Raw genomic sequence first — 576,716 nt, 5'->3', positions numbered from 1 at the left:
CCACTGCTGGGGCCCCTCCCGTTGCGGAGCACAGGCTCCGGACGCGCAGGCCCAGCGGCCATGGCTCACGGGCCCAGCCGCTCCGCGGCATGTGGGATCTTCCCGGACCGGGGCACGAACCCATGCCCCCTGCATCGGCAGGCGGACTCCCAACCACTGCACCACCAGGGAAGCCCACGTCACCTTTTTTATTGGACTCACTGGCTAAAGCAGCTCTCTTGAATCATCAACACCCTACTCTCTCTGCACACTAAGAAAAAAATATTTTAACTTCTTTCTTTCTTTCTTTCTTTTGTTGCTTGCCGCATCTCTCGGCTTGTGGGATCTCAGTTCCCTGACCAGGGATTAAACCCAGGCCACGGCAGTGAAAGCCCGGAATCCTAACCACGAGGCCACCAGGGCACTCCCCAAAATGTATTAACTTTTCAAAATAAAGTTTAAATTCTTTCCCTCTGGCTTTCTCTTGCCCAGCCATTCTCCCTCACTTCATCAAATTGTTGGGATTACTAATAAAGACTTACTGGGTTTTTTGTTGTCGTTGTTGTCATCAAATTTTTCTTTTATTGATCCTTGATTTTGGGTCATAGGAAGATTCCCTCCAACACCAAAGTTATAAAAGGAGTCACAGTCTAGTGTTTGTGTGGTTCCATTATTTGTACATTTGCATCTCTAATACAGTTGCCCTTCTCTCAGTTTTTCTCTTCTAATCTCTCCCTAATTCCCCTCTCTAACGATTCCTTTATCTAAAGACACATTTGGATCAGTGAGTGTGAATCTTTGTTGTTTATGCCACTGAAATATTACAGTCCTTTATTCCCAAAGCAATAGGAAAGAAAAATTCTAAGGAAAAATTCTATTAATAAAAAACTTACTGTTTTTATTAGCCAACATTTATTGAGTGCTTACCATGTAGTTGGCACAATGCTAAGTACTCTGCATTCTCCAAAGGGAAAAGGTCACTTATAGTAAATATATAATGCAGGACATTATATTATCATGGCTACAGATAAAGTTGATTGAGAGTAAAAGAGAATAAAGAGATAATGGTTCATGACTGTGTTTTTTCCTAAGCTTTCTTTAAACCCTAATCTACCTATTTTTCTACTACTCCAGATTGAAATTAAAGGAAAAAAATGTTTAAATATGTTAAACACATAATAATTCTGGGAACTTCATATGAAATTTTCACGTGGCAAAAACTCTCAATACAGTTGTAGGAGGTGAGATTCCACATTAAAATATTTCAGATGACAGAACAGCTTTGAATACTGGAAGCATTTGTGATACGGACTGGCATTAAAACTTGGGTGACTGACTGATGCTTGAAGTTCTCATCTTAGAGTTCCAGAAGATTTCAATGAAGTTTCTTACACAGGGAAACTCTTAAGATTTCAAAACAGGATTCGTTGTCTCATCATTTCCCCTGACAATCTTCTAATGTGCTATTTCTAAACAGATGAATAAATCAGCTCACCAATGGCAAATGGTGAAGTTGTACTTATTGGAAAGATAAAAATGAGACGAGGGCTTCCCTGGTGGCGCAGTGGCTGAGGGTCCGCCTGACGATGCAGGGGACACGGGTTCGTGGCCCGCTCCGGGAGGATCCCACATGCCGCGGAGCGGCTGGGCCAGTGAGCCATGGCCGCTGAGCCTGCGCGTCCGGAGCCTGTGCTCCGCAACGGGAGAGGCCACAACAGTGAGAGGCCCGCATCCCGCAAAAAAAAAAAAAAAAATATGAGACGAACCTGGCAACTGAAAACACCAAATTTCACGAGGTTTTGATAAAGAATTTGCTATTGATTGGATTTTATTCACATATGTGTCAGCAGCCTAAAAGTTCTGTTCCATGAAGTATTTAAATGACTACAACTGATATAACTTGAAAGAAACTAGAAAATTGATCAATCCAAATAAGTGAAGCCCTATTTAATAGCATCCTAACCTGTGCTGGTACCTCTATTTTTGTACTGAAGCACATCTTTAACTTTCTTTTTTGCCCAGCTCCTTTCCACTGGGCATATCCACACTTTGCCCTATTATAAGTGAGTCTCTATAATTCTATAAATCACTATGGGAGATTTTGTTCCCAAATATTTGCTGATCCTTCCAGTGGGAGAATTTTGCTTCCTGTCCCATTTTGCTTCAGGCCTGGCCATGTGGTTTGCTTTGTTCCATAAACTGTGATGAAGATCATGGTGCTACTTCTAAGTCAAAGCTCTAAGACTGGCCACATGTTACTGCTCTCTTTTCCCTTTGCTGCAAGCAGAGCTGTGTCCCAAGTAGAGCAGCTCATTGATGTGGATCCTGGAGAGGAAAGAGCATGGAACAGGGTCACCAGTATCATGAGTGAGAAACAAACTTTTGTGCTCTAAGTGACTGAAAACTGGGAATTATTAACCCAGCATTCCTTGGCCAATAATTGATTTATTCCATAGTCTTCAAAATTTTAACTATATATCTCCTAAAATAATTTTTAGAAACTATAGATTTCCTCTAAATTGTTTAAGTTGGTCACTAAAATTTTCCACCTTATGTGCGAAAGTTATCATTTTAATTTTTGCAAATTGTAAATTTTGATTTATTTTATCCTAACTTTTGGTTGTTTAAGTAAAACCATTCCATCACTCTTTGAAATGTACCAAAATGGGTACAATATCATATTATTATAAGACCCACCATCGTATTTTTAAAATACACAAAATACGATGGCGGGTCTTATAATCATTTTCTTCAATATTTGGAAATCTAGATCATTCATTTTGGTTTTCAACTTATAGTTCCATTTTACTTTCCGAACAAAGTTTTCAATCCTTATTTTACTAGTCACCCTATCTTCTTCTCAGAAAGAAAATATATATAATTATATATCTGCACATAATTTGAGTTTGAATTTCCTTTTATCATAAGGCTTCAGGAGTAAACTTTTTCTTCTGAACTGAATTATTATTACAATTATTAGTACACAATCAATCAAAATATAGAATATAAATGTACTACAATTTTGATACTGATTATCAAATATAAAAAGTAAATATTATTGGAAATGATGTGAATGAGACTTTTTCAATTAGTTGATTAAACTATTGATGAATATTATTTGTTGTCAGAGGGCGATAGTGTTCAGAATTACATCCATTACTTTTTTTGTTCATTTATACAGGTGTAAGCAATAAAAAATATATTGACATGTGTGAGTAAATCAGAACGGAAGGAGTTCGCTTCTGCATTAAATATCCAAAATCATCTTGCAGTCCCTCATCAAAAAACTATTTTAACGTTTTATTAGGTGACAACTTAATTACATCCTCCTTGAATTTTGTTTAAAACATAGAATTAGAAATAATCTCTTTGCAAAATTCCTCAAGCAATTACTAGACTCAAATCACTGAATTTCTGAGTATTTTTTTAAAAGGCTTTGCCGAGGGTTATCAAGTATCTGTTAATTATACCTGTTACTCTTTCATGTGTAAGCATTTTGCGTAACCCAATAAGGAATTTGGAAAATCAAAATAGTGTTAATTATCATACTCCTTTGCTAATACAGTATTTTGGAGAAAATATTGTATCTGGTCCTTAAATATATTCATCCAAGTCTGTTACTGCGTATTTAGCTCCTTCCGTTTACGGAGGTATCCATAACCTAATTGACAAGCCAGCCCTCTTTACTGAACCAGTCAGCGAAATCAGATTTGCTTTCTGACAGAAAAATAAACCTGACTTAATTTCTCAATTCAAATAAAAGTGTTAACACATGTCTCTGTGACAAGCATCTCACTTTTTTTTTTGGTTTTTTTTTTTTGGTACGCGGGCCTCTCACTGCTGTGGCCTCTCCCGTTGCGGAGCACAGGCTCCGGACACACAGGCTCAGCGGCCACGGCTCACGGGCCCAGCCGCTCCGCGGCATGTGGGATCCTCCCGGACCGGGGCACGAACCCGTGTGCCCTGTATCGGCAGGCGGACTCTCAACCACTGCGCCACCAGGGAAGCCCCTCACTTCTGAATTCTAACATAGACACAAAGTTCTGGAACGGACCTTTTCCATGAGGTTGCTCTCTTGACAAAATAAGGCACCTCTACCTTTGTTATTTCCAAGCACAGTCTTTGGAGGGCACTCTCATTATCACTGTTTCTCTCTTCCCCCTGATGTGATCACAGTCAGGTCCCAGGTAAGAGCTGCTCCTCACCCTGGATCCTGGAATGAAGACTCTGTGGGGGAGATTCTCTTGACTTTTCTGTGCCTCTGCCTGGGAAGTGCTGCATTCACAGACGTCAAGCAGATAGATGACAGAGGAAGATGTTCATCACTCCTGCTACAACATTTTACAACATTTGTGAGATCAGAACATCACTACAGGAGCCAAAATGCCCTGTTTCTAATGCTACACTTTGCACTCAACAGAAATATGTCAAAGTCCGAGAAAGACACAACATCCTATAGCAGGTGCGTGAGGTTTTGATTAACGGAGAGGCACCATTGATACCAATATTTTTCATTTGATTAGAGATTTTTACACCCGAAACAATTCACTGCAGTAAGATTTCAGACGTGTGAAAATATGACTTTCTTTTGGAAAGTGGGGAGAAGATAGATGTGAAAAGGAAGGTGAGAAAGAAAAACCCACATGACTTCCTGAATTGCAGGCAGCTTTCCAGGCCCATACGGTTGAAAAAGGAGGATTATAGACATTGAGGATATGAAAATCGATGCTCCTCAAAATTTTATCCCTCTTAGAAAAGTCTTCTACTCCCCAGCATGTACCTGGACCCCGATTTGAACACTGTTACTGCAGACTTCAAAGCAACTGAGAAATCTAATTTACAATGTTTGAGAAATCAGATCTTTTATTCTCTAGTATGTGTTGCTTTTCTATTGCTGCATAACAAACTCAGATGCAACAAACAACACACTTTTATTACACTGCAGTTTCCATGAGTTGAGGGTCCGAACACGGCCTGGCTGTGAGTCTCACAAGGCTGCAGTCAAAGTGTCAGCCAGAGCTGCAGTCTCACCTGAGGTCCATCTCCTTGTCCAAGACACTGGTTGTCAACAGAATTCAGGGGTCCCGGTGACTACAGGACAGAGCCCCTCAGCTCCTAGAGGCTGTCCACCATTCCCTGACATGTAGCTCTCTCCACAACTTGGCCGCATGTTTCTTTAAGGACAGCAGGCAAATGTCTCTATTTCTTCTGTCTCGGCTCTTGACGGGCTTTTAAAGGACTCCGGTGATTAGGTCAGGCCCACCAAATTAATCTCCCATTTGGTTAACTTAGTGTCAACTGCAGAGAGGGCTTGATCAAATCTGTAAAATCTCTTCACCTTTGCTATGTAACGTAGCATAATCAAGGAAGTGATGTGGCATTGTCTTTGCCAAGATCTACTGGTTAGAAACAAGTGACAGAACCCACCCACAGTCCGGGTAGAGGGTTTTACAAGGCCATGGGTCATTTGGAGTCATCTTAGAATTCTGCCTACCATACTATTTAAGCCAAAAATAGCATTCAAATTATGAGTATGACAATCATGGAGTGTTTTCTTCAAGGTTAGAATACAAAATTTAAAAGACAACCCCTAGAGCACTCATTATTTAGTGATCCTTAGAAGAATTACCAGGGAAATTCGTTTAAAACATAAGATTTCCCAGGCCACACTCTCAGAGACGCTGATTCAGGATGCAAAGAGTTGGACTGCATTTTAAATAAGTTCTCCCTATGCAAAAGGGAGGAGATATGGGGATATATGTTTATGTATAGCTGATTCACTTTGTTATACAGCAAAAACTAACACACCACTGTAAAGCAATCATACTCCAATAAAGATGTTAAATAAATAAATAAATAAATAAGTACTCCCTGACTATTCCAATGCATGTGCTAACCATACATTGAAAATCCCTAATTTAGTGCTTCCATAACTAAAGACTGGCTTAAATTTTCCCAAGGCTCTGCAGTTTGGACCAGAGAATTCCTCCAAATGGGTTTAGTCCCTCTGTTTTATAAAAGCTGTATTTCACAGGCTCCGTTTCTCTGCCTCACACCTAACATGCTGAGAAACCTTTATATAATCCCAGGAAGTACCCTTCTGCCTAGGTAAAGTCCTTCTTGTAAGACTGAGCTGACAGCCTTATCACCACTGTAAACCAAATATAAAAATTTTTAAATAGCATGGAGTGGATAGAAACTTGGTTTTTTCTCCAACTGTAGTTCCTACCATTCTTAAAAGAAAAATGAGAGGACAAAGCCTAACTCTAAAGCAGGCAAGGAAGACATGCAAGCAACCTAAGTGTCCATGGACAGAGGAATGGATAAAGAAGATGTGGGAAACATACACAACTGAATATCACTCAGCCATAAAAAGAATAAAATATTACCATTTTCAGCACCACAGATGGCCCTAGAGATTATCATACTACGTGAAGTAAGTTAGACAGAGAAAGACAAATGTACGATATCACTTACACGTGCAACTAAAATATGATGATACAAATGAACTTATTTGCAAAACATAAATAGATCACTGACATAGAAAACAAATTTACAGTTACCTAAGGGGAAAGGGGTAGGGGAGGGATAAATTAGGAGGTTGGGAGTAACAGATACAAACTACTATATATAAAATAGGTAACCAACAAGGTCCTACTGTATAACACAGGGGACTATATTCAGTATCTTATAATAACCTATAATGGAAAAGAATCTGAAAAAGAATAGATACATATATATGTATAACTGAATCACTTTGCTGTAGACCTGAAACTAACACAACACTGTAAATCAACTATACTTCAATTAAAAAAATAAAAATAAATAAAGTAGGCAAGGAACTTCCCTCAAACGGCGACCCTGCTTCATTGGCACACTCCGTGGTGAGCCCCTGGATGAAGACAGAGGTTCCTTGGAGGCCCTTTAATCAGGAATAGGGTGAGAAGATGGTAAAAACCCCGACAATGTGCTCCCTATTTTCCATGCAGACTCTATTGAATTTATGAAACTCTGGCAACAGTAACAACGCAGTGTGCAACCAACTTAGGTTGGGTCGTGAAACCTTCAAGTGCCAAAATTTGTCAGAGGAGAGAAATATCAACACAGTTCTAGAAGTCAGTGAGGGCCTTGAGAACATCTGCTGCAGATACCCAGAGGGTGATGAGGCATCATAAAGACAAGAGGGAAGAATCCCATAGCACCCGATTCACTCAACTAATGGTGACTGAGAGCTTATACCGTATAGCACGGTGCTCTGAGCATTTTCACAGCCCCTCCACATTTTGCACCAGAGAAAAGAGGTCAGCTTTCTCACTGCCTGACTTTGCTCCTTCTCGAGCAAACTATCAAGCACACTATACTCCTCTCAGTATAGCATCACTTGTGATAAATAAAAAGAAGGGTGTTTTAACAATTGCTCCTTAGTCCCTCTTCACCCAAAGATTCCAAGTCATCCCACATCCCACATTCCCCCTTACAGCTTGACCTTGACTTCAGAGAAAGATTCTCAACAACTAAGAAAAAGAGGTACATCAGTACTGTCTGTAAGTATGGCTCTTAGGGGGTAGGAAATAATGCATGTAGTTCAGTCACCATGTGAGCGACCCAGAGAAAAGAGGTGAAATAAAGAAACCAAGATTTGCAGCCTCACAAGAGTGTTGGGGCAGAAAGGAACGTTGTTCTGCTTTCCCTGCAAGTTAGCCTGGAAGTTCACAGAAGCTGACCCAAGCAAGTCATTAGGCAAGGATATAGTAGGTAAAATTTGTCTATGCTATCACCACCTCCCAGGTCATTTCTGTATTCTTTCCCTGCCATCACCTCTTCCTGTATATCCATGCCATCCTCTTGCACAGATTTCACATACTATATCCTTAAGTTCTTTTCCTATCGAAACAAGTTATCAGGAACCAATCAGAAGGTTATACATATGATCTTAGACAACAGGTTAAATTATTAGTTTTCATTTTAAGAAAGATATGTTTTTTAAAGACACCTTTATGGTGAAGATTAAAGCATTAGTCAGTGGACAAGACAGATTTGTTATTGTTGAATTTTTTTAAAGGAAGGCAGAAAAATTTCCAGAAACATTCCACTTAGGCAGTCATTTGGACTTGCAGCTTTATACGTATTTGAAAGGAAAAGGTGGGGGAAGGAGGTAAGAAATAATATTTACACTCCAGTCTCTATGGTTCTTGGAAACACAACGTTCAGATGTCCTGTTTCAGCTCCAACATATAAAGAGCTTAAAAGTTGTCACTCCCATCCTTCTGATAAGGAAAAGCAGAAACGGGATAAACTGAAATCGATGACTCTTCTGGTACCTGTCAAAGAATCAAGTTTTTAGGGAAACTTACAGCCCCCAAATCAGGAGAAACAGGCACATACTGAGAATCACACCTGAAGCAGAAGTCAGTGAAGGGATAAAATAGTAGAAATATTTGAATGGTAATTTTGATGAATTGCTAGAATCTGTGTTTGTATTAGCATAAGAGTGAAAATCTCCATAGGGTCCCTCAAATTTCTGTGAGGTTTACTTTCGGAAACCCCACTGGTTTTCAAGATAAAAATCCTAGAAAGATCTCATTGCAGAAGGAGAAGAGTACTAACTGTGAAATACACCCAGAACCTTGTTCATAACAAAGACCTACTCTGGAGAAAAATTTTCTGAGCTTGTTCTCAGCTAGGGAAAGGGCATTCCTCCCACTCCAGACCCCTCTAGGCTTCCTGCCTCTCCTAAGATGGGGGGTGAGGGAGACATACTCAACAGGGATAAGAAGCTCTAGGGAATAGATTGAAAACCATAGCCAGGCAAAGGAGGAGGGGAAGGGAGGGAAATAAAAAGATATAGCACCAGGAAAAAAAAAATGTGTGTAAGTCACAGACAATAGACACAAGACTGAAATTTAATCATAAGTTGGTAGAACACTCATCCATCTTCACATCTTATAATCACACAAGCAGGCTCCTGTACAATAACCAAAAGAGATGCAAGACACACTCTCTCTCTAAGGAACAGTACTTAGGGATACTCACCAAAGTCAACAGAGGAGACAAAACAAGGACACTAGAGAAATTCAAAGCCTCTGACATCTAGAGCTACAGCAAGCATTAAATGTCTAGCCAGATGAACATAAATCCTCACATGAAAAGATCATTTACCTCGGTTTCTACTACCAAATACAACATGTCTGGCTTTCACCAAAAAATTTTCAAGTCATGTCAAAAGGTAAGAAGAAAAATCACAATCTGAAAGAACAAAGCAATCATCAAAATCAGAATCAGATATGACACAGACCATGAAATATACAAGTCAGGGAATTTTCAATAATTATGACAAATATATTAAGAGTTCTAATGAAAAAAGTTAACAAGATGCAAGAACAGATGGGTAATATAGGCAGAGAGATGCAAACACTATAGAATCAAAAAGAAATTCTAGAAGTCAAAAACATAGTAACAGAAATGAAGAATGCCTTCAATGAGCACATTAATAGACTTGATACAGCCTAGGAGTCAAGGAGCTTGAAAATAAGTGAATACAATCTTCCCAAACTGACATTAAAACAGAAAAAAAAGAAAAACTTAAAAAAACCAAGAACTACAGGAAGTTTCAAAAAGTGTAACATACTTACATGAAATTGGAATACTAGAAGGAGAAAAGAAATAGAACAAGGCAAAAGAAATATTTGAAGTGATAATGGATGAGAATTTTCCAAAATTAATGACAGGTACCAAACACAAATCCAGGAAGCTCAAAAAACATCAAGCAAGATAAAAAACAAAAGATCTACTCCTAGGCATGGCATAATCAAACTACAAAAAACCCAAAGCAAAAAGAATATCTTGAAAGAAGTCAGAGAAAAAAAAGACCTTACCTATAGAGGAACAAGGATAAGAATTACAGAGGACTTCTCATCAGAAATCATGCAAGCAATCAATCAGTGTGATAAACCATATTAACAAACTGGAGGAGAAAAACCATATGATCATCTCAATAGGTGCAGAAAAAGCTTTTGACAAAATTCAACACCCATTTATGATAAAAACCCTCCAGAATGTAGGCATAGAGAGAACTTATCTCAACATAATAAAGGCCACATACGACAAACCCACAGCCAACATCGTTCTCAATGGTGAAAAACGGAAACCATTTCCTCTAAGATCAGGTACAAGACAAGGGTGCCCACTCCCACCACTATTATTCAACACAGTTTTGGAAGTTTTAGCCACAGCAATCACAGAAGAAAAAGATATAAAAGGAATCCAAATCAGAAAGGAAGCAGTAAAGTTGTCACTGTTTGCAGATGACATGATACTATATAGAGAGAATCCTAAAAACGCTACCAGAAGACTATTACAGCTAATCAATGAATTTGGTAAAGTAGCAGGGTAAAAAATTAATGCACAGAAATCTCTTGAATTCCAACACACTAGTGAAGAAAAATCTGAAAGAGAAATTAAGGAAACACTCCCATTTACCATTGCAGAAAAAAGAATAAAATACCTAGGATATTATTAATATTATTAAAATACCTAGGATAATAAAATACCTAGGATATTATTACCTACAATAAACCTACCTAAGGAGACAAAAGAGCTGTATGCAGAGAACTATAAAACACTGATGACAGAAATTAAAGATGATGCAAATAGATGGAGAGATACACCATGCTCTTGGATTGGAAGAATCAACATTGTGAAAATGACTATACTACCCAAAGCAATCTACAGATTCAATGCAATCCCTATCAAACTACCAATGGCATTTTTCACAGAACTAGAACAAAAAATTTCACAATGTGTATGGAAACACAAAAGACCCCGAATAGTCAAAGCAATCTTGAGCAAGAAAAACGGAGCTGGAGGAATCAGGCTCCTGCACTTCAGACTATACTACAAAGCTACAGTAATCAAAACAGTACAGCACTGGCACAAAAACAGAAATATAGATCAATAGAACAGGATAGAAAGCCCAGAGATAAAGCCACACACATATGGTCACCTTATGTTTGATAAAGGAGGCAAGAATATACAATGGAGAAAAGACAGCCTCTTCAATAAGTGGTGCTGGGAAAACTGGACAGCTACATGTAAAAGAATGAAATTAGAACACTCCCTAACACCATACACTAAAATAAACTCAAAATGAATTAAAGACCTAAATGTAAGGCCAGACACTATAAAACTCTTAGAGCAAAACATAGGCAGAACACTCTATGACATAAAGCACAGCAAAATCCTTTTTGATCCTTTTAGAGAAATGGAAATCAAAACAAAAATAAACAAATGGGACCTAATGAAACTTAAAAGCTTTTGCATGGCAAAGGAAACCATAAACAGGACAAAAAGACAACCCTCAGAATGGGAGAAAATATTTGCAAACGAAGCAGCTGACAAAGGATTAATCTCCAAAATTTACAAGCAGCTTATGCAGCTCAATATCAAAAAACCCAAACAACCCAATCCAAAAATGGGCAGAAGACCTAAAGAGACATTTCTCCAAAGAATATATACAGATAGCCAACAAACAGGTGAAAGAATGCTCAACATCACTAATCATTAGAGAAATGCAAATCAAAACTACAATATCACCTCACACTAGTCAGAATGGGCATCATCAAAAAATCTAAAAAGAATAAATGCTGGAGAGGCTGTGAAGAAAAGGGAACTCTCTTGCACTGTTGGTGGGAATGTAAATTGATACAGCCACTATGGAGAACAGTATGGAGGTTCCTTAAAAAACTAAAAATAGAACTACCATACAACCCAGCAATCCCACTACTGGGCGTATACCCTGAGAAAACCATAATTCAAAGAGTCATGAACCACAATGTTCATTGCAGCTCTATTTACAATAGCTAGGACATGGAAGCAACCTAAGTGTCCATCGACAGATAAATGGATAAAGAGGATGTGGCACATATATACAATGGAATATTACTCAGCCATAAAAAGATACGAAATTGGGCTTCCCTGGTGGCGCAGTGGTTGAGAGTCTGCCTGCTGATGCAGGGGACATGGGTTCATGCCCTGGTCCAGGAGGATCCCACATGCCGCGGAGCAGCTGGGCCCGTGAACCATGGCCGCTGAGCCTGCGCGTCCGGAGCCTGTGCTCCGCAATGGGAGAGGCCACAACAGTGAGAGGCCCACGTACCGCAAAAAAATAAATAAATAAAAAAATAAAAGAAATTGAGTTATTTGTAGTGAGGTGGATGGACCTAGAGTCTGTCATACAGAGTGAAGTAAGTCAGAAAGAGAAAAACAAATACCATATGCTAACACATATATATGGAATCTAAAAAGAAAAAAGATGGTTATGAGGAACGTAGGGGCAGGACAGGAATAAAGACACAGACATAGAGAATGGACTTGAGGACACAGGGAGGGCGAAGGGTAAGCTGGGATGAAGTGAGAGAGTGACATGGACTTATATACACTACCAAATGTAAAATAGATAGCTGGTGGGAAGCAGCCGCATAGCACTGGGAGATCAGCTCGGTGCTTTGTGACCACCTAGAGGGGTGGGATAGGGAGGGTGGGAGGGAGACACAAGAATGAGGAGATATGGGTATATATGTATATGTATAGCTGATCCACTTTGTTATAAAGCAGAAACTAACACAACATTTTAAAGCAATTATACTCCAATAAGATGTTAAAAATAAATAAATAAAAGAAACAAAATGGTGCAGCCACCTTGGAAAATAGTTTGGCAGTTTCTTACAAAGCCAAGCACAATCTTACCATACAATTCAGCAACCGCACTCCTAGGTATTGATCCAACTGATTTTAAAACTTTTGTCTGCACAAAAGCCTGCACCACAAATATGTATAGCATCTTTACTCAAAATTGCCAAAGACTAGAAGCAACCAAGATGTCCTCAACAGGTTAACAGACAAGCAAATTCTGACACATGTCAAATATTGGAATACTATTCAGTAATAAAAACAGAATGAGTTATCAAGTCATTCAATGAAATTGGTGAATCTTAGATGCATAATGAAAGAAGCCAGCCTGAGAAAGCTACATAGTGTATAATTCCATTTGTATAATATTCTGGAAAAGGCAAAACTATAGATACAGCAAGCAGAGCAGTGGTTACCAAGGATTAAGGGGTAATTAAATAGGTGAACCGTAGGCGATTTTTAGGTCAGTAAAAGTATTCTGTATGAAACTGTAATGGTGGATAAATAAAACTATGCATTTGTCAAAATCCATGGAACTTGACCGCACAAAGAGTGAACCTTAATGCATGAATATATTTTAAAAATTATTTAGTAGGTAGGGAAATCCCAAGATGGAATACAAAATGTGAAAAAGCACATCTAACTGTATTGCAAATATATGAAACAATATCACCAAAAGAGGCGGAGGGAAAAGGTGCTGACCTAAGTAACTCTGGAAATAAGTGGAGTCTGTATGATGAAAAGATGAAGAAAATTATGCATAATCCCTGTACTCTAGCTGATAAAGTTGTTTCCCATGGGAGTAAAGGTTAAAAATTTTGAAACCACTATACATACATATTGAAATTAAACAATTAAGTAAATGGATGGCAGATAGTAGGAGCCAGGTTTCTCTCACTGCTGGAGTGGAAAGTTACATATAAGCAAGGAGTCAAAGCTATAAAAATCCCTGTGATAATGGAGCTGAATACATCATTACGAACTCATGTTTAGCTTACTGTGAAAACAGATGATTATATATAGAAATATTTATAGACATTTTTATGTATGTGGGTTAGTTTACACACATATATTTCCTTGCTTTGTTAGCTGAGAGGACCTGGAAGCAACAAGCACACTTAGCACTCAGATCTTGGTTTCTAATATTATTCTTCAATAAAAGGAATCAAGGCTTCTTAGAGAAATGGATGATTCTAGGGCTGGTAAGAACTATAAAAGATGAGGCTGGAGGATCATATAATGCCAAAAAGTATGGAAGTGCTCTAAAACTCCACAGTGATGGGGGGCTGTCAAATGAGTTAACTGAAAGAGCTCTCAATGGCCAAAGCTGGGCAAATTTGAGCATGAAAATAAATAACATTGGGACTTCCCTGGTGGCACAGTGGTTAAGAATCCGCCTGCCAATGCAGGGCACACGGGTTCGATCCCTGGTCCAGGAATATCCCACATGCTGCAGAGCAACTAAGCCTGTGCACAACTACTGAACCTGCGCCCTGAGCTCTGAGAAGCCTGTGCACAGCAACAAAGAGTAGCCCCCATTCTCCACAACTAGAGAAAGCCTGCACACAGCAACGAAGACCCAACATAGCCAATAAATAAATAAATTTTTAAAAAAGAAAAGAAATAATATTGTACTGGATTATAACTCAAAGAACAAAATAAGTATCTCTGAGTCCATACTCAGTCCATCTAAATAAATGCTTGAAAAAATAAATAAATGGGGGAGAATAAACAAATTGTCCACACAGAAGAATTTCAAATAATTTGTGTAGATACTGTGTCCCCAAGGATGGGGAGCTTAACTCCCTGCTCCTTAAGTGTGGATTGTACATAGGGACTTCCCTCCATAGAGTACAGTATGGAAGGGGGGAAGAAAGAGTGACTTTACAATGGAGAAACCTGGCAAACACAACTTATCAAGATTAACATCAACAGTGAAAGTCATGTTGATAGTACGTGTACCTGATATGATGTAAAGAAAATAGCACTTCATCTCTGTGGTCTACTTCCCCAAATCCATAACCCAGTTCAATCATGGAGAAAATATGAGACAATTTCAAATTGAGGAACATTGTACAAATATCTAACCAATACTCCTTAAAATGTTCAAGGTCATCAAAAACAAGAAAAGTCTGAGAAACTGTCACAGCCAAGAGGAGCCTGAGGAGACATCACATCTAAATATAATGTGATATCCTGAGTGGGATTCTGCAAAAGATAAAAAAAAATAGGTATAAACTAAGGATATGTGAATAAAGTATGAATTTTAGTTAATAATAATGTATCAATGTTGGCTTATTAATTGTCACCAATGTGCCATACTATTGTAAGGCATTTATAAGAGGTGAAATTGGATCTGGGGTATATGGAAACTCTCTGTACTCTTTCATAATTTTTCTGTGAACCTAAAATCATTCTAAAATAAAAAGTTTATTAAACACTGTCTCTAGCATACCATACAAAATTATAAGACATGTGAAGAAAAGTAACATATGACTACTAATCAGAAAATCAAAAAGCAGTCAGTGCCCAGAAATGGAAATAAAAACAAAAATAAACAAAGGGGACCTAATGAAACTTCAAAGCTTTTGCACAGCAAAGGAAACCATAAACAAGACCAAAACACAACCCTCAGAATGGGAGAAAATATTTACAAATGAAACAACTGACAAAGGATTAATCTCCAAAATTTACAAGCAGCTCATGCAGCTCAATAACAAAAAAACAAACAACCCAATCCAAAAATGGGCAGAAGACCTAAATAGACATTTCTCCAAAGAAGATATACAGAGTGCCAACACACACATGAAAGAATGCTCAACATCATTAATCATTAGAGAAATGCAAATCAAAACTACAATGAGATATCATCTCACACCGGTCAGAATGGCCATCATCAAAAAATCTAGAAACAATAAATGCTGGAGAGGGTGTGGAGAAAAGGGAACCCTCTTGCACTGTTCATAGGAATCTAAATTGATACAGCCACTATGGAGAACAGTATGGAGGTTCCTTAAAAAACTACAAATAGAACTACCATATGACCCAGCAATCCCACTACTGGGCATATACCCTGAGAAAACCATAATTCAAAAAGAGTCATGTACCACAATGTTCATTGCAGCTCTATTTACAATAGCCAGGAGATGGAAACAACCTAAATGTCCATCATCGGATGAATGGATAAAGAAGATGTGGCACATATATACAATGGAATATTACTCAGCCATAAAGAGAAACGAAATTGAGTTATTTGTAGTGAGGTGGATGGACCTAGAGTCTGTCATACAGAGTGAAGTAAGTCAGAAAGAGAAAGACAAATACCGTATGCTAACACATATATATGGGATCTACGAAAAAAATGTCATGAAGAACCTAGGGGTAAGACGGGAATAAAGACACAGACCTACTAGAGAATGGACTTGGGGATATGGGGAAGGGGAGGGGTGAACTGTGACGGGGTGAGAGAGTGGCATGGACATGTATACACTACCAAACGTAAAATAGATAGCTAGTGGGAAGCAGCCGCATAGCACAGGGAGATCAGCTCAGTGCTTTTTGACCACCTAGAGGGGTGGGATGCGGAGAGTGGGAGGGAGGGAGACACAAGAGGGAAGAGATATGGGAACATATGTATATGTATAACTGATTCACTTTGTTATAAAGCAGAAACTAACACACCATTGTAAAGCAATTATACTCCAATAAAGATGTAAAAAAATAAAATATTCTGAAAACTATTTCAATATTAAAAAAAAAAGCAGTCAGTGTAAGGAGACCCAAAGATAAACAAGTTTTGGAATTAAAAGAAAAGGACTTTTAATTAACTATTATAAACAGGTTAAATAAAGAGAGGAAAAAATGGAAAAAGCAAATGAAAAGATAGAGAATTTCTACAGAGAAGTGGATATCCTATGAATGAAAAAATACAGCATTTGAAAATAAGAATGCATTGGAAAGGCTTAACAGCAGATTGAACAATAGGAGAAAAGGCCCGTGAACTTGAAGACTGGTCAATTAAATTATCCAAACTGGGGAATAGAGAGAAAAGAATGAGGAAAAACAGAGCACAATGTGAGAGGTATGTGGGACAATATTAAGCTTTCTAACATAGACATAACTGGAGTAACATACAGAGATGAGGGAGAAAATGGAAAAGAATAACTATTTATAGAGTTAATAGCCAATAATTTTCTAAAATCAGTTAAAATACATCAAAACACAAGTTCAAACAGCTCAGCAAAATAGGCTATGTATCCAGCGAAGCAGAATAAATACAAAGAAAACCACACCTAGACACATCAGTTAAACTGCTAAAAAACAAAGATGAAGGGAAAAATCTGAAAAGCCATCAGGAAAATAATAGATCCATCACATTCAGGTGAACAGCAATAAGAATTATGAATGACTTCTCAACAGTTACAATGAAAGCCAGAAGACAATAGAATGACATATACCACGTGCTAGAAGAAAACACTGCCAACCCTAGAATTCTATACCAGTGAAAATATTTTTCTAGTCCAATGTCCCCAAACAGAACTTCCCTTCTTTGCTTGGAAACCTTTTCTCCCTCTGAAACTCACTATGTTCATTACGGTATCAACATCCAGGCTCTTAGGCCCATGGTGTCCTCTCCTCTTTTTGACTCTCACCAATTCCTATCAATTCTATCTCAGAAAATCTTTGGAATCCATCACTCCTCTTCAGTCTCACTGGTACTGCATTGGTCCAAGTCCTCAATATTTCTGGCCTAAACTATGACAACAGTCCATTGATTAGTATAGCTTCCCTATCATTGATCTTTCCCTAGCATAGTTCATCTTCCTCACAACCTCTATAATTAGTTTTCTAAAAACTAATTCCTGTCTGAACTTGTCTGTCAGATGCTTAAAGGTCTTCTGACTTTCCACTGCTTACAGAATAAAATCCAAACTCATATCACAACATACAATATCTTTCACAATCTTGGTCACACAACTTCTCCAGCATCTGTACTTGCACATTCTTTTCTTGTGCTTATAAAAATGTAAAATAATTATAAACTTATATCTCTTTCTCTGTCACCAGATATTAACTTCTCAAAGGATGGGACCATGACCATTTGGAGAATGCTCTGCTGGAGACTAAAACCTGAAAGGATGGAGGAGGGTGAGGAAACTCTTCTCTAGCAAGGGCTTCCAGAAAGTCATCTTGATTGCCCATGAGAGGGAAATTACCATGGCAGGTAATGCTTGTAGTAAAGGTGTTGGGGGTCCCTGGAAGTCATGAAGGGAGCCATGATTAAGGGGGGTGGGGTAGGTAGTCCTATGCTCCAATAAAGTTAATGTAATAAGACCCTTCGCTGTTCAAAAGTTGGAAGAGCGAAAAGTTGCCCAGCCTCTAATGATATGAATTGGCAGTGAGAAATAGTGGGCTACTTCACAAGAAGCAGGCTCCAGAGTCAGTTCATTAACAGTGTTCATGGAACTTCTGGTGCCTTGGAAGATGACTTCAACCTGAAAGAAGTGAGGGTCAAGAACTGTGACCCTGGGAACTCAGGTGTGGGAGACTTAGCTAAGCGTGACACAGAGACAGTTAATTGTCGACCACTGCAGACTCTCCTTCAAGGTTTCTCAGTGGCTTGTGCAGAGGTGAGCCAGAAGTAGACCTGCAGACTCCATCAAATTGACCAGTTGACCACAGTGACATCATGTGGCTGCAAGAAGTAACGACAGTATCTGTTGCATCTGTTCCCCACTAAGCTCAACTTCTAGATCTTGTAAGTTCCTGGAGCTCATAAAATATCACCCCCACCCTAAAAGGAAGTTGCTGAACTCCTTCCTAATTTGCTATGTGAGAGTTGGAGCTGATTTTGTTGTTGTTGTTGTTAAAATGACAAATAAAGGGATAAAAGTTTATGGCCATAATTGTCCTCTAGCATATATAGCAATTCAAACTGGGGGAAAAAATTTGCAATTCATACCCCTGAAAGGGCTTTTTTTTATTAAGGGGGAATTTTTTTTTTAACGCCTGGAATCCTTTTTTGTAAAGAAAAATGTACAGGAAACTCTAGAACTCTATAGACCCAAAACCATCAGAGCTGTTCTGGCTGATGTGGTAGTTGGGGGACCTGGGGTCCCTGTGATTCAGTCTCCCCGTCTGCTTTCCCTACCCCTCAACAGCAGCTCGGAGCAAACACACACACACACACACACACACACACACACACACACACACACACACACACACACACACACACACAGAGAATCCAAGAGCCCTGTGCAGAATGTAGTTTAAAACTCACTTTCTTGACACTGGAAAGCCTGTGAAGAATTCAAATCAGAGAATGACATCACCAGATCATCTGTGTAGGACAGAGCGTGGTTTTTAAGGATGTGGGGAGGACAAGGCAAGATTGGGGACAAGACAGCTGGCTTGCAAGAATTTCTTCAAAGGATAGACAAGCCTTTCAACAGGAATAATGCCATGAATAATGTTAAACATTAGTACAACATAAGACATGCTGAGCTGAATTTACCTGTAAATATAAAATCTATTTGTAAATCATATCAAACACATTCATTGGGAAGAGAAAGAGTCTCTCAGTCCTAGGAATAAAGGATTAATCTTTGACTACCTTGGAAATACGATTATCACAAAGTTCTTAAATTGAACACATTTTCTGTTGAAAAGCTTGTTTTATGCCAGGTTTGTTTCTTGAAACTCAACTTAGAAATTTTGTCATCAAAATGAGTTTAAATTGTGCTGAAAACCAGAGAGTTCAGCCTGCTGTGATGAAAAGCTGTTTCCAACTTAAGTGTCCATCAATGGAAGAATAGGTAAAGAAGTTGTGGAATATTATTCAGTCATTAAAAAACAAAAAACAGAAATCCTGCCATTTGTGACAAAACGGATGGAGCTTGAAGGCATTATGCTAAGTGAAAAGAGTCAGAGAAAAACAAATAATGTATGATCTCATTTATATCTGGAATCTAAAAAAACAAAACAAAAACAAACTCAGAAAGAGAGATCAGAGGCGGAAAGTGGGGTGAGGGGGAAATGGAAGAAGGTGGTCAAAAAATTGAAACTTTCTGTTACAAGATAAATAAGTACCCCAAGGGAAATGTACAACATGATGACTAACTTTGTAACAGAGTTCTCATCACAGGGAGAATTTTATTTTCTTTTCACTTTTCTTTTTATTGTATCTTTATGAGATGATGGACTTTAGCTGAACTTCTTGTGGCATTTATTTCCCATATATGCAAATCAAACCATCATGCTATATGCCTCAAATTTATACAGTAATGTATGTCAGTTTTCAATAAAACTGGGTCGGGGCCGGGGTGGGAGGGTGGGGAGGAAGACATGTTTCCAAGCTAATTTTTAGGAACAATCTAATAAAAGAAATTCTTAGAAAAGTGCAGAATTCCTGCTGGGATAAAAATGAAACGAAGTTTCCAAGCAAATTTTGAGTAAAAATATGGTAGAAAACAAGGTTTTTAACAGAAAATGTTGAATTTAAGCATGTTCTCATGAACATTGTATTTCCAATCTAGCTTTGAGAAAATATCTGGGGAAAATAAAACAATATTTTAAATAGAAATGTTTGGAACCTAATCCTGTTGGTGTTTCTCGAAATAGTTTTGAGGAAAATTTTTAGGATAAAACACATTTTTAACAGGAAAAATGTAGAATTCAGGCAACAGGATTGCAACAAAGTACACAAACAGACCCAAGGTAAAGACTCTGAAATGGAGATGAAATTGTCCAAATATGCTGAAAGTGGCATGGCCTTTGTACCATGCCACCTCCCCTTCAGCCTCCCCTAGTGACCACGCAAGGAATGCACGCTGTCCCAAGGGTGGGGTGCAACCCTCGGTGAGGCAGTTCCTTTAATCCAGGCCAATTCCCTGGAAGGGCCTGAGCTGTGAACTGTCTGCAGCAGAAATGGGTGCCTGGGTCTTGTTTGAGTTTAGGGATCTGGGTAAGTGTTTGGTAACACTATTGGCAAAGAGCATCAGCAATAAATTTAGGGAATTTAGGAAGAAATGTGGGACTGCATAATAGAGAATTTCAGGTACTTTAGAGCTTAGCAATGTCTCACCAACTCAAGAACAGATGTCTTCATGAAGATTCAAGTTCTCAAAAAGGCACCAAGGAAAGAGTGTTTCAAAATATTTAAACAAGGAAAATGGAGGGAAGCTAAATAAGGTATTTTTTACTCATTTTCACCACATGCAAATACTGGCAAATACCAAACCCACATGCTGCTGAAATACAAGTAATGACTTAGGATAACAAAAGCAAGTTGTCACAATTTTAGAAGAGAAAATCTGGGATTGCCCCGACACAGCTGTGCTGTATGTAACTTGCACAGGATATAGAAGGAAATTTTTCCTATTTTCCTTGATTTGGGGGCTGCTACCCCACATCCAGTCCATCTTGGGAGCTGCTGGCCACAGCCTGCACTGACTTAATCACTGGGAGCACGCAGAAGGCTGTGGTGCTGCCTGAAATCTCGTTTAGCGCTGGGGAAAGGAGATTGAACAAAGCGGAACCGAAAGAGGTATTGAAGAAAAAATAAAACTTTTATATGCCCACCAAGTTCAAACAGTTCCATAAACTGGATACAAGTGTTTGCCTTCTAAAAGTTGGCAACAGGTGTGTAGTAATGGGGGGAAGTACTGTGTACAGTGGAGAGAGCTCATTCTTTAGACACCATCAGAACCAGTTTGAGGCCCAGCCTCATCACTACTAGTAACCTTGGGTTAATTAACACCTTTGAAAGGCAATCGTCTCGGTAGTCAGGTGGTGTTGCAGCAAAAATAGAAATGAGACTTTTCTTTTCTGATAAACAAGGAAAATAAGGAAACAATGAACAGGCTGGGGAAACAATATAAACAGGACTGAAAGAGTTAACCAGTCTTGGTTATTCTTTAGCTGTAACAAACACTTGTAGCTACACTTGTCATTTCACAAAGCTGGCATTTCTTCTCCCCCTACAATCCCTTGTAACACTCTTCACTTCAGAAAGAAAGTCACAGACTGATAACTTCAGGAACACCAGACCCAGTTGCTGAGATGCCTGACGCCAGTTTTGGCCATAAGTTTGCAAAAGAAAAGAAATGCAAGACCTTAATTACTTTGAGCCTTATCACCTACCCCAGACCATGAGCCCTGGGCTATCTAACCTTTCCCTATTCCCCAGGGAAGGGGGCACAGTTCATGAGGTGCTAGCCTGCTGTGTTTTCCCTTTGCATGGCAAGAAATTAAAAGCGATCTTTCTTTTCCTCCAGAAACTCTGTATCTCTGTTTGGCATTGGTGCATAGAGAGCCAAGGTTGATGGCAACAGTGGTGAGCATAACAGATGATGTGCATGCTTATGTAAAGTGTCTGGCCTACAAGTGGCTGCCATTATCATTATCACTGTCATTAAAATGCCGTTCCACAGTCCTCCACAACTCACTGAGCAAGGGTAGTGACTGGCAGAACCCAAAGTTTCAGGGCTCTATTTTATTTATTTATTTTTTAATATCTTTATTGTAGTATAATTGCTTTACAATGGTGTGTTAGTTTCTGCTGTATGACAAAGTGAATCAGCTATACATATACATAGAGCCCCACATCTCCTCCCTCTTTCTTCACCCTCCAAACCTCCTTATCCCACCCCTCTACGTAGACACAAAGCACTGAGCTGATCTTCCTGTGCTATGCGGCTGCTTCCCACTACCTATCTATCTTACATTTTGCAGTGTGTATATGTCCATGCCACTCTGTCACTTCGTCCCAGCTTACCCTTCCCCCTCCCTGTGTCCTCAAGTCCATTCTCTACGTCTGCATCTTTATTCCTGTCCTGCCCCTAGGTTCTTCAGAACCATTTTTTTTTTAGATTCCATATATATGTGTTAGCATACACTATTTGTTTTTCTCTTTCTGACCTACTTCACTCTGTATGACAGTCTCTAGGTCCACTCACCTCACTAGAAATAACTCAATTCCGTTTCTTTTTATGGCTGAGTCATATTCCATTGTATATATGTGCCACATCTTCTTTATCCATTCATCTGTCGATGGACACTTAGGTTGCTTCCATATCCTGGCTATTGTAAAGAGTGCTGCAATGAACATTGGGGTGCATGTGTCTTTTTGAGTTATGGTTTTCTCAGGGTATATGCCCAGTAGTGGGATTGCTGGGTCACATGGTAATTCTATTTTTAGTTTTTTGAGGGACCTCCATACTGTTCTCCATAGTGGCTGTATCAATTTACATTCCCACCAACAGTGCAAGAGGGTTCCCTTTTCTCCACACCCTCTCCAGCATTTACTGTTTGTAGATTTTTTGATGCTGGCCATTCTGACTGGTGTGAGGTCATACCTCATTGCAGTTTTGATTTGCATTTCTCTAATGATTAGTGATGTTAAGCATCCTTTCATGTGTGTGTTGGCACTCTGTATATCTTCTTTGGAGAAATGTCTATTTAGGTCTTCTGCCCATTTTTGGATTGGGTTGTTTGCTGTTTTTGTTATTGAGCCACATGAGCTGCTTGTAAATTTTGGAGGTTAATCCTTTGTCAGTTGCTTCGTTTGCAATTATCTTCTCCCATTCTGAGGGCTGTCTTTTCGGCCTGTTTATGGTTTCCTTTGCTGTGCAAAACCTTTTAAGTTTCATTAGGTACCATTTGTTTATTTTTGTTTTTATTTCCATTTCTCTAGGAGGTGGGTCAAAAAGGATCTTGCTGTGATTTATGTCATGGAGTGTTCTATGTTTTGCTCTAAGAGTTTTATAGTGTCTGGCCTTACATTTAGGTCTTTAATCCATTTTGAGTTTATTTTTGTGTATGGTGATAGGGAGTGTTCTAATTTCCTTCTTTTACGTGTAGCTCTCCAGTATTCCCAGCACCACTTATTGAACAGGCTGTCTTTTCTCCACTGTATATTCCTGCCTCCTTTATCCAACATAAGGTGACCTCATGGGCGTAGGTTTACCTCCGGGCTTTCTATCCTGTTCCATTGATCTATATTTCTGTTTTTGTGCCAGTACCATACTGCCTTGATTACGGTAGCTTTGTAGTATAGTCTGAAGTCCAGCAGCCAGATTCCTCCAGCTCCATTTTTCTTTCTCAAGATTGCTTTGGCTATTCGGGGTCTTTTTTGTTTCCATACAAATTGTGAAATTTTTTGCCCTAGTTCTGTGAAAAATGTCATTGTTAGTTTGATAAGGATTGAATTGAATCTGTAGATTGCTTTCGGTAGTATAGTCATTTTCACAATGTTGATTCTTCCCATACAAGAACATGGTATATCCATCTGTTCATGGTATATCCATCCATATTCTCCATCTGTTTGTATCATCTTTAATTCCTTTCATCAGTGTCTTATAGTTTTCTTTTGTCTCCTTACGTAGATTTATTCCTAGGTATTTTATTCTTTTTTGTTGCAATGGTAACTGGGAGTATTTCCTTAATTTCTCTTTCAGATTTCTCATGATTAGTGTATAGGAATGCAAGAGATTTATGTGCATTAATTTGTTATCCTGTTACTTTACCAAATTCTTTGATTAGCTCTAGTAGTTTTCTGTTAGCATCTTTAGGATTCTCTGTGTATAGCATCATGCCATCTGCAAACAGTGACAACTTTACTTCTTCTTTTCCGATTTGGATTCCTTTTATTTCTTTTTCTTCTCTGACTGCTGTGGTTAAAAATTCCAAAACTATGTTGAATAATAGTGGTGGGAGTGGGCACCCTTGTCTTGTTCCTGATCTTAGAGGAAATGGTTTCAGTTTTTCACCATTGAGAATGATGTTGGTTGTGGGTTTGTTATATATGGACTTTATTATGTTGAGGTAATAAAGGTTCCCTCTCTGCCTACTTTCTGGAAGGTTTTTATCATAAATGGTGTTGAATTTTGTCAAAAGCTTTTTTTGCATCCATTGAGATGATCATATGGTTTTTACTCTTCCATTTGTTAATATGATGTATCACATTGATTGATTTGCATATATTGAAGAATTCTTGCATTCCTGGGATAAACCCCACTTGATCATGGTGTATGATCCTTTTAATGTGCTGTTGGGATTCTGTTTGCTAGTATTTTGTTGAGGATTTTTGCATCTATGTTCATCAGTGATCTTGGCCTGTAGTTTTCTTTTTTTGTGACATCTTTGTCTGGTTTTGGTATCAGGGTGATGGTGGCCTCATAGAATAAGTTTGGGAGTGTTCCTCCCTCTGCTATATTTTGGAAGAGTTTGAGAAGGATAGGTGTTAGCTCTTCTCTAAATGTTTGATAGAATTCGCCTGTGAAGCCATCTGGTCCTGGACTTTTGTTTGTTGGAAGATTTTTAATCACAGTTTCAATTTCAGTGCTTGTGATTGGTCTGTTTATTTTTCTATTTCTTCCTGGTTCATTCTCAGAAGGTTGTGCTTTTCTAATAATGTGTCCATTTCTTCCAGGTTGTCCATTTTATTGGCAGATAGTTGCTTGTAGTAATCTCTCATGATCCTTTGTATTTCTGCAGTGTCAGCTGTTATTTTCCCTTTCATTGGTAATTCTATTGATTTGAATCATCTCCTTTCTTTTCTTGATGAGTCTGGCTAATGGTTTATCAATTTTGTTTATCTTCTCAAAGAACCAGCTTTTACTTTTATTGATATTTGCTATTGTTTTCTTCATTTCTTTTTCATTTGTTTCTGATCTGATCTTTATGATTTCTTTGCTTCTGGTAACTTTGGGGGTTTTTGTTTTTCTTTCTCTAATTGCTTTAGGTGTAAAGTTAGCTCGTTTATTTGAGATGTTTCTTGTTTCTTAAGGTAGGATTGTATTGCTGTAAACTTCTGTCTTAGAACTGCTTTTGCTGCATCCCATAGGTTTTGGGTCGTCGTGTTTTCATTATCCTTTGTTTCTAGGTATTTTTTGATTTCTTCAGTGATCTCTTGGTTACTTAGTAGCATTTTGTTTAGCCTCCATGTGTTTTTATTTTTACAGATTTTTTCCTGTAATTGATATCTAGTCTCATAGCGTTGTGGTCAGAAAGATACTTGATACGATTTCAATTTTCTTACAGTTACCAAGGCTTTATTTGTGATCCAAGATATGACCTATCCTGGAGAATGTTCCATGAGCACTTGAGAAGTTTAATCTGCTGTTTTTGGATGAAATGTCCTATAAATATCAACTAAGTCAATCTTGTTTAATGTATCATTTAAAGCTTGTGTTTCCTTATTTATTTTCATTTTGGATGATGTGTCCATTGGTGAATGTGAGGTGTTAAAGTCCCCCAATATTATTGTGTTACTGTCGATTTCCTCTTTTATGGCTGTCAGCATTTGCCTTATGTATTGAGGTGCTCCTATGTTGGGTGCATAAATATTTACAATTGTTATATTTTCTTCTTGGATTGATCCCTTGATCATTATGTAGCATCCTTCTTTGTCTCTTGTAATAGTCTTTATTTTAAAGTTTATTTTGTCTGATATGAGAATTGCTACTCCAGCTTTCTTTTGATTTCCATTTGCATGGAATATCTTTTTCCATCCCCTCACTTTCAGTCTCTATGTGTCCCTATGTCTGAAGCGGGTCTCTTGTAGACAGCATATGTACGGGTCCTGTTTTTGTATCCATTCAGCCAGTCTATGTCTTTTGGTTGGAACATTTAATCCATTTACATTTAAGGTGATTATCGATATGTATGTTCCTATTACCATTTTCTTAATTGTTTTGGGTTTGTTATTGTAAGTCTTTTCCTTCTCTTGTGTTTTCTGCCTAGAGAAGTTCCTTTAGCATTTGTTGTAGAGTTGGTTTGGTGGTGCTGAATTCTCTTAGCTTTTGCTTGTCTGTAAAGGTTTTAATTTCTCCATCGAATCCAAATGAGATCCTTGCTGGGTAGAGTAATCTTGGTTGTAGGTTTTCCCCTTTCATCACTTTATATATTTTAATTTATTTATTTTATTTTTGGCTGCATTGGGTCACCATTGCTGTGCGCGGTTGCGGCGAGCGGGGGCCACCCTTCATTGCAGCGCGCCGTCTCTCACTGCGGTGGCTTCTCTTGTTGCAGAGCGTGGGCTCTAGTCATGCGGGCTTGAGTAGTTGTGGCTCATGGGTTCTAGAGCGCAGGCTCAGTAGTTGTGGCACACGGGCTTAGTTGCTCTGTGGCATGTGGGATCATCCTGGACCAGGGCTTGAACCCGTGTCTCCTGCATTGTCAGGCGGATTCTTAACCACTGCACCACCAGGGAAGCCACCTTTCATCACTTTAAATATGTCCTGCCACTCCCTCTGGCTGGCAGAGTTTCTGCTGAAAGATCAGCTTTTAACCTTATGGGGATTCCCTTGTATGTTATTTGTTGCTTTTCCCTTGCTGCTTTTAATGTTTTTTCTTTGTATTTGATTTTTGATGGTTTCATTAATATGTGTCTTGGCGTGTTTCTCCTTGGATATATCCTGTATGGGACTCTCTGAGCTTCCTGGACTTGATTGACTATTTCCTTTCCCATATTAGGGAAGTTTTCAACTATAATCTCTTCAAATATTTTCTCAGTCCCTTTCTTTTTTTTTTTTTTTAAATTTATTTAATTAATTTATTTTTGGCTGCATTGGGTCTTTGCTGCTGCACGTGGGCTTTCTCTAGTTGTGGCGAGTGGGGGCTACTCTTTGTTACAGAGCACGGGCTCTAGGCACACGGGCTTCAGTAGTTGTGGCTCGTGGGCTCTAGAGCACAGGCTCAGTAGTTGTGGTGCACGGGCTTAGTTGCTCTGCGGCATGTGGGATCTTCCCGGACCAGGGCTTGAACCCATGTCCCCTGCACTAGCAGGTGGACTCCCAACCACTGCGCCACCAGGGAAGCCCAGTCCCTTTCTTTTTCTCTTCTTCTGGACCCCTATAATTCGAATGTTGGTGTGTTTAATGGTGTCCCAGATGTCTCTCAGATTATCCTCAATTCTTTTCATTCTTTCTTTATTCTGCTCCGTGGTAGTTATTTCCACTGTTTTATCTTCCAGGGCACTTATCTGTTCTTCTGCCTCAGTTATTCTGCTCTTGATTCCTTCTAGAGCATTTTAAATTTCATTTATTGTGTTGTTCATCATTGTTTGTTTGCTCTTTAGTTCTTCTAGGTCCTTGTTAAATGTTTCTTGTATTTTCTCCATTCTATATCCAAGATTTTGGATCATCTTTACTATCATTACTCTGAACTGTTTTTCAGGTAAAATGCCTACTTCCTCTTCATTTGTTTGCTCTGGTGGGTTTTTACCTTCCTCCTTCATCTGCTGTGTATTTCTCTGTCTTCTCATTTTGCTTAACTTACTGTGTTTAGGGTATCCGTTTCACAGGCTGCAAGTTCATAGTTCCCATTGTTTTTGGTGTTTGCTCCCAGTGGGTAAGGTTGGTTCAATGGGTTGTGTAGGCTTCCTGGTGCAGGGGACTAAGTGCCTGTGTTCTGGTGGATGAGGCTGGATCCTGTCTTTCTGGTGGGCAGGACCATGTCCAGTGGTGTGTTTGGGGGCGTCTGTGACCTTATTATGATTTTAGCCAGCCTCTCTGCTAATGGGTGGGTTTGTGTTCCTGTTTTACCAGTTGTTTGGCATAGGGTGTCCAGCACTGTAGCTTGCTGGTCATTGAGTGGAGCTGGGTCTTAGCATTGAGATGGAGATCTCTGAGAGAGCTTTCACCATTTGATATTACATGTGGCTGGGAGGTCTCTGGTGGACGAATGTCCTGAAATCGGCTTTCCCACCTCAGAGCCTCAGGTCTGACACCCAGCCAGAGCATGGTTCAGAAGAAAAAGGAGGAAAAGAAAGAAAGTGAGAGAGAGGGAGAGAGAGAGAGAGCGAGAGAGAGGAAGGAAGAAAGAAAGAAAGAAAGAAAGAAAAAAACTTTAAAATAAAGTTATTAAAATAGAAAAAAATATTAAAAATAAAAAATTAAAAAGTAATAAAAAAGAGAAAGAAGAGAGCAACCAAACCAAAAAATAAATCCACCAATGATAAAAGCACTAAAAACTATACTAAAAACAAAAAAACAAAACTAAAAACAAAAATGGACAGTCAGAACCCTAGGACAAATGGCAGAAGCAAAGCTATATAGACAAAAATCACACAAAGAAGCATACACATACACACTCAGAAAAAGAGAAAAAGGAAAAATATATATATATGAAAAATAAAAAAAGGAAGAGAGCAACCAAATCAATAAACAAATCTACCAGTGATAATAAGCTCTAAATACTAAACTAAGGTAAACATAGAACCAGAAACAAATTAGATGCAGAAAGCAAACCCCAAGCCTACAGTTGCTCCCAAAGCCCACTTCCTCAATTTTGGGATGATTCATTGTCTATTCAGGTATTCCACAGATGCAGCGTACATCAAGCTAATTGTGGGGATTTAATCCGCTGCTTCTAAGGCTGCTGGGAGAGATTTCCCTTTCTCTTCTTTGTTCGCACGGCTCCTGGGGTTCAGCTTTGGATTTGGACCCACCCCTGCATGTAGGTCACTTGAGGGCATCTGTTCCCACCCAGACAAGATGAGGTAAAAGGAGCAGCTGATTAGGGGGCTCTGGCTCACTCAGGCCGGGGGAGGGGGAGGGGAGGGAGGGGTATGGAATGTGGGGCGACCAGCGTGACGTTGCAATAGCCTGAGGCGTGCCGTGTGTTCTCCCGGGGAAGTTGTCCCTGGATCACGGGACCCTGGCAGTGGCGGGCTGCACAGGCTCCCAGGAGGGGAGGTGTGGATAGTGACCTGTGCTTGCACACGGACTTCTTGGTGGCTGCAGTAGCAGCGTTAGTATTTCATACTCGTTTCTGGGGTCCGTGGTGATAGCTGCAGCTCACGCCCATCTGTGGAGCTCGTTTAGGCGGTGCTCTGAAACCCCTCTCCTCACGCACCCTAAAACAATGGTCTCTTGCCTCTTAGACAGTTCCAGAGTTTTCCCGGACTCCCTCCCGGCTAGCTGTGGTGCACTAGCCCCCTTCAGGCTGTGTTCATGCAGCCAACTCCAGTCCTCTCCCTGGGATCTGAACTCCGAAGCCCGAGCCTCAGCTCCCAGCCACCACCCACTCCGGTGGGTGAGCAGACAAGCCTCTCAGGCTGGTGAGTGCCGGTCAGCACCAGTCCTCTGTGCGGGAATCTCTCCACTTTGCCCTCCGCACCCCTGTTGCTGCGCTCTCCTCCGTGGCTCCAAAGCTTCCCCCTGCCCATCCCCCATCTACACCAGTGAAGGGGCTTCATAGTGTGTGGAAACTCTCCTCCTTCACAGCTCCCTCCCAGAGGTGCAGGTCCCGTCCCTATTCTTTTGTCTCTGTTTTTTCTTTATTCTTTTGCCCTACCCAGGTACGTGGGGAGTTTCTTGCCTTTTGGGAGGTCTGAGGTCTTCTGCCAGGGTCCAGTAGGTGTTCTGTAGGAGTTGTTCCACACGCAGATGTATTTCTGATGTATTTGTGGGGAGGAAGGTGATCTCCACGTCCTACTTCCCTGTCATCTTGAAGGCGCCCCCTCCCGGTCTCTATTTTAAAGCATGAAGATTTCAGAAGTCATAGCAGTCATTTATGCATAAGCAAGCACCTATTTCTGGATTGTACCTGAATTTTGTTTTAGACATGTAATTTTCATAAGACTAACTCACTGCTTTTAATTTTAGAAAGAAAGTGAAAAATCATGTCTGTTGACACCAAGACAGAGCTCTGTATGAACTGGAATATCACTCCTACGTATCCTCTCATAAAGGGTCACAAGGTCAAGGTGCCAGGGGAGAACTCAGCCCATAAACAAATAGAGCTTCTTCACTCATCAGCAAGAGCCTCAGCCCTGAAGCAACTTCACAGCCCTCTTTGTCTCATAGTTCAGACAAAAGCTAGCCAAAGAAGAAGAAAAAATACGAAAGGCATTTATAAGTGATGAGGCCAAATCGTAAATTTTTCTATGGAAGGACAATCAAACTAAGAAAGAAAAATAAATAAATAACATGCCCCCTTTGTGGTAGGCCTTTCCCAATGTGCAATGTATATCTGCATAACACATCAACCAGACCTCCTCAAAGCAGGAAGATGAAATCAACCTTTGAGAAAGTCTGGTCCCTTTCTTCGGACTCCAGCATTGTAATTTTATTTTGCACCCATAGGAGAAGGCTGTGGAGCAGAAAATAGAAAAACATGCTGGCCTCTCCGTAAGTGGGTGTTGTCTACTCTAGGGGCACCTGTCCTCACGTGGACCTGAAATCAGCAGTGGGCAGGGGCATGTTATGTGGGACATCAGAGGCATCCCCTAAAGGGCAGGTGCAGAAAGCACACTCTCTCCATGAGTAAAGTGCAGAGAGGAGATGCTAAAAACAGGCATCATCGATATCACATTTTTACTCAGTGTTAGTGTTAAAAATCGTTCTATTTTAAGTGGGAGTTAATTATTAAACAACCAAGTATTCCTTCTAGGATGATCCCCTATAGCATGATTTCTGTGGCATTTTAAAATGAAACACCAAAGTACAAGCAACAAAAGGAAAAACAGATAAATTGGACTTCATCAAAATTTAAAACTTGTGCTTCAAAGGACACCATCAAGAAAGTAGGACAACCCATTGAATGGGAGACACTATTTGCAAACTATATAAGAGACGTGTATTCTGAACATATAAAGAACTTGTCAACTCAATAATGATAAAAAAAGACAAGCAACCCAATAATAATTGGACAAAGGATTTGCATAGTCATTTCTCCAAAGAAGATGTACAAATGGCCAATAACCACATGAAAAGGTGCTCAACACTTATTAGTCATCAGGGAAATACAAATCAAAATCACACTGAGATACCATTTCACACCCGCTAGCATGGCTATAATCAGAAAGGCAGATAGTAACACGTGTTGGTGAGCAGGTGGAGAAACTGGAACTCATACACTGCCATTGGTATTATGAGTAATGCAGTCATTTAGAAAGTCATTTGGCATTTCCTTCAAAACAAAAAAAATGAGTTACTGTGTGACCCAACTCCTGGATATATACCCACTCCTAGATATATACTCAAGAGAAATGAAAAATATGTCCACACACAAACTTGTATACAAATATTAATAGCAGTATTATTCATAAGAGCCAAAAAGTGAAAACAAATTAAATGTCCACCAATTAAGGATCAATAGAATATGGCATATGCATAAAATGGAATATTATCTGTCAATAAAAAGAAATGAAGTGCTGATACATGCCTCGCTGTGAACCTTGAAAACATTATGCTAAGTGAAAGAAGCCAGACGCAACCAGCCCTGTATTGTATGACTCCATGTATATGAATTGTCCAGAATGGGCAACTCTAAAGAGACTGAAAAATAAATGAGTGGTGGCCTAGGGCTTGGCCAGGTTGGCAGAAAGTGAGGAGCGACCGCTAATGAGCTAATGAGTGCAGGGTTTCTTTGAGGGGGGATGATAAAAGTGGTCTAAAATTAAGTAGTGTTCATGGTTGCATAACTATGTAAATATACTAAATATAGTAAATATACTAAAAACCACTGACTTATATGCTTTAAATGGGTAAATTGCATGTGAATTATATCTCGGTAAAGCTGTTACCAGAAAAATTTTACATGAAAGATCATTGTGCTGCTGTAACAAGATCAAAAAGTCAATAAATATTAGTGTGTACTGTAATCAGTTAATTAGAAATACTGAGCACCTGCTGTATGCAAACCACTGTCAGTAAAGTTATGGAGGAAATTGAAAGTGCATAACAATAAAATAAGCCATTCTCTAACGTTACCGTGAGTATTTCGACGTTTGCTTTGCAGGCCTGATAAACAAAGAAAATAACATGTCCTACTAGGTAGGCATTTATTCGATTTTTTAAGTGAAGAAGAGCAATCAAGTTGCATGAAATTAAAATCTTAATTGTTCAGCTCTGGGCTGTATTTTGTAAGAAGGTTCATAAACACAAGTCTGTGATTGGAATCTGTGGAAATCCTTAGAGAATATCAAGCACAAATGGGTTGCCAGAGGATGTTTCCACACAGAATTAAATACTATTCTTTTAAGATTAACAAATGATTTATTTATAATTGCAGGCTCTTTGTCAGGGAAAGGCTAAATAATATTTCAGTTCTAAGAAGTTCCTAACACTTTAGCTTTTGTCTACTACATCAGAAAAAAAACATTAGTTGAGAGACTGTACCTTATAAGGTGAGGATCTAAGATGGATTCATTCTTATTCTAATAATGAAGTAGAAACATCCCAGGTATCTCTATTCAATGAGCATCTGGACAATATCCAATCCTCAAAGAAACTGAAAATTCTGCTCAGTGACAAGATATTATTTAACTCAGCAGGGCAATTTAAGATAACACAATGTGAGTCAGATCTAGGCAAGGAAATGTGTCAGGTGAAAGCATTTCTTCCTTAAGAAATATCTGCTGGCAATCAACATAGAAAAAAATGCATGTCCAATTGTGAGCATGTTTAGAGAATTACCCTGACTGATTCTCTAACCATGTGCAAATTAGTTCCCTTCCAGATCTTATGGGAGCTTCAAAGGCTTCAAGCCAGATACATGGCTTGATGGGAGAAGTAGCAGTTTTAAATTTTTATATATATATATAATTTATAAAATAGAATTTTAAACTACGTATAATATATTTTGTTATATATAAAATATGTATATATAACATAATCTAGTTAAACCTCGAGCAAGGAAGAGTCTATACCATAAAAGCTTTCGTCTTATGGAAATGGAAGTATGCTGAGTTTGCACTTATGTTTCCCCTGAAAGTTTCTTCAGTGCCCTCACGTCAGCACTTCATTCCACACATCCTTCATGGTAGACTGGAAGCAAAAGACACAGCATCCCTTTTTTATCATCATGTGCTAGTTGGTTATTTGAGATGCAAAATCAATGGGAGGGAAAGAAAAATTCAGACCTACTGCCAGATCTCATCTCTTTATAATTTCATATTTGCAATTTTACCTAAGCAGTGCATTTGCTCAAGAGGGAAGACTGAAGGTCCTAATAGGGATTTATTAGAGTCCTTTTCTTAAGTGGGAACTGCTCCCAGGCCTCTTCAACTGTTATGAAGATCCATCCTACTTGGTCATTTAACATCTTTAATTAGCTCTGAGTCTTGACAACAAAACAGAGCTCACACCCATAAAGTACACAGAAAAGATTTAACTGGAGTTTAAACTAAGCAATAATCGGTTTCTGGATCCCCAAGGGGGCTCCCTGGACTCTGGTAGCCCCCAGGGTCCTTCATTAGCAAGTGTGAGTAGGGCCCACTTTGAGGGTCTTTGGGGGCAGGGCCTCGGTGACTTCATGTCCAGCATCTTCCCTGCCCTGACCAGAATTTAGTAAATGCTTCCCAGGGTGACTCCCTGCTGCGTGGACTTCTCCATGGCTTCTGTTGCTGGCTCTGGTAAGTGATCACAGCAGCAAAGGGTATTCAGTTCTAAATGATTGGTGAAATGGTGATTACCAGGGCCTGGGGTAGGGAGATAAGAGAGATGTTGTCTAAGGGTACAAACTTGCATCTAGTAGCAAAGAAGTCCTAGAGATCATTAGCTCTCTAGACAATACAGACGGCAATATTGTAATCATTATTACAATAATAATGTAATCAACAATATTGTAATCATCAAACTTGCTAAGAGACCAGATCTTAATTATTCCAGTCACAAGAAAGAACTGATAATTATGTGATATGATAGCGGAGCTATCGCTACAATGGCAATTACATCGCAATATATAAGTTGTCAAATCAACATGCTGTGTACCGTAAATTACAATGTTATCTGTCAAACATGTTCTGATTTTTTTAAAATATTGAGGATTCTTCTTCCTGTAACTTTGAAGCTACTTGGCCTTAACGTTTCTTAGTATGAGCTCAGAGCTGAGCCTGCTGGTCCCTAACTCGCCAGAGAGAAGCTCTGCTCTGAAAGTTTCGGAAAGAATGAAAAAAGAAAAGAAATAAACAGTTATTAAGCCTCTAAATAGCAAAACGCGTTAGGTTCTCTTCTTACTTAACATTTATACCTAACCTGTGAGATATGCATTCTTATCCACTCAAAAGACACGCTTAGATGTGGAAACTGAGCCCCCAAGGTCAACTTACCCAAGGCCACACAGTGAGCATCTGACAGAACAGGATAGCCAGTCCCTAAAGCTGTGGTTCTTGGCTTCTTCGAGACCACAGACTGAGAATCTGGTGACAGCTAAAGGCTGCTCCACACACACATTTTACAAACAAATCCAGGGGGCCAGGCACCCCTTGAAGCCCAACCCAGACCCTGTAGAAATCCAAACCCCAAAGCTTCTCTCTTTCCACACAACTACGCTCCCTCCCACTGGGGAGGAGGGAAAGGGAATCGCCCAATATTTAAAACACGTCTATTTTCTCTCACTCCAAAATCTTTTTATCAATCTCCCATGTTATTTCATAAATTCCTTATGAATCCTCTTCTACTGAGCCAGGTTGTGATCAGAAATGACCTGAGGGGGACAAAAATTAAAATGACTTAAAATGCTACTCATCAGCCTCCCGTGTTGTTTCCCAGTTTCTCTCCAGCAATCCACTTCTGAGTATTCATCCAAAAGAATTGAAAACAGGATCTCGAAGAGCCATCTGTACCTCCATGTCCACAACAGCCAAGGGAACAGCCCAAATGTCCATCAATAGCTGAATGGACAAAGCAAATGTGGTCTATACATACAACAAAATATTATTCAGTCTTAAAGATGATGGAGGGAGGGTGGGAGGGAGACGCAAGAGGGAAGGGACATGGGGATATATGTATATGTATAGCTGGTTCACTTTGTTATACAGCAGCAACTCACACACCATTGTAAAGCAATTATACTCCAATAAAGATGTTAAAAAAAAATGATGGAAATCCTGCCATTTGCTAAAACATCAGTGAACCTTGAGGACATTATGCTAACAACACACTTAGGAAACAAGAGTCGTAAACAAACACACACGTGTGCCTCCCAGCAGCCTCCTGAGAGGAACGTAACAGCCAGTGACAGCGACGGATAACTAGTGTTCCTGAGTCTGATTAGTCCTAAGCATGAAACACTGAAAGAACATTTTGTTTTCTGTTAGTCCCTCTACGTCTAAAATAACCATCCTCCGTGATGAAAAATCAGTTAGCATCTTCTTTCAAGCTCAAAAATTATTTTTCACAACAAAACAAATTACTCCAAGACTGCTGTCAGTGGAAGGGCCTGGATTCTGAAAATCCATCATGGGCTGAATTGTCCCTTTTATTGGACAGTTTCTCCTTTATAAATTAATATAAACATGGTTGAAAATGCACTAAGCTACATATTACTTACTTACACTCTTGGTGACCCAGGGGAGATTGTGGTCTGAGCCCCTGCTGACCAGGTCCTGCGGAAATCTTTTCCTTCCCACAGTCTGTCTGCCAGGGGCTTGGCCGGCTTGGCCCCTGCTTCCTGCTAACCCAGACGGCCTTATTATTCCTTTCAGCCTGGCTAAACTATAGAGTTTCTTCCTAAAGATGGGACCCTGTCTTCCCTTCCTTAGAGTATTTACTTTAGAAAATTTGCAATTATAAATTCCTCCTCTGCCCCTTGGGGATGTAAAACTTCTCCTGGCCTCTTGCCAGTTTTACAGCCAAGGAATATCTTTCTCAAGGATCAGGGAGCCATCCCTTTGAAATATCATCAGGGAAGATAAAGCCCCAACTCCCAGACTCTGTGAAGGTGTAGAAGCCTGACTTCAATAGCACCAATTAGGGGACTTCCCTGGTAGCACAGCAGTTAAGAATCCGTCTGCCAATGCAGGGGACACAGGTTCGATCCCTGGTCTGGGAAGATCCCACATGCCACGGAGCAAGTAAGCTCATGTGTCACAACTACTGAGCCTGTGCTCTAGAACCCAAGAGCCACAACTACTGAAGCCCGAGCACCTAAAGCCTGCACACCACAACAAAAAACAGCCTCCACTCGCCACAACTAGAGATAGCCCATGCACAGCAACGAAGACCCAACACAGCCAAAAATAAATTAATTAATTAATTAATTTTTTTTAAAAAAGCACCAATTAGCAAACCCTGATGTCCTAATCCTATAGGCCAGCCTCCTCCCTAAAGTCCTTCAGGACTTTTCTACCTGGTCACTCTCACAGTTCAATCACCCCACCTTTTGTCTGAGTGGAGCTGGGGGTCCATCTCTCTCCCCTCTTGCAATAGTCTTGTATAAAGTCTTCTTTGTCTGTTGAACTCTGTCGGGTGCAATTTTTCTTTGACACCACACCTCTCCAGAAGCACCACCACCCACTCCATTTTTTAAAGGCTCTTCTTTTTTAATACTAGCATCAGAATAAAATGATGGGTGAGGACTAAATTTATTGAAACATGAAGAGATGCCCTTGATATCTTTTTAAATTTAAAAGCCATGACAAACTTTGGAGAAACCCACATACCTCATGTGCAGACACACACTGTATGCATGTACACACGGCATGCAAATATATCGTTCCACTGAAGTTTAAAAATAGGCTTAGAAAAAAGTCAGTAAGGGTGTACACCAAGGCGATAGAAGCAGTCATGTCTATGCGGCAAGACAATGGGATTTCCCTTTTCTTCTATAACTAAGCTGTATTTTCTAAATTTTCTGAAGCGTTGCATTTTGGAGGTAAATTTTTTAAATAGGGGGAGAGGGAAGAGGTTTTCAAATAATAAAAGGAGCTCTGACTTGCTATTCCTAAAAATAATCACACTAACTTTTTTTTTCCTTTTTACCAGCTTTCCTCCTAAGCGCCACGGCGGGTGGGAAACAGACAATGTTAACAAAAACTATTACACATGTACTTGCTGCTTTGAATTATGGTCTCTCGTTCCTGGATGTTTCTTAGAAAACTAAAGCCTTCCTACTCTTCTCTTTGATTCCTGCAGGGTGAGTCCATCCAGGACAAACTCCATGGGTCCTATGTCTGCCTCTGTCCCAGACAAGTATCTCCCACACTAGGAGTATCCGCCTTCAATGCTGCAGGAAAAAAAAAAATTTCCTCAAGCCCCTTGAAGAGGCTGCTGCCCGCTCCACTGAGTAATTTACATTCCAGATGCCAGAGAAGCACTAAAGAGGGTCCCCTCCACCTCATCCTCAAAGTTCACAGGAACTTTGGCCACTCGAGTCATTCTGTCCTGCTCATGTGAGAGAAATGGATGCCCAGGGATGTGAATGTTTATTCACAAAAAGAGAGAACTTGGTGCCTGTTAAGGTTAAACTTTAAACAAGCCAATGTTTGTCTAGAGGGAAAAAGGCAGGAGGACAAGAGGAAGGGCAAGGAACACTCCTTCGAAACATCTATATTAGGACCACAGAAACCTATTTGATCTGAGGATGAGAATCTCCCTGTTTCGGAGACAAACTCCTGGGTGCTGCTATACCTAATATTTCAGAGTCCCCTGAAGCTTAAGTAGGACACAGACTAATTAGCGCTCTGAAAGAAACAATCAAACTGCACCAGGGGGCTTCCCTGGTGGCGCGGTGGTTGAGAGTCCGCCTGCCAATGCAGGGGACACGGGTTCGTGCCCCGGTCCGGGAAGACCCCACGTGCCGCGGAGCGGCTGGGCCCGTGAGCCATGGCCGCTGAGCCTGAGCGTCCGGAGCCTGTGCTCCACAACGGGAGAGACCACAGCAGTGAGAGGCCCATGTACCGCAAAAAACCAAAAACAAAAAACTGCACCAGGATTAAACAATACTTATAACGAGAAACTGGGGTGGTATTCATCTCTCTAACAGGAAAAGGGAATAAGTCCTTGGCAAGGCAACACTTTCAGTGAAGAAAGAAAATTATTCAGAAAGCCTAGGGAAACTGGATGATCCTAACTGAAAAGGTGGAAATGTCTGTAATGAAATGACAGTGTCACCTGAGTCCTTTGTCCTAGAAGATGCCAGGTGGCCTAGAAGATGCCAGCAGCAGTCTCCTGCAGAGAGAGAAGCACCGAACAGTTACCTAAACCCCCAGACCAACTCCTTGGTGCCAGACGTGTTTTAGAATTCTGAATTGGGGGGATTTTAGAAAAGAAATCTGGTGCATAATCAACATCTTGTAACCTTTCCAGTGAGGTCTGAGGGCAACATCTCATTTTGTTTTAGTAGGAAATAGGAAAGTCACACTATGTGAGAGAAATCAGGATATAAATAGATTCACATCCATTCAAATTTTGCTGCCAGGTGGGTCATGGAAAAAAAGAATTCAATTTCATGAACGTTGGGGGTTTCAGAAATTTGAGTAAGTGGTTGTGAGCCTGTATTGTGTAATACGCTTGTCTTTCCCACCAGAGGCTGAGAACCGTGCTTAGCGACCTAACCGTGCTTAGTGAGCTTCCCCAGACTGAGAACCTGCCTTATGACTGGCACTCAGCAAGTATGTTGCATTTCATTGATTAATTCCCAGTCTCAAGCCTCTCTTGTTTGCTAGCAGCACTGTCCCAAAGCTCTGGACGCCCAGAGAGGCCCAAACTGCAAGAACAGGTGTGCTCTGCTCAGTGTACCCAGAGCCTCTCTGAATAGAAGGAGTGAAAAACAAAGTAAATTTTCTGCCTAACTTGAACTTTCCCAATTCCAAGAGCTGCCATCGTGTAAGCTGCCCAGGGATGATGAAGGCCAAGAATTAGGTTTTTGCTGTATTACCTTTCTTAGGGATTTGAAAGCAATGTGCTAGAAAACCCTGATGAAATGATGAGGATGTCCCATCTGGAGAAACGAGTCCACATCATTATTAATGCTTGTGCCTTTGAATGCACCAGCCTGGAGGCAAAGGTGATGCTGAAGGTGTAGTAGGAGCAGCAGATTCCATCACACACCCTCAGCAGGCACGAGTTCAGTCCACGTTTCTTCTCCAGGCCACGCTTCCATGCAGTGGCCTCAACCCAAGCCGCCACGTCTGCCTCTCCCACTCACCACTGCCAAGCAGGAACCAACAGCATAGACCTTCCTCCTCTTTGTCTCTGTGGCAGTCACCAGAGGTCTGGAAATAGATGTGCTGAGTTGTTGTCTGGGTCCTGGGTCCTCCAGCATTCGGGACAAGGTCATCCCACACTGTCACTCTTGGTAGTACTGGCAGTATAATTAGTCTTATCTTTCACTCTCTGAGGAATAAAGTGTAACTTTAAACTTTAAAGCAAGGAGAAAAAAAAGGATTTAAAGTTAAACATCTAAAGTAACAAGGGGGACTTCCCTGGTGGCACAGTGGTTAAGAATCCACCTGCCAATGCAGGGGACACGGGTTCGAGCCCTGGTCCGGGAAGATCCCACATGCCGTGGAGCAACTAAGCCTGTGCGCCACAACTACTGAGCCTGCGCACCACAACTACTGAGCCTGCGCTCTAGAGCCCACGAGCCACAACCACTGAGCCCACGTGCCACAATTACTGAAGCCAGCGCGCCTGGAGCCCGTGCTCTGCAATAAGAGAAGCCACCACAATGAGAAGCCCATGCGCCGCAACGAAGAGTAGCCCCCACTCGCCACAACTAGAGAAAAGCCCGCGCACAGCAATGAAGACCCAATGCAGCCATAAATAAACAAATTTTTTAAAAAATAAAAAATAAAGTAATAAGGACACCAGAAAAGGCAGCCACAAATAGAACATCAGCGTTCAAACACCCAAGCCAACTGGGTATTCCAATAATTAGCTAACACCACTGCTGGTCCTTTGATATCCAGGAGCTGCCTGATTTAGAAAACTCAATTTAAAGAAATTTAAATGTGGAAACAAATGCATTCATTCTCCAATGACAATTATTACAATTTTTTTACGTCACCTCAAGGTTGCTTTACATAATAATGCCTCAAGTGTATTTTTGGTTTTACTATTTTTTTTAAGTTACTTACTGTATAGGTAATTCACGTACATAGTAAAAAAAAAAAAAAAAAAGCAATTAAATAGATTATATAGGGGAAGTTAAGTCTCTGATCTCACTCCTGTCCCAAAGACCCCCAGTTCCTGTTTGCAGAGGAAACTACTATGACTAGATTTTAGATTTTTCCAGAAAGAGTCTCTACATAATATGACTATATCATTTTTGAAATATAAAGTCTATCATACTATGCACACTATTCCACAACTTGCTCCCTCTCCCCAAATGCATTTAAATGTTCGTGCTCCTCTGTACTTTAAGCGTGTAACCTCCTCTGCAGTATGCACAGGCATTCAGAATTCTTCAGGGACTGCCAGTGCAGTCCTCAGCTCTGTATTCAGGGCTGCTTACCTAACCCCCATAGATGCTGCTGTGGGTTGAATTGTAGCCCCCTCGATGATATGTTGAAATCCTAACCACGAGAATCTGTCTGTGCCCTTATTTGGAAACAGAGTCTTTGCAAATGGAATTAAGTTGTAAGTTAGGATGAGGTCATACTGGAGTAGGGTGAGCCCTTAATCTAACTTGACTATTGTCTTTATAAGAAAAGGAGAAGAAATGCAGGGACATCCATGCACAAATGGAAGACAATGTGAAGAGAAACAGGGAGATGCCACGTGACGACAGAGGCAGAGTTTGGAGTGATGCACCCACAAGCCAAGGAGGGTCAGGGATTGTCAGAGACAAGAGAAGCTGGAAGATAGGCATGGAGCAATTCTCCCCTAGAGCTTTCAGAGAGAGCGTGGCCCTGCTGACACATTGATCTTGGATCTCTGGCCTCCAGAACAGTGAAAGAACACATTCTGTTGTTTTAAGCCATCCAGTTTGTGGAACATTGTTACAGCAGCCCTAGGAAACTACACAAACACCACTGAGCTTTTCTTCTTCCCTCATCATGTTTCCACCCCAACGGGTTACAACTCCCTCCTCTTTTGTTCACCCACCTCCTACAACCCTCGTCAGCTCAGCTGAATGGCTCTCCCTCCAGAGTCCTCCTTGACTAGTCAAGTCTGCTTTGATCTCTGACCTCCCTGGTTATCTGTACTCAGCACAATTGTCCCTTTGAATCCTATTGTCTCATGTGTACATATCTTTTCTCCTCAACAGGCCTGAAGTTCCTTGTGTATTGAATCTGTGTTTTATTTTCTCTTGATCTGGTGTGGACTCACAGTATATTTAAACAAGCAATCCTTGACCCGATAGAATTAGAGGGTTACTAATTTCAAGAAATGATTTTTCAAAAAGGTACTCTGGGACTCTTCATTAAGCATTCCAAAGTACGTTCAGTGTCTCTAATCTAACACAATGAAAGAAAATCTATTAAAAAGGTAATTTATTCTTTCCTGTATTTCGAAAGTAAAATGGATTTTTTTAATGTGAAATTCAAGACAGGATAATCACTACAAAGTTTGCCACAACAAAATGGTGAATTAAATGCTAATGTGTAAAGTGACCCGTGAAAACCAAATATAAATTTCCAGAAATACATTTCTTTTGTTATAAGACAATACCTCATTTTTTGATAATCAGCAGAAAAAGGAATCCAAAATAATGATAAAAGGACAGAATTAATGGAACTCTAACAGGCAATTGTTTTAGAAATTCTGACAGAGAGCTGACTCATAGATGCTATTGGAATAAGGGAGCTGGGTGGACATTTATCAGAACAGTACTAATGACCATCCGATTGACCTAGATGTGAACTTACTTCTCACTAAATTCTTTTATGAGTAGTGAAGATCCTAGAATCAATAATCTTAGAGTTAGAAAGGACCTTGAAATCCAACATCATCTAAACTCTTACCCTATATAGAATGCCCCCACTTCCTCCCTGATTTGCCATCAAATCTTTGTCTGGATACAGCTGACAACCAGAAACTCTACTTCGAAGGGCACCTATTCCACTGCTGGGTCGGGGGGAAAAAGTTAGATTTCACATTAGGCCCCTGAAATCTGTTCCAACTGGTGGATCCTGAAGGAGAACGCCTACAGAGAGGCCCCTCAACACTATCTCCTCGCCCTCGGCTTTAAACCTCCATTGGAAGATTTCACATCAGAAAAAATACGAATGGCGATTCTTCACCTGAACTGAACTGGTTTCACTAATCAGGTTAGTCCTCTCTTTGCAGGAACCCCCTAAGTCCTCAGAACCACTTCTCTGACAGTACCCCTTAGCATTCCCTACCAAGCATCACCAGTAAGATCAGATACACCTGAAAACACCAAGGGTGTGGTCACTGCACCCGGTAATGGCATTTCCCATTCCCACAAAGGCTTCAGAAGTACAAGAGCTGGCTTTGGAATCTTAGGGCTTAAATTGAATGGATTTGAGGATGACTACTATTGGACCGTTCCAGAGGCATTCAGAGAGTTAACCAGTGGTTTGTGTCTTTTCATCTTAAAATGAGGCCTTAAGTGGGTAGGTTAAAAAGAAAAAGAGTAATAACAGGGTCCCAAATTAGTGTAAGATGCCACAGAACAAATTACCACAAACTTAGCAGCTTAAAACAATACATATTTACTGTCTATTTCTTCAGGTCAGAAGTTTGGGCTGCTTTAGCCGGGTCCTCTGCAATGATGCTACCAAAGTGTCACGCATGGCTAAGTCCTCTGGAGCCGTGACTGGCAACAAATCTGCTTCCAAGCTCCTTCAAGTTGTTAGCAGAATGTCTTTCTTTGTGGCTGTAACACTGAGGTTCCTGGCTTCTCGCTGGTTATTGGCTGGAGGCCACTCTCAGCTCCTTCAAGCTGCTCACAGTTCTTTGCCACTTGGCCCTCTCCATGGCTTCCTGACAACATGACAGATGGTTTCTTCAAAGACAGCAAGGGGTAAAGAGCCTAACGTAATCTGTAATCACTGAGTGACAGCCCATCACCTTTGCCCTGTTCTATTTGTTAGAAACAAGTCGCAGACACACCACTCCAGGAGACGGGCTTTACAAGGGCTTGATCACTAGAAGTGGGGATCATTTGGGGGTTACCTTAGGGTCCGTCTACCACAACCCCAAGACTGTGTTTTTTAAGGCATCCCAGTGATGATGATGTTTAATCAAGTTTCAGAACAATTGTTATAAGATAAGGAAGGCAACACAAAGGAGATTCATTTTATTGTTGTGCCTTTCAACCTTGACTGACCCTTAGAATGACTTGGGGAATATTTTAAAATTCCCTTGCAGGCTGCACCTCAGACCCGTTAAATCAGAATATCTGGAAGTGGATTAGCTTTTTGAAACACCGCAGGTGATTCCAAAGTGCAGCCAGAGATAAGAACCACTGTTTTACTAGAACAGTAGGGAGTCGGAGTCAATCTTAATGGAAAAAAAGCAATCCTTGGGGCAAGTTTTGAAAAACAAGCAGATGTTTTCTAGGTGAGACAGAGGAGTGGCAAGAGATAAGGCAGGAACATTTGCAGTAATTCAATAAAGATGGTGGATTCAGAGAAGGGAATGAATTTAAGAGGTAACACTGATAAGGCTGTGCCACACACAGCCTTAACAAAGAAGGAGTAATGTCAGATGACTTCTAGATGTCAGGTTAAGATACCTGGGAGAGCATAAAAGCCACCAGCTGAGAAAGGGAGTCTAGAGGAGAAACTGGTTGGAGGATGGAAAGAGGTAGAGAAGATGCTGAGCTAAGTTCTACTAATGTCGAGTTGCACACATTTTTAAAGGCATTTTAATTTAACTTGTACTTAATGTTCCATTGCTTGCTGAATCCATTTATCAATAATATAGATTGAGCATTGCCAATCTATATTCATTTATTTACTTTCCTATTGTATTTTATTTTCCATAGGATTCAGCTGCCCAGCCCAGGGCCAAGTAAATTAACCTCTAATTTCCTCCTGCAAAAGGTTATTTATTATTTTACTAGTGACACAACCCCTTGGATGACCCTTCCCATCATTAAATATCAAGTGATTACTTTGCAATGCTGAGTATTCAAATTTTAATATGTGTTGATTTAGCAATTATTAAGGTGTTAAGGTTTTTTGAGAACCCTAAAACCTGAATCATTTTTTAAAAGCCTTTTTAATGCATTCAACTTGAGTTCCTCGATGCTACCTTCTGAAGCCAAGTAGCCTCCCACTGAAATGACGAAAAACTTAAGAGTTCTAAAAAGCCATCAGAAACAGTCACCAGTATTAAATAAAAAACCAGCTCAAAATTACTGAGCTCTAGAATGGAGAAGTTTCACCCTGAGGCTGAAAACACAACTACTGAAGGCATACTATTTTTCCAAAGTAGGAAATCTAGAGATACTTTAGACTTTCGTAACCTTGATAATCTTCAACATTGATGAGTGACTTTTTTCCAACATTTATAGGAGCTAGAGTTGTGTACTATGGTATACAGTGGTTAATTATTCAACTGGTCAATGTTAACATTTATTTGCATAACTAAACATTAATCAGAAGTCTGACTAGTGTTAAACCTTGGAAGAATTAATGCATTTGGACATAATAATTTATACTAAAAACTTCTTCTCACAATCTTCAAGTGTTATCAACTACTGGCCTTTAATGATTCAATGAAAACAACATAATCACTGTCTCTTCTCATAAATATTAGCTGTAATAAATGTTTATTTTTTTTAAAGATATAACTCAGCATTCCTTATTCTTGTCAGTTTTTAAGGCATTTTATACTAAAATATTATCAGATTTTTCAGACCTACTCCAAGAAAATTAGAAAGAAGTCTTCTTTCAAAAATTAAAAAGAAACTGATTGGTTCAAGATGGCGGAGTAGAAGGACGTGCTCTCACTCCCTCTTGTGAGAGCACTGGAGTCACAACTAACTTCTGAACAATCATTGCCAGGAAGATACTGGAACTCACCAAAAGAGATACCCCACATCCAAAGACAAAGGAGAAGCCACAATGAGATGGTAGGAGGGGCGCAATCACAATAAAATCAAATCCCATAACGCCTGGGTGGGTGACTCACAAACTGAAGAACAATTATACCACAGAAGTCCACCAACTGGAGTGAAGGTTCTGAGCCCCACATCAGGCTTCCCAAGCTGAGGGTCTGTCAACGGGTGGGGGAATTCCTAGAGAATCAGACTTTGAAGGCTAGTAGGATTTGATTGCAGAGGCAGGGGGTGGCTGTGTCTCATCATGAGGACAATGACACTGGCAGCAGAAGTTCTGGGAAGTACTCCTTGACATGAGCCCTCACAGAGTCTGCCATTAGCCCCACCAAAGAGCCTGAGTAGGCTCCAGTGTCGGGTCACCTCAGGCCAAACAACCAACAGGGAGGGAACCCAGCCCCACGCATCAGCAGACAAGCGTATTAAAGTTTTACTGAGCTCTGCCCACCAGAGCAACACCTGGCTCTACCCACCACCAGTCCCTCACAACAGAAAACTTGCACAAGCCTCTTAGATAGCCTCATCCACGAAAGGGCAGACAGCAGAATCAAGAACTATAATCCTGCAGCCTGGGGAACAAAAACCACATTCACAGAAACATAAACAAGATGAAAAGGCAGAGGGCTATGTATCAGATGAAGGAACAAGATTAAAACCCAGAAAAAAAAACTAAATGAAGTGGAGATAGGCAACCTTCCAGAAAAAGAATACAGAATAATGATAGTGAAAATGACACAGGACCTCAGAAAAAGAATGGAGGCAAAGATCGAGAAGATGCAAGAAATGTATAACAAAGAACTAGAAGAATTAAACAACAAAAAACAGAGATGAACAATACAAAAACTGAAATGAAAACTACACTAGACGGAATCAATTGCAGAATAACTGAGGCAGAAGAACAGATAAGTGACCTGCAACACAGAACGGTGGAATTCACTGCCACAGAACAGAATAAAGAAAAAAGAATGAAATGAAATGAAGACAGACTAAGAGACTTCTGGGACAACATTAAACACAACAACATTCACATTATAGGGGTCCCAGAAGGAGAAGAGAGAGAGAACGAACCCCAGAAAATATCTGAAGAGATTATAGGCAAAAACTACCCTAACATGGGAAACGAAATAGCCACCCAAGTCCAGGAAGCGCAGAGAGTCCCATACAGGATAAACCCAAGGAGAAAACACTGAGACACAGAGTAATCAAATTGGCAAAAATTAAAGACAAACAAAAACTATTAAAAGCAGCAAGGGAAAAACGACAAATAACATACAAGGGAACTCCCATAAGGTTACCAGCTGATTTCTCAGCAGAAACTACAAGCCAGAAGGGAGTGGCATGACATATTTAAAGTGATTAAAGGGAAGAAATAACAACCAAGATTACTCTACCCAGCAGGGCTCTCATTCAGATTCGATGGAAAAATCAAAAGCTTTACAGACAAGCGAAAGCTAACAGAATTTAGCACCACCAAACTGGCTCTACAACAAATGCTAAAGGAACTTCTCTAAGTGAGAAACACAAGAGAAGTAAAGGACCTACAAAAACAAACCCAAAACAATCAAGAAAATGGTCATAGGAACATACATATCGATAATTAACTTAAACATGAATGGATTAAATGCAGCAACCAAAAGACACAGGCTCGCTGAATGGATACAAACAGAACCATATATATGCTGTCTACAAGAAACCCACTTCAGACCTAGGGACACATACAGACTGAAAGTGAGGAGATGGTAAAAGATATTCCATGCAAATGGAAATCAAAAGAAAGCGGGAGTAGCAATTCCCCTATCAGACAAAATAGACTTTAAAATAAAGACTATTACAAGAGACAAGGAAGGACAGTACATAATGATTGAGGGATTAATCAAAGAAGATATAACAATTATAAATATATAGGCACCCAACATAGGAGCACCTCAATACATAAGGAAACTGCTAACAGCTATAAAAGAGGAAATTGACAGTAACACAATAATATTGGGGAACTTTAACACCTCACTTACACCAATGGACAGATCAACCAGACAGAAAATTAATAAGGAAACACAAGCTTTAAATGACACAATAGACCAGATAGATTTAATTGATATTTATAGGACATTCCATCCAAAAACAGCAGATTACACTTTCTTCTCAAGTGCAAATGTAACATTCTCCAGGATAGATCACATCTCGGGTCACAAATCAAGCCTCGGTAAATTTAAGAAAACTGAAATCATATCAAGCATCTTTTCTGACCACAACGCTATGAGATTAGAAATCAATTACAAGGAAAAAAACGTAAAACACACAAACACGTGGAGGCTAAACAATACATTACTAAATAACCAAGGGATCACTGAAGAAATCAAAGAGGAAATCAAAAGATACCTAGAGACAAATGACAATGAAAACACGATGATCCAAAACCTATGGGATGCAGCAAAAGCAGTCCTAAGAGGGAAGTTTATAGCTACACAAGCCTACCTCAAGAAACAAGAAAAAACTCAAATAAACAATCTAACCTTACACCTAAAGCAACTAGAGAAAGAAGGAAAAACAAAACCCAAAATTAGCAAAAGGAAAGAAATCATAAAGATCAGAGCAGAAATAAATGAAATAGAAACAAAGAAAACAATATCAAAGATCAATAAAACTAAAAGCAGGTTCTTTGAGAAGATAAACAAAATTGATAAACCATTATCCAGACTCATCAGGAAAAAGAGGGAGAGGACTCAAATCTATAAAATTAGAAATGAAAAAGAAGTTACAACAGACACCGCAGAAATACAACACAGCCTAAAAGACTACTACAAGCAACTTTATGCCAATAAAATGGACAACCTGGAAGAAATGGACAAATTCTTAGAAAGGTATAACCTTCCAAGACTGAACCTGGAAGAAACAGAAAACATGAACAGACCAATCACAAGTAATGAAATTGAAACTGTGATTAAACCTTCCAACAAAAAAACATCCAGGACCAGATGGCTTCACAGGTGAATTCTATCAAACATTTAGAGAAGAGCTAACACCCATCCTTCTCAAAGCCTTCCAAAAAATTACAAAGGAAGAAACACTCCCAAACTCATTCTATGAGGCCACCATCACCCTGATATCAAAACCAGACAAAGATATTACAAAAAAAGAAAATTATAGACCAATATCACTGATGAATAAAGATGCAAAAATCCTCAACAAAATACTAACAAACAGAATCCAACAACACATTAAAAGGATCATACACAATGATCAAGTGGGATTTATCCCAGGGATACAAGGCTTCTTCAATATATGCAAATCAATCAATGTGATACACCATATTAACAAATTGAAGAATAAAAACCAAATGATCATCTCAATAGATGCAGAAAAAGATTTTGACAAAATTCAACACCCATTTATGATAAAAACTCTCCAGAAAGTGGGCATAGAAGGAACTTACCTCAACATAATAAGGGCCATATATGACAAACCCACAGCCAACATCATTCTCAATGGTGAAAAACTGAAAACATTTCCTCTAAGATCAGGAAGGAGAGAAGGATGTCCACTCTCACCACTATTATTCAACATAGTTTTGGAAGTCCTAGCCATGGCAATCAGAGAAGAAAAAGAAATAAAAGGAATACAAATTGGAAAAGAAGAAGTAAAACTGTCACTGTTTGCAGATGACATGATACTATACATAGAGAATCCTAAAGATGCTACCAGAAAACTACTAGAGCTAATCAACAAATTTGGTAAAGTAACAGGATAACAAATTAATGCACATAAACCTCTTGCATTCCTATACACTAATGATGAGAAATCTGAAAGAGAAATTAAGGAAACACTCCCAGTTACCACTGCAACAAAAAGAATAAAATAATTAGGAATAAACCTACCTAAGGAGACAAAAGACCTGTATGCAGAAAACTATAAGACACTGATGAAAGAAATTAAAGATGATACAAACAGATGGAGAGATATACCATGTTCTTGGATTGGAAGAATTAACATTGTGAAAATGACAATACTACCCAAAGCAATCTACAGATTCAATGCAATCCCTATCAAACCACCAATGGCATTTTTCACAGAACTAGAACAAAAAATTTCACAATTTGTATGGAAACACAAAAGACGCCAAATAGCCAAAGCAGTCTTGATGGGAAAAAACGGAGCTGGAGGAATCAGACTCCCTGACTTCAGACTATACAGCAAAGCTACAGTAATCAAGACAATATGGTACTGGCACAAAAACAGAAATGTAGGTCAATGGAACAGGATAGAAAGCCCAGAGATAAACCCACGCACTTATGGTCAACTAATCTATGACAAAGGAGGCAAGGATATACAATGGAGAAAACACAGTCTCTTCAATAAGTGGTGCTGGGAAAACTGGACAGCTATACATAAAAGAATGAAATTAGAACACTCCCTAACACCATACACAAAAATAAACTCAAAATGGATTAAGACTTAAATGTAAGACCAGACACTATAAAACTCTTAGAGGAAAACATAGGAAGAACATTCTTTGACGTAAATCAGAGCAGGATCTGTTTTGATCCACCTCCTAGAGTAACGGAAATAAAACCAAAAAAAAACAAATAGGACCTAATGAAACTTAAAATCTTTTGCAAAGCAAAGGAAACTACAAACAAGACAAAAAGACAACCCTCAGAATGGGAGAAAATATTTGCAAATGAATCAACAGACAAAGGATTAATCTCCAAAATATATAAACAGCTCATTCAGCTCAATATTAAAAAAACAAACAATCCAATCAAAAAATGGTCAGAAGACCTAAGTAGACATTTCTCCAAAGAAGACATACAGATGGCCAAGAAGCACATGAAAAGCTGCTCAAAATCACTAATTATTAGAGAAATGCAAATCAAAACTACAATGAGGCATCACCTCACACCAGTTAGAATGGGCATCATCAGAAAATCTACAAACAACAAATGCTGGAGAGGGTGTGGAGAAAAGGGAACTCTCTTGCACTGTGGTGGGATGTAAATACAGTCACTATGGAGAACAGTATGGAGGTTCCTTTAAAAACTAAAAATAGAATTACCATATAACCCAGCAATCCCACTACTAGGCATATACCCTGAGAAAACCATAATTCAAAAAGACACACACACCCCGATGTTCATTTCAGCACTATTTACAATACCCAGGTCATGGAAGCAACCTAAATGCCCATCAACAGATGAATGGATAAAGAAGATGTGGTACATATATACAATGGAATATTACTCAGCCTTAAAAAGGAATGAAATTCGGTCATTTGTAGAGACATGGATGGATTTGGAGACTGTCATACAGAGTGATGTAAGTCAGAAAGAGAAAAGCAAATATCGTATATGAACGCTTATATGTGGAACCTAGAAAAATGGTACAGATGAACCGGTTTGCAAAACAGAAATTGAGACACAGATGTAGAGAACAAATGTTGGACACCAAGGGGGGAAAGCAGCCGGGGGTGGGGGTGGGGGTGGGATGAATTGGGAGATTGGGATTGACATGTATACACTGATGTGTATCAAATGGATTACTAATAAGAACCTGCTGTATAAAAAAATAAATTAAAAAATAACAAACATTTTTTTAAAAGGCTTTAAAAATCCTTCAATAACTCAAGTGTACAGGAAATTGTTCATAAACACCTCATGTAATGCCTCCATGCCTCTGCACAACAGGCATGGGGACTCCCCTGGTGACGCAGTGGTAAAGAATCCACCTGTCAATGCAGGGGACACGGGTTCTAGTCCTGGTCCGGGAAGATCTCACATGCCACGGAGCAACTAAGCCCCTGTGCCACAACTACTGAGCCTGTGCTCTAGAGCCCGTAAGCCACAATTACTGAGCCCGTGTGCCACAACTGCTGAAGCCCGCGCACCTAGAGCCCGTGCTCCACAACAAAGAGAAGCTACCGCAATGAGAAGCCCGTGCACCGCAACGAAGACTAGCCCCCGCTCACCGCAACTAGAGAAAGCCCACGCACAGCAACAAAGACCCAGTGCTGCCAAAAATAAATAAATAAATTTGTTAAAAAGAACAGGCATGAAATGAATGTAAGCAATTGTAATTATTTTTATGACCATTCTTTCCCCATACGACCACTAGCAGTAGCTGGAAACATGGAGAGCACAGAAAGAGATTGACCAAAACTAGCAGGAATGGTATCAGAATTGGGATTTGGGAACTTTAAAAGGCATTCATTCCATAACTATACCAGGCACTGCATATTACCCCCAAGAGTTAAAGATTTTTTTCTTAAGCACAAAAAAATACCAAGTAATACACAGGAGCAGTTATTATCACCCTTAACATGCCCCAGTAGAGTCCCCTGAGATAAATTCCAGCTCAAATTCTAATCCTTAAAGATAAATTCTCATTTCTAATTCCAAGGAAAGAGGAGATGTATGTATAAATGTAAGATGCATCCACTTACTATAAATCATTTCTGACAAAAAGAGATGTCTAAAGTGAAATCAACCACTATATTCACAAATTGCTTCCAAAAACACATAAGATCATTAGAAATGAAGACAAGAAAGACTACTTGTAGGAAAGAGTGTAGGTTCTGAGTTGCTTCTTTTGAAAGTTCTGATATGTATTTTTCTGAACCAGTCTCCACTCTACATAGTAAACCTTCAATACAAGCAAGTATTACTTACTTCAAACATCTGTATTCATCACAGAAACATGTTTCTTCAACAAAGACAGGCTGGGAAGGCAAGGAAGATAAAATTCAAATACATTTAGTTTGCAATCCTGTTCAAAGAAGCTGAAATAAGTATAAAAAAACATTTAGGGGCAGTGAATTTCATTTCTCCATGCCACTCCTAGCTTCCGCCAAGGATAATCAAACAGTATATTGACGAGATCTGTAAAAATGGTAAAGGTAGCCAACAAATAAATAAGCCCAAAGGCACAGTAGGAAAGAAGATGTGAATCCAAGAGATAAGAGGAAATGTGTGTTTTGAATGGTTTTTCTTACTCTTTTCTAAAATTAATATTTAAATGTATTGATGGCCCAGAACTGTAGTTCTCATCTGTGGAAACACAAACCATATTTACTTATACACTTTTCCCATTTTACTTCCTATATCTACTCTCAAATGTGGGAGGTGGACAGCTTAGAGAGCAGAGGCTGCTCTCTGCCAGGAAAGTGGCTTTAGAGCGAAGCTGGTGGACAGTTACTATTTCGGTAACAGCTGGGAAAAGAATGCCTCACAATGATAGTTTTCATTGCTCTCCAGGATAAAGAGGTGAACGTTTTTAAGTGCCCCAAAGAAAATCCAGGAAATAGAGAAAAGAGCTTCTTTTGGGGGAAAAGAGGCAGAAAACCTCGATTGCCACCAAGCTGAGGATAAGATAGACTTGCCTAGTGAAGATGTTAAAGTTGTATGATGTGAAATTTAAGGTAAATCTTCTCCTCTGTGTCCACTATAAAATCCTCAATGAAATCTTGGTCTACCAGGTTTCTGGGTAAGTAGATTCTTTAAGAAATGACAAAGAGGCGCTGGGTCTGAATCCAGTTAGTCCCGGGCTGAACACAGAAAGAGTGGGTGTGGCTTCGGAGCCAGAGATTGAGAGCACAGTGACATCTGGGTCACAGACTGGTAGGAAACCCAAGAACCAACCTGCAGGCCTTCACCCAACACTGTTGCCGAAATACGGGTGCCGAATAGAAATACAGAGACAGAATTTAGGAGGAAAGAGAAAGAGTAGCTTTATTTCTTTGCCAGGCAAAGAGGAGCCTGCTAGCGCCTCCAAAAACTGTGTTCCCCTTGGAGACGGTGGTGAGAAGTTTTTACAGTAATGGTTCAAAGGAGGCGTGATCAACTCATGGACATTCTTCTGATGGGTTGGTGGTGAGATAAGTGAGAGTCAGTATCATCAACCTTCTGGTTCCAACTGGTCTGGGGTCTATGTGCTTGTGGGCAGCATACCATCCTTAATTGTTAGCTTTTCCTACCTGGAGGGTGTTTCAGTATCTGCAAAACAGCTCAAAGATATTTTTGTGTGTGTCTGTTGATGGGGAACCAGGACCTTGTCCCAAGGCTGAACTATTGTTTCTCCTGACTTTGTTTCTCCCTTGTCTCCTATCCCCTCCCTTCCCTAATGAACAACTGCTTGAGTCTGCTCGTTGGAACTCAGGGAAGGTCACTGTGGCTGAATGAAGGCTATTTCCTGTAATCAAAGAAATGGGGGACACAGAAAGGCTTTGTGCCCAGGAGCCCCACTGTATCAACACCTGCTCCGTGCTTAGCAGGGACCTTGCCAACCAATGTGGGGAAACAAAGGAGAGATAAGACATGAAAGGACAGAAAAGAAAACCTTGAGCAGAGAAGAAACCCACTCACCAAGTACTACTTGTCAGGGATAACAAAATCACAGAATGAAACCTGATGTTTCCAAACACCCTGTTTACTTTCTCCACAGCACTTATCAAGAGCTCAAAATATCTGGTGTCTCCTTTTGTCTTCTTGTTTATCTGTCTCCCCTGATTGGAATGCAGGATCCTCTAGGACACATATGTTGTCTTCCTTTGTTCATTGTCAGAGCCCCAGCACATAGAATAATGCCAAGTAGTAAATTCCAAAAAAAATCTTCATCGAATGAATAAATGAATGATGACATTCCTGAAAACTTGGCTACATCCTACTCAACTCTTCATGGGAGATGGAAGGGATGTTCATTTCAATCATTGGAATATATCTTCAGAATTCTAGCTATAACAGTTGAGAAAGAAAGAACAGCTCCTGACACTCAGAAGCTGGACAGGTGCACACAGCTGGACCATGTGACTCTCCCAATAGACACAAACAATCTCCAGAATCCAGTGTCAGGAAGGGAGAAATTTCCCCTCTACCCCTCTTGAGTTCTTGTGGCTGGACTAATAATAAAATTGACACAAGACAGATTCACGGGAGAAAAAGACACAAATTTTAATTAGTGTGCACAGAGGTCTCAGAAATGGGACCTAAGAAGTGACCAGAGCAGGCAGCGTTTATACTTTTGAGACAAACAACACATTTGTGAGGAATTGACCAGACAAAGAAACTTAGGCTTTGGATCCTTAATTAGTGAAGAATCTAAGCAGAGTTTGGTCTTGGGGTAGTGAATTAAAGTAAGGTTTGTGAATACAGGCTTCTCAGCCCCAAATTCCCTAAGGTTGTCCTTCTACCTTCAGATGCAGGGAGTGCACCTTTCACATGAGAGATCTACTTCCTGCTTTCAGGAGACAGAGAGGAGGGTCAAGGTGTCCCTCTTGAATGGATAAAGAAGATGTGGTATACCATATAAATATATGTTACGGGAACCACTAACCGAAACCACCCACCCTGGCCAGGCACCACAGTAACCATTTGCATGAGTTGTTTTATGACAGGAGGTCCTGGTAAGGAACACGGAACTAACAAGCCACCACCAACTGGAAGAATTCGGAAAAGGGCAAAAGCAGACGCCAGTCCATATGTCCTACCAACCTCCCAGAAACCTCCTCGCTGGAATCCATCTTGGCTGAGAGACGTGTGAGCCACCAGGAAGGACCCTGTGCCAGAATGATTGGCCAGAGACAACCTGGAAATTAACACCATCACCATAAAACCTGAGGCTGTGAGCCACGTGGCAGAGCACTCCTCCTGGGTTCCCTTACCCTCCTGCTCTCCACCCGGGCGCCCCTTCCCAATCAGGTCTCTTGCTTTGTCAGCACGTGTGTCTCCTCAGACAATTCATTTCCGAGTGTCAGACAAGAGCCCACTCTCAGGCCCTGGAAGGGGTCCCCCTTCCTGCAACATATATATATATATATACATACACATGTACACACAGTGGAGTATTACTCAGCCATTAAAAAGAATGAACTAACGCCATTTTCAGCAACATGGATGGACCTAGAGATTATCATACTAAGCAAAGTAAGTCAGAAAGAAAAGACAAATACCATACGATATCACTTATATGTGGAATCTAAAATATGACACAAATGAACATATCTACGAAACAAAAACAGACTTACTGATATAGAGAACAGACTTGTGGTTGCCAACGGGAGGGGGGTGAGGGAGGGAAGGACTGGGAGTTTGGAATTGGCAGATGTAAACTATTATATATAGAGTGGATAAACAACAAGGTCCTACTGTGTAGCACAGGGAACTATACAAAAAAAAAAAAAGTGTCCCTCTTGCACTGGCTTTTTCTTAAGTAACTTTAGTTCAAAATAATCAATATGACATAGAGGCACACTTTGAGGTGGCCTGCCCTGGGCTCCAAAACCAGCCTCAGACAAGGCTGCCTTGAGACCACCATAAAACGAGACAGAGCAAGGCCACTTCATGATTCGGATGAAGCACAGACAAAACCAGGTCACTCTGCCACCCACAAAATACCAAACACCCACCTCTTAAGCTGAAATGAGTAACTTCTTTACCAGTTCCAGCTTCAGCCTCACCTCAGCTTCCCCTCCTTGTAGAGGAGATTCACTGAGACACCCAATAGTGGAATTGCCCTGCTTTCTAACAGCACCCAAGCTAGAGTGGATCCCTGCCTCCTTAGACCCTCCCCAAGTCACCCAACCGGAGCCCAGCCCTCCAAAGCTTCCTCCCAACACCCTCCTACTGTCACCCCTGACTTCCCCCAGCCTGTGTTCTCCCTCCCGCAGTGAGTAACAAACCCACTTTTTCAACCGCAGGGGTGTTCCTGGTGGTCCTGACTAAAGTGTATTGGCAGAGTATCACACACAAAAGCATAAGACAAGAGTCAGCAGTTAGGACTTAGAGTGGGTATAATGTACCAGCTACCCTTAGATATTTTATTTATAATAGAATAAAAATAACTAGCATTACTTGGGTCACTACACCATGCCAGGCACTGTGCTATATCTCATTTAATTTCTCTACAACTCCATGAGGTAGATTCTATTATCTGCTCCACTTTACAGATGGGGAAACAGGCTTAATGAAGTACCTTGCTCAAGTTCACACACCTAACAAACGGTGGAATAGCATTTAAACCCAGAGCCAGAAGTAGACTGACTTCTCTGCTGGTGGCTTATTTTTCAGAGGGGGTTAAATGTTAAAGGACTATATATCAAAACTCTTCTGACAAAGACACTGTGTTCAGTGTGAGAAAGGCAACCTTCAAATCTAAGTAAGGTCAGAGTTCAGCATCTGTTCAAAATATCCTGGAGGGCTCCAGGCCTTGGCTAAACCACTCTGCAACTTCTACACTTCAAAGTAGCTGAGTCACTGGCAGTACATTTGCATCACAAAACCAGTTTTCAATCGGTATATTTTTTAAAGCTAAAAATGACTGCCTTTCTGACTATACAAGTGTTTCTCTGCTAGCTAGAATACCGGTTTTGTTCCTGCTGAAGGAAAGATTATCATTTCAATAAAAACAAGACTATTTTTCCAACTGTGCCATGAATGTTCTGCAGACGTCACCAAATGGACTGAATTGACAGAAGACCTCTCTCTTTACTGAGCTAATAATAACCGGGAACAGTTACAACCCCAGCTAAACCAGGGCAGAAAGCGGCAGGATTTGTACCCCGAAAGAAATCAAAAGTGTCAACAATGCAATATCTACTCAAATTGTGATTCTATTTCTTCTCTCAGCTTTGTAGGGGAATCTGCAGGATCATGTTGAAACTGAATGACTGCTCTCAAATGCCAATCCAGATGAGGCACTGTCTGGATTATGAAGATATTTCTGACGCACTGGGTCCACAGGTAACAATAAAAACAGGACCAACAGATAGCCAGCCAAGGGGCTCCTTTCCATGTCATTCATTTGGCTTAATTCTACTGGGACAAAGTTTATATAAGGCAAAGGAAGGAATCACAGAACCATACAACAGGGGTGTGATTTCCTGCTCAGGCCTGACATGAGCAACCAAAGTAAGATGAACTGTCATGACAAGTAGGTCGAAAACATTCCTGAAATAGCCAGCCTGGAAGAAGTTTCCAGGTGTAGGAGGACTACTGAGTAGAAGGACCCTTGGATACACTTCTATTTTCCACACCAAGAGCCGTTCTTGGCAAGCTGCTTGCTCTTCTCCAATAATTAAGTGGCAGGAACCCAGCATATGGGTTGGGGTCAAGTAATTATTCCAGAGAATACACTAATCCATATGTGTATTTACTACAGACTAGGGAAATGAACACATTACTATATGAGGAATCTGTGACATCATTTTACATCATAAAGAGGCCATTTCCTTGGAAAAGGTTAGGAACCACTGGTATCCACCATATTTCTCTACTTGGTTATTAACAATTTCATGCAAAACAAAACTCAAAAGCATACTGAAGTCAATGGTTGTTAAGCAGCAATTTAATTTCTCCAGACCTGCAACTCTCTAGGGAATTTCCAGGTTACTGAAATATGGAAAAATGTAATGAAACTGTAACAATCGAATTCGTTTTAGACAAGGACCTTTAGACACCTTAAGTAAAAAGTAATCTACTGAGTGCTTCCTTAATACAATTCATACTACAGTCTTGTCCAAAAGGTGCTCATCTGGTTACCTTCAATGTTTACTTGTCCCTGGCTCTGGTTGCATTCATTCTCATTCATTGATTCTTTCTACAATGGGTCAATTCTTCTAGCAGTCTCAAAACAGTACGAATGAGCTGAAGAACAAGTGTTCTATGCTCAATTAGGATTTGAAAATACTGGGTTAAACCAAATTGAACAGGGTTCTTTCTGCATAGCAGGCAATGTCCATGCTCTGTTTTCCTCCTATATTCTTCCAACTGACTTCAAACGGCCATTACATCTCTTTGCCTGAGGGATTTCTCCAAAACCCAGAAGACTGCTTTGCCAGCGACAGGCTGGAAGTGCAAGAATTGGGAGCAGCCCTCCACGACGACTGACAGAAGTTGGTGTATAAATACCCCAGCTCCTTCATCTCTCAGATGGGACAATTTTGAGGTGTGGAGTCTCCCAGAGTTTCCCCAAAGTAACGGCCAGCATGCTAATGCACACTTTATTGGCTTCTTTCCCATCCCTGTATCACTTCTCCACTTCTCTTCTGTGTTTCCTAGACCCCCAAGTAAATTACTTGCCCTCGAATCCTTACTGCAGGATCTGCTTCTAGGAAAAACCTAACCCACAACATCCTATGTGACTTTTTAGCTTTTAACACGTACTGTCAGTCCTTGAGAGAGGAAGAGCACACACAGCAGTTCCCAAACTTAGTGACACTGAGTCCACCTTCTATGGCATTCCTGTCACATCGCCCTGAACAGTGTTCCATAAAACCCAGCTGGGGAAATGCTGTCTTGAATCATAAGAAATAGGCTCCATGCCCAGAACCCTCAAAAGGAATCTAAGAGTCACTATAAACTGAGCTTAAAGACATCAGTCCAGCAGGGCTGCTGAGGCCTTTGGTCTTATCTTTGTAATAGATGTTCTCTGAATAGAATGGAAACAAAATAGAACTCCCTTCCTGCCTCATTCAAAACCATAATGCATTCACGGTAGGAACTCTGTGCGAAGTCTTGCTTAAGAATGTCATCATGGTGCTAAGGGGGGTCCAGAGAAGGTCAGACAGCGGGACAGAGTGGGCAGGATGCCTGTCACATGGCGGGGAGAGAAGGGAGTTTAAAGATAGGAGTCTGTAGTAAGGAGCGGAAAAGACAGAGAAGTAACAAGCTAGAAATATACAAAAAATAAATAGCATAAATGGGATAATTGTCTTTGCTCTTCGCATTTCAGAATATTAGGCTTAAAGGGTAGCTGTTAATGTCTGAGAGAAATAAATTAAAGATAAAATAGAGCAATTGCTACTATATGTGGTCGGCAGTTTATACAAAAATTATGGAATCTTCCTCCACTTCCTACTTCAAGAGTTAAAAGCTGAATACAAAAACAGGATCTTAAAAAAGTTAAGCAAACTCCTGGCCACCAGAATCAATAGTGATATAAACCTTGGAGTCAAACAGAACGAATTTCAATAGCAGCCCTGCCTGCCGAGCGACGGGGACATAACTACACTGGTCTACACTTCAGATCCTTCACCTATAAGATGAAGATCAAAGTACTTGCCTCACAGGATTGCTGTAAGGAATAAAACTAATGTACACTAAATACCCAGCATAGTGACTCAATAAGTAGTAACTAGTATTACAGTCCATAATAATTTACTAAAGCATCCAGTGCGTCTTGTTATATTGTTCCCATAATCTGTTGTGGCCAATTTCAGGGAAAACTATTAAATCCCCTACGAGTTGATCCTTGGCATCATTGTTTAAGGACAGAACCCAAGGGTGGGTGGACCACGGTGGAGCAGGGGCCGCCAGGACGAGCGAAGTACATCCTGCTCTCTGCATCTCCCCCCGCAGCAAACTCGCAGAGGCCTGGCTCACCGGGGAAGACCAGATTAGCTGCTGCTTTTCTCCAATCACAGACAGTAAATCTTCCATCAGTGCACAGAAATGTCCCCAGGCTTCGAATTTTCTGACACTTTCTCAGTCGCTCAAAATCAAACCAGAGCCTTGATGCTGAATGCATTATCCCCAGTCTACAGGAACAGTTCTAAGCAACCCAATTACTCTTCCCCTCCCCCCAAAGAAAATTCCCTCGACCCCACCTCTCCTTCCAGCTACCTCCCAATGGTAAGCAGAGTTCCTTGCAAGAGTCATTCAGATCACTGTCTCCAGCCCTCTTCTCCCATCCTCTCTGGAACCCACTGCAATCAGGCCTACTCCCCAACAGCTCTGGCCGAACTGATCTCCACGTTGCCAGATCCAGTGTCACTTCTCAGCTCCCATCTTATTTGACCTTTCGACCGTCCCTCTTCTCCTTGCAGCACGTCATCCAGGGCTCAGCGCCCTCTGATCCTCCCACTTCCCTGGCCCCTGCTCCCCAGTCCTTGTGGCGCCGAGTGCTCAGGGCCCCATCCACCCTCTGCCCCACCACACCTGTCTCACCCCATCCATGGCCTTAAACACCATCGATAAGCTATCAAGTCTCAAAGTTCCCTCTCCAGTATGGACTTCACCCCTGAAAATAATCAAAACTGCCACTCTGGTCCTGTCTATGTCCTGCTTCCTTTTCTCAGAGAGACAGTTTCCAATGAGTCAGTTTGAGTCAAACAGTTTCCAATGAGTCAGTCCCTGTTTCGGGTGAAGTGTGGACATGGACAACAGTCCTAAATAGATCCATTTATAAACTGATGGATCACTTCTGGAATGTCTTCTGCCTCCTCAGGTTTATCTAATGCATCCCCATGTTACGCTGCATTTTCATATGCTACAAGAACCCCAGACCTTTCTTGAGCTGTCCCAGTTCAGGATACTCATCACGACCGTGGTTTGTCCACATTTCACCCACATGCTATATGTAATTATATTAAAGACATTTTAATCACTTCAAATGATAGAAGGTAGAATACAGGACACAGTCAGGCACAGTATAGAAAGCAGATATTTTTTAGACCATCTTATAATCGAAGATTTGATTTATAGAAATATTGTTCTGGTAGCAGTGCAGATGGACAGAGAAGCTGGTTTGGGGCCCAGAGGGGTGTCTAGTCAAGACAACAGAGTCACAATGTGGAGAAAACTCAGGTTTAGAAAGCAAACCTGCAATATCAAACAAATAAGAGATTATTCCAGGGAAATATTCTAGATACTAAGTGAAGCAAGCAGCTAGAATTCTTTTTAAAGTGTTTCAGAGGAAAAAAAATGAAACAAAAAAGAAACAGACAAACAAATAGATAACCAACAAGGACCTACTGTATAGCACAGGGAACTCTGCTCACTCGTCTGTAATACTGGGAAAAGAATTTGAAAAAGAATAGTTACATGTATATATATAACTGAATCACTTTGCTGTACGCCTGAAACTAACACAACATTGTTAATCAACGATGCTCCAATAGAAAATAAAAATTTAAAAAAAGAAATAAATAAAGAGGTAAGAAACAGGAAAACCAACCAGCAAGCAAAAAGCCTCTGGATATATGCGATAAATAAGTTAAGGAAAACCAAAGCAAATGTCATTGCCGAGAGGGAAGATTTGCGTGCCTGACTCTGGAAGATCACATCCTATGTGGATGGTGTGGGAGAAGAAGCAAGTGTGCAGCATGCAAAGGAGAATCTAGGCACCTCAGACATCTCAGGAAGAATCCAGCCCAGAAGAGAAACAATTCCCCGCCCGTAATCCTGGAGAAGGCTCTCTGCAGCTGCTTAGGAGGGGAGAGACAGGGCATTTATATCAGGATCCACTCTCTCCTAGCCACTCTTGTCCTTTCCCTCCTCAACCCACTGAGCTCAGGTCCATTTCCAGAAAAGAAAACCCAAGCCCCAAGCCCCAGCTCCCTTAACCAGAGGCATAAGAGCATCTAAACACGGGAACGGCCTCTTCCAAGGGGCATCTACCTGGCTGAGCCTTCACAAACACTAGTCCGGGGCACATGCCTCCCAGATCCGAGCTGTGTGGCTGGGTCCTTGGTTCCTTCCACTGCTCCAGATCTGGGAGGGAAGATGCGAGTTACAGCAGTCCCCTCCCAGCCCCAGACCCAGTTGCTTATGAAAAGGAGAATCAGTCAAGACACCGGCAAGCAGGCAGCTTGGGGGTCTCCTGTTCCTCCATCCACACAGGGTCCTGCAGCCCTTGAAAATAAAGGGATGAGCAAGGCCCTCTGCTGGGGAGGTGAGCACTTTCTGTCCCCCAGACCTCACAATGTCTCATTCTCCAAGGTGCTGAGTTGGTTCCTGATACTTCCCTGCTGGGGGAACCAAATCACTTGTCTTAATCTCTGATAAAAGAGTATGCTGCATATATATCTTTCCACATGTTAGCTGTACACTGTCACGTGCACAGTTCTCTTTCCAGGGTGTGAGCTCAAATACTTTGTTTTTGAAGAGCCGAGTTACAGAACTACTTCAGGAACAAATCAACAAAGACTTTCTGAATCGGAGGGTCTCTCATGAAAAATCCATTCACAATTTTTCTGTCCAGAGCAGACAGCAGACAAGCAGCCCCTTTACTGAATGTTGCCTGACCTGGATTGACTTCTGCTAGATGTGCCATAATCATCCTAATTAATCCAAGTAGAGAAAAGGCTAGAAAAATGAAGATAGGCCTATGTTATAAGTGAAATGAAACACGGATGAGCTACAAGGCTCTTCTAAGAGGCAGAGCTGGGTACTGATTCTATTGATAGGTATCACCATGGCGTGTGGTCGAGGTTGGGGGTGGGAAGAACCTTAGCAAGAACCACCTAACCCCTCACCCCACCCCTCCCAGGACTCACGTTCTGAAATCTTAAAGGCACAGAGCTGATTGAGATTTGTAGTATGACTGGTGCCCTAATAGCCAGTGCGTCACCTTTGAGATTTATTTCTTAGGATTCCTGGGTTGAACTGTCACCTTCCAGAGGTCATAATTTATAATTCACTTTTCTTTTGCTCAGGATGCAAAACCTCCCACACACAAGTACTTCCCCAAGTACTGATGAGGGAGGACTGGTCCTGAAACGGTGCACAGTTTTCTCAGTTGGTTTCATACAAGCTGAGTGGCATCTCAGGCCACTCATCACCATCAGAGTCACAATTGTACCAATGAATATGCCATCCCATAATTTAAATCTCACACTATTGATTTAAAAAACCCACATGAGTCAAAATTTTTAAGTATATAGGCTCTACGATATGCTTTATTTTGATCTCAGAACTGTATAATCTCCCCAAAATTATATTTAAGTAGTCATTTCTCTTAATTTTTGTAAAGAACACAGTGTCTTCCCTAGAAAAAAAGAAAGAAATTGAATTCCAAGGCAAAGCAAGTCTCCCTGGGAAATACAATTGAGAAAGCATATTACAGACGCTATTATATACTTATCCCCTGTGAACAGATGCCTCCAAGAGGACCAAGAGCGTATATACCCTGGAAGGAAGGGCCTGGTCCCTTTCTTCATGGAGTCAGAAAATAACAACTATTAACAAGCTAGAAGACTCTTCAGAATCACACATAAAGTTGAAGGATAGCTAATGATCTACAGAAGTAGAAGTAAGACACCTTGTCTTACAACGTTTGCACGTTTTCCTCTGTGAATCCTCTTACTCTGGATATTTTTGAAGGATGACTGTATATACACATATCAAAACACCATCAAGGGAAGCGCTTACCTCTCACCTTTAATAGAGATCCCCTCTCTTCATATCTGGCTGCCATGGCAGCAGGGAGATAGATCAGGCAGTTACTTGGAGCTCATTTGACCTTCCTGTCCAAAGGACCCATCAAGGGATTGTGATGATTGCAGACAACAAAGCGAATAAAACATATCTGAAGTGCACCCGTGTCCAGTCCTGCAAAAACCACTGCTCAACTGCAGAAAGGGAGTAGTACAGACTCCAGTCTATAACTGAGCAGGACCCTGGGCCTTCCCAGGACAGACCCCTGCCCCATGTCCTCTGCTGTAACTCCTCTCTGAAGTACCCAGATATGCATATTTCCTGAGTTTTTCAGATGCTAAAAACCACCACCAAATGGAAGAAATTAACTACTTGATGATCATGAGCACGTAGCCCCCGACCTTCTGGCGCCTAAGGATTGATAATGTTAACCTCCCTGTTACCTCACCATCAACCAATCAGAGAATTATGCACAAGCGGATCACAGACCCTGGGATGCCCCTCCCTCAACTTGCCTTTTAAAATGTTTTGCTGAAACCCTTTGGGAAGTTTGAGGTTTTTAAAATGTGCATTGGTTCTTTCCCCAATACACTCAATTAGTAAAATAAATGAAAAAACCAATTTCAGCATTATTTGCCAAGAATACTGGTGCCTGAAGTTGAATGATTAGATGTTTTAACTTAAAATGTAATAGGCACTGTTGTTATAGACCAGGGTTAGAGAAATTCAGGCAAGGCTTTATTGGGACTCACGATACAGCAGGAAGGAGTGAAAACAAGTAAAATTGCCCTTGCCCCCTCCCTGGGGCAGGGTGGGGGGGCGTTGGTTCCTTATGTGGAGTGAAAGTAGGGGTTGCTCCAGGGGTCAGGTCAAGGAGAGGTTTAGGTGGTCTGCCCACCCGCTTTGTGGTGCTGTGTGCAGGGGGCATGCACCATACCCTGCTTTTGCTCCCTGCTCCTCAGAAGTAGCGGTTGGATTTTTGGTCTTTTTGTATCTTGTTCATAATTTGCCCCAACTGTGCGTGCACATATGCACGCAGTTATTTTTAGTTATAGTTTCTTTGTATTTTGTTGCTTGAGGAGATGTTTGTCCAGGTTCAAGCACTGCAGCAAAGGGTCCCAGGTCCCAGGTTTCAGGTCCCAGCCTGTCTCCCGTTATTCCAGAAACTCTAAGCTCCTAAGTCATTCTTATGTGAAATGAAATACTTATGAATTTCTGTATTTCCATAAGAACCAGCAGGAATGATCCACCCATTTGACAGAGGGTCACACAAGTCAGTGGTGGGACACAGGTCCCAGACTAACACATTTCTCTCTCCGATGGCCCAGGTTTCAGCAATCACTAGCACGTAGACCTGTGTGGCCCAAAAAGCCTCTCTCCCTGAACACCAGCCTGCAGTGGGTAACACTTACAAAGCATCTACTATGGAGACTTTAAATGCCTTTCCTCTAATCCTAATGACAATCTTTGAAATAGATGCTATTGGCCCACTTTACAGATGGGGAGACTGAGGCTCAGCAAAGTAAGGGGTTTACGCAAAGTCACATGGCAAACCCCTTACGCAAAGTAAGGGGTTTACACAAGTCACATCATGCTGGGCTTAGGACCACCTGCCCTCCATGGACTTTGCCACCTCCCTTCCAGGGCAGGCTCAGAAGAACAGGACAGCTCTGGGCAGGTGAAGGGGGCTGGGAGAATGAATATTGAACACTCCCTGCCCACTTTATAGTTTTACCTCACAGCCAGGCCAGGTACTGAAATGGTGTACAAGCCCCTGTGTCCTTGTCTCTTGAAGTAAAATGCTGACTCAAGAGTTAATGACAGGGGAAATATGAAGGTGTAGAAACAAAGAATAGCCGTTAGGCTGGGGAACTGATAACAATTTAGACTATAATTCTGCCACATCGCAGAATCACTGAACTCCCAGCTCCCTGAAAGATATGGATAAAGGCCTGACACACATTCCTAAGTTGTTTGTACAGGAAGCAGACCCTCACCAGATGAAAACTGCTGACCACAAGCACATAGACCCTAGACTGGTTGAAACCAGAAGGTTGATGATGCTTGAAACTTCACCTTGATACCAACCAATCCAAGAATTGTCCACAAGCTGATTACAACCTGCTCCTCGAAAACTCCTCACTACCCGCTCCAGGGTGGGTTGCACAGTCTTGAGGGCATTAGCCCGCTGTGGCCCCCTTTGCCTGGCATGACAATAAAAGCTACTGTTTTCTACTTCACCCAAAACCCTGTCTCCAGATTTCTATTCAGCACCAGTGAACAGAGGCTGAGTTTCGGCAACTGTACCAGCCATGGGAGGACAGAATGAGGTTCACAGTCACTGATGAAGATCACCTCCACCAGTCCCCAGCCTGCTCATCTCCCTTACAGTGTGGGCTCTGACCCACCCTCACTACCCACCTGGAATCTGTGACTGTACCTTCACCACAGAGACTTTTCATAAGTTCGATAGATTTTAAGGGGCTGGATTTAAGATGACATGACAGGAACAACAGCTGTTCTTAGTGTCATGAAAGTTACTTGGTGTGTGACCCTAAGCAAAGAGAACCAGAGTGGGATCCTGTTTCTTCAGTACTCTCTTGTTTCTTTATCATTTTGCAAGTGCCCCTGTAGCTCTTACAATGCCCGCAAAAGTTCCCCTGGATCATGTCTAACAAATACGTCAATATGAATTATTTTATGACCTTTTCATTCTATCAAATCTCAAAGTGTGGTATTTGTCATTGACTGAGGTGTCATAAGAATGATGTAGAACGTGAGCTCAAGATCGAAGCCCGAAACATGTAAATGGATGATATAGATGTGTCCTGAATTTTACCTCTTTTTTTTTTTTTTCTTAAAAATAACCTACAGACTTCTGAACACGCCTGCCTGAGCTGAGGTGCTGACGGCAGCCATTCCGCACTAGGAACTCTGGTTGGAAGAGCCTGTGCAAGGCCTCTGCACGTAGCCTGCTGTGAGCAACTGAAACCCGACTAACCACAAAGGAAAAAAAAAAGCCATCTCAGAGCTGTGACTCTTTTCAAGGCTACTGTTTTTCTCTGTGGAACACTGCCCTTGGGGCAAAACAAGGAAGAACCAGGTGATTCTAACTGGCAGCGCAGAAGGACAGCCATTGCAGGCAAGCTTCTCCGACTCTGAAGGCACTCCAGCCATATGGCTAACAGGGAGGGTCTTGGTGCTCCAGCCGGGTGTCAGGCCTGAGCCTGTGAGGTGGGAGAGCTGAGTTCAGGACATTGGACCATCAGAGACCTCCCGGCCCTAGGTAATATCAATCAGCAAGAGCTCTCCCAGAGATCGCCATCTCAATGATAAGACCCAGCTCCACTCAATGACCAGCAAGCTCCAGTGCCAGACACCCCATGCCAAATAACTAGCAAGACAGGAACACAACCCCACCCATTAGCAGAGAGGCTGCCTAAAATCATAATAAGTTCACAGACACCCCAAAACACACCACTGGACAAGGTCCTGCCCACCAGAAATACAAGATCCAGCTTCATCCACCAGAACACAGGCACCAGTCCCCTCCACCGGGAAGCCTACACAAGCCACTAAACCAACCTTACCCACTGGGGACAGACACCAAAACAAACGGGAGCCTGCAAAAAGGAGACTCCAAACACAGTAAGTTAAGCAAAATGAGAAGACAGAGAAAAACACAGCAGATGAAGGAGCAAGGTAAAAACTCACCAGACCAAACAAATGAAGAGGAAATAGGCAGTCTACCTGAAAAAGAATTCAGAGTAATGATAGTAAAGATGATACAAAATATTGGAAATAGAATGGAGAAAATACAAGAAACGTTTAACAAGGACCTAAAAGAACTAAAGAGCAAACAAACAATGATGAACAATACAAAAAATGAAATTAAAATTCTCTGGAAGGAATCAATAGCAGAATAACTGAGGCAGAAGAACGGATAAGTGACCTGGAAGATAAAATAGTGGAAATAACTACCACAGAGCAGAATAAAGAAAAAAGAATAAAAAGAATTGAGGATGGTCTCAGAGACCTCTGGGACAACACTAAATGTACCAACATTCGAATTATAGGGGTCTCAGAAGAAGAAGAGAAAAAGAAAAGGACTGAGAAAATATTTGAAGAGATTATAGTTGAAAACTTCCCTAATATGGGAAAGGAAATAGTCAATCAAGTCCAGGAAGCACAGAGTCCCATACAGGATAAATCCAAGGAGAAACATGCCAAGACACATACTAATCAAACTATCAAAAATTAAATACAAAGAAAAACTATTAAAAGCAGCAAGGGAAAAGCAACAAATAACACACAAGGGAATCCCCATAAGGTTAACAGCTGATCTTTCAGCAGAAACTCTGCAAGCCAGAAGGGAGTGGCAGGACATATTTAAAGTGATGAAAGGGAAAAAACTACCACCAAGATTACTCTACCCAGCAAGAATCTCATTCAGATTCAACGGAGAAATTAAAACCTTTACAGACAAGCAAAAGCTGAGAGAATTCAGCAACACCAAACCAGCTTTACAACAAATGCTAAAGGAACTTCTCTAGGCAGGAAACACAAGGGAAGGAAAAGACTTACAATAACAAACCCAAAACAATTAAGAAAATTGTAATAGGAACATACATATCAATAATTACCTTAAATGTTAATTGATTAAATGCTCCAACCAAAAGACCTAGACTGGCTGAATGGATACAAACACAAGACATGTATATATGCTGTCTACAAGAGACCCACTTCAGACCTAGGGACACATACAGACTTAAAGTGAGGGGATGGAAAAAGATATTCCATGCAAATGGAAATCAAAAGAAAGCTGGAGTAGCAATTCTCATATCAGACAAAATAGTCTTTAAAATAAAGACTATTACAAGAGACAAAAAAAAAAGGACACTACATAATGATCAAGGGATCAATCCAAGAAGATATAACAATTGTAAATATTTATGCGCCCAACATAGGAGCTCCTCAATACGTAAGGCAAATGCTAACAGCCATAAAAGGGGAAATCGACAGTAACACAATCATAGTAGGGGATTTTAACAGCCCACTTTCACCAATGGACAGATCATCCAAAATGAAAATAAATAAGGAAACACAAGCTTTAAATGATACACTAAAAAAGATGGACTTAATTGATATTTATAGGACATTCCATCCAAAAACAACAGAATACACTTTCTTCTCAAGTGTTCATGGAATATTCTCCAGGATAGATTATATCTTGGGTCACAAATCAAGCCTTGAAAAATGTAAGAAAATTGAAATCATATCAAGTACCTTTTCCAACCACAATACTAAGAGACTAGATATGAATTACAAGAAAAAAACTGTAAAAAATACAAACACATGGAGGCTAAACAATATGCTACTAAATAACCAAGAGATCACTGAAGAAATCAAAGAGGAAATCAAAAAATACCTAGAAACAAATGACAATTAAAACACGATGAACCAAACCCACGGGATGCAACAAAAGCAGTTCTAAGAGGGAAGTTTATAGCAATACAAGCCTAACTCAAGAAATAAGAAAACACTCAAATAAACAACCTAAAGCAATTAGAGAAAGAAGAACAAAAAAACCCCAAAGTTAGCAGAAGGAAAGATATCATAAAGATCAGATCAGAAATAAATGAAAAAGAAATGAAAGAAACAATAGCAAACATCAATAAAACTAAAAGCTGGTTCTTTGAGAAGATAAACAAAATTGATAAACCATTAGCCAGACTCATCAGGAAAAAACGGGAGAAGACTCAAATCAACAGAATTTGAAATGAAAAAGGAGAGGTAACAACTGACACTGCAGAAATACAATGGATCATGAGAGATTACTACAAGCAACTCTATGCCAATAAAATGGACAACCTGGAAGAAATGGACAATTTCTTAGCAAAGCACAAGCTTCTGAGACTAAACCAGGAAGAAATAGAAAATATAAACAGACCAATCACAAGCCCTGAAACTGAAACTGTGATTTAAAATCTTCCAACAAACAAAAGCCGAGGACCAGATGGATTCACAGGCAAATTCTATCAAACGTTTAGAGAAGAGCTAACACCTACCCTTCTCAAACTCTTCCAAAATATAGCAGAGGGAGGAACACTCACAAACTCATTCTACAAGGCCACCATCACCCTGATACCAAAACCAGACAAAGATGTCACAAAAAAAGAAAACTACAGGCCAAGATCACTGATGAACATAGATGCAAAAATCCTCAACAAAATACTAGCAAACAGAATCCAACAGCACATTAAAAGGATCATACACCATGATCAAGTGGGGTTTATCTCAGGGATGCAAGGATTCTTCAATATATGCAAATCAATCAATGTGATACACCATATTATCAAACTGAAGGATAAAGCCATATGATCATCTCAATAGATGCAGAAAAAGCTTTTGACAAAATTCAACACCCATTTATGATAAAAACTCTCCAGAAAGAAGGCATAGAGGGAACACATCTCAACATAATAAAGTCCATATATGACAAACCCACAGCCAACATTGTTCTCAATGGTGAAAAACTGAAACCATTTCCTCTAAGATCAGGAACAAGACAAGGGTGCCCACCCCCACCACTATTATTCAACATAGTTTTGGAAGTTTTAGCCACAGCAATGAGACGAAAAAGAAATAAAAGGAATCCAATTCATTAAAGAAGAAGTAAAACTGTCACTGTGTGCAGATGACATGATACTATACATAGAGAATCCTAAAGATGCTAACAGAAAACTACTACAACTAATCAATGAATTTGGTAAAGTAGCAGGATACAAAATTAATGCACATAAATCTCTTGCATTCCTATACACTAAATAAGAAAAATCTGAAAGAGAAATTAAGGAAGCACTCCCATTTACCATTGCAACAAAAAGAATAAAATACCTAGGAATAAACCGACCTAAGGAGACAAAAGACCTGTATGCAGAAAACTATAAGACACTGATGAAAGAAATTAAAGATGATACCAACAGATGGAGAGATATACCATGTTCTTGGATTGGAAGAATCAACATTGTGAAAATGATTAAATTACCCAAAGCAATCTACAGATTCAGTGTAATCCCTATCAAACTACCAATGGCATTTTTCACTGAACTAGAACAAAAAATTTCACAGTTGGTATGGAAACAGAAAAGACCCCGAATAGCCAAACCAATCTTGAGAAAGAAAACTGGAGCTGGAGGAATCAGGCTCCTGGACTTCAGACTATACTACAAAGCTACAGTAATCAAGACAGTATGGCACTGGCACAAAAACAGAAATATAGATCAATGGAACAGGATAGAAAGCCCAGAGATAAACCCATGAGTATGTGGTCATCTTATCTTTGATAAAGGAGGCAAGAATATACAATGGAGAAAAGACAGCCTGTTCAATAAGCAGTGCTTGGACAACTGGACAGCTACATGTAAAAGAATGAAATTAGAACACTTCCTAACACCATATACAAAAATAAACTCAAATGGTTTAAAGACCTAAATGTAAGGCCAGACACTACAAAACTCTTAGAGGAAAACATAGGCAGAACACTCTATGACATAAATCACAGCAAGATCGTTTTGACCCACCTCCTAAAGGAATGGAAATAAAAACAAAAATAAACAAATGGGACTTAATGAAACTTCAAATCTTTTGCACAGCAAAGGAAACTACAAGCAAGTTGAAAAGACAACCCTCAGAATGGGAGAAAATATTTGCAAATGAAGCAACTCACAAAGGATTAATCTCCAAAATTTACAAGCAGCTCATGCAGCTCAATATTAAAAAAACAAACAACCCAATCCAAAAATGGGCAGACGACCTAAACAGACAATTCTTCAAAGAAGATATACAGATTGCCAACACACACATGAAAGGATGCTCAACATCACTAATCATTAAAGAAATGCAAATCAAAACTACAATGAGGTATCACCTCACACCGGTCAGAATGGCCATCATCAAAAAATCTGCAAACAATAAATGCTGAGAGGGTGTGGAGAAAAGGGAACCCTCTTGCACTGTTCGTAGGAATGTAAATTGATACAGCCACTATGGAGAACAGTATGGAGGTTCCTTAAAATACTAAAAATAGAACTACCATACGACCCAGCAATCCCACTACTGGGCATATACCCTGAGAAAACCATAATTCAAAAAGAGTCATGTACCACAATGTTCATTACAGCACTATTTACAATAGCAGGACATGGAAGCAACCTTAAGTGTCCATCAACAGATGAATGGATAAAAAGATGTGGCACATATATACAGTGGAATATTACTCAGCCATAAAAAGAAACGAAATTGAGTTATTTGTCGTGAGGTGGACGGACCTAGAGTCTGTCATATGGAGTGAAGTAAGTCAGAAAGAGAAAAACAAATACCATATGCTAACACATATATATGGAATCTAAAAATTTTTTAAAAATAGCTCTGATGTACTTAGGGGCAGAACAGGAATAAAGACGCAGACATAGAGAATTCACTTAAGGACATGGGGAGGAGGAAGGGTAAGCTGAGACGAAGTGAGGGAGTGGCACTGACATATATACACTACCAAATGGAAAACAGATAGCTAGTAGGAAACAGCTGCATCACACGGGGAGATCAGCTGGATGCTTTGTGACCACCTAGAGGGGTGGGATAGGGAGGGTGGGAGGGAGACGCAAGAGGGTGGGGATACGGGGATATACGTATATGTATAGCTGATTCACTTTGTTATACAGCAGCAACTAATGCAATAATGTAAAGCAATTATACTCCAATAAAGATGTTAAAAAAAATTGTCACTTAAAAAAAATAAAAATAACCTACGTATTTTCTCCTGGGTTGCTGCCTAAAGTGTCATTCTGGTGACACATTCAAATCACCTGGGGATTTTGTACACAGTATGGTGCCTGAACCACAACCCAGACCAAGTGACTCAGTCTGGTATGAGGAAAGGGCCTTGGGCATTGCTCAAAAAATTCTAGATGATTCAAAAGGGCTTCTTAGGTTGAGAAGCTTTGGGGCAGTGAGGTGGGCTGGCATCACCTAGGGAGATTTACAAAGTATGGGTGCCTGGGTACCACCTTCAGAGATTTCCACATAATTCGTCTGGGAATCAGGATTTGAAAATCTCCCCAGAACTGGAACCCAACACTTATGCCTGGTCCCCTTCTAAATAAAATATGAACGAAGTTAAATGTTGCTCCTCATACATCCGTAGGCTGCCTTCTTTATGTTCCCTCCAAGGCTTCCTGCTTAGCTCTTAAAAGCAGCAACTTGGCTCTGCCCCTTGCAAGCTATGTGGCCTCAGGCAATGCAGTTACTCCTTCAGTCTCAGTTTCTTTCTCTGTAAAATGGGTGTGCTGACACCTACTGAGTGGTGGTAAAGAGATGAAAGGTGACAACGCAAGTGAAGTGATCAGCAAAGGGCTCAACACAGAGTAAGTGCTCAATAAATGTTTGCTATTTTAATGACTGGTGGGCTTTTTAGTCTCATTTGGTAATAATCACTAATGATAATTAACACACAGAGGCTTATTATGTTCCAGGCACTGTTCAAATGCCTAACATGCATTAATTCATTTAATTCTCACAATGACCTTATAAAGGAATCCAATTTTGATCCCCATTTTACAGATGAGCAAGTTGAGACACAGAGGGGTTAAGTAACTTGCCAAAAGTCCCACAACGGGTGAGCAGTAGAGCCCCATGGGGCTCCAGAGCCCATGTTCTAACCACTTGCAGGACTGACTCTCAAACGATTTCATCAACACCTAACAGCTAGCTTACCTCTCATGCTCCCTCTACCTGCTCACATTTTTAAACTCTTTCCTATAAGCCTGGATTCTGAGGGAGCTTCTGGGATTTGACGGAGACTAATGAGGTCATCAGACATCCCAAGGTCCATCTACCAGGCCCCTCTCCCAGTGGACAGAGAGAGCTCAGTGCTTCCTTCTCTTTGTCCATCTGACTCGCAACCTCTTGGCAGGTTTAACATCTGCTCAAGCAATTTTACCCCCATCTTCTGTTGGTTGAGAGTAACTCCTGTGAAGGTCCAGGCACAGTGCCTGGGATACAGCACTTTCAGCCAATAGTATTTCCTGTTCCCCTCAATCAGTTTGACTTCCCAAGTCTCTTGGGCATTATTTCCTCCTGAGCCACGTGCCTGCAAGGCCATGAGCCCGATGAACAGCTGTGCCTTTCATTGTGGCTCCATGAATAGGACCACAGATCCACTGCTGGGAGGAGGCAGCAAGTGTCAGAGGGAATGAGGCTGCACCTGGGAAGGGAACATAACCCCCTAGAGAGAGTTACTGCCTCGACAGGCTGCCATCCGAACATCATTCCTTCCACCCTCTCAGCCCACTGGCCCCACGTGCAAGCTCATTTCCTTCCTCCGTTTATCCCACAATCAGTCTGTAGAGAGCTCTGCTTCCCCTGAGTTTGCCCAACAAGCCTCATATTTCAAACCCTTCCTCCCCACCTCCCTGACCTGCCATTAGATCTGTTGGTTCAATTTAAGTATTTTTCCCAAGCGGCCCCTGCTTTGATGTTCATCAATGCCAAGAATTACCAGCAATGCTTGTATTTTATTACTTCCTGGTTGCATAAACCTTTTATTTAGCTTCCTAGATGCCAATGTTTAAGGCACTGGTAAGTAATATTGCCGATTCTGAATTACCTATTAATTTCCCTTAGTAACAGCTCTGCTTTTCGTCTGGTACTTCTTTCTTCCTCAGCACCATTTTGGAAGTTTTCCTGGCCCATTCTTTTTAAGCAACAGAATCTACAAAGCTGATCAGTCTAAATATGGGTAAGAACTCTTCCCATCTTCTAGAAATTACAGTCAGGAGAAAAGCACATGTAGGAAACTTTCCTGACTTAGTCTGGGTGGGTTTCTAAAGATGTTGTGGAATGCTGTTTCCCCGAGGATAGCTTTAGGAAATCCTTTTATACAGAATAATCAAATATAACATGAGTGTGTCTGCAGGATTATTTCACAGCAGGAGGGATCTGTGCTCTAGAGTCCAACTGTGTGAGCTGGAATTCTGAACTTGCATTAGCTGTGTAACTTTTCCTGACCTCAGTTTCCTCATCTGTGAAATGGGAATAACAATAGGATTCTTGTGAGGATTAAAGAAGGAGATGCATTTTAAATACTTGGCATGGGGTCTTCCCTGGTGGCGCCGTGGTTGAGAGTCCGCCTGCCGATGCAGGGGACACGGGTTCGTGCCCCGGTCCGGGGAGATCCCACATGCCGCGGAGCGGCTGGGCCCGTGAGCCATGGCCACTGAGCCTGCGCGTCCGGAGCCTGTGCTCTGCAACGGGAGAGGCCGCAACGGTGAGAGGCCCGCGTACCGCAAAAAAAAAAAAAGAAGATACATGGCATGGAATAAATGGCCAAGTAATTATGGCTGTAGTTAATAGTATCATCTTCATTATCTTTATTAGTGATACATCAAGAGCTAAGGGCTGAAAAACACCTCTGTAAACAGGGAGGAGGGACTAGATGAGCAAGAAGTTCTCTGACTCTGATCAGTCAGCATGAGGAGGAAGCAGCGCAGCCCCCAGACATTTCTGACCCTGTCCTGCTACATCCCACTTCCCTCTCCCTTCCTCCTCTTTCTCTCCTGAAGGTGATAAAACATTCAGTGAGCTTTCTAGCTGCTCAGCAGAGAAGCACACAGAGCTTACATTTTGCCCTCTTTAACATGCTCTATTGTAAATATTAAAAATTCCAAGATTCACCTGAAACTTATTAATAGCAGTTGGCGTGGAAGGGAGGGAGAAAAAGGTGGTCAGCGTGGGTCTTCACTTCTAATTGTAAATAATGTGTAAGTGTAGGGATTATGGCAATATTCGCCTTCTTTTTTGTATATTTTCAGCATTCAATATTTTTAATCTATTCTATTTTAGAGATTAAATAAATGAGTAATAGGGACTTCCCTGGTGGCACAGTGGTTAAGAATATGCCTGCCAATACACGGGGCATGGGTTCAAGCCCTGGTCCAGGAAGATCCCACATGCCGCGGAGCAACAAAGCCCGTGCGCCACAACTACCGAGCCTGCGCTCTAGAGCCCGTGAGCCACAACTACTGAGCCCAACGTGCCACAACTACTGAAGCCTGCGTGCCTAGAGCCCATGCTCCGCAACAGGAGAAGCCACCGCAATGAGAAGCCCGCGCACTGCAACGAGGAGTAGCCCCTGCTCGCCACAACGAGAGAAAGCCCGTGTGCAGCAACAAAGACCCAACACACCCAAATAAATAAAATAAAATAAATAAATAAAATAAAAAAGCACTTAAATAAATGAGTAATAATGATTGATCGTTCCAATTAAATAAACTTTTCCCTGATTCAGAAATTGCCCAACAGTGAAGCTTGCATCATTTGGGTTCTGTGTAATGAATATCCCAAGCTCTGTCTTTAATCTTTGCAAGATGGTAGAGGAAATTGGCTGGAATTCTGAGGAAAGCACAGAGGAAGTTTGAAAGGAGAGGAAGATATGACCCTTAGATGAAAAGGAGTGAGTGTCCAGCCGGGGCCAGAGGTCAGAGGCCGGTCAGCTCTTTGGCCTGCAGCCCCCTTGGCTTTCTTCTCCAACACCCTGTATTCTATTCAATAGAATACTTCCTGCATCCATTTGCTCTCAGCACATTTTACAATCTTCTTTTGTAGCTGGGGGTACAGTTAGAAAGAGATTTATTCTCTCCATATTTGATACATGGGCTACTATGTATCTAATTATGCTGGGTGCTAGAAACACACCAGCAGACCAAAGCAGTGTTTTCCAAGCCCATTGCTATGAGCACGCTGATGAATTGGGGGAGATTTCCTGAGCTAAGGGGCAAGGGCCATAGCTGCTAGTAGTATTCTGTATACTTTTAAATCTGGGTTCAGACCTAAAGTAGCTCCTATTCAAAAAAGTTAAGACCTAAATTTATTTCAATCCACGTATTGCCATACGTTCTGCCCAATATCACCACAGACGCATTTCTCTGCAATCCAAATCTATTCCCATCTGCCAAGAATCAGTGTTTAGTCATCATATTTTAATCAAAAAGAGTCCAGACCAAGTATAAATTGGTAAACCTTTCTGGAGGACAAATTGGCAATACATACCTAGTAAATTTTATTTTAGGTCTACAAATTCACTTGCTAGTGAATTTGTGCAGAAATACAGGCCTCCACCTATGTGTCACAGCATTGTTTGTAACAGGAACATCAGAAACAACACAAATCCATTCAGAGGACTGGTTAAATAAATCACTGTACATCCATACAATGGAATATATGCAGTCATTAAAAAGAATGAAGTATATATCTCTAAATAGTGACAATGAAGATGGCCAAGACACATCATCAAGGGGAAAAAAAACCAGGTCTGTTATATATATTATAAGCCCACTTATATAAACAGAAAAATAACTTGTTTATATGCTCATATAAACATAGAGAATGTAAAAAATATTTGAAACTATTTTATTTCATCTAGTAAATTTTTATATGAGCCTTACAATGTACCAGGCACTATGTTAAGCTCTTTGTAAATATTAACTTGTTTAATCCTTAGGACAACCTCTGAGGTAGGTACTATTACTATTTCCATTTCAGGTAAGAAACAAGAGAGTCAGACAGCCCAAGGTCAGAGCCAAGATTCCACCCAGGCAGTTTGGCCCAGCAACTCTTTAGCCATTGCAACATGCTCCTTCTTTCCAGCACTGCTTTAATATTTTTTAAAAATAAGCAGTTATTGCTTTTATTTTAAAATGTAAGAATTGATAGAAAAAAGGCCTAAACCCATTTGGGGCCTATCAGTGGTTGTTTTTAGGCATAAACACACATTGCTGTCTCAGGGTTTAGGTTTTTGAGAACACAATTCAGAGATATGAGCAGGGTTTTTGCCTTTGCAGTAATAGGAAAAGCAGAATTTAAAATTTTGATGCTTACTGAAACCTAGCTCAAGAGAGCAAGTTGATCTGAGAGATCCTGCTTTTAGAGACGCGTCCATGAGATCCTCAGAGAGGAGCCAGGAGTAGCATGGCCCAGCAAAGGAGCTTTCCAGTAAGACCTCGCTCCTGCAAGGTGGCCAGGAAGCAGATGGGGAGGAGAATGAGAACCGTATTGGCTGTGGATACCTGAGGGTCAAGCAGATCTCAGGGATATCATAGCAATTCCCCTCCCCTTTAAGGTGGACACTGAAATTACTGGAAGTGACTCACAGCTTCCCTCCTCTTAGTGGTTTTGGCATCAACCAGCTGGGGGATTATCATTGCTGCTCCATTTAACTGATGACATCACACGTGAAGTTTTGTTAGAGGTACTGAGAGGTGCGTAAAGAGGCTGTGGATGAAAAACGAAAATGGAATCAGCTGGAAAACAAAAAGGAGAGGGACCCTCAGTCCAGAGGGGCCCTCGGGATCTGCGGAAGGAAACAACCCCAAGCCACGTGTATGGGACCAAGCGAGAGGGCATGGGTGGGGCAGGGCATCGTGACTACACGCAGGGCTGGTGAGAAGGGCTTCGGAACAGCCTGGAACTTGGATGCAAATAGTAAGAACCAGCCCACGGTAGCTAACAGAAGAGGGAGCGGGTGAGGTATGACAAGCACAGAGGGAAGCCAGCGGCCGTTCACAGCCCAGAAAGAGCCGAACTCGAAACTGGAAATCCAGCAGGCTCCCGGGTTGCAGAATTCTCAGACCTGCCAAAGTTCCAGTCCGTTAATAGCCTTCATCCCACATCCACAGCAGAAGAAAGCACTGTCTCTGTCACCTTTCCAGGCTTTCGTCATTGGCTTCCAAAAATCCAGAGACAGTTCCAGCATCTATAGCAAGTTGGTGGTGTCCTTGGCTCCCTGGATGATTTTGCAATCTGCCGCTCACACCTCTTAGCCTCCTCGACAGGAGGAAAGGGAGAGATAGCATTTCCGTTTCTCTCTGCAATGCCAGCTGCTTTTCTCCTCTCATTTTATCTTCTTTCTTTCTTCTTCTATGACTTTTCTTTGGCTGGCCAGAAAGTCATTTACAGACTCCCTCATGGCTTCTCTTGTCCCCTCCCCTGGCCATGAGTCTTCCCTGTGGTACATTTCTGTAATAGTTTATTGATTGCTCTGAATGGAACTATTCTGCTGTGTGCATTCAGGCTTAACTGCACACAACAGCAGCGCCCTGACCCATGGGCGGTCTAACTGTCCTGCAGAGAGCAGGGTCCAGAAACTTTAGAGTGCTGAGGATGACCAGTTTTCAGATCACGAGCTGTCTTATTGTGGTCTCCACTGAGAGCAGAGCCTGAGACGAGAACCTGGTGTGGAGAGTTTATTTGAGAGGCGATCCCAGGAAGCAGGAATGGGTGGGGGGAGGGAGGCGGCGGTAGCAGAAGGAGCGAGAACGAGGGAAAATTCAATTAAAGGGTATGTTATCAAGATGGTCTCAGCAGGTCACTGGAGATGCATGCCGCTGGGGACCTCTGTCAAGTGCAGCAAACGTTCGGATTCCTCCCAGAATTACCAGCCGAAAGAGGAGGAGATCAAAATTGGATCCACAGATTCTCTTCCCCTCTTGTTAAAGCTTATCCCCAGGGGTCTGTATGCATCTCCACTTCCTAGTTGCTCCTATTCATGAACCAGGCGGGCTCCCATGATTCTGAAAAAGTCTTTTGAGGCATAAAGCAAATTTGAAAAAAAAAAAAGAAAGGAAAAAAGAAAAAAAACAAGCAAAAGAAAAAAAAAAAGCAATGGTGGGAGCCAGACACTGTCAGTAGAAGCAAGGTAAGAACTTGCAGAGAAGAGCCTGCCGCACTGCAGCCAAACTCAGGAGTGGGCAGAGGGGGTGGGACGCAAAACCCTACCTGGGACATGTCAGGAACTGCTCCAAGTAGAGTGTGCACGTGACCTTTTTTAAAATCGACTAGAGAAGAGTACAGAGTAAAAAGCAGCAATTTCATACTCATCCCTCCCCAAAGTCAACCACTTACAACCATTACTGATTTTTCTGATATTCACCTCCAGGGGCTTCTAGTTCTTACTCTTCCTCAAAAGAAATACATTGTAAAATCATCCATTCTCTCTATATCAGGGATTTTTCATGAAGCTTTGGGTTTTTTTTTTTAACTTTGTTTAGTAATTTATTTATCTATTTATTTTTATTTTTGGCTGTGTTGGGTCTTCGTTGCTGCGCGCGGGCTTTCTCTAGTTGTGTTGAGCTGGGGGCTGCTCTCCGTTGCGGTGTGCAGGCTTCTCATCGTGGTGACTTCTCTTGTTGTGGAGCACGGGCTCTAGGCTCGCGGGCTTCAGTAGTTGTGGCATGCGGGCTCAGTAGTTGTGGCCCGCGGGCTCCAGAGCACAGGCTCAGTAGCTGTGGCGCACGGGCTTAGTTGCTCCGTGGCACGTGGGATCTTCCTGGACCAGGGTTTTTTTCCTGATCTACCTTTTTGCCTAAGGAATCACAGATAAGGAAATGTGAGAGGGATTGAACCCAGAGTTTAGCTCTTTGTATATAGGCATTTATATCTCGTGAAGGTTAGGAAGTACTTGGATTCATAGAATTTTATTTCCTTGCCCGAGATGTCTGCAGGAAACAGAAATAGTTGTCGTGATACAAAGGCAGAATCCTAGAGGAAATAAACGAACTGTAAATCTGGAAACTGGTACCATGGACATGCCAGATTGTTTTGGATAAGCACCGATTCTAACAAGAACTGAATTTCTGAAAACACTATACCCAACCCAAGGAGATATCCTGGAACATGGCGGGTTTTCTCTGAAGACTCAGAACTTCTCTTTACCCAGGCAGCATAGAGAGGGTCATTTAACTGTGTGATGGAGGTAACATGTCCGAGGCAGATACATACCCCAGATTTGCTGGGACAAACACAGTTACAGATATTCTATCCAAGTGAATCTTTAGGGCCCTTGTTAGATCACATATATGGCAACACAAGACACTGGCTGATAAAAAGAGAGGTGAAACTAGCCCTAGACTAAGAGTTAAGCCCAACAGCTGTGAACTTTACTGTCTTGACACACCTCTCGGCATTGCCACACTTAGGGAGGGGATGATGACATGATAGCTATCTATAATATTTCCTGGATTAGACATATTCAGAAAGAAATTAACTGGGACTAGTGAATACAAGTAAAAGGGAAACTTATTTGTTTACATACACACACACAAATATTTTTAAATAGGAACATTAAAGAATTTTTAACAATGGGTCACCTAATGAGAAAATGAAAAATCTGCAGCTCCATGAATTCTTTAACAAACACAGTGGTGATGGAAGGATTAAACCATGAATACAAGAGCAACGCACACAAAAAGTTTTACCACCTTTATTCATTCAAAGTGCATGATAATATCGATCAAGTCAATGAAACTAGGGGCACTTATAGGAATAAAGTGGTCTCCAAAACACCAAGATCTATCCAACAAGCATATGTATGTCTAAATTTTGACCCCAGATTTATCTCATAGACAGTAGCTCTTAATTTGTATCTCAACTTGTATTTAACTTGTATTTGAACACCTTCGTGGAAAAGAAAATACTTTCGTAAAGATAGGTGAAAACAAATATTGCCCAAACTTTAGCCATATAAATTTCATAACAGTTCTGGAATTAATTACTTACTTTTCACATTACAGAGATTCTATATCACCTTGAAAGGCTTAATTATCCCTCAGCTCAGTTGAGGCCCCTCAAAACTAAGCCAAACTAATAGGACATATTCTTGAGAATTCATCATATCCTCTGAGGCTTGCACTTGAAAGACTGTTGCAGAAACATAATGTATAATTCATACTCCTCAGATATCTGTGAGCATCTTCTGAAATTGTGTCTTCATTTCCATTAAATAGCTCCGGAATTCCACAAAGAATATGATTCTACTGAGCTCAGGACAGTTCAGCAAGAGGAAATGAGCATAATCTCCAATAACCATCTGTTTAAACTGCAAGTGAGTCATTTAGGATGTTTTCAGTAGCTAAGAAGAGAAAACTCAACTCAGAGTGGCTCAAACATTGAATGAGATTTACTTGCTCACATAACTTAAATTTCAAAGTTAGCACATATCTTAGGCATGATTTCTTTAGGACTCCAGCTCAATATCTCTACATTTTTCTCCACGTTATCATTATGTCTGCGTGAGCTCCTTCACAGAACGGCTTCCCAATACGATACAGTCATGGTAGCATTATGTATCCATAATCTCCATTATCCCAGAGAGAGAGAGAGAGAGAGAGAGATTTCCGGTGTCCCAGAATTCTCAGTAAATTTTCTAAATTTTCTAAGTATTGTATTGATTATGCAACCTCTGAACCAATCCCTGGAACTAAGGGAATGTCATGCACTGAATGGCATAGAACTGGATTATCTGAAGCAATAGTTGTGCAGACAGAGGAAACAGAGCAAGACCTGGATCTGTAGCCAATTCCCACGGTTGTACATATAATACTTCTACCATAGCCAATAAGGTGAGACAAAGAGAATGGAAAAACTATGAAGAATGCCAGAGACATTGTCAAAGGTAAAGAAGGAAGAAATAAATTGAAGAAAACATTTGAAGGCATTGGGGCCGGGGGCGGGGCAGGGGAGGCGGTGGAAATAATGCCTTTCCCTGATTGCACCCTACTGAGGTAAGTCCACTTGATAAAATGGTTACATGTATAAAGACTGGAATAATAGACACCAAGACATTAACAGTTGTGATTTTTTTGGTGGTAGAATTATGAATAAACGTCTTTTTTTTAAAATATACATTTGTATGAATGTATAACATATTATTTTTATAATAGGAAAAAGTGATATGTTCTTTTGTGTGTGTGTGTGGTATGCGGGCCTCTCACTGCTGTGGCCTCTCCCGTTGCGGAGCACAGGCTCCGGACGCGCAGGCTCAGCGGCCATGGCTCATGGGTCCAGCCGCTCTGCGGCATGTGGGATCTTCCCGGACCAGGGCACGAACCTGTGTCCCCTGCATCGTCAGGCGGACTCTCAACCACTGCGCCACCAGGGAAGCCCATGATATGTTCTTAATACTATTTGCCAAACAAAAGCAAAGCACATCAAAAAACAGATTGCCAGCAATGAGCACTCCAAATGTAGCATTCTCTAATTATGTATAATCAATCAGCAAGCATTCCTCTCAAGCAAAGTAATAGAATATTCCTTTAACTTTAAAGGAATGAATTCTTTAGTAAAGGAAATGGCTGCTTTTCACATTATAAATTTGCTTCTTCTGCAATTGTCACTCAAATATTTACTGATCATCCTCTATCTACCATAATAGTCTTCATGAATTGCTCCAGAACAGTTTTGGTGACATTCATCTTTTTAATAATATTCCAAAATTTTAATTGGAATAAAAGTCATATAAATGAGTGCATGTTTTACAGATTAATCATCTTATTCAGCTATTACTGTGGTGCTTACTTAGAACTGCAAGTCACAAAAGAATGGGAAAAAAATGATGAAGTTGATGGACCAGCAAAACTATCTATTAATTATGTGAGGAACTTAAATTATCAAAAACTAAGTGGTTCTCCTTGCTTAGAAAATTATAATGTCTGAGTGGCAGATGAAATAAGACAGAAATTTATCTTTCTTCCTCTGCCCCTTGTTCATATACCTTTTTAATTTCAAAATGCAAAGTATGAAGAATTAATGAGATTTTTGCCTGAAGTATATCCTTCTAAGCCCATATCTATTTAAATTAGAAAATCACAGAAATGGTGTGTGCTTTTTCAGTGATTCTTGAAAAACAATTCAATAGCCTCCAAATAACAGTCTCAAATGATAAAGAAATTATACAAATATATTTAAGAAACTAGTATCCGAATCTATGTTTTCTCCCTCTTGCATCCTTTTTTTTAAGTTGAAGGCTTCAGATGAAATGTTTTATAAGCCTATTCAAATGTATGCACTTCTTTCTGTACCTAGCATAAGATCATATTATTTTGTCATGTCAGAAAAACAGCAATTATAGAAGCACTACACTGAAATTCATATGCCACAACACATATGTCCAAAGGATTTACAGTGGTGTGACCTTGAGAATAGAAAATGATTTCTCCCTCCAGGTATACATCTTCCATACTAGATTAGTTATTCCTTGAGGCAAGGGAGCATCCTTGTGTTATATGCATCTTTGCATATTGATGGACAAATAATAGGTTTTCAGTGAATATTTGTTGACTAAATGAGTCAGCCATTGAGGGAAGCTCTGCTTTGCCCCATGTCTCAAATTCACTAATCCAGAAACAACTTTAAACTTAAATAAGCAGAGATGTAAAATTTGATGAGGGACATAGTCACGTGGTGGCTTCTCAAGTCATACTAGTCCATTCATTCTCAAAACCTCAGCGAGACCACCTTCTAGGTCAAGGAAATTATGGCATCTCCACATCATTTACTGGAAGCCAGTGCCTAATTCAGGCCTCAAGAAGCCCTCCCAGCAAGCTATTAAGACAAGTACCAGGGGTCTGACTGGAACACTGAGTCCTGAGTTATGGGTGCCCCTCTGTCAATGAATTCTCCCTATTTTATAATTCTCCCTTCCCAGAACTAACATTCTCAAGATCTGCCCCCTACACGTGTTCCCACAGTTCCTCCAGGTACTTCTGCAATTCCTTTGTGAGGACTATGTTTTCCTGAAGCAGGACTCATACTTCCCTATTCAGGCTGAGCAGAGACCTGAATCTGGTTACTGGCATGAACATAAGGAGGGGTGGAAGGAGACAAGGGCTTTCCATTGAGCAGGCAGCTAAGGACTGGGGTACAGAGAAGCAACTTGAATCTAAGGAGGCACATAAACTAAGTCTGATATAACAACTTATAAATTCTCATAGTGTGAGACCTCAAAAATTGGAAACCCAACACAAATAGACAACAGAGGCAAAATTCCTATTTTTAAAAGTTTTCCAAAAATTTCATCAGTACACACACACATAAGTCAGCTAATTCATAATTACTATATGTCGCCAAACAAACTTTAGGCTTGATTAGCTGTACCCAGTGAATTTTTTTGGACTGCCTTGGACACGTTCCACTTTTCTGCATTCTTGTTACTAAAAGCAAGAGTAGAGAGTCTGTGCTAGATTAGCATTTCTTTTGTTGGGCAATCCTGATGTTGGACAAGACCAGATTCTCTCACCCAAGTCTTACTGGAAGGTCTGGACCATCTATCCATTGGTACTCTTTGATTCCAGGATGTCTTAGCATCCATGGTGCCGCCATCTTAGGTCCAGCTCTGGGGTAACTCCCTCCATGGAACAATGTTCTTCAGCAAACATGTGTGTTGCTATTCTTCTTCCATGATTTCTACCTACATGCTTTCTTACCCACACATTCCCTTCTTTATTGGCTTTTTAACTCTAAACTATTTTTGTATCACAGTTATAGTTGTTATTACAATTAACCTAGTATTTATGGCTATTAAAATCAAAATTTTAGTTATGATTAAGTTCATCCTAGGATTTGTTCTCAATGGGTTTGAATTCCAGAAAAAGAAATCTAGGGTAGATCAAAGGAATCATTTAAATGACTGATTCTGAAGCTTACAGACACTGGTATGGCTACTGAGGAAGGTTCTGGGTGACCTTTCCTGTAAATATCCAAAACGCTTAAAGGAATACACTGCTTCCTATGGAGTTCAGTGTGAGAGTCACTACAAGTCTCCAAATTAAAAAAAAAAGGATTAGCTGACCATATGTCCTTATGAATTTAGGACTCTGGGGACTTAAGGCCTCTTTGGGCTCTAAGTGTCAACCTAAAAAGCTCACATCAGCCGTTTTCTCCATGAACAGCTTCTCCTCCACTCTGTGGGCAATGACCAGGTAACAGAGGTCAAAGACCACAGAGAGCGGGCCCTGTGATGTCACCTTCCTGGCTCCAGGAAAATTCATAAAAATAATGAATGACAACAAAAGTGTGTTTTTTTGTTGTTTTTAAATAAATTTTATTTATTTACTTATTTTTGGCTGCGTTGGGTCTTTGTTGCTGCACGCGAGCTTTCTCTAGTTGCAGCGAGAGGGGGCTACTCTTCATTGTGGTGCATGGGCTTCAGTAGTTGTGGCACATGGGCTCAATAGTTGTGGCTCGCGGGCTCTAGAGCACAGGCTCAGTAGTTGCGGCACATGGGCTTAGTTGCTCTGCAGCATGTGGGATCTTCCCAGACCAGGGCTCAAACCTGTGTCCCCTGCATTGGCCCATGGATTCTTAACCACTGCGCCACTAGGGAAGTCCCAAAAAGTGTGTTTTTATAAGAGCTATGGTTGTAGACGTTGTTAAATGTACTCAAGGACCTAAAGTAGCTTCAGTACTTGGCCTTTTAAACAAAATATAGTCAATGGATTGAAACGGTAATAGCCTGTCCGGATTCCTGACATAAATGGGGCCTGGTAGGTAAATTACTTTATATGGAAATTACTCCAAAGTCTACTCTGATACATACTGTTTTTGAACACATAGAGCAAGATTCAGTAAAGTTAACTCTAATAGGATCTGATATCCTATGTTTTCTTAGTGGTTCTACAGGTTTAGAATGTTTCAGAATTGCTTGAGCTACTTGTTCAATATGCCCATTTTGGTTGCCACCCTCAGAGCTTTTGAATCAGTAGATCTGAGTGGGATCTAGAAATCCATATTTTTAACAAGTGTCCTCTTCCTTCATGTGATTCTGACACAGGTCATTCACAAAATGCTCTTTTAAAATAACCAGTGTGGGAGTCTATGGCTTGACCCCTACTCTGAAACCTCAGTGGACCTGATGGCTCAGCAAGGAACACAATGGGGAATTTGGTAAGTTGTAAGCATTGGTATCAGACACGTCTTCCAACACCTCTTACAACCCTTCAGATCCTCTCAGGCCTCACCTGTCACCAATACCCTTAACCTAGCAATCAGTGGCCCGCTCTGCATGGACTCTGGCCAACTTCATGGAGTTACCATCCATCAGAACTTTATCTCACACCTGTGTCTCCCATTCTCCCCTCCCCCAGGGCTTCAAGGTTGGCTCAGAGACATGAGACATTGTGGGACCCACTGGCACCCACATAAATGTAACTCATAGGGAATTAATGTCCCATAAAGCAAAATTTGATCCAGAAAAAATGGAGACAGCGGATAAATTCTTCACCATGCTCCCCCAGTGGACAATCCCAAGAGGCAGTCATTTATATGACCTCCTGGAAGACGGTTCCACTGAGATCAAACAATTATCACACTCAATACCTCAAACAGCTCTCTCTTGTTCCTGCCTTCTCCCCTGGTCCCTCACCTGCACTCTGTGGTATAAAATATACTCCTTGATAACATAAGAGCACATAAGCCTTTGGTTCTGGGTCTGTTTTCTGGAGAACCCAGGCTAAGATACATTATAGAACTAAGTTATTCCATTGTAGTGCAGTAAAGAATTATGAATCTGTGAGCTCCTCTGACCTGACACATTCCTCCCTCACTGAAGATTGCCGAGGCCTGTGACCTTGGGCAGAATATGTCTATGAGGGACAAAGGAGGTCCTGAGAAGCCACACCCACTTACACCAGCGTGTAACCTTGGTCTCGTGTGTATCCTTTGCATTACTTGCCAGCTAAAGAAGCTTAGCCAAGCCTCATCTAAACTGTCATTCTCACCAATTCCAAAATCTGGACTGACCAGTTTTTATAGTCTAGCATGACTCAACTGGGTCACACAAAATTCAATTAGATTAAAAATTTTATCTCTTCAGGGAGAATGAACTTGGGTTAGAGATTCAGAACTTTATCCCAACAAAGCTGAAATCCATTTCTCAGCTGTACCCTTTTTATGACCTATCCTAGGCCATCACATCCACCACATTCTACTAATGAGACGTAAGTCTCCAGTACAGCCCTCATTCACATTCACGTGGGGGGAGATGAGACTTCAGCTTGTGCATGGAAGTATATCAGAGAATCTACAGATGTAAAGAAAACCACCACCTGGTTTTGCCCTGGAAAGGCTTACAGGCATATTCGCATACCAGAATCCCTAACTGCTCCTTCTTGAGGACAGAATTGTGACCACTTCCTAGTGCAAAGCTGTAAGCACAGAAGACCACAAATGTTTGCTAAGTAAATAAACTCAAAAGAAAAGGACCTTATCTTCACGGTTCCCTGCACTTTAGTTACTTCAATCATCATTAAAACCAGGTATTTACTCACATGAAAGATCAGGTGGAAAATTGAGGCAGTTAGCTGAATAACTCAAGCAAAAAGACCTTTCACTTCAATGGCTTCAAAAGATGATGCAGGAATGAACATTTTGGTACATGACTCTTTTTGAATTATGGTTTTCTCAGGGTATATGCCCAGTAGTGGGATTGCTGGGTCGTATGGTAGTTCTATTTGTAGTTTTTTAAGGAACCTCCATACTGTTCTCCATAGTGGCTGTATCAATTTACATTCCCACCAACAGTGCAGGAGGGTTCCATTTTCTCCACACCCTCTCCAGCATTTATTGTTTCTAGATTTTTTGATGATGGCCATTCTGACCGGTGTAAGATGATATCTCATTGTAGTTTTGATTTGCATTTCTCTAATGATTAATGGTGTTGAGCATTCTTTCATGTGTTTGTTGGCAGTCTTTATATCTTCTTTGGAGAAATGTCTATTTAGGTCTTCTGCCCATTTTTGGATTGGATTGTTTGGTTTTTTGTTATTGAGCTGCATGGGCTGCTTGTAAATTTTGGAGATTAATCCTTTGTGAGTTGATTCATTTGCAAACATTTTCTCCCATTCTGAGGGTTGTCTTTTGGTCTTGTTTATGGTTTCCTTTGCTGTGCAAAAGCTTTTAAGTTTCATCAGGTCCCATTTGTTTATTTTTGTTTTTATTTCCATTTCTCTAGGAGGTGGGTCAAAAAGGATCTTGCTGTGATTTATGTCATAGAGTGTTCTGCCTATGTTTTCCTCTAAGAGCTTGATGGTGTCTGGCCTTACATTTAGGTCTTTAATCCATTTTGAGCTTATTTTTGTGTATGGTGTACCAAAATGTTCATTGCAGCTCTATTTAAAATAGCCAGGACATGGAAGCAATCTAAGTGTCCATCATCGGATGAATGGATAAAGAAGATGTGGCACATATATACAATGGAATATTACTCAGCCATAAAAAGAAACGAAATTGAGTTACTTGTAGTGAGGTGGATGGACCTAGAGTCTGTCATACAGAGTGAAGTAAGTCAGAAAGAGAAAAACAAATACCGTATGCTAACACATATATATGGAATCTAAGAAAAAAATAAAGGTCATGAAGAACCTAGGGGTAAGACGGGAATAAAGACACAGACCTACTAGAGCATGGACTTGAGGATATGGGGAGGAAGAAGGGTAAGCTGTGACAAAGTGAGAGAGTGGCATGGACATATATACACTACCAAATGTAAAATAGATAGCTAGTGGGAAGCAGCCGCATAGCACAGGGAGATCAGCTCGGTGCTTTGTGACCACCTAGAGGTGTGGGATAGGGAGTGTGGGAGGGAGGGAGACGAAAGGGGGAAGAGATATGGGAACATATGTATATGTATAACTGATTCACTTTGTTATAAAGCAGAATCTAACACACCACTGTAAAGCAATTATACTCCAGTAAAGATGTTAGAAAAAAAAAAAGATGATGCAGGAATTTTTGCCTATCATGAGATTCTTTTCTTTCCCCACTAGAGGCAGCAGACTTTCTCCTAAAGAGTCTTCCTCTCTCCATCAATGTCAAATTTCTCCCAGATGACTCTGAGCAAGCCATAGAAGCGATGTGTCACTGCTCCTTCTGTTGAAGGTGTAAGGCACTGCTCCAGTCGAAACTAGTCCCAGATGAGCTGTAAGTTAACAAGAACTAACACCTTCATTACCTTCATTACCTTCATACCGACAGCCATCTCTGTGGTTTCCAAGGGACGAGAAACACACTGTCTCAACAACAAAATCAGGAACCCACTTAGAATCTACAACAAAGCAAGCATCAAGCCCAAGAAGCCAAATGTATATGTTTAAAACTATAGTAGCTGAGATTGAAAACAGAGTTGAAAACGAAAAGAGATTCTCCTCACCTATTCCCAACTACACTTTCTCTAAAAAAGAAACTTTTGCCAAAATGCTTCCATTTATTCCACTTCCCCAGGATCAACCAAAAAAAAAAATAAAAGTCAACATGATCTCCAAAAGAGAAGAATCTGAAGCGTAATTTATCCCATTTTCACTATCTAGTTATATCCAATGTTCAAACTGCTTGTCAAGCAATAGTAAGCTTCTTATTATTTATGGCAATGGTTCAAGAATATAAGTTCAGCCCTTTTGAAGAAACTCTTATTCTCCTTACCATAAACTCATCCCTTTCTAACTTAAGAAATATGCCATTTTAATTACAGGGACAGTGGCTGTGAAAAGTCAAGTTTTGCCTATTTTTGGAAACTGAAACCTGCTAGGACACAAATGACCAGGTGTGGCCCACATGTGCTGTGTTAACAATAGACTTGGCCTAGTAGCAAAAGAGAGCATCACCGAGACACAAATACAGAGTGAAGATGTTAGTGGTTCCTAAGAAGCAAAGCCAGACGCATCTGGCTTTTTTCACTTACAACTCCCACACCTGTGATAGGAGATACACGCTCATTTCTTTTATCAGCATTTAAAATGGGTAGGTGACAGATGACTGAATTTTCTTGCTAGAATATAGGACACATCATTATATAAGGTGCCAAGACTTTGCTCTAAAGGCAGATGGGTAACCGTGACTCTTCTGAGCCATGCCTTACATGCTAGCCATTACGGCATTAATAGCGTATACGGGTGCTCGGACTGGAGACTGACATTAGGTACAGATAGAATTCCAAGGCCTAGGAGATACAGCAAAAGCAGAGCAGGAGGTGGTACAGGATGAGACGCTGACTTAAGAGTAAAAGTTGCCAAGTACAAGAAGGCCCAATGGCCTGGATGAGGCCAGACCCACTGAATTGATGAGGTGGAAGAAAAGGACAGTGGGACCAGGGAGCTTATCTGTGAGACCAGATAAATTTGCACTGGTTTCTATCCAGGGCCATACAAAATGGCTGTCCCAAAGGTCTTTGAGAATGATAAAAATACCCATCGGTCAAAAAGAATTAGAAGTGACAAGACGAATTTTCAGACGCCTCCAGGTGTCGGCTTTCCAATAGGCTTCAAACGGAATTATCCCCCAAACCACCACACTGGCTTTGTAACCTGAATGCCTTCTCAACTGCAATAAAGCTGCAGGATCCATTTCACCCAAGTGAAAAGAAAAGTACAGAGGGTATCAGAGAGAAGGAAAGCACAGAGAACTAGAACAAGCAGCTTCCAAAATTAAGTGATGAGTATTCAGGGATTCCTAAAAGGTCAGTGTGAGATCATGTCAGAGGTTCATTCATTCCTTGGGCACCATCCATGTGCCAGATACTGTGCTGGGTATGAAGTCCTGGTCTGGGTTCAATCTGGGTGGGTAAGTTTGGGAATGCGATGGGAAGGGGTTTGAAATAAGGCTGGAAAGAAAAGACAGGGTGAGATGCTGAGTGGCCTTAAATGACAAAAAGTAAGTATTTTGAATTTTATTTTAGACAATAGGGTATTAAGATTTTTGAGAAAGTGGTTGTTTCCTTCTGAGACTGGGGACCATCTCCTGAAGTATCCTTTGTAGAATTTTAGTTCACACATAGTTGACATTCAATAAATAGCAGTGGTGTGATGTTTGTAAAAATAAACACTGACAACCTAATGCAATTTTATTCAAACTCAAATCTCAGAGATAGATTGTTAAAATGTTGAATAAATTTTGAAGGGGGAAAAATTGTTGGGTGCCTCCCATATACCAAATGTTTCACATATTCTCTTATTCAACTTCCCCAACTCCCACATTTAAAAAGTAGAGCAAAAAGATTAAACGCCCAAAATCACAGTTAATGGACAAGTTAGTGTACTTTGGTTTCAAGCAATAAAAGTGACATATTTAACTCAAGCAGAAAATGGGGAGTAATTTAAGAATTGAAGGGAAAGTTTGGAAACCAGATTTAGAAATTACAATCAAGAACCAAGGTGGGGGTGGGGGGAGAAAAAGAACAAAGGTGGTAGCTGCTGACATGAATTCACCTCTGTGGTTTTTAACCTCTTGGTCATTCTACCCAAGATCCAAATTCTAGGCAGGTCTCATTCACAGCCATCCTTAGTTAGGGGAAGGTAGGACACCCAACTGTATTCCCAGCATTCTGTACCCATGAGGCAGTAAAATGTAACTGGACGAGGCTGGTACTGAACCCAAGTTCGGCAGTTCGCCGCTCAAAAGGCCAATACTGGAGAGACAAGCGTTGGTGGAAAAGGAAGTCTTGCTTTATTCAGGAGGCCAGCAACCTGGGAAGATGATGGACTAATGTCCTAAGACCATCTCCAAGTTGCTAGTTAGGAGACAAAGGTTTTAAAGGCGGCGTGAGGGAGGAGGCTGCAGGGCGTGAGAGCAGCTTGTGCACAATTATCGGATTGATTGGCAACAAGGTGAAGATTTGAGCATCACCAATCTTCTGGTTTCAACCAGTCTGGGGTCTACATGCTTGAGGTCAGCAGTTCTCATCTGGTGAGTGTCCACTTCCCATAAAAAACAACTTAAGAATGTGTGTCAGACCTTTATGTACATCTTTCAGGGAACTGACGGTTTGGTGACTCTGCTACGTGGCTGGTTTATAGTCTAAATTGTTACCAGTTTCCCAGCCCAACAAGTGTTCTTTCTTTCTACATCTTCACATTTCCTAATCCTTAAATCTTGAGACAGCCTTTTGAGACTCAGAGGAAGCCTGGGAAACTAAAGCTCTTCTACAAACAATAGGCAGGCGCAGGACATTGGGAGGTCTGTCCCAGGAAGGTCCCATAGGGTCCTACTTGGTTATCGTCCCCCCTTTTCTTTGATACTCCTCCATCTTGAGGGGAACAGATGTTGAACAAAAAAGGGAAGAACATTTTGATAGAGAGGTTAATCATAAACTCAGGAGAGGAATTCAGTTTCAGGGGGACTCAGTTTCAAAAACAGAATATGTTTTTAGAGTCTGTGGTGGCCATGGAAACGGGCCTCTCAGATCCCCCGCTGCAAGGACATCGGGCAGCCCAGCTGCTGCCCTCTAGACCCACCACCACTTTCCCTCCAAGACCATACATCTCACCACTTCTCCCAGCCAACAACTGAACACAGTGGGGCTACTAGGTGAGGACTCATTCCTGCGAGACACAGGCCTCCTCCAACAGACACCTGTGGCTCGAGATTCCCCACTTTAACACTGCAGTTCAAAACTTCCCACACAACCCTCCTTCCCATCCTCTTTCTCAGGTGTCCGACATGCAAGTGACCTGAAGTTCTGCTCTGCTCCAGTCGCCCCCGCTCCCTCCACCATTAAATCTCTGTACAACTAATCCTGTCCCGGCATCTGCTTCTCAACAGAGCAGAACTGAAGTAGGGGGAAAGCTAAAAGTTGAACTCTAGTCTATGTGGTCTCAAATCTATGCGTTTTTAGCACTCTCACAGGAGCTGTTGTAGGCAGAAAAAAGTGATTACCCTAATAATTACAGATTATGAGAACCCACGCTCTCTTAGGTGTTAAGATAGAGGACAAACTTATCTATAACAATAAGAAAGCTAGATATGAAATTCATTTTTTAAATGGATGGATGAAGAGGTAATTTTTCTATTTCTCAAAGCTTTGACTCTTTGGGATATTGTTTTAAAGCCTTGAGTTCTGCTGGTATGTTTAAAATACACAGTGACTTACTACTACTCTCCTGGCTTCCTGCCCAGTCAAAACTCTACTCCTATACTTGGTAACAGCAGGAGGAAAAAAAGAATTCTGATAATCTCCCTCCAAAGCTCTCCTCCCAAACTGGAAACTGCTGCAAGAATCAAGTCCCATTGAGGACAAAGAAAAAAAAAATGGCTGGTATCATGCAGGCTCAGCCCTGCTGCCACTGCCAATGCAGAGGTGGAAAAGTGTCTTTTATTCAAAGAAGACCACTGTATTGTATTTCCAAAAGGTCAACGGAACCCCAGTGAGAACTGGGCCCCAAGAGACTTCAGAGACACCAGCCAGAAAAGCTCATGGGGCTTCCCTGGTGGTGCGGTGGTTGAGAGTCCGCCTGCCAATGCGGGGGACACGGGTTCGAGCCCTGGTCCGGGAAGATCCCACATGCCACGGAGCAACTAAGCCCGTGCGCCACAACTACTGAGCCTGTGCTCTAGAGCCCGTGTGCTGCAACTACTGAGCCCATGTGCCACAACTACTGAAGCCCATGCACCTAGAGCCCATGCTCCACAACAAGAGAAGCCACCGCAATGAGAAGCCCGCACACCGCAACGAAGAGTAGCCCATGCTCACCGCAAATATGGAAAGCCTGTGCGCATCAATGAAGACCCAACGCAGCCAAAAATAAAATAAATAAATTTTTTAAAAAAGGAAAAGCTCATGACCTTGTCACTTAACTCACCAGTGTTAAAGAACCTAGGATGGGAAAATTATCTTTTATTAGTCAACTGGAACTACACTGAAGTGAGACTTTTTTTAAAATATATTTATTTATTTACTTATTTATTTCTGGCTGCATTGGGTCTTAGTTGTGGCATACGGTGTGCAGGCTTCTCTCTAGTTGCAGCGCAGGCTTAGTTGCCCCACGGCATGTGGGATCTTAGTTCCCCGACCAGGGATCAAACCCAAGTCCCCTGCATTGGAAGGTGGATTCTTAACCACTGGACCTCCAGGGAAGTTCCTGAAGTGAGACATTTTAATTTTTCAGTCCTTTCCATACCACTCAACCAATAGAAGATATTTTTATCCTACTGGGGACTTATTTGAGGAAAACTGAAGGTATTCATAACAGAACAAAATAAGAATCTAGAAGACGTAGGAGAAAATCTTGATTGAAATCAAGAAACTTCTATCCATCCCTTTATGTAGCAAATATTTACTGAGTACTTCCTAAGTACATAGTCTTTGCATAGATCAAAGACTCCTTTTTTCAAAGAATTTATAACTCAAATGAGGATGAATAAGTATGTGGGGAATTGTGACTGGAGCTAACTTTTATCATGTAGATAAGATACAGGTGCCAGACAAGACATATACATATGAAGATTTCAAGAGCAGTACAGGAAAAGAGGTCTCCAGTCCTGAGACATTTACCAGCAAGTGCAAAACACAAGGTACTTCGATTGAAAGTTTCTCAGATTGTGGTCCTGGGCACAGTAGTAGTAGCATCGCCTGGGAACTTAGGATGCAAAATCGCCAGCACCACCCCAGATCTCCTGAATGCTTGAGGTTAGGGCCCAGAAGCCTGTGTTTTTGCAAACTCTCTGGGTAATTCTGATTCGCACTGAAGTTTGCAAAACGCTGATAAAAATAACAAGGGCTCTGAGCCTCCAAGAAGGTGAGGGTGGAAGTGGTTAGAGACGGCGTCTTAGGATCTAAGTTAGACTTGGGAAATGGATAAGAGAGAGGAACCCCAAAGTAGGGTGGAGTCAGAATGTACAATTTAACCTCTCAGTGAAAGTAGTTCGAGCAGTGCTTAGCATCTTAACAAGATGGTATTATTAATTCCTAACCCTGCAGATGAAATGCTCTCCCCAGCCGGCCCCTTTCAGGCTGTTACTATCTTGGTTATCTTCCAAACTCTCTTCAGTCTATTTTACTCTCCCCAGTACAAAGAGAAGTGATTTTTTTTAAAGGAAAATATCCTGAAGTATAGAACACAGCATGAATTTCAATCTACCATCCCGGGGAGAATTGCACACTTCAGATGATTATTTAAAACTTGGATAGAAGCGTGTCCTACAGTTGCAGCTGCAGCTAAGTAACCAATCACAGCATGGCAGTGTGTGGGAATTTCTAGCAGTTATGCAGATAGTTCTAAGGCTCATCAACCTGCTCCCCAAAAACGCCTCTCTTTTCCCAGCAAAATTTGCATTTCATCTGCCAGTGTCCTACCCTCCTACACACCCCATATTTCTTTCTAGCACTCCTCAAGGTCCCAAGTAAGAGTGAGAACAGGGTTTCCCTGGTGGCGCAGTGGTTGAGAATCTGCCTGCCAATGCAGGGGACACGGGTTCGAGCCCTGGTCCGGGAGGATCCCACATGCCGCGGAGCAACAAGGCCCGTGAGCCACAAATACTGAGCCTGCACTCTAGAGCCCACGAGCCACAACTACTGAGCCTGCGTGTCTAGAGCCTGTGCTCCGCAACAAGAGAGGCCGCGATAGTGAGAGGCCCGCGCACCGCGATGAAGAGTGGCCCCCGCTTGCCGCAACTAGAGAAAGCCCTCGCACAGAAACGGAGACCCAACACAGCCAAAAATAAAAATAAATTTTTTTAAAAAAAGATACTTTAATAAAAAAAAGAGTGAGAACAAGTTATAGTTAAAACTTCATAGTTAAACTTATACACTAAAACAGAAACAAGTTCTCCATTCTAAGCCACCCAGTGAAATGGGACAAAGACTTCTCACTTTAAGCAGAGCACACTATAATTATGCTTATTTATTCATTCAATAAACACTTATGAACACCTCCTGCTGGGAGACACTTCCCACCCCTGGTCCTGAGCATCCTGTGTGTTCTTGCAGACTGTGCCAGACCTCAAGCCTCCTCCACCTCCTGACACTGAAGGTGATGGAGGGGTAGCCGAGAGTGACTGCCATGCAGTCACTCTGTTCCCCCGGGGAGGGGAATTAGCTTGTTTCTTGCTTCAGTGTTTACCGCTTGCTCAAAAAGTGCTGTGCCTTTGACCCCAGGCTCCTCAGATGCAGTATAGATTGTGTGTAGCACCCTTCAGCCTCATCACTTTGCACAAGGAACCCCGGGGAACTGGTCCCATCTGGCAATGCTCCTGCTGTTTCCCCACTATGAGTAATCACCATATTGCACTGATCCCTTAAGTCTTTTTTTTTTTTTTTTTGCGGTACGCGGGCCTCTCACTGTTGCGGCCCCTCCTGTTGCGGAGCACAGGCTCCAGACGTGCAGGCTCAGTGGCCTTGGCTCATGGGCCCAGCCGCTCCGCGGCACCTGGGATTTTCCCGGATTGGGGCACAAACCTGTGTCCCCTGCATCGGCAGGCGGACTCCCAACCACTGTGCCACCAGGGAATACCCAATCCCTTAAGTCTTGTTGTCTACTTTTGGCACCCAGAGAATGGCAGTAGGTTTGCTCCTTGCCATCCTCTGTGAGATTGGGGTTCATCTTTGACACCTACTATGTGCCAGGACCTGTGATAGTCACTGTTGCCCCACATCCCAGCACAAAAGAACTATGGGCCCTGTACTCTCAGCCCCACAAGGCATCACAAGGGATGTTTGGATGGAACTTAGACTGATGGGCAACCTTTCCCAAATCTTCAAGCAAGGCCTTATGACAACATGAGTCCAAAAGAAAGAAAGTGAGTAAAAGCAATGGGGGTCCATCCTTTGGGGAGACACGGAACTGGGCCACCCAGATCCTGATATTACCCACTCTTCACTTAAACCCTTACTTCTTCCTCTCTATAGGCTCAGTTATCCAATTGTTGCCTATCCATTCATGCCCTTAATTTCTCTTCACCTTTCACCTCAGCTGCCCTTAAAAACTCAGCATCTCCATCAAGAATCGACTAGAAATGAGCTCTTCCAGCTTGACCCAGCTCCCATGACAGTCTCTTCAGCATGTTCACTCATTCACGTATTCATTCAATATTTAAGTAGAAATGATTAAATGCCAGGCAGTATAATAGGCATGCAGTAGATACAAGAGAAATAAGATTGCTTTCGTGGAGTGGGAGGACTGACAATAAACAAATAAAGAAGCAAAATAACTCTGGTATGTGAAGAAAATAAACAAGATATTATGATAGGTTATGATAGAAAATAAAAATAACTGGGACAGGTGTGACATTCAATCCCTTCTAATCAGGTGTGGTTCCTGGAAGGTAGAACCACCCCAGACCTGTTGAATCAGAATTTACATTTCAACAAAAAGCTATTACAGACCTCCCTTGACCAGCACTGGGACGTACACACCATTGACCAACATAGAAACAAAGGAGGGAGAGACGATTTGCAGGTAAACGCTAGATCACGACCTTTGTTGTGAACAAATATGGAGTCCTAACTCAGGAGGGATCCCAGAGTTGAAGCTGTAGGTTTGGGAGCTAACGTTTCTAGAATGAAACAGGGTACGAGTTTGTGGTCTGCTCTTCAATCATCTACCAGTCAATTTGATGAACCAGTGGTTCTCAATTTCACCTGTACATTAGGACCATCTGGAAAGCTTTGAAAAATATTGACTCTTGGGTCTTGCCCCCAAAGAGTCTGTTTTAAGCAGTCTGAGGTGTAGCCTGGGCATTGGGGATTTTTAAAGCTCTCCAGGTGATTTGAAGACAAGATTGAGAACCACTGTAGATCAACAACAATAACAACAAAAATGGGCCCATGGTCAACATTTGGGACCTAAGGTAAGCTTCTCCTGGTAGGAAATTGCTCTACACATGACCTACTGTCATTCTTGGACCACACTAATTTGACTAATGTTCATTGTATTTTAATTGACCAGTCTACAGATATCTCTTCATTGAAGTCACATGAAAGAAGAATTATTCAGAAGGTTATTGAAAAACCCCTCTCAAGCAAAGTGGCCACAGGTTATTATATTTTAACCAACTTTCTCCACAAACATGGGCATTAAACAAGCAAGGAACTAAATGAATATTGATAGGTCCTTGTCATTTGGTGCAAAGTGATGAAGAATGAAGGGATCAAGTGATTTTTACAACTTGAAATTATGTTGCTTTTGGTCAAGAGCCCTTGCAATTGGTTCTTTTCATCTCGAAGCAGAGTGTGAAATTTCCGACAGGCATGAAGAAATAACATCACCCAAAAGGGCTAATGAAGTGTGGCCCCCTCAAAGCACTACTTAAGCAGCCAAGCAGTCTGAAGCTAGAAAAATTAAACTCGAATATGAGTGATTAAGTTTTAAGCTTTTAAATCTTGGTGAGAATAATCCTCCTAAATGGAGATCTATCTTATGTTATCTATGAATAATCTTTAGTGACTCCAGTCCTCCAGTTGTTCAAAACCCTTCATTACAGTTTTTTTTAACTCACCAGCTTAGCGTACAAGATATGATATTTGAAGGAGAAAATCCAGGGCTTCCCTGGTGGCGCAGTGGTTGAGAGACCGCCTGCCGATGCAAGGGACACGGGTTCGTGCCCCTGTCCGGGAAGATCCCACATGCCGCGGAGCGGCTGGGCCCGTGAGCCATGGCCGCTGAGCCTGCGCGTCTGGAGCCTGTGCTCCGCAACGGCAGAAGCCACAAAATCCAAACTACTGGTAGGACGTTTGTCATTCTGGGCTTCTCAAAACCCTTTCTAATGTTGGGGTGGGAGACAACACACAAAGGCAGACAGATCTGCACCTTCCTCTACGGAAGTCAAAGATGCGGGGATGTTCGCTCTTTCAGAAACTGGCCCCAAGGGCTCAGCCAATCAGATGTTCCCACCTGAGACCTCCAATCTTAAGGGCTCAGGGATGGTCAAATGTGATAGAGCCAAGGGTACCCTGAGGTAGTTCTGGCTGGTTGAAACCTGAGTGGAACTATACTGCTTAATTGCTTCATTCTTTCTTTCCATACATCCCTTAGGTTGGTGGTGCCCCAACTCTGATGGGGCTATGTTTAGCCTTCTGGGTCATGATGAAGCTCCAGAACCAATGGACACATATAATATTGAAAGCCTTCGATATTTGAACTTCATAAGTCTAGATTTTATTGACATCCAGTTGTTCTCTCAGTTGATGTGATGATTTTCTTGTGATCATGTACACAACTTTATTATTTAAAAAAGGAATGAGCAAACAAAAGCACAGTTAAAGTTTGAACCTGCAGAATGTTTTTTTAGGGAATCCCTGTGTTACCAAATGAGGGCTGTGATTTTGCAACCACAGGCAAATAGAACTTCCAACACTTCCTACTTCTAAGATGGATTTACACAGGAAGGAACAAAGAGAGAATGAATAAGGAAAGGAAGGAAAGTAGGAAAGAAAGGGAGGAAGGGAAAGAGGAAGGGAGGAAGAGAGGGAGGATGAAAGTCAAAGAAGTCATTTGTAATGCATGAGTAACAGCAGCCTTTTTCCAAAAAATATATCAGAAAGAAAGAGTCACAAGGTGCAGCTCTTTTTATTCGTGCCACCACTAAAGCAATTTCATCTACCTGCACAAGGAGGTTCTTAAGAAAAAGAAAAGCTTCCCTTTAAGCCAGAAAAACTCTCTCTGGGTTCTGGTACCTCTCGGTCAAAAAAGGCAGCATCTTCTTGGAAGCTACTAAATGTAATGGTACCACGGAATGTAATAATAAAGTGACCCTCAGGTATCACCCAGGAGCGAGCAGCAGAATAAGGAGAAAGGGCTGTGAAGACTTCCAGGACCTGTCCCAGGGTCTAGCTAGGTGTGTGTGTATGTGTGTGTGTGTGTGTGTATGTGTGTGTGTGCATGTGTGTGTGTGGCGGGGAAGGGGGAGGTGTCAATTTAAAAGTCTAACCTCTTGCATCTCCCTCCCACCCTCCCTATCGCTAGAGGGAGGAGATATGGGGATATATGTATAGCTGATTCACTTTGTTATACAGCAGAAACTAACACACCGTTGTAAAGCAATTATACTCCAATAAAGATGTTAAAAAAAAAATAAAATAAAATAAAGCAGCTGGAGACTCTCAAATAAATAAATAAATAAAGTCTAAGCTGTGTCCCATTATAGAACTGTACTTCTAGGAGTGAACAATTTTTTAATTTTAACTTATTTATTAAATCTGTAATTCATGCTCATGATATAAAAATTTAGAAAGTTCTAGTGCAGCAGTAAAAAACAGATCTCCTTCCCATCTCTGTCTCCCAGTAATCCTATTGCTTTCCCAAGAGAGTTTGTTTGTAAACGGGATATTCTATACATCTGCAGGCAAACATGTGTGTTCGGGGTGGGAGGTGGTATTATATGCATAATATATATTCTTAAAGTGGAAACATACTATACAAATTGTTCTGCACGTTGTTTGATTTTTTCTTCCAGTTTTATTGAGCCATAACTGACATACAGCACTGTATAAGTTTAAGGTGTGCAGCATAATGATTTGATTTACATACATCATGAAATGATTTTTTTTATTGTTCCTTAACAATATGTTTTGGAGCTAATTCCGTATCAGTATATAAAGATATACTTCACTTTTTAATGACTGTATAATGTACCATCGTACACGTTTATAATATTTATTTTAATCCATCCCCTCTTGGTAGACATTTAAATGGTTTAAATATTCTATACCGTGCGCCAATGAAGGATGGCCTACATCTGTCATTTTATACTTGCATGAGTGTAACTGCAGGATAAAGTTCTAGGAGTGGCATATGCAGGCCAGAAGGCACATGCATTTGTAATATGTATCCATGGTAGCAAATTGGTCTCCAAGGAGTTTGTACTCCCACCGTCCATCTGTAAGAGTGTGTATTTCCCACAGCTTCTCTAACAGAGTATGTTATCAAACAGTTTTATATTTTCTAGTTTAATAGGTGAAAAATGATGTCCTAGAATTCAGGTTACATTTTCTTATTAGGAGTAAAGTTGGGCATTTATTTATATATTTGAGCCATTTCCATTTCCTTACCTCAGTTTATATCCTTTGGCCACTTTTCTATGGGCTTGTTGCTCTTTGATTAAATCATAGGGGCCCTTAATATATTAGGGACATCAGTGCTTAATCTATGATATGAGTTACAAACGGCTTTTCTCATTTGTTTGTCTTTAGATTTTGATTATACAGGATTTTGCCTCGCAGAAATTTTATGCTTTCATATATTTAAAAATATCAACAACATCTTTTCTGCTTCTGCGTTTTGTGTCACATTTTGAAGCCTTTCCCACTAGGATAATCATTTTAACTCTTCCATAGTTTTTCCAAGTGGGTCAAGTTTAAATATTTGCTCCATTGTGAAACTATTTTTGGTGTAACAGTGTATCTCAACTATTCATTGTATCATCCATCTTTTCTCCACTGATTAGAACCATATTATAAAAACTACTAATTAATGTTTTATTAATTTTATAATAAATATTATCTTACGACTAAAACAACTCTACTTACATGTGCTAAAGTATTTTCTTATTAAATGTAAACATGTGAATTCTAATACAAGTTGGGCTTGTTTTCACTTTTAAAGATGCCCTAGGAACCTCAAACAGAGAGCTGGCCAAGACTTTGCTTCACTGCTGAGGGGCCCCTGAAAAGACGACCAGTTCCCTCGAGGCTCCACCTATAGCAAGACCCCTTAGTTCCTCTTCTCTCTTCTCCATACGCCAGCTCAGAAACATGGAAGAAAAGTCCAATTGTCTTAAAGAAGAAAGTCTTGCCTCCAGAGACTGTTAAACAAGGACCTAGATATTCATGTCACCAAGGTGACAACTGTGGTGACTCAGGGCCAAGGATGGCAAGAGATGACTGTAGAAGATTGGAGGGGCCAACAAAAGCATCTGAACTGCTTACGATTATGTCCACCACTAGAAAGTCCTCAGAAGTCACTGACAGCAGAGCAGAGGGGAGAAGATTCTGACAAACAGAAGAGAACCCGACCTGGAAAGTGTTCCAGCCCCTCGCTGGGACTGGGCTGCATCAGAGTCCCCCAAACACAGCACAACTGAGGGAAGCACGCTGTGTGTGTGTGTGTGTGTGTGTGTGTGTGTGTGTGTGTGTGTGTTGGAGGTGGTGGGGACCTGGTTTTGTTTGTTTGGAGGTTGTGGTTTGGGGCAGATTTGGGGGTTTGGGTTTTGTTCCATGCAGTGGGTTCTGCACCTGAATGTCTTTTGTTTTACCCTGAGTTGTTTTGACTGTATCCCAAGATGCTTTCCCCAGGGGATATTTTGGTAAGGAGCTCAGAATAGTTAAATTGGATCTAGTTCTCCTGATTATTCAGAGACAGAGATAGGATAATATAAACTTGCTGTTTATGTTTTGCTCTCTTGAATTTGAAACAAGTTTACTGCCAGAAATGACTGCAGATAAAAATATATTCAAGAGACTGGGACTTGGAATAGCCCACAGAAAAGGGTCTCCTATTTAATGTCAGAAAGCAAAACAAGAAAGATGTTGGGTTTTTTGTAATGAATGTTCAGCTGAATAATGTCCATTCCCCATGGAGGCTGGTGGGTAAAGGAGAAAGGTAAACACTCCAGTCCCCGCTCCAGGAGAAGTTAACATATAGAAGACTCTGGTGAACAAAAACAGACCGTGCCCTGACCTCCTCCAGCTTATAGTCCATGGGCTGTTAGGACAGAGGCAGAGAGAAGAAATGGTTTTCATTTCTCATAGTGCAATAATTAGAAGGCACATTTAAGAGTATCTACTTGGATGGCCTCATTTTCACAGATGAGGAAACGAAAACTACCCCCAAATAGTTCATAACCCCTCACCACAGTCACGTGGAGTAGACTGTACTTAGGCCCATTTTCAGAAAGGTTCAGTCACTAGGTTGTCAATAACTAACTGATGAATGGATGAATGAATGAATGAAGAATTCTAATGCATTTACTCTGTTGTTATGTCGTTGTCATATTCTACCTCCAGGAGCTCCCTGGACAGGTCATCACTCCCCCACCGAGCCTGATCTTCTTCTGGGTTCCCTGTCTCTATGAATGGCCTACCAAGCAACACTGGCACAAGCAAGAAACTTAGGCATCTCCTTAACCACAGCCTCCTCTGACACACACCTGAGAATCCATCACCAAATCCTAATAGCTTCCCCTCCTAGAATTCTGAATCCACCCACAGCTCTTTACCTCCACCATCTCGACCCTTGTCCAAACTGCCACCATCTCTCACCTGATGACTGCAGCCGCCGCCTAACGGGATCTCCCCATGGACTCTGGGCTCCCTTCAATCTGCCTTCCACATTATGGCAAGAGTGCCCTTTGCAAAAGACAAATCCCTTCATTCTTTTTCTCTTCCTTTTTCCTTCCCTTTCCTTCCTGAACAGTTCAGGTGCAAAGCCACTAGGTGGGACACATCAAGGTAGGCGTCCCAGCTTGAGATCTAAGAAGTTGCCTGAAAAGAGACTCACAGGATACAACCCAAGGTAACATAGGTACCTAGGACCCAAACCAGCTCCATTCAGCTCTCTATCCCACTGGGACTGGGGATTAAAAATCAAGAATTTCCATAGTTATGGAACCTGCTGACAAAGCTCTAGTGAGAGATGAGCCACAGAACCCGGCAACAAAGCAAAGTCTCTTTGACATCCGTCTTCTCTGCCTCTCTCTGTAGGCTCTGATGTCATTCATAGCTCCCCATCTTGTTTTTCCCTTCTTGCCCTTCTTGCTGAGCTCTTTGAGGACAGCCTTGCCATGCATGTTAATTCATCAGAGAGCTGACAAAGCATCTGCCCGCCCCCAAGCATAGATAATGGGAAATTATTGAGTTAACACTTAACAGCCCATAGTTTACATCCTCAAGGCCTCAGTCTTAGGTGTGGGCTCGTGAACAAGGCAATAATATACTCTCTTTTACATTTACAAATACTAAAGGATAATCTGGAGGGAGGCACAGGAAACTGATGACAACAGCTGCCTGAAGGAGTGGAACTGCTGTGCTGGGAATTTGAGCGAACCTGTGTCAGTCAGCATTTGCATTGCAAGCAACAAAAACAACCCTGGCTGATTTAAGTAGGAAGGGAGTTTGTTAGAAGGATATTGTAAGGCTTAGATAGTTCCGAATTAGGGGACTAAAATGTCAGAAACAATTCCCCTAATCAATTCTACCTTCTGCCGTGAGAAGCAGGCTTTGCCTCAAAAGGATGGAAGAATCCTCCAACACAGCACAGTGGCTTAGAATCTAAGTAACCAAAAAGAATCACAACCCAGCAATTACACTTATAGGTATATAGCCAAAAGAATTGAAAGCAGGAACTCAAACAGACATTTATACCAATGTCCATAGCAGCATTACCCACACTAGCCAAAAGGTGGAAACAACCCAAATATCCATCAATGAAAAAATGGATAAACAAAATGTGGTACATACGTACCATGGAATATTGCTTAGCCTTAAAAAGAAATGAAATTCTGATACATGTTAGAATGTGGGTGAACCGCTAAGGCAGGCGAAGTGAAACAAGCCACTCACAAAAAGACAAATAGTATATGATTCCACTTTTATGAGTTGTCAAATTCCTGGAGACAGAAGGTAGAATAGTAGTTACCAAAGACTGGAGGGAGGAAGGAGAAATTATTGTTTAATGGGTACAGAGTGTTTGTTTGGGGGATGATGGAGAAGTTGTGAATATTGATACTGGTGATGATTATACAACCTTACAAATGTACTTAATGTCATTGAATTGTACACTTACGAATGGTTAAAATGATAAATATGTATTTTTACCAGAATAATAAGAAAGAATTGCAAATACCCACAACACACTTTTCACTGTATATTCTTCTGTACATTCATATCATAGGCATGCATTACCTATTTAAAGTAGATTTTTTTTTAAATCAAGGGATTAACTTTTATGCATTTACAGGATGTGCTTTAAACTCTGGAAAAGTGATTCTACTGTATCTTAGAAATGGCAAATTATTGAGAAAAAAAACACAAAAGCCCAAAACTACATCTGTGTGTAAATATATTCATCAATGTAAATAAATTCATCCATTGCTGCTGTTCCCACCAGAGCAAAGTACAGACTCACTGCCCTCTTTCCTCTCCTCACAGCCCAGCCCGTTTCCTGTCACACACCTTGAGAATTTCATAATTCTAGTGATCTCTTATCCAAAAATGGTCCTTGGCACAAGATTTATCACTCCCCCAAATCACAATGCAAATTACATTTTTAATGCCTAAATATTACTTAGAGGAGGCAAGCAAAAGGGGCAGGACTGTCACAAAAAGATTTTCAGTCTTTTTTTTTCTAAGGTAGAGAACAATGGAGGATGTTGAAGCTGTGACTGGCCAGGAGAGTGCAGACAACCAAAATGGGTTTCCAATAGCATCAAATGAACCACAAAGGAACAGGTTAGTCAGCCTCTATCCCTTGGCTGACACTTTGCACCATGATACCAGAGTGTTCATCCAAGATATTGGACATACACACACCAAAATAAGTTATCAACGAACCTTTAAGAGCCTGGTACTCACCCAGAAATGTAACTTCAAGTCTTTATCCTACCGCACATGTGGTGTCAAGTGGAAAAGGGAAATTTTCCAGCTCTGCCATGCCCTGTGTTGAACTTACTGAGAACAGAATATGTTTTGTTCACTGTCCAATCCCTGACAACAGGTGGTGCTTAAAAGATGTTTGAAGTGGGGCTTCCCTGCTGGCGCAGTGGTTGAGGGTCCACCTGCCGATGCAGGGGACACGGGTTCGTGCCCCAGTCCGGGAAGATCCCACATGCCGCGGAGCAGCTGGGCCCGTGAGCCATGACCGCTGAGCCTGCGCGTCCGGAGACTGTGCTCCCCAACAGGAAAGGCCACAACAGTGAGAGGCCCATGTACCGCAAAAAAAAAAAAAAAAAAAAAAGATGTTCGAAGTGATGAATGACTGAAGAAATGAAGGCCCAGAGCACCTGCCTCATAGGTCTGCGTGCCAATCACTGGGGGCCTCGCCTTCAATATTCAGACCCACGGCAAGCGGATCATTAGGTCAAGTCAAGCTGTGACCTTGCTGAGTGGTGGCCGGGGAACTAAGGATTTGACTCATCCCAGAAGCACCTATTGAATGCCTAGTCTGTTCCAGGCACTGTACTAAACCCTAAGGGTACAAAGGAAATGGAATGCCCCGTGCTTTGGATGCTGACAGTCTAGGAGGGGAGACCGGCGTGTGAGCCTACAATTACACTGCAGGATGGGAAGAGCCACAGAGCAGGTGTGAGCTGAGGGCTCTGGGAGCAATGGATATGGGCACCACAGAAGATTCTGGTATTTCAGACAGGGACAGCCAACCTGCGGTGGGGTAAGGAATAGCAGGCGGAGAGACTCTCAGGAAAGGGCCATCGAGCGGGTCAGGAAGCGGCGTCCCGGGAAAGAGGAGCTGGACAGGAGGGTGCCAGCATGAGAGCTACAGGTGCTGAGGAAGGAAGAACATAAATGTCAAGGCTGGGGCTGCGTAGCTAAAGACAAATTTAACTTGCCCTCTGCATGTCCCCCTGGGAGAACCCTAAAAGGAGGCTGGGCTGGTGGCTTGGTGTTGGGGGGAACACATCGGGAGTGAGCAATGGCTGAGAGCTGGGAGGCTTCGCCTGGAGCCGAGAGGAGCCCCGCGTATGATGAAAGGAGCTGGATGCCGCTGCCCTCCTGTCCTTGGGACATGGTATCACTCTGAGGAGGTTTCTGCCTGATTGTCATTCGTCCCCAGGGAGGCAGGTAGGGCCTGTAACTCCGGCCCAGACTGGAGCCAAACGAGGTTTGGGGTTGTGGAGGAAGGAGGTTGGGATACCCGATTTTTTTAATCCAGATGTTTCCAGTTCCCCTTTTTGAATTCAGGATCCTCATCTGTAAAGTGGGTGGAAGGACCAGGTGTTTGAAGTCCATTCCAATCCTACTAGTCTCTGACTCTCTGATCTAGTATCCATTACATGTGTAGAGATATACGGTGCTATGGGCTGACTTGTATCCCCTCCAAACACATGTTAAACTCATAAGTCCTAGTACCTCAGATTGTGACTGTATTGGGAGATTGAGCTTTAAAGGTAATTAAGGTTAAATGAGTCCAAAAAAAAAAGGTTAAATGAGTCATATTGGTGGGCCCTAATCCAGTCTGACAGATGTTCTTACAAAAGGAAATTGGGACACACAAAGAGACACCAGGGATGCACAGAGAAAAGGCCACATGAGGACACAGCAAGAAGGCGGCCATCTGCAAGCCAGGGAGAGGCCTTGGGAGAAATCAAACCTGCCAACACCTTGATCTTGGACTTCCAGCCTCCAGAACTGTGAGTCAGTAAATTCCTCTTTTGTAAGCCACCAGTCCGTGTATTTTGCTGTGGAAGCCCTAGCAAGCGAATACATACGGTAACAGAACAATTGTTAAAAACTTAAATTGTCCAGGGAGAGAACTTCCTCAAGCAAAACAGCTTCTGGTTCTTCTGACATTTAGCCAGTTCACCTGGGGCTCTGTGCCATGACTAATAAGACACAGCTCAATACAACAAACATTGACTAAGCGACAGTCACAATGAGAGGCACTGCGGTACACATCTAATCCTGCAAAGTTATGGGGATTAAGCGGGGAGGAAGAAAGGACAGGTCAATCAAAAATCTAACAGTACGCAGCAACATAGATGGACCTAGAGATTATCATTCTAAGTGAAATAAGTCAGACAAAGACAATATCATGATACCACTTATATGTGGAATCTAAAAAAAAATGATGTGAATGAACTTATTTACAAAACAGAAATAGATCGCAGACACAGAAAACAAACTGATGCTTACCAAAGGGGAAATGGGAGGGGAGGGAGTAATTAGCAGTTTGGGATTAAAATAAGCACACAATTATATATAAATAAATAACCAACAAGGACCTATTGTATAGCACAAGGAACTATACTCAGTATCCTGTAATAGCCTATAATGGAAGAGAATCTAAAAAAAAGAAGAGATACATATATATATATATGTACAACTGAATCACTTTGTTGTACACCTGGAAACAACACAACATTGTAAATCAACCATAATTTTCAATAAAAATTTTTAAAAATAATAATTAAAAAAAAATCTAACACTAGCCAAAAAACCCAAACCCCTCCCTCCTTCATATGTAACCTGAGCTGAAACGACTGATGGATTCCCGGCCCTCAGAACTAGCCCAGTCTCTCCCAGAGGTGCTGATAAGTATGAGAAGGAAGAAAGTATAGACATGCACAGACTCAGAATGGCTGTCCCAACAAAGGAGAAGCTGCGGCTGCTCCCTGTGAGGGAGTCCCCATCTCAAAGGGAAAAGAAAATTCAGGAAGGGTAAGGACCTATGAAAACTTCCCAGCGTTTATCATCAGAGTAGCTTCTTTCACTAAGGTGGAAATCCACTGAATAGGAAAGAATTGTTTAGAAAGCCCTTAGGTCATTTTCTCAGATATGCCCAGAAAAGTGTGGAGAAGAAGGAAATTTCACATCGGAGCTCTTTCTTTGGATAAAAATATGATGAAACGGAGACAAAGAGGACTGGAAAATGGCAAGGAGGAAAGAAAGATCTGGGTCTTGCTTTATTCTTATAATTAATGTCCTGTCAGAGATGAACATCCTTAGAAGCCACTCTATTATCACAAATCTTTCAGCCCTCAACAACATTAAAATGAAAACACAGAGGCTAACTATTCTATCTTAAACATCAAAGTCCCACACATACCCCTGAAAGGCTTCTGGAATACCCACTGGGAACCTAGGCTCCACCAAGATCTCAGGAAGGTGACCTCTCATCTCTTGCTTTTCAAATGACAAAGATCTAAGCTCAATTCTAGGAGCCTGCTCCTAGCAGGAGAGCACAGCATAAAGATTTTTTTTCTTAAAGTTCCTTTTGAAATTCTCTGTCCTTATATCCTTCTCCAGCAGAGAAAGGCAGCTGCTGTCCTTCTGGGGTCCTCTCTCCTTTCTCAAGAGAAGCTGGCAGTCATTTCCAGTACCTGGTCTGTACTTCCCAGAATCCACCCTCACTCCACAGCCCACGCCAGGACCTTCGGCCAAATCCTCAGGGAACTCAGCAACCCCAGGCCAAACCGAGGCTGCCGACCACCACAGGCCTGCAGCCCTGGGCAGGAAAGCTTCATCTGCCTGAACCTGGGCAGCAGGATGGGGGTACGGGGAGGCCCTGTGGACAATCCTCTTAGAGAATCAGAGTCTGGAATTTGTGTACATGCAAAGCTGGTGGTTTGGTCTGAAAGAAACCCAATTGCTAGCGAACATATAACAGAGACTGTGTGTTCTAGAGGGAAGGGTACTGGACAGGGAGTCTCTAGGGTCTAGCTCCATCTTTGCTGTGTGACCTCGAACAAGTCACCTAACTTGTCTGGACGTCTGTGTTTTTTACTGGAAGAAAGCAAGTGTCAGATCAATCCCTAAGGCTCTTTCCAGCTCTGAATGTGTTAGGGCTTCAGTTTCTTCAATTTGCTCTGGTTGATAATCATAGAAAACAATATTTAGCCCACATAAGATTATGACTCTCATCAACAATAAGTTATTAAACTGTCATGGATTGGCAATACTATCTTCCTAATTTACACTTGGTATTTCTCATTCTTTTGGGGCTGCCCTTCCTGTATTGGAGCAATCTCCCACCTTACGGGGTGTTATGGGTCGAATTGTGTCCCTCGAAAACTCCTATGTTGAAGTCCTAATCCCTAGTGCCTTGGTATGTGACCTTATTGGGAAATAAGTTCGTTGCAGATGTAATCAGTTAAGATAAGGTCATCCTGGAGTAATCAGGCCCTGATCCAATGTAATCGGTGTCCTTATAAAAAGGGACAGACACACATAGGGAGACACCACATGAGGATGGGAGTTACACTGCCATAAACCATGGAAGTACCAGAAGCTGGGAGAGGGGCCTGGAACACACCCTTCCCCTATAGCACCTTCAGAGGGAGCACGGCCCTGCTGACACCTTGATCTCGGACTTCTGGCCTCTAGAACTGTGAGGCAATAAATTTTCGTTGTTTAAGCCCCCCAGTTTGTGATACTTTGTTATGGCAGCCCTAGCAAACTAATAGAGGAGGTAAAACCCATTTCCTGCTGTAAAGCTGAAGATGCCAGCTCCCCATCTTCCCAGCATTGTCTGTGGTTGGGCTCTGTTGATCAGAAACACCTGCACAGCTAGCGACGCAGAGAAGCAGAGACCGTATAAATCCCATCAGATGACATGTGGTGGCAGTGGCAGCCACTACACACAGGTCCCAGAGGCAGTTACAGCAGAAGCTGCAACAGCGCATCCAGCTGGAAACTGCAGTGCCAACGGCGAGGGCTGGGTCGGACAGCAAGGGCAGCGGTGTCTCTGCAGGACGAACTCTGCATCCTGACACCAGGGAGAACTCTGAGTCTGGCCCTTCTGAAGATTCCTAAGTGACCCAATGCATTCTCATAAATTTCCCTTCTACTTCCATTAACCAGAGTAGGTTTCTGCTGCCAGCCTAAAACACTTCCTGACACGCAGGAAGTAGGTCTCTAGTATTTGTCAGTGTTGAATAAACCCTGAACTGAGTGGTATAATATAAATCACACAACTTTCTAAAACAATTCAATTTAATATACTACATATATTTTGTGAATATCAAAATAACAATTAGGCATTTAATGAACACAGCCCATGTAGTGGGCCCTTACCAAGCTCCCTGTTTGTTACCTGAACACGGCAGCACCTCTAGGCTTTCTGACTTTCATAGATGAGGAAACTCATGTTTGGAGACTTGCCAAGAGATGGAGCTAGCAGAGGGCAAATACGGGATTTGAACCCAGGCGTTCTGACTATAATATATGTACTGGAGCTCTCTGGAGCAATACTGATAATAAAGTTTTTTAAACTTTCAGGTATTTACCTTTTTGAAAATGAAATTTTTAAATGACAGTATTAAGAAAAAATTCAAAGGTTCTGATTCTGAATTAGTTACAGAACAATATGTTAAGTTTGCCTTGATGTCTATTTGTCTGGAAAAAGTTACATGTGCTTTTCCCTGAAGGAAGAGAAATGAACTAGGAACTCCCTACTTTTCTGGGAATGGTCCAAAGGAAATTGATGTAAATAGCTAAATAATTTAGGCCACAAATTATTCAGGCAGTAAAGCTGGGGAATTAATTTATCTGAGAAATTGTGTTGTGTCAGCTTGACTTATAAAACCAAATTCCTTTTTAAAAGTGTTAGCCATTACAAATTCTGAGACACTTTGTAAAGCTCCTGTTTGGCAAATGAGAACAGTTGGAAAAACAAATATGTACAGTGAAAAGAGATAAAATATCTTGTTCAGCAAGAAATTCTGGTAACTGTGAAAACCAAAGTATCCGAACAAATGTCCGTTCTCAAGCTTGGCAGCCATGTCACCATCAGAATCATAGCATCATTTTTGAAAAAATATTGAGAAGAAGCCCACAGAGTAGGAGACAGTAAAAAATTGTCTGTTGGAGCTTCTAAAGTGGGGATCAGCTGTGTCAGCTGGACCCTGCCCTCCCAATCTCAGGTAGGAATCCTCTCTTGCAGGATTTAGTGCTGAAACTAGGTACTTCCCTGTATGTTCACCCAGAATCATATTAAGCTCCGTCATCCCCTCCCACACTAAGAATGGAATTAAGTCCATCTGAGCTCTTTCCCTGCCTGGGTTGGATGGGATACATCCCTTCTCCAGGCCTTGGTTTTCTCACAGAGTGTGAGGTCACCTGCTTTACCCTGCCTGACCTTTGAGGCTGGGATTGCTCCTGACACCCCTGCAAGTTCCCACAGACCTGCCGGTTAAGCCACCATTTAACTCCTAGTTACTTCCTAGTCTCTCTCCAACCTCTGGGCTCGTACATATCGTGAGGAAGTTGAGAGTTCTGAGACACGAGGCAAAGGCTCAGAGTCCAAGGTTCAAAAGAGCCTCAGGGAAACTGTTTGAACTTATTAAGGCAAAACATACAATAACCCAGTGATTCTACTGCTAAGTATCCACCCAACCAAAATGTGTGCATGTCTCATCCAGAAGACATGTGCTCATAATGGGCAAAAACCGGACTTAGTCCACCAATACAATGAACAAACTACGGCATATTCATACATTATTACACAGCAATAAGAAAGAGTAAACCACTTTTATCTTCAACAGTATGGATGGATATAACATGGAGTGAAAAGAGGCTAGACACCAAGAGTGCCTACTGTACGACTGCATTTATAGGAAGTTCAAGAAGGGGAAACACACATCTGTAGTGAAAGAGGTCAGAACATGGGTCAAGTCTGAGGGACAGAGGGTGGGTATCGACTGGGAGGGAACATAAAGGAACCTTCCAGGATGCTGTAAATGTCCTGGATATTTGTCCTAATAGTGATTACATAGGTATATATGTAGGTGAAAATTCAAATAATTTGTATATTTCTGTATGAATATTATATTATTTTAAAAAATAAGGCAGAGGCTTTTGAGACCCAGGACTTCAGTCTTAAAATGATGAGGAATAAGGGGAGATTTCCAGTAGAGGTGCTCAGGTTGGCGCCCTCAGGCCCCGCATCTGGATACAGGCTCTGGATTCAGAGGCTGTAACTGAAGGAAATATCTGCAGGCGAATAATCGTAACCGTGTGAAGCCCGTTCCAGGCACCAGGCTCTAGACAAAGCATTTTACAAACACCTCATTTAATACTTACAACAACTTTATAAGGTAGGTGCTGGTATTATCTCCATTTTATAGAATGATGACATGTCTCGCTCAAGGTCGTGCTGCAGTGCATGGCAAAGCCAGGACACTAACCAAGAGGGGGAAAAATGGGTTTTCCAGGTTCCTCTGCTCTGGGGTCTTTTTTTTTTTTTTAGCTGTGTTGGGTCTTTGTTGCTGTGCGCGGGCTTTCTCTAGTTGCGGCGAGTGGGGGCTACTCTTTGTTGCGGTGCGCGGGCTTCTCTTGTTGTGGAGCACAGGCTCTAGGCGCGTGGGCTTCAGTAGTTGTGGCACATGGGCTCAGTAGTCGTGGCACGCGGGCTCTAGAGTGCAGGCTCAGTAGTGGTGGCGCACGGGCTTAGTTGCTCCGAGGCATATGGGATCTTCCCAAACCAGGACTCGAACCTGTGTTTCCTGCACTGGCAGGCGGGTTCTTAACCACTGCACCACCAGGGAAGTCCTGCTCTGGGTCTTTACATTTCTTGGTAAGAGATTAAGCAAAACTTCAGAAACAGAAACTCCACTCCTGCCCTAGGCAACCAAGCAATCAATACATGAAAATGAAGAATGTTCTAAGGGGACAAATCAGGTCCAGATATGATTGGCTTCTGCTTTTGTCAGCCAGCACTTTTCCTTCCTTTCTTCTGGAACAGGCTTCACAGTGACCCAGCAGGGCCCGTCAGAGTCTCTTCCTTGGGCACATGAAGCACTAGTGCTGACACAAGGATGCAAGAGGGACTAGAGCCACACTGTCATTCAAGGACCAGAACTCCTGTGGCCAAGGCCACAGGGCTGCCGGCTCCCTGCCTTTCCCACACTGCTTGCACCACTTTTCTTCCCCTTTTGTGAACTGCCCCAGGATCTTTTCAATCAAACCTGTGTTGTTAACAGTTAGAGCTCTTGGCTACAGTAAAAAGAACCCAATTTGTTAGAGACACAGCCCCAGGATGGAATCATGGCCTAGAGCCCTGTAGGGAGCCTGGGGGCCTCTCTCTGCATCGCTTCCTCTATTTTCCCTACACATCTGCCCTACTTCTCCCTGTTACTACAGACCAGCCTCCTCGGCTCTTTCATACACTTGGTGGGACGCAGCCATACTGCTCCCAGCGGTTATATGTTTCAAACTCATATGCCCAATAAGAAGCCCATCTCTAGCTCTTATTCCCAAGGCCAAAATCTCCAGGAAAGGATTGATTGGCCAGCTTGGATCAAATGCCCCTAGACCCAAAAAATGTGGCAGGGGTCAGGATCACATTTAATCAGGGCATCTCCTACCACAATCAGGTGAATGGATGGGGGAAGAAGAAACCAGTAGAAAAGAGATGGTGGACAACAATCTGATGGGCATCTACCACGTGGCCGAACTTAACCAATCCTTTGATCATGGGAAATCATTAGCTACGCAGCCTGCTAATTTATGGCATTTCACTGGGGCATCTCATGCTCTTAAAAATTTGTTTTCAAAAAGATATTGGGCTTCCCTGGTGGTGCACTGGTTAAGAATCCGCCTGCCAACACAGGGGACACAGGTTCGAGCCCTGCTCCGGGAAGATCCCACATGCCGCGGAGGAACTAAGCCCGTGTGCCACAACTGCTGAGCCTGCACTCTAGAGCCCGCGAGTCACAGCTACAGAGCCCATGTGCCACACTATTGAAGCCCGCGCACCTAGAGCCCATGCTCCCCAACAAGAGAAGACCCCGCTCACCGCAAATAGAGAAAGCCTGCACGCAGCAACAAAGACCCAATGCAGCCAAAAATAAATAAAATAAATTTATATTTTAAAAACACATTAAAAAAATATTGATGCCTGTGAGTTACCTTAGTTCTTGCTGCAAAAAAAGTGAGAGGCTGAGAGTGTAACGTGCTTCAGGTACCCAAGCTAACCCCTCCCTACAATGCAGATAGCAGTAAATTTCATCCTTAGGCTGTTTGGATTTGTTGAATGATAAGCAGTAAGTTGTCAGTGATAAGCTATAAATAAGAAAGATCTGAAGAGACCGAAAAGCTTATCAGACTATGGTTGGCAAGAGAGGCAGGTGGGAAGTACTTCTTTCTTTTTCTCGATTTTCATAGAACGAAGAGACCATTTCTTACTTTAGGAAATCCTGGAGTATCTCAAACATACATCCTGATTTAACACCTTGAATGCATTGGCTTCGTGTTATTAATATCAAGATGGTATTTTCAGAAAACAAAGACAACAGATATTGACTTTGAACACAGCATGTCAGGGCCTTGAGAAAGTGTCTTGTTAAAAGAAAAGGCCAGTCTCTTAAAGTTTAACATATTTGACATATTGTGGCTTAGAATTCCCAGCACAGCCAACAACCAACTTCTTGCTCACATTAGGATCTGTAATAATTCCCATTCTCTGAGGCTGAATGAAGGCCAGAGAAATTGCTCCATCTACAGAGTCTGCCAGAAACTGGTACATGTGTGTCTATCATATTCAAATTTAGAGTAGCATTTTGTTTATAAAAACTTATAAACTGCCCACATATAATTAGCATTTTATACTGAATAATTTTTCCTTAGGGAAATGAAGAATGTATCTGCAACCTAAAATTCTAGCCCACATTTTATGTTGGGAAAGGACTCAAGTTTTCTTTAAGTTAAACCATTTCAAACTGAAAAAGTGGGGATTTCCTCTTTAGCATCATGAAAAACACAGTGTGTTCACATGAGAATCATAGAAACCCACCCAGCACAGGAAACCCCTTTACAACAGTCCTGCAAATGACCATCTAGTTTCTCACTTAATACGCTGAAGTGATGGGGACCTACTCACTAATTTACAGGTATCCTTACTACTGTTTGCCATATTTATACTTATATCCTTTGGTACTTATTATGCTTCCAAAGCAAAAAGAACCATTTCTGATGCTAACCTTCTGATTTAAAATAGAGAGAGACAGCTCAATCACTGGCTCACCCAGATGACTGGCTCCAAGGAAAGACTCAGTGAGAGAGACTGGTTTTTGTAATCAACTTATGGACAATGTGGATGACATAATCCTGCAAAAGATTTATAGTGAAAAGCATATTCCTGAGAACTGGTCTCCAATTTTTTAAAAAAGACTACCTCTCATAACAAACTACCCTTTCAAAGATATGACAGGGGTCATGATGTCCGCCCTATCTTTTCTATACCCAGCTAAACTTTTGCAATATTCTCAACAAGATATTTTTTTTCCGGCTCCCTTAACATTCAGCATCTCTCTTGAAACTTCACATTGGGAGGAACTGAACTGAATAACCCAGCACAAGATACAGAGGAGCTTTCTGGTCATAGGATGTGGCCAGTGGCTTCCAAGGTAGTGCGAGCTTTCTTTAAAAAGACCACACCACACCGTTGGCTACTGCTTTAAAAACATCAGAAAATGAACTGCTTTACTCTGTGATGTGAGATTTCACTTGCATTCTCACACATTATCTCCATTTTCTTTAAAGCTATATTTATTGAAGTGTTATATTATAGGCCAGCAAGGACCTCCAACGGAATCAACTGTAAAAGAGTTGATTGATGATGCTGGACAGGAGACGGTTCTTTTGTTGGCAAGCAGGAAGATCACTAGATGACTTTTATAGAAGTAAACTAAAAATGTCTTTCAAATTGGTCATTTTCTATGAGAAAGAGGAAGAATAAGAAATGATGTGTACAGCAATTTCCTAGACTGGAGGAAAAATAATAAGCCATGAAAAGAGGGAAAGTCATATAAAATTATACTTGTTTTAATTGACATACTGTGCCAAAGACTGGATAAAATAAAAGGGAAGGAAAAGCAACATACCATTTCTGATGCTAACCCTCTGATTTAAAAGAGAAGAACAGCTCAATCATCAGCTCCCCCAGAGGATTTGCTTCAGGGAAAAATACAGTTAGAGAGATTGGTTTTTTAAATCAACTTGTGGACAATGTGGCTGACATAATCCTGCAAAAGATTTATAGTGAGAAGCATGTTCCTGGGAAGCAGTGTCCAATTTTTTTTTCATTCAAAACAGTCTCATTCTTCTTTTCTATCTCTCTTTGAATATATCTCAACTGCAGTTGTTAAAACTGTAAGTAGAAGGACAAGGATTACTCTTTAAAGAGGGATAACTGACAAAACAGGAGCATGTGGCATGAACATTAGAATGATTATTCTTATGCAAGGGTCAGAAATTATGTCTTTACGACGATGATGTTGTGATTTCAATGTTTACATCCTCTCAAAATTCATATGTTGAAATCCTAACCCCCAACGTGATGGTATTTGGAGGTGAGGCCTTTGGGAGGTGATGAGGTCATGAGGGTAGAGCTCACATGCATGGGACTTGTGCTCTTATAAAAGAGACCCCAGAGAGTTTGTTCCTTCTGCCATGGGAGGGCCCACAGAAAAAACCAAGAACCAGTAAGCGGGCCCTCACCAGCCAGTGAATCTTCCAGCATCTTGATCTTGGGCTTCCCAGCCTCCAGAACAGTGAGAAATAAATGTTTGTTGTTTAAGCCACCCAGTCTATGGTATTTTTGTTATAGCAGCCTGAGCTAAGACATATGATAACCTAGTATGCTTTGGAAATGTTCCAGAAGAGAACCATGAGGCATGTACCATACCCTTCAGAAATAAAGGTAAGGTTCTTGTATCATGCGAGTCACTTCTGGTTAGTATAACTTCGTGTGAATTCCCTCTAGCTATTATTTGGGTAAATACCTTTGCCCTCTCCCCACACAAATCCAAACCACTTTTTAGCATTCCTGGGAATATGTGAAGTTTAAGAAAAACATTTGTACCTGACTGATTTCAATAAGTGTAATTATAAAGCACACCACATGATGTAGATATTAAGCATGAAGTTTTTGTTCTATATCCACTCTGAGAGTTCTTGGGCCACCTAGGCAGTCACCATCTTCTCTTTCCCATAATTTTCCCTCACAGATATCACTATTATATCACTTTCCACTAGCTCAGAGTCACCTCCACTCTGCTATGGGACTAATATTGTGGCTGTATGCCTGTATCATAGCCTAGTACATACTATTTCTGTTCCCTTGTGGACCTTAAGGGTTAAACAACGATATTCCCAGTTACATCTCTGAAGCCATGGATTTCAAGCCTTAGAATCACTTGGGAAGCTTTTTTTGAAATGCAAATGCCAAGGCTTCAACCTCAGAGATTCTAATTTAATGGAAGGCCCTGACATCAGTAATTCTTAAAAGATTTTCAGGTGATTTCAATGTGTAGCCAAGGTTAAGAATTATTGTTCTAATACTTTGACATACCTGCAAGCTGTGATGTATGCCATCAGTAACAGGTTCTCATGACTACAGTTACTTTCATAGGGCAGAGGGAGGGAGATTCCTAGAGATAGACAGCTTCCAACAAAGAGTCGCAGAACACCTTCAGGAATAAACAGAATCAAGAAATAAAAGTCATAAAAGATGACACTAAAATTCACATGGGAAAATAAAGGTTAAGAAAACACTGACAAGGAAAAGTTCTGGGGAAGACTAGCCCAAACAGGTATTAAAACATACTACAAAGCTTCTATAATTAAATCAGTGTAGTACTGGTACATGAACAGAAAACAAATGAAAGAAATGGAATGAAAAGCCCGCAAACAGATTCAACTACATATAAAAATCAAGTATATGATAAAGGTAGTATCTTAAATCACTAAAGCAAAGATAGTCACTTGTAATAAATGGTGTTGGGACAACTGGATAGCCTTTTGAAAAAATAAAAATTAGATCCACTCCTCATACAAGAGAAAAGAATAAACTTCAAATGGATCAGAGATCTAAATGCAAAAAGTAAAACTGTACAAATATGAGAAGAAAACATGAGTGAATCCTGTTTAATGTTGGAGTAGAGAAAGGTTTTCTAATTATGGCTTAAAATTCAGAGGCAATAAAAGAAAAGATTGATAAATTTGACTACATAAAGAAAAAAATAAAAACTTTCACATGGTCAAAAATACTGTAAGCAAACTATACTACAAAGCTACAGTAATCAAGACAGTATGGTACTGGCACAAAAACAGAAATATAGATAAATGGAACAGGATAGAAAGCCCAGAGATAAACCCATGCACATATGGTCACCTTATCTTTGATAATGGAGGCAGGAATATACAGTGGAGAAAAGACAGCCTCTTCAATAAGTGGTGCTGGGAAAACTGGACAGCTACATGTAAAAGAATGAAATTAGAACACTTCCTAACACCATACACAAAAATAAACTCAAAATGGATTAAAGACCTAAAGGTAAGGCCCACCTCCTAGAGAAATGGAAATAAAACCAAAAATAAACAAATGGGACCTAATGAAACTTAAAAGCTTTTGCACAGCAAAGGAAACCATAAACAAGATGAAAAGACAGCCCTCAGAATGGGAGAAAACATTTGCAAATGAAGCAACTGACAAAGGATTAATCTCCAAAATATACAAGCAGCTCATGCAGCTCAATATCAAAAAAAAAAAAAAAAACCCAATCCATAAATGCGCAGAAGACCTAAATAGACAATTCTACAAAGAAGATATACAGACTGCCAACAAACACATGAAAGGATGCTCAACATCACTAAACATTAGAGAAATGCAAATCAAAACTACAATGGGGGGCTTCCCTGGTGGCGCAGTGGTTGAGAGTCCGCCTGCCGATGCGGGGAACACGGGTTCGTGCCCCAGTCCAGGAAGATCCCACATGCCGCGGAGCGGCTGGGCCTGTGGGCCGTGGCCGCTGAGCCTGCGCATATGGAGCCTGTGCTCCGCAACGGGAGAGGCCACAACAGTGAGAGGCCCGCGTACCGCAAAAAAAAAAAAACAAAAACCTGAAACTCTGTACTCATTAAACAATAACTCCCCATTTAAAAAAAAAAAAAAAAAAAAAAAAAAACTACAATGGGGCTTCCCTGGTGGCACAGTGGTTGAGAGTCCGCCTGCCGATGCAGGGGACATGGGTTCGTGCCCCTGTCCGGGAAGATCCCACATGCCACAGAGTGGCTGGGCCCGTGAGCCATGACAACTGAGCCTGCGCGTCCGGAGCCTGTGCTCCACAACGGGAGAGGCCACAACAGTGAGAGGCCTGCATACCGCAAAAAAAAAAAAAAAAAAAAAGAACTACAATGAGGTATCACCTCACACCAGTCAGAATGGCCATCATCAAAAACCTACAAACAATAAATGCTGGAGAGGGTGTGGAGAAAAGGGAAACCTCTTGCACTGTTGGTGGGAATGTAAATTGATACACTATGGAGAACAGTATGGAGGTTCCTTAGAAAACTAAAAATAGAACTACCATACGACCCAGCAATCCCACTACTGGGCATATACCCTGAGAAAACCATAATTCAAAAAGAGTCATGTACCACAATATTCATTGCAGAACTATTTACGATAGCCAGGACATGGAAGCAACCTAAGTGTCCATTGACAGATGAATGGATAAAGAAAATGTGGCACATATATACAATGGAATATAACTCAACTGTAAAAAGAAATGGAATTGAGTTATTTGTAGTGAGGTGGATGTACCTAGAGACTGTCATACAGAGTGAAGTAAGTCAGAAAGAGAAAACCATATGCTAACACACATATATGGAATCTAAAAAAAAAAAAAATGGTTCTGAAGAAGCTAGGGGCAGGACAGGAATAAAGATACAGACGTAGAGAATGGACTTGAGGACACGGGGAGGGGGAAGGGTAGGGTGCGACAAAGTGAGAGAGTGGCATGGACATATATACACTACCAAATGTAAAATAGCTAGTGGGAAGCAGCTGCATAGCACAGGAAGATCAGCTCGGTGCTTTGTGTCCACCTAGAGGAGTGGGATAGGGAGCGTGGGAGGGAGACGCAAGAGGGAGGGGATATAGGGATATATGTATATGTGTAGCTGATTCACTTTGTTATACAGCAGAAACTAACACACCATTGTAAAGCAATTATACTCCAATAAAGATGTTAAAAAAAAATACTTTAAGCAAAGTCAAAAGACAAAGGACAGACTGGTAGTAAATACCTGCGACATATACCAAAGCTAATATCCCCAATCTATTTTTTTAACTTTTTAAATTGAGGGAAAATTATAAGTAAAATGGGCAAAAGACATGAACAGACAATTCATAAAAGGATTTTAAAATGGACTTTCAATAAATGAAAAGATGTTTAACTTCACTCATAATAAGTGAAATGCAAAACTTTAAAACTTTACTGAGATAGCATTTATCACTTATAAGATTGGCAAAAAAAAAAAAAAATCAAGAAGTTGCAATGCCCTCTCTGGACAAGATTGTGGGGAAAACAGGCACTTCCATACATTGTTGAGGGGAAAGAAAAGTGGAATAGTACCCATGGAGGGGAATTTGGCAATATCTAAAAAACTACATTGGGACTTCCCTGGCAGTCCAGTGGTTAAGACTTCACCTTCCAATGCAGGGGGTGTGGGTTCAACCTCTGGTTGGGGAGCTAAGATCCCATATGCCTCGTGGCCAAAAAACCAAAAAACATAAAACAGAAGCAATATTGCAACAAATTTGATAAAGACTTTAAAAATGGCCCACATGAAAAAAAAATCTTTAAAAAAAAATAAATATAAATAAAAATTTTAAAACTACATCAAACCAGTAATCCCATTTGTGGGAATGTATCCTAAAGATACACGTCCAATAACACCAACATATACATGCACACGGTTATTCATTACAGCATTACTTGTACCTGCAAAATACTGGAAACTTCCTAAATGTCCAGACCAAGGGAATTGGTTGCATACATTATGGTATGTACATCCAAGTGAGTACCACATAAAGAAGAAAGAGGAAGATGCCTATGAACTGAAGTAAAGCAGTTTCCAGGAGGTATTAAGTTAAAAAGAAAATTTTAAGCAAGTTGCAAAAAGAGCATATATAGCATGCCACGATTTGTGTAAATTTTTTTAAATAAGAAAAGAAATGCACAGATTTTCTTATTATTATTCAAAAAAACCCCAAGAACTAATAAACCAGTAAACAATGAAACTGGTTACCTACAGAGGGGAGGGGAGAGCAATGGGAAATAATGGTGCTTCTGTATTTGTCTTTTTGTGTAGCTTTCACTTTTGAAAGCGTCAACTGATCTCTTACTTGTCCCAAAAGATAAAGTGGAATCAGTAAGAATGGGAAGGAAAAACCCCCAAAATTGAAAGCAAACTGAAACAAATGAACCTAATCGTATGGATGAATAGTTTAATCACACTGAAAGTAAAAAATGAAAAGAACCAATCCGGGTAACTTATGAACACAGTACAGCAAAGTGTTTGACTATATTCCCCCCACCTGGGACAGGTAGGATAGGGAGTAAGGGAAAGGAGTGCAAACAAAGCCAAACTCTTTTTAGTAGCTTGGCTTATGGCCGTGGGATGGGCAAAACAATTCTGAAACTACCTTGGATGCAGTATTAGACTAAGAAAAAGAGTGAATATATTGATATTGTTGAAATACATGATTCTCATTGTGGAAGGAAGGACATTCGAATATTGATTCAGATTCAAAAACAGCTTCCGTCCGTGACATGATTCCTTTCTATTGTCAGCTTGAACAGTTTGTTGGGCCTCTAGTGCTTTTCATAGGTCACTATACATCTATGCCACATGAGACCAAGTAAATCTGAAGCACATTTAAAAGGCGAGGTGAGACTCAAGGGCAATGAGAATGATCCCAGATCCCACATCAAGTGGCTACAAAACAAATTTAAATTAGCCTTCATAAGTGTGAAGTAGAAGGGACTTTCAATTGTGCTGGCATTCAGGAACCATTCATGGGACTTCCCTGGTGGTGCAGTGGTTAAGAATCCACCTGCCAATGCAGGGGACACAGCTTCGAGCCCTGGTCCGGGAAGATCCCACATGCCGCGAAGCAACGAAGCCCATGCGCCACAACTACTGAGCCTGCGAGCCACAACTACTGTGCCTGCGAGCCACAACTACTGAGCCCACGTGCTCCACCTTCTGAAGCCTGCACGCCTAGAGCCCATGCTCCACAACAAGAGAAGCCACCGCAATGAGAAGCCTGTGCACCGCAATGAAGAGTAGCCCCCGCTTGCCGCAACTAGAGAAAGCCCGCGCACAGCAACAAAGACCCAACGCAGCCAAAAATAAATTAATTAATTAATTTAAAACAAGAAAAGAACCATTCATATGCACTAGTTTGTTTTCTATATCTGTGAGTCCTAGTGGTTACCAGTGGGGAGAAGGAAGGAAGGAGGGGCAAGACAGGGGTAGAGTAATTAGAGGAACAAACTACTGTGTATAAAATAGATAAGTAACAAGGATATATTGTACAACACAGGGAATATAGCCATTATTTTGTAGTAACTTTAAGTGGAGTAAAATCTATAAAAATATTGAATCACTATGCTGTACACCTGAAACTAATATAATATTTTAAATCAACTATACTCAATTAAAAAAAAAAAAAAGAGGGGCTTCCCTGGTGGCACAGTGGTTGAGAGTCCGCCTTCCAACGCAGGGGACACGGGTTCGTGCCCCGGTCCGGGAAGATCCCACATGCCACGGAGCGGCTGGGCCCATGAGCCATGGCCGCTGAGCCTGCGCGTCCGGAGCATGTGCTCTGCAATGGGAGAGGCCACAACAGTGAGAGGCCCACGTACCGCAAAAAAAAAAAAGCCATTAATAAGGTCCTTTGAACCCTGGGCCTTGCAGGCTGCCAGGAAGCTCAGAGACCAGTTGAGAAACACAGTTACCTTCATGCTTCACATAGGTGCTGCACCTCCTTGCCTGGACTGTGATTTTCTATTCCCAAGCTAACTAATGTCACCGTGCGTGTGGTGCCGGCACTAGAGCTGCCTGCCTCACCTCTGCGCAGGTGCTCAGGCCGCTCCTTCACCAGGAATGCCCTTGCCCTACCTGTCCCCATCCCACTCCTCCTTGAAGACCTGGCTGCCCAAACCTTCCCTGATCTCCCCAGGGTGGTGAAGTACTGCCCCCTCTCTCTCTGCACCATCTCTTCCCCTTCATCGCCCTGAGCACACCCTTATCACAGTGGAAACTACATTCTAGCAAATGTAGTAAATTTTCCCCTTAAAGCCCCTAAAATGACAGAGACGTTAGTCACATTTGTATCCCCAGTACTTACTAAAGAGTCTAGCAATTGACAAATGTTCGTTCAACTCAGCTGAATTCCATGTCTTTTGTTGTAAGCCACCGAAGAGTTTTTGCGGAAAGAAGAGTATAAATAAATAGGAAATATGAAATTTGGTGGGTGGAAGGAAGTAGCTCTGCCTCTCAGGAAAAGGAACAATCCTTCTCAGAAATTTCCTTTGGTGAATCGTAGGTGTCACGGTAGAAAATAAGGAAGGGATTTTATCTGATAATGAACTGGCTGGTTTGACTCGTGGAAAATCAACCTCTAGTGCCATCTCTCAGGGTGACTGAGATTTTCATGTGAGAAAAAGCAGCTAATTATTCGGTGCTTAATTATAGCACTGTCTTGTCTAGAAATGGTAAAAGTAATATACTGAGCTGTGTTGACCTAAGGTGACAGCTTGTAGGAACATTAAAGTCAATTTTAAGCACAAATCATATTCCCCGTAAGTTATTTACTGCCCAAACTTGTGTTCTTTGCTGATTAAAGACACAGCAGCAGTGAGCTACTTGAGTTACTTTTAGCCAGACACAAGAAGAGATGTCTTATCCTTACAAATTCAGGAGGGAGATGTTCATTTGATTTTGCCACATCTGAGGAGTTCATGTCTCGTTTCTTCACACAAGGTCTGGTGTTCTTCCTACCCCTACGCAGCGTTAACAGCTTTTTTGGAACGTGATTATAAAAGCACCGCCCCCTTATACATTTGCTATCTGTGTTCTTAACTAATGCTCACTCCAGCTTTGCTACAGTTTGCCAAGCAGCTTATTTTCCTTTGGGCGAGTTTTTCTCACTGTCTCCTAACTTAGGGCATAAAATCTACTCCAAATACATTTTGATTTGATGATTTTAGGAGTATATTTATCTTTGCACCCCAGAGATTGCAGATTCAGGGTTGAGTCTGACCCCTACTCCTGCCGATGACAGAAAATGCTCTAGCTCTGAGGTCGTCAACCTTTCCAGTCTGGGAGATGAAAGCCTGTGCATTAGCAGAAGGAAAGAGCAAAAAGAAAACTAAAGAATAGAGAGGACAGGTGGGCAACCAAAAGGGAAGAGGGGAAGAGGAAGAACTGAAACAGCACGAAGCTCGTGAGGAATAGGGGAGCCCCAGCAGGAACAGCCCCTGTGTGAGTTCTCCTCCTATTCAGAAAGGGAATCTTGCTGAATTGAGATCTTCCAGCAACTACTGTCAGAATATAAATGACAGAATATTCTACCATCAAATGACAGAATATTCTAACATCACTTTCACTTTAAAACCAACAAGGTATAGAGGAAGTGTGTGGAAATATCGTTTGAAAAAACATGGCATTTAAGTCAAAAGGCCAGGTTCAGGTCACAGTGACCTGACCATGCAAAGATGCAATAGTACTATCAAGGATATTTCTTCCTAATTGATGTTCAGAAGTTCTCATAAGAGTCCCAACCAAGACTGTTTCAAGTTCTTTGAGGGAAATGTTTTACTAGTCTACAACTTCCATCTGCAAGCCGATTTCACAGTCAATCCGGGGGCTACAGATGAACTAAATTAGTCCTCTTCTCCGGGAAATTAATTGGGTTTCTCTTCTCATTGCCACTTCTGCTGGAGGACAGGCTGGGCAGAGAAAATAAATCAAGTCAAATTATGGGCATGGGCTTCCCTGGTGGCGCGGTGGTTGAGAGTCCACCTGCCGATGCAGGGGACACAGGTTCGTGCCCCGGTCCGGGAAGATCCCACATGCCGCGGAGCGGCTGGGCCCGTGAGCCATGGCCGCTGAGCCTGTGCGTCCGGAGCCTGTGCTCCGCAACGAGAGAGGCCACAACAGTGAGAGGCCCGCATACCGAAAAAAAAAAAAAATTATGGGCATGAGTTTGGCAACTATAATAAAAGCCAGCACTCCTGAGCCTGGCTCTAGTGCTGTCTCTCTGGAACTCTCCCACTCAGACTCTTCTCCATCCCTCCACTCAAAGCTGTTCTATGTTTGCCCTCAGAAAGCTTGAATGTCTGTAAGCTGGTCCCTGAATCTGTTACCAGTCTATGCAACAAGGTAAGAACTTACGTCAGAACATAAATGAAAGCACTGAAGCTTCCTTCATTGGAAAAATCTTACTACCAAGACAAAAATACATATCAGCTGAACTAAATAGTGTGCTTAGCGATGTAACTGATGTACATCTTGGCAGAAGATCCTTGCCTGGTTGCAAATCAGTAATAAATAGCTTCAGAGAATGGCATTGTGCTAAGGCATAAAATGGCATCTCCTCCTGGGGCTAAAGGACAATAAGAAGCTTAAAACCAAAGAAACAATTCCCTAGGTAGGGGTTCTAACACAAAAAAAATATCATTTCTAGAAGGTAGACACAGTACTTGAGGTTTGGGAGGGAACCACTGAAATGGGGTATCCTGGCATGACCGAGTCTGGTACTTAGTAGGGGCGTAAATCAGTATCAACTCATTTTCTCCTACCCTCTGCCCCAATCCAGTGTTTTGCAAAGGACCACCTACATTAGAATTACCTAAGGGGTTTAATAAACATACACGTTGCTGGGTCAACTGAATTAGAATCTCTAGGCATGGGAACTAGGAAGCTGCATGCTTAACAGGCATCTGAAAGATTTTTTTATGTACACTAAAATCCAGAACCACTGGACTAGGTCAGCCGAGACTGCAGAAGAGATCTTATTACACAGTTTTACAGCTGCAAAGGAAACAAAAATAAAAGCCAAAAGTGGGCATCAAAGAAGTTTGTGTCCCTGCCACACGTATTTCAGAAACTATGTGAGTACAGTGTAGCTGATCAACTGATGCAAATACTGCTTAATCTATAAAGAGGCCTTGCCCTACAGTCTGTCTACCATTTATTGTTTAAACAAACCAAATGTATGATGATTTCCTGGCCCATGTTTAACTGCCATTAACCTCAAAGGATTCTTGGCACTGGATAGCCCATTTCTCAGTAAGATACTGGATATTTGATTACACTGAAGTGAGAAACAATGGTTTCTTTGGTTTTGATTTTTTTTTATATATTTATTTATTTACTTTGGCTGTGCCAGGTCTTAGTTGCGGCAGGCAGGACCTAGTTCCCCGACCAGGGATCGAACCCAGTCCCCCTGCATTGGGAGCTTGGAGTCTTACCCACTGGACCACCAGGGAAGTCCCTGATTTTTTTTTTTTTTTAATGAAACTTCCTCACCTTAGAACCAGCCTGAAATTCAACTGGCCTTTTTCTCACTGAGGAAATTTCAAAACGATGGACTTATTTCAAATAGCATTTTACTCACAAGTCCCCTAAATAACTGTCTTGCCAAGCCCTGCTCAAGTAAGCAAGCTGAGTGCACTACTAGAAGTTATTTGGCATTGCAGTGACAAGGTAAACCGGGATGTCGATTTTTATAATCCCACTCACTACACGGTCTTATCAACAATGATACCTCTGTAAGATGGGCACTAGGCCAAGTGCTGTATCGCAAAAAGTAACCTTTGCCTGTTGTGGCATTAATGCTCAGCTAAGCAGCTGGTCTCAGTCCACAGTCAAGTACAGAACAGGAATCAAAGGGCAGAATCTAAACCACAGGCGGAAGCACCACAGAAAGGAATCATACCGGACACCAAGTGTCAGGAATGCTGGGTTTGCCTCAGGTGTCAGATACGGTTCCTTACCTGGTCCTCTGGAGGACCTCCAACAGCAAGAAAAGGATTAGATAGAAAGATTCAGATCTGTGCCTTCCCCCTTCACAAGAGTCTTGGTGCACGAGACACAAAGTAAATCATCACTCAAACCAGTATTTCCATTTCTTCCTTATCTGCCCGCACAGGCTTATACATCTGGTGTCAAATATTACAGCTTATTTTTCCTCTAGTAGAATCTGAATCATCAGAAAGAGGAAAGTTAAATTTTTCACAAATAAACAGTGATGACTTTGATAGCTAAATGACTGAAGGGGAAACTCCTTCGCCTGTGATAACTTGTGCCATGGTTTCAACATTCTCCAACCGCAAGTAAAAGTTAAATAAAGAGGGTGTCTGTAAATGCTAGTTTCATGTACACCCAAGAACACACAGGAAGTTGGTATATAATAAAGATGGTATTCTAAAATTGGTGGGAAATGGATGAAAGAGTAAACAAATTGTGTTTGTGAAGTTGGCCAGCCATTTAGGGGGAATAAATATATGCATTCATAACTCAAGTTCAGACCATATGCCAAAATAAATTAAGCCTTTCAAAATATGTCACCAGAAACCAGAAACCACAAAGACTGTACCTTTGATTATATTAAAAAATTACATATGAGAAAAATACTATATGATTCCACTTATATGAGGTATCTAAAATAGTCAAACTCACAGAAACAGAGTAGAATGGTGGTTTTCCAGGGGCCGGGGAAGGGGGAAATGAGGAGCTGCTATTCAATGGGTATAAAGCTTCAGTTATACAAGATGCACAAGTTCTAGAGATCTGCTGAACAGCACTGTGCTTACAGCTAACAATACCGTAGGTGCACTTAAGAATTGGTTGAGAGGGTAGATTTCCCGTTAGGTGCTCTCACCACGATAAAAAACTACAAATGATAAAACATATGTAGTATAACAAATGGTTAATCTCAAATACGCAAAAAGTTCTTAAATATCAAAGAATAAACAGTCATTGGGGAAACAGTCAAAGAGCATGGAATGGAAGTCATACACATACACTCCTCCACAAAGGACGAGTAAACAGACGAAAGCCTAGTCAACATTCAACAGGAAGAACATGGTTTTTGCCCATTTGGAATTAGTGACGCGCTGTTGCCAAAGGTTTGGAAAAACCATTATGCACTGCAAATGGGAGAGTAACCAGTACAGATTTTCTGCAAAGCAGCTCAGCAACTGCCATGAAAATATTACATACAGTTATGATTCGACACAGCTATTCCACCTACAGGTTTTTACCTGAAGGAGAAATTAACCACGTGATAAACATAGGCACCAGAGCATTCACCTCTGTTATTTATAATGCTAAAAATGTAGAAACTAAATGTCAATAATGCAAGACTGGGTTGTGTAAGATGATAGTACATGCATTCTCTTGTGTGTGTGTGGCCATTGAAAAAGATGCAGACCTATATCGGACACCATGGAAAGTTACCTAAGTGTTTACTGAAGAAAAGCAAATTGTAAAACATTATATATAATTTGATCCCATTTGTGTAAAAGTATATTCGTATGTCTGTGCACATATGTTCATATGTAGAGAAGACCAGAAGTATGTTTACCAAACTGTTAACAAGTTATCTCTGGGATCTGGCATTGCAGTTGATTTTTACTTGTCTTGCACTTTCTGTATTGTTGGGGGGTTTTGTTTTTACAATGAGTGTATATCATTCTCACTAAAACAAAGGTCTCTTTTTGTAAGACGATGCTAGTTTCATCAAACACATATATCAAAACCAGAATAAAAATATGCTTTCTGTATTTGGAACTCATCAGAGGAATAATCACGCACTATTCAAGGTTTGTCTCTAGTTTCCTTCTTATGAAATGTCCATCCCATTACCCTGGAACATGTTGCCTGAACATGCAAGATCTCAACTGGTGGTCAGATAACTCCTACCAAAGACATTGATAATGTTAGTATTCAGTTAGCATAATACAAACCAGACATGAAACTCAGGCCACCCCTGGCTTTCACTGCATCTCCCTCTAATTCACTAAACTGATCGATTTCTATATCAGAGTCAAGTAGACTCTAGAGCACACAGAAGTCACGTGGCTTTTTTGATGAATGGTAATTGCTTCAGAGATTTACAAAGCTGCAAGTACCATAATGTTCACTAGAGACTATTCAATGGTGAGCCTCTCAACCCTAGATGTTCGTTTACATCCTACTTCCAATTCGTGTGTTTACATCCTCACAGATCGGTGTGACAGAGTCTTCCTTGGTCCTACTCCAAATGTGATATGTGTGAACTGATGCTGATCCACGGACAGTTCGCAAATCTCGAAGACATAAGAAGATAGTTAAGAGTAATTAGAAACTCTCATAGCAATTTGAAAGAGCAATTTTATGCTGTTGAATCCAAACTAAATAAAAGAATCTGGGTTTATCATTTGTATGCTTTTTAAATTTTTATTTCTTTAGGAGTAGTTTTTATTGTGTGTTATAAAAGAATCAGTCCATGACAGATGAGAAATGTTTAAATTGCTAACTTTTAAAGAAAGCCCCTTCACCTCAGTTTCAGGGGTGAAACTAATTTCCAGCAGTATGGAGATGTGAGCATATTAAGTTTCCCATTGCTGTCGTAACAAGTTACCACCAATTTTAGCATCTTAAAACAACACAAATTTATTATCTCCCGCTTCTGTGGGTCAGAAGTCCTGGTGGGCTTGTCTGGTTTCTCTGCTCAGTCTCACAAAACCAAAATCAAGGTGTCAGCCAGCTACACTTTCATCAGGAGGCTCTGGGAAGAATCCACTACTGAATGTATTCCAACTGTTAGCAAAATCCAATTCCTTTCAGCTGTGGGACTGAGGTCGCCCTTCCCTTGCTGGCTGTCAGCTGAGGGCCATCTTCAGCTAAAGGCCTCTCTCTGGTCCTTGCACGTGGATCCTGCTTGTCAGAAGCAGCAATGATGCACTGAATTCTCATGCTTGGAATCTCTCAACTTCCCCTTCAGCCGCATCGCTCTTGCTTCCAGCTGGCGACTGTATTCTGCTTGTAAGGGCTCGTGTGATTTAGACTGGGCCTTGCTACAGACTATCTGTGTCGCCCAAAATTCATGTTGAAACTTAACGCCCAGTGTGATAGTATTAGGAAGTGGGGCCTTTGGGAGGTGCTCAGATTATGAGTGGGGAGCCCCCATGAACGGAATTAGTGCTCTTATAAAAGGGACCCCAGAGAGCTTCCTCACCCTTTCTACCACGTGAGGACACAGTGAGAAGGCGTCATCTATGAACCAGGAAGCGGGCTCTCGCCAGACAATGAATCTACCAATATCTTGATCTTAGACTTCCCAGCCTCCAGAGCTGTGAGAGACACATTTCTGTTGTTTATAAACCACCCAGTCTATGGTATTTTGTTATAGAAGCCCAAACAGACTAAAAATTGGCCTACAGGGATAATCCAGGATAACCTTCCTATTTTAAGGGCCACAGCCTTAATCACACCTACAAAGTCCTTTGCCACGTAATGTAACACAGGCACAGGGTGCAGGGATAGGAACCACAGGGTGTGGACATCTGTGAAGGGGGCGTTATTCTGCCAACCACAGACAGGGCAAGGTGAAGTCCAGGAGTCCTCACATACTTGTTCTTCCGGTGGGGAACCTAAAGCCTAAATGAAAGGAATGAACAATAATGATGGAATGACAAACAGTGGAAGTGACCGTGGAGGACACATCCAACTCCCACAGGAAGCTGACCGACCTGACCCTGGCAAGGTAGGCCCTTCCAGTCTCATTTTTCCAGGATGGCTGCTTACTGAGTAGAGTTCGCTGCTGACTGCACCATCAGTGGGATTGTCAAGGGAAGGAAGACAAGTGGCACTGGCTCCCCCTGACTAAAGCTGAAGGGGAGGCAATACACAGGAAAACAGCAAAGTACACACACAATTGAAAGAAACGAGAAATGGAAAGAAGCTGGTTATGTGTGAAGAAACAAAACGTTGTCCACGATCTTACCTCCTTATGAGGCAAAGTTATGAATAACAAAGCCCTTCAATTTCTTCAGAGCAGAAAAAGATGCTGACAAAGCCGGCTTTTTGAAAAGAACAAAGACTGCCAAAGCCTCGATCCGAGAACATACAGACAGTAGGTCAAATCCTGGCGCTCAAGGACAGTCAGCTCTATCTCCAGTCTCTTCTGCATCATCACAGACAGGCCTTCATTGCTCAGTTTTCTCCTCACCAGGCTGTCGCTTAGACACCAACTTTCACATCATTATTATTTTATCCCTTCACCGCTTCATTTTAAATCAAACTTTAAACAAAAATTGATTTACCAACCTCTTATCTTTCATTTTAGATTGCAAACCTCTAAATCTCATTTCAGGTTATCACCACACGATAAATTACATAAATCTGAAAATTGATTTTTCCACAGGTTTTTCTCACCCTTTACATTTCAACATGACCAAAGAGCATGATTCTAATTACAGCCCTGCACACCTGACCCACAGCCTGCTAACATTTACACCCGTGATCTTTTAACTTCTCTAAAGAGAATTCTTTGCCAGGCAGAAACAACTCACTAAAATGTAAATAGCTTCAATGTCCTGCTGGGGTTGTGAGTGTCGTTTCTCTTTTTTGGTTTTTGCTTGTTTTCTCCGTTAACATGTGTCGGTTTTTTAATCCCATCTGCTACAAAGCACCAGTATCTATTGGGCTTACTGTCCTAGGTTCTGTAGCTATAAAGTTGATGTAATAGTCAAAGTTGGTTATATTCTATGTAGAAACTGGAGACGTTTATATGGATCTACTCAATTGTCACTTAGAGAATTTAGGTGTTGAAGTAGGTTTCTCCCCATGAAGCAGGTAGAGCTGTAGGGAAGGAAGCATCAAGACGGCATAAAGAATATTCATGGGTATACAGGCACACTGCGTTTTACTACACTTGACTTTATTGTGCTTCACAGATGCTGTTTTTTACAAGTTGAAAGTTTGTGGCATCCTTGCCTACCGGTGCCATTTTTCCAACAGCATTTGCTTACTTAGTGTCTCTGTGTCACATTTTGGAATTCTTGCAATATTTCAAACTTCTTCATTTTTATTTCATTTGTTATGGTGATCTGTTGTGATCAGTGATCTCTGATGTCACTAATATGACTCACTGAAGGCTCAGAAGATGGTTTGCATTTTTTAGCAATAAAGACATGTTAACGAAGGTATGTATGCTGTTTTTTTAGATACAATGCCATTGCACACTTAATAGACGACAGTATAGGATGAGCATAACTTCTATACGCACTGGGAAACCAAAACGTTTGTGACTCCCTTTATTGGATATTTGCTTTATTGCAGTCTTCTAGAACCAAACCCACGATATGGCTGAGGTGTGTCTCTATGCGTGCTTGGGGGGATGAGGTAGAAGGGTGTATAAGTAGCCACCAGCCAGTTGTTTCAACTCTCCCTTCTCCACAGAACAGACTTCCTTCCCCACCATTACATTATAATCATTCTTACCAAGATTAGTTGTAGCCTGTTTCAATTCCACTAGACAGTTTTTGTCCCGTTACCTGACTTCTCAGCAGTAACATACTATCAATCGCTCCGGGTCCACCAGTTAAAGCAGGGTTTGAACATCAGCAGCCACGGCCCTCTCCCTCTCAGTGGTCTGAGCATGAGAACTCTTCCAAGCTCCTAGATTCTCATTACTACCTCAGTCCTAGCAGCTACTAATCTCTGAGTGAACTCATCATGCACTGTTTGCTTTCAGCAGCCAGCAGGAGTTGTGGTGGTTCTAAAATATGTCAATAAACGCCCTGATACTTCCCCCTTCAAGAATGGAGCTGGGAGGAGCTTCAAGATGGCAGAAGAATAAGACGTGGAGATCACCTTCCTCCCCATAAATACATCAGAAATACATCTACATGTGGAACAACCCCTACAGAACACCTACTGAACGCTGGCAGAAGACCTCAGACCTCCCAAAAGGCAAGAAACTCCCCACATACCTGGGTAGGGCAAAAGAAAAAAGAATAAATAGAGACGAAAGAATAGGGACGGGACCTGCACCAGTGGGAGGGAGCTGTGAAGGAGGAAAGGTTCCCACACACTAGGAAGCCCCTTCGCGGGCGGAGACTGCGGGTGGCGGAGGGGGAAGCTTCGGAGCCGCGGAGGAGAGCGTAGCAACAGGGGTGCGGAGGGCAAAGCAGCGAGATTCCCGCACAGAGGATCGGTGCCGACCAGCACTCACCAGCCCGAGAGGCTTGTCTGCTCACCTGCCGGGGCGGGCGGGGCTAGGAGCTGAGGCTCGGGCTTCGGTCGGAGAGCGGCGAGAGGACTGGGGTTGGCGACGTGAACACAGCCTGAAGGGGGCTAGTGCGCCACGGCTAGCCGGGAGGGAGTCCGGGAAAAGGTCGAGCTGCCGAAGAGGCAAGAGACTTTTTCTTCCCTCTTTGTTTCCTGGTGCGTGAGGAGAGGGGATTAAGAGCGCCGCTTAAAGGAGCTCCAGAGACGGGCGCGAGCGGCGGCTATCAGCGCGGACCCCAGAGACGGGCATGGGATGCTAAGGCTGCTGCTGCAACCACCAAGAAGCCTGTGTGCAAGCACAGGTCACTGTCCACACCTCCCCTCCCGGGAGCCTGTGCACCCGCCACTGACAGGATCCCGTGATCCAGGGACAACTTCCCCGGGAGAACACACAGCGCGCCCCAGGCTGGTGCAACGTCACGCCGCCTCTGCCGCCTCGGGCTCGCCCCGCATCCGTACCCCTCCCTCCCCCCAGGCCTAAGTGAGCCAGAGCCACCGAATCAGCTGCTCCTTTAACCCCGTCCTGTCTGAGCGAAGAACAGACGCCCTCCGGCGACCTACACGCAGAGGCGGGGCCAAATCCAAAGCTGAACCCCAGGAGCTGTGCGAACAGAGAAAGGGAAATCCCTCCCAGCAGCCTCAGAAGCAGCGGATTAAAGCTCCACAATCAACTGGATGTACCCTGCATCTGTGGAATACATGAATAGACAATGAGTCATCCCAAATTGAGGAGGTGGACTTTAGGAGCAACGATATATATTTTTTTTTTCCTTTTTCTCTTTTTGCGTGGATGTGTATGCTTCTGTGTGTGATCTGTCTGTATAGCTTTGCTTTTACCATTTTCCTAGGGTTCTATTTTTTTTCTTTTAGTATACTTTTTAGTGCTTGTTATCATTGGTGGATTTGTTTTTAGGTGTGGTTGCTCTCTTCTTTTTTTTATTACTTAAAAAATTTTTTTATTCTTAATAATAATTATTATTTTATTTTATTTTTTCTCCCTTTTATTCTGAGCCGTGTGGATGACAAGGTGTTGGTGCTCCGGCCAGGCATCAGGCCTGTGCCTCTGAGGTGGGAGAGCTGAGTTCAGGACATTGGTCCACCAGAGAGCTCAAACAGCGAAACTCTCCCAGAGATCTCCATCTCAACGCCAAGACCCAGCTCCACTCAACAAGCACCAAGCTACAGTGCTGGATGCCCTAGGCCTAACAACTAGCAAGACAGGAACACAACCCCACCCATTGGCAGAGAGGCTGCCTAAAATCATAGTAAGGTCATAGACACCCCAAAACACACCACCAGACGCGGTCCTGCCCACCAGAAAGACAAGATCCAGCTTCATCCGCCAGAACAAAGGCACTAGTCCCCTCCACCAGGAAGCCTACACAACCCACTGAACCAATCTTAGCCACTGGGGGAAGACACCAAAAACAACAGGAACTACGAACCTGCAGCCTGCGCAAAGCAGACCCCAAACACAGTAAGTTAAGCAAAATGAGAAGACAGAGAAACACACAACAGATGAAGGAGCAAGGTAAACACCCACAAGATCAAACATATGAAGAGGAAATAGGCAGTCTACCTGAAAAAGAATTCAGAATAATGATAGTAAAGATGATCAAATTTCTTGGAAACAGAACAGAGAAAATACAAGAAATGTTTAACAAGGACTTAGAAGAACTAAAGAAAAAACAATGATAAACAACACAATAAATGAAATGAAAAATTCTCTAGGAGAAATCAATAGCAGAATAACTGAGGCAGAGGAATGGAGAAGTGACCTGGAAGTTAAAGTAGTGGAAATATCTACCACAGAGCAGAATAAAGAAACAACAATGAAAAGACTTGACAGTCTCAGAGACCACTGGGACAACATTAAACGCACCAACATTTGAATTATAGGGGTCCTAGATGAAGAAGAGGCAAAGACGGACTGAGAAAATACTTGAAGAGATTATAGTTGAAAACTTCCCTAATATGGGAAAGGAAATAGTCAATCACCTCCAGGAAGCGTCGAGTCCCATATGGGATAAATCCAAGGAGAAACACGCCAAGACACATATTAATCAAACTATCAAAAATTAAATACAGAGAAAAAATATTACAAGCATCAAGGAAAAAAACAACAAATAACATACAAGGGAATCCCCATAAGGTAAACAGCTGATTTTTCAGCAGAAACTCTGCAAGCCAGAAGTGAGTGGCAGGACATATTTAAAGTGATGAAACGGAAAAACCTACAACCAAGATTACTCTACCTGGGCTTCCCTGGTGGCGCAGTGGTTGAGAGTCCGCCTGCCGATGCAGGGGACACGGGTTCGTGCCCCGGTCCGGGAAGATCCCACATGTCACGGAGCGGCTGGGCCCGTGAGACATGGCCGCTGAGCCTGCGCGTCTGGAGCCTGTGCTCCGCAACGGGAAAGACCACAACAGTGAGAGGCCCGCGTACAGCAAAAAAAAAAAAAAAAAAAAAGATTACCCAGCAATGATCTCATTCAGATTCAATGGAGAAATTAAAAACTTTACAGACAAGCAAAAGCTAAGAGAATTCAGGACCACCAAACCAACTTCACAACAAATGCTAAAGGAACTCCTCTAGCAGGAAACACAAGAGAAGGGAAACACCTACAATAACAAACCCAAAACAATTAAGAAAATGGTAACAGGAACATCCATATCGATAATTACCTTAAATATAAATGTATTAAATACTCCAACCAAAAGACACAGACTGGCTGAATGGATACAAAAAAATGACCCGTACATATGCTGTCTACAAGAGACCCACTTGAGACATAGGGACACATACAGACTGAAAGTGAGGAGATAGAAGAAGATATTCCATGCAAATGGAAATCAAAAGAAAGCTGGAGTAGCAATTCTCATATCAGACAAAACAGACTTTAAAACAAAGAAGACTATTACAAGAGACAAAGAAGGACACTACATAATGATCAAGGGATCAATCTAAGAGGAAGATATAACAATTGTAAATATGTATGCACCCAACATAAGAGCACCTCAATACATAAGGCAAATGCTAACAGCCATAAAAGGGGAAATCGACAGTAACACAATCATAGTAGGGGACTTTAACACCCCACTTTCACCAATGGACAGATCATGCAAAATGAAAATAAATAAGGAAACACAAGCTTTAAATGATACATTAAACAAGATTGACTTAATTGATATTTATAGGACATTCCATCCAAAACCAGCAGAATACACTTTCTTCTCAAGTGCTCATGGAACATTCTCCAGGATAGATCATATCTTGGGTCACAAATCAAGCCTTGATACATTTTAGAAAACTGAAATCGTATCAAGTATCTTTTCCGACCACAGCGCTATGAGACTAGACTTCAATTACAGGAAAACATCTGTAAAAACTACAAACACATGGAAGCTAAACAATACACTACTTAATAACCAAGAGATCACTGAAGAAATCAAAGAGGAAATCAAAAAATACCTAGAAACAAATAACAATGAAAACACGATGACCAAAAACCTATGGGATGCAACAAGAGCAGTTCTAAGAGGGAAGTTTATAGAAATACAATCCTACCTTAAGAAACAAGAAACATCTCAAATAAACAATCTAACCTTACACCTAAAGCAATTAGAGAAAGAAGAACAAAAAACCCCCAAAGTTAGCAGAAGGAAAGAAATCATAAAGATCAGATCAGAAATAAATGAAAAAGAAATGAAGGAAACAATTGCAAAGATCAATAAAACTAAAAGCTGGTTTGTTGAGAAGATAATATAATTGATAAACCATTAGCCAGACTCATCAAGAAAAAAAGGGAGAAGACTCAAATCAATAGAACTAGAAATGAAAAAGGAGAAGTAACAACTGACACTGCAGGAATACAAAGGATCATGAGAGATTACTACAAGCAACTATATGCCAATAAAATGGACAACCTGGAAGAAATGGACACATTGTTAGAAAAGTACAACCTTCCAAAACTGAACCAGGAAGAAACAAAATATAAACAGACCAATCACAAGCACTGAAATTGAAACTGTGATTTAAAAACTTCCAACAAACAAAAGCCCAGGACCAGATGGATTCACAGGTGAATTCTATCAAACGTTTAGAGAAGAGCTAACACCTATCCTTCTCAAACTCTTCCAAAATATAGCAGAGGGAAGAACACTCCCAAACTCATTCTACGAGGCCACCGTCACCCTGATGCCAAAACCAGACTAAGATGTCACAAAGAAAGAAAACGACAGGCCAATATCACTGATGAACATAGATGCAAAAATCCTCAACAAAATACTAGCAAACAGAATCCAACAGCACATTAAAAGGATCATACACCATGATCAAGTGGGGTTTATCCCAGAAATGCAAGGATTCTTCAATATACGCAAATCAATCAATGTGATACACCATACTAACAAACTGAAGAATAAAAACCATATGATCTCAATAGATGCAGAAAAAGCTTTCAACAAAATTCAACACCCATTTATGATAAAAACCCTCCAGAAAGTAGGCATAGAGGGAACTTATCTCAACATAATAAAGGCCATATACAACAAACCCACAGCCAACATCATCCTCAATGGTGAAAAACGGAAACCATTTCCTCTAAGATCAGGAACAAGACAAGGTTGCCCACTCTCACCACTATTATTAAACACTGTTTTGGAAGTTTTAGCCACAGCAGTCAGAGAAGAAAAAGAAATAAAAGGAATCCAAATCGGAAAAGAAGAAGTAAAGCTGTCACTGTTTGCAGATGACATGATACTATACATAGAGAATCCTAAAGATGCTACCAGAAAACTACTAGAGCTAAACAATGAATTTGGTAAAGTAGCAGAATACAACATTAATGCACAGAAAATCTCTTGCATTCCTATACACTAATGATGAATAATGTGAAAGAGAAATTAAGGAAACCCTTCCATTTACCACTGCAAGAAAAAGAATAAAATAATTAGGAATAAACCTACCTAAGGAGACAAAAGACCTGTATGCAGAGAACTATAAGACACCGATGAAAGAAATTAAAGGTGATACAAATAGATGGAGAGATACACCATGTTCTTGGATTAGAAGAATCAACATTGTGAAAATGACTATACTACCCAAGCAATCTACAGATTCAATGCAATCTCTATCAAATTACCAATGGCATTTTTCACAGAACTAAAACAAAAAATTTTACAATTTGTATGGAAACACAGAAGACCCCGAATAGCCAAAGCAATCTTGAGAAAGAAAAGCAGAGCTGGAGGAATCAGGCTCCCTGACTTCAGCCTATACTACAAAGCTACAGTAATCAAGACAGTATGGTACTGGCACAGAAAAAGAAATATTGATCAATGGAACAGGATAGAAAGCTCAGAGATAAACCCATGCATATATGGTCACCTTATCTCTGATAAAGGAGGCAAGAATATACAATGGAGAAAAGACAGCCTCTTTAATAAATGTTGCTGGGAAAACTGGACAACTACATTTAAAAGAATGAAATTAGAACACTCCCTAATAACATACACAGAAATAAACTCAAAGTGGATTAAAGATCTAAATGTAAGGCCAGACACTATAAAACGCTTAGAGGAAAACATAGGCAGAACAGTCCACGACATAAATCACAGCAAGATCCTTTTTGACCCACTTCCTACAGCAATGGAAATAAAAACAAAAATAAACGAATGGGACCTAATGAAACGTAAAAGTTTTTGCACAGCAAAGGAAAACATAAACAAGATGAAAAGACAACCCTCAGAATGGGAGATAATATTTTCAAATGAAGCAACTGACAAAGGATTAATCTCCAAAAGTTACAAGCAGCTCATGCAGCTCAATATCAAAAAAAACAAACAACCCAATCCAAAAATGGGCAGAAGACCTAAAGAGACATTTCTCCAAAGAAGATATAGATTGCCAACACACACATGAAAGGATGCTCAACATCACTATCATTAGAGAAATGCAAATCAAATCTACAGTATCACCTCACACTATTCAGAATGGCCATCATCAAAAAATCTACAAATAATAAATGCTGGAGAGGGTATAAAGAAAAGGGAACCCTCTTGCACTGTTGCTGGGAATGTAAATTGATACAGCCACTATGGAGAACAGTATGGAGGTTGCTTAAAAATATATACTGGGCATATACCCTGAGAAAACCATAATTCTGAAAGAGTCATGTACCGCAATGTTCACTGCAGCTCTATCTACAATAGTTAGGACATGGAAGCAACCTAAGTGTCCATCGACAGATGATTGGATAAAGAAGATGTGGCCCGTATATACAATGGAATATTACACAGCCATAAAATGAAACGTAATTGAGTTATTTGTAGTGAGGTGGATGGACCTAGAGTCTGTCATACAGAGTGAAGTAAGAAAGAGAAAAACAAATACCGTATGCTAACACATATATATGGAATCTAAAAAAAAAATGAAAAATGGTCATGAAGAACCTAGAGACAGGATGGGAAAAAAGACACAGATCTACTAGAGAATGGACTTGAGGACACGGGGAGGGGGACGGGTAAGCTGGGACAAAGTGAGAGAGTGGCATGGACATATATACACTACCAAATGTAAAAGCGATAGCTAGCGGGAAGCATCCGCATAGCACAGGGAGATCAGCTTGGTGCTTTGTGACCACCTAGAGGGGTGGGATAGGGAGGGTGGACGGGAGGGAGACCCATGAGGGAAGACATATGGGGATATATGTATATCTATAGCTGATTCACCCTGTTATAAAGCAGAAACTAACACACCATTGTAAAGCAATTATATTCCAATAACGATATTAAAAAAAAAAAAGAATGGAGCTGAATTCCCCTCTTCTTGGGGCCTGGACTTAGTGATTCATTTCTAATAGAGTTTGGCAGAAATGAGAACGAGAGGAGAACACAAGTATCTGAGATTAGAACACAGAAGGAATTGTAGCTTCCTTCTTGTTCCCTTGGATCACTTGCTCTGGAGGGAGCCAACTGCCCTATCACAAGGACACTCAATCAGCCCCGAGGATAGGCGGGCACAGGGAGAAACTGAGGTTAACAGCCATGTGTGGGGGCCATCTTGGGAGTAGTACTCAAACTTGTAAATAACTGCATCACCAGAACTACCACCCAGCTGAACTGCTTCCATTTTTCTGACACATAGAAATGATAAGATTAAAATTTTGTTGTTTGAAAATCACTAAATTTGGGGATAATGTATTATGCAAGAATAGATAACTAGAACACTGGCATTACATCCTCTCTGAAATACCAAGAATTTTCTTTAATTCCTGACTAGACCCAGCCAATACAAATGCCAATATCTTCTGAGCTAATCACTGGCTGGCATTCTTTAGAACGATTTTTTTTTAATTAAAAGGTAAAAACTTGGACTTTTAATTATAACTTTATCACAATTTTAAATGGTTTAATGGCTCTTAGTCTTTTAATGTATAGGCAGGGAAGACAGACCAATATATAATCATATGATATACATATAGTTGGTTTCAATATATATATATTTCATGTGTTCTCTATATAATTTCCCTCCCTCTCTCTCTTTGCCTCTGTCTCCCTCTCCCCTCTAAATAATTCTAGTGAAGATGAGAAAGGAGCTTGAGGAAACTGAGGTACAGTGAAATTTAGAAACTTGCCCAACTTATATAGCTAGTAAGTAGTGGAGCCAAGATTAAAACCAGATTCACTTTCAAATTCTGCGCTCATAATCAATTATGCTATGCGGCCTCTCATTGTGTGTGTGTGTGTGTGTGTGTGTGTGTGTGTGTGTGTGTGTGTGTGTGTGTGTGAGAGAGAGAAAGAGAGAGAGAGAGAGAGAGAGAGAGAGAGAGAGAGAGGGAGAGAGGGAGAGAGGGAGAGAGAGAGAGATCACGTTTTAAGAAATAGGTGTAAGTTCTCAAATTCACCAGTATGTTTACATACATAGTCTACTGCTTGGCTGGTATTTCCTTCCATGGTACTTACACTGTTATTATCACATGGTCTGAACATTGTTAATAGTTAAATATCAACTGTTCTATGCAATGAAGAAAAGATGGACATGTACATATATACATACACACACACACACACATACATACACAAATTGGGACACAAAAGACAATGTGGACTTTTTCGAGAAGGTACCAGATGGCACACACATAAACAGTAGAATTCAACTGAAATATCTGTAGATCGCTTTATAATATGTAATATCATGCCCCAGTACATGATCTACAAATCAGTTCCTGAGAGGTGTTTAGTGCAATGATAAACACATCACCTTCACTGTGTTTACTTAAGAAAGAAAAAAAAAACATTAATGCAAATCACATTGGGAGATTTTTTATTAATTTAAATTGACATTGTTAATTTTGTCTGCCAAGGTCCTTAGTAAATATATCCTTACATGATACAAACCTACAGGTTCTTCTCAATACCACAAGATCACGAGGACTTGCAGATATCAATGTTCTGTAATGATTAAAACAATGCTCAAATAATTCACAAGTTACTTTCCTGAAATACTTAAAAGAATATTCTGGGGAGTGTTTGAAAGGTCTGTTTATAAATAGTGACTGATATATTTAGTTAGGTATTTGGTGTTGAAGATAGACACTTCTTATATAAACATTGTTTTAATACACTGCTCTACTAATAAAACAAGTTATTAGATATAATACATTTCTGACACTAAAGAATAAAGCTTTGTCTTCATATTTATTTCATTCATAAGACTCTTATCAATGAAGAATGCTGTACCCAACAATAAACTGGCATATTGCAAGTGACATTCTGCAAAACTGAGAAAGAAAGCTGCAACAAAACAAACTAGATAACTGCATTACACATTCTTTATACAAACAGCCCATTCTGTACAGAATTAAATGCAGACCAAATGCTTTTAAAAGTTTTTGTGCCTAGACGGTAATTACAATCTTCACACACTAAAGAGAAAAGGAACAATAATAATACAGAACTCAGTATTTTTAACAATTATAACACATTTAACATCTTCAGCCAACCACTGGGTTCTCAAATCAGATTGGCAACTGAAATTTCACATCCACCTGGGCTTGCTTGGCTAAGGTCACTATCTCAGAGAGCTTTACAACCTGAAAGGAAAAAAACAAGCTTTGTCTCTATTTTCATAAAAACACAGAATCAGAACGATTGGTCAATGTAAAATTAATTGCATGTTCAGTCTTTTTCATTTAAAATATCTGGGCTATTCTGACATTGTTATAAATCACTTCACAGTCTTATAAGCATTTGCCACTCTTGAAGGATAGTCAAATCTAACACTGTTCACAACCCACACCATAACCCACACTGGATTTTATTCATATACATAATATCAGAAGGTATTAAATAGATACATATCTGATATATGTATATATCTCTTCATCATTGCCTAAATTTTATCTATATTTTTTTCCTTTTTTTAAAATTATAGTTGATTTACAAGTTGTGTTAGTTTCAGGTGTACAGCAAAGTGATTCTGTATCCCTTATAGATATTGAATAGAGTTCCCTGTGCTATACAGTAGGTCCTTGTTGGTTATTTTTTTATATATAGTAGTTTGTATCTGTTAATCCCCAACTCCTAATTTATCCCTCCCCAACTCCCTTTCCCCTTTGGTAACCCTAAGTTTGTTTTCTATGTCTGTGAGTCTGTTTCTGTTTTGTAAATAAGTTCATTTGTGTCATATTTTAGATTCCACATATAAGTGATATCGTATGGTATTTGTCTTTCTCTTTCTGACTTACTTCACTTAGAATGATGATCTCTAGGTCCATCCATGTTGTTGCAAATGGCATTATTTCATTCTTTTTTATGGCTGAGTAGTATTCAATTGCATATATATACTACATCTTCTTTATCCACTCATCTGTTGATGGACATTTAGGCTGCTTCCATGTCTTGGCTATTGTAAATAACGCTGCTATGACCATAGGGGTGCATGTATCTTTTCCAATTATGGTTTTCTCCGGATATGTGCCCAGGAGTGGGATTGCTGGATCATATGGTAGTTCTGTTTTTAGTTTTTTGAGGAACCTCCATACTGTTCTCCATAGTGGCTGCACCAATTTACATTCCCACCAACAGTGTAGGAGGGTTCCCTTCTCTCCACACCCTCTCCAGCATTTGTTATTTGTAGACTAAAATACAGACTGGCCATTCTGTCCAGTGTGAGGTGATAACTCACTGTAGTTTTTATTTGCATTTCTCTAATAATTAGTGATGTTGAGCATTTTTTCATGTGCCTGTTGGCCATCTGTATGTCTTCTTTGGAGAAATGTCTATTTAGATCTTCTGCCTTTATCTTTAAAGATAGAAACAGTGACTGTCTTAGCTGGATACTACAGAACGTAAAGCACATCTAAATAAAAGCGATTCCCTAGTGGTCCAGTGGTTAGGACTCGGCGCTTTCACTGCCGGGCCCCAGTTTAATCTCTAGTCGGGGAGCTAAAATCCCGCAAGCCTCGCAGTGCGGCCATAAATAAATAAATAAATCTTTTAAGAAATGTAAATAATCTTAACTTACAATGTTGGGATAGGAGCTTGGGTTTAGGAGTTAGTATTTTACTTTCTGTCAGTAAGTTAACAATTATCAAGCTGAATTCCAATGCTCTCTCTATAATCTGTCTGGGAATATCCAGCTGGTACCATACAACATATACAAATTAAACATATCTAAAACCAAACAACAGATTTAGCTTCTCTCCTCCCCAGCAGGGTAGTTAAGAGAAGGTTTTAAAGTTAGACACCTTGAGTTCAGATCCCACTCTGATGCTTACGATACATGATCCTGAGTAAGTTAATTTATCTAGCCTCTGTTTCCTCATCTATAAAAATGGAGATTATTTCACCAAACTTGTATTAAATAAGATAATACGTGAAGAAAAAAAAAGGCTTAGCATTGCATGCACAATAAATTATAAATGGTAGCAGTTGCTAATATTCATATTATTAATATTGTCATGACTTCCATAACCTCCTACTCAGTAGAGAAGGACTACAGACACAACGAAAATCAACTGTTCACTTTATTTTTCATGGTCTAATTGATCAAGCTCCTATTGATTCTTCTCCTTTCTCTCCATGTCCACAAAGCTTTTCTTAATTCAGGCTCTCATTGCAAACAAGCATATTTTCAGAGAAAAGTTCTAACCTATCCATTACCTTCACCTCACATCTATTTATTACACTAGCCAGACTCCTACTGTCCTTCACTCTTCCCTTCAACAATTGACTCCACATCTCAAAGTCAAAACAGGCTTTCTGAAACACTTTCTCATTCCCTTGCTCAAAATCTTAATTTAAACTCAAGACTGAGTGTAAATTCCTCTGTCTCTAAACTGCAGTTGAATTTTATTTACTAGCTAAGTTTTTTCCCAAATTATGTCCTAAAGAAGGAAATAAGACCTTTATTATTCTTATGAAAAGATATCACATTAACAAAGCAAATCTCAAAAGCCTAGTTACTGATTAAACCATATAGCCCCAAAGAGTATTCTGTGAAATGTCTATACACATAGGTGGGAAAGAATCAGAAGTTCTCATTTAAAAACATCTCTGTATCTACTAGGGAGTGTGCACCAAGATATAGTGTTAAGTAAAAGAAATGAGGTAAAATACATGTTACCATCATATAATGTGGGAAAGCGGAGAGATATATGTATACATACATCTATATATACACACATACATTATTTGCTTGTTTTTTAAAAAGTGAAAAGACGAACAAAAAAATCCTAAGAAAACCAAAAAACTGGTTACCTATGGGGAAGGAACAAACAAGAGTAGGTATAAAGGCTAGATTCTCTAAGTATACCTTGTTTTACAGTTTGACTTTGGAAATATTATAACAAAAAAATTTTTAAGCAATTCCTTTAAAATAAATCAATGAAGCTAACCGTGCATCAAAGGTGGGATAAAACAGAGAACCGTTTCATATGAATTTTAAAATCCAGCAAATTATGGGAAATACTTCAAGGGACAAAAAGAACTGCACATACAAGTCTTGAACTACTTTCAGCAGTCATATTGTTGGTATTATTATTCTAAAACTGTCATGTCTGTATTGAGGGACAAAGCAAAGGAATATTTATGTTACTACAGAATGGGAAAAAAGAGAAACAGATATCAGATAAGAAAAAAAACTGTACCTTGGATTTGCATTGGAAATATTGGAAGTTATGTACTCATGTATTTATCTCTTTAAAAAATACATATTTTCCTAGATTTGCCACTTGAAAATATCTAGAAACAATGAACAACCCAATAGTTGTAAGCACCCTTAAAGCTTAAATTGTGCTGTCTAAACACCATCTGGCTGATTCCAGGTCTGCAGCAAGAAATGTAAAGATGAGCCTGAAAAATCTCATCATATCAGAAAGCATATCACAGGGCATGTAGGAAGGACTCAGGAGTCAACCTGAAGAGGTTCCCACTGACCAAAGATGAGATAATCTACGCATCAATAAAAATAACTAAAATGGACTGAACCACATCAAATATATTTAAATCCATGAGTTCAAAATAGCATGTGCATACATGCGTGCATGCAACACACACACCTAAAAACAAAAACTAAGAAACAAAAAAGCCTGGGTCACTTTAGTAGGCCATAATGGAACAAACCCATTATTTTGAAAACTGATCAATAAAACCAAAGAATTAAGTAAGTACCCTGCTTTTTCTATGAAAAATGTACTTCATGCCAACAAATAGTTGATACAAGAAAGTTTTGCTTTTTATAAGTATGCCATATAATAAATAATCACAGAGTTAGAAAATCACCACTTTGCATAAATAAAATATTGGATCTAAGTTATGAATGTCAATGACTGCTAGTATTACAAAAAGAGAAGTTATCTGACATTTATATACCTCCTTATGGAATTACACAAAATTAACCATAAAATATTCTTGCTCCCCACTCCTCAAAATCAAATACATATATGATCAAACCTATTGATTGAACTACCAGTTTACAGGAAATACAGGAGCAGAGGAACATGTTAAACGACACCCCATGAATACAATAATTAAAATCCAGACTACAGGAAACACTACAAGACCATCAGCCTGGTTTTTTCAACAAATAAAGTTAAGAATAAAAAAAGAGGCAAGGGAGAATCTATAAAAAGAAATTTAGTGATATATTAACCAACTGCAAGCATAGACTTTTGATCCTAATTCTAACAAAGAACCTAGGCAAAAAATATTTAAGAGAATCAGGGAAATTTCAACACTGACTCAATTCTTTTTTTATAAAACATAAACATAATACCACTATCCCATCTGAAACAAGTAATAATAATCCCTTTATATCATCAATACCTTTATCTTTTACAGATACATGATGATAAGCATGAAATAATATAATATCTGGGATTTGCTTCAAAATAATCATGGGCAAGGAAGGAAGTAGGTAAGAATAAGATGAGACATGACTGAGCATGAACTGGTAATTGTTTAAGATGGGTGATAGGTATATGGGGTTCAATACTCCCAGTGTTTAGCTGAAACACTCATTATTAGCAATATTAGCTGGTTCATTTTAGAATCTAAATGTTTATAAATCTTTCATACACTGCAAATTTATCCTCAGATCAACATAACCTGTTTACCATTTTAGCAGCTTCATCCAAGTCATCACAAGCAAGAATTTTAAGTCCACTGTCCGCTATCAGTGCCTTAGCATCATCAACTCGTGTACCTGGAAATGATTTATGCAAATATAGACATTTTAAATACCTACACAAAATCATTTAAAATGTTTGTCACAATATACATTTACAAATATGAAATTTCAACTAACTTTGGTCATTTAATACAAATGCTTCTAAACCAAATACTATAAAAACCTGGAGTTACCTTGTGAAATACTTTGCCGTACCACATTAATGGTAATTCAGACAAGTCAAAATTCAAGATACGTACAACAAATAAATAATGTATCAACTTATAGCAAGCAAAACTATGAACAATTTTGCTCCAATGTTAGAATTTTTTAACCCACGTTTTAAAAATTCCCTACTATACTCTCATTTTAAAAATACAGCTATTGGGACAAAGTGAGAGGGTGGCATGGACATATATACATTACCAAATGTATAAAAGATAGCTAGTGGGAAGCAGCCACATAGCACAGGGAGATCAGCTCGGTGCTTTGTGACCACCTAGAGAGGTGGGATAGGGAGGGTGGGAGGGAGATGCAAGAAGGAGGGGATATGGGGATATATGTATTCGTATAGATGATTCACTTCGTGATAGAGCAGAAACTAACACACCATCGTAAAGCAGTTATACTCCAATAAAGATGTTAAAAAATATACAGCTATTTAAAACTAAATTTAAAACTAAATGAACCAAACCCCTTGGAATTATGAACTTTTAAGCAATTAGAGTTCACAGAACAACTGCAAGATCCTTTTACACTTACCTTGTAACCGTACCACAATAGGTATTTTAATTTCCAAATCCTTTACTGCCATGACTATACCCTGTGCAATAACATCACACCGCATGATTCCTCCGAAGATGTTGACCAGAATAGACAGTACCTGCCAATAAAATGTTTTAGATTAAAATTTTAAAGGAATGACTGTTTTTCCTTCCTTCCCAAGAAAACACTAGTATCTGTGCCTTATGATAAAAGTTAACTTCATGGAAACATTTTCAGACCAAACAGCCATACTCTCTGCATGCAGCTCTCATCACTGAAGTGTGTGCAGTCCACCACCTAGCAAAACTTATTTCCCCTCCTTGGGTAATTTCAACACCTGGCTCACAGTCTCTTCTCTCCTGTCACATATTAACAAGACCTCCTGATTCCATTTTCTTGTTTCCTATTAAGCATAGTCATTACCAACATTACTAACCCAGACCATGTTGTAAGACAACATCATATGTAAGATCTCCAATTTAGTCCTCATTAACTATCATCTCTTCATTTTTCCCCATCAACTCTACCAACTCTTCACACAAACCAGGCCCTCAAAATTACTCAACATCTGTATGGATGGACACTCCTGGCTACACATCACATCCAAACCCCAGGGCCTATTTGGGTTGGCATTCTTTCATCATCACACCGATAGTCTGAATCGCTGTTCTTCTATCCTTTAGAAAAAAACCTTATTTGTTTTTTAAAAAGAGGCTTAGTTTATTCAGCTACACTAGAACTTCGCAAACAGTGAGATAGAAATGGGTTATAGACACACCAAGATATTGTTCCCCTCACCCCTTAGAGCAGGGGTCCCCAAGCCCTGGGCCACAGACCGGTAGCGGTCCATGGCCTCTTAGGAACTGGGCCGCACAGCAAGAGGTGAGCGGCAGGTGAGGGAGCGAAGCTTCATCTGCCGCTCCCCATTGCTCCCCATTGCTCCCCACCGCTCCCCACCGCTCCCCATCGCTCCCCACCGCTCCCCATCGCTTCCCACTGCTCCCCATCGCTCGCGTTACCGCCTGAACCATCCCCCACCCCCACCCCGTCCGTGGAAGAACTGTCTTCCACGAAACCGGTCCCTGGTGCCAAAAAGATTGGGGACCGCTGCCTTAGAGCAATTAGGAAGGTTCTGGGACGGCTGGCACCTTGAGCCAGTGGCCTCTGACAACAAGCAACCTTCTCCATGTACCTCCCATGCCCCACTGAAATGTTACTTTCTGTGAATGCCATGACAGGAAAAAAGTTGAGACACACTGAGTTATACTAAGCATTCCTTATCTTTACCACTATTATTTCTATACTTAAAGAAATAAAGGTCTAGAATTCATAATGGAACAGAATTCACAGTGGACTCTGGCACCGTCCCATCTCACCCCCTCCCGCCGCATGTGGGATAGCTACAGTACGCACCACAGGCATCATCTAGCACTTGAGCCTCAAAGTGACTGGAGCTCTACCATGTCACTTTTACCTCCAGTCCATATCAACTGATTACTACCAAGGACAAATCCTTGACCTGAACAGAATGAATGTCTCTACAATATCAAATGTCTAAATCCCACTCTTGCTCAACCTCCTCTCCTTTCACTTAACGCCTTTCATCTCTAACTCTATCAAATCCAATCTTTTAAAGTCTCTAGTCCCTCAACCCCTTCCTAATCAACCAGTCTATCAGCTCTCCTCCAATCTGGCATGCTTCACTATAGAGCCTAGAAGCCACAGCTGAGCAAACCAATGACACTGTCGTGGGCACACTCAGCTTCCTCATAGCCACTCCTCTCTCATACCCAGTCTACCTGTGTCCCCATTCAAATAATGCATGCTTCCAGCCTATTAGTTTATCCATTCCAACTTCAAGAAAAGTAAAAGAGTGGGAAAAAACAAAACCAAACACCAAACCTGTGAAACACGAGCATAACCTGAAGAGCAGTATAATAATGATTCATCAGCAATAGTTTGACTCATACCTTTCAACCTTCTTCATGAGCCTCCTATCCCACTTCAAACTCTCTAACTTCTAGCATATGATCTTCCTTTTCCAGTAATACCTTAAGGAGTAACCTCCTCTCCAAAACTAACCTCATCACTAATTACTGTACTGTGTCTCCTCCAGGTCTCCACTCCTTTAGCTATATTCACTCTCTTCTTTATCTTCAAATCTCTTCTCCAGCTAGAAACAACCCATCTTCTTGGTCTTCTACACAAACACGCATACACTGCACAGCTCTTCTCAAGCCGACCTCCACTCAACTGCGAGCACTACGTCCTTCTGTGCCTCCTCAGACCCCACCACCGAAAGAGTAACTCTCCTGTATGGCTCCACACCCTCAATTCCCAATCACAACTCAACCCACTGCAGCCTGGCCTCTGTCCCCCTCTCCTCTCTTTCAGCATCTAACACTACTGCCCATTCCCTTACTTCCCAGAACTCTTCACCCTGGCCTTCGATGTCACCACTCTCTCCTGATCTGCAACCATCACTGTCAGTTTGTTCTCTCTCTCTTTTATAGGGTCTTCCTTCCTTATTCAATCCTTCAGCACTGGGTGGGAGGAGCCAGGTTCCATTCTTGGTTTCCTCAAATCACTTGCATGAGTCATATCACCAACGCCTAACACTTCAGCTTTTCTCAATATACTGAGGACTCTCAAATACACATCTGACCATTATAGGAAGAATATCTTTACAACTATCTACCAGGTATAATCACCACAGGGCAAACTTAACACATTCATTCAAAAATACCAAATTTCTTTACTTTGCTTCTGACAGCACAAAAGATATCACCAACCAATGATTCTCTGCAGCCAGAACTCCTAACCAATCCCTCCCCATGCCACGCCCAAAAAGGAAAAAAATGAACTTAAGGATTCTATCTCAGCAGTGTAGGTTTCATTGCTTTATTCTTACTGACACTGCCTTTGTTATGGACCTCTTCATCCTTCCCAACAAGCAGGTATAATAACCAAATTGATATCTCCTGCCAGTGTCTCCCTATTCCCCATTTCACCCTTTACTAGCAGAATTAACTTCTTTTTTAAAAATAAAAAAACAAAAAGGTAAGGAGTTGATATATGTATTTGTAAATGTGCTGGGGTAGAAGTATTAAATTCAAGACTCCTTAGCTATAGATACAGGGATCTTCACAACCTGGGTCTCAATTTGCCAACATTGCTCCTTATCATTCATCCCAATAATGCTATATCTTTATGCATAAGCATCTTACCAATCCATGAACACAGTGGCCCTCTCTGGACCCCATGCCTCTGCACATTTCCTTCCCCTTGCCCAACTCATTCAATTCTCAACACAGTTCAAGGTATCTTGATCCCTACCAATGACAAATTCTCAGTCTAAATTCAGTAAGACTAGTTACATGAAGGCCATTATCTTATTTCCATAAGCCTTAAAAAAACCCACATTGGGGCTTCCCTGGAGGCGCAGTGGTTGGGAGTCCGCCTGCCGATGCAGGGGACACAGGTTCGTGTCCCGGTCCGGGAGGATCCCACATGCCGTGGAGTGGCTGGGCCCGTGGGCCGTGGCCGCTGGGCCTGCGCGTCTGGAGCCTGTGCTCCGCGGCGGGAGGGGCCACAGCGGTGAGAGGCCCGCGTACCGCAAAAAAAAAAAAACAAACAAAAACCCACATTGGTCACACAGTAGATATATTCCTTAAAAAAATACCTGATGAATGATAATATGTCTGTTTCTTGGATCACAATGCTTCACATCTCTTGTATTCTGATAATCATTTATAAATTCTTAACTATAAATTATGGCATATCTATATATGACAGATTATGCAAACATTACAATGAGTGTTTTAGAATAATACTTTACACAAAAAGTGCTCAAGAGATGTTAGCAAAAAAAGACTCAAAATGTGTGTATTGAAAGATATATATATGAATGGGTGAAATATATGGCATGTGAATTATATCTTTTTTTTTTTTGGAAGCCAGGTTTTTTTGGGTTTTTTTGGTTTATTTTTATTTATTTTATTCATTTATTTTTGGCTGCACTGGGTCTTCGTTGCTGCGTGTGGGCTTTCTCTAGTTGCGGTGAGCGGGGGCTACTCTTCCTTGTGGTGCACAGCCTTCTCCTTGCGGTGGCTTCTCTTGTTGCAGAGCATGGGCTCTAGGTGCACAGGCTTCAGTAGTTGTGGCACACGGGCTCAGTAGTTGTGGCGTGCGGGCTCTAGAGTGCAGGCTCAGTAGTTGTGGCACACGGGCTTGGTTGCTCCGCAGCATGTGGGATCTTCCCGGATAAGGGCTTGAACCCGTGTCCCCTGCATTGGCAGGCAGATTCTTAACCACTGCGCCACCAGGGAAGCCCCATGAATTATATCTTAATAAAGCTGTTTCTAGAATGATACATATGCAATGTGTATGAGTGTATGTGTGAAATATATAAGCATTAACAAGTCTTAAAGAAAATAAATCAAATCAATAGTAACAAAAGCTATGTCTGGATAGAATTAAAGATGATTTTTATTTTCTTTTTAGCTTTACAGACTTTCCAGATTTCTGGCTTTTTTATTAACTAACAGCTCCAAAATTTTTTCTATAGTAATGGGTTCTCATGCCAAATCACTACCGTTTATAGTATTATCTAATACCATCCAGTATTTCTTCACCTTGTTTTCTAAATCACAATGAGAAAGTTTATCTTTCTTTCTTGCTAACTTTTATTTTATTGATTTCAGCAAACTTTTCCAAACTATTGAGGACTTTTGAACTTTAACGCTCAACTACTATAACGACCACATTTACTAATTAATCAAGTTACTTCTCTCCATTCAAATTCTAAAACATAAGTTCTGCCCCTACCTTTTTATCTGAAGTGATAAGTTTAAATGCTTCTGTTACTTGATGGACTGTGGCACCACCACCAACATCAAGAAAGTTGGCTGGAGTCCCTCCATGAAGCTTTATTATATCCATCGTGGCCATTGCCAAACCAGCACCATTTACTATCAAGAAGGGAAAATGATTTGTATAAGCAACAAACAAAGAAAATAAATTAAGCTTAGCCAATCCAACTCTTAACATAAAAACAGGTGGTACCTAGACAGCCTATATTTCCATCTAGGCCAATGTAGTTGAGATCTGCCTTAGCTGCATCTTTGTCCCTTTCATCTTCCTGGGTCCAGTCCTGTAGGTCAAAGATTTTCTTCTGGCGATAAGCTGAATTAGAATCAAAATTGATCTTTGCATCCATACATAGCACTTTGAAGGAAAAAAATAAAGTGATGTTAATTTCAAGATAGACACAATAAACTATACAGTAATCAAATATTTTTGACCTCAGAAGAAAAACACATTTTGTTACTTACTGAAAGTATTTCAATTTATCTTCACAATTAATTCAAACTGTTTCTTGAAAAAGAATATGTGAAAATTAAAACTGCCCCATCAAAGTTACTGGTTCTACACCTATCCTAAGCAACAGATAAAGAAGGGGAAAAAAACCCCTCAAAACCATTTAATTTTCTTTTTAATTACCAAGAATTAACTGTCCATGCTCCTAGCTAACTCCTTTGCTTGGGCCCAGGGTCTCAACTCAAAGGGATTGTTCCACTAATTCTGTCTTTCTTGTACTGTAAATTCCACCCCATCCCACTTTTCTATTGGCTAAATCAAACTAACTTGTAAAAATGCTGTTCCTTCCCCCACCTCAATAAAAAGAAAGAAAAAACTCTTTACTCCCTACCTCCCCCCACCCCCTTACTCTCCTCTTTCTATACAACATAACTCACGGAAAGAGTTGTCTCTTTAAACCTGGGGTCAGCAAACTATGGCCTATGGGCCAGATTCAGCCTGTGCTGGTTTTTTTATGGCCTGTGAGCCTACAAAGGGTTTTATATTTTTAACATGTTATGAAGAAGAAAGAAGAAAGAAAGGGTAAAGGAAGAAGGAGAAGAACAAGTAGAGAAGTAGCAGTAACTGAGACTACATCTGCCAAGCCCTGCTTAAAAAACGCCCTATACCAGTACAAGTTTTTCTCCTGCCATTCTCTCTTAAATCCACTCTAATCAGGCTTTTACCTCCAGCAGTCTACCAAAATGGCCCTTATGAAGGTTAATTCTCTGACTTTAGCTTTCAATATGTATTCTATCCCTTCCTCGCTCCAATGTAACTACAACTTTCTCCTTATTCCTGAACAGATAGAGGCTAAAAGAACTGAGCAGTTTCAGCTGTTGCACAAAACAAGAGACAAAGTTTAGAGTCAGCCAAATTAACTATTAACAACAAAAACCAACATTCTTTCAGAGGAAGCTGACAGAATTCAGTCTCCCAAAATGTCTAGTATACAACTAGAAATTACTAGATCTGTGAAGAAACAGGTAAATGTAACCAAAAATAAAGAGTCAAAGCAGTCAAAAGAAACCAAACTCAAGATGACTCAAATTTTAAAGTATCAGAGGACTGTGAAATAGCTATTTTAAACATGTTTAATGATTTAAGGGAAAATATGGTCATAATAAAGCACCACATAAGTAATCTCAGCAGAAAATAAAACTATGAAAGGAACCATATTGAAAATTTGGAACTAAAAAGTACAATATCTGAAATCACTGGTGAATGACAATATGTATGTTTCTGGGATTGTGATCCTTCAGATCCCTTGTATTTTGATAATCATTTATAAATTTATAGTTATAAATTGTGGCATATCTATATATGACAAATTTTACAAATGTTAAAATAAGTGTTTTAGAAGAATGCTTTAGTAAATGCAAAAAGTGCTCAAGATATGTTAGCAAAAAAATCTGCATATAACTTTACAGTTGGCCCTTCATACCTGCAGTTTTGCATCCAAAGATTCAACCAACCACAGATTATGTAGTACTACTGTAGTACATACTTATTGAAAAAAAAATCTGCTTATAAGTGGACCCTCATGGTTCAAATTAGTGTTGTTCAAGAGTCAACCGTATATCTATTAAATTAATAAAATTAACATGCCATTCAAAAAACAATGAGGAACACATAGTAAAGGCATTAATCCTTAGTAGGCCTCTAAAGTATATAGACTCAAGAAGATAAAGACAGGTTCACTCAGGTGATGGTGATTCTCCAATAAAAACATACTTGGGGTGAAATACCTAGGAAGCATATTTCCTAGACCTGAGCTCTGCAACAGTCAGTAGAATCAGCCACTGACAATTCTGCTAACAGCAAGGGTATGTGTAATATCAGTAAACAGAGCCCATACTCAATTCATAGTGTTCAAAAGAGGAAAAACTTTTAAGAAATGTACATTTTGGGTTTCTTCCCCCCTAGAAGTCACAAATGCACCAGGCTAAAATTAATTCCTTACTTGGAGATTTCTCTCAACTGATTTCAGGTCCATAGGTAAGATAATCAAGACAACTGGCATCCTGGGGAGACTAATATCAGTCCATTCTCTTTCATTCAGCTTTCACTGAGTTTCTGCCATGACCCTTGATAAAACGAAGTACATGGTTCTGAGAATATTATTGTGCCTGAGATCACTGTCCCTGGCAGTGGGAATGGCTTGAGTTTGGGGGGAGGGGTTTCTCCAAATTTGGTAATTGAGGGTCAAAGCTGTGATAAACTTATATGTATTATTAACCTTTTGTACACTTTTAGAATTCAGGCACATAAGAGATCTGAAATTCAAATAATATAACTTCTGAGATCCCAAAGAAACTCTACCCATTCCTGTGACAGACAGTCCAAACTGCCATGGCTAAAAGAATTTTAAAACTATCTAGAATTCATACCCTCTCATTCAATCAAAATATTTACAAAATTAGAAAGAACATTAATTTCTTTGAACTTCTAACTCAGATAAGAGAATGTGACTTGGGACTTCAGTTCTCTAGGTCCTCTGGACTTTTATCACATTTGGACTTTAAATCCAGCTGTGTCTTTATGTAATCTACTATTAGAGTATTTCAGAGTATTTTAATGCCATAATCTAATCTCACTGATGAACTTTTGAAATTCCGATAGACAACCTGACTGAACATAATGTGGTGTCAGAAACAGAAAAGAATAAATTTTCAGAATTGAGCATAACACTTTCTTAAAGCTGATACTGGTGTACTATTTTGACCCATTTTAGAAATTTCTGGGGGTAAAAATCCAAACTACCTATAGATGCTCCCATATAATAGCCAAAGGAACAATGGCTGGGATTGGAAAGGCAGCCTCAAAGTCAGAACAAGATTACCCAAACAGACGGCTAACCTCTCCTCCCTCAAGAGCTCCACATCCACCCTGATAGATCACAGGCTTGATGGTTGAGCTCAGTGGGTAAAGAAAATACTAAGGAATGTTTGGGGGGGAGGCGGCGGGATCAAATCTTCCCCACTCCTGATGCTTCCTTTCACATTCGCTTAGTATAAGATATGTCTCTCACTGTCTCTACTTAATTCTTCCCAGAGGAAAGGACACAAATTATCTGTCTAGTTAATCTAGATATTATAAAACTAGGCATGCATAATTCTGCTCAATCCTTCTTCCTCTTGGGAGTAAGCTTCCCACAGCGAGCAACCATTTCCAACTGCTATTCCCAAGGCATAGTCTATCCGTGAAAGGCCTGCCCTGTTAAAGCCTCATATTTGAATAGATTTATTAAGTCTGTCTAATGGTGTAATTTAGTTGTCGGATCCATTTTAGTTAGAACTCTGTCAGGGAAGATCAGTAATCACTGGAAGCTCTCTCAGAAACCCCAATGATGGCAATGGTATGATAAGCTATTTAAGCAATTGTATTCAAATATATATATATATATATGTATATTATATTACCCTATGTTTTCAGAGCATTACTAGGAAAATAAGTCTAGAGTCTATAAGCTTTCTTCTTACAATTATTCAAACAAGTAAACCGGTACAAATTAAGAGGTATACTTCATTCTATGCAGCATATATGTTCCAAAAAAACTGTGCACAAAGGAAATAACTCCAAATTTAGTCATTCAAAATATCCTTAAACTACTATTTTAAGGAATACTATGATAATTTTCCCAAATGTATATTCTATCTTGTCATATGGTAACTTGGTACCAAAAGGAGACAAATATCTATATTTTCTATTTTTAAAAATATTACTTTTGAAACTCAATATGAACCTTATAAATAAAACATATCAATCTGCATACGTTTATAACTACATAGTCTGCATTGGTCTAAAGCCTCCATTCAAAATATATAAAGGAAGTACTGTGAGAAATGTAGATCTGCTAACAGAGCCTGAGCTTGAACTCATCTGTAAAATAAAGCCTTCTCCTTTCCATTCCCACTGCCTTTGTTACCTCCTGCTTGGACTACTGCTACAGCTTCCTAACCTAAAAGATATACCTTATTGCTAATCTCTTCCTACTCCAATAATGCTGATATACTACTCTCTACCCAAAATATCCCTGTCATACAACTGTGTCATATGTAAGAGCACAAATTCTGCAGTTGACTGTTTAGATTCACCGCCCAGTTCTACCACTAGCCATGTGTCCCTGGGCAAGTCACTTAACCTCTTGGTAACTCAGTTTCCTAACCTATAAAATAAGGATAGTAATAGTATCTACCTCACAGAACTGCTATAAACATTTAATGAGCTATAGGGGTCCATATCTGAAAAGTTCTTACAATAGTGCCTAGCATATAGTATTTGCTATGTTTTCGTTAAATAGAGGGAACATATTTTTTTAAATAAACTTTACTATAGGAAACCAAAGTATACTTAGAATACTTAGAAAACAAATACAACAATAGAATTAAAATCTTCAAATGAAGAACAAAATCAACAGCCTCTGTATACCGCAATAAACAGTAAGAAAATACAATGGCAGAAAAGATCCCAATCAAAATAGCAACAAAAATATACTTCTACAAATAAATCTAAAAAGAAATATGATACTACCCAAAGAAAATAAGTCTTACTTAAAAAAGTATAAATCAAGACTTACATAAATGGAAAAATAGGTATTTCTAGTTGGAAAAACTGATTACTAGGAAGATGTTAATTTTTCCCCAACAATTTATAGGATGAATACAATTCCAATAAAATTCCAGTATGGGGCTTCCCTGGTGGCGCAGTGGTTGAGAGTCCACCTGCTGATGCAGGGGACACGGGTTCATGCCCCGGTCCGGGAAGATCCCACATGCTGCGGAGCGGCTGGGCCCGTGAGCCATGGCCACTGAGCCTGTGCGTCCGGAGCCTGTGCTCCGTAACGGGAGAGGCCACAACAGTGAGAGGCCCACGTACAGCAAAAAAAAAAAAAAAAAAATTCCAGAATGATCGGTTTTGAAACCTGACAAAAGGATTCTAAAGGTTGCCTAGCAATAGGAGTTAGTAATTTTGACATCCAAGTACCAAATGCAGGACCAAAGGCTTCAAGGAGTTTGAGAACCCCTAAACTGCATGAAAAACAGGGCATATGCACATGCACACATGGGAACACTGGTGCAGACTCCTTGGTGAGGGTTACTCGCTTTCATGCAATTTTCACTGCATTTCTTAAAATTTGTCCTTGACCCACAAAGGATTAAGTAATGCCAATCTAAAAGAATAAATAGGTAAGAACTGCCTCCCTTAAAAAAAAATATCGGTTTCATACAGATAATTCTCCTTCACTGGACATTTCATTTTTAAAATGTGCATCAGCCCTCACTCTTTAAAAAAATTTAATTATTTTTAGTTTTATAAACTACCTCTACAATCACAAGAAAATTTACTCATTTTTCTTTATACAACCATATAAATGACCAGCTAAAAATTGACTTCTATAATAATGAATATAACTAATTAGAAGTATAAAAGTGAAAGAGATCTACAAATGCTTAAGAAGATTAGAAATGTCCAAAGAGACTTGAAACAAAATCAAACAAATTACAGCAACAGAAGCAATTAATGTAAAATATCAAGAAAAATTTAGGCTACAATAAAGCAACTTATATTTTTAGAAAAACTATACATGGAAGGCATGATAATTCAAAACCTGATTTACCTTTTAAACATACGTAAAAGAAAAGCTGTCAAAGTGACAAGCTAATCTTACTTCCCTAATATTAAATGACTCTAGCATCAGAATACACACTTTGTACAATAACAATCATGGTGTCTCTAAAGTTTGAAACCTGGGGAGACTAAAATGGCTAATTCCCCAAAACTACAACTATTTATTCACTACTGTAGTGGATACTCTAATCCATCACTGCCCAACAGAAATTTCTGCAATGATGAAATTGTTCTTTATGTGTGCTGTCCAATACAGAGCTGTCCAATACATGGGGCTACAGAGCACTTGAAATGTAACTAGTGCAACTGAGAAATATTTTAATCTTATATTATTTCAATTAATTTTAACTGCCACATGTGACTGGTAGCTGCCATACAGTGCAGCTTTAACCCCTCTGTGTGTACATAAATATATATTTAAGGTGTTTGTTTTAAAGGGTCTCTTTAATATTTGTTCACATTCACTCTTTTCATTATAAAATAAGCTTCTACATAGAAATGAGTTCACTTCCTTATGAGTTCAACTTCCTCGGTGAAGAATATGATAAGTGGATAAACAGACAATCAATGTTTGATAAAAGATACTTTACCAGCTCCGTCTGAATCCTCTACCATTGGATTTATTTCTACCATGGTTGCATCATATTTCAGAAAAAGGTTGTAAAGCTTGATCATGTTTTCTGCTGCAGAATCCACAATATTGGCTGGAAATCCCATCTTCTGTGCAAGCTGAAATTAATTTGTCTCTTTATTATAGGAATGCTGTATACATCCAATCAACATTAAATTATTACAAATAAAAAACCTTGTAGTTTATCATTTAAATAATAAACATGACTCATTTACGGTCAAACATTAATCACTAAAATAGCATCTACTATCACTAAATGGTTAAACAAAAGTTTTTATTCAAAATCCTCACAAAGCAGGTAGTATGCCCATTTTACAAAGAAAGAGATTCAGGGCTTCCCTGGTGGCGCAGTGGCTGAGAGTCTGCCTGCCGATGCAGGGGACACGAGTTCGTGCCCCGGTCCGGGAAGATCCTACATGCAGCAGAGCGCCTGGGCCCGTGAGCCATGGCTGCTGAGCCTGCGCGTCCGGAGCCTTTGCTCCACAATGGGAGGGACCACAACAGTGAGAGGCCCGCGTACCGCAAAAAAAAAAAAAAAAAAAAGAAAGAGATTCAGAGAGGTCAAATAACTTGTCATTCGCCTCAATTCCTGTTCCTGTGTTATTCCATAGCCTCCAGACTACCACTAAGCCTTATGGCCAACCTAAACTGAAAATAGAGACTTATATTTTATTAAAACTACATATAAAAGGCAGACTGATAATCCAAATGGTCCAATGGCCAAAATATTAACTCACCCTATTTTACCTTTTAGGTAATTTATGAAGAGTGTCTACCAAGCAATGAAGACACATCCAGTCAAACAAGTGTTATCCCATTCATTCAAAAATCTACTGAGGGCTTCCCTGGTGGCGTAGTGGTTGAGAATCTGCCTGCCAATGCAGGGCACACGGGTTCGAGCCCCGGTATGGGAAGATCCCACATGCCGCGGAGCAACTGAGCCCGTGAGCCACAGCTACTGAGTCTGCGCGTCTGGAGCCTGTGCTCCGTGGAGAGGCCGCGATAGTAAGCGGCCCATGCACCGCGATGAAGAGTGGCTCCCGCTCGCCGCAACTAGAGAAAGCCCTCGCACAGAAACAAAGACCCAACACAGCATAAATAAATAAATAAATAAATTTATTAAAAAAAAAAAAAATCTACTGAACACCTAATATATGCTAGATTCAAAAGATATACAGGTACTTAAGCTTCTAATCTAGTAGAAAAGTTTACAGTCTTGAGCAGAGATTCCTCCCTAAATATACCTGAAGAGCTTTTTTTTTCCTTTCAATTTTTATTTATTTATTTATTTATTTTTGGCTGTGTTGGGTCTCCGTTGCTGCACATGGGCTTTCTCTAGTTGTGGCGAGCAGGGGCTACTCTTCGTTGCAGTGCACGGGCTTCTCATTGCGGTGGCTTCTCTTGTTGCGGAGCACGGGCTCTAGGCGCGTGGGCTTAGTTTTTCTGCGGCATGTGGGATCTTCCCGGGCCAGGGATCGAAACTGTATCCCCTGCATTGGCAGGCAGATTCTTATCCACTGTGCTCTTCAGGGAAGCCCTGAAGAGCTTTTTTAAAAATGCATACACCAAGGTCTCAACCCAGAAGTTGTGGTTCACAAGTTCTATAGTGGACCAAAACTCCATAATATTTTAAAGTTGTATAAGCAATTCTGAACCACTGGTATAGAAGCCACATGTCTCTTTTTTTATCCTAACTGTTGCAGCTGATCAGGAAACCTATGGAGTAGTTTTTTCCTCTCTTCCAATTGCTATCTAAGGCTACAATATATCTGACTTTCAATAACAGAAAATATTAAATTCTTTGAAAGTGAATGTGATTCTTGCAAGAAGACAAATGCAAATAATCAAATGAAAATAAAGTGGATGATCAAACTAAGAAATGTAATTTTGGGTTAAAACATTTGAAAAAAAAGAATGATGAGAAATAAAGTACCATTTCATTTAGAAAGATTTTCACTAGGTTACAATCTACTGTTTTAAATGTAAACACCTGAGAATTACAAAAGAATTCTGATCAGCCCAGTATGAAATTAGTTTGTCTAGCACTGTGCTGGGAACTATTTCTGTTCACCCATCACTCAAAACGGTACAATCTTAGTAGATTATTCCTTCAAGTATTCTTGTAAACCAAGTGTTTTCTTTCTCATTTAAATTTAAGTCTCTAGTCATCACTCTCACATAACTACCTAATGAATCAAATCTCTGTCCCCTTTAAACATTTATACCATTCACTTGCCTAAATGACTTTCTTCATGCTTTAGCAGGGAAATCTTTGTATCAGTCAAAGTTCCTGCTCTACTGTACTTCGATACCATAAGCTTCTTTTGACAGTTTCCTATTAAGAGATGTTAATTTCATTCAAACTTTAATATTCAAACTTCTTTTTAAGATGGGTCACTCATTTTTTATATATAAGCTAAACAATTTAATTAGCAGTATTACAAACATTAACAAGCAACTCTCACAGGCCATAATACTAAACTTCATGGTTAAGTTTTTCTTTTGGGGGGCTTTTTTTGGGTGGGGTGGGAATCGAATGGGAGGAAGAGGCACACAAGAAGGATGGTACAGAAAACTAGTGAAACTGTAGGCAAAATTTACCGAGTGTGTACATACACTGAGAGAAAGTCCACAGCTTTAAACAGATTCTTAAAAGCGTCCATAAAACCCCCCAAAAATAAAATCACTTATCTATCGTAGGGATATATGAGACAGTGTCCCTACCATTCCATACAACTTACAGGAAATAAAGGGGGGATAGGACATGTTAAATGCCACCATGGGGATGTGAAATCCAGACTGTGAAAAACAATAAAGTATAATTAACCCAGGTTCTTCAACAAAATGAAAGAAAATGGATGAAGAAAGTGAGGGAAAGGAAACCTATAAACTAGAAGAAGACCTATGAGACCTATTAACCAACCACAATGAAAGAACTTATGTGGATCCCAACTCAAACTGTAAAAGAAAAAAAAAAATTGAGACAATTAGGGAATTTGAATGACTGGGTAAGTGATGACATTAAGAAGTTATTGTTAGTTTTACTAGGGATGGAATGGTATAGTGGCTATTTTAAAAGAATCCTTATCTTTTAAAGATACATAGTAAAGTATTTATGAAGGATATGAAGAAAAACGCTTTAGATACTTCTAAAAAGTTGCAATTTCAAACTACATGTTAACATGCCTTGACACTCAAAAAAATTTTTTAAGAAGTTTTGTCAATCACTTCACTTACACAGTTAATTCTCTTTAAGGGTTGTAATTATCCAATCAAAAGCTAGAAATGTTTCGGAGTACAACATACCCGAACAGCTTGTTCCTTTTTGATGCCTTCTACAATATCAATAGGTTCTTTAACTATGGCCTCAGGAGTCTCAGCAGCAACATCTTCAATGTTGACACCACCTTGAGAACTTCCTATCAATACAGGACCCTAGCAGGAGGGGAAACAGCCAAAATATCTAGATTTTATTTTGGAACCGTCAATAAAATCTTAAAATCTATTTGTGTACACTATAGACTTATACATCTATCACTCCCCACTATTTTTAAATTCCCTTGAGAATTTATCCTTGCATCACCTGCACAATGCCCCCCCTAAGTTTTCAATTGAAATAATGGAAAAGAAGTGAAAAGGAAGAGGAAGACAATGGCTCACCTGTGAGGGAAAAAGATTAAAAACAGATACAAATGTATACCAAACAACTTAATATAATCATATACATATGTGAAATATAACCTATACATTTTTCACAAGAACTGAAGGGACATTAAAGTATTGTTTAAAGAACATTAAAAAAATCATATAACAGTTTACTGATATTTAATAGGGAAAGCCTAACGAACAAAAGGTCCTGATTTTATAAGCGCTAGCCCTACTAGAAGTCAGTAAAAAAGAAAGCTACCTACCTTGAAAGAATAGCTCTGGCTATTATCATGAGCAATATAAGAAGGTAAGATGATAAATACCAAACAATTAAGTTAACTTTTAAGTCTTCTAAAATCAATCAAGAAAAAACAAAGTAAAATTATCTAATAGATTTGCTAATTTATGCACAAAACCAGAAATAATCTTAACATGCAAAAACAAGGAAATGGTAAAACCATGCTACTAAAGATTATTTAATGCATCTGGAAAGGAAAATGATCTCAGCAGTGTAATCTAGGAAAAAATGATACAAAACCTTCGATTCTATTCTCAACTGTGTTTTTTTTAACATAAAGTGTGCTTAAATATGCACCCTCCCACTATTCACACAAGCAGAAAAAAGATAAGAAATAAAACATTAAATCATAAGACTTTTGTTATTTTATGTGTCACTATTTTAAAAAAAATTTCTACAGTGAATATATTATTCTTAATCCAGAAAAAAAAAAACCTCAAAAGACTAATTTCACTTTTCTATCCCAGTACCTAAGTGTTTCAGTAACAAATTCATTTCAAGGTATAATGTAAAGGAATAATATTATATTCATTACTGTTTGGAGAACAATACAGTCCTTCAAATCCTCAAAATATGGCAATAGCCAAAGGGACCAGGGTGGGGGAGGCAGGGTGGTGGTGGTGGTGGTGGTGGTGGTGGAATTTATTATTTTTTAAAGAGAGTTAACTGTTACTTAGGCAAAAAAAGATTTAAGTATCAGCCCTCCAGGAGAAAAACTGGGTGGTTGAGGAACAAGGATGGGTGGAAGATTTGTATTTCCCTGTACATCTTTGTACCTTTTAAATTTTATACTGCCTGACTAGATTTCAATATACATGTGTAATAAAGAATTTGGCTGGCCTTTGTCCCCAGTGCATGGGAGGCAACTTCTAAACCCTCCCCTACATCTGAGAGTTTATGTTAATGAGGTGACTCACAATGGACCCCTAGATAATACAAAGGAGATGACTCAGGTGGGCACTGACCAGGTCTGAAAGACTAATGATGTGATTAGAAGGTTGGAGCTTTGAGCCACATGATATCAGCCCACACTTCCAAGAGGGAAGGAGGCCTGGAGATTAAGTTTAACTTAGTGGGCAATGATTCAGTCAATCATTCCTACTTCATAACCCCTGCACACCCCCACTGCCACTACCCAAAAATACTCTGGACATCAGGGTCAGCAAGATGGTGGAAAAGAAAGCCCCAGATTTTGCTCTCCCACAGAAACACCAACTTAACAACAACAATATATGACCCCAAATGCCTATTAGAGAAAACCAGAAAACAGTTAAGAAGTTGCAGTACTCCAAGCAAGTTCAACTGCAAGGAAATGGGTAAGAAAAGTCATTTTATTTCATCTAAGTGAGCCCCTCCCCCAAGCCAACACAGCTCAATATCCGAGAAATAGCCCAATGTGGGGCTTCCCCCTTGGGAGGGAAAGAGAAGAGTGAAATGTGCATCTAACATTTCTGCTTTTCAGGGGTCTGTCCAAGGAACTGGTTTCTGTCTCACCTGACTTGGAGGGCTAACAGGGAACCTGCAAACTCTGAATGTCTTGTGGGGGAGAGGCACTGAGAACAAAATAAAGCTCAGCAGCTTGTGACAGCACCAGAGAACTTGTAATACTATAGACAGAAGCCAACACAGCTCACCAAAGTTGGAGGAAAGCACCCAACTCATGGCTTTCTTTTTAACAACTCAAGGAAGTAGAAAAAGAAGAACAAACTGAACCCAATGTTAGCAAAAGGAAGGAAATAATAAAGATTAAAGCAGAAACATATGAAATAGAAAATTTTTTAAAAAACAGAAAAAAATTAGCAAAACTAAGAGTTGGTTTGTTAAAAAGATCAACAAAATTGACTAACCATTAGCTAGACTAAGAAAAATAGAAAAGATTCAAATAACAAAAATCAGTAGTGAAAGAGGAGACATTACAACTGATGCCACAGAAGTGAAAAGGACCATAAGAGACTACTATGAACAATCAAACACCAACAAATTGGGTAACCTAGAAGAAATAAATCCCTAGAAACATACAATCTAGCAAGACTGAGCCATGGAGAAATAAAAAATCTGAACAGAGCTATAACAAGGAGATTGAATGAGTAATCAAAAACCTCCCGACAAAGAAAAGCCCAGGACGAGATGGCTTCACTGAAGAATTCCACCAATCTTTCTCAAACTATTCCAAAAAAAAAAGAAAACTGAAGAGGAGGGAACACTGCCAAACTCATTCCATGAGGCTAGCATTACCCTGTTACAACATCAGACAAAGATACTACAGGAAAACTACTGACCAATACCCCTGATGAATATTGATGCAAAAACTCTTAACAAAATACTAGCCTACCAAATTCAATAACACATTAAAAGGATTATATATCATGATCAAAGGGGGTTTATTCCTGGAATGCAAGGATGGTTCAACATAGGAAAATCAATCAGTGTACCACACCACATTAATAGAATCAAGGTCAAAAAAACCACATGACCATCTCAATTGCTGCAGAAAAAGCATTTGAAAAAATTCAACACCCTTTCATAAAAACACTCAACAAACTAGGAAGAGAAGGACTACATCAACATAATAAAGGCCACAGATGAAAAGCCTACAACCAACATCATATTCAATGGTGAACAACTAAAAGCTTGCCTTCTAAGATTAGGAAAAAGGCAAGGATGCCCATTCTCACCATTTTATCCAATATAGTATTCGAAGTCCTAGCTAGAGCAACCAGACAAGAGAAATAAACAGAAAGCACCCAAATAGGAAAGGAAGAAATAAAATTACCTCTGTTCACAGATGATATATCATGCATATACAAAACTCTCAAGAATCCCCCCAAAAACTGGCTAAGAATAAATGAGTTCAGCAAAGTTACAGCACAAAATCAACACACAAATATGCCTTGCATCCCTATACACTGACAATGAACAATCTAAAAAGGAAATTAAGACAATGATCCAATTTATTGATATAATAGAGTCAAAAAGAATAAAATAGTTAGGAATAAACTTAACCAAGGAGACAAAAGACTTGTACACTAAAAACTACAAAACAACGCTGAATGAAACTGAAGAAGACACAAATAAGTAAACATCCTGTGTTCATGGATTGGAAGACTTAATATTATTAGAATGTTCAATACTACGCAAAGCAATCTACAGATTCCATGCAATCCCTATTAAAATCCTAATGGTATTTTTTCCCCAATACAATCTTTTTTCCACTGTCCATTTTTTTGCAAAAATAGGGGGAAAAAATCCTAAAATTCACATGGAATCTCATAGGACCCTGAATAACCAAAATATCTTGAGAAAGAAAAACAAAGCTGGAGGCCTCTTACTTCCTGATTTCAAAACATATTACAAAGCTATAGTAATCAAAACAGTATGGTTCTGACAATAAAGACAGACCTCAATGGAATAGAATAGAGAACCCAGAAATAAATCCTCATATATATGGTCAAATGGTCTTCCAAAGGTACCAAGGCTACACAATGGGGAAAGGACAGGCTCTTCAACAAATGGTATTAGGGAAACTAGATACCACATGCATAATAATGAAGTTAGACCCTTACCTTATACATATACAAAAATTATCTCAAAATGGATGAAAGACTTAAATGTAAGACCTAAAACTGTAAAACTCCTAGAAAACACAGAGGAAAAGATTCATGACATGGGATTGGGCAATAATTTCTTGAATAAGAGAAAATCACAGGCAACAAAAGCAAACTATACAAATGGGACTATATCAAACTTAAAAACTTCTACACAGCAGAAGAAACAATCAACAAAAAGGCAACCTAGAGAGTGGGAGAAAATATATGCAAACTGTATGTGTGAGATTAATATTCAGAATATATAAAGAACTACAACTCAACCAGAAAATGAAACAACCCAATTTAAAAATCGGCAAAAGACTTGAATAGACATTTCTCCAAAGGAAATACACATCTTAGCTTAGGATGCTATAACAAAATACCAGACTGGGTGGCTTAAACAACAGACATTTATTTCTCACAATTCATGGTTCACACCCATACTAATCTCCTTATCAAATGGTTCTTCAGCCACACCCTTCATAATTATCTTCCAAATAGCTTTCTAGTTTTTTGCAATATAGGCAGGGTGAGAATTTTCCAAACGTTTAAATTCTGATTCCTTTTTGCTTAATAATTCCTTCTTCAATTCATTTCTCTCTTCTCAAGTTTTACTATAAGCAGTAAGGAGAAATGAAGCCACCCCTTCAATACTTTGCTTAGAAATCTCCTCAGCTGGGACTTCCCTTGTGGCACAGTGGTTAAGAATCCACCTGCCAATGTAGGGGATATGGGTTCGAGCCCTGGTCCGGGAAGATCCCACGTGCCGCGGCACAACTAAGCCCACACTCCAGACCCCGCGAGCCACAACTACTGAGCCTGCACACCAGAACTACTGAAGCCTGCGCCCCTAGAGCCAGTGCTCTGCAACAAGAGGAGCCACCGCAATGAGAAGCCTGTGCACCGCAATGAAGAGTAGCCCCCACTCGCCGCAACTAGAGAAAGCCCATGCACAGCAACGAAGACCGAAAGCAGCCAAAAATTTAAAAATTAATAAATCTGTTAAAAAATCTCCTCAGCTAAATATTTAATATCATCACTCCCAAGTTCTACCTTCCACAAAACACTGGAACATGAATACAATTCAGTCAAATTCTTTGCCACTTTACAACAAGGATCATCTTTTTTGCATCATCTGAAGACATGTTCTTCATTTCTGAGCCCTCACCAGAATGGTCTCTACCATCCATACTTCTACCAACATTCTGTTCATGATTATTTATATAATCCCTAAGAAGATGGACGCTTTCTCTGTATCTCTACTTTTTTCTTTCTGAGTCCTCACCACAATCAACTTTAAAAGTCCTTTCATGGCAATCTCAGCTTTTTCTAGCATGCACCTCAAAACTCTTCCGGTTACACAGTTCCATGACATTGGCAGTTAGGGCTTCAATATATGAATTCTGGGGGAGACATAAACATTCAATCCATAACAACATACAAATGGCCAACAAGCATGTGAAAGGGTACTCAATATTATTAATCATTGGGGAAATGCATATCAAAACCACAATATAACCTCATACCCATCAGGATAATTTCTGTCAATAATAATAACAGTGTTTGTGAGAAAGTGGAGAAAATGGAACTCTTGTACCCTGTTGGTAGAAATGTAAAATAGTGGACTCACTGTAGAGAACAGTATGGAGGTTCCTCAAAAACTTCAATATACAATCCAGCAATCCTACTTCTGGGTATATATCAAAAAAACTGAAAACAGAACCTCAAATAGATACTTCCATGCCCATGTTAACTGCAACATTATTCATAATAGCCAAGAGGCAGAAGAAACCTGGATGTCCACCAACAGATGAAAGATAAAGAAAATAATGTACATACATACAGTGGAATATTATTCAGCCTTTAAAAGTAAAGAAATCTTGACATATGCTACAACATAGATGAACCTTGAGGACATTATGATAAGCAAAATAAACCAATCACAAAAAGACAAATACTGCATGATTCCACTGATATGAGGTATCTAAAATAATCAAAATCTTACAAACAGAAAGAATGGTGGTTGCCAGGAGTTGAAGGAAGGGATAAAGGGGAAGGTGTTTTTCAATGGATACAGAGTTTCAGTTTCACAAGATGGAAAATGTCCTTGATCTGTTGTACAACAATATGCACAAAGTTCACATTATTGTACTGTACACATAAAAGCTGTTAAAGATAGTAAATTTCATATTCTATGTTTTGACCACAATTTAAAAAATAAAAACAACTCGACTAGAAACTCAGTGGGCATTTGTGTTTGCCAATATTCTGTGTATTGTCACATATCAATATGTCAGGAGGGTGACACATCCCTGAAGCAAATGGAAACTTTATGCTTGGGACTCTCCCAGACCTTGCCCTATGCATCATCTGTCCATTTTGCTGGTTCTGATTTGTATCCTTTGGCAATAGTAAAACTGTAATCACAAGTGTAGTATTTTCCTAAGTTCTGTGAGTCATTCTAGCAAATTATGAAACCTGAGGGGTACTAGGAATTCCCAAACTTGTTGCCAGCTCGTCAGAAGTGAGGGTGACCTGGGGACCCCCAAACTTGAGGCTGATGTCTGAAGTGAGGGCAGTCATGTGGAGGACTGTGCCCTTAACCTGTGAAGTCTGGCTCAATTCTGGTTACTTGGTGTCAGAGCTCACGGCAACAAACACAAAAAATATTTAATAGAAGAATTCATTGTGCGTTTCTGAGACTAAAGAAGAGAACAATGGCAAGCTTAAGTCAAGGGAAATGTTTGAAATTAAAGTCTAATTTTTACTTTCTCTATAAACTTCAAATGAAAAGGTATTCTTCATTTTCCCCTAGAAAGGCAATTCAAAATTATAAGCTTTTAAAGAGATCTAAAGAGAGAGGAAAAAACTCAGATTTAAGAAGAATCTATCAACTACTATCATGCTATTAAAGTAAAATATAGATAAATGAATCTACTGTCATGCTACTGAAGTAAAATATAAGTAAATGAATCTACAGATAACCCCCAAATACAATTTTATTCAACTGAAAAGGTAGAATCAACAAACTTTTAAAGTATTTGAACATTTTATTCTAGTTTTACTGTCCTTTTCTTTTCATATCTACTGATAAGAGAAGTGAAGAGCCACATAAAAGGCAGTACTACTGGGGGAAAAACGTTTCTCACTAAAGTAACGATTAGATCTCCAAGAGTTCGCTATAAGTTAGAGAAAAGTCTAAAAAAAAATACATATGAAATAATAAATATATAAAAGAAAGTGAACAAATTCTCTTTGTACTAATTCCCTGACCAACTAGAAAGAAACCCCAAAATTTATAGCCAATTAGTCAGAAGAAAGCTTACATAGGTAAATAAAATAGAGATCAGTTAAAACAATGACTGTAGTTTTGCATATGATCATGACTGCTGAATGAACTGGTGCTTCTGTTTAAATGATTTGGTTTTAACTTTTAAATCTTAGTAATAAGCTTTCAGAACAATTTAAGTTCTAGCAAAGAACTGTAATTTCAAATAAATTAATAATGCTATTTTCACCTTCTTAACCTAAATTCCTCTTTTCTTGTTGGTCTTACAAAAGGTTTTGCCTTAAAATGGATTTGAATTTAAAATCATATGACAAAGAGGCCACTTAAAATAAGTATCTCTTTTTAAGAAAAGTATGGAAAATAAAATTTGGAATTCTCACGGCACATTTTATATTTAATCCAAGCAAAGTAAAAGACTGACACAGTTAAACGTACCATTCATTTACAGTAGATTGCAATGTTTTACTAGGAAAATAAAGCAGCAAATGTGATTTGTTAAATCAGATTTGTCTCAGTCCAGAAGTTCCCAACAGGCACTGGGAAAATGTTAAGAAATCTGATTTTTAAAAAGTACCAAAACACAGAATAGGAATTTAAATTGATTTTTTTTTTTGGCATGTCAACCCCATGGTACATATCTGCCCAGGCTTCCTAATGCAATACATACAAAGAATACCAGTAGAGTTTATGATTCATCTTCTGAAAACAGATAAGCAACAAAAGCAATTTTTAAAGATCAGTTAAGTCCTCGACTTCCCTGGTGGCGCAGTTGTTAAGAATCTGCCTGCCAATTCAGGGGACACGGGTTCGAGCCCTGGTCCGGGAAGATCCCACATGCCACAGAGCAACTAAGCCCGTGCGCCACAACTACTGAGCCCGCGTACCATACGTGCTCTTCAACAAGAGAAGCCACCGCAATGAGAAGCCCACACACGGCAACAAAGAGTAGCCCCCGCTCACTGCAACTAGAGAAAGCCTGCACACAGCAATCAAGACCCAACGCAGCCAAAAATAAATAAATAAATAGGTTTTTTTTTAAGCCCACATATTAAAATAAAAAAAGATCAGTTAAATCCTAAGCATATGACTTTAATTCAATCAAAATGGGCTTTTCTTTTTAAATAGCTGACTTATTTTTTGTCGTTTAATAGGAACCTGTCCAGAGGGAATCCCAAAATAGTTCTTTTTACCCCAAAAGTAACACCAACCAACTCCACATTGGCCTAATATGATAGCATCAAAGCACATTATAATGTCTTTGGCCAGATAGTTCAACTAGTACTACTGAATTTTTAGCATGAATTATTACAACTATATATTACTTGTGCAAATGAAATAAAAACATTTTTCCTTAATAAGACTCAGAGTTCTCCAAAAATTCAAGTTCTTAAAATGAATTCAAATATGATCATTTTTCCTAATGCTTTAACATATCTTTAATACAATATATTCACTGTGTTACATTCATATCTTTAATAACACATATTCAGTTTGCTACATTTATTCTAATCAAGATGAGCTACTCTGTGCAATATTACAGGACTCATATCTCAAACTGTCCAGGCACATACACCTTGTTCCTGGCTATAACAGAAAGTAAAAACATTAATAACTAACAAAATGATAGATGTTGATATATAACATCAATGAAAAGGAAAAGAAAATGTAGTGAAAATAAATGAATTTGTAAAAACATAATTTTTGCAAATATTTGTAATATATAAGGTTATTGTCATGGGATTTCTAAAGTAACTTACAAAACTAAATTCTATCACATAAAGAAACCTACAGAGGTAAAGACATCACTTACAAACAAAACAATGTTCTTTAATCTTATATTCTGAGTGGGTTTTTACTACCATCTAGTGTTATACCTTAAAAATACTTTCTTATAAAAATTCAAAGTTACAAAACATATTTTATAATATCACTCAAACATTACAAGAAAACTTAATGAACTGTAAAAAAAATCACAATATGGAAAATAGCTATTTTTTAAAAAGCTGTTTTATATAAGAAAACATTTTCATGACCCCTTAAAATTTTTGTTACATTACTAATTACGTAATTAGTGATGTTCTACATCAAATCCTGACTAGGGCTACCAAATATGTACCCAGCCTGCTTCAAAAGACAAGCTAGTTACTACACAGATTCAGCTCATAAAAGTTAACCAATGCACTCAAAAAGCCAGATAATTACACCATAAAATCACTGTCAATGCCCTTTCCAAGCCCTAGGTCTATGAAGGAATTTTCTCTTCATGTGATGCCTTAAGTTCACTGCTAGCATTCTAAGTTCCATAAAGAGAGCAGAGCAGAATAAGGTTATGCTCCTTAGAAGCATACTGTTTCCTATTGAATGCCATCCTTGAACTTACCAAGTATCAAATCCTCTTGTGAAACAAATCGCAAACTATCAAAAATACGAAGAGGTTGAAAAAGAAAAAGATGAGGCCAGGGATACACATTCTCTTAGTGGTTCCAGAGACTTTCTCTTTGGTTAGAATATCTTACTGTGCTAGAAATTATTTTCTCAGTCTATGGAATCTAAAGGTGAATCAGAAATGATTTAAGCTGCTCTTAGCAAATTAACAATTTGGAAATTCTGTGGATTTTATTTCAGCATGGTTTTGCCTACAGTTTTTATTACCACAATATTATAGTATTAAGTCTGATGGCATTGATCATGTTGGTTTTTAAAAATGACATAAAAATATTGTTCCCATGACATATACAAATAGATTATGGACCATACCTTTTTAACCCTTCCCATACAAATAGAAATAATAATCAACTTTTGAACTTGAATGTAATAAGATCATCCTAAATGTATCATGTCTACAATTACTCACTTGAAATGACCTTTCCATTGTAATAGCAAAGTAGTATTCTCTCCTGGGATATCTTCGCTCACAAACCAATACTTGATTGCATATTCTGCCCTTTTCTCCTGTTTGCTTGGTAAACAACTTTTTCCCAATCATCTGTGAGGAAACAGCTTTTGCTTCTTCTGGACTAAAATAAGAAAAAGAACTCAAACTCTTTTCTCCTCCAACTGAGAAAAATAAAAGCACATGACAGCCAAAATCTTACCTCATCTAATATTTAAATCTCAGTATTTTTATCAATTCAGTAATAAGGGGCATCTTTTACAAATATACATTGTTTTCTTTAATAATGGTGTCTGTATGTGTAAAACATAACTTACGAGAAAACTATCTTCACTCCCCCTTTGAGGCCACTTTCAAATGTTCCTTTTCCTCTACCACCAGCTAAAACTTGTGCCTTTATCACAACATCTTTTGAACCTAGAAGAAAAACACTTCTATTAGATACAAAGCATGGAGCAGCATGCAACACACAATATTTTGTTATTAAAAATACATATTAAGCAGTGTTATTAAATGTAGTAAAGTCTCATTTACCCACAATGTCAAAAAAGGAGGCATTCCATGTATATATATTTTCTAGATTAGAACACTAAAACATTCACCACCTAAAGACCCACAAACTTAAAAAAATGAGCCACTCATATTAAGCCATTTCTTAAAGCATACTGAAAATAATTTTACCTTTCCCTGATACTTTAAATATCTAGTACTTTGCAAGGTACTAAAAGTACAAAATTGAGGGTCAAATGTCTTCCTAACAATTTCTTCCCTCTATTGATATGTAAACTTACTACACTATGACAATTTGAGTTATAAATGCTGCTTTGAGTAGAAATGTACCATGACTTTCAGGGAAAGTGCCACTATTGATACCAATACACACTGTCCCACTAACAGAAAGTCCTCTTAATATACATTCGTGAGCTGTACTGTTGTGAGAGGACTATCAGGAGTTAAGGTATGTTTATCAAAAGATTCTAGAATGTTACACTTCTAAGTCTTTAAAACATTTTTTAAGAAATACTCTGAATTTTTCTTCTTTAACAGGTAAACTGGTCTCTCTCTTTTCTTCCCCTTTCTAACATGCTGAAGAAAATTACCAAACTAGCTGTTTAAGCCTAGGTACTACTCTTCATGACCCAGAGCAATACATCTTAGAGGGGCATTCTGTCTCCCGAGACAGGCAGAATTTCAAAGCCTCCTCATGTCGCTTCTCATGGTATTTTGCCCATACTAGCAGTGTAACACCAATATTACATTATGAAAAACAATTAACCTTTGAGGTCAGGGTTAAGGACATTGTCTTATTCGTTGTATCCCTAGCACAAAGCAGTTCCTGGGATATAACCACCACTCCATAAATGTGTATCTGAATAGGCTAAAGATGGGAATTCTACTACTGGGGAAAGGCCACTCTCTAATGCACATATACCAAGCTGAACGAGAGCTGATCAAGGAGGTAACAAATAGTTTGTGATCAAACAAATAAGAAATGACCAAAAGTTAACACTTAAACAATTACTACAAAACGTTTAGAAAATTAATGATATAAATGTGTCCACACTGGAAATGTACACTTAAGTCAGAAGACAGCCCTATGAATCAGTCCAGGCAGTTTCTTTTAAAAAAAAACCCTCTTTCTCATACTCCACATCCATTCAGTCATGAAATCATAGTGGTTCCACCTTCAAAATGTATCTAGAATCTTGACCACTCTTCATCACCTCCATTTTAGGCCCTGGTCCCAGCCACCATTACATCTCACCTAGATTACCCTTGTCCCCAAAAGAATATTCTCAAAGCAGCAGCCAAAGTGCACATATAACTCCTCTACTTAAAACCTTGCACTGAATGCCCACTTCACTCAGAGTTAAAGCCACAGTCCCTACAATGGCCTCAAGGCCCTGTGTAATCCCCCAGCACCCTTGCCCTTTGTATCATGACCTCTTCATTGTTCACCCCACACCAGCAACTCTAATCTTCCTGTTCCTGGGCATGTCCCTCCCTTCCTTTAGGACTTGGCACTGATGCTCCCTCTCTCCCTGAATACTCTTCATCCAGGTATCTGTTTGGGAAAGGTCCTCATTCCCTTCCAGTTTTTCTTTAAGTCTAAATTGTCCATGAGACTTACCCTGATCACCCTACTTAACACTACCAACTGCCCACCCATGACCAATCCCCCTTAGCCCGCTCATTTTTTTCCATAGAAGTCATCACCTTCAAATCATAACATATAATCTTCCCATGTTTATCATTTTTGTTTTGCTCCCCCACTAAAATATAGACTCCAGGAGGGCAGAATCTTTGTTATGTTCATTGATGTTTGCAAGGTCCTGGGAGGGTTCCTAGCACATAATATTTTCTGAATGATAAATAAAAGAACATTTAGAAATCAAGAGAATTCTTATGAATCTAGATCTTCCACTGCTCTTGAGAAACACAGAACTGGAAATCCTGGGCCCTGCAACTGGAACTGACCACAAGTGCCTTGTTTACACAAGACATCATTTCAATTTGCCATAGTCCCCACCATTCCCAAGTGCCACAACTAATATTAGATGAAGATTAGAGAAAGTTTAGAAATTTCCTTAAAAGTAACAATAATTTTCTTACTGAGAAGACAACAAGTAGTCTCAGGGACTATGGCAAATTAGAGAGTTCATGCCCGAACTAAAAGGAGCAGCCACTAGTCATTCTACCTGTTTCTGGTTACCTGTCAAGTCAGTTTTCTAGTACTTCAGCAATATTCATTTATCTCCAAAAAGGATACCTATAATCCAAACAGTGTAAATGTAATGTAAAAATGGACAACAGTTAAACTGGTGCTCTGCTGGGCTAAATTCAAACATTCCTATTAATTAAGCTAGGAACTTAACATACTGAGCTATTAAGTAAGAGTAATGAAGCTCTATTTTTTCAAAAACATTTTATAAGAAGAAGGCTCTTCCCTAAAGCGTCAATTTTCTTTTTTTAAGAAAATAAACTCCGTAAGGGCACAGATGATTCTTCAAAAATTCCTTCTAAAAAAGCCCTTCACGGGGACCTCCCTGGTGGTCCACCCTGGCCAGGGAACCAGATCCCGCATGCATGCCGCAACTAAGAGTTCACATGCCATAACTAAGAAGTCCATGTGCTTCAACTAAGACCTGACACAGCCTAAATAAATTAATAAATAAATTTTTTAAAAATAAAATAAAAAAGACCTTCACAACAAAAGAAAAACAAAAAAAAGTAATGACATACAATCTCATCAACTATCAAGACAGGGAGAAGAATTAAAGATAAATCTGAGGACAACTGACTAAAACAAAGATTTTATTCAATTCCATTAATTCAGTCAACAGTTACATCTACATACCAGACACTGCACTGGAGTTGTAGATACAACGATGAGCAAATCAGTCTTGCTAGATTTCGCCCTTTGCTCTAGCCAGACAAGATCGTTTATGGATCCCAAGATTGTCTTTAAAATATATTCCCCATCCCTCCTAGCTTTAGTCATTCACAAATGTTGTAAGTATTCCTCATTTACAGTCATCTAATAAAACACTGGAAAAAGGAAAAAGAAGGCAAAGTCCTACTGTATGCCATTAGAAATCTCCCTCTGGGCTGACATTCATTAATTGACACCCTCTGCATGTTTATTCACCCAGAGAGAAATTCTATGTTAACTATACTAGAATCCAAACTATATTTCCACAGTCAATAGGGAAATCATAAGAACTCTGCCAAATGCCTTACTGACATCATATTTTCTTGTAACTACAAGAAGGAGGTGGGAATCTGCTCTTAGAACTGACCCCAAATTATAACTACTTCATTTCTCTGTGCTTAACAACCTACGCTTTGATAATCCATTCCAGAAACTTCTCCATGATCTTCCAGCTCATCAACCTTCATTTGTGGACTCATATAGTCTTTTAAAATATTGGAATTAGATTTCTTTCTAACCATTCTTCCATCCCTAACTTCAGTTATTCACAGCAGGTAAAACTTGCCTCCAGGACAGTGTTTTCCAACTTTTGTCACATTATGACACACACAGAAAATGACAGAATTTGTAGGGAATCCTGGGGAAAGAGGTCAGAGCTATTTTGGGAGGAATTACCAGCTATAGGGCTCAGTAGCCCCAGTCTCCATGTTAACTCAGCTTCTCTTGCCACACACAACGACAAGCAAGTTTGTCACACCTGTAATGCATTTATGCCCTAGTATATTGTTTGATGAGATAAGACTTTTTAAATAAATGGGAATTAACATTTTATGAATTTTGCAGTAACTGAGAAGCAAAAATTAGCCAAAGTCAGCACTGGGAATTGCTAGCTAGATGGAAAAAACCAGGTGTATTTCTAGGGCACCTCATACCACACCCTGTGCAATTATATCCCATAATCAATATCTTCTGATATTAATGACTCACCACAAAAAAAAAAACAACTGTCTCAACAACCTCAAAGTAGCTAGGAAATACATCTTTTAAAAAGTAGTATTTCTGCTCCTCTAGATTTAAAGGTCCTTATTAGTCACTAATCCCACTCCCATACTACAATCATCATTTGCAGCCTTCTTTGACAAAGACACACTTTCTAGATAAACAAGATACATTCTGTTCCAAGGAGCTGAAAATCAGAGCTGCCTACCTGCTCCTTACTACTTGTAAGTCCTGGTTCCAGAGAACTTGCCAGAAATACTCACAGTTACAGTATATCCTATATATATTAACTATTCCTTTTTCTACAGCTAAAAGCATTACAGATTTTTACAATGAGTAAAGAAATCAAGAAACTGGCATCTGAATAAATCCTACTCATTTTATGAAAAAGTTTGTACACAAATTATTTCTTTCTGACAAAACAGTGAAATTTGACTAAATGAGAAAACATGGAAAACTAATTAAGAAAACCAATTATAATAATTTGGAAATAAAAAAAGAAATACTAGCTTTCACTGACTTCATTAAATCAGGCCCTTTAATCAGTGGTATGAAAAACAGTTTATGCCTTCAGCATTATTAAGAAGGAAAGAACTGGTAAACAAAATATGCATCACTCAAGAGATTAAACTAACAAAATAAAAGAACAAAGTCAAGGGTCTGAAATTCATCCTTAAGGATAGAAGGGTAGGATAAGAAAACCTTATACTTTCTCAATTACATTTCCAAATTTTCCTTCTTATTTAGCTGGGTCTTCTTTAGAAATTAACATTTAGGTCATATATATAAGACTGAATCTCAAGAAGGTAGTTAATAAAGTGCCTTTGCAAGAAATACTACAGAAATACACTTATGAGTTTTCTTAAAGTCTTGACCCTTAAGAGTCTCTAACATACATAGAATTTTAAAGGTTAAAATGAGGTACATCTTTTACCATGGACAAGTTCAAACAACAAGACACCATTAATTAACAAAAATTTCAGCAAAAGTACTATGAATTTACATAAGGCTTTTGCTGAATAAAAAGAAGCTTGCTTGTAATCTGAATAAAAAGAATTGTTTTCCTAAGCTTTCGACAAAATTCAACACCCATTTATGAAAAAAACCCTCCAGAAAGTAGGCATAGAGGGAACTTACCTCAACATAGTAAAGGCCATATATGACAAACCCACAGCCAACATCATTCTCAATGGTGAAAAACGGAAACCATTTCCTCTAAGATCAGGAACAAGACAAGGTTGTCCACTCCCACCACTATTGTTCAACATAGCTTTGGAAGTTTCCACAGCAGTCAGAGAAGAAAAACAAATAAAAGGAATCCAAATCGGAAAAGAAGAAGTAAAGCTGTCACTGTGTGCAGATGACATGGTACTATACATAGAGAACCCTAAAGATGCTAACAGAAAACTACTAGAGCTAATCAATGAATTTGGTAAAGCAGCAGGATACAAAATTAATGCCCAGAAATCTCTTGCATTCCTATACACTAATGATGAATAATGTGAAAGTGAAATTAAGGAACACTCCCATTTACCACTGCAACAAAAAGAATAAAATACCTAGGAATAAACCTACCTAAGGAGACAAAAGACCTGTATGCAGAGAACTATAAGACACTGATGAAAGAAATTAAAGATGATACAAATAGATGGAGAGATATACCATGTTCTTGGACTGGAAGAATCAACATTGTGAAAATGACTATACTACCCAAGCAATCTACAGATTCAATGCAATCCCTATCAAACCACCAATGGCATTTTTCACAGAACTAGAACAAAAATTTTCACAATTTGTATGGAAACACAAAAGACCCCGAATAGCCAAAGCAATCTTGAGAAAGAAAAACAGAGCTGGAGGAATCAGGCTCCCAAACTTCAGACTATACTACAAAGCTACAGTAATCAAGACAGTATGGTACTGGCACAAAAACAGAAATATAGATCAATGGAATAGGATAGAAAGCCCAGAGATAAACACACACACACACACACACACACACACACACACACACACAGGTCACCTTATCTTTGATAAAGGAGGCAAGAATATACAATGGAGAAAAGACAGCCTCTTCAATAAGTGGTGCTGGGAAAACTGGACAGCTACGAATAAAAGAATGAAATTAGAACTCCCTAACACCATACAAAAAAATAAACTCAAAATGGATTAAAGATCTAAATGTAAGGCCAGATACTATAAAACTCTTTGAGGAAAACATAGGCAGAACACTCTATGACGTAAATCACAGCAAGATCGTTTTGACCCACCTCCTAGAGGAATGGAAATAAAAACAAAAATAAACAAATGGGACCTAATGAAACTTAAAAGCTTTTACACAGCAAAGGAAAACATAAACAAGATGAAAAGACAACCCTCAAAGTGGGAGAAAATATTTGCAAATGAATCAACTGACAAAGGATTAATCTCCAAAATTTACAAGAAGCTCATGCAGTTCAATATCAAAAAAACAAACAACCCAATCCAAAAATGGGCAGAAGACCTAAACAGACATTTCTCCAAAGAAGATATACAGATTGCCAACAAACATATGAAAGGATGCTCAACATCACTAATCACTAGAGAAATGCAAATCAAAACTACAACGAGGTATCGACTCACACGAGGTATCGACTCACACCGGTCAGAATGGTCATCATCAAAAAATCTACAAACAATAAATGCTGGCGAGGGTGTGGAGAAAATGGAACCCTCTTGCACTGTTGATGGGAATGTAAATTGATACAGCCACTATGGAGAACAGTATGGAGGTTCCTTAGAAAAGTAAAAACAGAACTACCATATGACCCAGCAATCCCACTACTGGGCATATACCCTGAGAAAACCATAATTCAAAAAGAGTCATGTACCACAATGTTCATTGCAGTACTACTTAAACAGCCAGGACATGGAAGCAACCTAAGTGTCCATCGACAGATGAATGGATAAAGAAGATGTAGCACATATATACAATGGAATACTACTCAGCCATAAAAAGAAACGAAACTGAGTTATTTGTAGTGAGGTGGATAGACCTAGAGACTGTCATACCGAGTGAATTACGTCAGAAAGAGAAAAACAAATCCCATATGCTAACACATATATATGGAATCTTAAAAAAAAAAATGGTTCTGAAGAACCTAGGGGCAGGACAGGAATAAAGATACAGACATAGAGAATGGACTTGAGGACACAGGGAGGGGGAAGGGTAAGCTGGGACGAAGTGAGATAGTGGCATGGACATATATACACTACCAAATGTAAAATAGACAGGTAGTGGGAAGTGGCCATTTAGCACAGGGGGATCAGCTCGGTGCTTTGTGACCACCTACAGGGGTGGGATAGGGAGAATGGGAGGGAGACACAAGAGGGAGGAGATATGGGGATATATGTATATGTATAGCTGATTCACTTTGTTATAAAGCAGAAACTAACATACCATTGTAAAGCAATTATACTCCAATAAAGATGTTAAATAAATAAAGTAAGTAAGTATGTATATGCCCTTCAAGCCAGCAGTTTCACTCCTGGGATTCTGTACTAAATAAATACAACCATCAGTCCTTAAAAAAAAAAAAATTGTTTCTCTGATTAACAATAAACAAAACTGCAAATTAAAAATCATGCTTCCTTGACATATTTACACTACCAAATGTAAAACAGATAGCTAGTGGGAAGCAGCTGCATCACACAGGGAGAACAGCTCAGTGCTTTGTGACCACCTAGAGTGGTGGGATAGGGAGGGTGGGAGGGAGACGCAAGAGGGAGGGGATATGGGGATATATGTATACATATAGCTGATTCACTTTGTTATACAGCAGAAACTAACACAACATTGTAAAGCAATTATACTCCAATAAAGATGTTTAAAAAAAAAATCATGCTTCCAAGTCAAGGAAATCAAGGCTACCTCATTCAAAAACATATCATATAATATATGACAACTTTCTGATCTTCTACATGCTCTCACTTTTGAAAGAAAAACCCATTCTAGAAACAAATAAGTACAAATAGAGATGAAGACTTTTACAATTTTAAACAGTTTAAAATGTTCCACATCTTTCTTGAAAAACTAATAGAAGTCTCCACCAAAGCACATTTAAAACCATATTAATCAAATGTACATACAAAAGAGATTAATTTTGGTAATCTACATAAAATTGGTGGGATTTTAAATACTACTACGAAGAAAATGCAGTGTATAGCTATTACATTACTCATTATCATGTTCTCTTATTAAATCCTTAAAAATATAAAGTGAAGCATACTTTCCAAACTCAAAATTTATTTTTTAATTAAAAGATTAATATAAATTCAAATTAACAAAACCTATTGTTTCTGTTATCAATAAAATAATCTAATAAACATAGGCAACTATTTAATTCATTTAACGATATTAACATTTATTGATTACCTAAGTGTCAGGCCCTCTTCTAAGAGGTTGGGATATATCAGTGAACAAAATAAGACAAACAAACCCTGCTCTTATAGAGCTTACATTCTAATGCTCAACTTCTTTTTTTGCCCTTCTGGCTCTCTATTTTTCATGTCCAAAAAAAAAGACGGGAGAAATACTGGACCTCTCTTTACAATCGCATAAACAGGTAAGATTTTCTGTCACCATTTCCCTGAAGAATCATCACAGACAGAATTTTCTTCCCCATAGTTGTAACTAAAAACAGGACTTCATAAGTCAGAAAGAGAAAGACAAATACCGTATGCTAACACACATATATGGAATTTAAGAAAAAAAAAATGTCATGAAGAACCTAGGGGTAAGACAGGAATAAAGACACAGACCTACTAGAGAATGGACTTGAGGATATGGGGAGGGGGAAGGGTAAGCTGTGACAAAGCGAGAGACAGGCATGGACATATATACACTACCAAACGTAAGGTAGATAGCTAGTGGGAAGCAGCCGCAAGCGGAGATCAGCTTGGTGCTTTGTGATTGCCTGGAGGGGTGGGATAGGGAGGGTGGGAGGGAGGGAGACACAAGAGGGAAGAGATATGGGAACATATGTATATATATAACTGATTCACTTTGTTATAAAGCAGAAACTAACACACCATTGTAAAGCAATTATACTCCAATAAAGATGTAAAAAAAAACAGGACTTCAGCTTCCTGAAGCTTTGATTCTTAAGTTATCAGCACTACGGGGCTCAGAATAATCTCATAATAATTTTAGGATGCCAAAAATCATAAGTTCCACCTTCTCTTTTACATTAATAAAACTTATTTTTTAAATATAAAATAAAAGCCAAAAGTTGTTATTAAACCAAAAGTAAAGTTCATATCTTATCAAAGATCCCATGTCGAGATAGTATAAGTTTTTCTTAATTTAGTACCTAATTTTTTGGCAATTGCATAAGCCTCATCTGGTGACTTAGCCACATGTCCTTTGGGAATGGAGACGCCAGCTTCTTGCAACAATTCCATACTCATGTATTCATGTAGTGAGAGATTCCTTTGCTGTTGCTGCTGTATTTGGAGTCCATGGTTGTTAAGTAATCCAGAACTTCCCAGAACCTAGAGAAATTGGGGACATATTTATACAGAGAGTGATTTAGCAGTAATTCTCGTTAAAAACACCTTCTCAAAATACTTTAGAGTACTCCGTTCTTCAAAACTATAACAAAATTGTTATATTAAGACATCAAAATATAATATTCAGAGTAAATTACAACACAAAACTAAGAGCTAATCTACTAGCTAATATCAAATGTTACCCTTGTAGTTTTAACTATTTCCTCATCACCTCTAGTCCTTATCTTTTATTTGAGCTTTACTACCGTATCTCTAATGATCTACAGAGCATTTCTACCTCAATGCCAAATTTCGCAGATCTAAAACCCATCTCCTATTTCCACCAAATCAAAAATCCTTCCCATCTTTCTTCTCTCCACCCTTCCTCCGGCACCTAACAAATTGCCTGACACTAGAGATAACTGAATGATTTGGTAGCATTAAGCTTTCATGCATTCGAAGCTCAAACCCCTACTTCATCTGTAGTGCACATTGTGGTGTGCTGCCCAGATCCTCCCTTGGGACCAAAGCATTCATAGCCCAGCTGCTGGGAGTGTTGGCAGCTGACAGGTCTCAGCTGAGTCCCCTCACTGGAGCCTCCCTGCCTTAAGTCATACCTCCTTTCCCACTGTCAACCTGCAGCCAATGACTGGCCAATGAGGGTTAAGGGAAGGATGTAAAGACCTGGCACCTCACCCCAATTTGGGACAATTCAGGACCATCCTAGCTGCAGACCTTCCATAGGAAGAGCAGAGGTCCCCAATGCACTGCACCACAGTTCTATGACTCCCTCTATTCAGTCCTCCTTCCTTCACTCTCCCACAGTTGTTGATCCAGAGATCACTTTCTAGTAAACTTCCTCCATGAAACTCTCCATCTAATAGTCTGCAAATTACAGCTCAGAGAACCAATCTGCAACATCATCTTTAATGCATTCCTTCTAAATGATTCCTTTAACTGGTGTCTCCTTTACAAACCCAGTTCAGGTGTATGTCCTTCACAACTGGACTGCGAAAGCTTCCAAGAAAGAAATGCCCTACAAACTTCCCTTTTTCAATCTACGTGAACATTCATTCATTCAAAAACTTACTGAGCACCTAGACACTGGAAATAGTGAGGTGAACCCAACAAAACCCTTGCACCTAAAGCTTACAATCTAGTGTGTATTTGTGTGTCGGGGGGAGGAGGAGGCAGAGACAATAAACAAAATACATCAAACAGTAGTAATAAGAGTAAGGAGATAGAAAATAAAAAAATAAGATGTGCTATTTCATACAGCTGGAGGAGTTTTCTCCACTAAAATATCCCTCAGTAGAGCTGAGTAAGAATTATTTTTTCAAAAAGAAATAAGTAGGAAACAAATAAGGTGTCCCTCTACCAGCTGAATAAGTCACTGATGAAAGACAAATGACTATGAGAGCTGTCAGCCACCGGTGGCAAGGCCACAACAATGAGAATTATTGAAGGAAGGATGCAATCAGGAAGATCTCTAGCATCTATGGTCGCAAAGCTCCACTAAGTCAAAGCGTAGTCTTAGCCCATCATTAACAACACACAGAAACACCTCCCTCCCTTTTTTCAAACTCCTCAATCCTATCAACTTTATATGGCAATATGTAGAACAAATTAAGTGCTATGAAAGCCTTGGAAAACTGCACTGGAATCACACATTTAAATGTTATCCACCCATACATTCCCATTATCTCCACACAGAATACAGAATACTGAAACGTTGTACATACGAAACAGTATCATAAAAACTGAATTCAAAGAAATCTTATACAAAACAGTCTGATTCTTTTTTTTTTTTTTTTTTTGCAGTACGCGGGCCTCTCACTGTTGTGGCCTCTCCCGTTGCGGAGCACAGGCTCCAGACGCGCAGGCTCAGCGGCCATGGCTCACAGGCCCAGCCACTCCACGGCATGTGGGATCTTCCAGGACCGAGGCACGAACCCATATCCCCTGCATCGGCAGGCGGACTCTCAACCACTGTGCCACCAGGGAAGCCCAAAACAGTCTGATTCTTAAAGAGAAAAGTCTGCATCAAAATTACCTGGGAATGCCTCTAAAAATGCAGATTCCAGGGTCCCCCTTTCATCTATAAAATCAGAGCCTCTGGACTGGGCCACAAGAAATCTGCACTTGTAAACAGTTATTCAGCTGATTCTTAAGCACGCTACAGTTTGAGAACCACTAGTCTAACAAATCAATCACATAGAATAGCAAGCTATTTCTGATTCATCTGGTAAGCTAAAATCCTGGATAACATTTCTCTTGGGTAGCTCAATTCCCTGATTTAGTTTCACTTTAATATTAAAAACCAACAACTTCCCAAACTTCAGTATACATCTACCTTGTGAAATCTCATTCCTGGGTATATACTCAACAGAAATGAGTGCTTAATCTATCAAAAGGCATATATAAGAATGCTCATAGCAGGCTTATTCATATAGACAAAAAAATGGAAATGACTCAATTGCCCATCAATAGAAGAATGGGTAAATTGTAGTATATTAATATAATAGAATACTACAGAGCAAAAAAGAAAAAACCTACTGCTCACAAAACAATGGATTAATCTCACAAATATAATTTTAAGGGAAAGAAGACAGACACAAGAATACATACTTATATGATTTCTTTTTATATAGTTCGGACCCAGTCAGAATTAACATACAGTGATGGAAGTCAGAATAAGTGGTTACCTTCTGTTGGTGAGTATTGGTAAAGAGAGTGCCTTCTGAGAGCTAAAAACACTGTATGTATATCTTGATCTGAATGGTGGCTACACCATTATGTACATGGACACCTACGTAAAAATTAATCTAGCTATCCACTGAAGTTGTACATAAATTATGCACTTTGCTGTACATAAACTATACCTCAAAATAATAAAAATAAGGGGGAAAGGGGGAGTACCTAGCATAAGCTTGACGAAAATAGTCATACACTGAAACATTTTTGAATGCCTATATACCAGACACTACCAGGAACACATAAAGAATGAGGCCAACCACAGAGTTCACAGATGTATAAATAAACAGCTGCAACACATATAAGAGCAATCACAGTCACTAAGTGGCACCTAATTAGCTGGACAGACCAGAAAAAAATACCATAGAGGCCTGATCCTAGTTAAAAAAAAAAAAAATCTAACATTTATAGAGGACACTTTGGGGACAACTGGGGAAATGTGAATCTGACTTACACACTAGATATAAGTATTTCAGCAATTTTAAATTTCCTAAGTATGATAACTATATTGTGGTTATTTAGGAGAATGTCCTTATTCTTAAGAGACATACACTGAAACATCTAAGGGTGAAGAAGTGCCATGATACCTGCAACTTACTTTCAAACGGTTCAGCAAAAATAAATGAATATAATTTATACATACATACATATCATATAATTTTTTTAAAGATAAAGCAAATGTGGCATAAAGTTAAATGTAGGTGAAGGCAATACGGGTGTTCAATGTACTGGCTGGAACATACCTATCAGTTTGAAATTTTTCCAAAAAAGGCTGAGGATAAATCCATGATGCAAAACTGTAAGTATAGGGCTTCCCAGGTGGTACAGTGGTTGAGAGTCCGCCTGCCGATGCAGGGGACATGGGTTCGTGCCCCGGTCCGGGAAGATCCCACATGCCGCAGAGCGGCTGGGCCCGTGAGCCATGGCCGCTGAGCCTGCACGTCCGGAGCTTGTGCTCCGCAACGGGAGAGGCCACGACAGTGAGAGGCCCGCGTACAGCAAAAAAAAAAAAAAAAAAAAAGAAAAGAAAAAACTCTAAGTTTATTTTTATGGTTTCTTTCAAATATCTATATGTATTTTCAAATATCTTTATTTACAAAGAATTAGTAGTACTCATAAGGTATTGCTGATAGCTTTTTATACCACTTTAAAGTTTTTTTTAAATATCTGAAATATTTTGATAATCCTTTCCTTGCACCACTAGAAGTTGTAACTTGAAATATCATCAGCTGTGAATTATGTTGGTAATACAAATCACTGCATAATCACAAAGATTCCCACATTTAAGTATTTTTCTTTCCTGATATTATCACTTAGAAGACTCCTACTGCCAAAAGGCCACAAATTCCTGGCCAAATTCCTACCCCACCACCTATCCAATCACATACCTAGTTTAAATAATACTTAGTCAAAAGTGGAAAAATGTAGTTACTGGGGAGTATGATTCACAACAAACAAGAAGATACCTTAAATTATTTAACCTGAACTATTTTTACCAAATATACACTGGACAAAAGATACAGAGAAACTGGAAAAGGGTCAGAGAACTAAACAAAATGTTTAAGAGAATTTGCTAAACTCAGTGGGTGACCTTGAACAAGATTCCTTAGGCCCTGCACCTCTATGTCCCCATGTACAAAAGCACGAGGTTAGACCCAATTTTCACTGCAGCACCATTTACAATAGCCAAGACGTGGAAGCAACCTAAATGTCCATCGAAAGACGAATGGATAAAGAAGATGTGGTACACATATACAATGAAATACTACTCAGCCATAAAAAAAGAATGAAATAATGCCATTTGCAGCAACATGGATGGACCTAAAGATTATCATACTAAGTGAAGTCTGTCAGACAGAGAGAGACAAATACCATATCATATCACTTACATGCGGAATCTAAAAAACAAAAAAATTGATACAAATGAACTTATTTACAAAACAGAAACAGACTCACAGACACAGAAAACAAACTTATGGTTACCAAAGGCGAAACGTTGGGGGTGGGGGTGGGGGAGGTGGAGCGATAAATTAGGAGATAGGGATTGACATATACACACTACTATATATAAAATAGATAATCAATAAGGACCTACTGTATAGCACAGGGAACTCTACTCAATATTCTGTAATAACTTGTATGGGAAGAGAGTTTGAAAAATAATGGATATATGTATAAATGAATCACTTAGCTGTACACCTGAATCTAACACAACACTGTAAATTAACTATACTCCAATATAAGACAAAAATTAAATTTAAAAAAAAGCAAGGGGTTAGACTAAGGTGATTCCAAACTCTAAAGCTATATTACTTAATGTGAGGGTGGAAGAGAAGGTGTTTAAGACAATATAATAGGCATCTCTATATGGAGAGATAAAGACTTTTAAAGGTAAATTTCCAAAAGTATAAAAACAATGTTAAGAATGGAAACATATTTGTTCACCAAAGTCTCATTTTCTAAAAACTAGACAGCCCCCTTTAAGACCCATAAGAGGGAAGTTCAAGGCCAAAAAAGTATCACTTCTCCTATTAAGAAGCAAACTCACAGAATTCACTAGGTTGAAAGTATGAATAGCTTTAAAAAGAAAAAAAAAAGTCTAAATCAATTCATTTACGACATGTCTGAGGTCACTTCAGAACACAACCTAAAATTCTGGAATTGACTTAGGAAGCTAATCATGCCCTTCCACAAGTTTATCAGTGTCAATGTTGGAAAGAATTAATTCTTGTGCTCTAGGAAAAACCGTAGAGCAGATTCAAGCACACAGGTTTTAGAGCCAGACACTTCTGGAATTAAGCCTCAGCTATGACCTCACCTGCTTGGTGACCTAGACCAAATTACTCGTTCTCTTAGCCAAGGTTTCTCCATCAATGATGTGGAAATTAATGACTGACTTACAGTGTTGCTGAAAAGCCTACTGAGAGATTACATGTAAAATGCTTGGCACAGTCCCTGGCCTACAATAAATGCTCCAACTGAGCCCTCCTACAACCAAGTTCCCTTACTGAACTTATGATTAATCTCTCTACCCAAAAGCTTATTCCCTTTCTTGTCCCCTCCAACTTCAATCCTGTGCTAACTGAACACTGATCAACCAGAGTCAAATGACTAAAATTGCTGTGTTGATAACATCATTAATGCACTAAAACTGCTATTGCAGATACCATCATTAAAGTACAAACTCAGGTTGTTTCTCCAGGGCAAGACGAGCTAATAGGCCCCCAAGCCATGGACCATTTGGCCAGAGAACCATAAACAGGAGACAACCTGACCCTCTGAAACTAGAATTAAGAAATGTCACAGAAGTTACACAAGCCAATGATTAATCCCAGCTTCTTTGTTCTTCCCCTTTAAAAACAACTCCTAACTCAAAGACCAAGTTGTAGTGGATTTGTGTCTTGTCTCACACTCCCTTGCTTGGCGCGCTGCAAATAAACGCTTACTTTGCTGCAAACAACCCCTGACAGTTTCGCTTTCTGTGCCACGGGCACACAAGCCCTTGCTCCGTTACTTACACACTTACACACACACACACCCTGCGTCTATCATAAACACACACACACATATCCTGCGTCTATTATACACACACACACACGCACACACCCTGCGTCTATTATACTATATTCCATGCAAAAATGAAGTGATCCAAAAGACTATCTTATTTCCCCAGTTGGTAAGCTGGTAAACATCATGTCATTACCGCTATTAAACAGAACAGTACACCACTACTTGGCGGAGATGGGAAACTTCCCGGCCTCGTCCCAGAAAAGGCCAGTCAGCAAGCACGGCTGGTTCTGTGAAGCCACTCCTACGTGTGACAGCTTCCAAGAGACACAAAAGTACATCTGAAGGGCATTTTCCCCCTCCCCAAAGAGGGGCCGCAGAAACCTCGGCCCACCGCGCCGGACGCCGGAGCAGCAGGAGAAAGCGTCCGGCCGCCACCTCTCCACACGGAGCCCACCCTGGCTCCCCGCCGCCCCCTCAATAACTGGGTGAGCAGCCCTCGCCAGAATGCTGGAGCTCCTCGCAAACTTAAGCCTGGAACAGAAAAGCGCAAACAAGAGCCCGCTCGCAGTCCTGGCGGGCAGCACTCCCGGGCAAGCCGCCCGCCGGCTCGGCGGGGCACCCCCTGATACCCAATGTCACCGACTGCGGAGTGACCCCGAACCGGGCCCCGGACCCCCTCACACCTCGCCCACAGGAGCCAGTCCCCCACCTCGCCCTTTCTCCTGCCGACCCTCAAAGCGAGGGCGGGCTGGGCCGCAATACCTGGGCAGCGGCCCGCAGCGCCGTCCGGGACCGGTGGCTCCTAAGGGTGGCGGCAGCCAAGAGCCGGCTGTAGAACATGGAGGCCGCCATTTCTGAGTCCGACCCAGGCTCCTGGGCGCCGCGCGCAGACGCAGAAGCTCTAGGCGGCTGCCGACGCAGCGGCTCCCGACACGCGGACCGCCCCTGGCCCCGCCCATGGGGCGGAGTCTAGGGTTAACTGCTGCGGCGGCTCGCCCCAGGCAGGCAAAGCAGGAATTGCTCCTGAGAAGCTGGGCTTGGCGGGCGTAGAGCAAACTTCGACCTTTGTAACTGTTCACCGCAGCCTCAATAAACGACCTTCGGCCATCGCTCAGCAACCTGAAGTTTTCCTAGCGAAATGTAATAGGGAGACGACTAGCGCCACCACCTGTGTGATCTTAAGTTCTCTGAGCCTCAGGTGCCTCATCTCTTTAAGATTCAGAAAATAAGAACTGCATGTCGGTTTTGTGCCAAACACTGCAGTTGAGCTTTGGGATACAGCAGTGAGTAAAACAGAGCGGTTCTGTCCTCTAAGAGAAGATGCTCAGCCACTGGTTACTGAGAACTGTTGCCGGGAGACACCTCTCAGCTCTGAGGAACTGCTCCAAAAATGTAAGGGAGGAGCCAGGTTGTACAGGAGTTTTTTGGTGGGGAAAAAAAAAACATGTAGTCGAACGTAAAAGGATCACTGCTAATCACAAAGAGCAGACATCTCAAGTTAATGATTTTAGTGCCTTTCTAGGTATGGGAAGATGCAAGGATCTGGGTTCGTTGAAATTATTCCTCAGAAATGCATCTTAACTAACTAGGACCAGTATCCAGAGCACAGAATGCTTCCTGTTTTTCTCCATCCTGAATTCCCCTCGGGGCACACCCAGGAGAGGAGGTGTGTGTGTCCGGGGCTCCGGTGGCTGATGATGGCTTGATCCTTGAGTAAGTGGAATGGGGGACAACATTCGCTATCCACATTACCAACCCAGAAGATGTATCAGAATCACCTGGGAAGCTTTTTTAAAAAATACTTTCACCAGAACCCATCTAAGGAGTGGAGTCAGGGCATCTGTATTTCTTAGAGTTCTGCAGGTGAATCACATGCACACATTGTGCATGGAAAACCCTGAGATGACATGTGCCCCACCAAAGAGTTGACCACTGGACAAATGACTGGGTGCCTATTCTGCTCTGAACAGTGAGCTTTAAAATGTGTCAAAGCGATTTCTGTGGGCAAGATCTTAACCTAAGAGTAAGTGGGCGTTGCTGACAGACATTAGCCAGGCTCTGGCACCTACCTCTGATGCACAGTGACCCGATCCACAGAACAGCACTGTGCAAAGAAAAAGTGAATCTAAAACAAGCAGCCTATTGAATTAGGGAATGGAAAGGAGCTTTTTGCATCCCCCCTTCCCCCCCCCCCACCCAAATCTCTTAGGTTCTTAAAGGTAGGACTTTCTCAAAGACTTTATTGTTTCATTGACACTCATGCGGGGACTGATCTCAAGGCTCCTTTCATCGCTAATTGATATTTTGTGCAGTTTGAAACAGGAAGAGGGGAAACAGACATTAGCAGTTCATATGTCTCTTGCTCCACCTTTCTACTGCCCAATCTAACCAATCAAATAAAATCTGGATAATGTCCCAAAACCCAGCATTGAGACCTACCGGTTTCTGTTAGGAACAGCTATCCCATCAGATACGAATAGAGCTTATACTTATTTTCAAGCCAGCTCTTTTTAATTGACAGTAGACACAGTAGTTGAGCTACCAAGTACCACCAACCATCTGAGTCCAAGGCCAGCTATTTAAAGGGCACGTGGGTAAACCCAGAATAAGTCAGCATACTAAAATAAGATGTAATGCTATAGCCCGGCTAGGATCCTGACTGGGTTAACTTGGCTTCACAAGCTTCACGTCGGTCATAGGTGATTCATTAAAGAAAACATCTCCACTGCCGTGCCCTCTGCAATACTAGCTCAAAAACGAGAACAGCAACAGCAGAAGTAGGGAATAGGAGGAGTGAGAGAGAGCACATGCAGGTCCCATGGGCCCCAGCTCCTTTGGAAGTGTAGGCAAGGAGGTGGCAGCAAACTCGTCCCACAGCATTTCTTGGCTGTGCTCAGAGCTCTGTACCTCTAGATAGGTAGGCAAAATGATGATGGGCGTCATACCTGCTAAGTGCTTCACCACTACACAACGAGCCTTAAAAAATAAAATCATTTTATCAAGAAACTACTTTTTGCACAGCAAAAACTTGTGCAGTCCTTATCTACAAGGATCTTAGAAACTAGTAATGAGCAGTAAAGGATAGCAGAGTGTGATTAAGGAAAATAGACGCTGAGGTCTTGGTTTGCTTTTTTTTTTTAAGTTGGGAGAGGTAGGAGGGAGAATCCTTGAGGAAGAGGGGAGAGGAAGAATTGTTCTTCGGGTACAATGGCATTCCTATCCTTAACCTTTAGTCTCCCACTTTGTCTGTCTCTTCCTTTTACTAGGTGATTAATGGTAGGATGGTATGCAGGAAGAAAGGCAAAAGAAATTTCCTGAGGGAAATTTAATTTTAATTTTTAAATTAAAATTTTCACAGTTTTTTAAAAACATTAAAGGTTTACACCCTCTACATTTCAATGCCCAGAGCAAAGCCTTAGCTAAACTGTCCTATTGTTAACTATAGAATTAATACAATTACAAAGTGCTGTAGAAACAACTTGCAACATATCTGCTTACCCCAAACTTCTGAGGGCTAAGATGAATAACAGCCATCTACTGAACACTTAGTTTCTAGTGCCAGATTCTTACATCCATTTTCTTTCTTTTTTCTTTTTTTCCCCATCCTTTATTTTGCCGTGAGACATTTTCAGAATTCTCTGGTTTTCATCTTACTCCATTTTACACATCCAACCTCTGCAAGAGAAAGAAACTAACCAGATATATACAGTCCCTTGAACTAAAGTTTGGGGGTGAAGGAAGATCAGTAACACAACATGGGACAGCTGGATGTTTACACAAGATTTCTCTTAGTTCTCTTGAAGCCTCAGAAATGGTAGAAGGAGAAACCTCATCTAGCCCACCCTTGAATGGCAGTGGCAACAGAGAGAGAAACATACATTTGCATATTAATCCTCACAACAAATCCTGCATTTTACATAAAGGAAAACTGAGGCTCAGAAACAGTAAGTAACTTGCCCAGTGTCACAGCTTTTACTTGGCTGTTGCAGCACAATATTTGAACCCAATTCTGGGTGGCAGGATGAGAATTTGAGATTCAAATTCAAACAACTGAGATTCAAATCTTCTTCTTTAATCCTTTACCTTTCACACCATTTAGATAAAAGTATTCATCACCTAAAGAAAAAAATGATAGTGCAGACCAGCAGAGGACAGGTTTTGAATTGCAAGTTTAAGAGCCTTGAATTGCAAGAGACTGAACTTTAAGTCAAAGTCCAGTAGGACTCAAGGAAGGTTTATGCCTCAGAAATAGAATTGGAATTACCTTGCCCCTCGAGACAATGGGCAGGAGAGTAGAAGGGAAGCAAGACACTGTCTGGTGGTTCCTTGAGGAAGGTCCCCTTGCTGTGTACTTGCCAATGCCACTGTCTCCAGGACAAAAGGCAATTCCACCCCCAAAGAGATTCTGGAATCTAAAACAAGGAGCACTGGAGGGAGATTCAAAATCCCTTGAGTACAGGGATGGCACAGGGGTGGAAACCTCTGGCAGGCTGGTGCACCCCTGCAGATGGAGCTGAATAATATTCTCAGGATTTGCGAAAGTCTACAAGGGCTTTCTGAACCCTTGAGAGTTATGTTGACAAGCATGGAGAGCCAGCAGGCCAGAACAAGAAAGGATAGACCTGTAAGGAGAAATGACCCAGAGCATACAAGAAGAGGGTGTATCAGTGTATGCCAGCTTAGTTAAGTATATGCCAAGGACTAGATGTTCCCTGCTGATCTGTCCTGCACGTATCTCCTGGATCTAAAGAGGAGGGAGAGAGAGAGATCCTAATTTAACAAAGGGTAAGTTTCTGGCACTGATGCAATAACAGTTAATAATAGAATTCAAATTCAAATGTAGAAAAATATACAAATATTTTCATAAACATGAATATATGGAATGAACTTGGAATCACTGCACCGCTGGTTCTCAACCTTGGCTGCCCCTAGCATCACGTGGAGAGCTTTTAAAAATACCTTTACTTGGGCCCCACCACCAAAGAGTCTAATTCAGTTGTCCAGGGTGGGTCCTAGAGTGGTATTTTGTAAAAGTTCCCCTAATATCTCTGATAAGCACCCAAAGGTGACAATCACTTCTGTCTTGCTCTTTCTATGATCCTCTCTGTCTCACTGAGGGAAGGAGCTCAGCAAGGGAGGAGGCATCCGCGGATGAGCATTGGATTTAAAGTCAATAGACCTGGATTTGAATTCCAGTTTGGCCACCTGCTAGCAGTATGGTCTTAAACAAGGTTTTTACTCTCCCTGAGTTTCAGGTTCTACATTTGTAAACGTGGGTGTATTCACTTCCAATAGCTGCTGTAACACATTGCCACAAACTTGGTGGCTTTAAAACAACAGACATTAATCCTCAGTTCTGAAACCAGAAGCCCAAAATCCTTATCATTGGGCCAAATTGAAGGTGTCAGCAGGGACATGCTCCGTCTGGAAGATTTAGGGGAAAATCTGTTCCTTGACTTTTCCAGCTTCTGGTGGATACTGGCACTTCTTAGCCTGTAGCCACGTTACTTCAACCTCTGCCTCCTTCTCTTCTATCTGTGTCAAATCTCCTTCTGCTTTTCTCTTATAAGGATACATGTACATTTAGGGCCAACCATAATCCGGAATGATCTCCTCATCTCAAAATCTTAGTTTAATCTATAAATGATAGTTACATGAATTGTGTATCAACAGTTATAATTGGAGATGGCAAGAAGTAAGGGTGCTTGGTAAGTAACAATTGGTTGGGGTCCAAAATAGTGGCATAGTTACAAGGGAAGACCTCGAGACCATAAGTTTGCAGCTGGCAGGCGTTATTCTGAATACAGCTGGTGGTGTCCTTAGGTCTGGTACAGTTCAAAGAAAGTTCAGGTTTTCCGTGATGCAGAGATGTATCTGAGACCAGATTCTCAATGGCCGCCCGACTCTATTTCTGTCTACCTGAACTGTGATTACTCCATGATAATTTCAATTTGTCATCAGAACATGCACCTTTTGTGAGTGCACTAATCACACACATGTGATACAATGAAAAGGACACAATTATGCATGCATCTAGCATGTGGATAATAGTGTGGAATATAGAGCTAGACTGCCTGGACACAAATCCTGGCTTTACCACTTTATGACTTTGGGAAAGTTTCTTCAACTTTTCATGCCTCAGTTTCTCTACCTTTAAAATAGATGTACAGGGACTACTCTGGCGGTCCAGTGGTTAAGACTCCACATTTCCAATGCAGGGGGCGCAGTTTCAATCCCTGGTCTGGGAACTAAGATCCCACATGCCTTGTGGCCAAAAATACACACACACACACACACACACAATAGTGAAAAAAAATAAGTGTACATCAATACCAGCCCTAAAGTCATCATGTAAATGAAATGAGTTAAATTGGGTAAAAGTACTTGAAATAGTGGCTGGAGTAAGTGCTCAACAAATGTTAGCCCAAATTGTGAAGGAACATGAAAAAAATACAAAGTTAATAGTTCTGGAATCCAGATCTATTTCTGGTAGGATGGTCTCTATTGAAAAATGGATTATATTTTATTTTCTCCCCCCAAATAGGAGAAGAGTGGTACCAGGGTACTACAAGATTAAACAATGCTATGTTTTTCTGTGTTTAGTTATTAAGTAGAGCCGCCTGTTATAAATAACTCTACTCCCATTGTCTTCAGTGCTCTTTGCCCTTCCCCTAGGCAGTATTAAGGGCAAGTTAACTTGAGGTTTCACCTAATAGAGAAACCCAAGGAGCAAGATGACTAGTAAAACCAGAAATGTGAGTTAGTGGGAAAGAGCATACAATACAAAAAATGCCCAAGAAGATAAAAAGGGAATCCAGTCTCCCTCCTCTCCAGCCCCTGCCCAACACACACACACACACACACACACACACACACACACACACACACACACACACACACATATACATACAGGGTAAATGGCAGAAGTCACAGCAAGAACAGTATTTGTCTTTCCTCCATCCCCCACCCTGATACAATGAGGGTGTGATGATAGGAAGAGGCTGAAACTAGAACAGTGTGCAGTGATGTTTTGGGAGAAGAATTTCCTTGTGAGCTGAATGTCTGTCAAAAATGTACACTTTTGAGGGCTTCCCTGGTGGCCCAGTGGTTGAGAGTCCACCTGCCGATGCAGGGGACGCGGGTTCGTGCCCCAGTCCGGGAAGATCCCACATGCCACGGAGCGGCTGGGCCGGTGAGCCATGGCCGCTGAGCCTGTGCGTCCAGAGCCTGTGCTCCGCAACGGGAGAGGCCACAACAGTGAGAGGCCCGCGTACTGCAAAAAAAAAAAAAAAAAGTACACGTTTGAAACCAGCTTAGCTCACTAGAATGGCTGTTTCTCATGTGGTTCTTTGAGTGTAGGAAAATAAAATCTTCCAAGGGAGTATCTGCCATAGTGATCTTTGTCTTCTGTTAAGTTGTCCTAGGACTCCAAAGAGCAAAAAGTAATTTTTTAAGATGCAGGGGAGGGGAGGATCTGGCAATGGTAACAGATTTTTCCCATTACCTAGCAATGTAAACTTGGGGCAGTCAAGTAACCACCTCATGCTTCAGATTCTTATGTGTAACATGAGAGAATGGGCTAGGTATCCTCTGGGTTCCCTTCTGGGTACTAAAGTGCTCCCATTCTGTAAACCATCATAAATTATCCCTTATTCCCCCAACAACCAACACAGGACAAACTAAAGTTGTTTCCTCAAATCCAAGGCTTTCCAAACCCCTGCTAGCTCTCCTTTGTTTCTTTAACAAATTCGGAAAAGCTACACCAAAGTATTAGATGTTACAAATGATCATTCTTTTTCCTGACCAGCCTGCCCTGTGATCTGTCAGAGAAAACAATGCCCCACTCCTGAGAGACATTGTCCAAGGAGAACGGCACACCTAGGTGGAGATAGGTATTGAATATAGAAAATGAGTTCTCTTTCCTGTGCAAACATGACAGTGCCAACTGAAAGTAGAGCATACTGTCCATCCTCTGGCCATGATGCTAGTCGCTACAACAGGCCTGAGGCCCTTATTAGTTGAGGTATGCATTTGCAAGATTGCTGGCCAGGTTTAGGTATGCAATTCTTGGCTATGTACCAGGGCTAAACTAGATACTCATTCATTCATTTATTCATTCATTTAGTGCCCATCCAAGCAGAGCAATGTCGTAGTGAAGAGCATGGACTACAAAGCCAGACAACCTGGGCTACAATTTCAGCTCTACCATTAAAATCCATGTGATGCCAATTAAGATGTTAAAAAAGAAATCCATGTGATGCTGGACATTAACTTCTCTGTGCCTCAGTGTCTTCATTGACAAGCTGAGGATGACTGCTGAGTACCTACTTCAGTGGATTGTCATGAGGGCCAAATAAATTCATAAATATTTAGCATTTACAACAGTGCTTGGCACATAGCTCTCAAAATATATTACTTATTATTGTTGTCATTATTATTATTATTATTATTTTTGGCCACACCATGCAGTATGCGGGATCTTAATTCCCTCACCAGGGATCGAACCCATGCCCCCTGCAGTGGGAGCTCGGAGTCTTAACCACTGGACCACCAGGGAAATCCCTGTTATCATTACTCTTATTTGTAGGTCCTAAGTTTCCAAATAAATAAACCACTTAGGAATTACATGATTATGCTTAGAATATAGAACATAAGCAGGAGGGTTTTGTCTTTTTCATTACCATAGGATGTTTATGAGTCAATTACATATTTTGGACACTCAATAAATGTTCACTGAATAAGTCAATGACCTAATTAATGAAATTAATCTAAAATTAGACAGCAGGTTAGCCAGGCACATGGATAATTTTCAGATTGTTGATTTGAATGTAAATATCAATTTTTAGTTTAAGAATTTTATCTTGAAATTAACTGGTAAAGGAAACTTGTCATTTTAATTTCTTGTCTTTTTATTATCTGAGCAAGAATTTTATAAAGCTTACTCTGATAAATAGTAGAACATTTCATCATGGCATTGCAAGGCCTTGGGTAAGTGCATTATAACCAAAGTGTTTCAAAGTGTGATCCAAGCATTGGGAAAAATTGTTAAGAAATGGTTTGCAGCCATCCTATCTATTGGTCAGGAATTGTTCATAGAATTTATGCATCAAGTGAAACAGAAGTATCATTTCTATGATATTCTATCAAATCTATAGAAGCTAGTATATACCTGAATTAATTGTTGCATCTTCTGCGTTACCTTTCTGAGGTTGTATCTAACTTTGATAAATGAAATAATACTCATCAGTTGATGTGAGCAGGCATTTGAAAATAAATTCCTTCAGACCTTAAATTTAATTTTAATTATTGTAGATTGACCTGTAGCACTCTAACACATTTGTATAATTAGTGCACTAAAAGGAAAAAGAAGACAAACAACCCCATTGAAAAACGGACAAAAGAGGCTTACTTAATCCTCACTGGAGTGTGGGGTATCAAAATTGTACCTACATCCTATTCTAAATAAGCCTTGAAATAATTTCTTTGTTTAGGAAAGCTTATCTAAAATCGCTCCATAAGACAGTTCCAGCTGGTTTTAAAAGGTGAAATCCATCTCATTAACATGAAGAATGGCTTCCCTTTGGCTACTGGCCATGGTCAAGGGCTGTTGTACTCTTCGGCCCATTGCACCCTAAGTGAAGGATACAGAAGTGAAGGGAAAGCCTCCAATGTCTACTCCATTTTCTATGAATAGTAACAATGCCAGCTGGTGTGAGTCGTAACTCCTTGGCTCCGGTCCTGATAAGGATCAAGATTTCCAAAGGAGGTAAGTTTATAATCATTGTAAGAATCTAGGCTAGCTATGCAAAGCAGACTAAACCAGCAATTCTCAAACTTTTTGGTCTCAGAATGCTTTTACACCCTTAAAGTTGGTGAGGATCCCAAAGAGTCTTTGTTGATGTGGTTATATCTATCAATGTTTACCATCTTAATTTTGATTTAACTGAGAAAATTTAGATTTACTTTAAAAATAACTATAATGACCTATTGCATGTTAACATAAATAGTGTACTTTTTTGTGAAAAATAACTGTTTCCAAAACAGAAAACATTAGTGAGAAGAGTGGCATTTACATTTTTTGCAAATCTCTTTAATGGCTGGCTTAATAGAAGACATGAAACAGCAAGATTCTCATATCTGTTTCTGCATTCCGTCTGCTGCAATATGTGTTTTGGTTGAAGTGTATGAAGAAAATATGTACAGATATGTAGTTGGGTAAGAGGGGAGTATTTTACTAGCCTTTTCAGATAATTATGGATACTTGTCTTTGACACTGTACTGAAACTCAACAAGTGGTAGTTTCTTAAAGATGTGCTGCAACGTACAATCTGAAACTATATCAACAAACTTTTCAGCCTGTCATTTTGAAATCCACTGATCTATTGTAAATGTTGAAAGAATCTTTACCCATGCATGACTTTGTACCAGTATGTATTGATCATTTGAAAAAGTATTTGTTCACTGAGCTATGTAGCATTTGCAAATATTGACGTATTCATTATGAAATATTTTTACAATGACATTTGTTCATATCACCACTTATTTCATCAGAAAAGCCTTTAAATATTGGGAAGCTGTCCAGCTCAGGGTGGCAGATAAGAAGTTTTCCAAAATTCTAATTTGAAAGCTTGAATTGTAGGATTTTAACAACAAAGAGTATCAGTTGTTTACCTTGAAGTGACAGGTTCACTTCATTCATTTTTGAGACAATATGTACTAAATACCCAAATCTGAAAATCGCTGTTTGTCTATCACTCCTTCCTTGAAGTAAAACTGATGAGCCACAAAAAAAAGCTGCTAGTTCAGCTCACAGCCCCATTCCCACAATTGCTTTTCCTCAAGACAACCATCATTCTCCCGCTGCAGCAAAAAGCACTTCATGAACACATCCCATTTCATCACACAGAATATTAAAAAGACATGTACTCGTGGGTTGAGTTTTAACGAAATTAATAGTTTTTACTGCTTCATCAAGGATGTTCTCAAGGCTTGTGCTTTCTTGTTTTAATAATAACATGTGTGTCATGGTGAAGAATTAAAAGACTAATGACTATCGTTATGGTTTTGTGCCAAAACCTTGATTCTTACTAAGTTCTAAAAGTTTTAACCACCATAGCTTTTGATCAACACTGCAGATATCAGCACAAGGTAAAAACAAACCAAACAAATCTTTGTATTATTATGAAAATAGTTTTGGCCTCATGGATCTGTTAGACTTAACGGCTGCAGAAGGAAATAAACTAGTCAAGCCATAAATGATAATGACAAAATAAGAATTTGTGTTTATGTAGGAACTTACAACATAATTTCTCATGCCTTACCTCATTTGACCTTCACAAGGCCCTCTTGAGGTGTTAGGTGAAGCTGGTATTGTTTTTCACACACATAGGGAAGCATCATTTGAGTTAACAGAAATGACAACTTGTCATCTTAGCTAGTAAGTGATGGAGTTAGCATCCAGATCTAGACTTTCTGACTCCAAGTGCAGAGTTTTTCCCACAATACCACATTTCCTCTCTGCTCTACCCTGGAACAAAGATCTGCTTCTCTTTTTCCTCCTTAATATGTCTGTAGCCTGTCCTCTGTTGATCCACATCCCCAATCCACGCCTCGTGCTGAATTTAACAGGAATCTTCACATATGAGACAGGATCGGGAACTGCAGAAACTGGCCCATGAGTGGGCTTGAAGTTTGGGAGATTTTCTCCAAAGGGAATAAAATATTGATACATCGCAGAAATTGCCTCCATGAAGATGGTAAATGGTAAACAGAAGACATCTCAGCAGACCACTCAATGCTCTTCTCTTTGACCATGACGATGCTCTAGAACCTGACAGAACACCTGCTTGTAAGCAATCTGTATCCCTAGATGACCCCCCAGACATCAGAGGTACCCCACCAGCCTAGACGTTTCACATCGGGACTATTAAATGAGAAAAACAAACTTTTTTATTGTTTAAGCCCCTTCACCGTTATAACAGCCGTGTTTTACCCTGATTAATGCACTCTTATTTCTTCAAGATTTTAGTTCCTGGTTCACTGTTCCCCTCCCCACTCTCATCCAATGATAATTCTTCATGATTTTAGTACCCACAAAGGTGATCCTCCCCACACCTCTACATTTCATTGAAACTGCATTTATCACGATCACCTCTGACCTCCACATCGCTAAATCAAAGGGTCACTTCTCAGTACTCTTTACCAGGTTATCAGCAGTATTTGATCAATCTCTTTGAAACACTCTGTACCCTAGGTCTCTGGAATACTACGTTCCACTGGTTTCCCTCCCATTTCTCTGGCATCTCCTTAGTTTCCTTTGTTGGTTTCTCCACATCTCTCTGACCAAAACTCAGGTTTTGTACCATTCCCTTTTTCCAAATGCACTCATGCCCTTGGTGATCTCATTCAGCCTCTTAGTTTTAAATATAATCAATATGATCATGATGCCCACTTCTCCCTCTCCAAGCCAGCTCTTTCTTGCCCCAGAGTCTAAACTCATATATTCAGCACCTATTCAGCACCCATTCAGCATCTCCACTTCTGTGTACAACAGACATTTCACACTTACCGTGTCCAAAACTTAACTCCTGAGTTTCCTTCCCAAGCCTGCTCCTCTTGAAACTTAATATCAAGTATACTTTTCCAGTTGCTCACATCCCACACTTTCTTGCATATCCAAACCATCAGCAAATTCTGTTGCCTCCACCTTCGAAATATATCTAGAACCCAACCACTTCTCAATCCTTCCATTAATAACACTGCTGTCCAAGCCACTATTAACTCTCACTTGCATTATTGCAACAGCTTCCTAACTGGCATCCCAGCTACACCCTTGCTCCCAGCAGCCAAAATGGTCCTTTAAAACATAAGTTAGATCGTGCCACTTCTCTGAATCTTAGGGTAAAAGCCAAAGTTCTTCAAAATGTCCTGCAAAGCCATGGGTCTAGACCTGATAACCAATAAGACTGTATCTCCTGTTACTCTCTCTTGTTTTTTCCACCCCAAGCACACTGGCCTCTGTGCTCTTCTTGGAACACATCAGGCATGTTTCTGCCTTGAGCTTTTGACAATTGTCATTCCTTCTGCCTAGAAGGAACTGTATAAGTTTAAGTGTACAGCATGATGGTTTGATTTATATATATTGTGAAATGATACCACAATAGGTCTAGCTAACATCATCATCTCATATAGATACAATAAAAAAAAAATTCTCCTTGTGATGAGAACTCTTAAGATCTACTCTCTTAATGTCTTTCCTATACATCATACAGCAGTGTTAACTATAGTCATCATATTGTATATTACATCCTTAGTATTTATTTATCTTTAACTGGAAGTTTGTTCAACTACTTTCCTCCAATTCCCCCTACCCCTATTCCACCCTAGTCCTCACCTCTGATAATCACAGATCTGATTTCTTTTTCTATGAATTTGGTGGAGGGTTTTTGGTTATTGCTTTTTTTTTTTTTTTTTGCGGTACGCGGGCCTCTCACTGCTGTGGCCTCTGCACAGGCTCCGGACGCACAGGCCCAGCGGCCATGGCTCACGGGCCCAGCCACTCCGCCCCATGTGGGATCTTCCCGGACCGGGGCACGAACCCGTGTCCCCTGCATCGGCAGACGGACTCCCAACCACTGCGCCACCAGGGAAGCCCCAGAGCTGTTTCTTATAGTCCTCAATTCAAAGGTCAATTCAACTTAAAAAACAAAATCAAAACAGAACAAAAGTAGGGACTTCCCTGGTGGCACAGCAGATAGGACTCCACACTCCCAATGCAGGGGGCCCAGGTTCGATCCCTGGTCAGGGAACTAGATCCCACATGCATGCCGCAACTAAGGAGCCCTCCTGCTGCAACTAAGATCCAGTGCAGCCAAATAATAAATAAATATTAAAACAAACAAACAAAAAAATAAAAAAACAGAACAAAAATAAACAGAGGTTGGGGAGGTGGGGAGAATAATACAACGATAATCCAAATACCCAGGCCAGTGCAGGGATGTATTTTGGAGTCTGGATTAGGAGGTGAACTGATGTAGGTCTTTTAATCTCTTGACCTAGAACATCATTTATCTCTCATTTGAGGTTTTAATAAATGTTGAAAGATGGCAAGCTGAAGATTTAACTGTGTGGCCTGGAGAGAAGCTATTCTAATGTTACCAGTTAAAGATCAACTAGACTTGGGAATTCCCTGGCGGTCCAGTGGTTAGGACTCCACGCCACTTTCACTGCCGAGGGTGCGGGTTCAGTCCCTGGTCGGGGAACTAAGATCCATCAAGCCCCGTGGCCAAAAAACCAAAAATCAAAAACACAAAACAATAACAACAAAAAACCAAGCCCTTCAAGAGCAAGATCAATTTAAAATAAACAAAAAAAGGGCTTCCCTTGTGGCGCAGTGGTTGAGAGTCCGCCTGCCGATGCAGGGGACACGGGTTTGTGCCCCGGTCCGGGAAGATCCCACATGCCGCGGAGCGGCTGGGCCCGTGAGCCACGGCCGCTAAGCCTGCGTGTCCGGAGCCTGTGCTCCGCAACGGGAGTGGCCACAACAGTGAGAGGCCCACGTATCGCAAAAAAAAAAAAAAAAAGTATATTGCAATTAAAGGTCGTGGCACTGGGCCGGTGTACATGCTGCTCCTTGTCTTACTCATCTCTCACTGGGCAACTGCCTCCTAGTTGGCTTTTAGGACTCTACAATGGGCAACGCTTCTTGGAACACTTTCCCAACTGCCTCTACCTGCCCTTTCTCACTCCCCACTCCCACCCAGGCTGAGGCTGAAGCCCCTGTACTGTATATGTCTTTTCATAGCACATATAGCATTATATCGAAATCACTGAAGTGTTTGATCTTTTTTTCTCACTGCACTTGAGGTCTCTGAGGCAAGGTCTATACTTTTATCTTTGGTGCTTAATTCAGTGCCTGGCAGCTGGTCAAAAATTACATGTTGAATGGATGAAGGAGTTCAACACAAAATATCTATTGATTGAATGTCTGTTCTAGAAGCTGTAGATCTGGCCACCCGGGGAAACAATGGCAAGCAAAAAATCAGCACAGCGTTACCTCTCATGTGGAGGAGGAGGCATGAGCTAAATACCCATAGTAACGAATAAATAACTGAAACTAAAATGTATGTTTTAGGACTTCCCTGGCGGTCCAATGGTTAAGACTCCATGCTTCCAGTGCAGGGGTCACGGGTTTGATCCCTGGTCAGGGAAGTAAGATCCCGCATGCTGCACCGCGCAGCCAAAAAATAAAAAATAAAGAAATTTAAAATGTGTGCTTTGAAATAAAGAGCACAGTTTAATGAGAGCAGTTAAAAAGGACCATGATTGGGACTTCCCTGGTGGCGCAGTGGTTAAGAATCTGCCCGCCAATGCTGGGGACACGGGTTTGAGCCCTGGCCCGGGAAGATCCCACATGCTGCGAGCAACTAAGCCCATGTGTCACAACTACTGAGCCAGCACTCTAGAGCCCGCGAGCCACAACTACTAAAGCCCACGCGCCTAGAGCCCGTGATCTGGAACAAGAGAAGCCACCGCAATGAGAAGCCCGCGCACCGCAACGAAGAGTAGACACCGCTCACCACAACTAGAGAAAAGCCCACACATGGCAACGAAGACCCAACGCAGCCAAAAATAAATAAATAAATATTTTTTAAAAATGACCATGATCTAGACTATTTATCTCTTTTATTTTGTTTGTATTTGTTTGTTTGGTTTTAGATGGAATAGATCTGAGTATATTTAGACTGGATGGGAACAATTCAGGTGAGTGAAAGAGGTTAAATAATATACAGGAGAGAAAAGGATTAAATAACAGAGCACGCTTCTGGAGAGCATAAGGAGGATCTTACACCCCTCGGGGAGGGACTGGCGTCTTCTAAAGCCACAAGAGGGAACATTGAGAGAGTGGATACAGAAGTAGGGGGGTGGCAGGTTTTGTACCAGAAAATTGAATGAGGTCCTGTCCAAAAGCTTGGATTTTCTCTGAGGGAGAGGAGTCAAAGTTGTCTACTGGAAATAAGGCAGAAGAGGAGAAAGTCAGACATCTGAAAGAGTCTGGAGAGGGTTTGAAGCTTTCATCATGGACTGCAGGAAAGCAAGTCAACTGAGAAATGCAGCAGAATGGTTGGGGTGTGTTAAGAAGAACCCATCTGAGATAGGTGATGGTGACTATATACTAACAACAGTCTGCCTATCGTGTAATTTTCCCCAGAAACCACAGAGAAAGCATACAGTTGGTTTCATTCAGGGTTGGGGATTTGCCAAATTGAGATGAGGAAGTGCCAGTGGGTCAAGGGAGTTTAGGATAATTGGTAAGAATAAAGGACCACAGAATCCAAGAGGAGAAGCCTGATTAATTGGAAAAAGGGGAGGGGTGTCAGTGGACTGGAGTTGCCAAGGAGATGGAAGAACAACTATAGTGAGGGTGATTGAACAGTAGGCTGGAAGGACGGACAAGAGCACAGCTGGAAGACGGCAGGATGGGGGGGCTATCCCTGAACACATCCTCCAAACATAGAACCTCTTCAACAATATCAGATATTAAGACATGATGAAAATATATTAGAGGAAGCAGCATGAAAGCAAGGCAGTGAGAGCCACGACCCATCAATAAAGTGATAAAAGAGTGGTGGTTTTTTAGCATCACTTTTGCTCCGCCGTCAACCATTAGCATAAGCCCCAGACCTCAGCCCACACCCTGCCCACTCCCAGGTTTCGTCTCCCCAGTGTTGGAGCCTGACTAGGCTGGTGAGGAGGGAAGGACACAATTACAGGTCCATTACACATTTATCAATGCTTAAATTCGTTATTCTGGACAGTTTCAAATGGTTACAAAATTCGGGGTATGGCTGTGGGAGTGGGTGGCAGAAGTGGAGAAAGGCCATTGGAAATGAGGAATTCAGCATCTTGGAGGGTCATCCGTGCAGGGTGATGGTACACTTGGTAGAGAAGGCTGAGTTAAGCATAAACGTCTTCATTGAATGATAGAGTGTAACCCCAAGGTGGGCATATGACAGGGACCTTAAGACAGATGGGACAACACATGACCCATAGGAAAGGAGATTTTTTTGCAGGAGAGTGAGGGAGTAATGGTCTGGAAGAAGCAGTGGAAAGAAGGCAGACACAAAACCTAATGCTGGTTCCTGAGGACAGTGGGTATAAGGGCATCAACAGTCAACATTCAATCTAGTGAAAGGGACACATTAGAAGAATCATTCCCTAAGCTGTGCCCCAGTGGACTGTATCAGCCCAAAGGCATGTCTTTCAGATTTGCCGAATGCACCCTCCAGACTGGCTGTGACCTTGGCTGAGAAAGTGCCGACCTAAGGAAGAGTCAGATTTCAGTGAAGGCAAGGAGATGGAAGGAATGGCAGAGAAAGGCTGATTATGGATTAGCCAAGGGTGCAGTAGAATAAATAGTCATTCAGTCATTTAAGAGAAAACTCTAAGGTTTTATCTCTAGATTGAAAGCTGGATGGACAAGCTGCGGCTTGTTAACCATTGTCGCCCCAGGGCCCAGCACTATCTCTAGCAGAGAGCAAGTTCCTGAAATAACATTAGTTAAAAGTAGGAATGAACTTCCTATTACTAGAGTTGTAGTTTGGAAGGGAAATGGGTGAGCAAAACAGCAATACTTTAAACTTCCAAAGTTAGAAATAAGGTGTGGATATAGAGCACAAAGGAGATTGCAAGTCAATGCCCTCAAGAGAAGTTTTGCAAAGTGCCTTTGTCCCGATTTCTAAAGTCATTGTTCCAGAAATGGACTGTACCCCAGGATGCCTCCTCCCCAGATGAGTTCTCAAGTACTACAGTAGAGGCTGAGCAGTAACTAAAATGGGGGAGAGAGAAAAAGAGAGAGAGTTGTCTCTATTAGAAGAGGGTGTAACTAGTACTCATCTAAATTCAAAGATGGAAATTCAAGCCCATATTGATTTTATCCTATGTTTTATATGAAGTTAGAAGGAGCAGTAGATACATAAGATGCTTATTAATTTTCCAGTAGTATCTTAGGAGAGGGACTGGAGAGAGACACAGCGTAAATGTTAACAGTAGTTATCTCTGGCTGGTAGACTTGTTTTTCCTCTTTGTACATTTCTTCATGTCTGCGTATTCTATATTGTATATATCTGACTTCGATTTTCTTAGAAAAAACTGTAGAAATATATTATGCCTCTTCTAAATTTCTCACAAGCCCAGAATATCTTTTTTTAGGGCAAAATTAGTTGCAAACTAAAGGGATTATAAGGCTTCAAAAGGAATTATTTCTAGTAATTTCAGCAGTGGTGCAGTAATTGTGAAGAATCAATACACAGTAAATTTAATAAAATGAAAGTTGTTAGGAAAGCAAACAACATGCAAAACACCAGCTGAGTTAATATTGATATTGATCTACAGCGTACAAGAAGGAAGATTCAAGGCCACAAGAAACCTTGCTACTTTTAATGGGAGAAAGACACACATTTTAGGAAATCTGCATGACAAGCTACCCAAGGGAAAATAACTAAATAGCTATTATTATAAATAGTCTCAGAGTGATACTAGTTTGAAACTAGATGAGAAATTTTTAAATTAAAACAGAATTTTTCCTTACTTGAAGTACCTATAAGGATACATCCATTATTCCAACACAACTAAGAACTAGAAATATGTATTTGATTTAGCTAGATCATGCTGCAGTAACGAACAGCCCTCAAAATCTCAATGGCTTACAACAAGTTTATTTCTCATTCATGTTACACGTGAGGGGCTGCAGGTCAGCTGTGGCTCTGCTCCATTTTTCTTCTCATTTTAAGACCCAGGCTGAAGGAATGGTCTTTATCTGGAGCTGACATTCTCATGGCAGAGGAAAATATTACGTGAGTTAGTGGGAAACAATGGCTCTTAACATTTCTGCTAAGAACTGGCATATTGTAATCTCCCTTTTGTTTGTTTTTGGTTTTTGTGGGGTTTTGTTGTGTTGTTGTTGTTGTTGTTAAAGAGACATGGCTAAGCCTAGTGATAAGGCAGTGACTTATACTCCTTCCAAGGGATGCACTACATGGCAGTAGGCAGAAGTGTACAATCATTTTACAAGGAAGGGATCAGTGGATATCTGGGGATAATAATACAATCTCTCACAAAATGTATTCCCTTACTGAGCAATTACTATGATGGTGAGAACTGGAAAAATGCAGAGAAGATGAAAAACATCATTTGTATTCTTAGGAGCTCAGTGCAGAGCTACATAGAGTGCCTGCTGTGCGGCATATACTACACTAGATCCTCTACTTACTGTGTCCCATTTAAGCCTTTCAGTAACACTTTCAGGAATTATAGGTACTCATTTTTCTCATTTTATTTAAGAGAAAACTGGAGTTGGCTAACTCTTCCAAGGTCTCTCTGGTAGATTGTAAAAATGGCCACAATCTTCTCCCTGCATCAACACCTTGCAATGTCACTTGGCAGATCTTCCCATTAAGGAATGGAGACTATTTCTCCACTCTTAAATCAGCTTGGCTGGCCATGTGGCTGGCTTTGGCCAATGAGACATTAATACATGTGACAAGCTTGAAGAGTGCTTGCACACTGGGGCTTGTCCTTTTGCTGCTCTTGAATCACGTGCCATGAGAACAAGTCCAGGCTACCTTTCCAGATGAGCGACATGTGGTTCATTGCTCCTCTTGTCCCAACTAACAGCCTGCTAATCTAATGACCAGACAAGTGATTGAGGCCATCCTAAATCATCTAGCCACTAGACAAACCACCACCTGACAACAGCTGCATGAGACAGCCCAGTAGAGACCAGCTGAGATGGCCATCCAGCGAGCCTAAGAATCATTAGCTAAATAAATAGTTGTTTCAAGTCACCAAGTTTGGGGGTGGTTTGTTATGAAGCAAAAGCTAACTAAAACGCAGGAAGAGAGAACAGGAAAGGAGTTTGGGTACAAGTCTGTCTGTCTCCAAAGCCCCTGTTCTTTCTACTAAGCTATACTTCTTCTCTAGGGTGGAAGAGGGACCTTGAAAAGTCATGCATGCCATTCATTCATGCAACATGCTTGTAACAAATATTGATGAGTGACCACCCTAGCTTATGTCAGGCACTTGACTATGTTTACCTTCACTGTATTGAACAAGGAGTAAATAGCCTCTGTCATTAAGAGCTTATAGTATCACGGCTAGAGGGAAAGCAACAACAAATAATACACAAAGAATTTATTATTTTTAATTGTGATAAGAGATATAAAGAACACCAACATAATTAGGTATCAACAGCAGAAATTTGTAGGATGGGAGAAAGAGACGGGGTTAGGGCAAGGGCTGTAGTTTATGTAGAGTTGCCAGCGAGCAGGGAAGGCCCCTCTAAGGAGGTTGTGCTTGTTAGGTTCCCCTGGAAGCAAATATAGAGATTGAGTTAGGAGTGCAAAAGCTTTATTGGAGAGTGATGCTTCTTAAGAAAAAGTGAGGGAGAAATATTGGGCAGGAGAACCATCAAGCAATAACCTGACCACAAGACTGCTAACCCAATAGGGCACTCTGGAGCAAAAATGGCCTGTTAGATAAATTCTACATGAGGTAAAAATGCCTTGTACCTCTGACTCTAACTGTGACCTCAGTCACTGGCTGAGGAACACCATGAGAAGAATGTGACCTCAGCCAAACACTGAAGGGGGGAGACCCTGAAGAAGCTAACGGCTGGACAATGTGGCTAACCACACAAGGGTTTATTTCTTGGTTCTCTATTCTATTCCATTGGTCTATATGTCTGTCTTTATGCCAGTACAATAGTGTTTTGATAACTATAGTTTTATATGTTTTGCAATCAGAAAATGTAAGATCTCCAACTTTTGTTCTTCTTTTACAAGTTGTTTTGGCTATTTGTGATCCTTTAAGATTCCTTACGAATTTTAGGATAGATTTTGCTATTTCTGCAAAAAAACAACATTGGCATTTTGATAAGGATTGTGTTGGATCTATAGATTTCTTTGGATAATATTGACATTTTAACCACATTAAGTCTTCCAACCTATGAACACGGGATTTCTTTCCATTTATTTGTGTCTTCTTTAATTTCCTTCAACAACATTTTGTAAGTTTTATTGCTAAGTATTTTTGATGCTATTGTAAATGTAATTTTCTTAATTTCCTTTTCAAATTGTTCATTTTTAATGTATTCATATACAAGTGATTTTTGCACGTTGATTTTGTATCCACAACTTTTCTGAATTCATTTATTGGTTCTAATCATTTTTTTATAGAATATTTAGGGTTTTCTACATATAAGATCCTGTCATCTGTGAACAGAGATAATTTTAGTTCTTCCTTCTATTTGGAATGCCATGTTTCTTCTTTCTTGCCTAAATGCTCTGGCTTGGTCTTCCAGTACTACATTGAGTACAAGTGGCAGAAGCAGGGTATATGCAACAGAGCTGATTCTTGAGTGACACTCAAAGAAGCTGGAAGAGCATGTGGTCTGAATACAAAGTAGTAGAGGTTTTTTTTTTTTTTTTTTGGCCATGCCGTGTGGCTTGTGGGATCTTAGTTCCCCAACCAGGGACTGAACCCGGGCCCTCGGCAGTGAAAGTGCAGAGTCCTAACCACTGGACCACCAGGGAATTCCCACCAGCCAAACATTTTTTTTCTTTTTTGCGGTACGTGGGCCTCTCACTGTTGTGGCCTCTCCCGTTGCAGAGCACAGGCTCCGGACGCGCAGGCCCAGCGGCCATGGCTCACAGGCTCAGCCGCTCCGCGGCATGTGGGATCTTCTCTGGACCAGGGCACGAACCCGTGTCCCCTGCATCGTCAGGCGGACTCTCAACCACTGCGCCACCAGGGAAGCCCAGCCAAACATTTTTATAACAGCTTTATTGATATATAATTCACGTATTATACATTTTATCCATTTAAACAGTACAATTCAATAGTTTTTAGTATATTCAGAGTTGTGCTGTGCAACAATTTCAGAACACTTTCATGGCCCACAAAAGCAGTCACTACCCATTAGCAATAACTACCCATTTCCCTTCAACCTTCGCCAACCCTAGGTAACCAGTAGCCTATCTTCTGTCTCTATGAATCTCTCTTTTATGGATATTCCATATAAATGGGGTCATACAACAAGTGGCTTTCTGTGTCTAGCTTCTTGCACTTAGCATAACGCTTTCAAGGGTCATCCAGTGTTGTAACACAGCCTAACATTTTAATGATTGCTACAAACTGGTTTTATAATATTTTGTATTTTGTTAGTTAAATACACATAAAGGTTAACATTTGGGACAGACAGATATCATTCTGTAATGGAAGTGTATCTAATGTAATGCTATGTAAAAAACCACCTTAAATCTTAGTGGCATAAAACCACAGCCATTTTACTATGTACATGGTTTTGTGGGTAAGGAATTTGCACAAGGCACAGCAGGGAATTTTTCTTGATTTATAATAACTAGGATGGCTCAAAAGGCTAGAGATTTGCTAGAATGGTTTCAAACAGAAGAAGCCATTATATGGCTTATATATGTGGAGAAGGTCTGGCTTCACAGGTGTGTGACCTATGCTGACTCAAAAATAAAAGGGTCCCGTACTCATTAAATCATGCCTGGTTTAATTCTTGGGTTGTCACCATCTTGAACTTCAGAACAATTTTTGAAAAAGGGCTCCACAGTTTCATTTAGCACTGGGTCCCTCAAAATATGTAGTCAGTCCCACAGTTCTCATTGTCAGCTGGGTTCTTCAGTTCTCTACGTCATGTCTGCTTGGGCTAAAATGTCAGAGATAGCTTCTTCACTCACATATTTGGTTGCCTGTGTTGGGATGACTGGGAAAGCTAGGGATGGCCAAGCATCTCTCTCCCTCTCTCTAAGTGGCCTCTTTTTGTTGCAGGGTAATCAGACTTTTCACATGGTACCCAGCATTCTCTACAGTGAGCAGTCTAAGAGCCTGGGGAAAAAAAAAATTCAAGGATCCTTACGCCCTCACGTGGGAAATCACAGAACATCATTTCTATTACATTCTATTGGTCAAGAAAGTCGCTAAGGCTAGCCCAGCTAAAAAGGAAGGGAAATTAAACTCCACATCCCAATGGAAGGAAGAGCAAAGAATTTAGCTAATACTATCTTTAATCTATCACTAGGTAATATCCACCTGATACATTCATTTTGTGGGGACAAAATTAGTGTGTGTTACAGAAGGAATGCAAAGAGATAGACCAATGGAATATTCAGTTTCCAACATTCAAAATAGAATCATGAAGTATGTCACCATGCTTTACATCATATTGTAAATCAGACCTTTACCTCTTCCTTAAGAATCTGAAAGACTAGGGCTAGTCCATAAATTGTAAAGAATGGAAGGTAGCAACCTTCTCTTTCTGTCCCTTGAGGATAGTTGTAACTAGAGAGGAAAGGAGTGAGTGAAGGTGGAGGAAGATTCTTTTGTCCTGCTCCAGTCTTGTCACACTTCCCCTTTGAGGCTTTGAGAGAAGATTGCCTTGAAGAGTCCCTTGAACCAAAGCATACTTGGTAATTGTAGATAGGGAGAAGGGGGTTTAGTCACCCTTGGTTCCTCTGTGCGGACACTTGAGATTTCTTGCCTGCCTGATCCCTGGGCACCACGTTGAGTCCACATGGATTCAAGAAAACTGTCTTCCAAAAATGTTACAATATGGCACAAACCACACACATCAACCTCATACATCTGGACATCTTCCATGGAAATAAAGAAGAGAAAGCTTACTGAGAGGTCAGTTGTTTAAGCTAAGACGGCCTGGGGCCTTCCCTAGCAGTCCAGTGGTTAGGGATCTGTGTTTCCACTTCAGGGGGCCTAGGTTCGATCCCTGGTCAGGGAACTAAGATCCCACACATGCTGTGGAGTGCAGCCAAAAAAAAAAAAAAACACTAAGACAGCCTGAACGCGATTTAAAGAGACTGATTAAATTTATTAGACTGAACTGTTTTGAATTAAATTGAACATTTAATGAACTCTGCACAGACTCATACCCTAACTAGTAGCAAGGTTTGGGGAGAAAAATGGAAGAGAGAGAGGGGGAAAGGGAGGGAGGGAGGGAAGAAGGAAAAGAGAAAGAGGGAGGGAGGGAGGGAAAGAAAGTCATTATTTTTGCACGTCTGAGTTGCAGTATGAGTTATATTTGTGATTCTTCTGCAATACATACCATACCATACTACATAAGGGTGTGGGATAAGAACTAAGGACATCCAATCAGCACAGGGCTGTCTAGAGCAGGGCGGGGTGAAGGACTTGATCCAGCTACAGTGGGCTCTCTCTTCCAAATCAAGCTCCTGAGTAGGAGTTACGGGTGAAGGAAAGAGGAAAAAGCACTGCTTTAACTGTATCATTCCATCTTATGCCCTAACTGTATTAGATTTTTTTTTTTTCAGAAAATAAAGGAGGGTCTACTTCATAATTCATTGCTAGGAATATTCTCAGCCTAAGTATAAATTGTGAAGTAAGATCAGATAACCTTCTGGTAAAAAGCTGATTCAATTATAATAAATAAATAGAAGAGGTATGGAAAATAAATTAAACAGGCTTTCATTAAAATAAGGATGTACTGGGACGTCCCTGGAAGTCCAGTGGTTAAGACTGTGCTTCCAATGCAGGGGGCGTGGGTTTGATCTCTCATCAGGGAATTAAGATCCCACATGCTGCGCAGTGTGGGAAAAAAAAAAAAATGATGTACTGAAGCTTGACAAAATAATCAGTTTGGGAACCCTCCAGACTGAGTGTGCAATATTTCCATGTGGATGGGCAGTAGGAGAAGGGTGCTCTCCTGGTAAAGTCCCGGAATTGGGCAGGGGAGGGGCCCCTGGGCCTGAGTGACCTACCCTTCAGCTGGCAATCTGGATAAACTAGGAGGAGATGTGGTGATAAAAAGCTCTGTCAGATTCTAATGTTGCAATAACTACTGGTATACCCTGTTCAACTGGTTGGGGGTCCCGCAGAAAGGAACTTTGGTGTGTGGATTCTCTAATTAGAATAAGTAACATCTATGTGGGTTGATTTATGTTTCTCTTGTAGGAGTCCTAAACATCATCAGCTCGGTGCCTTTTTCCTTTCATAACCATTGTATTTCACATAAATCAGCATAAAGATTTTGAGAGAAGTTGTTTTCTAGTTTGCTTAAATGATAATGAGAGAAGCTTTCGTTCAAGTATTCATTTATAGGGCACTCATGTGTTAATCACTGTTCTGAGTACACGGGGCAGTGAGATCAAAGACATTCTCCTTGACCTCAAAGCTCTCTGGCCCTATGCCTTTCTTTTTTCACTTCTTCATGGGAGGGTAAACCCAGGCCCATCCCAATCCTTCAAAGCAAGTTAGGACCAGGCTGTAACATATAACTAGACTTTATGGAAGGTTTCAGGATAGCAAAATGGAATTACAATGTAGTAAAGGAAAACTTTAAACTGTCTACTAAATGTGACTTCTGAATGTCAATGTCCTTACCTACCCACTCCTTTTAGCCCCAGACTTCCTACTATGTTTTAGGAGTAGCCTACTCTCCTTAACAGAGGAGATGCCTGTGACCGTGAACATCACTCCCCACCTCCCCACAGCTCAGGCTCCTTGAATCCTCTAAGGCCCAGTGAGAGGAGGAACCTGTCTCCCCCCTCAGCTCCAGCCTAAGGCTAGCTTTCTGGGAGACATCATCATCTACACAACTCCACCCACAAGGATGACAACTTCCGATATTGTTAAAAGAGCAGTTTAGCTCTGCGATGTCTTGAATCTCACCACTGCTGAATGGCATCTTGACTTTTCCTTTCTCAAGTCCACAGTGCATTATTCTTTTTTTTTTAACTCAGATTTGTTGAGATTTAATTACATATAGTAAAATTTACCCATTTAATGTACAGTTCTGAGTTTTAACAAACACATAGCCATGTTACCACCACCACAATCAGGACATAGAACAGTTGCTTCACCCAAAAAAATCCCTCGTGTCCTTTTGTGGTCAACCTCCTTATACCCTCAGCCCCAGGCAGATAGTGACCTGTTTTCTGTGTCCATAGTTTTACCTCCTTCAGAATGTCATACAAATGGATCCAAACAGCTGGTAGCTTTTTATATCTGATTTCTTTCACTTAGCATAATGCAATTGAGATTCATCCATGTTGTTAAGTGTATCAGAAGTTCACTCCTTACATTGCTGTCATTTTCCATTGTATGAATGTACTATAGTAGATATATCCATTCACCAGTTGAAGAACATTTGAGTTATTTCCAGTTTTTGATGATTATAAATAAAGCCTCTGTAACATTTGCATACAGGTGTTTGAATGAAGATAAGTTTTCATTTCTCTTGGGTAAATATCTAAGAATGGAACTGCTGAGTTGTGTGATAAGCATATGCTTAACATTATATGAAATAGTCAGTTGTTTGCCAAAGTGTTTGTGCCATTTTGCATTCTTACCAACAATGTATGAGAGTTCAAACTAGTCTGTATCCACAGTAGTACTGAGTAATACCAGTTTTTCTGTTGTTGTTGGTTTTTTTAATCTTATTCATTGTAATGGATGTGTACGGGTACCTCAGTGTAGTTTAAGTTTTTAATGACTCGAGTCTCTTCACGTGCTTATTTGCCACCCATATTTCTTTTTGGTGAAATATATTTTCAATTCTTTCCCCTATTTACTTATTAACTTGTTTGCTTTATTGCTGGGTTTTGAGGATTCCTTACATATTCTAGATCCAAGTCCTTTAGCAGAAATACGCTTTGCAAATATTTTCTCCCAGGCCTGAAGTTTGTCTCTTCATTTTCTTATTCTGTCTTAGCAGCTCAGCAGCTATAATAAAATGTTGTAGACTGGGTGGTTTAAACAACAGACAGTTATTTCTCACAGCTCTGCAGGCTGAGATGTCCAAGATCAAGATGCCAGCAGATTCAGCACCTGGTAAGAGCTCTCTTTCTGGCTTGCAGACTGCCACCTTCTGGCTGTTTCCGCACATGGTGGGGACAGAGAGATCAAGCTCTCTGGTCTCTTCTTATCAAGTCACTAATCCCATCATGAGGATCCCACCTTCATGATCTCATCTAAATCTAATTACCTCCTAAAGGCTCCATAATCAGATATATTGGGGGTTAGGCCTTCAATGTGTAAGTCTGTGAGGAGATACAATTCAGTCCATAGCAATGTCTCTCAGAGAGAGTAAATTTTAAATTTTGAGGAAGCCCAACTTAACAATTTTTCTTTTATGGATTATGCCTTTGGTGTCATATCTGAGAAGTTTATGCCTAACCCCAAATCACAAAGCTTTTCTCTTATATTTTCTTCTAGAAAATTTATACTTTCAGCTGTTTTTATGTAGGTCTACAATCCATTTTAATTGTTATACATGGTGCCAGGTATAGATCAAGGCTCTTTTTTTTTTTTAACATTTGTATGTCACATTGTTCTAGCGCCATTTGTTAAAAAAAAGACTATCTTTTCTCTTGAATTTCCTTTGAAAATTTTTCAAAAATCAATTAACCAAAAATCCATATGTCTATTTGTGGTTTCTCTCTTCTTTTCCATTGATTTATGTGTCTATGCTTTTACCCGTACTATGCTCTCCTGATTAGTGTGGCTTTATCCTAAGTCTGAAATCAGGTGGTATGAATCCTCCAAAAATTTTTAATTGTTTTGATTTTTCTAGCCCTTCGTATTTCCATACAAATTTTAGAATCAGTCTGTCAGTTTCTACTGGAAAAAAAAGGCCTTCTGGCATTATGGTTAGGATTTCATTGAGTTTATGCAAATCAATTTGAAGAAAATTGATAGCTTAACAATATGGAGTCTTCTGATTCATGATCACAGTATTTCTCCCCATTTCTTTAAATCTTCTTTAATTTCCCTCAGTAAGGTTTAATAGTTTTCAGTGTACAGGTCTTGAACCTCTTTTGCTAAATTTACCTTTTAGTATTTTACTTTAAAAAATTTTTTTAACATTTATTCATCATGGTCCGAGCACAGGTTGGAAAAGAATTTCCAGACACAAGGCAGAATGTAAGGAAGATATAGTTTATTCAAAAGAGTTGCTGCAAGAACAGTGGGCCGAATTCCTGGTAGCCAGGGAAAGTTGACCATGAGCATGGGTTTCTGGTCTGTTTTTATAGCCAGGGAACCTGTAAGTCATCTGCTGACTGGGCAGAGTATGTATACTTTCAGTGTGGGGAGCGTGAGAACAGGGCAAATATCTTTCCTTATATGGGATGGGAAAGGGACAGGGCATGCTGCCTGGGAGGGCTCTGGAACATTGCAATGGTCACATTCTGACAGTGATAGGAGTCCTGTAACTCTTTGTTCTGGCAATATTGGCCCTTCGAGTTTATCTTGTTCTTTGTCCTTGGAGCACACCACATTGTTGTCTAGTACATGTTGCTTAGTAGCATGTCCATTTATTTTATTTACTTCTTGGCCACACCATACAGCATGTGGGATCTTAGTTCCCTGACCAGGGATCGAACCCACGCCCCCTGCATTGGAAGTGCAGAGTCTTAACCACTGGGCCACCATGAAGCCCCTTGTATTTTATATTTTCCATTTTTCATGGTAATTTTAGAATTTTCTGATTATTCATTGCTAGTGTATAGAAATATAATTGATTTTGTATATTGACCTTGAATCCTATGAACTTGCTAAACTCACTTATTCTGGTAGCTTTTTTTTGTGGATTCCTTAGGATTGTCTGTGAATAAGCTACTTCTTTTCCAGTTTAACTATCCTTTAGCGATTTTTCTTGATTTTCTAGTTTTAACTAGAACCTCCAGCAATATGATGACTAAAAGTGCTGAGAGTGGCTATCCTTGCTTCTCTCAAATCTTAGTCATTCACTGTTGTATTAGTTTGCTGGGGCCGCCATAACAGAGTACCACAGACTAGGTGGCCTAAACAACAAAAATGTATTTTCTCAAACTCTAGAGTCTAGAATTCTAAGATCAAGGTGTCAGTGGGGTTGGCTTTTTCTGAGGCCTCACTCATTGTCTTGCAGATGGCTGTCTTCTTCCTGTTTTCACATGGTCTTCTGTCTGTATCTGTGTCTGTGTCTTAATCTCCTGTTCTTTAAGGACACCAGTCATATTGGATTAGGATTAATCCTAATGACCTCATTTTAACTTAATTACCTCTTTAAAGATCCTGTCTACAAATACAGTTATATTCTGAGGTATTGAGGGTCAGGATTTCAAAATGTGAATTTTGGGGGGACATGATTCAGCCCTAACAATCGTTAAATATGATGTTAGCTGTAGGTCTTTGTAGATACCTTACCTAAGGTTGTTAAAATTCCCTTTTATTTCTAGTTTGCTTTTTTTTAATCTTGAATGAGTACTGAATTTTATAAAATTATTTTCTACATCTATTAAAATGATAATATGTGTTTCCTTTCTCCCTCTTTTAGCATGGTGAATTACATAGATTGAGTTTTCAAATTTCAAGCCAGACTTGTATTTCTGGGAATAACCCCATTCAGTCGTGATGTATTATCCTTTTCATATGTTACCAATTTTTATTTGGGAAAATATCATGGAGTATTTTTGTGGTGCACACCACATTGAAGACTGTTGAGTTTCTGGGTGGAAAGAGAAATGCTATAAAAATGTTTAATCAGGGCTTCCCTGGTGGCGCAGTGCTTGAGAGTCCGCCTGCCGATTCAGGGGACATGGGTTCGTGCCCCGGTCCGGGAAGATCCCACATGCCGCGGAGCGGCTGGGCCCGTGAGCCGTGGCCGCTGAGCCTGTGCGCCCGGAGCCTGTGCTCCGCAACAGGAGAAGCCCCAACAGTGAGAGGCCCGCGTACCAAAAAAAAAGTGAATGGAAGCATGACTAGAAAGTAAGGTTGTTCTTCTTATAGTTTTTGTACCATTTGCCTTTTAAAAATTATGTGCACATTATTTTAGAAGTAAAACTTAATTTACATTAATTTTTTTAAAAAGTCTCCAACCAGAAACCAGTCATTTGTTTTGTTTGTTTTCATTACAACTCTGATTCAGTTGGGATTTTTTTGTTGGTGCATGGCATGCAAACAACTGGAACAGCGTCTATTTTTCCTCCTAAATAGGTAACTAATTCGTCCCAGCATAACTGACTAGTGCTTTTCTTCCCATGATTTGTTAATAGTTATTCATACCAGGATATTTCTATACTATTTGTCCTTGCTCCAGTACCACACTGATTTGAGCTATAGTGGAATGAGTTTACTGTGGTGAAGCTCATTTATTTAAAAAAAAAAAAAGATGTGCAAAGACACAGAGGTTTATAAAAGTAGATGGCTGGTTAAGTGCATGGAGGAATCTAAGAGTAGATAAATAATGCTGAAAGCGCAACAGTAAACAGCATTAGTTAAAGCCAAACTCTGGCCACAGAGCCTCTCGGGAGGAAACAACCTTCACAAGTTTGGACCCGTAGATGCGGGAGACACCAAGCACAAACGAAGAGCGGCGGAAGCCCGGGGGAATCCCACAGTGATTTACGGTCCCTCACCTGCTCAGGGAGATTGGCGGCGGCCCCGGGGGCGGGGTAAAGCAAACGTCACTTCCGGCCTCGGCCCGCGAGGCCCTCTCGCGCTATGACGGCCAGTGCGGAGGCGCGGGGGCGGCGCCCAGGAGTCGGGGTAGGAGTAGTGGTGACCAGCTGCAGGCATCCTCGCTGCGTCCTCCTGGGGAGGAGGAAAGGGTCATTTGGAGCCGGCAAATTCCAACTTCCTGGGGGCCACCTGGAGTTCGGGTAAGCAGCCGCTGCCTGGCGGACGGGGAAAGCGGGAAGTGCACGGAAAGGACGACCTCGCTCCCTGCGTGCGTCCGTGCGTGCGCGCCGACGCTGCGTCGTTTCTCGCGAGTTCCTCTTTTCTCCTCTCGGGCCGGGAGGGGGCACTGCGCTGGGTATGGCTGAAGGAGAGATTTCCTCGTTCCCGTGTGAGCTGCGCCTGCGCCATTAGCTCCTCGCGAGACCTGACGCGGCTGGGAGTTGGCTGGTGAGTTGTGTTTTTCTTACAGCTCGCACTTGAGAGACCGGAAGTTGGTGTTTATAGGCCGCGGTCGATGTAGTTCTGTCAGTTAAGGCTTTTGCACGGTTTGCTGGTGATTTAAACGCACATGGATATATTCCGTGTTTCCTGCTCCAGTAAGTTTAGTTGCGCTCTAACCAAGCGAATGGGCGACTGAAACTCTGGGCCTCAGTTTCTCTTTTTAAAATGGGGAAGTTAGATGCTGTACTCCTTAAGGTCCCTCTCTGCTTTGGCATGTTGTGGTTTGATGATGTGTCAGACCGACAAAGAAAGTTCTACACAAGGGTGAAAAAAGGCTGAGATTGTGCTAGAAGGTGGATTCACCCAGACTCTTGGACTCTTTAATCAATAGAAATTGATAAGATGCCAGATGAGGAATTTAGGCGAAGCTTTATTGGGGGCTCGTGCTGGAGCAAGAGGGAGCGAGAACAAGACACAGGTGCCCCTTGCTCGGCTCCCCTGGAGGGGACGTGGTGGTGGGCTGGTTCCTTAAATGGGGTGAGAATAGGGATGGATCTGCGGGCTGTGCAGGAGGCGCAGCTTAGGTGGCCCGCCTAACCCCCTTGGTGTGTGTGGGAATCATGCGTGGTACCCTGCTTTGCTCTCAGCAGCTCCGAAATGGCAGTTGGTTTGTGGCCTTTTTATAGCTTGTTTATAATTGCCCCAACTGCGCATGCGTGCAGTTATTTTTTTAACCTCTATCTTTGTCCAGGTGCAAGCGCTCTGGTAGATGATCTATCTCAAAGTGAGAATAAAGCGTTTAAGACACAGAGCTTGTTTTTCCTTTTGTATAGAAAGTTTCAAACATACATAAAGATAGAATAGTCAGTGAATCCTCATGTACCCGTTACTCAGTTTGTTCTTGTTTCGTCTTTACTGCTCCTCCCTCCCGGCAAACAGACACACACACCCCTTGTTTTCTAAACTATTTTAAAGGAAAGCGGGCATCTTATTACACCACCCCTAAGTAATTCAGTATCTATCTGTAATAGGCTTTTAAAAAGAAGTAACCACAATACCATTTTCAAACCTTAAAATATTTTATAGCATCTGTTACCCAGTCTGTACTGTTTTCTGCAGTTGTCTTGAAAATGTCTTTTTACTCTTTTGTACCAATTCAGATTAAAGGAAGGGCACATGTTGCATGTGATTGATACATTTTTAAGTCTCTTAATCTAGCAGTACCCGCCCTCCCCTTCTTCCTATGCCATGTTGAATATGGGTCATTTGAATTTCTCACATTATGACTATATTCTTCTAATTCACGTATTTCTTATAAAGTGGTTGTTAGAAGTAGAGGCTTGATCCTAGTGCCTTTTAATCAGACTCAGATCTTTATAGAATATGGAATTCTTATCTTCTAGCACAGGGAATTGTTTAAATGGTCTTCAGAATTTTTAAAAGCATCAATAAGTTTCTCGTTTTTAGATAAGTAAGATAAGCTATCACTTAATAAATAATAAAATGCCTAGATTAAGAATCAAATTGCCCAGACAAGCACACCATATTGTACTTTGTCAGTTTGGGGGGCGGGGGAGCATTAGCCAACGTTAGATCACAAACTAAGCACTATTTAGAATGTGTAATTTCTAGAGTAGTGGTTCGAGATAGTTGTCCTAACAGTAACACAAGACAGTATTGGAGTCTTGACTCATACTGAATGATAATGGCCAAAATTGAACTTTAATGACCTTTTTACTAAGTGCTAGGTGTTATGCTAAGCTCTTCACATGTGTGCTTTCACTTATCTTTGTATAACTGGTAAACTGAGTGGGCTAAATCGATGGGAAACAAACAGGAAGGAAGTAGCTTTATTTTCTCTTTTCATTGTCTTCAAATATGATTTGTCTTTCCCTTCTCTGCTTCTCCATGATGTTTTCTGCAAATTCAATTGTTTTGCTCTTGTTACCAACCTGGGTTCTTGAACTCTTTAATCAATAGAAATTGATAAGACATCAGACAAAAGAATTCAGGCAAGACTTTATTGGGACTCATGCTACAGCATGAGAGGTAACAGGTGCCCTTGCTCGCTCTCTGAGGCAGGTGAGCTGGTCCCTTAAACGGGGTGAGGGTGGGAGTGGATAGGTGCTTTGGGCTGGAGGGGTGGCTTAGGTGATCTCTCCACCCCCTTGGTGGTGCCGGGTGCCTGTGTCGTGTGTGGTACCCTGGTTTTGCTCCTGGTGCCTCAAAAGTGGCAGTTGGGTTTTGGCCTTTTTGTATCTTTGTTCACAGTTTGCCCTAACTGTACATGGGTGCAGTTAGTTTTCGTCGTCTCTTAGAGTTTCTTTGTATTCTGTTGTTCAGGGAGAGGAGATGTTAGTCCAGGTGCAAGCAGTGCAGTAAAGGGTCCCAGTCCCAGCCTGTCTCACTTTCACTTGATTATAAAAGTAAATCGTATTTTGGTTATTATGATCCTCTTCCAGGCATTTAGCTTTCCTTTGTAGTGGGGAAAGGAGGTGTGGGCCATTGTTTTGCTTTCTCTACCTCCTCCTCTTCTCACTGTTTCTGGTTTCTTTTTCTGGTGTGTTGAGGAAGGAGGAGAGGGAGCAAAACTTTTACCTGAGTGGTGCTGCTGTGATCTATGTTATGTGCCCTCTGGGTGCAGTATTCACAGGCGTGCTCTCTTTCTTTCTTTTTTAAAATTTATTTATTTTTGGCTGCGTTGGGTCTTTGTTGCTGCGCGCGGGTTTTCTCTAGTTGCGGCAAGCAGGGCTACTCTTCGTTGTGGTGCGCGGGCTTCAGTAGTTGTGGCTTGCGGGCTCTAGAGCACAGGTTCAGTAGTTGTGGCTCACGGGCTTAGTTGCTCTGAGGCATGTGGGATCTTCCCGGACCAGGGATCCAACCCGTGTCCCCTGCATTGGCAGGAGGATTCTTAACCACTGCGCCACCAGGGAAGTCTGCGTGCTCTCTTTCTTAGGGTGTGTTTATTGGTTGGTTGGAAGTCCTATAAGGATTTCTACACTGCACAGTTCCCTGACATAGGTGACTGACTTTTTGTGACGCTGGCCACCAGCTCCTGCTGTTAGCACACCACGCTACATTTTCTTTGTGACGGGCCCCCCAGCAGTCTCTTGTAGCATCTGCTTGGCCCAAAGAAAACACATGTTGGGAAGGATGCTTTCACTGCTGCCCATTTTCTCTGCTCAGCCATCGTGGGCTGCTTTAGCCACTCTCCTGCCTTCCAAATTCCTAAAGTGGGAATGAGCATCACCTTGTGTATTCACGTGCATCCCTAAACACCACGGGACACATTTCAGATTAACACAAGAGCTCTTTCCCTCCTGCACCTCTACTCTGATGCACTGGGGTAGACCTATGAGGTTCCACAGCTCAGTCTTTAACTGGGGAGTAACATACCAGTACCTCCTTCTTGAGAGTCTCACCCAGTCTTTGTGACTAATTCTCTTGGAGGGCCTCTCACTTGGTTTCAAGGCAGAGCTGGCCCCTCATCAGGAGGAAGAGGAACGTTCCTTCAGGCTGAAAACGCACAACTCTCCTCCCTCCCAAAGATCTGTCTTCTTATGTAGACTGGGTAGTGACGGTAGTTTAGATAATTAGAGATACAAAAATATTCAAGGTAGAAAAGATAGAGAAACAATATTCTTTTTTGCTGAATATCACACTAAAGTGCTTCATAAATATTTGGAAATTTAATCTAAAGTGCATATGAAATGACTTTTAGAAAAACTGAATCACTAATGATTTCTTTTAATAATATTTGTTTTCATTCAATACTCATATTTTATCTGATTGTATAAAATTTCATTTGGAACAATTTCTAAAGGGAGATATTATATATTTTTAGTCTTGTCTCATGTATGAAAACTGCAGTGAAATGTTTTAATTTATATACAGGTTTTTGTAACTTGGAATATCAGCGTTTTTGTCAATATCTAGTTATGGATCATACGTTGAAGGTGAACTAATCACATCAGTGTATTTTAATATTTCGTGAATGCCTGTTGCCTATTGCCCTCAGTTTTGAGCCTTCTGAGCCTTCAGAAAAGACAGTGTCCACTTTTTGGTACAACTAACACAACCCCATGAGAAAGTAGTATTATCTTCTTACTTGTCTAAGGTGGAAAATAATGGACTTTGAACTCAAACCCAGGTCTAGTTGACTCCAAAGCTGTGCTCTTAACTGATATATTAAACCACCTCCTGGTTGCATGCTGCTTCCAGGCACATGAAGTAGTGCTGAATTGGCTAAAAGTTCATTTTTTTGTTCAATATGAAGTCCTTTTGGTCTTCAGATACTTGATATAGGATAAACAGAGTGTCAAAGGAGGGTTGTTGATTTATTGTTGTAAAGCGTGAACCAATTACAGCTCTTTTTGCTTTACACTAGGAATTTCTAGCCAGGAATTTCATGGCAAAAAAAAATGCATAAATAGAATTGAATACGGTGGTGTGTTTCTGTTTTTCAGTGAAAGCTGGGAAGAATGTGCTCAAAGGGAAACCTGGGAAGAAGCAGCTCTTCACCTGAAAAATGTTCGCTTTGCCTCGGTTGTGAATTCTTTCATTGAGGAAGAGAATTACCATTATGTCACTATTTTAATGAAAGGAGAGGTGGATGTGACTCATGATTCAGAACCAAAGAATGTAGAGCCTGAGAAAAATGAAAGTAAGAGAACTATAAATAATGCATTTTCTATGAGAGCACATGGTCTGAAGGAAGATTACGTTATATTGCCATAGGAAGAAAATTAGATTAGAATATAATTATACTTCAGTTAGAATGTAAATATACTTAAATCCTGGATACATAAGGACAGAACAGGAAAGAGAACTGGGCCTAGAGCCAGACTACTTGGTTCGCATCCTGGTTTTTCTACTTAGAGGTTTGTAACCTTGGACAAGTTATTTAGGTCTCTGGGCCTCTTTTCTCACTTGTGACAATAGTACCTACTTCAGATGCGTTGTTGTAAGAATAAAATGAGTTAATACATACAACGGGCCTGGCCTAGTGAACACAGTAAGTACTCAGTAAGCGTTAGTTTTATTGTTAGTGTTTAATTTTGTTTCACACTGATTTTTAAGCAAAACATTTAACGTGACTTCCTCAGTTTTCTCACCTGTGCAAGAGAGGTAAAACTTCCCTTTATAGAGAATGCTTAACCTGACAAAACACTTAGCTGTTACCTTCTGCGTTGAATTGAGTGCTCTGAAAGCTTTAATGACAATAACTGATATTCTGTTATTTACTGTGTACTAAGCATTGTTCTTAGGGCTTTGCATGTATCATCTCTCTTCAGATTTCGTAAAACTGCATGATAAAAGGAACTAAAGAGTAAAATATCAAACTTACTCAGTATATTATTTGCCATAAGAAACCTTATCCAAGTGGTCTCATGTAGGATCACCCCTCTAAACGTTTAATTTCTCCTCTAACAGCGAAAATCTTTTCATTCACAAATACTTGCTGAGTACTGTGTGCCAGACATTGTTCTAAGCACTAAAGGAAAAGTGGTGTTTAAAACAAAGTCCCTGCCCTCCTGGACTTTACATTTTATCTGGGGGGAAAGGCAACAAATTAGCAGATATTTTATGATAGTAATGATAGGAGTAAGAATAAAAATAAAGCTGTGTAAAGATAGTGATGCATGGGTGTTGTGTCAGGTGGGGTGGTCAGGGAGGGCTTCTGTGCAGAAGGAAGTGACATTGCTCGAATGAATAAGTCATGTCTGAAGTGTTTTACAGACTGACTTGATTGAATGAACAGAAGGGCATGTTCTACCCGAAGGCCCGTTGAGTCATATAAGATTTTTTGTAAAATAGGTAACTACTTGGAATCCTTTAAAATGAGCTAGCAAAGTCTGAACTGTTTTTACTCACAGCACTTCTGATACCAAATGTGTGGACTTTTACCCTCACACTAAATAATTCTCCAACTCTCCAGACATCAGTTGAGTGTCCTATAATTCAGTTCAATTCTTACACTGTCTACTTGGATCCGAAAAGTTAAAGAGCTCAGTCCCATGAGACTGCCCCCATTTCCAATGCCAATCTCACGTCCAGGCCTCCTGTACTTTTGACGGCCTGGCTATAAATCGAGGCTCCCACAACCCCCTCTTCGGTAATTTGCTAGAATGTCCCACAGAATTAAGGAAAACACTCTCCTTACATTACCAGTTTGTTTTAAAGGGTACAGCTCAGGAACAGCCAAATGAAAGAGGTAGGGCCAGGTCTGGGGAGGGGGCACGGGACTTTCATGCCCTCTCTGGATGTGCCACCCTCCCAGCACCTCGATGTGTTCAACTCAGAAGCTCTCTGAACCCAGCTGTGTAGAGTTTTTATGGAGGTTCCTATGTAATGGGATTATTATTACTGTGATTGGTTAAATCAATGTCCATTGGCTGTTAACTCAGTCTCCAGCCCCTCTCTCCATCCCTAAGGTGGAGTGTGGGGTGAGAGGTGGGCTGAAAGTTCCAACCCTGTGATCAGGCCTGGGTCTTCCTGGTCACCAGCCCCCATCCTGAAACTCTCCAGGGGTCCTCAGCCACCAGCCATCTCATTAGCATAAACTCAGCATTGGTTGAAAGGAGCTTATTATGGAAACAAAAGATGCTCCTCTGATCCCTATCACTCAGGAAATTACAAAGATTTTAGGAACCCTGCCAGGAAACAGGGATAAAGACCAAATACCTATTTCTTATATCACGATGTCACACAAAGAAACACACAGAAAGTATGCAAAGGCCTTCAGCTGGCCTAGGGTACAACAGAAATTATTCATGCCTTAGGAAGTGGGAGGCAGGATTGTACCAGGTTCACTGGGGGAGCTGATAACCTGGCCAAGGTGCAGGCACTCGGGAGTCTTCGTTTTTTATAATATAAGCATGCAGCCTCTGCCCCATGTTCATCAGGTCCTGGATCTGGATTGCCTGCTTCAGTTTCCTCTAGCCATCTGTTTATACTTAGAAGGATTATCCAGATGCTTCGTTTTCTAGGGGGCCCCTAGGATAAACTTTACTTCAGCTCTCTTGCGACTCAGTTAATTGAGCATCTTGCAGCACATTGTGAGTGTCTCCCTCCCCCTCCTTCTTCTCTCTCTCTCTCTCTCTCTCTCTCTCTCTCTCTCTCTCTCTCTCTCTCTCCAGGGGCATTAAATCTGGGTTTGACCACAATGTGGCCTTTGTAAACTTGGCGTCATATTCAAATAACAGCATGTTTTAAATGATCATCATTCCCTTCTTAAGATCTTCATTCTAAATGCAAATTATGTTTGTATAGCCAAGCTAATGCATAGCATCACTATTGCACTTCATTAGTAGCAGATCTTTTTTTTTTTTTTTTTTTTGCGGTACGCGGGCCTCTCACTGTTGTGGCCTCTCCCGTTGCCGAGCACAGGCTCCGGACACGCTGGCTCAGCGGCCATGGCTCACGGGCCCAGCCGCTCCGCGGCATGTGGGATCTTCTCTGGACCGGGGCACGAACCCGTGTCCCCTGCATCGGCAGGCGTACTCTCAACCACTGCGCCACCAGGGAAGCCCATCATTTTTAAATTTAATTAATTTTTCTTAGTATAGGTTAACTTGCCAAAATAGATATCCTTTGTTTCCTTTCATCTAAAGAAATTGCTTTGATACCTTTCTTTTCTAGGTTGGGAGTGGGTTCCTTGGGAAGAATTTCCTCCCCTAGACCAGCTTTTCTGGCCACTACGTTGTTTAAAGGAACAAGGCTACGATCCATTTAGAGAAGATTTGGATCATCTGGTAGGATACAAAGGAAATCACCTAGAGGTGAACAAGGAGACTCCCTGATTTTTTTTTTTAATGGGTTAGCCAAAAAAAAAAGTTCATCTGGTTTTCCCGTAAGATGGCTCTAGTAGTGCTTAGTTGTGTTTAACTTCTTTCGAAACAATTTTGTTGGATTGTATTGTGACAGCTGTCATATCAGCGTGTATTTAAAAAAACACTTAACAAAATTGGTGAATTTTTGCATAGCCATTTTAATATAGAAGATGGAAGAAAAAAAGCAACATTTTCGGCATATTATGCTTGATTATTTCAAGAAAGGTAAAAATGCAACTGAAACGCAAAAAAAGATTTGCGCAGTGTATGGAGAAGGTGCTGTGACTGAGCGAACGTGTCAAAAGTGGTTTGCGAAGTTTCGTGCTGGAGATTTCTCGCTGGACGATGCTCCACGGTCAGGTAGACCAGTTGAAGTTGATAGCGATCAAATCGAGACATTAATTGAGAGCAATCGACGTTATACCACTCGGGAGATAGCCGATATACTCAAAATATCCAAATCAAGTGTTGAAAATCATTTGCACCAGCTTGGTTATATGAATCGCTTTGACGTTTGGGTTCCACATAAGTTAAGCGAGAAAAACCTTCTTGACCGTATTTCCGCATGCGATTCTCTACTGAAACGTAATGAAAACGTTCCATTTTTAAAACAAATTGTGATGGGCAATGAAAAATGGATACTGTACAATAATGTGGAACGGAAGAGATCGTGGAGCAAGCGAAGTGAACCGCCACCAACCACACCAAAGGCCGGTCTTCATCCAAAGAAAGTGATGTTGTGTATATGGTGGGATTGGAAGGGAGTCCTCTATTATGAGCTCCTTCCGGAAAACCAAACGATTAATTCCAACAAGTACTGCTCCCAGTTAGATCAACTGAAAGCAGCACTCGACGAAAAGCGTCCAGAATTAGTCAACAGAAAACATATAATCTTCCATCAGGATACCACAAGACCGCATGTTTCTTTGATGACCAGGCAAAAACTGTCACAGCTTGGCTGGGAAGTTCTGATTCCTCCACCTTATTCACCAGACATTGCACCTTCGGATTTCCATTTATTTCGGTCTTTACAAAATTCTCTTAATGGAAGAAATTTCAATTCCCTGGAAGACTGTAAAAGGCACCTGGAACAGTTCTTTGCTCAAAAAGATAAAAAGTTTTGGGAAGATGGAATTATGAAGTTGCCTGAAAAATGGCAGAAGGTAGTGGAACAAAAGGGTGAATACATTGTTCAATGAAGTTCTTGGTGAAAATGAAAAATGTGTCTTTTATTTTTACCCAAAAAACCAAAGGAACTTTTTGGCCAACCCATACATAAAAGGCAAAATAAGGTCCTGTAAAAGAATGAAAAATATCTTCATTTCAGAACAGCTCCATTTTAGCTGAAAAGTCCCACACAATTGCCAGTTATTTATTTGGAGTCTCTTAATATACCCAATACCCTTTCAGCCTGTACTCGTGAAAAATTTTCGGGGATTGTGTCATGAATTATATTTCAGACTCAGAAAACGTGATAAATGGTGACGTTGTGGTAATTCTGCTTTCCATATTACTCTGTGGTTTGACTGTGCTGTTTGTCATTACCAGTGTGCGTGGAGGAGAGTGCAGAATTTGTCTTAGTGTTTCAGTTCTAATAGAGAACCTAATTCAGGTGCTAACACAGTATGCCCGTTGCAGAATTTATCACATTTGTTGATTTTCCTCTTTTGTTTTATTTAAGTCAAAAAAATTTTTGGTAATATATTGTGACAGTCCCTGCAACTAGAGCAAACACGACAGGTCTTTAGGGTGTATTTCCCAGATTTCCAGTTGAGAACCTAAAGCAAGGGAAGTGAGACAAACCATCCAGGATCTGTATCCCGTCATTAACAGGCCCTGTCATTTGGGATCTCAGTTGATCTCTCTGAGATTCAGCTTCCTTATGTGTAAAATGCGATTAGACTAGGGCAGTGGATCTCAAAGTGTGGCCCGGGGAAGTCCTCAAGACCCTTTCAAGGGCCCTCAGGGTTAAAGCTGTTTTTGTCATATGAAGACTTCATTTGCTTTTTTCATTCTCATTCTTTCCTGAGTGTACAGAGGAGTTTGCATGTTGTGTGATACTGTAGCAGACTGAATGCAAAGCAGACATGAGAGTGTAGCTCTCTTTTATTAAGCTAGATGTGAAAGAAACTGACAAAAATGTAAAACAGTGCCACTCTTCTCACTGGTTCTTTTGCTTTTTTTTTTAAGAAAAATAGCTATATTTTTTATAAAAATTATGTTAACATATAATGGTTTTGAGTTATGGGTTTTTGTTATTTGTAAATAAATTAATAAAAGAATTCTTAAAATTTCTTGGTTTTAATTCCTAATATGGTTCTATCACTAGATAAAATCCTACAAAAACAAGAACTCTTTGGGGTCCTTAGTAATTTTTTTTTTAAATGAAGTATAGTTGTTTACAATGTTGTGTTTCAGGTATACAGCAAAGTGATTCAGATATATATTAATACACACACACACACACACTCACACACATTCCTTTTCAGATTCTTTTCTGTTATAGGTTATTACAAGATACTGAATATAGTTCCCTGTGCTATACAGTAGGTCCTTGTTGTTTATTTTATATCTAATATTAGTGTATTTGTTAATCCTAAACTCCTAATTTGTCCCTCCCCTCCCTCTTTCCCCTTTGGTAATCATAAGTTTTTTTTCTATATCTGTGAGTCTCTGTTGCTGTTTTGTAAATAAGTTCATTTGTATCATTTTTTTAGATTCTTCATATTAGTGATATCATATGATTTACTTCACTTGGTATGATAATCTCTAGGTCCGTCCATGTTGCTGCAAATGGCATTATTTCATTCCTTTTTATGGTTGAGTAATATTCCATTGTATATATGTGCCACATCTTCTTTATCCATTCATCTGTCGATGGACACTTAGGTTGCTTCCATGTCTTGGCTATTGTAAATAGTGCTGCTGTGAACATTGGGGGTGTGTGTATCTTTTTTAATTCATTGTCATCTTTTCTGGATATCTGCCCAGAAGTGGGACAGCTGGATCATATGGCAGCTCTATTTTTAGTTTTTTAAGGAACCTCCATATTCTCCATAGTGGCTGCACCAATGTACATTCCCACCAACAGTATCAGAGGGTTCCCTTTTCTCCACACCCTCCTCAGCATTTATTATTTGTAGACTTTTTGATGATGGCCATTCTGACTGGTGTGAGGTGATACCTCATTGTAGTTTTGATTTGCATTTCTCTAATAATTAGTGATGTTGAGCATCTTGTCCTGTGCCTCTTGGCCATCTGTATGTTTTCTTTGGAGAAATGTGTGTTTAGGTCTTCTGCCCATTTTTTGATTGGGTTGTTTTTTTGATATTGAGCTATATGAGCTGTTTGTGTATTTCGGAAATCAAGCCCAACATTGGTTGCATCATTTGCAAATATTTTCTCCCAGTCTGTAGGTTGTCCTTTTGTTTATGGTTTCCTTTGCTGTGCAAAAGCTTATAAGTTTGATTAGGTCCCATTTGCTTATTTTTGCTTTTATTTCTTTTGCCTTGGGAAGCCAATCTAAGAAAACATTGGTACAGTTTATGTCAGAGAGTTTTGCCTATGTCCTCTTCTAGGAGTTTTATGGTGTCGTGTCTTATTTAAGTCTTTAAGCCATTTTGAGTTTATTTTTGTGTATGGTGAGAGGGAGTGTTCTAACTTCATTGATTTACATGCTGCTTTCCAACTTTTCCAACACCACTTGCTGAAGGGAGACTCTTTTCTCCGTTGTATATTCTTGCCTCCTTTGTGGAAGATTAACTGACCATAGGTGTGCGGGCTCATTTCTGCACTCTCTGTTCTGCTCCATTGATCCATATGTCTGTGTCTGTGCCAGTACCACGCTGTTTTGATACTCTAGTATTGTCTGAAGTCTGGGAAGGTTATGCCTCCAGCTTGTTCTTTTCCCTCAGGATTGCTTTGGCAATTCTGGGTCTTTTGTGGTTCCATATAAATTTTAGGATTATTTGTTCTGGTTCTGTGAAAAATGCTTGAGTAATTTGATACAGATTGCATTAAATCTGTAGATTGCTTTGGGTAGTATGGCCACTTTAATAAGATTCTTCCAATCCAAGAGCATGGGGTATCTTTCCATTTTTTTTTGGAATCATCTTCAGTTTCATTTATCAGTGTTTTATAGTTATCAGCATATAAGTCTCTCACCTCCTTAGTCAGGGTTATTCCTAGGTGGGTTTTTTTACATGATTTTAAAAGGGATTGTTTTTTCACTTTCTGATATTTCATTGTTAGTGTAAAGAAATGCAACAGATTTATGTATATTAATCTTGTATCCTGCTACCTTGCTGAATTCATTTATCTAATAGTTTTTGTGTTGAGTCTTTAGGTCCTTAGTAATTTTTAAGAGTGTAACAGGATCCAAAACCAAAAAGTTTGAGAACTGCTGGATTAGGCCATGAACTCACATCCTTTTCTTTATGAGCCCATTTCTGTAAAATCCCTTGCTTCTCCTAAAGCTGGTTACATTTGAATTTTGCCCTTTCAACAGACTCAAATACTGTTGTAATATGTGTTACAAAAGAATCTTTCTTCAGTGAATGAAGATCATTTTTAAAGTTATTTTCTTTTTTTTTTTAATATTTATTTATTTGGCTGCATCAGGTCTTAGTAGCGGCACACGGGATCTTCACTGTGGCATGCGGGATCTTAGTTCCCCAACCAGGGATCGAACCTGCGTCCCCTAATTGGAAGGCGGATTCTTAACCACTGGACCACCAGGGAAGTCCCTAAAGTTGTTTTCTTAATTGCTTACGTTTTCAAAGTTATATACGCACATTGTATAGTTTACCATTTACAAATCTCATTTTCTATTTTAACAGACTTTTTTTTAAGAGTGTGAGAGGAGCCCAAGTGAAATTAGTGTATATTCCTTGAACTTATGAATTTCAGTTTTTCCTACTCCTGTTTGATTACTCCATATCCTTCTGTTGCTTGCTCATTAATTTTACTCCCTTCCTCAACTGACATAATCCTTGTTTGTCCCTGGCTCCTCCCTAAATGATAGACATGGGAGGCTTGATAAGAAGAACCCAGGCTGCCTTGTAGGTGAAACTCCTCCATGGCTTTATCCCAAATATAGTTGATTGGGAATTCATTGATATATGTCTTTATGCCAGTACTTATCCAAGCAGGTGTTTTATAGTTTCAGAAACTTATCACAAACCTGAGGAGTTTTTTCTGTATCTGCTACTTTTCAATTTTTAGTAGACAAACTCATTAGGAGCTTGTGAGGTTTTCCATTTGTTTGTTTTAAATTCACCAAATTAGACATGAAGGTCTATTTCAATGAAAAGAAAAAAACCAACCTGGGCCCTTATTTATAGTAAAAAGTAAAAAGCTAAGTTTCATGTTAGAGGGGGATTGCACTTACTCGGCACCCAGCATGCTCAGTGGCATCCAATAATCACTCTGTAAATTTCTCTCTAAAAGAGTGAATGACCAGAGCAGGATTTAGAGCTCTTTAAGTAAGCAGTTAATTCTTAAATGTTTTGAGAATTGCCTTTAATTGAAAAAACTACTACTACTCGCAGTATTCTCATGAAATGTCTATACCTCACTCTGCCAGGATACTGGCAAGTCTGAAATAGCTCTTCATGTATTTGCTAAATCAAGCCCCGAGGTGTCCTCTATCCCAAGATAGGCAAGTGCTCCTACACTGACCCTCACAACATCCGAGCAGAGGTCTGCCCAGCGGAGCATCATGTGAATTCGGCCTCCCTGAGATCCACCTGGAAGAGGCAGTTCTTCATTATCTGGACTGCCAGCTTTCCAGATAAGGCGAATATTCCTTCAGATGAAATATTCTCTTCTTGGGGGCATCAAGGATCATTTAGGGATCGTGGAGAAGGAGAGCTCAGGGAGTCATCTGTAAGGGAGGAAACAAAGTCTTCCAACATAAACTCAATCATATATTGATGCTGCCTCTTTTATTTTTAAATTATTTATGTTGTACTTAGAAATCAGTGTTGCACTTGAGTAGTGCTTGTGAAAAATGCAAATTAAAAATAACAGTAGGCATTGACTGAGAGGTGTGTACTAAGCTTTCCATTTTATGTACCTCAAGAAATTGAACACGTAAGTTAAGGCCCCCCATAAACATTTAATTTGCATCTACTATGTGCCAAATATTGTGGTAGATGCTTAATAATATTTACACTGTAAATTGAATCTATCACACTTCCTTAATGCCAAATTCCCATTCTAGATTTCCCATTTTTATGTTTAAAATGTTTAAGTATTTGGCTTTCTGCATAATGTCACTTAATAGCTTTATATGCACTAAGTTATATCACTCCTCATTTTATTTACAAGAACAATTTATGGGCAAACAGAACTAAGTAGCAAGCAAGCCAAGCTTATCACCAGATTCAATTTGCCTTGGTATTCTGTCCTCTATTCTTCTGTTTTTCTTTACAGATTCACTTTCCACCTATTGTTTAATGGCTCCGCAAACAACATTATCTTCAGCTCAAACCTTTTTCCTAAACTCCAGATCACACACCAATCACACACCAGTCATCTCTAGGTGAGATTTTCTCTGTCCTTCTCACTTGATACATTACGAACTGAATTTCCTCTTGTATTCCTCGAAGGGAATGCCTCTACCATCTGCTTAGTTGCTCAGATTAGTTTCCTTTTCCCCACATAAAGCAGTCTCTGTCCATTCTGTTTCTTTCATGCCTCTTGGATCCATTCTTATCACATTGTCCTGGTTGCCTCTCCCCTGGTCCAGGTCCTTCATCATCTTCTCTCCTGTTCCTGCAGCTGTACCCTCAGACTGATTGATTGAGGTAAAATACACAACATAAAATTTACCATCTTAACCCTCTGACTCATCTTTGACAGTACTCCTAGAATGACTTCTCAGAATCATAAATTTGGTCGTGTCTCTTGTCTTCCCAAACTTTTTGAGAAGTTCCCCATTGCTTGTATGAAAAATCCTTGACATGCAAGGTCTTTCATAATTTCTCTATAGTAACTTTCCCACCATATCCACATCACTTTTTCACTCTACTACATTCCAGGTGTGTTTCTTTGTGCTTCCTCAAGTGTACTTCGCCAGTGTGTCTGCAGCTCCTTGTGAACTGAATGTCACTCCCACCCTCAGTCTGCCTCAACAAAACCTTACCAATTTTTCATACTGCACTTCAAGGGTCCCTTCCTCTGTGAAGCTTTCTAGACTCAACCAGGCTGACTTTCACATACCACGCCTTACACTATTTCTGCTGCAGTTTAACTTCAGTGGTGGCTTTTGAATTAGTGAGGCTGTAGGCTTAAGTGATATGTGACACTTGTGTTCTTCTAAAGTCATCTACTTTTGCCTTCTTGTATAACTTGGTTTAATTTCTAATGGGTTGAATTCACTCCCAAAGCATTTGTGAAATAATAGATTCTGCAGATAAAATGCTCCCAAATCAGCCTTCTTAAAAATGGCTGAAAATAGGTGCTCGTTTATAGTGCATAGTTTGCATAAGCACTGTTTGTATGAATGAAGAGGAAACATGTCCACATTTCAGGGATCAGGTGTGATTCTCGGGGTATTTACTGTGGCTGAGCACCACCGTTGATTATTTGCAGTCTTGAGCTTGGTTCAGTGCCTGTGAACTGCAGCACATGCCTTGCTGTGTTCTGTTGATTGCTTGCCTCCCCGGGGAAAGTAAACTTCAGGCTGGAGACTGTGTGTATTATACACACAGCAGCCAGTGGTGACTGGGAGTACTAAATGCCCAGTGTGTGCTGGTTGAGTGAAAAATTGACCTTCTAGTAGTTCTTAACTAGTCCTTGTCCTGGGCTGGAACAAGACAAGTAGTGCTGAGCATACTCAGAGAAGGGAATGCAAATGTTGTTCCAGGTATTTGGAGGGACATAAAGGAGAACTGTTTCTATAGGTGTAGGGAGAGAGGAGCTAGAGTCTGAAATAGAAACAGAGTTGCCTTGGAGGTTAAAGACCTGCACAAAGTCCGAAACCAGGTGGGGGAAGCTGAAATCCAAACGTCCGTTTACCAACAGTGAGGAATAATGAGGACAAGTTCCTGTGTTTTGGGGGAAAATGCTAAATAACGTGTATGTGAAACGTGCCTTAAAATGAAAGTTTAATGTGCTTAATTTATAAGATGGCTCTTGAGATCTTGCTGGAGGTATTATATAACATATGATATATAAGTCCTATTAACTTTCTAGAATATTTTTAAAAATCCAAGTTCTGAGATACATTTAGACCCGAGGGTTTTGGATGAGGGGTTGTAGAGCTGTACAGATAAACGCCAAGTGAGCATGTATACAGCAGCGTGATTTCTTTGAGGTACATGTGAAATTTCCACTTGTTTTCTAATCCACTGAACCATCAACTCATAAGGAATCTCTATATTAATTAGTCCTATTTTTCCATTTGGGTTTATTTTTTTTATGTTCTTAGTCTCTGTTGGTTTATAAGTAAAAATCCCTGGAGGGAAGAGGTGCTAAGATTCTTGAATTGTGAATGGCAAGTGACTGACAAGGATCTTAAAGGCTTTAAGGTCCCAGTACTTAGATTTGGATGTGAAGGCCTCACACAGATTCCCATTCAGCAGGTAAGAAGCACGTTCTTGAATCTGCCTTCTAACGGCCACCACAGTAATTTGGATACGCTTGGTTTGTGGCCAGACTTTGAGAAATACCACTTTCAAGACAGTTAAAATGTAACCAACATGGCCATTGTGCTTTGCACAAGTCTGACATCCTTCATATGGGGTATGCTTTTTCTTTTTACAATATTCTTATTTTTTTCAAACAAAATGTATATAATGTGTATTTTTTTTTAAGATAAAAGTCTACACCAAAATGTTAATTGATATAATCTCTGGGTAGAATGCTAATTTCATTGTGTCTCCTTTATGCTGAACCATATTTGCTAAATTTTCCACAAAAGATCAGGAAAAAGAGTAAAGAGTGCAATACTGTCTAAAACTGATAAGTCAAAATATAGCTGTATAAGCATATTATTTAAACATGGATGTTAACCACCAGAAGTTAAAAGTGATTCCTTCTGGGAACTGTCATAAGAGGGAAGGTGAAGGCCAGAGTGTTTTCCATTCTACAACCTTTCATACAATTTGTTATGCTTGTTATGACATTATGGTAAGTTTTCAATTAGTTTAAAAAACTACTTCATTTTATTTCTTCTAAGAATGGCAGTGTGTGCCTTTAAGAAACCTACCAAAGTTGGTATTACTAGTTCAGATGTATACATTACCTCATGTTCATTCATCCTCCAAATTCTAAAGTATGTACAAAATGCAACTGGATTTACAGAAATATCCTACCTATGCTGAAATTTAAAAAAAAAAAAGCATAGAAAGTACAAACAAAAGTGAGTTTACTTACAAAATATACAATAATTACAAATAGTACAAATTGAGACAATTTCTCCTGTTCCTGAGACAGACGCTAACGGCCTTTACTTTCAAATGAGGGTTTCTGTTATTCTGAGTTATGCACATTCAGTGATCCGCTGCCTTTGTTTATGCTTTTCTAAATAATTCCAGGAGGCCTATTAGTGATATGTACATGGGTCATTTCCCTAAAATCTTATTTCCAGAACTCTTATGCACAAGTCCAACACAACTGAAATAGAACAAGACAACAATGAACTGAATAATCTTTTTTTCCAACAGTAAATTTTGATTTTCTCTAAATATTCACCTAGTGGTTTAGAACTGAAACCATGCTTTTTGGCTTTAAAAAGGAAGTCCACTGTGATTTTTAATAGGCAGCACAATTCCACTATAGCCGATTATCACCTGGCTATTTTTACAGGTTTGCAATTATTTAAGAAACAGAATTCTATAGTATTCAATTCTGTATGTTTTTGTCTTATGCTTTTTTAATCAGAGTCACTACTACTGCTTGAGGAGTCTGTTGACATAACCTCTACATCATCTTCATTTTCTTTGTTATGTCCTGGAGGTTCCAACAAAAAGTCATTACTGTGATTTGGTGGTAACATATTCATTGCTATGTCATTTGACTGCCATGGATACTGTGGGGCAAGGACATCTGGAGAAAAGAAAGAAGCACATATGAGAACATCTTTACTAAAAATTAATTTACTTCTTAGTTATACTTTCCTTCATGCAAATAATCTGGAGTAAAATTTCTTAAAAGGCTAGAAATCAAAATATACATTTGGCCAATAATCAAATTTATCATGGAAAAATCTGATGTTTTAGTATCGTGATGTTTAGACTCTGGTTTATTTTTTTTAAATCATACTTTCCTATAGTCACTATTCAAGATGTTCATAATTTCAAATCGAATGTCTCATGTCTATACATATTTTATGCACATATATAATAAGTCATATATAGTACTTTCTATATATTCTCTCTCTATATATTATAAGTAGCTAATGTAAACTATACTGTGTATTCCAGTTTAAACTGCCTCTTAAGCTTCAATTCCACTCTTCTCCCTGGACCCTGAAAACACTTCTCCTTTGCCAGCAGCCACAATGTTAAGCTCTGTCAGTAGAGGGCACTGCAAGGACTCTACAGGAGGAACAGGCTTCCCTTCTGGGATCCTGCGTTTCCCTCCTGTGGTGTCTGGTGGGTGTGTAGGACATCAGTGGCATCCCAGTTGGATGACTTCCCAGCAAGTCTCCCTTGGACCCTAGTGGATAATTTCCTACTTGCCGGCTCTGGCCTGTGACACCTCATCTAACTTCTCTGCCATCCAACAGGCCAGAGCTACACCTTTTCCACTCCGGGCTGAATATATCAGCCTTGGGATGGGGAGTGGGGGTGGGGGGGGGGAGCCTCTTCTCAGTCATTCCCTTCCTTGGCTATCTGCCTCATCCTACATGCAGTAGCTGCCCCCTGCATCTGTTATTACTGCATTTAGAAAATATACTTCTCTTTACTGTCTCGTAGTTAGTACCTGGTTACTACTCAGTAGCTCTTTACATTTTCCTTCATATTTGCTGGTGTGGTTTCTGCCTCCTGCCTGGACCTGACTGGCATATTATGACACAGTAAAACCACAATGAGAAAAATGAGGAGATACCAAGGGAAACTAATGCACAGTGACTTCCCAGTTTGTACTTTAGATAGTTAACAACAGCGATGTTTATAAAATTATTTTTAATAACACAGGGACAGCCTTACAATGAAATGTTAAGCATAAAAAAGCATTATCTACAGTATGTTTTTAGCGATGTAAAAAATACACGAAAAAACATGAAATATGTAAAATATTAAAACTGCTCAAAAAAGAGCAATTTTCCCCTTTTTTATGCCTTTTAAAAAACTTTTAATATGTTCTACCAGATCAAAACAAAACAAGTCACCTACAAAAGGTAAAAGGGGAACATAAAATAAACATAAGAACAGTACAAACCTATATGCAAAATCTGAGGAAGGCTGAAGTTCAGAATGAGCTGAGTCTCACAAAAAGTGATACTCTATTTAGGTATTAAAACGCCCATAAAAAGCTTTGTTAGTCACTTTGTTAATCTGGGGTTTTTTCACAAGTGTGCTCACTTGGTATTCTTTAAACTGAACATACATACATCTTATCCTGTTTATAAAATATACTTCATTTTAAAAAGCTATGTTTGGAGCTTAGTTAATGAGGCCTAATTCCTGAGGAAAATGGCACATAAAATCAGTTTATTCTAATTTCATAGCCTCCATCTAGAACAGTCTTTAAACTAGAGGAAGCAGAGAGGATAAACTGGTAGAGAACCTAGCAACTAAAATGAGTTGGGTCCAGACCCTCAAACTTGTTCAGATCTCTGTCTTCCTCATCATTTCTGGAAAAAACCTTTGTTTGAAAGCATTATTCTGATTAACGTTACCTGGCAATCTGCCTGCTGCAAGTGCGTCCCCTGGTAGATGACCGTTCACTCCATTAGTGGAAGGGTTGTTCATCTGGCCCAATAATCCACTTCTCATCTCCAAATCAGTTGGGTATGGTCTCCGTGGGTCCCCTAAAAAATAAGACTGCTTTTAATTCAGTCACATATGAAAATAAGCTTTGATACCTTCTCTGAAATATTGATTTTCCTTGGTTCACTTTGAAGAACTCAAGCCACATTTTCAATTTTGGAATATGAAGGTCATCTTATCAATTGTTATTAAGACATAATATATTAAAATTTTAAATACATGTATTTTTATTTCTTCTCTAGATCTTCACAATAATACACTATTCTCTATATGAAAAGAAGTCTCTCATTTAAGCAAACATTCCAAATGACAAAGAAAAGTATAATCTTGAGTCTTCTAAATTAAAACCTTTTCCTAACCAACCTCTTTGATCACGTAATTTAAAGACTAATTCCTGGGGATTTCCCTGGCGGCCCAGTGGTTAAGACTCCGCACTTCCACTGCAGGGGGCGCGGGTTCCATCCCTGGTCCAGGAACTAAGGTCTCACACGCCGCATGCTGCGGGGAGGTTGGAAGGAAAGCTAATTCCTGTAACATTCCAGTGGAGTATCAGGAGCCAATAACATTCATTTCCAATCATGAAAGCACACTTTTTAGTTCTGGGTTGATGAAAACTTGGCCAGATTTGGACCAATTTTTTGGTAATATTTTCTCACCAACTCCAGATTATTTATCCTCCAAAACCGTAGCTACCCTTAGTGTTTCAGGTATGGCAAAATACCACCGTCAGGACTGACTAGAGCTGAGATAACTACCTCCCATTCCTCCCAAAAGGCTGCTGCTCTACCTGACGTCTCTGCTGTCAGTATATGTAGCAAGGGACTTCCCTGATGGCGCAGTAGATAAGACTCTGCGCTCCCAATGCAGGGGGCCGGGGTTCAATCCCTGGTCGGGGAACTAGATCCCACATGCCACACAGCAACTAAGAGTTGGCATGCCGCAACTAAGGAGACCGCCTGCAGTGACTAGGGAGCCCACGTGTCGCAACTAAGACCTGATGCAACCAAATAAATAAATAAAAGTTAAAAAAATATATATATATATGTGGCAGTTTATTTCTCTGCTATTTCTAATTACTCCAGCTCTCTGCAGTCCTGTGTGTCTGCTGCTGGGTGTCCAGTGCTTCATCTTTATCCCCTAAGAGTCGGGACTGTCTCTTTCTCAGGCTGGAACCCTTGTGGAAATCCTAATGGCTCAAAAAAGTTAGCTTCTGGCCAGCCTGGGTTTTACAGGTATATAAATCTATAGCTTTAGAATCATCACATATTATACTTTTAAAATTTATTAATTACTTATTTTTTTTAAAAAAGGGAAAGAAACAGTTTCCAGTGGCAACAGCTTTGTAGAAAACCAAACTGATAAAACCCCATGGCCTATATTATCACTTATAAGACACTAAAGATGTGAAAATATGAAACATGTTTCTAAGGATAAATACATTCCATATTTAAATCTTTTCTTCCTATTTTTGTGTACAGTCACCTAAGAATTTTCAAAACCACATGTATCTAGTAAAAAGAGAATTACTTTTACCTGGGACCCAGGTCAGTGGGGCACACACAGCATTACTTGCACTAATCCTATGTGCATACTTAATTATTTCTTCAGAGGAGATAGCACCTGAGAGAGTCAAGAGGATAGTGTTAACATTTCAGTCTAGTAAACATACAAGTTTGTCAGTGCATACATCACAGATATACTTCATACTTAAAATATATACATTAGGTTAAAAAAGTACACTAGTAAATAATATGTATAGCACAACCTGGTTTTTATTTTAGAATATATGTATTTGTATTGTTCTTGTTACGTATGTATTACAGATCTAAGAAAAATCTGGAAGAACACACATCAAACATTTAACAGCAGTTAATCTAAAATAGGACAAGAGGCGAGTTAGATGTAAATCATACCTACAAATCATTAAAAGTAACCAAAGTCTTCATTATAATTCTGACTTTTAGTATGCAATCTAAAAGATCCAAAATGGAAGCCTTTGAAAGAGAGAAGCAGGACAGGACGAGAAGCCATGCTGAGCCTCTCGAAGCACCACTACATGTGCACACATCCCAAAGCCTTATCTAGTTCTGACTTCACAGTCTTTCAAGATCCACCTCAAATCCCATTTGCTTCCAGCCCATGTTCTCCTCTCCCAACAATTTAAAAAACCCACTGTCTTTATTGCACGTTTGGGTAATAGCCGTAACTTCTATTATTGCTTTTTATAACCTGGAAAAGGATGTGACACCTCCCTAGCAATGCCCAGCATAGTGCTATATAGCAGACACTTTACAAGAAAATTTATTGGAAACTTTTCAACAGCAGCAAATGATTACCAATAATCCTCTCATCAGTTTCTTGAAACCAAAATTTGGATTTTTCAGAAAGTCATTCAGTGTTCCCACAGTACTAACCTTTTCTTGCTTTTTCTATTGACTTGAGTTTTTCTTTTGCTTGGTAAACAGCTGTTGCCTAATTTAAACAACATTAAAAAAAGAAATATGGATTATTCAAAACTATACCAAGCCCAGTTTTTGGCTAAATTCACAAAATCATTTATCCCATAGAAACAATATGTAAAATTTGGAAATCCCCACAATTTATTTGTAATATTCTGAACCACCACTTGGGTATCATTTGTATCAGTTACAGTCAATGAAAAAAAGAAACATTTATGAGTCAATCTCCATACACATTAGTTGTTAGAAACAAAATGTAAATTGGATTGTTCACTACCATTTTTTCTTTATGTCATCTATCATAAACAGGCAGAAAACAGACCACGTACTACTCCCAAAGCATCCTATTCTTATATCTAGTTCAAGGATAAAATACCAAAAAAATTTTTTTTCTAGTTTACAAGATAAATTCTTGGATTGATAGTCTCATTCATTTATACATTACCATTACCTCCATGCTTAATGACTATTATAATGAACTCTTCCACCCACCCTCCCCTGGGCAAAGGCAAACTAAAGGGTAAAATGAAGCTAACCTAGTATATGCATCCTCCACCGTAACACAGCATTTAAGAGTATGGAGTCAGAGAGATCTAGGTTTATGTTCCATCTCTCAACTTTTACCTCTTGGGCAAGGTAGGTATTCATTTAAAATTATGGTTTTGTCTGTAAAAATAGAATAACGGTACTGACCTCATATAACTGTGATGAAGATTGAGATAATACACATGAAGTGCAAAGTACAGGGCCTGGTGCACTAGTACTTAATAACTGTTAGTTGCCACTATCTAAATCATAAAATTTAGTCTTTTTATAGTCCTTGTGTTCACTGTCTTTTGGAAATCTAATCTAGAGAGGAGCCAGCAATGTCTGGTCCATATGAGAATCAAACTCAAGTCTTCCTGCAATACCACCACATAACAATGACATTAGTTAGTATTTAGTGAAATAACTGAGCAAATAATAACAAATAAATTGTCTCTTTGAAATAGTAGCCAAGAACAAGAAAGGAAAAACTAGAGTCCTTAACATATATCTATATCTATATATATTTACATATAAATCCCATCTAGTTTAGGATGGAAGACTAAATAAATGTAAATTTTAATCAATATATAAAATTGGTATATACTTTTACTGATTTCAAAAATTATTTCTAAAACTGAAGTAGAGATTTAGACTATTAACAAATGAAAACTTAGGACAGGATAAAAGTAAAACTTCCCATTTCTATTAATTCAAACTTGTGAAATCTTCAAATAATGAAAATATGGCTCAAAAGTAATGCAGACTATCGGAAAACAATAATTAAAAAGGGAGGGACTTCCCCGGTGGTCCAGTGGTAAAGAATCCGCCTTCTTCTTGGTCAGGGAACTGAGATCCCACATCTCAGTTGCCGCGGGGCAACTAAGCCCACGTGCCGCAACTACTGAGCTCGTGCGCCTCAATGAGAGAGCCCTCGTGCTGCAACTACAGAGCCCACTCACTCTCGAGCCCACATGCCACAACTAGAGAGAAGCCCGCGTGCCACAACGAAAAGATCCTGCGTGCCGCAACTAAGACAAGACGCAGCCAAATAAATAAATAAAATAAACGAATAAAATAAATAAACATTAAAAAAAAAGGGAATGACATGGTCTTTCATCTAACCAAAGTGACAAGGGGTCACTTTTAGACTTGGAAATTCAAGTTTTCTACCACTTCAAAATTGTAATAGATTTATTTTTCAGAAATAGAGTAAATAGTATCCTTTTTTACATTAAGAAACAGCCTCTATCAACTTACCAGTATCTGTTCCGCTTCCTTTAGCTGTTTTTGTAGTTGCTGAATATCACTGTCTCTTTTTTCTACTTCTTTTTCTAAAACTTGCATTTCATGATGGATTTTTCCCTGATTAAGTGCCAATTTCATTAGTTCTTGAAATTCCCCATCTCTATGAATTAACAACTCCAGGACCTGTCAGATAATAGGTGATTAAAGCAGACAACAGAATACTGAAGAACTACATTCCAGTGAAACAAAGAATCCACATGTGAATTGGCTAGTCCATAAAGTCTTAACACCTTCAAAGTACTGTTTACTAATCATTGTTAAAATTAGCCTACCTATGATTATTTTAGAAGAGATTAATATCAAGGTTTTCTGCTTTTTCTAATTATATGCTATTCTTTCACACAAAATAAAACAAACCTTTCAGAACTAGCAATATGCCAAAATGAGCAGGTTTATTCATTTCTCAGGGAAGGTAAAATTTGAGATGATTTTATTAGTTGACACCAGGAACTGAATAGACATTTCTCCAAACATATACAAGCGGCCAAAAATACATGAGAAGGTATTCAACTTCACTAATCACCAGGGAAGTGCAAATCAACACAACTGGATATGACCCTGCACCAGCTAGAACAGCTATAATCAGAAAGACAAAAGATAACAAATGTTGGTGAGAATGTGGAGACAAAGGGAACCCTTAGAATCTGAATTGGTGCAACTACTGTGGAAAACATTCCATTAAGTGTGGAGGTTACTTAAAAAATTAAAATTAGAACTACCATATGATCCAGCAATTCTACTTCTGAGTATTTATCCAAAGGAAATGAGATCACTATTTTCGAAAAGATATCTACACTCGTATGTTCACTGTAGCATTATTCACAATAGCCAAGACAAGGAAGTAATCTAAGTGTCCATGAATGGATGAATGGATAAAGAAAACGTGATGTAAATCTATACACATGCACACACACACAAAGGAATATCATTCAGCCACAAAAAAAGAAGGAAATCTTGGCATCTGGGATAACATGGATGGACCTTAAGAACATTGCATTAAAGGAAATAAGTCAGACAGAAAAAGACAAACACCGTATGATCTCAGTTATATGTGGAATGTAAAAAGAGCCAAACACATAGAAAAAGAGCTCAGATTGGTGGCTGCCAGGGGGAAGGCGGCAAAATGGGTAAAGGTGGTCAAAAGGTACAAACTCCAGGCTATAAGATAAATAAGTTCTGGAAATATAACGTACACCATGGTGACTATAATTAAGAATACAGTACTGTAAATTTGAAAATAGCTAAGAGAATAAATCTCAGCAACTTCTAAAAGTTCTTAAAAAATGTGCAGGAGCTTCCCTGGTGGCGCAATGGTTGAGAGTCTGCCTGCCGATGCAGGGGACACGGGTTCGTGCCCCGGTCTGGGAAGATCCCACATGCCGCGGAGTGGCTGGGCCCGTGAGCCATGGCCGCTGAGCCTGCGCGTCCAGAGCCTGTGCTCCACAACGGGAGAGGCCACAACAGTGGGAGGCCCGCAAAAAAAAAAAAAAAAAAAAATGTGCAGAGGAACTGAACATTTTTCCAAAGACATACAAATGGTCAACAGGTACATGAAAAGGTGCCACTTTCCCTGCAATTTTCTTAGAAGTTTTTATCATAAGAAGAGAAAGGACTTCCCTGGTGGTACAGTGGTTAAGAATCCGCCTGCCAATGCAGGGGACACAGGTTCGAGCCCTGCTCTGGGAAGATCCCATATGCTGCAGAGCAACTAAGCCCGTGCGCCACAACTACTGAAGCCCATGTGCTCCACAACAAGAAAAGGCTGCGCACCACAACAAAGAGTAACCCCTGCTCACTACAACTAGAGAAAGACCATGTGCAGCAACAAAAACCCAATGCAGCCCAAAATAAATAAATAAATAGATAGATAGATAAATGAATAAAATTTGTTTAAGGAAAAAAAAAATAAAGAAAAGAAAACTGGGCACTTCCCTGGTGGTCCAGTGGTTAAAACTCCACACTTCCACTGCAGGAGGCGTGGGTTCCATCCCTGCTTGGGGAACTAAGATCCCACATGCCGCGTGGTATGGCAAAAAAACAAACAAACAAACAAACTTAACCATGTGAGGTGATGGATGTTAACTAAACTTACTGTGGTAATCATTTTGCATTATGTACCTATATCAAATTGTTATGATATACATCTTAAACTAATACAATATTACATGTCGGGCTTCCCTGGTGGCACAGTGGTTGAGAGTCCACCTGCCGATGCAGGGGACACGGGTTCGTGCCCCGGTCCAGGAAGATCCCACATACCGCGGAGCAGCTGTGCCTGTGAGCCATGGCCGCTGAGCCTGCGCATCCGGAGCCTACTGCTCCGCAACGGGAGAGGCCACAACAGTGAGAGGCCCGCGTACCGCAAAAAAAAAAAAAAAAATATTACATGTCAATTATACCTTACCTAAATGATGAAAAAAACTCAATTTAAAAACTGCAATTAATAATTTAATAGAATCTGATCTTCCTGTTCTCACACAAAGTAAATATAAATAGGAAATTGTAGAAATGATGGGAGGTTTTTTTGTGTTTAATTCAAAAAGAAACCACTTACCTGGTTTTCCTCTCCAGACTGTAACAACTTTTGGTTTCTAGAAATCGCCAGCATTTCTATAAGTTCTCTATAAAACAAAAAGTTTGCAAAGTAAATACAATAGAGGCTCTACCTGATCTCCACCTGACTGACTTGCTGGATTCACAGTACCCACAGCAAGCTGAGTACTCAGAGCTATTGCCCCACAGGCCACTTTGACTGTGGACTTCAGCTCTCACTGGCACAGTACATTCTCACCAAGACTCAGCTGTGTTCATTACCAGGCCCATTTATTCAAACTTTACTATTACTATAATTGTATAAATTGAGTATATAAATACAAATGAAGTATGACTGTGAATAGGAAAAACTGTTTCTATAAAAACCTAAGCTTGGAAACACTTAACAGAGGTTTGTAAAGAATAACTATGGAACCAGGAGAAGTAAAGTCATAAAAACTCAGCAAGAGCCTGCCCTAAGTCTGCTTGATGAGTGTCCAAGTGCTCATTTCACTTTAAAGAAACCAAAGTAGAAAATGCAGACAATGCATTATGCGTGGTTTATGCAAGAAAAACTCCTACATAAGGGGTCTACAGGCCAAATGCAGCCCATCTGTGGTTTTTGTAAATAACTTTTCTTTGATGATAGCCACTCCCCTTCATTTACATATTGCCTGAGGCTGCTTTGCCACTACAATGGCAGAACTGAGTAGTTGTGACACAAAACTTCTCACCTGCAAATTTTTAAATTAACCAAACAGGTATCAGCTAAGAGGGATACTTACACATAATAAATCATACATTTCTAGAATGCTCATTTGTTAAATATGCTAATTTTCTACATGAAAAACAGTAGAATGATTGGGGAAAAATGTGTAGCAGGTAATATTCTATATATTAGTTTCAAAACTGTTGATAGATGGGACTTAATTCAGAAATTATCCAGGAGAGGACAGCTTCACAATTAACTACCTGCCACTACTAGTCAGCCCAGGGTTTGTACCTTCTCACTGGCTGCCATGCTATTTTTACCTTCATAGTTCCACCTTCCACTCACTAGCCTCAGGCTATTTTAGTGGATGGTGCAAATTGGACTCAACCTCCCTCCCATACACCATTATGTATGAATTAATTACCTAATTAATGAAAAAAGTAGATAAGGGAATAAAAAGTCTTCATTCACTCATTCAAATGTTTCTTGAGTGCCTATTACGTGCCAGGCACTTTCTAGATGCTTGGGTTAGTAAAGTGAACAATGGCAATTAAATTCTAATAGAGAAGACAAAAAATATGTAAGTAAAACCAGAGTGACAGGGGTTAGGAAGAAAATAAAGCAGTGTTAAACCAGAGAGGGTCAGTGAGGTAGTTTTGGCTACTTAAACTGGGTGGTCAGGGAAGGTTTCTCTATGGGAATATCTTTGAAGTAAAACATGAATTAAACAAGAGAAGCCAGCCAGGAGATGTGGGAGGAAAGAATGCTTGGTAAAAGACCCAGCTAGCTCACTGGCTCAAAGACGGGTTTGAGGAAATGTGGCCAGAGCACAGCAGGCACCAGGGAGCAGGATACAAAATAAGGACAATGGAGGGAGGGAGGGAGTGAAAGAGAGAGGGAGGGGGCGGGCTGGATTGTGTAGGGCCTTGTAGGTCAGGGTACAGGATTAGTATTTCACTCTTAAGTGCAAAGAGAAGCTACTGGATTATTTTAAACAGGCAAAGGACATGACCTGATTTACATTTTTAAACAACTGCTGAACTATCTGGAGAACAGACTGTAAGAGAGCTAGAAAGGGAATCAAGTTAGGTGGTTTTTGTAGTGTCCCAGGCAAAAGATGACACTGGCTTTGACTACGTCCTAGCCACTAGGATTTAGTAATGGAAATGGGGAAACATGGACAGATTTAGGATATATTTTGGAAGCAGAGCTGACAGGACTTGCTAATGGATTAAACAGACATTTTATGAAAATAGCATGTTATATTAGCCCTTTTCTGCACCCCATTAATGAGATGAAGAGAGTTGAGAACCCCTGGCCTAAATAAAAGCTGGTTTCTGTGGGGAAGGGATGGTGGTAAGGGGTTGGGGGTATGGTGGGAGATGCAGAATGACCCTTTCTTGCCAATCTGGGAGTATAAATCAACAGAAAACCTTACAAGGGCTTACTTTAAGGGAGGGAGGGAGAGGTCTGTAAGATTCAGTGCTCTTCACTAACTGTCTAGGACAAAGTGGAAACCTCTGTCCACTCCAAGGGTGAAGAGAGGCTGAAGGACCCCCTGTCCTCTCTCTCATTATGGGAGTAGGAGGCCCGTAGCGCTACAAAGGAAGCAGCTGTACTCCTGGCATGCCAAATTAGAATCCTCCCACATTTCCACACAAATATAACTTATACAGGGTTAGGTCCTATATTATTTGTGATACTACACTTCAGGTAAACAATTTTCTTTTAAATTAATTTATTTTTTAAATTTATTTTTGGCTGCACTGGGTCTTCATTGCTGTGCGCGGGCTTTCTCTAGTTGCAGTGCGCGGGCTTCTCATTGCGGTGGCTTCTCTTGTTGCGGAGCTCAGACTCTAGGCGCACGGGCTTCAGTAGTTGTGGCGCACAGGCTTAGTTGCTCCGCGGCATGCAGGATCTTCCCGGACCAGGGCTTGAACCCATGCCCTGCATTGGCAGGCGGATTCTTAACCACTGCGCCACCAGGGAAGCCCCAGGTAAACAATTAATAGGCTGGTGGGGAAACCTCAAGACTCCTATCAATGTGGTTTCTGTTCCACAATGAGTTCTGAGTTACAAACAGGTTAAGAAAAACTTTTTAGACTACAATCTACCTATAGGTTTCTATTTTTTTTAATTCCTCCAAAGACTACCTGATTCTATCACATCTTACAAAGTATTGGATTGGCCAAAAGGTTCGTTCGGTTTTTTCCGTAGATGGCTCTAGCAGCGCTTAGTGGTCTTTAACTTCATTCAAAACAACTTTGTTAGACTGTACTGTGACAGCTGTCATGTCAGCATGCATTTAAAAAAGCACTTACCAAACCTGAATTTTTGTGTAGCCATTTTAATACTGAAGATGGAAGAAAAAAAGCAACATTTTCAGCACATTATGCTTGATTATTTCAAGAAAGGTAAAAACACAACTGAAATGCAAAAAAAGATTTGTGCAGTGTACAGAGAAGGCGCTGTGACTGATCAAACATGTCAAAAGTGGTTTGTGAAGTTCTGTGCTGGAGATTTCTCGCTGGATGATGCTCCACAGTCAGGCAGACCAGTTGAAGTTGATGGCAATCAAACCGAGACATTAATTGAGAACAATCAACGTTAGACCACGCGGGAGATAGCTGACACACAATATCGAAACCTAGCGCTGACAATCATTTGCACCAGCTTGGTTATGTGAATTGCTTTGATGTTTGGGTTCCACATAAGTTAAGCAAAAAAAACCTTCTTAACCATATTTCCGCATGTGATTCTCTAATGAAACGTCACGAATATGTTCCGTTTTTAAAACAAATTGTGACAGGTGATGAAAAGTGGATACTGTACAATAATGTGGAACGGAGGAGATCATGAGGCAAGTGAAATGAATCACCACCAAGCACACCAAAGGCCGGTCTTCATCCAGAGAAGGTGATGTTGTATATATGGTGGGATTGGAAGGGAGTCCTCTATTATGAGCTCCTTCCGGAAAACCAAACGATTAATTCCAACAAGTACTGCTCCCAATTAGACCAACTGAAAGCACGAAAAGCGTCCAGAATTAGTCAACAGAAAACGCATAATCTTCCATCAGGATACCACAAGACCGCATGTTTCTTTGATGACCAGGCAGAAACTGTTACAGTTTGGCTGGGAAGTTATGATTCCTCTGCGGTATTCACCAGACATTGCACCTTCAGATTTCCATTTATTTCGGTCTTTACAAAATTCTCTTAATGAAAAGAATTTCAATTCCCTGGAAGACTGTAAAAGGCACCTGGAACAGTTCTTTGCTCAAAAAGATAAAAAGTTTTGGGAAGATGGAATTATGAAGTTGCCTGAAAAATGGCAGAAGGTAGTGGAACAAAAGGGTGAATACGTTGTTCAATGAAGTTCTTGGTGAAAATGAAAAATGTGTCTTTCATTTTTACTTAAAAACCTAAGGAACTTTTTGGCCACCCCAATAATATACTAGAAGGCTATATAATCAGGTAAGAGTAAAAAAATATATGCCAAATTTCACAACCACTACTTTCTAAAGTCAAGAGGTTACAATAATGAGGTTTTTTTCATTTTTCATAAAAAAATGCAAAGAGAATAAGTTCATTCATAGGATAATGACAAACTTCACATATCACAGAATCAGTATAAGTATCTATGTGTGACTGGCCACATAATGGGACTTTTTGGAAAGCCAATCACACTGGAGCAGCCTCATTCTGTGGAGGAGTTCCAATGAGTCTTAGGTGGCAAACCAAAGTGACATCTCTTCCATCACCACTAACAACCATTTCCAGGATTATAAAAGAGAGAAATTCTCACTTGCTTACTGTCACCCAGTCTTTCTATAGAGATGAACAAATAAAACAATGTGGCAGATACGGCATGAGAAAATCAGAGAAAAAGAAAAACGAACTTCTAAGACAATGGCTATTACCACAGGCAGCAGAGCGCCTCAAGAAAGAAGGCTTTAACCAATCTGTCAACAGATTCAGTGAGGACTACAAATTAACGAGAAATCCAAGTCTTTTTGGCATTCCTGGAGCATGGGAAGCAGAAGAACTACAGCTTCTTTTAGAGGAAGCAAAAGAGAACTCAGCACTTCAGGTGATCATGTACAACGGGAAAGCTGAAGGAGAAAGTTTCAGAAACACCGAGGTTCCTGAGGAAAATTTAAATGATTCAGAATTTCAGTGGATAAATACACTTCATCAAACGAAAATGCTATACTTGACAATCAAGAATCAAATATAGAGAGGGATAAATTGGTCAAATCTAGATACAAGAGAATTTCAATTTAGTCTCAAATTTAACATAACTGATAAATTACTTAGCTATGCTATCTCAAGCAAAGAGTACATGAATACCAAGTATATGCACTCCTATAGTACCGACAGCATCAGGTAAACACACCATAGATAGACAGCCCAGGAGCCAATCTAGAGGCAAGATCTCAATATTGACTACTGGGCTGTCCAATGTCAGGAGATGTTCTCAAAGACCATTATACTGAATGGGTAGGCTCAGAAACACAGTTCCTGAACTTGGTGGACATGAAATATATACTAGGGTTACTCAGCAAAACAGACAAATTATGTTACAGCAAGTAAAGCTGAGAAAAGAAACGAATTTACTGGACTCCAGAGTAGAAGGGTGAGATGTAACAGTTCTTTGGTTATACTAAGGCAAAGATTTGAAATTCTCAGACTAAGACCTACTCAGAACAAAAGGCAGCATCCATTGCTTCCCAAAGGGGGTGTTACTTCTTCACAAAGTCAACATATTTACAGAAAAATTAATTACCACCATCCATACCATGTGGTTAGTCAAAATGAACAAATAATAAGGATCATTTTAACTCAACTAATTTCACACTCATCAGTGTCATCAAGATTCCTTAGCAAAAATTCTAGAAGTCAATCAAGTATTAGACTTGGGCTTCTGGTGAGAATTCTCCCAAAAGAAGGAAGAGCTCAAGGGAATATTTCAAACAGAACAAGACCCAGAATTCAAGCAAGTGGAAAAAATTGGCTCAAAAAGTAGCAAGGGAGGTATTTTCCAATTAACCATTAGCTGTTCTTAAACTATATGCCAATAAAATGAACAACCTACAAGAAATGGACAAATTCTTAGAAGGGTACAATCTCCCAAGACTGAACCAGGAAGAAGTAGAAAATATGAACAGACCAATCACAAGTACTGAAATTGAAACTGTGATTTTAAAACTCCCAACAAACAGAAGTCCAGGACCAGACGGCTACACAGGCGAATTTTATCAAACATTTAGAGAAGAGTTAACACCTATTCTTCTGAAACTATTTCAAAAAATTGCAGGGCTTCCCTGGTGGCACAATGGTTGAGGGTCCGCCTGCCGATGCAGGGGACGTGGGTTCGTGCCCCGGACTGGGAGGATCCCACATGCCGCAGAGCGGCTGGGCCCGTGAGCCGTGGCCGCTGAGCCTGCGCATCCGGAGCCTGTGCTCTGCAACGGGAGAGGCCACAGCAGTGAGAGGCCCGCGTACCGCAAAAACAAAAAAACAAAACAAACTGCAGAGGAAGTAAAACTCCCAAACTCATTTAATGAAGCCACCGTCACCCTGATACCAAAACCAGACAAAAATACCACAAAAAAAGAAAATTATAGGTCAGTATCACTAATGAACATAGATGCAAAAATCCTCAACAAAATACTAGCAAACCAAATCCAGGATACATTAAAAGGATCATACACCATGATCAGGTGGGATTTATCCCAGGGATGCAAGGATTTTTCAATATCCACAAATCAGTGTGATACACATTAACTGAAGAATTAAAACCATATGATCATCTCAATAGATGCAGAAAAAGCCTTTGACAAAATTCAACACCAATTTATGATAAAAATTCTCCAGAAAGTGGGCATAGAGGGAACCTACCTCAACATAATAAAGACATATGACAAACCCATAGCTAACATCATACTCAAAGGTGAAAAGCTGAAAGCATTTCCTCTAAGATCCGGAACAAGACAAGTATGTCCACTCTCACCACTTTAATTCAACATAGTTTTAGAAGCCCTAACCATGACAATCAGAGAAGAAAAAGAAATAAAATAAGTAAAACTGTCACCGCAGATGACATACTATTCAAAGAAAATCCTAAAGACACTACCAGAAAACTATTAGAGCTCACCAATGATTTCGGTAAAGCTACAGGGTACAAAAATTAATAAACAGAAATCTCTTGCATTTCTATACACTAACAACAAAAGATCAGAAAGAGAAATTAAGGCAACAATCTCATTTAGCATCGCATCAAAAAGAATAAAATACCTAGGAATAAACCTACCTAAGGAGACAAAAGACCTGTACTCTGAAAACTATAAGACGCTGATGAAAGAAATGGGAAGATGACACAGGTGGAAAGATACACCATGTTCTTGGATTGGAAGAATCAATACTGTCAAAATTACTATACTACTCAAGGCAATCTACAGATTCAATGCAATCCCTATCAAATTGCCAATGGCATTTTTTGCAGATCTTTAGAAGAAAAAAATCTTAAAATTTGTATGGAAACACAAAAGACCCCAAACAGCCAAAGCAATGTTGCGGAAGAAAAAGAGCCAGAGGAATCAGACTCCCTGACTTCAGACTATACTATAAAGCTACAGTAATCAAAACAGTATGGTACTGGCACAAAGACACATTTACAGATCAGTGGAACAGGATAGAAAGCCCAGAAATAACCCCATGCACCTATGGTCAGTTAATTACAACAAAGTAGGCAAGAATATACAATGGAGAAAAGACAGTCTCTTCAATAAGTGGTGCTGGAAAAGCTGGACAGCCACATGTAAATGAATGAAATTGGAACACTCTCTAACACCACACACAAAAATAACCTCAAAATGGATTAAAGACCTAAATGTAAGACCAGATACTATAAAACTCTTACAGGAAAACATAGGCAGAAGACTTTCTAACATAAATAGCAGCAAGATCTTTTTTGATCCACCTCCTATAGTAATGAAAATAAAAACAAAAATAAACAAATGGGACCTAATCAAACTTGAAAGCTTTTGCACAGCAAGGGAAACCTTAAACAAAACGAAAAGAACCCACAGAATGGGAGAAAATATTTGCAAACAATGCGACCAACAAGGGATTAATCTCCAAAATATACAAACAGCTCATGCAGCTCAATATCAAAAAAACAACCCAATCCAAAAATGGGCAGAAAACCTAAATAGACATTTCTGCAAAGAACATATACAGATGGCCAACAGTCATATGAAAAAATGCTCAACATCGCTGATTATTAGAGAAATGCAAATCAAAACTACAATGAGGTATCACCTCACACCAGTTAGAATGCCATCATCAAAAAGTCTACAAACAATAAATGCTGGAGAGGGTGTGGAGAAAAGGGAACCCTCCTACACTGCTGGTGGGAATGTAAATTGGTACAGCCACTATGGAGAAAAGTATGGAGGTTTCTTAAAAAACTAAAAATAGACCTATCATATGATCCAACAATCCCACTCCTGGGCACATATCCAGAGGAAACCGTAATTCAAAAAGATACATGCACCTCAATGTTCATCGCAGTACTATTTACAATAGCCAAGACATGGAAGCAACCTAAATGTCCATTAAAAGACGAACGGATAAAGAAGATGTGATACATATATACAATAAAATATTACTCAGCCATAAAAAAGAATGAAATAATGCCATTTGCGGCAACATGGATGGACCTAGAGATTATCATACTAAGTGAAGTCAGTCAGACAGAGAAAGACAAATATCATATGATATCACTTATACGTGGAATCTAAAAGAACGATATAAATGAACTTATTTACAAAACAGAAACAGACTCACAGATTTAGAAAACAAACTTAGGGTTACCAAAGGGGACAGGTGGGGGGGAGGGATAAATTAGGATGTTGGGATCAACATATACACACCACTATATATAATAGATCATCAACAAAGACCTACTGTATAGCACAGGGAGCTCTGTATGTAATAACCTATATGGGAAAAGAATCTGAAAAAGAAAAATCTGTAATAGGGAAGAACCTTTTTATTCTATTACAAGTTAATTACTAAAGAGACGTTGCCTATAAGCTTAAATTATACATGATGGCCCATCTCTGGGAGTCCTGCCTCCGGGTAATGAGCATTAAGCTAAAACACCTTTGCTGAGCTCATGCGAAACATCTTGACCAGGCCCACCTGTGAAAGACTGCAGAGAGGAAGAAATGAACACATCCCCGCAGGAGGCTGACCTAAATTTTTGACTTTAGCCCCTCCCCTTTTAGTATAAAAGAAGCCTGAATTCTAACTCAGGCAAGATGGTTCTTCGGGGTATGAGTCCAGCATCCTCCCGGTTTGCTGGCTTTCTGAATAAAGTCTCTATTCCCTGCCCCAACACCTCATCTCTTGATTTATTAGCCTGTCATGTGGTTAGCAGTAGGAGCCTGGACTTGGTTACAGATGTATATGTATAACTGCATCACTTTGCTGTACACCTGAAACTAAGACAACATTGTAAACCAACTTTACTCCAATATAAAATAAAAATTAAAAAATAATAATAAAATAAATTTAAAAAAAGAAAGTTTAAAAAATAAAATAAAACAGTATTAATTTAAAAATAATGCTGTTGGAAAAATGGCACCAACAGACTTGCTTGACACAGGGTTGCCACAAAGCTTCAATCTGTAAAAAAAAAAAAATCTGCAAAGTGCAATAAAGTGGAATAAAACAAGGTATGCCTATATATAAGACTTATTCAAAAACGTCAAAGAATGTTGACTACAGAAAAGGTGACACTTGAACTGGATTCTGGAGGGTAAATGAATGATTCATCAAGTTGGAGGTGGAGTAAAAACGGTACTGAAGATGAGGAAGCTAGCCAGCTTGAGAATGGGGAGCATTCACCGAGGCTGGAATAAAGGGTATGGGAGGGCAGAGGGATGCGGCAGTAAGTAAGGACAACAAGATGGATTAACAGGGGTGGAGAATGGCTTTACTGCACGATAAGCTAAAGAGTTTGAACTTTACTTCACTGGGCAATGGGAAGCTACCAAATATTCTAAAGCAGAAAAGTAATACCAGAAGCTTTTTTAAAAAGATAGCTCTGCTCTCAGGTAATATAGAAGGATAAAATGCAGAAGCATTAAGGCAAGTGAAACTGTTGGGAAGCTGCATTAAGAATTAATTATAACAGTGGGGATGGGAACATTTTAGGAGGAAGAACCAGAACAATTTTAACATCCAAGTGAATGCATTGGAGCTAAGGAACGCTTCAATCTGACAGATTACCATGAAAAATGGCAGAATAAGGAGGAGGACATCCAATTTCATCTCCTACCTCTGCCACACACACTGCACTCCCGCCACCCCAAACTGGTAATTCCAGCACCAAGTCGTGCGTGCTCCTGTTCCAGGCCTTTGCACATGCTGTTCCAGGCACATGCCGCCTAATAGGTCTGCGGGACTCATTCGCCCCATACAGTCCTTTCTCCAGGAAGCCTGCCCTAACTACCTATCAAAACAAGCTCCGCGCCACAGTCACTGTTGACATGTAAGTCTCTCCCCCTTGACACTGGGCTCCTTCTCGTCGACATCCAGCCTCCCCCGCAACACCTCTCCCAGCGCGCAGCACCCAGGGGAGTTCCTGACATGTCTGTCGAGTGTGTCGGTGGACGAAGGGACTCACACCCAGCGACCTCTAAGGTTCGCTACGATTGTGACAGTCAGGGGTTCCAGAGTCACTGTCAGTATTAAAATGTCCTCTAAGGGGGGAATATGCCGTCCGAGCCCCTGAGGGTTGCGGGCCCACGTCCCGACCCTCGTGCACTGTCCTTGGGAGCGTGCGCCACAGCCCCGAGCGCGGCCCTCCCCACCAAGCCCAAGACAGGCCGGTGGTCCCGAGTCAGTCCTCCCTGCCCAGCCCCAGCCAGGCCCTCAGGCCGACGGCCTCACCTCGACAAGACCTCCAGATCTTCCAGCGCAGACAGCAGCCTCTCACGCGTGCTGTTACCGCCTACAGCTCCCGAGCCGCCGCCCGGCCGCTCCTTCTCCTTCTCGCCACTAGAAGACGCCGCCATTCTCCGCAACGGGCCAGCGTGCGCGCAGCTACGCGCAGGCGTGGAGAGGCGGGCTCGGCAAGCGGAAGGAAGGGTCACCGAGGCGGGGGACGAGAGGCGGGCGGGAGCGCCCCCTGTGCTCCTGGAGGTGCCCTGCGGGCTCCAGCGCCATCTGCTGGGCAGCGAGGGCTTCTCGGGTCTAACCCTTGGAGCGAGAGCCAAACCGAGAACAGGGAAGGGTTCCATCGCGGTCAGGGTCTCCTAAGCCTTAGGTTATTCAAGCTGGAATGGGAAGCTTCTGCTCAACGGATTTCAAGCATTTGAGGGAATTACATAATGGCCTGCCTCTTGTGTCGTTTCTTCGTAAAATGGGCCGGGGTCTCCTCATATTAACCTCTCTTTAGTCTGCATTCCCATAACACTGTTCCTACCCTCCTGCTTGGGCTCTCAGGGAGGCAGTAAGCACTTTGGGACAGGAACCGAAATCCATCTTATTTTCTTATTGTGGTAAAATACACTTAGCATAAAATGTACCATGTTAACCGTGTTTAAGTGTACAGTTCAGAGGCATGAAGTACTTTCATACTGTGCGCTACCATCACCACCTCCTTCCCCATAGCTCTTTTCATCTTGCAAAACTGAAACTCTGTATCCGTTCATCAACAATTTCCCATTCTTCCCTCCCTCCTTGCTTAGCCATTCATCTGTCAGGGACACTTGGCTTGCTTCCACAATTTCGTACTCCATCTTTAAAATCATACATCCCCCAACAAACTGTTTTGTTCATTGCTCAAGATGACCAGCGAACTGAATCCATCAATATAGTATGAAAATGGTTGTTGAAAATAGTTTAAATAATTGATGTAGCACACATTCCAAATCAACCAAAAATGTACCTTAGCCCACTTTTCTGGGGGAGAATAATGCAGTAGGAGACCTTCCTTACTAGGAAAACCCGAAGTTAAACAGCACTGGCAGTGGGAGCTCTGTATCTGGCCCAAGTTGCTGTCACAGAAGGTGAGCTGGAAAGTTGTCACCTACAGACAACAGCTGGGAGCGAGGCAGGAGTACCTGTGGTCCCCTCGTTCCAGTCCTGTCCTCTGCTCTGTCCTTCTGAATGTGCCAAACCTGACTCCTGCTGGACACCCAGAGCTGAGGATTTCCTTGGGACTCATGCTAAATAAATTCATTCATGGTAACTGCTGAATAATAATAATAATCCAGAATGCCACTTTATTCTCTTACGATGAGCACAATTATACTCATAGACAAACCCACACAGGAAGCCATAAATTATCACCAGAATGTCGCTTGATAAACTTGGCAGAACAAATGAACATAAATAAAAACTTAATTGATGCAATCATATGGATTTGCACCTCCATAGTGTAGTGATATGAGAGATTGGCATATTTGTGTTCATAGGTCAGCGTGCCTCCTTCCCTAGACAGTGCAAGAGACTCGTGGACACCTTTTATTTTCCAACCACCCTCCACTTCTGCTCTGGGCTAACCCCTTCTTTTAATACAGTCAATTCTCAGGCAATGGACTAAATTAGATTTAAGCTTTCTTAATTACAATTGCATTCTAAGCATGCCTCCCAGTAGCTCTAGTCAATAATTTCTTATGTTAAGTTTCCAATGGGCTAAACTCCTGCAGCCTGTGTGGGTTTTGTTTACTCAACTCTTACAGGTTTGTCTTGGGTCAGGATTCCGGTGGGGGGAGAGAGGTCATATTAGCGTAGCTTCCACATAAAAGTTCTGGGAGGGTTCTAATTAGTTAAAAATGACCAATTATAAGTCCTACTATACAGATAATGAGGGTCAATATGTGGGCAGTATATGTGTGTTGTGAACTCCATACCCCTCAGATTTGTGCAAATTCACATGCACACTGAACAGTCTCTATAGACTGATAAGTAACGGCACTTCCTACTGATACACTCTCTTGCAAACTGTGCAGACCTAAGCGTGAGAAACAAAATATGAGTTATTTTATAATACATTATACAGCTGAGCCTTGAGCAACGTGAGAGTTAAGGGTGCCAATCGGAGTACTGCTATCTTTGCCTCAAAAACAAAGAAATGGTTAAATGACTCACCCAAGGCAGAAAGCTGAAATAAGATTGGACAGAATCAGGATTCAAACCCTAGTTCTTTTGATTCTATATATTGTGATCTGTAATCAAACACAAGCTTTTCCCCACACTTAGTTAATTTAAAGATCTGTAAAATGAAAATGCAGTTTCTATATTTGTTGGAAGACTTCCACGTATAAGTGGGCCCCCGCAGTTCAAATCTGTGTTGTTCAAGGGTCAACTGTAATTAAATATGAATACTTTATATATTTGTATTGTTATGATAACTGAATTCATGGTAACTTTGAGTGCAAAAGATTTTCTCAATCTATAGAATCGAAAAGGGTAAGTACCACCTTCTTGTGAATATTTATGTCTGCAACCTCAAGGTGCTGTTCTAAGTATGTTTAAAAAATGAACTCCTTTACTTTTCATAAAACTCCCAGAGATGGGGCTTCCCTGGTGGTGCAGTGGTTAAGAATCGGCCTGCCAATGCAGGGGACACGTGTTCAAGCCCTGGTCTGGGAAGATCACACATGCTGCAGAGCAACTAAGCCCGTGCGCCACAGCTTCTGAGCCTGCGCCCTAGAGCCCGTGAGCCACAACTGCTGAGCCTGTGTGCCACAACTACTGAAACCCCCACGCCTAGAGCCCGTGCTCCGCAACAAGAAAAGCCACTGCAATGAGAAGCCTTGCACCGCAACGAAGAGTAGCCCCCACTCACCCCAGTCAGAGAAAGCCCGCGCACAGCAAAAAAGACCCAACGCCGACAAAAATAAAATAAAATAAAAAATAAATTAAAAAAACAAAGCAACCTCCCAGAGGTGAGCACTGTAATTATCTCCATGCTACAGATAATGAAGCTGGAGGCGGAGAAGTGGAGAGGCTCGCCCCAGGCCACACAGCTGGTCAGTGGCACAGCTGGGATCTGAACCCAGGGACCGGCTCCAACGTCTGTGCTCTTAGCCTCTGGTTGTCCTGCCTCTTTTTACAGCAAGAGTTGCCTTCATGTACAGAAAATGGGTTGGGCACCTCTTGTCTAAAACACAAGCACCGTCAAACACACAGTTCAGAGATTTGAGCAAAAAGCAGCTACAACCTTTGGTGGACGTTTGAGTGAGAACAAGAAACTAATCAGGCTGCCCCTGAGTCAACAGAGGTGGCTGCGCACATTACATGTCTTTTTAAAATCATTTTTTATTTTTATCAATGTGTATACTTTTTTATATAATGCATGATTAAAAAGTCAAACAGCCCTGAAAAGCTCACAAAAACAGTTTTCAGTCACCACCTCCCCAACTCCCACATCCTGTCACATCCCTCACCCTAGTGGCAACCACTCTCAACATCTTTAATTGGTCCTTCTACTATAAAATCCAAGTTTTTGTTAAATCGATAGTCAGTGCTTACATTACTACACTATTATTTACATGTAACTAGGAATTATCATTTGTTTGAGATACCTAACAGATATCTCTGTAGAGGTTTTTAAAAAAACAGAATAGAACAGAACATTTCATCAAAGTGCATATCACTACTTTGTGGACACTTTTTTCGGTTGTATATTTATGTATGTGGATACTAGGTCAAACACAGAATATATTTTTTACTGTGGATTGAAAAAGTTTGCAAGCATTGGAGAGTAAGGATGATACCAACCCTAGGTCTTAGAAAAACAACACCTTCTACCTGAAACTACCCAAAGGGAAAGTTTGTGTAACTTATGTGTTCCAGGGGCAGAAAGTCAAAGCAAACATGTACAAATAAAGTGGTGTGTTGAGATGATCATCTATGATGCACTGTATAGATGGAGGGTGTCGTTATGGGCTCCAAACTATTTGCTCTCAAGATTCATATGTCAAAGCCTTATCCCCCGGTACCTCAGAATGCCACTGTATTTGAAGGTAGGGCCTTTAAAGAGGTAATTAAGTTAAAGTGAAGCTGTTAGGGTGAGCTGACTGGTGTCCTTATAGGAAGAGGAAATTTGGACATACTGAGAGACCAGGGATGTGCAGGCACAGAGGAAAGATGGTGTGAGGACCCAGCGGGAAGGCGGCCGTCTGCAAGCCAAGGGAAGGCTGCAGGAGAAACCAACCTTGCTGACACCTTAATCTTGGACTTCCAGCTTCCATAACTGTGAGAAAATATTCTACTGTTTAAGCAAAACCCAGTTTGTGGTATTTTCCACCCCCTACTCATCCTGCTCATCATACCTGCTGCTATTTTTCCTATTTAAAAATTCTTCTCTTGACCCCGCTTCCCACTCCAGCAACTGCTTTCCTTCTTTGCTCCCCTGTGCAGCAAAGAGTTCAGACTATTTTGTTACCAAGTCCATTCCTTCCTTGTGTCAATTTCAGTTAGCTTTTCACCCTTACTTCCCCACCGAAACTCAGCTCGTAAAGGTCACCGGAGACCTCCGTGCTGCCTAATGTTACCGGTCAGTGCTCGCTGTGTTTGATCTCTCAGCAGCCCTGGACATAGTCCATCGCCCCTTCTCCTCCATAACGCTTTCTTCACTTGATTTCTAAGATGCCAGACCCTCTTCATTCTTCTGCTTCCTCCCTGGTCTCTCTTCTCCATCACTGCGGCTGCTTCCTCCCGGTTCCTCCTGACCTCTACACACAAGAGTGTTTTCGGGCCACTGCTAGGCCCTCATCTCTATCGGCACTCACGTCTGATCACCTCATTCAGTCCAGTGGCTTTAAATGCTACCCGTAAACCGACTCCCAAACTTTTATTTCCTGCCCAGACCTGTCCTCTGAACTCAGACTTGTATTGCAGCTCCCCCTAGATACCTCTACCTAGGTGTCTGAAAGACATAAGCGAAGCAGAGCTCCTGTTCTACGCCCCTCACCGTCCCACCCAAAGCACCTGCAGCCTCCCTCGACTCAATTGATGGCAATTTCTTCATTTCCGTTGTCCAGGCAAAAAACTTGGGGTTATCCTCGACTCTGCTCCTTGTTTCTCATACGCCGCAGCCGATCCATCAGGAAATCAAGGTGGTTCTGCCTCCAGAACGTGCCCAGAACTTTTCCACTCCTCACCTTTCCACTTCTAATTGCAGGTCCACATCTCCATCATCTCTCACCGGTGTTTCCTGAAATTGCCTTGTCACCGTTCTCCCGGCTTCTCCCCTGATGTCTGCAGACCATTCTCAGCATGGCGGTCAGAGTGATCCTCTTAAAACTCAAGATAGGTCATGTTTTTCCTCTGCTCAAAGCTCTGCAGCTGGGACTTCCCTGGCGGTCCAGTGGTTAAGACTCCACGCTTCCACTAGGGGGCGCGGGTTTGATCCCTGGTCCGGGAACTAAGATCCCACGTGCTGCGCCAAAATAACCCACAACTCTGCAGCAGCTCGCCATCCCACTCAGAGTGAAAACCAAACACTGTTAGCTCTGAGGCCCAACGTCATCTGACTTGGCATTACTTCTCTGGCTCTTCTGTCTTCACAGAAGTAATTACTTCTCTGACTTGGCATTACTTCTCTGGCTCTTCTGTCTTCCCTTTGTTCATTCTGCTCTAGCCATTGTGGTCCACAAGCACACCAGGACACTCCTGCCTTAGGGCCCTCGCACTGGCCATTCTCCCTGTCTTCACCCGTTGTCCCCCAGCTAGGCCCATGGCTAGCCTCTCACTTCCTGCACAAACGTCACTTTCTCCATGACCCCCAGCCTGGCCACCCTGTTTACTACTGCAGTCTCACCCCACCTTCCATCGCCTTTACCCCGCTCTACTTTGTTCCCACAGCACTTGTCATCTTCTAACACTCTATATAATTCACTTGATGTGTGCTTTGCCAGTTGTCTCTTCCACTAGCATGTAAGCTCCATGAGGACAGGGTCTCTTGGCCCTTTTGCTCACAGGCATAGCCCCAGTGTTAGAATACTGTCTGAAATGGAGTGGACACCAATAACAATTATTGGATTTGTTGTTGTTGACAGAGATGCTGAAATCATCAGACACTGAAAACAAACTGTAGTTGTCTACAATTTTGCTTCTCACTGGTAAAGCCTTACTGTCAATGACTTCTGTCCATATTCTCCTTGAAGAGTCTCAAAAGCAACTCCAAATATTTATAACATCCTCAACCAAAAATGGAATATTCGGCAGCGCAGTGGTGGGTACTGTCCCTGGTACCTTGTAACTCGAGAAATAATGGTTCATTCCAGCTTCCTCTGTTCTGAAGCTCCTTCCCGCAGCCAGTCCCCAAAGTAAGCTTGAAGACTCACATTCCAGGTCAAACCCACAGGGGTGGAGGTGGAGAGTCAGACTCAGGCATTTCTCTCCCAGTGGTCAGGCAGTGAGAAAAGGAAAACAGGCCCACGGCATTGATTAACTCCTTCTTCAAAAAGCAGAAAGCCTTGAGACTGTATCTCAAAGCACAGGCCTCAGAGTCCCTAATCCCAGGTAAAAATACCACTCAATTCAGGAGCAAGCTCTGATGTCAAGAATCACATTTATGGTTTCTGAACCATAAATCACCTCTCAAAAAGCTACTGAGGGGAAGGGGTGGGTTCCCATTAAGTTGCTGGGTTTTAGGGCAGCAACTTCCATTTATATGTATATGTTTCTTTAAAAACTTTTTTATTTAGTTTTTATTTTATGTCAGAGTATAGTTGATTTACAATGTTGTGTTAGCAACTTCAAATTTTAAATCAATTACAAAGCCTCAAAATGTGCCATTTTAACTACTTTTAATAAGCCGAGTTATCTCTGGTCAATCCAGCTGGGGCTGTCCTACATCAGGAGAAGTTTTACAAGCTGAACAAAGCCCCTTATCTTCTTCATCCTCCTGTCCTAGTTACACTGGGAAGCTTTCATCAGAAGAACCTTATCCTCCTCATTCCAAAACACAACACAACAAAAAACTCCCACTGTCCAAAATTCTTCAACATTAATTAAAGTCATTAGCCCTGTGGAAAGTGTGGCAATTTGTCTTTAACTCCCTACATTCTTGTGCCTTGAGAACAAAAAACAGTTTAAGTTAAACATCTCATTCTTTTTAAATACTCATGGTGTGGTTTCAATGCAAAGGTTTTCTGGAATTAACAAACCTTCTAAAAATAAAGTCTCCGGACTTCCCTGGTGGTGCAGTGGTTAAGAATCCACCTGCCAATGCAGGGGACTCGGGGTCGATCCCTGGTCCGGGAAGATCCCACATGCTGCGGAGCAACTAAGCCCGTGCACTACAACTACTGAGCCTGCGCTCTAGAGCCCGTGCACCACAACTACTGAGCCTGTGTGGTGCAACTACTGAAGCCCCTGCACCTAGAGCCCGTGCTCCGCAACAAGAGAAGCCACCGCAACAAGAAGCCTGCACACAGCAACGAAGAGTAAGCCCCACTCACCACAACTAGAGAAAGCCCACGCGCAACAATGAAGACCCAACGTAGTCAAAAATAATAAATCAATAAATTTATTAAAAAATTTAAAAAGATTAAGTCTTATCTCCTGCCTGAAGTTCTCCAGGTATCATTGAAAACTTACCACTTCTCAGTAATACCAAAGAAAGGTAGGAATCATCATTGGCCTCCTTTGATAGATTCATTTATTCTTTCAACAGATATTTATTAAGCTCTGTTTATGTGCCAGGGATCACACTAAATGCTGGGCCTGTAGAAGGCAAACAAAACAACACTGGTCAGGGAAGGCTTCCTGGAAGAGGTGAAATCAGAAACTCCTAAGAAGGTAAAAGTTGGCTGGGCTAAGTGTTGGAGATGGGCAGGAAGATAGGCAGGGATGGAGAAAAGGAGAACTAGAGTAAGGAATCAATGTCAGAAAGAGAATGGTTAAAATATCTCAACAACTTCTTGATTCAAATGCATAGTGAATTCAACAGTGGACCTCCATAAAGATATGTCCACAACCCAATGAAGTGAGAGAGTGGCATGGACATATATACACTACCAAATGTAAAATAGATAGCTAGTAGGAAACAGCCGCATAGCACAGGGAGATCAGCTCTGTGCTTTGTGACCACCTAGAGGGGTGGGATAGGGAGGGTGGGAGGGAGACACAAGACGGAGGAGATATGGGGATGTATGTATATGTATAGCTGATTCACTTTGTTATAAAGCAGAAACTAACACACCGTTGTAAAGCAATTATACTCCAATAAAGATGTTATAAATAAATAAATATGTCCACATCCCAGAACCTGTGAATGTGACTTTATTTGGAGAAAGGGTACTTGGAAAATTAAGTAAGTTAAGGGTCTCAAGATAAGATGACTCTGGCTGGGACTTCCCTGGTGGTCCAGTGGTGAAGAATCTGCCTTCCAATGCAGGGGATGCGGGTTTGATCCCTGGTCAGGGAACTAAGATCCCACATGCCGCGGGGCAACTAAGCCCACCTGCCACAACTATGGAGCCCACACGCCTCAACTAGAGAGCCCGCATGCCACAAACTACAGGGCCCATGCGCTCTGGAACCTGCACACCACAACTACAGGGCCTGCGCACTCTGGAGCCAGCATGCCACACTAGAGAGAAAACCCATACACCACAACTATAGAGAAGCCAGTGTGCCACAGCAAAGAGCCCGCCCACCCGCCGCAGTGAAGGATCCCTCATGCCACAACAAAGATCACGCATGCCTGCAACTAAGACCCAACATAGCCAAAAATAAAATTAATTAAAAAAAAAAAAGATGACCCTGGCTTATCCAAGTGGGCCCTAAACCCAATGATAACAGTCTTTATATGAGACACATAGAGGAGAGACACAGGGAAGAGAAGAAGGCCATGTGAGGACAGAGGCAGAGATGAAAGTTACGCAGCCACAAGCCAAGGAATGCCTGTGGTCAAGGAAAGATACTTCCCTAGGGCCTTCAAGGGGGCAGAGCTCTGCTTATGATTTTGGACTTCTGGGCTCCAAAACTGTGAGAGAATACACTTCTGTTGCTTTTAGCTTCCTGGTTTGTGTCAATTTATTATAGCAGCCCTAGGAAACTAATACACGAAGGAAGAAGTCTAGTTTGAATGAATAGACATTCTAAATTAGATTCTAAGGAAATACAATCACATTTCTTCTTATATGTAAAACAAATTGCTAAGTGTTTCTTGGGTGCCTGAATATTAATAAACTAAATGCATTTCTATTAACAGCATCAGTTTGTACATCATGAGCTAAAACCATTAGAAACATGTTGTGGTCACAAGTAGTAGCCCAAGTTATAGAGTAAGAGTCAAAAGAGATCTCAGAGGTCATCTGGTCTAGCCCAACCCCAGCCTCTGATTAATCCCTTTCTGGAAAAGGGAAGCTGGCCACCTCACATGTCAACCAATTCCATTCATAATGAGCCCAAATGTGCTTCAAGATGATTGGTACCAAACTCTGTCTTCTGAGGTCATAAGCAAAACATTTAACCTGTCTTTCACAGAAAAAAACTATCAAGTTTTTCTTTCTTTCTTTCTGCTAAATGTAACCTATAGTCATAGAATTCACAAGGGAAAAAAAGGTTATATTTTCAAATACACATTTCAAAATCTTAGATTTCAAAATAAAATGTGAATAAGTCCCTTTTCAAAAAGGGGTTAAATATTGTGCTAGACGTGTATATATAGGGGTTATTTTTTCCAGCTTTGTTGAAATATAATTGACATATTATTGTATAAGTTTAAAGTGTAGAACACAGTGATATGGTATATATATAAATTACAAAATGATTACCATAATGTTTCATTAACATCTATCACTCAAATTTTTCTTTTAACTGTGATTTGTTAGAGTGTTTTTTCTTATTGTAAGAGTAATTATAAAAAATAAATTAAAAAAACAAAATAAACATTCCATCTTAAAAAATTTAGAAAATACAAAGAAAATAAAATCATCTGTTATCCTACCATTACGAGACACACATTATTACCATTTTGCTGTATTTCCTTCCCAACTTTTCATTTTCCACACCAACCATCTCTAGTTCCTTCAGCTGTGCCTCATTTGAAAGGATTTCCAGGTCTTTCATCACCCTGATCATCATCTCTTTCTCACATTCTAGTTGGTCCTTCATAATGTGTGGCAACTCATAGTGAAGATGATATGTCCAGAGCTGAGTAAAAGGAGACATTCCTTATGCTCTTGAGAATCACTGCAGTAAAGCTAGAAGATTAGAGCCTTTGTAATATGATAGATTTCAGTTCAAGTTGAGGTATAGTCTCTGTATTTCAGATTCTCCATCTATAAAATGGGGATAATTATGCTCCTTTGAAATTTTGTTGGAAGGCATAAAAGAATATATATAAAGTGCTTGCTACATGATACGTGAACATATTATTATAAGTTATAACAATAACCAACGTCTATTGAACCACTGTTTAAGCCACTATGGGTACAGTTACTATTCCTTTTCACAAACAAGGACATGAGGCCCAGGAAGGGTAGGTAATCTAGCTCAGCTCACATATCTGGGAGGTAGCAGTCTGGATTCAGAGGCTGTGTTCTTCACCACTACATTGTGTCTTACAGCAACTAACACTGCAGCTGCTCTACTTCTCCCAATGCATCATAGTGGAAGAGTAACTTTTTTGGAAGTCATGTAGTTTTGCTGATTCATTTTAAGTTTGCAATTTATTTTTTTAAATTCTTAATGGAAAGCAACCAATCCGTGTTTCAATAGGTTGGATAAGCCATAGAATAGATAAACATTAGCATACCCATATAATGGAATACTATTCATCAATAAAAAGGAATGAGCTATCAAACCTTGCAGTGACAAGGAGGAGTCTTAAATGCATTTTGCTAAGTGAAGGAAGCCAGTCTGAGAAGGCTACATATGATTCCATTTACATTACATTCTGAAAAAGGCGAAACTCTATAGATGGTAAACAGATCAGTGGTTGCCAGGGGCTCAGGAGGTGGGAGGGTTGAAAAAGTGAAGCACAGAGGGTTTTTTAGGATGGTTAAACTATTCTGTATGATACTGCAATGATGGATACACGACACTATGCATTTGTAAAAACTCATAGAACTGTGCAGCGCAAAGAGTGAACCTTAACGTGTGCAAATTTAAAAAAATCATTTGGGAGGTTGGGAGATCCCAGGATGGGATGAAGAATGTGACAAAATATTCTATCTATAGTATATATGCATGGAACCACCTCACTGAAGGCAGTGAGTGTAAAAGGTGCTGACCTAAGTAACTTGCATCTTTAAGACTCAAGGCAAAATAAATGGTATATAAACACCATAGTCTAGTTGATAAAGTTGTTTCTCAAGGTTATACAGGTTAACAATTCTGAAGTCACTATACATGTATATTGGGATTGAACAATTCAGTTAAACAGATGGCAGATGTGGGAACCAGGTTTCTCACTGTTGGAGAAGGTTACAGACAAGCAAGGCTAGAAGGCTAGAATGACCCATGTGGTAATAGATTAGAGTTGGGCATATCCGTATGAACTCATGTTTACTAAATAGAGATACAGACGACTACAAGTAGAAATACTGATATGTGTGTGTGTATACACTGATTAGTAGACACATCTATATCTCCTTGATCTGTCAGCTGAGAGGGCCTAGAAGCAGTGACCCCTGCTGCCTGGTAGCAACAAGCCCACCTAGGGTCTAGCTCCTGGCTCTGGATTTCTAATAACCATTCTTTGTTAAAAGGAAACAGGGGGCTTCCCTGGTGGCTCAGTGGTTAAGAATCCGCCTGCCAATGCAGGGGACACGGGTTCGAGCCCTGGTCCAGGAAGATCCCACATGCCGCGGAGCAGTTAAGCCTGTGCTCCACAACTACTGAGCCCGCGTGCCTAGAGTCCATGCTCTGGAACAAGAGAAGCCACCGCAATGAGAAGCCCGTGCACCGCAGCAAAGAGCAGGCCCCGCTTGCCACAACTAGATAAAGCCCGTGTGCAGCAAGGAAGACGCAACGCAGCCAAAAATAAATAAATTAAGTAAATAAATTAAAAAAAAAAAAAGGAACCAGGGCTCCTTGGAAAAGTGGCTGATTCTAACACTGGGACAGGAAATATACAAGATGAACCTGGAGCATCTTGCAGTGCCGGAAAGTAAGGAGATGCTAAAAAGAAAAGAAAAAAACTTACAATGATGGGAGTATGTCAAAGTGTCATAGGAGCCAAGTGAAAGAGTTCCTTCTAGTGAAAGCTAGAAGTGGAACAATCTGAGTAACAAAATAAGTAACATAGTATTGGATTAGAACCTCGAATATAAAATGGATATCCATGAGTCTACACTGATGTAAATAAATGATTAGATAAATAAATAAATCGGGGAGAATAGACAAATCCCTTGTGCAGAATTCCAAGTTATTTGTGTAGGTCCTGCACCCTCAAGGAGACGGTGTGTGACTCCCCGCTCCTTAGGTGTACACTGCTAGCTATAACTTGCTTCCAGAGAGTACAGTATGGAAAGGGGGTAGGGGTAAACTCACAGTGGAGAAACCTGACAAACACTACTTCAGCAGGTGGTCACGGTCAACATCCACAGTCATAAGTCAAGGTGATAGTAAGTATCCTTGATATAATGTGATAAAAATGGCTTTTTACCTCTGATCTTCCTCCAAACCCACAACCTCATGAGACAAATCCCAATTGAAGGACAGTCTACAGAACTGACTCCTCAAAAATATCAAGATCATCAAAGCCAAGGAAAGTCTGAGAAATTATCCCAATCAAGAGGAGCCTAAGGAGCCAGGACAACGAGATGTAAGGTGGTATCCTGGACGGATCCTGGAACAGAAGGAGAACATTAGGCAAAAACTAAGGAAATCTGAAAAAAGTATGGACTTCAGTCAATAATGATGTATCAAAATTGGTTCATTAATAGTGACAAATGTACTATACTAATAGAAGATAGTAATAACAGAGGAATCTAATGTGGAATATATGGGAATTCTCTCTACTACACAATATTTTTTTTTTATAAATCTAAAACTATTCTGAATAAAAGTTTATTTTAAAAATTCTTGATGTTTTTCAGATGAACTCCCCTTAAACCATGCGTAAGTGTTCACCAGTGTTTACAATATTGTAACCTAGGTAATTGTTGCTCAAGGCAGAACCAAGTAGGATATTATTATTTTAATTCTCTTCCTATACAGTGTTTAGTTTTTCTGGTGTTTCTATTTCTTTTTCTTCTGGTAACCTTTTGTAATAATTCTCCATTTATTTTTCCAAAAGCTCCATCATATCCAGTAGTTTTTCAAACCCCCTTTTTCTGGAAGACTTGCCTCCCAGAGTCCTCTGGGGCCAGTGAAGGCTACCTTGTGAGAGGTTAATTTAATGAGGCCCTGGAGCCATCAGAAGACCACATGTCTGGACTGCTGGTAGTCTAACCTGATTTAAGGATAGAATTTAATGAAGCTGGAGGAGTGAATGAATCGCACACACTCTAAATGTCCTTTCCTGCATTTCTTAGCTAGTATTTGCTGGGTAAAGTTGATATAATTCCAATCCAAAGCAAAGAGGTATGATTTTCAGTTAGCCCAATAGCCTGATGCCTTCAAGAACCTTCTGGGATGCAGCAGCCATCAGTTAATAAATCAAGGCTGCTGGGCTATAAACAATGAACCATACAAATCCACCTACTATACCATCATCCTGTCCACATTTCTTTGTCTGATGCACAAGGAATTCGTGACAGACTCTACCAAATTCATGAACTTCAGTTACAATGATTTTTAATTTTTCTCCAGCTAACATCCCTAAACAACAATAACAGCAACAAAAAAGAGGTTTGAGAAAAAGGAACATATTTTCATATAATACCCACTTTTCACAGAATAATATGAGTTTAAATTTGTCCTCATGAATGCCAGCCACGTTTTTTTAATTTCATAAAACGAGTACCTACCACATAGCAAATGTTCAGTATTTTTATTGAAGTTAGTTGACTTATCTAGCATCTTAATGTGAAGGTCATTTTACATTCATTTTAACTTTTGTTTTCCCCTAGATCAAAATATTTGTTTTGGCTATACTGAGGGAGATTTCCCAGAAAAACTCTCCTTTTGGGCTGTTAGTAAGTTAGTTCACTTCCTGTCTCTAACTCTGTGGGGACAATTCAGAAAAGATTAACTATAATCTCCAGGCTGCTGGTTTGTTTTTCACTTCCTTGCATTTCAAATCCTGTTCATTTTTGTGTATCAGCCTCTCACAGGATAGGCAGATGCTTGATAAATGTTTACAGATTTAATTTAGAAAAACACCTCATGAGCTAAACGCTATTGTTCAATTGGCAAAATTGGCTTCAGATCGCCTTCACCTTCTCTCTGAATGCTTATCACAGTCCAGAACATACTGCATGACCCTGTGTGCAGATGAGTCACTGTAACACCTCTCCCCAAAGGCAAAGAGATAAACATTGAAGGGTCAGGAAATGAGGAATTGAACCCCCCTCAAAACCAGCAAATTCCCAGACAATTTAGCCTTCTGGATATAATGACATCATCATCATTTCCCATTTTTCTACTGACTTTCAAATACTTCTGAACTCATGTTATCTGATTCTGATGCTGGCCAGATTTTTATCGTTAAAGACAGACGGATGAGTTTACTGCTAAAAGCATGAGGTTGAAGGAGGTTTCTTGGCCCTCATCAGGGAGAACAGTGGCCCCTTTGTGTTTCCAGACTCTCTGGGGCTTGGCCCTTGCCTTTTCTTGGATAACTCGTTGCTCTTGGACATGCTGGGCTTCGGCCAGGTCTGGTCCTCAAACCTCCCCGCAAGTCATTCCCCTGGGGCAGCCCCGCCGGTGGTGACCACACGGACTCCCTGTCCTCCAAGGCTGGGCTTCCAGAAAGTCGCCTGCCCATTTTGTGAACCTAACACCTGATATAAAATTTCTAATTACAGACACCAAATTCTCCCTCCTAGGAGATCTGAAATTGCAAGCCCCTCTTTGCTAACAATTTTTATTTTCACTGGCAAGGCCTGGCCAAACGTTGGTCACATTTTACTCTGTCTGAGTCATGCTTTTTATCTCTTCTCAACCAGACAAACACATAATAAAGCTTCATTTGCTGGATGACCAGGCAATCCATTTTCAACCCTGTATGTACCCAATGCTCCTGCCGGACCAATGGGCTGTACAAAGTGCCCCAAAGGTATTTCTCAGGTTCCGGCAGAACAACTGTGACGTTCCTCAACAAAGGCTTTACAATTTCAACGGGAGTTTAGATCCCTTGATTTTAGCAGTGTCAGTGGTTCTTCTCTGAGTCTTCAGACACCCAGCCCACAGTGTGTTTAACGGTGGATTGAGATGTGAAATGGTGGAATTATGGATCACAGACATCACTTGGCAAGTGACCATGCTGACAGATGCATATTAAATCTCTGCAAACTAGGCCTTTTGGGTTTGTTTACATCCTAGTGTATTGGTCAATAAACTTCACGTCCCCAGCATGAGTGAAGGGCCTGGCCCACATCTATGCACCAAGGACAGTGAGGTGGGAGAAGTCCAGGGATACAAAGCTCTGATTAGTCCTCTTATTCCAAGTCACACTTGATATACATGCAGTTTCTGTCTGGCATGCACCCCAGGGGCCTGGGTAGGCTCGGGGTGGCCCCAGACAGTAGGGAAAAAGAAAGTGTGCTGAGGTCTGATACTTCCCTGGGCTGCCAGGAGAAAGGGTCAAGTCGGAAAGTGCAGTGCTAGGGGAGCATATAGCAGTGTAGTCAAGTAACCTGGTCAAGGAAGACTTCCTGGAGGAAGTGATGTTTAAGCTGAGAGCTGAAGATTAAGTAGAAGACGGCCAGTTGCAGAGGAAAAGTTTTCCAGTTGGAAGGAACAGCATATAACCAGAGGTAAGAGAGAACATGGTATATTTTAAGAAACTTAAATATTTTCAGTAAGATGGGAAGCAGAGTACAAGATTGAGAAGTGGGAAGAATTGAGGCTGGAAATGTATTTAAGGACCAGGCCATGAGGCTAAATCATGAAGGGTCATGTCAGGGTGCTAAAGTATCTGTACTTTATCATGAAGGCAATGGGAATTCTCTGAAGGGTATGGAAAATGCATTGGAAATGGGGGAAGATGGTGGTAGGAAAAGTCATTGTACTAATTCAGGGGGGGAGATGATAGTGATTTGACCAAAATAGTAGCCATGGAGATGGAGCAAAGTTGACAGATTACAGATACATCCATCCACAGCTTAAAGAGATGACCTGGAGCCAACTCTCTCTACGGAAATGAAGCCAAAAAAAATATGGAGAGAATGAAACTGATGCAGAGAGAAGCTGAAGAGACCATGATGGGCTGTGTACGCCAAATTTATAAAGGAGCAAAGCCCAAGAATATGTAGATGCTATGAGGAAGGTGAAAGATATGCAGAGTATAGGAAAGAAAAAGGTAATGGGGAGAAAGAGATGATATGGCCCATGAGAGATGGAGTGGGGCGAGTGATAGTCCCGGGGGCCGGCCCACTTCCTGGCAACTTTCTAAGTTCAGTTCCCATAAGCTTCAGCTCTATCATGTGTCCTATTCATGAATTCTCATGACCCCTGTCTCTCTTATTGCTCCACATAAGGGAGCTTCTCCCCCTCCACACGCAGACTAGCTTGACTAAGTTTTGTTTCTTGCAACTTACAGAATCTGAATCAGTAATGATGTTATACAAACTAATTCTTCAAGAAGCTAATTAATTAAAACAATGCAAATTGATGCAGTTATAATGAGAACTATAACTTCTGAGTGTTCATACATGTCCCTGTCCACAGATCCACTATTTTTCAATTCGGTAAGCCCAACGGCGATCAAAAAAGTGGCTTGGAGAGCACAGTTTCAGAACAAAAAGTACTGAATGGTCATAATGTCTGATCTCTCTCCAACTCCTTCTCCAGGGGATGGGGCTGAATCACAAGAAACCACTTCTGAGGCAAGAGAACACAAACCCGGAGGCAGTTACCCAAGGAAGCATGAGGAAAAAGAACAGGGAGAGAAGCCAACTCTTGTTAAGAAGCACTCCAGAATATTCTGGAGAAGTCAGATCACATAGCAAGGGGGAGTGAAGGGTTTATGGAAACCCAAGATGATCAAGCATATTGGACACGGGGAGGATGGGTAAGATGAGACAAGGCTCAGATTGGGGTGTTGGCTGGAAGTTGTTTGGTCAGGGACAGTGCAAGAGAACTGAGCAGCCTACCAGGTTTTTCAGGCCTTGGGAGTGTCAAAAAGAGATGAAAGTCTGGTCCACGTTCTTAAGAATTTACAGTCTGGTGAGAAACCCAGACATATACACAGATTACAAAATGTGGTGAGAAGCAGGTTAACACAGGCGCTATGAGTTTACAAAAGTGCATTTAGATTAATCTGGGAGGTTCAAGACACCACAGCTGAGCTCAGATATAAAGCTGAGTCATAGTTATGCACGGAACTTTAGGAAGAGCAAAACTTCAGGTGTATCTGGAAGGATCTGAAGCACCCAAAGCAGGCTGTATTATTAAAATGAAAGTGAGAGATAAGTAATAGCAGAAGAGAAGGCTGGGGAGTGTAAAGAGAAGCCATTCCATGAAAGGCATTTTTATTTCTGAGAAAATATCTTAGACTTGTTCTTTTTTATAAATAAATATTGGTAAACATTTTATTCACAGAGGATACAAAAATTATGCAACAAACACCGTATCTTCCAACTTAAAAAAAAAGCTAGAAATATACGGAAATTTTGACAAAACACCATTAAACTATAGCTGTCAATATGTAGCTTTTTAAATTCCAAATATGAAATCAACAAAAAACGACAAACTAGATATTGCAGAATATAATCATTGAAATCAATTTAGTAGAAACAGGATATGGACACTGTAAATAGTGAATATAGACCTTTCTTTTTGTAAATCAGAAACAGAAAATATACATTCTTTCCTATTTTGTTGGAGCATCTTCTAATATTGATCGTGCATTTAGGTACAAAGAAAATATTAATAGAATATCCTAAACAGAGATGTTATAGACCATATTCTCTGATTAGCCTCTAAGCTAGAAATCAGCAATAAGGGGAATTTCCTGGCAGTCCAGTGGTTAGGACTCTGCTCTCACTGCCGTGGGGCTGGGTTCCATCCCTGGTCAGGGAACTAAGATCCCACAAGCTGTGCAGCATGGCCCAAAAAAAAAAAAGAAATCAGCAATAAATCAGTGACACAACCACGTGAGGAATGGGTTGGGGCAGGAGTTGGGAGACATGGGAGGAGGGAAACCAGTTAAAGAAACATTGCAACAGCCTAAGAAAGCAGTAGTGTGAGTCTGAACCAAGACAGTTGTGCGGAATGAAAAGGAGTAGACAGCTGAAGAAATATTTAGCAGATAAAATAAGGACTGCCTGACTGATTGAATTTAGGGGGGAGACAGAGAGAGAGAGGAGACGTGCAGGGGGATGGTAGAGGCAGTGTCATTAACTCAGGTGAGGAATATACCGGAGAAGGGAGAGGTCTTGGGGAAACGGGGAGTTCTCTTTGGGCTGGTTGGGTTTGAGGAACACGGCCTGTACTGCAGTTTATGAAGAGAAAGAAAACTGTGTACATCGCTGTTACCAGCAAGATTCTCCTTTTTTGTAGAGGAAATTCAGAACTCAGGTCATGAAAGGGGAGAGAGTGTCAGCACTCCTCTTTTATTTGGTGCCTGGTAGGGGATGGACTGCTTATCAGAAGTACTTAATAGGACTTCACACCACCTGCCTCTTACGCCCAGAGTTTGCCTGACATGTTTAGGAGAATGCTTAAGATGGGGCGATAGGGCTTCCCTGGTGGCGCAGTGGTTAAGAGTCTGCCTGCCGATGCAGGGGACACGGGTTCGTGCCCCGGTCCGGGAAGATCCCACATGCCGTGGAGCAGCTGGGCCCGTGAGCCATGGCCGCTGGGCCTGCGCGTCCGGAGCCTGTGCTCCGCAACGGGAGAGGCCACAACAGTGAGAGGCCCGCGTACCGCAAAAATTAAAATTAAAAAAAAGATGGGGTGGTAAATGTCCACACCAGTTGGAAGACAAGACTAAGGACTATACAACAAGTGACACAAATGTCCACTAATGCAATAGTAAATCCAGAAAAGGACGCAGGACTCTGGGCGAAACCAAGAGAGTGGCCTTGCTTTTCACATGTCATGGGGAGACACAGAAGTCTTTTAGGTGCTGGGACAGATCACAGACAGTGGCCCACAGGTGGAATAAGCTTTGGGTGGAAGGATCAGGACCCAGAAAGGGGCACTGGGGAGGAGAGGGGATGGACCTGCAGCCCGGACAGGGGTCAGGACTCAGCAGGGCAGACAAAGGGCGATGTGGCAGATGGGGTCAGTAAGCTACAGTTACTTCACGGGCTCTTACGTAAATTAAAGTCATTAAAATTAATTTTGCCCTGTGAATTTTCCTGAGAGTTTCTCTACACTTGTTTGGATAATTGATATCCAAGACCGAGGAGATTCAGCAGAGACCTTTATCCAACACAGACACAAAGATAAAGCCTTGCTTTATGTGTTCACAGTTGAGGATTAAAGGACTTTTGATTACTTGAGGAGGCTTAGTAAGTGTTGATTACAATGACCTAGAAAATCCTTAGGGCATCGAGTGGTGATGCAGCATAAGACTTCTAGAACACATTCGGCTCTGAGGCACGTAGTACAGAGGGCCTGGAGAACGAAGACACAGGCCTGCTTTGGCCACTGAGTGATCTCAAGCAAAGGGCGTCACCTTTTTTATCTTCAGTTTTCTAGTCTGTAAAATGCGAACTGATTGTAATTTCTCCGTTCATTCAACAAATATTTTATGAGCCTCTACTGTATGCCAAGCATGATTCTACCCACCTTATAGAGTTATCTCGAGAATTAAATGAAACAGCGTAAGTGAAAGTGCATAGCATCGTGTCCAGAATCTATCAGGCGCCAATTGTATTTTTTTTTTTAATCCAAGAGAAGTTTTTTACTAGAACAAGAGCGGGCATTTGAGCCAACATTGGGTCAGGCCAACAATGGGCCAAGACACTCAGAGTGCTTGCTGTTAATATCAGGGTATCTTGCAGAGAGAAAGGACTGACTGCATCAGGGTTCCAAGAATGAAAAGACTTTTAATTCAATGATACATTTTTGAAGCAGTAGGATGAAGGGCAAAATGTTGTCCTTGGGGAAGTGAACCCTATGTCAGAGTTATTCTGGGAAGTCTTCAGAGGGTGCAATGAAGCAGCACAGACGTTCCAAGTTAAGACCCATTGGAAATGTGACTGTCCTAGTAGGTCTAGAACATTAAGAAAGAACTACAAAGTAGTTTGCTTCGTCAACACGTTCAGAGTTAAGGTGCGTGACAAAATGATTCTTCTTCTGAGACGTCTTTAACTGTAAACACTGCCATGCACTCACTGAAGCCTGGGCAGTGAACTTGGAATTCAGAATACGTATTTCAAATTAACTGGTCAGGGCCCTGATAATTCATATATTATTAGCACTTTCCAGTGCTCCAAGTAATCCATGTTAAAAAGTAAAGGAAGAAAATCTGACTCAAGCTGGAAAACATGTTTTCTCTCAGTACTACTTTCACTTCAGAAGTGAGTGGATTCGTTATCAAGGGGTGAGGCGTTTTCCACCTTCCTTTTATAAACTGAACTTTAGCCCAGACCCTGAAGAGCTTAATGAGGTTGGTCAGAAGTCAGAATCAAATAGGATATACCTGATGCCCAAAGAGAGAAGGGAGGAAGATCAAAGCCGCTTGCATGGGCCCCTTTATCGCTCTGAAAGACAATAACGTTACTTATTACACTGGGTGATAGCTGTAACTGCCTATTTATTTTTCAATCTTTCCAACAGACTATTAGCTCCTCAAGGACAAGGGCTGTGTATTATTAATCGCTGTAATCCCAACTGCTTGAAAAGCCCCTTATAAGAGAGGCTCAGTAAATGCTTTATGGTGAGCAAGGGGATCAGGGAATAGAGGGATGGACGGATGGATAGAGGAATGGACGGATGGATAGAGGAATGGATGGATAGGTGGACAGGTGAACCTTGGGTTCCTGACCTTAAGGAAAAATTGCCATAACAATACAGGAAATGGTGTTTGAGTGAAGGGAAGACAAGATAGACCGATTGATTTGGGCCCAAGAGTCACTGAGGAGGGATCCAATTTTAGAGTCATTAAGGAGAAGAAAACTTGGATCAGTTTTGTCACAGTTTCTCCTAATCCATCCTGTTGGGACTCTGGTCTGTGCTTCAGTAGGGGAAGCTGCTATGGGATAAACAAGGCTACCTTGTGGGGACCAAGAACTAGTAAGAGCTCCAGGTCTTTCTGAGAAGGACAGAGGCCTGTCTATCTCATCCCGGTCCATGGAGCTGTAATCCTGAGAGGCAAGGGCTCCATCTGCCTGAGGTAGAAAGGTTACAGGTTTCTTGGGCCACTGAACCGTCATCACGATGACAGCCTCAAAATCGTCGCTTCTCATAATGGATGGCCTGTGGGGAGGTGAGGGGTAGAGCAGCTTTGGGAGCGGAGTCTGTGAGGACTTGCCCGTAGACTTCAGAGTGGCCGTGTGAGTGCCAGGAGACCATATTTCACATGACGGGATTTGGTCAGGTCAGCAGCCGTGGGGCACCCAAAGCATAAACCTTTCACCTCCAGGGCATCTCAGACTGGGACTGACTGAAATGGAGTCATAAGAGAACTTATGTTCTCTTAATCCATCAGACCTCAAGGAAAGGAGAAATGGCCCCCTAGTGAAAACCCTTGCAGACCCGTAAACAGCCAGGAGAGGGCAGCCTACCGGGACAACTCACTGGTCTGCAGAGCGGCCAGGAACTTAAAGAGCTGCAGGGAGGGAGGGGCTGCAGGTCCCCTGCAGGATGTTGTGACCCAAGAATGGTCATTAGAGAAGGTAGTCTTTGCCTTTTATTGGCCAGTGGAACTTGAAAAACTAAAGCGGCTCTCAACTAACTGCATGGAAAGCAGCCCTTACAAATACACTAGTAAAAGGGTACCCCTTCCACTCGCCCGTCCCTTACATGATTCACATGAATGTCTGAAATTCCAAGTTTATAATCTATTCATTCAACAGGGTGCGGGATATTGGAGGGCGGGGTCAAACCTACTGTACAGAAGGAAAGCTTGATTTTACAGACTATTCTCCTTCTAACCATGGAGGAGGTAGCAGATCATCCTTTTTAAGAGCATGTGAGCCAAATGCTAAGGTTTCAGTCCTGGCTTAGCTGCTTTTGACTCTGAGACCTTGAGCAAGTTTTTCACCTCCTAAGTCTCTGCTTCTTCTGTGGAAGGGGATAATAAGAGCACCTATGTCAGAGTTGTTAAGAAGACTAATGTAAATAATCCAGGTAAATGCAGGCACATAATAAGTACTCAGTAAATTACCATTCATGTAACATATGACTCGAACGATAAAACTGGAATCATGTCGCATTTGGCCAGACATACCCGTCATTCCTACATAATTACCCGTAGTGTATAAGTCTGTTATGGGGTGGTGATTGAAGAGGGTGAACTGGGGACACAAATAAAAAACATAAATTACAATACACTCTTTTTTTTTTTTCTAAGATATTCAAAAATCCCTTGTTGAACCTCTGAAGTTTTTACAGAACATAGTTTGGAAATAATTGCTTTCTTGGGCCAAAAATAAAAGCAATATGTCCTAAACTAATTATAGTGAGTTCAAGTACTTTATATCTGGCCCACTCATGCTAGGATAACCATAGACGACTTCTAAAGTTGGCTCCATTGAGGACATTCCTTCTAACATTTGGTGCCTATGCAAGCAGGATCCTGATCCTGTCTGAAGTGTATATGACTGACACTGCCAGGAAAACAGTTAGCAGGAGACATTAGGTTAGCGGAAATAAAAATCTGTTATTTGGGGTTAATATGAATAGTTGCAGAAACTTTTAAAACATATATAGTGGACTGTTGGTGAGCTACTGAGAAAAAAATGTAGGTGCCTGTGAACTTCATATAAAAATACAAATAATGGGGTTTTAACAAAGGGCATAAAAAGACAGAGTGATGAGCAGGTACGAAAACAGACTAACAGATAAACAACTACTTCCAATTTGCCCAGAACTCTAGAAAAACTGGCCACTGCTTCTGTTGAGTCAAGTTATTTATGTCATTTAAAACTGTGACATGAATTGTAATCGCTATTTCTGTAAAAAAAAAAAAAGAAGGTTTGAAAATAGATTGTCACTTAAAGATGACTGGAGCGTAAGTCTGAGACTCACTGACTTTTAAGCCTTGTGTTTTATAAATATTACCTCTAGGTGGTGAACTTAAGGGAAAGGACTGGGGAAAAAGTAATCTCAGGCCTTGGAAATTCTTTGTCTCATATCTACCCTCCCCTCTGATCCCTTCTCCTCTCCATTCCTTACCCTGTGTCTCTTCCATGTAGCAAAGGGTTGGAAGTTGAGTTTCATGTGTTTAATTACATGAAATAATTGCATGAATTTTGTGTTTTGCCTGGAAGCAAAACCACAATGGACAAGCCTATGATCAAATGATAATGCTATGACAGCAACTAATTAGGAAAGCCCAGTATACGTGAACAGAGTTTTGCTATTTCCAAATAAAGGCTAATAAAGTTAATATTATTAATATTTAATACTATAGACCTATATTATTATGCTGGTAGACAATTAGGCATAATTGGTAAGTAATCATATAGGTAGCCTGTGTTACTTTGATATACGCAAATTGTACCTTTACAGCTTAGATCTTCTCACTTTGGGTCCACACAACAGTATCATCACAGAGAAGCTGCGTTGGGGGGAAGAGAACTAGGCCAGAAGTAGCTGACAAAGCAGAGGACCCATGAAAAGAGACCCTGCATTCCTGGCAATTGGAGAAATTGGATACAATACTAGGGTGAGTGAAGGGAAAGTTGTTCATGATAAGGCAGGAAGGAACAAGATGGAGATGGAGAAGGGATTTATTTTTAAAGGAGGGGGTTTTGGTCAAGGGTAATTGAGATTTTTCCTGTTCTCATCACCCGCCTTTCACCACTCCCTCAAAACATTTATGGTATCCAAAATTCCATAAACAATAATTGTCTCCACAATTAGAGACAAAGCTTGATAAGCAAACCAGCTGGCAGAAGTAAGATGAAACTCTTTCTCACTAAAATGTTAATGGCTGTTACTGGATCCTTTGCTATTTTGATAGGAAGAGGAAGTAAGAGAATGAAAGGAAGGAAAGCATATTAAATGGTAACAAGAGAAATAACTAACATTTATTGAGTACTTACGTGCCAGGTTCTGTTCTAAGTGCTTTCATGGATTAACTCATTCCCTCCCCACAGCACTTTGTCTTAGGAAGGTATTATTACTAATCCGTATTTTACAGATGAGGAAACTGAGTCACAAAGAGATTAGGTGACTTGCGCAGGGTCATAGTGGTGGGACCAACGTTTGAACTCTGGCATTTCTAGCCCTAGAGCCCATACTCTTGGCCATAGCTGAAAGGAAATTGGCTCAGAGAGAAGATGGCACAGGAGTGGACGGTGTTGCCTGAAGTCAGCCTGTCTACTTCTGAGTGTTGGAATGAGAAGGAGTCCCATGCAGAGGTGTTTTATCTTGCCACAGATACAGTTGTGTATCTGCTACTTAAAGGAACACCAGTGCTAGGGAGGTTATTACATTCAGTCCTATGGAACATTTTGATAGCTCCTTGGTTCCCATGTGTGTACTGCTTTGCTGCCTGAATTAGTGATCCTGTTGCAGTTATTTAAGCTTTCTGTGCCTCTGAGCGTACATCTGGAAACTGGGTATTTTCCACTTGTCAGCTTCCTGACTCAGAGGAATGCAGAGGGCTAATGGGCTGACACATGCGAAGTGCTTTGAGCCATAAACCAGGACTAACTGAACTTTTAGAAAACTTGGCAGTGGTATTTAGATTGACAGAAGTGGTAGAATATTCTCCTAGTAGCTTCTTTAGATGTTCTTGGTTCAGCTGCCTGGTCCACTATGGCCGCCTGAATTCTTCTCTAGACATTTTAAATGGCACTGCTGTAATGAAGGACGACTGTCTGGTAGACTTGGGAGATGTCCATATAGTCTGGGATTGTGCAAATTATGTAGAGATAAGAATTCCTAATTCAAAATAACAATCTTCAAGCCAGGACTTTGAAAGCCATTACTTATCAAAAAAGGTTAAAAAGAACTGGATCTACTCCAAGGAAACCTTTAACCTAATAGCAAACACCATATCTTAGCATTCAATTCAAATGACAGTGATCTAATTGACACCACCAAGGGCAGAACCACTGCAAAGTTTTTTTTTTTTTAAAGATGTTTTACAAAGGGATGTGGCTAAGAAGTTGCCCAAGACAAAGAGAATGGGGAAAGAAGGAGTCTCAGTTGCAGCTACAATTAAGAAATAGCGAACACAAAAGAAGTATAAAGCCACGGTTTTTTAAAGAAAAACATGTCTGATTAATCCACACTATCTAGTGGAATTTCCCTTCCATTTTTTAAAGCATAGAAATATTAGGTACCAACCTATGTCTTCAAATCAAACAAATGAAAGCAGGAGGGTGACCATAATATTTTTAACAGACGCAGTTAGCAACTCAATGATTTAACCTTGAATTCATGTCTTCTAAGGATAGAGTCATATCTTGGGGCGGTCATGCCTCTCCTGACCTGAGAAAGGAAGTAAGCATTGTGAGCTAACAAATAAACATGACCAGTGGGAACCAAGGTGGAAATTCAGGAGGAGAAATAGGGCCGATTCAAATAGTTTACAGAAGGAGTTTGAGAGCAAGGAAAAGAAATCGAATGACAGAAGGAAGCAAAGATGGTCAAGACCGTACAGTCTTAAGGAGCAATAAATCCAAAACAAGAAAAATAAGAGACAGTGTTTCAGAGTGCTGTTGTAATTCAAACCATTTCAAATAAAAGCTATGACAAATTTCAGAACAATTTAGATACAGATTTGGTTTTAAGATGCTAAGGCTTCCTTTTTGGCAGTATTTTCTCTTCCCTTTCGGCAGTGTACCTGCAGATTCTTCTCTTTAAACATTCAAGGCCCTATCTACTCCTCACCAAAGCAAAACAGTGATGTAGACTTTTTGGTGTGAAAGTAAGGCAAGGTATACTCTTCCCAGGAGTATTTGCAGACTAAAGCATCATCTTTACATGAGAAGGAATTTTCAGGTCAAAGACTGGTGGAGGAGGTACAAGGACCCTCCTGGTGTCCCTTCTCCCAAATCTCACTGAAGGCAGCTTCTGCTTTGCCTCTGTCTCCCTTGATCCCATTTATCTGGTTGACAAACACATCTTCACACTGTCTTTGTTGGACTGTAAGAGGTTCCTTTCACTAAACAACGGGATGGGAACAATGGGATTTGTGTAAGGAAGAGGCCATTTAGGTAAACTCAAGCTATTGAGACAGGAGGGAAGGGAGCAGGGCACAACCTTAAAAGAATGACATAGCCATTGAGGATACCACAGAAACCGGTTAGAACCTAACAGGCCCAAGACGGTGGAAGAGTCAACTTCCAGTAGAACTTGAGCCTCATTTTATGTTCCTTGTAATACATTAGCGTCTAAATGACACAACCACAGGCTCCATGGCCAGTCTGAGGCTGACCATAAAAGGCCAGAAAGTAAGCGGTGGCCCAATTCCTGGAAATCTCTGTCCCGTCCCTAAAATAGCTGGAATAAATCTCCCACTTCTTAGCCTATGACACTACCCAGCCCATAAAAACTAACCATCCCATGTTCAGGGACCTCTCACCTCCTGAGATGGCCCACACTCTGTCTATGGAGCGTGTATCTCCCTGAATAAATCTGCTTTCACTCACTTCTTCTCGCTCTTGAATCCCTTCCTGAGCAAAGCCAAGGACCCTCCCTTTGTGGCCTGTCCCAGAGACTCGCCCGAGACCTGGGACGTAAGCATCCTCTCATGCCCCCATTTTCCTGCAACTCTGTGATACTTTGTTATGTTCAATCAATGATAAGGTCACTGAAGGCCACTTATTGAGCATTTACTGCTTTACGTGGAAAGGAGACCAGTAGTCGTTAACCGTCCCATTCCACGTAGAAACGTTCATCGCATTGACTGAGAACGCGGTCGCGGGGGCTGACGCTCCGAGTCTCCGTGTCAAAGCTTGTTTACAGGGAGGTGAAGGATAGCTTCCTTGCCCACGCTCCGTGCGCTGCTCCACCCTGCGCTGGACTCAATAGCAGGAAGGGTTGGACAGGCACACAGAGTTTTGACAATGCTCCAGTTCTTTGCACCCCAAACATTTACTGAGATAGTCAAGTCATTCTTTAGAGAGGATGGGCCTAACCTGCAAAAGCTGGCAGAGGGACAGAAGAAAGAAGTGCTCCCTCTGTTTGGAGAAGGCGTGTTCCTTGTGCCTATAATAATTGCAAAAACAGCGATACAGAAACACAGGAATGGTCCTACACACCCTCTTCAACCTGGTCACCCATTTGACAACTCAGCTTCAGGGCAACTAGTCTATGCAGCTCTCACACAGGCACTCCTGCCTCTAGGGACAGCTGTTTCCTCTGCTTGGAAGAGGCTCTTCTCACTTAAAGCTACCTTTTCTTGCTAGATTCCTCTCCAGCCCTCTCCACGTCCCACTTCCTGTATTGAGCCTCTCCCAGCTGTCTCAGCGCACAGTCATCACTTTGTTCTTTGGCCTCCTACACCACTCGCCTAGCACTTGGTCATTTCTGTGGTTTATCTGTTTATCCATTCAGCTCCCCAGCCCCATTGCTGGACTTTGTCCAAAACAGTCAGCCTTCACAACGTGCTCATGAACGATGATACATCTTTACAGTAGAGTGGTTTAGGCATGCCTGATGCGAGTTCATGTTTGTGTAATTTTTAAACCCCAATGGAAAATTTCCCATGGTTAGCACTTTTGAAATGCAGTAAATCCTTAATGTGTAATTGTTTTCAAACATTATGGATTTGTTTATTAAGGAGGCATGAGGAAGAGGACTCATCAATCCTGGGGTAAAAGGAAGGACACTTACTAGGGAGAGAGAGGGGAGCAAAGAGCTGATTCACATGGCCCTCAACTCACACTGGTGTGACCGACTCATCCCGTTTCCCTGGGACTTTGCCAGTTTTAACACTGAAAGTCCTGTGTCCTGGGCAACTCCTCAATCCCAGGCAGACCTGGACAGTTGGTCACTTACCAGGTGGCCAATGCACATTTTGACAAGAAGCAAATGCAAGTTTTAAATAATGGACGGAGTCCTCTTTCTCTTCTCTCATCACAGAGACTGGTGCCACAGCCTCTCCAAGGGCACTCCACTCTCGGTGACAAGTGGAGGAGCAGGTAATAATGCCCAGTTCCCAAAAAGGAGCCTTGGGTTTAATCAACTCTCTTCACTTCAGAAGCAATCTCGGGCCTGGGAGGACAAATGGTCAAGGGAAAAAGCTTTGTACGGAGTTCTCACAAAACAGAAACTAAAAGGAATATTTGGAACAGGAAACAGAGACCTTTATGGCATGATTCCCAGAGGGAAAGTCAAAGGCAGAGACTCAGGAAGGCAAAAGTCCAGAGTCCACGGGAACTCCAGCTTACACTGAACATTCCATACCAGGCCTGCTCACTGCATCTCCAAAGCATCTGTTTTGATAATGTTGCCGGGTAATCAAGCCAACTGTCACAATTCGAGGGGCTGGATGAACAAGACTGGAATCTATGACTACCAATACGTCCGAATGTTGCAACAGTCAGCAGTAAGTATTGATACATTCTGAGCAACCGAAATCTCCCACACTACAGAATAGACACATTCTGAAAACCCAAAGGGGCCTGAAATAAGTGTCACAATATAGACACCATTAATAATGGTACACAGAAAAATCAATTCAAGCTCTATAGTTTGTATAATGATAAGGATATTTTTCCATTATAAAATATCAAAATTAAACTTTCTAATCTGCATGAAATGTATAGCCCAGTAACTCAGAATCAAAAAAAAAGCATAATTGGGAAATGGAAATTTTACTGCCTGTATCTCTGTGTATCACTCAAGATTAAGGTGGAGCTGATTTCTTTAAGTGTAGATTCCTTTGACTGAAAATGCACACATGTGTCCCAGTACCAGCGCAGGCTAGGCAACTTGGCGGGGAGCTGAAATTTAGGGTATACAGTGCAGGGATGGAATCTTACCACCAGAGGGTATTCTTTCCTCCTCAGGACTGTGGGCAAGTTTATGTAACCACAAACTAACCCTACACCAGCCCCGTAAAAATGGGCCAGGCCAGATCACAGGAAAGTGAATTAATTTATAATATTCACGCAAAATTCCCTCCTGCCCTCCTGTTTTACAGAGTATTTACTTTCTTCAGCTGAGAGAATCACGATGGCAGCAAGCCAACCTACACAAACTGTAGAAGACAGATTACACCCCTCCTGCTGGTCAAAACAAGAGAATAGTCATTTAGGAAATTAGCCCAGGTGGCTATTTCTGATCATCCCCCTCGGGTGGAGCAGGGCTTTCAAGAAAGGGAGAACGCACTGGCTAGAAAGAAAGAGCAGAGGGATTTCAGGGGCAGCGGTGCCTCCTGCTTGAATTTTGATCTAGGCTAATTTGCAATTGAAAAAGTCGCTGTCTCATTGGCGACCAGAAAGCCTAGGAAAGTTACCAGAGAGATCTGACAAGGTCCAAAGTCAGCCAGGGAATCTGTCCCAGCCCATTAGTACACCAAGTTTAGAAAGCAAGGCCCTGGAAAGATGCCCCAGGGAGATGCCCAAGGGAGTCAGTTTGAATCCGGCCAAATGCTTACTCCGGAGAAAGGAAGACTTTGTCCCTTCTGGCTTGTTCACTGCCAGCAGCTCCGTTGGGGAAAAGGGCTGTGAAATTGAGAAATATGGGATATTAGGTCATCTGCCCAACTGAAGGCAGGTTCAACAAACCCAAACTTCAAGTCAATAAATAGTTTCCTTTTTTTTAAATGATCTTAAATAACACTTGCTCATTGCTAAAAATTCAAACAACACAGAGGTAAAGTAAAAAGTGAAGCACTTTTCGCTCACAGCCGGCCTACTCCCTTCAGCCCCGCTCACCAGAAATGCTCACTGTGGGTAATTGGCTCATAGTTTTCAGGGCTTCCTATTTCTATGAGTTACAAAATATCGATCCGTCTACGCTAGCTTTCCATCTATTCATCCCATGCGCTCTCAATCATCCATTTGGGTTTTTTTTTTTTTAATTGTTACTGTTTTTTGTTTTGTAAAAAACAGAGATCCTAAAATAGATATTATTCTACTTGAGATGTTCACTCCATAAATCATTGCGTTTTTCCAGGTCTACCCCAGTCTATTTAGCAGTGACACTGGGTTGTCACATTGTGCAGATGCGCCATAGCGTTATTTAGCCAGTACCTTGTTGATGGACATTTATGTTGCTTCCAATTTCTTTTCCTATTACAAAAATGCTATAATACAATTCTTAATTAAAAGAAATATTTATTTATTTATTTTTGGCTGTGTTGGGTCTTCGTTGCTGTGCGCGGGCTTTCTCTAGTTGTGGCGAGTGGGGGCTACTCTTCGTTGCGGTGCGCAGGCTTCTCATTGCGGTGGCTTCTCTTGCTGTGGAGCACAGGCTCTCAGTGCACGGGCTCAGTAGTTGTGGCGCACGGGCTTAGTTGCTCCGCGGCCTGTGGGATCTTCCCGGACCAGGGCTGAAACCCATGTCCCCTGCATTGGCAGGCGGATTCTTAACCACTGCACCACCAGGGAAGCCCAAGAAATAATTATTAATGGGTATGTTGTGTTAAGGCTCAGACCTTGCCTGTGCTAAGCCCTCTACAGGATGTTAAGGTGAATAAAAAAAAAAATTTTTTTTTCTTTTGCCTTCTTGGAGTTTGCTCTCTAGTGGGGAAGAACTATAAACATCTAACTGACATAAGAAAAAAATGACTTAAATACTAAGAAGTTGAACAAGTAAGATATTCAAACATATAACATATTCCCTGACTAGGGAGCAGAGAGAAAGGAGCTATCCAGTTCTCACAACTGGGATTAGAGAAGGTCTCATGAGTTGACTTCATCTATGTAGGGATTTGCTTTAGGGTGTTTGATATAGGCAAGTTGAGTTGGAAGCTTGTAGAACTCTTAAAATCATGCTGTTGACTGGGACAAAGGACTCCATGATTTTTGCTTTTGAATTTCCTTTAACAAATATAATCTCAGATAGGACTGGGAACACTCTGTCCTTCTTCTAAGTTCGTTTTGCTGGGTTTAGTCTACAACTTTGTCTGATAACCTGAAAATTCATTACAAATATTCAACTTGGTACTGCTTTTTGCTCTATCCTCAAATTTTCTGGGCAAATGTGTGATCTCCAAATCAAGCACATCACAGCTGAATTATCTGTTACATCTGGTGTGACTGTCCAGAGAAAGACATTTTATCAGTACACTAAATCCAACAGTATGTTATAAAAAGGAGACATGAAATAACTCACCTGTGATAACAAACCTCTTTAAGTCAGAACCTTCCCAGCAATCGTGTAAACATGCTGAAAGGAGAGGTTTTCTCTTTAAGCAATCTTAATTAGCAGGTCTTTTTCTGATTAACATCTTCAAAGTGCTTTGAGCTCCTCCCCAGATGAAAGGTCCCATGTGAGTACAAATTATCATTATGCTCACAAAATGCGTACACTAAATGCAGGAAAAGTGCAAATGATTTACCTCCATAGCCTGCAATGCCCTTGAGACACTTTGATCTGCCAATATAGCCATCAATTATTCTATATCCTTTTCTCTCTAAATGCATGCATCAAAGCATTCTCATGCACACCCTTGTAAATCCAGCTGTTTATTCCAAAACAGTTCCTCTTAATTAACCCTGTTTCCTTTCTCTTTTGTTGGCAGCTGCCGATTCAGCTTTTCTTCTGTTGGGGAGAAGGTACAGGCAACCCTGGCTTTGGAATGGAAAATAACTCCATTTTTTTTTCTCTACAAACAGGGCCACATCAAAGATGTATATTAATAAAGATTCTCTGATGACCTGGAAAAATGCATATGATACAGTATGTGAAAGAAGCATGATACAAAAACGTAGAGAGTGAATGACATGTACACACTGCTATATTTAAAATAGATAACAAGGACCTACTGTAAAAAATATAAATTAATTTTTAAAAAACCAACAAAAAAAGTAGAGAGTATTATCTCAACTATAATATGAATAATTGCTAACACGAATTGAATTCAACCACGCCAGTCAGTAAGCTGAATGCTTTACCTATGTCATATACTTTCAACTTCACTATGAGGTGAAAACTATCATCCCCCTCTTAGAGATGAAGACGCTGAGACAGGAAGTTTAAGTGATGGGGTTCTGTCCGGCACTGTCTGGCTCCAACCTTTAAGGACGGTCATGCTGCCTTTTAACAGTGATTGTGCCTAGACAGAGAAATTTGGGATGATTTTTTCCCCCAACTTTTTACACGTACACATTTTTTAAAAGAAACAAAACTAACATATTAACGACATGAGTTAATCAAATAAAAATGAAGAGGGCTACGTCGCCCTTTATTTATGGGCGTGATGACTTAGGATAAATATAGGTAATGTGTCATCAAGCTCAGAGTTCTCTGGATCTCTGCTTCCTTATCTTTAAAATGACGGGTTGAACCAAGAGGGCGCAGAGCACCTTTCAGTTCTAACATTACTTTAGTCCTTTCGTTTCTGCTTATGCTTCAAAGATGGCACTTTGCTTCAACAATAAGTAGATTCCAGTTTCCTGAAATCTGCTCAAAGAGCTCTGTTAAGTACCAAAGGAAGAACCATGGAACTGAGTGTTACGTGAATTCAGTTTGTGAGTCATCTTTGAACACCAGAGAAGAATAAAGACTATTTATGTTAATGATAAATATTTTATAAGTATTAATTAATGTAAAATTATTAAGTAATTATAAAACTATAATTGTGAATGAAGAATAATATATTTTTTCTGATCTAATTCTAGAGTAAAAGACAAGTTGCATTGGAAAGCAGGACCAGGTCTTTTTCTGACCGGGGTTTAGTTTGGACATGTCTAGAATACAGGAGTAAGAAACCCTTTGAAAGAACATGAAGGGTGTGGGTGTCTGCAGCTGCAAGGAGCATTTGATCTTTTCTTGGAAAATAAGTACCTGCAACACGAAGGAAGGTTGCTCTTCCCCACAGAAGGACAAGTTCCTCAAACAGGAAACATGTGGCACCAACCATGAAGAAAGGACAGAACCATCTGTAATGCTATAAATATTAAGATGCCTGGGAAGCATGAAGAATTTTTATTTCTGGCCACTGAGCATTACATTTATTTATTTATTTTTTCTACTTCTGAGCGTAGCGTAGTCTTTATTTGGAACTCTTTCATGCCCAGTATTGTATTTTTCAACACAGGGAAATGTAATGATTCAGCACATAATATTAGCTCAATGAAGGAAGCATATTAACATTTAGCTTTAATTAGAAGTACAGTTTTTTTCTAAGGTAAGGCTTAGGAACAGTACCCTTTCCATAAATAATACCTGGAATTCCATTTTCTACAGAACCTAGAATCTTTATTTAAACCATCAATTTTAAAAAACCTTCCATGGATCAAAGATTCAGGAATAAAAAATGAAATAATTTTTATACTTGAAGAAGACATGGAAGAATTTCTTTATAAGCCTGAAGTGGGGAAGACCTTTCTACTACAACTAAAAGTCCAGAAATCATAAATGAAAAGTGATAATGTTATGATAAAGTTAACAATGTAACAATTGAAAACTTCAGTCTGGCAAAAACAAACCACAACAAAAACACACACACATTTTTTTTAAAAATGAAAGATTAACAACAAACAGATAAAAACAAGTTTGCAATTCATATCAAGATAAAAAGTCAATGTAGCAGTGTATGAGTTCCTAGCAATCAATAAGGAAAGGATCAACAACCCAGTAGAGAAAAAAAAGGCAAAGAAAATGAACTGAGAGTTCACAGATAAAGAAACACATATGGCTCTTAAACCTAAGAAAAGATGCTCAGTTTAACTCATAATGCAAGAAGTGCAAGATACAACTATTTTAAGTTGTTTTGCCCTACCCATCAGATTGGCAAAAATCTACAAATTTGATAACACACTCTATAGTCAAGATCTTGAGAAGGAAAGCATTATGGGTAGAAAAGTAAATTGGAGGGCAATTTGGAAATATCTGTCAAAATTACAAATGCACACAAGCCAAGGCCAGTTTTAGGACTCCTCACTTGCACAGGCCCCTTTCCAGGCCCTGAGAAGAGTCTCAATAAGTTTTCAACATATTATGTTGTTTTTGAAAACTTTGCAAAAATAAGATTTTTAATCACGATTGGTTAAGACCACTGTTCCCTTTCCACTCAGAGGCCCTCTCTATCACACTTTTTCTTGTGAAGTGTGGCATTGAAATGGCATCAGGAACTTTTGGGGTCAGGCTTAAGGGAAGTTGACTTGGAGATACATTTAGTTTGGATTTAGTAAGATATATTTATGTGGTATGCAGTCACTTCCATTATAGCCAGGTTATCGCCTGATATCCTGGTGTAAGAATGGTTTCCGCCAATATTCCTACCACGCACTTTGCCAACTACCTGCCATTCCGACTAGAAGTTACAGGGTCAGGAGTCATATTGAAATATGAACATGTCTTATGGTGCCTGATACCAGAATTATGTAGGCAGTGGAAAAGAAACAAGGCTTGAAATACATGGAGCCAGAAGCCAATCTGTGGAAAATTCTTTTAATCATTAGATATGTAAAATTATAAGCAGAATATTTAGTTTTTAACAGATATCTGGTCAAAATGGATACTCTTGCCTGTTAGGGTATACTTGACAATGTAGCAATTATAAATGCACCATGTATTTACAATCTTTTTAAAAATGAGAATCATGTGAAATAGAATTTACCAGAATGTCTGTCGGGCACAAATCTACAGCAGCACTACAAACGGCAAGCGTGTTTATGAGATTTGAATGCTTTTGCATTCCAACTGTCAAAAAATAATTTTAAAAATTTCAATCAACCATGCTAAAGGAGAGCCTGAATTATCTTTCTGCTTTCTCTCTTTAAAATGATATTACAGGGGCTTCCCTGGTGGCGCAGTGGTTGAGAGTCCGTCTGCCGATGCAGGGGACACGGGTTCGTGCCCCGGTCCGGGAAGATCCCACATGCCGCGGAGCGGCTGGGCCCATGAGCCATGGCCGCTGAGCCTGCGCGTCCGGAGCCTGTGCTCCGCAACGGGAGAAGCCTCAACAGTGAGAGGCCCGCGTACCACAAAAAAAAAAAAAAATGCTATTACAAAATTGTGGCCACATGAAGAGGTAAAGTGTAAGCAACCAAAAAAGAGAGAGAGAGAGAGAGAGGGAGAAAGACAGCATTATAGAGATATCTCCAGTAGTTAATTAGTAAAACTATTATGTTATTTTTCAAAATATTCATGGTATTTTTTAGCCTTTCAAAATTAGGAGTCTATTGTGATTTCCTTTCTATATAAATATTCATTTTCATACCTACTTTGAATTGGATAATTTTGTATTCTTTTTCTTAATGAAGACCCACAAAATTATAATCTTCAGGCTCCACATAACTTGAAGCAGTCTTTGTAATTATCCAATGCCCCAGAAAACCTCAAATGTGGGAATTTATCTTAGAGTTGTTCTTGCACATGTCTGCGCAAGGTTATTCAGCCCCAAATTGTAATAGAAAAAGGTTGAACTCGGTAGGCTGAACAGATTATGGGTACAACCATATAATGGAATATTATACAGCTCTAAAAAGGGGGCATACTCCATATTCTGATATGGAAAGGACCACAAGATATATTTTTCAGTGAGTAAATCTTGATGCAAAACAATGTGTACAATATATCACTTTTTATTTTAAAAATAAGCAGGAAGAATGGGAAAATACATTAACATTTGTTTATTTGGGCATAAATAGGTTCTGAAGTTGAATAAAAGTGATCACAGGGAGGGAGCACCGAGTGGAACAGACACAGAGGTGGGAATTAGATTGTTTTTTGTTTTTTGTTTATTTTGGTCGCACCACGTGGCTTGTGGGATCTTAATTCCCTGGCCAGGGATTGAACCCGGGCCCACAGCAGTGAAAGGGCCAAGTCCTAACCACTGGACTGGCAGGGAATTCCCTGACAACTTTTTAAAATGTCCATTTAGGGACTTCCCTGGTGGTCCAGTGGGTAAGACTACGTGCTCCCAATGCAGGGGCCCAGGTTCAGTCCCTGGTAGGGGAACTAGATCCTGCACGCATGCCGCAACTAAGACCCGGCCCAGCCTAAATAAATAAATATTAATATTTTAAATAATGCCAATTTAGTCGCTCATTAGCTATCAGCCTTAAATTCATCATATCTATTCATTTCAGCACTGTTTATAATAGTCTTCAATCAAAAGAGTTTTGAAAACAACCTGAGTGAATTTTATGTAAGGATACAAGAAAACATAACACCAATGAAAATATTTAATTATATGAAAATTTTAAATTTCTGCACTTCGAAAGAAATAAAGGCAAACAAACTTGGGATTTATTATCTTTAATATCCAATTCACACAAAAGGAAACTCTTAAAACTACTCAATAAATAATGAGCAATGAATATGAATAGGCTAGCCAAAAATGAAGAAAACACATAGAACTATTAAACTTGGAAGTCATCGTTAGCTTCTCCTCTGCTACACCCCCAAACCCAATATATTGCAAGGTAGTGTCCATTTTACCTCGTAAGTATCATTGCCGTTGTCACTCTCATTACCCTAGGCCAAGTCACAATTTTCTCTCATTAAGGCCAGTGCAGTACCCACTAAATGGCTTCCCTGCACATTCTTTAGCTCCCTGTCATTTCATTCTCTGCATAGAGAGATCATTTTTTAAAAACTAAAAATATCTCAAATACACTCTTCACTAACCTCCCATTTTAAAGATAAAAAATCCTTTAAGGCTCCTTCCCAATCCCAGGCCTTTAAACAATTATGTTTCCCCCACCACCCAAACCCCATTCTCACTCTTCAGCTCTCACCTGAAAGCTACTTTCTCAGGGAGATCTCCCAGACTAGGCCATGACCCCCCATACAAATTCGTAAAATACCCATGCAGCTCCTCCACGGCACTTAGCACAGGTGTAATTCTAATTCACTGTATGAAAAATTGGAGGGGGTAGGGACTGTCTCTCCCAGTGACTCCACCAGGGCAGGGCTGTCCTGTGAACCACCATATCCCCAGGACCTAGCACAGCATCTGACATTTGTTGAATAAATGAATGAGCATCGCTGACAATAAAAAATATGGACCTTACAACAACTAGATACAAATTTAGCCTATAAAATTGGTAAAAGTAAAAAGGAAAGCCAATGTCCATTTGTCATTAGCAGGTGTGCAGAACCCTTCCCCGGTTACTAAAAATAAGAATAAAAAACATGTAACATAAAACTTATCGCCTTAATTAACCATTTTTAAGTATATAGTTCAGTACTGTTAAGTATATTCACATTATTGTGCAACGTATCTTGAAAATTTTCATCTTGCAATACAAACTCTATACCCATTAAGCAACAAACCCTCATTTCTCCCTTCCTCTGCCCCTCACAGCCACCATTCTACTTTCCGTTGCTATGAATTTACTTTAGATAGCTCCTGTAGGTGGAATCGTACAATATTTGTCTTTTTGTGACTGACTTATTCCACCTTTAGTATAATGTTGTCAAGATTCATCCATGTTGTAGCATGTGACAGGATTTCCTTCTTGTGAAGCCTGAATAATATTTCATTGTATGTATGTACCACATTTTGTTTATCCATTCCTTCATCAATGAACATTTGTGTTACTTCTACCTCTTGGTTATTGTAATAACGCTGCTATAAACATGGGTGTGCAAATATTTCTTTGAGACCCTGATTTCAATTCTTTTGGATATATTCCCAGAAGTAGCATTGTTGAGTATCTTTTTTCTTTTTTTTTAAGGTGAAATTCACATACCATCAAAGTGAACCGTTTCATTTAACTATTTCAAAGTAAACAATTCAGTGGCATTTAGAATGTCCACGACACTGTGCCACCACCACCTCTATCTAGTTCCACAACATTTTTATCACTTCAAAAAGAAAGGTCATGTTCGTTAAGCAGTTGCTCCCCATTCTCTCCTCCCTCAGCCCCTGGCAACCAACAATCTGCTTTCTGTCTCTATGGATTCACCTATTCTAGATATTTCCTATAAATGGAACAACACAGTATATGATCTTTGGTGTCTGGTTTCTTTTACTCAGCATAATGTTTTCAAGGTCGATCCACATTGTAGCTTGTATCAATACATCATTTGTTTTAATGGATGAATACTATTCAACTATATGCATATGCCATACCTTGATTAAACCATTCAAATGTTCATGGCCACTTGGGTTGTTTTCATCTTTTGGCTATTGTGAATAGTGCTGCTATGATCTCCCACCTTTTTGATGGGCATGTAAACTGGTATTGAGCAGACTGACCACCGAGCCTGCTGGGCCCACATCCAGAGATGGAATCTGGCAGGGACACTCCACCATGGCACGTTGGCTGGGACTGACCAGTCAGTGCCTCTGCCATTAGTGGTTAAATATTTTGAATAATTACGAGCAGATTACCATAAAGTGAACACAGGGGGCATGTTCTTGCTTCTCTTAAACCTACAAAGCCTGCAGTAAAAATTCAACCTAAAGAGCCATGATGACTGTTAGTTGAGCCAATCATATTGCTTCTATGGGGAAAGTGAATTGAAAATATGAAGGGAAGTCGATAAGCTGGCAATGTGAGCAGATGAGGAAACAGATGAGCTGTTAACAGCAGATCTCTAGGGCAGAGCTTCCTGGGCTGCAACTGCTGATGGGTGACAAGGTGACAAGCTGGTCCCCAGAGCTCCCCTACATCCTGAATGACCTCAGCTGCAGCCTATGTGGTTCAGCTAGTTCTTGTTCATTCTGTGATGTTCCATGAGGTCTGGCTTTATGGCTTGGATTCCTGCCCTGAATATTTCTGCAGTTGTCATTCCTACAAACTTCCCAATGACTGAGGTAACTTGAGTGATTCCTTGCATCCAAATATGCCTCAGGAAAACACCTCTGAAAAGAAGTTAGATTGTAGCTATCTAGAGCTTTATAATCAGTCCTACTCTTTGATTCAGCAGTTTTTGTCTGGAACCGCAAACTAAGGCAATAATCCCAAAGTCAGGAAAAGCCATGTGCACAAAAAAGTTCATCTCAATTTTAGTTTAATGCAAGAAATTGGAAATGTGTGTCCAATTTAAGAGAATGTGGAAAAGAAAAAGGAAAAAAAAGAGAGAGAGAAGTATCCTAATTTTATTTAATTATTTAATTTTAAATTAGATTAAAAACTTTAATTAATCTAATTAATACTTTATTCAGAATTACATATAATTATGTTAACATTGACATATTGTTATATTACAATCTTAATTGGAAAAAAGCAAGAAATATATATTCACGTGAAAAATATTCATAGAAAGAAATGGTACAATAGGAATAGTGATTCCTAGTCATACTGAGTGAAAGACACAGAAAAACAAATACCATATGATATCGCTAATATGTGGAATCTAAAAAAAAGGGTACAAATGAACTGATTTACAAAACAGAAGTATAGTCACAGTGTAGAAAACAAAGTTACGAAGGGATAAGGGAAGGAGGGATAAATTGGGAGATCTGGATCGACATATACACATATATACTACTATATATAAAACAGGTAACTAGTAAGAACCTGCTGTGTAGCACAGGGAACTCTACTCAGTACTCTGTAATGGTCTATATGGGAAAAGAATCTAAAAAAGAAGAGTGGATATATGTATATGTATAACTGATTCACTTTGCTGTACACCTGAAACTAACACAACATTGTAAATCAACTATACTCCGATAAAAAAATTTTTTTAAAAAAGGAATAATGATTACCTTTGGGTGATTTTTTCCCCCCTGCATTTAAAACTTTCTAACGAAATGTGCATGTGTTGTTTTTATAATGGAAAAAATGCTTAAAAAAAAAGCAGAATACAACATAGCTTTAGAAAAAAATTAATCATCCTAAAGTGATCTTTACTTATTAGGAAAGAGGGAGGGACAAAGCTTTCAGTGTGAGTAGAAAACTCAGAGAAAAAGATCTTGAAGATTGAAAGGATTTGGTCTCCAACATACTCCTCGAGAAACCAGATGGGACTTGGCTTTCCTAGAAGGTTCAGGATACTGCCTTTTGTGGCAAGGACAAAGAAAGGTTGGGGTAGCTAAGATACTACAAGACTCTCTGACAAGTCTAAGCCCTTCAGGGCCGAGAAGGGCCAAGACACAGAGCTTATTAGAGAAAGCTTGGGCCAGATGGCGGTTCCAAATGGCCAGACTTGTCATTTTTCCATGTGGGTCAGAAACATATGCCCATGATGCAGCAGAGTAGCGAGACTACAAGAATGGCAGGCTATGGAAACTATTTGAACATTTGTTTCATATGAATTTTATTGACTCTTCAAACATGCTAGTAAAGAGTACCCCTCAGCTGCTGAGTAAGCATTTGTAGTTTGTACAATGGCCAAACGGGCCAAAAGCTGAGGGTTGGACCTGTTTTTAAAATAAAGTGTCTTGAAATAGTTTAAAAAGACAAAAAAAAAATGTCAGGGAGAGATCTGGTGGTTAATTAATTCATTAAACACATACTCATTGCGTGTTTACTGTGTGCTAGGCACTATTGTGAGCCTTAGGGAAAAAATGTCCTGTGCCCGTGGTGCACATATGCTATGGTGGAGGATTACAAGGTGGGGAGAAGGGGGACACAATAAATAAGAACAAGTAAATTATACAGGATGTTGGACAGCTGTGGAGAAAATAAAACAGTGGGAGGAGTTAAGGAGAGTCAGCTGTCAGATTCTTAAGAGTTTCAATAAGGTGAATCAGGAAAGGTAGCACAGGGACATCTAAGCAAAGATGTGAATAAGATGAGAATACACCTCAAGGAAAGCATTCTGGGCAAAGGGAGCAGCAAACACAAAAGCCCTGGGTAGGACTGTATGTGGCCTGGTCAAGGAACAGCAAGCAGGTCAGGGTGGCTTGGAGCAGTGACCAAAGGGAGGGTAGTGAGGGTGGGTCAGGTCACATAGAGTCTTTTTTTCTTTTTTAACATCTTTATTGGAGTATAATTGCTTTAAAATGTTGTGTTAGTTTCTGCTGTATAACAAAGTGAATCAGCTATACGTATACATACATCCCCATATATCCTTCCTCTTGCGTCTCCTTCCCGCCCTCCCTATCCCACCCCTCTAGGTGGTCACAAAGCACCGAGCTGATTTCCCTGTGCTATGCGGCTGCTTCCCACTAGCTATCTATTTTACATTTGGTAGTGTATATATGTCAATGCTACTCTTTCACTTTGTCCCAGCTTACCCTTCTCCCCACCCAGTGTCCTCAAGTCCATTCTCTATTTCTGTGTCTTTATTCCTGTCCTGCCCCTAGGTTCTTCAGAACGATTGTTTTTATTTGCAGCGAGGTGGATGGCCCTAGAGTCTGTCATACAGAGTGAAGTAAGTCAGAAAGAGAAGAACAAATACTGTATGCTAACACATAGAGTCTTAAAGCCCGTTGTAAAGAGAACAAAGGGGACAAATGCACCAGCAAATGCTGACTAGCTGTGGAAGCTGATAAAGGGAAACGTCGCAAAGATCACCCTTAAGAGTGACTGGGGCTAGGTGGTGTCATTAGTGAGACAGGAAACACAAGATGAGGAATATATTTGTGCCAGGGAGGAAATTAGAGGAGACAAAGGGGAGAAATCATTAGTTTGTTTGGATGGTAGTTCTTTTGGGGTGCAAATGGGGCCCCAGAAGTTAGAGATGGTACCTCAGGAAACAGGTCAGGATGGAGATGCAGTTGGTGAATTACCAGCAGATAAAGTGGTGCTCGAATTATGGAGTGAAGGAGTGGATGACCAATAGCAAAGGCTAATAAATGGCTGTTGAAACAACCTAGTGAAACTGCTCAGGAAGTGAGCTGGTTAGGTTCTTTTGCCATGCAAGGAACAGATGAGTGACCTCGGATACTGAGGTTAGAGCAAAGCTGCACAGGAAGCTAGAACACATTATTAAATAACAGCAGGACTCGGGGAGCCTGAAAGTTCATGAGGATACACTGTATTTCTTGATCAGGCTACTTGTTCATGTGCCCAGCCCAGGCATCCTTATTGTCACTGAGCTACTCTCTGTCTCTGCTTCTACTGTTCCTGATATAGTACCTCTCTGTCCTGCTCCCTCTCCTGCCCTTGCACTCTGTCCACATTCCTCAGGAGAAATGATCTCATTCATGTGGCTGGTTATGACACATTACAGAGAACATCTGGTTAACGCTCTTGAGCCTGGGTAGCTCCCAGGTCAACTCACAGCTGCTGCCTCTGGATCGGGTGCCCGTCCCTTGTCCAGTCAGCTGTGGCCAAGAGATACATGGTACCAGGCGTGGAAAGAATAACTAGTGAGTCACCAGATGGGGGCTGTACCATGGCAGGTACTCTGAGGCTTCCCAGGAGTAGCAAAACTAGAAGTATACGGCATCAAGAAGGCCAGAAGAGGAGAGAGTCTTAATCAGACAATGCTTACAAGTATCAAATGTAGCAGAGAAATGTAATAATTAATAGTAATAATAATAGCATCTATCACTCTGAATGCTTACTGTGTATCAAATGCTATATACTAAGTGCTCTATATAATTATCCCCCTTAATTTTTACAATAGCCCTGTGACATAGGTATCCTAGTGCCGTTTTGAAGAAAGTGAGGTCCAGATAAATTAAGTAACTTGCCCACCACGTCTGGTAAGTAGCGAAGCTGAAATTTAAAGCAAAGTCTGTCAATATCCAGAGATCAATGTATTGATTTATCTGCCAACATAATATATTGAGTGTATATTTTGCACCATACATTGTCCTAGGCACTCTCTTGGAGCTTCCATTCAGAGAGGAAGCCAGTCCCTAAATAGGTAAACAAACAAATAATATAATTTAAAATAACAATAAAAGGCCACATGAAATAAAACAAGATAATAGACTATGAACTGATTGAAGATGGGAGCAGGGCACTGTTCTAGATAAGATGGGCAGAGGAAGCTCCCCTTGAGGAGGTGACATCTCAGAGAAGACTTGAGTGATGATGAGAAGGAACCAGCCATACAAAGACCTGGGGGAAACACTCCAGGCAGGAATGACCCTTGTGCTCAAGAAACAAAATTAGGCCCGCGTGAGGGGAGAGAGGGAGAACTTAGAAAAACAGGCAGGAGGCAGATCCAGTAGGTCTTAAAGAAGCCTGGCTTCTAGTCTAATCATACAGGGAAATAACTGGAGAGTTTTAATCAAGGAAGCGATAGCATGGTTTAAGTTTTTAGAAGACCAGTTTGGTACCATGTGAGAAACAGAGGGAAGAATCAAGTGGAGAAGTCTAGGTAACGGATGACAGTGGCTGGGATGAGGCAGCCTTGGAGAGAGTGGGGAGTGGTTGGAGCACTGACATCACTTGCAGACTGATTAGCTATGGAGGATGAGAAAAAGAGAGGACTCAGGAATTGTTTATTTTAATAAGAGTGATAATAGTATTGCGAATACATACAAAAATGCCTTTATGTTTTAGAGAGGCAAAATGAAAAATTTGAGTTAAATGTCATGATGACTGCACCTCACTTTCAAATACTACATCACAACAAAAGTAGCAAGTGAAATAAGCACGGCTGATGATGGATCTATGGGTGTTCATTAGACTATTTGCTCTACGTTTCAGTATGTTTGAGCTTTCAAGACAAAAGTTTTGTTTTTTTCTAATGACTTTAGGTTTTTAATCTAAGCAATGCAATGAGGTCATTTTTACTGAATGGAAAAGGTTGGAGACTAGATTTGAGGGTGGGAAGGATCAAGAGGTTTGCCCAAGTTTAGTTTGATATGCCCATTATACATCCAAATGGATATATTATGGGCATCAAGATAGGTTAAGTCTAGGGCTTCCCTGGTGGCGCAGTGGTTGGGAGTCCGCCTGCCGATGCAGGGGACACGGGTTCGTGCCCCGGTCCGGGAAGCTCCCACATGCCGCGGAGTGGCTGGGCCCGTGAGCCATGGCCGCTGAGCCTGCGCGTCAGGGGCCTGTGCTCCGCAACGGGAGAGGCCACAACAGTGAGACACCCGCATACCAAAGGAAAAAAAAATTAAAAGATAGGTAAGTCTACAGCTCAGGGGAAATGTCAGGGCTAGTGTGGCACAGACTACTAGTTTCCTACCTGATATCCCCTCTTCTTTCTTAGTAACAGAACCCGGATATTTAGGTAGGTGAAGTGCGATCTGAAATAAAGACTACATTTCCCAGGCTTCCTTGCAGCTCTGGACAATGAGATGTAAGCAGAAGCTTTGTGAAGAAACTCAAAGGCTACTTCAAGGAAATTGACTCAGCTGGGTCAATGTGTCCTCCCTCTTTTCTCCTCTCTGCAGTCTGGAATGTGGATGATTTAGCTGGAGCTCCAGCAGACATCCTGAAATAATGGAGTACCCCTGAGATGGAAGCCAAGGGCTAGGATGATAAAACACATAAAGAGAAGTTCCAGGGTTTCTGATGACTATCAAGCTACCGTACCCCATACAAGTCCTAGTTTGCTTTCTTTAAAATTTTTCATATATTGAATAAAAACACACATATTTTAAGTCACTATTATTTGGGATTTTTTTCTGATGCATGCAAACTAAACTATCCTAAGGGTTATAACTGGAAATATAGATTTGAGAGTCAGTATCATAGAGATGGTATTTAAAACAATGGGATTGGTGAGATTACCAAGTAGAGACTGGAGAGAGGAGCAGTCTTGAGATCAAGTCCTGGAATCAAGGCTTAGAAGTCAGACATAGAAGGTGGGACCAGCAAAGAAGACTGAAAAGGAAAAGTGAAATAAGTGGTAAACCAGGAGAGTGTGCTGTCAACAGAGGCTAAGAGTAGAAACTATTTCTGGAATGAAGCAGGAGTGAACTATATCAAATACTACTCGGAAGTGAAGATGAAGACAGAGGATTGACCATTAGATTTAGCAAAACGTAAGTCATTAATGACCTTGGTAAGAGTCATTTCGGTAGAGTGATGCAGACAAGCCCTACTGGAGCAAATTGAAGAGAACTGGAGGTGAGAAAGTGGTGAAGGCAAATACAGATATCTCTTTTGAGATGTTTTACTATAAAGAGGTGCAGAGAAGAGGTAATGGGGTTAAGAAAGAATTTAAGATGAGCAATATTAAGGCAGGTTTGCAGATCGATGGGGGTGATCCAATAAAGGAGAGAAACTGATAATGCAGGAAAAGGTAATCAATGGCAGAAGGAGAGTCCTTGAGAAGGAAGATGAGATAGAACACAGAGCACACCAGAAAGGTTGCCTGTGACACACACGGACCTTTGGGAGAGGAGTCTAGGAAAGCGGAGGAAGCAAAACCCAATTGTGCGAGGGGTTCAGGAGTGAATACGGAGTGAGCTGAAAATGACCCAAGTACAATGACAGTAATGGCTGCCCCTGGGTAACACAGAATTGGGGATGATTTTTTTCCCTGTGCTTCTTTCTGCATTTCTGTGACTTGTAAATTTTCGAGGAGTACCTACCACTATCATAATAAGAAAAAACTTGAAAAAAGTGAGAGAAAGGGGAAGTCAGCAAGTGTGTTCATTTCTGTCTATCTTGGAACTAGGCCCACCTGTGGGAAGACAGGAAGTACAAGCTAGACACAGAAATGACCCTGCATGAAGGACTTGTTTAGGACAAAACCATTTCTTCTTTTTTTTTTTTTTTTTTCCGGACGCGCAGCCCCAGCGGCCATGGCTCACGGGCCCAGCCGCTCCGCGGCATGTGGGGTCTTCCCAGACCGGGGCACGAACCCGTGTCCCCTGCATCGGCAGGCGGACTCTCAACCACTGCGCCACCAGGGAAGCCCCATTTCTTCTTTTTTAATCTGTCGTCCCCTCTCTGTTGGGACAGATAAAGGAGGAAGTCCAGTTTAGCAGGCAAAACACAGTGGCTAGAGTCATGGTGGTTGATCAGAATTGTCAGTGCCCAGGCAGACTCCTGGGGCCTTGATAGGTGGGCAGAGGATAGGAATGGGGCATCACAAGCAGGTGAGGCTTGGAAGTCAGCACTAGAAGTGTCTACCTGCAGGCAGCCACCCAACTGGAGCTCAAGAGCAGAACTGGTAGAGTCAGAGGGGGCTTGGAAGAACAAAGCTAAGGCCAAATAGGGCCCATCACGGTGTTCCATGTAACAGGCCTCACACGTATGAAGGTCTCTGCGCTGGTTATTGACAAGCTTCATATACATTACAGAGAGGCACTAAGAGGACTGAAAGAAGGCAACTCTCATCCTACAGTTTGGAACATGCCTCCCATTACCAGACCATTCATCTGTCATGCATCATGAATTAAGATATTCATAATCCCACAATTACCTGAGGAGCAGCACAATGATATTGCATAATATATTTTTGTTTGTTTCAAAATCACTGAGTTTTTAAATGGAGATATTTTAAAAATACCACATTTAAAATGAACCTTGTTCTAGTATTTATTTTTATCTAATTAATAGCCTTTAGTTTTTAGAACAGTTTTAGATTTACAGAAAAATTAAGTAGATGGTTCAGAGCTCCCATAACCTCCCCTCCCTGACTCTCACACACAGTTCCTTTTATTAACATTTTGTGTTAGTGTGGTGTATGTGTTACAAGTGATGAACCAATGTTGATACATGATTAACTAAAGTCCATAATTTACACTGAGGTTCACTGTGTTGTAATTGGTCTATGGGTTTTGACAAGTGCATAGTCATATATCCACCATGACAGTATCATACAGACTAGTTTTGTTGCTCTAAAGATCCTCTATCCATCCTATTCACCCCTCACGCATCCCCCTGGACTTGCCCATCTCCTGGACTCTTGGCAACCAGTGATCGTTCTACTGTCTCCATAGTTTTGCCTTTTCCAGAATGTCATAGGGCTGAAATCATATAGTTTGTAGCCTTTTCAGATTGGATTCTTTCACTTAGCAATAAGCATTTAAGGTTCCTCCATGTCTTTTCATGACTTGACGGCTCATTTCTTTTTATCACTGGATAATATGCCATTGTTAGATATACCACAGTTTATTTATCCATTCATCTAATCAAGGATACCTGGGTTGCTTCTAAGTTTGGGCAATTATGAACAAAGATGTTACATGTACAGGTTTATGCATGAACATAACTTTTCAATTCAGTTGGGTAAAATCAAGGAGTGCAAATGCTGGATCACGTGGTAAGAGTATGTTTAGTTTTGTAATAAGCCACCAATCTGTCTTCCAAAGCCGGTGGACCAGGGCTTCCCTGGTGGCGCAGTGGTTGAGAGTCCGCCTGCCGATGCAGGGGACACGGGTTCGTGCCCCGGTCCGGGAAGATCCCACATGCCGCGGAGCGGCTGGGCCCGTGGGCCATGGCCGCTGAGCCTGCGCGTCCGGAGCCTGTGCTCCGCAGCGGGAGAGGCCACAGCAGTGAGAGGCCCTCGTACCGCAAAAACAAACAAAACAAAACAAAACAAAGCGGCTGCACCATTTTGCATTCCCACCAGCAGTGAGTGCGAGTTTCTTTGCTCCATGTCCTCACCAGCATATGGTGTTGTGTTTTGGATTTTAGCCACTCTAATAGGTAAGTGGTGGTATATCTTGTCTTACTTTGCAATTTCCTAATGACATATGATGTTAAACATCTTTTCCTATCAGTGTTTGACATCTGGATATCTTCTCTGGTGAGGTTTCTGTTCAGATCTTTTGTGCACTTTTTAATTGGGTTGTTTGTTTTCTTATTTTGCATTTTAAGAGGGTTGGGGTTTTTTTTGTATAATTTTGACACCAGTCCTTTATCAGATATGTTTTGCAAATATTTTTTCTCAGTGTGTCTTGTTTTTTCATTCTTTTAACATTTATTTGATATACTAAGAGCTTCAAAAATTGCAAGTGGCTCAGGCCTTTCTTGACTTCTGAGGAAGTACAGATGAGGTAGGTTATCCAGATAAGAATTTCTGGACCTGTTTGGCCATGAGATGTGAGGGGCTCTGAGCCACTCAGACCAGTAGTCACCAGTGAACAAGTAAGAAGAAAGAAAGAGTCATATTGTCCTGCCATATGCCACCCACAAGGCACTTCACGCACCTTATTCCACAACTACTTTATGAAGTTGATCAGATCATTTAGATGGGAAGTAACCCAGCAATCTATCAAGGATCAAACAGGTTCAACAAACTGTCCAGGGTCTCACATTTATTACAAGGCAAAACTGGTATTCAACAACAGGACACCACAAGGCCAGATGGAAGCTAACCTGTCTCAGGGCAGGTCCCATGAGGGATGGACAGCAGAGCAGACAACTGCACCCGAGGGTGCTGAAGTTTGAGGCTCATCCCATCTCAGAGGGAAGAGGGGAACTGCTCACAGTAAGATGGATCCAGAGTGTCTGTTTGGTTTGAAGCAGGATCTCAATGAGCAGCAGAGGATGTGGAGAATAGGGTCTAATCCTCAAAGGAGAAGAAACGCAAAAATGAACAGAGAATTAAGGCTCCAGACCAGCAGACCAGGGAGAGCACAAGGCTGCAAACAGAGCCCAGATGAAGAAAGTCCAGCTCAGGCTATGCACTCAGAGCAACATGAGGGCATTACCGGGAGTCTACAGTGAGTAGTGAGGGTACGAGAATGGCCTGGCCATCGTAGCTGCCGCCCCCACGCCCCTGGTGGGTGAGTCTGGGCCTGTCCAGTCAGGGACAAGCTCAGGGTCTGCACATGTTTAAGGTTTCAAGTTAAATGTCCTCAGAGCCTGCCACTGAGTGGAGAGGTAAGAAAGCTCCCAGGAAGGCAGAGATCCCAAGTGAAGCTCAAACCGTAGACTTGGGGAAGAAAATGGAGAGTCCAATTATCAGAAGAGAGGACCTCAGGGCAAGTTGATGCTTGTTTTCAGTGCTGAGCTGGGGATCCTAAAATGCCTGTGACCTCAGGTTTCATCCCAGGGATGAGCACAGGGCTGAGCCTAGAGGTGGAGCCAGGTGAGCCTAACTATCGAAACAGGCCAACAGAGCACACCTGTGGGAGACTGGCAGCGGGGACACTGCAGGAGGAAGACTTGGGCGACAGACCCTACAGACCAGTCACATCCTACAAACTGCAAGCCCGACTCCTTCAGGACGCAGGTCCTGAAAAGCAATATGTACACAGAAAGCTTGTCAGCTGACTGATACTTAAAGAGACCTAGGGGGATTTGTTGTTTAAAGGAAATGATATAGTGAATGATTTCTGTAATGTGAATTATTACCTCCTACTTATTATTGTTGTTGCTATTTTTGAAAGTCTGGTTTTAATCCATTGATTTTCTTAAATAGAACATCCTTTTAATCTGGTCTCTTTCTATCAGATAGATATAGATATAGATATAGATATAGATATAGATATAGATATATAGATATAGATCTGACATTTCCAAAAAAGAAACAGATGCTACTAATACATCTTAATTTAGCAAGGTTTAAATTTTTTTTATGTTTATTTATTTATTTTTGGCTGCTTTGGGTCTTCGTTGCTGTGCATGCGGGCTTTCTCTAGTTGCGGAGAGCAGGGGCTACCCCTCGCTGCGGTATGCGGGCCTCTCACTGCGGTGGCCTCTCCCGCTGTGGAGCACGGGCTCCAGGCATGCAGGCTCCAGCAACTGTAGCACGCGGGCTCAGTAGTTGTGGCTTGCAGGCTCTAGAGCTCAGGCTCACTAGTTGCAGCACATGGGCTCAGTCGCTCCACGGCATGTGGGATCCCCCTGGACCAGGGATCGAACCCGTGTCCCTTGCATTGGCAGGTGGATTCTCAACCACTGCGCCACGAGGGCAGTCCCAGGTTTAAAGTTTAATCATTACCATATATTCATTAAACTAAAAAATACAGTCTAAACCAGAATTTCCCAAACCTGACTATACACAGAATTAAACTGGGAGTGTTCAAAACACAGATCCCTGGGTCCCACCTCTTGAGCTCCTGAGTCAACAGGAAACATAGGAAGGCTCAGGGTCTCCAGATGGGAGCTTGTGGCTTAGAACCTTTTGTGCAGCCATGGAGATTGAGCACACGGAGGTTAACACAGAGACGATCAGCCAGTGCCCAGGGGACAGATTTCCAGCTTACACTGAATGCAGTGATCAATGTGGTCGGGGAGAGGTTGGCTACTGGCCTAATGAAACGGTCTCCAGAACCGAAGGCGGGCAGCCGTGTGCAGCCCAACGTGGAGGCAGGCCCTGGTCACAGTAGGTCCCTCAGCCCCTGGAGAAGGCCTCTAATACGAGATGCCTATGTTGCCTAAAAATTATTAGGGAAAACTGAATGTGCCCTGTGGTAAGCAGAACAATGCCTCCACCCCCAATGATGTCCAAGTCCTACTCCCTGAAACTGTGGATGTGTCAGTTTACATGGCACAAATAGATGGTTGTTAATCAGCTGACCTTGAGGTGGGGAGATTATCCTGATTATCTGGGGGTGGGGCCCAATGTAATCACAAGAGTTCTTAAAAATGGAAGAGGGAGGAAGGAGAGAGCCAGAGAGATAACTGTGTGAGAAGGACTCCACATTGCTGGAGAAATGGGGCCACAAGCTACAGAATGTGGGTGGCCTCTAGAAGCTGGAAAAGGTAAGAAACAGAGCCAGAAAGGATCACAGCATGGCTGACACCTTGATGTTAGCCCAGGGAGACCTGTGTCAGACTTTGACCTCCACAATTGTAAGATAATAAATTTGTGTTGTTTTGAGCCACTAAATCTGGGTTATAAACAACACAAAATTTTTTTACAGCAAGAATATGAAACTAATACAATACCCATGACCAAGTTCTTAATTTTTTTTTCTTTAGAATGCAAGAAAAGGAAAACTAGAACTTAAAATCTGACAGCCTGTCACTTCCTTGGATTGCAAGGCCCTGCAACCAACTCTGGTATTTTCCTTTTCTTTTCTTTGAAGAGACAAAGAAGATTCTATATCTAAGACAACCAGGCTCATTAATTGGGCCAAGTTTTTAATATAGTATGATAGGATTGCTGGAAGATCCAGGATCCATATTTTAAAAATCTCCCTCCGTGTCTCTAAGTAGGCAGCCAGGTTTGCAAACCACTGGTCTAAAATTTAAATTCTAAACCCCATAATTAGGAGTTGCCACATGCCTAGAGAATGCGTACAGTGAATTATTATTAACCTTGGAGAGCATAACAGTGTGGTGTCCACAGAGACTAAGCCTGGTGATGTAACGTTTCATCAATGACCTGAATAATGAAATGGTGAGCTCATTAAATGTGAATGTGGTACCAAAATGGAAAGCAGGCAGAGGAGGGCATTAATTAATTAATGAGGCTTGTTAGGATGGAGAGCATATTGATTCAAAGAACAGGTGACAGCAGGGTGAGGAAATGCCGGAGGAGTTGCTAGGAACGGAATGAAGTTCAATGAAGGCAAACAGAATAATACACATTCTGTAGAAGGGAAGGAAATAGCACAATAACAGGCGGGGTGGGAGCAGACTGTAAAATCCGAGAAGGATCCTGCAGTAAGGCTGATCACAGAGAGCGGGGTGCTGGGAGGGTGTGCAGGAAGGCCACCTGGCTTGGGCCTCACATTCACAGGGATCCTGAAATTCAGAATTCCTACATCATTTTGGTATGTGATGAAGGTGTTCATTTCTTAATGTAAAGCTCACCACAGTTTTCTAATCCCAATTTTTTGCAACTTTTCCTTTCTTAATGTATTGAGAGCCTCAAAACATGAAAGTGGCCTAGATGTCTCAGCTTTAAGAGTCCTGACTAGAAATCACGGTGGATCACATATTCACTACTGCAATCATAGGTGCGCAGCCATGGAGTATTTTTAGAAGGATCCACAAGGAGCAGTGAGGGTCTCTGTGAGGAAATGAGATTTACTTTAATTTTTCCTGAAGAAAGTATTAATAGGTACTTTTTTGATTTTCTGTTTCTTCCCCCCAGAGTTATACATGTGTATAATCTAAAATGTCATATAGTTCTACAAGACTTGCTGTGAAAAACAGAAATCCCTTAGCTCCTCCTCCCCATTTTCCACCCTTTCACTTATTTTAGATGATTCTTCTGGCATCCACCCCCATGTCCCTACAAGTTTATTTATCTATTTATTTATTTGGCTGCGTGTGGGCTTTCTCTAGTTGCAGGGAGTCAGGGCTTCTTTTGTTGCGGAGCACGGGCTCTAGGCGCGCGGGCTTCAGTAGTTGTGGCTCACGGGCTTAGATGCTCCGCGGCATGTGGGATCTTCCCGGACCAGGACTCGAACCTGTGCCCCCTGCACTGGCAGGTGGATTCTTAACCACAGCGCCACCGGAGAAGTCCACCACAAGGTCTCTAAATTAACATATTTGAAATACTCTTCCTTGCTCTTTCAATGTTGGCCATTATCTGAGTTGTCCCCACCATAGAAGATAAGGATTTGGTGTCTTCCCCCCGGTTTCCCCCACCATACATGCTCCTGCTTCCCCATCCATCCCCCTGCCGACGCATTTACGCTGTGATCCCGGTTAGGTGAATATTCAGTGTGTGTGTTACTGTGGCTATAGGCACTATTCACGGCTGAAGTATAGTAAATTATGATATCTCTTCCTTTCCTGCACACCTTTTTTTGTTCCTGGAACTAGTAATTGTTTTGCCTTTTCTTTGCTTCATTGTGTATGTATGTATGTATTTTTTTATTTTTAATTTTTTTGGCTGTGCCACAAAGCTGGCGGGATCTTAGTTCCCTGACCAGGGATGGAACCCGGGCCCACGGCAGTGAAAGCGCTGAGTCCTAACCACTGGACTGCCAGGGAATTCCCTTTCGATGTATTTATATTTGCCATTTGTCTATGTCTGGTCTCAAGGCATTCTGAATCTTCAGGTATTCTAATAATTTCACCAATCTCCCAAAAAGTCTTTCCCAAAGCCTCCTAAAATGCTGCAGCCTGGACCGAGAGAGAGCTGTCATCTTGGGCCCTCCCTTCTCTGGCATCCCAGGGATGCTTCCCTCCTGGGTAAATTCTGTGCCCTCTTCCTTTATTCGCTTCATGTTTTGACATTTGTTCTGGAGAATTCCTGAGGCAGGGGCATAGGATATGAATTTTTGAGAATTTGTATGTCTGAAATGTTTTTAATCTATCTTGACACTTGATAGATAGTTTGGGTTGGGTACATATAGAATTCTAAATTGGAAATAATTTTCTTTGAAAACTTTGAAGACTATTGCCATCTGTCCTTCAGGGTTGCTGCTGAGGAGTAGGAACCGGTTCTGATGCATCATCCTTTACATAGGACATATTTTTTCCTCTTCTTCGAAAGCTTGTGGCATCTTTTCTTTGTCCTCATTGTTTTGAGATTTCACATTGGTGTACTTTGGTGTGAGTCTATTTTCAATCCCTGTGTGGGCATTTGGTGGCCCTTTCATTCTAGAAATGCATGCTCCTCTGTTTCAGGACATATTTTTGAATTATGTCTTTACTGACTTCCTCTCTTCTGGTTTCTCTGTTCTCACTTTTTGGATATCTGTTTTCGTATATTACATCTCATGTTCTGAATTCTCATTTTTCTTATCTTTCATTTGTCCATTTCTTTTTCTTTTGTTCTAATTGTAGGGAAATTCACTCTTCTCTATTTTCTTTATCTATTGAATTTTTATTTATATTACCCTATTTCTAATTTCCAAGAAGTCTTATTTGGTCCCCGAGTGCTCCTTTTTCTAAGGTCATATTCTTATTTGATGGTTACATATCTTAGCTCTGAGGATATTAATTAGAGGATATTTGACGTTTTCTTCAACCTGCACGGTCTCTCTTTTCTCCAGGTTGCCTTTTTATATTCATTTTGGTCTTTGTAGTTCATGGAAGAGGCTTCCTCAATCTCTGGTAAATGTGGATTGTCTGCTCCTATTTAAGAATGGGGAGCTGAAAAGCTGAGTGGAAAGCCTGAACCTGTAGGGGCTTTTTGACCAGCAGCTCCACTGCATGCTCTGGCTGGACTGTTTGGTTGGAGAATGCCCACATCAGTACCTTTAAGTGTTTCCTCTTGGGGAGACCAAATTCCCCAGAGAGGACTCTTCCAGGCTCATGCCCAAAGGATACAATTCTGGCTGCAGGCATTGTGGAAGCACAGTGGGGAAAGAGCCATGGGTCTCCATCTTTTCATTTAACCCGTCTGTTTTTGCTACAGCACCCAGTCCTCAACTCTGCCTGGTGTCCTCCAATCTATAGACCTATGTTCTAGTCTCCCTGCAGTGGGGAAAGGGGCACTGGCCAGGCTGTGCAGAGAGGGGAGGAGATCTAGGAGTCTAACTGCTTCCTAAATGAACTTTCAACCACTGCTTCTGGTTTTAGCATGCCCCAGCCTCTTTTCCAGAGGTATCTGGTGCAGCCTATTCCTGAGCCTTTGGGGAATTCTGGGTGGTTTCTCAAATTTTTCCACTGCTGGCTTTGGATTCAGTTTTCCTCTGTCTGCTCTGTCATTGGCCACAGTTCTTACTTTCCAGCTTTTGAAATTTTGTTGCTATGGGGAGTTAAAATTTTTTTTGATGTTATTATTTCTTCCCTTTAAAAAAATTCAGCCCCAGAGGGCGCCTGCACACCAGCATCCTGGGCGCAGGAGCCGCGGGTTTATTAGAGGTGGAGTGCGGGGAGGGCGCAAGGCAGGAGGCGGCCACTGTTACAGCGTGGGCATGGTCACCGATGCCACCACCCCCTCCCGCCCTGTTCTCTCTCTGGTCAGCTTGGGCCGGCCGGCACCACGAGCACCTGGCAGAGACTGAAGGAGACAAAGAGGAGGGGAGGAGGACGATTCGGGGAGGAGGAGCTGGGGAGACCCCTGTGCCACAGCCGTGTGGCTGCCAGGGTCTTCGTGCTCTGGCCGGGTGTCAGGACTGTGCCTCTGAGATGGGAGAGCTGAGTTCAGGACATTGGTCCACGAGAGACCTCCCAGCTCCACGTAATAAACGGCAGAAGCTCTCTCAGAGATCTCCATCTCAACACTAAGACCCAGCTCCACTCAACAACCAGCAAGCTACAGTGCTGGACGCCCTATGCCAAACAACTAGCAACACAGGAACACAGCCCCACCCATTAGCAGAGAGGCTGCCTAAAATCATATTAAGTCCACAGCCACCCCAAAACACACCACTGGACGCAGTCCTGTCCACCAGAAAGACAAGATCCAGCCTCATCCACCAGAACACAGGCACCAGTCCCCTCCACCAGGAAGCCTACACAACCCACTGAACCATCTTTAGCCACTGGGGGCAGACACCAAAAACAACGGGAACTATGAACCTGCAGCCTGCAAAAAGGAGACCCCAAACACAGTAAGTTAAGCAAAATAAGAAGACAGAGAAACACACAGCAGATGAAGGAGCAAGATAAAAACCCACCAGACCTAACAAATGAAGAGGAAACAGGCAGTCTACCTGAAAAAGAATTCAGAGTAATGACAGTAAAGATGATCCAAATCTTGGAAATAGAATGGAGAAACTACAAGACATGTTTAACAAGGGCCTAGAAGAACTAAAGAGCAAACAATGATGAACAACACAATAAATGAAATCAAACATTCTCTAGAAGGAATCAATAGCAGAATAACTGAGGCAGAAGAATGGATAAGTGACCTGGAAGATAAAATAGTGGAAATAACTACTGCAAAGCAGAATAAAGAAAAAAGAATTGAGGACAGTCTCAGAGACCTCTGGGACAACATTAAACACACCAACATTCAAATTATAGCAGTCCAAGAAGAAGAAGAGAAAAAGAAAGGGACTGAGAAAATATGTGAAGGGATTATAGTTGAAAACTTCCCTAATATGGGAAAGGAAGTAGTCAATCAACTCCAGGAAGCACAGAGAGTCCCATACAGGATAAACGCAAGGAGAAACGTGCCAAGACACATATTAATCAAACTATCAAAAATTAAATAGAAAAAATATTAAAAGCAGCAAGGGAAAAACAACAAATAACATGCAAGGGTATCCCCATAAGGTTAACAGCTGATCTTTCAGCAGAAACTCTGCAAACCAGAGGGAGTGGCAGGACACAGTTAAAGTGATGAAAAGGAAAAACCTACAACCAAGATTGCTCTACCCAGCAAGAATCTCATTCAGATTCAATGGAGAAATTAAAATCTTTACAGACAAGCAAAAGCTAAGAGAATTCAGCACCACCAAACCAGGTTTACAACAAATGTTGAAGGAAATTCTGTAGGCAGGAAACACATGACAAGGAAAAGACCTACAATAACAAACCCAAAGCAATTAAGAAAATGGTAATAGGGACACATATATCGATAACTACCTTAAATGTAAACGGGTAAAATACTCCAAGCAAAAGACACAGAATGGCTGAATGGATACAGAAACAAGACTCATACATATGCTGTCTACAAGAGACCCACTTCAGACCTAGGGACACATACAAACTTAAAGTGAGGGGATGGAAAAAGATATTCCATGCAAATGGAAAGCAAAAGAAAGCTGGAGTAGCAATTCTCATATCAGACAAAATAGACTTTAAGACAAAGAAAATTACAAGAGACAAAAAAGGACACTATGGAATGATCAAGGGATCAATCCAAGAAGAAGATATAACAATTGTAAGCATTTATACACCCAACATAGGAACACCTCAATACATAAGGCAAATGCTAACAGCCATAAAAGGGGAAATCGACAGTAACATAGTAGGGGATTTTAACACCCCATTTTCACCAATGTACAGAACATCCAAAATGAAAATAAGGAAACACAGGCTTTAAATGATACATTGAACTAGGTGGACTTAATTGATATTCATAGGACATTCCATCCAAAAACAGCAGAATACACTTTCTTCTCAAGTGCTCATGGAACATTCTCCAGGAGAGACCATATCTTGGGTCATAAATCAAGCCTTGGCAAATTTTAAAAAATTGAAATCATATCAAGTATCTTTTCTGACCACAACATTATGAGCCTAGATATCAATTACAGGGAAAAATCTGTAAAAAATACAAATACATGGAGGCTAAACACTACACTACTAAATAACCAAGAGATCACTGAAGAAATCAAATAGGAAATCCAAAAATACATAGAAACAAATGACAATGAAAACATGATGACCCAAAATCTATGGGATGCAGCAAAAGGAGTTTTAAGAAGGAAGTTTATAGCAATACAGTCCTACCTCAAGAAACAAGAAATATCTCAAATAAACAACCTAATCTTACACCTAAAGTAATTAGAAAAAGAAGAACAAAAAAACCCCAAAGTTAGCAGAAGGAAAGAAATCATAAAGATCAGATAAGAAATAAATGAAAAATAAATGAAGGAAACAATAGCAAAGATCAACAAAACTAAAAGCTTCTTCTTTGAGAAGATAAACAAAATTGATGAACCATTAGCCAGACTCATCAAGAAAAAAAGGGAGAAGACTCAAATCAATAGAATTAGAAATGAAAAAGAAGTAACAACTAACACTGCAGAAATACAAAGGTTCATGAGAGAATACTACAAGCAACTATATGCCAATAAAATGGACAACCTAGAAGAAATGGACACACTCTTAGAAAAGCACAACTTCCTGAGACAGAACCAGGAAGAAATAGAAATTATAAACAGAGCAATCACAAGCACTGAAATTGAAACTGTGATTAAAATCTTCCAACAAACAAAAGCCCAGGACCAGATGGCTTCACAGGTGAATTCTATCAAACATTTAGAGAAGAGCTAATACCAATCCTTCTCAAATTCTTCCAAAATATAGCAGACGGAGGAACACTCCCAAACTCATTCTACAAGGCCATCATCACCCTGATAACAAAACCAGACAAAGATTCACAAAGAAAGAAAATTACAGCCCAATATCATTGATGAACATAGATGCAAATATCCTCAACAAAATACTAGCAAACAGAATCCAACAGCACATAAAAAGGATCATACACCATGATCAAGTGGGGCTTACCCCAGGAACGCAAGGATTCTTCAATATATGCAAATCAATCGATGTAATACACCATATTAACAAACTGAAGAATATAAACCATATGATAATCTCAATAGATGTAGAAAAAACCTTTGACAAAATTCAACACTGATTTATGATAAAAACTCTCCAGAAAGTAGGCATAGAGGGAACCTACCTCAACATAATAAAGGCCATACATGACAAACCCACAGCCAACATTGCTCTCAATGATGAAAAACCGAAACCATTTCCTCTAAGATCAGGAACAAGACAAGGTTGTCCACTCTCATCACTATTACTCAACAGAGTTTTGGAAGTTTTAGCCACAGCAATCAGAGAAGGAAAAGAAATAAAAGGAATCCAAATCGGAAAAGAAGAAGTAAAGCTGTCACTGTTTGCAGATGACAGGATACTATATGTAGAGAATCCTAAAGATGCTACCAGAAAACTACTCGAGCTAATCAATGAATTTGGTAAAGTAGCAGGATACAAAATTAATGCACAGAACTCTCCTGCATTCCTATACACTAATGATGAAAAATCTGAAAGAGAAATTAAGGAAACACTCCCATTTACCATTGCAACAAAAAGAATAAAATACCTAGGAATAAACCTACCTAAGGAGACAAAAGACCTGTATGCAGAAAACTATAAGATACTGATGAAAGCAGTTAAAGATATTACAAACAGATGGAGAGATAAACCATGTTCTTGGACTGGAAGAATCAACATTGTGAAAATGACTATACAACCCAAAGCAATCTACAGATTCAATGCAATCCCTATCAAACTACCAATGACATTTTTCACTGAACTAGAACAAGAAATTTCACAATTTGTATGGAACCACAAAAGACCCTGAATAGCCAAAACAATCTTGAGAAAGAAAAATGAAGCTGGAGGAATCAGGCTCCCGGACTTCAGACTATACTACAAAGCTACATTAATCAAGACAGTATGGTACTGGCACAGAAACAGAAGTATAGATCAATGGAACAGGAAAGAAAGCCCAGAGAAAAAGCCACACACATATGGTCACCTTATTTTTGATAAAGGAGGCAAGAATATACAATGGAGAGAAGACAGCCTCTTCAATACGTGGTGCTGGGAAAACTGGACAGCTACATGTAAAAGAATGAAATTAGAACACTCCCTAACACCATACACTAAAATGAATTCAAAATGGATTAAAGACCTAAATATAAGGCCAGACACTATCAAACTCTTAGAGGAAAACACAGGCAGAACACTCTATGATGCAAGTCACAGCAAGATCCCTTTTGACCTACCTCCTAGAGAAATGGAAATAAAACCAAAAATAAACAAATGGGACCTAATGAAACTTAAAAGCTTTTGCCCAGCAAAGGAAAACATAAACAAGACAAAAAGACAACACTCAGAATGGGAGAAAATATTTGCAAATGAAGCAACTGACAAAGGATTAATCTCCAAAATTTACAAGCAGCTCACACAGTTCAATATCAAAAAAACAAACAACCCAATCCAAAAATGGGCAGAAGACCTAAATAGACATTTCTTCAAAGAAAATATACAGATTGACAATAAACACATGAAAGGATGCTCAACCTCACTAATCATTAGAGAAATGCAAATCAATACTACAATGAGGTATCACCTCATACCAGTCAGAGTGGCCATCAACAAAAAATCTACAAACAATAAATGCTGCCCAGGGTGTGGAGAAAAGGGAACCCTCTTGCACTATTGGTGGGAATGTAAATTGATACAGCCACTATGGAGAACAGTATGGAGGTTCCTTAAAAAACTAAAAATAGAACTACCATACGACCCAGCAATCCCACTAGTGGGCATATACCCTGAGAAAACCATAATTCAAAAAGAGTCATGTACCACAATGTTCACTGCAGCTCTATTTACAATAGCCAGGACATGGAAGCCACCTAAGTGACCACTGACAGATGAATGGATAAAGAAGATGTGGCACATATATACAATGAAATATTACTCATCCATAAAAAGAAACGAAATCGAGTTATTTGTAGTGAGTTGGATGGACCTAGAGTCTGTCAAACAGAGTGAAGTAAGTCAGAAAGAGAAAAACAAATACCGTATGCTAACACATATATATGGAATCTAAAAAAAAGTGGTTTTGAAGAACCTAGGGGCAGGACAGGAATAAAGACACAGACATAGAGAATGGACTTGAGGACACGGGGAGGAGGAAGGGTAAGCTGGGACGAAGTGAGGGAGTGGCATGGACATATGTAGACTACCAAATGTAAAATAGATAGCTAGTGGGAAGGAGCCACATAGCGCAGGGAGATCAGCTTGGTGCTTTGTGATGACGTAGAGGAATGTGATAGGGAGGGTGGGAGGGCAATGCAAGAGGGAGGAGATATGGGGATATATATATGTATAGCTGATTCACTTTGTTATAAAGCAGAAGCTAACACACCATTGCAAAGCAATTATACTCCAATAAAGATGTTAAAAAAAATTCATTTACCATCATTTTCATGAGATTTCAGAAAAGAGAAAATGAAGATGTGTGCTTGTTCAGTTTTCCATCTTCAACTGGAAGATTTATTTCTCACTCTTTACACTTTTCTATAGTTTTATTTTTTAACCAATATTTGCTTACTAATTATTATTCAGTGTTTTGCTTTTCAAGTTAAGACAATCTAATCTTTTTCAAAGCAGCTCTTAAGAGTATAGTACATAGCAAGCATGAAATAATGATCAGCCTTTTTAGGGCTTTGAGAGATCCCCAAATGCTGACCTCTGTAGTAGGTGCACGTATGTGCGTGTGTATTTACCAACGAGATAGCTGCAGCCTACCTGTGGAAGATCATATACCCACAAACAATGACACAAGACCAGTAAATAGCAATACACCTCTAAGAAGGAAACAAGTTAGGTTAAAATGAGTCATAGGTAGTCATGTGACATTTCTCTATCTCAGCCAGGAGGAGAATTTCCAGTTTGATTGGATACTTGAGTTAGCCACTCATAATGAATTCTCTGAAGCAGCTGTCTCCAAATCTTTTGATTGACACTCTTATAAGAAAAACATTTTTAACATGCCCTCAAATATGCAAATTTATTTGCAAATTATACACCTCTTACTGTAACAATATCATATACAGTATTAATACATAAACAACTAGAGATTTTTAAATGGTGCAATAGAAAATAAATAAAATTAGAAGTTCTAATACTTTTCTTCAGTATCCCAGATCTTGCACACAGTGTAATTCTCAACCAGGATGAGTTGAGGATCAGAACACCTGGGAAGGTTTTTCAAAGACTCTTATCCAGGCACCTACCTGGACATTCTGAATTGGAACTTCTGAGGATGGGACCCCGGTGAAGACATTTTGAAAAAGTTTACCTGATGATTCCCATGTGCACTTCTGGTTAAGAAATACAGCTCCACAGATTTAAATATTAGAGGCCTTAAAAAACTCTAACTAGTGGTCAAATGGCTACCCTGAGTTGCAAAGAGCAGACAGTTAATACTGGGAAATGAACAGCTTGATTAAATATCTGGATTATCACAGACCTCACAGACAAAAAACTTTGCCTCTTTCCCTCAGCTCCGTATTTTTCTTCCTCTGTATCTGTCCTCTCCCTTCACGTTTTAGTATACGTTTAACTTTTCTATTATTAGACAATAGGCATTCATTTTAGAAAATATAGATAAGCAAAAAGAAGAAAATTAAAACTCATCTAGAACCCTACCATTCCAAGATAACACTTGAACTTTTTATTTATAGCCTTCCAGATATTTATGCCAACATATATTTAAAAGGGGGATGATACTGTACACGTTGTTTTTAACCTGACTTTTTTTCACTTGGTAAATGTATTTTTTCTATGACAAGAAATAAGAGCCACAGTGATGAGACAGCTGGTGCGCATGCTCGGAGCAGGTAGTGCCATTGAAGCCCCCTGAGTCCTGCCAAATGGTCTGGTCAGCTAACATTCTCTCCCCTCCCCCCGTCAGATCCTCCTTTACTTGGTGTCTCCAGCTTTGTCTGCTTTCTACAAGTGCTTTCTCTTTCCCTTTTCTTTTCTTTTACCTTCCATCCTCATCTCTATTCCTAACTGAGGCCTTCAGGACAAGGGTTAATATCTGACAGAATTAAACTTCCTGATAATTTGACAAGGGATGCATAACCAGGGAGCTGGAGAGACAGCTGCACCCTGCTCGGCAAAGGGGATTTTCTGAACAGGCCCAGGCAACAGCCTTCTGTTCTTGATGACTTTCTGTTATTTCCACTTGGGAGCCCAAATGAAATTTGTTTATTTGCCGTCTAAGCAGGGTGTGGCCAGAGGCAGCCAGGGGTGCCCAGGTTGTCAGAGAAGAGTCATTTCAGGGAAATCGCGTTTCTGGAATTGAAACGGAGAGAGAGATGGGACTGCAGCTGACACAAAGCAAGGGCTGAGAAGGAAGCAGGCATGACAATCCAGAACAAACCAGCTGCAGTGCTCCTACCTGGAGGGTAATCGGTTTCCCCACTGGTATTACAAAAGCGGTTACAGAACATCAGTTCCTCCTGCTTTACGAGGCAAGAATCTTCCCAGTGCTGGCTACCCTCGCATCGCTCCTCAACCAGCTGCTGAAGAAATTTCCATCTGTAGTTACTAATCCACAGATAGTTACGAAAGTTTCTGAGCTTTGAAAACTTCCCTGCGCTGGTTTGGAAGAAAGTAAGCCCCTTCCACCACAATAGAGCCAAGCTGTGTTTTCTAGAGGCTGTGGAAAATTATTGTTTTCATTAAATGCAAATCATTGCCCCCAAACCAACAATGTTCTTAGGGATGAAATTGGCACTGGCTTTACTGACTTTTAAGAGCCTACATTAGCCAGCTCAATAATGGTACTCTGCTGTGGAAGGTTCTAGAAAATGAGTAGAAAGTGACTCACTCTCCACCTTCACCCTCAGTATCGACACCCCCCCCCCCAAACCCAACACCATCACCACCAGCTTCATTAGTTATCAGTTGGAATGGGAGGAAGGGGGGATGTACCACATTTGTGCTTATGCTAGGAGATGCTTCAGGGGGACAGCAATTAAGTGCATTAACAGGGTGTTAGTCACAGTGGGTGGGACTCTCCCTGTCATCCTGCAGAAGCAGAGCCAGAGTAGCTGATGATAGCTGAAGAGAGGTTGCCCCCATACACACACACAACCTCTCCCTTTCCCAGCAAGAGCTACTTAATAAGCACCACTTAGCATGTGTACAAGGTCAGAAAGGAGATGAGAAATAAGGGAAAAATATTTTGACATAAAAAGGTCCAGAAAAGGTCTCTTATAGGAAGAACATCTCTGACCTATGGCAGAGTTGAAAATTTAAAAAAAAATTTTTTTTTTCTTTGACAAAGACTGGAAAATTCTTTCCTCTCCCCAACGAAACAAATCTTTACTTGTAGCAGCACCTGAAATTCCACCATTAGTGACTAATTCCTTTGTGTTTTGTAGGCAACCTGGCATTTAAGAGACCTATATCAAAATGCAGATACTTAATATGAGGCCAGCCAGTGATTCTTGTTGGAATCAGACTCTTTGAGATGACTTTATTTTTTTTCTCCATCTATTGAGATGATATGGTTTTTAATCTTCAGTTTATTAATATGGTGTATCACAGTGATTGATTTGCGTATATTGAAGAATCCTTGCATCCCTGGGATAAATCCCACTTGATCATGGTGTATGATCCTTTTAATGTGTTGTTGGATTCTGTTTGCTAGTATTTTGTTGAGGATTTGTGCATCTATATTCATCAGTGATATTGGTCTGTAATTTTCTTTCTTTGTAGTACCTTTGTCTGGTTTTGGTATCAGGGTGACGGTGGCCTCATAGAATAAGTTTGGGAGTTTTCCTTCCTCTGCAATTTTTTTTTTTGAGATGACTTTTAAATGCAGACTCCTGGCACACACATACACGTACACACGCGCACACACACACACATACTCCATCCCCCCACACCCTACTACTATGACCATGACCTTTAGCCTGTCTTCAGTCCTCTGGTGTCTTAGTCATCTCAGGCTATAACAAAATACCAGAGACCGAGTGACTTAAACAACAGACATTTATTGCTCACAGTTCTGGAAGGTCGAAGTCCAAGACCCAGGTGCCAACATTTTCTGGTGAGAATGTTTCTTGGCTGGTAGATGTCACCTTCTTGCTGTGTCCTCATATGGCTTTGTCTGTGCACATGGAGAGAGCAAGATCTCTCTGTCTTCCTCTTCTTATAAAGACACTTATCCCATCATGAGGGTCCTCACTCATGATCTCATCTAAACCTAATGATCTCCCGAAGTCCCTACCTCCAAATAACATCACACTGTTGTAGCCTGACCTACAACATACGGATTTGTCAGGGTGGGGTTGGGAGGACACACACATTTAGCCGGTAACAGCTGGCTTCTGATAGAACCTTGGGGTAATTAACTTTAGTTCAAAGTAAGTAGCTGACCTACTTTTGCAGGTTAGAAAATGATTTCCACTGTGGATGATGATTTGGTTGCCTCAATCAGAAATGTCCCTCAGGACTTCCCTGGTGGCCCTGTGGGTAAGACTCCAGGCTCCCAAAGCAGGGGGCCGAGGTTCGATCCCTGGTCAGGGAACTAGATCCCCCATGCATGCCACAATTAAGACCTGGCACAGCCTAAATAAAGAAATATTTTTAAAAAAAAGAAAAAAACAAACTGACCCTTTATAATTAAGGATGAAAGCAATGAAAACTGGAAATACTTGGTTTTAAAATGTTGACACTTCAGAGGGGAGTATATACAAGAGTCAACACTGTCACTTTCCTGCACTGAATCCATGGCCCTTCTCATATCCTGTCTCTTTCTTTTCTCCCTACTTTCTCTACTGGTACAATTCTTGTCTTCTCCTCCTCAATGGGCAAATGTATTAGGAATGTAATTTGTGTTTGTGTTATACGTACTTACTTGTTTTGTACTTTCTTTACATCACATAGGTTTAATATTTCACTTGGGGATGTAGTTATTTCACTGTCTTGGCCTTTCTTACTTGATGCGCCAGTGGCTATGACAAGGAAAAAGGTCCTTACCTCTGTCTCATGACCTTCAGAGTAAAGGGATCATGTATCAGTAGCTGACGATTGCAGGACAACCTAGAGAGCGTGCAAGGGCAGTAAGGGGTAAGTTGGGGGTTGAAAAAAATAAGACTAAGGACAAGATTCCCCTACCTCCCAGTTTTTCAAAGAACAAGCTTCTATTATGCTAAAGTCAGTTCTGGTCAGCAATCTACTGGGAGCAAGCAGCAGCCAGGGGTCCCACAATTTGCTCACTACTTATACCCTACCTAAGATTTCCCTTGGGTGGAGACCTACTTGGAGCCCAGAGTCATTCTATAGGGTTGGGACAACACAATGTGCCTCTCCTCCCTGTTGGCCTCCTTTTCTCCACCTCAGTGCATGCAGGTGAAATCAAATTGAAATTAACACCAAGGACCCCACAAAGGGTAAAGAAGCTACTACAGGGCCATGTAGGCAGAGTACGTGGTAGAAGAAGGGGCAGGTCATTCCAGGTTCTTTAAGGAGTGTTTAGGAGTACTTTGGAGGACTACCTTACTTTTATTTTCCTAACCCTCTTCTCCCCTATAGGGATGCCAAATCCAATAGACTGCCTGTCACACCTCCCAGCTCCAGTCAGCAGCTCAGCACTCCATTCTGAGGATAAAGTGCAATGCAGAGTGAGCAAACTGCCTAGGCTGCTCACCTTCCCAGACAACAAGGCTCTTTGCTGGTTCTGCTGGTCCTACACCATTTCCAGGAACCAGCATGTGACAGAACCACAACCTCCAGTCACTCTGTCAGCTATCTGCAGTTCCTCTTTTTTATTTTTAAGAATTTTTTTTATTTCTTTCTTTTATTTATTTATTTTTGGCTGAGTTGGGTCTTCATTGCTGTGCATGGGCTTTCTTCTAGTTGCGGCAAGCGGGGTCTACTCTTTGTTGTGTTGCGCGGGCTTCTCACTGTGGTGGCTTCTCTTGTTGCGGAGCACGGGTTCTAGGCGCACAGGCTTCAGTAGTTGTGGCCCGCAGGCTCAGCAGTTGTGGCGCACAGGCTCAGCTGCTCCGCGGCATGTGGGATCTTCCCGGACCAGGGCTCAAACCCGTGTCCCCTGCATTGGCAGGCGGATTCTTAACCACTGCGCCACCAGGGAAGCCCAGTTCCTCTTTTTCTTTTCTTCTCCTGACCTGATAAACAATGACCGTTGAAGCGTTCCACTATCTACAGATTCTAAGTCAAGGTTAGCTTTGGTTAAGAGAAAAATTCTACGTTCTCCAAAACAGTGGTCAAAATGTTTTATTTTATGAACAGGAACTTTACTTTCTCTGTAATATGCATTACAAAATCTATGAGTCACCATTTCTGTTTTTGTTCTGTGTGGTTATAGTTCATAGCAAAATCGATGCTACCCAAGAAATAGACAAGGAACTTCTTGATAAAGGAAGTTAACCAAGTGGTTGAAAGCAGAGGCCCAGAAAGAAGCTTAGTTCTGCATTCAATTACTCCTCTCATTTCTATGACTTCCCCCCTCCCTAAAAGAAGAACGATAGGAACAGCAAAATCAACAAATTGTGAACTCAGTTTCCCACCTGTCCTAAGAACTCTGGTGTCCCCTGTCCCATCCTTGCCACACACAGAATTCATAATAGGAAATTAGAGCAAACATAGAAACCTACTGTTATAAGCAGGTAGGTGTATGCCTCTACTGTCACTTCCCAAAGACAGGAAGAGCTCTCTTTTGTCTAAATGGCAGGTACCAATCCTTCTAGCTTTCTCCTCTACAAGTTAATGTCTAAAGATGGAATTTCAAAACAGTGGAGGGAAAGATGTATTATCCAATTCATAATATTGAGGCAACTGTATAGCCACATGGAAAAAAACAGAATAAAACCCTTATGAAGCAAAGATTTAAATATATATATGAAAATATAAAAGTGCTAGAAAAAAATGGGTTAACTTTTTAAATGGTTTTTTAATAGTTTTGGGAGTGAGGAAGTATTATATAAAACCAAGAAGCCATAAAAGATTCAACTATATAAAACTGGTAGATTCAAGTATATGAAATAAACTTTTAAAAATACATGAGAAAAACCACCAGAAACAAAGACAAAAGACATATGACAAACTGGGAAAAAGTGTTTGCAACTCTTATCACAAAAGGGTAATTTCCTTCAGATAAAAAGAACTCCTAGTTTTTTTTTATTAAGGTAGAGTTGATTTACAATATTATGTAAGTTTCAGGTGTCCAACATAGTGATTCACAATTTTTAAAGGTTGTACTCCATTTATAGTTATTATAAAATATTGGCTATATTCCCTGTGCTGTACAATATATCTCTGTAATTTATTTATTTCATACATAGTAGTTTGCACCTCTTAACTTCCACCCCTATCTTGACCCTCCCCCTCCCCACTTACTGGGAATAACCACTAGTTTGTTCTCTATAACTGTGAGTCTGTTTCAAAAAGAACATCTAAAATTTAATAAGAGTAACAAAACCCAATAGAAAAAAATAGGAAAAGGATACAAGCAGAGGGTTCACAAAAAAGGATACAGATATAACACATAAACATAAAAAGATGCTCAACCTCAATCATAATAAAAAGAAAGGAAATTTAAATTACCCTGATAGATCATTTTTTTTCCCTATCAGACTTACAAAGGACAAAAAGTTTGTTGACACAGTTTGTGGGCAGGGCTGTGAGGACACAAGCATCTTACCCATTGCTTATGAGAGTGTAAATTAGTACTGTCTAAACAAAAGTCAATTTAACAATGTCATCCAAATTCCAAATATATATAACTTTTGACAAGCAATTCTACTTGTAGAAATTAGTCCTACAGATATATCCACACAAATGCAGAAGTAGATACGTTCAAAGTAATGCACAACAACTGTTTATGTGTAAATGGATTACATGCAACTATAAAAGAGAATAAGGAAGTTCTGTATGTACCGGGATGGAACCATCTTCAAGATACTTGGTTAAATGAAGAAAAACGAGGTCAGAGCATAGAGACAGAGAGAGAGAGTTTAAACAGTCTAAGAACCTTTTAATTTAATAATTTTCAAAAAGTACACCAAAAAATTCAGTAACGTTGGTGTTCTCTAGGGAGGGAAATGGGATGGCTGGGGGACAGAAGTGGGAGGGAGACTTTTCACTGGATATTCTTTTGTACTTTGTGAATTTTGAACCATGTAAATGTATTACTGTCGCAAAAATAAAATATTATAATGAAGAATAAATAAAGAGGCGATAACCCATGAGCTTGAATGAACTTCAAAAAGGATGAGTAGGACGGTGAATTTTATGCTTTGTGAATTTCATCTCAATTTTTTAAAAATATGAGCAGAATCCCAACAGAGACATAAAAACCCAGCTTGTTCTTCTTCTGGCATGCCTTTGTCTTGGGCCACGGTACTACCCCATGTGCTGGTAAAGGTTTTAACAAATGACTCCCCAGGAAAAAACCAAACAAACAAACACTGATTTGTAGTGTTTGCCAATTTCTGTGGTATAAATATTCCCAACACTGAACAAAGAATTGGGACAAGACACAAACAGTTTGCTCTTGTGAGCAAGCACAATTCAGCTCCACTACACGACTGACATCTGGCTTTTCCCAGATAGGGGAGGAAACAGCAATCATATTTGTGTCTAATCTACAGCTCCAATTAAGGGGAGAAAAGAAAAACAGAGCATGAGAAGAAATTGTCCAAGAGCTAGGAAATTGTTAAACCACCCACATCTCTACGGGGATGGCACCTTTGCAACCCCTGCCTTCTCAGCTAAGCTGATCTCATACCAGCTCTGTTAGGAAGACAGGGCAAGCCCTTGTCCTGCTTGTTCCTGAAAAGACTTAAGGCAGGCAGACATTAATGGTGATCCTCCTTGACTAATGACAAACCCAAAGTGGTAAAAGGAAGAGGTTTCTCCAGGATCAGATAATTTTTATATAGAAGTTCAGAGACCAAACATTGGCTTTCTCAGTCTGAGTACAAAGCTTTCACCAAAGAACCAAACTGAAGATGAGACGGGAAGAACATTTGATCCAGACAGAATGTTGAGTGCAGAAGACTTGAGGATGGTCTTAGTTTAGGACTAGAGTTCTGTGATCTATAACTCAATTTTTTTTTAATAAATTTATTTATTTTGGGCTGCGTTGGGCCTTCGTTGCTGTGCGCCGGCTTTCTCTACTTGCGGCGAGCAGAGGCTACTTCTTCATTGCGGTGCATGGACTTATTGCGGTAGCTTCTCTTGTTGTGGAGCATGGGCTCTAGGTGCGTGGCTTCAGTAGTTGTGGCACGTGAGCTCAGTAGCTGTTACATGTGGGCTCAGTAGTTGTGGCTCATGGGCTCCAGAGCGTAAGTTCAGTAGTTGTGGCACACGGGCTTAGTTGCTCCGCATCATGTGGGATCTTCCTGGACCAGGGCTCGAACCCGTGTCCCCTGAATTGGCTAGCAGATTCTTAACCACTGCGCCACTAGGGAAGTCCAATAACTCAATTTTTATGCTTTTGTAATTTCCTTATTTCAGTCTCTTGAGCTCTTTTAGGTTTTTTATTTATAATATAGAGTGTGCAAAATGTAAAAGAGGAAAAAATTTTAGATATCTTTATTTTATTTATTTATTTTTAATTGATATATAATTGACATATAACATTTGTTAGTTTCAGCTGTACAGCATTATAATTCGATATTTGTATTTAAAAAAGGAAAACTTCTGGGACTTCCCTTGCAGTCCAGTGGTTAGGACTCTGTGCTTCCACTGCAGGGGGCAGGGGTTTGATCCCTGGTCAGGGAACTAAGGTCCCTCATGCCACGGGGTGCAGCAAAAAAAAAAAAAAAAAGGAAAACTTTTGATTCCAGCCATAACATAGTAGCTTATATCGAACCAAGTGAAAATTGCTAATAGCTGGACAAAGTACATAACACATCACTTGAAGGAATTTGGAGAGTGACCAACACAGTTTATCCCTAAAAGAAGGTAAGCACAGCAAGGTGAGCTCCATATTCACCCTGGCCAAATTCACAGGGCAGGAAACAGAGTACAGGGCAGCTACTCTATTACTCTATTGGGCTAAGGAGCCAGATTGCAGTTCAAAGCTGCCAAAGTGGCTGAGACTCAAGCGATATAATCCCAGAGAGAAGGAAATGTCAGAGAAGCGAACCCAGAAGGCTATATGCAATCTCTCCTTGAGATGTTTGCCAGCTCTTAAGCTGAGCAAGCACAGCAGAGACGGCAAGAGAACCCACAGAAAGCAGCAGCTGGGAGGCTGATGCACTGTGCAACGTTTTTGCAGCAGTGTGGTATTAATGAGATAGACGTGGGAGTACAAGGCACACCAAAGGGAAATAGCAACACTCAAACTCCTGACTGAGCCCTCAGAAAGACCTGAGCCTGGTAGTGAAGGCAAAACCGAAAGAGACCAAAGCTAATAAACTAATCCTTGACAGGATTAAGGTGATCTGCCTGCACTAGCTGCCTCCCTTTTAGAAGGAACATAAAATAATACAGAGTATCTAAAAGCAAATAACCCGTAAGCTAAAATAGGAGGAAAAAACAGAATAAGAGAAAATACTTGATTCCTCCCCCAAAAACAGAGAAGAAAGGAGAAACAAAGGAATAAAGAACAGATATAGAAACAACAAGACAGTAGATATAAACATTTCAATAATTGCATTAAATGTTAGTAGATTATTTCTCCATATTACTCCAATTAAAAGACAAAAATTCCTTTTGGATAAAAAAGCAAAATCCCTATGCTATTTACAAGAGACTCAACTTAAATATAAGGACATAAAGTTTTAAAGAAAGAAAGAATAGGAAAAAAATATGTCATGCAAACACTAACCAAAAGAAAATTAGTGTAGCAATGTTAATATCAGGCAACAGAGATGTTAGAGAAAGAAATATTTCTAGAGATTAAAAGAGACATTTCATAATGAAAAAAGTGTCAATTAACAATAAGATAAAACGTCCTAAATTTATAATACACTTAAGAATTTATAATGCATAAGTAATTTGTAAAAAATGTAGCAAAGGGCTTCCCTGTTGGCGCAGTGGTTGAGAGTCCACCTGCCGATGCAGGGGACACGGGTTCGTGCCCTGGGCCGGGAGGAACCCGCATGCCGCGGAGCAGCTGGGCCTGTGGGCCATGGCCACTGACTCTGTGCATCCGGAGCCTGTGCTCCGCAGCGGGAGAGACCACAATGATGAGAGGCCCACATACCACAAAAAAAAAAAAAAAAAAAAGTAGCAAAGTTTCAATATATATTAAGCAAAGTTGACAAAACTAAAAGAAGAAATAGATAAATCCACAATCATTATTGGAGATGTTAACACCTCTTTCATTAGCTGATAGAACAAGCAGTCAAAAAAGGTGCAATACCCATTTATGATAAAAATCCTCCAGAAAGTAGGCATAGAGGGAACTTACCTTAACATAATAAAGGCCATATATGACAAACACACAGCCAACATTGTTCTCAATGGTGAAAAACTGAAACCATTTCCTCTAAGATCAGGAACAAGACAAGGCTGTCCACTCTCACCATTATTATTTAACATAGTTTTGGAAGTTTTAGCCACAGCAATCAGAAAAGAAAAAGAAATAAAAGGAATCCAAATTGGAAAAGAAGAAGTAAGGCTATCCCTGTTTGCAGATGACATGATACTATAGCAGAGAATCCTAAAGATGCTACCAGAAAACTACTAGAGCTAATCAACAAATTTTGTAAAGTAACAGGATAACAAATTAATGCACATAAATCTCTTGCATTCCTATACACTAATGATGAAAAACCTGAAAGAGAAATTAAGGAAACACTCCCATTTACCATTGCAACAAAAAGAATAAAATACCTAGGAATAAACCTACCTAAGGAGACAAAAGACCTGTATGCAGAAAACTATAAGATACTGATGAAAGCAATTAAAGATATTACAAACAGATGGAGAGATAAACCATGTTCTTGGACTGGAAGAATCAACATTGTGAAAATGACTATACTACCCAAAGCAATCTACAGATTCAATGCAATCCCTATCAAACTACCAATGACATTTTTCGCAGAACTAGAACAAAAAACTTCACAATTTGTATGGAACCACAAAAGACCCTGAATAGCCAAAGCAATCCTGGGAAAGAAAATTGGAGCTGGAGGAATCAGCCTCCTGGACTTCAGACTATGCTACAAAGCTACATTAATCAAGACAGCATGGTACTGGCACAGAAACAGAAGTATAGATCAATGGAAGAGGAAAGAAAGCCCAGAGAAAAAGTCACACACATATGGTCACCTTATTTTTGATAAAGAAGGCAAAAATACACAATGGAGAAAAAACAGCTGCTTCAATACGTGGTGCTGGGAAAACTGGACAGCTACATGTAAAAGAATGAAATTAGAACACTCCCTAACACCATACACACAAATAAACTCAAAATGGATTAAAGACCTAAATATAAGGCCAGACACTATAAAACTCTTAGAGGAAAACACAGGCAGAACACTCCTATGACATAAATCATAGCAAGATCCTTTTTGACCCACGTCCTAGAAAAATGGAAATAAAAACAAAAATAAACAATGAGACTTAAAATTTACAATGAAACTTAAAATTTTTTGCCCAGCAAAGGAAAACATAAACAAGACAAAAAGACAACACTCAGAATGGGAGAAAATATTTGCAAATGAAGCAACTGACAAAGGATTAATCTCCAAAATTTACAAGTAGCTCACGCAGCTCAATATCAAAAAAACAAACAACCCAATCCAAAAATGGACAGAAGGCCTAAATAGACATTTATCCAAAGAAGATATACAGATTGCCAACAAACACATGAAAGGATGCTCAACCTCACTAATCATTAGAGAAATGCAAATCGAAACTACAATGAGGTATCACCTCACACCAATCAGAATGGCCATCATCAAAAAATCTACAAACAATAAATGCTGGGCAGGGTGTGGAGAAAACGGAACCCTCTTGCACTGTTGGTGGGAATGTAAATTGATACAGCCACTACGGACAACAGTACGGAGGTTCCTTAAAAAACTAAAAATAGAACTACCATACGACCCAGCAATCCCACTAGCGGGCATATACCCTGAGAAAACCATAATTCAAAAAGAGTCATGTACCACAATGTTCATTGCAGCTCTATTTACAATAGCCAGGACATGGAAGCAACCTAAGTGTCCATGGACAGATGAATGGATAAAGAAGATGTGGCACATATATACAATGGAATATTACTCAGCCATAAAAAGAAAAGAAATTGAGTTATTTGTAGTGAGTTGGATGGACCTAGAGTCTGTCATACAGAGTGAAGTTAAGGGAGAAAGAGAAAAACAAATACCGTATGCTAACACATATATACAGAATCTAAAAAAAAAAAAAAGTGGTTCTGAAGAACCTAGGGGCAGGACAGGAATAAAGATACAGACATAGAGAATGGACTTGAGGACACGGGGAGGAGGAAGGGTAAGCTGGGATGAAGTGAGGGAGTGGCATGGATATATGTAGACTACCAAATGTAAAATAGATAGCTAGTGGGAAGGAGCCACATAGCACAGGGAGATCAGCTCGGTGCTTTGTGACCACCTAGAGGGATGGGATAGGGAGGGTGGGAGGGAGATGCAAGAGGGAGGAGATATGGGGATATATGTATATGTATAGCTGATTCACTTTGTTATAAAGCAGAAACTAACACACCATTGTAAAGCAATTATACTCCAATAAAGATGTAAAAAAAAAAGTGCAAAAACAGGGAAAGGATTTGAACAACACAAGTAATCAAATTAACCTAATTGAGATATATGGAACATTACAGTTACCAACTAACTGCCTTATAGAGGTTGTTTTCAAAAACATATGGACACATCAAAATGGACCATATGCTAGGCCATAAAGCAAGTCTCAAAAATTTTCAAAGGACTGAAATCATACAAAGTATGTTCTCCAATACAAAGCAATCAAACTAGAAATCAATAACAGGAAGAAAACTAGAAAATCTCCAAATGCTTGGAAATTAAGCAATACATTTTTAAATAGCTTGTAGGTCTAAGAAAAAATTGCAGTGAAATTAGAAATTATTTTATAGTAAATAATAATGAAAATATGACATATCAAAACTTTTGTGATGCAGGGCTTACAGGGAAATTCATATAAATATATATTTGAGAAGAAGCAAGATCGAAAACCCACATGATCTAAGCTTCCATCTTAAGAAACTAGAAAAAGAACAGCAAATTAAACCCAAAGGAAATAGAAGGAAGGCTATAATAAAGATAAGAGTAGAAATCTTTGAAATAGAAAATAAATATGGAATAAAGAAAGTCTACCCATTCTAAAAGGGACTTGAGGTGCTTATCTTTGTTTCTCAGTTAAGGTTTGTTTTAATTCTTCTTTTTCTTTTCTTTTTTTAAATTAATTAATTAATTTATTTTCGGCCACATTGGGTCTTCGTTGCTGTGTGTGGGCTTTCTCTGGTTGTGGTGAGCAGGGACTACTCTTTTTTGTGCGCAGGCTTCTCATTGCGATGGCTTCTCTTGTTGCAGAGCACTGACTCTAGGTGCATGGGCTTCAGTAGTTGTGGCACGAGGGCTCAGTAGTTGTGGCTCATGGACTCTAGAGTGCAGGCTCAGTAGTTGTGGCTCACGGGCTTAGTTGATCTGTGGCATGTGGGATCTTCCCGGACCAGGGCTTGAACCCATGTCCCCTGTATTGGCAGGCAGATTCTTAACCACTCTGCCACCAGGGAAGTACAAGTTCTTTTTCAATGTTTACCTTTTATTTCCTTTTCTTGTCTAATTGCACTAGCAAGGACTTTCAGTATGTTGTTGAATAGCAGTGATGACAGAGGACTTCCTTGCGTTTTTTCCGATCTTAAAGGAAGTATATAGTTCCTCACAATTAAGTGGGATTTGTTTTTGTTTTTGTTTTTGTTTTTGTTTGTGGCTATACCACGCAGCTTGCAAGATCTTAGTTCTTCAACCAGGGACTGAACCCAGACCCGGGCAGTGAAAGTGCCTGGTCCTAACCACTGGAGTGTCAGGGAATTCCCAAGTGGATTGTTAGATATATGATTTTGGGGGATGCTTTTATCAAATTGAGGAAGTTTCTCTCTATTCCTAATTTGCTGAGAGTTTTCATCATAAATAGGTGTTGGATTTTGTTAAATGTTTTTCTGCATCATTGATGTGATCATCTGATTTTTCTTCTTTAGTCTGTTGATTTGGTGGATTACATTGATTGATTTTTCAAATACTGAACCAGTCTTGCATATCTGGAATAAATCCAACTTGGTTGTGGTATATAATTCTTTTTACACATTGTTGGATTCTATTTGCTTATATTTTGTTGAGAAGTTTTGCTTTTATGTCCAGGAGAGACATTGGTCTGTAGTTTTCTTTTTCGTTTTTTTATTCTTTTATCTTTCTTTTATTCTGTAGTTTTCTTTTTTTAATGTCTTTATCTGGTTTCAGTATTAAGGTAACGCTGGCCTCATAGAACAAGTTAGAAAGCAAAGGTTTATTTTTAAAACTTCCCTTGAGAGATGGATGGTGGTGATGATTACACAACACTATAAATATATTTAACACCACGGAACTTTACACTTAAGAATAGTTAAGATGGCAAATTTTATGTTATGTATATTTTACCAGAATAAAAGAAACAAGTCTGTTTTTTAAAGTTCTCTTGAGTTTTGGTTATACTAAGTAGTGGTCTATGTGAGATCTGGAGGGCCTTAGTTGAAGGATCCAGAAAGATCTAGTAGAAAAGGAGCAGAAAACCAGGGAAAGACCCTAGAACCAAGCATTGTAGGGCGTAACTATGGTTGCTGAAGGTTATATACACAGTAATGAAAATTAAATTCACAATGGAAGATACTATATTGGCCAGAAAAACACCTTACAGACAGTGAGATGATGTAGAATTTGAGGAAAGTGATGTGTGTGAGTCCTCTTCTTCTTCTGAACGAAGTGTACTCTTTCCTTAATTCTTCTCCTACCTAGATGGCCAAGGATGGGGGCTATGGGTATGTGAAACACTGCCACAATTACAGGAAAAGACTCAGCATTTTACATTCAGGGAAAAGGTAAACACACCACATTAAAACCCTATTAATTTCAGTTCCTATAATTCAAAGACACATTATTCCACCATAGGTTGACAAAGCATACCTTTGTAATGTGGAGACAGAGATTGCTAATCAAGTTAATGGTGTAGGAAAAGTTGTGTTGGAGGCAGAAATGGAGGAAGGAATGAATCGGACTTACTTAAAAAGAACAAACCCTTCAAGCTTACTAACAATTATGGTAAAGCATCATTAAGTTGAACTTTACCAGTTTGGCATTTGTGCCAAAATTCAGTGCTCGTGCCGAGTTTGACTTTCACTAAATACAATCTTTCTTCAAGATAAAAGAGTGTTTTAAAGACCTTCCTTCTCAAAACACCATTACATACCAATTAGTTATGGTTTTACAGACTATTCTTATTCTACAGAATATCCTCTGCTTTAAGACACCATCCATTATAGTTCACCCTTAAAACACTATTTTTAATATACAAACTTTTTAAGACCCATTCTAATTTTCGAAGTGGTAAACGTGAAAAATGTCTGTCTTAGAATTAAATTCTAAGCTCATTACTTCTTTCTCATCTTTAGACCCTTAAAGTCCAACTGCCTGCTGGACACAACTGCCTCTGTTCAAACACCCCTGAAATTCCATCCTTCATCCCATCAATCCCCTCACGCAAATCTGTTCCCATTTCTATTTCCATTAGCAAAACCTTGCTCAAGTCAGAAACCTTGACTCCTCCTTCCCTCTCATCCTCCACATCCAGTCAGTCAGCAAGTTCTGTTCATTACACCTCCTATACATGTTTTGACCCCATCCACTTCTTTATATCCCTATCACCCCCCTCCTTGCTCACACAGCCAGCCTCTCTCTCCGGGAAAACTACAACAACCTCCCACTGATCTCCCCTTCTCCTCACTGCAGCTGAAGCAGTCTTTTAAAAAAAAACTCTGCACTTCAAATCTTTTCAACAGTTGCCCAAGGCCCTTAGAATAAAATACCAAATCCTTATTATGGCACCCGAGGCCTTTTGCTATAGGAACTGGTTTGTTCTCCACCATCCCCTCACTTCATTTGCCTCTTTGCTCTAGAAACTCCAGCTGTTTTGACTTCCTTTAGTTCCTCAAGCATTCAGGGAAGGGTGTGTCCCGCTGTTGATCTCCCTCACTTCCCCTTTGTTTAGCCTATGTATACATATCCTTCAGGCCTCAGCTAAAATGTCCCTTCCTCAAGGAGGCCTTCCCTGACCCCAATTAGACCAGGTCCTCTTGTCCTGTGCTCTCACAGTACAATGTTCGTTCATTTTCATTACACACATCACACTCATAATGATTTGTTCAAATCCATGTTCCCTACTAGAGGGCAAGCTATGTTCCTGCACTAAGTTTAATGCCTGGCACACAGTAAGCTCACCTTAAAATTTTGATAAATGCATTAAAGAATAATGTCATTAAAGAAGAAACGTCTTTAGCACAGGGAGATCAGCTTGGTGCTTTGTGTCCACCTAGAGGGGTGGGATAGGGAGGGTGAGAGGGAGACGCAAGAGGGAGGAGATATGGGGATGTATGTATATGTATAGCTGATTCACTTTGTTATACAGCAGAAACTAACACACCATTGTAAAGCAATTATACTCCAATAAAGATGTTTAAAAAAAAGGAGAAATGTCTTAAAGAATAAATATTCACATATATGTTGCTTAAGAATATGGACTCTTGGATCAGTCTGCTGGGTTCATACTTCAACTTCCCCACTTACTAGCAAGGAGACAAATTATAGAAACTTTTTGCATCTTTATAAGTGGATACAGCAATGCTATCTGCTTCTTATAACTTGGGGCAATTATGAGGACTGAATAAGTTAGTATGTATAAAGCACTTAGGACATTGTCTGACACAGAGTGAGCACTCAACAAATATTAGGTATTATTATTATCTTATTTATCTGTCCCAACAATCCCAGAAGGAATTATAGTCAGTAAATTAAGGCATATACACAGTAAGAGTCTCCAGAATTTGAGGATGTGCTGAGGAAAACGTCATCATCTTGAGGTGGAACTAACAAAAGTCAACATAAAAAAGCGTAAGTTTAGCCCTCAGCTGGAGTAGTCCTTCCTTCAGTGATGGATTGGGTAGAGGCTACCGCAGACAAAGCTTTGGGAGCCATCCCAATGAATCAAGGGAGCAGGATGCATCTTCAGGCCCAGACTCCAAGATTAAATGAAATAATGCATGTTAGGAGCACTTAGACAATCATAAAGTATGACATAAATGTTTGTGGCTGTAATTACTGTTATTAGTAGTAGAGTAATTCTATTACCCAATCAGTAGTACATAATCACAAGGACCTGTTAGTAGGGCAGAGGAACTGTAGTGGGAAGGAAGAAATAGGTAATGTTTAACCAGCACAACCCAATCAAGAGGTATGCTCATGTGAGACAGGAGAGGTAAAATTCACGGAACAGGGACCTCCCTGGTGGCGCAGTGGTTAAGAATCTGCCTGCCAATGCAGGGGACATGGCTTCCTAGTCCGGGAAGATCCCACATGCCACGGAGTAACTAAGCCCGTCCGCCACAACTACTGAGCCTGTGCTCTAGAGCCCGTGAGCCACAACTACTGAAGCCCGCATGCCACAACTACTGAGCCCGCGAGCCACAACTACTGAAGCCCGTGCACCTGGAACCCGTGTTCCACAAGAGAAGCCACCACAATGAGAAGCCCTCACACAGCAACGAAGAGAAGCCCCCGCTCGCCGCAACTAGAGAAAGCCCGCGTGCAACAATGAAGACCCAATGCAGCCAAAACTAACTAAATTAATTAATTAAAAAAAATTCACAGAACAAAGTTTCTCCTGACACTTTGCAAATATCTTGGTTCTAATTGTCCATGTTCATCAAGCAAGTATTTTTCCTTTGATCAGTTTTGCAGGTATCAGGAAAAGAAATAAACTGTATACTAATTACTATAAAGAATAAATGTATTCATTGTTTCCGTCGTTACATATTTACTGAGCCCCTAGTATATGGCAGGCACCATGCAGTGGTAAGTTAATGGCAAGTAGTTCCTGCCTTCCTGTTACAGTCCAGAGGGGAGACAGACAAGTAAGTAACCACACAAACAAAAACATAACTGCATCTTGTGCTAAGTGCTATATTAGACTAGATAATTAACACAGGCTTGACTGACACTTTAAGTGGACCTAGGAGTTAACCAGACAATGGAATGAGAGTCAGCTGTTAGGCAGAAGGTAATAAAGAGCTTGGTGTGTTTGAGGATCTGAAAGGCCAATACAGATTGGAAGGATCAAGGGAGAGAAGGGCCATGTGAAATAAGCCTGGAAAGGTGCCATCATTAGACATGATGACATTTGTCCTTTCAAAAGATCCTCTTGGTTGCCATGTAAAGAATGGATTGGAGGGGGCATTAAAGTGGAAATGGAGAGACTAGGTAGGAGAATTCTGCAATAGTTTAGTCATGGGATAATAGTCACCTGGACGACAGTGTTGGCAGTAGACAGAAGGGGACAGATTTATGATACGTTTAGGAGATAGGATTACGAGGGCTTGGTGATAGATTGGACGTAGGCAAGCAGATAGAAGGAGCAGTTCCAGGATTCTGGCTTGAGTAACTGGGTTGAAGAGTTGCCATCCATTCACTAAAATGAGCAGAGACAAAGGAGGACTAGATTAGATGTGGCTCTGGGTGGGAATGTAGATGCCAAGGAGTGAAGAAGAGTTTGGTTTGAATATGTTAAGTTTGAGAAGGACATGAAATCTCCCAGGGGAAGTGTCAAGTGACCATTTCGATATATAGTAATGAGGCTTAGTAGAGAGATCTGGACTTTCCTGGGCACTCTGGTGTATAAAAAGCATCTGAAGCCTTGGGATTAGAGAGGCCACCTAGGGAGAAAATGTAGACAAGAAGCAAAGAGAATCTCATGAGTCAGATTCTTAGAACCTATCAACTCCGGGTAGGTTAATAAATCAGGTTTCTGAAGCCAACGAGTTGATGATCATTTCTACATCCATGGTGACTGTGGTAAAGTAGCTAGCCAAAACAAGCAGCAGACCACTCCATCCTCTTCTAAAACACAACAGATACTATTATCCCCATTTTACAAAGGAAAAAGTGAGACTATGAGAGTTTAAGTGATTTGGTTAAAATTGCAGTCAGTGAGTGACAGACAGGATTGAGTCTAAATTCAGGTCATGTCATTGCAGTTGAAAACTCTTCCCACCCTTCAAGAATAGATCCCTGCCGACATCACGAGCTTGTGAAGAAACACAGAGGTTCGTGACCCTGGTGGGAAGACCACAGAACAAAGAAAGCTATTAGGCAAAATTAAATTCTAAACCTGTGGGAAGAAGAGATCATCATGAACTCAGAGAGCTAATAAAGAGTCTATGGGTGTGTGGACTGTGAAGGTTAAGGAGGAATTAGGATACGGGAAAGGGAAGGGGAAAAACTCTCAGATTTGAGGATATGATGAACCAAGATGTGGAGCACACCAGGGCGTAGAAAAGAACTGATGGCAAATGGGCTTCGTTTCACACGTCAACTCTAATAGATTGGTCGTGGCTCAGTGCAGGGGGATTAGCAAGATCTGTCAAGAGCAGGAGGTTAGGAAGTGGGGGCAGGTCTCAACCGTTACCTTTCCCAGACTCGAGGATCTGTGTGTGACTTGGAAAAAACATATTTGGGTAGCTAAAGTAAGGTCAGATTGTTTCTGCCTGCAAAGCCAGGTGGAAAATCTTGAACTTAGTTTAGTAGTTCACAAGAAGCATTTATAGATGATTGAAGAGGGAAGAAATACCAGGAAATCTTCAGGAAGTGCATATTGTTGATGGTGTGTGACATAAGACTGAAAGGACTGGACTCCTAGAGGAAAACTAGGAAGCTATCAGCTTGATGCAAATCAGTGGCGTTTCAAACTTTCCTTAGCAGGGAAATCCTTTCTAAAAATGAGATCTTATGTGAAATCCTAACAGACTAAGCAAAAAAAAAAAAAAAAAAAAAAAAAAGTGCTCTTTTTATTAGGAGAATTTATTTTATGGTTTTAAATAGATAACATGCTTATAATAATGTCAAAACGAAGATAAAGGAAGTGGATTAAATAAACACAAAAGTTTTCATTCTGGGATGATGGAAGAGAGTTGCTTCTTGTATTAGCTTTAGCATTCAACCAGACAATTTATATCTGAATTTTATTCTGGTGTTACAATAGCAAGAAAATCCTGATACATAATGATTTACGGAGACAAGTACTTGGTAAGTACTTGATAATATGGTATTTTTGTTTTTGGTTTTTTGTATTTTACAATTGGCCTGCAATCACAGGGCGCTCTTCAATTAACACTAATCCAGAACGTAGTGTAGCAGGATTGTTTTTTTTTTTTTCTTAACAAAAATATGAATAGCCAGAAGCCTCCAAAGCGAGTAAGTACACAGCCACCTGCAGTGTGAGATTATCATGATGGGCCATGGTGTAGGCTGATTGCTAAAGCGTAGTAAACCGCTGTGTGAGAAGAGCAAGCGCAGAAAAGACGCTCTGGAGCCTGGCCAGGCATTTAACCAAGCGCTGCACGCCTGCGCCATAGTAGTGGCTAAGGTTGCAGTTTCACCGGAGCAGATGTGCGCAGTCCACAGTGAAAAAAGAGCAGTGAACAGTTTCAGCTCTCCCAATATCAAAGACAGTCGTTGCGTTTATGTTTGAATCTGCTGGCGTCATAATTCTTTATTTTACTTGAATTACCCCCAAGAAGAGAAACTAAGGCAGGCAGGGGGAGGAGAGGAGAAGGTGCCAGGTCTGAGATTTTTTTCCAGCTATAGAAGAGTTTTTGTAATTTATTTAGTAATAGGCTTGGATTAACACAGATCATTTACAAACCAAGTGAGCAAAATTTCATTTTGTAATACAAACATATTCCATATTACATGCCTGATGGTTGAAGGAACACTGTAGTTAGCAGAGAAATTTTTTAAAGTGCTAATAATTCCCTTCCTTGGATTAAAGAAGGCTGTTGGATCATTTATATTCCAGAAATTTCAGGACCATAAAGAGTAAAGAGACTGTGCAGAATAAGCTGTCATTTACATTTAAACATATTTAGGGTCTGTCTTTTAATATTGACAGAGGTTTACTTGTTTGTTTTTATGTCTTGGACAGAAAGGGAATCTTCACGAGTAGAAAAAAACTATTTACTTACTGGTATATCAAATTGATATTCCATTATTTAAAGTTACAAAATTAAAAATCTACTTTTCCTTGAGTTTAAATTAGTCATATTGTTATGCAAATTCTTCTCTCACTTTTCTTTGATTAATATTTGGTTTGCTCATGTCAAGAAACTAAATTAAATTAAACAATCAGTACAAAGTTGGATAATTAAATCTCCTTAAACATTTTAAACTGCATTTATAAATTTAATAGAGTCTTTTATTTTAAACGTTTCAAAAGCCTGCAGACCAAATTCATAACCTTATGAGTGCTTCCCGGAGTACTTAACCCTTATTAATCAAATGCATTAAATGCATAAATATGGCAAATTAAATTCTCTTAGGCATTTTACTTACTTGGAGAGAAGGAGAGTGTTAACACTGAAAGAAATGGGGAAACTGGAAAGAGAAAGTCGTATGATAAAGGCATGCTGACACAAGGCCTTAAAGATGCGCCATAAGAAATTGGTACTACGTGGGATTTCCCTGGCCATCCAGTGGTTCGGAGTCTGCTCTTTCACTGCCAAGGTCCAGGGTTCAACCCCTGGTCAGGGAACTAAGATCCTGCCAGCAGCGCAGCACGGCCAAAAAGAAAGGAAGAAAGAAACTGTTACTAAGAGGTTTGGAACTGAGGTTCTCTGAAATTAGAATCACAGGAGTCCTTCAACATACACATGCCCAAACCCCAGCACAGACGTGCTCAATGTCATATACCACGAATATTTCAAAAAGGCTCCCTGAATCCTGATGCTGCCCAAGTATCCCCAAACTTCCCACTGCCACTCCAGTCCCATAATCCCACATTTTACACCCTCAGCCTGCTTGTGAGTCACTGGTGGGAGTTCAGGGAAAAGCTCCTTCAGGAAATGTTGATTTGATACAATCACCTGGATAGTATCTCCTTTGTAAGCAGCTCCCGTGGAGCGAATGTTTAGAGACTAGAGCACCAGGGCTTGGGAGGACACCCATATCAAGGGGACAGAAAGAAGAGAAGCCTAATAGAGTCATGAAATTTACTTTTTGTACTTAGCACATATGAGAAACCAAGATCTGGGTCTGTATCCCCTCCACCCCTACATATGTATCTATATTTATTATGAAATGCCTTAGAATAGAAATCTGATGCTAAAAATCTACATGTGAATTCTAACAAGAAGGTAGTAAGGGTTTAACCAACAGCCTACTATACAGAGAGCTTCACAGCAGGGTTCAGGTAGAGATTTTTTCAAAGGGGTCTCTGCCTCGAATGACAAAAAAATTCAATGAATCTTCTCTTTCCTTCCTCCCTTCCTTTCCTTCCTCCCTCCCTCCCTTTCTTTCTTTCACAGGAGCTGTTGCATGCCAAGCACTGACTGAGGCACTGTGAAGGTTATGGAAGAAATTCAGGTGATGTGCCTTTCCTCCAGACTGTACAATTTAGCTGAAGAGATGAGACTAACACAAATATAACAATAAGAAAACTATAAGACCACATACAATCAAATGCTAGGTAGAGTGTAACAACAGTTTAAGAGATGAGAGAAAGAAGGTTTCTGGAGATGGTTGGAAAAGGCAGGTTGGGCTCTACAGAGATGCAGAGACATCAGCTGACTCTCACAGACTGAGTAGGACGGATGCACAGCCCATCCCAGGCGCAGAGGCCTCTGGGTACCATGAAAGGAAAGGCCCGTTAGAGAAATACTGAAAATTATGAGTAAGCTGACCACATTTTCCATAAAAATATCCGGACGTATGGCTGGACACATGGTCTAACAACAGGAAAGAATATTTTTAATTGGGGCCGTACCAGAAAATCTAGAACATATGGTGACTCTATTTACGGGCCAAGAAAATCCTAATACAAGAGAGGGCTGAAGTAACCGACCCCAGATACACAAGACACAGCCACACCATCTGAGAGGCAGCTAGACTATTTCCCCAGTCATCAGAGTTAATGTTCTTCATTAAGATTTCCGTTAATCTTTTCAGAGAAAAGGTCAGTGCCTGAACAAGAAAAGATATTTGGAGAATTTATATTCAGATTTCTTAAATACATCCTTTAATATTTTCTCAAATAATTTTTGTAGTAGGCAGGGTATAAATAATGACTGCAAAAATGTTTCTTCCACCTGGGGTAATAAAATAAAATCCAATTTAAAGTTTCCCTTCCTGTAAGAAAAAAGAGAACATCCATACCCTGTGAAGTTCCAGGCTTGTTATCAGAGACTTCATTCATATTGAAAAATATATTTTAAACTACCAAGATTGTTATATGTAATTTGCCTTTTATGTCCCTGACGTCTCACTGTGTTTCTCACTGTTTTAATAGCTTGCTGTCTGAAATAAATACATGCCAGAAGCTTCCTTACCCAGTTTTGCATTTAATAATCTTAGCAATTATTGGGAAAAAAACAGTTTTAAAGGCTTTAACTCAAATCTTGGAAGGTTAAAACATCTTCCCTTTCACCCTTCAGCCCATCGCAGAGCTCAGAGACCACTTGCCAACTCATTCTCAGTATTATCAAGGAAATGCACATTTTTCTCCTTTTATGGTCGGTAAATACATTGACCAAGATGACGCGGTAATCATTACTGAAGCACAACAAGAAAGTCACACATTTGAACGCCTGGCTTCCTCTGCTTCTAAAGAAAAATCTTAAATGCATCTTAAAATATGTGTATTTCTGATAAAAGCAAGAAGACATGTTTTTAATGAGATTTCCTGGATAGTAGACTTGTCTATTTTTCTTTTTAATTTTCCAGTTATTTCAGGCCTCAAAAAACATAGGTACATTTAAAGACAGAGCTCGACTTTCATTAGCAAGAGTTGCTAAGAAAGAGGAAATACCTAAACACACACAACAGAAAGGGAACATTTTGCAACCATTAAAATAAAAATTGTGTTCAGCCTTAAGAACAAATGAAATTCTGACACATGCTACAGCATGGATTAACCTTGAAGACACTATGCCAAGTGAAACAAGCCAGACACAAAAGGCCAAATACTATATGAATCCTCTTAATATAATGAGGGACCTAGTGTAGTCAACTTCATAGAGATAGGAAGCAGGATGGTGCTTCCCAGGGGCTGAGGTGAGAAGAGGATGAGGAGTTAGTAATTGTCCAATAGGCGCAGAGTTTCAGTTTGGGAAGATGAGAAGAATTCTGGAGATGGATAGTGATGATTGTTGCACAACAATGTGAATGTATTTAATGTCACTGATCTGTACACTTAAAAATGGTTAAAATGGGGCTTCCCTGGTGGCGCAGTGGTTGAGAGTCCGCCTGCCAAAGTAGGGGACACGGGTTCGCGCCCCAGTCTGGGAAGATCCCACCTGCCGCGGAGCGGCTGGGCCCGTGAGCCATGGCTGCTGAGCCTGCGCGTCCGGAGCCTGCGCTCCGCAACGGGAGAGGCCACAGCAGTGAGAGGCCCACGTACCGCAAAAAAAAAAAAAAAAAAAGGTTAAAATGGTAAATTTTATGTTATGTACATTTTTCCCAAAATTTTTTAAAATAAAAAAATTAGTTATGAATAAATTAAATCTATCTGGATAAAAACTCACGGTCCCAATCCCCAAAACTAGGTCCAAAGCTGACAGGTGAATTATGCGTGGCTTTTGGAAGAGTTTAGTCGAGGTAAATGGAAAAGATAAAAATTCTTTATTACACAAAAATGTGTGATAAACAATACTGTAGGGACCACAAAGAGGAAGGGCTCACTTCTACCCAGAGCAAAAAAAGGCAAAAAATAAGCAAAAAAATAAGCACTTTGCTTATTTTTTTCCTTTGTATATTCTGAGAAACGTATCAACTGTTCAATTTCACCGGTATGATGTGTAAATAGATTGGGCAATAGAGAAAAGTAAAACAAGTTATCAGAAGATACTTGACAATATAAAATCCAAGAGGACAGAAAACCCTCTAGATGGTATACATTAACTATAAGAAGACCAGCTAGAAAGGCTGGGTTACAAAGTAGAGAAGAGCAATTGGGATTAGGAGGAAAACATAATAAAATGACCACAGTAAGCAGTAAGTGTTATTTAGTGTATACAGTAGGATAAACTACAAAAGAATTCAAGGACATGTGCTTTATTGTTAAGGATTCTACTGTACGGTCTAACAGAGGGACAAAAGGCACAAATAAGAAACAAACACATTTTTCAAGCAATAATTCATAAAATAATATAGTGTAAAAATATATAAGTATTAATTAGGGATCAAGCAGAGGAATAAAAAAATAAGATCCCAGAGGTCTGGGGTCCAATTTGGAAATAAAGGAAGGATAATGTTGGTGAAGAAGAACAAGGGCATTGCAAACTGAAAACAAAAGAGCCCCAGAGATTGGAACAAAGTCCCAGAAGCAAAAAAAAAAAAAAAAAAAAAAGTCCCAGAAGCCTGCACAAGAACTTTAAGGGGAAGCAGGCATGAAAGTGTCTGTCCTATAAGGTGACTATTCACAGATGACTTAGAGGAATTCAGGGGACTAAGAAGTACTTACAAGTTCATGGAAAGGCACCTAACAATACACTTCCAAATTTGTACGAATTTTAATGTTGCTAGTCATAGAAAGGGGAATCACTGTAATTGTGTGGATCCAGCTAGCCAAAGGCTGACCTTCAAATAGGTCAAAAATTTACCTTATTAAAATGTAACCATCAGGGCTTCCCTCGTGGCGCAGTGGTTAAGAATCTGCCTGCCAATGCAGGGGACACAGGTTCGAGCGCTGGTCCGGGAAGATCCCACATGCCGGAGCAACTAAGCTCGTGCGCCACAACTACTGAGCCTGCACTCTAGAGCCCGCGAGCCACAACTACTAAAGCCCATGCGCCTAGAGTCCGTGATCTGCAACAAGAGAAGCCACCGCAATGAGAAGCCCGCACACCGCAACAAAGAGTAGCCCCCGCTCACCACAGCTAGAGAAAGCCTGCGCGCAGCAACAAAGACCCAACGCAGCCAAAAATAAATAAATAAAATTTTTAAAAAAAAGTAACCATCAGAAGGGGCTCAAAGTTGTCATAGGGCACTCACTCTTGAGTCAGAGTTCGATCTTGAGTATCAGACTAGAGCTAAGTCTGGACTCAGTGTAGGAAAGAGATCCCATCAGATAGAAAGTCTGCTCTGCAAAGTCTAATAATAGCAGCTCCTGCAGATTGCACAGGTCACTGTGCACTGGACACGATTCCAAGGGCTCTCCAAGGGCTCGTTCATTTCATCTTCACAATCCTCCTGGGGGTGGAAAGGGGTGCTGCTGCCCCTAGAGCCCAGGCCCTTAACCACTAGGCTACACCAACCTTCTACTGCTTTTCAAATGATTATGTGAAATTCTGTCTGTTCTTGGAATGGAACGGCCATGAGTTGTATATATGAATGCAATCTAACAAACATTTTGCAGCCGTGATCTATCCAGCCACGAGAATCTGCTCTATTTTTAAAGAACTTAAAATGAATTTAATAAATTTACTTTTAGCCTGCCACATGCCATGAAGGATTTGAGACCAAAAGAAATACAGGTTTATAGGAAGTGGACTGTGAATTAGGCAGACTCTATATATGATACGATAAAAAAAAATGTTCTTCTGAATTTTGAAAATGAGTCACAGAGAAGTAAAGAGTTTATTCCCCAGACCTCTGTTTGTTTACAGCTCTAGAGACTTAGAACCAGCCAAGCCCATCTTGGGAATCACGACATACGCTCATCTGGGAACTCAGCAGGTATCAATTCACAACCCAATCTGGTCCCTGAAAGATAATGAATGACTTTGTAATATCAGGATCAAAGAATAAATATTCATTTTCTGACACTCTGAAGAGAAGATAAATTTTAAATGTCAGCTGCATTTCATCCTAACTAGATGAAAATTTGTTTCATTCCTGTCAACCTGTTAAATAAAGAAGCTCCAAAACATACAGACACACTGAAAAAGAAGACTGAAAGCAGCAAGTGTTGTAATAGAGTAAGCACAACGCTCTCCCTAGAAATGACCAGTAGTGCTTGGAGCGTGATGATAGCGTCTAGTCTTTGGTCTCAGCTTTTCCAGTTCTTCTTCCTGATGCAACTGCCTGTTTTACTGCCATTGCCTATGTTATGGGCTGAGCTGTGTCTCTCCCAAATTCATATGCTGAAGTCCTAAACCCAGTACAGGTGACCCCTCAGAAGACGACTCTATTTGGAGATAGGGTCTTTTCTTTTCTTAGTCAAAAGGCCGAGAGGCAATGGAGATAGCGTCTTGAAAGAGGTAATTAAATTGAAATGAGGTCATGAGAGTGGACCTTAATCCAATATGACTTGTAAGAAGAGGAAATGTGGACACAGACACACTCAGTTTGAAGATGTGAAGACAGAGGGAGAAGATGGTTATCTACCAGCCTAGGGGAGAGACCTTGGAAGAAACCAACCCTCCAACATCTTGATCTTGGACTTGTTAGCCTCCAGAATTGTAAGAAAATAAATTTATGTTCTTTTAAGCCACCCAGTCTGCGGTCCTTTGTTATGGCAACCCTGGCAAACTACTGCACTATACCTTCCACCAGATTGTAAGCTTGGTAAGGGCCAGCCTATGTCCAGGTGTCTTCTCTACCCTTGTATCCCCAGCACATATCATGAGCTTGCTGCACAGCAGGTGCTTAATAAATATTGTTGAATGAATAGCTGACTGCAGCTGGATATCTTGGCCCATTTTACTGGAGTACAGGTATGTAACTATTACCAAAAATGATCAGAAGTAACTTTCTCCCTTTATTAAAAAATAACTTTATATTCTGATTTAAAAAATGTTGCCCATCCATTGTGAAAAATAGGGAGCAGTATAAAAAAAGGAGAAAACAATCACTTAAAACCCTGCCACTTAGAGATAACCACTTTAAGTTTTGACACACACACATACATATTTCAATACAGTAAAATAATATTGTATCACTTACCCTATGTCACATTTTCCCCAGAGTTAAAACTTCTTCATAAACATTTTAAATGACTATAAAATGTGTAATATCAGGTATATCTTTCATAATTGAAGCCCCCATTGTTAGACATTCAGGTGTTTCTAATTTTTTCTATCATAATTAGCACTGCAGTGAATTTCTTTGTGCAAAAACGCTTTTATCCACTTTTCTGAAGTCTTTAAAGGATGACATCCTAGCACTGCAATAATTGATTCAAAAGGTATGGCCATTTGAATCAATTGTTAAGGCTTTTGATCCATATTCTTCTATTGTTTTTTGAAAAGATAAGCCAATTTATACTCTCACAAGAAATCCATGAGATTTGCCATCACTTTACCCTTAAGTATGATTTTACAAATGTTATTAATATGACAAGATAAAATGGCATCTTGAGTGGCATTTAAATTTTCATCCTTTGAAAATTAATGGAGCTTTCCATTTTCCTCTATGCATTAGCTATTTATAATTTTGCCTTTTGAATTGTCTGTGTGCCTTTTGAAAGGGCCTTTTCTGAATGATTTTTAGGAGGTAGTCTTCTAGCCAGGCTCCTACTGCAATATTGCCTGCCTTTCAACAGAGGCCTCTATTCTGAGCTAATGAGACCACACGTCTTAGAGCAGTCCCAGAATCTTATCACAGGCTGCCAAGCTGTAATGAAGTCTTCACAGTTCTGAATAGACAAACTTGTCCAATTATCATCACCTACTAACAAATTTTGATACATCAAATACATGTGGATATACTTAATTTAGTTATCTAAGTCTGAAATCAGTTTTCTTTGTGGAATGAAAAGAAAGTTCTCACTTCAAAAAAATAGTAATAAAACAACCAAACTTTTGTGAGGAAGGAAGATAGCTCTCTACCTCCAACATAATTTTGGCATAAATGTGCCTACTTCTTAGCTGTATTTATTAAATTCAGGACACAGAGGAAATTAAAAATACATATACTGGGGGGCAGAGTCAAAATGGTGTACTAGGAGGACATGGAATTCGTGTCTCTGCACAATTAGGGCACCTACCAGGCACCTAAGGGGACGGGAAGAACCCCCAGTGACCAGGTAGGACGTGGGTCATGGGGGAAGTGAAGGGGGAGAAGTGGAGGCGGGACGGGACCGGCGCCCCTGAGGGGTGGCTGTGGGAGAGGAAGGGATCCCACTCCTGAAGGGGGAAATTGGGGAACCACTGGGAGGGCAGGGGATCAAAAGGGAGCGTGGACTGGGCTTCCCTGGTGGCGCAGTGGTTGAGAGTCCGCCTGCTGATGCAGGGGACCCGGGTTCGTGCCCTGGTCCGGGAGGATCCCACATGCCGTGGAGCAGCTGGGCCCGTGAGCCATGGCCACTGAGCCTGCGCGTCCGGAGCCTGTGCTCCGCAACGGGAGAGGTCACAACAGTGAGAGGCCTGCATACCGCCAAAAAAAAAAAAGAAAAAAAAAAATCTTCCAAAAAAGTCCAGGACCAGATGGCTTCACAGGCGAATTCTATCAAACATTTAGAGAAGAGCTAACACCTATCCTTCTCAAACCCTTCCAAAATATAGCAGAGGGAGGCACACTCCCGCTCATTCTACGAGGCCACCATCACCTTGATACCAAAACCAGACAAAGATATTACAAAGAAAGAAAACTACAGGCCAATACGTCTGATGAACATAGATGCAAAAATCCTCAACAAAATACTAGCAAACAGAATCCAACAGCACTTTAAAAGGATCATACACGATGATCAAGTGGGGTTTATCCCAGGAATGCAAGGTTTCTTCAGTATATGCAAATCAATCAATGTGATACACCACATTAACAAACTGAAGGACAAAAACCATATAATCATCTCAATAGGTGCAGAAAAAGCTTTTGACAAAATTCAACACCGATTTATGATAAAAACTCTCCAGGGAAGCTACCTCAACATAATAAAGGCCATATATGACAAACCAACAGCCAACATCGCTCTCAATAGTGAAAAACTGAAACCATTTCCTCTAAGATCAGAAACAAGACAAGGTTGCCTACTCTCTTCACTTTTATTCAACATAGTTTTGGAAGTTTTAGCCACAGCAATCAGAGAAGAAAAAGAAATAAAAGGAATCCAAATCGGAAAAGAAGAAGTAAAGTTGTCACTGTTTGCAGATGATATAATACTATACATAGAGAATCCTAAAGATGCTACCAGAAAACTACTAGAGCTAATCAATGAATTTGGTAAAGTTGCAGGATACAAAATTAATGCACAGAAATCTCTTGCATTCCTATACACTAATGATGAAAAATCTGAAAGAGAAATTCTTGGAAACACTCCCATTTACCATTGCAACAAAAAGAATAAAATACCTAGGAATAAACCTACCTAAGGAGACAAAAGACCTGTATGCAGAAAACTATAAGATACTGATGAAAGCAGTTAAAGATATTACAAACAGATGGAGAGATAAACCATGTTCTTGGACTGGAAGAATCAACATTGTGAAAATGACTATACTACCCAAAGCAATCTACAGATTCAATGCAATCCCTATCAAACCACCAATGGCACTTTTCACAGAACTAGAACAAAAAATTTCACAATTTGTATGGAAACACAAAAGACCCCGAAGAGCCAAAGCAATCTTGAGAAAGAAAAACGGAGCTGGAGGAATCAGGCTCCTGGACTTCAGACCAAACTACAAAGCTACAATTATCAAGACAGTATCGTATTGGCACAAAACCAGAAATATAGACCAATGTAACATGATAGAAAGCCCAGAGATAAACCCACACACATATGTTCAACTTATCTTTGATAAAGGAGGCAAGAGTATACAATGGAGAAAAGACAGCCTCTCCAATAAGTGGTGCTGGGAAAACTGGACAGCTACATGTAAAAGAATGAAATTAGAACACTCCCTAACACCATACACACAGATAAACTCAAAATGGATTAAAGACCTAAATATAAGGCCAGACACTATAAAACTCTTAGAGGAAAACACAGGCAGAACACTCTATGACATAAATCACAGCAAGATCCTTTCTGACCCACCTCCTAGAGAAATGGAAATAAAAACAAAAATAAACAAATGGGATCTAATGAAACTTAAAAGCTTTTGCACAGCAAAGGAAACCATAAAAAAGCAGTAAAAGACAACCCTCAGAATGGGAGAAAATATCTATAAATGAAGCAACTGACAAAGGATTAATCTCCAAAAGATACAAGCAGCTCACACAGCTCAATATCAATAAAACAAACAACCCAATTCAAAAATGGGCAGAAGACCTAAATAGACATTTCTCCAAAGATATACAGATTGCCAACAAACACATGAAAAGATGCTCAACATCACTAATCATTAGAGAAATGCAAATCGAAGCTACAATGAGGTAACACCTCACACCACTCAGAATGGCCATCATCAAAAAATCTACAAACAATAAATTCTGGAGAAGGTGTGGAGAAAAGGGAACCCTCTTGCGCTGTTGGTGGGAATGTAAATTGATACAGCTACTAGGGAGAACAATATGGAGGTTCCTTGAAAAACTAAAAATAGAACTACCATATGATCCAGCAATCCCACTAGTGGGCATATACCCTGAGAAAACCATAATTCAAAAAGAGTCATGTACCACAATGTTCACTTCAGTACTATTTACAATAGCCCAGAGATGGAAACAACCTAAGTGTCCATCATCAGATGAATGGATAAAGAAGATGTGGCACATATATACAATGGAATATTACTCAGCCATAAAAAGAAATGAAATTGAGTATTTCCCTGGTGGTGCAGTGGTTAAGAATCCACCTGCCAGTGCAGGGGATACGGGTTCAATCCCTGGTCTGGGAAGATCCCACATGCTGTGGAGCAATGAAGCCCGTGTGATGCAACTACTGAGCCTGCACCCTAGAGCCTGCGAGCCACAACTATGGAGCCTGCGCACCTAGAGCCCGTGGTCCACAAGAGAAGCTACTGCAATGAGAAGCCCACGCACCACAATGAAGAGTAGCCCCCACTGACCGCAACTAGAGAAAGCCCACACGCAGCAATGAAGACCCACGCAGCCAAAAATAGTAAGTAAATTTATTAAAGGAAAAAAAAAGGAAACTAAATTGAGTTATTTGTAGTGAGGTGGATGGACCTAGAGTCTGTCATACAGAGTGAAGTAAGTCAGAAACAGAAAAACAAATACCATATGCTAACACGTATATATGGAATCTAAAAAAAATGGTCTGATGAACCTAGAGGCAGGACAGTAATAAAGATGCAGACATAGAAAATGGACTGAGGACACAGGGAGGGGGAAGGGTAAGCTGGGACGAAATGAGAGAGTAACATTGACATGTATACTACCAAATGTAAAACAGATAGCCAGTGGGAAGCAGGTGCATAGCACAGGGAGATCAGGTCGGTGCTCTCCGACCACCTAGAGAGGTGGGATAAGGAGGGTGGGAGGAAGTTGCAAGAGGGAGGGGATACGGGGATATATGTATAGCTGATTCACTTTGTTATACAGCAGAAACTAACACAACATTGTAAAGCAATTATAGTCCAATAAAGATGTAAAAAAATACATATATTTTCCAACCGTTTTATTCTAAAATTCACATCCATGTTAAAACAAAATCATGAGCCTTGAATAAACTGTAGAGGTCTTCTCATCAAATACCTATACGTTCAAACAAGGAAAACTTCAACAGAAATGATTTTTAAGGTGGTGGATACTGATCAAGCTCAGTTTTAGAGAGAGCAACAGACTAGAATGGTTAGAATTTGGAGGGATGTTGGAGATATTAAACAGGCTAGGAGAAGCCCGTTGAGTATAGTGAAATAAAGACCGTGCAACTTTATTATGCTTCTCTTCTACATCCTCACCTGGCTAATCCTTGCCCATCCTTGCCCTTTGTCCCATAGTCACAGTGGGAGAGGTGCCCTATGCTTTTCCGAGGATGGCCCCAGACGTTCCCCTCCACATCCTCTCCCCTCATATCTCAGAATGTCATCCGTCTCTTCCCCTCTGTGTCATCCTTCCCTGTCCATCTGTTCCTTAAACTAAAAATATATTCGACTTTCTTTTTCCTAAAAAAAAAAACTTCATTCTAGGCTTTCCTAGCTAACATTACCCGATTTGCCCCCTTTTCAAAACTCCTTGAAATGTACACTGTGTTTTTCTTTTGCTCCAACTTCCTCCCCCCCCCCACACACATATATTAAGGTAGCTGCTGCTCAGACCCTACCCACCTCCAATTAGGTTTGCCTGTTCTTGAACTTCATATAAATGGACTCATACAGTGTGTACTCTTTAGTGTCTGGCTCCTTTCATGCCTTTATTATTTTCTGTGTGGTAAGATATACATAACATAAAATGTACCATTCTAACCATTTTGAGTATACAGTTCAGCGGCATAAATACATTCACATTGTCATGCAATCATCACCACCATCCATCCACAGAACTTTTTCACCTTTCCAAAATGAACCTCTATACCCACTAAGTCATAACTCCCCAGTCTCCCCTACCCTCCAGCCCCTGGTAACCTCTATTCTACTTTCTGTCTCTATGAATTTGCCTATTGTAGGTACCTTATATAAGTGGAATCATACACTATTTGCCTTTTTGTGTCTGACTTATTTCACTTAGCATAATGTTTTCAAGATTCATCCATGTTGTAGCAGAACTTCATTCCCTTTTAAGATGATAATATTCCATTGTATGTATATACCACATTTTGTTTATTGATTTTGTTTATCCAAAAGTGGACATTTAGGATGTTTCCACTTTTTGGCTATTGTGAATAATGCTGTATGAACACTCATATACAAATATCTGTTTGAGTCCCTGCTTTCAATCTTTTGAGTAGTGGAATTTCTGGATCGTATTGTTACCTAGTCCAAGCTCATACTGCTCACTGCACAACAGGCCAATAAATCAAGAGATGAGTTGTTGGGCAAGGAATAGCGACTTTATTTGGAAAGCCAGCAGACAAAGAAGATGGTGGACTCGTGTCCCAAAGAACCACCTTCCCTGAGTTAGAATTCAGGCTTCTTTTATACTAAAAGGGAAGGGGGTTAAGTCCTGGTCCCAGCCAGACTCAGGAGGAGATGTATTAATTTCTTCTTTCCTGTAGTCATTCAATAGGTGGGCCTGGTCAGGATGTTTTCTGTCAGCTAAACAAAGGTATTTTAGCTTAATGTTTATTACCTGTGAGACAGGGTTCCCAGAGATGGGCCATTATGTATACTTTAGGCTTATAGGCAACATCCCTTTAGTGATTAACTTACAATAGAATACAAAAGTTCTTCCCTATTACAATATGATAATTCTATGTTTAACTTGTTGAAGACTTGCCAAACTGTTTTCCACATGGCTAAAACGTTTTACATTCCCACCAGCAGTGCATTTTTTCCACATCCTTGTCAGCACTTGTTTTTCTCTTTTCAAAAATAATAGCCATCCTAAAGAGTGTGAAGTGGCATCTCACTGTGACTTGGATGTATGCGTTTATACTTAAAAAGCTCTCTGTCCTTGGTTCCTGCCTTCATATTGGTTCTTTGTTAATTTTTCATTCTTCTTGGCCGACTCCTCCTTCTCTCTCTGGGTTTCCCTGGGTTCCTCCTCAGCCTCTCCTGCCTTCTTTGCACATAGTACCTGGAGATTTCATCCATGTCCATGATAGAAGTATCACACCCATGCTGGTAACTCACAAATCTGTATTTCTGTAGTCAGGACCCCTCTCTGAGCACAGTATTGCTTTAAAATCATCATCTCCAGAAAATAAAAGAGTGTGAAGTTTAAAACTTGATTAAAAATATGAACACTTTGATGGTCTTTTTTGCTGGTGAGATTAGGGAGTGAGGAAGAAAGAAAAGACTTTCACATTCTAAAAAAAATTGTGGTTAAAAACACATAACATAAATGTACTATCATAACCATTTTAAAAAAAGAGACTTTATTTTTGAGAGCAGTATTAGGTTCACAGCAAAACTGAGTCAAAGGTACAGAGATTTCCCATATACCTCCCCCCGCCATGTACATACAGCCTCTCCCATATCAAAATCTCCCACCAGACTGTTGCATCTGTTACAATTGATGAACCTCCACTGACTCATCATCATCACCCAGAGTCCATAGTTTACATCAGGATTCACTCTTGGTGTTGTACGTTCCTTGAGTTTAGACAAACGTACAATGACATGTAGCCACCATTATAGTATCATACCGACTAGTTTCACTGCCCTAAAAATCCTCTGTATTCCACCTCTTCATCCCTCTCTCCCTCCTAACCCCTGACAACCACGGATCTTTTCACTGTCTTCAGACTTTTGCTTTTTCCAAAATGTCGTATTGTTGGAATCATACAGTAGGTAGCCTTTTCAGATTGGCTTCTTTCACTTAGTCATATGCTTTTAAGGTTCCTCCATATCTTTTCATGTCTTGATAGCTCATTTCTTTTTAGCACGAATATTACGTTGTCTGGAAGTACCACAGTTTATTTAGCCATTCACCTACTGACGGACATCTTGGTTGCTTCCACGTTTTGGCAGTTATGAACAAAGCTGCTCATCTGTGTGCAGGTTTTTGTGTGAACATGAGTTTTCAACTCATTTGGGTAAAATCAAGGAGCATGACTGCTAAATCATATGGTAAAAGAATGTTTAGTTTTGCAAGACACTGTCAAACTGTCTTCCAAAGGCTGCATCATTTTGTATCCCACTAGCGATGAATGAGAACTCCTGTTGCTCCTAGTTTGGGGTATTGTTAGTGAAAGAAAGAATGGATAAACTGGACCTTATTAAAATTTAAAACTTCTGATCTACAAAAGGCATTTGCAAGAGAATGAGAAGACAAACCACAGACTGAGAACATATTTGTAAAAGATATATCTGATAAAGGACTGTTATCCAAAATATACAAACAACTCTTAAAACTCAACAATAATAAAACAAACAACCCAATCAAAAAATAGGGAAGAAACCTGAATAGACACTTTACCAAAGAAGATGTAGAGATGGAAGATATGTATATGAAAAGATGCTCAACTTAGTATGTTATGAAGGAGTTACAAATTAAAACAATGAGATACCCTTCATGCTTATTAAAATGGCCGTAATCCATCATAATCATTTTTAAGTGTACAGTTCAGTAGTGTTAAGTATATTGACGCTGTTGTGCAACCAGTTTCCAGAACTCTTTTGATCATGCAAAACTGAAACCATATACCCACTGAACAATGACTCTGCATTTCCCCTGCCCCACCCCCACCCCCCACCCCACCCCCGCCTCTGGCAACCACCATCCTACTTTCTGTTTCTCTGCATTTGACTATTTTAGTTACCTCATACAGGAGAATCATAATCGTATTTGTCCTTTTGGGACTGATTTATTTCACTTAGCATAATGTCCTCAAGGTTCATCCATGTCGTAGCATGTGTAGGATTTCCCACATTTTTTTAATTTTAAAAAAGTATCGATGTTTTCAATTAGGTAATATATGCTGTGCTGGCTGTTTGCTCCACTTGTCCCTAGTCAGCCATTCCCTAACCACTCCCTGCTCTGAGTCCCAGGAGGCGGACTTCTACAGATTGCCTTCCCCTTGCCCTCTGGTTTCTGGTTGCAGCTGGGTTGGCAAATGGGAAGCACCATCAGGAGACTGAAGGGCATGAGGTATTCATTTATCACCCACACAAGCACTACCTTCCGGCCTCACAACTGTTCAGGCAGCGGCTGCTCTTCATTCCTCTTCCTCAGCACCAGCTCACTCTAGGCTCCCTTAACACCGTTCCCCACTGACTGCACACCCCTGGCCCCTGCAGGCCTAGGACTAGGAACAACTTCCTGCTGTTGCTAGTCCCTGCAAGCTTACCCATCCCATTTTTTGTTCCTTTAACCTCACCCATGCATTGGTAAGTCATCTCTTTATTAGTCTCTTCATTAAACTCTTTTGAGTATGCCATCTGTTCATAGGATTCCTGCTGTGATCCTGAGTCAGACACATGCAGCTATGTTAAAAAAAAAAATTAATGGTGTAGAACGCTAAGAAATGAAAAAAGAAATCGCTTTCTACCCCATAGCCCTAATTCCCTTCCATTCCATTTCACGTCCAGTTGCCATTTATTTGTTTGGGACTTTTTGGGGGAGGGGTGGGGGTAGGATGACCTTGACTTCACCTCTTGGGTGAACTCTAATGGGTCTCAGACAATCATGTTAAATCCTCCCTTGCTGGTACCTGATTCAGAAAGCCAGACCTAAGCTATCCATGCAGGGTATTTCCCTGTCCGGGGGATCCAGCTGAGAATGGGCTCACAAGTCACTGCTATGATTCAGTTCAGACCAATGAGATGCAAGGGGAAATTTGCTGGGGGGAGGGCTTCCTCTCAAGAGAACCATGATTGGAGATGAGGGTCAGAACTGCTAGAACCAGTCTGAGAAGTCAGCAGAGAAGGCTGAGCCAGGAGAATCAGGGAAACGGAGCTGAGACAGCAGATTAAGCCACTAAAGCTAAACTGTAAACCCAACCAGCCTCTACACTTCAAATTATGGGACCTGATCAATTTCATGATCATCTGTTTACTTACAACAAAAGCATCCTAACCAATACATGCATACACTACAAAACACACATTCCCAAATGGGATCATTTCATAGATATTGTACTGCAAATAGCTTTTTTCACTAAATCATGTATTCTAAACATCTTTTCAAGTAAGCACATTTAGTCCTGCTTCATTATTTTAAATACTGGATGGTATTTTGTCAAAGGGAAATGTCAGAGTTTATCCTTTCCTGTACAGAAGAACATTTAGGTTATTACAGCTTTTCCCTATTAAAAACAAACAATGGCACAATGACACATATTTTGGAGTGTCTGAATTAATATGTACGTACGATAAATTCCTAATAGAATTGCTTGGTCTATAAGACTGAGAATTTTAAATGGTCATAAATACTGCTATATTGTCTTCTAAAAGGTTTCAATAATTTACACTCTTATACGTATATGTGAGCATACTTTTTTCTTCACACCCCTGCCAATACTGGGTATTATAAAAAGCTTAAACCTTTGGTAATCAGATGAAAATTACATCTCATTAGTGCATTAATATTTTATTCATGAGTTAGGTCAAAGCATTTTTACGTTTTTTTTTTTGTAAACTATATTCTTTGCCTACTTTTCTACTTAATTTTATTTTTCTTACTGATTTGAAGTAGCTCTTTGTATATATTTTTCAAATAGCTGTTTATTATAGGTGTTAAATTTTGTGTTCCTGCTTTTGCTAATCACTGTAGTTTATGGTACATTTTTCATGAAAAAGTTTTATGCAATCTAATGTGTTGACGTCTTCCCTCATCATGTCAGGATATTGTTTTATACTTAGAGTTCTTCCTTCCCTCCAAGATTATTATTTAAATTCACCAATGTTTTCCTCCAGTTATTTTATAGGTTCATCTTTACATTTAAGTCTCTGATCCAAGTGAAAAGTTTTTGTTCTATACAAATCTGCACTCTTTGATTTTTTTTGTTACAATGAGCCTATATAAGTATTACAGTTTTAAGAATATGGTCACCAGTTAGTACAGTACAGATATATAGCTTTCTATGAAAATCTTGACAAAAACAAAACCAATAACAGACGTAATTTTAAACACATCAACGTGGCGAACGAATGAAACTATGCTCCCCATATTTTGCTTTGAAATTTGAAAGATCACCATACGTGAGCCTCCCTCTGCTATGCCTGAACTGCTTTTCCATGTGTACACACTGTTCTGCACATGAGGACGGCTGGCTTGTTATTGGTGGCCACCCCTCCTTAAGCTTGATATCAATCCACAGGAAAAAAAGGAAGAAAAGATGTCTAGAGAAAGAGTAATCGTGTAAGATAATAACCTGTTGGAAGGAGAATCAGCATTTACTTCCAGGCAGCAACAACTCCTCTTGAAGCGTCTGGACTGCCCAACAGTATGATTCATTTCTCGACTCCCACCCCATAAAAACTCTTCAAAGCTCTCCACCCCTCCAGTCCATAGCCCCAAAGTGTCTCCCCTACACATAAAATCAAGAGCATGGGCTCTGGAGCCAAACTGCCCAAGTCACACTGGACTCTGCCACTTAACCAGCTGTAAGACTTTAGCACATTGCTTAAACATCTCTGGACCTCAGTTTTCTCACTTGTAAAACGGGAATAATAATAGTAATACTTACCTCACAGAGCTGTCCTGTGGATGGATCTTCTGAGGTAATACACATCAAGCACTTGGCATAGTACCTGGAATATAATAGTGCTCAATACGTGTTAAGCTATTTTCATTATCAGAGTCTAATTAAGTCTATCTGAGCCTCAAGTCCCTCTTAGAAGTCCAAGGGAATATCAGAAAGTTAGGAATTATGAGATATTCCAATTGTTCTATTGTTTGACAGGTTTGGGGAGGTCATGCAACTTCTGGCTTTCTACTTTGCTATGCTATAATATGTGGACAATTAGCTTATTACAATTAACTACTCATTGTAAAGTACAGTAAAGACGCAGTTTGAGGGGTACTATTATTAATTGGTCTTATTCACCTGACTTAAGATATGCTGTTTTTTCTCCAACTGACTCAGTGCTCTACTCACTACCATTGCGCAATAAAATTAGAGAAAGCTGTTGCATCATTTCAAACCTTATTGATGTGCAATGGAAAAAACAATCTTAGTCATGGTAAGGCAATAGCACGACAATGGAAAGGAAAGGAGAGGGGTCTTACTTGATAAGCTTAGAACATTCCAACATAACTTGAGTTATTCCTACGTCTAGAATCTCTGATGCACTAGGGTGTCTAGTTGTTGTCTTTTTTATGAATAGACTTCATTCTTCAGAGCAGTTTTAAGTTCACAGCAAAATTAAGCAGGAAGTACAGACTGTTCCCACACACTCCCTCCCCAGCCCACACACAGCCTCCCCACCATCAACACCGCATCCCCATTGCAACACTGGTTACAATCTGCACTAGGTTTTAAACTGATGTTCGCTCTATTGATCAGATGCTATAAGCTTTCAGTAGTTCTGGAATTCTTCAAAAATTTAGACCTACTGGTAGCATATTTTGTTATTTTTAAGCAACAGTATGCATTTTTTCTTTGTCTTTATAATTTTTGTAATTTTGAGGGACTGAGGCAGGTGGGTAGGGAGGTCTTTCCTTATAGTCCTTCATCTCACGTCAATCTTCTAGAGAGAGAGTTCTACCAGGATTTTAAAAGAAATTTTGGGGTGGTAATTAACTTCCAGAGACCGTTATTTTACGTTGTGCCAGCAATCCTCCAATTTATAACCCAAGAATTCTTCTAAATTCTAAAGGGCAAGCAAATTATTCTTAACTAGACACTCAACATTTGCAGTAAGTAGTATGTATTAGCCTATGTATGATAAAGTAGCATGGCTCTATTTTTGTGAGTTCTTTCTTTAATGCACTGTATTTATGATTGTTGGCACTTGTGATATATTTAATTTACATACTATATTAAAATTATATATCAATACTATACATTTAAGCAAATTTATTAAAAAGACACCACAAAGGCCATTAAATTCTATTTCTACTGCTCCATATTCACTTTTAATCTGCCAGTGTCTATATCTATACATATTGTATTGTTCTAAAATTTTATGCATACTATTTTTGTTCTGTTTTATTAGTGTGTGTCTTGTGTGTGTGTTTACTTATATTTCCAAGTCTACAAAGTTGCCATTTTTACTACCCATATAATTATCATACAGGATGGAAACCATCATATTTACTGACATCTTGTTAGTATTAAGAATTAAGAATATTTTTTTCCATATGTGTGATTATGTGGTCTCCAGAATTATGCACTCTGAAGTTTTGATTTCATCTTCATTTAATCTTTCTTTGTTTAATCATTTGCAGTGAAGAAAAATGCTCTCTGATTACTGTTTTAAAATCCTGGCAAACATAGATTCCAATTATAAAATTGTGAAAAAAAAGAACTAAGAATATTTTTATATTTTGTCAAAGAGTATGAACACTGTCAAGCAGCTTTCCAAATACGCGTGCCAATTTACAGTGCACCTTCAGCCTTGCCAAACACTGGGTTCAAAATTTTTTATTCTTTTGGAAGTCTTTAAATTGGCTTTTTTTTTTTTTTTTAACATTTGTGATTGCATTTTCCCACTCAATGACTTCCTGTCTGTATTGTTGCAGGCATAAAAGTGTTTGTGGCAGACTGTGTTTTCCTAATCTGTCTTTAACAACCAAACCATCCCACACATTCTTCTTTCACACTTCTCCCATTGAGAGGTGAGCTCTATGCTCTTCCCCTTGATTTTGGGTGGCCTTATGACTCTGGCAGAAGTGACATGATGTGACCTCCAAGGCTAAGTTAAAAAAATGCAAGGGGCTTCCCTGGTGGCGCAGTGGTTGAGTCCGCCTGCCGATGCAGGGGACATGGGTTCGTGCCGCGGTCCGGGAAGATCCCACATGCCGCGGAGCGGCTGGGCCCGTGAGCCATGGCCGCTGAGCCTGTGCACCCGGAGCCTGTGCTCCGCAACGGGAGAGGCCACAACATTGAGAGGCCTGCATACCTCCCCCCACCAAAAAAAATGCAATACAGTGTCTGCTTGGGTTCAAAGTAAGTATATCAGATTATATACTTGCTCTTAGGAGTGAGCCATCCTGCTGTGAGAAAGCTTAAGCCGCTGCGAGGAGGCCCAGGTGGAGCAGTACTGAGGGCCCCAACCCACAGTTATGGCTGAGCTCTGTACAAAGCCAGCATCAACTTGCCAGCCGTGTGAGTGAGTCATCTTGACTCACTAGTTCTCAAACTAGCCACCCCTGCTAACGCTGTGAGGGGGAGCAGAGATAGGGCAATCCTGCTGAGTGCTGCCCAGATTAAAGATTTATCAGCAAATTAAATGTTTTTGCTTTAAAGGTCTCTTTGCTCCACACCCTCACACATCCTCTTCTGGTCTTTTTCATAGCTATTCTGGTGGAATACAATGTTTTCTATTCTATTGGAATGGAGTGTCTTCTCGTTTTTTTTTAATTAATTTATTTATTTGGCTGCGTCGGGTCTTAGTTGCGGCATGCGGGATCTTTTGTTGCAGTGGGTGGGCTTCTCTCTAGTTGTGGTGCTCAGCTCCAGAGCACGCGGGCTCAGTAGTTGCAGCACACAGGCTTAGTTGCCCCGCGGCATGAGGGATCTTAGTTCCCCAACCAGGGATCGAACCCACGTCCCCTGCACTGGAAGGCAGACTCTTAACCACTGGACCACTAGGGAAGTCCCCATAACTGTTTTTGTTCTAAACCACAAAATTTGGGGCTGCTTTGTTACCCAACAATTGATAACTGATACAGTATGCATATCTCCTTTAACCACTTATCAAGTGCAGTTAGGAATGTTGATATGTAGTTGTTTAGCTCTTTATTTGGAAGAGCCACTTAAAAGAAAATCGGAGAGAAACACAGAGAAGTGAGAGGCAGTATAGCATATAAGAGCATTCTGGAATTAGACTGCCTGGCATCAAATTCTGGCTCTGCCAATCACTTACAAATTGTCAACAGATAGCTTGTCATCTGTTAAATGGCATTATGATGGTAATCGCCTCATTAGGAGTATTTTGAGGATAAAATGAGTTAATGTATATAAAGTATTTAGCTCAGCGCCCAGCCAACAGCAAACGCTGTTTAAGTGCTAGCCACTCTATTGTGTTTTCTTTCTTTCTTCCTTTTTTTTTTTTTTAATTGCACTGATACACATTTTCTTTATTTTTATACCTGGTATCAGCCAGGATTCTTTTCAGTACAGTAACAGAAAACTCAATAAAAACTGACTTAAGAAGGAAATAGCTTAACTAACTTAATCAGAGGTAAGGCAAGATCAGCAATGGGTCAGTATGTTATTTCAATAATGCCATCAAAGACCCAGGTTCCTTTAGCTTTTAGATTTGCTATTAGTAACAAAGTAGGTAAATAATCCCAAGTCATATCCAGATATGGCAAAGTCTAGAGGAAGAAGACAGGTCATCTCATCTTTTGGTTCTCTCATAAAAGGAAGAGTTTTTCTTCACAGACTCATGTCCATTGGCAAAAACTGGGTATGTATCCAATTTATAACCAAATCTCTTCAATATGATTTGAGTGGGACAGGTGTTGGACTGTCAACTACAATGTTCATTGAACACTTTCAAGAGTATGCAACTTGTTTCTGGTAATATACCGTTTCATCAATAGTTCTGATTTATTCTCTGACCCCACTGTTCTATGCTTTCCAGGTGGTTGATTACTTTTAAATTCTACCTTTATTTTTGTATTGTAGACAAAATGACATGTAGAATTATGGTCTTTTGTGTTTATTATGCATCTTTGAATCGCATTTTATTTCTCAAGGAGAAAATCTATTCATTTCTCTCCATGTCTGTTAATTATTCCTTGTTTCTTTGTTCAGCTATATAATTAATTAATTGGTTAATTAACCTGCTATTGACAGTGGGTTTTTAATGTCTTCACTTACAAATATAGTTCTATTTATTTCCTCCTGTATTTCTGTATTAGCTTTTGTTTTAGATGTTTGCCTTATTTCTTAGGGCATTTAGACTTAATGTTGTTAATATTTTATGTGTTAATATAGCTTTACCATCACATAGCAATCTTGTTTCTCGTACTGTTTTAATTCCAAATCTTTTTTACCTAATATCATATAGTAACTCTGCTTCTGCTTCTCCTTCTCTCTCCACTCTCTCTCATTTATTTCAGTTTTGTTTTTGGACAAACATGCTGAAACTAAGACCATCTCTTGATAGCCTTCTAATTCTTGTTTTGATGATAATGATGGCAATAACAATTTTTAGCCAGAAAAGCAAAAAATAGCTATTGATTTTATTTTTTTATTCTTACTCTAATTTCCTGGAACTTTGAGGGCCTATAAACCCCTGAAATTTGTATTTTTGAAGAAATTCATCTTTTACAAGCCAATTTGTACTCACTATGGGGTATCATCAACATCATTGTGGTCAATATCAGATTTTCTAAAAATGAAGGTGACCAATTCTATATAAGGATGCCACTTCAAGCTTTTGCAAAAGTCAGTAATGCCACTAAGGTTATTTTATTATCCAGTTTTCTATTCAACAGTATTTTATATGTATTACAAGTGATTTTATATGGAGTTCCCCAAATAGTGAAAAACATATGGATTACCTCTGAACAACCGCAGGCTTTTAAATTGCTTAAAATTTAAAAAATAAAATAAACATCTTTCTTTGAACATTTATAGCATATATAATCTATATCATTTGAATATCCTCTGTCTTACAGAGTTTCTCTTTTTTTCACTTGTGTATTACTCTCGTCTTCCCAACCATATTTGTCTGTTATTCCAAGGCAGGGATCTTGTTTCACACTTTTTTTTTTTTTTTCTTTTTTAGCTGCACCACACAGCATGTGGGATCTTAGTTCCCCGACAAGGGATCAAACCCACAACCCCTGCATTGGGACCACAGAGTCTTAACCACTGGACCACCAGGGAAGTCCCTCCCACTCTTTTTGTTTTGCTGCTGCAACTTTGCATAGAGTAGGTGCTCAGTAAGTACTCATTTTTAAAAATTAATTAATTAATTTATTTATTTATTTTTGGCTGTGTTGGGTCTTTGTTGCTGTGCACGGGCTTTTCTCTAGTTGTGGCGAGCGGGGGCTACTCTTCATTGCTGTGTGCAGGCTTCTCATCGCAGTGGCTTCTCTTGTTGCGGAGCACGGGCTCTAGGCGTGCAGGCTTCAGTAGTTGTGGCTTGCAGGCTCTAGAGTGCAGGCTCAGTAGTTGTGGTACATGGGCTTAGTTGTTCCGCGGCATGTGGGATCTTCCCGGACCAGGGCTCGAACCCATGTTCCCTGCATTGGCAGGTGGATTCTTAACCACTGTGCCACCAGGGAAGTCCAGTAAGTATTTATTAATTAATTAGAGTTATCCAAGTAGCCCAGAGGTGATTCCTAGAATAGTGTGGGTATTGTGTATTACCATGTGTGTGACAGCGTGAAGTGTATGCCTATAGTAGGCTGAATAATGATCCCAAAGATAACAGGTCCTAATCCCTAGAACCTATAAATATTACCTTATTTGGAAAAACAGTCTTTGCAAATGTGATTAAGTTAAGGATCTTGGTACAAAGATTATCCTGGATCATCTGGTTGGCCCTAAATGCCATCACATGTGCCCTTGTAAGAGAGAGGCAGAGGGATATTTTTTTTGTGGGGGGGGAGAAGGGGGGGGAGAGAGAGGGTTGTGGGGAGAAAGAGAGAAAAGAAGTAGAAGAAGAAGGAGAAGAAGGAGGAAGAAGGGAAGGAGGGGGAGAAGGAGAGGAAGAACCAGGAAAGATTAAAGATGCTGTACTTGAAGATTTGAGTGATGGGGCCACAAGCCAAGGAATGTCAAGAACCACCAGAAGCAGGAAGAGTCAATGAATGGATTCTCCCAGAGTGTGGCTCTGCCAATATCTTGATTTCAGTCTGGTGATACTAGTTCAGGACTTCTGTCCTCCAGATCTGTGACAGAATAAATTTCTGTTGTTGTAAGCCATCACATTTGTGATAATTTGTTAGAGCAGCCATAAGAAATGAATATGATTCCAATCCAATAATGCTTTTTCAGTTATTGGGAGATTTAAGAATTATACATCTGGGGGTTCCTGAACCCTTTTCTTTGTTTTTTAATATTTTATTTAGTTATTTATTTATTTACTTAGCTGTGCCGGGTCTTAGCTGCAGAACGCAGGATCTTTGTTGCCCTATGCGGGATCTTCATTGCGGTATGTGGGATCTTTAGTTGCGGCATTAGGGCTTTTAGTTGCAGCATGCGCGATCTAGTTCCCTGACCAGGGATTGAACCCAGGCCCCCTGCACGGACTCATAACCACTGGACCACCAGGGAAGTCCCCTGAAACCCTTTTTATCTTCCAATACTGAGCTAATGGCACCATTGCAAGTCAATCACATTGCAGACTGTGTTAAGGAAGCCACTCTGCAGCACCCTTCAGTGCATATGTTATCAGCCACATTGAGTCATTTTTCAAGGTGGCTCAGTAATATGTAGACCAGCATTGCCCCCACCCACTGCCCCCACCAGTTCTATATAAGTTGATCTCTAAGGATCTGTCCACCTGTCAAATTCTCCAATCTATCAGGAAACTATAGCCTTTAGTGGTGTCCTGTGTGATGACAGCAGGGTTTCTGGATATAGTAGTAAGAGCCACCTTTGGTATCTAATCTGAAAACAAAGGATTATATGGAAGCGACCCACTGGTAAAGCAGGAGGCCTTCAAACCCAGAAAAAAATTCTGCTAGCTTCCTAAATAAAATTGGCTTTAATTATCTAGTTAAGAAGAATATGGAAACATTCTAGCTTCAGTAAAACCAGAGTTGAGCAAAACGGCCTGCCTTATAAAATGCCAATTGAATGAAGCCTAAAAATGGAATGCAGCTATACAGGTAAATCATGTCATTTCTCTGCTCAGAGATTCCCACTTGATGGAGACTTTGTGTTTAGGTTACCAGCTGGGGGCCCCGTGGGCACTGGAGAGAGATGCAAGGTCTGCACTCTTTTTTTTAAGGTTTCTTTGTTTTATTTTGTTTTTAAAACCAGGAAAGCAGCTTGCATTTCCAAGGTCACCAGCTCCTTCTGTAAGTCTCTTCTTTTCACGACCATACTGCTTTGTTTTGTTTTTCTTTAACCTAGGTAAAAACTCAACCACAAATGTAATGTTTATCCTTCAAAATAGCAGCTGAAAAGAGCACAGGATGTGTGAGACGAAAAACACTCTTTTGGCTTCCTCTTCTGTGTGTGTGTGTGTGTGTGTGTGTGTGTGTGTGAGATTTTCCTCAGGTTTCTCCCAAAGGGAGCCTGCTTTAAGTAACATTTTTCAGTTTGGCTGGGCAGGAGAAGTGCCCCAAATGAGAGCAGCATCACCTTGGGAACATTACCTTGTCTGTTCCGTGCATTTGGGCTCAGGGTTAACTTCAGTTGAGCAATAATTCTCCACTCTCTTGTCTTCTTCGTTAAGTCATGACTTCAAGTGTGTTAGTCTTGCCTCTCTCCTCAGTTGTTCAAAAATACCATTTGGATCGTGGATACCAGAGCTTCTGAAAGATTGGCTTTCCTTGGGAACTCCATTAGAAAGACTCCTTGGAAATCTGTCTTCCTTCAACTCAGCTGTTTATTTTCCTTTTGGATGCATTCCATTGGACAACAGGATTTATTAGTTCAAATTCTTGCTTCATAGAACCACTTGTTCTTAATGACACGTGTCCTTTCTTTTCATACACCTCACCCTCTTTGCTCAATTCTCTCTTCCTTTATTTCTGTATCTTTGCAGTTTTCTGCAACCAACTTGCTATCAACTAGCTATTAACAAGGGACCTACTTGCTATTAACAAGGGACTTTTCTCATCATTATTTTAGATGTGACTTTTATAAAGTGTATATGTACTGTGGCAAACGGCTTTTTAAAAAGCTGAATTGAATTGAATACTGAAAAGTCAAGTTTTAAATAGAAACCCTGATTGTAGCTTGCCCTTAAAAACTGGAGGATCAAGCAACACTGGATCCTTTTTTTTTTTTTTCCGATGAAAATGAAGAATATTCTAAGTTGTTTAATATGGGAGGAAAAAAAAAGCCTAGCTTCACTATATCATTTGCTTGGGCCCAGGAGTATTGAGTTTGCCGTCTCTGCTTAACATGCCTAGCACTGCCCTAGATGGGATTGGGAAATTTTTTCCTAGCACTAATATGAAAGCAAGGTAAAATAGATTGAAGAGAAAGCTATAAAATAAAAAATTTTAAATGCCATTAACACTCCTTGTCTGCAGTATACATATATTTGTGTCTGTTACATGCACTCTAATTTTCATTAACTTAAAGCTGGTGTCTTAGAATGCCGGCCATACTATTTCTTGGGAAGGTCTATAACACAATAATTGCTTATGCCTCCAAAGTATCATCTTTCTCTTTGCAAAAATGTAACTAGTTCACTCTAAAAATGAATTTCAAAGTTTGGAAACTGAATAACCCAAAGAAAGGAAAAACTAGGGATGGTGTATACGGAGCAGCATACACCATAGGTGGTGGTTGGACCCACAGCGCTGAGAGGCGTTGAAAGAGTTAAGAACAAATGATCCTCTTCTGAATAGTGCAGAGTCACACTGAGGTATCACCTCCCCACCCCCGCTTCTCCTTTTAGTAACTTAAAGGGTGATCACTGAGATTAGGCTACGTCAGGAACATTCCTAAGTATACGGGCGTTTCTTGAACTACTAGTAATTTTTTTTCTTTTCTATTGACTAGAGGTTTATTTGCAGTTCTCCAAGATTTTGTTCTTTCGGGGAGTGTCTTATTGTGTTTGTTCCTCCAATTTTTCTATGCCTAAAAAAAATGGCCCTGAGTGAGCACTTAGAAAGAGGAAGAAGATACTATTTTTTATTCCTTTGCTGTTGTCGCTGATGAAACCAAAGGCAGACTACTTCCTCAGTCTATCTTTTAGCATCTTATCTGATTTTCTTTTATAATATTTTTTCCCTCTGTGTGGTCTCTGAGAGCAAATAGCAGTTAAATAAGCAATACTTTCTGGCTTAGGTCAGGTACTTTCTCAAGAGGGATTACAGGCCTTTTGTGTAGTGTGATCCACCAGCCACAAACACATCCTAAGGAGAAACCTGCGTGTTTGGTATATTAACATGCCTAAATTTCTCTTGGCCTTCAAAAGGTATATTCTGGCTCTATTCCTATTTTATCTGCCTGAAACATCCTTTAAGGGAAATTGTAAATATAAAAAAGAGGTTTTAAATAAATATTTGGATCTTGATTCTCTAGAGTTTTCATAAATCAAAACTTTCCCCCCTTTCTTAAATTTAGCCAGAGGAAAACTAGATGAAAGATTACTCAGAAACAGTCTCTTTAGACGCTCTCTGACTCAAAGCACAAACAATTTTTCTCTTGGGTATAAGGCCTCCCTGTTATGCAATGATTCAAAGCAGAAGGAAGTTGATTATACCAGATTCAAAGTAAAAATCCAAGTAGATTTCTGCTGCTTTGGTGGGCTTATTTGCATTTCCCATATTCTTTTGCAGTTAAAGTGGTTTGGGACCCATATTCCCCAACTGGGGAACAGAATAATTCCTTTTGTATATCTGAGTGCTTTGTAGGGCGCAATCTGTAACAGGAGGCTCTTAAACATACTTCTTTAAGACCTTTTTTTGTCCCTGGCATGGGTCACACAGCACAGTTCATTTCTTATACTTTATCTCATCTGGAGCTCCTTTGGCTGTAACCTAATTTGTTTTACAGCTATTACCTCGCTAAAGATATATATTTTTAACAGTCTCCTCTTTGGCATCCAACAATCTTAAAATATTTTTAAATAGAGAGTACTGGGGCAGAACCGAAGAGAAGAAAACAGCCCAAAGATCTTGCAATTGTCACCAAGTTTAAGAACCACAGCTCTAGAATATGTGCCCTACCTCTGCTTGCTCTAGGAGCACAGTAGCAAGGAGTCTGAGCTGGGCAACACAGGTTAACTGTGCCAGTAGGTTCTAAGGGTTTATTTGTCAATAACTCATTGTAAGTTCTTTCCCAGGTCTTTGTGTCTACTAAGGGCTAGGAATACAGGGACAGTTTTAGCTAGTCATAGACTGTCACGGTGATCTAGAAAATGATCCCTGCGTTAATAGGAAATAGCCTCCTCATTAGTATCTATGGCTAGGGGTTGTGCTACCACCTAGAAGCCATGAAGACTAAGTGTGGAATAAAGCCCTTACTGATTCTAGCCCATTAATTATGCTGCTTTATGAATGTTTTTCTTGCTTAATAACTATTGTCAGATGCAATGTATCTTGGGGTCCCAAGTTGGAAAGTTCACTTTAGTGATTTTTGACCACAGCTCAGTTGACTGCAGTTGTGTAGGAGACAAAAAGAATTCAAGTTTTTCTCTGATTTTTGAATACTTTTTTTTTCAATGATCATAAGGAAAGTAATTTTGTTGTGTCTAAAGAAGAATGACCTTCCCATGAGATTGGATTGCAGTCTGTTCTTGGACTAGGCAGAAGATGAACTATCAGAAGACTTCTTGCAATCTTTTACCAGGACTTTGATTCTGTTAGGTAAAACACTGAACACAAGGCAAAGTCCACTGGCTACTTAGTTTGAGAACATGAGATTTCACATTTTGGTTTTCAGAAATTTGTCTGTCCCAAGCCAGCCAAGTTAGTTTTTAAATTTCCCGCCCAGCCCTTTTTTTTTCTATTTTGACCTAGATTTAAACTGCACATATGCCTTAAATGTAATTAATGAGTATATATGAAATATAAGGTATAATATACAAAAATATTTAGAGATGTGGTATCTCAAACCATGGTTAGACTATCTTAGCCATTCTCATAAAGCTTCCAGACAAATTAATTTTAAAAGTTATTTAGAAGTTAAGTTTATGAAAATATTCCCAGGAGATAACATATGTTGCCATATGTTCTGCTAATGAATGCACCTACACTTTAAATAATATTTTCAGAGTTAGGCTTAAGTGATATCTCTTTCTTTATTTCACTGAAGTGTCAGAATGTTAAATAACTCAGCAGAATTCACAGGAGGTTAGCATCGTTTTTGTCTCAGTTGTGGGGAAAAGGTTAAAAATTAAAGAAGAAAAAAACATTTAGGGATCACATGGGGACTTTTAATTAGATCCTAGGGTAACTAATACATTAAAAAAACCCCGGTGTTAGGGACTTCCCTGGTGGCGCAGTGGTTAAGAATCCACCTGCCAATGCAGGGGACACAGGTTCGAGCCCTGGTCCGGGAAGATCCCACATGCCACAGAGCAACTAAGCCCGTGCACCACAACTACTGAGCCCGTGTGCCACGACTACTGAAGCCCCCGTGCCACAACTACTGAGCCGGCACGCCTAGAGCCCCTGCTCCCCAACAAGAGAAACCACCGTGATGAGAAGTCCTTGCACCACAACAAAGAGTAGCCCCCACTCACCACTAAATAGAGAAAGCCCGGGCGCAGCAACGAAGACCCAACGCAGCCAAAAGTAAATAAGTAAAATAAAGAAATTAAAGATCAATCAATCAGTGTTAGATGGAGTCTGCCTTCAGGTGCTCATACATGTCCTACTGTCACCGGCCAAGCCCATTAACAATTCCTAGGAAATAAAAATAGAAAATAAAGTCTAACCTTTGTTTCCTCTGTGCTTAGTCTAGTTTCACCTGCTCACAGAGGGCCGCGCGCAGAGAACTCGCACTCCACACTTCAGACCAGAGTTCCTGGTGCAAAATGGCTGTGCCGGCACCTCAGCTGGGCGGGCCGTGTGCAGAAGCCACGCTCCACACCCGAGTTCAAGATGGCAGCGGCGGGCAGTGTGCAGAGACGCTGCGCCGGCTCTGCGACCTGGAGCGCGAACTGAGCAGCCGCGACCACCCGCCAGAACCCTGCCCCCTCCCCGCTGAAGGGATCCCTGGAAAGCAGCCCCGCCCACAGCCTGTGAAGCAGCCCCGCCCACAGCCTGTGGCGCTAAGTGCTCCAGAGGCCAAGCTCGCTCCTTGCTCTCCGTGCTTTGATGAAAGAAAAAAAATCTTTCCTTTGCTCCTGAACCAAACTCGGTTTTGTTCTGTTGGCTCTAGCGACCCTGGGCGTGAGAACTTTTGTTGGGGCTCAAAAGGGTAACACTACGTAAATGTCTAATTTTTTAAAAGTACACAGAAAAGATGGAACTAACTCTCTGGAAATTTAGTCAAGCATCTAAGAAATTCATGGAAAGAAATTTCTTCGTACTGATTTTATATTCCTCTTTTGCTGTACCAAAATTGGATTCAAAACGGCAGACGACCTGCCTTCTGTATATTAATTAGAATAATTTTGATAAAGGTATAAGTTGAACAAAGTCCAGGGCTTCCCTGGTGGCGCAGTGGTTGAGAGTCCGCCTGCCGATGCAGGGGACACGGGTTCGTTCCCCGGTCCGGGAAGATCCCACGTGCCGCGGAGCGGCTGGGCCCGTGAGCCATGGCCGCTGAGCCTGCGCGTCCAGAGCCTGTGCTCTGCAACGGGAGAGGCCACAGCAGTGAGAGGCCCGCGTACCGCAAAAAAAAAAAAAAGTTGGACAAATTCCTACACTGAGGGCTACCCAGCATAGACTGAAGAGAAAGTTCACTGGGGACATTAGGTTGGCTTGTGAATAGAAGGCCTTGAAAAGCTTAGATTATACACGTGCACATACACTCTCACATACACACTCTGCGTGTGTGTTTGTGGAGGTACGCACATATGCAGTCACGATTGAGAAATATTAGTGCCTTCTCCCACAATCCATGTTGCCAAAATAATGGTTATGACAACAGCGGCGCCTCTTCACCATTTGCCTGGAAGTCCTTAGCCTTCCTGGCTGAAGGCCCTACGACGCTTGGTAAGATTTAACTGGAGTAGGGCAGGCTTTCTATGATATTTGGCCAGCCTTTGTGCACATGTCTTTTAACTTATTTGACCTATAAACACACATTCTCTCTATCGTACTTTATTATTAGTGTTGCTGGTTTATATGGTATCCTTTCTTCTAACATAAAAAAAAGAAACTTATGACACATTAGAAACTTATGTGTCCTCATTTAAAAAGAAAGAGGGGAAGCTGTTTCAATGGTCTGGAAACTTCTCTGTCTTTGGTGTTTCCTTCTTTCTCATTTGCTCAGAATGCCATTTATAGAGAAATTTTGTTTAAACAGGTTATCTGCAGAAATGTTCAGCAATCCCTTCCGTGAAAAATTCCACGCTACTAGTTCTAACAGGACATGCAGATTTATGGCTCCATCCGCCCTATGCAGCTGTTATTCCCCACGTTACTCAGCATATATCCTCTCCCAGAGGCTGCTCTTTCCCTGGCTCAGTCCTCTCTCATGGTCTTGGTGTACTTCACGCTGTTTCCTCCACTCACGTGTTCTTCCCCTTCCTTTCTCTTCATCCAAATCCTTTCCATTCTTCCAACTAAAACCCCATCTCCTCTTTGAAAACTTACCAGGCCACTCCAGGTCATTCTAGTCTCCAATGTCATACTCTGAACAGTTGGTTTATTTGTTGAGAATTACTGATAAAATCTGAGGCATGGTGACATTTAAGCAAGACTAGGGTTCAGATCTGAGCGATTCTGTCTGTTGTACTATCTTTGTGCCTTTCTGTCATATCTCTCAGTCTCTCTCTCTCTTTTTTTTTTAACTTGCTTATCTTTTCTTTCTTTCTCCCTCTCTTTAAAACGTGAAGACTCATATCCTAAGCATGGATGCACTAGAAAGCCGGGCTTTGGAGGAGGGCAACCAATAGATGGCAACTAGAAAACTAAAGCACCCAGAATGGAACATATCCACTCTTTTCACAATCAAAACAAAGTAAAAACCCAAATGTCACAATCAAAAGAGAACTGCATTGGCTTCCCTGGTGGCGCAGTGGTTGACAGTCCGCCTGCCGATGCAGGGGACACGGGTTCGTGCTCCGGTCCGGGAAGATCCCACATGCCGGGGAGCGGCTTGGGCCTGTGAGCCATGGCCGCTGAGCCTGCGCGTCCGGAGCCTGTGCTCCGCCACGGGAGAGGCCACAACAGTGAGAGGCCCGCGTACAAAAAAAAAAAAAAAAGAGAGAGAACTGCATTTATGAACAGGACAATTCCCAAAGGGTTGGCATGTTACAATCCCTCGAAAAACTATTTTAGTCAGTTTATCAAGGAAAATAATGACATGGTATAAAATAAAATAATTGGAAAAAATATACAGTATTGAGATAGGAAGGTGATAAGAAATATAAATTTGGGAGGTGAGAAATTTAGAAACAATAAAGGCTATCTGAAGTTAGGAAGGAGAGAGAAAAACAGTGCTTGCTTAAGTCTGAAGGGAGGCAAGTTCAGTAGAAGCATTCACCTTTTGCCTAGAAGAAACACTTTTTTTTTATAAAAGCTGAGACAAAGCCACAAGGTGCCCACCTATAGCCACACACTGGGTTAGGAGGGAAGGTATCAAGAGCACATTTTAAAGGGTGTATGTATTCAGGGATGTTGTTTCACTAAGGGTCCCATATTTGCAAAAATGTTTTCCCAATTAACCTGCTAAATCTGAAGGAGAATGCACAGAAAGTATGGAGATGTAAAAGAACACAGGAGAGGGACTTTCCTGGTGGTCCAGTGGTGAAGACTCCGTACTCCCAATGCAGAGGGCCCGGGTTCTATCCCTGGTCAAGGAACTAGATCCCACATGCCGCAACAAAGATCCCACACGTGGCAACGAAGAGCCTACTCAGCCAAATAAGTAAATATTTAAAAAAAAAAAAAAGAACCTAGGAAAAAGAAATCCCTTTCCAAGCACATCACACAAATCTAAATGATCTAAGATTCTTGAATTTATTTCTCTGACTCGTTTTCCTCCCATCTTCTTACTCTCTCAAAATCAATGTGAAAAAGGCACACAGAGGTCTTCTAAGACTTCCTTTACATTTAGTGGTTAGTGGTAACTTATGACTATGTTTTTAACTTTCTTTGGTTGGGTCATTGACTCTCCTCCTCCCCCATTCAGTTTCCAGGGTCACTGGGTGACCCTTTACAAATCACGAGACTGGATTTGCTTTGCTTTGTCTTGATCCAGCTTCTCCATTATCTCTTCTGTTGTGTACTACACAGTTTTGTAGACACACCAGATAAAGTAGAGAAACAAAACCAGGAGATTATTCCCAGACTGTTTGCCAACTGATTTTAAACTGTTGCTCACTGCTGGTACACAAAACAAGGAGTAGACTTTTATTCCTGAGTCTTTTAGACTAGAAATGGGAGGGGGGTGGTTAATTTCTGGTTTTGTCAAACTCCTTTGTTCTTTCTTTGTCTCAGTTTCCTAATTTGTTTAATAGTGCTGTTCATAATTTTGTTTTCTTTACTAATTCTAATGCAAAATGCCTTGGGTATTTCCCCACCATTCCATCATAACAAAAAGAGGAGCAGGAAGGATATAGTATAATCATTTATAATCATCTAGATCTTGCTTCCAGAATTTCTTAGTCTTCAATTGTAGTGTCTCAAGAAATCTCTGACACTATGCCAGTTCACAGAGTCAACCCCACAGAGTTGATCCCTGAACCAGGGAGGCCCAGGGAGTTTAAATAAGCTGCTGCAAGTCACATGGCTAGCTAGGATCAGTACGCACCAGGACTGGAACCTAACTCTTACTATTATTTTCAATTGAACATTTAATTCATTTTCACTCGAATTTCAGAATGCCTAAGCCGACACCTGGTTTAGGCTGGGTTTCTACCTCAGTCCAGTATGACTCTTGGAAATATATAATCTGAAAGATTCTGAGATCTTGGGATGTTTTGCAGGGAATTGTGGTCTGATTCTATGGAGGGTCTGAGAGACCTAACCCCCTCCTTGAGCATGGCCATATTCCGCAGAAACTCAGATTCAACCTACTTTCTTCATGCTTGACTCAGGGCAGAGCTGCCGCAGCTGAAACATTCTAGAGCGCACCCACATCTCTGGTTGAATCAGGACACAGCCGAGTGGAATAAGGGTTCAAGATCAACCATTTGTCCAAAGGGCCATCTGTTGACACAGTCATTAACCCAGTAACACTGCAGGCCATTAGCCTCTCTTGAATTAGGTGAAAGCGAAATCTCTTCAAAACATAATATTGCTTTACCCATAATTTTTTTTTAAATTTTGGACAAAGCTACTAAAGATTCATCATCGAATATGAATCGCAAATCAGTCCCGTGTGCTTGTGGATTTTGTCCAAGTCTACACGGGAGGGGAACATTCTGTTTTAGAAATGTGAGATGTATGAAATGCAAATCTGCCTAGAAACTTCCTCCCAACTGCTCTGGGACTAGGCAGGGCAGCCGTTGACCTTGCGATGGCGGGGGCCGGGGGAAGAAAGACAAGGCCAGTCTGAGTCAGGTAACGCCCTTGGGTGAGGTCCGATCACAAGTCACAAGGATAGAGAGCATTAAACATTTCTGTGCTCCACCGAGTCGGTTCCATAATAAAGTTAGAAAATGGAAATGTGGAGGCCCCCAAATTCCACGGCCTTTAGGTTCTCGGTGCGGGCAGCTGGCAGGGAAGGGTCCGCCTGGCGCTGCAGAAGGTTAACCCATTATCCGCGACAGACCGGTAAAGTTCACCCGATTTTGCTACACAGCTGCAACATTGTGCACGGAGGTAAACTGGTTGGAAGCTAATTCAAAACTGCAAAATCCAGGCCCGCACGCAGGAGCGCCCTTCCCGGTTACATCTCTCTTCCGACCCGGGGAGAAAGCAGGGTCTGACTCGGCTCGGATCTGCACATCGGGTCCGCCCGCAGGACCCCACCCCGCCCTCCTCCGGCCCCGCCCCCTGCCCACCACCCCCGTCCGCCCTCCTCGGGCCCCGCCCCCGGGGGAAAGCGAATGGTCTTGGGCTTCGTCCGGGAGCTGCGAGGCTGCACGGCTGGTGCTGCAGTATCCTGCGCCACCGCCACTTAGCCGTGCTCCGAGCCCGGCCGAGGAAGCTGCAGTCGCAGCCAGGAGCCCGCAGCCCGCGTCTCGAGCCCACCGCCGCCCTCCGAGGGCGCCCCAGGCCGCGCCATGGTGAAGGTGACGTTCAACTCGGCTCTGGCCCAGAAGGAGGCCAAGAAGGGCGAGCCCAAGAGCAGCGAGGAGGCGCTCATCATCCCCCACAACGCGGTCGCCGTGGACTGCAAGGTCCGAGGGCCAGGGGGTCGGAGGAGTGGGCGCTGGGCCCGCGGGAGAGCTGCGAGGGGCCGGTGCTGTTCTGCGCCCGAAGCGGCGCGGGGCGCGGGACAGAGTCCCCGAGAGGGCCGAGCTCTCCTTTTTCTCGGGCCGCTCCCCTTGCTTGTCCGGCTCAGCTTCTTTGTAAGAAAGTGCGTGTGCGGAAAGCGGCGCCTGACGCGGGATAGGGAGCTTGGGAGGCCTGCGGGGAGGAGGATTGGAGAACGGTGCCGAGTGCACGGTCGTTGGTGCAGTCCGGGAATGTGCCCGGGGCCAGGACTGGGTTCGGTCGATCTGGAGACCGGCGGTGGCACGCAAAACAACAAAAACAACAGCGGAGTTTGGCACTTCCTCCCAGTATAATGTGCCTAAAATGGCTGACATCATTACAAGCCTACACCTCTGTAGCTTCCTACTTTCGTTTCTAGGCTGAACAGTCCTTGCACTAAGTCCGGCTACTGTAAAAGCCTGTTAATTTTAAAAGCATTTTCTTCTTTACCTCCTCTTTTTCCACGGCCCTTCGGTATTGGCAGGTGAACTTCACCGTGGGGTCTGGGGAGGGAGAGGGGGGCGAGGGAGCGGGCGAGAGGAGAAAGCAAGGTGACGGTCTGCTCAGAGTAGGTTCTGGCTGTTAATTTTATTATTAAAACGATTATTCCCGGTAAAGATCGCTAATTACTATGTGGATGTCTGTGTAAAACCGACAATTGACTTTTAAATGATATCAGTATCTTTACGAGAGTCCCTTACACTAAGTGAAACTAAACGTAACAAACTTGTCTTACGTCCCTTGTAAAATTGTCCTTTATTTTACAAAATCCCCCTTTTAGCCCTAAGCAAAAAATCAGGAGAGGAGGGACCATGATTGTGCTAAGTTTTAGTGGTTTACAATAATTCTCATTTAAGGTATGATTATAATTGTCTCAGAAGTTGAATAAAAAGGAAAGACTCACAGCCTCTTTCTAGGAGATCTTCTTTAGGCTGCAAAATTTTAATCCTGTAGAAATCAATTGTAGAAGTTATTTATGTTGCGTAATTTTTAATTTTTTCGTTAGCATTTTTCAAGACCTATTATAAGTAGGGTAAACTTAGTTCTAACTTTAAAAAAACTAATAATTTGTGCAAGTATGAGTAATAATCGTTGTTTTTTATATGATCTAATGGAAATTACTACTACTGGAAAACTCACTGTAAAAAATGTTCGAAAATACAACGTTAATCTGGATGTGCCTGTACTTATTTTTTGGAAATGTTCTAGTTAAAAACAAACGTCAGGGGTTGACTTTTAAATTACTGTCTTGCCTTGAAATAGGAAGTGGACTGATTCCCTAAAAGGAATTAGAGTTTTGGTATTGGTATTGTTTTCCTGAATCCGTTGTAAACCGTCTTGATCTTAAGAGAAAATGTTTGGAATCCACAGAGGATAATTCCAGCAGCAAATTATTATCTTAGCTCTATGTTTATCTAACATTCATTGTACCTAAAATAAGTTGATAGTCAAGTACTCAGTCATAACAGACTGAAATACGTAGATAGAGATTAGATAGATTTTAATCCTATTATTTGTCTTTTTAAAAATCCTATGAACAAATATAACTCCTCCTATTAAAAAAGAGAGAGGGAGAAAGGATTGGATGATGTCACTTCAGATGGCTTTTCCCTGTTCCTCTAGTGAAAGAGATGTGAAACTCTGGACAAAAATCAGAAATAATTTGCTGGGCAGCTTTAAATCTGACTTTTGGCATTTACTGTCATTTCTGAAATGGTGACCCTGTTTTCAGATTCTCAGAATTTCTCACAATTTCACCGTATTCAAATATTATGGTCATAGCAGCAGGAAAAAAAGTAACCATTCATAGCTCTGTGCTATGTTTTCTGTTTCTGTTTTCTCAGATCCCCATAGCCAAAGAAAAATACTGGAACAAAGCTGTGAGGGCCAATCTTCCTTTGTAACCACATAGCAGTCATGGATGAATTGGCAGATACAAAATGACATTCTTTTTCTAGCTATAAGCTCAAAGACTTCTTAAGTGAGTGACAAAATACTGCTCTACATTAAAACTAGAATCCTTATAATCAGTCACTTAACAGTAAATGAAAACCTTACTTAATAACAGACATTTGTGGAAGATCTCTTAGAGCTGGGTCAGTGATTCCTTAATGTTCTCTGGCTCCTTGGGGTGACTGTGCTGGGGAACTACTGAGTTTGACTCCCTGGATTCTGCACAGAATCAGGCTTCCTGTGTTTGCCTGGGGCATTTCCTTGCCTGGTTGGTGGAGAGGATCCAGTTTAGCTAGTTAATGGGCCAGAACCCCTGAACAAGAATTTTGAGTATCTTTAACTCTCCTAGACCACGATATCCCGAAAACCATGTTTCTCAAAATGTACTCTTAAGGGTCACCTGATATCATCTGGGATTCTAGTTTAAAAATGCAGATTCTTCAGACCTTATGCCGGAAGAATTCTTACCACTCCAGTCAGCTGGCTTATGTAACACGCATTCCAGTACTTTTACACTGCTCCTGTCCTTTGCTATTTCTTTATCTCTTTTCTCACTGCTGGGTGAGGACCCTCTGGAAACAGCTCCATTGTCCCATTTTTCAGTCTTGTCTTTTCAGTAGCTGTTAATCCCAACAGCCATGTCTATTGATCATATTACCTCAACTAGCTTGCTATTTATTATTCTTGCCCTACATTTTCCCCTATGTTTTGTGTAATAGAGGTGAATTTGAAATTATATGCATGTTTTATGTTAGAGGCAGCAATTCATTCATGAATGTTTGTGTTTCTACTTTGAACTTTGGAAAATTGTTATATATATGTAAATATCAAAGAAAAGATATTTTCTTTGAAAGAAAGAAAAAAGAAAAGAAAAGAAAGTTTCAAAAGAAAGTTGAAAATTAGAAATTTTATTGTAGATATGACACTAAGATATGTAAATATCAAAACTGGGACTTCCTGAGTTGGAAGTCCCAGTTTTGTCATTACACAACCACTTGATCTTGGGCTTAAGTTTTTAGATTTCTTTATGTGTAAGATGACAGGGTAGGAGCAGATGGTCTGTAAAGGACTCTTCCAGTTTTAAAATTCTATGAAAATGCTAGAATTACATAATTATATTTGGCAGGAATCAAATTGTTTTAACTGTGAAAAAAAAATAACTACCTCCTCACCCTAATCAGACTGTTCCCTTTGTTCCTCCCCATGTTCAGCATGTTACATTCCTTCCTTATATTAAGTAGCCATGGGTCACAGAGAAAGGAGATAGATAGAGGTATTATGTAATACGCTCAATTTTCATTTTGGGTTACCTCACTGTAGAACAGTAGTTGTCAATAACAACTTCTGTTGTCATGCCTAATTAGGAAATGCCTTTCCCGATCTCAGGCGTCGAAGAAGCTCAAGTTTCCTTCATAGGTATCCGTGCAAGTTGTTTTGCTGATAAATAGTGTTGCCTCTTCTCTGCTGTGCATCGTAGTTGTAGTTGCAGACCTCCTTAAAAGGAAAAGTAAAATGCTCGTGGAGCGGAAAAGATGGGGCAGGATGGAAGCATAAGTGAAGGACTGCTAACCCAGCAAGTTCTGAGTTACCCGTCACAAAATGGCTACTTGGATCCTAATTCTTTACACTTTCTGGCATTTCTGTTTGCATAAACGGGACTGGTAATTTTGCCTTTTGGTGGTGTTGGTGTTCATTGTATTTTCTGGTTTTGGGGAGGTAGAGGGGAGAAGGAACATAAATATGATGACATTTACTGAAATGTTTTGATGTTTACAGAAGGGATGGGGAGCTTGGTTCCCTTTAACAAAAGTGCATATGATTACCTAGTTGTGTAACTTAGGTGTCTGTAAACAACATTGGCCAGCAAACACTTTACAGTCACTGCATTTTAGTTCTTCATGAGGATATTGATGTCTGAAGTGAAGGATTAGTTCTGGGAGACAAATTAATTGCCCCTGTGCCTACCAAGTGACTTGACAGGACCTCCTATGTACACACGCCTCACGGGCTGCTGCAGCTGCAGAGGGTGGACAAAATTGCATGTCGTGCAGTTGGAGGTTACCTGCTTGGGGTCTTCCCAGTGTCATCTTAAACTTATTTTCTCCGGACTAGATAGAAGCAAGTATATTATCCTTGGCAAAATCGTAAACCTGTAAGACGTTATGGAATATCAGCTCTGCCATATAAGAGGTTTAAGTGAATGGAAGTATTATTTTAATCAGAAATATCTCTTGAAACACATGGTACAGGCCTATTTAAATTGATTTAGAATTTAACTTTAGAAGTTTTCATTATTGCTAAGGCTTGATGTAAGGTGGGACATTTTATTTATTTGTTCTCATACCATAACTTAAATATCTGGAGTGTCTACTTGAAAGTCATTTTCTTTTTTCCAAAAGGAAAATACTTTCTGAATTCATGGTATAACTAAAACTTCTTGGACTCCTTTGTATGTCATAGTGTCAGTAGAGGAAGAGCCAGAAAAATTTGTGTCTTTTCAAAATGACATCAGTGAATGCATCCTCTTAAACTTTTCGGTAAACTTGTCATTTTTTATTAGAGCTTAGACTAAAGGAGTTAAGGACTTTACCATCAAAGGACTTTTCAGGCCATAACTGCTGCCTGTTAAAATAAAGGATTTGACAGCATGTGGTGGTTTTTGTCAAAATGCTGTAGAAAGTAGCAACACTGGAGCTATGTTTTCAAGAAGCTTATGTGTAGAGTTATTTCCTTGGCTCTCATTTTCTTGCACAGAGCTTAACAATGAAAGTTTTATAGGGTAGGCAACTGAAAGTTGAAAATTAGAAATTTTATTGTAGATATGACACTAAGAACATCATTAAAAAATCATTTAATTGTGATTATCCCTTTTAATCAGTATTTATGATACGTGTACTTAATAGCTTTAAAGAAATCTACAGTATAATCCTCTATTTTATGTGTTACCAACAGTTGAACAAAATTGTTTTTAAACAATTGAAGTTTTTTTTGAGCTCTTTAATTGATTAGAGGAAAAGAAAGAATGAAGTATTTTTATAATTCCGCCATTTGGGGGAAAAGCAAGTAAGAATAACATAGACTTTTTATTCTTATGCAGAAGACTTTCAATCTTGAGTTTCAGAAATGAAAATATTACTATTTTTATGATAGAGGGATGTTCTAATTTTTCATTTAATATTTATCTTTTAATGTTGATAAGTTTCTAGCAGTAATTATATGACTTAAAGCTAAAATATATTTGTCAGAAGAGAAATTAATGTTGAAATTAAATTTGCACAGTTTATAAATCCTAAACATTCTCAAGTTAAACATGTAGGGAGTTTATTTGGGAAATTGACACTAAGTATGACGTTAGGTATTTAATACTTTAAGATTTTGAAATATTTGCATAAGCCTTTTTTGGCATAGTTGAATTTCATACTTTAAAAAATGAGAAGTTTTAATGGAGTTCTGTATATTTGAATGTTTTAACTTTTAATGCCAAAATTACTTTTCAAGACTTAAATGTTTTGCATAACGAGTTAAGAATAAAGCGTAAATCTTAGATTGTTTTCTCTGCTTTAAATATGATTATGATGTTTAAAATTATTTAATATAAAAACCAAAAAGGTAAGTTGCATTGTTAAGTAAATCACTTACTGCAACGTCCAGAAGAAGAATCCTCTTTATGCTGGGAAAAATGACTTTAAGAGTTGGTCCACCGAGGTCTGCAATTTTTATTTATTTTTTAAATTTTTATTTGTTTATTTATTTATTTATTTTTGGCCAAGCTGCATGGCCTGCAGTATCTCAGTTCCCCAAGCAGGGGCTGAACCTGGGCCACCACGGCAGTGAAAGCCCAGAATCCTAACCACAAGGCCACCAGCGAATTCCCTAGGTCTGCAGTTCTTAAAATTCATTTTGTCAGCCAGTCTCTCTAGTATTTCTTTTCTACTATATATACCATGTCAGTTTTTAAAATTTTTTATTTTATAGTTTTCTCCTCAATCTATTTTACCTTGCTTTCATATTAGTGCTAGGAAAAAATTTCCCAATCCCATCTAGGGCAGTGCTAGGCATGTTAAGCAGAGGCGACAATCTGAATACTCCTGGGCCCAAGCAAATGATATAGTGAAGGTAGGCTTTTTTTTTCCCCCCATATTAAACAACTTAGAATATTCTTCATTTTCATCGAAAAAAAAAAAAAAGGATCCAGTGTTGCTTGATCCTCCAGTTTTTAAAGGCAAGCTACAATCAGGGTTTTTATTTAAAACTTGACTTTTCAGTATTAACTAATTCATACCAGAATTTCAGGCGGAAACACTGAAGACTGACATAGGCCACCATTTTACAGTCTCCTTTACAGTGGGAGAGCAGGGCTGGCAAATTATGGCCCAGGTGTCCAAATTGTGGCCTGCTGCCTGTTTTTGTATAACCCATGATCTAAGAATGATTTTTTATATTTTTAAATGGTTGGGGGAAAATAATCAATTTCTCTTGTTTGGCCTAGTTCCCTCACTCCAAAAAGGCGTATAGTTCAGGAAACCACACTGTCTACTTATTGAGAAGTCAGACTATGCAGTCCTATCTCTACGACTTACTGTGTTAGTTTGGATAAATTATTCCAACTCTCTGATTCTCCATCAGCTAACTGGGAAATATGATAATCTGTAAAAAATTGATCACAATGCCTGGAACAGAGTAAGACTGAATAGATATCTGCTGCTATTATTACTACTACATTTTTTTTTTAACAATTCAAACTTTTATTTGGCACTACTACATCTTAAAGATTTCTAGAAGTAGACTTCAAGATTGAAGTAGAAAATTAATGAAGCATAGCATTTATTCATTTTGTATTGTTTTTCATAAACTAATACCTCAAACTTAACACTATTTTCACATAGTGTTAGATCCTACTGGCAAAAGTTAATATTGTTACCTGGATCTGATAACTTGGGCAAGTCTGGAAACCTCCCAAGCCTCAGTTTCCTCATTTGTAAAATAGTATAGTGGTACCAACCTTATAGTGTTCTTGTGATGGAATTAACTGTCCCTAGTTCATAGAAACTCAATTAAATGTTAGTGTTTTCCCCATCCCCATCTTTTAAAAGTCCCACTTTTCCCCCCCTCATCATGCTTGTTTTGGAATATTACTTCTTGTGTTACCATTACTGCTTATCCCTACCTCACATGTCAGTTACATAACAAGATTGTTGATAAATAACACCCTGTTTCCCCAAGGTATTCTGGTGAGGAGCTGTTCCTGCAACTTAAAAATCCTTAGCATTCAGTAGCTATGTCCATTTTTGTATAAAAGTATATTTCTCATTATGTAATAGATGTTAATAGAATTTTATAAATCTAATTTTGGATTTAATCAAAGTATTAATTTAGCTTTAAAATGCAAATACTAGTCCTGCCCTATCTCTGAGGAACCCACTTTTTTTTTTTTGGAACCCACTTCTTAAATTAGTGGTTCTCAAACCTTTTGGCCTCCGGACCCCTTTGTACTCTTAAAAAATTGTTGAGGACCCCAAGAGCTTGTTTCTGTTTCTGTTTTGCGGTACGCGGGCCTCTCACTGCTGTGGCCTCTCCCGTTGAGGAGCACAGGCTCCGGACGCGCAGGCTCAGCGGCCATGGCTTACGGGCCCAGCCACTCCGCGGCATGTGGGATCCTCCCGAACCGGGGCACAAACCCGTGTCCCCTGCATTGGCAGGCGGACTCTCAACCACTGCGCCACCAGGGAAGCCCCTGTCTTATTTTTATTATGAAAATAGTTTTGACATTGTGGATCCCCTGAAAGGGTGTTCTGGAGCACATTTGGAGAACTTCTACTCTAAGTACTTGCTGTTTCATGGTTTTTGTTTTCATTTGTGTTTTTTGCAATTTTAGATATTACCTACTGGCTTCCTAATATGGAAAGTGAATATTTAGCCTTTTCTATATATTTACGTGGTATATACATAATCTGTTCTCCTAGTATAGTTATAGTAATGTCTGGTTAAATTGATAGTCCATGGTTTTATTATAATTGACATGAAACTTACACAGAGTAAGTAGTAATGCAGTATAACTACTAGTTAATGTAGTTATACTGCATTACATTGGAGTAAGTAGTATAACTTATTCTACTTCCTTTCTTGTACAAAACCATTTTTATTTTCCCTGAATTCGATAACTGACTTCTTGGGTCAAGGGGGAGGATTGCTTAATTTTCTATGTATTGCTAATTCATCCTCATACTCTCTGACAGCAGTATAATTGCCTTTTGTATCTACAAACTTATCAGATAACTTACCGAGTTCCATATTTTTCTTGGCGATATTTCATTTGTCATTTTTCAGTCTTTCCACCCAGACTAGTTGTATTCTAGGTATGTTTCTACACCGATGTCCTGAGAGTAATTATTATCCTGGAATTGTTCTGCCTTTGCCTCCATCCTAAGTTGGATCTTACGTTTTATAAATCCAAGAAAAAGCATCTGAGTGCAATTATTTTTTTAAACTTTACTTGTCTGAGAGTCTTTACTCTGTCTTCACATTTAATTGATAATTTATCTGGGCATAAAATTCTAGGTTAGCAATCATTTTCTTTCAGCATTTTGATGGCATTGCTCCGTTATCGTCTAGTCTGATGCCATTCTGATTCCTGGTTCTTTGAATATGACCAGTTTTGTTTTGTTTTTCCTCTAGAAGCTTGAGATTTTTTTCCTTATGCCTTCAGCTTTCATAATTGTTATTGACATACTTTGTTTTCTGTCATATCCATTTTCTGGCTTAAGGTTTATTTATTTATCCCTTTACTATCACTCTGTTGAGCTTTCAGGAGGAAGTAAAGATAACCATTTAACTGGAAATCAATAATAGAACTTTCAACTCAGCTGTCTTCATAGCTTTAAGATTTATTAGAATATTTTCTTTAACATTAAAAATGGGCTTAATGATAATAATAGATAATAATGGAAACTATGTGCATTTTTATTAACACCAGTTTAAGGTCAGACAGGATGACCTAAAAAGAGGCATCTTCTTGTCTCCCTTTTTAATGTTCCAAAATTGTCTTCTTCATGAGTAATATTAGAGGCAACTCACTCACTACCAACTTCATGGTTTTTGCCTTGTGGCTTTATTCCTCTAAGTTAGGTTCATTTTTGTAACAATATCTTGCCTTTTTCATTGATTTTGAAATACTTATATGCTAGTGTGCCTGAGTTATTTTTCTTTATTGTTTTTCCTTCATGTGCATATGATTTTAATACTGTTACTGTCCTTTGTAATTTGATGAATAATAGAGAAAAATTCTATTAATTTTGTCAACATGTTAATAATACGAACACTACTGTTGTAATGGTTAACACATACACATAGTGCTTACTAGGAGTGTGGCTCAATTTAAGTAAACCTATTACGATAGGAAAAATCTGTAGAACCTCAGGCTAGGCTATGTTTCTGGTTGGATATGAGTGTTATCCAGTTGTAACATGGTATCACGTCACTTATTACCAGAGTTAATTTGCCTAACCTATTATTTAGGTAGGTCATTGACCTAATAGCTCCGTGATTTTCCTTCCCTAAGGTGTGCACATGGAGTCAGATGATATTCGGGCCTTATTTGGTGATACCGCACAAATCATTTTATTTAACTTCTCTGGGCCTCATTATATTTATCTGTAAAATGATGTATTGGACTAAATAAGCTTTCATGGCTCTTTCATACAGGAGCTTTTCTTACTGAGAAGTACACTGATCACATATTCAGAGGCACCTACTACTGCATGGCCAGACTATATACTAGGGATTTAAAATTCACTAAACACCTCAACCTTCAGGAGGCCCCTGGTGTAACTCAGAGAGACCAACCATGTAAACCAAATTAATCACAGCCTACTCAAACATCTGTGTCTGTTTTCACAAGAAAACAACCCCCTGGATCCAAGGGTGAGGAGAGTGGTAGAATAAGGGAGCAAGATGAAATGACTATTGAGTGTTTATTGTACATGCATTTGGTGCTAGGCATAGGTTCAAAGCACTTTTTACATGTTCACTCTAGAGAGACAAATATCTCTGATCTCAAGAACTGGAATTATGTTTTCTAATAGTCATTTTATATAACTTTCAAATTTTTAAACTGGGATGGGAGATGTAACTTTCCACATTTGAATTACTTTATGTTTTTAGAAGAATATACTTGGAATTTTCTCTGCAAAAGTTTTGCATTTTACATGGAATGACTCATTTGAATACAAATGTATAGTTATCTCGTTGAATGACATTAAAATCCAAGATTTATACAAAAATGAGTCCAGAACAGGTTTGCTTTTTTCCCCCTCTAATCTTGACACATAATTTTATGATGAATTATAGAGTAGAGCCTTCCTATCATACTTAAAATTTTTAGGAAGACAGTTGATATTCTTATTAGGAACAATATGAACTCATGATTCAGCCAGTGGCAGAAGACATCTGTCTTGACCAATTTATCAATCCCTAGTAAAGGTTGTTATTAACAGTAAATATCATTTGTATATAATGCTGTTGTTTAATCTCACCAATATGAATTGGAAAACCTGATGAAATTTCATAAAGTATTATCATTAGTACACTTCTCTTCAGTGTAGATTGAATAAACACTATATTTAAATGATGGTCATCTTTTAAAATATTAATAAGTAGGAAAAAGAATAGAAGACTCTTAAGGTATTCCTGTATTAATATTCTGCTATGTACCAGATACTCTGCTTGTCCCTAATGATGTAAAAAGTGATTAAATTACAATCCAGCACTAAAAGCATTTACAGCCTAATTTTTTTTTATAGTTCTGGCCTATTTTTTTTTAAACCTAGGCATGTGCTAATTTTATATAATGCCAGTAATTTGGTTCAGATTTCATATTTCTCACAGTAGTTGAACTGTTATGCAATGGCTTTAAAATTTTAATTTTTTTATTCCTGTTTTGCTGCTTATGTGTCATAGGATTTGTTAACAAAAAAGGACATTAATGAGAAATTGGTTTTGTAGACATTGTAATTTTATTTATTTTAATTCTAAAAAATATTTATTTATTTTATTTACTTATTTTATGGCTGCGTTGGGTCTTGGTTGTGGCATGCGGGATCTTTCGTTGTGGTGCGCAGGCTGCAGAGCGCGCAGGCTCTATAGTTGTGGCGTGGGCTTAGTTGCCCCCTGGCATGTGGGATCTTAGTTCCCTGACCAGGGATCGAACTGGCGTCCCCTGCATTGCAAAACAGATTCTTAACCATTAGACCACCAGGGAAGTCCTGACATTGTAATTTTAGATTAGTTTCTCTTTTAAAAAATCTCTCCCTATTCCAAGTGTAAAATAATGCAGTAACATTAATATCCATATAATGCCAATCACTTGGAAAGCTGCTCCCTTTTTGCATTTCAGACATAAGATTTCTCATGTGGACTTTCTCACCCTAGTTGAGATAGTATCAATCTTACCTGAAAAGTCAAATGAGAAAATAAAATTCAGATTACTGATTTAAATGAGCAAGAGAAAATGCAAACAAATGTTTGGTGTCTTTATAGATTTTTAGCTTCTTAGCCATAGATTTTTGTGTTTTACATATAGCAGAATATATTTGGTAATGAATTACTGCTATTAATGGTGAACAGGTTGCTGGATCATGTCTTTTTGTTGCTTTTTTCCATGCTGGGAAAAGAAAACTAATGTAGAAGCCAGCTGAATAGAACATGTACCAGTGGCAAATGGATGGCACTGGTATCCTACATGATGGTAATCAGTTGGAACGATTGCCTGTGTAAGTTCTGTGGTTCAAAGAGTATAGTTAGGAAAACATTTTGGAAATTTTTTTAAGTAGATCTTAAATTATGACCAAGGTTTTTATTTTTGATTTCTTATTGGAATAGGAAGTCATTTTCTTTTCCTCTCCAGTAATGCCTTTTTTAATTGGCCTTTTCAGTATTTTGCTGTAGATTGCTTTTTTGTTTGTTTGTTTTTTAAAGGGTGAACATATTTTAAGAGTTTATTTGTAAGCAATTTAAATTAATTTAATGAGTATATATATTTTTAATCATGAGTATATTTTAACAAAACAATTTAAATTTATTTCTGTGCATCAGTAAAGTATTATGAAAGGAAAAAAGAAGGAATATTAAAAAATGAAAGGTGTAGATTACTTTTTATCGGCTTTACTCCAAGAAGATACCTATTTCAGCTTACCTTTCCCAGCTAAGTCAGATGGTGGTGGGGATAATACTAATAGCTATCACTTACTTAGCACTTACTATTTACTCTGTGCCAAGCAGTGATCTATATACTTCAGTTGTATTTCCTCATTTAGTCCCCACACTAACCCTATGAGGTTAGTGCTATTATTAATCCATTAATGATGAGGTGATTGAGACAGAGAAGTTAAAATACCACGTGTCTGTCTGTTTCCCATCCTCCAAAATTTTGAGATTTCTTGTCTGCTATCAATCTTTTCATCCTTATCTTTCTTAAAAGTTTATATCTTTTTCATCTTCTTCAGTATCATTTAATGGGCTTTTAGGAAAAAACACTCTCCTTGCTCCTCATAAGTTGGGAAAGGAGAGGAATTCGAATATACTGGAGTATTAGTTACATACTGAAATTTTCAGCCTTTCTAGCTTTATACTGTTCTGTTAATTTTGACAAATACGTGCACTTGTGTAATCACTGTAGTCAAGATGCAGAATATTTTCCTCACCCCAAAATGTTCTTTAATATCACTTGGTAGTCAATCCTGAGTGTCACACCTGTCCCAGTTTTCTGTTCCTGTAGTTTAACCTTTAGCCAGAACCTCATACAGATGGTATTATACCATGAGTAGTTTCTGTCATTCTAATTGTTTCTGTCTGTCCGGAGAACTGGGTGTTGTCTGGACCATCTTTTATTCCCATAGCTCTTGCACTGTGGTTTTTCTGAGCTTGTCCAATCCCAGCTTCTCTCTGTCACCATTTTTGGTTTGCTTATGCCATTCATGCTTGGATTTGTTCTTTGCAAAAGAATACCTGTTCTGTCACTTAAAGGATTCAGCTGCTTTAGTCACCATATTAATCCAGTTTCTAAAACCCAGAACTCAAAACCCTTTTATATGGAGAAGTAGTTTAAAATTAGGTTCTCAGAAGGAAGCATACCCAGTCATAGCTGGAAATGAAAATCAAGGTTCAAAACCAAGCAACACTGTAGAAAAGTACTTGGTATGTTTGGTCTTCACTAGGAAGAAAAATGATGGGGGAGGAGTTGAGAAAACTAGAACATTGATGAGAAATCTGTGAAAATTTGAATTATTATATATATATTTAATGTTGGCAGCTAATTCTGTATTTTGTAAAACAGTGTACAGGCCAAACAACACATCCATGGGCAGCTGGCCTGTGCAACCCTATTTATTGATATTACTGAATGTGTTTTTAAAAGTACATATTTCTAAATAAATATATTTCTGAAGTTTCAGTAGCTTATGCTACTCTGAGTTGAATAAATTGTATTGGTTCTTTTCTGTATTTCTGTTTTTAAATATAAAGTGTTTTATGCCATCTCTTTTTTTCTTTTTTGTAATACGATTTTTAACCCTAAGAGATAATTTCCTCTTTAGTATTCTGGTTCCTAAAGTGGTGGTGTTGCATTTGCTCTAATAATGCAAAATAGTATGTCTGGGAGCTCTGAAAAAGTGTCTCTTCATTCATTCTACAAAGAAGGCTTACATAGAGATGCCAGAGGACGTGAAGTGTGAGTTGTTAGTATGGGCACAGAATAAAAATTATATGAAAACCCTTGCATTTTGTCTGAGTTAAGTTTATAATTGAAGCACATTTACTGAAGCCTCTTAGGGAACTGATTGAGGTGACCTAATTCTTAACTAATTGAAGTACCAGAACAGAATTTACTCTTCATTTTGCTTAAGATATAATTGGTTAAGTAATTTTATTATCATATAAGATTTATTCGAACCAGAAATTAGTACAGTGCAAGAGTGAGAATGCTTTTGAAGCCGCTTCTTTCTGTCCCTACTGTTGAGGGGTGATTATAGGCCAGTGTGTGCTTCAGCGTCTTCATTTATAAACTGGGGTAAAAACTTGAGGTTTTAGGAAGATTAATGAGGTGATAATTGTACAGCACCTGTGGGAGTTCTTTTACCTTATCAGCATCATTTAAGGTGCACCAGTTTTATTGCAGTACAAGGGGAGGAAATGTCTATGACTTGTTTTAAATTAGGCCAAGTAAAGATTTATGTCCTAGTGAAGTTGCTCTTGTTCATGAGTGGTTTTCCTTTTTCTTATGATTTTTATGATTTTTGTTGTTAATTATGAAATAATCCAAGCATATAAAAACAAAGAATTTGTAGTACCATTTATATGTTTTTTTCCTTTTATGTTTTTTAAGTTTTCAATATATGGTGTTTTTTAAAAAATTTTTTTGCGTTAACATTATGTTTCTGAGATTAATCTCAAAATCAACAGTGCTAGTTGGTTTCATTTAGACTTTAATTATATGAACCCATAATACTTTATTCTTTACTTGTGGACATTAGGTTATTTCCAATTTTTTTCCTTAATGACCATTCTGCAGTAATCATTATTGAGCCTCTTTTTGTGTACAAAAGTGTTTATCTAGGGTTATGTTATTAGGAATGGAATTACTGGGTCATAAGATATATGTATCTTTAATTGTATTAGGTACTGCCAAATTGTTATTCAAAACATTTGTACCAGCTCCTGTCTACTGTGCAAAAGTCCTCAATTCCCATTGTTCCACACTTTCTCCAGCGCTTGGTGTTGTTAGACTTTCTTTTATTGCCTGGTATATAGGAACTCAGTTGGTATTTTTTTCTCTCATTCCCCATATTAAAATAAAATTTACATGCAGTAAAATGCACCTATTTTATGTGTACAGTTTGATTGAATTTATGGTCATTGTATAAAGTCATGTATCCACCACCATAATCAAGATATGAAACATTTCCATCACCCTGAAATATTTCCTCATACTTCTTCCATCTTCCTTTCACTGTGACAGCCACTAAGCTGTTTTTTGTCATTATAGTTTTTCCTTTTCGTAGGTAGTCTTCTGCGTTGGAGTTTCTTTTTCACTATAGTGTTTTTGAGATTCAGTATGAATATACCACACTTTATCCATTCATCAGTTAGTGGATAGCTGTGTTGTTTCTGGTTTGGGGCTATTATGAATAATGATGCTAGGACTATTTATATGTAAATCTTTGACTTAGTTGATTTTTAATTACTGATCTTCAGCAATTTTGCTGAACTCTTAATTAGTTTGAATAATGTGACTTTCTCAGATTTTCTACATAGACAGTTATATCATTTGACATAATCACAGCTTTGTATTCTTTTTTCTAATCTTTTAATCAGTTCATGTTCTATCATTTGTGTACTACCTAGGATCTCTAGTACAATGTTGAATGAAAACAAAGAATCAGTTTTAGTGGGCATTCTCATATTCCTGACTTGAAAGGGTATGGTTTAATTCTGAAGTTTCACCATTAAATATGAGGTTTGCTGTAGATTTTTGATTATTAGCCTTTTTCATGTTAAAGAATTTCACCTCTTCTGGTTTGCAAAGAGATTTTATTATGAATGGAAGTTACAATTTATCAGATGCATTTTCTACATATTTTGAGATGGTCATGTGGGGTTTTTCTTAAATCTTAACATGTGGCTTTTTTCTCTAAGTATACTCTTTCAAGTTTTAAAATTTAATCATTTAAAATGCATTTTTAAATCACTTAGGTTAACAACATTTCTATCTTGAATATACTTTAATCCCTTCTCTGTGACTCAGACTGTAACAAGGAACGTCATTTATTTGTCATGCATACTATTAATTTTGACTGTAAATTGCTTAAGATTCCAACCATGTCTTAGTCACGTTTGAATTTCCCACAGGATCTAGCACAGTACATTGCAAATAACAGGCCCTTAATGTTGAACTGGGCTGCGTGCTTAGGGCTACCATTCTTTGCTAAAAAGCCACGGTCTCCTGTGCGTCATAAATTCTTATGTTGCCCCCACCTTTCATTGTCACGCTGGCTGCTGATGTGTAACTTTGGGGTCATTAAAAAAATAAATAACCAAGCTTTTAAAAACTTTTTCTACATTCTACTCCCTCATCAAATATTAGTTGAGTGCCAGCTAAGTGCCACGGTTGGCTTGGTGCTACCATACTAACCTTATAGAAATTTAGAGAAAAAAAGAGATTAGACAGACTTTGAAGACCTGTTTACCTCTTTTATGAAATAGATGATTGTGGTGCATGGACTTTGGGTCTGTAATTTGGAGATTCAGACTCTTATTTCCTGATTCTTAAGCCATGGTTCACGTGGTTGAGGTGCTGAACAAATGACCTGTGAGTACATGAGGTATTTTATAAGTTAGATTCTCTTGAGAAATTTAAAATTTTTGTTTTATTGTCATAGTCCTGAGATGTGATTTTTGAATGAACATGAGAATTCAGACTCCATAGCCTGTTACACAAAGTCCCTCTGTGACCTGCCCAGTAACCTCTCCATTCTCGCCCCTGTACCCTTCACCACCATACTGGGCACTCCAGCCGTACCACGTGTGACCCGTGGAATGTCATACATTCTGGCCCCATGATTTTATTCATTCTTCGCCCTACACATAATGCCCTTTCACTCTGTCTTCTGCATGGGTAATAAGTATTCGTCCTTCGTTCTTCTCCAGTATTTTCTCCCCTGGGAAGTCTTCTCCCAATCAGCCCTTCTTCTGTGCTGTCTACATTCTCCTGTTAGAGCCTATGGCATATTCATGTTTTTTGTATATTTGTTTTCCAGGCTGATCTGAACGATCTCTTTCTTGGCAGAGGCTACATGCCCAGTCCTAGCACAGCTCTTGGCACATAGTAGACGTTTATAATTTATTCTTGAAAATATTGTTTGTTGACCTGCTAAAAATGGTAGAGCAAAAGGCCTGGACACTGTTAATCAGTTTAACCTTCAGGCTGCATATTCTTTTATGAGTGTCTGCCCATATGCTCTTTGGCTATCCCTTTAAGTGCTGCTAGTGAAGACAGCCTGCCAAACAGGGGCGTGTTGTACACACATTTGACTGTCTCAGCAGCTGATACCAAATGTTTAGAAATGACTATTTCCATTTGTCATTCTCGTCTCCCCACCCTGCCTCCTCCCTGAAATTAATTATGCTAGGAACTGTTTCTCATCTCAGACAAGGGCTCAAGCAAAACACTACATGTACTTTATCATTCAGGTTTCATAATACCTTATGACTCCTGTGGAATTCTTGTAACTTTCTGTTCACAGATGGGTGTCTTGTATGGCTTGATAAATTCCTCTAGGTTTATTCTCAGTACACACTACTTCCTTGCTGTACTTGTTGTCTTGAGTATACATACCATACACTGACAGGTATGCCTAGCAAAGTGTGATGCTCTCACAGTGTTTGAGCCAATCCTTAGATTGAATGGCATTTTTTCTACAGTGTTAAATTCTGTGTTTAAACGTCAACCAACCCAAGCGCCTTAAATTGTTTTTGGTTGGCTGAGACATCTGGGCTTGGGCTTTACCCCTGTAGTATCAAGTTAAAATTCCTTATCTTAGAATTGAAAACATAATCTTAGCTTTCATTCTTTCCTCACTGAATTCTTGCTTCAACCGTATCCAGCATTGTTCTTACAGGTTTTCTTCCTAACTTTTAAGTTATATCCTATTTATCTATGGAGGTGTAGGTCAAGTCTACTTTCTCCCTTAATCCATCCCATATTGAGTTTTCCAAGCAAAGGATAGAGTTATATACTTGAAGGGCTCTACACACATACTACTTACTAGATCATCTTTTATTATGTTGGTTTCAAGTCAACTGGAGCCTTTCTTTTGCTGCCTGTACTATTTCTTGAGCCACTGGTTATAAAATACCAGCAGCTAATCTCATTTGTTTGTCAGCTCTTTGCACATGAACATGGGCACAAATAAGAAATTAGCTATAACTCTGAAGCGACAGTAGAGGGCCTGAGTTAGAAGGGCAAGGAGTGTATCTGACTGAATATCCTGACCCTAGATGATGTTCCAGTGCTAAATTATTTCCTTGAGGGGGGTCAAAATCAGAAGTCTAAAATTGTGTGCTAGTTGTATTGTCTCTTGACTTAATAAGTTTTTCTTACTAAATCTTTCCTCAGTTTTCTACTGATATCTTAAAAATGAAGAACTTTGGGCTTCCCTGGTGGCGCAGTGGTTGAGAGTCCGCCTGCCGATGCAGGGGACACGGGTTCGTGCCCCGGTCTGGGAAGATCCCACATGCCGCGGAGCGGCTGGGCCCGTGAGCCATGGCCGCTGAGCCTGCGCATCCGGAGCCTGTGCTCTGCAACGGGAGAGGCCACAACAGTGAGAGGCCCGTGTACCGCAAAAAAAAAAAAAAAAAAAAAAAATGAAGAACTTCGTTAAACTGGGATTCTTTAGGGTAGAGCAGTGGAATTACAGGATTATTTTAAATACATTTGTCCTACTTTTTTGAGATTCTAATTGTTTAAAGAATCTGTTTAATATTATTTGGTCTGTCCCCAGTTTTCGTGTAAATTTTTATTATGTTTGGTTAGGAATGGCTTTGTACCTAGTATGAAATACTAATTACCTGCAGCAGGCTAACACATAATTTTATAAATAATCTCATATACCCCAACATTGTAATACACAAGACTCAGCACCAGAATTTTGCACGACAAAGTTGTATTGTAGCCTCTTCTGAATTTTTAAATATTAGAAGATATTTTAATCACTAAAAGTTAGGCACAGAAAATAGAAATTGTGGAGTATGTAATTTATTGCTCTAGAGATATGGGTGGCAGGTGGGGTATTGAAAGTTAGAAGAAAGAACTCTCCCAAAAGACTGGTGTCCCAGCTCAGGAGGCATTAGGCTGGGTCCTGGTACCACCACTTAATCATTCCTGGGTAGATTTTGATTAGAGACCTGACTCCTTTGGTCTTTATATCTTTGTTTATAAAATGATAATTATTAAGGTTTCTTTCAAGCTTGACATTTCTGTGATTCTGACTGCAGATAAGATATTGATCATCAGTCTTTTTCATATTTTAGGACCCAGATGAAGTGGTACCAGTTGGCCAAAGAAGAGCCTGGTGTTGGTGCATGTGCTTTGGACTAGCATTTATGCTTGCAGGTGTCATTCTAGGAGGAGCATACCTGTACAAATACTTTGCACTTCAAGTAAGTGGGAAAATGCTAGGGACATTTTTGCCTTTCCTTCACGTGTATTAGAAAATTGACCCAAACCTGTTCTAAGCCTGTGCTTTTTTGTCTGTGGCCTTTAGTCAGAGTGGTGGTCCTATTTTACAGTTATGTTAAAAAATCTCCTGAGCATAAGTTTGCTGAACCTATTAGACAGTCACTAAAAGCAGAATAACATTGTTTTGCTGACTAAAGGGTATAGATTGCTGGATGATTTTTAAAAATTGACTAACCCTCAATTTTCCTACCATAATTAATAGCTAAGTTATAGTATTTTCAATTGCCAGTTGAATAGATACACCAGCCTCAAATGTCATATTGATAAACTATAATTTGATAGACATTTTGGGCTTCCCCACAATAGCCTTTTGCTCCTGGGCCCAGAGTATAGTGGTTCCACTTCTCTCTGCCTCTTCCCCAGTCATTGGTTTCTCTTAAGAATGTGATTTCAGCAATAATGATGAAGTAATTTAGGATAAAAGTTGTTTATAATTTATTACAGAATAGTAATCCCAGTGGATTAAGACATTGTTTTCTTCTGATTACAATGATTATGATTTATGATCTCTGTTTTGTGATATATTTCTCTGACAGTAATTCAGTATGTGTACTTCTTTTAACATACCAGAGTTTGGAGAAACTGTTGACAAATAGATTTTATTTAGAAAGTGAAATATTCTACATAGGATGTGTAAATTTTGTGCTCATTTTCTATATTTTTTGAGATAATGGCATGTTGATAGATATTAGTGAAATACTAGTCATCTTTCTAATGCAGTTTTTTACAAGAAATGTATTTTTATGTAAAAGAAATCATTTGCGATTCCACTGTCCAGAGATATTTGTTGACCTAACATTTTGTTATATGCTCCTAATCTTTATTGTATACGCATACTTTTAAAAAAAAATCTTTATAATGATTTGCTATAATCTGAAATTTTCCACTTAATTGTGATATATTTTAAGGCAAAATCAGAACTACTTGTATGCCTGTGGAAATTTCAGAAAAACTATCCCTTTTGGCTAATGAGAGAAAAATCATGTAATCAGTGAATCACATCAAAAAGTTTTAGAAGTATGTTCTTTCAGAAAAACATTACTGGTTTCTGAATATATTCTTTTATAAAAATAAGGCTTACAGGTAGAAATAGGCCTGTGTGTTTCTTCAGATTTACTTGTCACCAGATGGATAATTGCTTTTATATTCTGTTTTTGTCGAACACAAAAAGTAAAGGAGAAATCAGCTGCTTTTCTCCTTCTGAAACCGGTTTTTTACAGTACTTTAAAACCTGATCTTAAAGAATGTGTTAACGCTGTAATTAAACTGTCTGACTTGTCATCTAAAAGTAAGAGTTTGCAAGCAAAATGCTATGTAGGTAAAGGTGGCAGCTTAAGTAATACTTACATTTAAAAACCTGTCTTCCACTGAATTGCTGAAATAGTGTTTAAACTCTCTGTAGCCAGATGACGTCTACTACTGTGGAATAAAGTACATCAAAGATGATGTCATCTTAAATGAGCCTTCTGCAGATGCCCCAGCTGCTCGCTACCAGACCATTGAGGAAAATATTAAGATCTTTGAGGAAGATGAGGTTGAATTCATCAGTGTGCCTATCCCAGAGTTTGCAGACAGTGATCCTGCCAACATTGTTCATGATTTTAACAAGGTGAGCCAGGTGCCCTGAACTGTAAAAGAATGCAAGTTCCTTAATTGATGCTTTTGTAGTTTCATTTTCAGTATTTGCTAATTTATTCTATTTATGGTTTACTTTTTACTTTTTAAAAAAATGGCCTTGGGTTTCTTCTGCCCTTCAAGATAAACTCCAACATTTGATGGGCTTTCTGTCTGAAGCAGACCCTCAGTGAACCTACCTTTCTTCCCCTTGCCTTGTCTGTCTTAATACACACCATATGCTGTTCTTCCTTTGCTGCTAAATTGCTTTTAGAAATCTAAATGTTTACATGGTTTAGTTTAACTCATTTTAATCCTCAGAACCATCCTATGAGATGGTCTTTCTCAATCAGGTTTCTCATCTGAACTGTAAGAACACAAAATCATTTAATTGATTTAGTTCTCTATGGATGGTAGTAACTAGTTAGTACTATTCTAGATGCATAGGAGAGAAGTTAATTTTTATATACAATAGATGGATGCCTTGGAGGGCATTAGGGTTTATAAGTGAGGGGACTGGGGACTAAGTCTCTTAATCAGGTGATAGTTTGAGTTAATTTTAATAGTTTGTTGTTATCTGATAAGAACTGTATTTACTAGTAGCAAAATTTCCTCTCCCATTACTATTTCCATTCCTACCCCACCAAATACTTGATTTGTGGAAATGCAAGTGATTTACACATTCTAATAGTACAAGTTATTCTTAAAAATCCAGTTGCTGCCTGTCTGTATATTGGTAATATTTGTACATTAATCTAATGAAAATATATCTTTTTCTTCCCAGAAATTCACAGCCTATTTAGATCTTAAACTGGATAAATGCTATGTGATTCCTCTGAACACTTCCATTGTTATGCCACCCAGGAACCTATTGGAGCTACTTATTAACATAAAGGTATAAAACTTTCAAATACTTCTTATTATTGATGCTGTTACAGCATCTTGGAATTCCTTGTTGAGAAATTAGCCCTATAGGAGCCCATCTTACTGACGGTATGGCTAATAAGCATTTTACAACGAAGAAGTAAGACTTGTGGTTTCAGGTTTTTTCCTTGTCTCTTTTCTTTTAATACTTTATATTTTGAAATTAAAATGTAATTTCTAAAATTATATTTAAGTTTTCCTAAAGGGCCAGAGAATAAATCGTAGGCTTTTAAAAAATAAGATCTGTGTTGCAACTAATCAATTTTGATGCCATAGACAATATGTAAACAAATGGGCACAACTATATTCCAATAAAACTTTATTTATAGAAACAGATGGTGGGTAGTAGTTTGCCAATCTCTATCCTGTACTATAATCTCTAAGAATTTTGTCTGCTTTCCTTGTCTGTTCAATGTATGTTTTGAGATATCTGTGTAATATATTCTTTTCCAAATGTAGGCTGGGACATATTTGCCTCAGTCATATCTGATTCATGAACACATGGTCATCACTGATCGCATTGAAAACATTGATCACCTGGGTTTCTATATTTATCGACTGTGCCATGACAAGGAAACTTACAAACTGCAACGCAGAGAAACCATTAAAGGTAATACTTTCTAATGTTAAAATGTTGGCAAAAAAGTTTGTTTTACTTCATTGTGTTAAATTAGATTTAGATGTAAGCTAGTCATCGTTACCAATACACTTGCCGTGAGTGAGAAAATAAAACTATATTGTACATTGTATAGTATTTCTAGATTTCTGAAGAGTCATCTTAATTCTAAATCTACTCTTTTCAGATAGAATAGGTGAATGTGAAATGTCATTCCCTTGAGGTGCTCTTACCTCACTTTGCATATGGCCACCCAGTCCACCTTTCCATCCTACCCCTTCGGTTGAGCTGTACTGTGCAAGGGTTCTGCTTATCCGGAGGGTCTCTAAAGTAGCTCTTCATTTGTATGCTCAGGGATCTAGGTTCTAAGCAGAGTTTGCCTTGTGGATCACATTGAAGATAACCACAGTCAGGTTAGTTCGAAAGGAATTTGGCTGAAGAATTAGGAGCATTGACACAACTAATGTAGCTTTGCCAAATCACTTCACCTTTGTTTTCTCACGTGATGACATTATCTCCCCATTTTTTTTCAAGATCATTGTAAAAATAAAATGAAAGTACACGTGACAGAGCTTTAGAAAGTAAGGAGTGCCATGCAGATACACTATGGTGTGATTTCTTTGAAATTGTGGCACCTAGTTAAAGTGCATTCCTGGCTTTCTGTTAGCACTTTTGATAATACTGTTCTCCCACATTGGGCTGGTGAGTCACCTGAAGCCTGCTGCTTGATTTCTTTCATTTTAAAATGATCTTATGGTTCATAGTTTTTTTTAAAGTCATAGTTTTACATATAATACAATTCACCCTTTTTAGTGTGTAGTTCTGAGTTTCAGCAAATCACCGCCACAGTCAAGACATAGAACATTTCCACTACCTTCAGGGTCATAAATTTATATGTATGGCATTATTATTGTTACTAGCGTCTGTTAAGATACTTAGTTTAGAAAAGAGAGGGAAATTATTTTCTGCAGTGTTAAATCTACCTCTGCAGTGTTAAAAAAAAATCAAACTATAGAAGTTAATGGAATATAGAGTAAAATATTTTTTATGTCTAAATAATAACTGTGAAAATTAACATGAATATTTATTACTGAAGAATCAGAAATTTAAAAAATTTTCCCTTCCAAACAGGTATTCAGAAACGCGAAGTCAGCAATTGTGCTATGATTCGGCATTTTGAAAACAAATTTGCTGTGGAAACTTTAATTTGTTCTTGAACAGTCAAGAAAAACATTATGGAGAAAAATTTAACACCACAGCATAACCCCACCCTTTGTATTTTGTGCAGTGATTATTTTTTAAAATCTTCTTTCATGTAAGTAGAACACAGGGCTTCACTGTTTTTCATCTCATTAACTCAATTAAAACCATTATCTTTAAAAAAAAAAAATCTTTTTTTCTTTCCAGGTGTGGTGTCTTTTATCTTGAATTAGTAGTTGTATGAAGTCATAGGTAATAGTACACTTCATCGTAGATCTTAGGAAGAGTTTAAATTTCATTAATTCATTTATCCAGATTTTTATGTTTTAATTATGCATTTTCAAGAGGAGGGGTTATCTAATAATCATATATATGCATACGTAAAAATGGACCACAGTGACTTATTTGTAGTTGTTGCCCTGCAACTTAGTTTGTTAGAGCATTTGAGCACACATTTTAATTTTCCTCTAATTAAAATGTGTAGTATTTTCAGTGTCATATTTAACTATTTAGAGTATGATTTCCGCCTTGATGTTTTAATATCTTAGGTATCTGGTATAATAATATTTTAGAAAATGTTTGGAATTTAAGAAATAACTTGTATTACTAATTTGTATAATCTATACCTGTGCAATGGAATATAAATATCACAAAGTTGTTTGACTAAAGGACTGTGTGTTGTTTTTCCCATCTAATAAAACCAAAGAGTAATTTGGTTCTTCATATCTTGAGATAATCCATGTTAAAGAAGAAACTATTTCTTAAAAATCCAGTTCTCTGTATACAGTGGGTAAAGTCAAAGTTTTTTTAAAAAATAAAAAACTTTTAAAGTAACTACATTCTTCATGGATGCTATTAAAGTAACATCTAAGACTCAACCTTGAAAGATGCTGTTTAAACATTGTAGAATAATGCTTTTGTATTTAATGGAAGGGCTGTCATTAAACCTGAACTTTCCAAGGAACATAAAGTGCTTTCTTGAGAATGTCTTCTCACAAATGGAGCATTTTGAGTTATAGTGGTGATTCTTATATTTCTAAGGTAGTTTCCTATCTGAAATAATTTAGAATCCACCCCTATTTAAAATATCTAAGAGTAATTTCACTGTAAATTCCTGAGACAAATTCCAATTCTGAATTTAAGAAGTCAGAATTTTTAAAGCATCACAAACCCATAAAGGATTTAGTCTAGGAACCAGTTCTGGTCTAACAAGAATATTATTTGATTCCTGGCTCTTGGTTTCTTTTCAGTAACACTGTAAAAGCTTCAGGCTGGCTAGTCAGGTACTCAGAGATTGAGGATTTGTTTTAGAATCTAAGAGAATTTATTCTAATAAAATGAGAATGCTTTTCCTTACCTTCAGGGCACTGAAATTTCATAGTTTTTATGGGCTATGAACATTTAGGAGCACATTATTAATTATTCAGCAGATACTTAACTGAGCATCCTTTATATGCCCGGGACATGGCATGAAGCACTGAAGGTATACCTGTGAAGAAGAAAGACAACTGCTGCCTTAGTGGAAACTCACAGTCTAGTGAGAGGGACTGATGAATAACCAACTAATTACAATACAGTTGTGATTGATACTGTAATGGGGAAGAACGGGTCCAGGAGCTTTGGGAGCCTTTATGAGGGACAGTGAGATTTTTGGAATGTGAAGTACATGGGACCAGGTAATAGAGGACCTTTTATGCCATCTTGAGGACTTCCTTCAATAGATCATGGGCTGCTGTTGAAGGTTTATATTTTGGAAGGTTGTATTTTAGTTTCTGTTTTCCTACGGATGATAGTAATGCTCTATTCGTTAGGACAGATGAACTGCTGTAACAATCCTAACATCTCAGTGACTTCAAACAGTAGGATTTTGTCTGTTTTCATCATTACTTCAATGTGGCAAGAAGTCTCCCAGGGACTCACACTTGCTCATCTTGTAACAATGCCAGCTTTGAATCCTCAAACTTGCCCTGGAAGGGGAGGAGCTAGAGTGCTAAATCCTGCAGGGGTTTATAGGCAGGCCTGAAAGGCACACATCGCTTTTCCCCATTTCCATTGGCCAGAAGCTTCTCGGCCATATGACCCCAGGCCATATGGGAGATGGGGAAATGTAGTCATTGGGTGTGTCCAGGAGGAGAACCAAAATAATCTGCTGAACACAAAGCATTGTCTTTACCACAAATGGACAATTTGAATGAAATGAATGAATGAAAAAAACTCACGAGAAAATAAAGATCATCCATAATTCCATCACCCAGAAATAATCATAATAAGAAATTGAGTGTGTTTTTAAAACTGTATTATCTTACTACAATAGCAGCACACTCTTGACAGATTTGGAAAATATATAGAAACACAGGGAAAATAGAAATTATTCCACCTACCGAGAGCTCACTGGATTTTTCGTTTTTGTTGTTATTTTGGTCTATGCACTTGACTTCTGTGTCTTTACTGTTTTACAGTCTTTTCCTCCACTTAATATAAGCACTTTACAGATCGCTGAAAATTCTACATTTTAAAGGCTGCATTATATTTATCGTGGATATGCTGTAATTTTCTAATAAGTTCTCTCTTGTTGGACGTTTCAGTAATGTATGACATTTTTGCCATTAAAAATGCTGAGATGTATCCCTTATATAGAGTCAGTTGAATAGGGGTGCCCCTCTCACCCAAGCTTGGTCAGTCAGATGGTGCCTAGGAGTTTTGGAACTCCAACTGAGATTCTGGGTTATACCCTTTGAACTCATGTGCCATGCCTGAGACTGCAGTCTTGGTGTGGGCATGGGCTTGGGAAGATCGGAAGGCAAAGGAAGTGAGTGAGAAGATGACATCATCAGGCAGGCACAGAGGACTGCCTGGTTTCCTGGTGGCCTAGGCGAGACTCAGCTGTACATGCGTCCCTGCCCTTGAGTTCTGTGCGGCACTCCATCTTGTGTATGTGCGTATTTACCTAAGATTGCTCTAATCCAGCTCCTTTCCAGGAACATTGTATCCCTATTGCATGGTTGAAAGAAGAGCACACAAGTCAGAAGATTAAAATCTTTGCAAGTTGTTAGGACTGTGATCGTGATCATTCATCGGTGACACAGCAGTAAGACTCTGGCTTAAAAGGTGGAAGAAAATGAAACAATAAATGTGAGAGTGCTTTGTACAGGTCTGTACAGTTGTTGGCAGTTATGCTTTTTGTGAACCCTGATCTTATTTTTTAGTGCATATTTTTTAAATTTCTGCTTTTCCTGTATCCATTTTAGATTCTCAACACACGTTAATAAGTGGGATGCAAAAACAAAACAAAACACAGTGTTCTAAATGGTATTTATCTCAAGTAGTGCAAGTGGGGTGTAGAATATAAAGAAACTTAAAGGCAGTTGAATAATGCTGTTAACGAAAAGGAAATGGATTATGGGGAGGAACAGGTCCAGATTCCACGTTTGAATGCGGTTATGTCATACTGGCTGAATCTATAACATTCCTCGAAGGGCACATTTAATAGTTTACTAGACACCCCCTCTCCACCTAGTGAAGAGTGTTGCCCAGAATTATGTAAATCCTACTCTGATGGACAGCAGTCTTTGCACATTTAACTCTTTGAGACTCAGTAAGGGCTTCATATGTATATTTCTAAAAAGGACACGGGACATGTCCTTTTTTTATAAGGACATGTTGTTGAATGTCTCGTCCAAAGCCAATGTTTGCTTTCCTCTCTCTGGGTCTTTCTCATTCATGTATTACATGAGGAAGAAGCATGGTTTAGTCTCAGCTCTCTCACTATTTATCACTGTTAGGCTTTTATCTTATTGAGAAAATATTAATCACAATTTAAGATTTATAAATATATATATACTGTAGCCTTTATTCAGTGTGGACTCTTAATCCTTCCAGCCTTCTATTGCAGATTAGTCCTGAGAAGCAGATGGATGGGAGTGGGCTCTTGGGAGCTCAAAATCCATTTCTAAGTGGCATAAAACAAGAGCGTCCTAACTCTCTCGCATATATTTGTAAATAATTTGATGGGATTTCTATATTCAGTTTTAAGCTTATATTTGTATTCACATTTTTATTGTAGAAGTCATATAATATAGAAATGTTGATGGTAAAAAGTGCCCCCTTTTTTCTACCATCCTCTTCTCCAGTCCCATTCCCACCATTGTTAACAGTTCAACATGTAGGGTAACTTTTAGATGACCTTATTCTTGCCCTAGTCAGTAAGAAGATGAAAACACCTTCCATCTGGTCAGATGATGCTGAGGTCTTACGTTTGTTCAACTGGGAGTGTGTTCAAGAAGCCCAAGCCAGAAACACTATCCTCTCCCCAGTCACCAAGTCCTCCACCTTCCAGCATCTTCCTGCTCTTCTGCAAACATGGCTTAACATCCACTTCACCCCTGCAATCCACTCTTCATACTGCAGCCACAACAGTCTCTTCAGAACACAAATTTGATGTTTTCTTTATGACACCCACGGCTTTAAAACACTCTCACAGCTTTCCCTGGCTCTTAGGATAAAGAGCAAATTACTTAATGCTGCATAATACAGCCCTAACCCACCTCTGCAGCCTCATCCTAACCATACTCCCCTTTGCTCTTTGCAGCCTGTCACACTGGCTCCCTTACAGTTTCTTGGTAAATGCTATTTTCCCTCTCTTGAAAATTATTCCCATTCATTCTTCACCATGCCCTTTCATTAGCTTCTAGGCAACCTTCAGAATTTAGTTCCCTTTCTCAAAGGAAACCTTTCCTGAAGCATTAGGAAAATTCTGTTTCATGATTTCACAGCATCACGTATTTCTCCTTCATGGCAGTGAAAGTGATTAAAATTTTATATTTTGTCATTGTTGCTTATTTGATTAATTCCCCCACTAGACTCCTCAATATCTTGATAGGGTGCCTGGCACGTAGTTGGAGCTCTTAATTATTTGTTCAGTGAATTAATCATTCCTCCCCATTCCACCTTCATTCCCTAGTCTTGACCACCATCACCTTTATTATGGATAATATAACATTTCCGAGTTGTCTAGATGTCTCTTCCAAAATCTACGTTGGCTTTCTCAAATCTGTCCACTCTGGATCTTTGTGAGTTGGATTAAATATAAATTTGATCATGTCTTTCTTTCATAAAGCTGCATTTAGGAAAAAATCCAAACTCTTTCCAAGCCCTAAAATTCTGCCCTCAGGAAATTTCTCTTCACCACTTTTATGTTTTCATCCTAACCTCTTCTTTTTGTTCTGGCCTTTATATAAGCTGGTGGCCCTGCCTAAAATAATTTTCTCTCTCCCTGCACCCCTTCCTCCCCACAAACAAAACATTTAGTTAATTCCTACTCATCCTTTATACCTCGGATTAAAAATCTTCTCAGAAAAAGCCACTATACCTCTTTAATTCCAATAACTTCCATGTTATTTTACTATGTCTCCCCGAAACCTTCCATTAGACTATTAGCAAAGCTTACCACTGTGTCCTCTCTAGTTGGTGTGTAATAGGTCTTAACATTAAATGAAGGAATAAACTAAATTCTTGGTCAACTAGCTAGAAAAAAAAAAAGTTTAACATCAACTTTATTAAAACCAAATTATTTTTGGCAGACAATCTTCATCATTTGAATGGACAATTCAATTAACATTTATTGAATGAATGAGCTACATTTTGTGGATCAACTAATTCAGCTGGTGAGGGTTTTACTTGGAGGCTGTTTCATCCTGGCAGGCTCATTGTGCAAAGACATAGCCTCATTCTAAGTAAAATGTTCTGTGAGAGTCATATTAAAGTTTTTGCATGACAGAAGTGGATGACTGATATATATCCCCTAATGTTTCAAACCAAACTTACATCTTTGTCCATACTATGTCATTCCACTGAATTTGGGATCAGATGCTCTTCCACATTCAAAAGGATACCGACATTCTTTAGAGTCCCAGTGATTACCAAAAGGGGGTGATACTAACTTTAGAGACGTAGAAGGACTATTGGGTTGTCACAAGGATTGGGGATGCTATTTATATTTCCTAGGTGAAGCCAAGGATGCTAAATGTCTTAAAAGCTGGGAGTCCTGCACAACAAAGTATTGCCCTGCCTAATTTGTCAATTATACCACTGCTGGGAAGCATGGAAGGAGCCGCAGAAGAGGTTCCTGAATGCCAGAGATAAAGTTATCCATTAACACCTGCTAGATAGACCCACGCATGGTTTTCCATTTGGGCATGAATACGGCAGCTTCTTAGAACATTTCTTATAACAAACATATAATTAACCAAATACAAGTTTAGTAGCTGAACCCCACATATCTAGTTCTAACCAACTCCAGAGAACATGACACTTTAGTTAACCGTTAATTATCTGATACCCAACTCCTGTCACAAACCCAGCTGAGGCATCCAGGAAGGTGAGCTTATGAAATCTGAGAAGCAGTTATTTCTCAGGAATGAGTCTCTAGATTCTATCCTTGCAGCTAGTTGCCACTCTAGAAAGCTACCTTGAATGCCTCCTTAACTCCCCATAGAAATGCCTTCATAGAACCATAACGATATTCTCTTGACTTTTGTTGAGGATCGATAGAAATAAAAATGAGCCAAAAATGTCTCTTCAACTTTATAAAGGTTTTATTGAAAAAAATTGTAATATTTTAAATCTAAATATTCTTTAATGTTAGGAAAAAATTTTTCTCATACTTGCTGATATTAGATAATAGGGCTAAATTAATTATTTATTTCCCTTTTGCCTTGATTGCTGGGAAACTCAGAGCTCCCATTGTGCTCAATTAGATTAATTGCTTTTAGCCTAGGTTCTCCTGTAGTATGTAACCCTTTCAGTAGTTGGCTCATGCTCTGTTGTGTATTTTATTTTTTTATTTTCTATTTTTTAACATTTTTATTGGAGTATAGTTGCTTTACCTGTTGTGTATTTTAGATCAAATTTCCATGCAATAAAATGTACATGTGTTTAATACAGTGAATTTTGACAATTTTGTATGTCTGGCTTAACAATCATCAGAGCAACTTCATTCCCCCAGAGAGTTCCCTTGTACCCCTTTCCAGTCAATTTTTCCTCCATCGGCTGCAACTACTTTCTGATTTCTATGACCATAGATTAGTTTTTGGCTGTTCTTGAACTTTACTTGAATGGAATCAGAATTTGTAATCTTTTAGTCTGGCTTTTTTCACTCAACATAACGTTTATGATATCCACATTGTTGCATGAATCAGTACTTCTTTTTAATTGCTGAGTAGTATTTTACTTTTAAAAATATACTGTAATTTGTTTATTTCTTCTGTATATGGATATTTTTGTTGTTTCCAGTACTCGCTATTATGGATAAAGTTGGTATGAATATTCATATACAGTTCTTTGTGAATAGCTCATGTTTTAAAATCTTTGTTTAATGATTTCATTATGATTTCATTATCTTTATTGTAAACCTCACATCTGGATGGGGGGCGGGAGTGAAAATATAGCAGTGCCAGTATGATTAGATTTACAGTCATAACTTAAACACTAAAAACAACTTATAAGTTTTAGTTTCCCATTGTTTTAAAATTGAAGGCCAAGCCAAATATGTAACTTATCCCTTCAGATAAACTTCTGCAGTTTGAATAGCTTCTCTTTTAAATTCACTTTAAGCTATAGGTTGCTATCTTTTCACATCTTCATTTTACTTGTCCAATAGGCATACCAGATTTAACATATTCAAAGCCAAACTTAATCCCCCACCCCTGCCAAAAAAAAAAAAAATCTAGCCCTTCCATATTCTCACCTCAATTCTCTTCCCAGTTGCTCAGGCTAAAAATGTGGCGTCATCTTTGATTCCTCTCTTTTTCATAAACCTCGCACCTAAGTCGATTAGCAAACCTGGTGTGCCCTACCTTCAAAATACAGATAATCAGGAATTCATCCACTTGTCACTCTCTCTACTGCTAACATAGTCAAAGCCACTGTCATCTCTTGCTTGGATTAGTGAAATTTCAAGCCTCCTAACCAGTCTTCCTGCTTCTATTATTTGTTGCTAGAGCCTGTTCTAAACAGAGCAGCTAGAGTGGTCTTTCTCCATCTCAGTTACGTCAGTCACTCCTCTGCTCCAATCCCAACATTTTCATTCAGAATAAAAGCCAAAGTTCTTATGATGGTCTACAAGGCCATAAGTAATCTGGCCTCCCAGGACCTTTCTTTACATCACCTACCTCTCCGCTTTCTCATTCCTCTCCAGTCTCATGGCTGCCTCACTTTCCTTTGAACTCCCAAGAGCAGTCCTGCCTCAGAGCTTTTACACTGGCTGTTTCTGGGCCAGGAATTCCGCTCCTCCCACCACCAGCCCCTACCTATAGCCCAAGGCTCACTGCCTTACTTTATCCATGTCTCTACTCAGCTGTCACTTCATTAGATAGGTCTTGCCTGATCACCTTTTCTAAAGAGAATCCCACCTCCACCCTCAATGCCAGCAATGTCTATTTGTATTGTATTCTTAGCCCGACGCAGGCCAGACCACAAAGACTACTTCAAGTTTGAGGATGGGCAAAAATGATGACAAGAGCTTGACTGAAGATTCCTGAAACAGCTAATAAGCAATGCAAAGAATAACTAAGAAAGTGACTGGGGACAATTTCCCACAGCCTCTCTCATTTTCTCATGGAGGCTCCTCTGGGATTTGGTGGTCTCCACAGCCCACTTGGAGTGAGAGGTCCACCAGGGGGAGAAGCACAGAACTATGGGCTTTGCCTCACCCACCTCCTTTCACCCCCCAGCCATTCAACAACCAGAAGCAACCTATACTATCTTATTCTGCTGCGAAGTGAGACAGATCATCAAGGCTTTGTGCCTGGGTGTCCTTGTGGCTTTGACAGTCTTGCCTTATCTATGCCTGCACTCCAGTAGGATCTAAGAGTTTTCTAGCCTGCCCTGTTAGGAGCCATGAATTACCACAATGCCTTACTTTCTCCATGATTCTTATTATCACCCAACCTATTATATATTTATTCTGTGCCTATTTGTTGCTTGTCTCCCCAAGTAAACGTAAGTTCATGAGAACAGAGAGTTGACTCTTTTTGTTCACGCTGTATGCCCTCCCCAGTACCTAGAATAGCACCTGACACATAATAATAAATATTTACTGAATGAATTTTGTTCAGTGTATTTAACGTGGTTCTATGTAGTCTCCTAAATAATTGGCATCACTGTATACACTTCAGTGGCTGTTGATACCAAACAAAACCTCTCTTGGCTTTTTTCTTTCCTTTGAGTTTCAGAATGTTACTTAGGGGTTGGAATGGCCATGGGAATGTAAGTTGCATACACCTCACACTGGGCACTGGTTTTGCTGCCATGTTAGGAAAGAGCTGGGCACTGGGTCTTCAGTAGCCAGAGTATAAGAAAATTTATTTTCTTATTTAATATCTAAAAGTTCAAATTACCTCTAATCTAGGGACTTCTTGAATAAGATCATGCTGATTCACACTGGAGAATAAAAGATGGCAAAGAATGTACTGAGATTCAGACTGATTCACAAGTAAAAGGCCTCTTGGAAGCAACATTCTGGGAAAGGTCCCGCTTGCTCAAAAATCTGAATGTTTTGGGGTCCGAATGAGTGTGAATGGTACGGAGACTCAAGCTAGAAACTCTAGCTTCTCATTGATTCAGTCCAACAAATAATTCTAGTATATCAGATACTCCCTTCAAATATGTAATCCTGACTGTGATCTATTTTTTTTTTTAAGTCAACATCGTCTCTATAGTAAAATATTTTCTACTAGATGACCCAGAAAATCCAGCTCCCTGGTGGTCAGTAGGTAGCATTCATTGAGCACCCATGTGTGTAGATTACAGCACTAAACTCTGACCTAAGGGAGTCTGCAATTTCTATCTGCCTGTGGGTATTGGTTGAAAGGAAAATAATAAGCTTACCTCTCTTTCCCTGTAAGTCTCATTGCTTCCAGTGCAAGAAAAGATGTTGACTAATACAACTGTTTTATAGATCATCTCTTTTTGTAATACAGAAACAGCTAAAATTTCTTTTGCAGATTTTGATAGAGTATTTGATATTGACCTAATACCAGTTTGATATTACATCAGCTCATTTTGGAGCCAAGGGTGGATCTCATGCCTGGGAGGGTAGTGAATCTTGTATATCTGACTCATCTTCCCCAAATACTCAAAGACCATGGTCAGGAAGATGGTTACTATGGCTCTCGTAAGAAAAGGGCATTCCACACCAAATTCTGGTCAGAAATAATAAACATGGAAAACGGAATAATGAGCTTTTTAAGAAGCCATGTATAGGGACTTCCCTGGTGGTCCAGTGGTTAAGAATCCGCCTTCCAATGCGCGGGACATGGGTTTGATCCCTGGTTGGGGAACTAGGATCCCACATGCCGTGGAGCAACTAAGCCCGTGGGCCACAACTACTGAGCCCGTGTGCTTTAGAGCCCTGCGCCACAACTAGAGAGAGGCCTGTAGGCCGCAACGAAAGATCCCACGTGCCGCAGCTAAGACCCCATGCAGCCAAATAAATAAATATTAAAAAAAAAAAAGAAGCCATGACACATAAAAACAATGTTCAAAGTCAAATATTCATGTGGCTCCTGTGAAGGGCTTTGCTAAATTAAACAAGTCTGGAATAGATTAGCTCTTTAAAAAATATTTATTTATTTATTTATTTATTTATTTATTTTGGCTGTGCCGGGTCTTAGTTGAGGCATGCAGGATCTTTGTTGCGGCATGCAGACTTCTTAGTTGCAGCATGCATGCGGGATCTAGTTCCCTGACCAGGGATCAAACCCAGGTCCCCTGCACTGGGAGCGTGGAGTCTTACCCACTGGGCCCAGTAAGGAGAATTTAAACCAGCACAGAAAAGTCACAGATAGAGTTCAAACCAGAAAAACCCTAAACAACACAACAAAACATACAAACAAAAAAAAAACACAAGTTAATTGGCAGAAACTTAACTTATTTCAACTTTGATGACTGTCAATGCAGTTCACTTAGAACGATGAACTTCAGACCAGGTACGACCCCTTGACTAGTTATTTCACAAAGAATCAATCCTTAGAAGATGGAAGGTCCTTTCTTCTGTAAGTCATGCCTTACCCAGAAGTCACAGGCTTCTTGGAATGCCTATTAAAAATCCAAGATCTCCTGGAAATGACTTTGAAACACAATTTTCAATACTATTGACCCACCCAGCCATTCCTAGATGTACAGATTGTACGGTCACATGCTGTGTGACTGGAACAGAGGACCAGGAAGAGAGAGCAGGAACAGAAGAGACACTTTTGCTGTTGACCACTACTTTTTGTCTTTAAAGGTCACATACGTCTTTGACTTTTAATTATGGAAAATTTCTAATACAGACACAAAAGTAGAAACAATAGTATAATAAATTCTCATGAGCTCATCACTCAGCTTTACCTGTTAGCAATATTTTCTTTTCCATTTCATCCATCTCTCCCTTATTTTATTTTTATTTCTGTAGGAGTATTTTAGCAACTCTCAAACATTATATCATTTCACCCATAAATACTATATCTCTTTTCTTATTTTAGCAAAAGTCACAATACTGTTATCCCCATCCTCAACAAAATTAACATTAAATATTTTTATCATCTAATATATATCTAGATCTATGTTCAGATTTCCTCAGTTGGCTTAAAAATGGCTTTTGATAGTTGGTTTGTTTGAATTGGGATTCAAGGAAGGTCCACACTTTGCATTTGATTGCTATATCCTTTAAATCTATTTTTTTAATTTATTTTAACATCTTTATTGGAGTATAATTGCTTTACAATGGTGTGTTATAAATCTATTTTAATGAGTTCATCTCCCCTTCTCTACCCTCCTGACGTTCATTGATTGAAAATTTGGGTCAAATGTCCTGTAGTATCTCCTAAATTCTGGATTTTTCTGATTGTGTTTCCATGGTGTCATTTAAAATTTTCCCATATCCCCTATATTTTTTGTAAACTGAGTTAGATCTGGAGAAAGAATTAAATTCAGGTTACTTACTTATTTTGGCAAGAACACTTCATTAACTGTGCTGTAATCTTCCTATTGCATCATGTTAGTAGGAAGTGATAGCTTGATCGATGGGTTAAAGTACGTTTCTATAATTTTATTTAAAACTCTTAATTATAATATACTACATTCACTGGAAAAACTAGAAAATGCAGATAGCAATAAATAAGGAAATTAAAAGCAAGCATATTGCCACAATTCAAAAAAGACTACCATTTACATTTGGTATATGTCTTTCCAGGTTTTTTCTGTTTTGATTGATTAATCTTGAAACTTTCTCCTTTCTCTCCCTTATTAGACTAATGCTGCCCTTTTAAGTATCATCCAGTAAATCCTTCAGTTAACGAATATTTGGGGGTGCCTATTATTATTATTATTATTATTATTAATGATACTAGAAAGAAGAAAGGATGGGAGGAAGAGTGCAGTTTGAGCACCTGTATGTAGCAGTGCTTTTACATTATGTTTTACTTATCTTCACATGACCTTCTCAGAGAGGAATTATAGTCCCATTTTATAAAAGAGGAAATTGACACTCAGGCCTCCTGGAGTCTTTAACTCTGAGTCCAGAGTCCTGAAGACTTCTGATTCAAATCCAAAGTCCTAACATTCATTTCCTTCCTGAATTTTGTGATACTGATAACAAACAGGACCATTCTATCTAGTCAGTTAAAAATGTACTTGATGGGCATGGAAAAACGTAATCGTTGCTTAAAATGCTTGAGAGATTTTATTTGATCTTTAATTTAGCAAGGCAAACTCATTTAGGCATGAAAACAAAGTGCAGAAAGTTCTCTATTTTTCAGAGATTAAAAAAAAAGCTTTGCATGTTTTCAATTTTCTACTTCATCTTTACTGTTTATATCTTTTCTTGTGGTAGTGATAGTTAAGAGTCTTTAACTTAAAGTAGGTAAAAGAACGGAAAAGTGGATAAAAATCTATGATGGAGGAGATTGGGTTTGGTGCTATCTATAAATCCTGAGTCATACCAATTCTTACATGAGTTAATTCAAAGAAGCACAGAATTTTAGAACTGGAGGGTATTTTAAAGCTCATGTTCTGGAACATTCTTAATATATAACAAAGAGACTAAAACCCCAATGGGTTCAGTGATTTTCCTCAGGTCACTCAACTGCTTTGATGTCAAGACATGACTTGAACTCAACATCTTTGACCTTCAGTTGTATGTCGCCACTGTGTGAGTTTAACGCATTTTGAGAATTTTTCCCTCTATGAACAGAAGGAAATGCTTAAACAATCTTTTCATTACACTTAGGGAGGGCACTGGGGTTACCGGATTCAGAAGCATGTCCTACAGTTGTAAAACATGTGCCAAGAATGTTTTCCTACTATTGTGAAAGCTGAGGGCCAAAGGATACAAAGGAGGGACTTCAGACAGGGAGAGAAAACATTTAAATAAGGCTACAATTATATTTTTTCTAATTTCTTTACTCCTCTGCAGGAAAAGTTTAAATAAATGTGCCTTTTAGAACCACTTTAATTCCAAAATAAAAGTAGAAGAATATAAGCTGGTTTGTAATATTATATACCATACTTTTAAAAATAGAAATACTTGAATATAGAAAAGTACAAAAATGTAAAACTCACTAGGGAAAATTGAAGCAAAATCTTTTACTATGCTAGACTTTAAAATGCAAACATGAAAGTTAAAAATAAATGACAGGAAACAGCTAATTGTTCACTCAGTAACAAGCTCTTGGGACAATGGTTTGAAGCAGCTAGATGATGTGTTTCATATCCAGTTTCCTACCATTTTGTATAAACATTGCCTCTCTGTTTCCTTCATGGATAAATTTAACCTAAAAATCAGTCTCAGTGTCTCCAGTGCTGTCCTGTTTGTAGGGCAATAATCAGTCCACAGGTTTTTGACACTTTGTGGCTCACAGGATATCCTTCAGCAGACGTGCATTACTTACCCATTTTCTAATGATATTTCTGGACTGTGAACAGGGACTGATGGTGCCATGTAGTATATGGCTGTTTATTCTGGCTTCTAAGCAACTGGAATGCGAGGAACTATTTAGTTCCACCACATTTGACAGAAGGGAACAGATTTGCTAGATGAGGTTGAAAACAAGCATGTCATAGTAGGCTGAGAATAAATTGGCATAAATGTAGTATCCTTCCTATATGCGTACCTAGTAGTAAAGAATAATATCAAATACCGCCAACTTTCAACCCAAAGAAATATTTTTAAAAATACATAATGGGGGAGAAGGAACACTGATGTACCTAACAACTAACTTCAACAATTATCAGCTCATAGCTAATCTATTTTGCCCCCATCTATTCCCCTGCCCTGATTATATTAAAGCAAATTCTAGACATCAAATTATTTTATCCGTAAATATTTTAGTACTTATCTCTACATGACAGGGACTCTTTTTTTAAAAAGGCAAACACAAAACTGTATCTCACCTAAAAATTGGACAATAAAAATTTAATTCATTAAACATACAGTTACTATTGAAATTTCTTGACTGTGTAGCTTGTGGAATCTTAGTTCTCCGACCAGGGATCGAACCCAGGGCCCCAGCAGTAAAAGCACAGAGTCCTAACCACTGGACCACCAGGGAATTGCCCTTCCTTTGTTTTCTTTTAACTTTGTATGTATGAATCAGTTTCCAAGTAAGATCCATAAATTGCAATTGGCCATTTCCTAAATACTTTTTTAATTAAAATTAAAAAAAATTTTTAATTGTGGTAAAATACACATAACATAAAATTTACCGTCTTAGCCAATTTTAAGTGCTCAGTTCTGTAGTGTAGTACATTCACATCGTCATGCCACCATCGCCACCATCCATCTCCAGAACTCTTTTCATCTTGCAAAACTGAAACTCTATGTCCATTAAACAACCACTCCCCACTCCCCCATTCCCTAGCCCCTGGCAACCACCATTCTACTTTCTGTCTCTATGAATTTGACTACTCTAGAGGCCTCAGATAAGTGCAATCATACAGTATTTGTTTTTTTGTGACTGGCTTACTGCACTTAGCATAATGGTCCCACGGTTCATCCATGTTGTAGTATTCAGAATTTCGTTCCTTTTTAAGGCTGAATACCATTCTATTGTATGTATATACCACATTTTGTTTATTCATCTGTTGATGAACACTTGGGTTGCTTCCACCTCTTGGCTATTGAGTAATGCTTCTATGAGCATGGGTGTACAAATATCTTCGAGACCCTGCTTTAAATTCTTTTGGATATACACCCAGAGGCAGAATTACTGGATCTTATTGGAATTCTATTTTTTTTTCTTTTCAGGGACCATCATTTTCCTTAGTGGGTGCACCCTTTTACATTCCAGAAATAGTGCACAAGTGTTCCAAGTTCTCTACATCCTTGCCAAGTCTTGTTATTTTCTGATTTTGGGGGCCTTTCTTGTTTTTGTTTTTTTTAAACAGTATCCATCCTAATGGTTGTGGAGTGGTATACCATTGTGGTTTTGATTTGTATTTCCATAATGATTAATGATGAGCATCTTTTCATTTGCTTGTTGGCCTTTTGTACATCTTTGGAGAAATGTCTATTCAAGTCCTTTGCCCATTTTTCAAACAGTTTGGTTTTTGTTGTTAAGTTGTAGGAGTTCTTTATATATTCTGAATATTAACCTCTTATCAGATACATGATTTGCAAATATTTTTTCCCATTCCATAGGCTAAATTTTCAATCTAATTGTGTCTTTTGGTGTGTAGAAATTTTAAATTTTGATGTATTCCAATTTATCATAATTTTCACTTGTGTTGCCTTTGTTTTGGGTGTCATATCCAACAAACCATTGACAAATCCAGTGTCATGAAGCTTTTCCCCTATGTTTTCCTCAAAGAGTTTTTATAGTTTAAGATCTTACATTTAGGTCTTTGATCCATTTTTAGTTAATTTTTGTATTTGGTGTAAAGTAAGAGTCTTAAATCTCTTTTAATCTATAGATCTCTCACTTTCTTCTTTTTCTCTCTTCTGCCTACTGCTCTCATTTTCCTCCCTGCAATTTATTTGTTGAAAAAACTCGGCTGTTTGACCTGCAGACTGGGTTTTGTTAACCGCATTCTTGTGGTTTCCTTTAACAGGTTCCCCTGTTTCACTTCACTGCATTTCCCTATAAGCTGGTAGCTGGCTCTAAAGGTGTGATTTGATTCTAGTTTTTTTGCTTTTGTTTTTGTTTTCGCAAGAATACTTCATAGGTGATATAAGCACGTCAGGAGGCACATAGTATCTGCTTGTCTTTGCTGTTGTGATGTTAACCACCACTGAAAAATAATTACTAGAATCTATTCGTTCATAAAGTTTACAAAAAAAGTGATATTTTAATTCTCTCATTCCCTTTTCACTTATTTATTGGGAAACTTCTATACAGAGAAATTTCTCATCAACTAATTAATTACCTTAGTTTAGAGGTCATATAAGAAATAAGATAAACATTTGATTCTTTCCTTTAACAATTTTCAAAATAATGAGTTGCTTCCCTAGTAGCCTCCAAAAGTGAGAAATGTATTTTCTTTTTTGTTTTATTATAAGCACATCATGAACTCATGAAAAATGTTTGACGTATCTCAATTCATTTTAGTTATTAATCTTATTTGTGCTCAAGTTGCCCCATCTTTTTCAGTGGAAGCCTCCTCAATTTGACTCTTGACTCTTTTTTGAAATAGTTATATTAATCTTTGATAGCTTTCTTCCTTTCTGTAATGATAAGCTGTTCCAGGCTTTTAACAAATATTTTCTTCTCCAGATCAAGAATCGGCCAATTTCTGAGGATCCCTGATTCCTTTTACTGAGAAATTTAGAGATGAAAACTTGGGGTATAAAACGTGCTCATTGCTACTGAATTGGCCATTACTTCTAGACCTTTTCAATGGACTTATAGTGTGTGTGTATATATATGTATGTTTATGTATACATAATATAAAATACAATATATTACATATATATAGTATAAAAGATAACAAAACATTATTAATTCAGCCTGATACTGCCAATACAGGAAAAGCTTTAACTGATCTTACATCTGTAGTCCTTTCTCTCATACTTCAGTTTATTCTCATAATACACACACACAAGCCGCAACATCACAATAGAAACATTACCATCAGTAATAAGATTATTTAGGACTTCCCTGGTGGTCCAGCGGTTAAGATTCTGCACTCCCAGTGCAGGGGGACTGGGTTCAATCCCTGGTCATGGAACTAGATCCCACATGCTGCAACTAAAGATCCCACATGCTGCAACTAAGACCTGGTACAGCCAAGTAAATAAAAATAAAATAAATAAAAATATTTTAAAAATTATTAAAAGAATAATAAGGTTATTTAAAACAGTTTATAAAATATTTTCTTCGTTCCCTTGTCCTTAAAGTATATCTCACTAGGAATGTACAAGTAGATTGCTATACATATCTAACTTTTAAATAACACCTTTGTTGAGATATATGGATAATTCATGCGTCATACAATTCACACATTTCAAGTGTAAAATTCAGTGGTTTTTGGCATATTCACAGAGTTGTGCAACCATTGCCACAATCCATTTTAGAACATTTTCATTATGCCAGAAAGAAACCCTGTACACATTAGCAGTCAGTCCTCATTTTCCCCCAACTGCCCTCCCAGCCCTAGGCAAACACTAACCTACTTTCCATCTTTGGGAATTTGTCTAATCTGGATATTTTACATAAAAGGAATCATATGTGATGTTTTGTGTCTGGCTTCTTTCACTTAGCATAATATTTTCAAAGTTCATCCATGTTGTAGTATATATTAGTACTTCATTCCTTTTTATTACAAAATAATATTTCATTGAATGGTTATACTGGATTTCATTTGCCATTCATCAGTTGATGGACATTTGGATGGTTTCCACTTTTGCCTATTAGGAATAATGCTTCTATGAACATTTGTGTACAGTTTTTGCATGAACATATGTTTTTATTTCCCTTGGGTATATACCTAGAAGTGGAATTGATGAGCCATAGAGTAACTCTATGTTTAACTTTTAAGGAACCACTAGACTGTTTTCCAAAGTGGCTGCACCATTTTACGTTCCCACCTGCATTGTATGAGTGTTCCAAATTTCTCCACATCCTCTTCAACACTTGTTATTATTTGACTTTTTGATTACAGCCATCCTAGTGATAGCTCATTATGGTTTTGACTTGTATTTCCCTCATGTCTAATGCTTGCTTTACGCTTAATTTCCTCTCTTTTTCCAGTGTGTTAAAGTGGAAGTTTAAGTTTTAATTTCAGATCTTTCTTCTTTTTTAATATAGGCATTTACAGCTACAAATGTCCCTTTAATCACAGCTTTTGCTGCATCCCAGAAATTTTGGTATGTTGTGTCTTCACTTGCATTAATTTCAAAGTATTTTCTAATTTTTCTTGTGATTTCTTCTTTTACTGGTGATATAGGAGTATGCTGTTTAATTTTCACATAATTTTTAGTATCCCAAATTTCTTTCTATATTGATTTCTATTTTCATTCAGTTGTGGTTGGAGAACATACTTTGTGTGATGTCAATCATTTTAAATTTATTGAGTTTGATTTAAGGCCTAGCATATGGTCTGTTCTGGAGAATGTTCCATGTGTACTTGAGAAGAATGAAGTGCATTCTGTTTTTGTTGGGTAGAGTTGTTCTACAGATGTCTGGTTAAGACTAGTTGGTTTATAGAGTTCTTCAAGTCTTCTATTTTCATGCTGATCTTCTATCTAGCTATTCTATCCTTATTGAAAGGGGTGTATTAAAGTCTCCAACTATTATTGTTGAATTGACTATTTCTCCCTTCAATTCTGTTGGGTTTTGCTTCATGCATTTCGGGGCTCTATTGTTAGAAGCATACGTGTTTATAATCATTATATCTTCCTAATATATTGATACTTTAGTCATTACAAAATTCTTCTTTTTATCAATAGTAAATAATTTTAAAGCCTCTTTTGCCTGATACTAATATAGCCACACCGGCTTTCTTATGGTTGTTTATATATCTTTTTCCATATTTTTCCTTTCAACCTATTTGTATCTTGAGTCAAAAATGTCTTGTAGATAGTATATAGTTGAATCCTGCTTCAGTTGGGAATTGGGAGAATGGGAGCTCCAATTCGTTGGCCACAGCTGCTCAGAGTGGAGTTTTCTTTTTACTGAACTAGAGAGGGGGGAAGAGGGGAATGGGTTGTGGCTCAAGTGCCATAGACTGACAGTTCTTACTGAGATGTAGTAGATTTTCTTGAGTAAACATTTCATTTGCTGTATGACTTTAGGACAATTTACAGAGATTTTAAATGTTTTTTAAAAATAATTTTCACCATTTATGGTTGTTTCACTGGAGAGCAGGTCTGTAGAACTCCTCACCCTGCCATTCAGATCATCTCCTTATTTAAGTTTTGATTGTAAAAAATTTCAAACATATGAAAAAGAGAGAAACCAATATAATAGACCTTCATAAGCTAAATATTCATTTTAAGCTATCATGAAACATGTGGTCATGTCTTACCTTCTTTTCCTTCCTCCTTTAGATTATTTTTGAAGCAAATCTTTAATATCATATAATTTATTCTATAAACATTGCTTTTAAAAGTCAGTTAGTCTCTCTCTCTCTTTCTCTCTCTCTCTCTCTCTCACACACACACACACACACCCCTCCCTCCCTCATTGCTCAGCAGTCCCACCTCTGTCACATATCAAATATCCATACATGTTTGGATCTGTTTCTAGGCTCTCTATTCTGTTCCATTAGTCTTTTTTTTTTTTTTTTTTTGCGGTACACGGGCCTCTCACTGTTGTGGCCTCTCCCATTGCAGAGCACAAGCTCCAGACGCGCAGGCTCAGCGGCCATGGCTCACGGGCCCAGCCGCTCCGCGGCATGTGGGATCTTCCCGGACCGGGGCACGAACCCGTGTCCCCTGCATCGGCAGGCGGACTCCCAACCACTCTGCCACCAGGGAAGCCCCCATTAGTCTTTTTATTTATTCCTGTGCCAATACCACACTGCTTAAATTATTTTAGCTTTGTAAACTTTAACACCTAGTAGATCAAGTCTTTCCACCTTTGTCTTCTTCGAAAGTGTCTGAACAAATCTTGGCCCTTTTCATTTCCATATAAATTTTATAAACAGTTTGTCATATAGCTTTGAAGATTAGGAAAATTTGGCTAAATTTTATCAAATTCAAAAACAAAAGAATGTATGGTATTATTTTAATTCTAAGATTTATCTTAAATAACAGATGTGTAATCTAAAAATTAAACTCATAAATATAGACTTGGTAAGTGTCTCCTACTATAGTACATGTACTTATTTATGCTATTTGTCCAGACAGTCATTGAAATCAGAAGGCATATAGCTGCAAGTCAATCTATGGTCTTTGTGGAAGGGAAAATTTAAAGGTCCTTTATCTTCCTCTAGCCTCTAATAAAAAATTTGCAGGCTAGGACTTCCCTGGCAGCACAGTGGTTAGGAATCCGCCTGCCAATGCAGGGGACATGGGTTTGACCCTGGTCTGGAAGGATCCCACCTGCCGTGGAGCAACTGAGCTCGTGCACCACAACTACTGAACTCACGCTCTAGAGCCCACGAACCACAACTACTGAGCCCACAAGCCACAACTACTGAAGCCTACACGCCTAGAGCCCGGCTGTACAACAAGAGAAGCTGCTGCAACACAACAAAGAGTAGCCCCTGCTCGCTGCAACTAGAGAAAGCCCACGCACAGCAGTGAAGACCCAACGCAGCCAAAAATAAATTAATTAATTAATTTAAAAAAAATGTGCAGGCTAGACATTTGTCACAAAAAGCAATTAGAGAGAATCTTAAAATTTAGCACTGCCTTATGGGATAGCTGAATGAAGGGCCATATAAATATATAGGTATAGAAGCTGAGTCAAATATGGTGCATATTAAGGGATACTTAAAGAACCCCTGAAGGAGCCCAGAGAAGGATATTGGAAATAAGCATTCATTGCCTGTCTATTCCACCCCTCCTTCTTAGTTTTAAATCTGATTGAGCCCCTAGTAACAAAGTAACAAGTGGGATGTTAGAAAGGTGTTGATCTCTTGTCTAGATTTTGGGTTTTATCCAAATACCCACTAAATAGATCTACTTTATTTTTCAAAATGCCTGGTGTTAAGGTGCTTAATTCAGTTGAACCTAGAAGGTGGGCTGTGGAGAAGTGGAGTAGCTTTGCATCAAGTATTGACCTCGACCTCTGAGCAGAGCATTCTGTAGTACCTATCTTTTCTGCTTCTTGGACAACAGACTGAACTTGCTACTTGCCTCTGTCTATGATACCTGCCTTCCATGCTGCCAGCTCCTATTTCTTCCTAGGACTTATGCTATCTGCCAACTCCTAGGTTTCTCCTGGGTAAAATTATGGAGAAGCTAATCATATACCTAACTAGTGTACATGCTGGAAAAATTCCATGTTGGCCCAAAGAAAGGACTTGTCCACAGGCCCCACAGTTCTGATGCAAGGTTTCCTGGCACATCTGCCAACGGCCAAACCTTATGTAGAGTCCTGAGCAGTTTGATACTCCCAGATTCCTTTATTTAGCTAACAGGTGGCCCTGGATCCTACAGCTGTGACCAAAGTCTCACAGACAATCAGCCTTTTGTTGGAGTGAAATGAAGATGGTTGGCTTCCTATGAACATAACTAGAGTCCCCGATAGAGCCCTTTACATAGGGTTTTTAGGAGTTCAGTGATCCACCAGAGCTGGTAAACGGTCCATGGTTCCATTCACTGCAATTCTATAACGTTCATTTCCTGGACCCCAAAAGAGATTGGCACAAACTTTGCTATGTGACTAATTTCAAGAGTAATTCATGCTACATTTAAAAGAGTGAAAGGGATGGGTAGAACTAGTTTGAATAATGTATTTTATTTAGTCACTGTATCCAAAATATTATCGTTTCATCATGTAATAAATCTAAAAATTATTAATGAAAAAATAAAAAGAGTAATTCAGGGATCCCAGCCACAACAGTGACAGCAACTCCCCCAATTGAACCAGGCAATAAAACCAGCTGGAGCGAAAGTTTGACATCAGTTCAAGTTTCCTTTATCCAGCTCTCAAGTACTCAAGACTGACATCCCTACCCCTCCATCTCTAAGGATTCTATCCCCCAAACCTAACATCCAGGAGTGAGTGAATGCAGCCTGGCGCCATTAGCCCAGAGGAGGCTCAGCTCTGTCTCTATCAAATGGTCTCTCCACAGGCAGAGATCCCTGTCTCTCTTACTTCTAGCCATTCTGTCTTAGGCACTGTGTTTCCTGCGATTGGTATGCAGAACTCTTGCCCCACACAGTTCATCAGAGGTTTGGGTGCACCAGGGGACTTCATTGTCCTGAAAGACTGGCTGCCAATGAGCACAAGGACTGACCTGGTGACAGACGGATCTCCTGAAGGGCTTCTCCTCTATTATTTAGAACTTGGGCTTGGAGATCCAGATGAAAGAACAGGAGGATGGTCTTATCACAACAGGCAGTAATGAAATGGCTTCCTAAATGGTCTCCTCATGTCCATTCTTTTCCTCTTTTCAACTCTCCACACAGCAGTCAGGAAATCGACTGTGTCCTTCCTTTATTTAAAATCCTTTCCTGTCTCCCACGATGTGGCCTGCAAGGCCCTGTACGCCCTTTTCGACCACTCTGATCCTATCCCATGCCACCTTCTTCCTGTGATGTGCTCTAATTTTCTTTTAGTTCCTCAAATGCCATGCTCCCTCCTGCTTTGAGGCCTCTCCACATGCCATTCTCTTTGATTCTTCGATTTATTGATTCCCACTCATCTTTCAGAGCTCAGTTCAAATGTCACTTCCTTAGGGAAGCTGTCCTTGAGTCCCCAGAGCAGATGAACTCCTCATTATACCCTTTATAGCTCTACATCCCATTCCTTCATACTCTGTAATGATAAAGCTGAGTAATTTTTAATGTCTTCCTCCCAATCAGCTTGTAAGATTCATGAGGGCAGAATCTCAGTCTATAAAGGCTCCCCTCTGGATCCTGAGTACCCACGTGGTAGGGGCTTGGTAAATATTTACTGGATGAATAAATTAACAAAAATAAATATGGAAGTTACTGTTGTAGGCTTCACCAGCTGGTGAGTACAGGTGTAGTGCTGTAAGTTCATGCACTTTCAATAGTTCCATCACATTTGTGACAGCTATGAATTTTTTCCTTCCATGTGACATTCAGATATTAGACAGCTGCAGGAGTGGGTGACTGGCTTCTCCTCTAGTTCATTCTCCTGAGTCTCTCTCTTTTTCCCTCTGGTCCACCCAAAATACCAAGGCAAATGTGGACACACACACACACAGCTTTTACACAGTATACAAAGGGCAAAGGTAGGTTTAGAACTCTGGCTTCTTGAATTCTACAAAAATATTTTTCCTCCTTATTTCTTTATTTAGTGAGATCTGTTAATTGGCCTCATTCTGTTAGAAAATAATGTCAATCAAAAAATAATATAATCCTTCTTTAAGAACCACAAATTTCTCAAAATTCTAGTTTCCTAGAGATCCTAATAAAAACTCAGACAACTTGGAATAATTTTCTAACAGCACATTTTGCACTCACATCCTTATCTTGCCCTTTAACTTTTCATTTATGTCTAGATTTTGTTTCCTAAAAAGATCATAAGCTGCTTGAGGAGAGAGTTTATGGGTCTTCTACATTATACTCTCCCCATATTTGTGCATAAAAAGGGCTTAACAAATTTTCTCAGTTGTTTTCAGAAAGAGAAATTAAATTGAAAAGGGAAAGAAAATGAACTAACCCTTAGAACAAGTTATTACAAAATTGTACATTCTATAATTATATTTCATGTCCTATGACAAAGGAAAAGGAAGGCTGTAACAAGAAGGTAAACCTGTACTCTAGCTAGTTGAAATAAAAGCCATGTTAACTGTGAAGATAAAAGTTTCCATTCATAAGTGAAAGATGACAGATTCAGAAATTATATTTTTAATGGAAAATTATTTTCACAAACTTCTCTGGATTAAAAAGTCCTTGTGACTTAAACATTCTATTATGGCCAAATTTAACTCATTTTTTTTAAACCACTGGACCACCAGGTGGTCCCTTAACTCATTTAAAAAAATTTTTTTTTTGCGGTACGCGGGCCTCTCACTGTTGTGGCCTCTTCCGTTGTGGAGCACAGGCTCCGGACGCGCAGGCCCAGCGGCCATGGCTCACGGGCCCAGCCGCTCCGCAGCATGTGGGATCTTCCCGGACCGGGGCACGAACCCGTGTCCCCTGCATCGGCAGGCGGACTCTCAACCACTGCGCCACCAGGGAAGCCCCCTTAACTCATTTTTGATTAACACTTTTTTAGATATCTCATTGAATCTTCATAAACCCTGTGAGGAGGACTCAGAGCATAGCAATTATGTAAAAGAATATAATGAATCAGAGAAAAGCTTCCTGACTTCAGATCAAAGATCTTCTGGGTTGAGAGGAAAGGGAAAATCCAGATGGCAGTGGAACAAGGAAGAACTTGCCCTGTGGGTCACTGAAGAGGGGACTGATCTTGCCCCAGTGGGGAGGAGTGAAATGATAGAAACACCAGGTAAGTTTGTGGGAACCAAGAGGAGAGGTAATCTGGACGTGTTCTTAGAAAGAGGCCCAAGGAAACCCAAGATCTCAGAGACCGAAGGACTGTGTGGTGGGTATGAGTCTGAGACAGACCGAAGGACTGTGTGGTGGGTATGAGTCTGAGAGAGCTTACAGAGTCCCATGTGTCACAGTGTAGCCTGGAAGCAGATGGATGGTTCTGTGGCCTGAGAGTGCCACAGGAGTATATGGGGTTTTAGGTAGCACCCCACAGTTTCTGTGACTCAGCTTGGCAATGGAATGAGTTTTTTGCACCCCAGAGTCTGTAGAGAAGTTGAAAGGATAGTTGTCAAACCTGCACGGGCCTTTTAAATGGGATTGTGGCAATGTTGCCTGTATGTCCAGTAAACAAATATGAAACGAGATGATGGATGGCTAAATAGAAGCCAAGGTGATAACAAACAGTCAAGGACCAGATGTCACAACTCTCAATGCTCTGACGCTCCACGTGCACCCCAGAAATTAGATATATCTCTTGGGTGTATATTGACTAAGTTTAAACTTTTGCCACTTAGAGGGTAGGGGCTCTGAACAGAAAATAATTTAGAGGAAAATAAGGTTACTATTTCTAACACAGCTGGTTTTGTGAGCTAAAAATGAATCCATTACCTTTATTAATAGCATCCCCTAACCTCGTTTTGCTGTTGAGAAGCAGATCTGAGTGGGATGTGGGCCTCCATTGAACTAGCAAAAGAATAAAAGGTGTTTGGGGGAAGAAAAAAGGAAGTAGGAGAGGCATTGTGAAAGGATCCTCTTTCTAACTGGAAGAGAAGGAAGAAAGAATCAAGAGGAAGAAGAAAGAAGAGAAAATAGATGAATACCCAACATCTCTTTTGTTTTCATTAAGATATTCATACTGACTTCATGGGATTTCCTGTTTTTCTAGCATATTCAGGAAGGAGACTTTACCCTAGACCACTGAAATTGGAATTTTATCTGAGGTGAGAAAAAGAGAATGTTAGATTTGAAATCACAATCCAGGTTGAATTTCTGGCTTTGCCATTTAGTAGATGTGTGACCTTGGACAACCTCTTCAAACTTCAGGTTCAAATCAATCGTAAAAAGGGTTTAATAAACTACATACCACTGAATTATAGAGAGAACTGAGTCAATATACATGAAAGAGCTTTGTAAACGGTAAAAACTGCACCATGTGGGGTACCATTTTGTGGTGGAGATAACAAGGGGAACAAAGTATACAGGTGTAGAAGGCACATGGGGGTGAAGGGTGCTATTTTGGAATTTCTGAACAGATAGTTCAACATGAAGAAGTCAGGCTTACTGGAAAAAAGTGTTCCAGAAGAGGAGAAAAAGGAGAGAAGGACTTAAATGGGCAGCAGAGGTAAACCCAGGTATCCTGACTTGAAGTTTAGTAATTACATCAAACTCTGTTTACTTATGCGTACCTATCAGAGTCTCTTGGTCATTTACCTCAGAGATCTACTGACAGTGGGAGGGAAAAAGAAATCTTGTATAAAGCTCCAGAGCCATCAAAGATGGGGCAGGACTGGGGAAAGAGTATTCAAGAGAGATCCCTGGTAGTGGGGAGCCAATTGTGCATTTTGGAGAACAGCTATATTGAAGGAGATTCCCACAAATGTTTTATTTTGAAAAATACCAAACTTTCAGAAAAGTTGCAAAAATAGTACAATGAACACTGGTATACCCATTACGTGTATAGAGACAGAGAAGGAGTACATTTTTATAGATGTGTGTGTATTCACATTTTGTATATAGATAAGCAGATAAAAAGTATATAGAAAAATTTAAGTGTATATATATATATATATATATATATATATATATACACACACACATGTATACTTTTCTGACCATTTGAAAATTGTAGGTAGACATCATGAAACTTCACCACTAAATACTTCAGTATGTGTCTCCTAAGAACAAGGCCATTCTCCTGTGTGACCACAATATAATTATCCTACTCAGGAACTTAAACTTGATGCAATACAATATCTAATATTCTGTATATATTAAAATTTCCCCCATTGTCCCAGTAACATCCTTATAAATCTCCAGTTTAAAGGGGATTTAAAAATTGTTTCTCGTGTTCAACATAAATGTCTTCTCCATTTTCCCTACAAAATCATCAAAAATAACTACATTTCTTGTTAATATTTTTATGCCAGTAATTTGTTTGGGGGAACTTGTAGATGTCTCAGGTCCAGATTGCCAGGGGGTGAAAACAGAAACAGTAGCACCTGCCAGAGGAGAGGTTGGTTGAAGCCGGCTACAAGTGAAGTAACAATTTGGAGGAAAGGAACTTTGTAGAGACAGTAACAGATTTAAAGCCACTGTTCTGTTCCTGGCGTGCTGCCCCTTTCCTTCTGACCCTATGATTTAAACCTGTCCTCTAGTCTTTTGTATGGGATAAGTCTCTTACAGTGCTTGTTTCCCAGATCCTACCTACCGTGATATAAAAGCTTGTTCTCATGGTCTTTTTTGTAAAAAATAGATTTTATTTTTTAGTGCAGTTTTATACTTACAGAAAAATTGAGAAAATAGTACAGAGATATCCCATATATCTTCTCACCCTTACACACAATTTCTCTTATTATTAACATCTTACATTAGTATAGGACATTTCCTATAATTAATGAACCAATATTTTCTGATTATTAATAAAGTCCATATTTTATTTAGGCTTCCTTTGTTGTTGTTGTTGTTTTAATCTTTTCACCACGCTGCACAGCATGTGGGATCTTACTCCCTGACCCGGGATCGAACCTGCACCCCCTTCATTGGAAGGACAAGGTCTTAACCACTGGACTGCTAGGGAAGTCTCTAGACTTCCTTGGCTTTTAACCGAATGTCCTCCTGTTCCAAGATCCCATCCAGGATATGAAATTACATTTAGTTGTTATTTCTCCTTAGGCTCCTTAGACGATGCCAGATTTTCAGACTTTTCTTGTTTTTGATGTCCTTGACAGTTTTTCGCTCCTAGGTCTTTTGATAATTTAATCTCCATACATTGCTGGGCACAGCGCCACAACAAATATTATTTTGAATTAAGTATTATCTCTGCTAATGGGTGAAAGTCAGATCTTGTTTGAAGTAACCACATGATAAGGATGATAAAGTTACTTCAGTAGCCTTGTTTGTGTATAGGTCATATTGTGACTACTTATTGATTAAATATGGGCTATCGAGTTCACAGCATTCATTGGGTGGAACAATCTTCTCTGGGTGGATTGAGTCCATGAAGCTCCAGGCACAAAGATCAACTGAGAGAGCAGAACCAATCAGAGGTGCCTTTTCCTCTGGAACCCTATGTTCTTACAGACTCCACATGGCAAATGGTCTATGCTTTTCTCTTTATCTTTACAAGCATCTTGGGATAATTTGGCTTGAGACATATGCACTAACATTTACCAAACAGGTATTTCCATTGTCCTTTGTTTTTTATTTTTTTCAAATTAAAGTACAATTTACATATAGTGATAAGCACAGCTCTTATGTGTACAGTTCAAAATGTTTTGACAAATGCATACACCTGCGTAATCCATCAAGCTAGGGAGCACGTTCATCACTGCAGAAGGTTATCTCGTGTCCTTTTCAAGTCAATGCCTGCCCTTGAATCCCCAGAGGCAGCTACTGGTTCAATTTCTTTCACCATAGATTAGGTTTGCCTGTTCTAGGACTTCACATAAATGGAATCATACAGTTTGTACCTCTTTTGTGTCTGGTTTCTTTAGCTTAGCATAATGTTTTTGAGATTCATTCATGTTCTGTGTCTATCAAAAGTTTATTCCATTTTATTGCTGAGTAGAATTTATTATATTGTATAAATATACCACAATTTCTTTATCTACTCTTGTATGGATGGAAATTTTTTTTCTGGTTTTTGGCTGTTATGAATGAAGTTGTTATGAATATTTATGTATGGGTCTTTTTTGTGGACTTATGTTTCTCAGGATTTTTTTTTTGTTGGCCACACCGTGCGGCTTTTGGGATCTTAGTTCCCTGACCAGGGATTGAACCCAGGCCCCAGCAGCGAAAGCACCAAGTCCTAACCACTGGACCACCAGGGAACTCCCGACTAATGTTTCTCTTGAGTATGGAATATCTGGGTCACATGGTTGGTGTATGTTTAATGTTTTAAGAAATTGTCAAACCATCTCCCAAAGTGGTTGTACCATTTTATAGTCTGTATTAGTTATCTATTGTTGCTTAATAATATTGCTACAAACTTAACAGCCTAAAGCAACACACATTTATTATCTCCCTGTTTCCATGAGTCAGGAACAACTTAGCTTATCCTTTGCAAGGCTGAAATCACGGTGTTGAACAAGACTGCTTTCTCATATGGAGGCTCACCTGGGAAAGGATCTGCTTCCAGACTCATGTGGTTGTCAGCAGAATTCACGTCCTTTTGGATGTATGACCAAGGGCTCTAATTTCTTGCTGGCTGTTGGCTGGAGGTTGCCCTCAGCTTCTAGAGGCTACTTGTAGTTCCTTACCATGTGGGGTTCCTTAAATGGCCAGCTGCTTCCTCAAAGCCAGCAAAGGAGCAAGAGACCCCAGCAAGATGAGTGGTACAATCTTATAAAATGTAATCATGTAATCAAATACATTTAATCACGTACATCCCATCTCCTTTGCCACATTCTATTGCCATATTCTATTACAAGTTCCACCATATTCAAGGGGAGGGGAGCACATAGGGCATGAATACTAAGCGTCAGGGATCAAAGAGGGCCATCTTAAGAGCGTGTGTACTACATTCTCCCACCATAAATTGAAAGAGAGTTTTGGTTGCTAAACATCCATACCATCATTTGGTGTTGCCATCTTTTTAATTTTAGGCACTTTATTTGTTGTAGAGTATGTCATTGTGGTTTTAATTTGCATTTCCCTAATGTCTAATGATACTAAACATTTCTCCATGTGCTACTGGCCACTCATATATCTTTCTTTCGGAAATGTCTTTTCATGTATTTTGCCCATTTAAAAAATTGGGTTGTTTGTCTTTTTATTATTGAGTTAGAGGAGTTCTTTATATATTCTGTTCATAAAGATTTTCACAAATAGTACTGAAATGACTGAGTATTTATATGGAAAAAAATGGGCCGTAACTCCTACATCACACTGTATATAAAAATTAACCTAACTGATATTTACAGACTATTACAGTCAACAACTGCAGAATATACATCTTTTCAAAGGCACATAGAACATTCACCAAGATAGACCACAGGTTGGGCCATAAAACAAGAGTGAATAAATCTCAAATGACTGAAATCAGACAGAGTATGTTTTTTGAGCTTAGCAGATTGAAATTAGAGATCAATACAAAAACTCTGGAAAATTCTCAATTATTTTTGTGTACTTGTTTTATCAATTCCTGTGAAAGAAGTACTGTTATCGCTAACTATAATTAAGGATTTGTCTACTACTCCCTTCAGTTTTGTCAATTCTTGCATCATGAATTTGAAGCTATATTTGACATATGCATATTTAAAACTGTTGTATCTTCTTGAGTGATCCTTTTATCAATATGAAATGTCCTTCTCATCTCTGGTAAAACTCCTTGTTCTGAAGTCCACTTTCTTTTATATTAAAATAGGCACTCTAACTTTCTTATGATTAAAGTTTTCATGGCATGTTTATGTCCATCACTTCAACCTAGTTGTATCTTCATATTTAAAGTAAATCTCTTGTAAAAAGCATATCACCATGCCTTCCTTTTTTATCCAGCCTGACATTTGCTACTTTTTAATTAGAGTATATTTGTTTTTTAGTTATGCCTTTTTTTCATTTTTTGGAGATTGGTTGCTCTAGTGATTATAATATGCAACTCTGATGAACTCATATTATAAAACTTTACATATAATGTAAGAATCTCACAATGGTGATTGTATATATTTTTAAATTAAAAAGTATAGTTTTTTCTTATTATAAAACACAATACATGGAATTGTACAAATCTAAACTTACTGTATAAAAATAAAGTGAATGAGGATAGAAAGCCCAGAGATAAGCCTACACACCTATGGTCAACTAATCTATGACAATGGAGGCAAGGATATACAATGGAGAAAAGACAGTCTCTTCAATAAGTGGTGCTGGGAAAACTGGACGGCAACATGTCAAAGAATGAAATTAGAACACTCCCTAACATCATACACAAAAATAAACTCAAAATGGATTAAAAACCTAAATGTAAGACTAGACACTATAAAACTCTTAGAGGAAAACATAAGGAGAACACTCTTTGACATAAATCACAGCAAGATCCTTTTTGACCCACCTCCTAGAGTCATGGAAATAAAAACAAAAAAACCAAATGGAACCTAATGAAACTTAAAAGCTTTTGCACAGCAAAGGAAACCACAAACAAGACAAAAAGACAACCATAAGAATGGGAGAAGATATTTGCAAACAAATCAGCGGACAAAGGATTAATCTCCAAAATATACAAATAGCTCATGCAGCTCAATATCAAAAAAAACCCAACCCAATCAAAAAATGGGTGGAAGATCTAAATAGACATTTCTCCAAAGAAGACATACAGATGGCCAAGAGGCACGTGAAAAGCTGCTCAACATCACTAATTATTAGAGAAATGCAAATCAAAACTACAATGAGGTATCACCTCACATGTTAGAATGGGCATCATCAGAAAATCTGCAAACAATAAATGCTGGAGAGGGTGTAGAGAAAAGGGAACCCTCTTGCACTGTTGGTGGGAATGTAAATTGATATAGTCACTATGGAGAACAGTACGGAAGTTCCTTAAGAAACTAAAAATAGAATTACCATATGACCCAGCAATCCCACTACTGGGCATATACCTAGAGAAAACCATAATTCAAAAAGACACATGCACCCCAATGTTCATTGCAACACTATTTACAATAGCCAGGTCATGGAAGCAACATAAATGTCCATCAACAGACGAATCGATAAAGAAGATGTGTTACATGTATACAATGGAATATTGCTCAGCCATAAAAAGGAACAAAACTGGGTCATTTGTAGAGACGTGGATGGACTTAGAGACTGTCATACAGAGTGAAGTAAGTCAGAAAGAGAAAAACAAGTATCGTATATCAACACATATATGTGGAATCTAGAAAAATGGTACAGATGAACTGGTTTACAAGGCAGAAATAGAGACACAGATGTAGAGAACAAACGTATGGACAGCAAGGGGGGAAAAGGGGGTGGGTAGGATGAATTGGGAGATTGGGATTGACATATATACACTAATACGTATAAAATGGATAACTAATAAGAACCTGCTGTATAAAAAAATAAAATTAAATTAAAAAATAAAATAAAATACATAACTAATGAGAACCTGCTGTATAGCACAGGGAACTCCTGTACAGTAGAAACTAACACAACATTGTAAAACAAGTATACCCCAATAAAAATAATAATAATAATAATAAAGTGAATGAAGAGAAATAACCTCTGTCTGCACATTGTTGTTCATCCTTTGAGACCTTTTCCTACATGTATATGCACTTCATTGCTCCTTCTATGAACTTGACGTCAGTAGGTATTATATACAACTAATTGCTCAGTCTTATGAGAGCATCTTTCGAAAGACAATGTAAATGACTCTAATCTCAGAACAAAGTTCTGGGAAGAAGAAGATAAAGAATTTACCTGCTATATTCCCTTGTCAACCTTTTTCTTCTCAGACATTAAATCTCCCACATTTCTGGGTTGTGCATGTGTAGGTACTGCCTGGTCCTGCAGCATCTCATGCCTCACTGCCTAAAGAAAAACTCCAGGACAGGAGATGGGAGATATATCGTTTGGGTATAAGGTGAGCCACCGTTAGGTTGTGCTCATGTGAAGTCTGTTGCCATAGCAGTATACTCCACAGGAGTTGGTTGCCAGTGTTGCCTGGGACAAAACAAGTGGCTAATGGCCCTGCAGCCAGTGAGGCCAAGAGCATCTGACTTTAGTATAAGTGTTGCTGAAGCAAGCACAAGAGCATCTGAGTACATAAGCAGTGTTTGATAAAATACATCTCTTGCACCACTCATTTTCATTCATGCCTTCCCATTATATTCACCCCCGTACTATAAGAAGGGCATCAGTTTTTGTGAGAAGCTCATGCCCTCACTTCTTTCCTAAGGGGGAAGGAACAAGTCCATTTTGTCACGGAGTCCTATTCAAGATGGTGTCCAGCCACAATCTCTGAAAAGACTTGAGGCAAGAAGGTTGAGTCAAGCTAAACCCCCTGCTGATAAAGATAACACCAAGGATGATAATCTTCATCTGTCTCTCCTCTACCCTTTTGTACCCTCATGTCAGTCAATCACTGGCTAAGGTTTGCTGGGGGTCGGGAAGTATAGATTTCATAGATGAGGCAACTCCTGTTTGGTTGAGGACAATTCTCAGTCAACACTCACATTAGCTGGGGGATGAGTGTGCCAGTAGATTTAAGCAAAGCACTAACAGCATCCATCCACTACAAGGGGCTAATTCTATCTCCACTCTTGATTTCTTGCACCTTTATATTTTAGTTGTTGGGGGGCCACAGCACCATATATTAGCTGTTGGTTTGTTGCTTATATTGTATTTTGTAGGGCAGTGCCCAACCATGCACTAAGTCTGGAGTGTTTTGTTATGCAACAAGATCTAGTTAATACAGATGAGTCACACAGCAAGACCATAGGGTCCTGTGGTCATGTGTTCATTGTTTCTCTTCTTTTGTCATAAAATGGATCCTTTGATCTGAGCCATTGTTGTGAGAGAAATCATGTCAATATATCAGGCTTCCATAAATTCTTGAGTCGTGGTGCTGGCAGAGGCACTGAGGGCAAGGAAGGCAAATTCATAACCAGATTAGGTACTAGTCTGATAAGGATGAATCACTGCCTCCTCTAAGGTAGAACGGGTCCAATGTAATCAATCTGCCAACAAGTGGCTGACTGGTCTTGTCAAAGAGTAATGCCGTATCAATGGCTCAGTTTTGGTCTCTGCAAATAGCAAGTTGGGAATTCTAGCTAGATCAGAATTGGTGAGGAGTCCATATTTTTGGACCCATGCAAGACTTTCATCCTTGCCACCATGACCTCTCTATCATGGGATCTTTTTGTTAGCTGATGCCACAAGACCAGTCATCCTGTTCACCTGGTGCCTGAGAACCTCTTCTGTGATAGATGCTCTCGGGTGAAAATTAACATGAGACACAAAGATATAAACACCTTATCCTCACTCCCTTGGATCCATCCATATTCTGCTTTCCAGACCAAACTGTCCCTAACATTCTAATCATTTTTTTCCAGGTTCTGACCAACTAGCCAAGCCATTCATCTCTGCCCAGAAGTTCATGTAGATCCACATTTCAGGCCACTTCTTCCTCTTAAGAAGTAATCAGGTGTACTGCTCACAAGTCTGCCCAAGGGAGGATTTCTCATCATCACTGTACTTTGGGGCATTAAGCAGTGCATGTAAACTAGGTCCAAGATCTTTCCTTCTCCATCAGTTGGTCTTAGAGAGCCCCCTTAGGCCAAAGGACTGAACTGAGGGAGAGGTTTGAGATATAAGAGTTGGATTATCTGTTCACATAACTTACTCATGCCTTGTTGGTCTCTGCTTGGGCCTGATCCTGAATGTAGCATATCCATTGTACCACAGATTGATGCTGTGCCTGCCAGACCTTATAATTCAGTGGATCATAATAAGCTCATGAGCTATTCCTACTGCTTAGGCATTTGGTCTCCCATTCAGTCTGCACTCAGTCTGCATTTGGGCCCAGGAGCAAAACCAGCTGATTTTTCAAATAGAGAGTAATTCTCTGTTGTAGAAGACATTGCCTTGCTCCAGAAACTTAGGGCTATAACTGATACTAGGGCTTTCCAGAGACACTATACATCACTTATTCACATACCACAAATACCTCTCATCCCACTGGATCTGCTAGATTATACAGCTCAAGTAGCAGGGCATCTTGCACTGCAGCCTGGACCTGATCTAGAGATGTCTCTGGGCACCCACTAGCAATTATAAGTCATATAAATGGGTTGTAGTTATATTCCCAGAGACAGTATATGCCGCCCTCGAACTCCAAAGAGGTCCACAAAGTGATGAGTCTTTCTCTTAATGGTAAGAGGTGAGAGGTGCAACAACTTGTTCTTTACATTAAAGGTGATATTCCTAGCATTCCCAGAACATTGGAATCATAAAAACTTCATTGATGTGGCAAGCTCTTGGATTACCTTAGAGTCTATCTTGTGTTCTGCAACATGCATGTGTTTTACTAGGCCGTTTAGACTGTGCTATTCAAAGTGCAGTCTACAGACTGGTGCTGGATGGTAAACTCTTGGTTACTGGCTCATGGTGAGATAAATTGAGAAATTTGAAAATCTAGGTTTAGAGTCTTTTATAGCAATTTGACATGGCTGTGACCTCCAAGAACATGATCAGAAGACTCATCTTATTGAACAGGGTACAGATCGTCTTCGTTACTGTCAAACTCATGTGGTGATTAGCATGTGCAGTAAGTTATGTACCAGGTAAGTTCAGCAATTTCCAAAAGTACTACTTTAAGCATATTGAAAACAAACAAACAAACGGTCCTTCACCACAGATAGCTTAAGAGGCATTGATCTAGATTACTTGCCCTTTCATGCTCACCAGGACAGAGGACAGAGTTAAAAGAGCTCTGAGGCTAGAAGGTAAATGTGTACTCCTATCCTTTCTATACAAAGGCAAAGTGGTTTTGATCCTTCCTACTGATGGAACTCAGGAAAATCACATTTACCAAGTAATACCTCTATACCAAATGCCAAAGTCCATGTTGATCTGCTCTAGTGAAGACACCACATGAAGCATGGCAACTTCTAATGGGGCTATCAACTGGGCAAGCTTATGGTAGCCTACTGTCATCTGCCATGATCCCATTTTTGCAGGGGTCAGACAGAAGAATTGGTTGAATGAGGATATAATGGAAATCATCAACTCTCCATCCTTTAAATCTTTGATAGTGATGTAAGTCTTCACAATTCTTTCTAAGATACTGTCCTCCTTCTAAATTACTCTCCTGGCTTGGGGGTATAAGTGCCAGTTTCAGGGACCTCTACGTGGCCCATCCTAAATAATGGCTAGTACTCCACAGGTCAGGGAACCAATGTGAGGATTTTGCCACTTGTTAAGAGTTATCTGTCCTAATTATACATTCAGTGACTTAACCACAGAATGTGTTCATAGACCTACTGGACCTACTATAAGTTGGAGTTGAGCCAAAATTCCATTGGTCCCGATTCTAACTGGAGAATCAGGATGGTATCGTGTTAGCTCAGATGCTGTATCTAACAGTTCTTGAAGACTCTGGGCATTTCTTTTTTTCCAGTGCATAGTTACACTGGCAAATGGCTGCAAGTCCCTTTGGAGAGCCACTTGCTTCAGGAGTCACTGCATGATTTACAGGCAAGAGAAGAGATGATGTTTCTACCAGCCAGAGGGTTCAGGGCACTGGTGGGTTCGAGCTGGCTCCTATCAACTCTCAGGAGCCAATTGTGTGCATCTCTTCTCAACTCTGCTTAGTGACATTATGTTGGTAGTTTGAAATTGATTAAGTTGTGAGTGTTTATTCAAAAGAAATTGGCAAATGCTACAAATATGGCCCTTCCCTGCATCCCCCTCCTGAGAGCCGGTTGCTAATTTTTTTCCAGTGTCCCACAGGGGAGAATTGGGGGATTCAGTATTCTCAGGGTCACCCACTCAAATGTCCCATTCCTAGGTCTTAGCTCTCTTTTTCCTTTCAGGGACTAAAAGTGGACATAGGAGACCCTTCAAGTCTATGCATTTAGTTGCTTTTTTCAGCTCTGCTGCCCTTATAATCAGGTCCCAGGCCTGATTCTTAGTATAGTTTGCTTTAGGCTATAGGAAATCAGTCTTTTAAAACACTGCCAGGAGAGGCCCTCTCACTTGCTCAGGGTGCTTTAAGGTGACAGTTGGCTGCCCTGCGGTATCATTTTCTTTTGCAAGGTTTACAATTCCATCAACAGAATCCATTCTATCCTATTATCCCCATACTGTTCAAGCACCACAGCTATCACACGTTCCAGCGCCCCACTGTCTGTGTGCACTGCACCCCAATGGGCCACAGGTGGGAAGCTTAGTAATTATGATATCACTGTATGGTCCCACTTACCATGCCCTGGGTCTTTATCACCACAGAATCAGTGAGGAACTCAACTCCAATATCCCATCCCGATTGTCTGCAGGACACTCCTGATGCCGCATCTTTTAGCTTGGGTTCTCTAGAAAATAGAGCGTGAAGGCAATTTGAGAGAAACGGGAGTGAAAACAAAGGGGAGTGGGCAGGGAAGGTGGGAAGCTAATATAATAATATAGTACTAAATTAGCTGCCCTTTGGTATCAAGCCCAACTGACTATTCAGTGTGGTGGGTACATGCCAGGCATGGGGGCACCCTAGTTAGCAGAACAGACATAGATCTACCCTCACAGACAGACCTGGCTTTACAGGCACGTGAGCCATGCAGTTCTATAACACTCCATGTTAGACGGGCCTTGTGCTTGGTTTAGTGTTCTGCTGTCACCATCTTGAAAGTCTCAATAATTTTTGAACAAGAGGCTCTGCATTTTCATTTCCACTGGGCCCCACAAATTATGTTGTCTGATCCTGCTAGTATAAATTACAGTTTAGTAGGGAAATCAATCATATGCTCTCTCCTCATGAGTGTGAACTGATGGCATGGAGAGTAGGTCATTGTGGCAGGAGAACAGTACAAAGAGATGAAGAATAACAACATTCACATTGCCTGCTGTTGGATGGATGACAAGATACATGAATGCAGCAGCAGGGACTCTTTTTTTTTTTTGTCTTTTTCACTTTTTTCCCCTAAACTAATCATAAACCCTGAATAATTCAGGTAAATTGAGTAGGTCTCTGTTTCCTGAAACCAGAAAGAATCTAAGAACACACATATGGGAGGTGATTTAAATCATGGAAATGAAATAGAGCAAGAAGAGAAGAGAGTTGAAGATCTCCTAGGCCAGTGCTATCTTACACTATCTGTGAAGGAATGAACTTTCCTTTCTTTTAATTTCCAATTTTTCATGAAAAATAAACTTTCGGAAAATAACATTTTGAAAAGTACTAGAAAAATCAAATGAAAACAAAAAAGGCATACCAAACACAAGCTCACGCTTTATGTATTTTAAACAGACAAAAATTACATTTCAAAAAACAGAATTAAAACAAAAAATAACATAGAATAAAAGAAAAAGGTACAGAAACTGCACTTTGTTCACTGAAAGTGTACACGTAGGTGATTAATATAGAGAATTGCTAATACACCCTTAATTTCCTATCATTCCATGGTCATAACAACTAAACAAAAGGTTGGTACTGAATTGGCAATTTCTCATATTAAATACTATGAGAGTATTTAATATTTTAAGTTTGTCAATATTTAAAGTTTTTAACATGACAAATGAATGTGCTTCTTGCTTGTTAAATCCTCTAATCTAGGTTGGATTGCTGACAATGCCACTAGCAGGAGGTAATGTATATCTAAACTGTTTCTATGTTGTATTTGAGAACACTAATAGCAGAGAAATCAGTCTCTCAAAGGTATGTTTAAGGGAATGGAAGAAGAGATTTTATTTCATTTATTTATTTCTTTATTTATTTTGGCCATGCGGCTTGCGGGATCTTAGTTCCCCGACCAGGGATTGAACCCGGGCCCCAGCAGTGAGAGTGCCGAGTCCTAACCACTGGACCGCCAGGGAATTCCCTGCAAGAAGAGATTTTAAAACAATTTCAGCAAGCTCAGATATTCACTTTTAATTTTTATCTCAAATGAAGCAAACGATGCTTTATTTTCAAAATTCATCTTCAATTCTTCATCAGTAGCCCATTCCAAAGACTTATCCTATTAAGTTATAGTTACATTTAAATTATCTTTCAATGAAAGAAATAGATTCTGCATCCATGAATTCCCTATGTGTGTTTATTTTCATGGAAAATAAAAATTCAAAATGTTTTATCACATTCATAGTTAGTTTCTTTATATTTTATATGTAAATGCCATTGAAATTTGATGGCTTTATTGCTTCATTAGTCAGTTCATGATTTTAGTACTTTACTATGAGTTATGGCTGTGAGCTCAGTAGATGGAGGATTATTTCTGAGTAAAATTCGTACAAACACTCAGATCTTTAACTCTTGGAATCACTTCTCTGGTTATTATTTGGTTTACTACTACTATTACTAACCCACTACTGATGTGTCTTTTCTTGATGAAACAGGACAGTGAGGCTTATTTCACCACCTACAATTTAGGGTTAAAAACAAATGACACAAATTTTACTTCCCAAGTTTGGCTATGAATTTCAAAAAACGGGCTTGATTAAAAATTAAAATGACTGTAAAAATAACAAGTTATAAAAGTAAATAAATATTTACATTTTCAAGATTTGTATTCACTTTTGGGTTACAGTTGACAAACTAACCTTAAAAATTTCACTCCTGCACTAATGTGGTCTTACGGCACATGACAAGGACACAATCATGCCACTGACCTGCAACTCACCACGCGGGTTGGAGAACATCTGAACCACTCTATACTCCGTTTAATGAGGGGTGTCCAATGATCACATGCTTGGATATTGCTTAAATGTGAAACTCCTATAAATGCTGCTAAGCATTTACTCTTAACCTCTGTACTTATCTCCTTGTGGACTAAACACGAGCAGTTTACAGACTGGCACTGGTCCAAGGACCACACTTTGAATAGCACTGCTGGGAGAACTAGTGGAGGAGCTTATGAAGTAACAGAAGAGAGGGGGTGAACAAGGAGATCATGGATTTGTGGAAGACTAGGGAAGTTTTAAGAAAGAGGAAGTGGTTAACTGTGTTAACTACAAGAAAGGTCAAGTAGGTCGAGGACCTAAAAGAAGCCATGAGTTGACAATTAGGACACTGGTGACCTTTGAAAGAGTGGTTTCAGTGGAGTGCTGGTGGTGACAGTCAAAGAGAGGCAGGCTGAGGAGTTGGGAGAGTGAGAGCACAAATGGGGACTACCCTTTCAAGAAGCTAGATGGGAAAGAAACGGAAACAGTGTGGTAGCTTACAAAAAAAGTCGAAGGAAGACTTCTTAGACTAGGGGAGACTAAAAAAAAAATTCTGATATCTTTGAAGGGGCCTCATACTGAAGAGAGTTCTATCTCCAGGTATAAAATCTAAGAAAGACTTTTTTTTTCTGTCTTACAGTAATCTTACAAGTACTATGCAGGTAGAGGAAGATCAGGGGAAACTTCTTTGAAGAATCTGCAGAATTTCTAACACTTCTTTGGTGGTGCAACAGAAAGCTGTGGGGGAATATAAGGATGTTGATTGACTCAGTTCCCTCTGAGTTTGGTATGAGGACTTTATAGTAGGGAACATAGTTAAAGTAATCCATGGTAAAAATGCACATCCTTTTATAAATTGAGAAATCTCTCTTGAGCTATCATAATTATAGTAAACCCAGGTGTCGATAAGTTGGGTTTAACAAAGCAAGTCATATCTATATATGAAGGGAGTTTACTTCAGTTCCTAGAACTTTCCTCTGCTTCCCTTCCCTCCCCAGTTTTAGCAAACAAGCAGTTACTGTGTGCCCAACACCGTGCTAGGTACTAAGGGCAACCTCAATGATGGCTGTCTATCCTGAAGGGGTTCACTGGAGCAATATTATCAGTTATGATGCTTTTTGGTGGAAACAACTGAAAACCCCAGCTCTGTTAAGGTCAGCTGCAGGGTTGGTCAAATCAGAGGCTCAGTTATGTCACCAAGGACCCAGATTTTCTGATTTTCCTACTGTGCCATCCTTAGTATTTCTGCCTCATCCTCAGGTCAGCTTGTCTTAAGTCACAATGGCTGCAGCAACTGCAAGTGTCACATCCTCCAAATAGTTAAGGGGTAGAAGAACTATGTCATCCTTGTATCTCTTTTCAGCAGGCTCCCAGCAGCCTCTCTTTGATCCTGCAAAGACCAAAACTGGATCCTGTGCTCCTGACTACCCTAATCCTGGGCAAGGTGAGTGGAATTACCACTGTGATGGTATGTGCTCTCTGTAGCCGGGCCTGGGCATGGACCCTACCACCAGATAAATTTTAGTCCCCGAGAGAGGGTTTCTGAACTTAGGCAGAACCAGCTGTTGAGCAGGCCAATGATTGCCACCCCTTTTTCACATTCTGGCATATACCATGGCATACACAGAAAGTGATAATCCATTGTACGACACACAGGGATAAACCCAAGAGCTACGACTTGCCTGGGGCTGCTGCCTCAGCCTTGCTCAGCTGTTCCAAGGATGGGGGGGGGGTTCACACCGGAGCACAGCTGTATTTTATTCACAGCACCTCAGTTGAGAGGCTCTGAACCGGCAACCCACAGCATCTGCCAATGAGAGAAAAACATGTGCTCAAACTAGGCAATCTATTATTATAAGCAAGTACCAAGAGACAAGAGACAGTTTCTAAGCCAATGCTTGATGGTGGTAGTTCCAGCAAGCTCTTCTCTGATGTCTTTGTGCCTTTGCACATGCCGTTTCCCTCTCTTGGTGTTTTCTTTAACACGATGTAATGGATAAGTGGAGTCAAATATACCTGGGTTCAAATCCTCTACCACCTGTAAACCCATTTAACATTGTTCAAAATAAAGTAACGTCTGTCAAGGGCCACTATCAAGTCTCTTTCAGACACCCAAGGACTGGAAAATTACTGAAGACAACAAGTCTATTCTCAGAAAAAACACATCCTATAGAAGCACAGCCAGCCTGGTGACAACTGCGGACCAGAATAGATATCAACCCATCCCCTCTTTCTTGCATCTTGCCCTTTAAGACTCAGTAAAAGACTCAAACGCCCACCCTTCAGGGCCAACGCCACTCTATGCTTTTGGCCCCTTTCCTCCCTAGGAAAGAGAATAAAAACTAACTTTTCTTCCCCTGTTAATATTTCGGTCAACTCATTCACAACACGCGTCGGCTCACCTAACATCACCCATCAGCTCTGTAATATTGGTTAAATTAACTCCTCCGAGCCTGTTTTCCCAGCTGGGAAGTGTAATAGGACTACGACTCATTTTAAAGGGTTGTTTCTGAGTATTAAGTAGGACAATTATGTAAAGTGGCCAGAACAGTCCCTTGTACACAAAGTCCTCCTTAAATGTTAGGTCCATCGGGCAAACTTCTACTCAAATGCCACTGCTCCTCTGAAGCTGTCCCTTATACATTTCGAGGGTGCTTCCTGATTTTACACCCCTGTTAAATCATTTAGCACCCTGTCATCAGTTCTTTGCCCAACCCCTTCCCCAAAAGAACTCTAAAAGGCCAGTCACTGTCCCATACTTGGTCTCTCCTAAGGGTTGGCAAAATTCAGCTCCTGAGAGGTGTTCCAGAAGTTTTTGTTTTTGTTTCGGACGACTTCGCTTAACGGATTGGGCGGTAGGACTGCGGGCGAGAGGGAGGGCACCGCCCACGGAGCAGAGGGGCGTGCCCGCCCCGGGTGCGCTCGCCAGATACTCCCGGCAGGGCCTCCGCCGTAGCTCCGGATCCACCCGCAGATAGTGATGGGACCTGCGCTCGCCCACCAGGCTGGGTAGCGTCCCGTTACCGGAACCCACGCCTGGAAGGGCGAGTTTCGGGAAGAGACAGGTTCAGGCGGCTGCGGCTGCCTCTGGGCGGGCGCCTGGGCCCAGGCCAGGGCTCCCCTCCCGACCGCGCCCCCACCCCGCGCATCGCCCGGCACCCCGGTGCCCTCCCGACGCCGGCGGGCCCGGGAGCCTCGCGGACGTGACGCCGCTGGCGGAAGTGACGTTTTCCCGCGGTTGGACGCGGCGCTCGGTTGCCGGGCGGGGGAGGGCTCGTCCGGTTTTTCTCAGGGGACGTTCAAATTATTTTTGTAACGGGAGTCGGCAGAGGACGGGGCGTGCCCGACGTGCGCGCGTCCTCCCTCCCCGGCCCTCCTCCAGCGTCCGCCGGCGCCTGCCCTGCGAGGGCGTCATGCCGCCCAAAACCCCCCGTAGAGCAGCAGCCGCCGCTGCCGCCGCGGAGCCCCCGCCGCCTCCCCCGCCGCCTCCTCCTGAGGAGGACCCCGAGCAGGATAGCGGCCCCGAGGACCTGCCTCTGGCCAGGTGAGCGAGCCGAGCCGCCGCCGCCGGCGGCGCGCAGGGAGGGCGCCCGGAGGGTGCGTCGGCGGGCGCCGCGGCGTCTAGGCGGGGGCGCGTCTCCGCCGGGGACCGGGTCCCGGCAGGAGTAGGGACTCTCCCGGTGCCCCACCGCCGCGGAGCGCCCGGAGGAGGCTGACAGGAGTCTGGGTTCGGGAGCGAGGAGAGGGCGGCCGGGAGGGGTCTCGGCTCCAGCTTGACAGGTGTCGGGCGGGTGGGGCTCGGGTCGCTGAGCGAAGTGACAGGTGCCGCCTTTCCTCCGCGAGACTGGAGTCTCGCAGGCGGCGGGTGATTTCGAGACCCCATCAAATGCAAAACGGAAAAAAAAAAAAAAAACCACTGGTGCCTGTTGGAGAGGTTTTTCTCATGTTGAGGTTTGTAGTCCTCCGGTGGTCGTTTGATTTTCTGTTTTGGTCTCCTGCGATGCAGCAGTTGGAAAGTATTTTCCTCTGGGCGTGCAGCTGCATCTGAAGCCCAGTCCTGGGAGAGGCCAGCCAGAAAAGCCTTGGACGCTGCTGCAGAGATGCCATCGGACGTGAAGCGCAGGGTCCTGGGTGTCAGTTGCCCCCAGGAAACTCGGCTGAGGTGCTTTATGGCGTTCCCTTAGAAGAGTGCTTTCAGTACGTGAGGATTCACAGCCATCGGTAGTGACCGGTGGAACATAACTCTTTAGAGGAACTGGTGCATGGGCAAAAATATTGTGAGACATTTAGCCCAAGAGCTTGAAAGTTTCTAAACTTTTTCTTTTTTCTCGTTGCATAAAACTCTTCTTTCATGTTAGTCTGCTTCAGCGTGCCTCATTATTTCTTCCATTTTGCGTTTTGGCTTTGAGCCAGCGAGGATCCTGGTGTCCTCCTTTTTTGTTTTGTTTGTTTGAGTACAAAATTAGTGTTTTTGTGCTCATATGGAATTATTTTTTTTTCTCCTAAGTGGATTCTAAATTTAAGCAAGTCCATGATAATGCAGCAGAATATGACAAGGAGATATATATTGCAGCAGCTTATTTTTCTTGATTGTGATGCTTTATGGTTAGAACCCAAGATTGAACGAATACAGTTGTCATTATTATTGTCAGCACTAGCCCTACTTTGAGACTACACATTAGTTTCAAGGGAATGGGACACCTTTCTGTCCCTCAGTACTCCCTCCTGCAGTTCTAGTCTATCAGCAAGTCCTATTTCTCTTATCTCCCCAGACACTAACAGAATTCGGGACAAATTGTTAAAGATTGGAATGGGCTTTGGAAATGGCTTGTGAAAAGCTATTCGAAATGCATATATTTAGACTGTCTTATGTATTAATTAAAAATCATTCTCGCTAGTTTAAAAAAAAAAAAAAGCCCAGGGATGTTCTGGGAGAAGACATTCGTTTCTGATTAGACTGATATATACAGTACTTTCCAGTTTCCCTTTGTAAAATGCAGTGAAGTCTACTGTAAAGAACCCCATGTTATCCACAGAGCTTGGAAGCATTCTTGATTATTGTAGGGTAACCAGAAATATTGAAGTTCTGGCCATCACCAGGGAAAAGAGACTTTGTTTCTTTTATTTTGCAAAACTGTATTTTATATACCTTTAAATGATGGAACTATCAAAAATTCTCCTGTAAGTCAAAACCATGCAGTCTGTTCTTGATTATCCTTACCCATAAAATGTTTCCTTAGCATGGGCTATCAAACTCTACAGGTTAACTACTTAACAAGGATAGAACCACTGCCTGGCAATCTGAAGCCGAGAAACTTACTTGGGATGGATTCAGGGCCCAGTCCAACTGCATTTCCAGTGACAGAGCCCATGTCTACTTTGAGAGTTGAGGTCTTCCTGCTACTGTATTATCTCTGGCTTAAGTGATACAGTTGTAAGGGAAACCATCACTAGGAACAACATACCATCTTCATTCTTGAGATAACCAAAAGGTAATTATGTTTTGAAGTAGGGTTGGCAGTCTGGAATAGTGGTCAGGGGCATGGATTATAGAGTTAGGTTATTGGGTTTGTATCAGGGTTTCCCATTTACTGGCTGTGATCTCAGGTGAGTACTTTTAACTTTTCTGATTTGGTACTTATCTGTAAAACAAGGATAATAAGAGTACTTACCTAATAGGGCTGATGTGGGGTTCCGTCTACCTTCATCCAGGGTACTTTGTATGGGGCCATAGCAAATACTAAAAAACTGTAAGCTATGCCTCGTACTACTATTATTATTATTAGATGTCAAATAGACGTTAAGTGAATGAAAAAGAATTAGGCAAGAAGAATTTTTTGACTGCTTGTCTTGGTTAAGAAAGATCAAGAAGAAAAGGCTGAATTTGGTCATCATGTAAGAAATACTAGTAGGTAGATTAAATGAAACATTGATTGTATTTTAGCAAAGTTACTGATATTGAATTGATTTTGTAATATTATCTAAGGCTTTCCTCTTGGCTAGTATCATCCCAGCTTTCCCAAACAGTTTTAGCTATTGTACTTACTTTCCTTCACAAGGCTATTTTGCTGCTCTAAAGTATGTGATTCACCAGACCAGCAGACATTTTTCGCTGTGTGGTATTCTTGTTTTGGAAAGACTGAAGAAGATAAACATATGTTCAAATTCTAAGTGTAATTTTTTTCAAAGATAAACAAGATCCTAAAGTATTTAGTGATGCTTTCTTTCAGGATAGTGCTATTATATGCAAAATATTGAAACAAATATTTAATTAACTTGATTGTAAGTATGTGCCTATTACATGTATATTTTCATTTGGTAGGCTTGAGTTTGAAGAAACTGAAGAACCTGATTTTACTGCATTATGTCAGAAATTAAGGATACCAGATCATGTCAGAGAAAGAGCTTGGTTAACTTGGGAGAAAGTTTCATCTGTGGATGGAGTCTTGGTAAGGATTGTCTTAAAATTTTTTGAAAACATTTTTCTAATTTTAAAAATAATTTTTAATCACTGTAGAAAATTTAGAAAATGGAAAATATAAAGCAAAGCTAGTAACAATTCTATTACCCAGGGGCAATTTACTTCTGATAACATTAAAAATTAAAAAGAACCCAAAACTCTCCATGTAGGCCCCCCACCAAAGTATTTTAAAGCAAATTTTAGGTATCATATTTTACTCATAAATACTTCTGTCTGCTATAAAGACTTTTTAAAAAACAAAAAATGCCTCATAAAATAATTTTATACCTCATAAAATAATTTTTTATATCTTATAAAATAATTTTTAGTATCTCATAATAGTGTTCAAATTTCCTGATTGCCTTAGAATTCAGGATATTTGGTAATATTTTGAAATATTTCTTCCATTTTTTCTTTGCATCTGTATGTGTATACCACCAGCAAATAATTATTGATGCTTTATATGTGCTGGGGAATATTATAAACACTTTTCAAAGAACCCATTTGACAATCCGTTAAGATGTGAAATATAAAATCTTTATTTTACATGTAAAATGTAAAACCTTCATTTTATAGATGAAGACACTGAAGTAGAGCAAGGTTAAGTAACTTAACCAAGGACCCTGACTAATAAGATCTAAAGCATACTGTATATAACTACATGTATGATCCCATACATGTAGTTATATGTAGGTACATGTAGTTACATATAGGTTTGTATCTTGTTTAAAAAATTTTTTTCTTAACATATGAGCATTTTCTTATGTTATTAAATATTTTTTGATATTTGATAATGTAGTTTCCAGTGGTAATGTAATATTTTATTCATTATATGTATTTTAATTTGTTAACTCTTACTGTTATATGACATTTTTTCCTCCAACTTTGGAGCTGTAAAATAATGTGATTAAACATCCTTATTCGTAAGAGTGATGCCTGGCAGAAAGTAAGTCTGTGATAACTTGTTAAATAAATTCATGAACCAATCTCTGATTATTAGAATACATTCTTACAAGTTGAATTACTGAGTCAAAAGCTATGAACATGTATAAAACTCTTGGTAATTATTGCTAAATTGCACTCCAGACACTTTACATGAGTTTACTTTCTCATCAGTATTGTAGTAGAGTACATGTATGTCTTTTTTTACTGATCAGATCAATGCAACAAAATGTGCTTATGTACATCCCATAAAAATAACTATTTAAAACCATTAAAAAAATCTCTGATGTCTTAGTCTATTTGGACTATTATAACAAATACCATAAACTGGGTAGCTGATAAACAATAGAAATTTATTTCTCACAGTTCTGGAGGCTGGGAAGACCAAGATCATGGTGCTGGCAGATTCTGTGTCTGGTGAGGGCCCACTTACTTGTTCACAGATAGTGCATTGTCACTGGCCTCACTTGGCAGAGTGGGTGGGAGCTTTTACTGGCTTCTTTTATAAGGGCACCAATTCCATTCATGAGGGCTCTGCCCTCCTGACCTAATCACTCCTGAAGGCCTCATCCCCTAATAACATCACATTGGGTATGAGGTTTTCAGCATATGAATTTTGGGGGGACACAAGCATTCAGTCCATAGCACCTGGTAACAAAAAAAAGGAGAAAACAAATCTCACAGTTCCAAAGATCTAGACATATTCAAGAACTCCATACTAAAAAGGAATACTTGAAGTATCTTGGATGAATGATATTATTGGTATCATCCCAAAGGACCTAATGTATATCTCCACTGATTTGGGTACTTCATGTACAGAGCTGTTTCTGTGCATGCCGTTAAAGAGTCCTTCACTTCTCTCTCTTCCATAAATACTAGGCTTTTAGTTTTCAGAAAGTTGAGAAGGGGTGTTTGATTGTAGAGAGTTTGGTGAGTATAGATAGTTTCCAACTTTTAAGCTGGTTGTGTTCCAAATCTCTTTGCAAGTACAATATGGTAGTTAGATTTTCGGGCTCGTTCACAGAAAACTTTTTTTTTTTTTTTTAACTGAACTGTAGCAGTTAATAGTTTTGGGCTTCAGACTTGAATATATATATATACTATATATATATATATATATATATATAAAATATATGTATATTTTATATATATAAAAGTAACATTTCATATATATGAATATATATATGTGTATATATATACATATATATGTGTATATATATGTGTGTATATATATATATGAATAAATGTTACTGCTTTTGTATCCTACCCTTTTCTCCTCCTGGCTTTGTCCCTGCTTTCTACGGGAACTGGCACACTTTAAAACTCATCTCCTGATGGAGCTCATGATGGGGACTAGGACATGTGCAGTCATTCCTGGTTGTGTGCTGAGGAAGACAAGAAAGGAATTTCATGTTGCCTTTGGGATTTGGGGTACCTTTTTGTTGGGTACGACTGGATGATGTTGTGTTGTCCTGTTATAATTCACCAGACTTTTGCATAGAAATCTTATTTTAAGTGATAGTTAAGTTTTTGAGGGTTGACCTGATAATTTAACCTTCATTTATACAGTAATTTCTAAGGGAGAATATGAGCCAGTGTGTGCTGAGAAGCGAATGAATGACAAAATGAACCTGTTTCCTATGCAGCCATTCTAGTTGCGATTGGCTGTCTTCTTTGAAACAAGAAGAGGAATGTGGTAACTTAGGGCACTTTTTGGCAACTGAAAATAGATAATGTTTATTGAAATAGAGGATGGGTTAAGAGCAAGGATTTGTCATCAGACTGGACTGACTCAAGTCTCAGATCTACCATATACTGGCTCTGTGATCTCGAAAAGTTACCTAAAATCTCCAAGCCTCAGTTTTTTATTTGTAAAGGGAACTAACAATGATTTTTGGAACTTGGAGTTATTTTGTGGATTAAATAAATTCATGCATATAAAGCACTTATTAGTGTAAATGAGTGCCTATATTAGGTCATGCAAGAGGAATTATTTGACTTAAGAATTACTGCAGAAAATCTTACATTAATATTTTTTTAGGAAAATTTAAGAATCAGTTAAAATGGTTGAAGTTTTAAATGGATGTATAGTGATTCTGATGCAGTATTTTTGCTAAAATCCACATTTTTGAGTTCTTCAGAGTAAAAGAAGTTGTTTATGCATACATGAAAGCATACATTAATTCTTTTAAAGGAAAGGTTTGTGGTATTTTGTCTAGAAATTTCTCCTTGTATAAATGTTTAGTAAGTATGTAATAGGTGATTGCTGTTGTAAGATTAGATTGTGTTCGTGCTGCTTATAGCATATGAATAAAATAAGGAACTTTCCATCAAGAAATTGGCCAGGAATGCTTTTCATACTGTGACTTATGGTGAATCAGTTGTTGGAATTTTGGTTTTCTTTCTGTGTCTTGAATGACAGTGTGGTAGAATAGAAAAGACCTTGGACCTCAGAGCAAAAAACTTTGTAGTTGTAATGTAGCTATATGATTTTAGGCAAATTGTTTAATTCTCCAGTCTCTGTTTGCTCATCTGCAAAGCAGAAATGATGTCTGAATGTCAGTTTCTTTGGGCTTTGCATGTGTATGTGTGTGTGTGTATGTGTGTTTGTATATGTTTTTTGTGTGTATGTATTCAAGGGCTTTGAAATATATTGCCCTTGATAGAGGCATTTTTATAGGTCATTATATTTAGAAAGATAATTGAAAAAAATAGTTTGGAATTGGAGTAATACTAGGCATTCCAGTTAAGCTATACTGCAGAAATATGAAGGGGTTTGTTACTAACCTTAGAAAGCAGAATATCTATTTTAAAATTATGTGTAGTGAAAGGTCCCTTTACCTGTAGTTTTCTAGTCCTTAGTAATATATGTACCCTTTCTGTTTGGCGATGGTGCTGGTATCCTGATTGTATGTGGATGTTGCTGAGCCAAGTGCACTTCAGAACATGTACGTGAACGTTATATTTGTATTACAGTTGTAGGATATTTGCAGCTTCTTTTATTTCTGTTTCCAGTCCTCAGATTAATTTTTTAAAACATTTTGTTATGGAGAATTGCAGATATTTATAAAAGTAGGTAGAGAAAATAGTATGACTTCTCATATACCTCTTAGCCAGCTTCAGCAGTTATCAGTCATAGCCAAACTCTATTTCTCCCTGACCCCAGATTATTTTAAAGTATCCCAGATATGATGTTTCATCTGTACATATTTCAGTATGTATGGGGAAAAAAATAAGAACTCTTAAAAAAATGACCACAGTTCATCACACCTGACAAAATTAATGAAAATTCCTTAATATCAAGTATCCAGCGTTCAAATTTTCTTGATTGTTTCATAAGTTCTTTTTTTTTTTTCAGTATGCTCTAATGAGGATTTAAATAAGATCCATACAGTATGATTGGTTGACTTGTGTCTTAAATCTTTTAATCTGTTGGTTTCACGTCTTCCTTCCCTCCCCCTTTTCCTTTCTTTTCTTTTCTTTCTTTTTTTTTTTTCAATTTATTTGTTGAAGAAACTGGATTGTTTATCCTGTGGAATTTCTTACTGTGTGTATTTTACAGATTGTACCTCCTTCATTGTTTAACATATTTGCTAATTCTCTGTGTTTCCTAGAAATGGATCTAGAGGCCTGATCAGATCCTGGTTTGATATTTTCCAGAAGAAATACTTCAGAGATGTTGTTGTGTATGACTGTTAGTAGACACATAATGTCTTGCTATCTCTCTCTCTTTTTTTTTCTTTTTTTGATGTAAGCTATTATTGATGACCATTGACTAGATCCATCAGGGGTTGCTAAATGGTGAACTGATAACTTTATCATTCCGTTTTCAATTATTAGCTGTAATTCTTCTGTAAATGGAAACTTTCCTCCATCAATTATTCTTATTCTGAAGTACAGATTATTCAGGAAAGGTAGGATAAGTGCTTTATTCTTTGCTTTTATTGACTAGTTTTCAAGCTGATGAGTTTGTTTTGTAACATTCTGTAAAGGTGACCAATGATTATAATCATCTTTTCAAGTATTATCTTGACAGTACCAATAGCCCAGTTTGACTGTACATAGACATTTAATAAGATCTTTACTCAATGATATTATGACATACTGTTGACCCTTGAACAGTGTGCGGGTTAGGGGCGCCAACCCTCTACACAGTCAACAACCCGCATATGCAGTTCCTTCCTATACAAGGTTCCTCTGTTTCCGCAGTTTCACATCTGAAGGTTCAGCCAACCTTAGGTCACGTAGTAGTATAGTATTTACTACTGAAAAAAGTCTGCCTGTAAGTGGATGCACAGAGTTCATAGCCATGTTCTTCAAGGGTTAACTGTATTTTGTAACATCAAGAATGAATTGGATGTGAGGTCATATAGTATTTAACCTTTGGGATTGTCTTTTTTCATTCAGCTTAATTCCCTGGAGATACAGTGATGTTATATGTCAGTATATTAGTTTGCTAAGGCTGCTGTAACAAAATACTACAGACTGGGTGGCTTAGACAGCAGAAATGTATTTTCTCACAGTTTTGGAGGCTGGAAATCCAAGATAAGAGCTGGGCAGCTTTGGTTTCTTCTGAGGTCTCTCTCCTTGGCTTGCAGATGGCTGCCTTCTCCTTATGTTCTGGAATGGTTTTCCTGTGCGCGTATCCCTGGCGCCTTTTTGTGTGTCAGATTTCCTGTTCATGTAAGGATGCTAGTCAGATTCAGTAAGGCCCACACTTCTGTCCTCATTTCAACTTACTGTACCTCTTTGAGACCCTGTCTCCAAATACAGTTACATTCTCAGGTACTTGGGGTTAGGGCTGCAACATAGGAATTTTGTGGGGGGAGCACAATTCAGCCCATTGCAAATAGTTTGTTCGTTGTTTTTTTTTTTTTTGGTAGTATTCCATGGTATGGCTGGACCACAGTTTGTTTAATCATTCATTTACTGAAAGATGGATGTGCTGTTCATAGGTTTTAGCTATTATGAATAAAGCTGCTGTGAACATTCGTGTATAGGTTTTTGTGTGGACATCAGTTTTCCACTCTTTAAGTAAACACCAAGGAGTGTGATTGCTGGATCCTGTGGTAAGATCCTATGGTAAGAGTACGTTTATTTTTGTAAGAAACGTCCAGATTATATCCAGAGTGGCTGTATCATTAATGAAAGTTCTTATTGTTTCACATTCTTCCCAGCATTTGGTGTTGTCAGTGTTTTGAATTTTGACCATTCTAATAGGTGTGCTCTCTCATTGTTTTAATTTGCAATTCTCTAATGATATGTGATGCTGAACATCTTTTCATATGCTTACTTGCCATCTGTACATCTTCTTTGGAGCGGTGACTACACCTTGTGCCAATTTTTAAATCTGCTGTTTATTTTCTTATTGTTTTAGGAGGAGTTTTAGGAGGAGTTTATGTATTTTGGGTAACAGTCCTTTTCAGATATATCTTTTGCCAATATTTTCTCCCATTCTGTGGCTTGACTTCTCATTATCTTGACAGTGTCTTTCACAGAGCAGAAATATTTAATTTTAATAAAGTCTGGTTTATAAATTCTTTTCTGAATCATGCCTTTGGTTGGTATTGTATCTAAGTATCATTGCTATCATACTTCCTGACTTCAAACTATATTACAAAGCTACATTAATCAGAATGGAATGGGATTAGCATTCAAACAGACACATAGATCAATGGAAAAGAATAGAGAGCCCAGAAATAAACCCACACACATATGTGGTCAATTAATTTGTGACAAAAGGAGCCAAGAATATACAACAGGGGTAAGACAGTGTCTTCAATAAAGGGTGCCGGGAAAACTGGACAGCCACATGCACAAAATGAAACTCACTGTCTCACACCATAGACAAAAACGAGCTTGAAGTGGATTAAAGACTTGAACATAAGAAACCGTAAACTCCTAGAAGAAAACAGGTGGTAAGCTCCTTGACATCAGTCTTGGCGATGATTTTTTGAATTTGACACCAAAAGCAAAGGCAACAAAAGCAAAAATAAACAAGTAGGACTACGTCAAAATAAAAAGCTTCTGTACAGGAAAGGAAAGCGTCAACAAAATGAAAAGGCAACCTACCAATTGGGAGAAAATATTTGCAAATCATATATCTGATAAGGGGTTAATATCCAAAATACATAAAGAACAAACAGTCCAGTTAAAAACTGGGCAGAGGAACAGAATAGACATATTTCCATAGAAGACATATGGATGACTTACAGGTACATGAAAAGGTGCTTAACATCTCTAATCATTGGGAAAATGCAAATCAAGCCATAATAAAATATCACTCACATCTGTTAGAATGGCTATTATCAAAAAGACAAGAAATAACAAGTGTTGGTGAGAATGTAGAGAAAAGGGAACCCTAGTACACTGTCGGTAAGAATGTATATTGGTGCAGCCGCTGTGAAAAACTGTACGGAGGGAGGAGAGAGAGATCAAGATGGAGTTAAAGGACACGGGCTCACCTTCACTCACTTGAACACATCAAAACCAGAACTACATACAGAGCGATGTTTGGTGAAATCGACCCGGGGACTAGCAAGATGACTCTTCTACAACCAAGGCTGTAAAGGAATTATATAGAAAACAAAAAGTGAAGTTACACATTATTATTACAATAATAATATCTTTTGCAATTGTCCTTTTTTTTTTTTTTTTTTGCGGTACACGGGCCTCTCACTGTTGTGGCCTCTCCCGTTGCGGAGCACAGGCTCCGGACGCGCAAGCTCAGTGGCCATGGCTCACGGGCCCAGCCGCTCCGCGGCATGTGGGATCTTCCTGGACTGGGGCACAAACCCGTGTCCCCTGCATTGGCAGGCGGACTCTCAACCACTGCGCCACCAGGGAAGCCCTGCAATTGCCTATTTTAAAAATTTATTTATTTTATTTATCTTTGGCTGCGGTGGGTCTTTGTTGCTGTGCACAGGCTTTCTCTAGTTGTGGCGAGTGGGGGCTACTTTTCGTTGCAGTGCGCAGGCTTCTCATTGCAGTGGCTTCTCTTGTTGCTGAGCATGGGCTCTAGGCACGCACGCTTCAGTAGTTGTGGCTTGCAGGCTCTAGAGCGCAGGTATTTGTAGAGCGCAGAGTATTTGTGGCTCACGGGTATAGTTGCTCTGAGGCATGTGGGATCTTTCTGGACCAGGGATTGAACCTGTGTCCCCTGCATTGGCAAGCAGATCCTTAACCACTGCACCACCCAGGAAGTCCTGCCCATGTATATACTTTTACTGAGATTTTTATTTCTTCATATGGCTTTGAGTTACTGACTTTAGTCCTTTAATTTCAACCTGCAGGACTCTTTTTAGCATTGCTCATAGGATATGTATAGTGGTAATGATAATTATCTTCCTCAACTTTTGTTTATCTAAGAATGTCTTAATTTTTTCCTCACTTTTGAAGGACAGTTTTGCTGCCTATTGCAATCCTGGCTGACAGTTTTTTTCTTTTAGCACATTGAATACATCAGCTCCTTCTGAATACTGCCTTCTGGCCTTCAGAGTTTCTGATGAGAAATCTGCAGATAATCTTATTGAAGATCCTTTATACATGATGGCTTTCTTCTTTCTTGCTGCTTTAAAAATTCTCCCTTTGTGGGCTTCCCTGGTGGTGCAGTGGTTGACAGTCCGCCTGCTGATGCAGGGGACACGGGTTTGTGCCCTGGTCCGGGAAGATCCCACATGCCGCGGAGTGGCTGGGCCCATGAGCCATGGCCACTGAGCCTGCGCATCCGGAGCCTGTGCTCTGCAACGAGAGAGGCCACAACAGTGAGAGGCCGGCATACCAAAAAAAAAAAAAAAAAAAAAAAAAAAATTCTCCCTTTGTCCTTGGGACTGACAGCTTGCTTATAATATGTCTTGGAATGGGTCCCTTTGAGTTCATCCTACTTGGAGTTTAAGCTTCTTGGATGCTTATATTCATGTCTTTCATCACATTTTGGAAATTTTGGCCATTATTTTAAAAAATATTTTCCGTTTCTTTTTTCTCTCTCTTCTTCTGGAACTCCCATAATGCATATGTTGTTCCACTTAATGGTGTCTTACAGGTCCCTTAGTCTCTGTTCGCTTTTCTTCAGATTTTTTCTTTCTGTTTCTTAGACTCAGTACATTGTCCTGTCTTCAAGTTTGTTGTTTCTTGCTTCTGCTTTCTCAAATCTATCTCTGAATCTCTGTAGTGAATTTTTCATTTTGGTTATTATACTTTTCAGCTCCAGAATTTCTAGAGACTTCTTTTTTAGGTTCTATCTATTGATATTTCCATTTTGTTTGTACATCATTTTCTTGACATATCTTCCTTTAGTTCTTTGAGCATCTTTAAGACACTTGTTTTAAAATTTTCATCTAGTAAATCTGCCATGAAATCTTTTTCAAGGATACTTTCTTTTGGCCAACTTTTTTTTCCTTTAAATGAGCCCTACTTTCTTGTTCTTTGTATGCATTGTCATTTTTTTGTTGAAAACTGGACATTTGAATCTAATAATGTGGTAAGTCTGATATCACATTCTCCCCACTTCCCTAGAGTTTGCTGTTTGTTTGTTTGTTTTCATTTTTGTTTGGTTTGGTTTTGATTGTTGTAGGCTATGTCTGTGCCAGGGATCAGCCTGAAGTATAAACTTAAGGTCTTCTCAGGCCTTTTCTGATTCTGTGCCTTTCTTGGGTGTGCAGTGTGACTTTCTAATTTCCTCCATTTATTTGGTTACTTTTGAATGTCTTAGTCCAATGTCTGACTCCCAAAAGAGGAAAAAGAGAAAAAAATGAAGAGTAGGGGGAAGGTGCCAACTTTTTAAATCTCCTGGCAGTCACTTCAACTAGAGGGAGAGGTGCTTACAACAATGGGAGAGGTGCAACAACAGTAGCCCCCACCTCTTTGCCTGCTCTTCCGTGATGAGCAGTGATAAGTGATCAGAGCACAGATCTGTGAAATTTGGAGGACTGGGTCCTTTCTGCACACCCTGGCTCCTGCAGATTCTGTGCAGGCTGTTCCAGGAACATGTGCATAGTTGCCTGCCATGTGGGTGACAGTTGGCTATGGGTACCTGTTACTGTGTTCAGAGCTGAAATTGACAGAAATTAACTATCATTCACCTTCTTTGCCTTCCCCTGGAAGTTGTAAGCCTTTAATAGACTCCAGAGTTCCAGAATAGTTATATCCGACAGATTCTGCCAGTGCAACTGTTGTCTGGGTGGGGAGACAGATTTCTAGTGCTTCCTACTCTGCTGTCTTCCCAGAATTCTCTCTTCATATGAGTTTTAGGATCAATTTGTCAGTTTCTTTCAGAAAGACAGTTGAGATTTCAGTAGAGGTTATACTGAATCTCTAGATTAATTTGGGGAGTATTGCCATCTTAACAGTATTATCTTCAGATGCATGAGCATGAAATGTCTTTCCATTTATTGAGATATTCTTTAATTTTTCAACAGTATTTTTAGTTTTTAGAGTACAAGTCTTGCAATTAAAATATTATTCCTAAGTATTTTATTCTTACTGATTCTGTTATAAATGGAATTTGTTTTTGGTTTTTGGTTTATTCATTGCTGGTGTATAGAAATACAGTTGACTTTTGCATGTTGATTTTGTATGCTGCAAACTTGCTGAATTCATATTTTAATTCAAATAGTTTTTTAGTGTATTCCTTAGAATTTTCTGAATACAAGATCATATTGTCTGCAAATAGAGATAGTTTTACTTCTTCCTTTATAATCTGGATGCCTTTTATTTCTTTTTCTTCCCTAATTGCCCTGGCTAGAACCTTCAATACATTGTTGTCTTTTTCCTTATCTTAGGGGGAAGAACATTCAGTCTTTTACCATTATTTATGATGTGGGCTTTTTGTCGATGCCTTTGTCAGGTTGAGGACGTTCCCTTTTATTCCTGTCGTATTGAGTGTTTTGTCAAATGATTTTGGATTTTGTCAAATGATTTTTCTGCATCTATTGAGATAATCATATGTTTTTTTCTCCTTATTGATATAATGTATTATATTATTTTAAGATTTTAAACAACATTGCATTTTTAGGATAAAGTGGGTCTTATCCTAAAAATCCCACTTGGTCATAGTCTGTAATTCTTTTTATATATTTGTAAATTTGGTTTCCTCGTATTTTGTTGAGGATTTTTTTTTTTTTTTGGCTGTGTTGGGTCTTTGTTGCTATGCACGGGCTTTCTCTAGTTGTGGTGAGCGGGGACTACTCTTCATTGCAGTATGCGGGCTTCTCATTGTTGTGGCTTCTCTTGTTGCGGAGCACATGCTCTAGGTGCACAGGCTTCAGTAGTTGTGGCACGTGGGCTCAGTAGTTGTGGCTTGCGAGTTCTAGAGCTCAGGCTCAGTAGCTGTGGTGCACGGGCTTAGTTACTCCATGGCATGTGAGATCTTCCTGGGCCAGGGCATGAACCTGTGTCTCTGGAGTTGGCAGGCAGATTCTTAATCACTGCGCCACCAGGGAAGCCCTTTGTTGACAATTTTTATGCATATGTTCATAAGAAATTTTGGTCTCTATTTTCTTTCCTTGTAATGTCTTTGTATGATTTTAGTGTCAGGGTAGTACTGACCTCTCACAGAAGGAGTTGGGAAATGTTTCCTCCTCTTCAGTTTTTATGGAGCAATTTGGTGACTTGATATTAATTCTACTTTAAATATTTGGTAGAATTCACCAGTGAAACCATCTGAGCCTGGACTTTTCTCTGTGTAGAAGTTTTAAAATTACTAATCCAACCTCTTACCTTGTTGGAGGTCTTTTCAGATGTCAGTTTCTTTTTGAGTTGGTTTTGGTCCAACTCTTTTGGAGTTGGATCTTTTTAGAAATTTGTCCATTTCATCTGTGTTATCTAATTTGTCAGCATGCAGTTGTTCATAGCATTCCTGTTATAATTCTTTTTTTATTTCTGTAATGTTGGTCTTAATGTCCTTATTTCATTCCTAATTTTAGCTAATTTGAGTCTTTCTTTTTTCTTGATCAATCTAACTAAAAGCTTCTCTATTTTGTTGGTTTTTTCAAAAAACCAGTCTTTGGTTTTATTGTTTTTTCTCTTCTATTCTCTAAAAAATTTAATCAAACCATTTCCTTCCTATCCTTTTTACCATTTAATGTTTTAAACGTAATATAAATGTTGGATAACATTATTAAAGTTCATCATGAACTACTCAGATATATCTAACATATAATTATATATAATTGTTATAATAATATATAATTTGACTTCCTACTTTTAAAATTGCTTTTTCTTCATGAAAGTTTTTACTGTTGGCCAGTATTGTTTACTGCAGTATATTTTCTTCTTTCTGAGGATCCATGGAAGGAATTTTACTCTCATCTCTGAATGAAGACTAGCTAGGCTTCTTCTGAGAAGCTATTTTATTTTATTTTATTTTATTTTATTTTGTGGTCATTATGAATCTTATAACTTATTGTCTACTGTTTTGAATTCCACCTTTCAAGGCGTAGTATGTAGTTTTTCAGATACTAACATCTTGTCATTTTCTCCCACCATTTCTATATTTCCCTTTCAGCATTTCAAAAATATATATATTCATATATAAACACACACCCATATATATTCAAAACTCAAATGTACTTGTTTTAAAAAATTTTATAGTAATAGAGTGAAAAGTGAATATCCATTGCTCTCTTTGTATTCCCACTTCTGTAGAAATAACCACTGATAAATTTTTTGCTCATTCTATCCCTTCAACCCTTCCTCACTTCCCCTTTCACACCCACACACACAAAGGATTTTTATTTTACCTCACTGAGGTCTTATTATTTACTTACACTTTTTAGCCAATTTATTATCAGTGTGTTTGAAATAGGCAGTAGATTCAGATGGTTCAAGATTCAAAAGAAATAAAAATGTAAACAGTGAGAAGTCTCTCTCATTCTTTCCCCTAAGCTGCCTGCTTTTCCTCTGTAGGCAGCTAATAAAAGTTTCTAGTTTTTGCATTTTTCTGCACCTTGCTTTTTTCATGTAGTGATGTATCTTGAAGAGCACCTCTCCCTCTGTGTTTAGCTTAATCTTTTTAGTGGATGTATTTCCCATTGTATGGATGTGTAATTTATTTATATATTCCCCTGTTAGCAAACATTTAGTTTATTTTTGAACATTTGATACTACAAACTGCTGCAGTGAATAGCTTTTTATATACATTTAATGCACAAATGAGAGTACTGCTGTAGTGTAGATTCCTAGAAGTGAAACCACTGGGTCAGAAGACATTCACATTTTAAAAATTTAATAGATTATGTCTTTGCTCATAGAATAAAATCTTTGCTGATATCTCACTTTTCCAGTGAGGCCTAAGACTGTTTAATACTGTAATCTGCCCCTACTTCTCCCTCAAATTCTCTATTCACTTTACCCTGCTTTTTTTTAAATTGAAGTATAGTTGTTTACAATGTTGTGTTGGTTTCTAGTGTACAGCAAAGTGATTCAGTTACGCACGTGTGTGTGCGTGTGTGTATTGTTACAAGATACTGAATATAGTTCCCTGTGCTGTACAGTAGGACATTGTTGTTTACCTATTTTATAATTTTTTTTTTTTTTGGCTGCATTGGGTCTTTGTTGCTGCGTGTGGGCTTTCTCTAGCTGTGGCCAGCGCAGGCTACTCTTTGTTGCGGTGCTTCTCATTGAGGTGACTTCTCTTGTTGCAGAGCACGGGCTCTAGGCGCGTGGGCTTCTGTAGTTGTGGCCCGTGGGCTCAGTAATTGTGGCTCGCGAGTTCTAGAGCACAGGCTCAGTAGTTGTGGTGCATGGGCTTAGTTGCTCCGTGGCACGTGGGATCTTCCCAGACTAGGGATCGAACCTGTGTCCCCTGCATTGGCAGGTGGATTCATAACCACTGTGCCACCAGGGAAGTCCACCTATTTTATAATTTATATATAGTAGTGTGTATCTATTAATCCCAAGCTCTTTCCCCTTTGGTAACCATAAGTTTGTTTTCTGTGTCTGTGAATCTGTTTCTGTTTTGTCCATAAGATCATTTGTATCATTTTTTAGATTCCACATGTAAGTGATATCTTATGATACTTGCCTTTGTCTGTCTGACTTACTTCACTTAGTATGATAGTCTCTGGGTCCATCCATGTTGCTGCAGATGGGATTATTTCATTCTTTTTGATGGCTAAGTAATATTCAGTTGTGTATATATACCACATCTTCTTTATCCATTCATCTGTCGATGGACACTTGGCTGTTTCCATGTGTTGGCTATTGGTATGAACATTGGGGTGCATGTATCTTTTCAAATTAGAGTTTTATCCAGATTTATGCCCAGGAGTGGAATTGCAGGATCATATGGTAGCTCTATTTTTAGTTTTTTAAGGAACCTCCATACTGTTCTCCATAGTGTCTGCACCAGTTTACATTCCCACCAACAGTGTACGATACCCTGCTCTTTTTTCTCTCTTTCTTTTTTAAATTTTATTTATTTTTGGCTGCACTGGGTCTTTGTTGCTGTGCATGGGCTTTCTCTAGTTGCAGCGAGTGGGGGCTACTCTTTGTTGCGGTGTGCGGGCTTCTCATTGCAGTTGCTTCTCTTGTTGCAGAGCACGGGCTCTAGAGTGCAGGCTCAGTAGTTGTGGCGCACGGGCTTAGTTGCTGCGCAGCATGTGGGATCTTCCTGGACCAGGGCTTGAACCCGTATCTCCTGCATTGGCTGGTGGATTCTTAACCACTGCGCCACCAGGGAAGGCCTCTTTTTCAAACATAGTATATAGTTTACTTATAGATACTGATTTTTGTTTATTATCGTTCTCTTCCCCCTAAAATGTCAGCTCCAGGAAACAGGAATGTTTATTTTGTTTACTGATGTATTCCCAGCAGTTATAATAGTGCTTACTGCTTGGTAGGCATTTAGTAAATATTTGCTGAATAAATTAAATGAATTAGAGAATAAGGTACAAAATTATCCTTCCTAAAAAGCCCAATTTCTTTACCCACATATTTTGGATTTTGGAGTCTTATTTTATATAGTTTTCTAAGATTAAAAAAAAATTCTTTTTAGTACATATTAGGATATAAATGACTGAAAACAGCTATAATGTATTTCTTTTAAAAAACTACCCCTCCCTCAATTCCCCACAAACATAGGGATGAACTCTAAGTTTTATTCTCCATATTAGAAGTAGATACCAGAAGGATACATCACACACTATATAGCATCTTCTTTTCCAAAGGATTGGAATGACTGTGGAGATTGTTATAGGCTTCCAGGTTTGCTAGGATATCTTCAATCTCAATTTAATAGGACTATTTGTTTTTCTGTACTTTAAACATCTTTATGCTCTATATAAATATAATTTAGATAAAACATATGTTGTTTTGAAATAAATGATTGTAAATGATCTATCAGTGAATTAATTAATGTTTTCCTTATTATGTGCATTATAGTTTTAGAGGCCTGATATTCATAATTATTGATGTTCAGATTGGTAGTTATTTCTGCCTGTTACATGTTCAGCTATAAACAGATAGTCAAGTTTATATGAGACCTAGATATTTAGGAGAGCTTTGAAGTGAATTATTTTATCAAAATTTCCTATTCCTCTTCCTGTTTTAATTTACCTCTTTTCAATATGTGCTCTGATTTTCTCATTCTACAAACTTTTTTTTAAGGTAAGTTGAATCAGAATTATCAATATATTGCAGTCAGAAACCACCAAATTTTCCCCACCTTGGATCTGTTTTAAGAAGTTTACCAAACTTAGTTTATTAAATAATAATTTTTCCTAGTTTTATTCAAGGCATACAAAGCTGCCAGCCAGTGTTTTTTATCAATGTAAAGGTAAATTGTGTTACCTTGCTGCATTGAATTCTAGCAAAAGTGAAGTATTTGGTACTTTAGTTACTGAGGCATTATTGAAAGTAAACATATGGGTTCTCTTAAGTTTTTAAAAATTTCAGCACATTTGCCAAAGATTATCATTTTATGATTTGGAACCCTAGAAACTCCCAGACCACAGGACTTGATGATCAATGATCCCTTTCATTTCCCTTCCAGTTGAGATTCTTTCATTTTAACGCCAACTCATTTATTCATTAGTTATGTTTTCATTTTTTTCAAGTATTATATGTGATACTGGTAGAAGGAGTTGACATGCAAACTTTGGAAGATACCTTTTATACATATAATTAAATCTGAGTTGTAGGAGTTGACTTCCTCAGTTTTTTTCATCTTTGTTTCTAAGAGTGGTAGACATCGATTTCATTGATCTTTTACAGAAAAACCAATTAATTAGTCGTTGTTTTAATATGGCGGCAGTTTTCTCTCCTCTGTGGCTATATCTTCTTGGGTGGGTCATCTTTTGGGCCTTTGACTCAATAAAGCAAGCAGAGAGCTTGACTAGAAACTAAATTCCAGGTCAGTTATGTATCACATGTTTAGGAAATGAGGTCTGTAGTATCATTTGTTTGTGTGAGTTAGTCCTGTTGATACTCACTAGGTTATCAATGTGTGATCAGGAGCTAAAGAAACTAGTAGAACCAGTATTCTTACCTTACATTTTTTACTCATGATTCAGTTGCTGCTTGTTTCTCTGAGCATACTAGGAGGAAAAAGAGTAAAAAAAGTCATTCTATCCTATACGGGGGGATGACTGTTGCTACTGCTCTTTTAAAAAATGTGCATTTAACATCAAGTTAGTGCTGGACGTTGTACTGGGTTTTTGGGGGTATAACGGTGTATTAGATATAATTATGCCTTCAAAATGCTTACAGACTAGTTGAGATATGGACAATTGAGCAAGTAAGTAAGCTGAACTTAAGTTTACTTAAGTGCTTAAATTGGCCTATCCATTCAGTTCTGTAAGAGCTCTTAAAGGAGGGAGCCCCAGGTACTAAATTCTTGGGCAGAAGGCTAGATGAATCTCAACTTGCCAGGTACATATTTTTCTGGGAGTAGAGTCAACTGTCTCCCCACAAAGGCATTGTGTAGCTGGATGGCTAATTCAGTTGGTGTTCACCCTTGAATATGGTATCAAAAATATGATTGAGTACAGATATGATTGAGCTTTCACATTCTTCTTGACTGTGCTACTCTTGCCTTTTGCTTCTTCTGACCACATCAAAGAATTTCCTTAACACTAACTGCTGAGGGCTAATATTATGCAAGTGAGAGGAAGGATTTTCTGGCATATTAGCATGTTATCCCTTTTGCTCCTACATATAACCTTGGTAAGGAGGAAATCCAGGAGTGGAAGATAAAGGCAGCTCTTATCACCTCTACTTCTCTAATACATTTAACTTGTAACTTTATGGCTAATCATGCATTACAGTCTCATGAATCTAGTGTAAGGATGTATCCTTTTGACCCTGAGATAAAGAGCATATTACTTATGGCTTATTTCCATCTTGGTCATGGCTGATATTTTAAAAAGGGAAGATAAGAGAGAGTAGTGTTTTTAACTTTTAAAATTTCAGTTTGAATTCATGTTGGTTATGATAGCATGACTAGTAAGATAACCTACTTTTCAGATGTTTCCAAGATGATTTATGTTACCACTTGGTGGAGCTCTTTTATAAGTTAGTGCTTGTGATAAAGCAAGTACAAGTCATCACTAATTCGGGGTTGTCAATTGGGTGGTTCAGGTGAACTAAATTAAACGACAGCTTAAGTAGGTAGCCTCTTAAGTGTTGATTGTAGATTTCTATTTAAACTATAGTATATGTAATTACAGTTTTAATATTTTAAAGATTTTTCTCAAGAATATTCCTAATTTTTCTCTCTCCTGCTTTATATAAATTTAGTACTTTTAAATTGACTTACTTTCCCCCCATTTTATAGTTGTTAGGTAACTTAGAAAATGTATCTAGTGTTAATGAAGAAAATGAAAATCATTTGTAATCCTACCACCTAGAGATAATAGTTAACATTTTGATATATATTTGCCTTTCCTTCCTTTTAAAATTTTTTCACAAAATTGGAGTCAAAATATACACAGAATTTTGTATTCTGGTGTTTTTTTCTCTTAACATGTCTTTGGTATTTTCCCATGTCCTTATAATCTTTGAAATGTTTTGAGAGTTTTATGTTATTCCATGATATAGATCTATCATAATTTTTTAACCGTTTTATTTAAAGATATTTAAGCTTTTCCCACTATTTTTACTCTTATAAATAATTCTTTGAACATATATTACACTAAATCTTGACTCAACACTCCAATTATTTTCATAGGATAAATTCTTAGAGATAAAACTGAACTCTTAAGGATCTTGATGCATATTTGCAAATTGTCCTTCAACTGACACTATTCTGAGGTTCAGTATTTTCAAAATATGTTTATTGGAAATTACTGTTTTTTCTTTTGCAAAATGCTTTTTCTTACCCTTTCCCCATTTTTTTCTTCTATTTATTTATTGGTCATTCTTTTGGCTGAGTAAAAATTACTTTTCCTCTGTTTTAACAATTTTTAAGGTGCTGTTCTGAGCCCATTTCGTAATTCTCAACTAAATTTTCAAGAAAACAAATCAGTTACAGATTTTAGGTTGTAAATTGCCATTGGAAAATAGGGCCTGGATCTTGAGAGAGCAGTGAGGGCTGGAAAGCAGGATGAGATATGAGAAACACCTGTATGGAGGTGATGAGGGTGCTATAGAAGTGGATGAGATTGTGGAGGAAAAGAGAAGGTTCTGGGAAAAAGTCCTTGGAATTAGGAAACACTGAAAAAGTTGGGAGAAATAAAGAGAATGCGGATGTTAGAGTGTCTAAAAAGCTAAAGTTTCATTACAGTGGTGTTAGATGTTGTATACAGGACTTTGTGGATGAAACCAAAGAAAAGGCCATTCAGTTTAGAAAGAGAGCAGTCTTTGGAGACTTCGAGAATAGCGTCAGTAGAATAGTGCTTATATAGTAGATGTGTTCAGTGGATGCAGTAGGTGTGACTGTGAGAGTGTACATGATGAGTATGTATGTGAATAGTGAGAATAGTGAGAGGTTTAGATGTGTGGTTAGGCCAGTAGCTTGATAAAGTCCAGGGATAGGTTTTTTTCTTTTTTTAAGGTGGTGCAAGCTTATCTAAAGGGAAATAAGTGTTTAGAAAGAAGTGTTAGAGAAATTACAGAAGACAGAGGGAAGCATTAATAAACTAGGTCTTGAAGGAGATGAGAGGCAGTGTGATCCAAAGTGGGAGATACGGAGGGATTAGATATATTAATTTGAGAGTGGAGGAGAATGTCCATTTGTTAAAGTCAGAAGAGGAAGTTGAAGATGCAGAGACATTGGAGGAAGACTGAAGTTTATGGTGTTTAGAAATTATTTGATGTGGAGAAAAATGCTGAGGCTTTTGGTATTGTGATTCTCTAACCTTCTCAGTAAAATAGAAATGAAAAGTACAGAATAGTAAAGTAGTTAAGAGTATAGGACTCTTAGTGGGGTGATGAGATTAAGGATTTCAGTAGTGAAAATGTTAGGAACATCAATGTAGAAATGTAATTAAGGAAATATTCTTAAATAAATGGAACAATACTAAATTGAGTGTTAAGAAACTTGGGTTTTAGGTCTGTGGCATCGACTGGCTGTGTTGAGCAAATCTCAACACTCTAGTCTTTAATTTCTTAATCTGCACAATTAGAAGTAAATCAGATGTCCTTTACGGATTTAAAAATCTTGAATCAAACTGAACTAAAAAAGAACAAAACATAGCTACAGTAATCAAGACATTGTAGTACTAGTAAAAAGAAAGACAAGCAGGTCAGTGGAACAGAACAGAGAATCCAGAAATAGAATTCACACATATATAGTCAGTCTTTGCACACAGAGGTGCTAAGGTAATTCAGTGGAGGAAGGATATTCCTCTTAACAAACGATGCTGGAGCAATTGGACGTCCATATGCAAAAAAAGAACTTTAATCCCTATCTTGCACCATTTATAAAAGTTAATTCAAATGAATCGTAGATCTAAACTTGTAGAAGATGACATAGGAGAAAATCCTCGTGACCTTGAGTTAAGCAAAGATTTCATAGATAGCACCACCAAAAGCGTGATCTATAAAGCAAAGTAATAAATTGAGCTCCATCAAAATTAAAAACTTATGCGCTTTGGCATACAATATTTAAGAAAATGAAAAGCCACAGATTGGGTGAAGATTTTTGCAAAACACACATCTGTTAAGCGATTTGAATCCAGAATGTATAACTAATTCTTACAACTTAATAAGACAAACAACTGAATAGAAAATTGGCAAAAGATTTGAAAACACCCTTTACCAAAGAAGAGATATGGATGTTAAGTAAGATTTGAAAAAATACTCAATGTCATTAGTCCTTGGGAAAAGGTACCATTACATACCTACTAGGATGGCTAAAAAACAGGCAAGAACAGACAAACAAAAACTAAGTGCTAGTAAGGATGTGAAGCAGCTGGAACTCTCATTTGTTGCTGGTGGGAATGCAAAATGGTACAGCCACATTAGAAAACAGTTTACTAGTTTCTTATAAACTTAAACTTGTATTTAATATAGAACTTAGCATTCCTCAACTTAGATATTCACCCAAGAAAAATGAGAACATACATCCACCTAAAGATCTGTAGTTGAATATTTAAGGCTAGGGTTAGTAGCCTCATTCATAGCAGTGTATTCAGCTGTTGGAGTGGATAAATAAATTGTGGTATTCATACAATGGAGTGCTACTCAGCAATTAAAAGGAATAAATACTAATATTATAGATACAACAATATGGATGAGTCCTCAGAAGCATTATGCTAAGTGAAAGAAGCCAGACGAAAAAGGCTACAGACTGTATAATTCCATTTGTATGATATTCTGGAAAAGGAATTGAAATCAGATCAGTGATTTCCAGGGGCTGGAGGTCAATAAACATGATTTCTTACACACACACACACACACACACACACACACACACACACACACACACACACACACACACACACACACACACACCTCCAGCATTCCTTAGCATTCCCAGGAATGGATGTTTTTGGTGTGGAGAAGGTTGGATTACGGATAGTATTGAGACAGATATGATACAGAGGAATGAGTGCTAGATTCACTGATAATAGTGCTGCAGCACTATTATCAGTGAATTGGTTGTAATTCATTGGTTGTAATTCAATGAGTATAATGCCGGTCACCATGCTGATTACTTAAGTGCATCCTCAGAGACTTCCCTGGCATTCCAGTGGTTAAGAATTTACACTTCCACTGCACAGGGCACAGGTTTGACCCTGGTTGGGGAACTAAGATCCTGCATGCCACCACGTGAGGCCCAAAAAATAAATAAATAAAAATAAAAAGTGTCCTTACTGTTAATTTTCATAGTGACTCTGATTAGATATTATCATCCCTATTTTAGTAGAAACTGAGGTCTAATTGGATTTAAGCACATTGCTCAGTTATACCACTAGAGTATTCAAACTCTTGAATGTTTGACACCAAAAAGCATGTTCTTAACATAAATAAAAGTATAAGTGCCAGGGAGACAGGGAATTTTGTTTGTTTCTGTTTTCATCACTGTATCCCCAAAGTCATAAAACCATGGCAGTTGCATAATGAGTATTTCTTTTTTTCTTTTTTTTTTAATGAATATTTCTTTAAAAATTATTAGAGATATCAACTTTTGGAAGATATAAAAAAACAAACTGGAAGAGGCAAAGAAAACTATATGAAGATATATGATTTTTTTTTTTTTTTTTTGTGGTACGCGGGCCTCTCGCTGTTGTGGCCTCTCCCGTTGCGGAGCACAGGCTCCGGTCACGCAGGCTCAGCGACTATGGCTCACGGACCCAGCCGCTCTGCGGCATGCGGGATCTTCCTGGACCGGGGCACGAATCCGTGTCCCCTGCATCGGCAGGCAGACTCTCAACCACTGCGCCACCAGGGAAGCCCTATGATTTTTAAATGATTGCAAATATGGTGGTTAGGCTGATGTTTTCCATTTAGGCATTTATCATATCAGATGACTTTGTGTTAAATTATGTTATTTGTGTTCCAGTATAATCTACTATTTTAAAAAGTGAACAGAATGATTATAGAGTAGGATCTTGTAGTTGATTCTCATCTTCATGGCTTTGTAAATTTTTTCCCTCTGGCAAATTTTGGTGGCATCCAGATATAAGATCAGACCAAGTGGATGTTATAGGTTACAACTAAAATGCAAGCCCTTTCCATATCTATCTCTATCTCTATATATAATTCTATATCTAGAATCTTAAATACTTTAATGTAGAAATTCTACTTCTAGGACTCTCTTAATTGGAAACTGATTATTTTCTTCACATAGATTAACAAAAATATTTGTGCATGAATCATTTGGTTTTATAACATTGATCTCATCTGTAATATGGTTCCCTCTAAAGAACTAAATCAAATGTAGGTGATTAAAATATTTAATATTCTCAAGTTTAGAAGGAACATTTATTTTTCTTCCATAGATAACTGTGTATGAAGAAGAAAGAACACTTTATCTATACATATAGTTAATTGGGATACAGCTAGAACATCAACAATATCAACAACAAAAACAACAAGATTTATAAATCATCTGAAATAAAGGTCACACATTTTGCTTATAGGAAAGTTCCTCAGGTCCTTAAAAGTCAGAACCTATGTATACAACATTTTATTTAGGCATTTTATCATTTCAAATGAGCTTGTGTTGAATCGTATTTGCTATGTCCTAATAAAATTTGCTATTTAAAAAAAATGAATAAAGTACATACTCAGTTTTAACAAGCTTAATACTTCATTTCCCAACTTTAAAAGAGTAAAAAAAAGATTGGAGTTGCTGAAAGAAGACACATTGAGAGAAGTTGGGTTCAACAGGTGATAGCCTGAGCAAAGAAGCAAACCAAAATCATGATAAGAATTAAGCATAAAAATTTAAAAATCATGGTAGTTTGGAAATTGTTTATTATAGAGACATCCAACCTTTTACATCTTAGTAGTTCCTGAGAAATTGACCATAGTAATGTAAATATTTATAAGTGTATATATATATATATGAGTTTATGTTCATTTTATTAAAACATACTTAATAGTCATTATAACAGTCAAGCAATATATACTGTGTTGTTCAGTTTCAGAAATAGTAAGTATGTAGTCTAGTTTCAATGTCAAATTTATTGAAGTATAATTTATATACACTAAATCAACCAGTTTTAAGTGAAGAGTTCAATAGGTTTTGGCAAATGTTATTTAACCATTGAGCTCTAAAAATTTTTTATTACTCCAGAAAGTTGTCTCATTCTCTTTTGTCATCATTCCCCAACACACATCCACTCCTGTCCCCAGGCAGCCACTGATCTACTTTCTGACATTAAAGATTAGTTTTGCCTTTTCTAGAATTTTGTAGAAATCAAAGTGTACACAGCATGTACACTTCTGTATTTGGCTTTCTTTCCTCTGTGTAATAACTGAGATTTATCTATGTTGTGTGTATTTATACTTTTCCTTTTTATTGTTGAATAACATTCCATTGAATGGATATACCACAGTTTATCTCTTCACCTGTTTTTGGATATTTGTTTGAGTTTTTGGTTTTTATGAATGAAGCTGCTGTTAACATTCAGGTACCAAGTTTCCACTTCTCTTGGGTATAAATATCTAGGGGTGGAATTGCTAAGTGTTATGGCAGGTATATAACTTTATAAGAACTTGCCAAACTTCTTTTCAAAAATGGTTGTACCATTTTACGTTTTCATCAGTAATGTTTGAGTGTTCCATTGCTTTACATCCTTATCAACCTTTGATATTGTTAGTCTTTTTAATTTTAACAATTCTAGTGGGTGTATAGTTGTAATATAAGTTTTAAAATATTTATTTCCCAAGTAGCTAAAATTAAGGAAAAGTTTAGAGTTGGATAGTGATAAGCTTCATATTATCCATAAAATTTGATAATCTAGAATAATTCTTTTTTCTAAAGCTTTTATATAATTGAGATTTCAGAACGATATAAAATTGCATCACATACTTTTCAGCTCCATTGTAATCTCCAGTTAAGAGTAATAAGCAGTTCCAGCTGTTTGATAGAACATCAGATTATTTGGTATTTCTTTTGTTTTCAATTTAATATAATCCAAATTTTACCTATAAAACTTACATATTTAAATAGGGATATGTGTTTTTCGGGATAAAAAGTATTCTAGTGATAATGAAAAAATATTCTAATGATAGTGGTAGCCATCATTCATTGAATATTAGTTATATGCCAGATCTAAGGACTTTATATATATAATCTCATTTAATTCTTACAAAGTGAAATATGTATTTCCATTTTACAAGGAAGGCAATTAGGGCACTGAGAGATATGAATTTCATAAGGTTAAAAAATACTTGAATCAGGACTTCCGTGGTGGCACAGTGGTTAAGAATCCACCTGCCAATGCAGGGGACACGGGTTCAAACCCTGGTCCGGGAAGATCCCGCATGCTGCAGAGCAACTAAGCCCATGTGCCACAGCTGAAGCCTGCGTGCCCTAGAGCCCATGCTCCGCAACAAGAGAAGCCACTGCAATGAGAAGACCGAGCACCCCAACAAAGAGTAGCCCCCGCTCTCCGCAGCTAGAGAAAGCCCACGCGCAGCAACAAAGACCCAAGGCAGCCAAAAATAAAAATAATTTAAAAATTAAAAAAAAAGACTTGAATCAATAGATTGATAAAAGAACAAGTGAATTAGAAGAAAAAAAATTTTGGAGTCCATTTTATGGAGCCTAAAATCTTTCAACTTGGCTTTGATGACATTGGAATACTAAAAAATGAAAATATTTACTTCAGAGAACTGACTGGCCCCTAGATTTTTTATAGAAAGTTGTAATTTAACTTTTTGACCTTTCTAGTAATTTTTTTGCCTTATAGTATAAAATTTAGTTACTAATTTTGTAACTAGTTTGTTTGTTACTAGTGTAGAATTAAATGCTCTCAAGTATATGACCTCATAAAGATTTAGTAACAAATTAATTTTGTTATGCTGAATAAGAAAAAAGTTGCATATAATACAGTTTTAGCACAGTATCCAGTGTGTGAATGATTTAATGAAATATTTGAACCTTTTTGTTTTGTTTTGTTTTGTCTTGTTTTGTTTCCAGGAAGGTTATGTTCAAAAGAAAAAGGAACTGTGGGGAATCTGTATCTTTATTGCAGCAGTTGACCTAGATGAGATGCCGTTCACTTTCACTGAGCTGCAGAAAAACATTGAAACCAGGTAAAATTTCTTATATTAATATAGGCCTCTGCCATTAAAGAAAACTATTTCTGAACTATCATTTTAATAGACTTTAGGGAATTAGTGGAAAATGCTAAAATTAAATAAAACGTAGAAAACTTAGGTCAACCAGTGAGCTCCTGTTCTCCATTAGAGCCCTTAATGAAGGTGTATTTTTGCCGCACTTTCTTAAAAATGTAGCAGTTTCTGTCCTGGGAAAATTTCCATTGTGTCTCTCACTATCTGTAAACTTTCTTAATTGTAGCTGTTGATAAAATGGACAAAAAAAGCAAAGATTTATGAAGTAGACTTATATATTAAAACCTTTGTAAAAGTAGTATGAGTCTATCTTAAAGGAATTTAGTTGATTTATTAAAGTTTAAGATTATTTAATATAATAGATATTATAATTATATATGTTTTGAGACTGTATGTTCAGTTGAGTATCTATTATAATACTTGTCCCTGTAATTACTTAATTAAAGTCTGTATTGAGTTTCTAAGCCTAATAAGAGGAGTTTACTGTTTCCAGTAAGTCAAGAGAAGCCTTCTGGGAATTCCAGTCATTTCTTTTGCAGTATGTTTATGAAATGTAACAGTAAATAATTTTACCAAAAAGATAGTAGTATATGTTTTTTCTTGGATAAAACCGTCTAGAGTTAGACATAATTGGTATTTTGTGTAAATGAGATAAATTGTTGCATATTTTAGTAACTTTTTCTTATTACCTCTAAATAAAATGTGGAAACAAAGGCCTTGTATGTTCATATTTAACTTATTGAATATGAATTGGTTTACCTCTCACAGATTTCACAGTTTAACTTTATTAACTAAAATCACTAAATCAAAATAGTTTTTATATAGCTGAAAAATAATCTAAATATAGAGGTAAAATTTTACGTTGATTTATTCATTTATTCAGCATATGTTTTCGTGACCTCTGAGGATCAGAAAGAGAATGAATGTTTGGGTTAAGATAGACTGGGTTTATTTTACAAGGTATATGACTTGGAGCAGATTGCTTATCCTTATTAAGTCTCGGGTTCCTTTCCTTTCCTGCGAAATAAAAATTATTAACTACTTGATAGAATTTTGAGAATTAAATAACTTATAACGAGCAGAGAAGTAAATAGTTCTCGAGTCAATGCCTGGAACACCATAGGTGCTGATGAGGTCTTGATCTCTTTTTTTCTGTAGATTCCTCCTATTACCCGCACCACCCCCCCAAACAAAAAGGGGGAAGGAAACAAAACTTACCAACTGCTAGGCGCTGTGTTACTCTACTAGGTTCTAATGATATAGAGGTGAGATACAGTCTCTGACCTCAAGAAACTCATCCAGTTTAAATTAAACAGATGACTGCAATACAGTGTTATATAGCTATCCATAGACTGCCAAATAAATATGACAGAGAAAGTCTATTACATCCTTTATCTATAAGGTGAAAGAATTTTCCCGGAAAAGATTTTCCTAAGCTTTTTCTCTGAGTATTCATAGAGTAACTCTGATTTATAAAATGGGCATATCATAAATAATATCACTACAATAATTATAGTAATGTATTTGGTACAACTTTTTCTTAGGGCATCTCTCAGTGTTCTGATAACTATCCAGGAATGTTATCTAAACCACTGCTTCTTAAAAGTACTCTGGTGAAGGGCTAGTTTCTTTTCTTCCCAGTATGTCATAGACTGATGTTTTAAAAATAAGTAATATAAATTAATTACTAGAAAAATGAAACAAAAATCATACTAAACACAGGACTAAATTTTTTATTATTGGATTTAGCAGGCATTAAAATTAGTGTCAAATTGCCATAAAAGCTTTTAAGTGTTTACCCCCAATTTCTGTACTTAATTGTGGACTGGTAAACAGTTTATGGACCATTATCAATCCATGGAGCACTGCTCCTAGAATATGTAGTTATCTACAGATCTGTGTGTTTTAATTATGGCTTTTTATGCCTGTCTGCCTGCCTTCCTCTCACCTTCCTGCCTTCACTTCTTTCCTTCAGAGGAGGACTACAGAAGGAATAGAGACCCACTTAAGTTACCCCTAGAAAAAGAAGGCTTTTTAGTAACAATTCACAGTTTTCATGGTGCTCCATGGATAGGTATTGCCATATATCTCAAAACTGCAATTGAGAGTGGTTCCTGAATAAATGCCATTCTAAGTTTGATTTCTTTTTCTCAGCAGGTTAGCTCCATTCTTTTTCTTTTTTTAAAGGATCGATTTTTATTTATCTATTTATTTTTGGTTGCGCTGAGTCTTCATTGCTGCGTGTGGGCTTTCTCTAGTTGCATCTAGCAGGGGCTACTCTTCATTGCAGTGTGCGGGCGTCTCATTGCTGTGGCTTCTCTTGTTGTGGAGCACGGTCTCTAGATGTGCGGGCTTCAGTAGTTGTGGCGTGCAGGCTTGGTTGCTCCGTGGCGTGTGGGATCTTCCTGGACTGAGGCTTGAACCCGTGTCCCCTGCGTTGGCAGGTGGATTCTTAAACCACTGCGCCACCAGGGAAGTCCCCATTCTTTTTCTTTTCTAAGCAGCATCATGATTGTCTACTCTGTATCATTTCTATTCCTCCTTTATTTGCTTTCCCACAAAGCTTGTCATGGCTGCCCCAATCCCCTCTATATCAGTGGAACTTTTCATAACCTTCTTTTGTGTTCTGTGCCCTCTGCTGATTAGCTGAGGCTTTTATTTTTCCAGTTCCCAAGATAAATGTCTGAGTGGTACAGCCCTCTTTTTAGAATGAAGCCTGTAACTCACTGGTTGCTAGACAGCCTATGGATGGATCTAGTGACTACCCTGTAGTTCAGTTAGCTGCTTTGGTATAACTCCTTAGACAAACTTGATTAGAAGTGAGTATGTGAGGTGCAGTTGATGATTGCTATCTGTAGCGCCCTATTTTTCAGAAGTCAAAAATGTATGTATTGATATTTCAAATAGGTTAATTTTTATAGAAAACAATAAACAATGATTTAAAGTTATTATTTAAACAACTTAAAATTTTTAATCAGTTTCCCTTTTCCCTTCCCCAACAATTCAGTCCTAAAACCGCTGGTGGGCTGAAGAAAGTAGGTGTGTGCATCTGTGGTGGGGAGCACTGTGGTGCCCAGAGGAGGATGCCAGAGCCACAGTGGGATGAGAAGGTCATCCACCAGGGGCCTGGGGCTTCTTGACATGGGCTGCTTGCTGTGCAATGTCAGAGACCAAGCAGGGTGTGCGGGCAGCTGGTATAGGGAGTCATGGCACATGTGGGGTAAGGGCAGTCTGGGGTGAGGAGTCAGATCCCTACTAGGGTGAGGATGGTGTCCATGTGGAGGCGGGAGGGCAGTCCAGGATGGGGGGAGTCAGTCTGAGCAGGAGAAGAGGGTGCCCATGTGGAGGAGTGGGTAGCTTGGTACTTATATAGGGGGATTGATTAAATGAGTAAATTAAAGATAAGTGGGTCACAGGTTTCTCACTGTCAAAGAAGAGTTATGAATGTGGAAAGGGAAACACTGGAAGGAACCCTGTAGTTTTTGTGTTGGAATTGGGTAAATGGATGGGAACTTGTGATTTTAAAATATATAGATAGATACAGAAATAAATATATGTATATGTCTGTTATAACCCTTATGTTTTTTTTCTGTGTTCTTGATGATAAGTAGATGTAGGCATAGATGTATAGATATAGTGATATAGGTTGAAGACTAGTTGATTTTTTTCCTCTTTAAATTCTAGTAAAATGCAAAATCTAAGTTCCTTCTAAAGGATATATAATAGTGATTTGGTGTAGAGCTAACGTGTTTTGAATTGAAATGTCTATGCTTTGAAAATGAAACAAAATGAATTTTTAAAGTTATGGATTCACTTTTTTCTATTCTTTCCTTTGTAGTGTCTATAAATTTTTTGACTTACTAAAAGAAATCGATACCAGTATCAAAGTTGATAATGTTATGTCAAGACTGTTGAAGAAGTATAATGTGTTGTGTGCACTCTACAGCAAATTAGAAAGGTAAAGTACAAATTTTATTAGGGTTACACCCTGCTTTTTCGTATCATTGTTCATGATTAGTTTCCATCTGGGAACTGTTACATTCTTAGTAAAGTTATTAAGTATTACACCTTAGATTTGTCCCCTTAATATTCTTTTTTTTTTTTTTTTTTTTTTTTTTTTTGCGGTACGCGGGCCTCTCACTGCTGTGGCCTCTCCCGTTGCGGAGCACAGGCTCGGGACGCTCAGGCTCAGCGGCCATGGCTCACGGGCCCAGCCGCTCCGCGGCATGTGGGACCCTCCCGGACCGGGGCACGAACCCGTGTCCCCTGCATCGGCAGGCGGACTCTCAACCACTGCGCCACCAGGGAAGCCCTGTCCCCTTAATATTCTTAACTTTCTTATTTGTCCAATCATATTCATTCTGAATGTTTCTTCCAAAATTACTTGTTTTACTCATGGTTCTCATTTTTTTTTTTAACAAACTTAAAGCTAGTTTCCACTTTAGCCTTCTCTGCCAGAAGACTTGTAGCTCTGAATGGAAGGGTGACCTAAATTTAGAATTCTTCCTAATGGTGATACTATGTTTAGAAAAAGAAAGCATGTTGGCACTGGAAGGTGTATGTGACTTATACTACTGAGCTATGACCTGTATTCTCCATGGTGGTTTAGAAGAAGTAGTTTTTTTGTGGAATATCCTTTAAGAAACTTCAGCCTATCAGCTGTTTTATTCCACATAAATTAAGAAACTACAACAAGCATTAATGAAGTGACTGTTAGTACCCGCTATGTGTTAGATGCTAGGGATGTAAAATCTTATGCTACTATGATCATCAATTAGCTTATAGTAAATAAATAAATTCTATCTTTTAATAAAAATAAGTGCAATAATCATTTGATGCGCTACTGTAGAGGATTATTTGTAAGAAGTAGAAATTATGTAGTGGGCAAAATACTGTGTATATTTAAAGGTAAGAAGAATAATTATGGGGTGAAAAAACTATAGAAGAAGGCAATGTCTGAGTAGGGTTTAAAGGATAGATAGAAACTCAGCAAGCAAAATATGTGGAGACTGGGACTGAGTATCCTAGGCAGAGTGATTAGCATGTGTGCAAAGCCAGAGCAGTACTGTAAAGTATTTTGATATTGCTAATTGCTAAAAGGTAGGAGGGAATTAGACTGATAGTGAGCTTGGACTTTACCCAGCAGGAGATGGAAAGTTATTGATTTTAAGCTAGAGAGTGACATAGTCAGATTTGGCCTTTAAAAGGTCACTCAGGCCTTTGCAAAAGAGATTTGGAATTTTTATTGACTAGTTATATGAGATAATTTAGTGTATATTGGCCTTGAAGTAGATCAATAAGATTTCTTCTATCTTATATGTACCTTCTTTTGAAGAGCAGTTGGGAAGATTAACTGTGATACTAAAGCCTATTTATTTCAGGGTAGACTATATGTGTATATATGGCAATGTGCTGTAGTGATTATGATAACTTTTAAAAAGCTAAACAGATCTAGATATTAATAATTTTGTCATTCATTGACTGTGTGAGCTAGGGAAACGTACTTAACGTCTTTAAACCTCAATTTGAATCTGTAAAATATAGCTAATAATGCTCTCCTTGCAGAGTAATTGTAAGATAATGTTACTGGTTAGCTCACCTCCTAGCACATACTAAATGCTAAATAAACAGTAGCTTTTAAAGCTATTATTAACTACATTAATGCTGTCACATAGAAATATAAAAATGCAAGCCATATATATATATATATTTATTATTTTTGGCTCTGTTGGGTCTTCATTGCTGCACGTGGGCTTTCTCTAGTTGCAGCGAGCAGCGGCTACTCTTAGTTGTGCTGCACGTGCTTCTCATTGCGGTGGCTTCTCTTGTTGCGGAGCACGGGCTCTAGGCACATGGGCTTCAGTAGTTGTGGCTCGCGGGCTCTAGAGTGCAGGCTCAGTAGTTGTGGTGCACGGGCTTAGTTGCTCCGTGGCATGTGGGATCTTCCCAGACCAGGGCTCGAACCTGTCTCCCCTGCATTGGCAAGCAGATTCTTAACCACTGCGCCACCAGGGAAACCCAAGCCATATATTTTAAATATTCTAGTAGCTGCATGACAAGTAAAAAGAAACAAGTGAAATTAATTTTAACATTTTATTTAACTCATATATCCCAGAATATCAAATTTCAACACATAAATTTGTATACAGATGTTCATGGCAGCATTATTTATAATAGCCAAAAAGTGGAAACACCCTGAATGTCCATCAGCTGATGAATGGATAAACAAAATGTGATCTATCCATATGGTAGAATATTGTTCAGCCATAAAAGGGAATAAAGTTCTGCTACATGCTACAATATGGATGAACCTTGAAAACATTAAGCTAAGTGAAAGATACCAGACACAAAAGGCCACATATTTCATCTTATGATATGTCCAGAACAGGCATATCCATGAGATGGAAGATAGGTTAGTGATTACTAGGGAATGGGAAGTGAAGGGAATGAGGGGTATCTGTTAAAAGATGTGGGGTTTCTTTTTGGGGTGATGGAAATTTTAGATAACGGTGATGATTACATAACAAAGTGAATATACTAAAAACTACTGAATTTATACACTTTAAAATGATGAATTTTATGTTAGGTAAATTATATTTCAACAGGAAAACATGAAACCAATAGAGAAGTTTTACATTCTTTTTCTCATACTAAGTATTTTTTTTAATACTTTGGTATGTAATTTACATTTACAGCACAACTTCATTTGTACCAACCAAAAACACTTCAGGTGTTCAGTAGCCATAGGAGCTTGTGGTTAACATATTAGACAGCATAGATTTATATTGTATGTTATTATCTTTACTGTATGATAACATTCTATTCTGAGTTACATTAAATTACAAAATGATATAAAACAACGCATCTGACATTAAACATATTTTCTATAATTATAAAAATTCCCTCTTGATTACCATCTGCTTTTTTTATATAAGATAGTAGTTTTCTCTGTGTAAATTTTTGATCTACATATTTTTTGTGACTGGCTTCTTTCGCTTAGCATGTTTTCATGGTTCATCCATGTTGTAGCATGTTTCAATACTTCATTACTATTTATTATGGAATAATATTCCATTGTATGCCTACATCACATTTTATTTATCCATTCATCTACTTATAGTCATTTGGGTTGTATGTCTTTTAAAGTAGTTGACAGTATAAAGGAGAGCAAGTGTATATAGAGTTTGTTATATTAACTTTATTATATATCATTTCGTCTTCTCTTCATTTGTTTCCATGGATTTGATTTATCATCTTGTGTCATGTGTTTACTCCAATGCAGCTTTGCTCCTACCCACCTCTTTGTGCTGCTGTTGTCAAACACATTACATTTCATGTGTTAGAGGCCCAAGGATGCAATATATACATATTGTGTTATGCAATTGTATTTTATATCAATTAGGAGAAGAAATATGTAATTATACCATCTTTCATAATAACATAATTACCTTTACCAGTGCTCTTTGTTTATTCATGTGGATGTGAATTACTGTCTTGGTCATTTGTTTTCAGCCTGAACTTCTTTTACTATTTTTTTATAAGATGAGTTTGCACATTCTCTGTTTTTGTTTGAGACTATCTATTTCACCATCACTTGTGAAAGGTAGTTTTGCTGTATATATGAGTCTTAGTTTACATTTTTTTCTTTCTTTGAGTATGTAATCCCACTGCCTTCTGATCTTCATTGCTTCTGTTGAGAAGTCACCTGTTAATGTTATTGTGTTCCCTTGGATATGATGGATCATTTTTCTCTTGCTGCTTTCAGGATTTTCTCTTTGTCTTTCAACATTTATCCTGTGATATATCTAGGTGTGAATCTCTTTACATTTATTCAACTTGGAGGTGGTTCTGTTTCTTGGATGTGTAGACTTGGGAGTTTTCAGCCATTTACAAAATTTTTTTTTTCTCTCTCTCTCCATTCTTTTCTGGTACTCCCATTACACATATATTCGTGTATCTTCTGGTGTCCAAAAAATACACCAATATATTTTTTGGTGAGCCTCTTCTGTGAGCCTCTTCATTTTTCTTCTTCTTTTATCTCTTTGTTCTTTAAACCACATAATCTCTTTTGATCTGTCTTCAAGCTTAGTGCTTCTTTTGTTCTGCCAGCTCAGATCTACTTTTGAGTCCCTCTAGTGAATTTTTTATTTTGGTTATTATACTTTTCAACTCAAATTGCCCTTTGGTTCTTTTAAAGTAATTTCTGTCTTTTTATTGATAATCCTCTGTTGGTTGAGACATTGTCAGCGTACCTTTTTTTCTTCTTTAAGCATGATTTCCGTTAGTCCTTTGAACATATTTATAATTGCTGTTTTGAAGTCTTTGTTAAGTCTGACACTTTGATTCTCTTAAATAAAATTACTGTTATCTGCTTTTTTCCCTATGTAGAGGTCACATTTCCCTGCTTCTTTGCATATTTCATATTTATTTTTGAAAACCAGACATTTTTTATAACATTGTAGTAACGCTGGGAGCTGATTCTTTTCTCTCATGGGGCTTGCTGCTGTTGTTTTGCCTTTGTTATTTGTTTAGTGGCTTAGCTGTACTATCTCAATGAAGTCTTTTTCTCCCACAGTGTGTAGCCTCTAATCTTGCTCCTTAGTGTAGCCTTGGACAGGTGCATAGTCACTCAGAGCTGACAGTGGTTTTAGCTGGGTTCTCCTTGGCTATCCTTTCCCTGTTCTTAAGCTAACTGCCTCTGTTGATATCACACCTAGTTGCTAACTCTCACTATTTGCCGACTGATTGCTTTATTGTTTTTTTTTTAAATAAATGTATTTATTTATTTATTGGCTGCCTTGGGTCTTCGTGGCTGCATGCGGGCTTTTCTCTAGTTGCAGCGAGTGGGGTCTACTCTTTGCTGCAGTGCCTAGGCTTCTCATTGCGGTGGTTTCTCTTGTTGTGGAGCACAGGCTCTAGGTGCGCGGGCTTTCATAGTTGTGGCTTGCGGGCTCTAGAGCACAGGCTCCGTAGTTGTGGCGCACGGGCTTAGTTGCTCCGCGGCATGTGGGATCTTCCCGGACCAGGGCTCGAACCCATGTCCCCTGCATTGGCAAGGGGATTCGTAACCACTGCACCACCAGGGAAGTCCTGCTTAATTGTTTTTGACAATGCTCTGGGTCACAAGTTGCTTTACAGTCTAATCCAATTAAATTTGGCTCCCTCTGCAGGAGTAGTATTTGAGGCTAGCCTTGAGGCTTATTTTGATACTAGGAGAGCTATTCTTAGCTGTTTCTTTCTCTGGTTCTCTCCTAGATGATCTAAGATTTAGCTTTTTGCTCTCATAAGATCTGTTGGCTTTCTCTTACTTGCTTCCACCAAAGTCTGTATTGCTTTCAACAGTTCTCTTATTCTTGAGCATCCCCACACTCCATTCCAAATGAGTTCCCTTGGGGAGAGCTCAAGGCTCTGTGTTCTTAGGGCCTGCCTCTCCCCTAGGCACCACTTCTGTGCCACTGCTTGGAAGGTCAGGATGGGGGCAGTGGTCTCTTCTCTTGGAGTGATACCTCTGTTTTAAGAGTAGGGCACTGAGAAGAGGCGATAGCCCCTGGTCTTCCCAGATTGCTTTTCTTGGCTGGAACCTCTGTCCTATGAGCTGCTCGGCAAGAGAAGTCAGTTATTTTTGATGTGCTCTGTGCCTGGAGTAAACCTTTACCCTATGAGTGGGGGCTAAGTGGAAGACAGGAGCCCCAGACCTCTCAGCTCCTCTTGCTTGGGATAGACTTTCTGCAACACAGATCTGGGGGCGATGAGAAATGCTGGGAGCCTACTCTTCCCAGAGAGATAGTTCTAGGCTGGGAGCTGGAGAGAGAAGAGCCCTGTGTCTTGGCTACACCTGCCGGGAGTAGAGCTTTGTTATGCTGAGCTGGAGAGGAGGAGGAAATGAGTTTTGCTTTGAATTCTATAGACTGTCATTGTTCTTACCAAGATTTAGTAGATTTTCTTGAAGAAATATTTCCTTTTTTTGTTGTATGCCCTTAGGAAAATTTCCAGAGACTTTAAATGGTTTTTTAAAAATAGTTTTACCAATTGTAGTTATTACATTAGGAAACAGGTCTGCAGAGAACCTTCTCCACTATTCCAGAAGTCATTGTCCTAAATAGGTAGGTTTTATACAGTAAGTCCCCTACATATGAATGAGTTCCATTCCGAGAGCATGTTCGTAAGTCCAATTTGTTCGTAAAGTCCAGCAAAGTTAGCCTAGGTACCCAACTAACACAATTGGCTACATAGTACTGTACTGTAAAAGGTTTATAATACTTTTCACACAGATAATACATAAAAAATAAACAAACACAAAAAAATAAAGAAAACATTTTTAATCTTACAGTACAGTACCTTGAAAAGTACAGTAGTACCAGCTACGTCACTGCTACTTTTACGCTTGCTTCCAGACATCCTGGCCTTGAAATAAAGACACTGTACTACTGTACTCTATACAGTACTGTACAGTAAAGTACACAAAGCACAACCACTTGTAGAGGATGCACACAGGTGACAGTGTACGCCAGACACGTGAACTAACTTACATGATTGGACGTGTAAACTCACATTCACATCTTTGAAAGTTTGCAACTTGAAGGTTCGTGTATAGGGGACTTACCGTAGTACTTTCAGTTGTGTTATTTCAGTGACACTATTAGTTAAATAAGCTTTTATGACCTGATCTGAGATTCTAACCAGATCAAGGTTCAATTACAGAATGTATTCCAAGTTAGAAATGCACATATCGAATCCAGTCTTTTTGTAATTAGATATTACAGTGATATGTGAAATGTCATAAATTGGAAACATCTACTTTAACTTTGTTTTATAATGCTGTACTTGAGAAAAAATGTATCCTTCTTAAAATAAGATGAATAAAGCATGATAAAACTGATTTCTAAATTATGAAAAAAATTTAAAAGTAACTTTTAAAAAAGCCATAATGTTAACATAATTATTTCTTCCTTTCAGAACATGTGAACTTATATATTTGTCACAACCCAGCAGTTCGTAAGTACCTCAGAGTATGTTATTTTTCACTTTTGGGTTTTTTTTTTTTTTTTAGAGATTTTTGTGGAAAACTCCCAAACGCGTTGATAGTTTCAGGGTTAGTTTGATTGACTGTTCTATGATACTTCATAAGTTAAGGTCATAGATTTAAGCCCTATACGGATTATTTATCTTTTCACAAAGAAAGTGGTATGAAATACATGCCTTTTACTACAAGGGAGAACTAATAAGGTCGAAGTTAATTCAGAGCAACATTTTACCAGCTCTGGGAAAAATGCCAATTCATTGACAAACTCTTTTTTCAGAGTATATTATAGACATTTTATTAACTAAGACTCAGAGCATAACTTTTGAGTAAGAATAAACATGAACGTCTATATTAAAATTTCTAAGTAGTCTTTTTAAATGCATGATACATGTTCCAACAGTATACCATTGTAAGAGCTCTAGAGTTTTTCTTCGGAAACAGAACGAGTATTATGTGAGATTTTCTGCCTCATTGAAGTAATGATACCGAAGATGATTGATACAAAGGGAAATTGTGTATTAATTAATTAACTCTATTAATTTCACTCGTTAATTCCAACAAGTGAGTAACTTAACGTTTATGAAGACATAGTGTTAATTTGGTAGAGTCACCCAAACCTCTATTTTTCTGCTCACAGAAAATTGATTTTAATTAGAAAAGAGAGCAGAAAAGCATTAATTGGAAACCATGTATGTCGTATTATACTACTTTCTGTGCATAGTTTTAGATTACAGTAGAAGATATTCAATATTTTCTTTAAGAAATGTATACGACTTTGGGAAAATATAAATAACATGGTGAAAACACTAACTGAATTGAGACAAATTGAATTCATGTGTAAATTGTGCATTTAAGACGGACTGTATTCTATTATGCGATCAACTCTGGTCTATAATTGTAAAAAATGAAAAAAAACGGTGTAGTTGGAAAACAGTGTGAGTTTTTTTTTTCTTCTTTCTATTTGTTTATTAGGATATCTACGGAAGTAAATTCTATGTTGGTGCTAAAAGTTTCTTGGCTCACGTTTTTACTAGCTAAAGGTAAAGTCATTATGTTTGTTACATACTAATGTTTCAAATGTAGTAATTGATAATTCTTTCGAGTAAGCTCAAAATTTTAATTCTGGGCTTCCCTGGTGGCGCAGTGGTTGGGAGTCCGCCTGCCGGTGCAGGGGCGCGGGTTCGTGCCCCGGTCTGGGAGGATCCCGCATGCCGCGGAGCCGCTGGGCCCGTGAGCCGTGGCCGCTGGGCCTGCGCGTCCGGAGCCTGTGCTCCGCGGCGGGAGAGGCCACAGCAGTGAGAGGCCCGCGTACCGCAAAAAAAAAAAAAAAAAAAAAAAAATTTAATTCTATTTAATATTGTTCCTCCTTCCCCCTAGTTCTTTGTGTGACTTTTTAACTGTTAGCAAGTTCTTGTAATTCTGATACTGGAGGCAACCTTGAAAATGTCTCATTTCATTTCTTTTTCTAATATTTTTCATTCTTTCCTATTTTTAAGAATAATGTTACTGTTTTTATAAAAGTGATATATATTCATGATAAAGAATGCAAATAATACAGCAAAGCGCAAAGAAAAATGTAGAAAAATTACCCAAAACCCGCCTAGAAATAATCATCATTAAAATTATGTGGTTGTATGCACAAAAATGTATCTGGAGTAACATTCTGATTAAAAAAGGTGGGTGGATGAGTGCACTCACAAACATATATATAAGTTTCTAAAAATAATATATTGTCCTATGTTTAAAATATAAAAATTAATTTTACTCAAATTTTATAGAAGAAAATAAGAGAAATGGAAGGAATTGCTTAAATTTATGTTTTGTCACTTAAGCAGTGTTATTTCTTAAAATATTTCTCTAAGATTATGAAAACATTAAGAGGCTAGAATCTTTATTTAACTTTGTGTTTTGAGTTAAGGCAATATATATTAATCTGCTCTGAAGAAAAAGAATTCTCACTCTTCCTGTCACCTTCCTATTCCCTACTTTCAGATTTGCTTTTTTTTGTTATCATTACATTACCAAAGATGATAATATTTACATCCTGTTCTGTAATTATAATTATCACAGTTGTTTTGTCTCATTTATGTATTTAAAATGGATTCTAAGCTTATTGTCACTCCTGTATCATAGCTTCTCCATTTCTGAGTTCTTTATTTTGGTCTATCCTTAGCTGACTGGATTTTACCGTGAAGGAGTTTTTCAAAAAAGCCTTTTTGGCGCCATGTTTTCTATGTTTGACATGTTTATGAACCATGTCTGTAGTCTTTAGACTTGAAGGACAACTTGGTTGAGTATTCAGGGTTTTTTTGTGTGTGTGTGGTACGCGGGCCTCTCACTGCTGTGGCCTCTCCCGTTGCGGAGCACAGGCTCCGGACGCGCAGGCTCAGCGGCCATGGCTCACGGGCCCAGCCGCTCCGCGGCATGTGGGATCTTCGCGGACCGGGGCACGAACCCGTGTCCCCAGCATCGGCAGGCGGACTCTCAGCCACTGCGCCACCAGAGAAGCCCGAGTATTCTGTTCTTGTATCATGTTTTTTTTCCTCAGGACACTATTTTCTGGAATTGAGCATTGCTGTTGAGAAATCTGAGACTAGCTTAATTTACCACGCCCCCATTTTGTTCCTTGAATATTTGAAGAATTCCTTTTTTAAAGTTTGAGATTTAATACATTAACCAGAAAGTTTCTATACCTTCAGTATTGGGATTATTAGTGGTTTAGCAGTCAGATACCAATAAGATGGAAAATGAATCAAATTAAACTTCTCTTTTAAAAATACTGCACAACATAGAGCCATGAGCAAATATGTCATAGCTATATCATTTGTATATTTTGTGTAGCTACACTATTTTTTTCTTAGGTGTTTATTATATGCATTAATTTCCTTATATACAGCTCTTTATAATAAATATACAGCTCTTTAGTTGTATGTTATATAAACTTTTAGGATTTTGTGCTAAATAATTGCTTTATAGATGACTTTACAATTATGTACTAATTTTATTATTTCCTAATGGCTTTGGTTATTTCTTAATATTTTGGAGTGAGTTGAAATTGAAAATATATGAGGTTTCATAAATAAATAGAACTGAAGACTAACGTGTATCATTCTTCAAAATGATTTTCAGAGGTAGTAAATTTTATAACTCTTACCAAAACTGGAAGTGAGTTTAAAGAAGGAAAAATCAAAATAAATTTAGACATAGGGACTGAATTATTATAATAATACCTAAATGTAAAATTCTCATGATAGACTTATACTTCATTCATAATTTTTTTTAGTAAATTTATTTATTTTATTTATTTATTTTTGGCTGCATTGAGTCTTTGTTGTGTGGGCTTTCTCTAGTTGCAGCGAGCAAGGGCTACTCTTCGTTGTGGTGTGCTGGCTTCTCATTGCAGTGGCTTCTCTTGTTGTGGAGCACAGGCTCTAGGCACATGGGCTTCAGTAGTTGTGGCAGGTGGGCTCAGTAGTTGTGGCTCACGGGCTCTAGAGCACAGGCTCTGTAGTTGTGGCGCACGGGCTTAGTTGCTCCACGGCATATGGGATCTTCCCAGGCCAGGGCTTGAACCTGTGTCCCCTGCATTGGCAGGCGGATTCTTAACCATTGTGCCACCAGGAAGTCGCCATTTATAATTTTATAACTTTATATATTTTTACATGTTGCAAATCTGACTGAATTTTTGCAAAAAAGCAAAAAAAAAAGATCTTTAACATGCTTCTAGTGATTGTTGCATAAATGAGTATATGGATACAGCCATACCCACAATTTTCCCTGACTTAAAGACCTCAATCTCTACCTTAAGATGTGGACTTTCTTTGTTTTCAGGGCAAGTTTTACAAATGGAAGATGATCTGGTGATCTCATTTCAGTTAATGCTGTGTGTCCTTGACTATTTTATCAAACTCTCACCTCCCGCATTACTCAAAGAACCATACAGTAAGTATTTTAAGTAATTTATGCCCCTCCTGCTTCATCATTCAACATTTTTTTATGGACTTACACTAGATCCAAAACATGGTTCTAGAGCCAAGGGAATGATAAAAAAGAAATCAGACATGGGTTCTGCCCTTAAGTAGTATAAGATATAGAAGGAGAGATAAGTAAGCAAGTAATTAGAGTATGTGGTTGAAAATAGTCTGGGCCAAAATATAGCAAATACTATTGGAGTTGAGGAGATGAGAAAGTTTTCCCAGCTGGGAAAGACCAAGGAAGACCATAAAAAAGTGGTGGCATTTGAACTGAGTGTTGAAGGAGTAGTTAGGGTTTGAGTGTTGTGGTAAGTTGGGAGACTTACCAGTAAAGAGAAAATCAAGAGGCAAGGCATAGATATGAATGAGACTGCACAGGGAAGAGTAACGCATTCTATAGAAATGGATTAACTAAATTTTTATTATTGGAAGCTATAATGATTATGTGACTGACTTTTTTTTTTGCATATGAACTGTAATTGATCCACTTCAGTGGGTGATGAGATGGGAGGTGTATTTAAATAATAGCTATTGCTGAAATAATTAGATAGCATTAAGCAAAGACAAGTATATTCCTCTTAGAATGGAATTGCTCCCTTTGGTGGCGTGTAGAGTAGGATTTAAAATCACTTAATACACTATAGAGAAATGTAAACTTAACTAAGGTTTAGCTGATTCCTTGCTCCTAAAATGTTGACAGTATTAGTAATACTAAAAATAATAGGGGAAAGATCAAAACATGGAAGTCTCAAAGTGTTGAAGTGGCTGAAAAGCTGAAGCCTAATTAATCTTCGTGAACAATAACTTCCTGGAAAAATGAAGCAGAATTTTGAAAAGATGTTGAACATGGCTTGACAGAAAAGGCAGGTCATTTAGCAGAAACCACATGCAACACAGAGGGGAAAAAATATAAAACAATATATTTTTAAAATTTCTGAATCTTTAAAAATTTCCTTTGTATGCCTTTTCCTCACTTTTTAAAAATGTTATAACTTTAATAAGTTGATATATAACTTTAGGTTGACAGCCTTTGTTCTTTTGGATAATTCAAATGTACATTTAATTCTGTAAGTGCCATCTTAAATAGAAAGCAGGATAAGGTGTTGAATTAACTGGCTATGATAAACTTGCAGTTAGCTTTTTATTATGAAGAATTTCAGTGAGCATAAAAGAAAGTCGTATAATAAGCTTCCATGTACTTATCACCTGCCCTCAGTGCATAACTTATGGTCAACCCATAGTCCTATCTACTGCTCAGTTCTACCAGCGATATTATTTTGAAGCACACTTTTGCATACCATTTCATCCCTATAAATTTCAGTATGTATCTGTGAAAGATAAAGTCTTTTAAAAAAGCATAATGACAGTACCATTCTCACACCTAAAAATCAATTAATAGTGATTCTTTAATTCCACCAAATATCTAGTAAGTATCCATATTTTCAATTGTTTTATAAAAGTAATTTTAAAAATTTTTACATGTTGACTAAATCAGAATTTAAATAAGATCTCTACTTTGTGATTGGTTGGTATGCTTTTAAGACTTAAAAAGTTCCTCCTCCATCTATCTTTCTCTTTTTTTCTTGTAATTTATTTATTAAATAATCAGGTGGTCTTGTTCTGTTGAGTTTTCCATGGTTTAATTTGTAGTGATTGCATCCTATGGTGTAGTCTTAACATGTTCCTCTATCCTGTCAGTTTCTTGTAAGTTGTTTGTTGGGCCTAGAGGCAGTTAATACTTTTTATACTTAGTCATCTGTAATCTCTTTAATAGCTATATTCACATTCAGTTTGAATTGAAAATGCTCAAAATAATCCAGGGTATTTTTTTAAAATTACAATTTAGTGTCACATGAGTATATTTGTATGCTTAATTTTTTAAAAGCATCGTAATTTATTTGCTAAAACTTTAAAAAATTTATTTTTTATCCTGTATCTACAAATTGAATCCATAAATATATGCTTATTATTTTTTAGACTCTTTTAAGATAGAAAACATTTTTTCCCCTTGCAGACTAGTAGGATACACTTAATATTAGTTTATAAGTTGGCTATTTCCCTTGCATTTTTCATATTTGTCTGTGGGGTTTTAAATTTCTTTTTGGGCTAGTTGGGGGCAGAAGAGAATAGGGATGGTAGCAACTATGACCAGTATATAACTTACAGTAGATATTCAATAAATAAAGCTGTTAGCTTTTTAATGAAGCCTAATAATAAAAGTAGCAGAATGTTACCGAGATTATTTCTGACCTTCCGAGTTATAATTAGAATACTTCATTATTTTATACAGTGGATTGTGCAATTGTTCTTATCTAATTTACCATTTTTACAGAAACAGCTGTAATACCTATTAATGGTTCACCTCGAACACCAAGGCGAGGTCAGAACAGGAGTGCACGGATAGCAAAACAACTAGAAAATGATACAAGAATTATTGAAGTTCTCTGTAAAGAACATGAATGTAATATAGATGAGGTAATTTAACTTCATGATTTCTTTAAAATAGTTAAAGTAGATTTAGATGTAAGTTCTTCCTAACAGTATTTAATTCTTTTATGATGAGCTTGCTTTTTGTAATTAGTGCCAACTCTTTTGCAGTAGCAAAATATTTAGAAAAAGTTTAATTTTCATATTCAGTTACTTTGATTTTAAAGAGAATAGCTCCCTCACTCTGGAATCATTGAAATGTACATGATTAAAGCAATAGTTTTCAAATGTATTTGTTCTTTGATTCCTCTGTGGTTACTGATACGCCTAATGTTTTCAAGTATCCTGCTCAGAAAACCCTAGTGTTTTGATTTAGTGCTAAGTGATACCAACATTAAGTTTCTGTTTAGCCTTCTGTAGTTACTCTTTTTCTAAATATCACACCAGATGTTAATGACTGGTAGAGGATACATGAACACCCAGGAATTGCTTATCTTGTCAATAAAATCTGGAATGTTAGAATTGGAAGGAATCTTACAAGTAATGTACTTGGCCTCCTTTTACTAATGAATAAACAAGCTTCTAGAGACTGATAGCTGATTACTAACAGAGTCTATGCTTTGGACCATCTGCTACCAGTGCTTCTTTCACTATGCCATGCTCTTTCTCTCATAGACTGTTATATTGTCCAAAATTCACTACCACTAGATAGCTATGTGAAATGTTGCATCTTTGAAATTGCTCTGTCAACTCTGGGAAGGAATTGAGGGTATGATCTCAAAATCTAGTTTAAGAAGTGTTAGAATGATTTATCAAGATATCTGGGTTTTAGCACTGTGGCTTTTATTAATTTTAACAAATATATAGATATAGACATATAGCTGTATCAACTTTACACATGTAATATATTTACTTTTCTAGAATAACAAATTATCTTTGCTAATAAGCTGACAAATGTAGTTGAAATAGTTTTTTTTACTCCAGTCTGTTGCTTACTCCCTCAAGGTAATGAATAGGAATAAATGCAGTTTTCTAGTTCCTGGTTGTTAGTTCTCTGTATTTTAGAACTACTTATAAAATTGCATTTCAAAAATCAGGAATAAATCATGTTTTTCCTTTTTATTTTAAATAATGCTTCTATAATTTAGAATGTAATAACGATTTGTAAAGTGTAGGTGATTAATAGCTTTTGGGGTAATTCATATTAATTTGACATTTGATTATTTACATGTAGCATTTATAGTTATATAACTATTGGTTAGTTATATTTATGGTTATATAATTATTGGTTAGTCACACTAATTGGTTAAATAGAACTACCCACCTTATAATTATTCCAGTTCAGTGGGAATTAATTAGAAAACAATACTAATATGTATTACAGAAGCTTAATTCTTAAAGCATTTTTGTGAAGCAGAAGATAGGAACTTATTAATAGGAAGATATTAAATTATTCTACCTTAATAAATGTAGACTGCAAATTGGAAAAGGAAGTTAAATGAAGAAAAGTAAGTTGTTTAAAATTCCATAACACTTCGCCCGTGTAAAATAGTTAGGGGTATAACTCCACGTTTTCCAAGGACGGTCTTTATTATCCATGTTAAATGTAGGGTTTTTTGTGTGAAACTGCATAATGACCAAAACATTTTCACTCGGTTTTGAATAGAATTGTTGGGTATTTGTATGTGAAATTATCTTCTTATAAAAGCAGGTCATTTTCCTAAATTTATGCTGAAATAATTGACTCGATATTCCCTAAGCTAGGTATGTGTGTGAAGTGGCCCAAAAATATGCTTTGGGGAGAAATCAGAGGCAGTGTAGAGAAATTAAAAGAGTCTTGGCTTTGATGCTAGACAGATTGGGTTTCAATTCCAGCTCTGCCACTTCCTAGCTGTGTAACTTTGGTGAAGTCGCTTAATATTTTTGAGCCTCCCATGTTTTCACCATTTGTTAAATGTGGGATATTGAAGTTGGTTTCGATGGATTTTCTTCTTATAAATCCCATTTCATTAACAATTCCCCCCTGCACCTCCATTTTAGGACCTGAAATCTGCCTCACATGAATTAAAAAGTGAATAATTGAATTAATTATAAATAAGCATCACACTGGGTTGAATGTAACTCATTGATCAAAATGTCAGTTAACACTTTCATTCTATTGTTAATAGTGACAGATTTTTTTAAAAAAATTTTAATTATCATGTAACTTTATCTTTTTCAGGTGAAAAATGTTTATTTCAAAAATTTTATACCTTTTATGAATTCTCTTGGAATTGTAGCTTCTAACGGACTTCCAGAGGTAATCTGAAAGAAAACGTAATAAAAAATTAATGTGTTTCGGGACTTTAGCAAGGGAGGAATAGTTGCCTAAATTTCTTAAGATCACTTTACTGTATATTAAATGTTTTTTACTCAAGGAAAGAATCTAAGTAGAATTGTGGTGAATCAACTTTATATAGTAAGAAAAAACCCCTTTTGAACCCATTTATGCTCAAATGTATAAATAAGCAGCATTTAAAAGTTTGCACTAGAAGTTGGTTTGTACTAAAATTTTTCAAAAATCAGAATGTAGGCTTTTGAACTTCTAAATGCCATTAAATATTTAAATAGAAGTAAATATCTGTAATCAAATTTGATTCTAATTTACTTTGCTGCGCTTCTTTAAGCATAGGAGCCATGATTTGTGCCATCAACATTATTAGCATTACTGTACTTGGAGCAACTCTTTTGAGGCTTTTTTTTTTTGGCCACAGCGCGTGGCTTGCAGGATCTTAGTTCCTCCACCAGGATGGAGCCCAGGCCCCGGCAGTGAAAGCCAAGTCCTAACCACTGCACTGCCATGGAATTCACTCTTTGGAGTATTTTGAAAAAGCTGCTTAATTGGATGTAGCTTTGGTTGAAATGACTGTGATTATACGGTAGAAATGTTTTACCTTAGTGGTGTGCCATCCATCCATCTGTTGCTTTTCACATTTTTCCTCATATGTCTTGCTCTTCAGTGAGAACAGAACAACTGAGAACTTTGTGTGGTAATGTGTGGAGAAAAGAATGCTTAAATAAATGATGAAGAACAAGTACTCAGTGAGGAAGCAGCGTTTCAAACACACCTATTATCAGTCACCAAGACCAAAAGACATGAAATCAGAGAGCTAGATTGCTGATTTTATGGCCTGAGTTGGTAGCTAGTCCTCCTTGAATTAACTAACTTACTCATTCAGCAGTTATTTAGTGAGTGCTTAATATATGCCAGGCATTGTGCTGGATATCATCAATGCAGAGATTTAACTCACAGTCATTGTCATTAAGGTGCTAGTGGAAGAGACGGGCATAGAAGTAGAACATTAACAGGAGTCTACAAAAGTCTAATAGATGTGTACACAGGGTGTTGTGATATCTCAGAGGAGGACTCCCTAATCCAAAGTGGGCCAGATAGGTTTTGCGGAAAATTCTTTGGCGGTGATGTGGTTTCTGAGCTGAGTAAGATTTTTGAGAAGTGGCATTTCCAGGGGTTGGAAATTATAGATTTAAAGGCACAGTGATATGTGATAGTATGGTCTGTTCTGTAGAGTGAGTGGTAAGACATGGTACTAAAGAAACAAGAAGGGGCCAAAAGTTGTATTTCTGAGTTCTATTACCAACTTATATACCAAAAAATATGCTGTTTACAACTCTAAAGAATCTTGGACATTCATAATTTTTTTTCCCTCTGAAAGGATTACAGGGTTATTATTAGAAAATTCAAGATAAACTTTACATTATATAGCACTAATAGCTGCCAGTCAATAAATGATTGATAATTAATACCTAACTGACATAGGGCAGGAATGACGATTAAGCCTTAATCAAACATGAATGGCTGATCGGCCTAAAAAACTTATGCAAACAAACAAAAAGTTTACATTTAACTGGATTTTTTCCTACCACTCCTTTTAGAATGCAATTTTAACTCTCTCAGGTTGGAAACACTCTGGCTTTAAAAGTCACAGGAGGGCTTCCCTGGTGGCGCAGTGGTTGAGAGTCCACCTGCCGATGCAGGGGACACGGGTTCGTGCCCCGGTCCGGGAAGATCCCAGATGCTGCGGAGCAGCTGGGTCCGTGAGCCATGGCCGCTGAGCCTGCACGTCCGGAGCCTGTGCTCTGCAACGGGAGAGGCCCCAACAGTGAGAGGCCCGTGTACCACACACACACACACACACACAAAAGTCACAGGAGAAGGCTGCTAAATGGTTTTCTACTGGGCACTGGTTTTTATATTATGATTAGAATATTATGAATCAGAACTGATAAAAGAATTATAGTTTGTAGCATTTGGAAAAGTGCTAAGATTGGAAATAAATTGTGCAAGTATGTTAATTGGGCTAATTAATTGAGCTTATACTCTTGCCCAAGATACGTAACTGAAGGGAGTCAGAGTGAACCAAAGGATTTAGAAAAGATAGGAAGAATACATAATAAAGGTCTGTTACAGTGTTTGAAAAATTATTTTATATTGATAAGTGTAGTAGAAGATTAAAAGTGAGTGATGTATAGGATGGAGGATCTCTGCAATTAAGTGGTTATAATAATGTCTTTTCATCTTACAGTTCCATTTCAGTACTGTTCTGTAGCATTGGTGATCCTTGTCTAGATAAAATGTGAGATATGTGCATAAAATAGGTTTAAAATTGAGTTGAAAAAAATCTGCAATTTTCTTTACTTCACTTTTAGATATGCCTTATTTATATTCCATGTGAAGTCTGTATAGTGTAAAATTAAGTGTATATTTTTATGAAGATTCTTTAATTAAATCTGTATTTCTGTGTACTGAGAAGTAATGACATGAAAAGGATAATCATCAATATTTTTTGCCTTTGAGGTGGAAAGTCTCTCTAAACAATATGAAGAAATTTACCTTAAAAACAAAGATATAGATGCAAGATTATTTCTGGATCATGATAAAACTCTTCAGGCTGATCCAACAGACAGGTATTATACATGATATATTATTATTTGTTGATATGCTGGTTCATTTTTTAAAAAGTTAGTATAAAATTGTATTCTCTTGAATTGTCATATAGAATCCTAAAGTAGGAATGGTTGACGGTAACTACAGGCACCTGTGAGATATTGTGTTTTCCGTTCCAGGCCATTGCAATAAAGCAAATCACGCAAACTTTTTGGTTTCCGAGTGCATGTAAAAGTTATGTTTACAATGTACTATAGTCTGTTAAGTGTGCAATAGCATTATATCCAAAAAACAGTGTGCGTACCTTAATTTAGAAATACCTTATTTCTAAAAAATGATAACCATCATATGACAATGCAGAGTTTACCAACCTTCAATATGTAATAAAACACAGTATCTGTGAAGCACAGTAAAGCAAAGTGCAATAAAATGAGATACGCCCGTAAAAAATTTTTGAATGATTGTAAGTGTGGTTAATTTTAAGTCTTCAGCATGAAATCTTTTAATATTAACTAAAAAAATATGTATATATATAAAATTTGGAAGTTAAACACAAATAAAATGTTTCAGGTTTTAAGTCAAAGTAAGTTTTTGGAAGGCGTAATGTTTGAAAAACTTGAGTTTTATTTTTTGCATCTAACATTCTAGAGAAAACAAACATCTAACTTTCACTTTCAAAAAAATTCTTAGTGATTGGTACACCATTTGTTGTAAACCTAGTGGAAAGAAACCCAACTTAAAAATTATGATAAAAAAAAATTTTATTTATTTAAGCAGCTTCTGGATCATCTATTTCCTATCACTTCTATTATTTACTTAACCATTTTGTATGATGTTACGAGTCAACAGAAGGTACTTTACTGCTTTTTTGACTCATAAATCACAAATTGTAAGTTTTCAGTCTGAATGACTTTGTTTATCACTATTTAGTTTTGAAATGCAGAGAACACCACGAAAAAGTAACCCTGATGAAGAGGTAAATGTGATTCTTCCACAGACTCCAGTTCGGTATGAATTTTCTTACTTTTGATTTTCATTATAATTATTTATTCAGTACTTTATAGTGCTTTGGGTTTATTCATTTGTTTCATTATATATTTGTATATACATGCAGCAAATATATATTGAGTGCTCTTTGTATGCCAGACATGTTACTAGTTGCTGAGGATATGATTATTAGACGTAGTTCTGTCTGTCCTTAAGGTATATAACCCAGAATGAGAATGTGTTCCATTTCAGTATATAAAAAAGAGAAAAAAAAGTATCACCATTTGCTCTGTATATAACCTAGAAAGATTGGAGCCATTTTTTAGTGTCCTTTTCCTCACTTGCTTCCCACATCTAATCTGTTTTCAAGTCTTGCTGAGTCTGCCTCCTAAGTATTTGAGTTCATCTACTGTTCCCCATTCCTACTCTTCCCACCCTTGTCCAAGATATCTCTCTCCTTCTCTTGGAATTTCTGCAGTAGCCTACTAACTGATCTTGCTGTTTCTACTCTCATGACTATTCCTCTCTCCCTATCACCAAATATATTTTCCAGAGAGCCCCCAGAATAATATTCTAGAAATGTAAATCAGATCATGCTTTTTTTTTGGCTGCAATGCGTGGCTTGCAGGATCTTAGTTCCTCCACCAGGATGGAGCCCAGGCCCTGGCAGTGAAAGCCAGGTCCTAACCACTGCACTGCCATGGAATTCACTCTTTGGAGTATTTTGAAAAAGCTACTTAATTGGATGTAGCTTTGGTTGAAATGACTGTGATTATATGGTAGAAATGTTTTACCTTAGTGGTGTGCCATCCATCCATCTGTTGCTTTTCACATTTTTCCTCATATGTCTTGCTCTTCAGTGAGAACAGAACAACTGAGAACTTTGTGTGGTAATGTGTGGAGAAAAGAATGCTTAAATAAATGATGAAGAACAAGTACTCAGTGAGGAAGCAGCATTTCAGACACACCTAGTATCAGTCACCAAGACCAAAAGACATGAAATCAGAGAGCTAGATTGCTGTTAAGTTTGTGATTGCTTCCTACTGCAATTGAAATACAGTGCAAATCCCTTAACAGTGCCTACAAGACCTTATATGATCTAGCTTCTGTTACCTCTCCAACCTCATCTTGTTTTCCTGCTCATTATGTACTAGCCAGTTTTCTGAACTCTCCAAAATCTTCTTTTGTACTCAGTGACCTTCATATTTGCTTTTGTTTCTTCTGTTTTGTTTTTGTTTGTTTTTTTTGCGGTACACGGGCCTCTCACTGTTGTGGCCTCTTCCGTCGCGGAGCACAGGCTCTGGACGCGCAGGCTCAGTGGCCATGGCTCACGGGCCCAGCTGCTCCGTGGCATGTGGGATCTTCCCGGACCGGGGCATGAACCCGTGTCCCCTGCATCGGCAGGCGGACTCTCAACCACTGCGCCACCAGGGAAGCCCCACTTTTGTTTCTTCTGGAAACTCTTCCTTCTTTTCTATGAATTGCCAACTACTACCCTTCTTTTAGGTTCAGCACAAATACTACTTTTTTGAGGACTTACTTCTCTCTGAAGTATTTTCCTTTATTATTCTTTCTCACAGCATCCTGTTCTATTCCTTCAAAGTATGTATCACAATTTGTAATTATAAATTCATCTGTGTGTTTGCTTGTTTTTGTCAATACCCACAATAGTCTTTAAGTCCATACCACATGGACCATGACTTTCTTGTTCACCATTTAATCATTAGGAGCTAGGAGAATACTTGGTCCATAGTAAAACAATCAGTAATCTTTTCCAATGACTACATAGATACATAAAAATACATTTTTGTTTAAATATGGTAAGAGACATAGGACAAGTTAATGAGATGGCACAGAAGGGACTTTATGAAGTGATATTTGAACTGAATTTTGAAACATGTAAGTTTGTGTCACAGGAGACTGACAGCATGTGCAAAGGCATGGAAGTATGAAACAACATGATGCATCTGGGGAACTATAAGCAGCTCTGTATTGATGGACTAAATGGGAAGATGAAATGGCAGGAGAGGAGGGTGGGTATTAGATCATGAAAGGCCTTATATTCCATACTCAGAAGTTTGGGCTTTAACTTGTGCAGGATATGGCCTGTTGCTATACCTGGGTGTTAAGCAGGGCTAGGATAAAATCAGACTTGATTTGTGAAAGTTTACATGGTAGTAGTTTGTGAAAAGATGGACTGAGGAGGGCGTGGTGAGAAATAGAGAGACCTGTCAGTCTGTCACAGTGGTTAGGCAAATTAGGATAACCTGAGGAGTTTTTTTTTGTTTTTCAAAGTACATATGCCTAGACCCTGCTGCCATAGACATAGTCAGAATCTCAAAATGCTCTATTGCAGTAGTCCAGTTGAGAGATGCTGAAGATATGAACCAAGAGGTAGGCAGTTGGAGTGAAAGAGCAAGAACAGGTTTGATAAATAGTTGATGAATTCATATTTAGAATATTATTCTTAAGGCATTTATGGGATATGAAGAAGATAATGTAGTAAGTAGTAGGATATAACGATCTTATAGATTTGGGAATCATCAGGGAGAGTTAAATCAGAAAAACAGGGTCGGGGGGGTGGTGTGATGAATTGGGAGATTGGGATTGACATGTATACACATACACTGATGTGTATAAAATGGGTGACTAATAAGAACCTGCAGTATAAAAAAATAAATAAAATTCAAAAAAAACCAAACAGAATGAGGTTGCCTGAAATGAGGGTGCATAATAGCAATAACGGTTGGCTAAAGGCCGAACCCTAAAGAATGCTAGCATTTAAGGATGAGATAGAAGTTAGATTAAAGAGAATGAGAGGTGTGATTGGGGAGGCCAGAGAGTGAAGCCAAAGAAGCCAAGGGAGGAAGGGAGTTTCAGAAGAGAGCAAGTGTTTAAGAGTGTCAAATACCTCAAGAAAATCAAGTATCAGAACAAATAAAAAAGATATTTTGGTTTTAGCAGTTGGTCACTTATGGCTTTAGTCATTGTGGCTTAAGTAGATTAGTACATGTACACGTCACAGAAGCAATATATTTAAAAGTTGGCTATAAACATTCTACAGTTTTTTGCATCATTAAACAGTGCCTACAGAGTAGCAATGAACTGCTACTCCAAAATTGGAACATTAATATTTACCATATACCATACACAGACACGTGTGTGCGCGCACACACACACACACACACACACACACAATTATATAATTAAAGAGATCTCAAAGAGATTGACCTACTTTTATGTTTTAGTGATGATGACTTCTAAAATTATGTATCTTTTCATCTTGAAGGTCTCTGTAAAGGACAGTCACTTGGTTCTCTACTTGAGTTACTAAATATCTTACTGTCTTTATTTGAAAATTTTTAATATTTATTTGTAATAATGTTTTCTTAAAATATTACCATTTTGATGCCAGTTTATGTTTTATCCTTAAAATAATGTCATTACTTTTTCATCAATTGTTTTGTTGATATTTAGTTCTATTAGTAAATAAGCATATCAGTTCTTTAATTATAAACTTACTGATGATCGACATATGCTTTCTTAAAGATTTAAGTCAAATGTAATTCCTCATAAACAGCAGTACACTAAGGCTTTTATAAAGTCTTATTTCAGAGAACTTCTTAAAGATAAACAGGAGACAATGAGATTGAAGATATGTGTAACTTATGAAATAGATACTTATCATTTTTTCTTTTTATTCCTTCATTGCTTAACACTTCTTCCTATTTTTTTCTAGGACTGTCATGAATACTATCCAGCAATTAATGATGATCTTAAATTCAGCAAGTGATCAACCGTCAGAAAATCTGATTTCCTATTTTAATGTAAGCCATATATGAAACATTATTTATTATGATATTTTGGCAAATAAATTTGAAATTAGAAGTTAAAATACTGAGTGTTTTTTTAAACACCCATTTCCCAACCAACATGTAGTTGTCTATTATCTCATTTCTTGCTTTTTTTTTTTTAATTTTTTTTTTTGGCTGTGTTGGGTCCTTGTTGCTGCACGCGGGCTTTCCTCTGGTTGTGGCGAGCGGGGGCTACTCTTTGTTGTGGTGCGTGGGCTTCTCATTGCAGTGGCTTCTCTTGTTGCAGAGCACGGGCTCTAGGCGTGCGGGCTTCAGTAGTTGTAGCACGCGGGCTCAGTAGTCGTGGCTCGTGGGCTCTAGAGCGCAGGTTCAGTAGTTGTGGCACACGGGCTTCGTTGCTCCGTGGCGTGTGGGATCTTCCCAGACCAGGGCTTGAACCCGTGTCCCCTGCCTTGGCAGGCGGATTCTTAACCACTGCACCACCAGGGAAGCCCTCTTGCTTTTCTTAACTCTCCAAATTAGATATTATTAGTAGTATCATTTTATTTAGTGTTGTTTTTAGATTTTCTCATATTTACTTTTTGTGTTGCTCACCATTCTTTTTTATAACTTAGACCTCACTTTCATAATTATTTTCTTCTTTCTTCAGATACATCTTCTAATCATTCCTTTAGTGGGGGTTAGTTTGGGATGAACTTACAAGCTTTTTGTTTTGTTTTTTGTCTTAAAATATCTTTACTCTTGGACTTCCTTGGTGGTCCAGTGATAAAGACTCTACTCTCCCAATGCGGGGGCCCGGGTTCGATCCCTGATCAGGGAACTAAGATCTCACATGCCACAACTAAGACCTGGCAAAGCCAAATAAATAAATTACATACATATATACATACATAAATATTTTTTTAAAATATCTTCACTCTTATTTTTTGTAAGGTAGTTTACCTGGATCTTCAATTCTAGGCTGACCTTTACTTTCTCTTAGTAGTTTGAAGGTATTACTTCACTATTTCCTGGCTCTCATTGCTACTAAGATGTTTTCTGTCAGTCCATCTGTTGTTCCTTTATAGTTTATCTTTTCTCTCTGGCTCTTTTAAGATATTTTCTTTGAATGTGACATTAGACAGGATTTAACATTTGCCATATCTCTACGGTCTTTTTTATTTAGCCCACTTTCATTTACATTTCTTGAGTGGCCCTGTGTGCATTGCAGTTGGCAACTCCTGATGGACCCTGAGTTTGATATCTGAAGGACCCCTGCTAGCCTCCCTCCCCTCAAAAAAGGGAGAGAGGAAGAGAGAGAATGAAAACTAGTGTCTATATTCCTTGTTTGCTCTTTTACTCCTTTAAAATCAAGTGAGGCTTGGGAGCCACTGAAATGCTCATCTGTGGCAGTTGGATGAGGCTAGGAGACTTACTAAAATTTGGCTTATCCGGTAAGTGCTTTGTGTGGTTAACGTTCCATTTAATATCATAAGCTGCCTGTGGTTTTGTCATATTCTTTGTTGTCTTGTTTATATTTCCACCCCCCCAAGAATTAACAGAGTATTCTCTGTCATCATATTCATAATTGTGTTGGCTCAAAACTGATTTTGTTTGTCTAGTTGGCATAAAGTTGCTTTTATTTGTGGGTTATCTGTAGCACAAGAATATTTCCCAAACATAGCTACCCAGTTACTTAGAACTTTTAGAAGGGATAATGGTAGAAGTAAAAAGAATGATAATCTCTCTCTTCTTAAATATTGTTTTCAATATTTCCTCCAACATTTGGAGTATGTAGGAAGTCTTTTTTATTTTAAACTACTTCAGTTGGGTAGAAAATTCTGCCTCAAAGACATTTTCCAGAGCTCAGTTTAAAGCTTAACATTAAATGAAGCGCAACAGTTTAACTGCAGAGTTTTATGTACACTACAAATGGCCTATCTCAGAGTGGGCATATCTTGAAGACCATTAAGTTTTTCTTTGAATTTGCTTCTTTATTAGTTCAGGTGTCTTCATTTAAAAAATTAATGGCATCTTTTCTTTTGTGTGTAAGTAAAATCTTAGAAGCTATAGACATTTTTTTCTTCCAGTTTTATTGAGATATGCTTGATGTACAGCTCTGTATAAGTTTAAGGTATACAGCATAATGGGTTGACCTACATACATCATGAAATTAGCATCACAATAAGTTGAGTGAACATCCATTATCTCATTTGGATACAAAGTAAAAGAAATAGAAAAAAAATTTTTTTCCTTGTGAAGAGAACCCTCAGGATTTACTCCCAACAAGTTTCATGTATAACATACAGCAGTGTTAATTATATTAATCATGTTGTACATTACATCCCTAGTACTTATTTACCTTATAAATGGAAGTTTGTACCTTTTGACTGCCTTCATTCAGTTCCCCCTTCCCCTACCCACCCCCCGCCTCTAGTAACTACAAATTTGATCTTTTTTCTATGAGTTTGTTTCTTTTTGAAGTATAATTGACCTACAACACTGCGTTAGTTTCTGGTGCACAGTATAGTGATTCGATATTTCTGTACATCTCAAAATGATCACCACGGTAAGTCTAGTTACCATTTGTCTCTGTACAGAGATATTATATAATTATTGACTGTATTCCCTACACTGTACATTTCATACCTGTGACTCATTTATTTTGTAACTAGAAGTTGGTACCCCTTAATCTCCCTCATCTGTTTCTCTCTTTCCCCACATCCCTCGCTTCTGGCAACCATCTGTTTGTTCTCTATCTCTATGACTCTGTTTCTATTTTGTTGTGTTTGTTCATTTGTTTTTTTTTTTAGATTTCACATATAAGTGAAATCATACAGTATTTGCTTTCTTTGTCTGATCTACTTCACTTAGCATAATACTCTCTAGGTCCATTCTTGTTGTCACAAATGGCAAAATTTGTTTTTTCTTTATGGCCAAATAATATTCCATTGTATATATATACCACATCTTTATTATTCATCTATCAATGGGCACCTAGGTTGTTTCTATTCTTGGCTATTGTAAATAATGCTACAATGAACATAGGGGTGCATATCTTTTCAGATTAAGTGTTTTCATTTTCTTCAGATAAATACCCAAAAGTGGAATTGCTGGATTGTATGGTAGTTCTGGTTTTAACTTTTTGATGAGCCTCCAAACTGTTTTCCACAGTGGCTGCACCAATTTACATTCCCACCAACAGCGCATGAGGGTTCCCTTTTCTCCATAACCTCGCCAACACTTGTTATTTGTTCTCTTTTTGATAATAGCCGTTAGACAGACGTGAGGTGATATCTCATAATGGTTTTGATTTGCATTTCTCTGATGATTAGTGATGTTGAGCATCTCATGTGACTGCTAGCCATCTGTATGTCTTCTTTGGAAAGATGTGTATTCATTTCTTGTGCCCATTTTTTTAATCAGCTAGTTTGCTTTTTGGTGTTGAGTTGTATGCGTTCTTTGTATGTTTGGATATTAACCCTTTATCAGATATATCATTTGCAAATATCTTCTCCCATCCAGCAGGTGGCCTTTTCTTTTTGTTGATAGTTTCCTTCATTGTGCAGAAACATTTTGGTTTGAAATAGTCCCACTTGTTTATTTTGCTTTTGCTGCCTTTTCTTCCAGAGTCAATTCCAAAATACCATCTCCAAGACTAATGACAAGGAGCTTACCACCCATGTTTTCTTCTAAGAGTTTCATGGTTTCAGGTCTTATGTTCAAGTCTTTAATCCATTTTGAGTTAATTTTCGTGTGTGGTGAAAGACAGTGGTATAATTTCATTTTTTTGAAACTGGCTTTCCAGTTTTACCAACACATTTATTGAAGAGACTGTCCTTTTCTTACTGTATATTCTTGGCTCTTTTGTGGTAAATTAATTGATCATATGCATGGGTTTATTTTTGGACTCTCTATTCTGTTCCATTGATCTCTGTTTTTTTGTTTTTGTTTTTGTTTGCGGTACACGGGCCTCTCACTGTTGTGGCCTCTCCCGTTGTGGAGCACAGGCTCTGGATGCGCAGGCTCAGCTGCCATGGCTCACGGGCCCAGCCGCTCCGTGGCACGTGGGATCCTCCCGGACTGGGGCATGAACCCGCGTCCCCTGCATCAGCAGGCGGACTCTCAACCACTGTGCCACCAGGGAAGCCCTGATCTCTGTTTTTATATCAATAACAAACTGTTTTGATTACTGTAGCTTTATAATATAGTTTGATGCCTCCAGCTTTGTTCTTCTTTCTCAGGATTGCTTTGGCTATTTGGGGTCTTTTGTGGTTCTGCACAATTTTGAATTGTTTGTTCTATTTCTGTGTAAATACCTTGGAATTTTGACAAGAAGTTTATTGAATTTGTATATTGCTTTGGGTAGTATGGGCATTTTAACAATATTAATTCTTCCACTCCATGAGCATGCAGTAGCTTTGCATTTACGTGTGTCTTTTAACGTTTCTTTCATTAGGGTCTTAAGTTTTCATTGTACAGATCTTTCACCTTCTTGGTTAAATTTATTCTGGATACAACTGTACATGTGATTGTTTTCTTAATTTCTCTTTCTGAAAGTGTGTTATTAGTGTATAGAAATACAACTGATTTCTCTATGTTGATTTTGTATCCTACAACTTTACTGATTTTTTTTATTAGTTCTAACAGGTTTTTTGTGGAGTCTTTAAGGTTTTCTATATATAATATCATGTCATCTGAAAATAATGACAGTTTTACCTCCTTTCCAATTTGGATGCCTTTTATTTCTTTTTCTTGCCTAACTGCTCTAAGACTTCCAATACTATGGAATAAAAGTGGCAAGAGTGGGCATCCATGTGTTGTTCTTGACCTTAGAGGAAAAGCTTTCAGCTTTTCACTGTTGAGTATAATGTTAGCTGTGGGCTTGTCATGTATGGCCTTTATTATGTTGAGGTACATTCCCTCCATACTCACTTTGTTAAGAGTTTTTATCATAAATTGATGTTGAATTTTGTCCAATGCTTTTTCTGCATCTGTTGAGATGATCACATAATTTTAATCTTTTATTTTGTTAATATGGCATATCATTGATTGATTTGCAGATATGGAACCATCACTGGGATAAATCCCACTTGATCATGGTATAAGATCCTTTCAAGAATATTAATGTATTCTTGAATTGGGTTTGCTGATATTTTGTTAAGGATTTTTGCATTTGTATTCAGGAGGGATATTGGCCTATAATTTACTTTCCTTGTGGTGTCCTTGTTTTGTTATCAGGACAGTGCTGGCCTCATAAAATGAGTTTGGGAGTGTTTCCTCATCTTCTGTTTTTTTGGAATAGTTTGAGAAGGATTTGCAGTAATTCTTCTTTGAATGTTTGATAGAATTCACCAGTGAAACCATCTGGTTCTGGACTTCTATTTATTGGGAGGTTTTTGGTTACCTATTCTTTCTTCTTACTAGTAATTAGTCTTTTCAGATTTTCTATTCCTTATGATTCAACCTTAGAAGGTTGTATGTTTCTAGGAATTTATCCATTTGTTCAAGGTTGTCTAGTTTGTTGGCATTCAGTTGTTCATAGTAGTCTCTTATGATCATTTGTATTCCTGTGGTATCAATTGTAATATCTGTGAGGCCGTTTTTGATGGATAATGGAAAGGGCTAACAAATCTGTTCTTCCCTAACTTGCCAGCAGGAAATTTAGATAATAGTTTTTTAGTTGTACTCTAGTATTTTTGGTCACTATTATCCCAGAATGGAATCCTTTATGTTCCTCATATTTTCAGTAGTTGTATTTACCTAGTTTATTGTGGAAGTGTTTCCACAGTATAAACAATTGAGAGTGATAAGTCATGTAGCATAGAACAGAAAATGTTAATTCTCTGATTAAACAGTATCCTCAATGTTAATTCGTGTTTTTCCTTCTTAAAGAATTGCACAGTGAATCCAAAGGAAAGTATCCTGAAAAGAGTGAAGGATATTGGGTACATCTTTAAAGAGAAATTTGCTAAAGCTGTGGGACAGGGATGTATGGAAATTGGATCACAGGTAACTTGAGTTCATTTTGATTAGTGCCACTATATAGTAAATAATTTCAAATGCAACATCTGTCCCAGTTGTATAAATGCTGTAATAGTATCTGTCCAATAGTATAAAATATTGGAAGATACCATATCCCAGCTGCTTGTGTATGCTGCTGTTTATGGAAAGCTTTATGGGACAGCTCCTCTCACTCCATTACAGAAACCAAAAGTAAACATGCAGAAAATTTTAGAAGAATTGTAGAAAATTTAAAAAATACAGTAAGAAAAAAATCAAAATCTTGCTAACATTAAGTTTTTGGTGTATATTCTTTAACTTTTACATATATGAATATTCATGTGTACATATACTTATACAAATGGAATCATATTATACATGCCATTTATCAGTGATGTTATTTTTACTATTACTATTATTATTTCAGAAAATCTAAAACTTATATATGGTAAGCCAGTGGGCTCTGGATCAGAGCCCTGGGTTTATATCTGGTTCTATCATATATGAGCTGTCATCTAACTTCTCTGAGATTCAGGTTTCTATATTTGCTCTGCTTTTCTCTGTGGCATTAATGAGGTAATATATAAAATATATTTGAAAACTGTAATCTACTATACACATTTATTTCGGTGTAGTAAGGTTATATTTTGATTCCGTCTGTGTTTTAAACCATTATATTTAAAAGTTCTTTTTGGTTATATATGAAATTTGTACTCATAATTTGGAATGAAGGATTTTGGTGTGTGTTTGTCTGTGTGTGTGTGTGTTTATCTAAAATTTGACTGTTCTTTGGACTAATGAAAACTAGTTGTTTGATAACTTTTTGCTTATAAGATCAGGTAGGTCTGATTTTTGCCTTTGACCAATTTTATGGAAAGAGACTATTATCTTAATCCTGGAGAGCTATCTTGAAAATATGTGTTCTAGGTCACAAGAAGTATTACATTAGTATGTAAAATGGTTAAAATAGTACCAGGTACGTAATATATTCTTAGTACACATATATCTGTTGAATGATGTAGACTGAAGTGGAATGATAGAAAACCAACTACTGGACCCCTCCTCTTGAAAATTTATCAGGAATGTTAAAACCATCATTTTATACTTAAATCTTGAGTTGTAGACAAGCAAACTTTTGTGATCTCTTGGTAGCCATATTCCTAAGAAGGGTCAGGAATGTGTCTCAAGAGAAAACTTTTAAAAAATCAGTAATTGTTATGGTTTTCTAAAATAGTGGGATCTAATTTTTTTTCTTTCTTTGTAGCGATACAAACTTGGAGTCCGATTGTATTACCGAGTAATGGAATCCATGCTTAAATCAGTAAGTTTAAAAGAATATAATAGAAAAAAAATTTAATGCTGACACAAAGAAGGCTTCAGTTAATTTTTTTTTAATCTGTTTTAGGAAGAAGAACGATTATCCATTCAAAATTTTAGGTAAATTTTTGTTTTAGTAAAACAATTTCTTCTTTTTTTAAAAGTAAATGTTACAAAATCATTCTTTTTTTCCTTTAGCAAACTTCTGAATGACAACATCTTTCATATGTCTTTGTTGGCATGCGCTCTTGAGGTTGTAATGGCTACATATAGCAGTAAGTTAAATTTTAGTAAATAAACATTTTAGTTCAATTTAAAGTTAAAAAAAACTTACCTAATGTGTGGTATGGGTTTTTGTGGTGGGCGGAATGGAGAAGTTAAGGAGTTAAGGAGAAGAAATGCATATTTTAGATCAGTATATACTGAAGAATGTAATTGGTCACCGTAATGTGGTCACCATAAAGTGGTTTATTAACCTGAATTATTTCATGTCATCTTGGGAATAGTTTCACTAGACTCCTATTCTGGACTATCCTGAATCCAGGAAGTGTACCTATTGAAACCCCTTCAAAGACTTATGAGACTGTAAAATGCCTGAGGAGTACTACTGAGCAGATTCCACTGATATGGAAGCACTGCTACATATATATTCTGTGGTTATGAAACGAAAGGTTGGAGCTAGAATCCACCAGATAAACAGAACAGAGGTCATCAATAGTGGTTTTTTTTTTAAATATAATTTTAAACACGTATTATTTTGCAAATAATGTTGCAAATGTCCAAAAAAAGTTTTGTTTGCAAAAAACAACAGAAGAAAATTTATCTAAGGATACAAATATATAATAAAAGAGGAACTTAAATTAGTAAACAAATATGGACAACTGTGAATCCTCATTTATAACCAAGAAATGCATAATTAAAACATATTTACTAACCAATCAAATTGTCAAAATCTTAAAGAATCACTTCCTCTCTTAATCGAGGATTAATGAGACAGTTAAAATGGATATGCTAATGCATTGCTGGTTAGATGTTAAACGTGTCCCGGATACAAGTTTAGGGTGTTTAAACCTTTGAAAATTTGATATAAGCTGTGAGCCTTCTATCCAGGAAAGACATATATATGCACATACACTCAAACTTTGGAAGCCTATTTCCTAGGAGTCTGTGGACCCCAGAATAAAAAATTATGTTCTAAATAAAAATTTTTGTTTAGCCTTTCTACTGTGTTTTAATTTTTTGTTTGATAAAACCTTCAAACCAAAAAATATGTCATTCAAGGCTTAACATTTCATACCTAAGTTACGTTTTTCTTTCATTTTTAGGAAGTACATCTCAGAATCTGGATACTGGAACAGATTTGTCCTTCCCTTGGATTCTGAATGTACTTAATTTAAAAGCTTTTGATTTTTACAAAGTGATTGAAAGTTTTATCAAAGCAGAAGCCAACTTGACCAGAGAAATGATTAAACATTTAGAACGATGTGAACATCGAATCATGGAATCCCTTGCATGGCTCTCAGTAAGTAACTAGCTAAAATAGTTAAAGATATTCATATGCATATGGATAACAGTTATCTGTTAGTGAGAGGTATTTGTTAACATTTACCTCAAGAACAAATATGAATTTTTTTTTTTTTTTACAAATATGAAATTTAATGAATAATGTTGTTTCAGTGTATAGCCCAAGAAACAAGTGGAATATTAGAATGGAGTTTTCTTTGAGCTCCCCAGACTGTCTGATACAGGGATTTATTTATGAATAGCTTTTCTTAAAGCTTGGCACTTCAAAACAAAGCAGAATTCTTTAAAGTATTTGGGAACTTTATTTAAAATAGAGGTGTCATGTATGAAAATTTAAATGTCTGCTCTTAAAATTTCAACAAAATGATGAAAAAAATTGAGATTATGCTATTGATATGATTTAAAAATACAGATTTTTAGTTCATTTTTATCTCATTTTTTTGTCCCATTGTTAAAGGTAATCCAAAAATCTACACAATTATAGTTATTGTTTATAGCATTATAAGGGCACAAAGCATATTCTCTAGGTAGTCTATTTATAGCATATAACCTATTGATAAGGCTTTATTTTAGTAAAGATGACATTTCCTATGTAGTAATAGTAAAATATTTATATGGAGTTCTTCTGTTATGCTCTTTAAATCTTCATAGTTGGGTAATACTTTGTTAAGCATCAGGTTTTTAGATTAATATAGAGTTGGTTTCTTCTGAAATTGTTGCATATGCTAAGCATATATCTTTTCATTTTTATCAGTATATAGAAATGGCAATAGAAAAATTAAGACTTTAGTTATATTAGAATCCTAATCTGTACATGTAAACCAAGTTTTACTTTTTTGATATTTTAAAAATGTAATGTCTAAGAGTAACTTGTTTCTTAGTGCTTTTCTTGTATTGCTGTATAGACAGAGTGGATAGAAAAGGAGAGAAGTATGGGAAGTTGATAGAAAGACACTATTGCTAAGATTGAATTGGGTAACTCCTTTATACAGGAGCTTCCACTGTAGAAGAAAAGGAGTGGTTAGGAGAAAACTCTCAGAATCCGGGGGTTAAATGAAAGTAGCAAAAATAAATAAATAGATCAATAAATGAAACAAGCAGATAGAGTACTTTTCAGAGGCTGTTGTGCCCTCTCTTCCTAGAAATTGAAATCAAGACATCACTGTATTATCTGAAAGTGACTATTCTCATTCTTTTAGAGAACTACTTTTATTTCCATCAGTACACATCTGCTGTATGCCTTGCATTGAGATAGACATTGTGAGGATATAGAAAAGACATGAGCTCTGAAAGTTGTGGAGGAAATAGTAGAAATGTATGGTTTAACAACTGCTTGTGCTCAAGCCTGTTTAGTTCAGTTACTGGTGTTCTAGGATTCAAAACAATATTCCTTTATTTTTGGAGAAAAAGTGACATGCACAAAGTCTGGAAAAGGGTATAATTTTTTAATAATAGGATGATGTGGAAGTCATAATAAGCCTCTGAATTTAAATTCTAAGTGTGGTATTTCTAGGGGATGAAATTATAGATGATTTTTAATGTTTGGATTTTTAAAAAATCAACACATACTACTGTTTTAATTGTAAAGAATGGAGTGGTGGTGGGTAACTGTGAAGATAAGTCATCCTACACAAACACAATATGTGAATTTTTCCTGTGAGAATAATTGACATTTTAGAGAAGAGACATACTATAGATCTATTTCAGCTTTCACAGGCTTTAGGATTTTTTTCTTTATTGAAGTATAACATATATACAGAAAAGTATATATCACAAGTTGTAGTTCAAAGGATTTTTTACAAATTAAATATACCCACATTACCAACATATACAATAGATCAAGAATCAGAGCAATGGAACACACCCATGATAATCAAAATCCAGATCAAGAATCAGAGCAAACTTTCATGGTTTTTTGATTCTGTATTATAATGAATCTCTCATTAAACTGTAGTGATTTATAAGAACATATTCAGTGTTGTTTACCTAGGGAAACATCAAGTGATATTATTACTTACTTTTACCTGTTGATAATTTAATGAAAGAAAGAACATCATTGTATTTTTAATGGTTGCATAGGGAAAGAGTTCAGTATCTTTACTTCACAATCTTGAGAAATAATAAAGAACAGAATAACTATAAGAAGGAATAAGCACACTTCTGTTTATTTTGATCCCAGAGAGATTAACAGGCAATATATGAATGTAAAATGCTAAACAATCTATTGAAAAACCTAGTGAAATCTTGTTCTCTGGAAATTTGGAAGATTAGAGGTGGTTTAAAATGAACCATACCTAGGGCTTCCCTGGTGGTGCAGTGGTTGGGGGTCCGCCTGCCGATGCAGGGGATGCGGGTTCGTGCCCTGGTCCGGGAAGATCCCGCATGCCGCGGAGCCGCTGGGCCCGTGAGCCATGGCCGCTGAGCCTGCACGTCCGGAGCCTGTGCTCCACAACGGGAGAGGCCACAGCAGTGAGAGGCCCTGTACCACCAAAAAAAACAAAAACAAACAAACAAACAAAAAATGAACCATACCTAAGCGTTAGATTGAATGACCTCCGGATGTTTAGACCTCTTAAATCTGCTAAGCAGTTTATAATGCCAGCAGATGATGAGGTGAGATTTGGATATTTTACTTTCAGTATATTCAAACTGTATCCGATGTTTTTGGTAAAATCTTTGTAAACTGAAGTAGACCAGGTACTTTATTCTCTAAATGGTCTTTTTTGTGGGCGACTATGGACTTTCCCTGTTGATCTCCCCACATCTCTTGCTGCCTTAATACTATTTCTCTCACAGCCACCTGAGAAATTTTTTCATAAATGCAGAACAAATCTCATTATGCTAATTCCTCAAATAAAAACCTTTTGTAGGGGACCTATGCATCTGGTAATATTAAAGATAGAATCCTGGGGAGCTTCAACATTTAAGCGATAAACAGAAAAGAGAAGCCTATAAAAGAGATTGAGGCATCTGATATTCCTCCTCAGAGACTGGAGGAGTATCAGAAGTGGTGTCATACTCGCTCTCTGAAAGAGAGGGTACTGAAAGGTCTGAGTGAGCGCTTGCTGTTTCAGACACTGTAGGAGCAGTCAGTAAGAACTGAAGAGTGTTCATTAGTTTCAGCAATAAGGAAGCCACTGGTGAAGGTAGCGAGGACTGTTACAAGAAGTGGTGGGGGCAGGAGTAGATTGCAGTGGAATTTGGATGAGATGTGAGTGAGAGATAAAGTGGAGACAGTCATTATAGATAGCTTTCATCAGTCTCGTCTGAGAAGGGAAGTAAACGTATAGCTGGAGGTATGTGAGGTGGAGGGAAGATTAGTTTTTAAGATGGGAAGGGAAGGATTAAATGTTGACAGAAAAGAGCCATTAGAAATGTTATCTATTGCTGGATGACACATTAGTGGCTTAAAACAATCATTTTATTTTGCTCATGATTCTGTGGGTCAGGGATTTGGGAAGAGCTTGACTGTGCACTTCATCCCTGACCATGTAGTATCAGCTGGTGTCTGAGGCGGGATCCACTTCCAAGATGCTTCTTAACTCGCAAGTCTGGAACCTTGCTGCTTCTTGGTATGTGCTTACCTCTCCCTTCCTTTCTTTCTTTTTCCCTCCTCATCTCATCCTTCTGGGCTTCTCATGTGAGAAACTATGCATCTTATAGCATTTTGGTTTTAGAGTACTTGTGCTTCTTACACAGCAGCTCTTTATCACTGGTTTTAGGCAATTTGATTATGGTGTGCCTTGGTTTAATTTTCTTCATGTTTCTCTTGTTTGGAGTTCTGCTTCGAAAGGTGAGCTTATAGGTTTCATCAAATCTGGACATTTGGGGCCATTATTTCCTTAAAATGTTTTTGTTGACTCCCGCCACCCCTTCCCTCAGGGATTCCAGTCATACATGTATTAGGTCACTTGAAGTTGTCCCACAGCTCACATCATGATGCTCTGTTCTTCTTTTTTTTTGGTTCCAGATGTTTTTGTTTCTGTTTCGTTTGAAATAGTTTCTATAGCTATGTCTTCAAGTTCATTAATTTTTTCTGCTAAAATGTCTAATTTGCTATTCCATCTACTATATTTTTAATCTTAGGTATTCTGTTTTTCATCTCTAGAAGTTTGACTTGAATCCTTTTCTAAATCTTCCATATCTCTCTTTAACATATTTGTGCTTTCCTTTACTTTCTTAAACATATGGAATATAGTTATAATGATTGTTTTAAAGTTCCCGTTTACTAATTCTAACATCTATGTCTTTTTAGGACTGTTTCTGTTAACTGATACTTCTCCTTTCAAGGGTCATGTTTTTCTGGGTTTTTTTTGTTTGTTTGTTTGTTTGTTTTTGTCTGCTTGATGACTTCTTATTGGATGCCAGACATTGTGAATTTTACCTTGATGACTTCTTATTGGATGCCAGACATTGTGAATTTTATCCTGGATATTTTTATATTCCTTTCACTATTCTCGAGCTGTGTTTTGGGACTCAGTTTAGTTACTTGGAAACGGTTTGATCTTTTAAAGACTTTTGTTGTTGTTTATAGACAAAGCCAGGGCAGTCTTTAATCTATGGCTAATTTCTCCCCACTGTTGAGGCAGTCCCCTTCTGAGTACTCTACCTGATGTCCCATATATTACAAGGTTTTTCCACCCTGGCTGGTGGAAATCAAAACTCTTCTTGGCCCTATGTCAGCTCCTGGAATGGTTCTTTTTCTGGCTTTGGGTAGTTTTCCTGCACTGATCAGTACTAGGGTGAAAACTTGAGAGTAACCCTCTGCAGCCTCCTGGAGCTCTGTCTTTGCAGCTCTCTCCTTTCTGTGTAACTCTCTGCTCTGCTATTCTGTCCTGCTAATTTGAACTGCCTTAGCTTTCTTGAATTCTCAACTCTGTTTTCTCCAACCGGGCAGACCACTGGGATCTATTTCAGTTTTTCCTCCCTGTGTTGTAGCCTGGGAACTGTCTCCAGGCAAAGGTGGGGCTTACCATTTGCTTTCTTTCTCTCACAGATTACTGTCCTATACTGTTTGTTGTTCATTGTCTGAAAACTATTATTTCATTTATGTTGTTCGATTTTGTAGTTGAGACAAATCTGATCTCTGTTCCTTCATCACAGCCGAAAGAGTTATGTACAGTATTTAGTGATTGATAAAGTATTTTTAAATATGTATACTTAAAGGGTATCATTTCTATTTTCCTGTATTAAATGCATCATATCTTCTGAATAATATTGTTTCGGAGTGGTACTTACTATATGGAGAGCATAGAAGTACTAGTAATTAACTGTTGTATTTAATTTTAATAAGTCACAAGAAAACTGAGCCTCCTTTAAATGTTGTCAAATATAGCTGACTCATTAAATTGGGTTTTGTCGTACTGTTTTTTTTGTAGTCACTAAACATTAGCAGGTTTCTTCATTCAGTTGCACAAATGTTTGGCCAGAGCACTTTTACAAAAGAAAAGATTAAAACTGTTTCCATTTTATTATTTTTCCAAAATTTAAATGAAGACCAGTTTTACATGTCAGTACAGTTGTAATGAATAGCTTGTATTTTTAGAGTCCTGATTTGATGACAAACTTGTAAACAAATTTTTAAGCTTCTTTGGTATTCTTTGAAATGTCAGACTTGACAGGAAATGAACACAAAAGGGAGAAAAGCCTGTGGCTCTGAAAAAGCCAGAAAGGATATCTGTTGTATATTTGGATGGTAGATCATTAACCTCTGGTGCACTTTGCACAATGGTTTTAGTATTTACCATTAGACATTATTTTTTTCAAAAGTTATATTTTACTGAGAACTATGTCTCAGGAAGGTGAATGAAATGTAAGATAATGATTAAGCCATATTTAACACTTTTTAAAAATATGGGTAAGGATGGTGAAGTAATATGATACCATATACTATATTTATATAGCAACCATGCTACTATAATGAAAAATGTTTTATGTTGGGTTTTTAAAAGCTCCTCACGAGTTATTTTTTTTAAAAAACCATATATTTTATCTCTTTGCCAGCAAGAGAAAACATTTATTTTTAAAAAGTCTGATTCTTTCTGAAAATATCACTAAGGCTTTAACCTTTCACTCTGACCCAACATGTTCCTAATTTCTTGCCCTTAATTCCCGTAACTGACTAGTAGCTTCTCAAGTGATTTAGGAGATTTGACTTTACCTTTCAAAACTGAAATTATTTTATTTTGTTCTAAATACAACTTTGCTTCCCAATATCTATATTTTTATATTACTTTTCAAGTCATCCAGGCTTGAATACTGAGCATTTTTTCCTTCTTTTTCACTATAGTTAGATATAGTCTTGTAATTAAAAAAACAGAAACCAAAACCCAAAAAACTTTACCATGTCCTTTATATTTGTTTCATTATTATGTTAAAGATCTGTTTTCATTTACATTTCCCTAAATCAGATCATCACGTCCTTGCATTTAACATATTATTATAGACTCCTGCTTGGTCTCCCAGCTTAGGCACTACCCTCTATTTTATACTTTGGTGCTAAATTAATATTCCTAAATGCTTATTCATGCCATACTCCTGTTCAGGAACCTACAGTAGCTCTGCATTCCCATGTAGAAAAATGTAGCCTCTTTACTCTGGTTGTGATAATCTGGCCCTGCCTTACCTTGCTAGCCTTCCACTATTCCTCAGACACTTACTGTGTGCAGAGAGTTCTTTCATCTCTTGAGCAAACCACATTTATCTAGTGAGAGTGAGTATGGCCTAGTGTGGGACGTGGAATCAGAAGACCTGGCATTAGGGCCTAGCTCTTTCATGTACAAGTTAATGTCTTTGTCTTAGTTTCTTGCTTTGTAAATTGAGACAGACCAAAAGATTTGAATATTTCTAGCTCAAATATTTTATAAGTCTACAAAACTGTTTAAGTGTTGAGAATTATTTGCCACTACTGAAGGTGGATCCATATTCTTTTAGATTGCTTCACAATTTATAACATTTTGAAGAAACATTTTTCAAAAAAAGGTAACGCAGAGGTCTCATTTCCGTATTCTCCTTTAGCTCAGTTTTTCTCAATTCTCTTTGGGCCATACCTGATATGTGTACACCAGATATTTTAAAGGAATTATACTTTCTCCTGTGAGGTATCTAAGGACATGGAAAATAGCCCCTATCCTTTAAGAGGCTTGGAACTTAGTAGAAAAGTAACTCACTGTAATATACTGTGAAATAAGATAAACCATGAGGGTCAAAGGAGGAAGTGATCAATCATATGCGGATGGGAAAAGACTTAACAACAGGTGTGGAAATGTGGACACAAGTAGGAAAGCCTAGCATGAGGTACTTTGGGGGAAAATTATGGCCCAGCATTGGCAGTGGTAGATGAGTACTGATTTAAGACTAGTAGTTTAGTCTTAAAAGTTAGAGTTTTTAGCCTTGTGAAAAGTGGAGAGCTAACTCTCTTGATAAATGAGATATTATACAAAAATGAATGTACCAGATAATTTTATGTGCTAGTTGACAGTAAAATGTGTGTGTGTGTGTGTGTGTGTGTGGAGACACACACAACTTTTTTGAGGGAAATAATCTTGAAATAGAATACATGCTTTTGTCTTTGAAAGAGCGTGTTTAAAGTAATTTTACTTTTTCTTTTTGAGCCAGGGACATCATTATAAGCATTAATATATTATTCATGGGCTAGACTGCTCATTTGCCTGTGGAAAATATTGTGCTCTTTACCTAGTGTTTTAGTTTTTTCTGCCCTTCCCCTCCCTTTCCTTGTGAATTATTCTGTATTTATCACTATTTCAAGTTCTACCAGACCATGATGCCTGCTGCCTCTAACTTGCTCTCCTAAGCTAATTAAATCAATATGCACTATTGTCAATGCCCTTTGTCCTTTTGGATTTTTGGCACAATGGTATTGATAAAGTCCTTTTCTTACTTCCAGGCTGAGGGTTATTTTCTTAGTACTAGTTTTCAAACTTCAATATCCATGGAGATCTTATTAAAATATACTTTCTTATCAAGTGGTTCTAGGGCGGGGCTTGCAATTCAGCATTTCTCACAGGCCCCCAGATGGTTCTGACGTTGCTAGCCCACGGGCCACTCTTTAGAAGAGCCAGATTCTAGATGACCCTACATTACTGGGCTTTAAAATGAAATACTCTGTTGGTTCTTTACACTAAATCCGCAAGGTAGGTGTAGCCATGAATCTAATTTCCCGTATGAGGAAAGAGAAACACAGAATATTTGTGTCCCACCTGACAGCTAATTAGCAATGGATGGAAGGCAGCTAATACTCCTTGACCGGTTGCAATGTGCTGTGCACCAAAAGTATTTGTCTAATTTAATTCTCATAATAATCTGTGATGTCACTAATACTCTTTTCATTTTACAAAAGTGGAAACAGGCTCAGGAAGGTTAAGCAGTTTGTCTAAGGTCACACACTTGGCATTTGAACCCAGATTGGTTTGATTCCAAATTCCACATTGGTCTAGTAAAGTGCCCTTCTCATTGTACCACATCTTTTCTGTTTATTCATCCACCCTTTTTATTACCACTGTAACATGTAGTCAAGCATATGAGACAGTATAAAATTTTATTCTAAGTGAAAATATATATAATACATTTTTTATCTTGAGTAACAAGGTGAGTGTTTTGCCCTAGAGCTAGTCAGTAATAGGAAGTGGGGAAGGTACTACCCTTTGTTGACCAGCTCCTTTGCGTAGTGCACACTCACTGGTGATCTGCTGGATTCTTCAGGAAGAAAAGATTAGAAGACCTTACAAAAAGAGCAAACTATATTTTAAAAGGAGTTACTGCTGTGTCTATATGTTTCATTTAGGTAACTCTTAGAATGAGATTTTAATTTAATAATATAAGTATTTTTAGAATCCATGATAGTTTAGGGTTGATAAAATTAGGTATTTGGATCCCCTCAAGGAGATGGAAGGGAAGGGTGGGAATGAGGTAAAATGGAAAACCAGGTCTCTTTTCATAGACTGAAATGTGAAAACTGAGTTTTTTCTGAGTTTTTAATGAAAGATTCCAGGTATGCCTAAAGTCTTCTATAAGAATGAAAAAATGTAAAGCCCAAGAAGGGAAAATAAAGGAAGGCAATATCTTAGAAATAAAATTTTTAATAGTGACCTTGTGTTCTCCAGTGGTCTAGAGAGAAATTAAAAAATACAGATATGCAGAAAAAGTACAAAAATAAGGATAGTAACTTACTTAGTTCATACGAATAATTATCCACTAAAATGTGAATAGATGGTTGCTTTATAAAGCGCTAATACTCTAAGCTCAATTTAATAAAATAACTCTCTTTCTTCTTCATAATTAAGCCATTGAAGAATCAATGAGGCATTAAATGGTTTTTTATGTTGTTCTTCATCTGTTAAAAAACAACAAACAGAAAACCCAAAGAAACTGAGATAGATAACTGTTATAAATTATTGCATGTCTTCTCCTGTATTGAATGTTTACGTGAGCCTGAGTTCTTGATCCAGATCTGTTTATGGTTTTAAGCATAAAATTTTCTTCATATCTAAACCTTTGCTCAGGTGCCATCTTGTCTTGAACCCTGTGCTTGACCCCTCAGTCTATTCTTTTCTCTATGTACTTGTCTCCTTCTTTCTTTAGAACACTCTGACACACATGAGAAATTGCTAGAGTTCACTGTGGAGGACACAGTGAAGTATTCAAGACTTGTCTGTTCATGTCTCCCTTCCCCCTCCCCCATTGTCCATACTATACATTCTCCTTGTTCATGAATTGGCACAAGGGACTAAAGAAATTCAGGGATATAAAAAAAAAATCTCAAACTCAGAAATGTCCCTTAGGTAGCTCATAGAAACTTGCTTTAGAAAGCAGTGCTTGTAAAAAGCTCATCACTAGCTTACATATTTGGAATCTTTCCTGATCATCATACAGAGCTGCATCAAAATGACCCTCACTTATGCATATTACATTTCAGTGTAGAAGTCATAATAGGTAACATTTTTGCATGTATGCTGATACAGGCACTATTAAAAGTGCTGAAATGTGTTAACTCATTTATTTTGCACAACTCTGTGAAGGAGATCACCACTTCATAGATGAAAAAACTGAGGTACAGAGAAATTGAGACTGTTTCCCTTACCCACAAAACTAAGTTGATAGCAGAGCTAGAATTTTAACTCAGACTATCTGGTTCCAGAGACTGTGCTCGTAACCTCTATGCTGTCTCACGGTGTGTATTAGTTTACTGCTGGGTATATGCACTATCGTGATTAGTTTCTTTATTCATGTTTTATCTGTGTTTGTGTCACTGTGCGGTAGCAGAAGGAGCCTGGGCTTTGGCGTCACCACATCTCATTTAATCTTCACAGAAGGTAAACATTGCTGTTCCTGTTTTATAGATAGGAAAAGCTGAGGTTCATTCAAAGATGCCAGGTAACTTGCTTTGGTGTGATTCTGAGCAAGTTATACCTCTGTATCTCAGATTTTCTCATCTGTAAAATGGGCATGATAATACTTATCAGAGTTGTTGTGAGGAATAAATGGACATTTATGAGAATGGAACATTTTAGAAACATCACAATTAATTGTTAGTTTCCTTCAGTTCATTGTCTTTACAGTGATGTCCTAAGAACAGAGAACTGAGAACACGGTTAAACAGTATTGGATCTGTTTATCCCAGCTTACTACAAGTATGTAGAACTCTTCTCTTCTCCCAAGGCACCTCCCCCTCCCTCACTGCCTTCTCAAAATGGAATAAGTTCAGGGAGAAAGAGGTGTAACTGAATTCCAGCATTGTTAAATGTGGGCAGTGTTCTCTGTTATACTGCAGTTGGAATTTGTTATGGTGCTTTTAGTTATGAATCATGTCAGTAATTACCCTGAGGGCAGTGTTCATTATTCAAGTACAGACAAGAAGGGAGATTGTAGCAGTTGTAGAAGAATAGCTTGGAAATCTCCTCTGTACTTAACCTGTGGAAATGGAAGCACTTGTACTCTTGGTCAGAGAGTATCTTCTACAAGGTCATGATGTTAGAAAATTACCTGAATATAGTCTGAGAATTTTCAGTCTCTAAACTTGTATCATATCATATCCTGACTGTAATAGTGAGGAAGGACTCTGGAATCTAGATGTGCAAGAAACAAAAAGTAGAAGAATCTTACGAGATCTCAATTCTATTTAATGTATTTTCTGAATTCCTCCAGCCAAATCAGAGGCTGTTATTAATGGTGAGTTTAGTAAAATTTTAGAACCACTGTAGGGCAATTGTTCTTAAACCATCTAAGTTCAGTTACCTTTAAGTATAAAATAGATCCAACTTTTTGGCATTTATCTTTTCCAGATATTTAGGTCATGTTTTTAAAATTAAACTGTCATAACCTAGTCTGTTTTAAAATGCATGTGAGTGACCTTTGCATTTGTGGTTTTATTAATTTACATGTTGGTTCTTAGTATTTTCTGTTATTGTCAGAAATACCCAAATATCAAAAGTATTTGGTGTCTTCCTGTACTTGCTAGATTTAGAACATGATTTAAAAAAACTTACAATAGGAAACAGCTGTATTTGTGTCTCACTCTTTCAAAAAACCTTTTTATTATTCTTGCTCAGTTTCATTGTTTCTTGCCTCCATTAAATTATAACATAATTTCTCTTAGATTTTGATTATACTCTTTAAGAATTCTCAAAGGCTAACATTTGTCTTTTAGATTTTGATTACACTCTAGAATTCTCAGAGACTAACGTAAGTCTATCTTGCTATCTTTTGTTTCATTTCCTTTTTAGAATTTAATATCTGGTCATTTTTATCCTCATTAATAAAGTAATAAAAAGTATTATTTTTATTACTATCTGGTCATTATACTGACCCTTTCCATGTTTTAAGATAATTTAATAGTCTAAAAGTTTTATTTACAGATTAAGTAATGCTAGTTTTTATAACTTAAGTTTTACCATTTTGATTTTTTTTCTCTTAAACATTAAAATGAGAGAGGTAAAGTAAAATGACTTATCTTTTACTAATACATGAGTAATAAACAAAAATGAACATAGGATTCCCTAATCCAGTACTGAACTCGTGAAAATATAAATTTATTCTTGAAAATATAAGCTTTTGCATTATCTTTGTAATAGGCATACTGGACACTTTTAATACTGTGTACTTTTAGACCAGAACCTAACTCACGTATTCGAACAGGGTTGTCTGAACATAAACCTTTTCACATTTCAGTTTCAAATGAAGAATGAATAGCCTGAGTAGATGGAGATGGGTAAAAATTACCATAATAATGCAAAAATGATATCCCTGACCTTTGTAATTATTTCTCTAGGAACAACTCTGTAATCTCTTGTAGACAAACTATTTATACATGGCCTTTTTTATTTTTTAGCACATGTCCATACTTTTTCCTTCTCTTAAGTAGCTAAGATTATATTATGTGTGTTTCAGTCTAAAGAAGTCTCATGAGACCACAACACAAAGTATAGCAATTTTTCCACAACAATTTTGAAACCAGTTATTTTGGCCATAGCAAAAATTACATATGTGACATATAAACCAAAAGGTGTAATTTTTTTAGCTCTATGTTTTAAGTACTATTCATTTTTATTTAAATAAATGGCTGCCTCTGTTTTCATCAAATACTATACATAAAATCCTTTTTCCTGAAAAGCCTAAATTTTAGTCCAGTGTAAATATTTTAAACTCATGTAATTAAATACATTTCTTTACTTTAAAATAAAGAATTATAATAAAATGATTCATAGATTTTTATGCCCTATTAAAATATCAGCTAACAATTAGTAATTGATTAAACAGTTGGAAAATTATCATTTTTTAAAGAAAATTAAATTGAAGATTATATCGTTCATAATATAAGAATTTGTTTTGATGAAAAAGCCCTTTGCATGTTATTTGTTAGCAACAATGAAAGGGTTTAAGTAGTATAACTTTTTCTTGTGTAACTAAGACTGTGTAATTGCTTTTAAAAACAAGACTATCTCTGGTTTAAAATAGCAAAATGACCACACATTTTTACCTCCTTTCTCCCCCAAAACCCTACACAAGTGACAGAAAAGGGAAGAAACCACATGGCAGTGAATTTCAGCAGTACCAAGACTATGAAGTGGGAAGTTTAGGGGTTAATTCAATTTTGAGGATAAAAAGTAAAAGAGGTGTCTGTTTGATGGATACAACGAAGTAGAGAAAACTACTGAATACAGTAGGCGAAGACTCCCACAGTGGAAGTGGGATTCTTAGCCTCTAAGTTCAAAGTAATAATAGAAGGTACAGAGAGTGTGGCAGTAATCAGGAGAGTTTTTCTAGGGTGCTGTCTGCCACCGGCTCTCAAACTTTTGCATGTATCAAAAGGCTGGAGGGCTTGTTAAAAGACAGATTAAAGGGCTTCCCTGGTGGCGCAGTGGTTGCGAGTCCGCCTGCCGATGCAGGGGACGTGGGTTCGTGCCCCGGTCCGGGAGAGGCCACAACAGTGAGAGGCCTGTGTACCGCAAAAAAAAAAAAAAAAAAGACAGATTGCAGGTTCCTGGGCCTAACCTCAAAGGTTCTAGGGTAGGATCCAAGAATTTGTATTTCTAACATGTTTCCAGGTGATGGCTAATGCTGGTCTAGCCACCACATTTTGAGAACCACTGGTCCATGAAACATCTGGACCAATGCCTCACCTCAGGCCATGCTGGCTTATAGGAATCAGGAAAATGAACTGCCTCCCTCTGTACTAGTGAATTAGAAAAAGATGCCCCTCTGGATGCAACCACCCCTGGCTTGCTATGCAGAGTTTACAGTGAAGCCCCGTGCTTTCGTGTAGTGCACAAATTATATAGATGTATGCCTGGTCCTATCCCAGCTTCCGTGTACACATACAGGGCTGTGCTGTCCTGCTGGTGCCTGCAGGAGAAGCAGAGCAGAAATTGTGGTGAATCCAGACTTCTACAATAGACCTGAAGAAAAAAACAGAAATAGAAAGGTGATTCTGCCTAAAAGGAAAATATATAAAACTACTGTGCTGCTAGGATATAGTCCCCTTATTTTGGTATTTTGGGGTACCTCAATTCAGTATCTGTGTATTCATCTCTAAAAGAAAGACCAGAAAAAATGGAGGACACAAAATAATAATTTTTTAAAAATTTAACGGAAGAGGGACTTCCCTGGTGGTGCAGTGGTTAAGAACCCGCCTGCCAGCACAGGGGACATGGGTTCGAGCCCCGGACCGGGAGGATCCCACATGCCACGGTGCAACTAGGCCCGTGCACCACAACTGAGCCTGTGCTCTAGAGCCCATGAGCCACAACTACCGAGCCTGCATGCTGCAACTACTGAAGCCCGCCTGCCTAGAGCCCGTGCTCCACAGCAAGAGAAGCCACTGCAGTGAGAAGCCCGCGCACCGCAACAAAGAGTAGCCTCCGCTCGCCTGAACTAGAGAAAGCCCGCGTGCAGCAACGAAGACCCAATGCAGCCAAAAAAAAAAAAAAAAAAATTAATGGAAGAAAAGTTTCTAAGCCAGTCAGAGATGGGAGGCATCAGATGGAAAGGACTCAGAGTACCAAGCAGGATGAATAAATACAGATACATCTCGTGAAAATTCAGAATTCCATAGGCAATGAGAAAATTATAAAAAGGTTCTAGAGAGAAGAAGTAAATTATTTACAGTAGAATAAGATCCAGATCAGCATTGCAGTTCTTACCAGGAATACTGGATGTTTGATAAACTAGAATTCTGTAGCTGACCTACACGTCAAACGGGAGGGTAAAGTGAAACAGTTTTCAGACATGCAAGGACTTAGAAAGTTCATCTCTTAGAAAGTTCATCTCTTAACATCCATTTTAAAATAAAATTACTAGAGAATATGCTTGAGCAAATTAAAAAAAAAAAAAAAAGAAATCCTAGAAGGGAGAAATCATGAGACCTAAGAAAGAGTGAATCTGTCACAAGAGTGCAGAGAGGAAAAAACTGGAAAATCCTAGGATGCAGCAGGCCTACAAAACAGTGATTCCAAAAGAGAAGTCAAATAATTCCATGAAGAATGTCTTCAAGACATAGTTTCTTTTAACAACTGTATAACCTCATTTAAATGGTGGGGATTCAACAGATACAGTTTAAGATTCATAAATCGAGTAATAAGAGTTATGGTGATAACTACAGGAGTTGAATTCTTGTATCAGAGTACTATTGACAAAGGAAAATTTGCCTTTTTTTCCTTGGGTTTTTGAAGAATTGAATGAACTATAGGTTTGGTGAAATAAAAGTTTCTTTGCATTTTTGTGTGTGGGTACGTATGCGACATGTATTAGAACGACATTGATAAATACAGAGTAGGTACTGTGTAGGTAAATATTGGTTATTAAAAATGAATCTTCAGTCTGGCAGGCAAGTAACATCTAATTTGTTCTTAACTCTAAGCCCCTTCATTTCAATCTCTGATCCCTCTATTTTAATCCTATGTTATGTGCTATGGAAAATACAAAGTACAAAACATAATCCCTTTCCTCAAGGAGGTTGAGGTGTCTAGTTAGGAAAATAAGACATAGCCCATGTAAAAAGATAGCTAACAAAGGCAGTAAGAAAAAAGGATACCAGATAAGTGATAAAGACAATAAAAAACCTTCATTATCAAAGGTTTTGTTTAGGAGTCGAACTGGGCCTTGTAGGATGGAAAGGGTTTCATCAGAGAAGGGGGCAGACTGGGGTGGGGGAGGAGCAAGTAGTGTGTCATGTGTCTAAATATCTAGAGTCAAAAAAGTGAGAGTTATAAATACAGGACAAGTAGGGGACCAACCTGCAGTGGAAGAATCATGTTTGGAAGACAGAAACCAGAAAATTGAGTAGGTCAGGGCCATATTTTGGACAATCTGGTACTTTAGAGCTGGATTTTTCCTCTCAGTCAATGGAGAGTCTGACACCTTTTAAAATTGAACAGTAAGTGACCAGCATAAAGTGGTGATTTAATAGGTGAATCTGGTTGATCTATCGTGGATGGGTTGAGGGAAGAAACTAGAAAGCAGGCTGAGCGAGGGAGCAACCGCAGTAGTCCCAGTGTTACATGGGAACAGTGGTGATAGTGGTTATTAAAAGGAAGGAATGGATGGACGTCTTAACTGACTAGAATGAGAAACAGTATGTGAGACATGGCATGGACCTTACATGTTATCTAGTCCAAACCTCTTAGATGAGATGAAGGGGTCAACATAGTTATACTAGTTTGTAGCAAAGCCCTGACTAGAACTCCGGTCCATCTTTTAATAGAACTTTAAGGTTTATTCATTCAGCAGTGAATTGCAGAGACCTGTTATGTGCCAGGCACTAATAGAGGAGGAGTTCTAGGTATTTTCTCTTTCTCTCCCATCCGTGTTATCCTTAGTTTTCTGACTGTAGCACAGGAGGTGGCACACACAGCCCACAGGCCAGCCACTCGACTTTGCACATACAGTCTTACTGGAGCGCAGCCATGCTCGCTCATTTCTGTTGTCTGTGGCTGCTCTTGCACTGTGATGCGGAGATGAGAAGTTGCAGCAGGACTGTGTAGCCTGCAGGCCTAAAATATTTACGTATAACCCTTGAAGAAAAGGTTTTCTGATTCCTGATGTACAGTATTAACATGCTTCCCCAAATCTTACACATAGATAAGTGTCATAACCTTCCATATCTCTTCTATACTGTTTCCCATCCCGTTCCTTATTATTATTTTTTGTTTTGGTTTCTTGTGTTTCTTTTTGTAAAACAAGCAGATATATGTATGCTTTCTTATTTGGCCTTTTTCTTACAAAAAAGGTAGTATACTATATGTACTCTTTTACACTTTACTTTTTTCATTTAACAACACTTTCTGGAAATTACTCCTCCATATCAGTTCATAGAGCTCTTTTTAATTCCTTATTAAAGCTGCATAGCACTACACTGTGTACATGTGCAATAATTTATTCAACCAATTTTCTGTGCTTGGACATCTAGGGAGTTTCCAGTGTTTTGCAGTTTCAAATAGTGCTGCACCTTGTACATATGTATTTTTATATTATTGAAAGTGTGTCTTCAGGGTAAATACCTAGAAGTGGGATGTGTGTGTGTGTGTGTGTGTGTGTGTGTGTGTGTGTGTGTGTGTGTGTTAGGTATTGCCAGATTCCCATCCATTAGAGTTGTACCATTTTGTTTCCCACCAGCAGTATATGAATGTATCAATTTCTCCACAAGGGCTTCTCACTTAATTTTGCCAAGTAACAACATTAAAATATTCTTCCCATCGTCATCTCCATCGTTTCAAAAAGAAAGTCCATTTTAATAAGGGGGAAAGGATATAATCAAAATAAAGGATAAGAGAATCTCTTTAAATTTCAGTTGAATAAATATAGCTCTTATTGTGATTGTTTTTTTCTTTTTGCTGAAGACAGATGCATCTCTACCTTATAATCAGAGGGATGGGATTTTTTGAAATGCAAATGTAATCATGTCTGTCCTTCTACTTGAAATCCTTCAGGGCTTCCCACATCTCCTCAGATCTTAACGTGGCTGTATCATGGCCTGTGTAAGATCTCAGCCCTAGATCTTCAGTCACTTTGGATTTGGTTTAATCCTTTCAATATACCATGTTCTCTCCAGCAGGGCCTTTGCATGTGCTACTCCCCTTACCACCATTAAAGGAATAGACACGTCAGAAAAACCAGATTCTTACCTGGCTCTACCTTAACTTGTATGTGACCTTATGAAGTTACTTAGCCTTTTAGTTCTTCAGTTTCTTCTACCTAAGGTGAAGTAGTTGTATCAGATGACCTCCAGACTCTTTCAGTTTTAAATTATGAATTTACCAGAATTCATTTTGATAGGAAGATAATGGAACTCAGCACATTCACCCTATGGCTAATAACTGTAACTTTGCTGTAAAAACACATATTTGTTTCTCATTCTTTTTTTTTTGTAGATATTCCTATTTTTATTTAGGTAAAATTGGTATATAATATTATATAAATTTCACATGTACAGCATTGTAATTTGACGGCTGGATACATTACAAAAAGATCATCACCAAAAATCTAGTGACCATTGATCACCATACAGTAAATCCCCTTCACCCAATTCACCCACCCCTTAGCCCTTTCTCTCTAGTAATCACCAGTCTGTTCTCTGTATCTTTTAAGTCTGTTTTTGTTTTGTTTGTTCATTTGTTTTGTTTTCTTAGATTCCACATGAGTAAAATCATTTGGTATTTATCTTTCTCCATCTGACTTATTTCACTTAGCAGAATACCTCCTAGATCCATCCATGTTGTCACAAATGGCAAGACTTTTTTTTTTTTTATGGCTGAGTACCATTTATTCAAACAAATATATAACAAATTCTTTATCCATTAATCCATTGATGGGCTTTTAGGTGGTTTCCATATCTTGGCTATTGTAAATAATGGTACAGTGACGATAGAGGGGTATGTATCTTTTCAAATGAGTGTTTTTGTATTCTTCAGATAAATACTCACAAGGGGAACAGCTAGATCATATAATAGTTCTATTCTTAATTTTTTGAGGAATCTCCATACTGTTTTCCATAGTTGCTACACCAGTTTACATTTCCACCAGCACTGCAGGAGGGTTCCCTTTTCTTCACATCCTCGTCAACACGGTTTGAGAATAGTCATTCTGACAGGTGTGAAGTGATATTGTGGTTTTGATTTGCATTTCCCTAATAATTAGTGATGTTGAACATCTTTTCATGTTCCTGTTGGCCATAAATATTTATTTAACTTTAATTATTTTCAAAAGGTATCTGATTGGTTGAATCTATATGAGTAAAGCAAGTTTTGAGTTTGAAAACTGATTATTAAATTCATGAATTATCTCTGCTTCTGCAGTCCTGCATCTTGAATTCTGTTTTGGCCACTGCTTCTAGCACTGATAATTTTGTACGCTTTTAAGGAGTTACTGGAATAAATCCTTTTTTTTTTTTTAATAAATTTATTTATTTATTTATTTTTGTCTGTCTTGGGTCTTTGTTGCTGGCTTTCTCTAGTTGCGGCGAGTGGGGGCTACTCTTCGTTGCGCTGTGTGGGCTTCTTATTGCAGTGGCTTCTCTTGTTGCAGAGCACGGGCTCTAGGCGCATGAGCTTCAGTAGTTGTGGCTCACGGTCTCAGTAGTTGTGGCTCACAGGCTTTAGAGCACAGGCTCAGTAGTTGTGGCGCACGGGTTAGTTGCTCCGCGGCATGTGGGATCTTCCTGGACCAGGGCTCGAACCTGTGTCCCCTGCATTGGCAGGTGGATTCTTAACCACTGCGCCACCAGGTAAGTCCCTGGAATAAATCTTTTTGAGAGATGGAGGAAGGGGAAAGACTTGCTAAAAAAAGTTTGCCTGGAGTTAATTTCATACTCTTTAATTATCCCTGTCTGTTGCCCTGTTTAATTGATATTCTTTGTACTTTTATAAAATTGACTGTCAAAAAATGGGTAGCAGACATCAAGAAAAAAAGATGAAGAAAGAGATAAAATAGAAATTTGAGAATTAGTGATTTTTAGGACAGTGTGTATGTTGATCTCTGGAAAATGCTGCTATTTAAGAAATATTGTTGATCATTAAATAATCTTGTTGATTTAAATATATTCTGTGTCCTTAAATTTGTCCATTTGTTCTTTTTAATTTGGAATTTATTTCTTAGAAGTCATGTTATAAATGGATGATTTGGTTTTCAGGATAGCTCAAAAGAGCTTTTTAAAAACAATTTCCCTTAGGATTACCTTAAGATTCATCCACTAGGAAGCACTATTTATAAAATCTTATATATAAAAGTTCATTCACAACTAAGAGCACACAGGTCACATCTTCCCTCATTTGTGACATCTGCGGTTGGATTTGGCATGCAGACATTAAAAAGTTTGGGTGTTGGGAGATAGTTAAGATTTTGCAAGGCATTGCAAGGCATTAATACATTGACAAAAGACCAAGTACCTCGTTCATCAGAGGTCCAAAATTGCAATTGCTTCAGATTCTTGCTAGCTGCATACCAGTCATAAATTAAATGTTTCTCAATTGGGTATATGAAATTTGCTGATGTTCAGTTTTCTATTTTATGTTCCTCAAATGAGTGACTGATTCTTTAAATACCAATTCTATAACTAAGATTTATACCTCAAATTTACTTTCGGTATTTCGAATGTAGAATATGAAGACAAAACTCCTTGATAAAGTAGTGTCTTAAGTTCCTTTTAATATATGGATATAATACATATATTTTCATACATTGTTTTGGTAAACTAGCTACTTGGTTGATATTTTCTTAGAAAAGATAATTTCTAAGTTAGAGCCCATCATTAGGATGCTGGAAAGCTGTTTTCCACACCTCGAAACTTTTTTCGTCTTACTTCTTTTCCTTTGAGGGAAGTTAATATGGAAAGGAAGATTAGATAAATTATCTACTCTTTTATAAAGATGTTAAAAACAGTGGGCACAGTGTGCGGGGCGGGGCGGGGGGGTTGTATTGTCACTCTAAGGAAACAAAAAGTGAATTCTCAGAGTTCCTTAAATACAGGTTTTCTGGGTAAAGGGGAAAGAGAAAACCTTCTAAATGTATAATTTACTTTAAAGTGCAGTGCTAACAGAGGAAAATAACTTTAGTACCCTTTCTGTCCCTGTAGTTAAGATTTACCCAGGATTTGAAGTTCTGGATAAGAAAACTAATATTTATCTGTTATGTATTACTTTGTGAAGAATCTTACAAAACTTTTGACTCATCTTCCTGTTGACAAGCGGGCAACAAAAATTTCTCCAGTGAGCACAGTAACAACAACTATCTGATGACTATTTTGCTTGTATTTTAAAATAGCATCCATGCTTTGAGATCTTGCTTACAGATATTTAAGCCGAGGAAAGTTCTGAGAAATCTGTTACAAACTCACTGCCCGTTTCTTCCACATCGTTAAGTTGTTAGTTGCTTTCCAACTCAAAAATATGTGTTTAGAGTGCTTAATGTATTTGTTTTTTCTGAAGAATATCAAATAAAAATCACTTCAGCATCAGTTGAAGAAAACATGTTTACAACATATATACTTCTCTTGGGATATAAAGAACTATGCTTAATTTCTTCACTAGTTTTTTTTTTTTAAGGATTTATTTTGCTTCAGGTTTATCTAAAGGAAGTTATAGCTCTTTAAAGAAAATCCCCCACTGTTATTTTTTTGAAAACAGGTTTGCTTATTTAGCTTACTTACTTACTATAATTTATTTGAAGTCATTGCAGCTCAAATCCAGAGAACAGCAAAAATCAAATTTAAATCTTTAAAACAAAGAGTGTTTGTCCAAAGTTGTATTCAGGACTTGGAAGATTGAAAATGTAAAAATCAGATACATTGAATGCTAAATTTAATTATATGTCTTTCTTCTCAAGTAAAAAGAATATTTTTTTAGCTAACTTTGGAAAACTGCTTGAATTTGTACAAAAAGATGTGTTGGAAAATGAAAAAGTTTCAGTGTAATTGGCGCTTTATATCTAAATTATAGCTCAAAGCAATACCTTTTTTATGTTTAGTGAAATGAAAATGTAATTGTACTTAGTTATTTGGCCCTGCAGTTTTGCTGCTTTTTATAGAAGGAACTATGTCCTTACTTCATAAATTATTTTGACATACAGTAACATTTTGCCTACTTGAAATAATATATTCAGCTATTCAGTGGCTTCAGTGGTCAAAAGATATATATTGATCACTTTCTAAGTGCCAAGTATTATAGCTCACTATCTAGGTTGCTTCTCTGATCTAAAATACTTAAAATACAGGTTATTTATTGTGACATAAATATACCTTTAAAGTGTACCTGTAATAGTATTTTCTTTTAATTTACTTAGCAAAATAACATTTTGTTAGTTTCCTCCTTTCTCAGTTTTTGTGGCATATATCATTTTTAAATTGGCTGCTGTTAAATGCAGAAAATGGATCAAAAGAGTAATTTTAAAACATACTATACTGTGTGGATAGCATCTGCTTTTTACGAATTGCATACAAAGACAAAATCCTAAATATTATCTCTGAGTGTGACTGCTTGAGAGACTCAAATAGTGTCAGTATGTCATTCTACAGAACACTACATTCTTTACTGTTTTTTGAAAAATGCTGTAAAAACGCTTACTGAATATTTCAAATTACTCTTTCTCATTTATGTTGTTATAGTTTAAGAAACATGATTAGTAGTTTCAATTCAGATTGAAATCAAAATTAGATATATACTGAATAAAAGTATTAAACACTTAAATGAAACTTTTAATATTTGTTAATTATCCAGTATAAAATTACTAAGACATTCAAAGACCATACAGATGGTCACCACATGACTTACATCATAGTTTCTTTTAGAGTCTGAACAACTTTAGGGATTTTTTTTTTTTTAATGAAGAGGAAGGTACAAATCAAAATGGCTCAGAAAAATAAAATGGAGTATATACAAGAGTAGAATACGTTTTAATGCTTAACACATCGAATACATTTTTTTTAAATGAAAAACTTTAAAATGTCCACATGTTTATTTTCTTTCAGAGGTGGAGAAATAGTTGTCTAAGAAAACACTTTTCACAGTTGAAGGAACTTGGAGGTTCTGTCCCAGTGAAGTCCCGGTGGTTTTATTTAAGGCAGCTTATATTGTAGATTCGTTGTCAAATATCTTATTTTTTAAGGTCTGTAGGTTATGTTGAATAAAGTTCTCTGTGCCTTGAACTTCAGAGAATCTGGAGTCGCTTCTCCTGGTAGACCAGTTTTTCATTTTTATTGAATTCTGAATCGTGTCTGACGTGAAGTAGTAAACTATAGGGTCAAAGCAACAGTTTAAAACAGCAATGCAGAGAGTGATTGGGTACATGGTCCTTACCGCTGTTGCTGCTGAGCAATTAACAAACGTCTGTGTTCTCATAAGAGAATATAAAATAAGGTTGATGTTGTAAGGCACGAAACAGAAACAGAATATGACCAAATGTACAAAAATCATTCTTAAAACCTTAGTTTTGTTTATTTTGCTTCTACTTAATGTAAGAGGTTTATTTAAAGTTCTTAGCACCATACTAGAACAAGTTACGTTTAAAATTAGAGGAATAAAAAATCCCACTATTTCGATGAAAATTACAATCCTTGAGAGATATGTTTTCCATGTGGCTTCTGGGAAATTTTCAAAGCAGGCTTCTGAGGTATTGTTACCCTGAGAGTGGGTAGACTGAAAAAAAACTGCTGGTGCACTTCCTCCCATCACAGTTAACCATACAGCAATGCAAACGATTTTTGCATTTCGTTTGGTTCTTAGAGTCTTTGACTTAAATGGGTAGACGATTGCCAGAAATCGGTCGGCACTAATACAGGTTAAGAAAAGAATGCTTCCGTACATGTTGGTATAAAACAGCATCACTGAAATTTTACAAAGTAAATCTCCAAATGGCCAATTCCGTGTTGCAAAGTAAAATATCCTGAAGGGTAAAGTAAAAACGAAAAGCAAGTCTGACATTGCCAAGTTAATCATATATGTTGTTGTTTCATTTCGCACTTTGAGAGCGCAGACGAAAATGTGTATGGCAACACAGTTGGATATTAACCCAAGCACAAACACCATGCTAAACATGCACCCGTACAAAGTGTACTTAAAGGAATCATCATAGACGCAGTGGGAGCTGTTATTGCTTACCATTATAAAGGCACGTCCAGTTTACAGTGTTGAAGTCCTTTGGTCAGCTGCAGTCTCCTTTGGTATTCAGATTGTGACCCCTTTATAACCTCCAATGTATTTGCAAATCCTTTGGATCTTTGCGTGATTTTATAAATATTTCTTTTTCCTCCAAAAGAGACATGAAATTTGTTGCTGTAAAGTTTCCACTTGGTTCTTCAATAAGAAAATATTTTCATTTTCAAATCTCCAGAAAATCCGTGATTCCAGGGCTACGTTTAAAAAACGCAGTCAGTGAAGCCAATCCATTGGATTATAAATTTTAAATAAAAGCTGTGTTCTGAGATGGAAGAAAACTATTCGTCTGGTAAACTTCAGTTTCAGTTAAGATGAATGTTCCAAAATGAAAGTTTCTTTATGCTCCAGAATGTTCAAGCTAAAGTTAGCAATCTTATTTTGCTTTTCAATGCAAAGTTTCAGAGACTTAAACATTCCCAGTTCGATCTCATTTACTTCTTGTTCCTTCCTTCTAAATGAGGTTTTCCTCTTCCGTATTCCTGCAGTGGATCCCAGATGGTGGTAAGCAGAGGAGTCTTTCAAAGGTTTTGAAATAAATTCCTAAGCGTGTTAGCTCTTGCTGAATCGAGGCCTTTTCCTCGGTTACCAGCTGTATTGTGAGATGGGCTTTCTCTGAAGAGAAAACGAAAGGCGTGCTAGATTTGTAGTATGACATCACAGGAAGAAGAGGCTGGACTTGGACAAAGAAAGGTTTCAGCCCAGTTTGTTTGCAGTTCCTTTAATCTGATAACGTGTCTGCTGGGAATACACCTAGGAGGCTTGCAAAGGGCCACTGACTGTTTAGCTGAGCAGTCTGCCCATTACCTCTTTTTATGCAGAAATGCCTCTGGAATGTTGGCCACCTCTCAGGGAGTTTTCTTTTCTTTTTTCTTTTTCTTTTTATTCTTTCTTTCTTTTTGGTAGTAGTAATTGAGAGAGGACAAAAATCAGTATGTGATTGCTTTTGTGTTTTGGATATGACTTTTTTTTGGAACTAAAATGTGTATGTGTATTTATAAACTGAAATTGTTAGTGATATCTTAATATGACATTTTAAAAATCTGTTTACTGACTGTATAAGAAAAATTGAATCGTTAGTTATAAAAAGGATTTGAGTTGAGAGACCAAGTTTTGCCACTCTTGGCTTCTGTTTTCCATAATTGCTCCTCAAGATTTAATTTAATTCCCATGATTGTGAGTGGCTCCAATCCTGGATCTCTTTACTTTTTGATAAACAATTTTCTCACATTCTTACCTCTTTCCTATAAAATTAAATTAATATTTTATAGCACTTCCAATTTTTTAAATCACTTCCACCAAAGAACAAACTTTTATTTTTTATAAATTTATTTATTTTTGGCTGTGTTGGGTCTTCATTGCTGTGCGCAGGCTTTCTCTAGTTGCAGCGAGCAGGGGGCTACTCTTCATGGTGTGCGTGCTTCTCATTGCAGTGGCTTCTCTTGTTGCAGAGCACGGGCTCTAGGCACGCGGGCTTCAGTAGTTGCAGCATGCAGGCTCAGTAGTTGTGGTGCACGGGCTCAGTAGTTGTGGCTCACGGGCTCTAGAGCACAGACTCAGTGGTTGTGGCGCATGGGCTTAGTTGCTCTGCGGCATGTGGGATCTTCCCGGACCACGGCTTGAACCCATGTCTCCTGCATTGGCAGGCGGATCAAAGAATAAATTTTAAAATGTTTATGTTTGGTGTGGTATTAATCTTACAGAACAAAATTGTGTCTTTTAACAAAAAATTTTTTCCCTAAATTCATTGAAATAAATTTTGGAAAATAAAAGTTATACTACTTGGCTAAGTTTTAGGTTTGGAATTTTAATTCCCTCCAGCCCTCCCTTTACCCCTCTTAATATGACATTAACTATGTATTGGAATATGGGTCAGATTTTGTTTTCATTTAAAAGCTCATGTGAGTGGTTTCTCTCTATGTATTTAAAGTATACTCATTTTTTAAAGCCCAAAGAAATCAGAAGAAAGTATGTGTGGGAAAGGGGTAGTTGAATGTAGATGTTATTTCCTCAGGGATTGAGGATATCACAACCTGTGGACACATACATGTTTCTTTTATTTTAAATTACCATTTTACAGAAAAGGCTATATCCAGTTGTGATTTACTGTTATTATTTTTTAGTTTGGTTTCATTTGGGCTGAAGGCCTTCCTTTCGAGTATCAATTAAGGAAATTAGAAATTTAAGAGCAGTTTATTTTTCTTTCATAAATTACTTAGCTAATTTAAAACTAATATTTTTCAGTAACGTGTTTTGTGCTGATTTTGTACCTTTTTAATTTGGGCTTCACTCTCATGCTTAGCAACTTTTGTTGTTTGTTGATGAATCCCCCCTGAATTATAATCTATTTTTGTTGTTTTGACTAGGAAATTTACCTATAATCAAGTGACACAAAAAAATATGAGTATTACTTACAACCAATAAACTTAAAACCTTAAGGGCTGAATTTCTTTGTATCATGTTGGTATGGAAAAGAGGTAGTGTGTGTTCATATAAGAAGACAGGTGGATACCTAGAGTGAACAGTAATGAAGAGAGTAGTTAATGAGCTTGTGTTCTTACTGGAGAAAAATTTCTGTTATAGTTTCTCAGTAATCGACTTTCAGATTGATAACCTCTTCTCTAGTCATCATTAAATAATGAAATTTAAGCAGTTATGTGCCCTGAATTTGTTTACTTTTACCTTCATTTTGAATATGGCATTGTCCATAAAACGTACTAATTCTACATTGGAATATTCTTCCACATGTTGATGATGTCATTCACTTGACTTAATACTCACTTAACTGTTCATTTGTAGTTTTTTCATGTTTGAGTTACTGGTGCTTAAAAATAGATGACTGTTCGTTGAATTAAACTTTTTGTTATTATCAGTATATTAGTATATGTTTGTATTTCCAGTTTTACACAATGCTTGACCCTTGGTGGATACTCACATGTTTACTGAGGAATGAATTATACTGATAAACTGGAATTTTATTGAGAGTTGTTTCTACTGAGGAAGAGCAATAGCAGAAGGACTATCTGTTTTAACAGGAAGAAGATTATTGAATGCTAGATTTTTCAAGACATTTAATTTGACTTCTAATTAAGGAGCCAAAGTGAAATTAGATACCTTTAAAATTCCTTAGGTTAAGATTTGAGAACCATAGAGTAACTGCTTACAAAAGGGAGTTAAATGAATCCAAGGACTCAAGGATATTTAATAGTTGTTTTTGTATGTGATAGAGACCAAACCAGTTTAGTGTGAGGTTTGTATACTTCTAGAAGTTAAGTCTAGGAGTCAGCTGGTTTCTTGAATGAGTTTTTTTAGGGGGTGAAATGACTACAGCTGATTTGAAATTTAATGAATCTCATTATATAACTCATCACTTTACAGATTTTTATTACATCAAGCAGCCAGGTCAATAACCAGCTAGCCTATAAAGTACATGTTTTATTCATCACTATAGTAATGGTATAGTTGTGTTTTAGTTGTGTAACTTATTTTTTTGTTATCGGTTTGAGAGGGAGTACTCTGTTAACTATTATGAGTTTAAGGATATGAGTAACTTCTGAGTTCTTATCTAAATTTCTGCTACAACTGTGGCTTTGAGAAGGCAAGAAATCTGACTTTTTCATACCTGATTGAAAATAGGCTTTGGTCTGTCATACAGAGTGAAGTAAATCAGAAAGAGAAAAACATATACTGTATGCTAACACATATATATGGAATCTAAAAAAAAAAAAAGTGGTCCTGAAGAACCTAGGGGCAGGACAGGAATAAAGATGCAAACGTAGAGAATGGACTTGAGGGTATGGGGAGGGGGAAGGGTAAGCTGGGACAAAGTGAGAGAGTGGCATGGACATATATACACTACCAAACGTAAAATAGATAGCTAGTGGGAAGCAGCCGCATAGCACAGGGAGATCAGCTCGGTGCTTTGTGACCACCTAGAGGGATGGGATAGGGAGGGTGGGAGGGAGATGCAAGAGGGAGGAGATATGGGGATATATGTATATGTGTAGCTGATTCACTTTGTTATAAAGCAGAAACTAACACACCATTGTAAAGCAATTATACTCCAATAAAGATGTTAAAAAAAATAAAATAAAACATGGGCAATTTTTCATCAAACAAAACAAAACAAAATAGGCTTTGTTGAACACCCGTTATAAACAAATAATGTGTAAAGTGGGCTCCTCAGCCATTCTTCCTTTCTGTTCTTTTTCATATTGGTTATTTCTAGCCTTGATAGTAATACCAGTTTTATGTTGTCCCTTTTTTATTTTCTCTGCTATCTTTTTAGACTAACCCTGTCACTCTTATCTATATAGTTGTTATGGTGTCTTATCTTGTCTTACTTCTAGTCCCACCAGTTTCCCCTGCCAGACAGACACAGATCAAGTCATGAATGAATCAACTATTTATTGATTTATACCCTTCTTGCTTCCAAAAAGGATTTAAAGCAGATTATAATTTTAAAACTGTCCAAACTGATGAAACTAAATATTTAAGATTTTTATTTTATAGAAATTATACCTACATTTAAGAAGTTTAAAAAGAAAGTCAGTGTGGAACAGTTAAAGTTTTTAAATGTGAGAAATGTGAGGAAAATTATTCTAAATATTAGTCATATCCATTATCCTAAAAATTATTCATTTTGAATGTAATAAATGTTTGCAAAAAGCAATAAATAAAAATCTTAAAACACAAATTCATTAACACATTAGTAAAAGAATAAAAGCCAGTACAACATGGGAAAGAGAAGGGTGGGAGGAGCAGTGTGAGAAGGGCAGAAAAATCTAGGCTAAGGGGAACTGCTGCATTTGACACAAGGCAGAAAAGGAAAATATAGTAGATTATGTAGTTTTCATTTAATGAAAGAAAATGTTCCAGGGTGTCAAGGAAAAAACTTTGCTTTATCAGAAATATATTGTGAATCTTTACACATGAACCACAGCAGATTGTGTTCTAATGGTAGAACGTGTGCCATTTCTTGTTGGCCCTCAATTTAGGAAAAGCACCCAATGTCAAATTGTGGTTCTGGGAGAATGTATTATTTGTTGGAAGATTAAGATAGTCCAAATATATGTGGTAGTGTGGTTTATGCTGAAGCAAATTTGACAATATAGTGCAAAGGATCTCACCTGATGACCTTAAAATCGCTGAAACCCCTGTTGTATACACTCTCCTGGGGACAGGTCTTGTGGCTTTGATTAGATTCTCAAACAAGATTATGACTAAGAACAGGTAAGAAACCACAGTCTAAAGAAAGGAAGGGTTAGCAAATCCTGTAGGCTATTCCACTGAAGTATCTGGAAATTGAAATCTTTTGAAAGTCTTTTTCTATGGATAGCCTAAAAGGAATCTTAAACTATTAGTTGCTAATGCAGATTCTTTATAAATGAAGTTAAGATGTGTGTATGTAGGCAATTAAATGTTAATCTGTGTATTTATTTATTTATTTATTTTTGGTTATTCTGTCCTTTTTACTTTTTCTTTTTAATTTATTTATTTATATTTGGCTGCGTTGGGTCTTCGTTGCTATGCGTGGTCTTTCTCTAGTTGCGGCGAGCGGGGGCTATTCTTCGTTGCAGTGCGCGGGCTTCTCATTGCAGTGGCTTCTCTTGTTGTGGAGCGCACAGGCTTCAATAGTTGTGACACGCAGGCTCAGTAGTTGTGGCTCGCAGGCTCTAGAGCGCAGGCTCAGTAGTTGTGGCGCACGGGCTTAGTTGCTCCGTAGCATGTGGGATCTTCCCAGACCAGGGCTTGAACCCGTGTCCCCTGCATTGGCAGACAGATTCTTAACCACTGCGCCACCAGGGAAGTCCTCTTTTTATTATAAATAAGAAAGTAAGAAAGTGTTGTGTTAAGAGCAGAAGCAGAGAATCAGAGAAGCTTAATATGCATTCACTTGATCTTTCTAGGATTCTAGCTTCTTGGCTGTATAGTGAGGGAGTTGGACTGTTCAAAGGTGCTTTCCTGTTTGTATATCTGATTCCAGTTCTTTGCATGCTTAAGCTTTTAGGTTGGGTTTTTTCACTCTTAGGTATAACAAATCAAGAAGTCACTTTTCATTCTTTATGTTTAAGGATTTCTAATTTTGAAACCAGTTTGTATATGTACAAGAATTATTCTTTGCTTAAGCCAGGAGTCTCATTGTATGAGAAGAGTTTTGTTAATATCTTATCATGCTGTCAAGATTAAACATTTAAAAGAAAGCCCTTCCTTTATATTTCTATAACATTCTTCTCTAAAAGACCTTTCTTTTCCAAAACACAAACAAGATACTATGTTCTTTTACTATAAAATTGATCAAAGAGGAATTGTTCAAAACTTTAAAGTATTCTCTCATTAAAAGTTTTGATGGCCGTAATTGGAGTTGTACCTAAAATAACGTTGAGAATATGAGATACATAAAAAAATTGGATGAGAAAGTATGTGAAGTAAGTATGTTCAAGTTTAAAAGAAAGTGTGGAACAGTGAAAATTTTAAATGTAAGAAAAATATTCTAAATTTATTTTATTCATTTTGAATGGAGCAAATGTTTGCCTTGATGAGAAGTGTTTCTTCAGGGCCTTTTTCCATCTCAAATTTGTACCTGTGAAAACAGTTTTCTCGTTTTGAATTTTTCTGAAGCCTGTTAATGATAAATTTTCTATTTAGATTTAGAAACAAAACTTTCTCAGCTTGAGAAAATATTTATAATTTATCTTGATAGAATATGTTTATTTTATATAAAAAGATCTTTTAGCCTAACAGGAAAATTTATTAAATTCTAGACAAACTTAGTATTATTATATTGATACCATTTGAAAATGATTTACCTTGCTGTCATTACTGCAAACACTTAACACTTTATGTTACTCTTTACTGGAGCATGAGTCATCTGCCCAAGTTCAAAGCGTTGAGTCAGCTTGTAGGGTTGGGTAGGAGTAGAAGAAAGATTTAAAAGGTAATGGATAATGGTTTATAGCAAAGTAAAAGTGCACGGGAATGATGCTTGTAGCAGGTTCAAGCAAAGAGATAAAGGAAATTAAGAGAAGCAGGAATGCGGTATAAGACTTAAAACTTGAGCAAGCATGTTTATCACTGTCAGCACTTGAGTTGTCCCTTCCTCCTTTTTTCCTGTCTTCCTGTTCCCCATTCCTTCATTTTCCCCTCTTAAAATCTTATCCCATTTTTCTGTGGAGACCTTTCAATCTCATCAATTCCTTTTCTGTACTTCCACAGTACTTAGTTAAAATGTCTCACTTTTAAGACATATTCATGCAATCACTTAGGGTTAAAAAACAAAGAAATAATTGCAGTACGGCTAACAACATATGTTTGTACAGCATGGAGATGAGAGTCAACCAAGTCAATTAAAAGGTCTTCAGAGCAGACGATGTCTAGAGAAGGCTAGCCTTTAAAGTTGAATAAAAGTTTCCAATTCCAAGTCTTAAAGACTAGAGCTGTGCCTGGTAATAATGTCGGTATAGTCCCACATACGTATAGTCATGTCTTTCTCAGCCAAAAACACAGAAAATGATTTGAGTGACTATCTCCTCAATTCTCTCAAGAATGCCTCATAACTAGTTTCACTCTAAATTCCTAGAAGAGGAATGAATATATAAATTTGATTAAATTTCTTTTTTTCCTTTTTTTTTTATTTTTACAAGTGACAGATTTTTAAGATCTAGTTCCGTGAACACTATTGCAAATACATTTAAAAGCAGAAACACATCTGACTTTAAGCATTTATGTAGATGTTTTGCTTTTACCCCAGCCAGAATTCAAAGAAGAAGATTGACTCTTTGACAGATATTAATACCCAAAGGCATATGGAAGAATTAATCAGTAAGATTCTAAGCCACTAGTAATCCATTCCCAGAACAAAATTTCCATGATCACTTCTTTTTACTGGTTTTGCCAGTGTGTTCATTTTAATCAACTGATTTCACACTCTTGGAAATTTTGAGGATTTCCTGTCAGTGCCAGATGTTACCAGTGTTGCCTCAGAAAGGTTACAAACAAAGCCCGGAATGACTGACTCTACAAAAGGACCCCCTTTAAAGCCAAGCCTTTTGTTGTTCTAGTTTTTAGCTAAACAGAAGTGGACTGTTTCAGGCTGACCAAAAAAAAAAAAAAAAAAGAAAGAAAGAAAAGAAGTTGCTGGCTTGTTGTCCTGGTTAAATGGATAGGTAAATAGGATAAGCACATTTAAGTTATTTTTCCTGCTTATGTTATCTTTATCTTTGGTATGCTTATATTTATTTGTTTATTCAAGAGCAAATATTTACTGAGTGCCAGCTGTGTGCCAAGTGCTCTTCTAGGTGATAGATGTATAGCAGCAAATGTAACAGAATTCCGGAGCTTATATTTTATTTTGGAGAGACAGGCAATCAATAAACAAGCAGTTATACAGTTGGCCATATGGTGATAAGTTCTCTGAAGAAAAATACATTCAGGAGGAAAAAGGAGGTATTCTATGTAGGGAGTTCTAGGAAGGGCCTGTTGATAAGGGGACACATGAAGAAAGACTTGAAAGAAGTGAAGGAATAAATCATGTGGGTATCTCAGAGAATTAACCTTTAACTGTTAAACAGTCTTATAAAAGGCTCTTCTCAATCTGTATTTCCAGCCTCATCTTCCATCACTTCACTCACCAGGTTCATGTCCCCAAGATTTTCATGGCAATTGGAAATCTCTAAATAGTATTTCAATTTGATAAAATTCCGCATGTCTGTTTCTGATTTTTGTTTTGCATGACACATCATGAACTGGGAGTTTTGTTTTGTTTCGGTTTTGGCTACTTGACAGTGTTCTTCAAGCTGAATACTTCTAGGAAACTTACTATCTTAAATTAAAAGGATCCCCAGGTCAATAGCTGCATTTCAAGTCAGATCCACCCTGACTTCTGTGTCCCTGGGCAATTATTAGGTTTGTCTTTTTCTCTTGATGTTTCGGCTAGTACCCTATTACCTCAAGGGACTGAATTTTCTTCTGCTGAGTTCAGTTTCCCAATAGCAGTGACATCTGACAGCCTATATTAACTTGTTGATACAACTGCCAGTTAAAAAATGTCACCCGCCACCAGGTTCTACAAGAATTAAGTCCTTAGCCACTGTAGTTGTTGACCTTTAGCACCCCCTGAAAGGAGTTCGGGGCAGAATGAGGCACTCTGTGCTCTGGGAAAACTGGCAGAACAATCCTTCAGATAGTTAGATATTTTCAGGAGAAATTTTTTATGAACCTGGATTCTTGCATCTTTCCATACTTAGAAAAGCACGGAAACCATTAACTAAGATATGTGCTCCTCATGACTAGCAGCAACCTTCTACCAAAATGTGTGCTTGGTTGCAAGTACCACCTTTGCCAAAATCACATATATACTGACCTCTCCCCTTACCTCTTCAGAACAGTTTCTCAGAGCTGAGGGGTTATCTCCTGGGCTATAGTTGTCAGTAAGACACTGAGTAAACTTGACTCACAGCTTTTACGTTGTACGTTTGTTTTTTTGTTTGTTGTGGGTTTTTTTGGTTTTATTTTGAAGTAGACACAACTAGGTCAGCTTTCTTTACTTTTGTTAATTATCTATCCTACATCTGGTTGAATGGACATCTAGGACCTTAAAGGTAGTTCTATCCCACTTGTCTTTTTTCCTTGATAACATGGTATCCTAAGTTTGGATCTACCTTCAGATTCTTGTCACCATGTCTGTCCTTCATAGAGCCAACTCTTGGCCTTACTCTCATTTTCTGACATATGACCATTATCCAGCCCTACTCATGCCTGGAACCATGACCAGTTTTCTCTGACTCAACTCCATTACTTTCTAAGCACATGTGACATCATTCCATGAGCTTTGTTTTTTAAATTTTTTTTTAGGAATATATTTTTTATTTATATTGTAGGAGAGATATTATTAAGGCTCTTAAAGAGTAATAATAAGAGAAATAGAATAAAATTAGCAGTAAAAAGATAATATAACTCTACTACTCTAATATATCAACTGTTTATAATTTTCCAGACTAAAAAACTTTTAAAATTGAGATACAGTTGACATATAACATTATATTAGTTTTGGGTGTACAACATAATAATTCAATATTTGTATATATTGTGAAATGGTCACCACAATAAGTCTGATTAACATTCATCACCATACATAGTTATAATTTTTTTTCTTGTGATGAGAACATTTTTAATCTTTTAGCAACTTTCAAATATGCACTACAGTGTTACTAACTGTAGTCACCGTGCTGTATCTTACATCCATGACTTATTTATTTTATAACTAGAAGTTTGTACTTTTTGACCCCCTTCACCCTCTTTGCCCACCCTCCACCCCCTGCCTCTGGCAACCCTCAATCTATTCTCTGTGTCTACAAGCTCTTTTTCTTTTTTCTTTTTAACCCACATATAAGTGAGGTTGTACTGTACGGTCGTCCCTTGGTGTCTGCAGGGGATTGGCTCCAGGATCCCTGCAGATACCAAAATCTGTGGATGCTCAAGTCCCTTATATAAAATGGCATAACCCAATCAGCCGTTTATATCCATAGGTTCCACCTCCCACAATAGGGAAGGCCAACTCTATTTATCTTTGTCTGACTTATTTTACTTAGCATAGGGCCCTCAACTAAGAGACACCTGGCAGCCTGACCTGGGGACAGTGTGCAGATTCACATAACCACCATCATAGACAAATATACTGAACAGTTGCCTCATAGAAGGAAATACACTCACATCTCTCCAGCCCCACTATGCATGTCCTAACCCCTGGCCACTATTATTCTGCCCTTTATTTCTAAAATTTTGTTATTTCAAAATATTATATAAATGAAATCAAATAGGATTATCTTTCTTCTCAGCCAAATTCTCTGGAGATTCATTTAAGGTACTACATGTAGCGATAGTTCATACCTTTTTATTGCTGACTAATATTTCATAGTACGAACGTACTACAGTTTCTTTAACCATACACATATTGAAGAATATTTTTGACTATCACAAGTAAAGCTGCCATAAACATTTGTGTACATGTTTTATATAAGCATGAGTTTTCATTATTCTGGGATAAATGCCCAAAGAGTGCAATTGCAGAGTCGTGTGGTTATTGTGTTTTATTTTGTGAGACTGCCAGGTATTTTCCAGAGTGGTTGTACCATTTTGAATTCCTATCAGCAATATATGGGTGATCCAGGTTCTCTGCATCCTTGCCATTGTTTGGGATTGCCACTATTTTTTCTTTTAGCCATTCTGATCATGTGAGGATAGTTCATTGAGGTTATAATTTACATTGCCCATCAGGATGATGGCTAATCGTATTGAATATCTTCTTCTGTTTACTTGTGATCTGTATTTCCTCTCTGGTGAAAAGTCTCTTTCATGTCTTTGCCCATTTTCTAATTGGATTGTTTGTGGGGTTTTTACCATTGAGTTTTGAGAGTTCTTTATATATTCTAGTCTTTTGTTGGGTATGTGGCTTGTAAATAATTTCTCCTAGTCTCTAGCTTCTTTTTTCATCCTTTCCACATGTCTTTCTCATGGCAAAAGTTTTAAATTTTGATGAACTCCTGTTTATCAGTTTTTTATTTTATGGATCATGCTTTTGGTGTCAAGTCTAAGGACTCTAGATCCCCAAGATTTTCCCCTTAAAAGTTTTATAGCTTCACTTTTAATATTTAAGTCCATGATCCATTTCCAATTTATTTTTGTACAAGGTTTGAGATTTAGGTCAAGGTTAATTCTTTTTCCATTGATTTGCTTTTGTACCTTCATCAAAAGGGAATAAAGAACAGATGGAACAAATAGATGTAGGATTTAAAGTAACCATGTCAATAACTACATTAAAGGTAAATAGCCTAAACCCCAATTAAAAGACAGAGATTGTCTGAGTGGATAAAAAAGCAAGACCCAACTCTATACTATCTACAAGAAACCAGTTTTAAATATAAAGGCATAAATATGTTAAAAGTAAAAGCATGAATCAAAAGTTTAGGTGCCTGGATGGAATTCTGAGGGTAATTCTAAGATTTGTACTGTGGGTGATTAGGTGATTGCTAACAGTTAACCAAAGAGGATGTTGAAGGAGTCATAGCTGATTGGTGATGAGGGTAATAAGTTCATGTTAATGTTTGAACATGTTAATATTTGAGATGTTTGCCACATATACGTGTAGAGATCCAAGGTATCTAGTTGGAAATACTGGATCTGGAATTTGAAAGAATAGTTTTAGTCAGAAATGTAGATTTAGGAATAACTAGAAATATAACTAAAGCCATGATAGTGGCTCAGCCAGCATATATATTGGCAAAAGGATCCTGAGAAATATCAATATTAAAGAAGTAGTGAAGTTGAATGGGAAAGAACTGTCAGAAAAGTCAAGGCCTGCCCAAAACTTTATGTTTTGTATTCTAGTTTCCTTTTGCAAGGTAGAATGGTCTTATCGTGATTTGGCTTAGGATAGTACAAAAACATTTCCTGTAATGTATGGCCAATAATATTTCTTAAAATACCCAGAAAACAATAGCAATTCCTGTCTTCCACCTCCCCTATTGTTAATTTTTCTCCTAGCACTGGAGAACTTGTACGTACTTGGATAATCAGAATCTCTTTTAGGGACACCTTGACCTGATAGCCTTTAAGTGCTTTACTCTCTGGAGAAGTTCACATTTGCTTTAGATGTATGTTAATATGAAAGATCATGTAGAGTAGACTTATAGCTTTTTCTATCTATATTACTTGCTGACAGAGTGAGTCTGATTTCCTTCACATGATTAAGTGGCAAAATAGAGTGGAATGTCCAGAGAGTGATTATGCTGAGAGTTAATTTAAGTAGATAAGTAATGACATAAGACAGCTTGCCTGAGACCAAGAGTAAACTTCTGTCTGAGTCCTGAATGCGAACCATGCTATAGATATAAATGCATAAATTTTCAGAAGTCAAATAATCCATTAAATACTTTCTTTAGATTAAAAAAAAATCAGATTCTGTATTAGTTATCTATTGCTATGTAAGAAATTACCCCAAACCTTAACAGTTTAGTGAAACAACTAATGTTTTACTTCGCACATAATTTCTGAAGGTTGGGAATCTGGGAGTGGTTTAGCTGTGTGGTTTTGGCTCCAGTTCTCTCAGGAAAGTTCCTCAAGTTGTCAACAAAGGCTGCAGTCAGCTTAAATATTTCCTGGAATTCGAGAATCTGCTACTAAGTTCACTCACACGGTTGTTGGCAGCCCTCATTCCTTCACTGGTCATTGGTCAGAGGCTTCATTTGTTTGCCACATAGACCTCTCCATAGGGTTACTTACTCCAAGGCAGCTGCTTTCGCCTAGAGCAAGAAGAGATGAGAGAGAGAGAGAGAGAGAGAGAGAGAGAGAGAGAGAGAGCGCAAGCGTGAGCGCGGGAGCGTGCGCCTAAGACGAAAACTGCAGGTTTTTTATAAACTAATCTCAGAACTGACATGCTGTCACTTCTGCTATATGCCATTGACCACACAGACTAACCCTAGGACAGTGTATAAGGGTGTAAATACCCAGTGGCAGGAATTATAGGGGTTTTCTTGGAGGCCAGATGCCACAGTTGATATTTAGTGTCAGTTAGAAAGCAAATCTTATCATCCACTTTCTTCTTTGTGCTTTGCTGTGTTTAATTAAACCTATGGTATGGTTATGTCATATAACAGTCTAGAAATATTTATTGAGTGTCCACTATATGCTTGGCACTGGGTTTTGTTTTTGTTTTTTCTGCTGCGTTGGGTCTTTGTTGCTGCACATGGGCTTTCTCTAGTTGTGGTGAACGGGGGCTACTCTTCGTTGCGGTGCGCATGCTTCTCATTGCGGTGGCTTCTCTTGTTGTGGAGCACGGGCTCTAGGTGTGTGGGCTTCAGTAGGTGTGGCTCGCAGGCTTAGTTGCTCCACGGCATGTGGGATCTTCCCAGACCAGGGATGGAACCCGTGTCCCCTGCATTGGCAGGCTGATTCTTAACCACTGTGTCACTAGGGAAGTTGCTGGCACTGGGTTTTTATTTTAAGAACTCTCTAAAAGTCCCATCTGGAGAAGAAGTTAGACTTGGGATATATTTTGAAGTTGGAGCCAATATGACTTGCATGGATTGGACAGTAGAGAGTGAGAGAAAGAATAATAAACATGATTCTTTTTTGCTTTGGGCAACTGTATATAAGAAGTGTTAATATATGGGAAAAACTGAGGAGGAGTGGGAATTTTTTGGTGATAGAGGACGATTACAGTTCATTTCAAATGAACATGTTGAATAAGGTGGAAGAGGACAGATGCTTCTGAAGTGACCCTATCAGTAGCTGGCAACGGGAGGGTTGTTTACCTTTATGTTCCTACTTCCTAGTAAAGCTCCTGTTACAGAATAGACATATGACGAATAATGGGTGGATGGATGCATGGATAACTAGGCATTATTGTCATTAGCGTCTCTACTTTACAGTTGAGAAAAGTGAATCATAACAAGGTTAAGCAACTTTCTCCAGGGTCATGCGGCCAGTAAGTGGTCAGGACTTGAACCCTTGTGGTGTGGCTGCAGAGTCTGTGTTTCTATCCACTGCACCATACTTCTTCTCATTATTATTATCATGGCATAGTCATTATCATAAGCCTATATCTATATATCTCTGTGACCAGTTGGGTTGGGGGAGATGGAGTTATACCTGAGTGAAACATGAAGACTGTTGGTGAACAAAATGCCACCTTCATCCTTGGAAGAGGCATTCACTTTGGTATAATCCTATTGTGCTAATTTAAAACACAACCAGGTAAACAGTCTATGGGTTAAACCATATCTGAAGAGAAAGTAAAATACCTGATTAGTAGCATACCTAAATCCTATTAAATGCTCAGGTTTACTTGCATATCTTTGTGAGTCTCAAGGTCTCCTGAAATGTCTTTGTTTGAGAAAAGAGTGGGATTAGGCCACTCCTGCTGAATATATGTGAATTTGTTCCATTTATCCGATATGTAAAGATATTCAGTTTGTCAATGACTAGAAAATGTAAAACAATGAGTATGACATACATGCATTAGCTGGTGTTAATTGTTAGCATTATTTTACTCAGATGAAAGCCATTACTTAGCTCGCACTTCAGAGTGCCCCTAATGAATACAGGAAATAAGGACTTGACAATAGGAATTAGTACATTATGGTGGTTGTAGAATAAATCAGTATTGTTTATTTTTTAAAGACTTTGTTTAACTTAGTTTATTGTGGTTTTAGTTATACAGAAGATTTCAGGTTCTGTATAGTCAGATTGGTTCATCTTTTCCTTTATGAGTTCTGGGTTATGGTCAAACCTAAAAAGTCCTTTCTTATCAAGACATTATAGAAACTTACACAAGCCTCTTAGGTAGCCTCATCCACCAGAGGGCAGACAGCAGAAGCAAGAAGAACTACAATCCTGCAGCCTGTGGAACAAAAACCTGATTCACAGAAAGATAGACAAGATGAAAAGGCAGAGGGCTATGTACCAGATGAAGGAACAAGATAAAACCCCAGAAAAACAACTAAATGAAGTGAAGATAGACAACCTTCCAGAAAAAGAATTCAGAATAATGATAGTGAAGATGATCCAGGACCTCGGAAAAAGAATGTAGGCAAAGATCAAGAAGATGCAAGAAATGTTTAACAAAGACCTAGAAGAATTAAAGAACAGACAAACAGAGATGAAAAATACAATAACTGAAATGAAAACAACACTAGAAGGAATCAATAGCAGAATAACTGAGGCAGAAGAACAGGTACGTGACCTGGAACACAGAATGGTGGAATTCACTGCTGCAGAACAGAATAAAGAAAAAAGAATGAAAAGAAATAAAGACAGCCTAAGAGACCTCTGGGACAACACTAAAATGCAACAACATTTGCATTACAGGGGTCCCAGAAGGAGAAGAGAGAGAGAAAGGACCAGAGAAAATATTTGAAGAGATTATAGTCAAAAACTTCCCTAACATGGGAAAGGAAATAGCCACCCAAGTCCAGGAAGTGCAGAGAGTCCCATACAGGATAAACCCAAGGAGAAACACGCCAAGACACATAGTAATCAAATTGGCAAAAATTAAAGACAAAGAAAAATTACTGAAAACAGCAAGGGAAAAACGACAAATAACATACAAGGGAACTCCCATAAGGTTAACAGCTGATTTCTCAGCAGAAACTCTACAAGCCAAGGGAGTGGCAAGGGAAGCCAAGGGAGTGGCATGCCAAGGGAGTGGCATGATATACTTAAAGTGATGAAAGGGAAGAAGCTACAACGAGATTACTCTACCCGGCAAGGATCTCATTCAGATTTGATGGAGAAATGAAAAGCTTTACAGACAAGCAAAAGCTAAGAGAATTCAGCACCACCAAACCAGCTCTACAACAAATGCTAAAGGAACTTCTCTAAATGGGAAACACAAGAGAAGAAAAGGACCTACAAAAACAAACCCAAAACAACTAAGAAAATGGTCATAGGAACATACATATTGATAATTACCTTAAACGTGAATGGATTAAATGCTCCAACCAAAAGACACAGGCTTGCTGAATGGATACAAAAACAAAACCCATCTATATGCTGTTACAAGAGACCCATTTCAGACCTAGGGACACATACAGACTGAAAGTGAGGGGATGGAAAAAGATATTCCATGCAAATGGAAATCAAAAGAAAGCTGGAGTAGCAATACTCATATCAGATAAAGTAGACTTTAAAATAAAGAATGTTACAAGAGACAAGGAAGGACACTACATAATGATCAAGGGATCAATCCAAGAAGAAGATATAACAATTATAAATATATATGCACCCAAAATAGGAGCACCTCAGTACATAAGGCAACTGCTAACAGCTATAAAAGAGGAAATCGACAGTAACACAATAATAGTGGGGCACTTTAACACCTCACTTACACCAATGGACAGAACATCCAAAATGAAAATAAATAAGGAAACACAAGCTTTAAATAACACAATAGATCAGATAGATTTAATTGATATTTATAGGACATTCCGTCCAAAAACAGCAGATTACACTTTCTTCTCAAGTGCGCATGGAACATTCTCCAAGATCACATCTTGGGTCACAAATCAAGCCTCAGTAAATTTAAGAAAATTGAAATCATATCAAGCATCTTTTCTGACCAAAACTCTATGAGATTAGAAATGAATTACAGGGAAAAAAATGTAAGAAACACAAACACATGGAGGCTAAACAATACGTTACTAAATAACCAAGAGATCACTGAAGATATCAAAGAGGAAATAAAAAAAATACCTAGAGACAAATGACAATGAAAACACGACGAATCCAAAACCTATGGGGTGCAGCAAAAGCAGTTCTAAGAGGGAAGTTTATAGCTATACAAGCCTACCTCAAGAAAGAAGAAAAATCTCAAATAAACAATCTAACCTTACACCTAAAGGAACTAGAGAAAGAAGAACAAACAAAACCCAAAGTTAGCAGAAGGAAAGAATTCATAAAGATCAGAGCAGAAATAAATGAAATAGAAACAAAGAAAACAACAGCAAAGATCAAGAAAACTAAAAGCTGGTTCTTTGAGAAGATAAACAAAATTGATAAACCATAAGTCAGACTCCTCAAGAAAAAGAGGGAGAGGACTCAAATCAATAAAATTAGAAATGAAAAAGGAGAAGTTACAACAGACACTGCAGAAATACAAAGCATCCTTAGTGACTACTGCAGGTAACTCTATGCCAATAAAATGGACAACCTGGAAGAAATGGACAAATTATTACAAAGGTATAACCTTTGTAACTGAACCAGGAAGAAATAGAAAATATGAACAGACCAATCACAAGTAATGAAATTGAAACTGTGATTAAAAATCTTCCGACAAACCGAAGTCCAGGACCAGATGGCTTCACAGGTGAATTCTATCAAACATTTAGAGAAGAGCTAACACCCATCCTTCTCAAACTCTTCCAAAAAATTTCAGAGGAAGGAACACTCCCAGACTTATTCTATGAGGCCACCATCACCCTGATACCAAAACCAGCCAAAGATACTACAAAAAAAGGAAAATTACAGACGAATATCACTGATGAATATAGATGCAAAAATCCTCAACAAAATACTAGCAAATAGAATCCAACAACACATTAAAAGGATCATACACCATGATCAAGTGGGATTTATCCCAGGGATGCAAGGATTCTTCAATATACTCAAATCAATCAATGTGATACACCATATTGACAAATTGAAGAATAAAAACCATATGATCATCTCAATAGATGCAGAAAAAGCTTTTGACAAAATTCAACACCCATTTATGATAAAAACTCTCCAGAAAGTGGGCATAGAGGGAACCTACCTCATCATAATAAAGGTCATATACAACAAACCCACAGCCAACATCATTCTCAATGGTGAAAAACTGAAAGCATTTCCTCTAAGATCAGGAACAAGACAAGGATGTCCACTCTTACCACTGTTATTCAACATAGTTTTGCAAGTCCTAGCCACAGCAATCAGAGAAGAAAAAGAAATAAAAGGAATACAAATTGGAAAAGAAGAAGTAAAACTGTCACTGTTTGCAGATGACAGTGTTGGGAGCCAAGAAGTTTTCGCCATTAGAAGATGGCCGACACCCTGCTTCTCTTCCTGATTTATGAGATAGAAGTTCGCGCCTAAAATGAAAGCCCGCGCACGCAGCACCAATGATGATTAGCCAAGTACTTCCCTCATTCTGAATCCCGCCCCCCTTTCTCTGCAGTGTATAAATACAGCTACCGCAGCAATAAAAGTTTGAGGCTTGATCAGGATTTTGTCTTGCCTCCATTCTTTCGCGTCTCCTGCCCTTCCCCCTTTTTTCAACCCCCACAGGTTCCTCCTCGGACTGTCACTGTTTGCAGATGACAGGATACTATACATAGAGAATCCTAAAGATGCCACCAGAAAACTACTAGAGCTAATCAATGAATTTGGTAAAGTTGCAGGATACAAAATTAATGCACAGAAATCTCTTGCATTCCTATACACTAATGATGAAAAATCTGAAAGAGAAATTAAGGAAACACTCCCATTTACCACTGCAACAAAAAGAATAAAATACCTAGGAATAAACCATCTAGGAAGACAAAAGACCTGTATGCAGAAGATTATAAGACACTGATGAAAGAAATTAAAGATGATACCAACAGATGGAGAGATATACCATGTTCTTGGATTGGAAGAATCAGTATTGTGAAAATGACTGTATTACCCAAAGCAATCTACAGATTCAATGCAATCCCTATCAAATTACCAATGGCATTTTTTACGGAACTAGAACAAATAATCTTAAAATTTGTATGGAGACACAAAAGACCCTGGATATCCAAAGCAGCCTTGAGGGAAAAAAACGGAGCTGGAGGAATCAGACTCCCTGACTGCAGACTATACTACAAAGCTACAGTAATCAAGACAATATGGTACTGGCACAAAAACAGAAACATAGATCAATGGAACAAGATAGAAAGCCCAGAGATAAACCCATGCACCTATGGTCAACTAATCTATGACAAAGGAGGCAAGGATATACAATGGAGAAGACAGTCTCTTCAATAAGTGGTGCTGGGAAAACTGGACAGCTACATGTAAAGGAATGAAATTAGAACACTCCCTAACACCATACACAAAAATAAACTCATAATGGATTCGAGACCGAAATGTAAGACTGGACACTATAAAGCTCTTAGAGGAAAACATAGGAAGAACACTCTTTGACATAAATCACAGCAAGATCTTTTTTGATCCACCTCCTTGAGTAATGGAAATAAAAACAAAAATAAACAAATGGGACCTAATGAAACTTCAAAGCTTTTGCACAGCAAAGGAAACCATAAACACGACGGAAAGACAACCCCAGAATGGGAGAAAATATTTGCAAACAGATCAGTGGACAAAGGATTATTCTCCAAAATATATAAACAGCTCATGTAGCTCAATATTAAAGAAACAAACAACCCAATCCTAATATGGGCAGAAGACCTAAATAGACATTTCTCCAAAGGAGACATACACATGGCCAAGAAGCACATGAAAATCTGCTCAACATCACTAATTATTAGAGAAATGCAAATCAAAACTACATATCACCTCACACCAGTTAGAATGGGCATCATCAGAAAATCTACAAACAACAAATTCTGGAGAGGATGTGGAGAAAAGGGAATCCTCTTGCACTGTTGGTGGGAATGTAAATGGATACAGCCACTATGGAGAACAGTATGGAGGTTCCTTAAAAAACTAAAAATAGAATTACCATATGATCTAGCAATCCCACTACTGGGCATATACCCAGAGAAAACCATAATTCAAAAAGACACATGCACCCCAATGTTCACTGCAGCACTATTTACAATAGCCAGGTCATGGAAGCAACCTAAATGCCTACTGACAGACCAATGGATAAAGAAGATGTGGTACATATATACAGTGGAATATTACTCAGCTATAAAAAGGAAAGAAATTGAGTCATTTGTTGAGATGTGGATGGATCTAGAGACTGTCATAGCGAGTGAAGTAAATCAGAAAGAGAAAAACAAATATCATATATTAACACATATATGTGGAACCTAGAAAAATGGTACAGATGAACCGGTTTGCAGGGCAGAAGTTGAGATACAGATGTAGAGAACAAACGTATGGACACCAAGGGGGGAAAGCCGCCAGGCGGTGGGGATGGTGGTGTGCTGAAATGGGCAATTGGGATTCAGATGTATACACTGATGTGTATAAAATTGATGACTAATAAGAACCTGCTGTATAAAAAAATAACATTAAAAATTTTTTAAATAAATAAAGTTATAAAGAAGGAGGTGAAGGGTTGAAAAAAAGTAACTATGTGAGGTAATAAATGCTAATTAGCTTGATTGTGGTGATCATTTCACAATGTATGAAGCCATCACGTTGTGCACCTTAAATATATATGATTTTTGTCAATTATACTTCAATAAAGGTGAAAAAAGATTTTTTAAAAGTTATAAAGATATTCTCATATACTTCTCATACTTTTCATTTTTGTTTTGTAACATAAGTAATTGACTTTCTATATATTATGAAAGTTTAATAATTTTTTTTCATATTGCTAGCTAATTTTTCACCTTTTATTGAATAGACTATCTTCATATTTTCAAAATCTACTTATATTCTACAGTGTTTTGTATTTTTATTTACGGATACACTGCTTTTCCTTTTGAAACAAACCTAGCATCTTGGCCATCTGTCTGTTTTCTTGCCCTTTAGTTCAAGTACTAAAAGAGTAGAATATATATGGCCCCCATTTTTATGGACTTGCAAGCTTTCACCTCCAGAAAGTTACAATTTTTGAATCAAGGTTTTTACTGCTGGTCTTACTTTTTTGTAAATGGTATTTTAAAAATTATGCTTTTAAACTGTTTGCTTGGTATATAGAAATATAATTTTTTTTCATATTGATTTCATAACAGTACAGAAACCTTGCTAATCTCTCTTATTCTAATAATTTCACTGTAGATCCTTTTGAATTTTCTTTATCAACAGATAAATCATTTGTGAATAATGGTATTTTTGTTCTTTCTTCCTTTCCAGTCTTTTTTCTTTGACTTATTGAGCAGACTGGAACTCCAAGTATAATGCTGAATAGAAAGCATGATAACTGGACAACCTTCTCTTATCTCCAATTTTTTAAGGAGAATGCTCTTAACGTTTCACCACTATATATAATGTTTGCTGTGGTTTTTCTGTTTATTTGTAGATGTCATTTATCAAATTTGGAGTATCCTTCTGTTCCTGGTTTACAAAGAGTTTTTTTTTTTAATGACAAATGGGTTTTTAAATGAGAACTTTTTCTGCACTGATTTTGACAAGATTTTTCACCTTAGATTTATTAGTGAGGTGAATTGCATTATAGATTTTCTAACGAACTAATTTTGCAACCTGGATAAACTCAACTTGGTAAATGATATATTCTTTTTAACACTGCTGTTGTGGATTGCTAATATTTCTGGTTCAGAATTTTTGTATCTCTGTTCATGAGCAAGAATGGGCTATAATTTACCTTTTTGTAATGTCCTTGACAGTTTTTAGTATCAGTGTTGTACTAGCCTCATAAAATGAGATAGAGAATGTTTTTACTTCTTCCATTCTCTGAAGAGTTGGAGCAAAAGTGGAATTATCTATTCCTTGAATGTTTGGTGGAATTCACTGGTACAACCAGCGGTGCTTGATGTTTTCTTTGTGGGGAGACTTTTAATTACTGATCCAAGTTCTTTAATAGTTTATAGGACTGTTGAGGTTTATTTATTTCTTATTGAGTTTGGTCAATTTATATTTTTGAGGAATTTTCCACTTGGTCTGAGTTTTCCTATGAATTGACATAAATTTTTTCACAACCCTGTTATCTTTCTAATCTTCGTAATGGTGGCTCCAGTTTTGTTCCTAATACTATTTATCTGTCTCTTCTCTTTTTCTCAGTCGATCTGACTGGAGTTTTGTTTAATTTTATTAGTTATTTCAAAGTACCAATTATTAGCTTAGTTGATCAAACCATGTGTTTTATCTTTGTTTTCAGTTTCATTAAATCCTGTTCATGTCTTTATTATTTTCTTCCTTCTACTTTCTTTGGATCTCTTCTGTGTTTCTTTCCCTAACTTTTAATTTCTTTTCTAATACAAGCATTTGAAGTTATACATATTCCTAGTTCTTTATTTTATGTGTAATACAGAAATTGGCAGTCATTATTTTCAAGGTGGAGAAAAGAATCTTATTCTGACTTCAAAACTGCTATTGTCGATTATGACTAAATTCATAATGCTCACCATGTCAAACCATATGATTTTGATATATACATTGGAGAATCATACTTACCAATGTTGTTTTAATGTCATCTTGTTTCATATAGGAGTCACCTTTATTTGATCTTATTAAACAAGCAAAGGACCGAGAAGGACCAGCTGATCACCTTGAACCTGCTTGTACTCTCAACCTTCCTCTCCAGAATAATCACACTGCAGCAGATATGTAAGTAGAATATCTGTTGTGTCAATCCATTCAACTTGCAAATAGATTCTGAGCATAGTGTGATGCAAGGTGTTATACAAAAGCTGTAGGGAATAGAACTTTGAATAAGACATTTTTCCTGCTTTCAGGGATCAGGAGTATAAGATACATGACCCAAATAAAGTTCATATACAGTGGTACAGAGTGCTACTGAAATCACTCAGGTTTGGTGTAGTTAGGACACCTTTCATGCAGAGATGGCAATTTAGATAGTCCTCAAAGGTAGAGCAGGATTTCAACATGGAAACTGGAGAGGAGGGAAGAGACCGAAATAGCATGAACCCCAAAGTATAGCAGCCAGGAAAGCAGGAAACATTTTTCAGGGAGTACAGCTCAGTGCATCTGGAGTGAAGCATAGGATGGGGCAAAGGGAGTAGTGTGGGATCCGAGACTAAAACGGTTGATTAGTGCATGATGGTGTGATGGAAGAAGAAGGAGATAACTAACATTTATTGAGGGTTCACTGTGTGCTGGACAGTGACCTAACAGCCCTGTAAGATAATAGACACGGCTGTCAGCCTCCGTTATCTATGAAGAAGGAATTAGAAATCAAACTCAAGCAATCTGACCCCAAAGCCCATGCTCTTAAGCAGTCTAGCTACATTGCCTTTCATAGAAATGTGCCTAATGTTATGTTCCTGTTTAGGAATTGACATTACAGGGTTCTGTGATTAGTGCAGGGACTGTTTTCCAGAGATGTCATTTCCATGCTAATTTGTACCAAAGTATTTCTGGCATATGGAGCTTCTGCCTTCATGTATAAATTTGTTTGCTAGGTAATACATAAATATAAATAAGTCAAGCCTTATCTTTTTCTTTAATTCAATAAGCAGTTGTCCGTTAGGTGCCAGGAAGTGTTCTAGGCACTGGGAATACAAAGGCGAATAAGATGGACTATGTCCTTCCCCTCATAGAGCTTATGCTCTGGAGGAAGGAAATAAACAGTGAACAAGTAAACTAATACATAAGGTTATTTTAGAATATAATAAGTTCTGTAATAGAAAGAAAGAGAATGATGTGAAAGAGAGAAGCTAAGAGAGTGATAGAATGTTTAGGGAAGCTTTCTCTGATGAAGTGCTATTTGACCTGAGACTTCAAGAACAAGTGGGTGCTGGCCAGGCAAAATCTGTATGATGTGCATTACAGGCACAGCAAACAGTATTAAGTGCAGTGGCCTTGGGTGGTCAAACTTAGCTGGTCTGAGGAACAGAAAGAAACCCCGAAGCAAACAAGAGGAAAATGGTACAAGATGGGGCTGGAGAGGCAAACTGGAGCTAGACCTTGTAGGTTCTCATAGGCTGAAGGGAGGAGTTTGGGTTTTAGAAGGGCAGTGGGAAAGCATTAAGGTTTTAAGCAGGGGTGCAGCTTGCTATAATGGGTATTGTTAAAGGGTCAGTTTCTGGCTGCTACTTGAAGTACAGGTGGGTTTGGAGGAGGGAAAGGAACAGGGCAAGGAAGAAAGTAGAAAGACCAGTTTGGAGAAAATTTCAGTAGTTCAAGTGAGAGATGTAAATGACTTGGTCTAAGATATGTCAGTAGAGATACAAAGAAATGGAAAGATCTGGGGTGTATTTTAGAGGAAGATTTAATAGAACTTTCTTTTGCATTGGGTTTGAAGATTGGGAAAAGGGAAAAATTAAAAATACCTCCTAAGTTTTTAACTTAAACTGGATGTAATGTGGAGCCATTTCTTGACATGGGAAGAATGGGAAAGAAATCAAGAGCTCCACTTTGGCCTTCTTAAGTCTGAGATTCAAGTAGCGAAGTCCAGGAGGTAATGTGGTCACGTAGAATTCAAGGGGGACTAACTTCTACCCAAGTTAAGTCAGTCTACAATATTGTTAGTTAGTGAATTGAAGGGAAATTCAAGGGTGATAATAGACTAGACCCTGGTACTTTTAAAGTTATGATGGTGATTCCCTTTTCCTAGTGTACTAGTAAATATATTGCATGTACTAGAAACATCCATAGTAAGGTACAAATCCTACTTCCTGCTCAGAATGATTTCTCAGCTACTAAAACAAAATTAGAAAGTTATGCTTCGGTGTTTACTCCCTAGTACTTGCTCTTCATAGTAGATTCTGGGATATTTTTAAAAGATTGTAAACCTTTTACTAATAGTGACCTTAATAAAAAGTGTTCTTGAAAAAAAAAAAAGAAAGTAGACCTGGATTATCCTCTAAAATAAAGGGCAACACAGAGCAGTAGAAGGTCAGAAATTGAGAAATAATTTTACTAATATCTCTGCCTTGATTTATGCCTGACGTATTTTTAGTATACAGGTATAAATCTGCCTTGATAATGTTACCTGAAATATTAATTCATATAATTGTGTACTATATAATTTAGGAGGGAGTATGTATGTGTAACTTAAGTGCAATGTATATGAACCATAGTTATCAATGAAATGTTTTTAGGAGAGAATCAGAGAAATTGATATTTTGATATCAGTGGCTTGTTCTTTTAAGCTGGAGGAAGGACTGAACCAGAATTCTGGAACCAGAAATTCTGAACCAGAATTTTATGAACTCAGTCCCACTTTAATTATTAGAATTGAACATATAAACATATGCAGCTATTTTTTAAATAACGCAGTAATTCCCAAGAAAAGCCATTTATTGAAATAGAGTTAGAAATGATAAGGACAAGCTTAGTTTTCCTATTAATCTCTCTTTTCCAACTTGTATTTAAAGAGGGATTTGGTGTAGAACAGTAGATTAAATAGACAAGATGTGTTTGGATGCATGTGTACAGCCATGAGTGTGTGTGTGTGTGTGTGTGTGTGTGTGTGAGCGAGAGAGAGAGAGAGAGAGAGATTCTTAGCAAACTTCAAATGAAGTCTTTTCCTTTGAATATACCTAGGTATCTTTCTCCTGTAAGATCCCCAAAGAAAAAAGGGTCAACTACACGTGTAAATTCTACTGCAAATTCAGAGGCACAAGCAACCTCAGCCTTCCAGACTCAGAAGCCATTGAAATCTACCTCCCTTTCACTCTTTTACAAAAAAGGTTAGTAGATGATCACTCTCAAGAGCATGGACTCTGAAACGAGGCTGACTGGATTCAAATCATGGCTCTTCTGCTTAACTAGGCGTGAATTTGGGCAAGTCGCTTTAATATCATATGACCCAGCAATCCCACTACTGGGCATATATCCTGAGAAAACCATAATTCAAAAGAACATATGTACCCCAATGTTCATTGCAGCGCTATTTACATTAGCCAGGTCATGGAAGCAACCTAAATGTCCAATGACAGATGAATGGATAAAGAAGATGTGGTACATATATACAATGGAATATTACTTAGCCATGAAAAGGAATGAAATTGGGTCATTTGTAGAGATGTGGATGGACCTAGAGTCTGTCATACAGAGTGAAGTAAGCCAGAAAGAGAAAAACAGATATCGTATATTAACGCGTATATGTAGAATCTATAAAAGTGGTACAGATGAACCTATTTGCAGGGTAGGAATAGAGGTGTAGATGTAGAGAACAGACATGTGGACATGGTGGGGAAGGGAAGGGTGGGATGAATTGGGAGATTAGGATTGACATATATACACTACAATGCGTAAAATAGATAGCTAGCAGGAACATGCTATAAAGCACAGGAAGCTCAGCTTGGTGCTCTATGATGACCTAGATGGGTGGGATGGGGGTGGGGTGGGAGGGAGGTCCAAGAGGGAGGGGATATAGGTATAAATATAGCTGATTCACTTCATTGTACAGCAGAAACTAACATAACATTGTAAAGCAATTATACTCCAATTTTTAAAAAAAAGGGAAAAAACCTTTAATATCTCTATGCCTGTTTTCTCATCTGTAAAATGGAAATAATAATAATCTACCTTGTATGGGTTTTGAGATATTAAATGAATTAATACATAAAACGCTTCCAACAATGCCTAGCACATAGTAAGCACTCAGAAAGTGTTAGATGTTGTTATTGTCGCTGCTACTGTTATGCTTTCAAACTTATGCCTGGAAATATTTGCTCCTAACATTACTTTTGCTGTTCAGGTGTGTGAGTTGAGATTATACCATGTGTTGTGGCCTAGTGCAGGTGCATTTCCTGGTAACCAGGTTGTATAGCATTCTCTGATTGTGTGTGTATGTGGTGGGATGGGGAGGTCATTTGGGTGTCTGTGCATGTGTATATACATGCAAGTGCACACCCACTTGGAGCTCTTTGAAGGAAAGTAAAAGGCCACATTCCTCTGTGATAAATCATTTTTCTGATTTTTATTCAAGTCAGAGATATACTGAACTTTATAGGCATGTTATAAGCCCTTACGTTAAGAGCGTTGGTTCCAGAGTGTGGTCCCCAACCAGCAGAATCCACCTCACCTGCTAAGTTGTAGAAATGAGAATTTTTGTTTGAGCCCTGCCCCTAGAACTACTCAGTCAGAAGCTCTAGGATGAGGCAAAAAAAAAAAAAATCATTGTTTTTACAAGCCCTCAATGCAAGTCTGATATAAGCCAAAGTTGAGGACCACTGGGTTAAATTATTAACTAAAAAATTCTGATTACCTTATGCAAGTCTTTGAAAAGTAAATTTAAACCAAGGGTCATTATGTTTAAAGTAGATGGAGGAAAATTCAGTTTTGTGGATTACTTTTCTCCAACCTATGTTCCACTAGCATTTTTTAATAAACTCTCTAAATTTAATATCACAGTCATATTACCACTTAGGTAATCTACAAGTCTAGCATTTTTATAGAGAAATACACTATTTGTTTTTAGGATTGGAAAAATTGAGGGACTTCGGAAATTCCATTATTTTAAAAAATAATTACCCTCTTGAATATTGATAGTGAGAATTTTCAACATCTGTGATGAGAGATTACCAGTGGAACTGAAACAAACTCTATTTGGATTGTCTAAGTTCACAAGATCGTAGGATCTTTCTTCCTCCGCCTCAACTTTATTTTATTTTATTTATTTAATTTATTTTTGGCTGTGTTGGGTGTTGCTTGCGGCACGCGGGATCTTCGTTGAGGCATACGGGATCTTTCATTGTGGCGCACGGGCGTCTCTCTAGTTGTGGCGTGCAGGTTTTCTCTCTCTAGTTGTGGTGTGCAGGCTCCAGGGCGCGTGGGCTCTGTAGTTGTGGCGTGTGGGTTCCAGAGTGCGTGAGCTCTGTAGTTCACGGCACGCAGGCTCTGTAGTTGAGGCGCAGGAGCTCAGTAGCGCATGGGCTTAGTTGCCCTGCTGCATGTGGGGTCTTAGTTCCCTAACCAGGGATCGAACCCGCATCCCCTGCATTGGAAGGTGGATTCTTTACCACTGGACCACCAGGGAAGTCCCTCTACCTCAATTTTATGCTGTAATAATTTAGCAAAAGAATTTTTTTTGCTGAATATACTTTCAGCAAAGTATTATTTTGCCTTCTAGTATCTAGGACAGTGCTAAGGCTACAAATCATTTATTCATAAGGAAAACAGTGGTAGAGATGAAGTTAATGTTAAAATGCTATTTAACAGCATTTGGTTATAGCAATTTAATGTTTTGAAAAAATCCACTTGTGATACAAAATTAAGAGTAAATGTGGGGCTTCCCTGGTGGCGCAGTGGTTGAGAGTCCGCCTGCCGATGCAGGGGACACGGGTTCGTGCCCTGGTCCAAGAAGATCCTGCATGCCGCGGAGCGGCTAGGCCCGTGAGCCATGGCCGCTGAGCCTGCGTGTCCGGAGCCTGTGCTCCGCAGCGGGAGAGGCCACAACAGTGAGAGGCCCGTGTACCGCAAAAAAAAAAAAAAAAAAGTAAATGTGATTAATTCCCCTTATTTTTCCAGTGTATCGACTAGCATATCTTCGACTAAATACCCTGTGTGCACACCTTCTGTCTGACCACCCAGAACTAGAACATATCATCTGGACCCTTTTCGAACACACACTGCAAAATGAGTATGAACTCATGAGAGACAGGCATTTGGACCAGGTAAGAAAATTATGCACTTTTCCTACTCGACTCACTTGTTAGCTGTGTACTGATTTCTTAAGAAAAGGTTAGATTCAAATGAGAAGCTGCATCGATTTAGTAGACTTAATATATATTTGCTTGTTGGCTACCCTTTATATTTTTGCTATACTTCTTACAAATGAGAGCTTTAGAGCTTGAGAATATTTCAATAACTTTATTTATTTAATGGCATGAAAGATCTCACTGCAAAGCTCACTGAAGAAACTTTATCATAGGCTTTTTCTATGTTGTGGTAAGCTAGAATTCATTTAGTGTGGAAAAAGCATGAGACTTAAGGATAGTTGATCTAGGACTTCCCTGGTCCAGTGCTTAAGACTCTGTGCTTCCACTGCAGGCTGCAGGGGCATGGGTTTGATCCCTTGTTGGGGAACTAAGAACCCCCGGGGATCTTAGTTGATCTAAAAAAGATCTAAAAAAGAATAGTTGATCTAAAACAGTGTCAAATGAATAAATGAATGAGTTAATTTACAAAGACCATCTCTCATATCTTCCTCTTTCTTCTCTGTTTATGGAATAATATTTTTGTAACAGTTTTATTGAGAGGTAATTCATATACCATGCTAATTACCCATTTAAAATGTACAGTTCAGTAGTTTTTAGTATATTAACAGAGTTGTGCAACAATCACCAAAATCAGTTTTAAAATATTTTCATCATGTCAAAAAGAAACCCTGTACCTGTAGCATACACGCCTCTATTCTCCTACCCCCTCTAACCACAGGCAACACGCTAATCTACTTTCTGTCTTTATAGACTTGCCTCTTCTGGACATTTCATATAAATGGAATCATATAATGTTACCTTTTGTGTCTGGATTCCTTCACTTACTATGTTTTGATTGTTCATCTGTGTTATAGCTTGTATCAGTACTTCATTCCTTTTTATTGCCAAATAATATTCCATTGTATGGCTATACCACATCATGTTTATTTATTCATCAGTTGATGTACATTTGGTTTCCACTTTTTGGCTATTATGAATAATGTTAATGAAAATTCATGTGCAAGTTTTTGGGTGGATGTATGTTTTCATTTCTCTGGGGTATTTACCTAGGAGTGGAATTGCTGGGTCATATGGTAACTCTTTGTATTGCCTTTTGAGGAATGGCCAGATTGTTTACTAGCATGGCTACCCATTTTACATTCCTGTCAGCAGTGTATGGGGTTCCAGTTTCTTCACATCTATACCAACTTCTTATTTGCCTTTTGGATTATAGCTATCTTAGTGGATATGAAGTGATATCTCTTTGTGGTTTTGATTTGCACTTCTCTGATGGCTAATGATATTGAGAATCTTTTTGTGTTCTTATTGACCATTTTGTATATCTTCTTTGGAGAAATAGTTATTCAGATACTTTACCTATTTGTTCATTGGGTTGTCTTTTTATTGTTGAGCCGAAAGGGTTTTTTATATATTCTACATGCAAGTTCTTTATCATGCAAATCCTTATATGATTTGCAAATATTTTCTCTCATTCTCTGAGTTGTCATTTCACTTTCTTTTTTTTTTTTTTTCTTTTTTTTTTTTCATTTCACTTTCTTGATTGTGTCCTTTGAAGCTTTTGGTGCTTTAGTGCTTCAAAAGCTCAGATTTTCTTTTTCTTCTTGAGTCAGTTTTGGTAGTTCGTGTCTTTCCTTAAATTTTTCCATTTCATCTTAGATATCTATTTGGTTGATATGCAGCTGTTCATAATGTTCCCTTTTAATCTTTTTATTTTGGTAAGGTTGGTAGTATTGTTCCCAGTAAGAATGATATTTTGAGCAAAAGATGAATTATTGTATAAAGGTATAACCTACAAATATGTATATTTTACAAGAGCATATTTGAACTCTAAATTCTAGTATGTTGGATTTTTTTTTTAGGTAGGCACTTATTGCCTTATGGGTCTACTGCTTTTCTATAATATAGAAAGATAGACAGTAGTGCTAAGGATTTCTAAAGAGATTAGGTATCTGGAATCAAGAAGATTTTGTGAGTGGTATCTTAGGTAAAGTATTGAAATAGGAGAACAGTGTGAATTAGCAAAGAGGATACTTGGATGGCATTCTAAACGGGAGAAATAGTAGTATTGGGGCTGTTTAAGATGCTAAACAAGGGATGTTGAGTAGGTATTCTTGGCGGTAGATGGGAGCAAGAATGTTGCAGAAGATATCAGTTCTTAAATTAGGTAGTAAAATTCAGACAAATTAAGAAAGTTCGATGTTTCAAAGTCACAGAAAATCACTTCAAATTTTATTTTTATGTTTAAAATACCCTTCTCTTTAAATGTAATATGTGTATAGAGTAATCCATATATCATAAGGATACATCTTAATGTAAATTCATCAACTGAACTCATCTATGAAAGCAAATCAAGAAACAGAACATTGTCAACAGAAGACTGTCTCCTGTCCCTTTCCAGTTACTGCATCCCCCTTAACACCACCACTGAGTATAGTCAATATTATTTTATCTAATAGTTTGAACCCTTTTCACACCTGGCTTTTTTTTTTTAAGTGTTAAACAGTTAATTGATTCCAGTTTCAACTTTTCTCTTCTGAGAAACATTTAAGGAACAGGAGCCAAAGTTAGGGTTATTTACAAACCAGATGATCAGTCCTGAATAATTGAGAGTTGGCTATTTGCATTCTGTCCTTTAAATACTTTACATGTACATTCAAACTGAGCTCAGGATGGGAAAAGATAATTCTGTAGGAAATTAAATTTCCATTTTTTGAAACTAAAAGAAAGATAACAGTGTTTTTTAGAGTACAACCATGCAACAAAATCCTGACTATTTTTATATCACATTTATTTACTAGATTATGATGTGTTCCATGTATGGCATATGCAAAGTGAAGAATATAGACCTTAAATTCAAAATCATTGTAACAGCATACAAAGATCTTCCTCATGCTGTTCAGGAGGTAGGTAATTTTCCATGGTAAGAATTTTCCAGATATATACATATCTGTAATATGGATAGCTTCAGTCATTAATTATATCATATGTTCTGACTGTATTATATAAATTTACATATCAACTTTTTACTTTCATATTATTGGTTAATTATTTGTAACTAAAATGTAATTGGGAAGTTAACACACTTTAGTATTCAAATTCATACTATAAAGTAAATAAAGAATACTATATCCCTGACAATAAGCAGGATATTTGTAATAAACTTTTACACAAATATATAAAAAACGTATATATCTATGACATTTCACTGCTAGTAGAGCAGCTATAATCCAAGCCTAAGATGGCTTTTTCGGATTGTTTTTGCCTGTAAAATATGCGTTTTTACTGTAAATAGTATTATGAACTATTAAAATAGAAAATCTAGGCTTCCCTGGTGGCACAGTGGTTAAGAATCCACCTGCCAATGCAGGGGACACGGGTTTGAGCCCTGTTCCGTGAAGTTCCTACTTGCCACGGAGCAACTAAGCCCGTGCACAACTACTGAGCCTGCGCTCTAGAGCCCGTGAGCCACAACTACTGAGCCCGTGAGCCACAACTACTGAGCCCGTGTGCCACAACTACTGAGCCCGTATGTTACAACTACTGAAGCCCACGCACCTAGAGCCCGTGCTCCGCAGCAAGGGAAGCCACCACTCACCACAGCTAAAGAAAGCCCGTAGGCAGCAACAAAGACCCAATGCAGCCAAAAATTAATTAATTGATAAAAAAAAAAGAAAGTCTAAGGAGTTAAATACCCAAATTCATTTAACAAGTGTTTTTGCTCTTCTTCCTCAGACATTCAAACGTGTTTTGATCAGAGAAGAGGAGTATGATTCTATTATCGTATTCTATAATTCAGTCTTCATGCAGAGACTGAAAACAAATATTTTGCAGTATGCTTCCACCAGGGTATGTTAAAAAGCATCCTTTGTTTGGGAAAATCTAATTATAAAGCAGTGGATCTCACTAAAACGTTAAGTAATCTACTTTTTTTGTTTTTCCTCTAGCCCCCTACCTTGTCACCAATTCCTCACATTCCTCGAAGCCCTTACAAGTTTTCTAGCTCACCTTTACGGGTTCCTGGGGGGAACATCTACATATCACCCCTGAAGAATCCGTATAAAATTTCAGAAGGTCTGCCTATGCCAACAAAAATGACTCCAAGATCAAGGTTTGTGTTTTCTTTTTAGGGAAGTGGTAAAGAATAAGAGGGACTTATTTTGATCCAAGCTTAAGAACACAAAGCTTTCTTCATTTAAAATAAGCTAGATTTGAGACCCTAATTTCCTCATTTATATTAAGTGATGTGATAAGAATTGGGGGTCTGGGGGGAGGTAATCTGTTTACTTAGATGGGTTTGCACATTTAGTCATCAGCTTTCCTGGCTGCTGTGGTCTGTTCTTTTGTAAACAGTCTGAGCACCAGTTTGATGATAAGTTTCAAAGTCACTCCCATGTTTTTGTAAGTAGCCAGTCTGCTAAACAAAGTAGATTACTTTTGGTTAAGAATTTTTATTCTGGAGTTTACTGAATGTCCTGTGAACTCTTTCTGTGGATGTGTTCATCTTGCTTATAAAAATGTAGATGACTGATTAAATGTAGGTGACTGTAAATTAAGTCTTTAGAAGTCCATTCCTAATTCTGCCTGTGGCCTCTTTGTATTAACTTGGGCAGGTCTCAGGGTGCTGTGGCTCAGGTAAATGATGAGTGTGAAACTGTTTTAAATTCTCAGATGAAAGGTTCTGTGCAGCTACAAATCAGTATATTATCTTCCACATCCAACAGCAAGTGCTCTCTGGCTTTTGAAGTACTTCAGTTGACTCATTATGTGTTATCAAGGGCTATTTAAAACTGACTTTATTTGGATAAAGTGGAGGCAGATTTGCTTGTAAAGTCTCAGAAAACGTTAGCCCATATAGTTGTACTTAATGGGCAAGAAAAACAAGAAGGGGATATATTAACCCTATAGAAAAAATTCGTGTGGTGTGTTTAATTATATAAATAATGCACACTCATAAAAGTTTCAAACTCTACAGTAAAAGAAAAAGTAGAAAATAATTGGCAAATGATATAAATGCTCCCATGTGCCCCTGTATCGTCTTCTGTTTATTTGGTGTTCTTATAGTTGAGTATCTGTGTACTGATATTTACAAATTACATTATAAACTGCTGAGATGCCACACCATGTCTAATTTGTACACATGAAAACGTATACTTAGCTAAATTTTTAATGGTGATAATTAACCCATGTTATGCTGATAATGATGGCTTTTTTGCTGATCTTAGTTAAATCACTTCCAGGTTGGAGTCCTTTAGCAAAAAAGTCACATTCTGAAAATCCTGATAAATCATTGATCAAGTATTAAGAGAGCATCTTAACACTCTACATATTCAGCATATTTAGTTAAATCAAATATATCAATATATAGAATGATGGCCACTTATCAAAGAATTGGGAGGACAATAAAATCCATATATTTATTGATTCCATGTACATATGATCAAATCTTTGTTGTGTCAGGCTAATGCTGTTCTTCACCTTTATTATCAGGAGTGTAAATTATATGGTTCAAGCAAGGACAAACTAATAAGAGATTTCTGATTCTAGGATATGTGTTAAATAGCCTTTACTATATATAGTAAATATATTTACTATACTATATATAGATCCTAATTAGAATTCTGATTATCACATATAAGTTTTTGCCAAATGTAACTTGAATTTTTAATGAGAAAAGGTGAAAGAAATTTTAATTGTTAGTCATTGATTTATGAAGAATTAAGTATGGATAAACTTAAAATTTTCTTTTACCCTTTTTAAATGTGAACAATGGCAGAATATGTTCTTGCAGACATGCAGGTCTTGCTTTAAAAAATCTAAGGAACCAGTTCAGTGTTTGACTAGACTAGCAGTACCAGAATAAGTCTCTAATGAGTATAATTTGTCAGTGGTTCCAGGGGTAGAGGAAACCTTTGATTTGGCATTCCTGATAGTTCAGAATGACGTGTGTATGTTCACCTCTGCACAGTTGGATATGATTTGCATTTTACTAATTTGTATTTTATATTAACTTGACAGGATCTTAGTATCAATTGGTGAATCATTTGGGGTGAGTACTTTTCCTGTGAAATACAATAGTATGCACTATAACTATAAAAGAAATCGAGAATTTCTGTAATTGAATTTACAAATGCTATTATTCAAGCACCTCATTCAGGCATACTGCGTAGAATTTAGAAGACATCAGATTTATTTTCAAATCAGATTTAATTTTAAATCATATTCATAATTGGTGCATTTCAAAGTTGTTTTCTAAACATTTCTTTGAGATTATATATGTGTGTGTATACATTCATGTCTATACATACAAATATATGCATTATATAATCTCAAAGGAATGTTGTAAAAAACAGCTTTGAGATTCACTAATTTGAAATAAGATACTCCAAAATGTAATCACTGTGTCCAGATGTCACCAGCCAGTCCTTACCCACTGGTCTCCTTCTATACATATACACACTTTTGCTTTTCTTCCTCTCCAAATTCTAGGATATTCTTTCCCTGTTAAATTGATAAGGAATTGGTTACATGCCCCAGTGTAAGTGACAGAGTCTGTGGTGGTCTTTGTTCCAGAGGAGTGCAGGGCAAAGCTTAGCTTTGAAATGGTTATTCTAGTCTGGGAACCCATTACTCTAGCTGGCCTTGCATTACCATCACTAATTCAGCAGTCCTGTATTCAGTATGCATTACTATTAATGTTTCATACTACCCACCCCTCTGCCTATATTTGTTATTTATTGCTGCGTAACAAATCACCCCCAAACTTAGTAACTTAAACGTTTTTTCATCTCAGTTTCTGTGGGTCAGTACGCAGGCATGGCTTAGGATCCAGGGTCTCTCCAGACAAGGCTGCAGTCAGTGTGTCACCTGGAGCTGCACTTATCTCCAGGCTCACCTGGAGGACGACCTCTCAGAGACTCATTCATATGGCTGTTGGCTGATCCTCGATGGCTACTGGTCCAAGCCATCAGTTCCTTGACACGTGGGCTTCTCCGTAGGGTGACAGGCTACTCACAACATAGCAGCTTGCTTCTCCCAGAGCAAGGACTCCAAGAGAGGGAGGCAGGGAACGAGGGAGATAAACAAGCGAAATGGAAGTCACTCTTGTTGTAATCTTGGAAGTGACTTTCCATCACTTTTGCCACATTATTTTGTCAGGAGCAAGACACCACCAGGTCCAACCCACACTCAAGGAGATGAGGATTAGTGAGAGCCATTCTAGCATCTGCCTGCTGCACTGCCCCAAATGAAATAACTAGAGAACCATAAATGTTTGTATACTAAAAGACCAAATGTTAAAATGTTTGTTACAAATAGTAAATGCTGTGACGTTTAGCTCAATATAGGCTGCAGCTGTCAGGCTTCACAAGGGGGATATGGACCACATAAATAGGATTGGATCTGGATAAGTATAGAGTAGTGGTCTTCAAACTTTTTTGCTTGCCATAGCCTCTAAAAGAATTGAGAAAATGTTATATGTCCTTCCATATTTTAAAGCTGATAACTGAAAATCTTATAAATTTAATAGGTGCCCAGAATTTTGTTTCTATCATATTGTACATGTGCTCTAAATATATTTTCCATCAAAATCTGGTTTTGCATTTAATTTTTTTGAAACTTAGTTCATTTAATTTTTGGAAAATAAAGCATAATTAGCAAAGCTAATCCTTACTGTCAAATCAGTCAAATCACATTTAATTTCTATCAGAAAGTCTGACTTCATTCTTGAGTTCAAATAAATGTGTTAATACACATCACTGAGATTATCACCTCACTCTGGTTCTGAAATAGATAGACAAGACATAGAGTTTTTCCATGTGTTTGTCCTTTGGATCAAATAAGGTATTGTGCCCCCTTTGGTATTTCTTACCAAAGCTTTCTTTGCTGTGAAAGGATTCTCCCTCAGGAGATAAATATCTCAGGTCATCTCTAGTAATACTTGGATGGACTCAAATGCTTAAGTTTTTTGGATATTTAATATTTTATTTTAAAACTTTTAGAGTTAGGATATCAACAAATACTGATATCCTAACAATACATCAATAATGGCTTCAAATATGTAGTATGACTTGTCAACATGATACCCATAAAGTGAGCCCAAAGTTATTATTCACTAAACATCGCTTATTAAATTCCTGTGACATTCTTTCCGGTTATGCTGTGCTCTAAAAAGAAAAAAAAAAATCTGTCAAAAATAAGCTTCCAGGAAGCTGTTCCAGCTTTGCATGCTTCTGAGAAGTAGCCCTAGTTTTGTGTGTGAGTAGGTTCTGAAAACGAGGAACTAGGACTTTTGGAGTAGCCATCAGAGTTGTTGGGAAGACATAGGAGGGTTTGAAAATTGCAGGTATTTAATTGGGGCAGAGTTAGGTGCAGTTAGTCTGATTTTAACATTTTTCACATCTCTTATTTGGTCCGTAAAGGCAGAAAATTAAAATGCAGATATTACCTCTGCCTGATTTTTGACCCACCTCAAACCTGCAATTAGGGGTTGCTAAGCAAAGTGGTGGCATTTAATGATTTAAAATAAAGAATTCCATAATTTGCAGACTTCTGAGAAGTTCCAGAAAATAAATCAAATGGTGTGTAACAGCGACCGTGTGCTCAAAAGAAGTGCTGAAGGAAGCAACCCTCCTAAACCACTGAAAAAACTGCGCTTTGACATTGAAGGATCGGATGAAGCAGATGGAAGGTAGGAGCCGTTTTTCAGGAGCTGAGCTGGTCATCGGGAGAACCCAGAGCGCCAGCCCTACTCCCGACTTACACCAGTCCTTCTCATGCCAGTTTTATTTGGAAATTATGAGGATTGCTCAAAATAGTAGGTGTGACTGCATCCCAAAGTAAAAAGCACCATGTAAATCTACTGAAATTAATTGAAAATATCAGATGTTAAAAATCTGGTCATTTTTTTACAAAGCTATTGATAAAATTTTGTTAGTTTTGATTAACATTAGATTTTTAAATGCTTACTCTTGAAAAATGCTACTGTGTTTCATAAGAACCACTGAAAAAATATCTAGGATCATAAATTTGTGACATTTATATTTTAGATGTTCGATTTATAAACCTTTGAAATTAAAAGCTACTCACTAAAATAAGAGCATAAAAAGTCATTGAAAACATAGTTATTGGAAATCTGAGGTTTTCATTTGTACATATACATATGAAATATTTTGCATTTTTTAAATCTGCAGTAAACATCTCCCAGGGGAGTCCAAATTTCAACAGAAACTGGCAGAAATGAGTAAGTACTTATCATTAAACCTTATGTAAATGAACAGTCATTTACATTGCGGAAAGCCTTTTCACATTATAAAAGAATAAATTTATAGAATCTCTTCAATTAGTGACTTGCTTCTGCGTTCAAGATATAATTCGCTCAAGCATGTGTTGTTTACTAGCCTGTATGGGTTAGATGTGTGATGCAAAGTGAAGGTCGTCTTCATCCTTCCTAAAATCTGTGCGGGAAGACCAAGAAGTGAAACCAAATCTTCAACACGAATGGCTGTGGTTAGAAAATATTTTAGGATAGCAGAACTGTAATGAGGTACCTTTATTTAAGAGTATTGGATGTAGGCAAGAATATATATATACTTAGCATATATAAACATCATCACCCTTAGCATATATAAACATCATCACCCTTAGCATATATAAACATCATCACCCTTATTTAAAGAATAATCTTTTATTCTGCTATTACTGAACTTCCCTAATTTGCAAGTTTTAGAACTTATTTTAAACAAAAGTTTTTCATTACTGGAAATCAGAATTTTGATAAAGAACACAAGAACATTTTCCAAGTTATACAGAGTGACTTAAGTTTGGAATGTTAAGGCAAATGGACTTCTCTCCTAAGCTACTCTGACACTATGAAAGATTAACCCAAGTATAGTAGATGGGAAGCACATTAAGAAAAAGATCTGTGTGCACTGACTGCTACTGCGATGTCTTAGAGAGGTAGCCGTGAGGGTGAGTGTGACATTTCCTGATAATCTGGTGCCAGACCCATTAACAGGAAGCAGAGCTGGGTCTTGGAAAGAAGACAAATATTTAGGAGATAATAAGAATTAAAACTGTCGTTCCTAGGTCATAGGACATATCAGTAAGAACAGTACCAATTAAAATGTGACTTTTTAAAAAGGGGCTTTCTCTCAATGTCTCTGTAGATACTAACTTTGAAATATAAAGTGTTTTTAAAAATACTTTTGATTTTTTAAACCATATTTCTATGTGTATTATTTTGAAGAGTACTGTTGAAACTAAATTAAATTTTGTGGTTATAAATGGATCTCTTTTTGGATTTTACATCAACTAATATACTCCTGTTTTAACTTTTAAATAGTTGTAGCTTTTCCCCCCAGTGCATGAAAATAGACATGAAGCTTATAACCAAAATCAGACCTTAAAAACATGTGGAAGCATTTTGGAACCCACAAATATGCATTTTAAAAGGAGCAGAAAGCTGTAAAAACGTGTATATTTTCTTATAGAAGAGCTCAGTTGCTGTAGTCAGTACATTTCGCAGTGACACACTTAGCTATGACCAGGAATTCCCTCTGCCGGGCTGAAGTTCAGGGCCTTTGTGCAGCTGAAAATTGAGGAGAGGTAGCAGGAGTTTTAACCCATGAGGAGAAGGAATTCTCCAGGTTGCTCTTCAGCTTTCCTCAAAAAAACTGTATTCAGAAGAAGGTCATTACACAGTGCTAGATTGCTCAGAGTGGAAGGGCCAGAAGGGGAGACTGAGTCACTCCTTTCTTTACCAAGCGTGAGTGTTTTGTGCTTCTTTATGAAGAGCCTTTGCCCACCTCTAAAATCAAGTTAAGATTTTTTAAATTATTTAAGAGAAGCATTCTGTTTTTGTGTTGTAATTAATAATGTATTTTTAAATGTCCATGTCCAAATTAAATGAGCTGTGAGCTGATGTGTTTGCAGTACTTGCAGCGTGTCTCCAAACACAAGGGAATTCCTGGCTTCATGAAGAATAACACTCACTTCAGCAGACCAGCCCAGAATTCTGTTTTGCTCAGGTGCCAAACTTAACCATATCATCTCTAAAACAGTGGCCTACAAAGTTGGGCACACTTGGGTGTGTGTAAGACCACCTTTTGGGGGTACATAAAGAGACTATTAGAATATTTGTCTTTATCTCATCTATTTTAATGTTTGGGGTGTGTGTGTCTTATAATTTAGACACATATGCATACATACATACATACATTTAGTGGTACTGCTTGGAAAAAAATTTGCTGATGGGGATGTATGATTTAAAAAACGAAACCACTGCTTTTGCGAGGCCCTGGGCTCCATCAGTTTGGCGTAAGCATAACATGTGTGGCAGCCCTTTACCAGCTTACCCAGCACCGTCAGTGCTGTTAACATTTCTTCATCCTTGTTTTAGCATCTACTCGAACACGAATGCAAAAGCAGAAAATGAATGATAGCACGGATACCTCAAACAGGGAAGAAAAGTGAGGACCTCACGACCTTGGTGGGCACCCTGTACATCTCCGGCTTCATTGTCTCCCACAGATCTGACTGTAGAACTCTCCCAGGTTCTGTTTACGGCCACATTTGATACATACCTTCAGCTCTTTCTGTGGATAGCACAGTTGAGTATTTGTGCAGGGGATTCCTAAGCCACTTGCAACATTGTAGTCACTAGAACATGCATTGTTATTGTTCAAGATTGAAAGTCCTGTGCCAGTCCTGCCATTTAAAAAGCTGTAGCAGATGTTTCCATTTCCAAAATACAGTAAGTCCCCTACATACGAACCTTCAAGATACGAACTTTCAAAGATGTGAACAATTGAATCCAGCAAGGAACCAGAACCTGTGCCATTAATGTCAGGCGTGAGTGAAATTGCAGCTTGCCTTCCGTCTCCTATTGCTGACGATCCTTCAGCTCTACCATCTCCCACCTCCTTTCTCTCTTCTAGTCAGTAACTCTTCTTGCCTCTTCAGGCGATGCCAGCCCCTGTGTGCCAGCTGTTGTACTGTACTACTGTACTTTTCAAGGTACTGTACTGTAAGATTAAAAATGTTTTCTTTATTTTTTGTGTTTGTTGGTTTTTTATGTATTATTTGTGTGAAAAGTATTATAAAGCTATTACAGTACAGTACTATATAGCCGATTGTGTTAGTTGGGTACCTAGGCTAACTTCGCTGGACTTACAAACAAATTGGTCTTATGAAGCACGCTCTGAATGGAACTCGTTCGTATGTAGGGGTTTTACTTATAATTGCTCTGCTTTACAAATGGTGGCAGGATCCCCTGGGAGTGAGAGTCCTCACAACCTGTGCCTATCTGAGTACTTTGTCTTCTCTTGTGGCATGTATGTGATGTTTGCTCTTATTTTTATTAATTTATATTTATTTTTTTTAACTTAACATGAACACCCTTAGAAAATGCGTCTTGTCTTCCAAATGCAATTTGGCTGACTGCCCCCATTCGCCCAAATGATCCTGAGCTCTTGTGCTAAAACATATATTAGAAACTAGGGAAAAATTACTAATTTTTACACATTAGATTTTAGTTTACTCATGGAAACTAAATGGATGTACTGTGTGTTTGTTTTATAAATATTAGTTTTTAAATACAAACAGAAAGCAAAGTATAAACATATGAGATACTGTCATACTACTGATACAGATTTCATACCTCAGGACTTGTAAAAATTTATTCTTTTCTTCCTCCAACTCATATTTTAAAGTAAAGAGTTATTAATAGTACTCTTGGTTTTTATACCATTCAGATCACTGAATTCATGAAGTACCCATCTAGTGCTTGGAAAATAAAGTGTTCAGCTAGAGCTTTGCTGCAGAGGACCCTAATACAGTATATCCCAAGTGCACTTTCTAACGTTTCTGGGTCCCAAAGCATCAAGATACAAAATAATTTTACTCCACAAACAGACTGTTAACTATAGGAGCCTTAATTTTTTTCTTAGAGAGTTATATAATTACATCTCAGCAATTACTCTGCCCTCCTGAATGCGGGAAGAGGGTGTGTTTGTTCTGGAATGGTACATATCTTCCGTGTATCTTTTGAACTAGCAGTTGTCCTTTTTTTTTTCTTAATTCAGCATGGTCTAACACTGGCATTTTCAAAGCCGCATCATTTCTCATCCAAAATGCAGGTAACGAAAGGTCTTTGGGTTAGGCATTAATGTTGCTCTCTGATTTTGTGCAAAAGCTTCAATTTAAAACAGCTGCATTAGAAAAGAGGCGCTCCCCCCTCCAACACCTAAAGGTGTATTTAAATATCTTGTGTGATTAACTTATTTAGAGATGGTATAATTTAAAATAGGTGGTATTTAAGGTAGCATCTACTAGCTTTTAGGAAAATTACTTTGTCTAAACTCAGAGTTCTTTTTAAAAAGAAACCTGGTCTTATTTGTTAGAAAACAAAACTTTATTTTGTGCTCAGTTCAGTTGCAAACTTATTTTTTTGACAGTTATCTTGATAGCAAAGGCACTAGAAAGCTTTATCTCATTTCCTCATTCATTTTTGCATGAATATCAAACAAATCAGTTAGTTTTTAGGTCAAGGGCTTACCACATTTCTGAGTCTTTTGCTAATAAGTTCATGTTAGAATTAGTGTCAGAACTTAAGGAACTTCAGAGATCATGTATTGAGATTTCTTAAATAAGGCTTCAGATATTGCTTTATTGCTTTTTGTATTGGTTAAAACTGTACATTTAAAATCGCTGTTACTATTTTCTACGATTAACAATAGTTTGTCTATTTTTAAATAAATTAGTTGTTAAGAGTCTTAATGGTCTGATGTGGTCTTTGTATTAAGTGCACTAACGTTCTCTTTGGTATCTAAATTCTCTCCTAGTATCTCATCCGTTCTTAGCCTTTAAGAATGGGCTTTATATGCTGATGAATCCCAGATTTATTTCTCCAGCCTGACCTCTTCATGGAGGTCAGAGCTCTCACAGCCAACAGAACCGCTGATTCCTACCCCTCCTCCCCACCCAGCTTCTCAAAATATAAACCAAAATCAAACAAAAACACCCTTTTCTACCCTAGTCTTTTCCCATGTTATTAAACACTTACTTGCTCAAGATAAAATCCTGAGTCTTCTATTAGCTGTTGTCTGGACCACTGTTAAAGACTTCTAACTGGTCTCCACTTCCCTCTCTTTCCTCTTTACCTTTCTACTCCTTAAAGACCCCTTTAAAATATAAATTGATTCACTTTGCTCCTCTCCTTGAAGTATTCAGACTCCTGATCGCGGCCTGGGAAGCGGCCCCTACCTTCTTCTCCGTCCTGTTCTCGGGCTACTTTCTCCCTGCTCACTGTGCTTTACCCCCACTGGCCTTCTTCTCTTATGACGCCAAGCCCATCCCTACCTCAGGCTTTTACATTTGCTGTTCCTTCTGTCCAGCGTGCTCCTCCCCCAGGATTTTGCTTAGCTGGTTTCCTCTTGTCTTTCAGGGCTCAGCTCAGAGGCCTTCCTTGACACCCAAGCTAAAATCCTTCCTCTGTACTGTGCCACTCTCCTTCAAAAGTGTAACAGCATTCATCACCGTCAGAAACTGCCTTACTTGGGTTGCCTATTGCCTGTTTACCCACCCCGGCATCAACCTGGCTGGCCTTACCTACTACTATAGTTGTAGCATCTAGAAGAAGCCCGTATGTAGGGGGGAAAAAGGTATGTTTTCTGTATGTTTTCCAAGTATGTAGAAACGATATTCTCTTTCTCTTTGAAAATGCCATGTATTGAGTACCTACTGTATTTCAGGCACATTCTAAAATGTGATACAACAAGTAAATAAAATTAAGATTCCCCCTCTCTGTGGAACTTACATTCTAATTCTAGTTTCGGGAAAAGAGAGCAAACGAATAAATAAACGAGGAATATAGTATATGTGATTGTATTAAGTTCTGTGGAGAAAGACGTGCCGGGGGGAGAGCAGGGAGTACCGGTAGGGAGAGGAGTTTTAACACTTAAAGGACAGTGGTCAGGGCAAGACTTGCCGAGGTGCTATTTGAGCCAAGTGTTGCAGAGGGTGAGGGAGTGAGCCAGGCACCAGAGGGGGTAGAACAGAACACAGAGAGAAAGAAGCCAGTGCTCAGAGGTGGGTGTGCATCGGGTGTATCTGAGGAAACATAAGATGTCATAGTAAGATGGAGAGTTTTAAGAAAAGGAGTTGGGGCAGGGGGGCAAGTATCTCTTTTCATCTAACACAGAGTTTATAAAGGCCTTTCCTTCCAAGCATCCTTCACATATATATATAAGTCTGCAGTCCTTTATCTGCAGTTCTGAAATCCAAAAAGCTTTCAAAACCAAGTGGTTCTGTGTGTTTGGTGCCAAAAGTCACATGGCATCAAAAACATCTAACCTGGCATAGGGCATCAAAAGCATATCTAAACTGGCATAGAGCTTTTGAGAGGCTTTATCCCACTTGTGGGAAGAGTCTTGTTTCACCATTAATGCATTGATTTGGGGGAGCTAACCTAGGCCCTGCTTAGGTAGATGTATATATATATATGTACATATATTATTATAATATTATATATATTATTATATATATGTTATTATCACGTACATATATTATGTAATATATGTACCATATGATCATACTAAACTCCAAAAAAAATGAAGAAACCCGTCTGGTACCAAGGGATAATCTTGAGTTGAAGTAATATGATTTCTCAAAAACAGGTGGACAGTAAACGTCCCTCCTTCTGGAACAGCAGCATGTTTGTCCCTGAAGGAAGAAAGGCAAATAAGGAAGTTCCAGCAGGAAAAGCAGCAGGTATACCTCAGTACTGGGACTGTATTTACGTTGGATGCGGATCTTCCATGAAATGCAGTCTCTTAGGTCAGGGAAAAATCAAGCAGCCTTTATAACATTAAAAATTTTTAGTCTGGATGATAGAAAACTGATCACTTCTGGAGATTAATTTAGTATTCCAGCAATTAAAGGTCCTTATAATGAAAGGGACAAGTTCAAATTCAGTATTTACTTTATTCATTACAGTTTTCTGGTACAAATGGTGGGCGGCGGGGAGTATCAGTTCTATGACCGTCCGGATGATTTCCTAGAAGCTTGCCCGTAGAAGCATATTTTTGTTCCTCATTTTTGGGCCAGACAGCGTACATGGCATTGGCAAGGATTTATTCGGTAGAATTTTCCTTTGGACTAAATAAATGTTTTACAGGACAACCTGAAACCTTGCCTCTAGACATAGCAAATTTCCACAAGTATGGGGTCTTAAATAGAAATATAGTAACACTGTATAATGTCTGAAAGGAATTAAAACAACTCTTTTAATAAGAAGCTGGAATAGTCATCTATTCTTAGAAATACTTTTTTGTGTCCATTATCTTGGAACTATACTCACAGTCTAGTATTGACGTATGATGACAATTTACTGTGAAAGTTAAATTTATTCCACAGACCAATATCAGTTACTTTCTAAACAAAATGTTATGATTTTAACTGAATTTAGTGAGAGAAAGTCATTATGGTTTATGTTTTTATGCTTTGGCAAAGACTGAATTAAAAATGACAGTACGGTATGGTTTTTCCTCTCTCTTTACAGTTCTCCCAACCTGTTTGTTGTGGTAATAGCACAGGGAGGACTCATAAGATAGATAAGACTATGTAGTTTGTAATTGCCTCTTTTTCATCATCACTGGTCAAGAATTCTGTGTCTAACACTCACCAGGTTATGGTCTAGAATGACTGGCAGTTTCTTCAGGTCTCAGATGAAAACATTTAACCCTTTTTAAAAAGCACTGAATGGTATCTTCACAAACCACTCTCAGCAGATGAGGATGCTACTTTATTCCTGTAAAACCTAAACCTCTCTCTGTGTAAGTTTGGGTGAAATTATATTGGAAGCACTAAAACATTGAATTTCTTGTGTGAGCAGAGAGGAAACAAAACTTAAGGATGGAAAATGTAAGATGAACTTAACGGATCCACTGACTTCTGATGTAGTGTCATTATGAAAATGGACCTTCCCTCCCACATATCCCTGACTAAACTTAGGGTTTCTGAGCTCTACAAACACTCATCTGTTAGAAAGAAATGAAGGAAATAAAGTGATATTATCCTTCATATAGGAGCACTGAGGGCCAGCCTATCCTCAAAGACCAGAGAGAAAGCATGTTTTTTCAGAGAGATGTAACCACGGGACTCATCTGTCATCTCCAACTGGTCTAAAATCAGCCCTTCCTTATTGTTTGGCATCCCAGGTCTTAAGAGCTAAACCAATGATTCTCATCCTTGGCTAAACATCAAAATTACTTGGGGAGCTTCGTAAACATACTTAGAATCCTTGAATCTATATTTTGTAAAAGTTTCATAGATTATTCTGTTGTGCGCAGAGATAAGCAGCATGGAGATACAGAGCAGTGCAGCCTACACATAACAAGC

The 576,716-nt window shown here is 39.1% G+C and overlaps 6 protein-coding genes across 19 annotated transcripts; 3 read left to right on the top strand and 3 right to left on the bottom strand.

Annotated features, from left to right (window-relative positions):
* Positions 1-142,201: 142,201 nt before the first annotated feature.
* On the bottom strand, positions 142,202-220,442 carry SUCLA2 (succinate-CoA ligase ADP-forming subunit beta). 3 transcript variants are annotated; one of them, XM_079903450.1, is made up of 11 exons: positions 220,358-220,442; positions 183,464-183,644; positions 173,998-174,097; positions 173,642-173,804; positions 163,272-163,400; positions 159,925-160,063; positions 153,410-153,571; positions 153,173-153,315; positions 148,343-148,463; positions 147,528-147,616; positions 142,202-143,003 (listed from the first exon to the last, which is right to left on the bottom strand). In XM_079903450.1, exons 2-11 carry the CDS (start codon positions 183,558-183,560, stop codon positions 142,929-142,931), a joined length of 1,218 nt encoding a protein of 405 aa, XP_079759576.1. In that variant the 5' UTR covers positions 183,561-183,644; positions 220,358-220,442; the 3' UTR covers positions 142,202-142,928. The 3 variants fall into 3 exon arrangements, with proteins under 3 accessions (XP_079759576.1, XP_079759574.1, XP_079759575.1); XM_079903448.1 differs by lacking the exon at positions 220,358-220,442 and adding an exon at positions 190,668-190,827; XM_079903449.1 differs by lacking the exons at positions 163,272-163,400; positions 220,358-220,442 and adding an exon at positions 190,668-190,829.
* Positions 220,370-233,427, top strand: NUDT15 (nudix hydrolase 15). 2 transcript variants are annotated; one of them, XM_079903461.1, is made up of 3 exons: positions 220,370-220,600; positions 225,308-225,504; positions 233,294-233,427. In XM_079903461.1, the coding sequence occupies exons 1-3, from the start codon at positions 220,443-220,445 to the stop codon at positions 233,374-233,376; spliced, it is 438 nt and encodes a 145-aa protein (XP_079759587.1). In that variant the 5' UTR covers positions 220,370-220,442; the 3' UTR covers positions 233,377-233,427. The 2 variants fall into 2 exon arrangements, with proteins under 2 accessions (XP_079759587.1, XP_079759586.1); XM_079903460.1 differs by lacking the exon at positions 233,294-233,427 and adding an exon at positions 228,483-228,672.
* A 4,006-nt stretch (positions 233,428-237,433) lies between these two features.
* On the bottom strand, positions 237,434-441,976 carry MED4 (mediator complex subunit 4). 8 transcript variants are annotated; one of them, XM_079903452.1, is made up of 10 exons: positions 441,846-441,976; positions 440,769-440,893; positions 436,640-436,748; positions 358,688-358,751; positions 247,462-247,528; positions 244,860-245,030; positions 243,030-243,087; positions 242,149-242,235; positions 240,525-240,656; positions 237,434-238,726 (listed from the first exon to the last, which is right to left on the bottom strand). In XM_079903452.1, the coding sequence occupies exons 5-10, from the start codon at positions 247,513-247,515 to the stop codon at positions 238,554-238,556; spliced, it is 675 nt and encodes a 224-aa protein (XP_079759578.1). In that variant the 5' UTR covers positions 247,516-247,528; positions 358,688-358,751; positions 436,640-436,748; positions 440,769-440,893; positions 441,846-441,976; the 3' UTR covers positions 237,434-238,553. The 8 variants fall into 8 exon arrangements, with proteins under 8 accessions (XP_079759578.1, XP_079759580.1, XP_079759579.1 ...); XM_079903454.1 differs by lacking the exon at positions 441,846-441,976 and having other exon boundaries at positions 440,769-441,006; XM_079903453.1 differs by lacking the exons at positions 436,640-436,748; positions 440,769-440,893; positions 441,846-441,976 and adding an exon at positions 370,695-371,254.
* ITM2B (integral membrane protein 2B) lies at positions 375,903-400,610 on the top strand. The gene is made up of 6 exons (XM_079903200.1): positions 375,903-376,217; positions 395,326-395,454; positions 396,936-397,142; positions 397,932-398,042; positions 398,531-398,681; positions 399,819-400,610. The coding sequence occupies exons 1-6, from the start codon at positions 376,101-376,103 to the stop codon at positions 399,902-399,904; spliced, it is 801 nt and encodes a 266-aa protein (XP_079759326.1). The 5' UTR covers positions 375,903-376,100; the 3' UTR covers positions 399,905-400,610.
* Positions 441,977-442,369: 393 nt separating the features above from the next.
* RB1 (RB transcriptional corepressor 1) lies at positions 442,370-574,172 on the top strand. 4 transcript variants are annotated; one of them, XM_079903443.1, is made up of 27 exons: positions 442,370-442,630; positions 445,409-445,535; positions 470,520-470,635; positions 474,513-474,632; positions 481,631-481,669; positions 482,670-482,737; positions 485,529-485,639; positions 488,004-488,146; positions 490,320-490,397; positions 492,954-493,063; positions 493,974-494,051; positions 497,770-497,857; positions 503,720-503,836; positions 505,092-505,148; positions 505,233-505,264; positions 505,343-505,419; positions 506,470-506,666; positions 553,181-553,299; positions 556,201-556,346; positions 559,132-559,277; positions 562,121-562,225; positions 563,055-563,168; positions 563,267-563,430; positions 565,338-565,368; positions 567,866-568,008; positions 568,511-568,560; positions 573,763-574,172. In XM_079903443.1, the coding sequence occupies exons 1-27, from the start codon at positions 442,500-442,502 to the stop codon at positions 573,936-573,938; spliced, it is 2,883 nt and encodes a 960-aa protein (XP_079759569.1). In that variant the 5' UTR covers positions 442,370-442,499; the 3' UTR covers positions 573,939-574,172. The 4 variants fall into 4 exon arrangements, with proteins under 4 accessions (XP_079759569.1, XP_079759572.1, XP_079759571.1 ...); XM_079903446.1 differs by lacking the exon at positions 573,763-574,172 and adding an exon at positions 570,687-573,093; XM_079903444.1 differs by lacking the exon at positions 573,763-574,172 and adding an exon at positions 570,718-573,093 and having other exon boundaries at positions 442,490-442,630.
* On the bottom strand, positions 528,994-531,825 carry LPAR6 (lysophosphatidic acid receptor 6). The gene has a single exon (XM_079903050.1). The coding sequence runs from the start codon at positions 530,269-530,271 to the stop codon at positions 529,237-529,239; it is 1,035 nt and encodes a 344-aa protein (XP_079759176.1). The 5' UTR covers positions 530,272-531,825; the 3' UTR covers positions 528,994-529,236.
* Positions 574,173-576,716: the final 2,544 nt, after the last annotated feature.

This window comes from Stenella coeruleoalba (assembly GCF_951394435.1).
Source record: "Stenella coeruleoalba genome assembly, chromosome: 18".
In the NCBI taxonomy this organism is placed as follows: domain Eukaryota; kingdom Metazoa; phylum Chordata; class Mammalia; order Artiodactyla; family Delphinidae; genus Stenella; species Stenella coeruleoalba.
The sequence above is the reverse complement of the archived record's forward strand: the minus strand, read 5'-3'. Positions and strand labels throughout refer to the sequence as shown.

Bases quoted from the DNA above. Each gene is read 5' to 3' on its own strand.
- SUCLA2 (XM_079903448.1), bottom strand. From the start codon at position 190,757: ATGGCGGCCTCCATGTTCTACAGCCGGCTCTTGGCTGCCGCCACCCTT. The intron at 153,316-153,409 runs GTACCACCTGTT...CCTTCTTGATAG, and splicing joins TGGAAATATAGGCTGTCTAG to TAAATGGTGCTGGTTTGGCA. The intron at 143,004-147,527 runs GTAAACAGGTTA...TTTTCCTTTCAG, and splicing joins TGGATGAAGCTGCTAAAATG to GTTGTAAAGCTCTCTGAGAT.
- NUDT15 (XM_079903460.1), top strand. From the start codon at position 220,443: ATGACGGCCAGTGCGGAGGCGCGGGGGCGGCGCCCAGGAGTCGGGGTA. The intron at 220,601-225,307 runs GTAAGCAGCCGC...TCTGTTTTTCAG, and splicing joins GGGGGCCACCTGGAGTTCGG to TGAAAGCTGGGAAGAATGTG. The intron at 225,505-228,482 runs GTAAGAGAACTA...TTTCTTTTCTAG, and splicing joins AGAGCCTGAGAAAAATGAAA to GTTGGGAGTGGGTTCCTTGG.
- MED4 (XM_079903451.1), bottom strand. From the start codon at position 258,241: ATGGCGGCGTCTTCTAGTGGCGAGAAGGAGAAGGAGCGGCCGGGCGGC. The intron at 243,088-244,859 runs GTAAGTTGATAG...TGTTTAAATTAG, and splicing joins AGGAAGCGGAACAGATACTG to GCAACAGCTGTTTACCAAGC. The intron at 240,657-242,148 runs GTAAAAGTAATT...CTTATTTTTTAG, and splicing joins CCCACTGACCTGGGTCCCAG to GGGACCCACGGAGACCATAC.
- ITM2B (XM_079903200.1), top strand. From the start codon at position 376,101: ATGGTGAAGGTGACGTTCAACTCGGCTCTGGCCCAGAAGGAGGCCAAG. The intron at 376,218-395,325 runs GTCCGAGGGCCA...TTCATATTTTAG, and splicing joins CGGTCGCCGTGGACTGCAAG to GACCCAGATGAAGTGGTACC. The intron at 398,043-398,530 runs GTATAAAACTTT...TTCCAAATGTAG, and splicing joins AGCTACTTATTAACATAAAG to GCTGGGACATATTTGCCTCA.
- RB1 (XM_079903443.1), top strand. From the start codon at position 442,500: ATGCCGCCCAAAACCCCCCGTAGAGCAGCAGCCGCCGCTGCCGCCGCG. The intron at 482,738-485,528 runs GTAAAGTCATTA...CTTTGTTTTCAG, and splicing joins CACGTTTTTACTAGCTAAAG to GGCAAGTTTTACAAATGGAA. The intron at 559,278-562,120 runs GTAAGAAAATTA...TTTATTTACTAG, and splicing joins GAGACAGGCATTTGGACCAG to ATTATGATGTGTTCCATGTA.
- LPAR6 (XM_079903050.1), bottom strand. From the start codon at position 530,271: ATGGTAAGCAATAACAGCTCCCACTGCGTCTATGATGATTCCTTTAAG.